The following is a 576,716-nucleotide window of genomic DNA, read 5'->3' as shown; positions in this document are numbered from 1 at the left end:
TTGAAAGGAATACTTCCTGCAAATCACAGTTCTCATTGTGGAGATAAGCAGCGTTTGCTCGAAATAGGCCTAAAAAGCTGAATTGAAGAAACACATGTACCTCTCCAAAGAAAATCATCTATGCTAGATGCTGCAACATGTAGCACTTTGTTTCACTGTGAGAACTGAGTTAAGTTTTGAAAGGAATAATTCATTCAACTTAGGCGTTTCTAGGGGTAGATACGCTCTCTTTGTTTCAAATAGGCCTATTGAGCTATGTTGAAGAAACACACGTAACTCTATAAGGTCTACGATCTGTGTTAGAAGCAGGAGAATCTAGCACATTGTTTCCCTGTGAGAATGGAATTAGTTTGTGAAAGGAATATCTCCTGCAAATCACACTTTCCTGTTGGAGAATGGAAACGTTTGCTCCAATAGGCCTAATTCAGCTAAGTTGAACAAAAACAAGAATCACTCCCAAGGAAATAATCTATGCTGGAAGCTGCCAAATCTAGTACATTGTTTCCCTGTGAGAAATGAGTTAGTTTTTGAAAGGAATATTTCCTGCAAGGTGTGTTTTTGAAACTGGTGGTGGACTCTGTTCGTTCCAAATAGGCCTGTTCAGCTGAGTTGAAAGAAACACAAGTATCTGTCCAAAGACAAGCATCAGTGGTAGAAGCAGGATCATCTAGAACAGTTTTCCCCTGTGAGAATTCAGCTAGTTTTGGAACGGAGTGCTTATTGAAAATCATAGTTCTCAAGGTGGAGATAGGCTCTGTTTGCTCCAAAGAGGAATGTTCAGCTGAGTGCAAGAAACACATGTACCCCGCAAAAGAAAACCATCAATGTTAGAAGCTGCAGCAGGTAGCACATTGTTTCTCTGTGAGAGCTGAGTTACTTTTTGAAAGGAATAGCTCCTACAAATCATAGATTTCATGGTGTAAAAAGGCTTATTTTGTTCCAAATAGGCCTCTTCAGCTGAGATGAAGAAACACATGTATCTCTCCAAAGAAATCCATGCGTGTTATAAACCGCAGCCTCCAGCACAGTGTTTCCCTGTGAGGGATGAGTTAGATTTGAAAGTAATACTTCCTGCAAATCAGACTTTTAAAGGTGGGGAAAAGATCATTTTGTTCCAGATAGGCCTATTCAGCTGAGTTTAAGAAGCACATTCAACTGTCCAAAAACAACCATCAGTGTTAGAAGCAGGAGCACCTAGCACATACTTTCCCTGTGAGAGTTGAGTTACTTTTGGAAAGGAATACTTCCTGCAACGTGGAGTTTTCAAAGTGGTGATAAGCTCTCTTCATTCCAAATAGGCTTATTCAGCTGAGTTGAAGAAATGCATCTCTCCAAAGAAAGCCATCTATGTTCGAAGCTGCAGCATCTACTACATTGTTTCTCTGTGGGAGTTGAGTTCGTTTTGGAAAGGAATACTTCCTGCAAATCACAGTTTTCAAGGTGGAGGAAGGCTTATGTTGCTCCAAGTAGGCCTATTCAGCTGAGTTGAAGAAGCCCATGTATATCCTGAGAGAAAAGTAACTGTGTTAGAAGCAGGAGCATCTAGCTCGTTGTTCACTGTGAGAATTGAGTTAGTTTTTGAAAGAAATACTTCCTATAAATCATAGTTTTCAAGGTGGAGTAAGCCTCCTGTTGCTCTAAAGGAGCTTATTCTGCTGAAGTAAAGAAAGACATGTATCTCTCTGAAGAAAACTATTTATGTTAGAAGCTGCAGCTTGTGGCAGATTGATTCCCTATGAGAAGTGAGTAAGTGTTGGAAAGGAATACACCCTGCAAATGTAGTTTTCATGTTGGAGAATGGTTCATTTTCTTCCAATAAGGAGTAGTCAGCTGAGTTGTGGAATCTCATGAATCTGTCCAGAGAAGCTATTGATGTTCGAAGATGCAGCATGTTGCAGATTGATTCCCTGGGCGAATTGAGTTAGTTTTCGAAAGGAATGTTTCCTGGAAAACATTGTGTTCATGGTGGAGAAAGGCTCATGTGAACCAAATAGGCCTATTCAGCTAAGTTGAAGAAACACATGTATCTCTCGAAAGAAATCCATCAGGGCTAGAAGCCGGAGCATCTAGCACATTGTTTCACTGTGAGAGTTGAGTTACTTTTTGAAAGGAATACTTCCTTCAATGTGGGTTTTGAAAGTGGACAACCAAATAAGCCTATTCATCTGAGTTGAGGACACACAGGCATCTCTCCAACGAAAACCATCTGTGTTAGAAGCAGGAGCATCTAGAACATTTCCTCCATGTGAGAATTTAGTTAGATTTTGAAAAATTGCTTTTGGGAACTTAGGTGTTTCAAGGTGGAGATAGGCTCTGTTTTCTAAAAACACGCCTCTTCAGCAGAGATAAAGTGACACACGTATCTCTCCAAAGAATACCATCTGCATTAGTAGGTGCAGCGTGTAGTACTATGTTTCCCTGTGAGAACTGAGTTAGTTTTTGAAAGGAACACTTCATGCAAGTCATAGTTTCCAAGATGGACATAGGCTCCATTTGCTCCAAATAGTCCTATTCAGCTCTGTTCAAAGAAACACATGTATATCTCTAAAGAAAAGCATCTATTTTAGAAGGTGGAGCATTTAGTGCATTATGTCCCTGTGAAAACCAAGTTAGTTTTGGAAAGGAATACTTCTTGCAACTTAGATGTTTCGTCATGGAGATAGGCTCAGGTTGCTCAAAACAGGCCTATGCAAGTGAGTTGAAGAAATACATGTATCTTTCCAAAGGAAACCATCTACGTTACTAGCTGGAGCATGTAACACTTTCTTTCCCTGTGAGTATTGAGTTAGGTTTTGAGAGAAGTACATCATGCAAATCACCGTTTTCAAGGTGGAGATAGTCTCTGTTTGCTCTGAATAGGCCTATGACATGAGTGAAGGAATACATGTATCTCTCAGAAGAAATGCATCCATGTTAGAAGCTTCCTGAATCAAATACTTGTTTCGGTATGAGAATTGAGTTAGTTTTTCAAAGTCATACTTAAGCCAATCATAGTTTTCAAGGTGGAGATAACTTTGATCCAAAAAGGCCTATTCAGCTAAGTGATGAAATATGTGTATCTGTGGAAGAAAACCTTCAGAGTGAAAAGAATGAGCATCTAGTGCATTGTTTCCCTGTGAGAACTGAGTTACTTTTCAAAAACTATCCATCCTGCAAATGATGGTTTTCAAAGTGGAGTAAAGCTCATGTAGTTCCAAATAAGCCTATTCAACTGAGATGAAGAAACGCATGTATCTCTTGAAAGAAACTCATGTGTTGTAGAAGCAGGAACATCTAGCACATTGTTTCCCTAGGAGAACTGAGTTAGTTTTGGAAAGAAATGTTTCCCGCAAACTACAGTTTTCAAGGTGGAAAAAGCCTCATCTTCTTCCAAAGAGGCCTATACAGAGAAGTTGACAAAACACATGTATCCCTTGAAAGAGAACCCTTTGGGTTAGAAGCAGGAGCATCTAGCACATGGTTTCCCTGTGAGAATTGAGTTAGTTTTTCAAAGGAATACTTCCTACAACTAGATATTTCAAGGGGGAAGTAGGTTCTGTTTGCTCCAAGTAGGACAATTCAACTAACTTGAAGAAAGACATGTATCTCTCCAAAGAAAACCATCTATGTTACTTGAAGGATCCCTTAGCACATTGTTTCCCTGGGAGAATTGAGTTACTTTTTGAAAGGAATACTTCCTGCAAATCACAGTTCTCATTGTGGAGATAAGCAGCGTTTGCTCGAAATAGGCCTAAAAAGCTGAATTGAAGAAACACATGTACCTCTCCAAAGAAAATCATCTATGCTAGATGCTGCAACATGTAGCACTTTGTTTCACTGTGAGAACTGAGTTAAGTTTTGAAAGGAATAATTCATTCAACTTAGGCGTTTCTAGGGGTAGATACGCTCTCTTTGTTTCAAATAGGCCTATTGAGCTATGTTGAAGAAACACACGTAACTCTATAAGGTCTACGATCTGTGTTAGAAGCAGGAGAATCTAGCACATTGTTTCCCTGTGAGAATGGAATTAGTTTGTGAAAGGAATATCTCCTGCAAATCACACTTTCCTGTTGGAGAATGGAAACGTTTGCTCCAATAGGCCTAATTCAGCTAAGTTGAACAAAAACAAGAATCACTCCCAAGGAAATAATCTATGCTGGAAGCTGCCGAATCTAGTACATTGTTTCCCTGTGAGAAATGAGTTAGTTTTTGAAAGGAATATTTCCTGCAAGGTGTGTTTTTGAAACTGGTGGTGGACTCTGTTCGTTCCAAATAGGCCTGTTCAGCTGAGTTGAAAGAAACACAAGTATCTGTCCAAAGACAAGCATCAGTGGTAGAAGCAGGATCATCTAGAACAGTTTTCCCCTGTGAGAATTCAGCTAGTTTTGGAACGGAGTGCTTATTGAAAATCATAGTTCTCAAGGTGGAGATAGGCTCTGTTTGCTCCAAAGAGGAATGTTCAGCTGAGTGCAGGAAACACATGTACCCCGCAAAAGAAAACCATCAATGTTAGAAGCTGCAGCAGGTAGCACATTGTTTCTCTGTGAGAGCTGAGTTACTTTTTGAAAGGAATAGCTCCTACAAATCATAGATTTCATGGTGTAAAAAGGCTTATTTTGTTTCAAATAGGCCTCTTCAGCTGAGATGAAGAAACACATGTATCTCTCCAAAGAAATCCATGCGTGTTATAAACCGCAGCCTCCAGCACAGTGTTTCCCTGTGAGGGATGAGTTAGATTTGAAAGTAATACTTCCTGCAAATCAGACTTTTAAAGGTGGGGAAAAGATCATTTTGTTCCAGATAGGCCTATTCAGCTGAGTTTAAGAAGCACATTCAACTGTCCAAAAACAACCATCAGTGTTAGAAGCAGGAGCACCTAGCACATACTTTCCCTGTGAGAGTTGAGTTACTTTTGGAAAGGAATACTTCCTGCAACGTGGAGTTTTCAAAGTGGTGATAAGCTCTCTTCATTCCAAATAGGCTTATTCAGCTGAGTTGAAGAAATGTATCTCTCCAAAGAAAGCCATCTATGTTCGAAGCTGCAGCATCTACTACATTGTTTCTCTGTGGGAGTTGAGTTCGTTTTGGAAAGGAATACTTCCTGCAAATCACAGTTTTCAAGGTGGAGGAAGGCTTATGTTGCTCCAAGTAGGCCTATTCAGCTGAGTTGAAGAAGCCCATGTATATCCTGAGAGAAAAGTAACTGTGTTAGAAGCAGGAGCATCTAGCTCGTTGTTCACTGTGAGAATTGAGTTAGTTTTTGAAAGAAATACTTCCTATAAATCATAGTTTTCAAGGTGGAGTAAGCCTCCTGTTGCTCTAAAGGAGCTTATTCTGCTGAAGTAAAGAAAGACATGTATCTCTCTGAAGAAAACTATTTATGTTAGAAGCTGCAGCTTGTGGCAGATTGATTCCCTATGAGAAGTGAGTAAGTGTTGGAAAGGAATACACCCTGCAAATGTAGTTTTCATGTTGGAGAATGGTTCATTTTCTTCCAATAAGGAGTAGTCAGCTGAGTTGTGGAATCTCATGAATCTGTCCAGAGAAGCTATTGATGTTCGAAGATGCAGCATGTTGCAGATTGATTCCCTGGGCGAATTGAGTTAGTTTTCGAAAGGAATGTTTCCTGGAAAACATTGTGTTCATGGTGGAGAAAGGCTCATGTGAACCAAATAGGCCTATTCAGCTAAGTTGAAGAAACACATGTATCTCTCGAAAGAAATCCATCAGGGCTAGAAGCCGGAGCATCTAGCACATTGTTTCACTGTGAGAGTTGAGTTACTTTTTGAAAGGAATACTTCCTTCAATGTGGGTTTTGAAAGTGGACAACCAAATAAGCCTATTCATCTGAGTTGAGGACACACAGGCATCTCTCCAACGAAAACCATCTGTGTTAGAAGCAGGAGCATCTAGAACATTTCCTCCATGTGAGAATTTAGTTAGATTTTGAAAAATTGCTTTTGGGAACTTAGGTGTTTCAAGGTGGAGATAGGCTCTGTTTTCTAAAAACACGCCTCTTCAGCAGAGATAAAGTGACACACGTATCTCTCCAAAGAATACCATCTGCATTAGTAGGTGCAGCGTGTAGTACTATGTTTCCCTGTGAGAACTGAGTTAGTTTTTGAAAGGAACACTTCATGCAAGTCATAGTTTCCAAGATGGACATAGGCTCCATTTGCTCCAAATAGTCCTATTCAGCTCTGTTCAAAGAAACACATGTATATCTCTAAAGAAAAGCATCTATTTTAGAAGGTGGAGCATTTAGTGCATTATGTCCCTGTGAAAACCAAGTTAGTTTTGGAAAGGAATACTTCTTGCAACTTAGATGTTTCGTCATGGAGATAGGCTCAGGTTGCTCAAAACAGGCCTATGCAAGTGAGTTGAAGAAATACATGTATCTTTCCAAAGGAAACCATCTACGTTACTAGCTGGAGCATGTAACACTTTCTTTCCCTGTGAGTATTGAGTTAGGTTTTGAGAGAAGTACATCATGCAAATCACCGTTTTCAAGGTGGAGATAGTCTCTGTTTGCTCTGAATAGGCCTATGACATGAGTGAAGGAATACATGTATCTCTCAGAAGAAATGCATCCATGTTAGAAGCTTCCTGAATCAAATACTTGTTTCGGTATGAGAATTGAGTTAGTTTTTCAAAGTCATACTTAAGCCAATCATAGTTTTCAAGGTGGAGATAACTTTGATCCAAAAAGGCCTATTCAGCTAAGTGATGAAATATGTGTATCTGTGGAAGAAAACCTTCAGAGTGAAAAGAATGAGCATCCAGTGCATTGTTTCCCTGTGAGAACTGAGTTACTTTTCAAAAACTATCCATCCTGCAAATGATGGTTTTCAAAGTGGAGTAAAGCTCATGTAGTTCCAAATAAGCCTATTCAACTGAGATGAAGAAACGCATGTATCTCTTGAAAGAAACTCATGTGTTGTAGAAGCAGGAACATCTAGCACATTGTTTCCCTAGGAGAACTGAGTTAGTTTTGGAAAGAAATGTTTCCCGCAAATTACAGTTTTCAAGGTGGAAAAAGCCTCATCTTCTTCCAAAGAGGCCTATACAGAGAAGTTGACAAAACACATGTATCCCTTGAAAGAGAACCCTTTGGGTTAGAAGCAGGAGCATCTAGCACATGGTTTCCCTGTGAGAATTGAGTTAGTTTTTCAAAGGAATACTTCCTACAACTAGATATTTCAAGGGGGAAGTAGGTTCTGTTTGCTCCAAGTAGGACAATTCAACTAACTTGAAGAAAGACATGTATCTCTCCAAAGAAAACCATCTATGTTACTTGAAGGATCCCTTAGCACATTGTTTCCCTGGGAGAATTGAGTTACTTTTTGAAAGGAATACTTCCTGCAAATCACAGTTCTCATTGTGGAGATAAGCAGCGTTTGCTCGAAATAGGCCTAAAAAGCTGAATTGAAGAAACACATGTACCTCTCCAAAGAAAATCATCTATGCTAGATGCTGCAACATGTAGCACTTTGTTTCACTGTGAGAACTGAGTTAAGTTTTGAAAGGAATAATTCATTCAACTTAGGCGTTTCTAGGGGTAGATACGCTCTCTTTGTTTCAAATAGGCCTATTGAGCTATGTTGAAGAAACACACGTAACTCTATAAGGTCTACGATCTGTGTTAGAAGCAGGAGAATCTAGCACATTGTTTCCCTGTGAGAATGGAATTAGTTTGTGAAAGGAATATCTCCTGCAAATCACACTTTCCTGTTGGAGAATGGAAACGTTTGCTCCAATAGGCCTAATTCAGCTAAGTTGAACAAAAACAAGAATCACTCCCAAGGAAATAATCTATGCTGGAAGCTGCCGAATCTAGTACATTGTTTCCCTGTGAGAAATGAGTTAGTTTTTGAAAGGAATATTTCCTGCAAGGTGTGTTTTTGAAACTGGTGGTGGACTCTGTTCGTTCCAAATAGGCCTGTTCAGCTGAGTTGAAAGAAACACAAGTATCTGTCCAAAGACAAGCATCAGTGGTAGAAGCAGGATCATCTAGAACAGTTTTCCCCTGTGAGAATTCAGCTAGTTTTGGAACGGAGTGCTTATTGAAAATCATAGTTCTCAAGGTGGAGATAGGCTCTGTTTGCTCCAAAGAGGAATGTTCAGCTGAGTGCAAGAAACACATGTACCCCGCAAAAGAAAACCATCAATGTTAGAAGCTGCAGCAGGTAGCACATTGTTTCTCTGTGAGAGCTGAGTTACTTTTTGAAAGGAATAGCTCCTACAAATCATAGATTTCATGGTGTAAAAAGGCTTATTTTGTTCCAAATAGGCCTCTTCAGCTGAGATGAAGAAACACATGTATCTCTCCAAAGAAATCCATGCGTGTTATAAACCGCAGCCTCCAGCACAGTGTTTCCCTGTGAGGGATGAGTTAGATTTGAAAGTAATACTTCCTGCAAATCAGACTTTTAAAGGTGGGGAAAAGATCATTTTGTTCCAGATAGGCCTATTCAGCTGAGTTTAAGAAGCACATTCAACTGTCCAAAAACAACCATCAGTGTTAGAAGCAGGAGCACCTAGCACATACTTTCCCTGTGAGAGTTGAGTTACTTTTGGAAAGGAATACTTCCTGCAACGTGGAGTTTTCAAAGTGGTGATAAGCTCTCTTCATTCCAAATAGGCTTATTCAGCTGAGTTGAAGAAATGTATCTCTCCAAAGAAAGCCATCTATGTTCGAAGCTGCAGCATCTACTACATTGTTTCTCTGTGGGAGTTGAGTTCGTTTTGGAAAGGAATACTTCCTGCAAATCACAGTTTTCAAGGTGGAGGAAGGCTTATGTTGCTCCAAGTAGGCCTATTCAGCTGAGTTGAAGAAGCCCATGTATATCCTGAGAGAAAAGTAACTGTGTTAGAAGCAGGAGCATCTAGCTCGTTGTTCACTGTGAGAATTGAGTTAGTTTTTGAAAGAAATACTTCCTATAAATCATAGTTTTCAAGGTGGAGTAAGCCTCCTGTTGCTCTAAAGGAGCTTATTCTGCTGAAGTAAAGAAAGACATGTATCTCTCTGAAGAAAACTATTTATGTTAGAAGCTGCAGCTTGTGGCAGATTGATTCCCTATGAGAAGTGAGTAAGTGTTGGAAAGGAATACACCCTGCAAATGTAGTTTTCATGTTGGAGAATGGTTCATTTTCTTCCAATAAGGAGTAGTCAGCTGAGTTGTGGAATCTCATGAATCTGTCCAGAGAAGCTATTGATGTTCGAAGATGCAGCATGTTGCAGATTGATTCCCTGGGCGAATTGAGTTAGTTTTCGAAAGGAATGTTTCCTGGAAAACATTGTGTTCATGGTGGAGAAAGGCTCATGTGAACCAAACAGGCCTATTCAGCTAAGTTGAAGAAACACATGTATCTCTCGAAAGAAATCCATCAGGGCTAGAAGCCGGAGCATCTAGCACATTGTTTCACTGTGAGAGTTGAGTTACTTTTTGAAAGGAATACTTCCTTCAATGTGGGTTTTGAAAGTGGACAACCAAATAAGCCTATTCATCTGAGTTGAGGACACACAGGCATCTCTCCAACGAAAACCATCTGTGTTAGAAGCAGGAGCATCTAGAACATTTCCTCCATGTGAGAATTTAGTTAGATTTTGAAAAATTGCTTTTGGGAACTTAGGTGTTTCAAGGTGGAGATAGGCTCTGTTTTCTAAAAACACGCCTCTTCAGCAGAGATAAAGTGACACACGTATCTCTCCAAAGAATACCATCTGCATTAGTAGGTGCAGCGTGTAGTACTATGTTTCCCTGTGAGAACTGAGTTAGTTTTTGAAAGGAACACTTCATGCAAGTCATAGTTTCCAAGATGGACATAGGCTCCATTTGCTCCAAATAGTCCTATTCAGCTCTGTTCAAAGAAACACATGTATATCTCTAAAGAAAAGCATCTATTTTAGAAGGTGGAGCATTTAGTGCATTATGTCCCTGTGAAAACCAAGTTAGTTTTGGAAAGGAATACTTCTTGCAACTTAGATGTTTCGTCATGGAGATAGGCTCAGGTTGCTCAAAACAGGCCTATGCAAGTGAGTTGAAGAAATACATGTATCTTTCCAAAGGAAACCATCTACGTTACTAGCTGGAGCATGTAACACTTTCTTTCCCTGTGAGTATTGAGTTAGGTTTTGAGAGAAGTACATCATGCAAATCACCGTTTTCAAGGTGGAGATAGTCTCTGTTTGCTCTGAATAGGCCTATGACATGAGTGAAGGAATACATGTATCTCTCAGAAGAAATGCATCCATGTTAGAAGCTTCCTGAATCAAATACTTGTTTCGGTATGAGAATTGAGTTAGTTTTTCAAAGTCATACTTAAGCCAATCATAGTTTTCAAGGTGGAGATAACTTTGATCCAAAAAGGCCTATTCAGCTAAGTGATGAAATATGTGTATCTGTGGAAGAAAACCTTCAGAGTGAAAAGAATGAGCATCCAGTGCATTGTTTCCCTGTGAGAACTGAGTTACTTTTCAAAAACTATCCATCCTGCAAATGATGGTTTTCAAAGTGGAGTAAAGCTCATGTAGTTCCAAATAAGCCTATTCAACTGAGATGAAGAAACGCATGTATCTCTTGAAAGAAACTCATGTGTTGTAGAAGCAGGAACATCTAGCACACTGTTTCCCTAGGAGAACTGAGTTAGTTTTGGAAAGAAATGTTTCCCGCAAATGACAGTTTTCAAGGTGGAAAAAGCCTCATCTTCTTCCAAAGAGGCCTATACAGAGAAGTTGACAAAACACATGTATCCCTTGAAAGAGAACCCTTTGGGTTAGAAGCAGGAGCATCTAGCACATGGTTTCCCTGTGAGAATTGAGTTAGTTTTTCAAAGGAATACTTCCTACAACTAGATATTTCAAGGGGGAAGTAGGTTCTGTTTGCTCCAAGTAGGACAATTCAACTAACTTGAAGAAAGACATGTATCTCTCCAAAGAAAACCATCTATGTTACTTGAAGGATCCCTTAGCACATTGTTTCCCTGGGAGAATTGAGTTACTTTTTGAAAGGAATACTTCCTGCAAATCACAGTTCTCATTGTGGAGATAAGCAGCGTTTGCTCGAAATAGGCCTAAAAAGCTGAATTGAAGAAACACATGTACCTCTCCAAAGAAAATCATCTATGCTAGATGCTGCAACATGTAGCACTTTGTTTCACTGTGAGAACTGAGTTAAGTTTTGAAAGGAATAATTCATTCAACTTAGGCGTTTCTAGGGGTAGATACGCTCTCTTTGTTTCAAATAGGCCTATTGAGCTATGTTGAAGAAACACACGTAACTCTATAAGGTCTACGATCTGTGTTAGAAGCAGGAGAATCTAGCACATTGTTTCCCTGTGAGAATGGAATTAGTTTGTGAAAGGAATATCTCCTGCAAATCACACTTTCCTGTTGGAGAATGGAAACGTTTGCTCCAATAGGCCTAATTCAGCTAAGTTGAACAAAAACAAGAATCACTCCCAAGGAAATAATCTATGCTGGAAGCTGCCGAATCTAGTACATTGTTTCCCTGTGAGAAATGAGTTAGTTTTTGAAAGGAATATTTCCTGCAAGGTGTGTTTTTGAAACTGGTGGTGGACTCTGTTCGTTCCAAATAGGCCTGTTCAGCTGAGTTGAAAGAAACACAAGTATCTGTCCAAAGACAAGCATCAGTGGTAGAAGCAGGATCATCTAGAACAGTTTTCCCCTGTGAGAATTCAGCTAGTTTTGGAACGGAGTGCTTATTGAAAATCATAGTTCTCAAGGTGGAGATAGGCTCTGTTTGCTCCAAAGAGGAATGTTCAGCTGAGTGCAAGAAACACATGTACCCCGCAAAAGAAAACCATCAATGTTAGAAGCTGCAGCAGGTAGCACATTGTTTCTCTGTGAGAGCTGAGTTACTTTTTGAAAGGAATAGCTCCTACAAATCATAGATTTCATGGTGTAAAAAGGCTTATTTTGTTCCAAATAGGCCTCTTCAGCTGAGATGAAGAAACACATGTATCTCTCCAAAGAAATCCATGCGTGTTATAAACCGCAGCCTCCAGCACAGTGTTTCCCTGTGAGGGATGAGTTAGATTTGAAAGTAATACTTCCTGCAAATCAGACTTTTAAAGGTGGGGAAAAGATCATTTTGTTCCAGATAGGCCTATTCAGCTGAGTTTAAGAAGCACATTCAACTGTCCAAAAACAACCATCAGTGTTAGAAGCAGGAGCACCTAGCACATACTTTGCCTGTGAGAGTTGAGTTACTTTTGGAAAGGAATACTTCCTGCAACGTGGAGTTTTCAAAGTGGTGATAAGCTCTCTTCATTCCAAATAGGCTTATTCAGCTGAGTTGAAGAAATGTATCTCTCCAAAGAAAGCCATCTATGTTCGAAGCTGCAGCATCTACTACATTGTTTCTCTGTGGGAGTTGAGTTCGTTTTGGAAAGGAATACTTCCTGCAAATCACAGTTTTCAAGGTGGAGGAAGGCTTATGTTGCTCCAAGTAGGCCTATTCAGCTGAGTTGAAGAAGCCCATGTATATCCTGAGAGAAAAGTAACTGTGTTAGAAGCAGGAGCATCTAGCTCGTTGTTCACTGTGAGAATTGAGTTAGTTTTTGAAAGAAATACTTCCTATAAATCATAGTTTTCAAGGTGGAGTAAGCCTCCTGTTGCTCTAAAGGAGCTTATTCTGCTGAAGTAAAGAAAGACATGTATCTCTCTGAAGAAAACTATTTATGTTAGAAGCTGCAGCTTGTGGCAGATTGATTCCCTATGAGAAGTGAGTAAGTGTTGGAAAGGAATACACCCTGCAAATGTAGTTTTCATGTTGGAGAATGGTTCATTTTCTTCCAATAAGGAGTAGTCAGCTGAGTTGTGGAATCTCATGAATCTGTCCAGAGAAGCTATTGATGTTCGAAGATGCAGCATGTTGCAGATTGATTCCCTGGGCGAATTGAGTTAGTTTTCGAAAGGAATGTTTCCTGGAAAACATTGTGTTCATGGTGGAGAAAGGCTCATGTGAACCAAATAGGCCTATTCAGCTAAGTTGAAGAAACACATGTATCTCTCGAAAGAAATCCATCAGGGCTAGAAGCCGGAGCATCTAGCACATTGTTTCACTGTGAGAGTTGAGTTACTTTTTGAAAGGAATACTTCCTTCAATGTGGGTTTTGAAAGTGGACAACCAAATAAGCCTATTCATCTGAGTTGAGGACACACAGGCATCTCTCCAACGAAAACCATCTGTGTTAGAAGCAGGAGCATCTAGAACATTTCCTCCATGTGAGAATTTAGTTAGATTTTGAAAAATTGCTTTTGGGAACTTAGGTGTTTCAAGGTGGAGATAGGCTCTGTTTTCTAAAAACACGCCTCTTCAGCAGAGATAAAGTGACACACGTATCTCTCCAAAGAATACCATCTGCATTAGTAGGTGCAGCGTGTAGTACTATGTTTCCCTGTGAGAACTGAGTTAGTTTTTGAAAGGAACACTTCATGCAAGTCATAGTTTCCAAGATGGACATAGGCTCCATTTGCTCCAAATAGTCCTATTCAGCTCTGTTCAAAGAAACACATGTATATCTCTAAAGAAAAGCATCTATTTTAGAAGGTGGAGCATTTAGTGCATTATGTCCCTGTGAAAACCAAGTTAGTTTTGGAAAGGAATACTTCTTGCAACTTAGATGTTTCGTCATGGAGATAGGCTCAGGTTGCTCAAAACAGGCCTATGCAAGTGAGTTGAAGAAATACATGTATCTTTCCAAAGGAAACCATCTACGTTACTAGCTGGAGCATGTAACACTTTCTTTCCCTGTGAGTATTGAGTTAGGTTTTGAGAGAAGTACATCATGCAAATCACCGTTTTCAAGGTGGAGATAGTCTCTGTTTGCTCTGAATAGGCCTATGACATGAGTGAAGGAATACATGTATCTCTCAGAAGAAATGCCTCCATGTTAGAAGCTTCCTGAATCAAATACTTGTTTCGGTATGAGAATTGAGTTAGTTTTTCAAAGTCATACTTAAGCCAATCATAGTTTTCAAGGTGGAGATAACTTTGATCCAAAAAGGCCTATTCAGCTAAGTGATGAAATATGTGTATCTGTGGAAGAAAACCTTCAGAGTGAAAAGAATGAGCATCCAGTGCATTGTTTCCCTGTGAGAACTGAGTTACTTTTCAAAAACTATCCATCCTGCAAATGATGGTTTTCAAAGTGGAGTAAAGCTCATGTAGTTCCAAATAAGCCTATTCAACTGAGATGAAGAAACGCATGTATCTCTTGAAAGAAACTCATGTGTTGTAGAAGCAGGAACATCTAGCACATTGTTTCCCTAGGAGAACTGAGTTAGTTTTGGAAAGAAATGTTTCCCGCAAATTACAGTTTTCAAGGTGGAAAAAGCCTCATCTTCTTCCAAAGAGGCCTATACAGAGAAGTTGACAAAACACATGTATCCCTTGAAAGAGAACCCTTTGGGTTAGAAGCAGGAGCATCTAGCACATGGTTTCCCTGTGAGAATTGAGTTAGTTTTTCAAAGGAATACTTCCTACAACTAGATATTTCAAGGGGGAAGTAGGTTCTGTTTGCTCCAAGTAGGACAATTCAACTAACTTGAAGAAAGACATGTATCTCTCCAAAGAAAACCATCTATGTTACTTGAAGGATCCCTTAGCACATTGTTTCCCTGGGAGAATTGAGTTACTTTTTGAAAGGAATACTTCCTGCAAATCACAGTTCTCATTGTGGAGATAAGCAGCGTTTGCTCGAAATAGGCCTAAAAAGCTGAATTGAAGAAACACATGTACCTCTCCAAAGAAAATCATCTATGCTAGATGCTGCAACATGTAGCACTTTGTTTCACTGTGAGAACTGAGTTAAGTTTTGAAAGGAATAATTCATTCAACTTAGGCGTTTCTAGGGGTAGATACGCTCTCTTTGTTTCAAATAGGCCTATTGAGCTATGTTGAAGAAACACACGTAACTCTATAAGGTCTACGATCTGTGTTAGAAGCAGGAGAATCTAGCACATTGTTTCCCTGTGAGAATGGAATTAGTTTGTGAAAGGAATATCTCCTGCAAATCACACTTTCCTGTTGGAGAATGGAAACGTTTGCTCCAATAGGCCTAATTCAGCTAAGTTGAACAAAAACAAGAATCACTCCCAAGGAAATAATCTATGCTGGAAGCTGCCGAATCTAGTACATTGTTTCCCTGTGAGAAATGAGTTAGTTTTTGAAAGGAATATTTCCTGCAAGGTGTGTTTTTGAAACTGGTGGTGGACTCTGTTCGTTCCAAATAGGCCTGTTCAGCTGAGTTGAAAGAAACACAAGTATCTGTCCAAAGACAAGCATCAGTGGTAGAAGCAGGATCATCTAGAACAGTTTTCCCCTGTGAGAATTCAGCTAGTTTTGGAACGGAGTGCTTATTGAAAATCATAGTTCTCAAGGTGGAGATAGGCTCTGTTTGCTCCAAAGAGGAATGTTCAGCTGAGTGCAAGAAACACATGTACCCCGCAAAAGAAAACCATCAATGTTAGAAGCTGCAGCAGGTAGCACATTGTTTCTCTGTGAGAGCTGAGTTACTTTTTGAAAGGAATAGCTCCTACAAATCATAGATTTCATGGTGTAAAAAGGCTTATTTTGTTCCAAATAGGCCTCTTCAGCTGAGATGAAGAAACACATGTATCTCTCCAAAGAAATCCATGCGTGTTATAAACCGCAGCCTCCAGCACAGTGTTTCCCTGTGAGGGATGAGTTAGATTTGAAAGTAATACTTCCTGCAAATCAGACTTTTAAAGGTGGGGAAAAGATCATTTTGTTCCAGATAGGCCTATTCAGCTGAGTTTAAGAAGCACATTCAACTGTCCAAAAACAACCATCAGTGTTAGAAGCAGGAGCACCTAGCACATACTTTGCCTGTGAGAGTTGAGTTACTTTTGGAAAGGAATACTTCCTGCAACGTGGAGTTTTCAAAGTGGTGATAAGCTCTCTTCATTCCAAATAGGCTTATTCAGCTGAGTTGAAGAAATGTATCTCTCCAAAGAAAGCCATCTATGTTCGAAGCTGCAGCATCTACTACATTGTTTCTCTGTGGGAGTTGAGTTCGTTTTGGAAAGGAATACTTCCTGCAAATCACAGTTTTCAAGGTGGAGGAAGGCTTATGTTGCTCCAAGTAGGCCTATTCAGCTGAGTTGAAGAAGCCCATGTATATCCTGAGAGAAAAGTAACTGTGTTAGAAGCAGGAGCATCTAGCTCGTTGTTCACTGTGAGAATTGAGTTAGTTTTTGAAAGAAATACTTCCTATAAATCATAGTTTTCAAGGTGGAGTAAGCCTCCTGTTGCTCTAAAGGAGCTTATTCTGCTGAAGTAAAGAAAGACATGTATCTCTCTGAAGAAAACTATTTATGTTAGAAGCTGCAGCTTGTGGCAGATTGATTCCCTATGAGAAGTGAGTAAGTGTTGGAAAGGAATACACCCTGCAAATGTAGTTTTCATGTTGGAGAATGGTTCATTTTCTTCCAATAAGGAGTAGTCAGCTGAGTTGTGGAATCTCATGAATCTGTCCAGAGAAGCTATTGATGTTCGAAGATGCAGCATGTTGCAGATTGATTCCCTGGGCGAATTGAGTTAGTTTTCGAAAGGAATGTTTCCTGGAAAACATTGTGTTCATGGTGGAGAAAGGCTCATGTGAACCAAACAGGCCTATTCAGCTAAGTTGAAGAAACACATGTATCTCTCGAAAGAAATCCATCAGGGCTAGAAGCCGGAGCATCTAGCACATTGTTTCACTGTGAGAGTTGAGTTACTTTTTGAAAGGAATACTTCCTTCAATGTGGGTTTTGAAAGTGGACAACCAAATAAGCCTATTCATCTGAGTTGAGGACACACAGGCATCTCTCCAACGAAAACCATCTGTGTTAGAAGCAGGAGCATCTAGAACATTTCCTCCATGTGAGAATTTAGTTAGATTTTGAAAAATTGCTTTTGGGAACTTAGGTGTTTCAAGGTGGAGATAGGCTCTGTTTTCTAAAAACACGCCTCTTCAGCAGAGATAAAGTGACACACGTATCTCTCCAAAGAATACCATCTGCATTAGTAGGTGCAGCGTGTAGTACTATGTTTCCCTGTGAGAACTGAGTTAGTTTTTGAAAGGAACACTTCATGCAAGTCATAGTTTCCAAGATGGACATAGGCTCCATTTGCTCCAAATAGTCCTATTCAGCTCTGTTCAAAGAAACACATGTATATCTCTAAAGAAAAGCATCTATTTTAGAAGGTGGAGCATTTAGTGCATTATGTCCCTGTGAAAACCAAGTTAGTTTTGGAAAGGAATACTTCTTGCAACTTAGATGTTTCGTCATGGAGATAGGCTCAGGTTGCTCAAAACAGGCCTATGCAAGTGAGTTGAAGAAATACATGTATCTTTCCAAAGGAAACCATCTACGTTACTAGCTGGAGCATGTAACACTTTCTTTCCCTGTGAGTATTGAGTTAGGTTTTGAGAGAAGTACATCATGCAAATCACCGTTTTCAAGGTGGAGATAGTCTCTGTTTGCTCTGAATAGGCCTATGACATGAGTGAAGGAATACATGTATCTCTCAGAAGAAATGCATCCATGTTAGAAGCTTCCTGAATCAAATACTTGTTTCGGTATGAGAATTGAGTTAGTTTTTCAAAGTCATACTTAAGCCAATCATAGTTTTCAAGGTGGAGATAACTTTGATCCAAAAAGGCCTATTCAGCTAAGTGATGAAATATGTGTATCTGTGGAAGAAAACCTTCAGAGTGAAAAGAATGAGCATCCAGTGCATTGTTTCCCTGTGAGAACTGAGTTACTTTTCAAAAACTATCCATCCTGCAAATGATGGTTTTCAAAGTGGAGTAAAGCTCATGTAGTTCCAAATAAGCCTATTCAACTGAGATGAAGAAACGCATGTATCTCTTGAAAGAAACTCATGTGTTGTAGAAGCAGGAACATCTAGCACACTGTTTCCCTAGGAGAACTGAGTTAGTTTTGGAAAGAAATGTTTCCCGCAAATGACAGTTTTCAAGGTGGAAAAAGCCTCATCTTCTTCCAAAGAGGCCTATACAGAGAAGTTGACAAAACACATGTATCCCTTGAAAGAGAACCCTTTGGGTTAGAAGCAGGAGCATCTAGCACATGGTTTCCCTGTGAGAATTGAGTTAGTTTTTCAAAGGAATACTTCCTACAACTAGATATTTCAAGGGGGAAGTAGGTTCTGTTTGCTCCAAGTAGGACAATTCAACTAACTTGAAGAAAGACATGTATCTCTCCAAAGAAAACCATCTATGTTACTTGAAGGATCCCTTAGCACATTGTTTCCCTGGGAGAATTGAGTTACTTTTTGAAAGGAATACTTCCTGCAAATCACAGTTCTCATTGTGGAGATAAGCAGCGTTTGCTCGAAATAGGCCTAAAAAGCTGAATTGAAGAAACACATGTACCTCTCCAAAGAAAATCATCTATGCTAGATGCTGCAACATGTAGCACTTTGTTTCACTGTGAGAACTGAGTTAAGTTTTGAAAGGAATAATTCATTCAACTTAGGCGTTTCTAGGGGTAGATACGCTCTCTTTGTTTCAAATAGGCCTATTGAGCTATGTTGAAGAAACACACGTAACTCTATAAGGTCTACGATCTGTGTTAGAAGCAGGAGAATCTAGCACATTGTTTCCCTGTGAGAATGGAATTAGTTTGTGAAAGGAATATCTCCTGCAAATCACACTTTCCTGTTGGAGAATGGAAACGTTTGCTCCAATAGGCCTAATTCAGCTAAGTTGAACAAAAACAAGAATCACTCCCAAGGAAATAATCTATGCTGGAAGCTGCCGAATCTAGTACATTGTTTCCCTGTGAGAAATGAGTTAGTTTTTGAAAGGAATATTTCCTGCAAGGTGTGTTTTTGAAACTGGTGGTGGACTCTGTTCGTTCCAAATAGGCCTGTTCAGCTGAGTTGAAAGAAACACAAGTATCTGTCCAAAGACAAGCATCAGTGGTAGAAGCAGGATCATCTAGAACAGTTTTCCCCTGTGAGAATTCAGCTAGTTTTGGAACGGAGTGCTTATTGAAAATCATAGTTCTCAAGGTGGAGATAGGCTCTGTTTGCTCCAAAGAGGAATGTTCAGCTGAGTGCAGGAAACACATGTACCCCGCAAAAGAAAACCATCAATGTTAGAAGCTGCAGCAGGTAGCACATTGTTTCTCTGTGAGAGCTGAGTTACTTTTTGAAAGGAATAGCTCCTACAAATCATAGATTTCATGGTGTAAAAAGGCTTATTTTGTTCCAAATAGGCCTCTTCAGCTGAGATGAAGAAACACATGTATCTCTCCAAAGAAATCCATGCGTGTTATAAACCGCAGCCTCCAGCACAGTGTTTCCCTGTGAGGGATGAGTTAGATTTGAAAGTAATACTTCCTGCAAATCAGACTTTTAAAGGTGGGGAAAAGATCATTTTGTTCCAGATAGGCCTATTCAGCTGAGTTTAAGAAGCACATTCAACTGTCCAAAAACAACCATCAGTGTTAGAAGCAGGAGCACCTAGCACATACTTTGCCTGTGAGAGTTGAGTTACTTTTGGAAAGGAATACTTCCTGCAACGTGGAGTTTTCAAAGTGGTGATAAGCTCTCTTCATTCCAAATAGGCTTATTCAGCTGAGTTGAAGAAATGTATCTCTCCAAAGAAAGCCATCTATGTTCGAAGCTGCAGCATCTACTACATTGTTTCTCTGTGGGAGTTGAGTTCGTTTTGGAAAGGAATACTTCCTGCAAATCACAGTTTTCAAGGTGGAGGAAGGCTTATGTTGCTCCAAGTAGGCCTATTCAGCTGAGTTGAAGAAGCCCATGTATATCCTGAGAGAAAAGTAACTGTGTTAGAAGCAGGAGCATCTAGCTCGTTGTTCACTGTGAGAATTGAGTTAGTTTTTGAAAGAAATACTTCCTATAAATCATAGTTTTCAAGGTGGAGTAAGCCTCCTGTTGCTCTAAAGGAGCTTATTCTGCTGAAGTAAAGAAAGACATGTATCTCTCTGAAGAAAACTATTTATGTTAGAAGCTGCAGCTTGTGGCAGATTGATTCCCTATGAGAAGTGAGTAAGTGTTGGAAAGGAATACACCCTGCAAATGTAGTTTTCATGTTGGAGAATGGTTCATTTTCTTCCAATAAGGAGTAGTCAGCTGAGTTGTGGAATCTCATGAATCTGTCCAGAGAAGCTATTGATGTTCGAAGATGCAGCATGTTGCAGATTGATTCCCTGGGCGAATTGAGTTAGTTTTCGAAAGGAATGTTTCCTGGAAAACATTGTGTTCATGGTGGAGAAAGGCTCATGTGAACCAAACAGGCCTATTCAGCTAAGTTGAAGAAACACATGTATCTCTCGAAAGAAATCCATCAGGGCTAGAAGCCGGAGCATCTAGCACATTGTTTCACTGTGAGAGTTGAGTTACTTTTTGAAAGGAATACTTCCTTCAATGTGGGTTTTGAAAGTGGACAACCAAATAAGCCTATTCATCTGAGTTGAGGACACACAGGCATCTCTCCAACGAAAACCATCTGTGTTAGAAGCAGGAGCATCTAGAACATTTCCTCCATGTGAGAATTTAGTTAGATTTTGAAAAATTGCTTTTGGGAACTTAGGTGTTTCAAGGTGGAGATAGGCTCTGTTTTCTAAAAACACGCCTCTTCAGCAGAGATAAAGTGACACACGTATCTCTCCAAAGAATACCATCTGCATTAGTAGGTGCAGCGTGTAGTACTATGTTTCCCTGTGAGAACTGAGTTAGTTTTTGAAAGGAACACTTCATGCAAGTCATAGTTTCCAAGATGGACATAGGCTCCATTTGCTCCAAATAGTCCTATTCAGCTCTGTTCAAAGAAACACATGTATATCTCTAAAGAAAAGCATCTATTTTAGAAGGTGGAGCATTTAGTGCATTATGTCCCTGTGAAAACCAAGTTAGTTTTGGAAAGGAATACTTCTTGCAACTTAGATGTTTCGTCATGGAGATAGGCTCAGGTTGCTCAAAACAGGCCTATGCAAGTGAGTTGAAGAAATACATGTATCTTTCCAAAGGAAACCATCTACGTTACTAGCTGGAGCATGTCACACTTTCTTTCCCTGTGAGTATTGAGTTAGGTTTTGAGAGAAGTACATCATGCAAATCACCGTTTTCAAGGTGGAGATAGTCTCTGTTTGCTCTGAATAGGCCTATGACATGAGTGAAGGAATACATGTATCTCTCAGAAGAAATGCCTCCATGTTAGAAGCTTCCTGAATCAAATACTTGTTTCGGTATGAGAATTGAGTTAGTTTTTCAAAGTCATACTTAAGCCAATCATAGTTTTCAAGGTGGAGATAACTTTGATCCAAAAAGGCCTATTCAGCTAAGTGATGAAATATGTGTATCTGTGGAAGAAAACCTTCAGAGTGAAAAGAATGAGCATCTAGTGCATTGTTTCCCTGTGAGAACTGAGTTACTTTTCAAAAACTATCCATCCTGCAAATGATGGTTTTCAAAGTGGAGTAAAGCTCATGTAGTTCCAAATAAGCCTATTCAACTGAGATGAAGAAACGCATGTATCTCTTGAAAGAAACTCATGTGTTGTAGAAGCAGGAACATCTAGCACACTGTTTCCCTAGGAGAACTGAGTTAGTTTTGGAAAGAAATGTTTCCCGCAAATTACAGTTTTCAAGGTGGAAAAAGCCTCACCTTCTTCCAAAGAGGCCTATACAGAGAAGTTGACAAAACACATGTATCCCTTGAAAGAGAACCCTTTGGGTTAGAAGCAGGAGCATCTAGCACATGGTTTCCCTGTGAGAATTGAGTTAGTTTTTCAAAGGAATACTTCCTACAACTAGATATTTCAAGGGGGAAGTAGGTTCTGTTTGCTCCAAGTAGGACAATTCAACTAACTTGAAGAAAGACATGTATCTCTCCAAAGAAAACCATCTATGTTACTTGAAGGATCCCTTAGCACATTGTTTCCCTGGGAGAATTGAGTTACTTTTTGAAAGGAATACTTCCTGCAAATCACAGTTCTCATTGTGGAGATAAGCAGCGTTTGCTCGAAATAGGCCTAAAAAGCTGAATTGAAGAAACACATGTACCTCTCCAAAGAAAATCATCTATGCTAGATGCTGCAACATGTAGCACTTTGTTTCACTGTGAGAACTGAGTTAAGTTTTGAAAGGAATAATTCATTCAACTTAGGCGTTTCTAGGGGTAGATACGCTCTCTTTGTTTCAAATAGGCCTATTGAGCTATGTTGAAGAAACACACGTAACTCTATAAGGTCTACGATCTGTGTTAGAAGCAGGAGAATCTAGCACATTGTTTCCCTGTGAGAATGGAATTAGTTTGTGAAAGGAATATCTCCTGCAAATCACACTTTCCTGTTGGAGAATGGAAACGTTTGCTCCAATAGGCCTAATTCAGCTAAGTTGAACAAAAACAAGAATCACTCCCAAGGAAATAATCTATGCTGGAAGCTGCCGAATCTAGTACATTGTTTCCCTGTGAGAAATGAGTTAGTTTTTGAAAGGAATATTTCCTGCAAGGTGTGTTTTTGAAACTGGTGGTGGACTCTGTTCGTTCCAAATAGGCCTGTTCAGCTGAGTTGAAAGAAACACAAGTATCTGTCCAAAGACAAGCATCAGTGGTAGAAGCAGGATCATCTAGAACAGTTTTCCCCTGTGAGAATTCAGCTAGTTTTGGAACGGAGTGCTTATTGAAAATCATAGTTCTCAAGGTGGAGATAGGCTCTGTTTGCTCCAAAGAGGAATGTTCAGCTGAGTGCAAGAAACACATGTACCCCGCAAAAGAAAACCATCAATGTTAGAAGCTGCAGCAGGTAGCACATTGTTTCTCTGTGAGAGCTGAGTTACTTTTTGAAAGGAATAGCTCCTACAAATCATAGATTTCATGGTGTAAAAAGGCTTATTTTGTTCCAAATAGGCCTCTTCAGCTGAGATGAAGAAACACATGTATCTCTCCAAAGAAATCCATGCGTGTTATAAACCGCAGCCTCCAGCACAGTGTTTCCCTGTGAGGGATGAGTTAGATTTGAAAGTAATACTTCCTGCAAATCAGACTTTTAAAGGTGGGGAAAAGATCATTTTGTTCCAGATAGGCCTATTCAGCTGAGTTTAAGAAGCACATTCAACTGTCCAAAAACAACCATCAGTGTTAGAAGCAGGAGCACCTAGCACATACTTTCCCTGTGAGAGTTGAGTTACTTTTGGAAAGGAATACTTCCTGCAACGTGGAGTTTTCAAAGTGGTGATAAGCTCTCTTCATTCCAAATAGGCTTATTCAGCTGAGTTGAAGAAATGTATCTCTCCAAAGAAAGCCATCTATGTTCGAAGCTGCAGCATCTAGTACATTGTTTCTCTGTGGGAGTTGAGTTCATTTTGGAAAGGAATACTTCCTGCAAATCACAGTTTTCAAGGTGGAGGAAGGCTTATGTTGCTCCAAGTAGGCCTATTCAGCTGAGTTGAAGAAGCCCATGTATATCCTGAGAGAAAAGTAACTGTGTTAGAAGCAGGAGCATCTAGCTCGTTGTTCACTGTGAGAATTGAGTTAGTTTTTGAAAGAAATACTTCCTATAAATCATAGTTTTCAAGGTGGAGTAAGCCTCCTGTTGCTCTAAAGGAGCTTATTCTGCTGAAGTAAAGAAAGACATGTATCTCTCTGAAGAAAACTATTTATGTTAGAAGCTGCAGCTTGTGGCAGATTGATTCCCTATGAGAAGTGAGTAAGTGTTGGAAAGGAATACACCCTGCAAATGTAGTTTTCATGTTGGAGAATGGTTCATTTTCTTCCAATAAGGAGTAGTCAGCTGAGTTGTGGAATCTCATGAATCTGTCCAGAGAAGCTATTGATGTTCGAAGATGCAGCATGTTGCAGATTGATTCCCTGGGCGAATTGAGTTAGTTTTCGAAAGGAATGTTTCCTGGAAAACATTGTGTTCATGGTGGAGAAAGGCTCATGTGAACCAAATAGGCCTATTCAGCTAAGTTGAAGAAACACATGTATCTCTCGAAAGAAATCCATCAGTGCTAGAAGCCGGAGCATCTAGCACATTGTTTCACTGTGAGAGTTGAGTTACTTTTTGAAAGGAATACTTCCTTCAATGTGGGTTTTGAAAGTGGACAACCAAATAAGCCTATTCATCTGAGTTGAGGACACACAGGCATCTCTCCAACGAAAACCATCTGTGTTAGAAGCAGGAGCATCTAGAACATTTCCTCCATGTGAGAATTTAGTTAGATTTTGAAAAATTGCTTTTGGGAACTTAGGTGTTTCAAGGTGGAGATAGGCTCTGTTTTCTAAAAACACGCCTCTTCAGCAGAGATAAAGTGACACACGTATCTCTCCAAAGAATACCATCTGCATTAGTAGGTGCAGCGTGTAGTACTATGTTTCCCTGTGAGAACTGAGTTAGTTTTTGAAAGGAACACTTCATGCAAGTCATAGTTTCCAAGATGGACATAGGCTCCATTTGCTCCAAATAGTCCTATTCAGCTCTGTTCAAAGAAACACATGTATATCTCTAAAGAAAAGCATCTATTTTAGAAGGTGGAGCATTTAGTGCATTATGTCCCTGTGAAAACCAAGTTAGTTTTGGAAAGGAATACTTCTTGCAACTTAGATGTTTCGTCATGGAGATAGGCTCAGGTTGCTCAAAACAGGCCTATGCAAGTGAGTTGAAGAAATACATGTATCTTTCCAAAGGAAACCATCTACGTTACTAGCTGGAGCATGTAACACTTTCTTTCCCTGTGAGTACTGAGTTAGGTTTTGAGAGAAGTACATCATGCAAATCACCGTTTTCAAGGTGGAGATAGTCTCTGTATGCTCTGAATAGGCCTATGACATGAGTGAAGGAATACATGTATCTCTCAGAAGAAATGCATCCATGTTAGAAGCTTCCTGAATCAAATACTTGTTTCGGTATGAGAATTGAGTTAGTTTTTCAAAGTCATACTTAAGCCAATCATAGTTTTCAAGGTGGAGATAACTTTGATCCAAAAAGGCCTATTCAGCTAAGTGATGAAATATGTGTATCTGTGGAAGAAAACCTTCAGAGTGAAAAGAATGAGCATCCAGTGCATTGTTTCCCTGTGAGAACTGAGTTACTTTTCAAAAACTATCCATCCTGCAAATGATGGTTTTCAAAGTGGAGTAAAGCTCATGTAGTTCCAAATAAGCCTATTCAACTGAGATGAAGAAACGCATGTATCTCTTGAAAGAAACTCATGTGTTGTAGAAGCAGGAACATCTAGCACACTGTTTCCCTAGGAGAACTGAGTTAGTTTTGGAAAGAAATGTTTCCCGCAAATTACAGTTTTCAAGGTGGAAAAAGCCTCATCTTCTTCCAAAGAGGCCTATACAGAGAAGTTGACAAAACACATGTATCCCTTGAAAGAGAACCCTTTGGGTTAGAAGCAGGAGCATCTAGCACATGGTTTCCCTGTGAGAATTGAGTTAGTTTTTCAAAGGAATACTTCCTACAACTAGATATTTCAAGGGGGAAGTAGGTTCTGTTTGCTCCAAGTAGGACAATTCAACTAACTTGAAGAAAGTCATGTATCTCTCCAAAGAAAACCATCTATGTTACTTGAAGGATCCCTTAGCACATTGTTTCCCTGGGAGAATTGAGTTACTTTTTGAAAGGAATACTTCCTGCAAATCACAGTTCTCATTGTGGAGATAAGCAGCGTTTGCTCGAAATAGGCCTAAAAAGCTGAATTGAAGAAACACATGTACCTCTCCAAAGAAAATCATCTATGCTAGATGCTGCAACATGTAGCACTTTGTTTCACTGTGAGAACTGAGTTAAGTTTTGAAAGGAATAATTCATTCAACTTAGGCGTTTCTAGGGGTAGATACGCTCTCTTTGTTTCAAATAGGCCTATTGAACTATGTTGAAGAAACACACGTAACTCTATAAGGTCTACGATCTGTGTTAGAAGCAGGAGAATCTAGCACATTGTTTCCCCGTGAGAATGGAATTAGTTTGTGAAAGGAATATCTCCTGCAAATCACACTTTCCTGTTGGAGAATGGAAACGTTTGCTCCAATAGGCCTAATTCAGCTAAGTTGAACAAAAACAAGAATCACTCCCAAGGAAATAATGTATGCTGGAAGCTGCCGAATCTAGTACATTGTTTCCCTGTGAGAAATGAGTTAGTTTTTGAAAGGAATATTTCCTGCAAGGTGTGTTTTTGAAACTGGTGGTGGACTCTGTTCGTTCCAAATAGGCCTGTTCAGCTGAGTTGAAAGAAACACAAGTATCTGTCCAAAGACAAGCATCAGTGGTAGAAGCAGGATCATCTAGAACAGTTTTCCCCTGTGAGAATTCAGCTAGTTTTGGAACGGAGTGCTTATTGAAAATCATAGTTCTCAAGGTGGAGATAGGCTCTGTTTGCTCCAAAGAGGAATGTTCAGCTGAGTGCAAGAAACACATGTACCCCGCAAAAGAAAACCATCAATGTTAGAAGCTGCAGCAGGTAGCACATTGTTTCTCTGTGAGAGCTGAGTTACTTTTTGAAAGGAATAGCTCCTACAAATCATAGATTTCATGGTGTAAAAAGGCTTATTTTGTTCCAAATAGGCCTCTTCAGCTGAGATGAAGAAACACATGTATCTCTCCAAAGAAATCCATGCGTGTTATAAACCGCAGCCTCCAGCACAGTGTTTCCCTGTGAGGGATGAGTTAGATTTGAAAGTAATACTTCCTGCAAATCAGACTTTTAAAGGTGGGGAAAAGATCATTTTGTTCCAGATAGGCCTATTCAGCTGAGTTTAAGAAGCACATTCAACTGTCCAAAAACAACCATCAGTGTTAGAAGCAGGAGCACCTAGCACATACTTTCCCTGTGAGAGTTGAGTTACTTTTGGAAAGGAATACTTCCTGCAACGTGGAGTTTTCAAAGTGGTGATAAGCTCTCTTCATTCCAAATAGGCTTATTCAGCTGAGTTGAAGAAATGTATCTCTCCAAAGAAAGCCATCTATGTTCGAAGCTGCAGCACCTAGTACATTGTTTCTCTGTGGGAGTTGAGTTCATTTTGGAAAGGAATACTTCCTGCAAATCACAGTTTTCAAGGTGGAGGAAGGCTTATGTTGCTCCAAGTAGGCCTATTCAGCTGAGTTGAAGAAGCCCATGTATATCCTGAGAGAAAAGTAACTGTGTTAGAAGCAGGAGCATCTAGCTCGTTGTTCACTGTGAGAATTGAGTTAGTTTTTGAAAGAAATACTTCCTATAAATCATAGTTTTCAAGGTGGAGTAAGCCTCCTGTTGCTCTAAAGGAGCTTATTCTGCTGAAGTAAAGAAAGACATGTATCTCTCTGAAGAAAACTATTTATGTTAGAAGCTGCAGCTTGTGGCAGATTGATTCCCTATGAGAAGTGAGTAAGTGTTGGAAAGAAATACACCCTGCAAATGTAGTTTTCATGTTGGAGAATGGTTCATTTTCTTCCAATAAGGAGTAGTCAGCTGAGTTGTGGAATCTCATGAATCTGTCCAGAGAAGCTATTGATGTTCGAAGATGCAGCATGTTGCAGATTGATTCCCTGGGCGAATTGAGTTAGTTTTCGAAAGGAATGTTTCCTGGAAAACATTGTGTTCATGGTGGAGAAAGGCTCATGTGAACCAAACAGGCCTATTCAGCTAAGTTGAAGAAACACATGTATCTCTCGAAAGAAATCCATCAGGGCTAGAAGCCGGAGCATCTAGCACATTGTTTCACTGTGAGAGTTGAGTTACTTTTTGAAAGGAATACTTCCTTCAATGTGGGTTTTGAAAGTGGACAACCAAATAAGCCTATTCATCTGAGTTGAGGACACACAGGCATCTCTCCAACGAAAACCATCTGTGTTAGAAGCAGGAGCATCTAGAACATTTCCTCCATGTGAGAATTTAGTTAGATTTTGAAAAATTGCTTTTGGGAACTTAGGTGTTTCAAGGTGGAGATAGGCTCTGTTTTCTAAAAACACGCCTCTTCAGCAGAGATAAAGTGACACACGTATCTCTCCAAAGAATACCATCTGCATTAGTAGGTGCAGCGTGTAGTACTATGTTTCCCTGTGAGAACTGAGTTAGTTTTTGAAAGGAACACTTCATGCAAGTCATAGTTTCCAAGATGGACATAGGCTCCATTTGCTCCAAATAGTCCTATTCAGCTCTGTTCAAAGAAACACATGTATATCTCTAAAGAAAAGCATCTATTTTAGAAGGTGGAGCATTTAGTGCATTATGTCCCTGTGAAAACCAAGTTAGTTTTGGAAAGGAATACTTCTTGCAACTTAGATGTTTCGTCATGGAGATAGGCTCAGGTTGCTCAAAACAGGCCTATGCAAGTGAGTTGAAGAAATACATGTATCTTTCCAAAGGAAACCATCTACGTTACTAGCTGGAGCATGTCACACTTTCTTTCCCTGTGAGTATTGAGTTAGGTTTTGAGAGAAGTACATCATGCAAATCACCGTTTTCAAGGTGGAGATAGTCTCTGTTTGCTCTGAATAGGCCTATGACATGAGTGAAGGAATACATGTATCTCTCAGAAGAAATGCCTCCATGTTAGAAGCTTCCTGAATCAAATACTTGTTTCGGTATGAGAATTGAGTTAGTTTTTCAAAGTCATACTTAAGCCAATCATAGTTTTCAAGGTGGAGATAACTTTGATCCAAAAAGGCCTATTCAGCTAAGTGATGAAATATGTGTATCTGTGGAAGAAAACCTTCAGAGTGAAAAGAATGAGCATCTAGTGCATTGTTTCCCTGTGAGAACTGAGTTACTTTTCAAAAACTATCCATCCTGCAAATGATGGTTTTCAAAGTGGAGTAAAGCTCATGTAGTTCCAAATAAGCCTATTCAACTGAGATGAAGAAACGCATGTATCTCTTGAAAGAAACTCATGTGTTGTAGAAGCAGGAACATCTAGCACACTGTTTCCCTAGGAGAACTGAGTTAGTTTTGGAAAGAAATGTTTCCCGCAAATTACAGTTTTCAAGGTGGAAAAAGCCTCACCTTCTTCCAAAGAGGCCTATACAGAGAAGTTGACAAAACACATGTATCCCTTGAAAGAGAACCCTTTGGGTTAGAAGCAGGAGCATCTAGCACATGGTTTCCCTGTGAGAATTGAGTTAGTTTTTCAAAGGAATACTTCCTACAACTAGATATTTCAAGGGGGAAGTAGGTTCTGTTTGCTCCAAGTAGGACAATTCAACTAACTTGAAGAAAGACATGTATCTCTCCAAAGAAAACCATCTATGTTACTTGAAGGATCCCTTAGCACATTGTTTCCCTGGGAGAATTGAGTTACTTTTTGAAAGGAATACTTCCTGCAAATCACAGTTCTCATTGTGGAGATAAGCAGCGTTTGCTCGAAATAGGCCTAAAAAGCTGAATTGAAGAAACACATGTACCTCTCCAAAGAAAATCATCTATGCTAGATGCTGCAACATGTAGCACTTTGTTTCACTGTGAGAACTGAGTTAAGTTTTGAAAGGAATAATTCATTCAACTTAGGCGTTTCTAGGGGTAGATACGCTCTCTTTGTTTCAAATAGGCCTATTGAGCTATGTTGAAGAAACACACGTAACTCTATAAGGTCTACGATCTGTGTTAGAAGCAGGAGAATCTAGCACATTGTTTCCCTGTGAGAATGGAATTAGTTTGTGAAAGGAATATCTCCTGCAAATCACACTTTCCTGTTGGAGAATGGAAACGTTTGCTCCAATAGGCCTAATTCAGCTAAGTTGAACAAAAACAAGAATCACTCCCAAGGAAATAATCTATGCTGGAAGCTGCCGAATCTAGTACATTGTTTCCCTGTGAGAAATGAGTTAGTTTTTGAAAGGAATATTTCCTGCAAGGTGTGTTTTTGAAACTGGTGGTGGACTCTGTTCGTTCCAAATAGGCCTGTTCAGCTGAGTTGAAAGAAACACAAGTATCTGTCCAAAGACAAGCATCAGTGGTAGAAGCAGGATCATCTAGAACAGTTTTCCCCTGTGAGAATTCAGCTAGTTTTGGAACGGAGTGCTTATTGAAAATCATAGTTCTCAAGGTGGAGATAGGCTCTGTTTGCTCCAAAGAGGAATGTTCAGCTGAGTGCAAGAAACACATGTACCCCGCAAAAGAAAACCATCAATGTTAGAAGCTGCAGCAGGTAGCACATTGTTTCTCTGTGAGAGCTGAGTTACTTTTTGAAAGGAATAGCTCCTACAAATCATAGATTTCATGGTGTAAAAAGGCTTATTTTGTTCCAAATAGGCCTCTTCAGCTGAGATGAAGAAACACATGTATCTCTCCAAAGAAATCCATGCGTGTTATAAACCGCAGCCTCCAGCACAGTGTTTCCCTGTGAGGGATGAGTTAGATTTGAAAGTAATACTTCCTGCAAATCAGACTTTTAAAGGTGGGGAAAAGATCATTTTGTTCCAGATAGGCCTATTCAGCTGAGTTTAAGAAGCACATTCAACTGTCCAAAAACAACCATCAGTGTTAGAAGCAGGAGCACCTAGCACATACTTTCCCTGTGAGAGTTGAGTTACTTTTGGAAAGGAATACTTCCTGCAACGTGGAGTTTTCAAAGTGGTGATAAGCTCTCTTCATTCCAAATAGGCTTATTCAGCTGAGTTGAAGAAATGTATCTCTCCAAAGAAAGCCATCTATGTTCGAAGCTGCAGCACCTAGTACATTGTTTCTCTGTGGGAGTTGAGTTCATTTTGGAAAGGAATACTTCCTGCAAATCACAGTTTTCAAGGTGGAGGAAGGCTTATGTTGCTCCAAGTAGGCCTATTCAGCTGAGTTGAAGAAGCCCATGTATATCCTGAGAGAAAAGTAACTGTGTTAGAAGCAGGAGCATCTAGCTCGTTGTTCACTGTGAGAATTGAGTTAGTTTTTGAAAGAAATACTTCCTATAAATCATAGTTTTCAAGGTGGAGTAAGCCTCCTGTTGCTCTAAAGGAGCTTATTCTGCTGAAGTAAAGAAAGACATGTATCTCTCTGAAGAAAACTATTTATGTTAGAAGCTGCAGCTTGTGGCAGATTGATTCCCTATGAGAAGTGAGTAAGTGTTGGAAAGAAATACACCCTGCAAATGTAGTTTTCATGTTGGAGAATGGTTCATTTTCTTCCAATAAGGAGTAGTCAGCTGAGTTGTGGAATCTCATGAATCTGTCCAGAGAAGCTATTGATGTTCGAAGATGCAGCATGTTGCAGATTGATTCCCTGGGCGAATTGAGTTAGTTTTCGAAAGGAATGTTTCCTGGAAAACATTGTGTTCATGGTGGAGAAAGGCTCATGTGAACCAAACAGGCCTATTCAGCTAAGTTGAAGAAACACATGTATCTCTCGAAAGAAATCCATCAGGGCTAGAAGCCGGAGCATCTAGCACATTGTTTCACTGTGAGAGTTGAGTTACTTTTTGAAAGGAATACTTCCTTCAATGTGGGTTTTGAAAGTGGACAACCAAATAAGCCTATTCATCTGAGTTGAGGACACACAGGCATCTCTCCAACGAAAACCATCTGTGTTAGAAGCAGGAGCATCTAGAACATTTCCTCCATGTGAGAATTTAGTTAGATTTTGAAAAATTGCTTTTGGGAACTTAGGTGTTTCAAGGTGGAGATAGGCTCTGTTTTCTAAAAACACGCCTCTTCAGCAGAGATAAAGTGACACACGTATCTCTCCAAAGAATACCATCTGCATTAGTAGGTGCAGCGTGTAGTACTATGTTTCCCTGTGAGAACTGAGTTAGTTTTTGAAAGGAACACTTCATGCAAGTCATAGTTTCCAAGATGGACATAGGCTCCATTTGCTCCAAATAGTCCTATTCAGCTCTGTTCAAAGAAACACATGTATATCTCTAAAGAAAAGCATCTATTTTAGAAGGTGGAGCATTTAGTGCATTATGTCCCTGTGAAAACCAAGTTAGTTTTGGAAAGGAATACTTCTTGCAACTTAGATGTTTCGTCATGGAGATAGGCTCAGGTTGCTCAAAACAGGCCTATGCAAGTGAGTTGAAGAAATACATGTATCTTTCCAAAGGAAACCATCTACGTTACTAGCTGGAGCATGTCACACTTTCTTTCCCTGTGAGTATTGAGTTAGGTTTTGAGAGAAGTACATCATGCAAATCACCGTTTTCAAGGTGGAGATAGTCTCTGTTTGCTCTGAATAGGCCTATGACATGAGTGAAGGAATACATGTATCTCTCAGAAGAAATGCCTCCATGTTAGAAGCTTCCTGAATCAAATACTTGTTTCGGTATGAGAATTGAGTTAGTTTTTCAAAGTCATACTTAAGCCAATCATAGTTTTCAAGGTGGAGATAACTTTGATCCAAAAAGGCCTATTCAGCTAAGTGATGAAATATGTGTATCTGTGGAAGAAAACCTTCAGAGTGAAAAGAATGAGCATCTAGTGCATTGTTTCCCTGTGAGAACTGAGTTACTTTTCAAAAACTATCCATCCTGCAAATGATGGTTTTCAAAGTGGAGTAAAGCTCATGTAGTTCCAAATAAGCCTATTCAACTGAGATGAAGAAACGCATGTATCTCTTGAAAGAAACTCATGTGTTGTAGAAGCAGGAACATCTAGCACACTGTTTCCCTAGGAGAACTGAGTTAGTTTTGGAAAGAAATGTTTCCCGCAAATTACAGTTTTCAAGGTGGAAAAAGCCTCACCTTCTTCCAAAGAGGCCTATACAGAGAAGTTGACAAAACACATGTATCCCTTGAAAGAGAACCCTTTGGGTTAGAAGCAGGAGCATCTAGCACATGGTTTCCCTGTGAGAATTGAGTTAGTTTTTCAAAGGAATACTTCCTACAACTAGATATTTCAAGGGGGAAGTAGGTTCTGTTTGCTCCAAGTAGGACAATTCAACTAACTTGAAGAAAGACATGTATCTCTCCAAAGAAAACCATCTATGTTACTTGAAGGATCCCTTAGCACATTGTTTCCCTGGGAGAATTGAGTTACTTTTTGAAAGGAATACTTCCTGCAAATCACAGTTCTCATTGTGGAGATAAGCAGCGTTTGCTCGAAATAGGCCTAAAAAGCTGAATTGAAGAAACACATGTACCTCTCCAAAGAAAATCATCTATGCTAGATGCTGCAACATGTAGCACTTTGTTTCACTGTGAGAACTGAGTTAAGTTTTGAAAGGAATAATTCATTCAACTTAGGCGTTTCTAGGGGTAGATACGCTCTCTTTGTTTCAAATAGGCCTATTGAGCTATGTTGAAGAAACACACGTAACTCTATAAGGTCTACGATCTGTGTTAGAAGCAGGAGAATCTAGCACATTGTTTCCCTGTGAGAATGGAATTAGTTTGTGAAAGGAATATCTCCTGCAAATCACACTTTCCTGTTGGAGAATGGAAACGTTTGCTCCAATAGGCCTAATTCAGCTAAGTTGAACAAAAACAAGAATCACTCCCAAGGAAATAATCTATGCTGGAAGCTGCCGAATCTAGTACATTGTTTCCCTGTGAGAAATGAGTTAGTTTTTGAAAGGAATATTTCCTGCAAGGTGTGTTTTTGAAACTGGTGGTGGACTCTGTTCGTTCCAAATAGGCCTGTTCAGCTGAGTTGAAAGAAACACAAGTATCTGTCCAAAGACAAGCATCAGTGGTAGAAGCAGGATCATCTAGAACAGTTTTCCCCTGTGAGAATTCAGCTAGTTTTGGAACGGAGTGCTTATTGAAAATCATAGTTCTCAAGGTGGAGATAGGCTCTGTTTGCTCCAAAGAGGAATGTTCAGCTGAGTGCAAGAAACACATGTACCCCGCAAAAGAAAACCATCAATGTTAGAAGCTGCAGCAGGTAGCACATTGTTTCTCTGTGAGAGCTGAGTTACTTTTTGAAAGGAATAGCTCCTACAAATCATAGATTTCATGGTGTAAAAAGGCTTATTTTGTTCCAAATAGGCCTCTTCAGCTGAGATGAAGAAACACATGTATCTCTCCAAAGAAATCCATGCGTGTTATAAACCGCAGCCTCCAGCACAGTGTTTCCCTGTGAGGGATGAGTTAGATTTGAAAGTAATACTTCCTGCAAATCAGACTTTTAAAGGTGGGGAAAAGATCATTTTGTTCCAGATAGGCCTATTCAGCTGAGTTTAAGAAGCACATTCAACTGTCCAAAAACAACCATCAGTGTTAGAAGCAGGAGCACCTAGCACATACTTTCCCTGTGAGAGTTGAGTTACTTTTGGAAAGGAATACTTCCTGCAACGTGGAGTTTTCAAAGTGGTGATAAGCTCTCTTCATTCCAAATAGGCTTATTCAGCTGAGTTGAAGAAATGTATCTCTCCAAAGAAAGCCATCTATGTTCGAAGCTGCAGCATCTACTACATTGTTTCTCTGTGGGAGTTGAGTTCATTTTGGAAAGGAATACTTCCTGCAAATCACAGTTTTCAAGGTGGAGGAAGGCTTATGTTGCTCCAAGTAGGCCTATTCAGCTGAGTTGAAGAAGCCCATGTATATCCTGAGAGAAAAGTAACTGTGTTAGAAGCAGGAGCATCTAGCTCGTTGTTCACTGTGAGAATTGAGTTAGTTTTTGAAAGAAATACTTCCTATAAATCATAGTTTTCAAGGTGGAGTAAGCCTCCTGTTGCTCTAAAGGAGCTTATTCTGCTGAAGTAAAGAAAGACATGTATCTCTCTGAAGAAAACTATTTATGTTAGAAGCTGCAGCTTGTGGCAGATTGATTCCCTATGAGAAGTGAGTAAGTGTTGGAAAGGAATACACCCTGCAAATGTAGTTTTCATGTTGGAGAATGGTTCATTTTCTTCCAATAAGGAGTAGTCAGCTGAGTTGTGGAATCTCATGAATCTGTCCAGAGAAGCTATTGATGTTCGAAGATGCAGCATGTTGCAGATTGATTCCCTGGGCGAATTGAGTTAGTTTTCGAAAGGAATGTTTCCTGGAAAACATTGTGTTCATGGTGGAGAAAGGCTCATGTGAACCAAATAGGCCTATTCAGCTAAGTTGAAGAAACACATGTATCTCTCGAAAGAAATCCATCAGTGCTAGAAGCCGGAGCATCTAGCACATTGTTTCACTGTGAGAGTTGAGTTACTTTTTGAAAGGAATACTTCCTTCAATGTGGGTTTTGAAAGTGGACAACCAAATAAGCCTATTCATCTGAGTTGAGGACACACAGGCATCTCTCCAACGAAAACCATCTGTGTTAGAAGCAGGAGCATCTAGAACATTTCCTCCATGTGAGAATTTAGTTAGATTTTGAAAAATTGCTTTTGGGAACTTAGGTGTTTCAAGGTGGAGATAGGCTCTGTTTTCTAAAAACACGCCTCTTCAGCAGAGATAAAGTGACACACGTATCTCTCCAAAGAATACCATCTGCATTAGTAGGTGCAGCGTGTAGTACTATGTTTCCCTGTGAGAACTGAGTTAGTTTTTGAAAGGAACACTTCATGCAAGTCATAGTTTCCAAGATGGACATAGGCTCCATTTGCTCCAAATAGTCCTATTCAGCTCTGTTCAAAGAAACACATGTATATCTCTAAAGAAAAGCATCTATTTTAGAAGGTGGAGCATTTAGTGCATTATGTCCCTGTGAAAACCAAGTTAGTTTTGGAAAGGAATACTTCTTGCAACTTAGATGTTTCGTCATGGAGATAGGCTCAGGTTGCTCAAAACAGGCCTATGCAAGTGAGTTGAAGAAATACATGTATCTTTCCAAAGGAAACCATCTACGTTACTAGCTGGAGCATGTCACACTTTCTTTCCCTGTGAGTATTGAGTTAGGTTTTGAGAGAAGTACATCATGCAAATCACCGTTTTCAAGGTGGAGATAGTCTCTGTTTGCTCTGAATAGGCCTATGACATGAGTGAAGGAATACATGTATCTCTCAGAAGAAATGCCTCCATGTTAGAAGCTTCCTGAATCAAATACTTGTTTCGGTATGAGAATTGAGTTAGTTTTTCAAAGTCATACTTAAGCCAATCATAGTTTTCAAGGTGGAGATAACTTTGATCCAAAAAGGCCTATTCAGCTAAGTGATGAAATATGTGTATCTGTGGAAGAAAACCTTCAGAGTGAAAAGAATGAGCATCTAGTGCATTGTTTCCCTGTGAGAACTGAGTTACTTTTCAAAAACTATCCATCCTGCAAATGATGGTTTTCAAAGTGGAGTAAAGCTCATGTAGTTCCAAATAAGCCTATTCAACTGAGATGAAGAAACGCATGTATCTCTTGAAAGAAACTCATGTGTTGTAGAAGCAGGAACATCTAGCACACTGTTTCCCTAGGAGAACTGAGTTAGTTTTGGAAAGAAATGTTTCCCGCAAATTACAGTTTTCAAGGTGGAAAAAGCCTCACCTTCTTCCAAAGAGGCCTATACAGAGAAGTTGACAAAACACATGTATCCCTTGAAAGAGAACCCTTTGGGTTAGAAGCAGGAGCATCTAGCACATGGTTTCCCTGTGAGAATTGAGTTAGTTTTTCAAAGGAATACTTCCTACAACTAGATATTTCAAGGGGGAAGTAGGTTCTGTTTGCTCCAAGTAGGACAATTCAACTAACTTGAAGAAAGACATGTATCTCTCCAAAGAAAACCATCTATGTTACTTGAAGGATCCCTTAGCACATTGTTTCCCTGGGAGAATTGAGTTACTTTTTGAAAGGAATACTTCCTGCAAATCACAGTTCTCATTGTGGAGATAAGCAGCGTTTGCTCGAAATAGGCCTAAAAAGCTGAATTGAAGAAACACATGTACCTCTCCAAAGAAAATCATCTATGCTAGATGCTGCAACATGTAGCACTTTGTTTCACTGTGAGAACTGAGTTAAGTTTTGAAAGGAATAATTCATTCAACTTAGGCGTTTCTAGGGGTAGATACGCTCTCTTTGTTTCAAATAGGCCTATTGAGCTATGTTGAAGAAACACACGTAACTCTATAAGGTCTACGATCTGTGTTAGAAGCAGGAGAATCTAGCACATTGTTTCCCTGTGAGAATGGAATTAGTTTGTGAAAGGAATATCTCCTGCAAATCACACTTTCCTGTTGGAGAATGGAAACGTTTGCTCCAATAGGCCTAATTCAGCTAAGTTGAACAAAAACAAGAATCACTCCCAAGGAAATAATCTATGCTGGAAGCTGCCGAATCTAGTACATTGTTTCCCTGTGAGAAATGAGTTAGTTTTTGAAAGGAATATTTCCTGCAAGGTGTGTTTTTGAAACTGGTGGTGGACTCTGTTCGTTCCAAATAGGCCTGTTCAGCTGAGTTGAAAGAAACACAAGTATCTGTCCAAAGACAAGCATCAGTGGTAGAAGCAGGATCATCTAGAACAGTTTTCCCCTGTGAGAATTCAGCTAGTTTTGGAACGGAGTGCTTATTGAAAATCATAGTTCTCAAGGTGGAGATAGGCTCTGTTTGCTCCAAAGAGGAATGTTCAGCTGAGTGCAAGAAACACATGTACCCCGCAAAAGAAAACCATCAATGTTAGAAGCTGCAGCAGGTAGCACATTGTTTCTCTGTGAGAGCTGAGTTACTTTTTGAAAGGAATAGCTCCTACAAATCATAGATTTCATGGTGTAAAAAGGCTTATTTTGTTCCAAATAGGCCTCTTCAGCTGAGATGAAGAAACACATGTATCTCTCCAAAGAAATCCATGCGTGTTATAAACCGCAGCCTCCAGCACAGTGTTTCCCTGTGAGGGATGAGTTAGATTTGAAAGTAATACTTCCTGCAAATCAGACTTTTAAAGGTGGGGAAAAGATCATTTTGTTCCAGATAGGCCTATTCAGCTGAGTTTAAGAAGCACATTCAACTGTCCAAAAACAACCATCAGTGTTAGAAGCAGGAGCACCTAGCACATACTTTCCCTGTGAGAGTTGAGTTACTTTTGGAAAGGAATACTTCCTGCAACGTGGAGTTTTCAAAGTGGTGATAAGCTCTCTTCATTCCAAATAGGCTTATTCAGCTGAGTTGAAGAAATGTATCTCTCCAAAGAAAGCCATCTATGTTCGAAGCTGCAGCATCTACTACATTGTTTCTCTGTGGGAGTTGAGTTCATTTTGGAAAGGAATACTTCCTGCAAATCACAGTTTTCAAGGTGGAGGAAGGCTTATGTTGCTCCAAGTAGGCCTATTCAGCTGAGTTGAAGAAGCCCATGTATATCCTGAGAGAAAAGTAACTGTGTTAGAAGCAGGAGCATCTAGCTCGTTGTTCACTGTGAGAATTGAGTTAGTTTTTGAAAGAAATACTTCCTATAAATCATAGTTTTCAAGGTGGAGTAAGCCTCCTGTTGCTCTAAAGGAGCTTATTCTGCTGAAGTAAAGAAAGACATGTATCTCTCTGAAGAAAACTATTTATGTTAGAAGCTGCAGCTTGTGGCAGATTGATTCCCTATGAGAAGTGAGTAAGTGTTGGAAAGGAATACACCCTGCAAATGTAGTTTTCATGTTGGAGAATGGTTCATTTTCTTCCAATAAGGAGTAGTCAGCTGAGTTGTGGAATCTCATGAATCTGTCCAGAGAAGCTATTGATGTTCGAAGATGCAGCATGTTGCAGATTGATTCCCTGGGCGAATTGAGTTAGTTTTCGAAAGGAATGTTTCCTGGAAAACATTGTGTTCATGGTGGAGAAAGGCTCATGTGAACCAAATAGGCCTATTCAGCTAAGTTGAAGAAACACATGTATCTCTCGAAAGAAATCCATCAGTGCTAGAAGCCGGAGCATCTAGCACATTGTTTCACTGTGAGAGTTGAGTTACTTTTTGAAAGGAATACTTCCTTCAATGTGGGTTTTGAAAGTGGACAACCAAATAAGCCTATTCATCTGAGTTGAGGACACACAGGCATCTCTCCAACGAAAACCATCTGTGTTAGAAGCAGGAGCATCTAGAACATTTCCTCCATGTGAGAATTTAGTTAGATTTTGAAAAATTGCTTTTGGGAACTTAGGTGTTTCAAGGTGGAGATAGGCTCTGTTTTCTAAAAACACGCCTCTTCAGCAGAGATAAAGTGACACACGTATCTCTCCAAAGAATACCATCTGCATTAGTAGGTGCAGCGTGTAGTACTATGTTTCCCTGTGAGAACTGAGTTAGTTTTTGAAAGGAACACTTCATGCAAGTCATAGTTTCCAAGATGGACATAGGCTCCATTTGCTCCAAATAGTCCTATTCAGCTCTGTTCAAAGAAACACATGTATATCTCTAAAGAAAAGCATCTATTTTAGAAGGTGGAGCATTTAGTGCATTATGTCCCTGTGAAAACCAAGTTAGTTTTGGAAAGGAATACTTCTTGCAACTTAGATGTTTCGTCATGGAGATAGGCTCAGGTTGCTCAAAACAGGCCTATGCAAGTGAGTTGAAGAAATACATGTATCTTTCCAAAGGAAACCATCTACGTTACTAGCTGGAGCATGTAACACTTTCTTTCCCTGTGAGTATTGAGTTAGGTTTTGAGAGAAGTACATCATGCAAATCACCGTTTTCAAGGTGGAGATAGTCTCTGTATGCTCTGAATAGGCCTATGACATGAGTGAAGGAATACATGTATCTCTCAGAAGAAATGCATCCATGTTAGAAGCTTCCTGAATCAAATACTTGTTTCGGTATGAGAATTGAGTTAGTTTTTCAAAGTCATACTTAAGCCAATCATAGTTTTCAAGGTGGAGATAACTTTGATCCAAAAAGGCCTATTCAGCTAAGTGATGAAATATGTGTATCTGTGGAAGAAAACCTTCAGAGTGAAAAGAATGAGCATCCAGTGCATTGTTTCCCTGTGAGAACTGAGTTACTTTTCAAAAACTATCCATCCTGCAAATGATGGTTTTCAAAGTGGAGTAAAGCTCATGTAGTTCCAAATAAGCCTATTCAACTGAGATGAAGAAACGCATGTATCTCTTGAAAGAAACTCATGTGTTGTAGAAGCAGGAACATCTAGCACACTGTTTCCCTAGGAGAACTGAGTTAGTTTTGGAAAGAAATGTTTCCCGCAAATTACAGTTTTCAAGGTGGAAAAAGCCTCATCTTCTTCCAAAGAGGCCTATACAGAGAAGTTGACAAAACACATGTATCCCTTGAAAGAGAACCCTTTGGGTTAGAAGCAGGAGCATCTAGCACATGGTTTCCCTGTGAGAATTGAGTTAGTTTTTCAAAGGAATACTTCCTACAACTAGATATTTCAAGGGGGAAGTAGGTTCTGTTTGCTCCAAGTAGGACAATTCAACTAACTTGAAGAAAGTCATGTATCTCTCCAAAGAAAACCATCTATGTTACTTGAAGGATCCCTTAGCACATTGTTTCCCTGGGAGAATTGAGTTACTTTTTGAAAGGAATACTTCCTGCAAATCACAGTTCTCATTGTGGAGATAAGCAGCGTTTGCTCGAAATAGGCCTAAAAAGCTGAATTGAAGAAACACATGTACCTCTCCAAAGAAAATCATCTATGCTAGATGCTGCAACATGTAGCACTTTGTTTCACTGTGAGAACTGAGTTAAGTTTTGAAAGGAATAATTCATTCAACTTAGGCGTTTCTAGGGGTAGATACGCTCTCTTTGTTTCAAATAGGCCTATTGAACTATGTTGAAGAAACACACGTAACTCTATAAGGTCTACGATCTGTGTTAGAAGCAGGAGAATCTAGCACATTGTTTCCCCGTGAGAATGGAATTAGTTTGTGAAAGGAATATCTCCTGCAAATCACACTTTCCTGTTGGAGAATGGAAACGTTTGCTCCAATAGGCCTAATTCAGCTAAGTTGAACAAAAACAAGAATCACTCCCAAGGAAATAATCTATGCTGGAAGCTGCCGAATCTAGTACATTGTTTCCCTGTGAGAAATGAGTTAGTTTTTGAAAGGAATATTTCCTGCAAGGTGTGTTTTTGAAACTGGTGGTGGACTCTGTTCGTTCCAAATAGGCCTGTTCAGCTGAGTTGAAAGAAACACAAGTATCTGTCCAAAGACAAGCATCAGTGGTAGAAGCAGGATCATCTAGAACAGTTTTCCCCTGTGAGAATTCAGCTAGTTTTGGAACGGAGTGCTTATTGAAAATCATAGTTCTCAAGGTGGAGATAGGCTCTGTTTGCTCCAAAGAGGAATGTTCAGCTGAGTGCAAGAAACACATGTACCCCGCAAAAGAAAACCATCAATGTTAGAAGCTGCAGCAGGTAGCACATTGTTTCTCTGTGAGAGCTGAGTTACTTTTTGAAAGGAATAGCTCCTACAAATCATAGATTTCATGGTGTAAAAAGGCTTATTTTGTTCCAAATAGGCCTCTTCAGCTGAGATGAAGAAACACATGTATCTCTCCAAAGAAATCCATGCGTGTTATAAACCGCAGCCTCCAGCACAGTGTTTCCCTGTGAGGGATGAGTTAGATTTGAAAGTAATACTTCCTGCAAATCAGACTTTTAAAGGTGGGGAAAAGATCATTTTGTTCCAGATAGGCCTATTCAGCTGAGTTTAAGAAGCACATTCAACTGTCCAAAAACAACCATCAGTGTTAGAAGCAGGAGCACCTAGCACATACTTTCCCTGTGAGAGTTGAGTTACTTTTGGAAAGGAATACTTCCTGCAACGTGGAGTTTTCAAAGTGGTGATAAGCTCTCTTCATTCCAAATAGGCTTATTCAGCTGAGTTGAAGAAATGTATCTCTCCAAAGAAAGCCATCTATGTTCGAAGCTGCAGCACCTAGTACATTGTTTCTCTGTGGGAGTTGAGTTCATTTTGGAAAGGAATACTTCCTGCAAATCACAGTTTTCAAGGTGGAGGAAGGCTTATGTTGCTCCAAGTAGGCCTATTCAGCTGAGTTGAAGAAGCCCATGTATATCCTGAGAGAAAAGTAACTGTGTTAGAAGCAGGAGCATCTAGCTCGTTGTTCACTGTGAGAATTGAGTTAGTTTTTGAAAGAAATACTTCCTATAAATCATAGTTTTCAAGGTGGAGTAAGCCTCCTGTTGCTCTAAAGGAGCTTATTCTGCTGAAGTAAAGAAAGACATGTATCTCTCTGAAGAAAACTATTTATGTTAGAAGCTGCAGCTTGTGGCAGATTGATTCCCTATGAGAAGTGAGTAAGTGTTGGAAAGGAATACACCCTGCAAATGTAGTTTTCATGTTGGAGAATGGTTCATTTTCTTCCAATAAGGAGTAGTCAGCTGAGTTGTGGAATCTCATGAATCTGTCCAGAGAAGCTATTGATGTTCGAAGATGCAGCATGTTGCAGATTGATTCCCTGGGCGAATTGAGTTAGTTTTCGAAAGGAATGTTTCCTGGAAAACATTGTGTTCATGGTGGAGAAAGGCTCATGTGAACCAAACAGGCCTATTCAGCTAAGTTGAAGAAACACATGTATCTCTCGAAAGAAATCCATCAGGGCTAGAAGCCGGAGCATCTAGCACATTGTTTCACTGTGAGAGTTGAGTTACTTTTTGAAAGGAATACTTCCTTCAATGTGGGTTTTGAAAGTGGACAACCAAATAAGCCTATTCATCTGAGTTGAGGACACACAGGCATCTCTCCAACGAAAACCATCTGTGTTAGAAGCAGGAGCATCTAGAACATTTCCTCCATGTGAGAATTTAGTTAGATTTTGAAAAATTGCTTTTGGGAACTTAGGTGTTTCAAGGTGGAGATAGGCTCTGTTTTCTAAAAACACGCCTCTTCAGCAGAGATAAAGTGACACACGTATCTCTCCAAAGAATACCATCTGCATTAGTAGGTGCAGCGTGTAGTACTATGTTTCCCTGTGAGAACTGAGTTAGTTTTTGAAAGGAACACTTCATGCAAGTCATAGTTTCCAAGATGGACATAGGCTCCATTTGCTCCAAATAGTCCTATTCAGCTCTGTTCAAAGAAACACATGTATATCTCTAAAGAAAAGCATCTATTTTAGAAGGTGGAGCATTTAGTGCATTATGTCCCTGTGAAAACCAAGTTAGTTTTGGAAAGGAATACTTCTTGCAACTTAGATGTTTCGTCATGGAGATAGGCTCAGGTTGCTCAAAACAGGCCTATGCAAGTGAGTTGAAGAAATACATGTATCTTTCCAAAGGAAACCATCTACGTTACTAGCTGGAGCATGTCACACTTTCTTTCCCTGTGAGTATTGAGTTAGGTTTTGAGAGAAGTACATCATGCAAATCACCGTTTTCAAGGTGGAGATAGTCTCTGTTTGCTCTGAATAGGCCTATGACATGAGTGAAGGAATACATGTATCTCTCAGAAGAAATGCCTCCATGTTAGAAGCTTCCTGAATCAAATACTTGTTTCGGTATGAGAATTGAGTTAGTTTTTCAAAGTCATACTTAAGCCAATCATAGTTTTCAAGGTGGAGATAACTTTGATCCAAAAAGGCCTATTCAGCTAAGTGATGAAATATGTGTATCTGTGGAAGAAAACCTTCAGAGTGAAAAGAATGAGCATCTAGTGCATTGTTTCCCTGTGAGAACTGAGTTACTTTTCAAAAACTATCCATCCTGCAAATGATGGTTTTCAAAGTGGAGTAAAGCTCATGTAGTTCCAAATAAGCCTATTCAACTGAGATGAAGAAACGCATGTATCTCTTGAAAGAAACTCATGTGTTGTAGAAGCAGGAACATCTAGCACACTGTTTCCCTAGGAGAACTGAGTTAGTTTTGGAAAGAAATGTTTCCCGCAAATTACAGTTTTCAAGGTGGAAAAAGCCTCATCTTCTTCCAAAGAGGCCTATACAGAGAAGTTGACAAAACACATGTATCCCTTGAAAGAGAACCCTTTGGGTTAGAAGCAGGAGCATCTAGCACATGGTTTCCCTGTGAGAATTGAGTTAGTTTTTCAAAGGAATACTTCCTACAACTAGATATTTCAAGGGGGAAGTAGGTTCTGTTTGCTCCAAGTAGGACAATTCAACTAACTTGAAGAAAGACATGTATCTCTCCAAAGAAAACCATCTATGTTACTTGAAGGATCCCTTAGCACATTGTTTCCCTGGGAGAATTGAGTTACTTTTTGAAAGGAATACTTCCTGCAAATCACAGTTCTCATTGTGGAGATAAGCAGCGTTTGCTCGAAATAGGCCTAAAAAGCTGAATTGAAGAAACACATGTACCTCTCCAAAGAAAATCATCTATGCTAGATGCTGCAACATGTAGCACTTTGTTTCACTGTGAGAACTGAGTTAAGTTTTGAAAGGAATAATTCATTCAACTTAGGCGTTTCTAGGGGTAGATACGCTCTCTTTGTTTCAAATAGGCCTATTGAGCTATGTTGAAGAAACACACGTAACTCTATAAGGTCTACGATCTGTGTTAGAAGCAGGAGAATCTAGCACATTGTTTCCCTGTGAGAATGGAATTAGTTTGTGAAAGGAATATCTCCTGCAAATCACACTTTCCTGTTGGAGAATGGAAACGTTTGCTCCAATAGGCCTAATTCAGCTAAGTTGAACAAAAACAAGAATCACTCCCAAGGAAATAATCTATGCTGGAAGCTGCCGAATCTAGTACATTGTTTCCCTGTGAGAAATGAGTTAGTTTTTGAAAGGAATATTTCCTGCAAGGTGTGTTTTTGAAACTGGTGGTGGACTCTGTTCGTTCCAAATAGGCCTGTTCAGCTGAGTTGAAAGAAACACAGTATCTGTCCAAAGACAAGCATCAGTGGTAGAAGCAGGATCATCTAGAACAGTTTTCCCCTGTGAGAATTCAGCTAGTTTTGGAACGGAGTGCTTATTGAAAATCATAGTTCTCAAGGTGGAGATAGGCTCTGTTTGCTCCAAAGAGGAATGTTCAGCTGAGTGCAAGAAACACATGTACCCCGCAAAAGAAAACCATCAATGTTAGAAGCTGCAGCAGGTAGCACATTGTTTCTCTGTGAGAGCTGAGTTACTTTTTGAAAGGAATAGCTCCTACAAATCATAGATTTCATGGTGTAAAAAGGCTTATTTTGTTCCAAATAGGCCTCTTCAGCTGAGATGAAGAAACACATGTATCTCTCCAAAGAAATCCATGCGTGTTATAAACCGCAGCCTCCAGCACAGTGTTTCCCTGTGAGGGATGAGTTAGATTTGAAAGTAATACTTCCTGCAAATCAGACTTTTAAAGGTGGGGAAAAGATCATTTTGTTCCAGATAGGCCTATTCAGCTGAGTTTAAGAAGCACATTCAACTGTCCAAAAACAACCATCAGTGTTAGAAGCAGGAGCACCTAGCACATACTTTCCCTGTGAGAGTTGAGTTACTTTTGGAAAGGAATACTTCCTGCAACGTGGAGTTTTCAAAGTGGTGATAAGCTCTCTTCATTCCAAATAGGCTTATTCAGCTGAGTTGAAGAAATGTATCTCTCCAAAGAAAGCCATCTATGTTCGAAGCTGCAGCATCTACTACATTGTTTCTCTGTGGGAGTTGAGTTCATTTTGGAAAGGAATACTTCCTGCAAATCACAGTTTTCAAGGTGGAGGAAGGCTTATGTTGCTCCAAGTAGGCCTATTCAGCTGAGTTGAAGAAGCCCATGTATATCCTGAGAGAAAAGTAACTGTGTTAGAAGCAGGAGCATCTAGCTCGTTGTTCACTGTGAGAATTGAGTTAGTTTTTGAAAGAAATACTTCCTATAAATCATAGTTTTCAAGGTGGAGTAAGCCTCCTGTTGCTCTAAAGGAGCTTATTCTGCTGAAGTAAAGAAAGACATGTATCTCTCTGAAGAAAACTATTTATGTTAGAAGCTGCAGCTTGTGGCAGATTGATTCCCTATGAGAAGTGAGTAAGTGTTGGAAAGGAATACACCCTGCAAATGTAGTTTTCATGTTGGAGAATGGTTCATTTTCTTCCAATAAGGAGTAGTCAGCTGAGTTGTGGAATCTCATGAATCTGTCCAGAGAAGCTATTGATGTTCGAAGATGCAGCATGTTGCAGATTGATTCCCTGGGCGAATTGAGTTAGTTTTCGAAAGGAATGTTTCCTGGAAAACATTGTGTTCATGGTGGAGAAAGGCTCATGTGAACCAAATAGGCCTATTCAGCTAAGTTGAAGAAACACATGTATCTCTCGAAAGAAATCCATCAGTGCTAGAAGCCGGAGCATCTAGCACATTGTTTCACTGTGAGAGTTGAGTTACTTTTTGAAAGGAATACTTCCTTCAATGTGGGTTTTGAAAGTGGACAACCAAATAAGCCTATTCATCTGAGTTGAGGACACACAGGCATCTCTCCAACGAAAACCATCTGTGTTAGAAGCAGGAGCATCTAGAACATTTCCTCCATGTGAGAATTTAGTTAGATTTTGAAAAATTGCTTTTGGGAACTTAGGTGTTTCAAGGTGGAGATAGGCTCTGTTTTCTAAAAACACGCCTCTTCAGCAGAGATAAAGTGACACACGTATCTCTCCAAAGAATACCATCTGCATTAGTAGGTGCAGCGTGTAGTACTATGTTTCCCTGTGAGAACTGAGTTAGTTTTTGAAAGGAACACTTCATGCAAGTCATAGTTTCCAAGATGGACATAGGCTCCATTTGCTCCAAATAGTCCTATTCAGCTCTGTTCAAAGAAACACATGTATATCTCTAAAGAAAAGCATCTATTTTAGAAGGTGGAGCATTTAGTGCATTATGTCCCTGTGAAAACCAAGTTAGTTTTGGAAAGGAATACTTCTTGCAACTTAGATGTTTCGTCATGGAGATAGGCTCAGGTTGCTCAAAACAGGCCTATGCAAGTGAGTTGAAGAAATACATGTATCTTTCCAAAGGAAACCATCTACGTTACTAGCTGGAGCATGTCACACTTTCTTTCCCTGTGAGTATTGAGTTAGGTTTTGAGAGAAGTACATCATGCAAATCACCGTTTTCAAGGTGGAGATAGTCTCTGTTTGCTCTGAATAGGCCTATGACATGAGTGAAGGAATACATGTATCTCTCAGAAGAAATGCCTCCATGTTAGAAGCTTCCTGAATCAAATACTTGTTTCGGTATGAGAATTGAGTTAGTTTTTCAAAGTCATACTTAAGCCAATCATAGTTTTCAAGGTGGAGATAACTTTGATCCAAAAAGGCCTATTCAGCTAAGTGATGAAATATGTGTATCTGTGGAAGAAAACCTTCAGAGTGAAAAGAATGAGCATCTAGTGCATTGTTTCCCTGTGAGAACTGAGTTACTTTTCAAAAACTATCCATCCTGCAAATGATGGTTTTCAAAGTGGAGTAAAGCTCATGTAGTTCCAAATAAGCCTATTCAACTGAGATGAAGAAACGCATGTATCTCTTGAAAGAAACTCATGTGTTGTAGAAGCAGGAACATCTAGCACACTGTTTCCCTAGGAGAACTGAGTTAGTTTTGGAAAGAAATGTTTCCCGCAAATTACAGTTTTCAAGGTGGAAAAAGCCTCACCTTCTTCCAAAGAGGCCTATACAGAGAAGTTGACAAAACACATGTATCCCTTGAAAGAGAACCCTTTGGGTTAGAAGCAGGAGCATCTAGCACATGGTTTCCCTGTGAGAATTGAGTTAGTTTTTCAAAGGAATACTTCCTACAACTAGATATTTCAAGGGGGAAGTAGGTTCTGTTTGCTCCAAGTAGGACAATTCAACTAACTTGAAGAAAGACATGTATCTCTCCAAAGAAAACCATCTATGTTACTTGAAGGATCCCTTAGCACATTGTTTCCCTGGGAGAATTGAGTTACTTTTTGAAAGGAATACTTCCTGCAAATCACAGTTCTCATTGTGGAGATAAGCAGCGTTTGCTCGAAATAGGCCTAAAAAGCTGAATTGAAGAAACACATGTACCTCTCCAAAGAAAATCATCTATGCTAGATGCTGCAACATGTAGCACTTTGTTTCACTGTGAGAACTGAGTTAAGTTTTGAAAGGAATAATTCATTCAACTTAGGCGTTTCTAGGGGTAGATACGCTCTCTTTGTTTCAAATAGGCCTATTGAGCTATGTTGAAGAAACACACGTAACTCTATAAGGTCTACGATCTGTGTTAGAAGCAGGAGAATCTAGCACATTGTTTCCCTGTGAGAATGGAATTAGTTTGTGAAAGGAATATCTCCTGCAAATCACACTTTCCTGTTGGAGAATGGAAACGTTTGCTCCAATAGGCCTAATTCAGCTAAGTTGAACAAAAACAAGAATCACTCCCAAGGAAATAATCTATGCTGGAAGCTGCCGAATCTAGTACATTGTTTCCCTGTGAGAAATGAGTTAGTTTTTGAAAGGAATATTTCCTGCAAGGTGTGTTTTTGAAACTGGTGGTGGACTCTGTTCGTTCCAAATAGGCCTGTTCAGCTGAGTTGAAAGAAACACAAGTATCTGTCCAAAGACAAGCATCAGTGGTAGAAGCAGGATCATCTAGAACAGTTTTCCCCTGTGAGAATTCAGCTAGTTTTGGAACGGAGTGCTTATTGAAAATCATAGTTCTCAAGGTGGAGATAGGCTCTGTTTGCTCCAAAGAGGAATGTTCAGCTGAGTGCAAGAAACACATGTACCCCGCAAAAGAAAACCATCAATGTTAGAAGCTGCAGCAGGTAGCACATTGTTTCTCTGTGAGAGCTGAGTTACTTTTTGAAAGGAATAGCTCCTACAAATCATAGATTTCATGGTGTAAAAAGGCTTATTTTGTTCCAAATAGGCCTCTTCAGCTGAGATGAAGAAACACATGTATCTCTCCAAAGAAATCCATGCGTGTTATAAACCGCAGCCTCCAGCACAGTGTTTCCCTGTGAGGGATGAGTTAGATTTGAAAGTAATACTTCCTGCAAATCAGACTTTTAAAGGTGGGGAAAAGATCATTTTGTTCCAGATAGGCCTATTCAGCTGAGTTTAAGAAGCACATTCAACTGTCCAAAAACAACCATCAGTGTTAGAAGCAGGAGCACCTAGCACATACTTTCCCTGTGAGAGTTGAGTTACTTTTGGAAAGGAATACTTCCTGCAACGTGGAGTTTTCAAAGTGGTGATAAGCTCTCTTCATTCCAAATAGGCTTATTCAGCTGAGTTGAAGAAATGTATCTCTCCAAAGAAAGCCATCTATGTTCGAAGCTGCAGCATCTACTACATTGTTTCTCTGTGGGAGTTGAGTTCATTTTGGAAAGGAATACTTCCTGCAAATCACAGTTTTCAAGGTGGAGGAAGGCTTATGTTGCTCCAAGTAGGCCTATTCAGCTGAGTTGAAGAAGCCCATGTATATCCTGAGAGAAAAGTAACTGTGTTAGAAGCAGGAGCATCTAGCTCGTTGTTCACTGTGAGAATTGAGTTAGTTTTTGAAAGAAATACTTCCTATAAATCATAGTTTTCAAGGTGGAGTAAGCCTCCTGTTGCTCTAAAGGAGCTTATTCTGCTGAAGTAAAGAAAGACATGTATCTCTCTGAAGAAAACTATTTATGTTAGAAGCTGCAGCTTGTGGCAGATTGATTCCCTATGAGAAGTGAGTAAGTGTTGGAAAGGAATACACCCTGCAAATGTAGTTTTCATGTTGGAGAATGGTTCATTTTCTTCCAATAAGGAGTAGTCAGCTGAGTTGTGGAATCTCATGAATCTGTCCAGAGAAGCTATTGATGTTCGAAGATGCAGCATGTTGCAGATTGATTCCCTGGGCGAATTGAGTTAGTTTTCGAAAGGAATGTTTCCTGGAAAACATTGTGTTCATGGTGGAGAAAGGCTCATGTGAACCAAATAGGCCTATTCAGCTAAGTTGAAGAAACACATGTATCTCTCGAAAGAAATCCATCAGTGCTAGAAGCCGGAGCATCTAGCACATTGTTTCACTGTGAGAGTTGAGTTACTTTTTGAAAGGAATACTTCCTTCAATGTGGGTTTTGAAAGTGGACAACCAAATAAGCCTATTCATCTGAGTTGAGGACACACAGGCATCTCTCCAACGAAAACCATCTGTGTTAGAAGCAGGAGCATCTAGAACATTTCCTCCATGTGAGAATTTAGTTAGATTTTGAAAAATTGCTTTTGGGAACTTAGGTGTTTCAAGGTGGAGATAGGCTCTGTTTTCTAAAAACACGCCTCTTCAGCAGAGATAAAGTGACACACGTATCTCTCCAAAGAATACCATCTGCATTAGTAGGTGCAGCGTGTAGTACTATGTTTCCCTGTGAGAACTGAGTTAGTTTTTGAAAGGAACACTTCATGCAAGTCATAGTTTCCAAGATGGACATAGGCTCCATTTGCTCCAAATAGTCCTATTCAGCTCTGTTCAAAGAAACACATGTATATCTCTAAAGAAAAGCATCTATTTTAGAAGGTGGAGCATTTAGTGCATTATGTCCCTGTGAAAACCAAGTTAGTTTTGGAAAGGAATACTTCTTGCAACTTAGATGTTTCGTCATGGAGATAGGCTCAGGTTGCTCAAAACAGGCCTATGCAAGTGAGTTGAAGAAATACATGTATCTTTCCAAAGGAAACCATCTACGTTACTAGCTGGAGCATGTCACACTTTCTTTCCCTGTGAGTATTGAGTTAGGTTTTGAGAGAAGTACATCATGCAAATCACCGTTTTCAAGGTGGAGATAGTCTCTGTTTGCTCTGAATAGGCCTATGACATGAGTGAAGGAATACATGTATCTCTCAGAAGAAATGCCTCCATGTTAGAAGCTTCCTGAATCAAATACTTGTTTCGGTATGAGAATTGAGTTAGTTTTTCAAAGTCATACTTAAGCCAATCATAGTTTTCAAGGTGGAGATAACTTTGATCCAAAAAGGCCTATTCAGCTAAGTGATGAAATATGTGTATCTGTGGAAGAAAACCTTCAGAGTGAAAAGAATGAGCATCTAGTGCATTGTTTCCCTGTGAGAACTGAGTTACTTTTCAAAAACTATCCATCCTGCAAATGATGGTTTTCAAAGTGGAGTAAAGCTCATGTAGTTCCAAATAAGCCTATTCAACTGAGATGAAGAAACGCATGTATCTCTTGAAAGAAACTCATGTGTTGTAGAAGCAGGAACATCTAGCACACTGTTTCCCTAGGAGAACTGAGTTAGTTTTGGAAAGAAATGTTTCCCGCAAATTACAGTTTTCAAGGTGGAAAAAGCCTCACCTTCTTCCAAAGAGGCCTATACAGAGAAGTTGACAAAACACATGTATCCCTTGAAAGAGAACCCTTTGGGTTAGAAGCAGGAGCATCTAGCACATGGTTTCCCTGTGAGAATTGAGTTAGTTTTTCAAAGGAATACTTCCTACAACTAGATATTTCAAGGGGGAAGTAGGTTCTGTTTGCTCCAAGTAGGACAATTCAACTAACTTGAAGAAAGACATGTATCTCTCCAAAGAAAACCATCTATGTTACTTGAAGGATCCCTTAGCACATTGTTTCCCTGGGAGAATTGAGTTACTTTTTGAAAGGAATACTTCCTGCAAATCACAGTTCTCATTGTGGAGATAAGCAGCGTTTGCTCGAAATAGGCCTAAAAAGCTGAATTGAAGAAACACATGTACCTCTCCAAAGAAAATCATCTATGCTAGATGCTGCAACATGTAGCACTTTGTTTCACTGTGAGAACTGAGTTAAGTTTTGAAAGGAATAATTCATTCAACTTAGGCGTTTCTAGGGGTAGATACGCTCTCTTTGTTTCAAATAGGCCTATTGAGCTATGTTGAAGAAACACACGTAACTCTATAAGGTCTACGATCTGTGTTAGAAGCAGGAGAATCTAGCACATTGTTTCCCTGTGAGAATGGAATTAGTTTGTGAAAGGAATATCTCCTGCAAATCACACTTTCCTGTTGGAGAATGGAAACGTTTGCTCCAATAGGCCTAATTCAGCTAAGTTGAACAAAAACAAGAATCACTCCCAAGGAAATAATCTATGCTGGAAGCTGCCGAATCTAGTACATTGTTTCCCTGTGAGAAATGAGTTAGTTTTTGAAAGGAATATTTCCTGCAAGGTGTGTTTTTGAAACTGGTGGTGGACTCTGTTCGTTCCAAATAGGCCTGTTCAGCTGAGTTGAAAGAAACACAAGTATCTGTCCAAAGACAAGCATCAGTGGTAGAAGCAGGATCATCTAGAACAGTTTTCCCCTGTGAGAATTCAGCTAGTTTTGGAACGGAGTGCTTATTGAAAATCATAGTTCTCAAGGTGGAGATAGGCTCTGTTTGCTCCAAAGAGGAATGTTCAGCTGAGTGCAAGAAACACATGTACCCCGCAAAAGAAAACCATCAATGTTAGAAGCTGCAGCAGGTAGCACATTGTTTCTCTGTGAGAGCTGAGTTACTTTTTGAAAGGAATAGCTCCTACAAATCATAGATTTCATGGTGTAAAAAGGCTTATTTTGTTCCAAATAGGCCTCTTCAGCTGAGATGAAGAAACACATGTATCTCTCCAAAGAAATCCATGCGTGTTATAAACCGCAGCCTCCAGCACAGTGTTTCCCTGTGAGGGATGAGTTAGATTTGAAAGTAATACTTCCTGCAAATCAGACTTTTAAAGGTGGGGAAAAGATCATTTTGTTCCAGATAGGCCTATTCAGCTGAGTTTAAGAAGCACATTCAACTGTCCAAAAACAACCATCAGTGTTAGAAGCAGGAGCACCTAGCACATACTTTCCCTGTGAGAGTTGAGTTACTTTTGGAAAGGAATACTTCCTGCAACGTGGAGTTTTCAAAGTGGTGATAAGCTCTCTTCATTCCAAATAGGCTTATTCAGCTGAGTTGAAGAAATGTATCTCTCCAAAGAAAGCCATCTATGTTCGAAGCTGCAGCATCTACTACATTGTTTCTCTGTGGGAGTTGAGTTCATTTTGGAAAGGAATACTTCCTGCAAATCACAGTTTTCAAGGTGGAGGAAGGCTTATGTTGCTCCAAGTAGGCCTATTCAGCTGAGTTGAAGAAGCCCATGTATATCCTGAGAGAAAAGTAACTGTGTTAGAAGCAGGAGCATCTAGCTCGTTGTTCACTGTGAGAATTGAGTTAGTTTTTGAAAGAAATACTTCCTATAAATCATAGTTTTCAAGGTGGAGTAAGCCTCCTGTTGCTCTAAAGGAGCTTATTCTGCTGAAGTAAAGAAAGACATGTATCTCTCTGAAGAAAACTATTTATGTTAGAAGCTGCAGCTTGTGGCAGATTGATTCCCTATGAGAAGTGAGTAAGTGTTGGAAAGGAATACACCCTGCAAATGTAGTTTTCATGTTGGAGAATGGTTCATTTTCTTCCAATAAGGAGTAGTCAGCTGAGTTGTGGAATCTCATGAATCTGTCCAGAGAAGCTATTGATGTTCGAAGATGCAGCATGTTGCAGATTGATTCCCTGGGCGAATTGAGTTAGTTTTCGAAAGGAATGTTTCCTGGAAAACATTGTGTTCATGGTGGAGAAAGGCTCATGTGAACCAAATAGGCCTATTCAGCTAAGTTGAAGAAACACATGTATCTCTCGAAAGAAATCCATCAGTGCTAGAAGCCGGAGCATCTAGCACATTGTTTCACTGTGAGAGTTGAGTTACTTTTTGAAAGGAATACTTCCTTCAATGTGGGTTTTGAAAGTGGACAACCAAATAAGCCTATTCATCTGAGTTGAGGACACACAGGCATCTCTCCAACGAAAACCATCTGTGTTAGAAGCAGGAGCATCTAGAACATTTCCTCCATGTGAGAATTTAGTTAGATTTTGAAAAATTGCTTTTGGGAACTTAGGTGTTTCAAGGTGGAGATAGGCTCTGTTTTCTAAAAACACGCCTCTTCAGCAGAGATAAAGTGACACACGTATCTCTCCAAAGAATACCATCTGCATTAGTAGGTGCAGCGTGTAGTACTATGTTTCCCTGTGAGAACTGAGTTAGTTTTTGAAAGGAACACTTCATGCAAGTCATAGTTTCCAAGATGGACATAGGCTCCATTTGCTCCAAATAGTCCTATTCAGCTCTGTTCAAAGAAACACATGTATATCTCTAAAGAAAAGCATCTATTTTAGAAGGTGGAGCATTTAGTGCATTATGTCCCTGTGAAAACCAAGTTAGTTTTGGAAAGGAATACTTCTTGCAACTTAGATGTTTCGTCATGGAGATAGGCTCAGGTTGCTCAAAACAGGCCTATGCAAGTGAGTTGAAGAAATACATGTATCTTTCCAAAGGAAACCATCTACGTTACTAGCTGGAGCATGTAACACTTTCTTTCCCTGTGAGTATTGAGTTAGGTTTTGAGAGAAGTACATCATGCAAATCACCGTTTTCAAGGTGGAGATAGTCTCTGTATGCTCTGAATAGGCCTATGACATGAGTGAAGGAATACATGTATCTCTCAGAAGAAATGCATCCATGTTAGAAGCTTCCTGAATCAAATACTTGTTTCGGTATGAGAATTGAGTTAGTTTTTCAAAGTCATACTTAAGCCAATCATAGTTTTCAAGGTGGAGATAACTTTGATCCAAAAAGGCCTATTCAGCTAAGTGATGAAATATGTGTATCTGTGGAAGAAAACCTTCAGAGTGAAAAGAATGAGCATCCAGTGCATTGTTTCCCTGTGAGAACTGAGTTACTTTTCAAAAACTATCCATCCTGCAAATGATGGTTTTCAAAGTGGAGTAAAGCTCATGTAGTTCCAAATAAGCCTATTCAACTGAGATGAAGAAACGCATGTATCTCTTGAAAGAAACTCATGTGTTGTAGAAGCAGGAACATCTAGCACACTGTTTCCCTAGGAGAACTGAGTTAGTTTTGGAAAGAAATGTTTCCCGCAAATTACAGTTTTCAAGGTGGAAAAAGCCTCATCTTCTTCCAAAGAGGCCTATACAGAGAAGTTGACAAAACACATGTATCCCTTGAAAGAGAACCCTTTGGGTTAGAAGCAGGAGCATCTAGCACATGGTTTCCCTGTGAGAATTGAGTTAGTTTTTCAAAGGAATACTTCCTACAACTAGATATTTCAAGGGGGAAGTAGGTTCTGTTTGCTCCAAGTAGGACAATTCAACTAACTTGAAGAAAGTCATGTATCTCTCCAAAGAAAACCATCTATGTTACTTGAAGGATCCCTTAGCACATTGTTTCCCTGGGAGAATTGAGTTACTTTTTGAAAGGAATACTTCCTGCAAATCACAGTTCTCATTGTGGAGATAAGCAGCGTTTGCTCGAAATAGGCCTAAAAAGCTGAATTGAAGAAACACATGTACCTCTCCAAAGAAAATCATCTATGCTAGATGCTGCAACATGTAGCACTTTGTTTCACTGTGAGAACTGAGTTAAGTTTTGAAAGGAATAATTCATTCAACTTAGGCGTTTCTAGGGGTAGATACGCTCTCTTTGTTTCAAATAGGCCTATTGAACTATGTTGAAGAAACACACGTAACTCTATAAGGTCTACGATCTGTGTTAGAAGCAGGAGAATCTAGCACATTGTTTCCCCGTGAGAATGGAATTAGTTTGTGAAAGGAATATCTCCTGCAAATCACACTTTCCTGTTGGAGAATGGAAACGTTTGCTCCAATAGGCCTAATTCAGCTAAGTTGAACAAAAACAAGAATCACTCCCAAGGAAATAATCTATGCTGGAAGCTGCCGAATCTAGTACATTGTTTCCCTGTGAGAAATGAGTTAGTTTTTGAAAGGAATATTTCCTGCAAGGTGTGTTTTTGAAACTGGTGGTGGACTCTGTTCGTTCCAAATAGGCCTGTTCAGCTGAGTTGAAAGAAACACAAGTATCTGTCCAAAGACAAGCATCAGTGGTAGAAGCAGGATCATCTAGAACAGTTTTCCCCTGTGAGAATTCAGCTAGTTTTGGAACGGAGTGCTTATTGAAAATCATAGTTCTCAAGGTGGAGATAGGCTCTGTTTGCTCCAAAGAGGAATGTTCAGCTGAGTGCAAGAAACACATGTACCCCGCAAAAGAAAACCATCAATGTTAGAAGCTGCAGCAGGTAGCACATTGTTTCTCTGTGAGAGCTGAGTTACTTTTTGAAAGGAATAGCTCCTACAAATCATAGATTTCATGGTGTAAAAAGGCTTATTTTGTTCCAAATAGGCCTCTTCAGCTGAGATGAAGAAACACATGTATCTCTCCAAAGAAATCCATGCGTGTTATAAACCGCAGCCTCCAGCACAGTGTTTCCCTGTGAGGGATGAGTTAGATTTGAAAGTAATACTTCCTGCAAATCAGACTTTTAAAGGTGGGGAAAAGATCATTTTGTTCCAGATAGGCCTATTCAGCTGAGTTTAAGAAGCACATTCAACTGTCCAAAAACAACCATCAGTGTTAGAAGCAGGAGCACCTAGCACATACTTTCCCTGTGAGAGTTGAGTTACTTTTGGAAAGGAATACTTCCTGCAACGTGGAGTTTTCAAAGTGGTGATAAGCTCTCTTCATTCCAAATAGGCTTATTCAGCTGAGTTGAAGAAATGTATCTCTCCAAAGAAAGCCATCTATGTTCGAAGCTGCAGCACCTAGTACATTGTTTCTCTGTGGGAGTTGAGTTCATTTTGGAAAGGAATACTTCCTGCAAATCACAGTTTTCAAGGTGGAGGAAGGCTTATGTTGCTCCAAGTAGGCCTATTCAGCTGAGTTGAAGAAGCCCATGTATATCCTGAGAGAAAAGTAACTGTGTTAGAAGCAGGAGCATCTAGCTCGTTGTTCACTGTGAGAATTGAGTTAGTTTTTGAAAGAAATACTTCCTATAAATCATAGTTTTCAAGGTGGAGTAAGCCTCCTGTTGCTCTAAAGGAGCTTATTCTGCTGAAGTAAAGAAAGACATGTATCTCTCTGAAGAAAACTATTTATGTTAGAAGCTGCAGCTTGTGGCAGATTGATTCCCTATGAGAAGTGAGTAAGTGTTGGAAAGGAATACACCCTGCAAATGTAGTTTTCATGTTGGAGAATGGTTCATTTTCTTCCAATAAGGAGTAGTCAGCTGAGTTGTGGAATCTCATGAATCTGTCCAGAGAAGCTATTGATGTTCGAAGATGCAGCATGTTGCAGATTGATTCCCTGGGCGAATTGAGTTAGTTTTCGAAAGGAATGTTTCCTGGAAAACATTGTGTTCATGGTGGAGAAAGGCTCATGTGAACCAAACAGGCCTATTCAGCTAAGTTGAAGAAACACATGTATCTCTCGAAAGAAATCCATCAGGGCTAGAAGCCGGAGCATCTAGCACATTGTTTCACTGTGAGAGTTGAGTTACTTTTTGAAAGGAATACTTCCTTCAATGTGGGTTTTGAAAGTGGACAACCAAATAAGCCTATTCATCTGAGTTGAGGACACACAGGCATCTCTCCAACGAAAACCATCTGTGTTAGAAGCAGGAGCATCTAGAACATTTCCTCCATGTGAGAATTTAGTTAGATTTTGAAAAATTGCTTTTGGGAACTTAGGTGTTTCAAGGTGGAGATAGGCTCTGTTTTCTAAAAACACGCCTCTTCAGCAGAGATAAAGTGACACACGTATCTCTCCAAAGAATACCATCTGCATTAGTAGGTGCAGCGTGTAGTACTATGTTTCCCTGTGAGAACTGAGTTAGTTTTTGAAAGGAACACTTCATGCAAGTCATAGTTTCCAAGATGGACATAGGCTCCATTTGCTCCAAATAGTCCTATTCAGCTCTGTTCAAAGAAACACATGTATATCTCTAAAGAAAAGCATCTATTTTAGAAGGTGGAGCATTTAGTGCATTATGTCCCTGTGAAAACCAAGTTAGTTTTGGAAAGGAATACTTCTTGCAACTTAGATGTTTCGTCATGGAGATAGGCTCAGGTTGCTCAAAACAGGCCTATGCAAGTGAGTTGAAGAAATACATGTATCTTTCCAAAGGAAACCATCTACGTTACTAGCTGGAGCATGTCACACTTTCTTTCCCTGTGAGTATTGAGTTAGGTTTTGAGAGAAGTACATCATGCAAATCACCGTTTTCAAGGTGGAGATAGTCTCTGTTTGCTCTGAATAGGCCTATGACATGAGTGAAGGAATACATGTATCTCTCAGAAGAAATGCCTCCATGTTAGAAGCTTCCTGAATCAAATACTTGTTTCGGTATGAGAATTGAGTTAGTTTTTCAAAGTCATACTTAAGCCAATCATAGTTTTCAAGGTGGAGATAACTTTGATCCAAAAAGGCCTATTCAGCTAAGTGATGAAATATGTGTATCTGTGGAAGAAAACCTTCAGAGTGAAAAGAATGAGCATCTAGTGCATTGTTTCCCTGTGAGAACTGAGTTACTTTTCAAAAACTATCCATCCTGCAAATGATGGTTTTCAAAGTGGAGTAAAGCTCATGTAGTTCCAAATAAGCCTATTCAACTGAGATGAAGAAACGCATGTATCTCTTGAAAGAAACTCATGTGTTGTAGAAGCAGGAACATCTAGCACACTGTTTCCCTAGGAGAACTGAGTTAGTTTTGGAAAGAAATGTTTCCCGCAAATTACAGTTTTCAAGGTGGAAAAAGCCTCATCTTCTTCCAAAGAGGCCTATACAGAGAAGTTGACAAAACACATGTATCCCTTGAAAGAGAACCCTTTGGGTTAGAAGCAGGAGCATCTAGCACATGGTTTCCCTGTGAGAATTGAGTTAGTTTTTCAAAGGAATACTTCCTACAACTAGATATTTCAAGGGGGAAGTAGGTTCTGTTTGCTCCAAGTAGGACAATTCAACTAACTTGAAGAAAGACATGTATCTCTCCAAAGAAAACCATCTATGTTACTTGAAGGATCCCTTAGCACATTGTTTCCCTGGGAGAATTGAGTTACTTTTTGAAAGGAATACTTCCTGCAAATCACAGTTCTCATTGTGGAGATAAGCAGCGTTTGCTCGAAATAGGCCTAAAAAGCTGAATTGAAGAAACACATGTACCTCTCCAAAGAAAATCATCTATGCTAGATGCTGCAACATGTAGCACTTTGTTTCACTGTGAGAACTGAGTTAAGTTTTGAAAGGAATAATTCATTCAACTTAGGCGTTTCTAGGGGTAGATACGCTCTCTTTGTTTCAAATAGGCCTATTGAGCTATGTTGAAGAAACACACGTAACTCTATAAGGTCTACGATCTGTGTTAGAAGCAGGAGAATCTAGCACATTGTTTCCCTGTGAGAATGGAATTAGTTTGTGAAAGGAATATCTCCTGCAAATCACACTTTCCTGTTGGAGAATGGAAACGTTTGCTCCAATAGGCCTAATTCAGCTAAGTTGAACAAAAACAAGAATCACTCCCAAGGAAATAATCTATGCTGGAAGCTGCCGAATCTAGTACATTGTTTCCCTGTGAGAAATGAGTTAGTTTTTGAAAGGAATATTTCCTGCAAGGTGTGTTTTTGAAACTGGTGGTGGACTCTGTTCGTTCCAAATAGGCCTGTTCAGCTGAGTTGAAAGAAACACAGTATCTGTCCAAAGACAAGCATCAGTGGTAGAAGCAGGATCATCTAGAACAGTTTTCCCCTGTGAGAATTCAGCTAGTTTTGGAACGGAGTGCTTATTGAAAATCATAGTTCTCAAGGTGGAGATAGGCTCTGTTTGCTCCAAAGAGGAATGTTCAGCTGAGTGCAAGAAACACATGTACCCCGCAAAAGAAAACCATCAATGTTAGAAGCTGCAGCAGGTAGCACATTGTTTCTCTGTGAGAGCTGAGTTACTTTTTGAAAGGAATAGCTCCTACAAATCATAGATTTCATGGTGTAAAAAGGCTTATTTTGTTCCAAATAGGCCTCTTCAGCTGAGATGAAGAAACACATGTATCTCTCCAAAGAAATCCATGCGTGTTATAAACCGCAGCCTCCAGCACAGTGTTTCCCTGTGAGGGATGAGTTAGATTTGAAAGTAATACTTCCTGCAAATCAGACTTTTAAAGGTGGGGAAAAGATCATTTTGTTCCAGATAGGCCTATTCAGCTGAGTTTAAGAAGCACATTCAACTGTCCAAAAACAACCATCAGTGTTAGAAGCAGGAGCACCTAGCACATACTTTCCCTGTGAGAGTTGAGTTACTTTTGGAAAGGAATACTTCCTGCAACGTGGAGTTTTCAAAGTGGTGATAAGCTCTCTTCATTCCAAATAGGCTTATTCAGCTGAGTTGAAGAAATGTATCTCTCCAAAGAAAGCCATCTATGTTCGAAGCTGCAGCATCTACTACATTGTTTCTCTGTGGGAGTTGAGTTCATTTTGGAAAGGAATACTTCCTGCAAATCACAGTTTTCAAGGTGGAGGAAGGCTTATGTTGCTCCAAGTAGGCCTATTCAGCTGAGTTGAAGAAGCCCATGTATATCCTGAGAGAAAAGTAACTGTGTTAGAAGCAGGAGCATCTAGCTCGTTGTTCACTGTGAGAATTGAGTTAGTTTTTGAAAGAAATACTTCCTATAAATCATAGTTTTCAAGGTGGAGTAAGCCTCCTGTTGCTCTAAAGGAGCTTATTCTGCTGAAGTAAAGAAAGACATGTATCTCTCTGAAGAAAACTATTTATGTTAGAAGCTGCAGCTTGTGGCAGATTGATTCCCTATGAGAAGTGAGTAAGTGTTGGAAAGGAATACACCCTGCAAATGTAGTTTTCATGTTGGAGAATGGTTCATTTTCTTCCAATAAGGAGTAGTCAGCTGAGTTGTGGAATCTCATGAATCTGTCCAGAGAAGCTATTGATGTTCGAAGATGCAGCATGTTGCAGATTGATTCCCTGGGCGAATTGAGTTAGTTTTCGAAAGGAATGTTTCCTGGAAAACATTGTGTTCATGGTGGAGAAAGGCTCATGTGAACCAAATAGGCCTATTCAGCTAAGTTGAAGAAACACATGTATCTCTCGAAAGAAATCCATCAGTGCTAGAAGCCGGAGCATCTAGCACATTGTTTCACTGTGAGAGTTGAGTTACTTTTTGAAAGGAATACTTCCTTCAATGTGGGTTTTGAAAGTGGACAACCAAATAAGCCTATTCATCTGAGTTGAGGACACACAGGCATCTCTCCAACGAAAACCATCTGTGTTAGAAGCAGGAGCATCTAGAACATTTCCTCCATGTGAGAATTTAGTTAGATTTTGAAAAATTGCTTTTGGGAACTTAGGTGTTTCAAGGTGGAGATAGGCTCTGTTTTCTAAAAACACGCCTCTTCAGCAGAGATAAAGTGACACACGTATCTCTCCAAAGAATACCATCTGCATTAGTAGGTGCAGCGTGTAGTACTATGTTTCCCTGTGAGAACTGAGTTAGTTTTTGAAAGGAACACTTCATGCAAGTCATAGTTTCCAAGATGGACATAGGCTCCATTTGCTCCAAATAGTCCTATTCAGCTCTGTTCAAAGAAACACATGTATATCTCTAAAGAAAAGCATCTATTTTAGAAGGTGGAGCATTTAGTGCATTATGTCCCTGTGAAAACCAAGTTAGTTTTGGAAAGGAATACTTCTTGCAACTTAGATGTTTCGTCATGGAGATAGGCTCAGGTTGCTCAAAACAGGCCTATGCAAGTGAGTTGAAGAAATACATGTATCTTTCCAAAGGAAACCATCTACGTTACTAGCTGGAGCATGTAACACTTTCTTTCCCTGTGAGTATTGAGTTAGGTTTTGAGAGAAGTACATCATGCAAATCACCGTTTTCAAGGTGGAGATAGTCTCTGTATGCTCTGAATAGGCCTATGACATGAGTGAAGGAATACATGTATCTCTCAGAAGAAATGCATCCATGTTAGAAGCTTCCTGAATCAAATACTTGTTTCGGTATGAGAATTGAGTTAGTTTTTCAAAGTCATACTTAAGCCAATCATAGTTTTCAAGGTGGAGATAACTTTGATCCAAAAAGGCCTATTCAGCTAAGTGATGAAATATGTGTATCTGTGGAAGAAAACCTTCAGAGTGAAAAGAATGAGCATCCAGTGCATTGTTTCCCTGTGAGAACTGAGTTACTTTTCAAAAACTATCCATCCTGCAAATGATGGTTTTCAAAGTGGAGTAAAGCTCATGTAGTTCCAAATAAGCCTATTCAACTGAGATGAAGAAACGCATGTATCTCTTGAAAGAAACTCATGTGTTGTAGAAGCAGGAACATCTAGCACACTGTTTCCCTAGGAGAACTGAGTTAGTTTTGGAAAGAAATGTTTCCCGCAAATTACAGTTTTCAAGGTGGAAAAAGCCTCATCTTCTTCCAAAGAGGCCTATACAGAGAAGTTGACAAAACACATGTATCCCTTGAAAGAGAACCCTTTGGGTTAGAAGCAGGAGCATCTAGCACATGGTTTCCCTGTGAGAATTGAGTTAGTTTTTCAAAGGAATACTTCCTACAACTAGATATTTCAAGGGGGAAGTAGGTTCTGTTTGCTCCAAGTAGGACAATTCAACTAACTTGAAGAAAGTCATGTATCTCTCCAAAGAAAACCATCTATGTTACTTGAAGGATCCCTTAGCACATTGTTTCCCTGGGAGAATTGAGTTACTTTTTGAAAGGAATACTTCCTGCAAATCACAGTTCTCATTGTGGAGATAAGCAGCGTTTGCTCGAAATAGGCCTAAAAAGCTGAATTGAAGAAACACATGTACCTCTCCAAAGAAAATCATCTATGCTAGATGCTGCAACATGTAGCACTTTGTTTCACTGTGAGAACTGAGTTAAGTTTTGAAAGGAATAATTCATTCAACTTAGGCGTTTCTAGGGGTAGATACGCTCTCTTTGTTTCAAATAGGCCTATTGAACTATGTTGAAGAAACACACGTAACTCTATAAGGTCTACGATCTGTGTTAGAAGCAGGAGAATCTAGCACATTGTTTCCCCGTGAGAATGGAATTAGTTTGTGAAAGGAATATCTCCTGCAAATCACACTTTCCTGTTGGAGAATGGAAACGTTTGCTCCAATAGGCCTAATTCAGCTAAGTTGAACAAAAACAAGAATCACTCCCAAGGAAATAATGTATGCTGGAAGCTGCCGAATCTAGTACATTGTTTCCCTGTGAGAAATGAGTTAGTTTTTGAAAGGAATATTTCCTGCAAGGTGTGTTTTTGAAACTGGTGGTGGACTCTGTTCGTTCCAAATAGGCCTGTTCAGCTGAGTTGAAAGAAACACAAGTATCTGTCCAAAGACAAGCATCAGTGGTAGAAGCAGGATCATCTAGAACAGTTTTCCCCTGTGAGAATTCAGCTAGTTTTGGAACGGAGTGCTTATTGAAAATCATAGTTCTCAAGGTGGAGATAGGCTCTGTTTGCTCCAAAGAGGAATGTTCAGCTGAGTGCAAGAAACACATGTACCCCGCAAAAGAAAACCATCAATGTTAGAAGCTGCAGCAGGTAGCACATTGTTTCTCTGTGAGAGCTGAGTTACTTTTTGAAAGGAATAGCTCCTACAAATCATAGATTTCATGGTGTAAAAAGGCTTATTTTGTTCCAAATAGGCCTCTTCAGCTGAGATGAAGAAACACATGTATCTCTCCAAAGAAATCCATGCGTGTTATAAACCGCAGCCTCCAGCACAGTGTTTCCCTGTGAGGGATGAGTTAGATTTGAAAGTAATACTTCCTGCAAATCAGACTTTTAAAGGTGGGGAAAAGATCATTTTGTTCCAGATAGGCCTATTCAGCTGAGTTTAAGAAGCACATTCAACTGTCCAAAAACAACCATCAGTGTTAGAAGCAGAAGCACCTAGCACATACTTTCCCTGTGAGAGTTGAGTTACTTTTGGAAAGGAATACTTCCTGCAACGTGGAGTTTTCAAAGTGGTGATAAGCTCTCTTCATTCCAAATAGGCTTATTCAGCTGAGTTGAAGAAATGTATCTCTCCAAAGAAAGCCATCTATGTTCGAAGCTGCAGCACCTAGTACATTGTTTCTCTGTGGGAGTTGAGTTCATTTTGGAAAGGAATACTTCCTGCAAATCACAGTTTTCAAGGTGGAGGAAGGCTTATGTTGCTCCAAGTAGGCCTATTCAGCTGAGTTGAAGAAGCCCATGTATATCCTGAGAGAAAAGTAACTGTGTTAGAAGCAGGAGCATCTAGCTCGTTGTTCACTGTGAGAATTGAGTTAGTTTTTGAAAGAAATACTTCCTATAAATCATAGTTTTCAAGGTGGAGTAAGCCTCCTGTTGCTCTAAAGGAGCTTATTCTGCTGAAGTAAAGAAAGACATGTATCTCTCTGAAGAAAACTATTTATGTTAGAAGCTGCAGCTTGTGGCAGATTGATTCCCTATGAGAAGTGAGTAAGTGTTGGAAAGGAATACACCCTGCAAATGTAGTTTTCATGTTGGAGAATGGTTCATTTTCTTCCAATAAGGAGTAGTCAGCTGAGTTGTGGAATCTCATGAATCTGTCCAGAGAAGCTATTGATGTTCGAAGATGCAGCATGTTGCAGATTGATTCCCTGGGCGAATTGAGTTAGTTTTCGAAAGGAATGTTTCCTGGAAAACATTGTGTTCATGGTGGAGAAAGGCTCATGTGAACCAAACAGGCCTATTCAGCTAAGTTGAAGAAACACATGTATCTCTCGAAAGAAATCCATCAGGGCTAGAAGCCGGAGCATCTAGCACATTGTTTCACTGTGAGAGTTGAGTTACTTTTTGAAAGGAATACTTCCTTCAATGTGGGTTTTGAAAGTGGACAACCAAATAAGCCTATTCATCTGAGTTGAGGACACACAGGCATCTCTCCAACGAAAACCATCTGTGTTAGAAGCAGGAGCATCTAGAACATTTCCTCCATGTGAGAATTTAGTTAGATTTTGAAAAATTGCTTTTGGGAACTTAGGTGTTTCAAGGTGGAGATAGGCTCTGTTTTCTAAAAACACGCCTCTTCAGCAGAGATAAAGTGACACACGTATCTCTCCAAAGAATACCATCTGCATTAGTAGGTGCAGCGTGTAGTACTATGTTTCCCTGTGAGAACTGAGTTAGTTTTTGAAAGGAACACTTCATGCAAGTCATAGTTTCCAAGATGGACATAGGCTCCATTTGCTCCAAATAGTCCTATTCAGCTCTGTTCAAAGAAACACATGTATATCTCTAAAGAAAAGCATCTATTTTAGAAGGTGGAGCATTTAGTGCATTATGTCCCTGTGAAAACCAAGTTAGTTTTGGAAAGGAATACTTCTTGCAACTTAGATGTTTCGTCATGGAGATAGGCTCAGGTTGCTCAAAACAGGCCTATGCAAGTGAGTTGAAGAAATACATGTATCTTTCCAAAGGAAACCATCTACGTTACTAGCTGGAGCATGTCACACTTTCTTTCCCTGTGAGTATTGAGTTAGGTTTTGAGAGAAGTACATCATGCAAATCACCGTTTTCAAGGTGGAGATAGTCTCTGTTTGCTCTGAATAGGCCTATGACATGAGTGAAGGAATACATGTATCTCTCAGAAGAAATGCCTCCATGTTAGAAGCTTCCTGAATCAAATACTTGTTTCGGTATGAGAATTGAGTTAGTTTTTCAAAGTCATACTTAAGCCAATCATAGTTTTCAAGGTGGAGATAACTTTGATCCAAAAAGGCCTATTCAGCTAAGTGATGAAATATGTGTATCTGTGGAAGAAAACCTTCAGAGTGAAAAGAATGAGCATCTAGTGCATTGTTTCCCTGTGAGAACTGAGTTACTTTTCAAAAACTATCCATCCTGCAAATGATGGTTTTCAAAGTGGAGTAAAGCTCATGTAGTTCCAAATAAGCCTATTCAACTGAGATGAAGAAACGCATGTATCTCTTGAAAGAAACTCATGTGTTGTAGAAGCAGGAACATCTAGCACACTGTTTCCCTAGGAGAACTGAGTTAGTTTTGGAAAGAAATGTTTCCCGCAAATGACAGTTTTCAAGGTGGAAAAAGCCTCATCTTCTTCCAAAGAGGCCTATACAGAGAAGTTGACAAAACACATGTATCCCTTGAAAGAGAACCCTTTGGGTTAGAAGCAGGAGCATCTAGCACATGGTTTCCCTGTGAGAATTGAGTTAGTTTTTCAAAGGAATACTTCCTACAACTAGATATTTCAAGGGGGAAGTAGGTTCTGTTTGCTCCAAGTAGGACAATTCAACTAACTTGAAGAAAGACATGTATCTCTCCAAAGAAAACCATCTATGTTACTTGAAGGATCCCTTAGCACATTGTTTCCCTGGGAGAATTGAGTTACTTTTTGAAAGGAATACTTCCTGCAAATCACAGTTCTCATTGTGGAGATAAGCAGCGTTTGCTCGAAATAGGCCTAAAAAGCTGAATTGAAGAAACACATGTACCTCTCCAAAGAAAATCATCTATGCTAGATGCTGCAACATGTAGCACTTTGTTTCACTGTGAGAACTGAGTTAAGTTTTGAAAGGAATAATTCATTCAACTTAGGCGTTTCTAGGGGTAGATACGCTCTCTTTGTTTCAAATAGGCCTATTGAGCTATGTTGAAGAAACACACGTAACTCTATAAGGTCTACGATCTGTGTTAGAAGCAGGAGAATCTAGCACATTGTTTCCCTGTGAGAATGGAATTAGTTTGTGAAAGGAATATCTCCTGCAAATCACACTTTCCTGTTGGAGAATGGAAACGTTTGCTCCAATAGGCCTAATTCAGCTAAGTTGAACAAAAACAAGAATCACTCCCAAGGAAATAATCTATGCTGGAAGCTGCCGAATCTAGTACATTGTTTCCCTGTGAGAAATGAGTTAGTTTTTGAAAGGAATATTTCCTGCAAGGTGTGTTTTTGAAACTGGTGGTGGACTCTGTTCGTTCCAAATAGGCCTGTTCAGCTGAGTTGAAAGAAACACAAGTATCTGTCCAAAGACAAGCATCAGTGGTAGAAGCAGGATCATCTAGAACAGTTTTCCCCTGTGAGAATTCAGCTAGTTTTGGAACGGAGTGCTTATTGAAAATCATAGTTCTCAAGGTGGAGATAGGCTCTGTTTGCTCCAAAGAGGAATGTTCAGCTGAGTGCAAGAAACACATGTACCCCGCAAAAGAAAACCATCAATGTTAGAAGCTGCAGCAGGTAGCACATTGTTTCTCTGTGAGAGCTGAGTTACTTTTTGAAAGGAATAGCTCCTACAAATCATAGATTTCATGGTGTAAAAAGGCTTATTTTGTTCCAAATAGGCCTCTTCAGCTGAGATGAAGAAACACATGTATCTCTCCAAAGAAATCCATGCGTGTTATAAACCGCAGCCTCCAGCACAGTGTTTCCCTGTGAGGGATGAGTTAGATTTGAAAGTAATACTTCCTGCAAATCAGACTTTTAAAGGTGGGGAAAAGATCATTTTGTTCCAGATAGGCCTATTCAGCTGAGTTTAAGAAGCACATTCAACTGTCCAAAAACAACCATCAGTGTTAGAAGCAGGAGCACCTAGCACATACTTTCCCTGTGAGAGTTGAGTTACTTTTGGAAAGGAATACTTCCTGCAACGTGGAGTTTTCAAAGTGGTGATAAGCTCTCTTCATTCCAAATAGGCTTATTCAGCTGAGTTGAAGAAATGTATCTCTCCAAAGAAAGCCATCTATGTTCGAAGCTGCAGCATCTACTACATTGTTTCTCTGTGGGAGTTGAGTTCATTTTGGAAAGGAATACTTCCTGCAAATCACAGTTTTCAAGGTGGAGGAAGGCTTATGTTGCTCCAAGTAGGCCTATTCAGCTGAGTTGAAGAAGCCCATGTATATCCTGAGAGAAAAGTAACTGTGTTAGAAGCAGGAGCATCTAGCTCGTTGTTCACTGTGAGAATTGAGTTAGTTTTTGAAAGAAATACTTCCTATAAATCATAGTTTTCAAGGTGGAGTAAGCCTCCTGTTGCTCTAAAGGAGCTTATTCTGCTGAAGTAAAGAAAGACATGTATCTCTCTGAAGAAAACTATTTATGTTAGAAGCTGCAGCTTGTGGCAGATTGATTCCCTATGAGAAGTGAGTAAGTGTTGGAAAGGAATACACCCTGCAAATGTAGTTTTCATGTTGGAGAATGGTTCATTTTCTTCCAATAAGGAGTAGTCAGCTGAGTTGTGGAATCTCATGAATCTGTCCAGAGAAGCTATTGATGTTCGAAGATGCAGCATGTTGCAGATTGATTCCCTGGGCGAATTGAGTTAGTTTTCGAAAGGAATGTTTCCTGGAAAACATTGTGTTCATGGTGGAGAAAGGCTCATGTGAACCAAATAGGCCTATTCAGCTAAGTTGAAGAAACACATGTATCTCTCGAAAGAAATCCATCAGTGCTAGAAGCCGGAGCATCTAGCACATTGTTTCACTGTGAGAGTTGAGTTACTTTTTGAAAGGAATACTTCCTTCAATGTGGGTTTTGAAAGTGGACAACCAAATAAGCCTATTCATCTGAGTTGAGGACACACAGGCATCTCTCCAACGAAAACCATCTGTGTTAGAAGCAGGAGCATCTAGAACATTTCCTCCATGTGAGAATTTAGTTAGATTTTGAAAAATTGCTTTTGGGAACTTAGGTGTTTCAAGGTGGAGATAGGCTCTGTTTTCTAAAAACACGCCTCTTCAGCAGAGATAAAGTGACACACGTATCTCTCCAAAGAATACCATCTGCATTAGTAGGTGCAGCGTGTAGTACTATGTTTCCCTGTGAGAACTGAGTTAGTTTTTGAAAGGAACACTTCATGCAAGTCATAGTTTCCAAGATGGACATAGGCTCCATTTGCTCCAAATAGTCCTATTCAGCTCTGTTCAAAGAAACACATGTATATCTCTAAAGAAAAGCATCTATTTTAGAAGGTGGAGCATTTAGTGCATTATGTCCCTGTGAAAACCAAGTTAGTTTTGGAAAGGAATACTTCTTGCAACTTAGATGTTTCGTCATGGAGATAGGCTCAGGTTGCTCAAAACAGGCCTATGCAAGTGAGTTGAAGAAATACATGTATCTTTCCAAAGGAAACCATCTACGTTACTAGCTGGAGCATGTAACACTTTCTTTCCCTGTGAGTATTGAGTTAGGTTTTGAGAGAAGTACATCATGCAAATCACCGTTTTCAAGGTGGAGATAGTCTCTGTATGCTCTGAATAGGCCTATGACATGAGTGAAGGAATACATGTATCTCTCAGAAGAAATGCATCCATGTTAGAAGCTTCCTGAATCAAATACTTGTTTCGGTATGAGAATTGAGTTAGTTTTTCAAAGTCATACTTAAGCCAATCATAGTTTTCAAGGTGGAGATAACTTTGATCCAAAAAGGCCTATTCAGCTAAGTGATGAAATATGTGTATCTGTGGAAGAAAACCTTCAGAGTGAAAAGAATGAGCATCCAGTGCATTGTTTCCCTGTGAGAACTGAGTTACTTTTCAAAAACTATCCATCCTGCAAATGATGGTTTTCAAAGTGGAGTAAAGCTCATGTAGTTCCAAATAAGCCTATTCAACTGAGATGAAGAAACGCATGTATCTCTTGAAAGAAACTCATGTGTTGTAGAAGCAGGAACATCTAGCACACTGTTTCCCTAGGAGAACTGAGTTAGTTTTGGAAAGAAATGTTTCCCGCAAATTACAGTTTTCAAGGTGGAAAAAGCCTCATCTTCTTCCAAAGAGGCCTATACAGAGAAGTTGACAAAACACATGTATCCCTTGAAAGAGAACCCTTTGGGTTAGAAGCAGGAGCATCTAGCACATGGTTTCCCTGTGAGAATTGAGTTAGTTTTTCAAAGGAATACTTCCTACAACTAGATATTTCAAGGGGGAAGTAGGTTCTGTTTGCTCCAAGTAGGACAATTCAACTAACTTGAAGAAAGTCATGTATCTCTCCAAAGAAAACCATCTATGTTACTTGAAGGATCCCTTAGCACATTGTTTCCCTGGGAGAATTGAGTTACTTTTTGAAAGGAATACTTCCTGCAAATCACAGTTCTCATTGTGGAGATAAGCAGCGTTTGCTCGAAATAGGCCTAAAAAGCTGAATTGAAGAAACACATGTACCTCTCCAAAGAAAATCATCTATGCTAGATGCTGCAACATGTAGCACTTTGTTTCACTGTGAGAACTGAGTTAAGTTTTGAAAGGAATAATTCATTCAACTTAGGCGTTTCTAGGGGTAGATACGCTCTCTTTGTTTCAAATAGGCCTATTGAACTATGTTGAAGAAACACACGTAACTCTATAAGGTCTACGATCTGTGTTAGAAGCAGGAGAATCTAGCACATTGTTTCCCCGTGAGAATGGAATTAGTTTGTGAAAGGAATATCTCCTGCAAATCACACTTTCCTGTTGGAGAATGGAAACGTTTGCTCCAATAGGCCTAATTCAGCTAAGTTGAACAAAAACAAGAATCACTCCCAAGGAAATAATGTATGCTGGAAGCTGCCGAATCTAGTACATTGTTTCCCTGTGAGAAATGAGTTAGTTTTTGAAAGGAATATTTCCTGCAAGGTGTGCTTTTGAAACTGGTGGTGGACTCTGTTCGTTCCAAATAGGCCTGTTCAGCTGAGTTGAAAGAAACACAAGTATCTGTCCAAAGACAAGCATCAGTGGTAGAAGCAGGATCATCTAGAACAGTTTTCCCCTGTGAGAATTCAGCTAGTTTTGGAACGGAGTGCTTATTGAAAATCATAGTTCTCAAGGTGGAGATAGGCTCTGTTTGCTCCAAAGAGGAATGTTCAGCTGAGTGCAAGAAACACATGTACCCCGCAAAAGAAAACCATCAATGTTAGAAGCTGCAGCAGGTAGCACATTGTTTCTCTGTGAGAGCTGAGTTACTTTTTGAAAGGAATAGCTCCTACAAATCATAGATTTCATGGTGTAAAAAGGCTTATTTTGTTCCAAATAGGCCTCTTCAGCTGAGATGAAGAAACACATGTATCTCTCCAAAGAAATCCATGCGTGTTATAAACCGCAGCCTCCAGCACAGTGTTTCCCTGTGAGGGATGAGTTAGATTTGAAAGTAATACTTCCTGCAAATCAGACTTTTAAAGGTGGGGAAAAGATCATTTTGTTCCAGATAGGCCTATTCAGCTGAGTTTAAGAAGCACATTCAACTGTCCAAAAACAACCATCAGTGTTAGAAGCAGGAGCACCTAGCACATACTTTCCCTGTGAGAGTTGAGTTACTTTTGGAAAGGAATACTTCCTGCAACGTGGAGTTTTCAAAGTGGTGATAAGCTCTCTTCATTCCAAATAGGCTTATTCAGCTGAGTTGAAGAAATGTATCTCTCCAAAGAAAGCCATCTATGTTCGAAGCTGCAGCACCTAGTACATTGTTTCTCTGTGGGAGTTGAGTTCATTTTGGAAAGGAATACTTCCTGCAAATCACAGTTTTCAAGGTGGAGGAAGGCTTATGTTGCTCCAAGTAGGCCTATTCAGCTGAGTTGAAGAAGCCCATGTATATCCTGAGAGAAAAGTAACTGTGTTAGAAGCAGGAGCATCTAGCTCGTTGTTCACTGTGAGAATTGAGTTAGTTTTTGAAAGAAATACTTCCTATAAATCATAGTTTTCAAGGTGGAGTAAGCCTCCTGTTGCTCTAAAGGAGCTTATTCTGCTGAAGTAAAGAAAGACATGTATCTCTCTGAAGAAAACTATTTATGTTAGAAGCTGCAGCTTGTGGCAGATTGATTCCCTATGAGAAGTGAGTAAGTGTTGGAAAGGAATACACCCTGCAAATGTAGTTTTCATGTTGGAGAATGGTTCATTTTCTTCCAATAAGGAGTAGTCAGCTGAGTTGTGGAATCTCATGAATCTGTCCAGAGAAGCTATTGATGTTCGAAGATGCAGCATGTTGCAGATTGATTCCCTGGGCGAATTGAGTTAGTTTTCGAAAGGAATGTTTCCTGGAAAACATTGTGTTCATGGTGGAGAAAGGCTCATGTGAACCAAACAGGCCTATTCAGCTAAGTTGAAGAAACACATGTATCTCTCGAAAGAAATCCATCAGGGCTAGAAGCCGGAGCATCTAGCACATTGTTTCACTGTGAGAGTTGAGTTACTTTTTGAAAGGAATACTTCCTTCAATGTGGGTTTTGAAAGTGGACAACCAAATAAGCCTATTCATCTGAGTTGAGGACACACAGGCATCTCTCCAACGAAAACCATCTGTGTTAGAAGCAGGAGCATCTAGAACATTTCCTCCATGTGAGAATTTAGTTAGATTTTGAAAAATTGCTTTTGGGAACTTAGGTGTTTCAAGGTGGAGATAGGCTCTGTTTTCTAAAAACACGCCTCTTCAGCAGAGATAAAGTGACACACGTATCTCTCCAAAGAATACCATCTGCATTAGTAGGTGCAGCGTGTAGTACTATGTTTCCCTGTGAGAACTGAGTTAGTTTTTGAAAGGAACACTTCATGCAAGTCATAGTTTCCAAGATGGACATAGGCTCCATTTGCTCCAAATAGTCCTATTCAGCTCTGTTCAAAGAAACACATGTATATCTCTAAAGAAAAGCATCTATTTTAGAAGGTGGAGCATTTAGTGCATTATGTCCCTGTGAAAACCAAGTTAGTTTTGGAAAGGAATACTTCTTGCAACTTAGATGTTTCGTCATGGAGATAGGCTCAGGTTGCTCAAAACAGGCCTATGCAAGTGAGTTGAAGAAATACATGTATCTTTCCAAAGGAAACCATCTACGTTACTAGCTGGAGCATGTCACACTTTCTTTCCCTGTGAGTATTGAGTTAGGTTTTGAGAGAAGTACATCATGCAAATCACCGTTTTCAAGGTGGAGATAGTCTCTGTTTGCTCTGAATAGGCCTATGACATGAGTGAAGGAATACATGTATCTCTCAGAAGAAATGCCTCCATGTTAGAAGCTTCCTGAATCAAATACTTGTTTCGGTATGAGAATTGAGTTAGTTTTTCAAAGTCATACTTAAGCCAATCATAGTTTTCAAGATGGAGATAACTTTGATCCAAAAAGGCCTATTCAGCTAAGTGATGAAATATGTGTATCTGTGGAAGAAAACCTTCAGAGTGAAAAGAATGAGCATCTAGTGCATTGTTTCCCTGTGAGAACTGAGTTACTTTTCAAAAACTATCCATCCTGCAAATGATGGTTTTCAAAGTGGAGTAAAGCTCATGTAGTTCCAAATAAGCCTATTCAACTGAGATGAAGAAACGCATGTATCTCTTGAAAGAAACTCATGTGTTGTAGAAGCAGGAACATCTAGCACACTGTTTCCCTAGGAGAACTGAGTTAGTTTTGGAAAGAAATGTTTCCCGCAAATTACAGTTTTCAAGGTGGAAAAAGCCTCATCTTCTTCCAAAGAGGCCTATACAGAGAAGTTGACAAAACACATGTATCCCTTGAAAGAGAACCCTTTGGGTTAGAAGCAGGAGCATCTAGCACATGGTTTCCCTGTGAGAATTGAGTTAGTTTTTCAAAGGAATACTTCCTACAACTAGATATTTCAAGGGGGAAGTAGGTTCTGTTTGCTCCAAGTAGGACAATTCAACTAACTTGAAGAAAGACATGTATCTCTCCAAAGAAAACCATCTATGTTACTTGAAGGATCCCTTAGCACATTGTTTCCCTGGGAGAATTGAGTTACTTTTTGAAAGGAATACTTCCTGCAAATCATAGTTCTCATTGTGGAGATAAGCAGCGTTTGCTCGAAATAGGCCTAAAAAGCTGAATTGAAGAAACACATGTACCTCTCCAAAGAAAATCATCTATGCTAGATGCTGCAACATGTAGCACTTTGTTTCACTGTGAGAACTGAGTTAAGTTTTGAAAGGAATAATTCATTCAACTTAGGCGTTTCTAGGGGTAGATACGCTCTCTTTGTTTCAAATAGGCCTATTGAGCTATGTTGAAGAAACACACGTAACTCTATAAGGTCTACGATCTGTGTTAGAAGCAGGAGAATCTAGCACATTGTTTCCCTGTGAGAATGGAATTAGTTTGTGAAAGGAATATCTCCTGCAAATCACACTTTCCTGTTGGAGAATGGAAACGTTTGCTCCAATAGGCCTAATTCAGCTAAGTTGAACAAAAACAAGAATCACTCCCAAGGAAATAATCTATGCTGGAAGCTGCCGAATCTAGTACATTGTTTCCCTGTGAGAAATGAGTTAGTTTTTGAAAGGAATATTTCCTGCAAGGTGTGTTTTTGAAACTGGTGGTGGACTCTGTTCGTTCCAAATAGGCCTGTTCAGCTGAGTTGAAAGAAACACAAGTATCTGTCCAAAGACAAGCATCAGTGGTAGAAGCAGGATCATCTAGAACAGTTTTCCCCTGTGAGAATTCAGCTAGTTTTGGAACGGAGTGCTTATTGAAAATCATAGTTCTCAAGGTGGAGATAGGCTCTGTTTGCTCCAAAGAGGAATGTTCAGCTGAGTGCAAGAAACACATGTACCCCGCAAAAGAAAACCATCAATGTTAGAAGCTGCAGCAGGTAGCACATTGTTTCTCTGTGAGAGCTGAGTTACTTTTTGAAAGGAATAGCTCCTACAAGTCATAGATTTCATGGTGTAAAAAGGCTTATTTTGTTCCAAATAGGCCTCTTCAGCTGAGATGAAGAAACACATGTATCTCTCCAAAGAAATCCATGCGTGTTATAAACCGCAGCCTCCAGCACAGCGTTTCCCTGTGAGGGATGAGTTAGATTTGAAAGTAATACTTCCTGCAAATCAGACTTTTAAAGGTGGGGAAAAGATCATTTTGTTCCAGATAGGCCTATTCAGCTGAGTTTAAGAAGCACATTCAACTGTCCAAAAACAACCATCAGTGTTAGAAGCAGGAGCACCTAGCACATACTTTCCCTGTGAGAGTTGAGTTACTTTTGGAAAGGAATACTTCCTGCAACGTGGAGTTTTCAAAGTGGTGATAAGCTCTCTTCATTCCAAATAGGCTTATTCAGCTGAGTTGAAGAAATGTATCTCTCCAAAGAAAGCCATCTATGTTCGAAGCTGCAGCATCTACTACATTGTTTCTCTGTGGGAGTTGAGTTCGTTTTGGAAAGGAATACTTCCTGCAAATCACAGTTTTCAAGGTGGAGGAAGGCTTATGTTGCTCCAAGTAGGCCTATTCAGCTGAGTTGAAGAAGCCCATGTATATCCTGAGAGAAAAGTAACTGTGTTAGAAGCAGGAGCATCTAGCTCGTTGTTCACTGTGAGAATTGAGTTAGTTTTTGAAAGAAATACTTCCTATAAATCATAGTTTTCAAGGTGGAGTAAGCCTCCTGTTGCTCTAAAGGAGCTTATTCTGCTGAAGTAAAGAAAGACATGTATCTCTCTGAAGAAAACTATTTATGTTAGAAGCTGCAGCTTGTGGCAGATTGATTCCCTATGAGAAGTGAGTAAGTGTTGGAAAGGAATACACCCTGCAAATGTAGTTTTCATGTTGGAGAATGGTTCATTTTCTTCCAATAAGGAGTAGTCAGCTGAGTTGTGGAATCTCATGAATCTGTCCAGAGAAGCTATTGATGTTCGAAGATGCAGCATGTTGCAGATTGATTCCCTGGGCGAATTGAGTTAGTTTTCGAAAGGAATGTTTCCTGGAAAACATTGTGTTCATGGTGGAGAAAGGCTCATGTGAACCAAATAGGCCTATTCAGCTAAGTTGAAGAAACACATGTATCTCTCGAAAGAAATCCATCAGGGCTAGAAGCCGGAGCATCTAGCACATTGTTTCACTGTGAGAGTTGAGTTACTTTTTGAAAGGAATACTTCCTTCAATGTGGGTTTTGAAAGTGGACAACCAAATAAGCCTATTCATCTGAGTTGAGGACACACAGGCATCTCTCCAAAGAAAACCACCTGTGTTAGAAGCAGGAGCATCTAGAACATTTCCTCCATGTGAGAATTTAGTTAGATTTTGAAAAATTGCTTTTGGGAACTTAGGTGTTTCAAGGTGGAGATAGGCTCTGTTTTCTAAAAACACGCCTCTTCAGCAGAGATAAAGTGACACACGTATCTCTCCAAAGAATACCATCTGCATTAGTAGGTGCAGCGTGTAGTACTATGTTTCCCTGTGAGAACTGAGTTAGTTTTTGAAAGGAACACTTCATGCAAGTCATAGTTTCCAAGATGGACATAGGCTCCATTTGCTCCAAATAGTCCTATTCAGCTCTGTTCAAAGAAACACATGTATATCTCTAAAGAAAAGCATCTATTTTAGAAGGTGGAGCATTTAGTGCATTATGTCCCTGTGAAAACCAAGTTAGTTTTGGAAAGGAATACTTCTTGCAACTTAGATGTTTCGTCATGGAGATAGGCTCAGGTTGCTCAAAACAGGCCTATGCAAGTGAGTTGAAGAAATACATGTATCTTTCCAAAGGAAACCATCTACGTTACTAGCTGGAGCATGTAACACTTTCTTTCCCTGTGAGTATTGAGTTAGGTTTTGAGAGAAGTACATCATGCAAATCACCGTTTTCAAGGTGGAGATAGTCTCTGTTTGCTCTGAATAGGCCTATGACATGAGTGAAGGAATACATGTATCTCTCAGAAGAAATGCCTCCATGTTAGAAGCTTCCTGAATCAAATACTTGTTTCGGTATGAGAATTGAGTTAGTTTTTCAAAGTCATACTTAAGCCAATCATAGTTTTCAAGGTGGAGATAACTTTGATCCAAAAAGGCCTATTCAGCTAAGTGATGAAATATGTGTATCTGTGGAAGAAAACCTTCAGAGTGAAAAGAATGAGCATCTAGTGCATTGTTTCCCTGTGAGAACTGAGTTACTTTTCAAAAACTATCCATCCTGCAAATGATGGTTTTCAAAGTGGAGTAAAGCTCATGTAGTTCCAAATAAGCCTATTCAACTGAGATGAAGAAACGCATGTATCTCTTGAAAGAAACTCATGTGTTGTAGAAGCAGGAACATCTAGCACACTGTTTCCCTAGGAGAACTGAGTTAGTTTTGGAAAGAAATGTTTCCCGCAAATTACAGTTTTCAAGGTGGAAAAAGCCTCATCTTCTTCCAAAGAGGCCTATACAGAGAAGTTGACAAAACACATGTATCCCTTGAAAGAGAACCCTTTGGGTTAGAAGCAGGAGCATCTAGCACATGGTTTCCCTGTGAGAATTGAGTTAGTTTTTCAAAGGAATACTTCCTACAACTAGATATTTCAAGGGGGAAGTAGGTTCTGTTTGCTCCAAGTAGGACAATTCAACTAACTTGAAGAAAGACATGTATCTCTCCAAAGAAAACCATCTATGTTACTTGAAGGATCCCTTAGCACATTGTTTCCCTGGGAGAATTGAGTTACTTTTTGAAAGGAATACTTCCTGCAAATCACAGTTCTCATTGTGGAGATAAGCAGCGTTTGCTCGAAATAGGCCTAAAAAGCTGAATTGAAGAAACACATGTACCTCTCCAAAGAAAATCATCTATGCTAGATGCTGCAACATGTAGCACTTTGTTTCACTGTGAGAACTGAGTTAAGTTTTGAAAGGAATAATTCATTCAACTTAGGCGTTTCTAGGGGTAGATACGCTCTCTTTGTTTCAAATAGGCCTATTGAGCTATGTTGAAGAAACACACGTAACTCTATAAGGTCTACGATCTGTGTTAGAAGCAGGAGAATCTAGCACATTGTTTCCCTGTGAGAATGGAATTAGTTTGTGAAAGGAATATCTCCTGCAAATCACACTTTCCTGTTGGAGAATGGAAACGTTTGCTCCAATAGGCCTAATTCAGCTAAGTTGAACAAAAACAAGAATCACTCCCAAGGAAATAATCTATGCTGGAAGCTGCCGAATCTAGTACATTGTTTCCCTGTGAGAAATGAGTTAGTTTTTGAAAGGAATATTTCCTGCAAGGTGTGTTTTTGAAACTGGTGGTGGACTCTGTTCGTTCCAAATAGGCCTGTTCAGCTGAGTTGAAAGAAACACAAGTATCTGTCCAAAGACAAGCATCAGTGGTAGAAGCAGGATCATCTAGAACAGTTTTCCCCTGTGAGAATTCAGCTAGTTTTGGAACGGAGTGCTTATTGAAAATCATAGTTCTCAAGGTGGAGATAGGCTCTGTTTGCTCCAAAGAGGAATGTTCAGCTGAGTGCAAGAAACACATGTACCCCGCAAAAGAAAACCATCAATGTTAGAAGCTGCAGCAGGTAGCACATTGTTTCTCTGTGAGAGCTGAGTTACTTTTTGAAAGGAATAGCTCCTACAAATCATAGATTTCATGGTGTAAAAAGGCTTATTTTGTTCCAAATAGGCCTCTTCAGCTGAGATGAAGAAACACATGTATCTCTCCAAAGAAATCCATGCGTGTTATAAACCGCAGCCTCCAGCACAGCGTTTCCCTGTGAGGGATGAGTTAGATTTGAAAGTAATACTTCCTGCAAATCAGACTTTTAAAGGTGGGGAAAAGATCATTTTGTTCCAGATAGGCCTATTCAGCTGAGTTTAAGAAGCACATTCAACTGTCCAAAAACAACCATCAGTGTTAGAAGCAGGAGCACCTAGCACATACTTTCCCTGTGAGAGTTGAGTTACTTTTGGAAAGGAATACTTCCTGCAACGTGGAGTTTTCAAAGTGGTGATAAGCTCTCTTCATTCCAAATAGGCTTATTCAGCTGAGTTGAAGAAATGTATCTCTCCAAAGAAAGCCATCTATGTTCGAAGCTGCAGCATCTACTACATTGTTTCTCTGTGGGAGTTGAGTTCGTTTTGGAAAGGAATACTTCCTGCAAATCACAGTTTTCAAGGTGGAGGAAGGCTTATGTTGCTCCAAGTAGGCCTATTCAGCTGAGTTGAAGAAGCCCATGTATATCCTGAGAGAAAAGTAACTGTGTTAGAAGCAGGAGCATCTAGCTCGTTGTTCACTGTGAGAATTGAGTTAGTTTTTGAAAGAAATACTTCCTATAAATCATAGTTTTCAAGGTGGAGTAAGCCTCCTGTTGCTCTAAAGGAGCTTATTCTGCTGAAGTAAAGAAAGACATGTATCTCTCTGAAGAAAACTATTTATGTTAGAAGCTGCAGCTTGTGGCAGATTGATTCCCTATGAGAAGTGAGTAAGTGTTGGAAAGGAATACACCCTGCAAATGTAGTTTTCATGTTGGAGAATGGTTCATTTTCTTCCAATAAGGAGTAGTCAGCTGAGTTGTGGAATCTCATGAATCTGTCCAGAGAAGCTATTGATGTTCGAAGATGCAGCATGTTGCAGATTGATTCCCTGGGCGAATTGAGTTAGTTTTCGAAAGGAATGTTTCCTGGAAAACATTGTGTTCATGGTGGAGAAAGGCTCATGTGAACCAAATAGGCCTATTCAGCTAAGTTGAAGAAACACATGTATCTCTCGAAAGAAATCCATCAGGGCTAGAAGCCGGAGCATCTAGCACATTGTTTCACTGTGAGAGTTGAGTTACTTTTTGAAAGGAATACTTCCTTCAATGTGGGTTTTGAAAGTGGACAACCAAATAAGCCTATTCATCTGAGTTGAGGACACACAGGCATCTCTCCAAAGAAAACCATCTGTGTTAGAAGCAGGAGCATCTAGAACATTTCCTCCATGTGAGAATTTAGTTAGATTTTGAAAAATTGCTTTTGGGAACTTAGGTGTTTCAAGGTGGAGATAGGCTCTGTTTTCTAAAAACACGCCTCTTCAGCAGAGATAAAGTGACACACGTATCTCTCCAAAGAATACCATCTGCATTAGTAGGTGCAGCGTGTAGTACTATGTTTCCCTGTGAGAACTGAGTTAGTTTTTGAAAGGAACACTTCATGCAAGTCATAGTTTCCAAGATGGACATAGGCTCCATTTGCTCCAAATAGTCCTATTCAGCTCTGTTCAAAGAAACACATGTATATCTCTAAAGAAAAGCATCTATTTTAGAAGGTGGAGCATTTAGTGCATTATGTCCCTGTGAAAACCAAGTTAGTTTTGGAAAGGAATACTTCTTGCAACTTAGATGTTTCGTCATGGAGATAGGCTCAGGTTGCTCAAAACAGGCCTATGCAAGTGAGTTGAAGAAATACATGTATCTTTCCAAAGGAAACCATCTACGTTACTAGCTGGAGCATGTAACACTTTCTTTCCCTGTGAGTATTGAGTTAGGTTTTGAGAGAAGTACATCATGCAAATCACCGTTTTCAAGGTGGAGATAGTCTCTGTTTGCTCTGAATAGGCCTATGACATGAGTGAAGGAATACATGTATCTCTCAGAAGAAATGCCTCCATGTTAGAAGCTTCCTGAATCAAATACTTGTTTCGGTATGAGAATTGAGTTAGTTTTTCAAAGTCATACTTAAGCCAATCATAGTTTTCAAGGTGGAGATAACTTTGATCCAAAAAGGCCTATTCAGCTAAGTGATGAAATATGTGTATCTGTGGAAGAAAACCTTCAGAGTGAAAAGAATGAGCATCTAGTGCATTGTTTCCCTGTGAGAACTGAGTTACTTTTCAAAAACTATCCATCCTGCAAATGATGGTTTTCAAAGTGGAGTAAAGCTCATGTAGTTCCAAATAAGCCTATTCAACTGAGATGAAGAAACGCATGTATCTCTTGAAAGAAACTCATGTGTTGTAGAAGCAGGAACATCTAGCACATTGTTTCCCTAGGAGAACTGAGTTAGTTTTGGAAAGAAATGTTTCCCGCAAATTACAGTTTTCAAGGTGGAAAAAGCCTCATCTTCTTCCAAAGAGGCCTATACAGAGAAGTTGACAAAACACATGTATCCCTTGAAAGAGAACCCTTTGGGTTAGAAGCAGGAGCATCTAGCACATGGTTTCCCTGTGAGAATTGAGTTAGTTTTTCAAAGGAATACTTCCTACAACTAGATATTTCAAGGGGGAAGTAGGTTCTGTTTGCTCCAAGTAGGACAATTCAACTAACTTGAAGAAAGACATGTATCTCTCCAAAGAAAACCATCTATGTTACTTGAAGGATCCCTTAGCACATTGTTTCCCTGGGAGAATTGAGTTACTTTTTGAAAGGAATACTTCCTGCAAATCACAGTTCTCATTGTGGAGATAAGCAGCGTTTGCTCGAAATAGGCCTAAAAAGCTGAATTGAAGAAACACATGTACCTCTCCAAAGAAAATCATCTATGCTAGATGCTGCAACATGTAGCACTTTGTTTCACTGTGAGAACTGAGTTAAGTTTTGAAAGGAATAATTCATTCAACTTAGGCGTTTCTAGGGGTAGATACGCTCTCTTTGTTTCAAATAGGCCTATTGAGCTATGTTGAAGAAACACACGTAACTCTATAAGGTCTACGATCTGTGTTAGAAGCAGGAGAATCTAGCACATTGTTTCCCTGTGAGAATGGAATTAGTTTGTGAAAGGAATATCTCCTGCAAATCACACTTTCCTGTTGGAGAATGGAAACGTTTGCTCCAATAGGCCTAATTCAGCTAAGTTGAACAAAAACAAGAATCACTCCCAAGGAAATAATCTATGCTGGAAGCTGCCGAATCTAGTACATTGTTTCCCTGTGAGAAATGAGTTAGTTTTTGAAAGGAATATTTCCTGCAAGGTGTGTTTTTGAAACTGGTGGTGGACTCTGTTCGTTCCAAATAGGCCTGTTCAGCTGAGTTGAAAGAAACACAAGTATCTGTCCAAAGACAAGCATCAGTGGTAGAAGCAGGATCATCTAGAACAGTTTTCCCCTGTGAGAATTCAGCTAGTTTTGGAACGGAGTGCTTATTGAAAATCATAGTTCTCAAGGTGGAGATAGGCTCTGTTTGCTCCAAAGAGGAATGTTCAGCTGAGTGCAGGAAACACATGTACCCCGCAAAAGAAAACCATCAATGTTAGAAGCTGCAGCAGGTAGCACATTGTTTCTCTGTGAGAGCTGAGTTACTTTTTGAAAGGAATAGCTCCTACAAATCATAGATTTCATGGTGTAAAAAGGCTTATTTTGTTCCAAATAGGCCTCTTCAGCTGAGATGAAGAAACACATGTATCTCTCCAAAGAAATCCATGCGTGTTATAAACCGCAGCCTCCAGCACAGTGTTTCCCTGTGAGGGATGAGTTAGATTTGAAAGTAATACTTCCTGCAAATCAGACTTTTAAAGGTGGGGAAAAGATCATTTTGTTCCAGATAGGCCTATTCAGCTGAGTTTAAGAAGCACATTCAACTGTCCAAAAACAACCATCAGTGTTAGAAGCAGGAGCACCTAGCACATACTTTCCCTGTGAGAGTTGAGTTACTTTTGGAAAGGAATACTTCCTGCAACGTGGAGTTTTCAAAGTGGTGATAAGCTCTCTTCATTCCAAATAGGCTTATTCAGCTGAGTTGAAGAAATGTATCTCTCCAAAGAAAGCCATCTATGTTCGAAGCTGCAGCATCTACTACATTGTTTCTCTGTGGGAGTTGAGTTCGTTTTGGAAAGGAATACTTCCTGCAAATCACAGTTTTCAAGGTGGAGGAAGGCTTATGTTGCTCCAAGTAGGCCTATTCAGCTGAGTTGAAGAAGCCCATGTATATCCTGAGAGAAAAGTAACTGTGTTAGAAGCAGGAGCATCTAGCTCGTTGTTCACTGTGAGAATTGAGTTAGTTTTTGAAAGAAATACTTCCTATAAATCATAGTTTTCAAGGTGGAGTAAGCCTCCTGTTGCTCTAAAGGAGCTTATTCTGCTGAAGTAAAGAAAGACATGTATCTCTCTGAAGAAAACTATTTATGTTAGAAGCTGCAGCTTGTGGCAGATTGATTCCCTATGAGAAGTGAGTAAGTGTTGGAAAGGAATACACCCTGCAAATGTAGTTTTCATGTTGGAGAATGGTTCATTTTCTTCCAATAAGGAGTAGTCAGCTGAGTTGTGGAATCTCATGAATCTGTCCAGAGAAGCTATTGATGTTCGAAGATGCAGCATGTTGCAGATTGATTCCCTGGGCGAATTGAGTTAGTTTTCGAAAGGAATGTTTCCTGGAAAACATTGTGTTCATGGTGGAGAAAGGCTCATGTGAACCAAATAGGCCTATTCAGCTAAGTTGAAGAAACACATGTATCTCTCGAAAGAAATCCATCAGGGCTAGAAGCCGGAGCATCTAGCACATTGTTTCACTGTGAGAGTTGAGTTACTTTTTGAAAGGAATACTTCCTTCAATGTGGGTTTTGAAAGTGGACAACCAAATAAGCCTATTCATCTGAGTTGAGGACACACAGGCATCTCTCCAAAGAAAACCATCTGTGTTAGAAGCAGGAGCATCTAGAACATTTCCTCCATGTGAGAATTTAGTTAGATTTTGAAAAATTGCTTTTGGGAACTTAGGTGTTTCAAGGTGGAGATAGGCTCTGTTTTCTAAAAACACGCCTCTTCAGCAGAGATAAAGTGACACACGTATCTCTCCAAAGAATACCATCTGCATTAGTAGGTGCAGCGTGTAGTACTATGTTTCCCTGTGAGAACTGAGTTAGTTTTTGAAAGGAACACTTCATGCAAGTCATAGTTTCCAAGATGGACATAGGCTCCATTTGCTCCAAATAGTCCTATTCAGCTCTGTTCAAAGAAACACATGTATATCTCTAAAGAAAAGCATCTATTTTAGAAGGTGGAGCATTTAGTGCATTATGTCCCTGTGAAAACCAAGTTAGTTTTGGAAAGGAATACTTCTTGCAACTTAGATGTTTCGTCATGGAGATAGGCTCAGGTTGCTCAAAACAGGCCTATGCAAGTGAGTTGAAGAAATACATGTATCTTTCCAAAGGAAACCATCTACGTTACTAGCTGGAGCATGTAACACTTTCTTTCCCTGTGAGTATTGAGTTAGGTTTTGAGAGAAGTACATCATGCAAATCACCGTTTTCAAGGTGGAGATAGTCTCTGTTTGCTCTGAATAGGCCTATGACATGAGTGAAGGAATACATGTATCTCTCAGAAGAAATGCCTCCATGTTAGAAGCTTCCTGAATCAAATACTTGTTTCGGTATGAGAATTGAGTTAGTTTTTCAAAGTCATACTTAAGCCAATCATAGTTTTCAAGGTGGAGATAACTTTGATCCAAAAAGGCCTATTCAGCTAAGTGATGAAATATGTGTATCTGTGGAAGAAAACCTTCAGAGTGAAAAGAATGAGCATCTAGTGCATTGTTTCCCTGTGAGAACTGAGTTACTTTTCAAAAACTATCCATCCTGCAAATGATGGTTTTCAAAGTGGAGTAAAGCTCATGTAGTTCCAAATAAGCCTATTCAACTGAGATGAAGAAACGCATGTATCTCTTGAAAGAAACTCATGTGTTGTAGAAGCAGGAACATCTAGCACATTGTTTCCCTAGGAGAACTGAGTTAGTTTTGGAAAGAAATGTTTCCCGCAAATTACAGTTTTCAAGGTGGAAAAAGCCTCATCTTCTTCCAAAGAGGCCTATACAGAGAAGTTGACAAAACACATGTATCCCTTGAAAGAGAACCCTTTGGGTTAGAAGCAGGAGCATCTAGCACATGGTTTCCCTGTGAGAATTGAGTTAGTTTTTCAAAGGAATACTTCCTACAACTAGATATTTCAAGGGGGAAGTAGGTTCTGTTTGCTCCAAGTAGGACAATTCAACTAACTTGAAGAAAGACATGTATCTCTCCAAAGAAAACCATCTATGTTACTTGAAGGATCCCTTAGCACATTGTTTCCCTGGGAGAATTGAGTTACTTTTTGAAAGGAATACTTCCTGCAAATCACAGTTCTCATTGTGGAGATAAGCAGCGTTTGCTCGAAATAGGCCTAAAAAGCTGAATTGAAGAAACACATGTACCTCTCCAAAGAAAATCATCTATGCTAGATGCTGCAACATGTAGCACTTTGTTTCACTGTGAGAACTGAGTTAAGTTTTGAAAGGAATAATTCATTCAACTTAGGCGTTTCTAGGGGTAGATACGCTCTCTTTGTTTCAAATAGGCCTATTGAGCTATGTTGAAGAAACACACGTAACTCTATAAGGTCTACGATCTGTGTTAGAAGCAGGAGAATCTAGCACATTGTTTCCCTGTGAGAATGGAATTAGTTTGTGAAAGGAATATCTCCTGCAAATCACACTTTCCTGTTGGAGAATGGAAACGTTTGCTCCAATAGGCCTAATTCAGCTAAGTTGAACAAAAACAAGAATCACTCCCAAGGAAATAATCTATGCTGGAAGCTGCCGAATCTAGTACATTGTTTCCCTGTGAGAAATGAGTTAGTTTTTGAAAGGAATATTTCCTGCAAGGTGTGTTTTTGAAACTGGTGGTGGACTCTGTTCGTTCCAAATAGGCCTGTTCAGCTGAGTTGAAAGAAACACAAGTATCTGTCCAAAGACAAGCATCAGTGGTAGAAGCAGGATCATCTAGAACAGTTTTCCCCTGTGAGAATTCAGCTAGTTTTGGAACGGAGTGCTTATTGAAAATCATAGTTCTCAAGGTGGAGATAGGCTCTGTTTGCTCCAAAGAGGAATGTTCAGCTGAGTGCAGGAAACACATGTACCCCGCAAAAGAAAACCATCAATGTTAGAAGCTGCAGCAGGTAGCACATTGTTTCTCTGTGAGAGCTGAGTTACTTTTTGAAAGGAATAGCTCCTACAAATCATAGATTTCATGGTGTAAAAAGGCTTATTTTGTTCCAAATAGGCCTCTTCAGCTGAGATGAAGAAACACATGTATCTCTCCAAAGAAATCCATGCGTGTTATAAACCGCAGCCTCCAGCACAGTGTTTCCCTGTGAGGGATGAGTTAGATTTGAAAGTAATACTTCCTGCAAATCAGACTTTTAAAGGTGGGGAAAAGATCATTTTGTTCCAGATAGGCCTATTCAGCTGAGTTTAAGAAGCACATTCAACTGTCCAAAAACAACCATCAGTGTTAGAAGCAGGAGCACCTAGCACATACTTTCCCTGTGAGAGTTGAGTTACTTTTGGAAAGGAATACTTCCTGCAACGTGGAGTTTTCAAAGTGGTGATAAGCTCTCTTCATTCCAAATAGGCTTATTCAGCTGAGTTGAAGAAATGTATCTCTCCAAAGAAAGCCATCTATGTTCGAAGCTGCAGCATCTACTACATTGTTTCTCTGTGGGAGTTGAGTTCGTTTTGGAAAGGAATACTTCCTGCAAATCACAGTTTTCAAGGTGGAGGAAGGCTTATGTTGCTCCAAGTAGGCCTATTCAGCTGAGTTGAAGAAGCCCATGTATATCCTGAGAGAAAAGTAACTGTGTTAGAAGCAGGAGCATCTAGCTCGTTGTTCACTGTGAGAATTGAGTTAGTTTTTGAAAGAAATACTTCCTATAAATCATAGTTTTCAAGGTGGAGTAAGCCTCCTGTTGCTCTAAAGGAGCTTATTCTGCTGAAGTAAAGAAAGACATGTATCTCTCTGAAGAAAACTATTTATGTTAGAAGCTGCAGCTTGTGGCAGATTGATTCCCTATGAGAAGTGAGTAAGTGTTGGAAAGGAATACACCCTGCAAATGTAGTTTTCATGTTGGAGAATGGTTCATTTTCTTCCAATAAGGAGTAGTCAGCTGAGTTGTGGAATCTCATGAATCTGTCCAGAGAAGCTATTGATGTTCGAAGATGCAGCATGTTGCAGATTGATTCCCTGGGCGAATTGAGTTAGTTTTCGAAAGGAATGTTTCCTGGAAAACATTGTGTTCATGGTGGAGAAAGGCTCATGTGAACCAAATAGGCCTATTCAGCTAAGTTGAAGAAACACATGTATCTCTCGAAAGAAATCCATCAGGGCTAGAAGCCGGAGCATCTAGCACATTGTTTCACTGTGAGAGTTGAGTTACTTTTTGAAAGGAATACTTCCTTCAATGTGGGTTTTGAAAGTGGACAACCAAATAAGCCTATTCATCTGAGTTGAGGACACACAGGCATCTCTCCAAAGAAAACCATCTGTGTTAGAAGCAGGAGCATCTAGAACATTTCCTCCATGTGAGAATTTAGTTAGATTTTGAAAAATTGCTTTTGGGAACTTAGGTGTTTCAAGGTGGAGATAGGCTCTGTTTTCTAAAAACACGCCTCTTCAGCAGAGATAAAGTGACACACGTATCTCTCCAAAGAATACCATCTGCATTAGTAGGTGCAGCGTGTAGTACTATGTTTCCCTGTGAGAACTGAGTTAGTTTTTGAAAGGAACACTTCATGCAAGTCATAGTTTCCAAGATGGACATAGGCTCCATTTGCTCCAAATAGTCCTATTCAGCTCTGTTCAAAGAAACACATGTATATCTCTAAAGAAAAGCATCTATTTTAGAAGGTGGAGCATTTAGTGCATTATGTCCCTGTGAAAACCAAGTTAGTTTTGGAAAGGAATACTTCTTGCAACTTAGATGTTTCGTCATGGAGATAGGCTCAGGTTGCTCAAAACAGGCCTATGCAAGTGAGTTGAAGAAATACATGTATCTTTCCAAAGGAAACCATCTACGTTACTAGCTGGAGCATGTAACACTTTCTTTCCCTGTGAGTATTGAGTTAGGTTTTGAGAGAAGTACATCATGCAAATCACCGTTTTCAAGGTGGAGATAGTCTCTGTTTGCTCTGAATAGGCCTATGACATGAGTGAAGGAATACATGTATCTCTCAGAAGAAATGCCTCCATGTTAGAAGCTTCCTGAATCAAATACTTGTTTCGGTATGAGAATTGAGTTAGTTTTTCAAAGTCATACTTAAGCCAATCATAGTTTTCAAGGTGGAGATAACTTTGATCCAAAAAGGCCTATTCAGCTAAGTGATGAAATATGTGTATCTGTGGAAGAAAACCTTCAGAGTGAAAAGAATGAGCATCTAGTGCATTGTTTCCCTGTGAGAACTGAGTTACTTTTCAAAAACTATCCATCCTGCAAATGATGGTTTTCAAAGTGGAGTAAAGCTCATGTAGTTCCAAATAAGCCTATTCAACTGAGATGAAGAAACGCATGTATCTCTTGAAAGAAACTCATGTGTTGTAGAAGCAGGAACATCTAGCACATTGTTTCCCTAGGAGAACTGAGTTAGTTTTGGAAAGAAATGTTTCCCGCAAATTACAGTTTTCAAGGTGGAAAAAGCCTCATCTTCTTCCAAAGAGGCCTATACAGAGAAGTTGACAAAACACATGTATCCCTTGAAAGAGAACCCTTTGGGTTAGAAGCAGGAGCATCTAGCACATGGTTTCCCTGTGAGAATTGAGTTAGTTTTTCAAAGGAATACTTCCTACAACTAGATATTTCAAGGGGGAAGTAGGTTCTGTTTGCTCCAAGTAGGACAATTCAACTAACTTGAAGAAAGACATGTATCTCTCCAAAGAAAACCATCTATGTTACTTGAAGGATCCCTTAGCACATTGTTTCCCTGGGAGAATTGAGTTACTTTTTGAAAGGAATACTTCCTGCAAATCACAGTTCTCATTGTGGAGATAAGCAGCGTTTGCTCGAAATAGGCCTAAAAAGCTGAATTGAAGAAACACATGTACCTCTCCAAAGAAAATCATCTATGCTAGATGCTGCAACATGTAGCACTTTGTTTCACTGTGAGAACTGAGTTAAGTTTTGAAAGGAATAATTCATTCAACTTAGGCGTTTCTAGGGGTAGATACGCTCTCTTTGTTTCAAATAGGCCTATTGAGCTATGTTGAAGAAACACACGTAACTCTATAAGGTCTACGATCTGTGTTAGAAGCAGGAGAATCTAGCACATTGTTTCCCTGTGAGAATGGAATTAGTTTGTGAAAGGAATATCTCCTGCAAATCACACTTTCCTGTTGGAGAATGGAAACGTTTGCTCCAATAGGCCTAATTCAGCTAAGTTGAACAAAAACAAGAATCACTCCCAAGGAAATAATCTATGCTGGAAGCTGCCGAATCTAGTACATTGTTTCCCTGTGAGAAATGAGTTAGTTTTTGAAAGGAATATTTCCTGCAAGGTGTGTTTTTGAAACTGGTGGTGGACTCTGTTCGTTCCAAATAGGCCTGTTCAGCTGAGTTGAAAGAAACACAAGTATCTGTCCAAAGACAAGCATCAGTGGTAGAAGCAGGATCATCTAGAACAGTTTTCCCCTGTGAGAATTCAGCTAGTTTTGGAACGGAGTGCTTATTGAAAATCATAGTTCTCAAGGTGGAGATAGGCTCTGTTTGCTCCAAAGAGGAATGTTCAGCTGAGTGCAGGAAACACATGTACCCCGCAAAAGAAAACCATCAATGTTAGAAGCTGCAGCAGGTAGCACATTGTTTCTCTGTGAGAGCTGAGTTACTTTTTGAAAGGAATAGCTCCTACAAATCATAGATTTCATGGTGTAAAAAGGCTTATTTTGTTCCAAATAGGCCTCTTCAGCTGAGATGAAGAAACACATGTATCTCTCCAAAGAAATCCATGCGTGTTATAAACCGCAGCCTCCAGCACAGTGTTTCCCTGTGAGGGATGAGTTAGATTTGAAAGTAATACTTCCTGCAAATCAGACTTTTAAAGGTGGGGAAAAGATCATTTTGTTCCAGATAGGCCTATTCAGCTGAGTTTAAGAAGCACATTCAACTGTCCAAAAACAACCATCAGTGTTAGAAGCAGGAGCACCTAGCACATACTTTCCCTGTGAGAGTTGAGTTACTTTTGGAAAGGAATACTTCCTGCAACGTGGAGTTTTCAAAGTGGTGATAAGCTCTCTTCATTCCAAATAGGCTTATTCAGCTGAGTTGAAGAAATGTATCTCTCCAAAGAAAGCCATCTATGTTCGAAGCTGCAGCATCTACTACATTGTTTCTCTGTGGGAGTTGAGTTCGTTTTGGAAAGGAATACTTCCTGCAAATCACAGTTTTCAAGGTGGAGGAAGGCTTATGTTGCTCCAAGTAGGCCTATTCAGCTGAGTTGAAGAAGCCCATGTATATCCTGAGAGAAAAGTAACTGTGTTAGAAGCAGGAGCATCTAGCTCGTTGTTCACTGTGAGAATTGAGTTAGTTTTTGAAAGAAATACTTCCTATAAATCATAGTTTTCAAGGTGGAGTAAGCCTCCTGTTGCTCTAAAGGAGCTTATTCTGCTGAAGTAAAGAAAGACATGTATCTCTCTGAAGAAAACTATTTATGTTAGAAGCTGCAGCTTGTGGCAGATTGATTCCCTATGAGAAGTGAGTAAGTGTTGGAAAGGAATACACCCTGCAAATGTAGTTTTCATGTTGGAGAATGGTTCATTTTCTTCCAATAAGGAGTAGTCAGCTGAGTTGTGGAATCTCATGAATCTGTCCAGAGAAGCTATTGATGTTCGAAGATGCAGCATGTTGCAGATTGATTCCCTGGGCGAATTGAGTTAGTTTTCGAAAGGAATGTTTCCTGGAAAACATTGTGTTCATGGTGGAGAAAGGCTCATGTGAACCAAATAGGCCTATTCAGCTAAGTTGAAGAAACACATGTATCTCTCGAAAGAAATCCATCAGGGCTAGAAGCCGGAGCATCTAGCACATTGTTTCACTGTGAGAGTTGAGTTACTTTTTGAAAGGAATACTTCCTTCAATGTGGGTTTTGAAAGTGGACAACCAAATAAGCCTATTCATCTGAGTTGAGGACACACAGGCATCTCTCCAACGAAAACCATCTGTGTTAGAAGCAGGAGCATCTAGAACATTTCCTCCATGTGAGAATTTAGTTAGATTTTGAAAAATTGCTTTTGGGAACTTAGGTGTTTCAAGGTGGAGATAGGCTCTGTTTTCTAAAAACACGCCTCTTCAGCAGAGATAAAGTGACACACGTATCTCTCCAAAGAATACCATCTGCATTAGTAGGTGCAGCGTGTAGTACTATGTTTCCCTGTGAGAACTGAGTTAGTTTTTGAAAGGAACACTTCATGCAAGTCATAGTTTCCAAGATGGAGATAGGCTCCATTTGCTCCAAATAGTCCTATTCAGCTCTGTTCAAAGAAACACATGTATATCTCTAAAGAAAAGCATCTATTTTAGAAGGTGGAGCATTTAGTGCATTATGTCCCTGTGAAAACCAAGTTAGTTTTGGAAAGGAATACTTCTTGCAACTTAGATGTTTCGTCATGGAGATAGGCTCAGGTTGCTCAAAACAGGCCTATGCAAGTGAGTTGAAGAAATACATGTATCTTTCCAAAGGAAACCATCTACGTTACTAGCTGGAGCATGTAACACTTTCTTTCCCTGTGAGTATTGAGTTAGGTTTTGAGAGAAGTACATCATGCAAATCACCGTTTTCAAGGTGGAGATAGTCTCTGTTTGCTCTGAATAGGCCTATGACATGAGTGAAGGAATACATGTATCTCTCAGAAGAAATGCCTCCATGTTAGAAGCTTCCTGAATCAAATACTTGTTTCGGTATGAGAATTGAGTTAGTTTTTCAAAGTCATACTTAAGCCAATCATAGTTTTCAAGGTGGAGATAACTTTGATCCAAAAAGGCCTATTCAGCTAAGTGATGAAATATGTGTATCTGTGGAAGAAAACCTTCAGAGTGAAAAGAATGAGCATCTAGTGCATTGTTTCCCTGTGAGAACTGAGTTACTTTTCAAAAACTATCCATCCTGCAAATGATGGTTTTCAAAGTGGAGTAAAGCTCATGTAGTTCCAAATAAGCCTATTCAACTGAGATGAAGAAACGCATGTATCTCTTGAAAGAAACTCATGTGTTGTAGAAGCAGGAACATCTAGCACATTGTTTCCCTAGGAGAACTGAGTTAGTTTTGGAAAGAAATGTTTCCCGCAAATTACAGTTTTCAAGGTGGAAAAAGCCTCATCTTCTTCCAAAGAGGCCTATACAGAGAAGTTGACAAAACACATGTATCCCTTGAAAGAGAACCCTTTGGGTTAGAAGCAGGAGCATCTAGCACATGGTTTCCCTGTGAGAATTGAGTTAGTTTTTCAAAGGAATACTTCCTACAACTAGATATTTCAAGGGGGAAGTAGGTTCTGTTTGCTCCAAGTAGGACAATTCAACTAACTTGAAGAAAGACATGTATCTCTCCAAAGAAAACCATCTATGTTACTTGAAGGATCCCTTAGCACATTGTTTCCCTGGGAGAATTGAGTTACTTTTTGAAAGGAATACTTCCTGCAAATCACAGTTCTCATTGTGGAGATAAGCAGCGTTTGCTCGAAATAGGCCTAAAAAGCTGAATTGAAGAAACACATGTACCTCTCCAAAGAAAATCATCTATGCTAGATGCTGCAACATGTAGCACTTTGTTTCACTGTGAGAACTGAGTTAAGTTTTGAAAGGAATAATTCATTCAACTTAGGCGTTTCTAGGGGTAGATACGCTCTCTTTGTTTCAAATAGGCCTATTGAGCTATGTTGAAGAAACACACGTAACTCTATAAGGTCTACGATCTGTGTTAGAAGCAGGAGAATCTAGCACATTGTTTCCCTGTGAGAATGGAATTAGTTTGTGAAAGGAATATCTCCTGCAAATCACACTTTCCTGTTGGAGAATGGAAACGTTTGCTCCAATAGGCCTAATTCAGCTAAGTTGAACAAAAACAAGAATCACTCCCAAGGAAATAATGTATGCTGGAAGCTGCCGAATCTAGTACATTGTTTCCCTGTGAGAAATGAGTTAGTTTTTGAAAGGAATATTTCCTGCAAGGTGTGTTTTTGAAACTGGTGGTGGACTCTGTTCGTTCCAAATAGGCCTGTTCAGCTGAGTTGAAAGAAACACAAGTATCTGTCCAAAGACAAGCATCAGTGGTAGAAGCAGGATCATCTAGAACAGTTTTCCCCTGTGAGAATTCAGCTAGTTTTGGAACGGAGTGCTTATTGAAAATCATAGTTCTCAAGGTGGAGATAGGCTCTGTTTGCTCCAAAGAGGAATGTTCAGCTGAGTGCAGGAAACACATGTACCCCGCAAAAGAAAACCATCAATGTTAGAAGCTGCAGCAGGTAGCACATTGTTTCTCTGTGAGAGCTGAGTTACTTTTTGAAAGGAATAGCTCCTACAAATCATAGATTTCATGGTGTAAAAAGGCTTATTTTGTTCCAAATAGGCCTCTTCAGCTGAGATGAAGAAACACATGTATCTCTCCAAAGAAATCCATGCGTGTTATAAACCGCAGCCTCCAGCACAGTGTTTCCCTGTGAGGGATGAGTTAGATTTGAAAGTAATACTTCCTGCAAATCAGACTTTTAAAGGTGGGGAAAAGATCATTTTGTTCCAGATAGGCCTATTCAGCTGAGTTTAAGAAGCACATTCAACTGTCCAAAAACAACCATCAGTGTTAGAAGCAGGAGCACCTAGCACATACTTTCCCTGTGAGAGTTGAGTTACTTTTGGAAAGGAATACTTCCTGCAACGTGGAGTTTTCAAAGTGGTGATAAGCTCTCTTCATTCCAAATAGGCTTATTCAGCTGAGTTGAAGAAATGTATCTCTCCAAAGAAAGCCATCTATGTTCGAAGCTGCAGCATCTACTACATTGTTTCTCTGTGGGAGTTGAGTTCGTTTTGGAAAGGAATACTTCCTGCAAATCACAGTTTTCAAGGTGGAGGAAGGCTTATGTTGCTCCAAGTAGGCCTATTCAGCTGAGTTGAAGAAGCCCATGTATATCCTGAGAGAAAAGTAACTGTGTTAGAAGCAGGAGCATCTAGCTCGTTGTTCACTGTGAGAATTGAGTTAGTTTTTGAAAGAAATACTTCCTATAAATCATAGTTTTCAAGGTGGAGTAAGCCTCCTGTTGCTCTAAAGGAGCTTATTCTGCTGAAGTAAAGAAAGACATATATCTCTCTGAAGAAAACTATTTATGTTAGAAGCTGCAGCTTGTGGCAGATTGATTCCCTATGAGAAGTGAGTAAGTGTTGGAAAGGAATACACCCTGCAAATGTAGTTTTCATGTTGGAGAATGGTTCATTTTCTTCCAATAAGGAGTAGTCAGCTGAGTTGTGGAATCTCATGAATCTGTCCAGAGAAGCTATTGATGTTCGAAGATGCAGCATGTTGCAGATTGATTCCCTGGGCGAATTGAGTTAGTTTTCAAAAGGAATGTTTCCTGGAAAACATTGTGTTCATGGTGGAGAAAGGCTCATGTGAACCAAATAGGCCTATTCAGCTAAGTTGAAGAAACACATGTATCTCTCGAAAGAAATCCATCAGGGCTAGAAGCCGGAGCATCTAGCACATTGTTTCACTGTGAGAGTTGAGTTACTTTTTGAAAGGAATACTTCCTTCAATGTGGGTTTTGAAAGTGGACAACCAAATAAGCCTATTCATCTGAGTTGAGGACACACAGGCATCTCTCCAACGAAAACCATCTGTGTTAGAAGCAGGAGCATCTACAACATTTCCTCCATGTGAGAATTTAGTTAGATTTTGAAAAATTGCTTTTGGGAACTTAGGTGTTTCAAGGTGGAGATAGGCTCTGTTTTCTAAAAACACGCCTCTTCAGCAGAGATAAAGTGACACACGTATCTCTCCAAAGAATACCATCTGCATTAGTAGGTGCAGCGTGTAGTACTATGTTTCCCTGTGAGAACTGAGTTAGTTTTTGAAAGGAACACTTCATGCAAGTCATAGTTTCCAAGATGGACATAGGCTCCATTTGCTCCAAATAGTCCTATTCAGCTCTGTTCAAAGAAACACATGTATATCTCTAAAGAAAAGCATCTATTTTAGAAGGTGGAGCATTTAGTGCATTATGTCCCTGTGAAAACCAAGTTAGTTTTGGAAAGGAATACTTCTTGCAACTTAGATGTTTCGTCATGGAGATAGGCTCAGGTTGCTCAAAACAGGCCTATGCAAGTGAGTTGAAGAAATACATGTATCTTTCCAAAGGAAACCATCTACGTTACTAGCTGGAGCATGTAACACTTTCTTTCCCTGTGAGTATTGAGTTAGGTTTTGAGAGAAGTACATCATGCAAATCACCGTTTTCAAGGTGGAGATAGTCTCTGTTTGCTCTGAATAGGCCTATGACATGAGTGAAGGAATACATGTATCTCTCAGAAGAAATGCCTCCATGTTAGAAGCTTCCTGAATCAAATACTTGTTTCGGTATGAGAATTGAGTTAGTTTTTCAAAGTCATACTTAAGCCAATCATAGTTTTCAAGGTGGAGATAACTTTGATCCAAAAAGGCCTATTCAGCTAAGTGATGAAATATGTGTATCTGTGGAAGAAAACCTTCAGAGTGAAAAGAATGAGCATCTAGTGCATTGTTTCCCTGTGAGAACTGAGTTACTTTTCAAAAACTATCCATCCTGCAAATGATGGTTTTCAAAGTGGAGTAAAGCTCATGTAGTTCCAAATAAGCCTATTCAACTGAGATGAAGAAACGCATGTATCTCTTGAAAGAAACTCATGTGTTGTAGAAGCAGGAACATCTAGCACATTGTTTCCCTAGGAGAACTGAGTTAGTTTTGGAAAGAAATGTTTCCCGCAAATTACAGTTTTCAAGGTGGAAAAAGCCTCATCTTCTTCCAAAGAGGCCTATACAGAGAAGTTGACAAAACACATGTATCCCTTGAAAGAGAACCCTTTGGGTTAGAAGCAGGAGCATCTAGCACATGGTTTCCCTGTGAGAATTGAGTTAGTTTTTCAAAGGAATACTTCCTACAACTAGATATTTCAAGGGGGAAGTAGGTTCTGTTTGCTCCAAGTAGGACAATTCAACTAACTTGAAGAAAGACATGTATCTCTCCAAAGAAAACCATCTATGTTACTTGAAGGATCCCTTAGCACATTGTTTCCCTGGGAGAATTGAGTTACTTTTTGAAAGGAATACTTCCTGCAAATCACAGTTCTCATTGTGGAGATAAGCAGCGTTTGCTCGAAATAGGCCTAAAAAGCTGAATTGAAGAAACACATGTACCTCTCCAAAGAAAATCATCTATGCTAGATGCTGCAACATGTAGCACTTTGTTTCACTGTGAGAACTGAGTTAAGTTTTGAAAGGAATAATTCATTCAACTTAGGCGTTTCTAGGGGTAGATACGCTCTCTTTGTTTCAAATAGGCCTATTGAGCTATGTTGAAGAAACACACGTAACTCTATAAGGTCTACGATCTGTGTTAGAAGCAGGAGAATCTAGCACATTGTTTCCCTGTGAGAATGGAATTAGTTTGTGAAAGGAATATCTCCTGCAAATCACACTTTCCTGTTGGAGAATGGAAACGTTTGCTCCAATAGGCCTAATTCAGCTAAGTTGAACAAAAACAAGAATCACTCCCAAGGAAATAATGTATGCTGGAAGCTGCCGAATCTAGTACATTGTTTCCCTGTGAGAAATGAGTTAGTTTTTGAAAGGAATATTTCCTGCAAGGTGTGTTTTTGAAACTGGTGGTGGACTCTGTTCGTTCCAAATAGGCCTGTTCAGCTGAGTTGAAAGAAACACAAGTATCTGTCCAAAGACAAGCATCAGTGGTAGAAGCAGGATCATCTAGAACAGTTTTCCCCTGTGAGAATTCAGCTAGTTTTGGAACGGAGTGCTTATTGAAAATCATAGTTCTCAAGGTGGAGATAGGCTCTGTTTGCTCCAAAGAGGAATGTTCAGCTGAGTGCAGGAAACACATGTACCCCGCAAAAGAAAACCATCAATGTTAGAAGCTGCAGCAGGTAGCACATTGTTTCTCTGTGAGAGCTGAGTTACTTTTTGAAAGGAATAGCTCCTACAAATCATAGATTTCATGGTGTAAAAAGGCTTATTTTGTTCCAAATAGGCCTCTTCAGCTGAGATGAAGAAACACATGTATCTCTCCAAAGAAATCCATGCGTGTTATAAACCGCAGCCTCCAGCACAGTGTTTCCCTGTGAGGGATGAGTTAGATTTGAAAGTAATACTTCCTGCAAATCAGACTTTTAAAGGTGGGGAAAAGATCATTTTGTTCCAGATAGGCCTATTCAGCTGAGTTTAAGAAGCACATTCAACTGTCCAAAAACAACCATCAGTGTTAGAAGCAGGAGCACCTAGCACATACTTTCCCTGTGAGAGTTGAGTTACTTTTGGAAAGGAATACTTCCTGCAACGTGGAGTTTTCAAAGTGGTGATAAGCTCTCTTCATTCCAAATAGGCTTATTCAGCTGAGTTGAAGAAATGTATCTCTCCAAAGAAAGCCATCTATGTTCGAAGCTGCAGCATCTACTACATTGTTTCTCTGTGGGAGTTGAGTTCGTTTTGGAAAGGAATACTTCCTGCAAATCACAGTTTTCAAGGTGGAGGAAGGCTTATGTTGCTCCAAGTAGGCCTATTCAGCTGAGTTGAAGAAGCCCATGTATATCCTGAGAGAAAAGTAACTGTGTTAGAAGCAGGAGCATCTAGCTCCTTGTTCACTGTGAGAATTGAGTTAGTTTTTGAAAGAAATACTTCCTATAAATCATAGTTTTCAAGGTGGAGTAAGCCTCCTGTTGCTCTAAAGGAGCTTATTCTGCTGAAGTAAAGAAAGACATGTATCTCTCTGAAGAAAACTATTTATGTTAGAAGCTGCAGCTTGTGGCAGATTGATTCCCTATGAGAAGTGAGTAAGTGTTGGAAAGGAATACACCCTGCAAATGTAGTTTTCATGTTGGAGAATGGTTCATTTTCTTCCAATAAGGAGTAGTCAGCTGAGTTGTGGAATCTCATGAATCTGTCCAGAGAAGCTATTGATGTTCGAAGATGCAGCATGTTGCAGATTGATTCCCTGGGCGAATTGAGTTAGTTTTCGAAAGGAATGTTTCCTGGAAAACATTGTGTTCATGGTGGAGAAAGGCTCATGTGAACCAAATAGGCCTATTCAGCTAAGTTGAAGAAACACATGTATCTCTCGAAAGAAATCCATCAGGGCTAGAAGCCGGAGCATCTAGCACATTGTTTCACTGTGAGAGTTGAGTTACTTTTTGAAAGGAATACTTCCTTCAATGTGGGTTTTGAAAGTGGACAACCAAATAAGCCTATTCATCTGAGTTGAGGACACACAGGCATCTCTCCAACGAAAACCATCTGTGTTAGAAGCAGGAGCATCTACAACATTTCCTCCATGTGAGAATTTAGTTAGATTTTGAAAAATTGCTTTTGGGAACTTAGGTGTTTCAAGGTGGAGATAGGCTCTGTTTTCTAAAAACACGCCTCTTCAGCAGAGATAAAGTGACACACGTATCTCTCCAAAGAATACCATCTGCATTAGTAGGTGCAGCGTGTAGTACTATGTTTCCCTGTGAGAACTGAGTTAGTTTTTGAAAGGAACACTTCATGCAAGTCATAGTTTCCAAGATGGACATAGGCTCCATTTGCTCCAAATAGTCCTATTCAGCTCTGTTCAAAGAAACACATGTATATCTCTAAAGAAAAGCATCTATTTTAGAAGGTGGAGCATTTAGTGCATTATGTCCCTGTGAAAACCAAGTTAGTTTTGGAAAGGAATACTTCTTGCAACTTAGATGTTTCGTCATGGAGATAGGCTCAGGTTGCTCAAAACAGGCCTATGCAAGTGAGTTGAAGAAATACATGTATCTTTCCAAAGGAAACCATCTACGTTACTAGCTGGAGCATGTAACACTTTCTTTCCCTGTGAGTATTGAGTTAGGTTTTGAGAGAAGTACATCATGCAAATCACCGTTTTCAAGGTGGAGATAGTCTCTGTTTGCTCTGAATAGGCCTATGACATGAGTGAAGGAATACATGTATCTCTCAGAAGAAATGCCTCCATGTTAGAAGCTTCCTGAATCAAATACTTGTTTCGGTATGAGAATTGAGTTAGTTTTTCAAAGTCATACTTAAGCCAATCATAGTTTTCAAGGTGGAGATAACTTTGATCCAAAAAGGCCTATTCAGCTAAGTGATGAAATATGTGTATCTGTGGAAGAAAACCTTCAGAGTGAAAAGAATGAGCATCTAGTGCATTGTTTCCCTGTGAGAACTGAGTTACTTTTCAAAAACTATCCATCCTGCAAATGATGGTTTTCAAAGTGGAGTAAAGCTCATGTAGTTCCAAATAAGCCTATTCAACTGAGATGAAGAAACGCATGTATCTCTTGAAAGAAACTCATGTGTTGTAGAAGCAGGAACATCTAGCACATTGTTTCCCTAGGAGAACTGAGTTAGTTTTGGAAAGAAATGTTTCCCGCAAATTACAGTTTTCAAGGTGGAAAAAGCCTCATCTTCTTCCAAAGAGGCCTATACAGAGAAGTTGACAAAACACATGTATCCCTTGAAAGAGAACCCTTTGGGTTAGAAGCAGGAGCATCTAGCACATGGTTTCCCTGTGAGAATTGAGTTAGTTTTTCAAAGGAATACTTCCTACAACTAGATATTTCAAGGGGGAAGTAGGTTCTGTTTGCTCCAAGTAGGACAATTCAACTAACTTGAAGAAAGACATGTATCTCTCCAAAGAAAACCATCTATGTTACTTGAAGGATCCCTTAGCACATTGTTTCCCTGGGAGAATTGAGTTACTTTTTGAAAGGAATACTTCCTGCAAATCACAGTTCTCATTGTGGAGATAAGCAGCGTTTGCTCGAAATAGGCCTAAAAAGCTGAATTGAAGAAACACATGTACCTCTCCAAAGAAAATCATCTATGCTAGATGCTGCAACATGTAGCACTTTGTTTCACTGTGAGAACTGAGTTAAGTTTTGAAAGGAATAATTCATTCAACTTAGGCGTTTCTAGGGGTAGATACGCTCTCTTTGTTTCAAATAGGCCTATTGAGCTATGTTGAAGAAACACACGTAACTCTATAAGGTCTACGATCTGTGTTAGAAGCAGGAGAATCTAGCACATTGTTTCCCTGTGAGAATGGAATTAGTTTGTGAAAGGAATATCTCCTGCAAATCACACTTTCCTGTTGGAGAATGGAAACGTTTGCTCCAATAGGCCTAATTCAGCTAAGTTGAACAAAAACAAGAATCACTCCCAAGGAAATAATCTATGCTGGAAGCTGCCGAATCTAGTACATTGTTTCCCTGTGAGAAATGAGTTAGTTTTTGAAAGGAATATTTCCTGCAAGGTGTGTTTTTGAAACTGGTGGTGGACTCTGTTCGTTCCAAATAGGCCTGTTCAGCTGAGTTGAAAGAAACACAAGTATCTGTCCAAAGACAAGCATCAGTGGTAGAAGCAGGATCATCTAGAACAGTTTTCCCCTGTGAGAATTCAGCTAGTTTTGGAACGGAGTGCTTATTGAAAATCATAGTTCTCAAGGTGGAGATAGGCTCTGTTTGCTCCAAAGAGGAATGTTCAGCTGAGTGCAGGAAACACATGTACCCCGCAAAAGAAAACCATCAATGTTAGAAGCTGCAGCAGGTAGCACATTGTTTCTCTGTGAGAGCTGAGTTACTTTTTGAAAGGAATAGCTCCTACAAATCATAGATTTCATGGTGTAAAAAGGCTTATTTTGTTCCAAATAGGCCTCTTCAGCTGAGATGAAGAAACACATGTATCTCTCCAAAGAAATCCATGCGTGTTATAAACCGCAGCCTCCAGCACAGTGTTTCCCTGTGAGGGATGAGTTAGATTTGAAAGTAATACTTCCTGCAAATCAGACTTTTAAAGGTGGGGAAAAGATCATTTTGTTCCAGATAGGCCTATTCAGCTGAGTTTAAGAAGCACATTCAACTGTCCAAAAACAACCATCAGTGTTAGAAGCAGGAGCACCTAGCACATACTTTCCCTGTGAGAGTTGAGTTACTTTTGGAAAGGAATACTTCCTGCAACGTGGAGTTTTCAAAGTGGTGATAAGCTCTCTTCATTCCAAATAGGCTTATTCAGCTGAGTTGAAGAAATGTATCTCTCCAAAGAAAGCCATCTATGTTCGAAGCTGCAGCATCTACTACATTGTTTCTCTGTGGGAGTTGAGTTCGTTTTGGAAAGGAATACTTCCTGCAAATCACAGTTTTCAAGGTGGAGGAAGGCTTATGTTGCTCCAAGTAGGCCTATTCAGCTGAGTTGAAGAAGCCCATGTATATCCTGAGAGAAAAGTAACTGTGTTAGAAGCAGGAGCATCTAGCTCGTTGTTCACTGTGAGAATTGAGTTAGTTTTTGAAAGAAATACTTCCTATAAATCATAGTTTTCAAGGTGGAGTAAGCCTCCTGTTGCTCTAAAGGAGCTTATTCTGCTGAAGTAAAGAAAGACATGTATCTCTCTGAAGAAAACTATTTATGTTAGAAGCTGCAGCTTGTGGCAGATTGATTCCCTATGAGAAGTGAGTAAGTGTTGGAAAGGAATACACCCTGCAAATGTAGTTTTCATGTTGGAGAATGGTTCATTTTCTTCCAATAAGGAGTAGTCAGCTGAGTTGTGGAATCTCATGAATCTGTCCAGAGAAGCTATTGATGTTCGAAGATGCAGCATGTTGCAGATTGATTCCCTGGGCGAATTGAGTTAGTTTTCGAAAGGAATGTTTCCTGGAAAACATTGTGTTCATGGTGGAGAAAGGCTCATGTGAACCAAATAGGCCTATTCAGCTAAGTTGAAGAAACACATGTATCTCTCGAAAGAAATCCATCAGGGCTAGAAGCCGGAGCATCTAGCACATTGTTTCACTGTGAGAGTTGAGTTACTTTTTGAAAGGAATACTTCCTTCAATGTGGGTTTTGAAAGTGGACAACCAAATAAGCCTATTCATCTGAGTTGAGGACACACAGGCATCTCTCCAACGAAAACCATCTGTGTTAGAAGCAGGAGCATCTAGAACATTTCCTCCATGTGAGAATTTAGTTAGATTTTGAAAAATTGCTTTTGGGAACTTAGGTGTTTCAAGGTGGAGATAGGCTCTGTTTTCTAAAAACACGCCTCTTCAGCAGAGATAAAGTGACACACGTATCTCTCCAAAGAATACCATCTGCATTAGTAGGTGCAGCGTGTAGTACTATGTTTCCCTGTGAGAACTGAGTTAGTTTTTGAAAGGAACACTTCATGCAAGTCATAGTTTCCAAGATGGAGATAGGCTCCATTTGCTCCAAATAGTCCTATTCAGCTCTGTTCAAAGAAACACATGTATATCTCTAAAGAAAAGCATCTATTTTAGAAGGTGGAGCATTTAGTGCATTATGTCCCTGTGAAAACCAAGTTAGTTTTGGAAAGGAATACTTCTTGCAACTTAGATGTTTCGTCATGGAGATAGGCTCAGGTTGCTCAAAACAGGCCTATGCAAGTGAGTTGAAGAAATACATGTATCTTTCCAAAGGAAACCATCTACGTTACTAGCTGGAGCATGTAACACTTTCTTTCCCTGTGAGTATTGAGTTAGGTTTTGAGAGAAGTACATCATGCAAATCACCGTTTTCAAGGTGGAGATAGTCTCTGTTTGCTCTGAATAGGCCTATGACATGAGTGAAGGAATACATGTATCTCTCAGAAGAAATGCCTCCATGTTAGAAGCTTCCTGAATCAAATACTTGTTTCGGTATGAGAATTGAGTTAGTTTTTCAAAGTCATACTTAAGCCAATCATAGTTTTCAAGGTGGAGATAACTTTGATCCAAAAAGGCCTATTCAGCTAAGTGATGAAATATGTGTATCTGTGGAAGAAAACCTTCAGAGTGAAAAGAATGAGCATCTAGTGCATTGTTTCCCTGTGAGAACTGAGTTACTTTTCAAAAACTATCCATCCTGCAAATGATGGTTTTCAAAGTGGAGTAAAGCTCATGTAGTTCCAAATAAGCCTATTCAACTGAGATGAAGAAACGCATGTATCTCTTGAAAGAAACTCATGTGTTGTAGAAGCAGGAACATCTAGCACATTGTTTCCCTAGGAGAACTGAGTTAGTTTTGGAAAGAAATGTTTCCCGCAAATTACAGTTTTCAAGGTGGAAAAAGCCTCATCTTCTTCCAAAGAGGCCTATACAGAGAAGTTGACAAAACACATGTATCCCTTGAAAGAGAACCCTTTGGGTTAGAAGCAGGAGCATCTAGCACATGGTTTCCCTGTGAGAATTGAGTTAGTTTTTCAAAGGAATACTTCCTACAACTAGATATTTCAAGGGGGAAGTAGGTTCTGTTTGCTCCAAGTAGGACAATTCAACTAACTTGAAGAAAGACATGTATCTCTCCAAAGAAAACCATCTATGTTACTTGAAGGATCCCTTAGCACATTGTTTCCCTGGGAGAATTGAGTTACTTTTTGAAAGGAATACTTCCTGCAAATCACAGTTCTCATTGTGGAGATAAGCAGCGTTTGCTCGAAATAGGCCTAAAAAGCTGAATTGAAGAAACACATGTACCTCTCCAAAGAAAATCATCTATGCTAGATGCTGCAACATGTAGCACTTTGTTTCACTGTGAGAACTGAGTTAAGTTTTGAAAGGAATAATTCATTCAACTTAGGCGTTTCTAGGGGTAGATACACTCTCTTTGTTTCAAATAGGCCTATTGAGCTATGTTGAAGAAACACACGTAACTCTATAAGGTCTACGATCTGTGTTAGAAGCAGGAGAATCTAGCACATTGTTTCCCTGTGAGAATGGAATTAGTTTGTGAAAGGAATATCTCCTGCAAATCACACTTTCCTGTTGGAGAATGGAAACGTTTGCTCCAATAGGCCTAATTCAGCTAAGTTGAACAAAAACAAGAATCACTCCCAAGGAAATAATGTATGCTGGAAGCTGCCGAATCTAGTACATTGTTTCCCTGTGAGAAATGAGTTAGTTTTTGAAAGGAATATTTCCTGCAAGGTGTGTTTTTGAAACTGGTGGTGGACTCTGTTCGTTCCAAATAGGCCTGTTCAGCTGAGTTGAAAGAAACACAAGTATCTGTCCAAAGACAAGCATCAGTGGTAGAAGCAGGATCATCTAGAACAGTTTTCCCCTGTGAGAATTCAGCTAGTTTTGGAACGGAGTGCTTATTGAAAATCATAGTTCTCAAGGTGGAGATAGGCTCTGTTTGCTCCAAAGAGGAATGTTCAGCTGAGTGCAGGAAACACATGTACCCCGCAAAAGAAAACCATCAATGTTAGAAGCTGCAGCAGGTAGCACATTGTTTCTCTGTGAGAGCTGAGTTACTTTTTGAAAGGAATAGCTCCTACAAATCATAGATTTCATGGTGTAAAAAGGCTTATTTTGTTCCAAATAGGCCTCTTCAGCTGAGATGAAGAAACACATGTATCTCTCCAAAGAAATCCATGCGTGTTATAAACCGCAGCCTCCAGCACAGTGTTTCCCTGTGAGGGATGAGTTAGATTTGAAAGTAATACTTCCTGCAAATCAGACTTTTAAAGGTGGGGAAAAGATCATTTTGTTCCAGATAGGCCTATTCAGCTGAGTTTAAGAAGCACATTCAACTGTCCAAAAACAACCATCAGTGTTAGAAGCAGGAGCACCTAGCACATACTTTCCCTGTGAGAGTTGAGTTACTTTTGGAAAGGAATACTTCCTGCAACGTGGAGTTTTCAAAGTGGTGATAAGCTCTCTTCATTCCAAATAGGCTTATTCAGCTGAGTTGAAGAAATGTATCTCTCCAAAGAAAGCCATCTATGTTCGAAGCTGCAGCATCTACTACATTGTTTCTCTGTGGGAGTTGAGTTCGTTTTGGAAAGGAATACTTCCTGCAAATCACAGTTTTCAAGGTGGAGGAAGGCTTATGTTGCTCCAAGTAGGCCTATTCAGCTGAGTTGAAGAAGCCCATGTATATCCTGAGAGAAAAGTAACTGTGTTAGAAGCAGGAGCATCTAGCTCCTTGTTCACTGTGAGAATTGAGTTAGTTTTTGAAAGAAATACTTCCTATAAATCATAGTTTTCAAGGTGGAGTAAGCCTCCTGTTGCTCTAAAGGAGCTTATTCTGCTGAAGTAAAGAAAGACATATATCTCTCTGAAGAAAACTATTTATGTTAGAAGCTGCAGCTTGTGGCAGATTGATTCCCTATGAGAAGTGAGTAAGTGTTGGAAAGGAATACACCCTGCAAATGTAGTTTTCATGTTGGAGAATGGTTCATTTTCTTCCAATAAGGAGTAGTCAGCTGAGTTGTGGAATCTCATGAATCTGTCCAGAGAAGCTATTGATGTTCGAAGATGCAGCATGTTGCAGATTGATTCCCTGGGCGAATTGAGTTAGTTTTCAAAAGGAATGTTTCCTGGAAAACATTGTGTTCATGGTGGAGAAAGGCTCATGTGAACCAAATAGGCCTATTCAGCTAAGTTGAAGAAACACATGTATCTCTCGAAAGAAATCCATCAGGGCTAGAAGCCGGAGCATCTAGCACATTGTTTCACTGTGAGAGTTGAGTTACTTTTTGAAAGGAATACTTCCTTCAATGTGGGTTTTGAAAGTGGACAACCAAATAAGCCTATTCATCTGAGTTGAGGACACACAGGCATCTCTCCAACGAAAACCATCTGTGTTAGAAGCAGGAGCATCTACAACATTTCCTCCATGTGAGAATTTAGTTAGATTTTGAAAAATTGCTTTTGGGAACTTAGGTGTTTCAAGGTGGAGATAGGCTCTGTTTTCTAAAAACACGCCTCTTCAGCAGAGATAAAGTGACACACGTATCTCTCCAAAGAATACCATCTGCATTAGTAGGTGCAGCGTGTAGTACTATGTTTCCCTGTGAGAACTGAGTTAGTTTTTGAAAGGAACACTTCATGCAAGTCATAGTTTCCAAGATGGACATAGGCTCCATTTGCTCCAAATAGTCCTATTCAGCTCTGTTCAAAGAAACACATGTATATCTCTAAAGAAAAGCATCTATTTTAGAAGGTGGAGCATTTAGTGCATTATGTCCCTGTGAAAACCAAGTTAGTTTTGGAAAGGAATACTTCTTGCAACTTAGATGTTTCGTCATGGAGATAGGCTCAGGTTGCTCAAAACAGGCCTATGCAAGTGAGTTGAAGAAATACATGTATCTTTCCAAAGGAAACCATCTACGTTACTAGCTGGAGCATGTAACACTTTCTTTCCCTGTGAGTATTGAGTTAGGTTTTGAGAGAAGTACATCATGCAAATCACCGTTTTCAAGGTGGAGATAGTCTCTGTTTGCTCTGAATAGGCCTATGACATGAGTGAAGGAATACATGTATCTCTCAGAAGAAATGCCTCCATGTTAGAAGCTTCCTGAATCAAATACTTGTTTCGGTATGAGAATTGAGTTAGTTTTTCAAAGTCATACTTAAGCCAATCATAGTTTTCAAGGTGGAGATAACTTTGATCCAAAAAGGCCTATTCAGCTAAGTGATGAAATATGTGTATCTGTGGAAGAAAACCTTCAGAGTGAAAAGAATGAGCATCTAGTGCATTGTTTCCCTGTGAGAACTGAGTTACTTTTCAAAAACTATCCATCCTGCAAATGATGGTTTTCAAAGTGGAGTAAAGCTCATGTAGTTCCAAATAAGCCTATTCAACTGAGATGAAGAAACGCATGTATCTCTTGAAAGAAACTCATGTGTTGTAGAAGCAGGAACATCTAGCACATTGTTTCCCTAGGAGAACTGAGTTAGTTTTGGAAAGAAATGTTTCCCGCAAATTACAGTTTTCAAGGTGGAAAAAGCCTCATCTTCTTCCAAAGAGGCCTATACAGAGAAGTTGACAAAACACATGTATCCCTTGAAAGAGAACCCTTTGGGTTAGAAGCAGGAGCATCTAGCACATGGTTTCCCTGTGAGAATTGAGTTAGTTTTTCAAAGGAATACTTCCTACAACTAGATATTTCAAGGGGGAAGTAGGTTCTGTTTGCTCCAAGTAGGACAATTCAACTAACTTGAAGAAAGACATGTATCTCTCCAAAGAAAACCATCTATGTTACTTGAAGGATCCCTTAGCACATTGTTTCCCTGGGAGAATTGAGTTACTTTTTGAAAGGAATACTTCCTGCAAATCACAGTTCTCATTGTGGAGATAAGCAGCGTTTGCTCGAAATAGGCCTAAAAAGCTGAATTGAAGAAACACATGTACCTCTCCAAAGAAAATCATCTATGCTAGATGCTGCAACATGTAGCACTTTGTTTCACTGTGAGAACTGAGTTAAGTTTTGAAAGGAATAATTCATTCAACTTAGGCGTTTCTAGGGGTAGATACGCTCTCTTTGTTTCAAATAGGCCTATTGAGCTATGTTGAAGAAACACACGTAACTCTATAAGGTCTACGATCTGTGTTAGAAGCAGGAGAATCTAGCACATTGTTTCCCTGTGAGAATGGAATTAGTTTGTGAAAGGAATATCTCCTGCAAATCACACTTTCCTGTTGGAGAATGGAAACGTTTGCTCCAATAGGCCTAATTCAGCTAAGTTGAACAAAAACAAGAATCACTCCCAAGGAAATAATGTATGCTGGAAGCTGCCGAATCTAGTACATTGTTTCCCTGTGAGAAATGAGTTAGTTTTTGAAAGGAATATTTCCTGCAAGGTGTGTTTTTGAAACTGGTGGTGGACTCTGTTCGTTCCAAATAGGCCTGTTCAGCTGAGTTGAAAGAAACACAAGTATCTGTCCAAAGACAAGCATCAGTGGTAGAAGCAGGATCATCTAGAACAGTTTTCCCCTGTGAGAATTCAGCTAGTTTTGGAACGGAGTGCTTATTGAAAATCATAGTTCTCAAGGTGGAGATAGGCTCTGTTTGCTCCAAAGAGGAATGTTCAGCTGAGTGCAGGAAACACATGTACCCCGCAAAAGAAAACCATCAATGTTAGAAGCTGCAGCAGGTAGCACATTGTTTCTCTGTGAGAGCTGAGTTACTTTTTGAAAGGAATAGCTCCTACAAATCATAGATTTCATGGTGTAAAAAGGCTTATTTTGTTCCAAATAGGCCTCTTCAGCTGAGATGAAGAAACACATGTATCTCTCCAAAGAAATCCATGCGTGTTATAAACCGCAGCCTCCAGCACAGTGTTTCCCTGTGAGGGATGAGTTAGATTTGAAAGTAATACTTCCTGCAAATCAGACTTTTAAAGGTGGGGAAAAGATCATTTTGTTCCAGATAGGCCTATTCAGCTGAGTTTAAGAAGCACATTCAACTGTCCAAAAACAACCATCAGTGTTAGAAGCAGGAGCACCTAGCACATACTTTCCCTGTGAGAGTTGAGTTACTTTTGGAAAGGAATACTTCCTGCAACGTGGAGTTTTCAAAGTGGTGATAAGCTCTCTTCATTCCAAATAGGCTTATTCAGCTGAGTTGAAGAAATGTATCTCTCCAAAGAAAGCCATCTATGTTCGAAGCTGCAGCATCTACTACATTGTTTCTCTGTGGGAGTTGAGTTCGTTTTGGAAAGGAATACTTCCTGCAAATCACAGTTTTCAAGGTGGAGGAAGGCTTATGTTGCTCCAAGTAGGCCTATTCAGCTGAGTTGAAGAAGCCCATGTATATCCTGAGAGAAAAGTAACTGTGTTAGAAGCAGGAGCATCTAGCTCCTTGTTCACTGTGAGAATTGAGTTAGTTTTTGAAAGAAATACTTCCTATAAATCATAGTTTTCAAGGTGGAGTAAGCCTCCTGTTGCTCTAAAGGAGCTTATTCTGCTGAAGTAAAGAAAGACATGTATCTCTCTGAAGAAAACTATTTATGTTAGAAGCTGCAGCTTGTGGCAGATTGATTCCCTATGAGAAGTGAGTAAGTGTTGGAAAGGAATACACCCTGCAAATGTAGTTTTCATGTTGGAGAATGGTTCATTTTCTTCCAATAAGGAGTAGTCAGCTGAGTTGTGGAATCTCATGAATCTGTCCAGAGAAGCTATTGATGTTCGAAGATGCAGCATGTTGCAGATTGATTCCCTGGGCGAATTGAGTTAGTTTTCGAAAGGAATGTTTCCTGGAAAACATTGTGTTCATGGTGGAGAAAGGCTCATGTGAACCAAATAGGCCTATTCAGCTAAGTTGAAGAAACACATGTATCTCTCGAAAGAAATCCATCAGGGCTAGAAGCCGGAGCATCTAGCACATTGTTTCACTGTGAGAGTTGAGTTACTTTTTGAAAGGAATACTTCCTTCAATGTGGGTTTTGAAAGTGGACAACCAAATAAGCCTATTCATCTGAGTTGAGGACACACAGGCATCTCTCCAACGAAAACCATCTGTGTTAGAAGCAGGAGCATCTACAACATTTCCTCCATGTGAGAATTTAGTTAGATTTTGAAAAATTGCTTTTGGGAACTTAGGTGTTTCAAGGTGGAGATAGGCTCTGTTTTCTAAAAACACGCCTCTTCAGCAGAGATAAAGTGACACACGTATCTCTCCAAAGAATACCATCTGCATTAGTAGGTGCAGCGTGTAGTACTATGTTTCCCTGTGAGAACTGAGTTAGTTTTTGAAAGGAACACTTCATGCAAGTCATAGTTTCCAAGATGGACATAGGCTCCATTTGCTCCAAATAGTCCTATTCAGCTCTGTTCAAAGAAACACATGTATATCTCTAAAGAAAAGCATCTATTTTAGAAGGTGGAGCATTTAGTGCATTATGTCCCTGTGAAAACCAAGTTAGTTTTGGAAAGGAATACTTCTTGCAACTTAGATGTTTCGTCATGGAGATAGGCTCAGGTTGCTCAAAACAGGCCTATGCAAGTGAGTTGAAGAAATACATGTATCTTTCCAAAGGAAACCATCTACGTTACTAGCTGGAGCATGTAACACTTTCTTTCCCTGTGAGTATTGAGTTAGGTTTTGAGAGAAGTACATCATGCAAATCACCGTTTTCAAGGTGGAGATAGTCTCTGTTTGCTCTGAATAGGCCTATGACATGAGTGAAGGAATACATGTATCTCTCAGAAGAAATGCCTCCATGTTAGAAGCTTCCTGAATCAAATACTTGTTTCGGTATGAGAATTGAGTTAGTTTTTCAAAGTCATACTTAAGCCAATCATAGTTTTCAAGGTGGAGATAACTTTGATCCAAAAAGGCCTATTCAGCTAAGTGATGAAATATGTGTATCTGTGGAAGAAAACCTTCAGAGTGAAAAGAATGAGCATCTAGTGCATTGTTTCCCTGTGAGAACTGAGTTACTTTTCAAAAACTATCCATCCTGCAAATGATGGTTTTCAAAGTGGAGTAAAGCTCATGTAGTTCCAAATAAGCCTATTCAACTGAGATGAAGAAACGCATGTATCTCTTGAAAGAAACTCATGTGTTGTAGAAGCAGGAACATCTAGCACATTGTTTCCCTAGGAGAACTGAGTTAGTTTTGGAAAGAAATGTTTCCCGCAAATTACAGTTTTCAAGGTGGAAAAAGCCTCATCTTCTTCCAAAGAGGCCTATACAGAGAAGTTGACAAAACACATGTATCCCTTGAAAGAGAACCCTTTGGGTTAGAAGCAGGAGCATCTAGCACATGGTTTCCCTGTGAGAATTGAGTTAGTTTTTCAAAGGAATACTTCCTACAACTAGATATTTCAAGGGGGAAGTAGGTTCTGTTTGCTCCAAGTAGGACAATTCAACTAACTTGAAGAAAGACATGTATCTCTCCAAAGAAAACCATCTATGTTACTTGAAGGATCCCTTAGCACATTGTTTCCCTGGGAGAATTGAGTTACTTTTTGAAAGGAATACTTCCTGCAAATCACAGTTCTCATTGTGGAGATAAGCAGCGTTTGCTCGAAATAGGCCTAAAAAGCTGAATTGAAGAAACACATGTACCTCTCCAAAGAAAATCATCTATGCTAGATGCTGCAACATGTAGCACTTTGTTTCACTGTGAGAACTGAGTTAAGTTTTGAAAGGAATAATTCATTCAACTTAGGCGTTTCTAGGGGTAGATACGCTCTCTTTGTTTCAAATAGGCCTATTGAGCTATGTTGAAGAAACACACGTAACTCTATAAGGTCTACGATCTGTGTTAGAAGCAGGAGAATCTAGCACATTGTTTCCCTGTGAGAATGGAATTAGTTTGTGAAAGGAATATCTCCTGCAAATCACACTTTCCTGTTGGAGAATGGAAACGTTTGCTCCAATAGGCCTAATTCAGCTAAGTTGAACAAAAACAAGAATCACTCCCAAGGAAATAATCTATGCTGGAAGCTGCCGAATCTAGTACATTGTTTCCCTGTGAGAAATGAGTTAGTTTTTGAAAGGAATATTTCCTGCAAGGTGTGTTTTTGAAACTGGTGGTGGACTCTGTTCGTTCCAAATAGGCCTGTTCAGCTGAGTTGAAAGAAACACAAGTATCTGTCCAAAGACAAGCATCAGTGGTAGAAGCAGGATCATCTAGAACAGTTTTCCCCTGTGAGAATTCAGCTAGTTTTGGAACGGAGTGCTTATTGAAAATCATAGTTCTCAAGGTGGAGATAGGCTCTGTTTGCTCCAAAGAGGAATGTTCAGCTGAGTGCAGGAAACACATGTACCCCACAAAAGAAAACCATCAATGTTAGAAGCTGCAGCAGGTAGCACATTGTTTCTCTGTGAGAGCTGAGTTACTTTTTGAAAGGAATAGCTCCTACAAATCATAGATTTCATGGTGTAAAAAGGCTTATTTTGTTCCAAATAGGCCTCTTCAGCTGAGATGAAGAAACACATGTATCTCTCCAAAGAAATCCATGCGTGTTATAAACCGCAGCCTCCAGCACAGTGTTTCCCTGTGAGGGATGAGTTAGATTTGAAAGTAATACTTCCTGCAAATCAGACTTTTAAAGGTGGGGAAAAGATCATTTTGTTCCAGATAGGCCTATTCAGCTGAGTTTAAGAAGCACATTCAACTGTCCAAAAACAACCATCAGTGTTAGAAGCAGGAGCACCTAGCACATACTTTCCCTGTGAGAGTTGAGTTACTTTTGGAAAGGAATACTTCCTGCAACGTGGAGTTTTCAAAGTGGTGATAAGCTCTCTTCATTCCAAATAGGCTTATTCAGCTGAGTTGAAGAAATGTATCTCTCCAAAGAAAGCCATCTATGTTCGAAGCTGCAGCATCTACTACATTGTTTCTCTGTGGGAGTTGAGTTCATTTTGGAAAGGAATACTTCCTGCAAATCACAGTTTTCAAGGTGGAGGAAGGCTTATGTTGCTCCAAGTAGGCCTATTCAGCTGAGTTGAAGAAGCCCATGTATATCCTGAGAGAAAAGTAACTGTGTTAGAAGCAGGAGCATCTAGCTCGTTGTTCACTGTGAGAATTGAGTTAGTTTTTGAAAGAAATACTTCCTATAAATCATAGTTTTCAAGGTGGAGTAAGCCTCCTGTTGCTCTAAAGGAGCTTATTCTGCTGAAGTAAAGAAAGACATGTATCTCTCTGAAGAAAACTATTTATGTTAGAAGCTGCAGCTTGTGGCAGATTGATTCCCTATGAGAAGTGAGTAAGTGTTGGAAAGGAATACACCCTGCAAATGTAGTTTTCATGTTGGAGAATGGTTCATTTTCTTCCAATAAGGAGTAGTCAGCTGAGTTGTGGAATCTCATGAATCTGTCCAGAGAAGCTATTGATGTTCGAAGATGCAGCATGTTGCAGATTGATTCCCTGGGCGAATTGAGTTAGTTTTCGAAAGGAATGTTTCCTGGAAAACATTGTGTTCATGGTGGAGAAAGGCTCATGTGAACCAAATAGGCCTATTCAGCTAAGTTGAAGAAACACATGTATCTCTCGAAAGAAATCCATCAGGGCTAGAAGCCGGAGCATCTAGCACATTGTTTCACTGTGAGAGTTGAGTTACTTTTTGAAAGGAATACTTCCTTCAATGTGGGTTTTGAAAGTGGACAACCAAATAAGCCTATTCATCTGAGTTGAGGACACACAGGCATCTCTCCAAAGAAAACCATCTGTGTTAGAAGCAGGAGCATCTAGAACATTTCCTCCATGTGAGAATTTAGTTAGATTTTGAAAAATTGCTTTTGGGAACTTAGGTGTTTCAAGGTGGAGATAGGCTCTGTTTTCTAAAAACACGCCTCTTCAGCAGAGATAAAGTGACACACGTATCTCTCCAAAGAATACCATCTGCATTAGTAGGTGCAGCGTGTAGTACTATGTTTCCCTGTGAGAACTGAGTTAGTTTTTGAAAGGAACACTTCATGCAAGTCATAGTTTCCAAGATGGACATAGGCTCCATTTGCTCCAAATAGTCCTATTCAGCTCTGTTCAAAGAAACACATGTATATCTCTAAAGAAAAGCATCTATTTTAGAAGGTGGAGCATTTAGTGCATTATGTCCCTGTGAAAACCAAGTTAGTTTTGGAAAGGAATACTTCTTGCAACTTAGATGTTTCGTCATGGAGATAGGCTCAGGTTGCTCAAAACAGGCCTATGCAAGTGAGTTGAAGAAATACATGTATCTTTCCAAAGGAAACCATCTACGTTACTAGCTGGAGCATGTAACACTTTCTTTCCCTGTGAGTATTGAGTTAGGTTTTGAGAGAAGTACATCATGCAAATCACCGTTTTCAAGGTGGAGATAGTCTCTGTTTGCTCTGAATAGGCCTATGACATGAGTGAAGGAATACATGTATCTCTCAGAAGAAATGCCTCCATGTTAGAAGCTTCCTGAATCAAATACTTGTTTCGGTATGAGAATTGAGTTAGTTTTTCAAAGTCATACTTAAGCCAATCATAGTTTTCAAGGTGGAGATAACTTTGATCCAAAAAGGCCTATTCAGCTAAGTGATGAAATATGTGTATCTGTGGAAGAAAACCTTCAGAGTGAAAAGAATGAGCATCTAGTGCATTGTTTCCCTGTGAGAACTGAGTTACTTTTCAAAAACTATCCATCCTGCAAATGATGGTTTTCAAAGTGGAGTAAAGCTCATGTAGTTCCAAATAAGCCTATTCAACTGAGATGAAGAAACGCATGTATCTCTTGAAAGAAACTCATGTGTTGTAGAAGCAGGAACATCTAGCACATTGTTTCCCTAGGAGAACTGAGTTAGTTTTGGAAAGAAATGTTTCCCGCAAATTACAGTTTTCAAGGTGGAAAAAGCCTCATCTTCTTCCAAAGAGGCCTATACAGAGAAGTTGACAAAACACATGTATCCCTTGAAAGAGAACCCTTTGGGTTAGAAGCAGGAGCATCTAGCACATGGTTTCCCTGTGAGAATTGAGTTAGTTTTTCAAAGGAATACTTCCTACAACTAGATATTTCAAGGGGGAAGTAGGTTCTGTTTGCTCCAAGTAGGACAATTCAACTAACTTGAAGAAAGACATGTATCTCTCCAAAGAAAACCATCTATGTTACTTGAAGGATCCCTTAGCACATTGTTTCCCTGGGAGAATTGAGTTACTTTTTGAAAGGAATACTTCCTGCAAATCACAGTTCTCATTGTGGAGATAAGCAGCGTTTGCTCGAAATAGGCCTAAAAAGCTGAATTGAAGAAACACATGTACCTCTCCAAAGAAAATCATCTATGCTAGATGCTGCAACATGTAGCACTTTGTTTCACTGTGAGAACTGAGTTAAGTTTTGAAAGGAATAATTCATTCAACTTAGGCGTTTCTAGGGGTAGATACGCTCTCTTTGTTTCAAATAGGCCTATTGAGCTATGTTGAAGAAACACACGTAACTCTATAAGGTCTACGATCTGTGTTAGAAGCAGGAGAATCTAGCACATTGTTTCCCTGTGAGAATGGAATTAGTTTGTGAAAGGAATATCTCCTGCAAATCACACTTTCCTGTTGGAGAATGGAAACGTTTGCTCCAATAGGCCTAATTCAGCTAAGTTGAACAAAAACAAGAATCACTCCCAAGGAAATAATCTATGCTGGAAGCTGCCGAATCTAGTACATTGTTTCCCTGTGAGAAATGAGTTAGTTTTTGAAAGGAATATTTCCTGCAAGGTGTGTTTTTGAAACTGGTGGTGGACTCTGTTCGTTCCAAATAGGCCTGTTCAGCTGAGTTGAAAGAAACACAAGTATCTGTCCAAAGACAAGCATCAGTGGTAGAAGCAGGATCATCTAGAACAGTTTTCCCCTGTGAGAATTCAGCTAGTTTTGGAACGGAGTGCTTATTGAAAATCATAGTTCTCAAGGTGGAGATAGGCTCTGTTTGCTCCAAAGAGGAATGTTCAGCTGAGTGCAGGAAACACATGTACCCCGCAAAAGAAAACCATCAATGTTAGAAGCTGCAGCAGGTAGCACATTGTTTCTCTGTGAGAGCTGAGTTACTTTTTGAAAGGAATAGCTCCTACAAATCATAGATTTCATGGTGTAAAAAGGCTTATTTTGTTCCAAATAGGCCTCTTCAGCTGAGATGAAGAAACACATGTATCTCTCCAAAGAAATCCATGCGTGTTATAAACCGCAGCCTCCAGCACAGTGTTTCCCTGTGAGGGATGAGTTAGATTTGAAAGTAATACTTCCTGCAAATCAGACTTTTAAAGGTGGGGAAAAGATCATTTTGTTCCAGATAGGCCTATTCAGCTGAGTTTAAGAAGCACATTCAACTGTCCAAAAACAACCATCAGTGTTAGAAGCAGGAGCACCTAGCACATACTTTCCCTGTGAGAGTTGAGTTACTTTTGGAAAGGAATACTTCCTGCAACGTGGAGTTTTCAAAGTGGTGATAAGCTCTCTTCATTCCAAATAGGCTTATTCAGCTGAGTTGAAGAAATGTATCTCTCCAAAGAAAGCCATCTATGTTCGAAGCTGCAGCATCTACTACATTGTTTCTCTGTGGGAGTTGAGTTCGTTTTGGAAAGGAATACTTCCTGCAAATCACAGTTTTCAAGGTGGAGGAAGGCTTATGTTGCTCCAAGTAGGCCTATTCAGCTGAGTTGAAGAAGCCCATGTATATCCTGAGAGAAAAGTAACTGTGTTAGAAGCAGGAGCATCTAGCTCGTTGTTCACTGTGAGAATTGAGTTAGTTTTTGAAAGAAATACTTCCTATAAATCATAGTTTTCAAGGTGGAGTAAGCCTCCTGTTGCTCTAAAGGAGCTTATTCTGCTGAAGTAAAGAAAGACATGTATCTCTCTGAAGAAAACTATTTATGTTAGAAGCTGCAGCTTGTGGCAGATTGATTCCCTATGAGAAGTGAGTAAGTGTTGGAAAGGAATACACCCTGCAAATGTAGTTTTCATGTTGGAGAATGGTTCATTTTCTTCCAATAAGGAGTAGTCAGCTGAGTTGTGGAATCTCATGAATCTGTCCAGAGAAGCTATTGATGTTCGAAGATGCAGCATGTTGCAGATTGATTCCCTGGGCGAATTGAGTTAGTTTTCGAAAGGAATGTTTCCTGGAAAACATTGTGTTCATGGTGGAGAAAGGCTCATGTGAACCAAATAGGCCTATTCAGCTAAGTTGAAGAAACACATGTATCTCTCGAAAGAAATCCATCAGGGCTAGAAGCCGGAGCATCTAGCACATTGTTTCACTGTGAGAGTTGAGTTACTTTTTGAAAGGAATACTTCCTTCAATGTGGGTTTTGAAAGTGGACAACCAAATAAGCCTATTCATCTGAGTTGAGGACACACAGGCATCTCTCCAAAGAAAACCATCTGTGTTAGAAGCAGGAGCATCTAGAACATTTCCTCCATGTGAGAATTTAGTTAGATTTTGAAAAATTGCTTTTGGGAACTTAGGTGTTTCAAGGTGGAGATAGGCTCTGTTTTCTAAAAACACGCCTCTTCAGCAGAGATAAAGTGACACACGTATCTCTCCAAAGAATACCATCTGCATTAGTAGGTGCAGCGTGTAGTACTATGTTTCCCTGTGAGAACTGAGTTAGTTTTTGAAAGGAACACTTCATGCAAGTCATAGTTTCCAAGATGGACATAGGCTCCATTTGCTCCAAATAGTCCTATTCAGCTCTGTTCAAAGAAACACATGTATATCTCTAAAGAAAAGCATCTATTTTAGAAGGTGGAGCATTTAGTGCATTATGTCCCTGTGAAAACCAAGTTAGTTTTGGAAAGGAATACTTCTTGCAACTTAGATGTTTCGTCATGGAGATAGGCTCAGGTTGCTCAAAACAGGCCTATGCAAGTGAGTTGAAGAAATACATGTATCTTTCCAAAGGAAACCATCTACGTTACTAGCTGGAGCATGTAACACTTTCTTTCCCTGTGAGTATTGAGTTAGGTTTTGAGAGAAGTACATCATGCAAATCACCGTTTTCAAGGTGGAGATAGTCTCTGTTTGCTCTGAATAGGCCTATGACATGAGTGAAGGAATACATGTATCTCTCAGAAGAAATGCCTCCATGTTAGAAGCTTCCTGAATCAAATACTTGTTTCGGTATGAGAATTGAGTTAGTTTTTCAAAGTCATACTTAAGCCAATCATAGTTTTCAAGGTGGAGATAACTTTGATCCAAAAAGGCCTATTCAGCTAAGTGATGAAATATGTGTATCTGTGGAAGAAAACCTTCAGAGTGAAAAGAATGAGCATCTAGTGCATTGTTTCCCTGTGAGAACTGAGTTACTTTTCAAAAACTATCCATCCTGCAAATGATGGTTTTCAAAGTGGAGTAAAGCTCATGTAGTTCCAAATAAGCCTATTCAACTGAGATGAAGAAACGCATGTATCTCTTGAAAGAAACTCATGTGTTGTAGAAGCAGGAACATCTAGCACATTGTTTCCCTAGGAGAACTGAGTTAGTTTTGGAAAGAAATGTTTCCCGCAAATTACAGTTTTCAAGGTGGAAAAAGCCTCATCTTCTTCCAAAGAGGCCTATACAGAGAAGTTGACAAAACACATGTATCCCTTGAAAGAGAACCCTTTGGGTTAGAAGCAGGAGCATCTAGCACATGGTTTCCCTGTGAGAATTGAGTTAGTTTTTCAAAGGAATACTTCCTACAACTAGATATTTCAAGGGGGAAGTAGGTTCTGTTTGCTCCAAGTAGGACAATTCAACTAACTTGAAGAAAGACATGTATCTCTCCAAAGAAAACCATCTATGTTACTTGAAGGATCCCTTAGCACATTGTTTCCCTGGGAGAATTGAGTTACTTTTTGAAAGGAATACTTCCTGCAAATCACAGTTCTCATTGTGGAGATAAGCAGCGTTTGCTCGAAATAGGCCTAAAAAGCTGAATTGAAGAAACACATGTACCTCTCCAAAGAAAATCATCTATGCTAGATGCTGCAACATGTAGCACTTTGTTTCACTGTGAGAACTGAGTTAAGTTTTGAAAGGAATAATTCATTCAACTTAGGCGTTTCTAGGGGTAGATACGCTCTCTTTGTTTCAAATAGGCCTATTGAGCTATGTTGAAGAAACACACGTAACTCTATAAGGTCTACGATCTGTGTTAGAAGCAGGAGAATCTAGCACATTGTTTCCCTGTGAGAATGGAATTAGTTTGTGAAAGGAATATCTCCTGCAAATCACACTTTCCTGTTGGAGAATGGAAACGTTTGCTCCAATAGGCCTAATTCAGCTAAGTTGAACAAAAACAAGAATCACTCCCAAGGAAATAATCTATGCTGGAAGCTGCCGAATCTAGTACATTGTTTCCCTGTGAGAAATGAGTTAGTTTTTGAAAGGAATATTTCCTGCAAGGTGTGTTTTTGAAACTGGTGGTGGACTCTGTTCGTTCCAAATAGGCCTGTTCAGCTGAGTTGAAAGAAACACAAGTATCTGTCCAAAGACAAGCATCAGTGGTAGAAGCAGGATCATCTAGAACAGTTTTCCCCTGTGAGAATTCAGCTAGTTTTGGAACGGAGTGCTTATTGAAAATCATAGTTCTCAAGGTGGAGATAGGCTCTGTTTGCTCCAAAGAGGAATGTTCAGCTGAGTGCAGGAAACACATGTACCCCGCAAAAGAAAACCATCAATGTTAGAAGCTGCAGCAGGTAGCACATTGTTTCTCTGTGAGAGCTGAGTTACTTTTTGAAAGGAATAGCTCCTACAAATCATAGATTTCATGGTGTAAAAAGGCTTATTTTGTTCCAAATAGGCCTCTTCAGCTGAGATGAAGAAACACATGTATCTCTCCAAAGAAATCCATGCGTGTTATAAACCGCAGCCTCCAGCACAGTGTTTCCCTGTGAGGGATGAGTTAGATTTGAAAGTAATACTTCCTGCAAATCAGACTTTTAAAGGTGGGGAAAAGATCATTTTGTTCCAGATAGGCCTATTCAGCTGAGTTTAAGAAGCACATTCAACTGTCCAAAAACAACCATCAGTGTTAGAAGCAGGAGCACCTAGCACATACTTTCCCTGTGAGAGTTGAGTTACTTTTGGAAAGGAATACTTCCTGCAACGTGGAGTTTTCAAAGTGGTGATAAGCTCTCTTCATTCCAAATAGGCTTATTCAGCTGAGTTGAAGAAATGTATCTCTCCAAAGAAAGCCATCTATGTTCGAAGCTGCAGCATCTACTACATTGTTTCTCTGTGGGAGTTGAGTTCGTTTTGGAAAGGAATACTTCCTGCAAATCACAGTTTTCAAGGTGGAGGAAGGCTTATGTTGCTCCAAGTAGGCCTATTCAGCTGAGTTGAAGAAGCCCATGTATATCCTGAGAGAAAAGTAACTGTGTTAGAAGCAGGAGCATCTAGCTCGTTGTTCACTGTGAGAATTGAGTTAGTTTTTGAAAGAAATACTTCCTATAAATCATAGTTTTCAAGGTGGAGTAAGCCTCCTGTTGCTCTAAAGGAGCTTATTCTGCTGAAGTAAAGAAAGACATGTATCTCTCTGAAGAAAACTATTTATGTTAGAAGCTGCAGCTTGTGGCAGATTGATTCCCTATGAGAAGTGAGTAAGTGTTGGAAAGGAATACACCCTGCAAATGTAGTTTTCATGTTGGAGAATGGTTCATTTTCTTCCAATAAGGAGTAGTCAGCTGAGTTGTGGAATCTCATGAATCTGTCCAGAGAAGCTATTGATGTTCGAAGATGCAGCATGTTGCAGATTGATTCCCTGGGCGAATTGAGTTAGTTTTCGAAAGGAATGTTTCCTGGAAAACATTGTGTTCATGGTGGAGAAAGGCTCATGTGAACCAAATAGGCCTATTCAGCTAAGTTGAAGAAACACATGTATCTCTCGAAAGAAATCCATCAGGGCTAGAAGCCGGAGCATCTAGCACATTGTTTCACTGTGAGAGTTGAGTTACTTTTTGAAAGGAATACTTCCTTCAATGTGGGTTTTGAAAGTGGACAACCAAATAAGCCTATTCATCTGAGTTGAGGACACACAGGCATCTCTCCAAAGAAAACCATCTGTGTTAGAAGCAGGAGCATCTAGAACATTTCCTCCATGTGAGAATTTAGTTAGATTTTGAAAAATTGCTTTTGGGAACTTAGGTGTTTCAAGGTGGAGATAGGCTCTGTTTTCTAAAAACACGCCTCTTCAGCAGAGATAAAGTGACACACGTATCTCTCCAAAGAATACCATCTGCATTAGTAGGTGCAGCGTGTAGTACTATGTTTCCCTGTGAGAACTGAGTTAGTTTTTGAAAGGAACACTTCATGCAAGTCATAGTTTCCAAGATGGACATAGGCTCCATTTGCTCCAAATAGTCCTATTCAGCTCTGTTCAAAGAAACACATGTATATCTCTAAAGAAAAGCATCTATTTTAGAAGGTGGAGCATTTAGTGCATTATGTCCCTGTGAAAACCAAGTTAGTTTTGGAAAGGAATACTTCTTGCAACTTAGATGTTTCGTCATGGAGATAGGCTCAGGTTGCTCAAAACAGGCCTATGCAAGTGAGTTGAAGAAATACATGTATCTTTCCAAAGGAAACCATCTACGTTACTAGCTGGAGCATGTAACACTTTCTTTCCCTGTGAGTATTGAGTTAGGTTTTGAGAGAAGTACATCATGCAAATCACCGTTTTCAAGGTGGAGATAGTCTCTGTTTGCTCTGAATAGGCCTATGACATGAGTGAAGGAATACATGTATCTCTCAGAAGAAATGCCTCCATGTTAGAAGCTTCCTGAATCAAATACTTGTTTCGGTATGAGAATTGAGTTAGTTTTTCAAAGTCATACTTAAGCCAATCATAGTTTTCAAGGTGGAGATAACTTTGATCCAAAAAGGCCTATTCAGCTAAGTGATGAAATATGTGTATCTGTGGAAGAAAACCTTCAGAGTGAAAAGAATGAGCATCTAGTGCATTGTTTCCCTGTGAGAACTGAGTTACTTTTCAAAAACTATCCATCCTGCAAATGATGGTTTTCAAAGTGGAGTAAAGCTCATGTAGTTCCAAATAAGCCTATTCAACTGAGATGAAGAAACGCATGTATCTCTTGAAAGAAACTCATGTGTTGTAGAAGCAGGAACATCTAGCACATTGTTTCCCTAGGAGAACTGAGTTAGTTTTGGAAAGAAATGTTTCCCGCAAATTACAGTTTTCAAGGTGGAAAAAGCCTCATCTTCTTCCAAAGAGGCCTATACAGAGAAGTTGACAAAACACATGTATCCCTTGAAAGAGAACCCTTTGGGTTAGAAGCAGGAGCATCTAGCACATGGTTTCCCTGTGAGAATTGAGTTAGTTTTTCAAAGGAATACTTCCTACAACTAGATATTTCAAGGGGGAAGTAGGTTCTGTTTGCTCCAAGTAGGACAATTCAACTAACTTGAAGAAAGACATGTATCTCTCCAAAGAAAACCATCTATGTTACTTGAAGGATCCCTTAGCACATTGTTTCCCTGGGAGAATTGAGTTACTTTTTGAAAGGAATACTTCCTGCAAATCACAGTTCTCATTGTGGAGATAAGCAGCGTTTGCTCGAAATAGGCCTAAAAAGCTGAATTGAAGAAACACATGTACCTCTCCAAAGAAAATCATCTATGCTAGATGCTGCAACATGTAGCACTTTGTTTCACTGTGAGAACTGAGTTAAGTTTTGAAAGGAATAATTCATTCAACTTAGGCGTTTCTAGGGGTAGATACGCTCTCTTTGTTTCAAATAGGCCTATTGAGCTATGTTGAAGAAACACACGTAACTCTATAAGGTCTACGATCTGTGTTAGAAGCAGGAGAATCTAGCACATTGTTTCCCTGTGAGAATGGAATTAGTTTGTGAAAGGAATATCTCCTGCAAATCACACTTTCCTGTTGGAGAATGGAAACGTTTGCTCCAATAGGCCTAATTCAGCTAAGTTGAACAAAAACAAGAATCACTCCCAAGGAAATAATCTATGCTGGAAGCTGCCGAATCTAGTACATTGTTTCCCTGTGAGAAATGAGTTAGTTTTTGAAAGGAATATTTCCTGCAAGGTGTGTTTTTGAAACTGGTGGTGGACTCTGTTCGTTCCAAATAGGCCTGTTCAGCTGAGTTGAAAGAAACACAAGTATCTGTCCAAAGACAAGCATCAGTGGTAGAAGCAGGATCATCTAGAACAGTTTTCCCCTGTGAGAATTCAGCTAGTTTTGGAACGGAGTGCTTATTGAAAATCATAGTTCTCAAGGTGGAGATAGGCTCTGTTTGCTCCAAAGAGGAATGTTCAGCTGAGTGCAGGAAACACATGTACCCCGCAAAAGAAAACCATCAATGTTAGAAGCTGCAGCAGGTAGCACATTGTTTCTCTGTGAGAGCTGAGTTACTTTTTGAAAGGAATAGCTCCTACAAATCATAGATTTCATGGTGTAAAAAGGCTTATTTTGTTCCAAATAGGCCTCTTCAGCTGAGATGAAGAAACACATGTATCTCTCCAAAGAAATCCATGCGTGTTATAAACCGCAGCCTCCAGCACAGTGTTTCCCTGTGAGGGATGAGTTAGATTTGAAAGTAATACTTCCTGCAAATCAGACTTTTAAAGGTGGGGAAAAGATCATTTTGTTCCAGATAGGCCTATTCAGCTGAGTTTAAGAAGCACATTCAACTGTCCAAAAACAACCATCAGTGTTAGAAGCAGGAGCACCTAGCACATACTTTCCCTGTGAGAGTTGAGTTACTTTTGGAAAGGAATACTTCCTGCAACGTGGAGTTTTCAAAGTGGTGATAAGCTCTCTTCATTCCAAATAGGCTTATTCAGCTGAGTTGAAGAAATGTATCTCTCCAAAGAAAGCCATCTATGTTCGAAGCTGCAGCATCTACTACATTGTTTCTCTGTGGGAGTTGAGTTCGTTTTGGAAAGGAATACTTCCTGCAAATCACAGTTTTCAAGGTGGAGGAAGGCTTATGTTGCTCCAAGTAGGCCTATTCAGCTGAGTTGAAGAAGCCCATGTATATCCTGAGAGAAAAGTAACTGTGTTAGAAGCAGGAGCATCTAGCTCGTTGTTCACTGTGAGAATTGAGTTAGTTTTTGAAAGAAATACTTCCTATAAATCATAGTTTTCAAGGTGGAGTAAGCCTCCTGTTGCTCTAAAGGAGCTTATTCTGCTGAAGTAAAGAAAGACATGTATCTCTCTGAAGAAAACTATTTATGTTAGAAGCTGCAGCTTGTGGCAGATTGATTCCCTATGAGAAGTGAGTAAGTGTTGGAAAGGAATACACCCTGCAAATGTAGTTTTCATGTTGGAGAATGGTTCATTTTCTTCCAATAAGGAGTAGTCAGCTGAGTTGTGGAATCTCATGAATCTGTCCAGAGAAGCTATTGATGTTCGAAGATGCAGCATGTTGCAGATTGATTCCCTGGGCGAATTGAGTTAGTTTTCGAAAGGAATGTTTCCTGGAAAACATTGTGTTCATGGTGGAGAAAGGCTCATGTGAACCAAATAGGCCTATTCAGCTAAGTTGAAGAAACACATGTATCTCTCGAAAGAAATCCATCAGGGCTAGAAGCCGGAGCATCTAGCACATTGTTTCACTGTGAGAGTTGAGTTACTTTTTGAAAGGAATACTTCCTTCAATGTGGGTTTTGAAAGTGGACAACCAAATAAGCCTATTCATCTGAGTTGAGGACACACAGGCATCTCTCCAAAGAAAACCATCTGTGTTAGAAGCAGGAGCATCTAGAACATTTCCTCCATGTGAGAATTTAGTTAGATTTTGAAAAATTGCTTTTGGGAACTTAGGTGTTTCAAGGTGGAGATAGGCTCTGTTTTCTAAAAACACGCCTCTTCAGCAGAGATAAAGTGACACACGTATCTCTCCAAAGAATACCATCTGCATTAGTAGGTGCAGCGTGTAGTACTATGTTTCCCTGTGAGAACTGAGTTAGTTTTTGAAAGGAACACTTCATGCAAGTCATAGTTTCCAAGATGGACATAGGCTCCATTTGCTCCAAATAGTCCTATTCAGCTCTGTTCAAAGAAACACATGTATATCTCTAAAGAAAAGCATCTATTTTAGAAGGTGGAGCATTTAGTGCATTATGTCCCTGTGAAAACCAAGTTAGTTTTGGAAAGGAATACTTCTTGCAACTTAGATGTTTCGTCATGGAGATAGGCTCAGGTTGCTCAAAACAGGCCTATGCAAGTGAGTTGAAGAAATACATGTATCTTTCCAAAGGAAACCATCTACGTTACTAGCTGGAGCATGTAACACTTTCTTTCCCTGTGAGTATTGAGTTAGGTTTTGAGAGAAGTACATCATGCAAATCACCGTTTTCAAGGTGGAGATAGTCTCTGTTTGCTCTGAATAGGCCTATGACATGAGTGAAGGAATACATGTATCTCTCAGAAGAAATGCCTCCATGTTAGAAGCTTCCTGAATCAAATACTTGTTTCGGTATGAGAATTGAGTTAGTTTTTCAAAGTCATACTTAAGCCAATCATAGTTTTCAAGGTGGAGATAACTTTGATCCAAAAAGGCCTATTCAGCTAAGTGATGAAATATGTGTATCTGTGGAAGAAAACCTTCAGAGTGAAAAGAATGAGCATCTAGTGCATTGTTTCCCTGTGAGAACTGAGTTACTTTTCAAAAACTATCCATCCTGCAAATGATGGTTTTCAAAGTGGAGTAAAGCTCATGTAGTTCCAAATAAGCCTATTCAACTGAGATGAAGAAACGCATGTATCTCTTGAAAGAAACTCATGTGTTGTAGAAGCAGGAACATCTAGCACATTGTTTCCCTAGGAGAACTGAGTTAGTTTTGGAAAGAAATGTTTCCCGCAAATTACAGTTTTCAAGGTGGAAAAAGCCTCATCTTCTTCCAAAGAGGCCTATACAGAGAAGTTGACAAAACACATGTATCCCTTGAAAGAGAACCCTTTGGGTTAGAAGCAGGAGCATCTAGCACATGGTTTCCCTGTGAGAATTGAGTTAGTTTTTCAAAGGAATACTTCCTACAACTAGATATTTCAAGGGGGAAGTAGGTTCTGTTTGCTCCAAGTAGGACAATTCAACTAACTTGAAGAAAGACATGTATCTCTCCAAAGAAAACCATCTATGTTACTTGAAGGATCCCTTAGCACATTGTTTCCCTGGGAGAATTGAGTTACTTTTTGAAAGGAATACTTCCTGCAAATCACAGTTCTCATTGTGGAGATAAGCAGCGTTTGCTCGAAATAGGCCTAAAAAGCTGAATTGAAGAAACACATGTACCTCTCCAAAGAAAATCATCTATGCTAGATGCTGCAACATGTAGCACTTTGTTTCACTGTGAGAACTGAGTTAAGTTTTGAAAGGAATAATTCATTCAACTTAGGCGTTTCTAGGGGTAGATACGCTCTCTTTGTTTCAAATAGGCCTATTGAGCTATGTTGAAGAAACACACGTAACTCTATAAGGTCTACGATCTGTGTTAGAAGCAGGAGAATCTAGCACATTGTTTCCCTGTGAGAATGGAATTAGTTTGTGAAAGGAATATCTCCTGCAAATCACACTTTCCTGTTGGAGAATGGAAACGTTTGCTCCAATAGGCCTAATTCAGCTAAGTTGAACAAAAACAAGAATCACTCCCAAGGAAATAATCTATGCTGGAAGCTGCCGAATCTAGTACATTGTTTCCCTGTGAGAAATGAGTTAGTTTTTGAAAGGAATATTTCCTGCAAGGTGTGTTTTTGAAACTGGTGGTGGACTCTGTTCGTTCCAAATAGGCCTGTTCAGCTGAGTTGAAAGAAACACAAGTATCTGTCCAAAGACAAGCATCAGTGGTAGAAGCAGGATCATCTAGAACAGTTTTCCCCTGTGAGAATTCAGCTAGTTTTGGAACGGAGTGCTTATTGAAAATCATAGTTCTCAAGGTGGAGATAGGCTCTGTTTGCTCCAAAGAGGAATGTTCAGCTGAGTGCAGGAAACACATGTACCCCGCAAAAGAAAACCATCAATGTTAGAAGCTGCAGCAGGTAGCACATTGTTTCTCTGTGAGAGCTGAGTTACTTTTTGAAAGGAATAGCTCCTACAAATCATAGATTTCATGGTGTAAAAAGGCTTATTTTGTTCCAAATAGGCCTCTTCAGCTGAGATGAAGAAACACATGTATCTCTCCAAAGAAATCCATGCGTGTTATAAACCGCAGCCTCCAGCACAGTGTTTCCCTGTGAGGGATGAGTTAGATTTGAAAGTAATACTTCCTGCAAATCAGACTTTTAAAGGTGGGGAAAAGATCATTTTGTTCCAGATAGGCCTATTCAGCTGAGTTTAAGAAGCACATTCAACTGTCCAAAAACAACCATCAGTGTTAGAAGCAGGAGCACCTAGCACATACTTTCCCTGTGAGAGTTGAGTTACTTTTGGAAAGGAATACTTCCTGCAACGTGGAGTTTTCAAAGTGGTGATAAGCTCTCTTCATTCCAAATAGGCTTATTCAGCTGAGTTGAAGAAATGTATCTCTCCAAAGAAAGCCATCTATGTTCGAAGCTGCAGCATCTACTACATTGTTTCTCTGTGGGAGTTGAGTTCGTTTTGGAAAGGAATACTTCCTGCAAATCACAGTTTTCAAGGTGGAGGAAGGCTTATGTTGCTCCAAGTAGGCCTATTCAGCTGAGTTGAAGAAGCCCATGTATATCCTGAGAGAAAAGTAACTGTGTTAGAAGCAGGAGCATCTAGCTCGTTGTTCACTGTGAGAATTGAGTTAGTTTTTGAAAGAAATACTTCCTATAAATCATAGTTTTCAAGGTGGAGTAAGCCTCCTGTTGCTCTAAAGGAGCTTATTCTGCTGAAGTAAAGAAAGACATGTATCTCTCTGAAGAAAACTATTTATGTTAGAAGCTGCAGCTTGTGGCAGATTGATTCCCTATGAGAAGTGAGTAAGTGTTGGAAAGGAATACACCCTGCAAATGTAGTTTTCATGTTGGAGAATGGTTCATTTTCTTCCAATAAGGAGTAGTCAGCTGAGTTGTGGAATCTCATGAATCTGTCCAGAGAAGCTATTGATGTTCGAAGATGCAGCATGTTGCAGATTGATTCCCTGGGCGAATTGAGTTAGTTTTCGAAAGGAATGTTTCCTGGAAAACATTGTGTTCATGGTGGAGAAAGGCTCATGTGAACCAAATAGGCCTATTCAGCTAAGTTGAAGAAACACATGTATCTCTCGAAAGAAATCCATCAGGGCTAGAAGCCGGAGCATCTAGCACATTGTTTCACTGTGAGAGTTGAGTTACTTTTTGAAAGGAATACTTCCTTCAATGTGGGTTTTGAAAGTGGACAACCAAATAAGCCTATTCATCTGAGTTGAGGACACACAGGCATCTCTCCAAAGAAAACCATCTGTGTTAGAAGCAGGAGCATCTAGAACATTTCCTCCATGTGAGAATTTAGTTAGATTTTGAAAAATTGCTTTTGGGAACTTAGGTGTTTCAAGGTGGAGATAGGCTCTGTTTTCTAAAAACACGCCTCTTCAGCAGAGATAAAGTGACACACGTATCTCTCCAAAGAATACCATCTGCATTAGTAGGTGCAGCGTGTAGTACTATGTTTCCCTGTGAGAACTGAGTTAGTTTTTGAAAGGAACACTTCATGCAAGTCATAGTTTCCAAGATGGACATAGGCTCCATTTGCTCCAAATAGTCCTATTCAGCTCTGTTCAAAGAAACACATGTATATATCTAAAGAAAAGCATCTATTTTAGAAGGTGGAGCATTTAGTGCATTATGTCCCTGTGAAAACCAAGTTAGTTTTGGAAAGGAATACTTCTTGCAACTTAGATGTTTCGTCATGGAGATAGGCTCAGGTTGCTCAAAACAGGCCTATGCAAGTGAGTTGAAGAAATACATGTATCTTTCCAAAGGAAACCATCTACGTTACTAGCTGGAGCATGTAACACTTTCTTTCCCTGTGAGTATTGAGTTAGGTTTTGAGAGAAGTACATCATGCAAATCACCGTTTTCAAGGTGGAGATAGTCTCTGTTTGCTCTGAATAGGCCTATGACATGAGTGAAGGAATACATGTATCTCTCAGAAGAAATGCCTCCATGTTAGAAGCTTCCTGAATCAAATACTTGTTTCGGTATGAGAATTGAGTTAGTTTTTCAAAGTCATACTTAAGCCAATCATAGTTTTCAAGGTGGAGATAACTTTGATCCAAAAAGGCCTATTCAGCTAAGTGATGAAATATGTGTATCTGTGGAAGAAAACCTTCAGAGTGAAAAGAATGAGCATCTAGTGCATTGTTTCCCTGTGAGAACTGAGTTACTTTTCAAAAACTATCCATCCTGCAAATGATGGTTTTCAAAGTGGAGTAAAGCTCATGTAGTTCCAAATAAGCCTATTCAACTGAGATGAAGAAACGCATGTATCTCTTGAAAGAAACTCATGTGTTGTAGAAGCAGGAACATCTAGCACATTGTTTCCCTAGGAGAACTGAGTTAGTTTTGGAAAGAAATGTTTCCCGCAAATTACAGTTTTCAAGGTGGAAAAAGCCTCATCTTCTTCCAAAGAGGCCTATACAGAGAAGTTGACAAAACACATGTATCCCTTGAAAGAGAACCCTTTGGGTTAGAAGCAGGAGCATCTAGCACATGGTTTCCCTGTGAGAATTGAGTTAGTTTTTCAAAGGAATACTTCCTACAACTAGATATTTCAAGGGGGAAGTAGGTTCTGTTTGCTCCAAGTAGGACAATTCAACTAACTTGAAGAAAGACATGTATCTCTCCAAAGAAAACCATCTATGTTACTTGAAGGATCCCTTAGCACATTGTTTCCCTGGGAGAATTGAGTTACTTTTTGAAAGGAATACTTCCTGCAAATCACAGTTCTCATTGTGGAGATAAGCAGCGTTTGCTCGAAATAGGCCTAAAAAGCTGAATTGAAGAAACACATGTACCTCTCCAAAGAAAATCATCTATGCTAGATGCTGCAACATGTAGCACTTTGTTTCACTGTGAGAACTGAGTTAAGTTTTGAAAGGAATAATTCATTCAACTTAGGCGTTTCTAGGGGTAGATACACTCTCTTTGTTTCAAATAGGCCTATTGAGCTATGTTGAAGAAACACACGTAACTCTATAAGGTCTACGATCTGTGTTAGAAGCAGGAGAATCTAGCACATTGTTTCCCTGTGAGAATGGAATTAGTTTGTGAAAGGAATATCTCCTGCAAATCACACTTTCCTGTTGGAGAATGGAAACGTTTGCTCCAATAGGCCTAATTCAGCTAAGTTGAACAAAAACAAGAATCACTCCCAAGGAAATAATGTATGCTGGAAGCTGCCGAATCTAGTACATTGTTTCCCTGTGAGAAATGAGTTAGTTTTTGAAAGGAATATTTCCTGCAAGGTGTGTTTTTGAAACTGGTGGTGGACTCTGTTCGTTCCAAATAGGCCTGTTCAGCTGAGTTGAAAGAAACACAAGTATCTGTCCAAAGACAAGCATCAGTGGTAGAAGCAGGATCATCTAGAACAGTTTTCCCCTGTGAGAATTCAGCTAGTTTTGGAACGGAGTGCTTATTGAAAATCATAGTTCTCAAGGTGGAGATAGGCTCTGTTTGCTCCAAAGAGGAATGTTCAGCTGAGTGCAGGAAACACATGTACCCCGCAAAAGAAAACCATCAATGTTAGAAGCTGCAGCAGGTAGCACATTGTTTCTCTGTGAGAGCTGAGTTACTTTTTGAAAGGAATAGCTCCTACAAATCATAGATTTCATGGTGTAAAAAGGCTTATTTTGTTCCAAATAGGCCTCTTCAGCTGAGATGAAGAAACACATGTATCTCTCCAAAGAAATCCATGCGTGTTATAAACCGCAGCCTCCAGCACAGTGTTTCCCTGTGAGGGATGAGTTAGATTTGAAAGTAATACTTCCTGCAAATCAGACTTTTAAAGGTGGGGAAAAGATCATTTTGTTCCAGATAGGCCTATTCAGCTGAGTTTAAGAAGCACATTCAACTGTCCAAAAACAACCATCAGTGTTAGAAGCAGGAGCACCTAGCACATACTTTCCCTGTGAGAGTTGAGTTACTTTTGGAAAGGAATACTTCCTGCAACGTGGAGTTTTCAAAGTGGTGATAAGCTCTCTTCATTCCAAATAGGCTTATTCAGCTGAGTTGAAGAAATGTATCTCTCCAAAGAAAGCCATCTATGTTCGAAGCTGCAGCATCTACTACATTGTTTCTCTGTGGGAGTTGAGTTCGTTTTGGAAAGGAATACTTCCTGCAAATCACAGTTTTCAAGGTGGAGGAAGGCTTATGTTGCTCCAAGTAGGCCTATTCAGCTGAGTTGAAGAAGCCCATGTATATCCTGAGAGAAAAGTAACTGTGTTAGAAGCAGGAGCATCTAGCTCGTTGTTCACTGTGAGAATTGAGTTAGTTTTTGAAAGAAATACTTCCTATAAATCATAGTTTTCAAGGTGGAGTAAGCCTCCTGTTGCTCTAAAGGAGCTTATTCTGCTGAAGTAAAGAAAGACATGTATCTCTCTGAAGAAAACTATTTATGTTAGAAGCTGCAGCTTGTGGCAGATTGATTCCCTATGAGAAGTGAGTAAGTGTTGGAAAGGAATACACCCTGCAAATGTAGTTTTCATGTTGGAGAATGGTTCATTTTCTTCCAATAAGGAGTAGTCAGCTGAGTTGTGGAATCTCATGAATCTGTCCAGAGAAGCTATTGATGTTCGAAGATGCAGCATGTTGCAGATTGATTCCCTGGGCGAATTGAGTTAGTTTTCGAAAGGAATGTTTCCTGGAAAACATTGTGTTCATGGTGGAGAAAGGCTCATGTGAACCAAATAGGCCTATTCAGCTAAGTTGAAGAAACACATGTATCTCTCGAAAGAAATCCATCAGGGCTAGAAGCCGGAGCATCTAGCACATTGTTTCACTGTGAGAGTTGAGTTACTTTTTGAAAGGAATACTTCCTTCAATGTGGGTTTTGAAAGTGGACAACCAAATAAGCCTATTCATCTGAGTTGAGGACACACAGGCATCTCTCCAACGAAAACCATCTGTGTTAGAAGCAGGAGCATCTACAACATTTCCTCCATGTGAGAATTTAGTTAGATTTTGAAAAATTGCTTTTGGGAACTTAGGTGTTTCAAGGTGGAGATAGGCTCTGTTTTCTAAAAACACGCCTCTTCAGCAGAGATAAAGTGACACACGTATCTCTCCAAAGAATACCATCTGCATTAGTAGGTGCAGCGTGTAGTACTATGTTTCCCTGTGAGAACTGAGTTAGTTTTTGAAAGGAACACTTCATGCAAGTCATAGTTTCCAAGATGGACATAGGCTCCATTTGCTCCAAATAGTCCTATTCAGCTCTGTTCAAAGAAACACATGTATATCTCTAAAGAAAAGCATCTATTTTAGAAGGTGGAGCATTTAGTGCATTATGTCCCTGTGAAAACCAAGTTAGTTTTGGAAAGGAATACTTCTTGCAACTTAGATGTTTCGTCATGGAGATAGGCTCAGGTTGCTCAAAACAGGCCTATGCAAGTGAGTTGAAGAAATACATGTATCTTTCCAAAGGAAACCATCTACGTTACTAGCTGGAGCATGTAACACTTTCTTTCCCTGTGAGTATTGAGTTAGGTTTTGAGAGAAGTACATCATGCAAATCACCGTTTTCAAGGTGGAGATAGTCTCTGTTTGCTCTGAATAGGCCTATGACATGAGTGAAGGAATACATGTATCTCTCAGAAGAAATGCCTCCATGTTAGAAGCTTCCTGAATCAAATACTTGTTTCGGTATGAGAATTGAGTTAGTTTTTCAAAGTCATACTTAAGCCAATCATAGTTTTCAAGGTGGAGATAACTTTGATCCAAAAAGGCCTATTCAGCTAAGTGATGAAATATGTGTATCTGTGGAAGAAAACCTTCAGAGTGAAAAGAATGAGCATCTAGTGCATTGTTTCCCTGTGAGAACTGAGTTACTTTTCAAAAACTATCCATCCTGCAAATGATGGTTTTCAAAGTGGAGTAAAGCTCATGTAGTTCCAAATAAGCCTATTCAACTGAGATGAAGAAACGCATGTATCTCTTGAAAGAAACTCATGTGTTGTAGAAGCAGGAACATCTAGCACATTGTTTCCCTAGGAGAACTGAGTTAGTTTTGGAAAGAAATGTTTCCCGCAAATTACAGTTTTCAAGGTGGAAAAAGCCTCATCTTCTTCCAAAGAGGCCTATACAGAGAAGTTGACAAAACACATGTATCCCTTGAAAGAGAACCCTTTGGGTTAGAAGCAGGAGCATCTAGCACATGGTTTCCCTGTGAGAATTGAGTTAGTTTTTCAAAGGAATACTTCCTACAACTAGATATTTCAAGGGGGAAGTAGGTTCTGTTTGCTCCAAGTAGGACAATTCAACTAACTTGAAGAAAGACATGTATCTCTCCAAAGAAAACCATCTATGTTACTTGAAGGATCCCTTAGCACATTGTTTCCCTGGGAGAATTGAGTTACTTTTTGAAAGGAATACTTCCTGCAAATCACAGTTCTCATTGTGGAGATAAGCAGCGTTTGCTCGAAATAGGCCTAAAAAGCTGAATTGAAGAAACACATGTACCTCTCCAAAGAAAATCATCTATGCTAGATGCTGCAACATGTAGCACTTTGTTTCACTGTGAGAACTGAGTTAAGTTTTGAAAGGAATAATTCATTCAACTTAGGCGTTTCTAGGGGTAGATACGCTCTCTTTGTTTCAAATAGGCCTATTGAGCTATGTTGAAGAAACACACGTAACTCTATAAGGTCTACGATCTGTGTTAGAAGCAGGAGAATCTAGCACATTGTTTCCCTGTGAGAATGGAATTAGTTTGTGAAAGGAATATCTCCTGCAAATCACACTTTCCTGTTGGAGAATGGAAACGTTTGCTCCAATAGGCCTAATTCAGCTAAGTTGAACAAAAACAAGAATCACTCCCAAGGAAATAATCTATGCTGGAAGCTGCCGAATCTAGTACATTGTTTCCCTGTGAGAAATGAGTTAGTTTTTGAAAGGAATATTTCCTGCAAGGTGTGTTTTTGAAACTGGTGGTGGACTCTGTTCGTTCCAAATAGGCCTGTTCAGCTGAGTTGAAAGAAACACAAGTATCTGTCCAAAGACAAGCATCAGTGGTAGAAGCAGGATCATCTAGAACAGTTTTCCCCTGTGAGAATTCAGCTAGTTTTGGAACGGAGTGCTTATTGAAAATCATAGTTCTCAAGGTGGAGATAGGCTCTGTTTGCTCCAAAGAGGAATGTTCAGCTGAGTGCAGGAAACACATGTACCCCGCAAAAGAAAACCATCAGTGTTAGAAGCTGCAGCAGGTAGCACATTGTTTCTCTGTGAGAGCTGAGTTACTTTTTGAAAGGAATAGCTCCTACAAATCATAGATTTCATGGTGTAAAAAGGCTTATTTTGTTCCAAATAGGCCTCTTCAGCTGAGATGAAGAAACACATGTATCTCTCCAAAGAAATCCATGCGTGTTATAAACCGCAGCCTCCAGCACAGTGTTTCCCTGTGAGGGATGAGTTAGATTTGAAAGTAATACTTCCTGCAAATCAGACTTTTAAAGGTGGGGAAAAGATCATTTTGTTCCAGATAGGCCTATTCAGCTGAGTTTAAGAAGCACATTCAACTGTCCAAAAACAACCATCAGTGTTAGAAGCAGGAGCACCTAGCACATACTTTCCCTGTGAGAGTTGAGTTACTTTTGGAAAGGAATACTTCCTGCAACGTGGAGTTTTCAAAGTGGTGATAAGCTCTCTTCATTCCAAATAGGCTTATTCAGCTGAGTTGAAGAAATGTATCTCTCCAAAGAAAGCCATCTATGTTCGAAGCTGCAGCATCTACTACGTTGTTTCTCTGTGGGAGTTGAGTTCATTTTGGAAAGGAATACTTCCTGCAAATCACAGTTTTCAAGGTGGAGGAAGGCTTATGTTGCTCCAAGTAGGCCTATTCAGCTGAGTTGAAGAAGCCCATGTATATCCTGAGAGAAAAGTAACTGTGTTAGAAGCAGGAGCATCTAGCTCGTTGTTCACTGTGAGAATTGAGTTAGTTTTTGAAAGAAATACTTCCTATAAATCATAGTTTTCAAGGTGGAGTAAGCCTCCTGTTGCTCTAAAGGAGCTTATTCTGCTGAAGTAAAGAAAGACATGTATCTCTCTGAAGAAAACTATTTATGTTAGAAGCTGCAGCTTGTGGCAGATTGATTCCCTATGAGAAGTGAGTAAGTGTTGGAAAGGAATACACCCTGCAAATGTAGTTTTCATGTTGGAGAATGGTTCATTTTCTTCCAATAAGGAGTAGTCAGCTGAGTTGTGGAATCTCATGAATCTGTCCAGAGAAGCTATTGATGTTCGAAGATGCAGCATGTTGCAGATTGATTCCCTGGGCGAATTGAGTTAGTTTTCGAAAGGAATGTTTCCTGGAAAACATTGTGTTCATGGTGGAGAAAGGCTCATGTGAACCAAATAGGCCTATTCAGCTAAGTTGAAGAAACACATGTATCTCTCGAAAGAAATCCATCAGGGCTAGAAGCCGGAGCATCTAGCACATTGTTTCACTGTGAGAGTTGAGTTACTTTTTGAAAGGAATACTTCCTTCAATGTGGGTTTTGAAAGTGGACAACCAAATAAGCCTATTCATCTGAGTTGAGGACACACAGGCATCTCTCCAACGAAAACCATCTGTGTTAGAAGCAGGAGCATCTAGAACATTTCTTCCATGTGAGAATTTAGTTAGATTTTGAAAAATTGCTTTTGGGAACTTAGGTGTTTCAAGGTGGAGATAGGCTCTGTTTTCTAAAAACACGCCTCTTCAGCAGAGATAAAGTGACACACGTATCTCTCCAAAGAATACCATCTGCATTAGTAGGTGCAGCGTGTAGTACTATGTTTCCCTGTGAGAACTGAGTTAGTTTTTGAAAGGAACACTTCATGCAAGTCATAGTTTCCAAGATGGACATAGGCTCCATTTGCTCCAAATAGTCCTATTCAGCTCTGTTCAAAGAAACACATGTATATCTCTAAAGAAAAGCATCTATTTTAGAAGGTGGAGCATTTAGTGCATTATGTCCCTGTGAAAACCAAGTTAGTTTTGGAAAGGAATACTTCTTGCAACTTAGATGTTTCGTCATGGAGACAGGCTCAGGTTGCTCAAAACAGGCCTATGCAAGTGAGTTGAAGAAATACATGTATCTTTCCAAAGGAAACCATCTACGTTACTAGCTGGAGCATGTAACACTTTCTTTCCCTGTGAGTATTGAGTTAGGTTTTGAGAGAAGTACATCATGCAAATCACCGTTTTCAAGGTGGAGATAGTCTCTGTTTGCTCTGAATAGGCCTATGACATGAGTGAAGGAATACATGTATCTCTCAGAAGAAATGCCTCCATGTTAGAAGCTTCCTGAATCAAATACTTGTTTCGGTATGAGAATTGAGTTAGTTTTTCAAAGTCATACTTAAGCCAATCATAGTTTTCAAGGTGGAGATAACTTTGATCCAAAAAGGCCTATTCAGCTAAGTGATGAAATATGTGTATCTGTGGAAGAAAACCTTCAGAGTGAAAAGAATGAGCATCTAGTGCATTGTTTCCCTGTGAGAACTGAGTTACTTTTCAAAAACTATCCATCCTGCAAATGATGGTTTTCAAAGTGGAGTAAAGCTCATGTAGTTCCAAATAAGCCTATTCAACTGAGATGAAGAAACGCATGTATCTCTTGAAAGAAACTCATGTGTTGTAGAAGCAGGAACATCTAGCACATTGTTTCCCTAGGAGAACTGAGTTAGTTTTGGAAAGAAATGTTTCCCGCAAATTACAGTTTTCAAGGTGGAAAAAGCCTCATCTTCTTCCAAAGAGGCCTATACAGAGAAGTTGACAAAACACATGTATCCCTTGAAAGAGAACCCTTTGGGTTAGAAGCAGGAGCATCTAGCACATGGTTTCCCTGTGAGAATTGAGTTAGTTTTTCAAAGGAATACTTCCTACAACTAGATATTTCAAGGGGGAAGTAGGTTCTGTTTGCTCCAAGTAGGACAATTCAACTAACTTGAAGAAAGACATGTATCTCTCCAAAGAAAACCATCTATGTTACTTGAAGGATCCCTTAGCACATTGTTTCCCTGGGAGAATTGAGTTACTTTTTGAAAGGAATACTTCCTGCAAATCACAGTTCTCATTGTGGAGATAAGCAGCGTTTGCTCGAAATAGGCCTAAAAAGCTGAATTGAAGAAACACATGTACCTCTCCAAAGAAAATCATCTATGCTAGATGCTGCAACATGTAGCACTTTGTTTCACTGTGAGAACTGAGTTAAGTTTTGAAAGGAATAATTCATTCAACTTAGGCGTTTCTAGGGGTAGATACGCTCTCTTTGTTTCAAATAGGCCTATTGAGCTATGTTGAAGAAACACACGTAACTCTATAAGGTCTACGATCTGTGTTAGAAGCAGGAGAATCTAGCACATTGTTTCCCTGTGAGAATGGAATTAGTTTGTGAAAGGAATATCTCCTGCAAATCACACTTTCCTGTTGGAGAATGGAAACGTTTGCTCCAATAGGCCTAATTCAGCTAAGTTGAACAAAAACAAGAATCACTCCCAAGGAAATAATCTATGCTGGAAGCTGCCGAATCTAGTACATTGTTTCCCTGTGAGAAATGAGTTAGTTTTTGAAAGGAATATTTCCTGCAAGGTGTGTTTTTGAAACTGGTGGTGGACTCTGTTCGTTCCAAATAGGCCTGTTCAGCTGAGTTGAAAGAAACACAAGTATCTGTCCAAAGACAAGCATCAGTGGTAGAAGCAGGATCATCTAGAACAGTTTTCCCCTGTGAGAATTCAGCTAGTTTTGGAACGGAGTGCTTATTGAAAATCATAGTTCTCAAGGTGGAGATAGGCTCTGTTTGCTCCAAAGAGGAATGTTCAGCTGAGTGCAAGAAACACATGTACCCCGCAAAAGAAAACCATCAATGTTAGAAGCTGCAGCAGGTAGCACATTGTTTCTCTGTGAGAGCTGAGTTACTTTTTGAAAGGAATAGCTCCTACAAATCATAGATTTCATGGTGTAAAAAGGCTTATTTTGTTCCAAATAGGCCTCTTCAGCTGAGATGAAGAAACACATGTATCTCTCCAAAGAAATCCATGCGTGTTATAAACCGCAGCCTCCAGCACAGTGTTTCCCTGTGAGGGATGAGTTAGATTTGAAAGTAATACTTCCTGCAAATCAGACTTTTAAAGGTGGGGAAAAGATCATTTTGTTCCAGATAGGCCTATTCAGCTGAGTTTAAGAAGCACATTCAACTGTCCAAAAACAACCATCAGTGTTAGAAGCAGGAGCACCTAGCACATACTTTCCCTGTGAGAGTTGAGTTACTTTTGGAAAGGAATACTTCCTGCAACGTGGAGTTTTCAAAGTGGTGATAAGCTCTCTTCATTCCAAATAGGCTTATTCAGCTGAGTTGAAGAAATGTATCTCTCCAAAGAAAGCCATCTATGTTCGAAGCTGCAGCATCTACTACATTGTTTCTCTGTGGGAGTTGAGTTCATTTTGGAAAGGAATACTTCCTGCAAATCACAGTTTTCAAGGTGGAGGAAGGCTTATGTTGCTCCAAGTAGGCCTATTCAGCTGAGTTGAAGAAGCCCATGTATATCCTGAGAGAAAAGTAACTGTGTTAGAAGCAGGAGCATCTAGCTCGTTGTTCACTGTGAGAATTGAGTTAGTTTTTGAAAGAAATACTTCCTATAAATCATAGTTTTCAAGGTGGAGTAAGCCTCCTGTTGCTCTAAAGGAGCTTATTCTGCTGAAGTAAAGAAAGACATGTATCTCTCTGAAGAAAACTATTTATGTTAGAAGCTGCAGCTTGTGGCAGATTGATTCCCTATGAGAAGTGAGTAAGTGTTGGAAAGGAATACACCCTGCAAATGTAGTTTTCATGTTGGAGAATGGTTCATTTTCTTCCAATAAGGAGTAGTCAGCTGAGTTGTGGAATCTCATGAATCTGTCCAGAGAAGCTATTGATGTTCGAAGATGCAGCATGTTGCAGATTGATTCCCTGGGCGAATTGAGTTAGTTTTCGAAAGGAATGTTTCCTGGAAAACATTGTGTTCATGGTGGAGAAAGGCTCATGTGAACCAAATAGGCCTATTCAGCTAAGTTGAAGAAACACATGTATCTCTCGAAAGAAATCCATCAGGGCTAGAAGCCGGAGCATCTAGCACATTGTTTCACTGTGAGAGTTGAGTTACTTTTTGAAAGGAATACTTCCTTCAATGTGGGTTTTGAAAGTGGACAACCAAATAAGCCTATTCATCTGAGTTGAGGACACACAGGCATCTCTCCAACGAAAACCATCTGTGTTAGAAGCAGGAGCATCTAGAACATTTCCTCCATGTGAGAATTTAGTTAGATTTTGAAAAATTGCTTTTGGGAACTTAGGTGTTTCAAGGTGGAGATAGGCTCTGTTTTCTAAAAACACGCCTCTTCAGCAGAGATAAAGTGACACACGTATCTCTCCAAAGAATACCATCTGCATTAGTAGGTGCAGCGTGTAGTACTATGTTTCCCTGTGAGAACTGAGTTAGTTTTTGAAAGGAACACTTCATGCAAGTCATAGTTTCCAAGATGGACATAGGCTCCATTTGCTCCAAATAGTCCTATTCAGCTCTGTTCAAAGAAACACATGTATATCTCTAAAGAAAAGCATCTATTTTAGAAGGTGGAGCATTTAGTGCATTATGTCCCTGTGAAAACCAAGTTAGTTTTGGAAAGGAATACTTCTTGCAACTTAGATGTTTCGTCATGGAGATAGGCTCAGGTTGCTCAAAACAGGCCTATGCAAGTGAGTTGAAGAAATACATGTATCTTTCCAAAGGAAACCATCTACGTTACTAGCTGGAGCATGTAACACTTTCTTTCCCTGTGAGTATTGAGTTAGGTTTTGAGAGAAGTACATCATGCAAATCACCGTTTTCAAGGTGGAGATAGTCTCTGTTTGCTCTGAATAGGCCTATGACATGAGTGAAGGAATACATGTATCTCTCAGAAGAAATGCCTCCATGTTAGAAGCTTCCTGAATCAAATACTTGTTTCGGTATGAGAATTGAGTTAGTTTTTCAAAGTCATACTTAAGCCAATCATAGTTTTCAAGGTGGAGATAACTTTGATCCAAAAAGGCCTATTCAGCTAAGTGATGAAATATGTGTATCTGTGGAAGAAAACCTTCAGAGTGAAAAGAATGAGCATCTAGTGCATTGTTTCCCTGTGAGAACTGAGTTACTTTTCAAAAACTATCCATCCTGCAAATGATGGTTTTCAAAGTGGAGTAAAGCTCATGTAGTTCCAAATAAGCCTATTCAACTGAGATGAAGAAACGCATGTATCTCTTGAAAGAAACTCATGTGTTGTAGAAGCAGGAACATCTAGCACATTGTTTCCCTAGGAGAACTGAGTTAGTTTTGGAAAGAAATGTTTCCCGCAAATTACAGTTTTCAAGGTGGAAAAAGCCTCATCTTCTTCCAAAGAGGCCTATACAGAGAAGTTGACAAAACACATGTATCCCTTGAAAGAGAACCCTTTGGGTTAGAAGCAGGAGCATCTAGCACATGGTTTCCCTGTGAGAATTGAGTTAGTTTTTCAAAGGAATACTTCCTACAACTAGATATTTCAAGGGGGAAGTAGGTTCTGTTTGCTCCAAGTAGGACAATTCAACTAACTTGAAGAAAGACATGTATCTCTCCAAAGAAAACCATCTATGTTACTTGAAGGATCCCTTAGCACATTGTTTCCCTGGGAGAATTGAGTTACTTTTTGAAAGGAATACTTCCTGCAAATCACAGTTCTCATTGTGGAGATAAGCAGCGTTTGCTCGAAATAGGCCTAAAAAGCTGAATTGAAGAAACACATGTACCTCTCCAAAGAAAATCATCTATGCTAGATGCTGCAACATGTAGCACTTTGTTTCACTGTGAGAACTGAGTTAAGTTTTGAAAGGAATAATTCATTCAACTTAGGCGTTTCTAGGGGTAGATACGCTCTCTTTGTTTCAAATAGGCCTATTGAGCTATGTTGAAGAAACACACGTAACTCTATAAGGTCTACGATCTGTGTTAGAAGCAGGAGAATCTAGCACATTGTTTCCCTGTGAGAATGGAATTAGTTTGTGAAAGGAATATCTCCTGCAAATCACACTTTCCTGTTGGAGAATGGAAACGTTTGCTCCAATAGGCCTAATTCAGCTAAGTTGAACAAAAACAAGAATCACTCCCAAGGAAATAATCTATGCTGGAAGCTGCCGAATCTAGTACATTGTTTCCCTGTGAGAAATGAGTTAGTTTTTGAAAGGAATATTTCCTGCAAGGTGTGTTTTTGAAACTGGTGGTGGACTCTGTTCGTTCCAAATAGGCCTGTTCAGCTGAGTTGAAAGAAACACAAGTATCTGTCCAAAGACAAGCATCAGTGGTAGAAGCAGGATCATCTAGAACAGTTTTCCCCTGTGAGAATTCAGCTAGTTTTGGAATGGAGTGCTTATTGAAAATCATAGTTCTCAAGGTGGAGATAGGCTCTGTTTGCTCCAAAGAGGAATGTTCAGCTGAGTGCAAGAAACACATGTACCCCGCAAAAGAAAACCATCAATGTTAGAAGCTGCAGCAGGTAGCACATTGTTTCTCTGTGAGAGCTGAGTTACTTTTTGAAAGGAATAGCTCCTACAAATCATAGATTTCATGGTGTAAAAAGGCTTATTTTGTTCCAAATAGGCCTCTTCAGCTGAGATGAAGAAACACATGTATCTCTCCAAAGAAATCCATGCGTGTTATAAACCGCAGCCTCCAGCACAGTGTTTCCCTGTGAGGGATGAGTTAGATTTGAAAGTAATACTTCCTGCAAATCAGACTTTTAAAGGTGGGGAAAAGATCATTTTGTTCCAGATAGGCCTATTCAGCTGAGTTTAAGAAGCACATTCAACTGTCCAAAAACAACCATCAGTGTTAGAAGCAGGAGCACCTAGCACATACTTTCCCTGTGAGAGTTGAGTTACTTTTGGAAAGGAATACTTCCTGCAACGTGGAGTTTTCAAAGTGGTGATAAGCTCTCTTCATTCCAAATAGGCTTATTCAGCTGAGTTGAAGAAATGTATCTCTCCAAAGAAAGCCATCTATGTTCGAAGCTGCAGCATCTACTACATTGTTTCTCTGTGGGAGTTGAGTTCGTTTTGGAAAGGAATACTTCCTGCAAATCACAGTTTTCAAGGTGGAGGAAGGCTTATGTTGCTCCAAGTAGGCCTATTCAGCTGAGTTGAAGAAGCCCATGTATATCCTGAGAGAAAAGTAACTGTGTTAGAAGCAGGAGCATCTAGCTCGTTGTTCACTGTGAGAATTGAGTTAGTTTTTGAAAGAAATACTTCCTATAAATCATAGTTTTCAAGGTGGAGTAAGCCTCCTGTTGCTCTAAAGGAGCTTATTCTGCTGAAGTAAAGAAAGACATGTATCTCTCTGAAGAAAACTATTTATGTTAGAAGCTGCAGCTTGTGGCAGATTGATTCCCTATGAGAAGTGAGTAAGTGTTGGAAAGGAATACACCCTGCAAATGTAGTTTTCATGTTGGAGAATGGTTCATTTTCTTCCAATAAGGAGTAGTCAGCTGAGTTGTGGAATCTCATGAATCTGTCCAGAGAAGCTATTGATGTTCGAAGATGCAGCATGTTGCAGATTGATTCCCTGGGCGAATTGAGTTAGTTTTCGAAAGGAATGTTTCCTGGAAAACATTGTGTTCATGGTGGAGAAAGGCTCATGTGAACCAAATAGGCCTATTCAGCTAAGTTGAAGAAACACATGTATCTCTCGAAAGAAATCCATCAGGGCTAGAAGCCGGAGCATCTAGCACATTGTTTCACTGTGAGAGTTGAGTTACTTTTTGAAAGGAATACTTCCTTCAATGTGGGTTTTGAAAGTGGACAACCAAATAAGCCTATTCATCTGAGTTGAGGACACACAGGCATCTCTCCAACGAAAACCATCTGTGTTAGAAGCAGGAGCATCTAGAACATTTCCTCCATGTGAGAATTTAGTTAGATTTTGAAAAATTGCTTTTGGGAACTTAGGTGTTTCAAGGTGGAGATAGGCTCTGTTTTCTAAAAACACGCCTCTTCAGCAGAGATAAAGTGACACACGTATCTCTCCAAAGAATACCATCTGCATTAGTAGGTGCAGCGTGTAGTACTATGTTTCCCTGTGAGAACTGAGTTAGTTTTTGAAAGGAACACTTCATGCAAGTCATAGTTTCCAAGATGGACATAGGCTCCATTTGCTCCAAATAGTCCTATTCAGCTCTGTTCAAAGAAACACATGTATATCTCTAAAGAAAAGCATCTATTTTAGAAGGTGGAGCATTTAGTGCATTATGTCCCTGTGAAAACCAAGTTAGTTTTGGAAAGGAATACTTCTTGCAACTTAGATGTTTCGTCATGGAGATAGGCTCAGGTTGCTCAAAACAGGCCTATGCAAGTGAGTTGAAGAAATACATGTATCTTTCCAAAGGAAACCATCTACGTTACTAGCTGGAGCATGTAACACTTTCTTTCCCTGTGAGTATTGAGTTAGGTTTTGAGAGAAGTACATCATGCAAATCACCGTTTTCAAGGTGGAGATAGTCTCTGTTTGCTCTGAATAGGCCTATGACATGAGTGAAGGAATACATGTATCTCTCAGAAGAAATGCATCCATGTTAGAAGCTTCCTGAATCAAATACTTGTTTCGGTATGAGAATTGAGTTAGTTTTTCAAAGTCATACTTAAGCCAATCATAGTTTTCAAGGTGGAGATAACTTTGATCCAAAAAGGCCTATTCAGCTAAGTGATGAAATATGTGTATCTGTGGAAGAAAACCTTCAGAGTGAAAAGAATGAGCATCTAGTGCATTGTTTCCCTGTGAGAACTGAGTTACTTTTCAAAAACTATCCATCCTGCAAATGATGGTTTTCAAAGTGGAGTAAAGCTCATGTAGTTCCAAATAAGCCTATTCAACTGAGATGAAGAAACGCATGTATCTCTTGAAAGAAACTCATGTGTTGTAGAAGCAGGAACATCTAGCACATTGTTTCCCTAGGAGAACTGAGTTAGTTTTGGAAAGAAATGTTTCCCGCAAATTACAGTTTTCAAGGTGGAAAAAGCCTCATCTTCTTCCAAAGAGGCCTATACAGAGAAGTTGACAAAACACATGTATCCCTTGAAAGAGAACCCTTTGGGTTAGAAGCAGGAGCATCTAGCACATGGTTTCCCTGTGAGAATTGAGTTAGTTTTTCAAAGGAATACTTCCTACAACTAGATATTTCAAGGGGGAAGTAGGTTCTGTTTGCTCCAAGTAGGACAATTCAACTAACTTGAAGAAAGACATGTATCTCTCCAAAGAAAACCATCTATGTTACTTGAAGGATCCCTTAGCACATTGTTTCCCTGGGAGAATTGAGTTACTTTTTGAAAGGAATACTTCCTGCAAATCACAGTTCTCATTGTGGAGATAAGCAGCGTTTGCTCGAAATAGGCCTAAAAAGCTGAATTGAAGAAACACATGTACCTCTCCAAAGAAAATCATCTATGCTAGATGCTGCAACATGTAGCACTTTGTTTCACTGTGAGAACTGAGTTAAGTTTTGAAAGGAATAATTCATTCAACTTAGGCGTTTCTAGGGGTAGATACGCTCTCTTTGTTTCAAATAGGCCTATTGAGCTATGTTGAAGAAACACACGTAACTCTATAAGGTCTACGATCTGTGTTAGAAGCAGGAGAATCTAGCACATTGTTTCCCTGTGAGAATGGAATTAGTTTGTGAAAGGAATATCTCCTGCAAATCACACTTTCCTGTTGGAGAATGGAAACGTTTGCTCCAATAGGCCTAATTCAGCTAAGTTGAACAAAAACAAGAATCACTCCCAAGGAAATAATCTATGCTGGAAGCTGCCGAATCTAGTACATTGTTTCCCTGTGAGAAATGAGTTAGTTTTTGAAAGGAATATTTCCTGCAAGGTGTGTTTTTGAAACTGGTGGTGGACTCTGTTCGTTCCAAATAGGCCTGTTCAGCTGAGTTGAAAGAAACACAAGTATCTGTCCAAAGACAAGCATCAGTGGTAGAAGCAGGATCATCTAGAACAGTTTTCCCCTGTGAGAATTCAGCTAGTTTTGGAACGGAGTGCTTATTGAAAATCATAGTTCTCAAGGTGGAGATAGGCTCTGTTTGCTCCAAAGAGGAATGTTCAGCTGAGTGCAAGAAACACATGTACCCCGCAAAAGAAAACCATCAATGTTAGAAGCTGCAGCAGGTAGCACATTGTTTCTCTGTGAGAGCTGAGTTACTTTTTGAAAGGAATAGCTCCTACAAATCATAGATTTCATGGTGTAAAAAGGCTTATTTTGTTCCAAATAGGCCTCTTCAGCTGAGATGAAGAAACACATGTATCTCTCCAAAGAAATCCATGCGTGTTATAAACCGCAGCCTCCAGCACAGCGTTTCCCTGTGAGGGATGAGTTAGATTTGAAAGTAATACTTCCTGCAAATCAGACTTTTAAAGGTGGGGAAAAGATCATTTTGTTCCAGATAGGCCTATTCAGCTGAGTTTAAGAAGCACATTCAACTGTCCAAAAACAACCATCAGTGTTAGAAGCAGGAGCACCTAGCACATACTTTCCCTGTGAGAGTTGAGTTACTTTTGGAAAGGAATACTTCCTGCAACGTGGAGTTTTCAAAGTGGTGATAAGCTCTCTTCATTCCAAATAGGCTTATTCAGCTGAGTTGAAGAAATGTATCTCTCCAAAGAAAGCCATCTATGTTCGAAGCTGCAGCATCTACTACATTGTTTCTCTGTGGGAGTTGAGTTCGTTTTGGAAAGGAATACTTCCTGCAAATCACAGTTTTCAAGGTGGAGGAAGGCTTATGTTGCTCCAAGTAGGCCTATTCAGCTGAGTTGAAGAAGCCCATGTATATCCTGAGAGAAAAGTAACTGTGTTAGAAGCAGGAGCATCTAGCTCGTTGTTCACTGTGAGAATTGAGTTAGTTTTTGAAAGAAATACTTCCCATAAATCATAGTTTTCAAGGTGGAGTAAGCCTCCTGTTGCTCTAAAGGAGCTTATTCTGCTGAAGTAAAGAAAGACATGTATCTCTCTGAAGAAAACTATGTTAGAAGCTGCAGCTTGTGGCAGATTGATTCCCTATGAGAAGTGAGTAAGTGTTGGAAAGGAATACACCCTGCAAATGTAGTTTTCATGTTGGAGAATGGTTCATTTTCTTCCAATAAGGAGTAGTCAGCTGAGTTGTGGAATCTCATGAATCTGTCCAGAGAAGCTATTGATGTTCGAAGATGCAGCATGTTGCAGATTGATTCCCTGGGCGAATTGAGTTAGTTTTCGAAAGGAATGTTTCCTGGAAAACATTGTGTTCATGGTGGAGAAAGGCTCATGTGAACCAAATAGGCCTATTCAGCTAAGTTGAAGAAACACATGTATCTCTCGAAAGAAATCCATCAGGGCTAGAAGCCGGAGCATCTAGCACATTGTTTCACTGTGAGAGTTGAGTTACTTTTTGAAAGGAATACTTCCTTCAATGTGGGTTTTGAAAGTGGACAACCAAATAAGCCTATTCATCTGAGTTGAGGACACACAGGCATCTCTCCAACGAAAACCATCTGTGTTAGAAGCAGGAGCATCTAGAACATTTCCTCCATGTGAGAATTTAGTTAGATTTTGAAAAATTGCTTTTGGGAACTTAGGTGTTTCAAGGTGGAGATAGGCTCTGTTTTCTAAAAACACGCCTCTTCAGCAGAGATAAAGTGACACACGTATCTCTCCAAAGAATACCATCTGCATTAGTAGGTGCAGCGTGTAGTACTATGTTTCCCTGTGAGAACTGAGTTAGTTTTTGAAAGGAACACTTCATGCAAGTCATAGTTTCCAAGATGGACATAGGCTCCATTTGCTCCAAATAGTCCTATTCAGCTCTGTTCAAAGAAACACATGTATATCTCTAAAGAAAAGCATCTATTTTAGAAGGTGGAGCATTTAGTGCATTATGTCCCTGTGAAAACCAAGTTAGTTTTGGAAAGGAATACTTCTTGCAACTTAGATGTTTCGTCATGGAGATAGGCTCAGGTTGCTCAAAACAGGCCTATGCAAGTGAGTTGAAGAAATACATGTATCTTTCCAAAGGAAACCATCTACGTTACTAGCTGGAGCATGTAACACTTTCTTTCCCTGTGAGTATTGAGTTAGGTTTTGAGAGAAGTACATCATGCAAATCACCGTTTTCAAGGTGGAGATAGTCTCTGTTTGCTCTGAATAGGCCTATGACATGAGTGAAGGAATACATGTATCTCTCAGAAGAAATGCATCCATGTTAGAAGCTTCCTGAATCAAATACTTGTTTCGGTATGAGAATTGAGTTAGTTTTTCAAAGTCATACTTAAGCCAATCATAGTTTTCAAGGTGGAGATAACTTTGATCCAAAAAGGCCTATTCAGCTAAGTGATGAAATATGTGTATCTGTGGAAGAAAACCTTCAGAGTGAAAAGAATGAGCATCTAGTGCATTGTTTCCCTGTGAGAACTGAGTTACTTTTCAAAAACTATCCATCCTGCAAATGATGGTTTTCAAAGTGGAGTAAAGCTCATGTAGTTCCAAATAAGCCTATTCAACTGAGATGAAGAAACGCATGTATCTCTTGAAAGAAACTCATGTGTTGTAGAAGCAGGAACATCTAGCACATTGTTTCCCTAGGAGAACTGAGTTAGTTTTGGAAAGAAATGTTTCCCGCAAATTACAGTTTTCAAGGTGGAAAAAGCCTCATCTTCTTCCAAAGAGGCCTATACAGAGAAGTTGACAAAACACATGTATCCCTTGAAAGAGAACCCTTTGGGTTAGAAGCAGGAGCATCTAGCACATGGTTTCCCTGTGAGAATTGAGTTAGTTTTTCAAAGGAATACTTCCTACAACTAGATATTTCAAGGGGGAAGTAGGTTCTGTTTGCTCCAAGTAGGACAATTCAACTAACTTGAAGAAAGACATGTATCTCTCCAAAGAAAACCATCTATGTTACTTGAAGGATCCCTTAGCACATTGTTTCCCTGGGAGAATTGAGTTACTTTTTGAAAGGAATACTTCCTGCAAATCACAGTTCTCATTGTGGAGATAAGCAGCGTTTGCTCGAAATAGGCCTAAAAAGCTGAATTGAAGAAACACATGTACCTCTCCAAAGAAAATCATCTATGCTAGATGCTGCAACATGTAGCACTTTGTTTCACTGTGAGAACTGAGTTAAGTTTTGAAAGGAATAATTCATTCAACTTAGGCGTTTCTAGGGGTAGATACGCTCTCTTTGTTTCAAATAGGCCTATTGAGCTATGTTGAAGAAACACACGTAACTCTATAAGGTCTACGATCTGTGTTAGAAGCAGGAGAATCTAGCACATTGTTTCCCTGTGAGAATGGAATTAGTTTGTGAAAGGAATATCTCCTGCAAATCACACTTTCCTGTTGGAGAATGGAAACGTTTGCTGCAATAGGCCTAATTCAGCTAAGTTGAACAAAAACAAGAATCACTCCCAAGGAAATAATCTATGCTGGAAGCTGCCGAATCTAGTACATTGTTTCCCTGTGAGAAATGAGTTAGTTTTTGAAAGGAATATTTCCTGCAAGGTGTGTTTTTGAAACTGGTGGTGGACTCTGTTCGTTCCAAATAGGCCTGTTCAGCTGAGTTGAAAGAAACACAAGTATCTGTCCAAAGACAAGCATCAGTGGTAGAAGCAGGATCATCTAGAACAGTTTTCCCCTGTGAGAATTCAGCTAGTTTTGGAACGGAGTGCTTATTGAAAATCATAGTTCTCAAGGTGGAGATAGGCTCTGTTTGCTCCAAAGAGGAATGTTCAGCTGAGTGCAAGAAACACATGTACCCCGCAAAAGAAAACCATCAATGTTAGAAGCTGCAGCAGGTAGCACATTGTTTCTCTGTGAGAACTGAGTTACTTTTTGAAAGGAATAGCTCCTACAAATCATAGATTTCATGGTGTAAAAAGGCTTATTTTGTTCCAAATAGGCCTCTTCAGCTGAGATGAAGAAACACATGTATCTCTCCAAAGAAATCCATGCGTGTTATAAACCGCAGCCTCCAGCACAGCGTTTCCCTGTGAGGGATGAGTTAGATTTGAAAGTAATACTTCCTGCAAATCAGACTTTTAAAGGTGGGGAAAAGATCATTTTGTTCCAGATAGGCCTATTCAGCTGAGTTTAAGAAGCACATTCAACTGTCCAAAAACAACCATCAGTGTTAGAAGCAGGAGCACCTAGCACATACTTTCCCTGTGAGAGTTGAGTTACTTTTGGAAAGGAATACTTCCTGCAACGTGGAGTTTTCAAAGTGGTGATAAGCTCTCTTCATTCCAAATAGGCTTATTCAGCTGAGTTGAAGAAATGTATCTCTCCAAAGAAAGCCATCTATGTTCGAAGCTGCAGCATCTACTACATTGTTTCTCTGTGGGAGTTGAGTTCGTTTTGGAAAGGAATACTTCCTGCAAATCACAGTTTTCAAGGTGGAGGAAGGCTTATGTTGCTCCAAGTAGGCCTATTCAGCTGAGTTGAAGAAGCCCATGTATATCCTGAGAGAAAAGTAACTGTGTTAGAAGCAGGAGCATCTAGCTCGTTGTTCACTGTGAGAATTGAGTTAGTTTTTGAAAGAAATACTTCCCATAAATCATAGTTTTCAAGGTGGAGTAAGCCTCCTGTTGCTTTAAAGGAGCTTATTCTGCTGAAGTAAAGAAAGACATGTATCTCTCTGAAGAAAACTATGTTAGAAGCTGCAGCTTGTGGCAGATTGATTCCCTATGAGAAGTGAGTAAGTGTTGGAAAGGAATACACCCTGCAAATGTAGTTTTCATGTTGGAGAATGGTTCATTTTCTTCCAATAAGGAGTAGTCAGCTGAGTTGTGGAATCTCATGAATCTGTCCAGAGAAGCTATTGATGTTCGAAGATGCAGCATGTTGCAGATTGATTCCCTGGGCGAATTGAGTTAGTTTTCGAAAGGAATGTTTCCTGGAAAACATTGTGTTCATGGTGGAGAAAGGCTCATGTGAACCAAATAGGCCTATTCAGCTAAGTTGAAGAAACACATGTATCTCTCGAAAGAAATCCATCAGGGCTAGAAGCTGGAGCATCTAGCACATTGTTTCACTGTGAGAGTTGAGTTACTTTTTGAAAGGAATACTTCCTTCAATGTGGGTTTTGAAAGTGGACAACGAAATAAGCCTATTCATCTGAGTTGAGGACACACAGGCATCTCTCCAACGAAAACCATCTGTGTTAGAAGCAGGAGCATCTAGAACATTTCCTCCATGTGAGAATTTAGTTAGATTTTGAAAAATTGCTTTTGGGAACTTAGGTGTTTCAAGGTGGAGATAGGCTCTGTTTTCTAAAAACACGCCTCTTCAGCAGAGATAAAGTGACACACGTATCTCTCCAAAGAATACCATCTGCATTAGTAGGTGCAGCGTGTAGTACTATGTTTCCCTGTGAGAACTGAGTTAGTTTTTGAAAGGAACACTTCATGCAAGTCATAGTTTCCAAGATGGACATAGGCTCCATTTGCTCCAAATAGTCCTATTCAGCTCTGTTCAAAGAAACACATGTATATATCTAAAGAAAAGCATCTATTTTAGAAGGTGGAGCATTTAGTGCATTATGTCCCTGTGAAAACCAAGTTAGTTTTGGAAAGGAATACTTCTTGCAACTTAGATGTTTCGTCATGGAGATAGGCTCAGGTTGCTCAAAACAGGCCTATGCAAGTGAGTTGAAGAAATACATGTATCTTTCCAAAGGAAACCATCTACGTTACTAGCTGGAGCATGTAACACTTTCTTTCCCTGTGAGTATTGAGTTAGGTTTTGAGAGAAGTACATCATGCAAATCACCGTTTTCAAGGTGGAGATAGTCTCTGTTTGCTCTGAATAGGCCTATGACATGAGTGAAGGAATACATGTATCTCTCAGAAGAAATGCCTCCATGTTAGAAGCTTCCTGAATCAAATACTTGTTTCGGTATGAGAATTGAGTTAGTTTTTCAAAGTCATACTTAAGCCAATCATAGTTTTCAAGGTGGAGATAACTTTGATCCAAAAAGGCCTATTCAGCTAAGTGATGAAATATGTGTATCTGTGGAAGAAAACCTTCAGAGTGAAAAGAATGAGCATCTAGTGCATTGTTTCCCTGTGAGAACTGAGTTACTTTTCAAAAACTATCCATCCTGCAAATGATGGTTTTCAAAGTGGAGTAAAGCTCATGTAGTTCCAAATAAGCCTATTCAACTGAGATGAAGAAACGCATGTATCTCTTGAAAGAAACTCATGTGTTGTAGAAGCAGGAACATCTAGCACATTGTTTCCCTAGGAGAACTGAGTTAGTTTTGGAAAGAAATGTTTCCCGCAAATTACAGTTTTCAAGGTGGAAAAAGCCTCATCTTCTTCCAAAGAGGCCTATACAGAGAAGTTGACAAAACACATGTATCCCTTGAAAGAGAACCCTTTGGGTTAGAAGCAGGAGCATCTAGCACATGGTTTCCCTGTGAGAATTGAGTTAGTTTTTCAAAGGAATACTTCCTACAACTAGATATTTCAAGGGGGAAGTAGGTTCTGTTTGCTCCAAGTAGGACAATTCAACTAACTTGAAGAAAGACATGTATCTCTCCAAAGAAAACCATCTATGTTACTTGAAGGATCCCTTAGCACATTGTTTCCCTGGGAGAATTGAGTTACTTTTTGAAAGGAATACTTCCTGCAAATCACAGTTCTCATTGTGGAGATAAGCAGCGTTTGCTCGAAATAGGCCTAAAAAGCTGAATTGAAGAAACACATGTACCTCTCCAAAGAAAATCATCTATGCTAGATGCTGCAACATGTAGCACTTTGTTTCACTGTGAGAACTGAGTTAAGTTTTGAAAGGAATAATTCATTCAACTTAGGCGTTTCTAGGGGTAGATACGCTCTCTTTGTTTCAAATAGGCCTATTGAGCTATGTTGAAGAAACACACGTAACTCTATAAGGTCTACGATCTGTGTTAGAAGCAGGAGAATCTAGCACATTGTTTCCCTGTGAGAATGGAATTAGTTTGTGAAAGGAATATCTCCTGCAAATCACACTTTCCTGTTGGAGAATGGAAACGTTTGCTCCAATAGGCCTAATTCAGCTAAGTTGAACAAAAACAAGAATCACTCCCAAGGAAATAATCTATGCTGGAAGCTGCCGAATCTAGTACATTGTTTCCCTGTGAGAAATGAGTTAGTTTTTGAAAGGAATATTTCCTGCAAGGTGTGTTTTTGAAACTGGTGGTGGACTCTGTTCGTTCCAAATAGGCCTGTTCAGCTGAGTTGAAAGAAACACAAGTATCTGTCCAAAGACAAGCATCAGTGGTAGAAGCAGGATCATCTAGAACAGTTTTCCCCTGTGAGAATTCAGCTAGTTTTGGAACGGAGTGCTTATTGAAAATCATAGTTCTCAAGGTGGAGATAGGCTCTGTTTGCTCCAAAGAGGAATGTTCAGCTGAGTGCAAGAAACACATGTACCCCGCAAAAGAAAACCATCAATGTTAGAAGCTGCAGCAGGTAGCACATTGTTTCTCTGTGAGAGCTGAGTTACTTTTTGAAAGGAATAGCTCCTACAAATCATAGATTTCATGGTGTAAAAAGGCTTATTTTGTTCCAAATAGGCCTCTTCAGCTGAGATGAAGAAACACATGTATCTCTCCAAAGAAATCCATGCGTGTTATAAACCGCAGCCTCCAGCTCAGTGTTTCCCTGTGAGGGATGAGTTAGATTTGAAAGTAATACTTCCTGCAAATCAGACTTTTAAAGGTGGGGAAAAGATCATTTTGTTCCAGATAGGCCTATTCAGCTGAGTTTAAGAAGCACATTCAACTGTCCAAAAACAACCATCAGTGTTAGAAGCAGGAGCACCTAGCACATACTTTCCCTGTGAGAGTTGAGTTACTTTTGGAAAGGAATACTTCCTGCAACGTGGAGTTTTCAAAGTGGTGATAAGCTCTCTTCATTCCAAATAGGCTTATTCAGCTGAGTTGAAGAAATGTATCTCTCCAAAGAAAGCCATCTATGTTCGAAGCTGCAGCATCTACTACATTGTTTCTCTGTGGGAGTTGAGTTCGTTTTGGAAAGGAATACTTCCTGCAAATCACAGTTTTCAAGGTGGAGGAAGGCTTATGTTGCTCCAAGTAGGCCTATTCAGCTGAGTTGAAGAAGCCCATGTATATCCTGAGAGAAAAGTAACTGTGTTAGAAGCAGGAGCATCTAGCTCGTTGTTCACTGTGAGAATTGAGTTAGTTTTTGAAAGAAATACTTCCTATAAATCATAGTTTTCAAGGTGGAGTAAGCCTCCTGTTGCTCTAAAGGAGCTTATTCTGCTGAAGTAAAGAAAGACATGTATCTCTCTGAAGAAAACTATTTATGTTAGAAGCTGCAGCTTGTGGCAGATTGATTCCCTATGAGAAGTGAGTAAGTGTTGGAAAGGAATACACCCTGCAAATGTAGTTTTCATGTTGGAGAATGGTTCATTTTCTTCCAATAAGGAGTAGTCAGCTGAGTTGTGGAATCTCATGAATCTGTCCAGAGAAGCTATTGATGTTCGAAGATGCAGCATGTTGCAGATTGATTCCCTGGGCGAATTGAGTTAGTTTTCGAAAGGAATGTTTCCTGGAAAACATTGTGTTCATGGTGGAGAAAGGCTCATGTGAACCAAATAGGCCTATTCAGCTAAGTTGAAGAAACACATGTATCTCTCGAAAGAAATCCATCAGGGCTAGAAGCCGGAGCATCTAGCACATTGTTTCACTGTGAGAGTTGAGTTACTTTTTGAAAGGAATACTTCCTTCAATGTGGGTTTTGAAAGTGGACAACCAAATAAGCCTATTCATCTGAGTTGAGGACACACAGGCATCTCTCCAAAGAAAACCATCTGTGTTAGAAGCAGGAGCATCTAGAACATTTCCTCCATGTGAGAATTTAGTTAGATTTTGAAAAATTGCTTTTGGGAACTTAGGTGTTTCAAGGTGGAGATAGGCTCTGTTTTCTAAAAACACGCCTCTTCAGCAGAGATAAAGTGACACACGTATCTCTCCAAAGAATACCATCTGCATTAGTAGGTGCAGCGTGTAGTACTATGTTTCCCTGTGAGAACTGAGTTAGTTTTTGAAAGGAACACTTCAGTCAAGTCATAGTTTCCAAGATGGACATAGGCTCCCTTTGCTCCAAATAGTCCTATTCAGCTCTGTTCAAAGAAACACATGTATATCTCTAAAGAAAAGCATCTATTTTAGAAGGTGGAGCATTTAGTGCATTATGTCCCTGTGAAAACCAAGTTAGTTTTGGAAAGGAATACTTCTTGCAACTTAGATGTTTCGTCATGGAGATAGGCTCAGGTTGCTCAAAACAGGCCTATGCAAGTGAGTTGAAGAAATACATGTATCTTTCCAAAGGAAACCATCTACGTTACTAGCTGGAGCATGTAACACTTTCTTTCCCTGTGAGTATTGAGTTAGGTTTTGAGAGAAGTACATCATGCAAATCACCGTTTTCAAGGTGGAGATAGTCTCTGTTTGCTCTGAATAGGCCTATGACATGAGTGAAGGAATACATGTATCTCTCAGAAGAAATGCCTCCATGTTAGAAGCTTCCTGAATCAAATACTTGTTTCGGTATGAGAATTGAGTTAGTTTTTCAAAGTCATACTTAAGCCAATCATAGTTTTCAAGGTGGAGATAACTTTGATCCAAAAAGGCCTATTCAGCTAAGTGATGAAATATGTGTATCTGTGGAAGAAAACCTTCAGAGTGAAAAGAATGAGCATCTAGTGCATTGTTTCCCTGTGAGAACTGAGTTACTTTTCAAAAACTATCCATCCTGCAAATGATGGTTTTCAAAGTGGAGTAAAGCTCATGTAGTTCCAAATAAGCCTATTCAACTGAGATGAAGAAACGCATGTATCTCTTGAAAGAAACTCATGTGTTGTAGAAGCAGGAACATCTAGCACATTGTTTCCCTAGGAGAACTGAGTTAGTTTTGGAAAGAAATGTTTCCCGCAAATTACAGTTTTCAAGGTGGAAAAAGCCTCATCTTCTTCCAAAGAGGCCTATACAGAGAAGTTGACAAAACACATGTATCCCTTGAAAGAGAACCCTTTGGGTTAGAAGCAGGAGCATCTAGCACATGGTTTCCCTGTGAGAATTGAGTTAGTTTTTCAAAGGAATACTTCCTACAACTAGATATTTCAAGGGGGAAGTAGGTTCTGTTTGCTCCAAGTAGGACAATTCAACTAACTTGAAGAAAGACATGTATCTCTCCAAAGAAAACCATCTATGTTACTTGAAGGATCCCTTAGCACATTGTTTCCCTGGGAGAATTGAGTTACTTTTTGAAAGGAATACTTCCTGCAAATCACAGTTCTCATTGTGGAGATAAGCAGCGTTTGCTCGAAATAGGCCTAAAAAGCTGAATTGAAGAAACACATGTACCTCTCCAAAGAAAATCATCTATGCTAGATGCTGCAACATGTAGCACTTTGTTTCACTGTGAGAACTGAGTTAAGTTTTGAAAGGAATAATTCATTCAACTTAGGCGTTTCTAGGGGTAGATACGCTCTCTTTGTTTCAAATAGGCCTATTGAGCTATGTTGAAGAAACACACGTAACTCTATAAGGTCTACGATCTGTGTTAGAAGCAGGAGAATCTAGCACATTGTTTCCCTGTGAGAATGGAATTAGTTTGTGAAAGGAATATCTCCTGCAAATCACACTTTCCTGTTGGAGAATGGAAACGTTTGCTCCAATAGGCCTAATTCAGCTAAGTTGAACAAAAACAAGAATCACTCCCAAGGAAATAATCTATGCTGGAAGCTGCCGAATCTAGTACATTGTTTCCCTGTGAGAAATGAGTTAGTTTTTGAAAGGAATATTTCCTGCAAGGTGTGTTTTTGAAACTGGTGGTGGACTCTGTTCGTTCCAAATAGGCCTGTTCAGCTGAGTTGAAAGAAACACAAGTATCTGTCCAAAGACAAGCATCAGTGGTAGAAGCAGGATCATCTAGAACAGTTTTCCCCTGTGAGAATTCAGCTAGTTTTGGAACGGAGTGCTTATTGAAAATCATAGTTCTCAAGGTGGAGATAGGCTCTGTTTGCTCCAAAGAGGAATGTTCAGCTGAGTGCAAGAAACACATGTACCCCGCAAAAGAAAACCATCAATGTTAGAAGCTGCAGCAGGTAGCACATTGTTTCTCTGTGAGAGCTGAGTTACTTTTTGAAAGGAATAGCTCCTACAAATCATAGATTTCATGGTGTAAAAAGGCTTATTTTGTTCCAAATAGGCCTCTTCAGCTGAGATGAAGAAACACATGTATCTCTCCAAAGAAATCCATGCGTGTTATAAACCGCAGCCTCCAGCACAGTGTTTCCCTGTGAGGGATGAGTTAGATTTGAAAGTAATACTTCCTGCAAATCAGACTTTTAAAGGTGGGGAAAAGATCATTTTGTTCCAGATAGGCCTATTCAGCTGAGTTTAGGAAGCACATTCAACTGTCCAAAAACAACCATCAGTGTTAGAAGCAGGAGCACCTAGCACATACTTTCCCTGTGAGAGTTGAGTTACTTTTGGAAAGGAATACTTCCTGCAACGTGGGGTTTTCAAAGTGGTGATAAGCTCTCTTCATTCCAAATAGGCTTATTCAGCTGAGTTGAAGAAATGTATCTCTCCAAAGAAAGCCATCTATGTTCGAAGCTGCAGCATCTAGTACATTGTTTCTCTGTGGGAGTTGAGTTCGTTTTGGAAAGGAATACTTCCTGCACATCACAGTTTTCAAGGTGGAGGAAGGCTTATGTTGCTCCAAGTAGGCCTATTCAGCTGAGTTGAAGAAGCCCATGTATATCCTGAGAGAAAAGTAACTGTGTTAGAAGCAGGAGCATCTAGTTCGTTGTTCACTGTGAGAATTGAGTTAGTTTTTGAAAGAAATACTTCCTATAAATCATAGTTTTCAAGGTGGAGTAAGCCTCCTTTTGCTCTAAAGGAGCTTATTCTGCTGAAGTAAAGAAAGACATGTATCTCTCTGAAGAAAACTATTTACGTTAGAAGCTGCAGCTTGTGGCAGATTGATTCCCTATGAGAAGTGAGTAAGTGTTGGAAAGGAATACACCCTGCAAATGTAGTTTTCATGTTGGAGAATGGTTCATTTTCTTCCAATAAGGAGTAGTCAGCTGAGTTGTGGAATCTCATGAATCTGTCCAGAGAAGCTATTGATGTTCGAAGATGCAGCATGTTGCAGATTGATTCCCTGGGCGAATTGAGTTAGTTTTCGAAAGGAATGTTTCCTGGAAAACATTGTTTTCATGGTGGAGAAAGGCTCATGTGAACCAAATAGGCCTATTCAGCTAAGTTGAAGAAACACATGTATCTCTCGAAAGAAATCCATCAGGGCTAGAAGCCGGAGCATCTAGCACATTGTTTCACTGTGAGAGTTGAGTTACTTTTTGAAAGGAATACTTCCTTCAATGTGGGTTTTGAAAGTGGACAACGAAATAAGCCTATTCATCTGAGTTGAGGACACACAGGCATCTCTCCAACGAAAACCATCTGTGTTAGAAGCAGGAGCATCTAGAACATTTCCTCCATGTGAGAATTTAGTTAGATTTTGAAAAATTGCTTTTGGGAACTTAGGTGTTTCAAGGTGGAGATAGGCTCTGTTTTCTAAAAACACGCCTCTTCAGCAGAGATAAAGTGACACACGTATCTCTCCAAAGAATACCATCTGCATTAGTAGGTGCAGCGTGTAGTACTATGTTTCCCTGTGAGAACTGAGTTAGTTTTTGAAAGGAACACTTCATGCAAGTCATAGTTTCCAAGATGGACATAGGCTCCATTTGCTCCAAATAGTCCTATTCAGCTCTGTTCAAAGAAACACATGTATATCTCTAAAGAAAAGCATCTATTTTAGAAGGTGGAGCATTTAGTGCATTATGTCCCTGTGAAAACCAAGTTAGTTTTGGAAAGGAATACTTCTTGCAACTTAGATGTTTCGTCATGGAGACAGGCTCAGGTTGCTCAAAACAGGCCTATGCAAGTGAGTTGAAGAAATACATGTATCTTTGCAAAGGAAACCATCTACGTTACTAGCTGGAGCATGTAACACTTTCTTTCCCTGTGAGTATTGAGTTAGGTTTTGAGAGAAGTACATCATGCAAATCACCGTTTTCAAGGTGGAGATAGTCTCTGTTTGCTCTGAATAGGCCTATGACATGAGTGAAGGAATACATGTATCTCTCAGAAGAAATGCATCCATGTTAGAAGCTTCCTGAATCAAATACTTGTTTCGGTATGAGAATTGAGTTAGTTTTTCAAAGTCATACTTAAGCCAATCATAGTTTTCAAGGTGGAGATAACTTTGATCCAAAAAGGCCTATTCAGCTAAGTGATGAAATATGTGTATCTGTGGAAGAAAACCTTCAGAGTGAAAAGAATGAGCATCTAGTGCATTGTTTCCCTGTGAGAACTGAGTTACTTTTCAAAAACTATCCATCCTGCAAATGATGGTTTTCAAAGTGGAGTAAAGCTCATGTAGTTCCAAATAAGCCTATTCAACTGAGATGAAGAAACGCATGTATCTCTTGAAAGAAACTCATGTGTTGTAGAAGCAGGAACATCTAGCACATTGTTTCCCTAGGAGAACTGAGTTAGTTTTGGAAAGAAATGTTTCCCGCAAATTACAGTTTTCAAGGTGGAAAAAGCCTCATCTTCTTCCAAAGAGGCCTATACAGAGAAGTTGACAAAACACATGTATCCCTTGAAAGAGAACCCTTTGGGTTAGAAGCAGGAGCATCTAGCACATGGTTTCCCTGTGAGAATTGAGTTAGTTTTTCAAAGGAATACTTCCTACAACTAGATATTTCAAGGGGGAAGTAGGTTCTGTTTGCTCCAAGTAGGACAATTCAACTAACTTGAAGAAAGACATGTATCTCTCCAAAGAAAACCATCTATGTTACTTGAAGGATCCCTTAGCACATTGTTTCCCTGGGAGAATTGAGTTACTTTTTGAAAGGAATACTTCCTGCAAATCACAGTTCTCATTGTGGAGATAAGCAGCGTTTGCTCGAAATAGGCCTAAAAAGCTGAATTGAAGAAACACATGTACCTCTCCAAAGAAAATCATCTATGCTAGATGCTGCAACATGTAGCACTTTGTTTCACTGTGAGAACTGAGTTAAGTTTTGAAAGGAATAATTCATTCAACTTAGGCGTTTCTAGGGGTAGATACGCTCTCTTTGTTTCAAATAGGCCTATTGAGCTATGTTGAAGAAACACACGTAACTCTATAAGGTCTACGATCTGTGTTAGAAGCAGGAGAATCTCGCACATTGTTTCCCTGTGAGAATGGAATTAGTTTGTGAAAGGAATATCTCCTGCAAATCACACTTTCCTGTTGGAGAATGGAAACGTTTGCTCCAATAGGCCTAATTCAGCTAAGTTGAACAAAAACAAGAATCACTCCCAAGGAAATAATGTATGCTGGAAGCTGCCGAATCTAGTACATTGTTTCCCTGTGAGAAATGAGTTAGTTTTTGAAAGGAATATTTCCTGCAAGGTGTGTTTTTGAAACTGGTGGTGGACTCTGTTCGTTCCAAATAGGCCTGTTCAGCTGAGTTGAAAGAAACACAAGTATCTGTCCAAAGACAAGCATCAGTGGTAGAAGCAGGATCATCTAGAACAGTTTTCCCCTGTGAGAATTCAGCTAGTTTTGGAACGGAGTGCTTATTGAAAATCATAGTTCTCAAGGTGGAGATAGGCTCTGTTTGCTCCAAAGAGGAATGTTCAGCTGAGTGCAAGAAACACATGTACCCCGCAAAAGAAAACCATCAATGTTAGAAGCTGCAGCAGGTAGCACATTGTTTCTCTGTGAGAGCTGAGTTACTTTTTGAAAGGAATAGCTCCTACAAATCATAGATTTCATGGTGTAAAAAGGCTTATTTTGTTCCAAATAGGCCTCTTCAGCTGAGATGAAGAAACACATGTATCTCTCCAAAGAAATCCATGCGTGTTATAAACCGCAGCCTCCAGCACAGTGTTTCCCTGTGAGGGATGAGTTAGATTTGAAAGTAATACTTCCTGCAAATCAGACTTTTAAAGGTGGGGAAAAGATCATTTTGTTCCAGATAGGCCTATTCAGCTGAGTTTAGGAAGCACATTCAACTGTCCAAAAACAACCATCAGTGTTAGAAGCAGGAGCACCTAGCACATACTTTCCCTGTGAGAGTTGAGTTACTTTTGGAAAGGAATACTTCCTGCAACGTGGGGTTTTCAAAGTGGTGATAAGCTCTCTTCATTCCAAATAGGCTTATTCAGCTGAGTTGAAGAAATGTATCTCTCCAAAGAAAGCCATCTATGTTCGAAGCTGCAGCATCTAGTACATTGTTTCTCTGTGGGAGTTGAGTTCGTTTTGGAAAGGAATACTTCCTGCACATCACAGTTTTCAAGGTGGAGGAAGGCTTATGTTGCTCCAAGTAGGCCTATTCAGCTGAGTTGAAGAAGCCCATGTATATCCTGAGAGAAAAGTAACTGTGTTAGAAGCAGGAGCATCTAGTTCGTTGTTCACTGTGAGAATTGAGTTAGTTTTTGAAAGAAATACTTCCTATAAATCATAGTTTTCAAGGTGGAGTAAGCCTCCTGTTGCTCTAAAGGAGCTTATTCTGCTGAAGTAAAGAAAGACATGTATCTCTCTGAAGAAAACTATTTACGTTAGAAGCTGCAGCTTGTGGCAGATTGATTCCCTATGAGAAGTGAGTAAGTGTTGGAAAGGAATACACCCTGCAAATGTAGTTTTCATGTTGGAGAATGGTTCATTTTCTTCCAATAAGGAGTAGTCAGCTGAGTTGTGGAATCTCATGAATCTGTCCAGAGAAGCTATTGATGTTCGAAGATGCAGCATGTTGCAGATTGATTCCCTGGGCGAATTGAGTTAGTTTTCGAAAGGAATGTTTCCTGGAAAACATTGTTTTCATGGTGGAGAAAGGCTCATGTGAACCAAATAGGCCTATTCAGCTAAGTTGAAGAAACACATGTATCTCTCGAAAGAAATCCATCAGGGCTAGAAGCCGGAGCATCTAGCACATTGTTTCACTGTGAGAGTTGAGTTACTTTTTGAAAGGAATACTTCCTTCAATGTGGGTTTTGAAAGTGGACAACGAAATAAGCCTATTCATCTGAGTTGAGGACACACAGGCATCTCTCCAACGAAAACCATCTGTGTTAGAAGCAGGAGCATCTAGAACATTTCCTCCATGTGAGAATTTAGTTAGATTTTGAAAAATTGCTTTTGGGAACTTAGGTGTTTCAAGGTGGAGATAGGCTCTGTTTTCTAAAAACACGCCTCTTCAGTAGAGATAAAGTAACACACGTATCTCTCCAAAGAATACCATCTGCATTAGTAGGTGCAGCGTGTAGTACTATGTTTCCCTGTGAGAACTGAGTTAGTTTTTGAAAGGAACACTTCATGCAAGTCATAGTTTCCAAGATGGACATAGGCTCCCTTTGCTCCAAATAGTCCTATTCAGCTCTGTTCAAAGAAACACATGTATATCTCTAAAGAAAAGCATCTATTTTAGAAGGTGGAGCATTTAGTGCATTATGTCCCTGTGAAAACCAAGTTAGTTTTGGAAAGGAATACTTCTTGCAACTTAGATGTTTCGTCATGGAGACAGGCTCAGGTTGCTCAAAACAGGCCTATGCAAGTGAGTTGAAGAAATACATGTATCTTTGCAAAGGAAACCATCTACGTTACTAGCTGGAGCATGTAACACTTTCTTTCCCTGTGAGTATTGAGTTAGGTTTTGAGAGAAGTACATCATGCAAATCACCGTTTTCAAGGTGGAGATAGTCTCTGTTTGCTCTGAATAGGCCTATGACATGAGTGAAGGAATACATGTATCTCTCAGAAGAAATGCATCCATGTTAGAAGCTTCCTGAATCAAATACTTGTTTCGGTATGAGAATTGAGTTAGTTTTTCAAAGTCATACTTAAGCCAATCATAGTTTTCAAGGTGGAGATAACTTTGATCCAAAAAGGCCTATTCAGCTAAGTGATGAAATATGTGTATCTGTGGAAGAAAACCTTCAGAGTGAAAAGAATGAGCATCTAGTGCATTGTTTCCCTGTGAGAACTGAGTTACTTTTCAAAAACTATCCATCCTGCAAATGATGGTTTTCAAAGTGGAGTAAAGCTCATGTAGTTCCAAATAAGCCTATTCAACTGAGATGAAGAAACGCATGTATCTCTTGAAAGAAACTCATGTGTTGTAGAAGCAGGAACATCTAGCACATTGTTTCCCTAGGAGAACTGAGTTAGTTTTGGAAAGAAATGTTTCCCGCAAATTACAGTTTTCAAGGTGGAAAAAGCCTCATCTTCTTCCAAAGAGGCCTATACAGAGAAGTTGACAAAACACATGTATCCCTTGAAAGAGAACCCTTTGGGTTAGAAGCAGGAGCATCTAGCACATGGTTTCCCTGTGAGAATTGAGTTAGTTTTTCAAAGGAATACTTCCTACAACTAGATATTTCAAGGGGGAAGTAGGTTCTGTTTGCTCCAAGTAGGACAATTCAACTAACTTGAAGAAAGACATGTATCTCTCCAAAGAAAACCATCTATGTTACTTGAAGGATCCCTTAGCACATTGTTTCCCTGGGAGAATTGAGTTACTTTTTGAAAGGAATACTTCCTGCAAATCACAGTTCTCATTGTGGAGATAAGCAGCGTTTGCTCGAAATAGGCCTAAAAAGCTGAATTGAAGAAACACATGTACCTCTCCAAAGAAAATCATCTATGCTAGATGCTGCAACATGTAGCACTTTGTTTCACTGTGAGAACTGAGTTAAGTTTTGAAAGGAATAATTCATTCAACTTAGGCGTTTCTAGGGGTAGATACGCTCTCTTTGTTTCAAATAGGCCTATTGAGCTATGTTGAAGAAACACACGTAACTCTATAAGGTCTACGATCTGTGTTAGAAGCAGGAGAATCTAGCACATTGTTTCCCTGTGAGAATGGAATTAGTTTGTGAAAGGAATATCTCCTACAAATCACACTTTCCTGTTGGAGAATGGAAACGTTTGCTGCAATAGGCCTAATTCAGCTAAGTTGAACAAAAACAAGAATCACTCCCAAGGAAATAATGTATGCTGGAAGCTGCCGAATCTAGTACATTGTTTCCCTGTGAGAAATGAGTTAGTTTTTGAAAGGAATATTTCCTGCAAGGTGTGTTTTTGAAACTGGTGGTGGACTCTGTTCGTTCCAAATAGGCCTGTTCAGCTGAGTTGAAAGAAACACAAGTATCTGTCCAAAGACAAGCATCAGTGGTAGAAGCAGGATCATCTAGAACAGTTTTCCCCTGTGAGAATTCAGCTAGTTTTGGAACGGAGTGCTTATTGAAAATCATAGTTCTCAAGGTGGAGATAGGCTCTGTTTGCTCCAAAGAGGAATGTTCAGCTGAGTGCAAGAAACACATGTACCCCGCAAAAGAAAACCATCAATGTTAGAAGCTGCAGCAGGTAGCACATTGTTTCTCTGTGAGAGCTGAGTTACTTTTTGAAAGGAATAGCTCCTACAAATCATAGATTTCATGGTGTAAAAAGGCTTATTTTGTTCCAAATAGGCCTCTTCAGCTGAGATGAAGAAACACATGTATCTCTCCAAAGAAATCCATGCGTGTTATAAACCGCAGCCTCCAGCACAGTGTTTCCCTGTGAGGGATGAGTTAGATTTGAAAGTAATACTTCCTGCAAATCAGACTTTTAAAGGTGGGGAAAAGATCATTTTGTTCCAGATAGGCCTATTCAGCTGAGTTTAAGAAGCACATTCAACTGTCCAAAAACAACCATCAGTGTTAGAAGCAGGAGCACCTAGCACATACTTTCCCTGTGAGAGTTGAGTTACTTTTGGAAAGGAATACTTCCTGCAACGTGGGGTTTTCAAAGTGGTGATAAGCTCTCTTCATTCCAAATAGGCTTATTCAGCTCAGTTGAAGAAATGTATCTCTCCAAAGAAAGCCATCTATGTTCGAAGCTGCAGCATCTAGTACATTGTTTCTCTGTGGGAGTTGAGTTCGTTTTGGAAAGGAATACTTCCTGCAAATCACAGTTTTCAAGGTGGAGGAAGGCTTATGTTGCTCCAAGTAGGCCTATTCAGCTGAGTTGAAGAAGCCCATGTATATCCTGAGAGAAAAGTAACTGTGTTAGAAGCAGGAGCATCTAGCTCGTTGTTCACTGTGAGAATTGAGTTAGTTTTTGAAAGAAATACTTCCCATAAATCATAGTTTTCAAGGTGGAGTAAGCCTCCTGTTGCTCTAAAGGAGCTTATTCTGCTGAAGTAAAGAAAGACATGTATCTCTCTGAAGAAAACTATGTTAGAAGCTGCAGCTTGTGGCAGATTGATTCCCTATGAGAAGTGAGTAAGTGTTGGAAAGGAATACACCCTGCAAATGTAGTTTTCATGTTGGAGAATGGTTCATTTTCTTCCAATAAGGAGTAGTCAGCTGAGTTGTGGAATCTCATGAATCTGTCCAGAGAAGCTATTGATGTTCGAAGATGCAGCATGTTGCAGATTGATTCCCTGGGCGAATTGAGTTAGTTTTCGAAAGGAATGTTTCCTGGAAAACATTGTGTTCATGGTGGAGAAAGGCTCATGTGAACCAAATAGGCCTATTCAGCTAAGTTGAAGAAACACATGTATCTCTCGAAAGAAATCCATCAGGGCTAGAAGCCGGAGCATCTAGCACATTGTTTCACTGTGAGAGTTGAGTTACTTTTTGAAAGGAATACTTCCTTCAATGTGGGTTTTGAAAGTGGACAACCAAATAAGCCTATTCATCTGAGTTGAGGACACACAGGCATCTCTCCAACGAAAACCATCTGTGTTAGAAGCAGGAGCATCTAGAACATTTCCTCCATGTGAGAATTTAGTTAGATTTTGAAAAATTGCTTTTGGGAACTTAGGTGTTTCAAGGTGGAGATAGGCTCTGTTTTCTAAAAACACGCCTCTTCAGCAGAGATAAAGTGACACACGTATCTCTCCAAAGAATACCATCTGCATTAGTAGGTGCAGCGTGTAGTACTATGTTTCCCTGTGAGAACTGAGTTAGTTTTTGAAAGGAACACTTCATGCAAGTCATAGTTTCCAAGATGGACATAGGCTCCATTTGCTCCAAATAGTCCTATTCAGCTCTGTTCAAAGAAACACATGTATATCTCTAAAGAAAAGCATCTATTTTAGAAGGTGGAGCATTTAGTGCATTATGTCCCTGTGAAAACCAAGTTAGTTTTGGAAAGGAATACTTCTTGCAACTTAGATGTTTCGTCATGGAGATAGGCTCAGGTTGCTCAAAACAGGCCTATGCAAGTGAGTTGAAGAAATACATGTATCTTTCCAAAGGAAACCATCTACGTTACTAGCTGGAGCATGTAACACTTTCTTTCCCTGTGAGTATTGAGTTAGGTTTTGAGAGAAGTACATCATGCAAATCACCGTTTTCAAGGTGGAGATAGTCTCTGTTTGCTCTGAATAGGCCTATGACATGAGTGAAGGAATACATGTATCTCTCAGAAGAAATGCATCCATGTTAGAAGCTTCCTGAATCAAATACTTGTTTCGGTATGAGAATTGAGTTAGTTTTTCAAAGTCATACTTAAGCCAATCATAGTTTTCAAGGTGGAGATAACTTTGATCCAAAAAGGCCTATTCAGCTAAGTGATGAAATATGTGTATCTGTGGAAGAAAACCTTCAGAGTGAAAAGAATGAGCATCTAGTGCATTGTTTCCCTGTGAGAACTGAGTTACTTTTCAAAAACTATCCATCCTGCAAATGATGGTTTTCAAAGTGGAGTAAAGCTCATGTAGTTCCAAATAAGCCTATTCAACTGAGATGAAGAAACGCATGTATCTCTTGAAAGAAACTCATGTGTTGTAGAAGCAGGAACATCTAGCACATTGTTTCCCTAGGAGAACTGAGTTAGTTTTGGAAAGAAATGTTTCCCGCAAATTACAGTTTTCAAGGTGGAAAAAGCCTCATCTTCTTCCAAAGAGGCCTATACAGAGAAGTTGACAAAACACATGTATCCCTTGAAAGAGAACCCTTTGGGTTAGAAGCAGGAGCATCTAGCACATGGTTTCCCTGTGAGAATTGAGTTAGTTTTTCAAAGGAATACTTCCTACAACTAGATATTTCAAGGGGGAAGTAGGTTCTGTTTGCTCCAAGTAGGACAATTCAACTAACTTGAAGAAAGACATGTATCTCTCCAAAGAAAACCATCTATGTTACTTGAAGGATCCCTTAGCACATTGTTTCCCTGGGAGAATTGAGTTACTTTTTGAAAGGAATACTTCCTGCAAATCACAGTTCTCATTGTGGAGATAAGCAGCGTTTGCTCGAAATAGGCCTAAAAAGCTGAATTGAAGAAACACATGTACCTCTCCAAAGAAAATCATCTATGCTAGATGCTGCAACATGTAGCACTTTGTTTCACTGTGAGAACTGAGTTAAGTTTTGAAAGGAATAATTCATTCAACTTAGGCGTTTCTAGGGGTAGATACGCTCTCTTTGTTTCAAATAGGCCTATTGAGCTATGTTGAAGAAACACACGTAACTCTATAAGGTCTACGATCTGTGTTAGAAGCAGGAGAATCTAGCACATTGTTTCCCTGTGAGAATGGAATTAGTTTGTGAAAGGAATATCTCCTGCAAATCACACTTTCCTGTTGGAGAATGGAAACGTTTGCTGCAATAGGCCTAATTCAGCTAAGTTGAACAAAAACAAGAATCACTCCCAAGGAAATAATCTATGCTGGAAGCTGCCGAATCTAGTACATTGTTTCCCTGTGAGAAATGAGTTAGTTTTTGAAAGGAATATTTCCTGCAAGGTGTGTTTTTGAAACTGGTGGTGGACTCTGTTCGTTCCAAATAGGCCTGTTCAGCTGAGTTGAAAGAAACACAAGTATCTGTCCAAAGACAAGCATCAGTGGTAGAAGCAGGATCATCTAGAACAGTTTTCCCCTGTGAGAATTCAGCTAGTTTTGGAACGGAGTGCTTATTGAAAATCATAGTTCTCAAGGTGGAGATAGGCTCTGTTTGCTCCAAAGAGGAATGTTCAGCTGAGTGCAAGAAACACATGTACCCCGCAAAAGAAAACCATCAATGTTAGAAGCTGCAGCAGGTAGCACATTGTTTCTCTGTGAGAACTGAGTTACTTTTTGAAAGGAATAGCTCCTACAAATCATAGATTTCATGGTGTAAAAAGGCTTATTTTGTTCCAAATAGGCCTCTTCAGCTGAGATGAAGAAACACATGTATCTCTCCAAAGAAATCCATGCGTGTTATAAACCGCAGCCTCCAGCACAGCGTTTCCCTGTGAGGGATGAGTTAGATTTGAAAGTAATACTTCCTGCAAATCAGACTTTTAAAGGTGGGGAAAAGATCATTTTGTTCCAGATAGGCCTATTCAGCTGAGTTTAAGAAGCACATTCAACTGTCCAAAAACAACCATCAGTGTTAGAAGCAGGAGCACCTAGCACATACTTTCCCTGTGAGAGTTGAGTTACTTTTGGAAAGGAATACTTCCTGCAACGTGGAGTTTTCAAAGTGGTGATAAGCTCTCTTCATTCCAAATAGGCTTATTCAGCTGAGTTGAAGAAATGTATCTCTCCAAAGAAAGCCATCTATGTTCGAAGCTGCAGCATCTACTACATTGTTTCTCTGTGGGAGTTGAGTTCGTTTTGGAAAGGAATACTTCCTGCAAATCACAGTTTTCAAGGTGGAGGAAGGCTTATGTTGCTCCAAGTAGGCCTATTCAGCTGAGTTGAAGAAGCCCATGTATATCCTGAGAGAAAAGTAACTGTGTTAGAAGCAGGAGCATCTAGCTCGTTGTTCACTGTGAGAATTGAGTTAGTTTTTGAAAGAAATACTTCCCATAAATCATAGTTTTCAAGGTGGAGTAAGCCTCCTGTTGCTCTAAAGGAGCTTATTCTGCTGAAGTAAAGAAAGACATGTATCTCTCTGAAGAAAACTATGTTAGAAGCTGCAGCTTGTGGCAGATTGATTCCCTATGAGAAGTGAGTAAGTGTTGGAAAGGAATACACCCTGCAAATGTAGTTTTCATGTTGGAGAATGGTTCATTTTCTTCCAATAAGGAGTAGTCAGCTGAGTTGTGGAATCTCATGAATCTGTCCAGAGAAGCTATTGATGTTCGAAGATGCAGCATGTTGCAGATTGATTCCCTGGGCGAATTGAGTTAGTTTTCGAAAGGAATGTTTCCTGGAAAACATTGTGTTCATGGTGGAGAAAGGCTCATGTGAACCAAATAGGCCTATTCAGCTAAGTTGAAGAAACACATGTATCTCTCGAAAGAAATCCATCAGGGCTAGAAGCTGGAGCATCTAGCACATTGTTTCACTGTGAGAGTTGAGTTACTTTTTGAAAGGAATACTTCCTTCAATGTGGGTTTTGAAAGTGGACAACGAAATAAGCCTATTCATCTGAGTTGAGGACACACAGGCATCTCTCCAACGAAAACCATCTGTGTTAGAAGCAGGAGCATCTAGAACATTTCCTCCATGTGAGAATTTAGTTAGATTTTGAAAAATTGCTTTTGGGAACTTAGGTGTTTCAAGGTGGAGATAGGCTCTGTTTTCTAAAAACACGCCTCTTCAGCAGAGATAAAGTGACACACGTATCTCTCCAAAGAATACCATCTGCATTAGTAGGTGCAGCGTGTAGTACTATGTTTCCCTGTGAGAACTGAGTTAGTTTTTGAAAGGAACACTTCATGCAAGTCATAGTTTCCAAGATGGACATAGGCTCCATTTGCTCCAAATAGTCCTATTCAGCTCTGTTCAAAGAAACACATGTATATCTCTAAAGAAAAGCATCTATTTTAGAAGGTGGAGCATTTAGTGCATTATGTCCCTGTGAAAACCAAGTTAGTTTTGGAAAGGAATACTTCTTGCAACTTAGATGTTTCGTCATGGAGATAGGCTCAGGTTGCTCAAAACAGGCCTATGCAAGTGAGTTGAAGAAATACATGTATCTTTCCAAAGGAAACCATCTACGTTACTAGCTGGAGCATGTAACACTTTCTTTCCCTGTGAGTATTGAGTTAGGTTTTGAGAGAAGTACATCATGCAAATCACCGTTTTCAAGGTGGAGATAGTCTCTGTTTGCTCTGAATAGGCCTATGACATGAGTGAAGGAATACATGTATCTCTCAGAAGAAATGCCTCCATGTTAGAAGCTTCCTGAATCAAATACTTGTTTCGGTATGAGAATTGAGTTAGTTTTTCAAAGTCATACTTAAGCCAATCATAGTTTTCAAGGTGGAGATAACTTTGATCCAAAAAGGCCTATTCAGCTAAGTGATGAAATATGTGTATCTGTGGAAGAAAACCTTCAGAGTGAAAAGAATGAGCATCTAGTGCATTGTTTCCCTGTGAGAACTGAGTTACTTTTCAAAAACTATCCATCCTGCAAATGATGGTTTTCAAAGTGGAGTAAAGCTCATGTAGTTCCAAATAAGCCTATTCAACTGAGATGAAGAAACGCATGTATCTCTTGAAAGAAACTCATGTGTTGTAGAAGCAGGAACATCTAGCACATTGTTTCCCTAGGAGAACTGAGTTAGTTTTGGAAAGAAATGTTTCCCGCAAATTACAGTTTTCAAGGTGGAAAAAGCCTCATCTTCTTCCAAAGAGGCCTATACAGAGAAGTTGACAAAACACATGTATCCCTTGAAAGAGAACCCTTTGGGTTAGAAGCAGGAGCATCTAGCACATGGTTTCCCTGTGAGAATTGAGTTAGTTTTTCAAAGGAATACTTCCTACAACTAGATATTTCAAGGGGGAAGTAGGTTCTGTTTGCTCCAAGTAGGACAATTCAACTAACTTGAAGAAAGACATGTATCTCTCCAAAGAAAACCATCTATGTTACTTGAAGGATCCCTTAGCACATTGTTTCCCTGGGAGAATTGAGTTACTTTTTGAAAGGAATACTTCCTGCAAATCACAGTTCTCATTGTGGAGATAAGCAGCGTTTGCTCGAAATAGGCCTAAAAAGCTGAATTGAAGAAACACATGTACCTCTCCAAAGAAAATCATCTATGCTAGATGCTGCAACATGTAGCACTTTGTTTCACTGTGAGAACTGAGTTAAGTTTTGAAAGGAATAATTCATTCAACTTAGGCGTTTCTAGGGGTAGATACGCTCTCTTTGTTTCAAATAGGCCTATTGAGCTATGTTGAAGAAACACACGTAACTCTATAAGGTCTACGATCTGTGTTAGAAGCAGGAGAATCTAGCACATTGTTTCCCTGTGAGAATGGAATTAGTTTGTGAAAGGAATATCTCCTGCAAATCACACTTTCCTGTTGGAGAATGGAAACGTTTGCTCCAATAGGCCTAATTCAGCTAAGTTGAACAAAAACAAGAATCACTCCCAAGGAAATAATCTATGCTGGAAGCTGCCGAATCTAGTACATTGTTTCCCTGTGAGAAATGAGTTAGTTTTTGAAAGGAATATTTCCTGCAAGGTGTGTTTTTGAAACTGGTGGTGGACTCTGTTCGTTCCAAATAGGCCTGTTCAGCTGAGTTGAAAGAAACACAAGTATCTGTCCAAAGACAAGCATCAGTGGTAGAAGCAGGATCATCTAGAACAGTTTTCCCCTGTGAGAATTCAGCTAGTTTTGGAACGGAGTGCTTATTGAAAATCATAGTTCTCAAGGTGGAGATAGGCTCTGTTTGCTCCAAAGAGGAATGTTCAGCTGAGTGCAAGAAACACATGTACCCCGCAAAAGAAAACCATCAATGTTAGAAGCTGCAGCAGGTAGCACATTGTTTCTCTGTGAGAGCTGAGTTACTTTTTGAAAGGAATAGCTCCTACAAATCATAGATTTCATGGTGTAAAAAGGCTTATTTTGTTCCAAATAGGCCTCTTCAGCTGAGATGAAGAAACACATGTATCTCTCCAAAGAAATCCATGCGTGTTATAAACCGCAGCCTCCAGCACAGTGTTTCCCTGTGAGGGATGAGTTAGATTTGAAAGTAATACTTCCTGCAAATCAGACTTTTAAAGGTGGGGAAAAGATCATTTTGTTCCAGATAGGCCTATTCAGCTGAGTTTAAGAAGCACATTCAACTGTCCAAAAACAACCATCAGTGTTAGAAGCAGGAGCACCTAGCACATACTTTCCCTGTGAGAGTTGAGTTACTTTTGGAAAGGAATACTTCCTGCAACGTGGAGTTTTCAAAGTGGTGATAAGCTCTCTTCATTCCAAATAGGCTTATTCAGCTGAGTTGAAGAAATGTATCTCTCCAAAGAAAGCCATCTATGTTCGAAGCTGCAGCATCTACTACATTGTTTCTCTGTGGGAGTTGAGTTCGTTTTGGAAAGGAATACTTCCTGCAAATCACAGTTTTCAAGGTGGAGGAAGGCTTATGTTGCTCCAAGTAGGCCTATTCAGCTGAGTTGAAGAAGCCCATGTATATCCTGAGAGAAAAGTAACTGTGTTAGAAGCAGGAGCATCTAGCTCGTTGTTCACTGTGAGAATTGAGTTAGTTTTTGAAAGAAATACTTCCTATAAATCATAGTTTTCAAGGTGGAGTAAGCCTCCTGTTGCTCTAAAGGAGCTTATTCTGCTGAAGTAAAGAAAGACATGTATCTCTCTGAAGAAAACTATTTATGTTAGAAGCTGCAGCTTGTGGCAGATTGATTCCCTATGAGAAGTGAGTAAGTGTTGGAAAGGAATACACCCTGCAAATGTAGTTTTCATGTTGGAGAATGGTTCATTTTCTTCCAATAAGGAGTAGTCAGCTGAGTTGTGGAATCTCATGAATCTGTCCAGAGAAGCTATTGATGTTCGAAGATGCAGCATGTTGCAGATTGATTCCCTGGGCGAATTGAGTTAGTTTTCGAAAGGAATGTTTCCTGGAAAACATTGTGTTCATGGTGGAGAAAGGCTCATGTGAACCAAATAGGCCTATTCAGCTAAGTTGAAGAAACACATGTATCTCTCGAAAGAAATCCATCAGGGCTAGAAGCTGGAGCATCTAGCACATTGTTTCACTGTGAGAGTTGAGTTACTTTTTGAAAGGAATACTTCCTTCAATGTGGGTTTTGAAAGTGGACAACGAAATAAGCCTATTCATCTGAGTTGAGGACACACAGGCATCTCTCCAACGAAAACCATCTGTGTTAGAAGCAGGAGCATCTAGAACATTTCCTCCATGTGAGAATTTAGTTAGATTTTGAAAAATTGCTTTTGGGAACTTAGGTGTTTCAAGGTGGAGATAGGCTCTGTTTTCTAAAAACACGCCTCTTCAGCAGAGATAAAGTGACACACGTATCTCTCCAAAGAATACCATCTGCATTAGTAGGTGCAGCGTGTAGTACTATGTTTCCCTGTGAGAACTGAGTTAGTTTTTGAAAGGAACACTTCATGCAAGTCATAGTTTCCAAGATGGACATAGGCTCCATTTGCTCCAAATAGTCCTATTCAGCTCTGTTCAAAGAAACACATGTATATCTCTAAAGAAAAGCATCTATTTTAGAAGGTGGAGCATTTAGTGCATTATGTCCCTGTGAAAACCAAGTTAGTTTTGGAAAGGAATACTTCTTGCAACTTAGATGTTTCGTCATGGAGATAGGCTCAGGTTGCTCAAAACAGGCCTATGCAAGTGAGTTGAAGAAATACATGTATCTTTCCAAAGGAAACCATCTACGTTACTAGCTGGAGCATGTAACACTTTCTTTCCCTGTGAGTATTGAGTTAGGTTTTGAGAGAAGTACATCATGCAAATCACCGTTTTCAAGGTGGAGATAGTCTCTGTTTGCTCTGAATAGGCCTATGACATGAGTGAAGGAATACATGTATCTCTCAGAAGAAATGCCTCCATGTTAGAAGCTTCCTGAATCAAATACTTGTTTCGGTATGAGAATTGAGTTAGTTTTTCAAAGTCATACTTAAGCCAATCATAGTTTTCAAGGTGGAGATAACTTTGATCCAAAAAGGCCTATTCAGCTAAGTGATGAAATATGTGTATCTGTGGAAGAAAACCTTCAGAGTGAAAAGAATGAGCATCTAGTGCATTGTTTCCCTGTGAGAACTGAGTTACTTTTCAAAAACTATCCATCCTGCAAATGATGGTTTTCAAAGTGGAGTAAAGCTCATGTAGTTCCAAATAAGCCTATTCAACTGAGATGAAGAAACGCATGTATCTCTTGAAAGAAACTCATGTGTTGTAGAAGCAGGAACATCTAGCACATTGTTTCCCTAGGAGAACTGAGTTAGTTTTGGAAAGAAATGTTTCCCGCAAATTACAGTTTTCAAGGTGGAAAAAGCCTCATCTTCTTCCAAAGAGGCCTATACAGAGAAGTTGACAAAACACATGTATCCCTTGAAAGAGAACCCTTTGGGTTAGAAGCAGGAGCATCTAGCACATGGTTTCCCTGTGAGAATTGAGTTAGTTTTTCAAAGGAATACTTCCTACAACTAGATATTTCAAGGGGGAAGTAGGTTCTGTTTGCTCCAAGTAGGACAATTCAACTAACTTGAAGAAAGACATGTATCTCTCCAAAGAAAACCATCTATGTTACTTGAAGGATCCCTTAGCACATTGTTTCCCTGGGAGAATTGAGTTACTTTTTGAAAGGAATACTTCCTGCAAATCACAGTTCTCATTGTGGAGATAAGCAGCGTTTGCTCGAAATAGGCCTAAAAAGCTGAATTGAAGAAACACATGTACCTCTCCAAAGAAAATCATCTATGCTAGATGCTGCAACATGTAGCACTTTGTTTCACTGTGAGAACTGAGTTAAGTTTTGAAAGGAATAATTCATTCAACTTAGGCGTTTCTAGGGGTAGATACGCTCTCTTTGTTTCAAATAGGCCTATTGAGCTATGTTGAAGAAACACACGTAACTCTATAAGGTCTACGATCTGTGTTAGAAGCAGGAGAATCTAGCACATTGTTTCCCTGTGAGAATGGAATTAGTTTGTGAAAGGAATATCTCCTGCAAATCACACTTTCCTGTTGGAGAATGGAAACGTTTGCTCCAATAGGCCTAATTCAGCTAAGTTGAACAAAAACAAGAATCACTCCCAAGGAAATAATCTATGCTGGAAGCTGCCGAATCTAGTACATTGTTTCCCTGTGAGAAATGAGTTAGTTTTTGAAAGGAATATTTCCTGCAAGGTGTGTTTTTGAAACTGGTGGTGGACTCTGTTCGTTCCAAATAGGCCTGTTCAGCTGAGTTGAAAGAAACACAAGTATCTGTCCAAAGACAAGCATCAGTGGTAGAAGCAGGATCATCTAGAACAGTTTTCCCCTGTGAGAATTCAGCTAGTTTTGGAACGGAGTGCTTATTGAAAATCATAGTTCTCAAGGTGGAGATAGGCTCTGTTTGCTCCAAAGAGGAATGTTCAGCTGAGTGCAAGAAACACATGTACCCCGCAAAAGAAAACCATCAATGTTAGAAGCTGCAGCAGGTAGCACATTGTTTCTCTGTGAGAGCTGAGTTACTTTTTGAAAGGAATAGCTCCTACAAATCATAGATTTCATGGTGTAAAAAGGCTTATTTTGTTCCAAATAGGCCTCTTCAGCTGAGATGAAGAAACACATGTATCTCTCCAAAGAAATCCATGCGTGTTATAAACCGCAGCCTCCAGCACAGTGTTTCCCTGTGAGGGATGAGTTAGATTTGAAAGTAATACTTCCTGCAAATCAGACTTTTAAAGGTGGGGAAAAGATCATTTTGTTCCAGATAGGCCTATTCAGCTGAGTTTAAGAAGCACATTCAACTGTCCAAAAACAACCATCAGTGTTAGAAGCAGGAGCACCTAGCACATACTTTCCCTGTGAGAGTTGAGTTACTTTTGGAAAGGAATACTTCCTGCAACGTGGAGTTTTCAAAGTGGTGATAAGCTCTCTTCATTCCAAATAGGCTTATTCAGCTGAGTTGAAGAAATGTATCTCTCCAAAGAAAGCCATCTATGTTCGAAGCTGCAGCATCTACTACATTGTTTCTCTGTGGGAGTTGAGTTCGTTTTGGAAAGGAATACTTCCTGCAAATCACAGTTTTCAAGGTGGAGGAAGGCTTATGTTGCTCCAAGTAGGCCTATTCAGCTGAGTTGAAGAAGCCCATGTATATCCTGAGAGAAAAGTAACTGTGTTAGAAGCAGGAGCATCTAGCTCGTTGTTCACTGTGAGAATTGAGTTAGTTTTTGAAAGAAATACTTCCTATAAATCATAGTTTTCAAGGTGGAGTAAGCCTCCTGTTGCTCTAAAGGAGCTTATTCTGCTGAAGTAAAGAAAGACATGTATCTCTCTGAAGAAAACTATTTATGTTAGAAGCTGCAGCTTGTGGCAGATTGATTCCCTATGAGAAGTGAGTAAGTGTTGGAAAGGAATACACCCTGCAAATGTAGTTTTCATGTTGGAGAATGGTTCATTTTCTTCCAATAAGGAGTAGTCAGCTGAGTTGTGGAATCTCATGAATCTGTCCAGAGAAGCTATTGATGTTCGAAGATGCAGCATGTTGCAGATTGATTCCCTGGGCGAATTGAGTTAGTTTTCGAAAGGAATGTTTCCTGGAAAACATTGTGTTCATGGTGGAGAAAGGCTCATGTGAACCAAATAGGCCTATTCAGCTAAGTTGAAGAAACACATGTATCTCTCGAAAGAAATCCATCAGGGCTAGAAGCCGGAGCATCTAGCACATTGTTTCACTGTGAGAGTTGAGTTACTTTTTGAAAGGAATACTTCCTTCAATGTGGGTTTTGAAAGTGGACAACCAAATAAGCCTATTCATCTGAGTTGAGGACACACAGGCATCTCTCCAAAGAAAACCATCTGTGTTAGAAGCAGGAGCATCTAGAACATTTCCTCCATGTGAGAATTTAGTTAGATTTTGAAAAATTGCTTTTGGGAACTTAGGTGTTTCAAGGTGGAGATAGGCTCTGTTTTCTAAAAACACGCCTCTTCAGCAGAGATAAAGTGACACACGTATCTCTCCAAAGAATACCATCTGCATTAGTAGGTGCAGCGTGTAGTACTATGTTTCCCTGTGAGAACTGAGTTAGTTTTTGAAAGGAACACTTCAGTCAAGTCATAGTTTCCAAGATGGACATAGGCTCCCTTTGCTCCAAATAGTCCTATTCAGCTCTGTTCAAAGAAACACATGTATATCTCTAAAGAAAAGCATCTATTTTAGAAGGTGGAGCATTTAGTGCATTATGTCCCTGTGAAAACCAAGTTAGTTTTGGAAAGGAATACTTCTTGCAACTTAGATGTTTCGTCATGGAGATAGGCTCAGGTTGCTCAAAACAGGCCTATGCAAGTGAGTTGAAGAAATACATGTATCTTTCCAAAGGAAACCATCTACGTTACTAGCTGGAGCATGTAACACTTTCTTTCCCTGTGAGTATTGAGTTAGGTTTTGAGAGAAGTACATCATGCAAATCACCGTTTTCAAGGTGGAGATAGTCTCTGTTTGCTCTGAATAGGCCTATGACATGAGTGAAGGAATACATGTATCTCTCAGAAGAAATGCCTCCATGTTAGAAGCTTCCTGAATCAAATACTTGTTTCGGTATGAGAATTGAGTTAGTTTTTCAAAGTCATACTTAAGCCAATCATAGTTTTCAAGGTGGAGATAACTTTGATCCAAAAAGGCCTATTCAGCTAAGTGATGAAATATGTGTATCTGTGGAAGAAAACCTTCAGAGTGAAAAGAATGAGCATCTAGTGCATTGTTTCCCTGTGAGAACTGAGTTACTTTTCAAAAACTATCCATCCTGCAAATGATGGTTTTCAAAGTGGAGTAAAGCTCATGTAGTTCCAAATAAGCCTATTCAACTGAGATGAAGAAACGCATGTATCTCTTGAAAGAAACTCATGTGTTGTAGAAGCAGGAACATCTAGCACATTGTTTCCCTAGGAGAACTGAGTTAGTTTTGGAAAGAAATGTTTCCCGCAAATTACAGTTTTCAAGGTGGAAAAAGCCTCATCTTCTTCCAAAGAGGCCTATACAGAGAAGTTGACAAAACACATGTATCCCTTGAAAGAGAACCCTTTGGGTTAGAAGCAGGAGCATCTAGCACATGGTTTCCCTGTGAGAATTGAGTTAGTTTTTCAAAGGAATACTTCCTACAACTAGATATTTCAAGGGGGAAGTAGGTTCTGTTTGCTCCAAGTAGGACAATTCAACTAACTTGAAGAAAGACATGTATCTCTCCAAAGAAAACCATCTATGTTACTTGAAGGATCCCTTAGCACATTGTTTCCCTGGGAGAATTGAGTTACTTTTTGAAAGGAATACTTCCTGCAAATCACAGTTCTCATTGTGGAGATAAGCAGCGTTTGCTCGAAATAGGCCTAAAAAGCTGAATTGAAGAAACACATGTACCTCTCCAAAGAAAATCATCTATGCTAGATGCTGCAACATGTAGCACTTTGTTTCACTGTGAGAACTGAGTTAAGTTTTGAAAGGAATAATTCATTCAACTTAGGCGTTTCTAGGGGTAGATACGCTCTCTTTGTTTCAAATAGGCCTATTGAGCTATGTTGAAGAAACACACGTAACTCTATAAGGTCTACGATCTGTGTTAGAAGCAGGAGAATCTAGCACATTGTTTCCCTGTGAGAATGGAATTAGTTTGTGAAAGGAATATCTCCTGCAAATCACACTTTCCTGTTGGAGAATGGAAACGTTTGCTCCAATAGGCCTAATTCAGCTAAGTTGAACAAAAACAAGAATCACTCCCAAGGAAATAATCTATGCTGGAAGCTGCCGAATCTAGTACATTGTTTCCCTGTGAGAAATGAGTTAGTTTTTGAAAGGAATATTTCCTGCAAGGTGTGTTTTTGAAACTGGTGGTGGACTCTGTTCGTTCCAAATAGGCCTGTTCAGCTGAGTTGAAAGAAACACAAGTATCTGTCCAAAGACAAGCATCAGTGGTAGAAGCAGGATCATCTAGAACAGTTTTCCCCTGTGAGAATTCAGCTAGTTTTGGAACGGAGTGCTTATTGAAAATCATAGTTCTCAAGGTGGAGATAGGCTCTGTTTGCTCCAAAGAGGAATGTTCAGCTGAGTGCAAGAAACACATGTACCCCGCAAAAGAAAACCATCAATGTTAGAAGCTGCAGCAGGTAGCACATTGTTTCTCTGTGAGAGCTGAGTTACTTTTTGAAAGGAATAGCTCCTACAAATCATAGATTTCATGGTGTAAAAAGGCTTATTTTGTTCCAAATAGGCCTCTTCAGCTGAGATGAAGAAACACATGTATCTCTCCAAAGAAATCCATGCGTGTTATAAACCGCAGCCTCCAGCACAGTGTTTCCCTGTGAGGGATGAGTTAGATTTGAAAGTAATACTTCCTGCAAATCAGACTTTTAAAGGTGGGGAAAAGATCATTTTGTTCCAGATAGGCCTATTCAGCTGAGTTTAGGAAGCACATTCAACTGTCCAAAAACAACCATCAGTGTTAGAAGCAGGAGCACCTAGCACATACTTTCCCTGTGAGAGTTGAGTTACTTTTGGAAAGGAATACTTCCTGCAACGTGGGGTTTTCAAAGTGGTGATAAGCTCTCTTCATTCCAAATAGGCTTATTCAGCTGAGTTGAAGAAATGTATCTCTCCAAAGAAAGCCATCTATGTTCGAAGCTGCAGCATCTAGTACATTGTTTCTCTGTGGGAGTTGAGTTCGTTTTGGAAAGGAATACTTCCTGCACATCACAGTTTTCAAGGTGGAGGAAGGCTTATGTTGCTCCAAGTAGGCCTATTCAGCTGAGTTGAAGAAGCCCATGTATATCCTGAGAGAAAAGTAACTGTGTTAGAAGCAGGAGCATCTAGTTCGTTGTTCACTGTGAGAATTGAGTTAGTTTTTGAAAGAAATACTTCCTATAAATCATAGTTTTCAAGGTGGAGTAAGCCTCCTTTTGCTCTAAAGGAGCTTATTCTGCTGAAGTAAAGAAAGACATGTATCTCTCTGAAGAAAACTATTTACGTTAGAAGCTGCAGCTTGTGGCAGATTGATTCCCTATGAGAAGTGAGTAAGTGTTGGAAAGGAATACACCCTGCAAATGTAGTTTTCATGTTGGAGAATGGTTCATTTTCTTCCAATAAGGAGTAGTCAGCTGAGTTGTGGAATCTCATGAATCTGTCCAGAGAAGCTATTGATGTTCGAAGATGCAGCATGTTGCAGATTGATTCCCTGGGCGAATTGAGTTAGTTTTCGAAAGGAATGTTTCCTGGAAAACATTGTTTTCATGGTGGAGAAAGGCTCATGTGAACCAAATAGGCCTATTCAGCTAAGTTGAAGAAACACATGTATCTCTCGAAAGAAATCCATCAGGGCTAGAAGCCGGAGCATCTAGCACATTGTTTCACTGTGAGAGTTGAGTTACTTTTTGAAAGGAATACTTCCTTCAATGTGGGTTTTGAAAGTGGACAACGAAATAAGCCTATTCATCTGAGTTGAGGACACACAGGCATCTCTCCAACGAAAACCATCTGTGTTAGAAGCAGGAGCATCTAGAACATTTCCTCCATGTGAGAATTTAGTTAGATTTTGAAAAATTGCTTTTGGGAACTTAGGTGTTTCAAGGTGGAGATAGGCTCTGTTTTCTAAAAACACGCCTCTTCAGTAGAGATAAAGTAACACACGTATCTCTCCAAAGAATACCATCTGCATTAGTAGGTGCAGCGTGTAGTACTATGTTTCCCTGTGAGAACTGAGTTAGTTTTTGAAAGGAACACTTCATGCAAGTCATAGTTTCCAAGATGGACATAGGCTCCATTTGCTCCAAATAGTCCTATTCAGCTCTGTTCAAAGAAACACATGTATATCTCTAAAGAAAAGCATCTATTTTAGAAGGTGGAGCATTTAGTGCATTATGTCCCTGTGAAAACCAAGTTAGTTTTGGAAAGGAATACTTCTTGCAACTTAGATGTTTCGTCATGGAGACAGGCTCAGGTTGCTCAAAACAGGCCTATGCAAGTGAGTTGAAGAAATACATGTATCTTTGCAAAGGAAACCATCTACGTTACTAGCTGGAGCATGTAACACTTTCTTTCCCTGTGAGTATTGAGTTAGGTTTTGAGAGAAGTACATCATGCAAATCACCGTTTTCAAGGTGGAGATAGTCTCTGTTTGCTCTGAATAGGCCTATGACATGAGTGAAGGAATACATGTATCTCTCAGAAGAAATGCATCCATGTTAGAAGCTTCCTGAATCAAATACTTGTTTCGGTATGAGAATTGAGTTAGTTTTTCAAAGTCATACTTAAGCCAATCATAGTTTTCAAGGTGGAGATAACTTTGATCCAAAAAGGCCTATTCAGCTAAGTGATGAAATATGTGTATCTGTGGAAGAAAACCTTCAGAGTGAAAAGAATGAGCATCTAGTGCATTGTTTCCCTGTGAGAACTGAGTTACTTTTCAAAAACTATCCATCCTGCAAATGATGGTTTTCAAAGTGGAGTAAAGCTCATGTAGTTCCAAATAAGCCTATTCAACTGAGATGAAGAAACGCATGTATCTCTTGAAAGAAACTCATGTGTTGTAGAAGCAGGAACATCTAGCACATTGTTTCCCTAGGAGAACTGAGTTAGTTTTGGAAAGAAATGTTTCCCGCAAATTACAGTTTTCAAGGTGGAAAAAGCCTCATCTTCTTCCAAAGAGGCCTATACAGAGAAGTTGACAAAACACATGTATCCCTTGAAAGAGAACCCTTTGGGTTAGAAGCAGGAGCATCTAGCACATGGTTTCCCTGTGAGAATTGAGTTAGTTTTTCAAAGGAATACTTCCTACAACTAGATATTTCAAGGGGGAAGTAGGTTCTGTTTGCTCCAAGTAGGACAATTCAACTAACTTGAAGAAAGACATGTATCTCTCCAAAGAAAACCATCTATGTTACTTGAAGGATCCCTTAGCACATTGTTTCCCTGGGAGAATTGAGTTACTTTTTGAAAGGAATACTTCCTGCAAATCACAGTTCTCATTGTGGAGATAAGCAGCGTTTGCTCGAAATAGGCCTAAAAAGCTGAATTGAAGAAACACATGTACCTCTCCAAAGAAAATCATCTATGCTAGATGCTGCAACATGTAGCACTTTGTTTCACTGTGAGAACTGAGTTAAGTTTTGAAAGGAATAATTCATTCAACTTAGGCGTTTCTAGGGGTAGATACGCTCTCTTTGTTTCAAATAGGCCTATTGAGCTATGTTGAAGAAACACACGTAACTCTATAAGGTCTACGATCTGTGTTAGAAGCAGGAGAATCTAGCACATTGTTTCCCTGTGAGAATGGAATTAGTTTGTGAAAGGAATATCTCCTGCAAATCACACTTTCCTGTTGGAGAATGGAAACGTTTGCTCCAATAGGCCTAATTCAGCTAAGTTGAACAAAAACAAGAATCACTCCCAAGGAAATAATGTATGCTGGAAGCTGCCGAATCTAGTACATTGTTTCCCTGTGAGAAATGAGTTAGTTTTTGAAAGGAATATTTCCTGCAAGGTGTGTTTTTGAAACTGGTGGTGGACTCTGTTCGTTCCAAATAGGCCTGTTCAGCTGAGTTGAAAGAAACACAAGTATCTGTCCAAAGACAAGCATCAGTGGTAGAAGCAGGATCATCTAGAACAGTTTTCCCCTGTGAGAATTCAGCTAGTTTTGGAACGGAGTGCTTATTGAAAATCATAGTTCTCAAGGTGGAGATAGGCTCTGTTTGCTCCAAAGAGGAATGTTCAGCTGAGTGCAAGAAACACATGTACCCCGCAAAAGAAAACCATCAATGTTAGAAGCTGCAGCAGGTAGCACATTGTTTCTCTGTGAGAGCTGAGTTACTTTTTGAAAGGAATAGCTCCTACAAATCATAGATTTCATGGTGTAAAAAGGCTTATTTTGTTCCAAATAGGCCTCTTCAGCTGAGATGAAGAAACACATGTATCTCTCCAAAGAAATCCATGCGTGTTATAAACCGCAGCCTCCAGCACAGTGTTTCCCTGTGAGGGATGAGTTAGATTTGAAAGTAATACTTCCTGCAAATCAGACTTTTAAAGGTGGGGAAAAGATCATTTTGTTCCAGATAGGCCTATTCAGCTGAGTTTAGGAAGCACATTCAACTGTCCAAAAACAACCATCAGTGTTAGAAGCAGGAGCACCTAGCACATACTTTCCCTGTGAGAGTTGAGTTACTTTTGGAAAGGAATACTTCCTGCAACGTGGGGTTTTCAAAGTGGTGATAAGCTCTCTTCATTCCAAATAGGCTTATTCAGCTGAGTTGAAGAAATGTATCTCTCCAAAGAAAGCCATCTATGTTCGAAGCTGCAGCATCTAGTACATTGTTTCTCTGTGGGAGTTGAGTTCGTTTTGGAAAGGAATACTTCCTGCACATCACAGTTTTCAAGGTGGAGGAAGGCTTATGTTGCTCCAAGTAGGCCTATTCAGCTGAGTTGAAGAAGCCCATGTATATCCTGAGAGAAAAGTAACTGTGTTAGAAGCAGGAGCATCTAGTTCGTTGTTCACTGTGAGAATTGAGTTAGTTTTTGAAAGAAATACTTCCTATAAATCATAGTTTTCAAGGTGGAGTAAGCCTCCTGTTGCTCTAAAGGAGCTTATTCTGCTGAAGTAAAGAAAGACATGTATCTCTCTGAAGAAAACTATTTACGTTAGAAGCTGCAGCTTGTGGCAGATTGATTCCCTATGAGAAGTGAGTAAGTGTTGGAAAGGAATACACCCTGCAAATGTAGTTTTCATGTTGGAGAATGGTTCATTTTCTTCCAATAAGGAGTAGTCAGCTGAGTTGTGGAATCTCATGAATCTGTCCAGAGAAGCTATTGATGTTCGAAGATGCAGCATGTTGCAGATTGATTCCCTGGGCGAATTGAGTTAGTTTTCGAAAGGAATGTTTCCTGGAAAACATTGTTTTCATGGTGGAGAAAGGCTCATGTGAACCAAATAGGCCTATTCAGCTAAGTTGAAGAAACACATGTATCTCTCGAAAGAAATCCATCAGGGCTAGAAGCCGGAGCATCTAGCACATTGTTTCACTGTGAGAGTTGAGTTACTTTTTGAAAGGAATACTTCCTTCAATGTGGGTTTTGAAAGTGGACAACGAAATAAGCCTATTCATCTGAGTTGAGGACACACAGGCATCTCTCCAACGAAAACCATCTGTGTTAGAAGCAGGAGCATCTAGAACATTTCCTCCATGTGAGAATTTAGTTAGATTTTGAAAAATTGCTTTTGGGAACTTAGGTGTTTCAAGGTGGAGATAGGCTCTGTTTTCTAAAAACACGCCTCTTCAGTAGAGATAAAGTAACACACGTATCTCTCCAAAGAATACCATCTGCATTAGTAGGTGCAGTGTGTAGTACTATGTTTCCCTGTGAGAACTGAGTTAGTTTTTGAAAGGAACACTTCATGCAAGTCATAGTTTCCAAGATGGACATAGGCTCCCTTTGCTCCAAATAGTCCTATTCAGCTCTGTTCAAAGAAACACATGTATATCTCTAAAGAAAAGCATCTATTTTAGAAGGTGGAGCATTTAGTGCATTATGTCCCTGTGAAAACCAAGTTAGTTTTGGAAAGGAATACTTCTTGCAACTTAGATGTTTCGTCATGGAGACAGGCTCAGGTTGCTCAAAACAGGCCTATGCAAGTGAGTTGAAGAAATACATGTATCTTTGCAAAGGAAACCATCTACGTTACTAGCTGGAGCATGTAACACTTTCTTTCCCTGTGAGTATTGAGTTAGGTTTTGAGAGAAGTACATCATGCAAATCACCGTTTTCAAGGTGGAGATAGTCTCTGTTTGCTCTGAATAGGCCTATGACATGAGTGAAGGAATACATGTATCTCTCAGAAGAAATGCATCCATGTTAGAAGCTTCCTGAATCAAATACTTGTTTCGGTATGAGAATTGAGTTAGTTTTTCAAAGTCATACTTAAGCCAATCATAGTTTTCAAGGTGGAGATAACTTTGATCCAAAAAGGCCTATTCAGCTAAGTGATGAAATATGTGTATCTGTGGAAGAAAACCTTCAGAGTGAAAAGAATGAGCATCTAGTGCATTGTTTCCCTGTGAGAACTGAGTTACTTTTCAAAAACTATCCATCCTGCAAATGATGGTTTTCAAAGTGGAGTAAAGCTCATGTAGTTCCAAATAAGCCTATTCAACTGAGATGAAGAAACGCATGTATCTCTTGAAAGAAACTCATGTGTTGTAGAAGCAGGAACATCTAGCACATTGTTTCCCTAGGAGAACTGAGTTAGTTTTGGAAAGAAATGTTTCCCGCAAATTACAGTTTTCAAGGTGGAAAAAGCCTCATCTTCTTCCAAAGAGGCCTATACAGAGAAGTTGACAAAACACATGTATCCCTTGAAAGAGAACCCTTTGGGTTAGAAGCAGGAGCATCTAGCACATGGTTTCCCTGTGAGAATTGAGTTAGTTTTTCAAAGGAATACTTCCTACAACTAGATATTTCAAGGGGGAAGTAGGTTCTGTTTGCTCCAAGTAGGACAATTCAACTAACTTGAAGAAAGACATGTATCTCTCCAAAGAAAACCATCTATGTTACTTGAAGGATCCCTTAGCACATTGTTTCCCTGGGAGAATTGAGTTACTTTTTGAAAGGAATACTTCCTGCAAATCACAGTTCTCATTGTGGAGATAAGCAGCGTTTGCTCGAAATAGGCCTAAAAAGCTGAATTGAAGAAACACATGTACCTCTCCAAAGAAAATCATCTATGCTAGATGCTGCAACATGTAGCACTTTGTTTCACTGTGAGAACTGAGTTAAGTTTTGAAAGGAATAATTCATTCAACTTAGGCGTTTCTAGGGGTAGATACGCTCTCTTTGTTTCAAATAGGCCTATTGAGCTATGTTGAAGAAACACACGTAACTCTATAAGGTCTACGATCTGTGTTAGAAGCAGGAGAATCTAGCACATTGTTTCCCTGTGAGAATGGAATTAGTTTGTGAAAGGAATATCTCCTACAAATCACACTTTCCTGTTGGAGAATGGAAACGTTTGCTGCAATAGGCCTAATTCAGCTAAGTTGAACAAAAACAAGAATCACTCCCAAGGAAATAATGTATGCTGGAAGCTGCCGAATCTAGTACATTGTTTCCCTGTGAGAAATGAGTTAGTTTTTGAAAGGAATATTTCCTGCAAGGTGTGTTTTTGAAACTGGTGGTGGACTCTGTTCGTTCCAAATAGGCCTGTTCAGCTGAGTTGAAAGAAACACAAGTATCTGTCCAAAGACAAGCATCAGTGGTAGAAGCAGGATCATCTAGAACAGTTTTCCCCTGTGAGAATTCAGCTAGTTTTGGAACGGAGTGCTTATTGAAAATCATAGTTCTCAAGGTGGAGATAGGCTCTGTTTGCTCCAAAGAGGAATGTTCAGCTGAGTGCAAGAAACACATGTACCCCGCAAAAGAAAACCATCAATGTTAGAAGCTGCAGCAGGTAGCACATTGTTTCTCTGTGAGAGCTGAGTTACTTTTTGAAAGGAATAGCTCCTACAAATCATAGATTTCATGGTGTAAAAAGGCTTATTTTGTTCCAAATAGGCCTCTTCAGCTGAGATGAAGAAACACATGTATCTCTCCAAAGAAATCCATGCGTGTTATAAACCGCAGCCTCCAGCACAGTGTTTCCCTGTGAGGGATGAGTTAGATTTGAAAGTAATACTTCCTGCAAATCAGACTTTTAAAGGTGGGGAAAAGATCATTTTGTTCCAGATAGGCCTATTCAGCTGAGTTTAAGAAGCACATTCAACTGTCCAAAAACAACCATCAGTGTTAGAAGCAGGAGCACCTAGCACATACTTTCCCTGTGAGAGTTGAGTTACTTTTGGAAAGGAATACTTCCTGCAACGTGGGGTTTTCAAAGTGGTGATAAGCTCTCTTCATTCCAAATAGGCTTATTCAGCTCAGTTGAAGAAATGTATCTCTCCAAAGAAAGCCATCTATGTTCGAAGCTGCAGCATCTAGTACATTGTTTCTCTGTGGGAGTTGAGTTCGTTTTGGAAAGGAATACTTCCTGCAAATCACAGTTTTCAAGGTGGAGGAAGGCTTATGTTGCTCCAAGTAGGCCTATTCAGCTGAGTTGAAGAAGCCCATGTATATCCTGAGAGAAAAGTAACTGTGTTAGAAGCAGGAGCATCTAGCTCGTTGTTCACTGTGAGAATTGAGTTAGTTTTTGAAAGAAATACTTCCTATAAATCATAGTTTTCAAGGTGGAGTAAGCCTCCTGTTGCTCTAAAGGAGCTTATTCTGCTGAAGTAAAGAAAGACATGTATCTCTCTGAAGAAAACTATTTATGTTAGAAGCTGCAGCTTGTGGCAGATTGATTCCCTATGAGAAGTGAGTAAGTGTTGGAAAGGAATACACCCTGCAAATGTAGTTTTCATGTTGGAGAATGGTTCATTTTCTTCCAATAAGGAGTAGTCAGCTGAGTTGTGGAATCTCATGAATCTGTCCAGAGAAGCTATTGATGTTCGAAGATGCAGCATGTTGCAGATTGATTCCCTGGGCGAATTGAGTTAGTTTTCGAAAGGAATGTTTCCTGGAAAACATTGTTTTCATGGTGGAGAAAGGCTCATGTGAACCAAATAGGCCTATTCAGCTAAGTTGAAGAAACACATGTATCTCTCGAAAGAAATCCATCAGGGCTAGAAGCCGGAGCATCTAGCACATTGTTTCACTGTGAGAGTTGAGTTACTTTTTGAAAGGAATACTTCCTTCAATGTGGGTTTTGAAAGTGGACAACCAAATAAGCCTATTCATCTGAGTTGAGGACACACAGGCATCTCTCCAACGAAAACCACCTGTGTTAGAAGCAGGAGCATCTAGAACATTTCCTCCATGTGAGAATTTAGTTAGATTTTGAAAAATTGCTTTTGGGAACTTAGGTGTTTCAAGGTGGAGATAGGCTCTGTTTTCTAAAAACACGCCTCTTCAGTAGAGATAAAGTAACACACGTATCTCTCCAAAGAATACCATCTGCATTAGTAGGTGCAGTGTGTAGTACTATGTTTCCCTGTGAGAACTGAGTTAGTTTTTGAAAGGAACACTTCATGCAAGTCATAGTTTCCAAGATGGACATAGGCTCCATTTGCTCCAAATAGTCCTATTCAGCTCTGTTCAAAGAAACACATGTATATCTCTAAAGAAAAGCATCTATTTTAGAAGGTGGAGCATTTAGTGCATTATGTCCCTGTGAAAACCAAGTTAGTTTTGGAAAGGAATACTTCTTGCAACTTAGATGTTTCGTCATGGAGACAGGCTCAGGTTGCTCAAAACAGGCCTATGCAAGTGAGTTGAAGAAATACATGTATCTTTGCAAAGGAAACCATCTACGTTACTAGCTGGAGCATGTAACACTTTCTTTCCCTGTGAGTATTGAGTTAGGTTTTGAGAGAAGTACATCATGCAAATCACCGTTTTCAAGGTGGAGATAGTCTCTGTTTGCTCTGAATAGGCCTATGACATGAGTGAAGGAATACATGTATCTCTCAGAAGAAATGCATCCATGTTAGAAGCTTCCTGAATCAAATACTTGTTTCGGTATGAGAATTGAGTTAGTTTTTCAAAGTCATACTTAAGCCAATCATAGTTTTCAAGGTGGAGATAACTTTGATCCAAAAAGGCCTATTCAGCTAAGTGATGAAATATGTGTATCTGTGGAAGAAAACCTTCAGAGTGAAAAGAATGAGCATCTAGTGCATTGTTTCCCTGTGAGAACTGAGTTACTTTTCAAAAACTATCCATCCTGCAAATGATGGTTTTCAAAGTGGAGTAAAGCTCATGTAGTTCCAAATAAGCCTATTCAACTGAGATGAAGAAACGCATGTATCTCTTGAAAGAAACTCATGTGTTGTAGAAGCAGGAACATCTAGCACATTGTTTCCCTAGAAGAACTGAGTTAGTTTTGGAAAGAAATGTTTCCCGCAAATTACAGTTTTCAAGGTGGAAAAAGCCTCATCTTCTTCCAAAGAGGCCTATACAGAGAAGTTGACAAAACACATGTATCCCTTGAAAGAGAACCCTTTGGGTTAGAAGCAGGAGCATCTAGCACATGGTTTCCCTGTGAGAATTGAGTTAGTTTTTCAAAGGAATACTTCCTACAACTAGATATTTCAAGGGGGAAGTAGGTTCTGTTTGCTCCAAGTAGGACAATTCAACTAACTTGAAGAAAGACATGTATCTCTCCAAAGAAAACCATCTATGTTACTTGAAGGATCCCTTAGCACATTGTTTCCCTGGGAGAATTGAGTTACTTTTTGAAAGGAATACTTCCTGCAAATCACAGTTCTCATTGTGGAGATAAGCAGCGTTTGCTCGAAATAGGCCTAAAAAGCTGAATTGAAGAAACACATGTACCTCTCCAAAGAAAATCATCTATGCTAGATGCTGCAACATGTAGCACTTTGTTTCACTGTGAGAACTGAGGTAAGTTTTGAAAGGAATAATTCATTCAACTTAGGCGTTTCTAGGGGTAGATACGCTCTCTTTGTTTCAAATAGGCCTATTGAGCTATGTTGAAGAAACACACGTAACTCTATAAGGTCTACGATCTGTGTTAGAAGCAGGAGAATCTAGCACATTGTTTCCCTGTGAGAATGGAATTAGTTTGTGAAAGGAATATCTCCTGCAAATCACACTTTCCTGTTGGAGAATGGAAACGTTTGCTGCAATAGGCCTAATTCAGCTAAGTTGAACAAAAACAAGAATCACTCCCAAGGAAATAATCTATGCTGGAAGCTGCCGAATCTAGTACATTGTTTCCCTGTGAGAAATGAGTTAGTTTTTGAAAGGAATATTTCCTGCAAGGTGTGTTTTTGAAACTGGTGGTGGACTCTGTTCGTTCCAAATAGGCCTGTTCAGCTGAGTTGAAAGAAACACAAGTATCTGTCCAAAGACAAGCATCAGTGGTAGAAGCAGGATCATCTAGAACAGTTTTCCCCTGTGAGAATTCAGCTAGTTTTGGAACGGAGTGCTTATTGAAAATCATAGTTCTCAAGGTGGAGATAGGCTCTGTTTGCTCCAAAGAGGAATGTTCAGCTGAGTGCAAGAAACACATGTACCCCGCAAAAGAAAACCATCAATGTTAGAAGCTGCAGCAGGTAGCACATTGTTTCTCTGTGAGAGCTGAGTTACTTTTTGAAAGGAATAGCTCCTACAAATCATAGATTTCATGGTGTAAAAAGGCTTATTTTGTTCCAAATAGGCCTCTTCAGCTGAGATGAAGAAACACATGTATCTCTCCAAAGAAATCCATGCGTGTTATAAACCGCAGCCTCCAGCACAGTGTTTCCCTGTGAGGGATGAGTTAGATTTGAAAGTAATACTTCCTGCAAATCAGACTTTTAAAGGTGGGGAAAAGATCATTTTGTTCCAGATAGGCCTATTCAGCTGAGTTTAAGAAGCACATTCAACTGTCCAAAAACAACCATCAGTGTTAGAAGCAGGAGCACCTAGCACATACTTTCCCTGTGAGAGTTGAGTTACTTTTGGAAAGGAATACTTCCTGCAACGTGGGGTTTTCAAAGTGGTGATAAGCTCTCTTCATTCCAAATAGGCTTATTCAGCTCAGTTGAAGAAATGTATCTCTCCAAAGAAAGCCATCTATGTTCGAAGCTGCAGCATCTAGTACATTGTTTCTCTGTGGGAGTTGAGTTCGTTTTGGAAAGGAATACTTAATGCAAATCACAGTTTTCAAGGTGGAGGAAGGCTTATGTTGCTCCAAGTAGGCCTATTCAGCTGAGTTGAAGAAGCCCATGTATATCCTGAGAGAAAAGTAACTGTGTTAGAAGCAGGAGCATCTAGCTCGTTGTTCACTGTGAGAATTGAGTTAGTTTTTGAAAGAAATACTTCCTATAAATCATAGTTTTCAAGGTGGAGTAAGCCTCCTGTTGCTCTAAAGGAGCTTATTCTGCTGAAGTAAAGAAAGACATGTATCTCTCTGAAGAAAACTATTTATGTTAGAAGCTGCAGCTTGTGGCAGATTGATTCCCTATGAGAAGTGAGTAAGTGTTGGAAAGGAATACACCCTGCAAATGTAGTTTTCATGTTGGAGAATGGTTCATTTTCTTCCAATAAGGAGTAGTCAGCTGAGTTGTGGAATCTCATGAATCTGTCCAGAGAAGCTATTGATGTTCGAAGATGCAGCATGTTGCAGATTGATTCCCTGGGCGAATTGAGTTAGTTTTCGAAAGGAATGTTTCCTGGAAAACATTGTTTTCATGGTGGAGAAAGGCTCATGTGAACCAAATAGGCCTATTCAGCTAAGTTGAAGAAACACATGTATCTCTCGAAAGAAATCCATCAGGGCTAGAAGCCGGAGCATCTAGCACATTGTTTCACTGTGAGAGTTGAGTTACTTTTTGAAAGGAATACTTCCTTCAATGTGGGTTTTGAAAGTGGACAACCAAATAAGCCTATTCATCTGAGTTGAGGACACACAGGCATCTCTCCAACGAAAACCACCTGTGTTAGAAGCAGGAGCATCTAGAACATTTCCTCCATGTGAGAATTTAGTTAGATTTTGAAAAATTGCTTTTGGGAACTTAGGTGTTTCAAGGTGGAGATAGGCTCTGTTTTCTAAAAACACGCCTCTTCAGTAGAGATAAAGTAACACACGTATCTCTCCAAAGAATACCATCTGCATTAGTAGGTGCAGTGTGTAGTACTATGTTTCCCTGTGAGAACTGAGTTAGTTTTTGAAAGGAACACTTCATGCAAGTCATAGTTTCCAAGATGGACATAGGCTCCATTTGCTCCAAATAGTCCTATTCAGCTCTGTTCAAAGAAACACATGTATATCTCTAAAGAAAAGCATCTATTTTAGAAGGTGGAGCATTTAGTGCATTATGTCCCTGTGAAAACCAAGTTAGTTTTGGAAAGGAATACTTCTTGCAACTTAGATGTTTCGTCATGGAGATAGGCTCAGGTTGCTCAAAACAGGCCTATGCAAGTGAGTTGAAGAAATACATGTATCTTTCCAAAGGAAACCATCTACGTTACTAGCTGGAGCATGTAACACTTTCTTTCCCTGTGAGTATTGAGTTAGGTTTTGAGAGAAGTACATCATGCAAATCACCGTTTTCAAGGTGGAGATAGTCTCTGTTTGCTCTGAATAGGCCTATGACATGAGTGAAGGAATACATGTATCTCTCAGAAGAAATGCATCCATGTTAGAAGCTTCCTGAATCAAATACTTGTTTTGGTATGAGAATTGAGTTAGTTTTTCAAAGTCATACTTAAGCCAATCATAGTTTTCAAGGTGGAGATAACTTTGATCCAAAAAGGCCTATTCAGCTAAGTGATGAAATATGTGTATCTGTGGAAGAAAACCTTCAGAGTGAAAAGAATGAGCATCTAGTGCATTGTTTCCCTGTGAGAACTGAGTTACTTTTCAAAAACTATCCATCCTGCAAATGATGGTTTTCAAAGTGGAGTAAAGCTCATGTAGTTCCAAATAAGCCTATTCAACTGAGATGAAGAAACGCATGTATCTCTTGAAAGAAACTCATGTGTTGTAGAAGCAGGAACATCTAGCACATTGTTTCCCTAGGAGAACTGAGTTAGTTTTGGAAAGAAATGTTTCCCGCAAATTACAGTTTTCAAGGTGGAAAAAGCCTCATCTTCTTCCAAAGAGGCCTATACAGAGAAGTTGACAAAACACATGTATCCCTTGAAAGAGAACCCTTTGGGTTAGAAGCAGGAGCATCTAGCACATGGTTTCCCTGTGAGAATTGAGTTAGTTTTTCAAAGGAATACTTCCTACAACTAGATATTTCAAGGGGGAAGTAGGTTCTGTTTGCTCCAAGTAGGACAATTCAACTAACTTGAAGAAAGACATGTATCTCTCCAAAGAAAACCATCTATGTTACTTGAAGGATCCCTTAGCACATTGTTTCCCTGGGAGAATTGAGTTACTTTTTGAAAGGAATACTTCCTGCAAATCACAGTTCTCATTGTGGAGATAAGCAGCGTTTGCTCGAAATAGGCCTAAAAAGCTGAATTGAAGAAACACATGTACCTCTCCAAAGAAAATCATCTATGCTAGATGCTGCAACATGTAGCACTTTGTTTCACTGTGAGAACTGAGTTAAGTTTTGAAAGGAATAATTCATTCAACTTAGGCGTTTCTAGGGGTAGATACGCTCTCTTTGTTTCAAATAGGCCTATTGAGCTATGTTGAAGAAACACACGTAACTCTATAAGGTGTACGATCTGTGTTAGAAGCAGGAGAATCTAGCACATTGTTTCCCTGTGAGAATGGAATTAGTTTGTGAAAGGAATATCTCCTGCAAATCACACTTTCCTGTTGGAGAATGGAAACGTTTGCTGCAATAGGCCTAATTCAGCTAAGTTGAACAAAAACAAGAATCACTCCCAAGGAAATAATCTATGCTGGAAGCTGCCGAATCTAGTACATTGTTTCCCTGTGAGAAATGAGTTAGTTTTTGAAAGGAATATTTCCTGCAAGGTGTGTTTTTGAAACTGGTGGTGGACTCTGTTCGTTCCAAATAGGCCTGTTCAGCTGAGTTGAAAGAAACACAAGTATCTGTCCAAAGACAAGCATCAGTGGTAGAAGCAGGATCATCTAGAACAGTTTTCCCCTGTGAGAATTCAGCTAGTTTTGGAACGGAGTGCTTATTGAAAATCATAGTTCTCAAGGTGGAGATAGGCTCTGTTTGCTCCAAAGAGGAATGTTCAGCTGAGTGCAAGAAACACATGTACCCCGCAAAAGAAAACCATCAATGTTAGAAGCTGCAGCAGGTAGCACATTGTTTCTCTGTGAGAGCTGAGTTACTTTTTGAAAGGAATAGCTCCTACAAATCATAGATTTCATGGTGTAAAAAGGCTTATTTTGTTCCAAATAGGCCTCTTCAGCTGAGATGAAGAAACACATGTATCTCTCCAAAGAAATCCATGCGTGTTATAAACCGCAGCCTCCAGCACAGTGTTTCCCTGTGAGGGATGAGTTAGATTTGAAAGTAATACTTCCTGCAAATCAGACTTTTAAAGGTGGGGAAAAGATCATTTTGTTCCAGATAGGCCTATTCAGCTGAGTTTAAGAAGCACATTCAACTGTCCAAAAACAACCATCAGTGTTAGAAGCAGGAGCACCTAGCACATACTTTCCCTGTGAGAGTTGAGTTACTTTTGGAAAGGAATACTTCCTGCAACGTGGGGTTTTCAAAGTGGTGATAAGCTCTCTTCATTCCAAATAGGCTTATTCAGCTCAGTTGAAGAAATGTATCTCTCCAAAGAAAGCCATCTATGTTCGAAGCTGCAGCATCTAGTACATTGTTTCTCTGTGGGAGTTGAGTTCGTTTTGGAAAGGAATACTTAATGCAAATCACAGTTTTCAAGGTGGAGGAAGGCTTATGTTGCTCCAAGTAGGCCTATTCAGCTGAGTTGAAGAAGCCCATGTATATCCTGAGAGAAAAGTAACTGTGTTAGAAGCAGGAGCATCTAGTTCGTTGTTCACTGTGAGAATTGAGTTAGTTTTTGAAAGAAATACTTCCTATAAATCATAGTTTTCAAGGTGGAGTAAGCCTCCTGTTGCTCTAAAGGAGCTTATTCTGCTGAAGTAAAGAAAGACATGTATCTCTCTGAAGAAAACTATTTATGTTAGAAGCTGCAGCTTGTGGCAGATTGATTCCCTATGAGAAGTGAGTAAGTGTTGGAAAGGAATACACCCTGCAAATGTAGTTTTCATGTTGGAGAATGGTTCATTTTCTTCCAATAAGGAGTAGTCAGCTGAGTTGTGGAATCTCATGAATCTGTCCAGAGAAGCTATTGATGTTCGAAGATGCAGCATGTTGCAGATTGATTCCCTGGGCGAATTGAGTTAGTTTTCGAAAGGAATGTTTCCTGGAAAACATTGTTTTCATGGTGGAGAAAGGCTCATGTGAACCAAATAGGCCTATTCAGCTAAGTTGAAGAAACACATGTATCTCTCGAAAGAAATCCATCAGGGCTAGAAGCCGGAGCATCTAGCACATTGTTTCACTGTGAGAGTTGAGTTACTTTTTGAAAGGAATACTTCCTTCAATGTGGGTTTTGAAAGTGGACAACCAAATAAGCCTATTCATCTGAGTTGAGGACACACAGGCATCTCTCCAACGAAAACCACCTGTGTTAGAAGCAGGAGCATCTAGAACATTTCCTCCATGTGAGAATTTAGTTAGATTTTGAAAAATTGCTTTTGGGAACTTAGGTGTTTCAAGGTGGAGATAGGCTCTGATTTCTAAAAACACGCCTCTTCAGCAGAGATAAAGTAACACACGTATCTCTCCAAAGAATACCATCTGCATTAGTAGGTGCAGCGTGTAGTACTATGTTTCCCTGTGAGAACTGAGTTAGTTTTTGAAAGGAGCACTTCATGCAAGTCATACTTTCCAAGATGGAGATAGGCTCCATTTGCTCCAAATAGTCCTATTCAGCTCTGTTCAAAGAAACACATGTATATCTCTAAAGAAAAGCATCTATTTTAGAAGGTGGAGCATTTAGTGCATTATGTCCCTGTGAAAACCAAGTTAGTTTTGGAAAGGAATACTTCTTGCAACTTAGATGTTTCGTCATGGAGATAGGCTCAGGTTGCTCAAAACAGGCCTATGCAAGTGAGTTGAAGAAATACATGTATCTTTCCAAAGGAAACCATCTACGTTACTAGCTGGAGCATGTAACACTTTCTTTCCCTGTGAGTATTGAGTTAGGTTTTGAGAGAAGTACATCATGCAAATCACCGTTTTCAAGGTGGAGATAGTCTCTGTTTGCTCTGAATAGGCCTATGACATGAGTGAAGGAATACATGTATCTCTCAGAAGAAATGCATCCATGTTAGAAGCTTCCTGAATCAAATACTTGTTTCGGTATGAGAATTGAGTTAGTTTTTCAAAGTCATACTTAAGCCAATCATAGTTTTCAAGGTGGAGATAACTTTGATCCAAAAAGGCCTATTCAGCTAAGTGATGAAATATGTGTATCTGTGGAAGAAAACCTTCAGAGTGAAAAGAATGAGCATCTAGTGCATTGTTTCCCTGTGAGAACTGAGTTACTTTTCAAAAACTATCCATCCTGCAAATGATGGTTTTCAAAGTGGAGTAAAGCTCATGTAGTTCCAAATAAGCCTATTCAACTGAGATGAAGAAACGCATGTATCTCTTGAAAGAAACTCATGTGTTGTAGAAGCAGGAACATCTAGCACATTGTTTCCCTAGGAGAACTGAGTTAGTTTTGGAAAGAAATGTTTCCCGCAAATTACAGTTTTCAAGGTGGAAAAAGCCTCATCTTCTTCCAAAGAGGCCTATACAGAGAAGTTGACAAAACACATGTATCCCTTGAAAGAGAACCCTTTGGGTTAGAAGCAGGAGCATCTAGCACATGGTTTCCCTGTGAGAATTGAGTTAGTTTTTCAAAGGAATACTTCCTACAACTAGATATTTCAAGGGGGAAGTAGGTTCTGTTTGCTCCAAGTAGGACAATTCAACTAACTTGAAGAAAGACATGTATCTCTCCAAAGAAAACCATCTATGTTACTTGAAGGATCCCTTAGCACATTGTTTCCCTGGGAGAATTGAGTTACTTTTTGAAAGGAATACTTCCTGCAAATCACAGTTCTCATTGTGGAGATAAGCAGCGTTTGCTCGAAATAGGCCTAAAAAGCTGAATTGAAGAAACACATGTACCTCTCCAAAGAAAATCATCTATGCTAGATGCTGCAACATGTAGCACTTTGTTTCACTGTGAGAACTGAGTTAAGTTTTGAAAGGAATAATTCATTCAACTTAGGCGTTTCTAGGGGTAGATACGCTCTCTTTGTTTCAAATAGGCCTATTGAGCTATGTTGAAGAAACACACGTAACTCTATAAGGTCTACGATCTGTGTTAGAAGCAGGAGAATCTAGCACATTGTTTCCCTGTGAGAATGGAATTAGTTTGTGAAAGGAATATCTCCTGCAAATCACACTTTCCTGTTGGAGAATGGAAACGTTTGCTCCAATAGGCCTAATTCAGCTAAGTTGAACAAAAACAAGAATCACTCCCAAGGAAATAATCTATGCTGGAAGCTGCCGAATCTAGTACATTGTTTCCCTGTGAGAAATGAGTTAGTTTTTGAAAGGAATATTTCCTGCAAGGTGTGTTTTTGAAACTGGTGGTGGACTCTGTTCGTTCCAAATAGGCCTGTTCAGCTGAGTTGAAAGAAACACAAGTATCTGTCCAAAGACAAGCATCAGTGGTAGAAGCAGGATCATCTAGAACAGTTTTCCCCTGTGAGAATTCAGCTAGTTTTGGAACGGAGTGCTTATTGAAAATCATAGTTCTCAAGGTGGAGATAGGCTCTGTTTGCTCCAAAGAGGAATGTTCAGCTGAGTGCAGGAAACACATGTACCCCGCAAAAGAAAACCATCAATGTTAGAAGCTGCAGCAGGTAGCACATTGTTTCGCTGTGAGAGCTGAGTTACTTTTTGAAAGGAATAGCTCCTACAAATCATAGATTTCATGGTGTAAAAAGGCTTATTTTGTTCCAAATAGGCCTCTTCAGCTGAGATGAAGAAACACATGTATCTCTCCAAAGAAATCCATGCGTGTTATAAACCGCAGCCTCCAGCACAGTGTTTCCCTGTGAGGGATGAGTTAGATTTGAAAGTAATACTTCCTGCAAATCAGACTTTTAAAGGTGGGGAAAAGATCATTTTGTTCCAGATAGGCCTATTCAGCTGAGTTTAAGAAGCACATTCAACTGTCCAAAAACAACCATCAGTGTTAGAAGCAGGAGCACCTAGCACATACTTTCCCTGTGAGAGTTGAGTTACTTTTGGAAAGGAATACTTCCTGCAACGTGGGGTTTTCAAAGTGGTGATAAGCTCTCTTCATTCCAAATAGGCTTATTCAGCTCAGTTGAAGAAATGTATCTCTCCAAAGAAAGCCATCTATGTTCGAAGCTGCAGCATCTAGTACATTGTTTCTCTGTGGGAGTTGAGTTCGTTTTGGAAAGGAATACTTAATGCAAATCACAGTTTTCAAGGTGGAGGAAGGCTTATGTTGCTCCAAGTAGGCCTATTCAGCTGAGTTGAAGAAGCCCATGTATATCCTGAGAGAAAAGTAACTGTGTTAGAAGCAGGAGCATCTAGTTCGTTGTTCACTGTGAGAATTGAGTTAGTTTTTGAAAGAAATACTTCCTATAAATCATAGTTTTCAAGGTGGAGTAAGCCTCCTGTTGCTCTAAAGGAGCTTATTCTGCTGAAGTAAAGAAAGACATGTATCTCTCTGAAGAAAACTATTTATGTTAGAAGCTGCAGCTTGTGGCAGATTGATTCCCTATGAGAAGTGAGTAAGTGTTGGAAAGGAATACACCCTGCAAATGTAGTTTTCATGTTGGAGAATGGTTCATTTTCTTCCAATAAGGAGTAGTCAGCTGAGTTGTGGAATCTCATGAATCTGTCCAGAGAAGCTATTGATGTTCGAAGATGCAGCATGTTGCAGATTGATTCCCTGGGCGAATTGAGTTAGTTTTCGAAAGGAATGTTTCCTGGAAAACATTGTTTTCATGGTGGAGAAAGGCTCATGTGAACCAAATAGGCCTATTCAGCTAAGTTGAAGAAACACATGTATCTCTCGAAAGAAATCCATCAGGGCTAGAAGCCGGAGCATCTAGCACATTGTTTCACTGTGAGAGTTGAGTTACTTTTTGAAAGGAATACTTCCTTCAATGTGGGTTTTGAAAGTGGACAACCAAATAAGCCTATTCATCTGAGTTGAGGACACACAGGCATCTCTCCAACGAAAACCACCTGTGTTAGAAGCAGGAGCATCTAGAACATTTCCTCCATGTGAGAATTTAGTTAGATTTTGAAAAATTGCTTTTGGGAACTTAGGTGTTTCAAGGTGGAGATAGGCTCTGATTTCTAAAAACACGCCTCTTCAGCAGAGATAAAGTAACACACGTATCTCTCCAAAGAATACCATCTGCATTAGTAGGTGCAGCGTGTAGTACTATGTTTCCCTGTGAGAACTGAGTTAGTTTTTGAAAGGAGCACTTCATGCAAGTCATACTTTCCAAGATGGAGATAGGCTCCATTTGCTCCAAATAGTCCTATTCAGCTCTGTTCAAAGAAACACATGTATATCTCTAAAGAAAAGCATCTATTTTAGAAGGTGGAGCATTTAGTGCATTATGTCCCTGTGAAAACCAAGTTAGTTTTGGAAAGGAATACTTCTTGCAACTTAGATGTTTCGTCATGGAGATAGGCTCAGGTTGCTCAAAACAGGCCTATGCAAGTGAGTTGAAGAAATACATGTATCTTTCCAAAGGAAACCATCTACGTTACTAGCTGGAGCATGTAACACTTTCCCTGTGAGTATTGAGTTAGGTTTTGAGAGAAGTACATCATGCAAATCACCGTTTTCAAGGTGGAGATAGTCTCTGTTTGCTCTGAATAGGCCTATGACATGAGTGAAGGAATACATGTATCTCTCAGAAGAAATGCATCCATGTTAGAAGCTTCCTGAATCAAATACTTGTTTCGGTATGAGAATTGAGTTAGTTTTTCAAAGTCATACTTAAGCCAATCATAGTTTTCAAGGTGGAGATAACTTTGATCCAAAAAGGCCTATTCAGCTAAGTGATGAAATATGTGTATCTGTGGAAGAAAACCTTCAGAGTGAAAAGAATGAGCATCTAGTGCATTGTTTCCCTGTGAGAACTGAGTTACTTTTCAAAAACTATCCATCCTGCAAATGATGGTTTTCAAAGTGGAGTAAAGCTCATGTAGTTCCAAATAAGCCTATTCAACTGAGATGAAGAAACGCATGTATCTCTTGAAAGAAACTCATGTGTTGTAGAAGCAGGAACATCTAGCACATTGTTTCCCTAGGAGAACTGAGTTAGTTTTGGAAAGAAATGTTTCCCGCAAATTACAGTTTTCAAGGTGGAAAAAGCCTCATCTTCTTCCAAAGAGGCCTATACAGAGAAGTTGACAAAACACATGTATCCCTTGAAAGAGAACCCTTTGGGTTAGAAGCAGGAGCATCTAGCACATGGTTTCCCTGTGAGAATTGAGTTAGTTTTTCAAAGGAATACTTCCTACAACTAGATATTTCAAGGGGGAAGTAGGTTCTGTTTGCTCCAAGTAGGACAATTCAACTAACTTGAAGAAAGACATGTATCTCTCCAAAGAAAACCATCTATGTTACTTGAAGGATCCCTTAGCACATTGTTTCCCTGGGAGAATTGAGTTACTTTTTGAAAGGAATACTTCCTGCAAATCACAGTTCTCATTGTGGAGATAAGCAGCGTTTGCTCGAAATAGGCCTAAAAAGCTGAATTGAAGAAACACATGTACCTCTCCAAAGAAAATCATCTATGCTAGATGCTGCAACATGTAGCACTTTGTTTCACTGTGAGAACTGAGTTAAGTTTTGAAAGGAATAATTCATTCAACTTAGGCGTTTCTAGGGGTAGATACGCTCTCTTTGTTTCAAATAGGCCTATTGAGCTATGTTGAAGAAACACACGTAACTCTATAAGGTCTACGATCTGTGTTAGAAGCAGGAGAATCTAGCACATTGTTTCCCCGTGAGAATGGAATTAGTTTGTGAAAGGAATATCTCCTGCAAATCACACTTTCCTGTTGGAGAATGGAAACGTTTGCTGCAATAGGCCTAATTCAGCTAAGTTGAACAAAAACAAGAATCACTCCCAAGGAAATAATGTATGCTGGAAGCTGCCGAATCTAGTACATTGTTTCTCTGTGAGAAATGAGTTAGTTTTTGAAAGGAATATTTCCTGCAAGGTGTGTTTTTGAAACTGGTGGTGGACTCTGTTCGTTCCAAATAGGCCTGTTCAGCTGAGTTGAAAGAAACACAAGTATCTGTCCAAAGACAAGCATCAGTGGTAGAAGCAGGATCATCTAGAACAGTTTTCCCCTGTGAGAATTCAGCTAGTTTTGGAATGGAGTGCTTATTGAAAATCATAGTTCTCAAGGTGGAGATAGGCTCTGTTTGCTCCAAAGAGGAATGTTCAGCTGAGTGCAAGAAACACATGTACCCCGCAAAAGAAAACCATCAATGTTAGAAGCTGCAGCAGGTAGCACATTGTTTCGCTGTGAGAGCTGAGTTACTTTTTGAAAGGAATAGCTCCTACAAATCATAGATTTCATGGTGTAAAAAGGCTTATTTTGTTCCAAATAGGCCTCTTCAGCTGAGATGAAGAAACACATGTATCTCTCCAAAGAAATCCATGTGTGTTATAAACCGCAGCCTCCAGCACAGTGTTTCCCTGTGAGGGATGAGTTAGATTTGAAAGTAATACTTCCTGCAAATCAGACTTTTAAAGGTGGGGAAAAGATCATTTTGTTCCAGATAGGCCTATTCAGCTGAGTTTAAGAAGCACATTCAACTGTCCAAAAACAACCATCAGTGTTAGAAGCAGGAGCACCTAGCACATACTTTCCCTGTGAGAGTTGAGTTACTTTTGGAAAGGAATACTTCCTGCAACGTGGGGTTTTCAAAGTGGTGATAAGCTCTCTTCATTCCAAATAGGCTTATTCAGCTGAGTTGAAGAAATGTATCTCTCCAAAGAAAGCCATCTATGTTCGAAGCTGCAGCATCTAGTACATTGTTTCTCTGTGGGAGTTGAGTTCGTTTTGGAAAGGAATACTTCCTGCAAATCACAGTTTTCAAGGTGGAGGAAGGCTTATGTTGCTCCAAGTAGGCCTATTCAGCTGAGTTGAAGAAGCCCATGTATATCCTGAGAGAAAAGTAACTGTGTTAGAAGCAGGAGCATCTAGCTCGTTGTTCACTGTGAGAATTGAGTTAGTTTTTGAAAGAAATACTTCCTATAAATCATAGTTTTCAAGGTGGAGTAAGCCTCCTGTTGCTCTAAAGGAGCTTATTCTGCTGAAGTAAAGAAAGACATGTATCTCTCTGAAGAAAACTATTTATGTTAGAAGCTGCAGCTTGTGGCAGATTGATTCCCTATGAGAAGTGAGTAAGTGTTGGAAAGGAATACACCCTGCAAATGTAGTTTTCATGTTGGAGAATGGTTCATTTTCTTCCAATAAGGAGTAGTCAGCTGAGTTGTGGAATCTCATGAATCTGTCCAGAGAAGCTATTGATGTTCGAAGATGCAGCATGTTGCAGATTGATTCCCTGGGCGAATTGAGTTAGTTTTCGAAAGGAATGTTTCCTGGAAAACATTGTTTTCATGGTGGAGAAAGGCTCATGTGAACCAAATAGGCCTATTCAGCTAAGTTGAAGAAACACATGTATCTCTCGAAAGAAATCCATCAGGGCTAGAAGCCGGAGCATCTAGCACATTGTTTCACTGTGAGAGTTGAGTTACTTTTTGAAAGGAATACTTCCTTCAATGTGGGTTTTGAAAGTGGATAACCAAATAAGCCTATTCATCTGAGTTGAGGACACACAGGCATCTTTCAACGAAAACCATCTGTGTTAGAAGCAGGAGCATCTAGAACATTTCCTCCATGTGAGAATTTAGTTAGATTTTGAAAAATTGCTTTTGGGAACTTAGGTGTTTCAAGGTGGAGATAGGCTCTGTTTTCTAAAAACACGCCTCTTCAGCAGAGATAAAGTAACACACGTATCTCTCCAAAGAATACCATCTGCATTAGTAGGTGCAGCGTGTAGTACTATGTTTCCCTGTGAGAACTGAGTTAGTTTTTGAAAGGAACACTTCATGCAAGTCATAGTTTCCAAGATGGACATAGGCTCCCTTTGCTCCAAATAGTCCTATTCAGCTCTGTTCAAAGAAACTCATGTATATCTCTAAAGAAAAGCATCTATTTTAGAAGGTGGAGCATTTAGTGCATTATGTCCCTGTGAAAACCAAGTTAGTTTTGGAAAGGAATACTTCTTGCAACTTAGATGTTTCGTCATGGAGATAGGCTCAGGTTGCTCAAAACAGGCCTATGCAAGTGAGTTGAAGAAATACATGTATCTTTCCAAAGGAAACCATCTACGTTACTAGCTGGAGCATGTAACACTTTCTTTCCCTGTGAGTATTGAGTTAGGTTTTGAGAGAAGTACATCATGCAAATCACCGTTTTCAAGGTGGAGATAGTCTCTGTTTGCTCTGAATAGGCCTATGACATGAGTGAAGGAATACATGTATCTCTCAGAAGAAATGCATCCATGTTAGAAGCTTCCTGAATCAAATACTTGTTTCGGTATGAGAATTGAGTTAGTTTTTCAAAGTCATACTTAAGCCAATCATAGTTTTCAAGGTGGAGATAACTTTGATCCAAAAAGGCCTATTCAGCTAAGTGATGAAATATGTGTATCTGTGGAAGAAAACCTTCAGAGTGAAAAGAATGAGCATCTAGTGCATTGTTTCCCTGTGAGAACTGAGTTACTTTTCAAAAACTATCCATCCTGCAAATGATGGTTTTCAAAGTGGAGTAAAGCTCATGTAGTTCCAAATAAGCCTATTCAACTGAGATGAAGAAACGCATGTATCTCTTGAAAGAAACTCATGTGTTGTAGAAGCAGGAACATCTAGCACATTGTTTCCCTAGGAGAACTGAGTTAGTTTTGGAAAGAAATGTTTCCCGCAAATTACAGTTTTCAAGGTGGAAAAAGCCTCATCTTCTTCCAAAGAAGCCTATACAGAGAAGTTGACAAAACACATGTATCCCTTGAAAGAGAACCCTTTGGGTTAGAAGCAGGAGCATCTAGCACATGGTTTCCCTGTGAGAATTGAGTTAGTTTATCAAAGGAATACTTCCTACAACTAGATATTTCAAGGCTGAAGTAGGTTCTGTTTGCTCCAAGTAGGACAATTCAACTAACTTGAAGAAAGACATGTATCTCTCCAAAGAAAACCATCTATGTTACTTGAAGGATCCCTTAGCACATTGTTTCCCTGGGAGAATTGAGTTACTTTTTGAAAGGAATACTTCCTGCAAATCACAGTTCTCATTGTGGAGATAAGCAGCGTTTGCTCGAAATAGGCCTAAAAAGCTGAATTGAAGAAACACATGTACCTCTCCAAAGAAAATCATCTATGCTAGATGCTGCAACATGTAGCACTTTGTTTCACTGTGAGAACTGAGTTAAGTTTTGAAAGGAATAATTCATTCAACTTAGGCGTTTCTAGGGGTAGATACGCTCTCTTTGTTTCAAATAGGCCTATTGAGCTATGTTGAAGAAACACACGTAACTCTATAAGGTCTACGATCTGTGTTAGAAGCAGGAGAATCTAGCACATTGTTTCCCTGTGAGAATGGAATTAGTTTGTGAAAGGAATATCTCCTGCAAATCACACTTTCCTGTTGGAGAATGGAAACGTTTGCTCCAATAGGCCTAATTCAGCTAAGTTGAACAAAAACAAGAATCACTCCCAAGGAAATAATCTATGCTGGAAGCTGCCGAATCTAGTACATTGTTTCCCTGTGAGAAATGAGTTAGTTTTTGAAAGGAATATTTCCTGCAAGGTGTGTTTTTGAAACTGGTGGTGGACTCTGTTCGTTCCAAATAGGCCTGTTCAGCTGAGTTGAAAGAAACACAAGTATCTGTCCAAAGACAAGCATCAGTGGTAGAAGCAGGATCATCTAGAACAGTTTTCCCCTGTGAGAATTCAGCTAGTTTTGGAACGGAGTGCTTATTGAAAATCATAGTTCTCAAGGTGGAGATAGGCTCTGTTTGCTCCAAAGAGGAATGTTCAGCTGAGTGCAAGAAACACATGTACCCCGCAAAAGAAAACCATCAATGTTAGAAGCTGCAGCAGGTAGCACATTGTTTCTCTGTGAGAGCTGAGTTACTTTTTGAAAGGAATAGCTCCTACAAATCATAGATTTCATGGTGTAAAAAGGCTTATTTTGTTCCAAATAGGCCTCTTCAGCTGAGATGAAGAAACACATGTATCTCTCCAAAGAAATCCATGCGTGTTATAAACCGCAGCCTCCAGCACAGTGTTTCCCTGTGAGGGATGAGTTAGATTTGAAAGTAATACTTCCTGCAAATCAGACTTTTAAAGGTGGGGAAAAGATCATTTTGTTCCAGATAGGCCTATTCAGCTGAGTTTAGGAAGCACATTCAACTGTCCAAAAACAACCATCAGTGTTAGAAGCAGGAGCACCTAGCACATACTTTCCCTGTGAGAGTTGAGTTACTTTTGTAAAGGAATACTTCCTGCAACGTGGAGTTTTCAAAGTGGTGATAAGCTCTCTTCATTCCAAATAGGCTTATTCAGCTGAGTTGAAGAAATGTATCTCTCCAAAGAAAGCCATCTATGTTCGAAGCTGCAGCATCTAGTACATTGTTTCTCTGTGGGAGTTGAGTTCGTTTTGGAAAGGAATACTTCCTGCAAATCACAGTTTTCAAGGTGGAGGAAGGCTTATGTTGCTCCAAGTAGGCCTATTCAGCTGAGTTGAAGAAGCCCATGTATATCCTGAGAGAAAAGTAACTGTGTTAGAAGCAGGAGCATCTAGTTCGTTGTTCACTGTGAGAATTGAGTTAGTTTTTGAAAGAAATACTTCCTATAAATCATAGTTTTCAAGGTGGAGTAAGCCTCCTGTTGCTCTAAAGGAGCTTATTCTGCTGAAGTAAAGAAAGACATGTATCTCTCTGAAGAAAACTATTTACGTTAGAAGCTGCAGCTTGTGGCAGATTGATTCCCTATGAGAAGTGAGTAAGTGTTGGAAAGGAATACACCCTGCAAATGTAGTTTTCATGTTGGAGAATGGTTCATTTTCTTCCAATAAGGAGTAGTCAGCTGAGTTGTGGAATCTCATGAATCTGTCCAGAGAAGCTATTGATGTTCGAAGATGCAGCATGTTGCAGATTGATTCCCTGGGCGAATTGAGTTAGTTTTCGAAAGGAATGTTTCCTGGAAAACATTGTTTTCATGGTGGAGAAAGGCTCATGTGAACCAAATAGGCCTATTCAGCTAAGTTGAAGAAACACATGTATCTCTCGAAAGAAATCCATCAGGGCTAGAAGCCGGAGCATCTAGCACATTGTTTCACTGTGAGAGTTGAGTTACTTTTTGAAAGGAATACTTCCTTCAATGTGGGTTTTGAAAGTGGACAACCAAATAAGCCTATTCATCTGAGTTGAGGACACACAGGCATCTTTTCAACGAAAACCATCTGTGTTAGAAGCAGGAGCATCTAGAACATTTCCTCCATGTGAGAATTTAGTTAGATTTTGAAAAATTGCTTTTGGGAACTTAGGTGTTTCAAGGTGGAGATAGGCTCTGTTTTCTAAAAACACGCCTCTTCAGCAGAGATAAAGTAACACACGTATCTCTCCAAAGAATACCATCTGCATTAGTAGGTGCAGCGTGTAGTACTATGTTTCCCTGTGAGAACTGAGTTAGTTTTTGAAAGGAAAACTTCATGCAAGTCATAGTTTCCAAGATGGACATAGGCTCCATTTGCTCCAAATAGTCCTATTCAGCTCTGTTCAAAGAAACACATGTATATCTCTAAAGAAAAGCATCTATTTTAGAAGGTGGAGCATTTAGTGCATTATGTCCCTGTGAAAACCAAGTTAGTTTTGGAAAGGAATACTTCTTGCAACTTAGATGTTTCGTCATGGAGATAGGCTCAGGTTGCTCAAAACAGGCCTATGCAAGTGAGTTGAAGAAATACATGTATCTTTCCAAAGGAAACCATCTACGTTACTAGCTGGAGCATGTAACACTTTCTTTCCCTGTGAGTATTGAGTTAGGTTTTGAGAGAAGTACATCATGCAAATCACCGTTTTCAAGGTGGAGATAGTCTTTGTTTGCTCTGAATAGGCCTATGACATGAGTGAAGGAATACATGTATCTCTCAGAAGAAATGCATCCATGTTAGAAGCTTCCTGAATCAAATACTTGTTTCGGTATGAGAATTGAGTTAGTTTTTCAAAGTCATACTTAAGCCAATCATAGTTTTCAAGGTGGAGATAACTTTGATCCAAAAAGGCCTATTCAGCTAAGTGATGAAATATGTGTATCTGTGGAAGAAAACCTTCAGAGTGAAAAGAATGAGCATCTAGTGCATTGTTTCCCTGTGAGAACTGAGTTACTTTTCAAAAACTATCCATCCTGCAAATGATGGTTTTCAAAGTGGAGTAAAGCTCATGTAGTTCCAAATAAGCCTATTCAACTGAGATGAAGAAACGCATGTATCTCTTGAAAGAAACTCATGTGTTGTAGAAGCAGGAACATCTAGCACATTGTTTCCCTAGGAGAACTGAGTTAGTTTTGGAAAGAAATGTTTCCCGCAAATTACAGTTTTCAAGGTGGAAAAAGCCTCATCTTCTTCCAAAGAGGCCTATACAGAGAAGTTGACAAAACACATGTATCCCTTGAAAGAGAACCCTTTGGGTTAGAAGCAGGAGCATCTAGCACATGGTTTCCCTGTGAGAATTGAGTTAGTTTTTCAAAGGAATACTTCCTACAACTAGATATTTCAAGGGGGAAGTAGGTTCTGTTTGCTCCAAGTAGGACAATTCAACTAACTTGAAGAAAGACATGTATCTCTCCAAAGAAATCCATCTATGTTACTTGAAGGATCCCTTAGCACATTGTTTCCCTGGGAGAATTGAGTTACTTTTTGAAAGGAATACTTCCTGCAAATCACAGTTCTCATTGTGGAGATAAGCAGCGTTTGCTCGAAATAGGCCTAAAAAGCTGAATTGAAGAAACACATGTACCTCTCCAAAGAAAATCATCTATGCTAGATGCTGCAACATGTAGCACTTTGTTTCACTGTGAGAACTGAGTTAAGTTTTGAAAGGAATAATTCATTCAACTTAGGCGTTTCTAGGGGTAGATACGCTCTCTTTGTTTCAAATAGGCCTATTGAGCTATGTTGAAGAAACACACGTAACTCTATAAGGTCTACGATCTGTGTTAGAAGCAGGAGAATCTAGCACATTGTTTCCCTGTGAGAATGGAATTAGTTTGTGAAAGGAATATCTCCTGCAAATCACACTTTCCTGTTGGAGAATGGAAACATTTGCTCCAATAGGCCTAATTCAGCTAAGTTGAACAAAAACAAGAATCACTCCCAAGGAAATAATCTATGCTGGAAGCTGCCGAATCTAGTACATTGTTTCCCTGTGAGAAATGAGTTAGTTTTTGAAAGGAATATTTCCTGCAAGGTGTGTTTTTGAAACTGGTGGTGGACTCTGTTCGTTCCAAATAGGCCTGTTCAGCTGAGTTGAAAGAAACACAAGTATCTGTCCAAAGACAAGCATCAGTGGTAGAAGCAGGATCATCTAGAACAGTTTTCCCCTGTGAGAATTCAGCTAGTTTTGGAACGGAGTGCTTATTGAAAATCATAGTTCTCAAGGTGGAGATAGGCTCTGTTTGCTCCAAAGAGGAATGTTCAGCTGAGTGCAAGAAACACATGTACCCCGCAAAAGAAAACCATCAATGTTAGAAGCTGCAGCAGGTAGCACATTGTTTCTCTGTGAGAGCTGAGTTACTTTTTGAAAGGAATAGCTCCTACAAATCATAGATTTCATGGTGTAAAAAGGCTTATTTTGTTCCAAATAGGCCTCTTCAGCTGAGATGAAGAAACACATGTATCTCTCCAAAGAAATCCATGTGTGTTATAAACCGCAGCCTCCAGCACAGTGTTTCCCTGTGAGGGATGAGTTAGATTTGAAAGTAATACTTCCTGCAAATCAGACTTTTAAAGGTGGGGAAAAGATCATTTTGTTCCAGATAGGCCTATTCAGCTGAGTTTAAGAAGCACATTCAACTGTCCAAAAACAACCATCAGTGTTAGAAGCAGGAGCACCTAGCACATACTTTCCCTGTGAGAGTTGAGTTACTTTTGGAAAGGAATACTTCCTGCAACGTGGGGTTTTCAAAGTGGTGATAAGCTCTCTTCATTCCAAATAGGCTTATTCAGCTGAGTTGAAGAAATGTATCTCTCCAAAGAAAGCCATCTATGTTCGAAGCTGCAGCATCTAGTACATTGTTTCTCTGTGGGAGTTGAGTTCGTTTTGGAAAGGAATACTTCCTGCAAATCACAGTTTTCAAGGTGGAGGAAGGCTTATGTTGCTCCAAGTAGGCCTATTCAGCTGAGTTGAAGAAGCCCATGTATATCCTGAGAGAAAAGTAACTGTGTTAGAAGCAGGAGCATCTAGCTCGTTGTTCACTGTGAGAATTGAGTTAGTTTTTGAAAGAAATACTTCCTATAAATCATAGTTTTCAAGGTGGAGTAAGCCTCCTGTTGCTCTAAAGGAGCTTATTCTGCTGAAGTAAAGAAAGACATGTATCTCTCTGAAGAAAACTATTTATGTTAGAAGCTGCAGCTTGTGGCAGATTGATTCCCTATGAGAAGTGAGTAAGTGTTGGAAAGGAATACACCCTGCAAATGTAGTTTTCATGTTGGAGAATGGTTCATTTTCTTCCAATAAGGAGTAGTCAGCTGAGTTGTGGAATCTCATGAATCTGTCCAGAGAAGCTATTGATGTTCGAAGATGCAGCATGTTGCAGATTGATTCCCTGGGCGAATTGAGTTAGTTTTCGAAAGGAATGTTTCCTGGAAAACATTGTTTTCATGGTGGAGAAAGGCTCATGTGAACCAAATAGGCCTATTCAGCTAAGTTGAAGAAACACATGTATCTCTCGAAAGAAATCCATCAGGGCTAGAAGCCGGAGCATCTAGCACATTGTTTCACTGTGAGAGTTGAGTTACTTTTTGAAAGGAATACTTCCTTCAATGTGGGTTTTGAAAGTGGACAACCAAATAAGCCTATTCATCTGAGTTGAGGACACACAGGCATCTTTTCAACGAAAACCATCTGTGTTAGAAGCAGGAGCATCTAGAACATTTCCTCCATGTGAGAATTTAGTTAGATTTTGAAAAATTGCTTTTGGGAACTTAGGTGTTTCAAGGTGGAGATAGGCTCTGTTTTCTAAAAACACGCCTCTTCAGCAGAGATAAAGTAACACACGTATCTCTCCAAAGAATACCATCTGCATTAGTAGGTGCAGCGTGTAGTACTATGTTTCCCTGTGAGAACTGAGTTAGTTTTTGAAAGGAACACTTCATGCAAGTCATAGTTTCCAAGATGGACATAGGCTCCCTTTGCTCCAAATAGTCCTATTCAGCTCTGTTCAAAGAAACACATGTATATCTCTAAAGAAAAGCATCTATTTTAGAAGGTGGAGCATTTAGTGCATTATGTCCCTGTGAAAACCAAGTTAGTTTTGGAAAGGAATACTTCTTGCAACTTAGATGTTTCGTCATGGAGATAGGCTCAGGTTGCTCAAAACAGGCCTATGCAAGTGAGTTGAAGAAATACATGTATCTTTCCAAAGGAAACCATCTACGTTACTAGCTGGAGCATGTAACACTTTCTTTCCCTGTGAGTATTGAGTTAGGTTTTGAGAGAAGTACATCATGCAAATCACCGTTTTCAAGGTGGAGATAGTCTCTGTTTGCTCTGAATAGGCCTATGACATGAGTGAAGGAATACATGTATCTCTCAGAAGAAATGCATCCATGTTAGAAGCTTCCTGAATCAAATACTTGTTTCGGTATGAGAATTGAGTTAGTTTTTCAAAGTCATACTTAAGCCAATCATAGTTTTCAAGGTGGAGATAACTTTGATCCAAAAAGGCCTATTCAGCTAAGTGATGAAATATGTGTATCTGTGGAAGAAAACCTTCAGAGTGAAAAGAATGAGCATCTAGTGCATTGTTTCCCTGTGAGAACTGAGTTACTTTTCAAAAACTATCCATCCTGCAAATGATGGTTTTCAAAGTGGAGTAAAGCTCATGTAGTTCCAAATAAGCCTATTCAACTGAGATGAAGAAACGCATGTATCTCTTGAAAGAAACTCATGTGTTGTAGAAGCAGGAACATCTAGCACATTGTTTCCCTAGGAGAACTGAGTTAGTTTTGGAAAGAAATGTTTCCCGCAAATTACAGTTTTCAAGGTGGAAAAAGCCTCATCTTCTTCCAAAGAAGCCTATACAGAGAAGTTGACAAAACACATGTATCCCTTGAAAGAGAACCCTTTGGGTTAGAAGCAGGAGCATCTAGCACATGGTTTCCCTGTGAGAATTGAGTTAGTTTATCAAAGGAATACTTCCTACAACTAGATATTTCAAGGCTGAAGTAGGTTCTGTTTGCTCCAAGTAGGACAATTCAACTAACTTGAAGAAAGACATGTATCTCTCCAAAGAAAACCATCTATGTTACTTGAAGGATCCCTTAGCACATTGTTTCCCTGGGAGAATTGAGTTACTTTTTGAAAGGAATACTTCCTGCAAATCACAGTTCTCATTGTGGAGATAAGCAGCGTTTGCTCGAAATAGGCCTAAAAAGCTGAATTGAAGAAACACATGTACCTCTCCAAAGAAAATCATCTATGCTAGATGCTGCAACATGTAGCACTTTGTTTCACTGTGAGAACTGAGTTAAGTTTTGAAAGGAATAATTCATTCAACTTAGGCGTTTCTAGGGGTAGATACGCTCTCTTTGTTTCAAATAGGCCTATTGAGCTATGTTGAAGAAACACACGTAACTCTATAAGGTCTACGATCTGTGTTAGAAGCAGGAGAATCTAGCACATTGTTTCCCTGTGAGAATGGAATTAGTTTGTGAAAGGAATATCTCCTGCAAATCACACTTTCCTGTTGGAGAATGGAAACGTTTGCTGCAATAGGCCTAATTCAGCTAAGTTGAACAAAAACAAGAATCACTCCCAAGGAAATAATCTATGCTGGAAGCTGCCGAATCTAGTACATTGTTTCCCTGTGAGAAATGAGTTAGTTTTTGAAAGGAATATTTCCTGCAAGGTGTGTTTTTGAAACTGGTGGTGGACTCTGTTCGTTCCAAATAGGCCTGTTCAGCTGAGTTGAAAGAAACACAAGTATCTGTCCAAAGACAAGCATCAGTGGTAGAAGCAGGATCATCTAGAACAGTTTTCCCCTGTGAGAATTCAGCTAGTTTTGGAACGGAGTGCTTATTGAAAATCATAGTTCTCAAGGTGGAGATAGGCTCTGTTTGCTCCAAAGAGGAATGTTCAGCTGAGTGCAAGAAACACATGTACCCCGCAAAAGAAAACCATCAATGTTAGAAGCTGCAGCAGGTAGCACATTGTTTCTCTGTGAGAGCTGAGTTACTTTTTGAAAGGAATAGCTCCTACAAATCATAGATTTCATGGTGTAAAAAGGCTTATTTTGTTCCAAATAGGCCTCTTCAGCTGAGATGAAGAAACACATGTATCTCTCCAAAGAAATCCATGCGTGTTATAAACCGCAGCCTCCAGCACAGTGTTTCCCTGTGAGGGATGAGTTAGATTTGAAAGTAATACTTCCTGCAAATCAGACTTTTAAAGGTGGGGAAAAGATCATTTTGTTCCAGATAGGCCTATTCAGCTGAGTTTAAGAAGCACATTCAACTGTCCAAAAACAACCATCAGTGTTAGAAGCAGGAGCACCTAGCACATACTTTCCCTGTGAGAGTTGAGTTACTTTTGGAAAGGAATACTTCCTGCAACGTGGGGTTTTCAAAGTGGTGATAAGCTCTCTTCATTCCAAATAGGCTTATTCAGCTGAGTTGAAGAAATGTATCTCTCCAAAGAAAGCCATCTATGTTCGAAGCTGCAGCATCTAGTACATTGTTTCTCTGTGGGAGTTGAGTTCGTTTTGGAAAGGAATACTTCCTGCAAATCACAGTTTTCAAGGTGGAGGAAGGCTTATGTTGCTCCAAGTAGGCCTATTCAGCTGAGTTGAAGAAGCCCATGTATATCCTGAGAGAAAAGTAACTGTGTTAGAAGCAGGAGCATCTAGTTCGTTGTTCACTGGGAGAATTGAGTTAGTTTTTGAAAGAAATACTTCCTATAAATCATAGTTTTCAAGGTGGAGTAAGCCTCCTGTTGCTCTAAAGGAGCTTATTCTGCTGAAGTAAAGAAAGACATGTATCTCTCTGAAGAAAACTATTTATGTTAGAAGCTGCAGCTTGTGGCAGATTGATTCCCTATGAGAAGTGAGTAAGTGTTGGAAAGGAATACACCCTGCAAATGTAGTTTTCATGTTGGAGAATGGTTCATTTTCTTCCAATAAGGAGTAGTCAGCTGAGTTGTGGAATCTCATGAATCTGTCCAGAGAAGCTATTGATGTTCGAAGATGCAGCATGTTGCAGATTGATTCCCTGGGCGAATTGAGTTAGTTTTCGAAAGGAATGTTTCCTGGAAAACATTGTTTTCATGGTGGAGAAAGGCTCATGTGAACCAAATAGGCCTATTCAGCTAAGTTGAAGAAACACATGTATCTCTCGAAAGAAATCCATCAGGGCTAGAAGCCGGAGCATCTAGCACATTGTTTCACTGTGAGAGTTGAGTTACTTTTTGAAAGGAATACTTCCTTCAATGTGGGTTTTGAAAGTGGACAACCAAATAAGCCTATTCATCTGAGTTGAGGACACACAGGCATCTCTCCAACGAAAACCACCTGTGTTAGAAGCAGGAGCATCTAGAACATTTCCTCCATGTGAGAATTTAGTTAGATTTTGAAAAATTGCTTTTGGGAACTTAGGTGTTTCAAGGTGGAGATAGGCTCTGATTTCTAAAAACACGCCTCTTCAGCAGAGATAAAGTAACACACGTATCTCTCCAAAGAATACCATCTGCATTAGTAGGTGCAGCGTGTAGTACTATGTTTCCCTGTGAGAACTGAGTTAGTTTTTGAAAGGAGCACTTCATGCAAGTCATACTTTCCAAGATGGAGATAGGCTCCATTTGCTCCAAATAGTCCTATTCAGCTCTGTTCAAAGAAACACATGTATATCTCTAAAGAAAAGCATCTATTTTAGAAGGTGGAGCATTTAGTGCATTATGTCCCTGTGAAAACCAAGTTAGTTTTGGAAAGGAATACTTCTTGCAACTTAGATGTTTCGTCATGGAGACAGGCTCAGGTTGCTCAAAACAGGCCTATGCAAGTGAGTTGAAGAAATACATGTATCTTTCCAAAGGAAACCATCTACGTTACTAGCTGGAGCATGTAACACTTTCTTTCCCTGTGAGTATTGAGTTAGGTTTTGAGAGAAGTACATCATGCAAATCACCGTTTTCAAGGTGGAGATAGTCTCTGTTTGCTCTGAATAGGCCTATGACATGAGTGAAGGAATACATGTATCTCTCAGAAGAAATGCATCCATGTTAGAAGCTTCCTGAATCAAATACTTGTTTCGGTATGAGAATTGAGTTAGTTTTTCAAAGTCATACTTAAGCCAATCATAGTTTTCAAGGTGGAGATAACTTTGATCCAAAATGGCCTATTCAGCTAAGTGATGAAATATGTGTATCTGTGGAAGAAAACCTTCAGAGTGAAAAGAATGAGCATCTAGTGCATTGTTTCCCTGTGAGAACTGAGTTACTTTTCAAAAACTATCCATCCTGCAAATGATGGTTTTCAAAGTGGAGTAAAGCTCATGTAGTTCCAAATAAGCCTATTCAACTGAGATGAAGAAACGCATGTATCTCTTGAAAGAAACTCATGTGTTGTAGAAGCAGGAACATCTAGCACATTGTTTCCCTAGGAGAACTGAGTTAGTTTTGGAAAGAAATGTTTCCCGCAAATTACAGTTTTCAAGGTGGAAAAAGCCTCATCTTCTTCCAAAGAGGCCTATACAGAGAAGTTGACAAAACACATGTATCCCTTGAAAGAGAACCCTTTGGGTTAGAAGCAGGAGCATCTAGCACATGGTTTCCCTGTGAGAATTGAGTTAGTTTTTCAAAGGAATACTTCCTACAACTAGATATTTCAAGGGGGAAGTAGGTTCTGTTTGCTCCAAGTAGGACAATTCAACTAACTTGAAGAAAGACATGTATCTCTCCAAAGAAAACCATCTATGTTACTTGAAGGATCCCTTAGCACATTGTTTCCCTGGGAGAATTGAGTTACTTTTTGAAAGGAATACTTCCTGCAAATCACAGTTCTCATTGTGGAGATAAGCAGCGTTTGCTCGAAATAGGCCTAAAAAGCTGAATTGAAGAAACACATGTACCTCTCCAAAGAAAATCATCTATGCTAGATGCTGCAACATGTAGCACTTTGTTTCACTGTGAGAACTGAGTTAAGTTTTGAAAGGAATAATTCATTCAACTTAGGCGTTTCTAGGGGTAGATACGCTCTCTTTGTTTCAAATAGGCCTATTGAGCTATGTTGAAGAAACACACGTAACTCTATAAGGTCTACGATCTGTGTTAGAAGCAGGAGAATCTAGCACATTGTTTCCCTGTGAGAATGGAATTAGTTTGTGAAAGGAATATCTCCTGCAAATCACACTTTCTTGTTGGAGAATGGAAACGTTTGCTCCAATAGGCCTAATTCAGCTAAGTTGAACAAAAACAAGAATCACTCCCAAGGAAATAATCTATGCTGGAAGCTGCCGAATCTAGTACATTGTTTCCCTGTGAGAAATGAGTTAGTTTTTGAAAGGAATATTTCCTGCAAGGTGTGTTTTTGAAACTGGTGGTGGACTCTGTTCGTTCCAAATAGGCCTGTTCAGCTGAGTTGAAAGAAACACAAGTATCTGTCCAAAGACAAGCATCAGTGGTAGAAGCAGGATCATCTAGAACAGTTTTCCCCTGTGAGAATTCAGCTAGTTTTGGAACGGAGTGCTTATTGAAAATCATAGTTCTCAAGGTGGAGATAGGCTCTGTTTGCTCCAAAGAGGAATGTTCAGCTGAGTGCAAGAAACACATGTACCCCGCAAAAGAAAACCATCAATGTTAGAAGCTGCAGCAGGTAGCACATTGTTTCTCTGTGAGAGCTGAGTTACTTTTTGAAAGGAATAGCTCCTACAAATCATAGATTTCATGGTGTAAAAAGGCTTATTTTGTTCCAAATAGGCCTCTTCAGCTGAGATGAAGAAACACATGTATCTCTCCAAAGAAATCCATGCGTGTTATAAACCGCAGCCTCCAGCACAGTGTTTCCCTGTGACGGATGAGTTAGATTTGAAAGTAATACTTCCTGCAAATCAGACTTTTAAAGGTGGGGAAAAGATCATTTTGTTCCAGATAGGCCTATTCAGCTGAGTTTAAGAAGCACATTCAACTGTCCAAAAACAACCATCAGTGTTAGAAGCAGGAGCACCTAGCACATACTTTCCCTGTGAGAGTTGAGTTACTTTTGGAAAGGAATACTTCCTGCAACGTGGGGTTTTCAAAGTGGTGATAAGCTCTCTTCATTCCAAATAGGCTTATTCAGCTGAGTTGAAGAAATGTATCTCTCCAAAGAAAGCCATCTATGTTCGAAGCTGCAGCATCTAGTACATTGTTTCTCTGTGGGAGTTGAGTTCGTTTTGGAAAGGAATACTTCCTGCAAATCACAGTTTTCAAGGTGGAGGAAGGCTTATGTTGCTCCAAGTAGGCCTATTCAGCTGAGTTGAAGAAGCCCATGTATATCCTGAGAGAAAAGTAACTGTGTTAGAAGCAGGAGCATCTAGTTCGTTGTTCACTGGGAGAATTGAGTTAGTTTTTGAAAGAAATACTTCCTATAAATCATAGTTTTCAAGGTGGAGTAAGCCTCCTGTTGCTCTAAAGGAGCTTATTCTGCTGAAGTAAAGAAAGACATGTATCTCTCTGAAGAAAACTATTTATGTTAGAAGCTGCAGCTTGTGGCAGATTGATTCCCTATGAGAAGTGAGTAAGTGTTGGAAAGGAATACACCCTGCAAATGTAGTTTTCATGTTGGAGAATGGTTCATTTTCTTCCAATAAGGAGTAGTCAGCTGAGTTGTGGAATCTCATGAATCTGTCCAGAGAAGCTATTGATGTTCGAAGATGCAGCATGTTGCAGATTGATTCCCTGGGCGAATTGAGTTAGTTTTCGAAAGGAATGTTTCCTGGAAAACATTGTTTTCATGGTGGAGAAAGGCTCATGTGAACCAAATAGGCCTATTCAGCTAAGTTGAAGAAACACATGTATCTCTCGAAAGAAATCCATCAGGGCTAGAAGCCGGAGCATCTAGCACATTGTTTCACTGTGAGAGTTGAGTTACTTTTTGAAAGGAATACTTCCTTCAATGTGGGTTTTGAAAGTGGACAACCAAATAAGCCTATTCATCTGAGTTGAGGACACACAGGCATCTCTCCAACGAAAACCACCTGTGTTAGAAGCAGGAGCATCTAGAACATTTCCTCCATGTGAGAATTTAGTTAGATTTTGAAAAATTGCTTTTGGGAACTTAGGTGTTTCAAGGTGGAGATAGGCTCTGATTTCTAAAAACACGCCTCTTCAGCAGAGATAAAGTAACACACGTATCTCTCCAAAGAATACCATCTGCATTAGTAGGTGCAGCGTGTAGTACTATGTTTCCCTGTGAGAACTGAGTTAGTTTTTGAAAGGAGCACTTCATGCAAGTCATACTTTCCAAGATGGAGATAGGCTCCATTTGCTCCAAATAGTCCTATTCAGCTCTGTTCAAAGAAACACATGTATATCTCTAAAGAAAAGCATCTATTTTAGAAGGTGGAGCATTTAGTGCATTATGTCCCTGTGAAAACCAAGTTAGTTTTGGAAAGGAATACTTCTTGCAACTTAGATGTTTCGTCATGGAGATAGGCTCAGGTTGCTCAAAACAGGCCTATGCAAGTGAGTTGAAGAAATACATGTATCTTTCCAAAGGAAACCATCTACGATACTAGCTGGAGCATGTAACACTTTCTTTCCCTGTGAGTATTGAGTTAGGTTTTGAGAGAAGTACATCATGCAAATCACCGTTTTCAAGGTGGAGATAGTCTCTGTTTGCTCTGAATAGGCCTATGACATGAGTGAAGGAATACATGTATCTCTCAGAAGAAATGCATCCATGTTAGAAGCTTCCTGAATCAAATACTTGTTTCGGTATGAGAATTGAGTTAGTTTTTCAAAGTCATACTTAAGCCAATCATAGTTTTCAAGGTGGAGATAACTTTGATCCAAAAAGGCCTATTCAGCTAAGTGATGAAATATGTGTATCTGTGGAAGAAAACCTTCAGAGTGAAGAGAATGAGCATCTAGTGCATTGTTTCCCTGTGAGAACTGAGTTACTTTTCAAAAACTATCCATCCTGCAAATGATGGTTTTCAAAGTGGAGTAAAGCTCATGTAGTTCCAAATAAGCCTATTCAACTGAGATGAAGAAACGCATGTATCTCTTGAAAGAAACTCATGTGTTGTAGAAGCAGGAACATCTAGCACATTGTTTCCCTAGGAGAACTGAGTTAGTTTTGGAAAGAAATGTTTCCCGCAAATTACAGTTTTCAAGGTGGAAAAAGCCTCATCTTCTTCCAAAGAGGCCTATACAGAGAAGTTGACAAAACACATGTATCCCTTGAAAGAGAACCCTTTGGGTTAGAAGCAGGAGCATCTAGCACATGGTTTCCCTGTGAGAATTGAGTTAGTTTTTCAAAGGAATACTTCCTACAACTAGATATTTCAAGGGGGAAGTAGGTTCTGTTTGCTCCAAGTAGTACAATTCAACTAACTTGAAGAAAGACATGTATCTCTCCAAAGAAAACCATCTATGTTACTTGAAGGATCCCTTAGCACATTGTTTCCCTGGGAGAATTGAGTTACATTTTGAAAGGAATACTTCCTGCAAATCACAGTTCTCATTGTGGAGATAAGCAGCGTTTGCTCGAAATAGGCCTAAAAAGCTGAATTGGAGAAACACATGTACCTCTCCAAAGAAAATCATCTATGCTAGATGCTGCAACATGTAGCACTTTGTTTCACTGTGAGAACTGAGTTAAGTTTTGAAAGGAATAATTCATTCAACTTAGGCGTTTCTAGGGGTAGATACGCTCTCTTTGTTTCAAATAGGCCTATTGAGCTATGTTGAAGAAACACACGTAACTCTATAAGGTCTACGATCTGTGTTAGAAGCAGGAGAATCTAGCACATTGTTTCCCTGTGAGAATGGAATTAGTTTGTGAAAGGAATATCTCCTGCAAATCACACTTTCCTGTTGGAGAATGGAAACGTTTGCTCCAATAGGCCTAATTCAGCTAAGTTGAACAAAAACAAGAATCACTCCCAAGGAAATAATCTATGCTGGAAGCTGCCGAATCTAGTACATTGTTTCCCTGTGAGAAATGAGTTAGTTTTTGAAAGGAATATTTCCTGCAAGGTGTGTTTTTGAAACTGGTGGTGGACTCTGTTCGTTCCAAATAGGCCTGTTCAGCTGAGTTGAAAGAAACACAAGTATCTGTACAAAGACAAGCATCAGTGGTAGAAGCAGGATCATCTAGAACAGTTTTCCCCTGTGAGAATTCAGCTAGTTTTGGAACGGAGTGCTTATTGAAAATCATAGTTCTCAAGGTGGAGATAGGCTCTGTTTGCTCCAAAGAGGAATGTTCAGCTGAGTGCAAGAAACACATGTACCCCGCAAAAGAAAACCATCAATGTTAGAAGCTGCAGCAGGTAGCACATTGTTTCTCTGTGAGAGCTGAGTTACTTTTTGAAAGGAATAGCTCCTACAAATCATAGATTTCATGGTGTAAAAAGGCTTATTTTGTTCCAAATAGGCCTCTTCAGCTGAGATGAAGAAACACATGTATCTCTCCAAAGAAATCCATGCGTGTTATAAACCGCAGCCTCCAGCACAGTGTTTCCCTGTGAGGGATGAGTTAGATTTGAAAGTAATACTTCCTGCAAATCAGACTTTTAAAGGTGGCGAAAAGATCATTTTGTTCCAGATAGGCCTATTCAGCTGAGTTTAAGAAGCACATTCAACTGTCCAAAAACAACCATCAGTGTTAGAAGCAGGAGCACCTAGCACATACTTTCCCTGTGAGAGTTGAGTTACTTTTGGAAAGGAATACTTCCTGCAACGTGGGGTTTTCAAAGTGGTGATAAGCTCTCTTCATTCCAAATAGGCTTATTCAGCTCAGTTGAAGAAATGTATCTCTCCAAAGAAAGCCATCTATGTTCGAAGCTGCAGCACCTAGTACATTGTTTCTCTGTGGGAGTTGAGTTCGTTTTGGAAAGGAATACTTAATGCAAATCACAGTTTTCAAGGTGGAGGAAGGCTTATGTTGCTCCAAGTAGGCCTATTCAGCTGAGTTGAAGAAGCCCATGTATATCCTGAGAGAAAAGTAACTGTGTTAGAAGCAGGAGCATCTAGTTCGTTGTTCACTGTGAGAATTGAGTTAGTTTTTGAAAGAAATACTTCCTATAAATCATAGTTTTCAAGGTGGAGTAAGCCTCCTGTTGCTCTAAAGGAGCTTATTCTGCTGAAGTAAAGAAAGACATGTATCTCTCTGAAGAAAACTATTTATGTTAGAAGCTGCAGCTTGTGGCAGATTGATTCCCTATGAGAAGTGAGTAAGTGTTGGAAAGGAATACACCCTGCAAATGTAGTTTTCATGTTGGAGAATGGTTCATTTTCTTCCAATAAGGAGTAGTCAGCTGAGTTGTGGAATCTCATGAATCTGTCCAGAGAAGCTATTGATGTTCGAAGATGCAGCATGTTGCAGATTGATTCCCTGGGCGAATTGAGTTAGTTTTCGAAAGGAATGTTTCCTGGAAAACATTGTTTTCATGGTGGAGAAAGGCTCATGTGAACCAAATAGGCCTATTCAGCTAAGTTGAAGAAACACATGTATCTCTCGAAAGAAATCCATCAGGGCTAGAAGCCGGAGCATCTAGCACATTGTTTCACTGTGAGAGTTGAGTTACTTTTTGAAAGGAATACTTCCTTCAATGTGGGTTTTGAAAGTGGACAACCAAATAAGCCTATTCATCTGAGTTGAGGACACACAGGCATCTCTCCAACGAAAACCACCTGTGTTAGAAGCAGGAGCATCTAGAACATTTCCTCCATGTGAGAATTTAGTTAGATTTTGAAAAATTGCTTTTGGGAACTTAGGTGTTTCAAGGTGGAGATAGACTCTGATTTCTAAAAACACGCCTCTTCAGCAGAGATAAAGTAACACACGTATCTCTCCAAAGAATACCATCTGCATTAGTAGGTGCAGCGTGTAGTACTATGTTTCCCTGTGAGAACTGAGTTAGTTTTTGAAAGGAGCACTTCATGCAAGTCATACTTTCCAAGATGGAGATAGGCTCCATTTGCTCCAAATAGTCCTATTCAGCTCTGTTCAAAGAAACACATGTATATCTCTAAAGAAAAGCATCTATTTTAGAAGGTGGAGCATTTAGTGCATTATGTCCCTGTGAAAACCAAGTTAGTTTTGGAAAGGAATACTTCTTGCAACTTAGATGTTTCGTCATGGAGATAGGCTCAGGTTGCTCAAAACAGGCCTATGCAAGTGAGTTGAAGAAATACATGTATCTTTCCAAAGGAAACCATCTACGTTACTAGCTGGAGCATGTAACACTTTCTTTCCCTGTGAGTATTGAGTTAGGTTTTGAGAGAAGTACATCATGCAAATCACCGTTTTCAAGGTGGAGATAGTCTCTGTTTGCTCTGAATAGGCCTATGACATGAGTGAAGGAATACATGTATCTCTCAGAAGAAATGCATCCATGTTAGAAGCTTCCTGAATCAAATACTTGTTTCGGTATGAGAATTGAGTTAGTTTTTCAAAGTCATACTTAAGCCAATCATAGTTTTCAAGGTGGAGATAACTTTGATCCAAAAAGGCCTATTCAGCTAAGTGATGAAATATGTGTATCTGTGGAAGAAAACCTTCAGAGTGAAAAGAATGAGCATCTAGTGCATTGTTTCCCTGTGAGAACTGAGTTACTTTTCAAAAACTATCCATCCTGCAAATGATGGTTTTCAAAGTGGAGTAAAGCTCATGTAGTTCCAAATAAGCCTATTCAACTGAGATGAAGAAACGCATGTATCTCTTGAAAGAAACTCATGTGTTGTAGAAGCAGGAACATCTAGCACATTGTTTCCCTAGGAGAACTGAGTTAGTTTTGGAAAGAAATGTTTCCCGCAAATTACAGTTTTCAAGGTGGAAAAAGCCTCATCTTCTTCCAAAGAGGCCTATACAGAGAAGTTGACAAAACACATGTATCCCTTGAAAGAGAACCCTTTGGGTTAGAAGCAGGAGCATCTAGCACATGGTTTCCCTGTGAGAATTGAGTTAGTTTTTCAAGGGAATACTTCCTACAACTAGATATTTCAAGGGGGAAGTAGGTTCTGTTTGCTCCAAGTAGGACAATTCAACTAACTTGAAGAAAGACATGTATCTCTCCAAAGAAAACCATCTATGTTACTTGAAGGATCCCTTAGCACATTGTTTCCCTGGGAGAATTGAGTTACTTTTTGAAAGGAATACTTCCTGCAAATCACAGTTCTCATTGTGGAGATAAGCAGCGTTTGCTCGAAATAGGCCTAAAAAGCTGAATTGAAGAAACACATGTACCTCTCCAAAGAAAATCATCTATGCTAGATGCTGCAACATGTAGCACTTTGTTTCACTGTGAGAACTGAGTTAAGTTTTGAAAGGAATAATTCATTCAACTTAGGCGTTTCTAGGGGTAGATACGCTCTCTTTGTTTCAAATAGGCCTATTGAGCTATGTTGAAGAAACACACGTAACTCTATAAGGTCTACGATCTGTGTTAGAAGCAGGAGAATCTAGCACATTGTTTCCCTGTGAGAATGGAATTAGTTTCTGAAAGGAATATCTCCTGCAAATCACACTTTCTTGTTGGAGAATGGAAACGTTTGCTCCAATAGGCCTAATTCAGCTAAGTTGAACAAAAACAAGAATCACTCCCAAGGAAATAATCTATGCTGGAAGCTGCCGAATCTAGTACATTGTTTCCCTGTGAGAAATGAGTTAGTTTTTGAAAGGAATATTTCCTGCAAGGTGTGTTTTTGAAAATGGTGGTGGACTCTGTTCGTTCCAAATAGGCCTGTTCAGCTGAGTTGAAAGAAACACAAGTATCTGTCCAAAGACAAGCATCAGTGGTAGAAGCAGGATCATCTAGAACAGTTTTCCCCTGTGAGAATTCAGCTAGTTTTGGAACGGAGTGCTTATTGAAAATCATAGTTCTCAAGGTGGAGATAGGCTCTGTTTGCTCCAAAGAGGAATGTTCAGCTGAGTGCAAGAAACACATGTACCCCGCAAAAGAAAACCATCAATGTTAGAAGCTGCAGCAGGTAGCACATTGTTTCTCTGTGAGAGCTGAGTTACTTTTTGAAAGGAATAGCTCCTACAAATCATAGATTTCATGGTGTAAAAAGGCTTATTTTGTTCCAAATAGGCCTCTTCAGCTGAGATGAAGAAACACATGTATTTCTCCAAAGAAATCCATGCGTGTTATAAACCGCAGCCTCCAGCACAGTGTTTCCCTGTGAGGGATGAGTTAGATTTGAAAGTAATACTTCCTGCAAATCAGACTTTTAAAGGAGGGGAAAAGATCATTTTGTTCCAGATAGGCCTATTCAGCTGAGTTTAAGAAGCACATTCAACTGTCCAAAAACAACCATCAGTGTTAGAAGCAGGAGCACCTAGCACATACTTTCCCTGTGAGAGTTGAGTTACTTTTGGAAAGGAATACTTCCTGCAACGTGGGGTTTTCAAAGTGGTGATAAGCTCTCTTCATTCCAAATAGGCTTATTCAGCTGAGTTGAAGAAATGTATCTCTCCAAAGAAAGCCATCTATGTTCGAAGCTGCAGCATCTAGTACATTGTTTCTCTGTGGGAGTTGAGTTCGTTTTGGAAAGGAATACTTCCTGCAAATCACAGTTTTCAAGGTGGAGGAAGGCTTATGTTGCTCCAAGTAGGCCTATTCAGCTGAGTTGAAGAAGCCCATGTATATCCTGAGAGAAAAGTAACTGTGTTAGAAGCAGGAGCATCTAGTTCGTTGTTCACTGGGAGAATTGAGTTAGTTTTTGAAAGAAATACTTCCTATAAATCATAGTTTTCAAGGTGGAGTAAGCCTCCTGTTGCTCTAAAGGAGCTTATTCTGCTGAAGTAAAGAAAGACATGTATCTCTCTGAAGAAAACTATTTATGTTAGAAGCTGCAGCTTGTGGCAGATTGATTCCCTATGAGAAGTGAGTAAGTGTTGGAAAGGAATACACCCTGCAAATGTAGTTTTCATGTTGGAGAATGGTTCATTTTCTTCCAATAAGGAGTAGTCAGCTGAGTTGTGGAATCTCATGAATCTGTCCAGAGAAGCTATTGATGTTTGAAGATGCAGCATGTTGCAGATTGATTCCCTGGGCGAATTGAGTTAGTTTTCGAAAGGAATGTTTCCTGGAAAACATTGTTTTCATGGTGGAGAAAGGCTCATGTGAACCAAATAGGCCTATTCAGCTAAGTTGAAGAAACACATGTATCTCTCGAAAGAAATCCATCAGGGCTAGAAGCCGGAGCATCTAGCACATTGTTTCACTGTGAGAGTTGAGTTACTTTTTGAAAGGAATACTTCCTTCAATGTGGGTTTTGAAAGTGGACAACCAAATAAGCCTATTCATCTGAGTTGAGGACACACAGGCATTTCTCCAACGAAAACCACCTGTGTTAGAAGCAGGAGCATCTAGAACATTTCCTCCATGTGAGAATTTAGTTAGATTTTGAAAAATTGCTTTTGGGAACTTAGGTGTTTCAAGGTGGAGATAGGCTATGATTTCTAAAAACACGCCTCTTCAGCAGAGATAAAGTAACACACGTATCTCTCCAAAGAATACCATCTGCATTAGTAGGTGCAGCGTGTAGTACTATGTTTCCCTGTGAGAACTGAGTTAGTTTTTGAAAGGAGCACTTCATGCAAGTCATACTTTCCAAGATGGAGATAGGCTCCATTTGCTCCAAATAGTCCTATTCAGCTCTGTTCAAAGAAACACATGTATATCTCTAAAGAAAAGCATCTATTTTAGAAGGTGGAGCATTTAGTGCATTATGTCCCTGTGAAAACCAAGTTAGTTTTGGAAAGGAATACTTCTTGCAACTTAGATGTTTCGTCATGGAGATAGGCTCAGGTTGCTCAAAACAGGCCTATGCAAGTGAGTTGAAGAAATACATGTATCTTTCCAAAGGAAACCATCTACGTTACTAGCTGGAGCATGTAACACTTTCTTTCCCTGTGAGTATTGAGTTAGGTTTTGAGAGAAGTACATCATGCAAATCACCGTTTTCAAGGTGGAGATAGTCTCTGTTTGCTCTGAATAGGCCTATGACATGAGTGAAGGAATACATGTATCTCTCAGAAGAAATGCATCCATGTTAGAAGCTTCCTGAATCAAATACTTGTTTCGGTATGAGAATTGAGTTAGTTTTTCAAAGTCATACTTAAGCCAATCATAGTTTTCAAGGTGGAGATAACTTTGATCCAAAATGGCCTATTCAGCTAAGTGATGAAATATGTGTATCTGTGGAAGAAAACCTTCAGAGTGAAAAGAATGAGCATCTAGTGCATTGTTTCCCTGTGAGAACTGAGTTACTTTTCAAAAACTATCCATCCTGCAAATGATGGTTTTCAAAGTGGAGTAAAGCTCATGTAGTTCCAAATAAGCCTATTCAACTGAGATGAAGAAACGCATGTATCTCTTGAAAGAAACTCATGTGTTGTAGAAGCAGGAACATCTAGCACATTGTTTCCCTAGGAGAACTGAGTTAGTTTTGGAAAGAAATGTTTCCCGCAAATTACAGTTTTCAAGGTGGAAAAAGCCTCATCTTCTTCCAAAGAGGCCTATACAGAGAAGTTGACAAAACACATGTATCCCTTGAAAGAGAACCCTTTGGGTTAGAAGCAGGAGCATCTAGCACATGGTTTCCCTGTGAGAATTGAGTTAGTTTTTCAAAGGAATACTTCCTACAACTAGATATTTCAAGGGGGAAGTAGGTTCTGTTTGCTCCAAGTAGGACAATTCAACTAACTTGAAGAAAGACATGTATCTCTCCAAAGAAAACCATCTATGTTACTTGAAGGATCCCTTAGCACATTGTTTCCCTGGGAGAATTGAGTTACTTTTTGAAAGGAATACTTCCTGCAAATCACAGTTCTCATTGTGGAGATAAGCAGCGTTTGCTCGAAATAGGCCTAAAAAGCTGAATTGGAGAAACACATGTACCTCTCCAAAGAAAATCATCTATGCTAGATGCTGCAACATGTAGCACTTTGTTTCACTGTGAGAACTGAGTTAAGTTTTGAAAGGAATAATTCATTCAACTTAGGCGTTTCTAGGGGTAGATACGCTCTCTTTGTTTCAAATAGGCCTATTGAGCTATGTTGAAGAAACACACGTAACTCTATAAGGTCTACGATCTGTGTTAGAAGCAGGAGAATCTAGCGCATTGTTTCCCTGTGAGAATGGAATTAGTTTGTGAAAGGAATATCTCCTGCAAATCACACTTTCCTGTTGGAGAATGGAAACGTTTGCTCCAATAGGCCTAATTCAGCTAAGTTGAACAAAAACAAGAATCACTCCCAAGGAAATAATCTATGCTGGAAGCTGCCGAATCTAGTACATTGTTTCCCTGTGAGAAATGAGTTAGTTTTTGAAAGGAATATTTCCTGCAAGGTGTGTTTTTGAAACTGGTGGTGGACTCTGTTCGTTCCAAATAGGCCTGTTCAGCTGAGTTGAAAGAAACACAAGTATCTGTCCAAAGACAAGCATCAGTGGTAGAAGCAGGATCATCTAGAACAGTTTTCCCCTGTGAGAATTCAGCTAGTTTTGGAACGGAGTGCTTATTGAAAATCATAGTTCTCAAGGTGGAGATAGGCTCTGTTTGCTCCAAAGAGGAATGTTCAGCTGAGTGCAAGAAACACATGTACCCCGCAAAAGAAAACCATCAATGTTAGAAGCTGCAGCAGGTAGCACATTGTTTCTCTGTGAGAGCTGAGTTACTTTTTGAAAGGAATAGCTCCTACAAATCATAGATTTCATGGTGTAAAAAGGCTTATTTTGTTCCAAATAGGCCTCTTCAGCTGAGATGAAGAAACACATGTATCTCTCCAAAGAAATCCATGCGTGTTATAAACCGCAGCCTCCAGCACAGTGTTTCCCTGTGAGGGATGAGTTAGATTTGAAAGTAATACTTCCTGCAAATCAGACTTTTAAAGGTGGGGAAAAGATCATTTTGTTCCAGATAGGCCTATTCAGCTGAGTTTAAGAAGCACATTCAACTGTCCAAAAACAACCATCAGTGTTAGAAGCAGGAGCACCTAGCACATACTTTCCCTGTGAGAGTTGAGTTACTTTTGGAAAGGAATACTTCCTGCAACGTGGGGTTTTCAAAGTGGTGATAAGCTCTCTTCATTCCAAATAGGCTTATTCAGCTCAGTTGAAGAAATGTATCTCTCCAAAGAAAGCCATCTATGTTCGAAGCTGCAGCACCTAGTACATTGTTTCTCTGTGGGAGTTGAGTTCGTTTTGGAAAGGAATACTTAATGCAAATCACAGTTTTCAAGGTGGAGGAAGGCTTATGTTGCTCCAAGTAGGCCTATTCAGCTGAGTTGAAGAAGCCCATGTATATCCTGAGAGAAAAGTAACTGTGTTAGAAGCAGGAGCATCTAGTTCGTTGTTCACTGTGAGAATTGAGTTAGTTTTTGAAAGAAATACTTCCTATAAATCATAGTTTTCAAGGTGGAGTAAGCCTCCTGTTGCTCTAAAGGAGCTTATTCTGCTGAAGTAAAGAAAGACATGTATCTCTCTGAAGAAAACTATTTATGTTAGAAGCTGCAGCTTGTGGCAGATTGATTCCCTATGAGAAGTGAGTAAGTGTTGGAAAGGAATACACCCTGCAAATGTAGTTTTCATGTTGGAGAATGGTTCATTTTCTTCCAATAAGGAGTAGTCAGCTGAGTTGTGGAATCTCCTGAATCTGTCCAGAGAAGCTATTGATGTTCGAAGATGCAGCATGTTGCAGATTGATTCCCTGGGCGAATTGAGTTAGTTTTCGAAAGGAATGTTTCCTGGAAAACATTGTTTTCATGGTGGAGAAAGGCTCATGTGAACCAAATAGGCCTATTCAGCTAAGTTGAAGAAACACATGTATCTCTCGAAAGAAATCCATCAGGGCTAGAAGCCGGAGCATCTAGCACATTGTTTCACTGTGAGAGTTGAGTTACTTTTTGAAAGGAATACTTCCTTCAATGTGGGTTTTGAAAGTGGACAACCAAATAAGCCTATTCATCTGAGTTGAGGACACACAGGCATCTCTCCAACGAAAACCACCTGTGTTAGAAGCAGGAGCATCTAGAACATTTCCTCCATGTGAGAATTTAGTTAGATTTTGAAAAATTGCTTTTGGGAACTTAGGTGTTTCAAGGTGGAGATAGGCTCTGTTTTCTAAAAACACGCCTCTTCAGCAGAGATAAAGTAACACACGTATCTCTCCAAAGAATACCATCTGCATTAGTAGGTGCAGCGTGTAGTACTATGTTTCCCTGTGAGAACTGAGTTAGTTTTTGAAAGGAACATTTCATGCAAGTCATAGTTTCCAAGATGGACATAGGCTCCATTTGCTCCAAATAGTCGTATTCAGCTCTGTTCAAAGAAACACATGTATATCTCTAAAGAAAAGCATCTATTTTAGAAGGTGGAGCATTTAGTGCATTATGTCCCTGTGAAAACCAAGTTAGTTTTGGAAAGGAATACTTCTTGCAACTTAGATGTTTCGTCATGGAGATAGGCTCAGGTTGCTCAAAACAGGCCTATGCAAGTGAGTTGAAGAAATACATGTATCTTTCCAAAGGAAACCATCTACGTTACTAGCTGGAGCATGTAACACTTTCTTTCCCTGTGAGTATTGAGTTAGGTTTTGAGAGAAGTACATCATGCAAATCACCGTTTTCAAGGTGGAGATAGTCTCTGTTTGCTCTGAATAGGCCTATGACATGAGTGAAGGAATACATGTATCTCTCAGAAGAAATGCATCCATGTTAGAAGCTTCCTGAATCAAATACTTGTTTTGGTATGAGAATTGAGTTAGTTTTTCAAAGTCATACTTAAGCCAATCATAGTTTTCAAGGTGGAGATAACTTTGATCCAAAAAGGCCTATTCAGCTAAGTGATGAAATATGTGTATCTGTGGAAGAAAACCTTCAGAGTGAAAAGAATGAGCATCTAGTGCATTGTTTCCCTGTGAGAACTGAGTTACTTTTCAAAAACTATCCATCCTGCAAATGATGGTTTTCAAAGTGGAGTAAAGCTCATGTAGTTCCAAATAAGCCTATTCAACTGAGATGAAGAAACGCATGTATCTCTTGAAAGAAACTCATGTGTTGTAGAAGCAGGAACATCTAGCACATTGTTTCCCTAGGAGAACTGAGTTAGTTTTGGAAAGAAATGTTTCCCGCAAATTACAGTTTTCAAGGTGGAAAAAGCCTCATCTTCTTCCAAAGAGGCCTATACAGAGAAGTTGACAAAACACATGTATCCCTTGAAAGAGAACCCTTTGGGTTAGAAGCAGGAGCATCTAGCACATGGTTTCCCTGTGAGAATTGAGTTAGTTTTTCAAAGGAATACTTCCTACAACTAGATATTTCAAGGGGGAAGTAGGTTCTGTTTGCTCCAAGTAGGACAATTCAACTAACTTGAAGAAAGACATGTATCTCTCCAAAGAAAACCATCTATGTTACTTGAAGGATCCCTTAGCACATTGTTTCCCTGGGAGAATTGAGTTACTTTTTGAAAGGAATACTTCCTGCAAATCACAGTTCTCATTGTGGAGATAAGCAGCGTTTGCTCGAAATAGGCCTAAAAAGCTGAATTGGAGAAACACATGTACCTCTCCAAAGAAAATCATCTATGCTAGATGCTGCAACATGTAGCACTTTGTTTCACTGTGAGAACTGAGTTAAGTTTTGAAAGGAATAATTCATTCAACTTAGGCGTTTCTAGGGGTAGATACGCTCTCTTTGTTTCAAATAGGCCTATTGAGCTATGTTGAAGAAACACACGTAACTCTATAAGGTCTACGATCTGTGTTAGAAGCAGGAGAATCTAGCGCATTGTTTCCCTGTGAGAATGGAATTAGTTTGTGAAAGGAATATCTCCTGCAAATCACACTTTCCTGTTGGAGAATGGAAACGTTTGCTCCAATAGGCCTAATTCAGCTAAGTTGAACAAAAACAAGAATCACTCCCAAGGAAATAATCTATGCTGGAAGCTGCCGAATCTAGTACATTGTTTCCCTGTGAGAAATGAGTTAGTTTTTGAAAGGAATATTTCCTGCAAGGTGTGTTTTTGAAACTGGTGGTGGACTCTGTTCGTTCCAAATAGGCCTGTTCAGCTGAGTTGAAAGAAACACAAGTATCTGTCCAAAGACAAGCATCAGTGGTAGAAGCAGGATCATCTAGAACAGTTTTCCCCTGTGAGAATTCAGCTAGTTTTGGAACGGAGTGCTTATTGAAAATCATAGTTCTCAAGGTGGAGATAGGCTCTGTTTGCTCCAAAGAGGAATGTTCAGCTGAGTGCAAGAAACACATGTACCCCGCAAAAGAAAACCATCAATGTTAGAAGCTGCAGCAGGTAGCACATTGTTTCTCTGTGAGAGCTGAGTTACTTTTTGAAAGGAATAGCTCCTACAAATCATAGATTTCATGGTGTAAAAAGGCTTATTTTGTTCCAAATAGGCCTCTTCAGCTGAGATGAAGAAACACATGTATCTCTCCAAAGAAATCCATGCGTGTTATAAACCGCAGCCTCCAGCACAGTGTTTCCCTGTGAGGGATGAGTTAGATTTGAAAGTAATACTTCCTGCAAATCAGACTTTTAAAGGTGGGGAAAAGATCATTTTGTTCCAGATAGGCCTATTCAGCTGAGTTTAAGAAGCACATTCAACTGTCCAAAAACAACCATCAGTGTTAGAAGCAGGAGCACCTAGCACATACTTTCCCTGTGAGAGTTGAGTTACTTTTGGAAAGGAATACTTCCTGCAACGTGGGGTTTTCAAAGTGGTGATAAGCTCTCTTCATTCCAAATAGGCTTATTCAGCTCAGTTGAAGAAATGTATCTCTCCAAAGAAAGCCATCTATGTTCGAAGCTGCAGCACCTAGTACATTGTTTCTCTGTGGGAGTTGAGTTCGTTTTGGAAAGGAATACTTAATGCAAATCACAGTTTTCAAGGTGGAGGAAGGCTTATGTTGCTCCAAGTAGGCCTATTCAGCTGAGTTGAAGAAGCCCATGTATATCCTGAGAGAAAAGTAACTGTGTTAGAAGCAGGAGCATCTAGTTCGTTGTTCACTGTGAGAATTGAGTTAGTTTTTGAAAGAAATACTTCCTATAAATCATAGTTTTCAAGGTGGAGTAAGCCTCCTGTTGCTCTAAAGGAGCTTATTCTGCTGAAGTAAAGAAAGACATGTATCTCTCTGAAGAAAACTATTTATGTTAGAAGCTGCAGCTTGTGGCAGATTGATTCCCTATGAGAAGTGAGTAAGTGTTGGAAAGGAATACACCCTGCAAATGTAGTTTTCATGTTGGAGAATGGTTCATTTTCTTCCAATAAGGAGTAGTCAGCTGAGTTGTGGAATCTCCTGAATCTGTCCAGAGAAGCTATTGATGTTCGAAGATGCAGCATGTTGCAGATTGATTCCCTGGGCGAATTGAGTTAGTTTTCGAAAGGAATGTTTCCTGGAAAACATTGTTTTCATGGTGGAGAAAGGCTCATGTGAACCAAATAGGCCTATTCAGCTAAGTTGAAGAAACACATGTATCTCTCGAAAGAAATCCATCAGGGCTAGAAGCCGGAGCATCTAGCACATTGTTTCACTGTGAGAGTTGAGTTACTTTTTGAAAGGAATACTTCCTTCAATGTGGGTTTTGAAAGTGGACAACCAAATAAGCCTATTCATCTGAGTTGAGGACACACAGGCATCTCTCCAACGAAAACCACCTGTGTTAGAAGCAGGAGCATCTAGAACATTTCCTCCATGTGAGAATTTAGTTAGATTTTGAAAAATTGCTTTTGGGAACTTAGGTGTTTCAAGGTGGAGATAGGCTCTGATTTCTAAAAACACGCCTCTTCAGCAGAGATAAAGTAACACACGTATCTCTCCAAAGAATACCATCTGCATTCGTAGGTGCAGCGTGTAGTACTATGTTTCCCTGTGAGAACTGAGTTAGTTTTTGAAAGGAGCACTTCATGCAAGTCATACTTTCCAAGATGGAGATAGGCTCCATTTGCTCCAAATAGTCCTATTCAGCTCTGTTCAAAGAAACACATGTATATCTCTAAAGAAAAGCATCTATTTTAGAAGGTGGAGCATTTAGTGCATTATGTCCCTGTGAAAACCAAGTTAGTTTTGGAAAGGAATACTTCTTGCAACTTAGATGTTTCGTCATGGAGATAGGCTCAGGTTGCTCAAAACAGGCCTATGCAAGTGAGTTGAAGAAATACATGTATCTTTCCAAAGGAAACCATCTACGTTACTAGCTGGAGCATGTAACACTTTCTTTCCCTGTGAGTATTGAGTTAGGTTTTGAGAGAAGTACATCATGCAAATCACCGTTTTCAAGGTGGAGATAGTCTCTGTTTGCTCTGAATAGGCCTATGACATGAGTGAAGGAATACATGTATCTCTCAGAAGAAATGCATCCATGTTAGAAGCTTCCTGAATCAAATACTTGTTTCGGTATGAGAATTGAGTTAGTTTTTCAAAGTCATACTTAAGCCAATCATAGTTTTCAAGGTGGAGATAACTTTGATCCAAAATGGCCTATTCAGCTAAGTGATGAAATATGTGTATCTGTGGAAGAAAACCTTCAGAGTGAAAAGAATGAGCATCTAGTGCATTGTTTCCCTGTGAGAACTGAGTTACTTTTCAAAAACTATCCATCCTGCAAATGATGGTTTTCAAAGTGGAGTAAAGCTCATGTAGTTCCAAATAAGCCTATTCAACTGAGATGAAGAAACGCATGTATCTCTTGAAAGAAACTCATGTGTTGTAGAAGCAGGAACATCTAGCACATTGTTTCCCTAGGAGAACTGAGTTAGTTTTGGAAAGAAATGTTTCCCGCAAATTACAGTTTTCAAGGTGGAAAAAGCCTCATCTTCTTCCAAAGAGGCCTATACAGAGAAGTTGACAAAACACATGTATCCCTTGAAAGAGAACCCTTTGGGTTAGAAGCAGGAGCATCTAGCACATGGTTTCCCTGTGAGAATTGAGTTAGTTTTTCAAAGGAATACTTCCTACAACTAGATATTTCAAGGGGGAAGTAGGTTCTGTTTGCTCCAAGTAGGACAATTCAACTAACTTGAAGAAAGACATGTATCTCTCCAAAGAAAACCATCTATGTTACTTGAAGGATCCCTTAGCACATTGTTTCCCTGGGAGAATTGAGTTACTTTTTGAAAGGAATACTTCCTGCAAATCACAGTTCTCATTGTGGAGATAAGCAGCGTTTGCTCGAAATAGGCCTAAAAAGCTGAATTGGAGAAACACATGTACCTCTCCAAAGAAAATCATCTATGCTAGATGCTGCAACATGTAGCACTTTGTTTCACTGTGAGAACTGAGTTAAGTTTTGAAAGGAATAATTCATTCAACTTAGGCGTTTCTAGGGGTAGATACGCTCTCTTTGTTTCAAATAGGCCTATTGAGCTATGTTGAAGAAACACACGTAACTCTATAAGGTCTACGATCTGTGTTAGAAGCAGGAGAATCTAGCACATTGTTTCCCTGTGAGAATGGAATTAGTTTGTGAAAGGAATATCTCCTGCAAATCACACTTTCCTGTTGGAGAATGGAAACGTTTGCTCCAATAGGCCTAATTCAGCTAAGTTGAACAAAAACAAGAATCACTCCCAAGGAAATAATCTATGCTGGAAGCTGCCGAATCTAGTACATTGTTTCCCTGTGAGAAATGAGTTAGTTTTTGAAAGGAATATTTCCTGCAAGGTGTGTTTTTGAAACTGGTGGTGGACTCTGTTCGTTCCAAATAGGCCTGTTCAGCTGAGTTGAAAGAAACACAAGTATCTGTCCAAAGACAAGCATCAGTGGTAGAAGCAGGATCATCTAGAACAGTTTTCCCCTGTGAGAATTCAGCTAGTTTTGGAACGGAGTGCTTATTGAAAATCATAGTTCTCAAGGTGGAGATAGGCTCTGTTTGCTCCAAAGAGGAATGTTCAGCTGAGTGCAAGAAACACATGTACCCCGCAAAAGAAAACCATCAATGTTAGAAGCTGCAGCAGGTAGCACATTGTTTCTCTGTGAGAGCTGAGTTACTTTTTGAAAGGAATAGCTCCTACAAATCATAGATTTCATGGTGTAAAAAGGCTTATTTTGTTCCAAATAGGCCTCTTCAGCTGAGATGAAGAAACACATGTATCTCTCCAAAGAAATCCATGCGTGTTATAAACCGCAGCCTCCAGCACAGTGTTTCCCTGTGAGGGATGAGTTAGATTTGAAAGTAATACTTCCTGCAAATCAGACTTTTAAAGGTGGGGAAAAGATCATTTTGTTCCAGATAGGCCTATTCAGCTGAGTTTAAGAAGCACATTCAACTGTCCAAAAACAACCATCAGTGTTAGAAGGAGGAGCACCTAGCACATACTTTCCCTGTGAGAGTTGAGTTACTTTTGGAAAGGAATACTTCCTGCAACGTGGGGTTTTCAAAGTGGTGATAAGCTCTCTTCATTCCAAATAGGCTTATTCAGCTCAGTTGAAGAAATGTATCTCTCCAAAGAAAGCCATCTATGTTCGAAGCTGCAGCACCTAGTACATTGTTTCTCTGTGGGAGTTGAGTTCGTTTTGGAAAGGAATACTTAATGCAAATCACAGTTTTCAAGGTGGAGGAAGGCTTATGTTGCTCCAAGTAGGCCTATTCAGCTGAGTTGAAGAAGCCCATGTATATCCTGAGAGAAAAGTAACTGTGTTAGAAGCAGGAGCATCTAGTTCGTTGTTCACTGTGAGAATTGAGTTAGTTTTTGAAAGAAATACTTCCTATAAATCATAGTTTTCAAGGTGGAGTAAGCCTCCTGTTGCTCTAAAGGAGCTTATTCTGCTGAAGTAAAGAAAGACATGTATCTCTCTGAAGAAAACTATTTATGTTAGAAGCTGCAGCTTGTGGCAGATTGATTCCCTATGAGAAGTGAGTAAGTGTTGGAAAGGAATACACCCTGCAAATGTAGTTTTCATGTTGGAGAATGGTTCATTTTCTTCCAATAAGGAGTAGTCAGCTGAGTTGTGGAATCTCCTGAATCTGTCCAGAGAAGCTATTGATGTTCGAAGATGCAGCATGTTGCAGATTGATTCCCTGGGCGAATTGAGTTAGTTTTCGAAAGGAATGTTTCCTGGAAAACATTGTTTTCATGGTGGAGAAAGGCTCATGTGAACCAAATAGGCCTATTCAGCTAAGTTGAAGAAACACATGTATCTCTCGAAAGAAATCCATCAGGGCTAGAAGCCGGAGCATCTAGCACATTGTTTCACTGTGAGAGTTGAGTTACTTTTTGAAAGGAATACTTCCTTCAATGTGGGTTTTGAAAGTGGACAACCAAATAAGCCTATTCATCTGAGTTGAGGACACACAGGCATCTCTCCAACGAAAACCACCTGTGTTAGAAGCAGGAGCATCTAGAACATTTCCTCCATGTGAGAATTTAGTTAGATTTTGAAAAATTGCTTTTGGGAACTTAGGTGTTTCAAGGTGGAGATAGGCTCTGATTTCTAAAAACACGCCTCTTCAGCAGAGATAAAGTAACACACGTATCTCTCCAAAGAATACCATCTGCATTCGTAGGTGCAGCGTGTAGTACTATGTTTCCCTGTGAGAACTGAGTTAGTTTTTGAAAGGAGCACTTCATGCAAGTCATACTTTCCAAGATGGAGATAGGCTCCATTTGCTCCAAATAGTCCTATTCAGCTCTGTTCAAAGAAACACATGTATATCTCTAAAGAAAAGCATCTATTTTAGAAGGTGGAGCATTTAGTGCATTATGTCCCTGTGAAAACCAAGTTAGTTTTGGAAAGGAATACTTCTTGCAACTTAGATGTTTCGTCATGGAGATAGGCTCAGGTTGCTCAAAACAGGCCTATGCAAGTGAGTTGAAGAAATACATGTATCTTTCCAAAGGAAACCATCTACGTTACTAGCTGGAGCATGTAACACTTTCTTTCCCTGTGAGTATTGAGTTAGGTTTTGAGAGAAGTACATCATGCAAATCACCGTTTTCAAGGTGGAGATAGTCTCTGTTTGCTCTGAATAGGCCTATGACATGAGTGAAGGAATACATGTATCTCTCAGAAGAAATGCATCCATGTTAGAAGCTTCCTGAATCAAATACTTGTTTCGGTATGAGAATTGAGTTAGTTTTTCAAAGTCATACTTAAGCCAATCATAGTTTTCAAGGTGGAGATAACTTTGATCCAAAATGGCCTATTCAGCTAAGTGATGAAATATGTGTATCTGTGGAAGAAAACCTTCAGAGTGAAAAGAATGAGCATCTAGTGCATTGTTTCCCTGTGAGAACTGAGTTACTTTTCAAAAACTATCCATCCTGCAAATGATGGTTTTCAAAGTGGAGTAAAGCTCATGTAGTTCCAAATAAGCCTATTCAACTGAGATGAAGAAACGCATGTATCTCTTGAAAGAAACTCATGTGTTGTAGAAGCAGGAACATCTAGCACATTGTTTCCCTAGGAGAACTGAGTTAGTTTTGGAAAGAAATGTTTCCCGCAAATTACAGTTTTCAAGGTGGAAAAAGCCTCATCTTCTTCCAAAGAGGCCTATACAGAGAAGTTGACAAAACACATGTATCCCTTGAAAGAGAACCCTTTGGGTTAGAAGCAGGAGCATCTAGCACATGGTTTCCCTGTGAGAATTGAGTTAGTTTTTCAAAGGAATACTTCCTACAACTAGATATTTCAAGGGGGAAGTAGGTTCTGTTTGCTCCAAGTAGGACAATTCAACTAACTTGAAGAAAGACATGTATCTCTCCAAAGAAAACCATCTATGTTACTTGAAGGATCCCTTAGCACATTGTTTCCCTGGGAGAATTGAGTTACTTTTTGAAAGGAATACTTCCTGCAAATCACAGTTCTCATTGTGGAGATAAGCAGCGTTTGCTCGAAATAGGCCTAAAAAGCTGAATTGGAGAAACACATGTACCTCTCCAAAGAAAATCATCTATGCTAGATGCTGCAACATGTAGCACTTTGTTTCACTGTGAGAACTGAGTTAAGTTTTGAAAGGAATAATTCATTCAACTTAGGCGTTTCTAGGGGTAGATACGCTCTCTTTGTTTCAAATAGGCCTATTGAGCTATGTTGAAGAAACACACGTAACTCTATAAGGTCTACGATCTGTGTTAGAAGCAGGAGAATCTAGCACATTGTTTCCCTGTGAGAATGGAATTAGTTTGTGAAAGGAATATCTCCTGCAAATCACACTTTCCTGTTGGAGAATGGAAACGTTTGCTCCAATAGGCCTAATTCAGCTAAGTTGAACAAAAACAAGAATCACTCCCAAGGAAATAATCTATGCTGGAAGCTGCCGAATCTAGTACATTGTTTCCCTGTGAGAAATGAGTTAGTTTTTGAAAGGAATATTTCCTGCAAGGTGTGTTTTTGAAACTGGTGGTGGACTCTGTTCGTTCCAAATAGGCCTGTTCAGCTGAGTTGAAAGAAACACAAGTATCTGTACAAAGACAAGCATCAGTGGTAGAAGCAGTATCATCTAGAACAGTTTTCCCCTGTGAGAATTCAGCTAGTTTTGGAACGGAGTGCTTATTGAAAATCATAGTTCTCAAGGTGGAGATAGGCTCTGTTTGCTCCAAAGAGGAATGTTCAGCTGAGTGCAAGAAACACATGTACCCCGCAAAAGAAAACCATCAATGTTAGAAGCTGCAGCAGGTAGCACATTGTTTCTCTGTGAGAGCTGAGTTACTTTTTGAAAGGAATAGCTCCTACAAATCATAGATTTCATGGTGTAAAAAGGCTTATTTTGTTCCAAATAGGCCTCTTCAGCTGAGATGAAGAAACACATGTATCTCTCCAAAGAAATCCATGCGTGTTATAAACCGCAGCCTCCAGCACAGTGTTTCCCTGTGAGGGATGAGTTAGATTTGAAAGTAATACTTCCTGCAAATCAGACTTTTAAAGGTGGGGAAAAGATCATTTTGTTCCAGATAGGCCTATTCAGCTGAGTTTAAGAAGCACATTCAACTGTCCAAAAACAACCATCAGTGTTAGAAGCAGGAGCACCTAGCACATACTTTCCCTGTGAGAGTTGAGTTACTTTTGGAAAGGAATACTTCCTGCAACGTGGGGTTTTCAAAGTGGTGATAAGCTCTCTTCATTCCAAATAGGCTTATTCAGCTCAGTTGAAGAAATGTATCTCTCCAAAGAAAGCCATCTATGTTCGAAGCTGCAGCACCTAGTACATTGTTTCTCTGTGGGAGTTGAGTTCGTTTTGGAAAGGAATACTTAATGCAAATCACAGTTTTCAAGGTGGAGGAAGGCTTATGTTGCTCCAAGTAGGCCTATTCAGCTGAGTTGAAGAAGCCCATGTATATCCTGAGAGAAAAGTAACTGTGTTAGAAGCAGGAGCATCTAGTTCGTTGTTCACTGTGAGAATTGAGTTAGTTTTTGAAAGAAATACTTCCTATAAATCATAGTTTTCAAGGTGGAGTAAGCCTCCTGTTGCTCTAAAGGAGCTTATTCTGCTGAAGTAAAGAAAGACATGTATCTCTCTGAAGAAAACTATTTATGTTAGAAGCTGCAGCTTGTGGCAGATTGATTCCCTATGAGAAGTGAGTAAGTGTTGGAAAGGAATACACCCTGCAAATGTAGTTTTCATGTTGGAGAATGGTTCATTTTCTTCCAATAAGGAGTAGTCAGCTGAGTTGTGGAATCTCCTGAATCTGTCCAGAGAAGCTTTTGATGTTCGAAGATGCAGCATGTTGCAGATTGATTCCCTGGGCGAATTGAGTTAGTTTTCGAAAGGAATGTTTCCTGGAAAACATTGTTTTCATGGTGGAGAAAGGCTCATGTGAACCAAATAGGCCTATTCAGCTAAGTTGAAGAAACACATGTATCTCTCGAAAGAAATCCATCAGGGCTAGAAGCCGGAGCATCTAGCACATTGTTTCACTGTGAGAGTTGAGTTACTTTTTGAAAGGAATACTTCCTTCAATGTGGGTTTTGAAAGTGGACAACCAAATAAGCCTATTCATCTGAGTTGAGGACACACAGGCATCTCTCCAACGAAAACCACCTGTGTTAGAAGCAGGAGCATCTAGAACATTTCCTCCATGTGAGAATTTAGTTAGATTTTGAAAAATTGCTTTTGGGAACTTAGGTGTTTCAAGGTGGAGATAGGCTCTGATTTCTAAAAACACGCCTCTTCAGCAGAGATAAAGTAACACACGTATCTCTCCAAAGAATACCATCTGCATTAGTAGGTGCAGCGTGTAGTACTATGTTTCCCTGTGAGAACTGAGTTAGTTTTTGAAAGGAGCACTTCATGCAAGTCATACTTTCCAAGATGGAGATAGGCTCCATTTGCTCCAAATAGTCCTATTCAGCTCTGTTCAAAGAAACACATGTATATCTCTAAAGAAAAGCATCTATTTTAGAAGGTGGAGCATTTAGTGCATTATGTCCCTGTGAAAACCAAGTTAGTTTTGGAAAGGAATACTTCTTGCAACTTAGATGTTTCGTCATGGAGATAGGCTCAGGTTGCTCAAAACAGGCCTATGCAAGTGAGTTGAAGAAATACATGTATCTTTCCAAAGGAAACCATCTACGTTACTAGCTGGAGCATGTAACACTTTCTTTCCCTGTGAGTATTGAGTTAGGTTTTGAGAGAAGTACATCATGCAAATCACCGTTTTCAAGGTGGAGATAGTCTCTGTTTGCTCTGAATAGGCCTATGACATGAGTGAAGGAATACATGTATCTCTCAGAAGAAATGCATCCATGTTAGAAGCTTCCTGAATCAAATACTTGTTTCGGTATGAGAATTGAGTTAGTTTTTCAAAGTCATACTTAAGCCAATCATAGTTTTCAAGGTGGAGATAACTTTGATCCAAAATGGCCTATTCAGCTAAGTGATGAAATATGTGTATCTGTGGAAGAAAACCTTCAGAGTGAAAAGAATGAGCATCTAGTGCATTGTTTCCCTGTGAGAACTGAGTTACTTTTCAAAAACTATCCATCCTGCAAATGATGGTTTTCAAAGTGGAGTAAAGCTCATGTAGTTCCAAATAAGCCTATTCAACTGAGATGAAGAAACGCATGTATCTCTTGAAAGAAACTCATGTGTTGTAGAAGCAGGAACATCTAGCACATTGTTTCCCTAGGAGAACTGAGTTAGTTTTGGAAAGAAATGTTTCCCGCAAATTACAGTTTTCAAGGTGGAAAAAGCCTCATCTTCTTCCAAAGAGGCCTATACAGAGAAGTTGACAAAACACATGTATCCCTTGAAAGAGAACCCTTTGGGTTAGAAGCAGGAGCATCTAGCACATGGTTTCCCTGTGAGAATTGAGTTAGTTTTTCAAAGGAATACTTCCTACAACTAGATATTTCAAGGGGGAAGTAGGTTCTGTTTGCTCCAAGTAGGACAATTCAACTAACTTGAAGAAAGACATGTATCTCTCCAAAGAAAACCATCTATGTTACTTGAAGGATCCCTTAGCACATTGTTTCCCTGGGAGAATTGAGTTACTTTTTGAAAGGAATACTTCCTGCAAATCACAGTTCTCATTGTGGAGATAAGCAGCGTTTGCTCGAAATAGGCCTAAAAAGCTGAATTGAAGAAACACATGTACCTCTCCAAAGAAAATCATCTATGCTAGATGCTGCAACATGTAGCACTTTGTTTCACTGTGAGAACTGAGTTAAGTTTTGAAAGGAATAATTCATTCAACTTAGGCGTTTCTAGGGGTAGATACGCTCTCTTTGTTTCAAATAGGCCTATTGAGCTATGTTGAAGAAACACACGTAACTCTATAAGGTCTACGATCTGTGTTAGAAGTAGGAGAATCTAGCACATTGTTTCCTTGTGAGAATGGAATTAGTTTGTGAAAGGAATATCTCCTGCAAATCACACTTTCCTGTTGGAGAATGGAAACGTTTGCTCCAATAGGCCTAATTCAGCTAAGTTGAACAAAAACAAGAATCACTCCCAAGGAAATAATCTATGCTGGAAGCTGCCGAATCTAGTACATTGTTTCCCTGTGAGAAATGAGTTAGTTTTTGAAAGGAATATTTCCTGCAAGGTGTGTTTTTGAAACTGGTGGTGGACTCTGTTCGTTCCAAATAGGCCTGTTCAGCTGAGTTGAAAGAAACACAAGTATCTGTCCAAAGACAAGCATCAGTGGTAGAAGCAGGATCATCTAGAACAGTTTTCCCCTGTGAGAATTCAGCTAGTTTTGGAACGGAGTGCTTATTGAAAATCATAGTTCTCAAGGTGGAGATAGGCTCTGTTTGCTCCAAAGAGGAATGTTCAGCTGAGTGCAAGAAACACATGTACCCCGCAAAAGAAAACCATCAATGTTAGAAGCTGCAGCAGGTAGCACATTGTTTCTCTGTGAGAGCTGAGTTACTTTTTGAAAGGAATAGCTCCTACAAATCATAGATTTCATGGTGTAAAAAGGCTTATTTTGTTCCAAATAGGCCTCTTCAGCTGAGATGAAGAAACACATGTATCTCTCCAAAGAAATCCATGCGTGTTATAAACCGCAGCCTCCAGCACAGTGTTTCCCTGTGAGGGATGAGTTAGATTTGAAAGTAATACTTCCTGCAAATCAGACTTTTAAAGGTGGGGAAAAGATCATTTTGTTCCAGATAGGCCTATTCAGCTGAGTTTAAGAAGCACATTCAACTGTCCAAAAACAACCATCAGTGTTAGAAGCAGGAGCACCTAGCACATACTTTCCCTGTGAGAGTTGAGTTACTTTTGGAAAGGAATACTTCCTGCAACGTGGGGTTTTCAAAGTGGTGATAAGCTCTCTTCATTCCAAATAGGCTTATTCAGCTCAGTTGAAGAAATGTATCTCTCCAAAGAAAGCCATCTATGTTCGAAGCTGCAGCACCTAGTACATTGTTTCTCTGTGGGAGTTGAGTTCGTTTTGGAAAGGAATACTTAATGCAAATCACAGTTTTCAAGGTGGAGGAAGGCTTATGTTGCTCCAAGTAGGCCTATTCAGCTGAGTTGAAGAAGCCCATGTATATCCTGAGAGAAAAGTAACTGTGTTAGAAGCAGGAGCATCTAGTTCGTTGTTCACTGTGAGAATTGAGTTAGTTTTTGAAAGAAATACTTCCTATAAATCATAGTTTTCAAGGTGGAGTAAGCCTCCTGTTGCTCTAAAGGAGCTTATTCTGCTGAAGTAAAGAAAGACATGTATCTCTCTGAAGAAAACTATTTATGTTAGAAGCTGCAGCTTGTGGCAGATTGATTCCCTATGAGAAGTGAGTAAGTGTTGGAAAGGAATACACCCTGCAAATGTAGTTTTCATGTTGGAGAATGGTTCATTTTCTTCCAATAAGGAGTAGTCAGCTGAGTTGTGGAATCTCCTGAATCTGTCCAGAGAAGCTATTGATGTTCGAAGATGCAGCATGTTGCAGATTGATTCCCTGGGCGAATTGAGTTAGTTTTCGAAAGGAATGTTTCCTGGAAAACATTGTTTTCATGGTGGAGAAAGGCTCATGTGAACCAAATAGGCCTATTCAGCTAAGTTGAAGAAACACATGTATCTCTCGAAAGAAATCCATCAGGGCTAGAAGCCGGAGCATCTAGCACATTGTTTCACTGTGAGAGTTGAGTTACTTTTTGAAAGGAATACTTCCTTCAATGTGGGTTTTGAAAGTGGACAACCAAATAAGCCTATTCATCTGAGTTGAGGACACACAGGCATCTCTCCAACGAAAACCACCTGTGTTAGAAGCAGGAGCATCTAGAACATTTCCTCCATGTGAGAATTTAGTTAGATTTTGAAAAATTGCTTTTGGGAACTTAGGTGTTTCAAGGTGGAGATAGGCTCTGATTTCTAAAAACACGCCTCTTCAGCAGAGATAAAGTAACACACGTATCTCTCCAAAGAATACCATCTGCATTCGTAGGTGCAGCGTGTAGTACTATGTTTCCCTGTGAGAACTGAGTTAGTTTTTGAAAGGAGCACTTCATGCAAGTCATACTTTCCAAGATGGAGATAGGCTCCATTTGCTCCAAATAGTCCTATTCAGCTCTGTTCAAAGAAACACATGTATATCTCTAAAGAAAAGCATCTATTTTAGAAGGTGGAGCATTTAGTGCATTATGTCCCTGTGAAAACCAAGTTAGTTTTGGAAAGGAATACTTCTTGCAACTTAGATGTTTCGTCATGGAGATAGGCTCAGGTTGCTCAAAACAGGCCTATGCAAGTGAGTTGAAGAAATACATGTATCTTTCCAAAGGAAACCATCTACGTTACTAGCTGGAGCATGTAACACTTTCTTTCCCTGTGAGTATTGAGTTAGGTTTTGAGAGAAGTACATCATGCAAATCACCGTTTTCAAGGTGGAGATAGTCTCTGTTTGCTCTGAATAGGCCTATGACATGAGTGAAGGAATACATGTATCTCTCAGAAGAAATGCATCCATGTTAGAAGCTTCCTGAATCAAATACTTGTTTCGGTATGAGAATTGAGTTAGTTTTTCAAAGTCATACTTAAGCCAATCATAGTTTTCAAGGTGGAGATAACTTTGATCCAAAATGGCCTATTCAGCTAAGTGATGAAATATGTGTATCTGTGGAAGAAAACCTTCAGAGTGAAAAGAATGAGCATCTAGTGCATTGTTTCCCTGTGAGAACTGAGTTACTTTTCAAAAACTATCCATCCTGCAAATGATGGTTTTCAAAGTGGAGTAAAGCTCATGTAGTTCCAAATAAGCCTATTCAACTGAGATGAAGAAACGCATGTATCTCTTGAAAGAAACTCATGTGTTGTAGAAGCAGGAACATCTAGCACATTGTTTCCCTAGGAGAACTGAGTTAGTTTTGGAAAGAAATGTTTCCCGCAAATTACAGTTTTCAAGGTGGAAAAAGCCTCATCTTCTTCCAAAGAGGCCTATACAGAGAAGTTGACAAAACACATGTATCCCTTGAAAGAGAACCCTTTGGGTTAGAAGCAGGAGCATCTAGCACATGGTTTCCCTGTGAGAATTGAGTTAGTTTTTCAAAGGAATACTTCCTACAACTAGATATTTCAAGGGGGAAGTAGGTTCTGTTTGCTCCAAGTAGGACAATTCAACTAACTTGAAGAAAGACATGTATCTCTCCAAAGAAAACCATCTATGTTACTTGAAGGATCCCTTAGCACATTGTTTCCCTGGGAGAATTGAGTTACTTTTTGAAAGGAATACTTCCTGCAAATCACAGTTCTCATTGTGGAGATAAGCAGCGTTTGCTCGAAATAGGCCTAAAAAGCTGAATTGAAGAAACACATGTACCTCTCCAAAGAAAATCATCTATGCTAGATGCTGCAACATGTAGCACTTTGTTTCACTGTGAGAACTGAGTTAAGTTTTGAAAGGAATAATTCATTCAACTTAGGCGTTTCTAGGGGTAGATACGCTCTCTTTGTTTCAAATAGGCCTATTGAGCTATGTTGAAGAAACACACGTAACTCTATAAGGTCTACGATCTGTGTTAGAAGCAGGAGAATCTAGCACATTGTTTCCCTGTGAGAATGGAATTAGTTTGTGAAAGGAATATCTCCTGCAAATCACACTTTCCTGTTGGAGAATGGAAACGTTTGCTGCAATAGGCCTAATTCAGCTAAGTTGAACAAAAACAAGAATCACTCCCAAGGAAATAATCTATGCTGGAAGCTGCCGAATCTAGTACATTGTTTCCCTGTGAGAAATGAGTTAGTTTTTGAAAGGAATATTTCCTGCAAGGTGTGTTTTTGAAACTGGTGGTGGACTCTGTTCGTTCCAAATAGGCCTGTTCAGCTGAGTTGAAAGAAACACAAGTATCTGTCCAAAGACAAGCATCAGTGGTAGAAGCAGGATCATCTAGAACAGTTTTCCCCTGTGAGAATTCAGCTAGTTTTGGAACGGAGTGCTTATTGAAAATCATAGTTCTCAAGGTGGAGATAGGCTCTGTTTGCTCCAAAGAGGAATGTTCAGCTGAGTGCAAGAAACACATGTACCCCGCAAAAGAAAACCATCAATGTTAGAAGCTGCAGCAGGTAGCACATTGTTTCTCTGTGAGAGCTGAGTTACTTTTTGAAAGGAATAGCTCCTACAAATCATAGATTTCATGGTGTAAAAAGGCTTATTTTGTTCCAAATAGGCCTCTTCAGCTGAGATGAAGAAACACATGTATCTCTCCAAAGAAATCCATGCGTGTTATAAACCGCAGCCTCCAGCACAGTGTTTCCCTGTGAGGGATGAGTTAGATTTGAAAGTAATACTTCCTGCAAATCAGACTTTTAAAGGTGGGGAAAAGATCATTTTGTTCCAGATAGGCCTATTCAGCTGAGTTTAAGAAGCACATTCAACTGTCCAAAAACAACCATCAGTGTTAGAAGCAGGAGCACCTAGCACATACTTTCCCTGTGAGAGTTGAGTTACTTTTGGAAAGGAATACTTCCTGCAACGTGGGGTTTTCAAAGTGGTGATAAGCTCTCTTCATTCCAAATAGGCTTATTCAGCTCAGTTGAAGAAATGTATCTCTCCAAAGAAAGCCATCTATGTTCGAAGCTGCAGCACCTAGTACATTGTTTCTCTGTGGGAGTTGAGTTCGTTTTGGAAAGGAATACTTAATGCAAATCACAGTTTTCAAGGTGGAGGAAGGCTTATGTTGCTCCAAGTAGGCCTATTCAGCTGAGTTGAAGAAGCCCATGTATATCCTGAGAGAAAAGTAACTGTGTTAGAAGCAGGAGCATCTAGTTCGTTGTTCACTGTGAGAATTGAGTTAGTTTTTGAAAGAAATACTTCCTATAAATCATAGTTTTCAAGGTGGAGTAAGCCTCCTGTTGCTCTAAAGGAGCTTATTCTGCTGAAGTAAAGAAAGACATGTATCTCTCTGAAGAAAACTATTTATGTTAGAAGCTGCAGCTTGTGGCAGATTGATTCCCTATGAGAAGTGAGTAAGTGTTGGAAAGGAATACACCCTGCAAATGTAGTTTTCATGTTGGAGAATGGTTCATTTTCTTCCAATAAGGAGTAGTCAGCTGAGTTGTGGAATCTCCTGAATCTGTCCAGAGAAGCTATTGATGTTCGAAGATGCAGCATGTTGCAGATTGATTCCCTGGGCGAATTGAGTTAGTTTTCGAAAGGAATGTTTCCTGGAAAACATTGTTTTCATGGTGGAGAAAGGCTCATGTGAACCAAATAGGCCTATTCAGCTAAGTTGAAGAAACACATGTATCTCTCGAAAGAAATCCATCAGGGCTAGAAGCCGGAGCATCTAGCACATTGTTTCACTGTGAGAGTTGAGTTACTTTTTGAAAGGAATACTTCCTTCAATGTGGGTTTTGAAAGTGGACAACCAAATAAGCCTATTCATCTGAGTTGAGGACACACAGGCATCTCTCCAACGAAAACCACCTGTGTTAGAAGCAGGAGCATCTAGAACATTTCCTCCATGTGAGAATTTAGTTAGATTTTGAAAAATTGCTTTTGGGAACTTAGGTGTTTCAAGGTGGAGATAGGCTCTGATTTCTAAAAACACGCCTCTTCAGCAGAGATAAAGTAACACACGTATCTCTCCAAAGAATACCATCTGCATTCGTAGGTGCAGCGTGTAGTACTATGTTTCCCTGTGAGAACTGAGTTAGTTTTTGAAAGGAGCACTTCATGCAAGTCATACTTTCCAAGATGGAGATAGGCTCCATTTGCTCCAAATAGTCCTATTCAGCTCTGTTCAAAGAAACACATGTATATCTCTAAAGAAAAGCATCTATTTTAGAAGGTGGAGCATTTAGTGCATTATGTCCCTGTGAAAACCAAGTTAGTTTTGGAAAGGAATACTTCTTGCAACTTAGATGTTTCGTCATGGAGATAGGCTCAGGTTGCTCAAAACAGGCCTATGCAAGTGAGTTGAAGAAATACATGTATCTTTCCAAAGGAAACCATCTACGTTACTAGCTGGAGCATGTAACACTTTCTTTCCCTGTGAGTATTGAGTTAGGTTTTGAGAGAAGTACATCATGCAAATCACCGTTTTCAAGGTGGAGATAGTCTCTGTTTGCTCTGAATAGGCCTATGACATGAGTGAAGGAATACATGTATCTCTCAGAAGAAATGCATCCATGTTAGAAGCTTCCTGAATCAAATACTTGTTTCGGTATGAGAATTGAGTTAGTTTTTCAAAGTCATACTTAAGCCAATCATAGTTTTCAAGGTGGAGATAACTTTGATCCAAAATGGCCTATTCAGCTAAGTGATGAAATATGTGTATCTGTGGAAGAAAACCTTCAGAGTGAAAAGAATGAGCATCTAGTGCATTGTTTCCCTGTGAGAACTGAGTTACTTTTCAAAAACTATCCATCCTGCAAATGATGGTTTTCAAAGTGGAGTAAAGCTCATGTAGTTCCAAATAAGCCTATTCAACTGAGATGAAGAAACGCATGTATCTCTTGAAAGAAACTCATGTGTTGTAGAAGCAGGAACATCTAGCACATTGTTTCCCTAGGAGAACTGAGTTAGTTTTGGAAAGAAATGTTTCCCGCAAATTACAGTTTTCAAGGTGGAAAAAGCCTCATCTTCTTCCAAAGAGGCCTATACAGAGAAGTTGACAAAACACATGTATCCCTTGAAAGAGAACCCTTTGGGTTAGAAGCAGGAGCATCTAGCACATGGTTTCCCTGTGAGAATTGAGTTAGTTTTTCAAAGGAATACTTCCTACAACTAGATATTTCAAGGGGGAAGTAGGTTCTGTTTGCTCCAAGTAGGACAATTCAACTAACTTGAAGAAAGACATGTATCTCTCCAAAGAAAACCATCTATGTTACTTGAAGGATCCCTTAGCACATTGTTTCCCTGGGAGAATTGAGTTACTTTTTGAAAGGAATACTTCCTGCAAATCACAGTTCTCATTGTGGAGATAAGCAGCGTTTGCTCGAAATAGGCCTAAAAAGCTGAATTGAAGAAACACATGTACCTCTCCAAAGAAAATCATCTATGCTAGATGCTGCAACATGTAGCACTTTATTTCACTGTGAGAACTGAGTTAAGTTTTGAAAGGAATAATTCATTCAACTTAGGCGTTTCTAGGGGTAGATACGCTCTCTTTGTTTCAAATAGGCCTATTGAGCTATGTTGAAGAAACACACGTAACTCTATAAGGTCTACGATCTGTGTTAGAAGCAGGAGAATCTAGCACATTGTTTCCCTGTGAGAATGGAATTAGTTTGTGAAAGGAATATCTCCTGCAAATCACACTTTCCTGTTGGAGAATGGAAACGTTTGCTCCAATAGGCCTAATTCAGCTAAGTTGAACAAAAACAAGAATCACTCCCAAGGAAATAATCTATGCTGGAAGCTGCCGAATCTAGTACATTGTTTCCCTGTGAGAAATGAGTTAGTTTTTGAAAGGAATATTTCCTGCAAGGTGTGTTTTTGAAACTGGTGGTGGACTCTGTTCGTTCCAAATAGGCCTGTTCAGCTGAGTTGAAAGAAACACAAGTATCTGTACAAAGACAAGCATCAGTGGTAGAAGCAGTATCATCTAGAACAGTTTTCCCCTGTGAGAATTCAGCTAGTTTTGGAACGGAGTGCTTATTGAAAATCATAGTTCTCAAGGTGGAGATAGGCTCTGTTTGCTCCAAAGAGGAATGTTCAGCTGAGTGCAAGAAACACATGTACCCCGCAAAAGAAAACCATCAATGTTAGAAGCTGCAGCAGGTAGCACATTGTTTCTCTGTGAGAGCTGAGTTACTTTTTGAAAGGAATAGCTCCTACAAATCATAGATTTCATGGTGTAAAAAGGCTTATTTTGTTCCAAATAGGCCTCTTCAGCTGAGATGAAGAAACACATGTATCTCTCCAAAGAAATCCATGCGTGTTATAAACCGCAGCCTCCAGCACAGTGTTTCCCTGTGAGGGATGAGTTAGATTTGAAAGTAATACTTCCTGCAAATCAGACTTTTAAAGGTGGGGAAAAGATCATTTTGTTCCAGATAGGCCTATTCAGCTGAGTTTAAGAAGCACATTCAACTGTCCAAAAACAACCATCAGTGTTAGAAGCAGGAGCACCTAGCACATACTTTCCCTGTGAGAGTTGAGTTACTTTTGGAAAGGAATACTTCCTGCAACGTGGGGTTTTCAAAGTGGTGATAAGCTCTCTTCATTCCAAATAGGCTTATTCAGCTCAGTTGAAGAAATGTATCTCTCCAAAGAAAGCCATCTATGTTCGAAGCTGCAGCACCTAGTACATTGTTTCTCTGTGGGAGTTGAGTTCGTTTTGGAAAGGAATACTTAATGCAAATCACAGTTTTCAAGGTGGAGGAAGGCTTATGTTGCTCCAAGTAGGCCTATTCAGCTGAGTTGAAGAAGCCCATGTATATCCTGAGAGAAAAGTAACTGTGTTAGAAGCAGGAGCATCTAGTTCGTTGTTCACTGTGAGAATTGAGTTAGTTTTTGAAAGAAATACTTCCTATAAATCATAGTTTTCAAGGTGGAGTAAGCCTCCTGTTGCTCTAAAGGAGCTTATTCTGCTGAAGTAAAGAAAGACATGTATCTCTCTGAAGAAAACTATTTATGTTAGAAGCTGCAGCTTGTGGCAGATTGATTCCCTATGAGAAGTGAGTAAGTGTTGGAAAGGAATACACCCTGCAAATGTAGTTTTCATGTTGGAGAATGGTTCATTTTCTTCCAATAAGGAGTAGTCAGCTGAGTTGTGGAATCTCCTGAATCTGTCCAGAGAAGCTTTTGATGTTCGAAGATGCAGCATGTTGCAGATTGATTCCCTGGGCGAATTGAGTTAGTTTTCGAAAGGAATGTTTCCTGGAAAACATTGTTTTCATGGTGGAGAAAGGCTCATGTGAACCAAATAGGCCTATTCAGCTAAGTTGAAGAAACACATGTATCTCTCGAAAGAAATCCATCAGGGCTAGAAGCCGGAGCATCTAGCACATTGTTTCACTGTGAGAGTTGAGTTACTTTTTGAAAGGAATACTTCCTTCAATGTGGGTTTTGAAAGTGGACAACCAAATAAGCCTATTCATCTGAGTTGAGGACACACAGGCATCTCTCCAACGAAAACCACCTGTGTTAGAAGCAGGAGCATCTAGAACATTTCCTCCATGTGAGAATTTAGTTAGATTTTGAAAAATTGCTTTTGGGAACTTAGGTGTTTCAAGGTGGAGATAGGCTCTGATTTCTAAAAACACGCCTCTTCAGCAGAGATAAAGTAACACACGTATCTCTCCAAAGAATACCATCTGCATTAGTAGGTGCAGCGTGTAGTACTATGTTTCCCTGTGAGAACTGAGTTAGTTTTTGAAAGGAGCACTTCATGCAAGTCATACTTTCCAAGATGGAGATAGGCTCCATTTGCTCCAAATAGTCCTATTCAGCTCTGTTCAAAGAAACACATGTATATCTCTAAAGAAAAGCATCTATTTTAGAAGGTGGAGCATTTAGTGCATTATGTCCCTGTGAAAACCAAGTTAGTTTTGGAAAGGAATACTTCTTGCAACTTAGATGTTTCGTCATGGAGATAGGCTCAGGTTGCTCAAAACAGGCCTATGCAAGTGAGTTGAAGAAATACATGTATCTTTCCAAAGGAAACCATCTACGTTACTAGCTGGAGCATGTAACACTTTCTTTCCCTGTGAGTATTGAGTTAGGTTTTGAGAGAAGTACATCATGGAAATCACCGTTTTCAAGGTGGAGATAGTCTCTGTTTGCTCTGAATAGGCCTATGACATGAGTGAAGGAATACATGTATCTCTCAGAAGAAATGCATCCATGTTAGAAGCTTCCTGAATCAAATACTTGTTTCGGTATGAGAATTGAGTTAGTTTTTCAAAGTCATACTTAAGCCAATCATAGTTTTCAAGGTGGAGATAACTTTGATCCAAAATGGCCTATTCAGCTAAGTGATGAAATATGTGTATCTGTGGAAGAAAACCTTCAGAGTGAAAAGAATGAGCATCTAGTGCATTGTTTCCCTGTGAGAACTGAGTTACTTTTCAAAAACTATCCATCCTGCAAATGATGGTTTTCAAAGTGGAGTAAAGCTCATGTAGTTCCAAATAAGCCTATTCAACTGAGATGAAGAAACGCATGTATCTCTTGAAAGAAACTCATGTGTTGTAGAAGCAGGAACATCTAGCACATTGTTTCCCTAGGAGAACTGAGTTAGTTTTGGAAAGAAATGTTTCCCGCAAATTACAGTTTTCAAGGTGGAAAAAGCCTCATCTTCTTCCAAAGAGGCCTATACAGAGAAGTTGACAAAACACATGTATCCCTTGAAAGAGAACCCTTTGGGTTAGAAGCAGGAGCATCTAGCACATGGTTTCCCTGTGAGAATTGAGTTAGTTTTTCAAAGGAATACTTCCTACAACTAGATATTTCAAGGGGGAAGTAGGTTCTGTTTGCTCCAAGTAGGACAATTCAACTAACTTGAAGAAAGACATGTATCTCTCCAAAGAAAACCATCTATGTTACTTGAAGGATCCCTTAGCACATTGTTTCCCTGGGAGAATTGAGTTACTTTTTGAAAGGAATACTTCCTGCAAATCACAGTTCTCATTGTGGAGATAAGCAGCGTTTGCTCGAAATAGGCCTAAAAAGCTGAATTGAAGAAACACATGTACCTCTCCAAAGAAAATCATCTATGCTAGATGCTGCAACATGTAGCACTTTGTTTCACTGTGAGAACTGAGTTAAGTTTTGAAAGGAATAATTCATTCAACTTAGGCGTTTCTAGGGGTAGATACGCTCTCTTTGTTTCAAATAGGCCTATTGAGCTATGTTGAAGAAACACACGTAACTCTATAAGGTCTACGATCTGTGTTAGAAGTAGGAGAATCTAGCACATTGTTTCCTTGTGAGAATGGAATTAGTTTGTGAAAGGAATATCTCCTGCAAATCACACTTTCCTGTTGGAGAATGGAAACGTTTGCTCCAATAGGCCTAATTCAGCTAAGTTGAACAAAAACAAGAATCACTCCCAAGGAAATAATCTATGCTGGAAGCTGCCGAATCTAGTACATTGTTTCCCTGTGAGAAATGAGTTAGTTTTTGAAAGGAATATTTCCTGCAAGGTGTGTTTTTGAAACTGGTGGTGGACTCTGTTCGTTCCAAATAGGCCTGTTCAGCTGAGTTGAAAGAAACACAAGTATCTGTCCAAAGACAAGCATCAGTGGTAGAAGCAGGATCATCTAGAACAGTTTTCCCCTGTGAGAATTCAGCTAGTTTTGGAACGGAGTGCTTATTGAAAATCATAGTTCTCAAGGTGGAGATAGGCTCTGTTTGCTCCAAAGAGGAATGTTCAGCTGAGTGCAAGAAACACATGTACCCCGCAAAAGAAAACCATCAATGTTAGAAGCTGCAGCAGGTAGCACATTGTTTCTCTGTGAGAGCTGAGTTACTTTTTGAAAGGAATAGCTCCTACAAATCATAGATTTCATGGTGTAAAAAGGCTTATTTTGTTCCAAATAGGCCTCTTCAGCTGAGATGAAGAAACACATGTATCTCTCCAAAGAAATCCATGCGTGTTATAAACCGCAGCCTCCAGCACAGTGTTTCCCTGTGAGGGATGAGTTAGATTTGAAAGTAATACTTCCTGCAAATCAGACTTTTAAAGGTGGGGAAAAGATCATTTTGTTCCAGATAGGCCTATTCAGCTGAGTTTAAGAAGCACATTCAACTGTCCAAAAACAACCATCAGTGTTAGAAGCAGGAGCACCTAGCACATACTTTCCCTGTGAGAGTTGAGTTACTTTTGGAAAGGAATACTTCCTGCAAGTGGGGTTTTCAAAGTGGTGATAAGCTCTCTTCATTCCAAATAGGCTTATTCAGCTCAGTTGAAGAAATGTATCTCTCCAAAGAAAGCCATCTATGTTCGAAGCTGCAGCACCTAGTACATTGTTTCTCTGTGGGAGTTGAGTTCGTTTTGGAAAGGAATACTTAATGCAAATCACAGTTTTCAAGGTGGAGGAAGGCTTATGTTGCTCCAAGTAGGCCTATTCAGCTGAGTTGAAGAAGCCCATGTATATCCTGAGAGAAAAGTAACTGTGTTAGAAGCAGGAGCATCTAGTTCGTTGTTCACTGTGAGAATTGAGTTAGTTTTTGAAAGAAATACTTCCTATAAATCATAGTTTTCAAGGTGGAGTAAGCCTCCTGTTGCTCTAAAGGAGCTTATTCTGCTGAAGTAAAGAAAGACATGTATCTCTCTGAAGAAAACTATTTATGTTAGAAGCTGCAGCTTGTGGCAGATTGATTCCCTATGAGAAGTGAGTAAGTGTTGGAAAGGAATACACCCTGCAAATGTAGTTTTCATGTTGGAGAATGGTTCATTTTCTTCCAATAAGGAGTAGTCAGCTGAGTTGTGGAATCTCCTGAATCTGTCCAGAGAAGCTATTGATGTTCGAAGATGCAGCATGTTGCAGATTGATTCCCTGGGCGAATTGAGTTAGTTTTCGAAAGGAATGTTTCCTGGAAAACATTGTTTTCATGGTGGAGAAAGGCTCATGTGAAAAAAATAGGCCTATTCAGCTAAGTTGAAGAAACACATGTATCTCTCGAAAGAAATCCATCAGGGCTAGAAGCCGGAGCATCTAGCACATTGTTTCACTGTGAGAGTTGAGTTACTTTTTGAAAGGAATACTTCCTTCAATGTGGGTTTTGAAAGTGGACAACCAAATAAGCCTATTCATCTGAGTTGAGGACACACAGGCATCTCTCCAACGAAAACCACCAGTGTTAGAAGCAGGAGCATCTAGAACATTTCCTCCATGTGAGAATTTAGTTAGATTTTGAAAAATTGCTTTTGGGAACTTAGGTGTTTCAAGGTGGAGATAGGCTCTGATTTCTAAAAACACGCCTCTTCAGCAGAGATAAAGTAACACACGTATCTCTCCAAAGAATACCATCTGCATTCGTAGGTGCAGCGTGTAGTACTATGTTTCCCTGTGAGAACTGAGTTAGTTTTTGAAAGGAGCACTTCATGCAAGTCATACTTTCCAAGATGGAGATAGGCTCCATTTGCTCCAAATAGTCCTATTCAGCTCTGTTCAAAGAAACACATGTATATCTCTAAAGAAAAGCATCTATTTTAGAAGGTGGAGCATTTAGTGCATTATGTCCCTGTGAAAACCAAGTTAGTTTTGGAAAGGAATACTTCTTGCAACTTAGATGTTTCGTCATGGAGATAGGCTCAGGTTGCTCAAAACAGGCCTATGCAAGTGAGTTGAAGAAATACATGTATCTTTCCAAAGGAAACCATCTACGTTACTAGCTGGAGCATGTAACACTTTCTTTCCCTGTGAGTATTGAGTTAGGTTTTGAGAGAAGTACATCATGCAAATCACCGTTTTCAAGGTGGAGATAGTCTCTGTTTGCTCTGAATAGGCCTATGACATGAGTGAAGGAATACATGTATCTCTCAGAAGAAATGCATCCATGTTAGAAGCTTCCTGAATCAAATACTTGTTTCGGTATGAGAATTGAGTTAGTTTTTCAAAGTCATACTTAAGCCAATCATAGTTTTCAAGGTGGAGATAACTTTGATCCAAAATGGCCTATTCAGCTAAGTGATGAAATATGTGTATCTGTGGAAGAAAACCTTCAGAGTGAAAAGAATGAGCATCTAGTGCATTGTTTCCCTGTGAGAACTGAGTTACTTTTCAAAAACTATCCATCCTGCAAATGATGGTTTTCAAAGTGGAGTAAAGCTCATGTAGTTCCAAATAAGCCTATTCAACTGAGATGAAGAAACGCATGTATCTCTTGAAAGAAACTCATGTGTTGTAGAAGCAGGAACATCTAGCACATTGTTTCCCTAGGAGAACTGAGTTAGTTTTGGAAAGAAATGTTTCCCGCAAATTACAGTTTTCAAGGTGGAAAAAGCCTCATCTTCTTCCAAAGAGGCCTATACAGAGAAGTTGACAAAACACATGTATCCCTTGAAAGAGAACCCTTTGGGTTAGAAGCAGGAGCATCTAGCACATGGTTTCCCTGTGAGAATTGAGTTAGTTTTTCAAAGGAATACTTCCTACAACTAGATATTTCAAGGGGGAAGTAGGTTGTGTTTGCTCCAAGTAGGACAATTCAACTAACTTGAAGAAAGACATGTATCTCTCCAAAGAAAACCATCTATGTTACTTGAAGGATCCCTTATCACATTGTTTCCCTGGGAGAATTGAGTTACTTTTTGAAAGGAATACTTCCTGCAAATCACAGTTCTCATTGTGGAGATAAGCAGCGTTTGCTCGAAATAGGCCTAAAAAGCTGAATTGAAGAAACACATGTACCTCTCCAAAGAAAATCATCTATGCTAGATGCTGCAACATGTAGCACTTTGTTTCACTGTGAGAACTGAGTTAAGTTTTGAAAGGAATAATTCATTCAACTTAGGCGTTTCTAGGGGTAGATACGCTCTCTTTGTTTCAAATAGGCCTATTGAGCTATGTTGAAGAAACACACGTAACTCTATAAGGTCTACGATCTGTGTTAGAAGTAGGAGAATCTAGCACATTGTTTCCCTGTGAGAATGGAATTAGTTTGTGAAAGGAATATCTCCTGCAAATCACACTTTCCTGTTGGAGAATGGAAACGTTTGCTCCAATAGGCCTAATTCAGCTAAGTTGAACAAAAACAAGAATCACTCCCAAGGAAATAATCTATGCTGGAAGCTGCCGAATCTAGTACATTGTTTCCCTGTGAGAAATGAGTTAGTTTTTGAAAGGAATATTTCCTGCAAGGTGTGTTTTTGAAACTGGTGGTGGACTCTGTTCGTTCCAAATAGGCCTGTTCAGCTGAGTTGAAAGAAACACAAGTATCTGTCCAAAGACAAGCATCAGTGGTAGAAGCAGGATCATCTAGAACAGTTTTCCCCTGTGAGAATTCAGCTAGTTTTGGAACGGAGTGCTTATTGAAAATCATAGTTCTCAAGGTGGAGATAGGCTCTGTTTGCTCCAAAGAGGAATGTTCAGCTGAGTGCAAGAAACACATGTACCCCGCAAAAGAAAACCATCAATGTTAGAAGCTGCAGCAGGTAGCACATTGTTTCTCTGTGAGAGCTGAGTTACTTTTTGAAAGGAATAGCTCCTACAAATCATAGATTTCATGGTGTAAAAAGGCTTATTTTGTTCCAAATAGGCCTCTTCAGCTGAGATGAAGAAACACATGTATCTCTCCAAAGAAATCCATGCGTGTTATAAACCACAGCCTCCAGCACATTGTTTCCCTGTGAGGGATGAGTTAGATTTGAAAGTAATACTTCCTGCAAATCAGACTTTTAAAGGTGGGGAAAAGATCATTTTGTTCCAGATAGGCCTATTCAGCTGAGTTTAGGAAGCACATTCAACTGTCCAAAAACAACCATCAGTGTTAGAAGCAGGAGCACCTAGCACATACTTTCCCTGTGAGAGTTGAGTTACTTTTGGAAAGGAATACTTCCTGCAACGTGGGGTTTTCAAAGTGGTGATAAGCTCTCTTCATTCCAAATAGGCTTATTCAGCTGAGTTGAAGAAATGTATCTCTCCAAAGAAAGCCATCTATGTTCGAAGCTGCAGCATCTAGTACATTGTTTCTCTGTGGGAGTTGAGTTCGTTTTGGAAAGGAATACTTCCTGCAAATCACAGTTTTCAAGGTGGAGGAAGGCTTATGTTGCTCCAAGTAGGCCTATTCAGCTGAGTTGAAGAAGCCCATGTATATCCTGAGAGAAAAGTAACTGTGTTAGAAGCAGGAGCATCTAGTTCGTTGTTCACTGGGAGAATTGAGTTAGTTTTTGAAAGAAATACTTCCTATAAATCATAGTTTTCAAGGTGGAGTAAGCCTCCTGTTGCTCTAAAGGAGCTTATTCTGCTGAAGTAAAGAAAGACATGTATCTCTCTGAAGAAAACTATTTATGTTAGAAGCTGCAGCTTGTGGCAGATTGATTCCCTATGAGAAGTGAGTAAGTGTTGGAAAGGAATACACCCTGCAAATGTAGTTTTCATGTTGGAGAATGGTTCATTTTCTTCCAATAAGGAGTAGTCAGCTGAGTTGTGGAATCTCATGAATCTGTCCAGAGAAGCTATTGATGTTCGAAGATGCAGCATGTTGCAGATTGATTCCCTGGGCGAATTGAGTTAGTTTTCGAAAGGAATGTTTCCTGGAAAACATTGTTTTCATGGTGGAGAAAGGCTCATGTGAACCAAATAGGCCTATTCAGCTAAGTTGAAGAAACACATGTATCTCTCGAAAGAAATCCATCAGGGCTAGAAGCCGGAGCATCTAGCACATTGTTTCACTGTGAGAGTTGAGTTACTTTTTGAAAGGAATACTTCCTTCAATGTGGGTTTTGAAAGTGGACAACCAAATAAGCCTATTCATCTGAGTTGAGGACACACAGGCATCTCTCCAACGAAAACCACCTGTGTTAGAAGCAGGAGCATCTAGAACATTTCCTCCATGTGAGAATTTAGTTAGATTTTGAAAAATTGCTTTTGGGAACTTAGGTGTTTCAAGGTGGAGATAGGCTCTGTTTTCTAAAAACACGCCTCTTCAGCAGAGATAAAGTAACACACGTATCTCTCCAAAGAATACCATCTGCATTAGTAGGTGCAGCGTGTAGTACTATGTTTCCCTGTGAGAACTGAGTTAGTTTTTGAAAGGAACATTTCATGCAAGTCATAGTTTCCAAGATGGACATAGGCTCCATTTGCTCCAAATAGTCGTATTCAGCTCTGTTCAAAGAAACACATGTATATCTCTAAAGAAAAGCATCTATTTTAGAAGGTGGAGCATTTAGTGCATTATGTCCCTGTGAAAACCAAGTTAGTTTTGGAAAGGAATACTTCTTGCAACTTAGATGTTTCGTCATGGAGATAGGCTCAGGTTGCTCAAAACAGGCCTATGCAAGTGAGTTGAAGAAATACATGTATCTTTCCAAAGGAAACCATCTACGTTACTAGCTGGAGCATGTAACACTTTCTTTCCCTGTGAGTATTGAGTTAGGTTTTGAGAGAAGTACATCATGCAAATCACCGTTTTCAAGGTGGAGATAGTCTCTGTTTGCTCTGAATAGGCCTATGACATGAGTGAAGGAATACATGTATCTCTCAGAAGAAATGCATCCATGTTAGAAGCTTCCTGAATCAAATACTTGTTTTGGTATGAGAATTGAGTTAGTTTTTCAAAGTCATACTTAAGCCAATCATAGTTTTCAAGGTGGAGATAACTTTGATCCAAAAAGGCCTATTCAGCTAAGTGATGAAATATGTGTATCTGTGGAAGAAAACCTTCAGAGTGAAAAGAATGAGCATCTAGTGCATTGTTTCCCTGTGAGAACTGAGTTACTTTTCAAAAACTATCCATCCTGCAAATGATGGTTTTCAAAGTGGAGTAAAGCTCATGTAGTTCCAAATAAGCCTATTCAACTGAGATGAAGAAACGCATGTATCTCTTGAAAGAAACTCATGTGTTGTAGAAGCAGGAACATCTAGCACATTGTTTCCCTAGGAGAACTGAGTTAGTTTTGGAAAGAAATGTTTCCCGCAAATTACAGTTTTCAAGGTGGAAAAAGCCTCATCTTCTTCCAAAGAGGCCTATACAGAGAAGTTGACAAAACACATGTATCCCTTGAAAGAGAACCCTTTGGGTTAGAAGCAGGAGCATCTAGCACATGGTTTCCCTGTGAGAATTGAGTTAGTTTTTCAAAGGAATACTTCCTACAACTAGATATTTCAAGGGGGAAGTAGGTTCTGTTTGCTCCAAGTAGGACAATTCAACTAACTTGAAGAAAGACATGTATCTCTCCAAAGAAAACCATCTATGTTACTTGAAGGATCCCTTAGCACATTGTTTCCCTGGGAGAATTGAGTTACTTTTTGAAAGGAATACTTCCTGCAAATCACAGTTCTCATTGTGGAGATAAGCAGCGTTTGCTCGAAATAGGCCTAAAAAGCTGAATTGAAGAAACACATGTACCTCTCCAAAGAAAATCATCTATGCTAGATGCTGCAACATGTAGCACTTTGTTTCACTGTGAGAACTGAGTTAAGTTTTGAAAGGAATAATTCATTCAACTTAGGCGTTTCTAGGGGTAGATACGCTCTCTTTGTTTCAAATAGGCCTATTGAGCTATGTTGAAGAAACACACGTAACTCTATAAGGTCTACGATCTGTGTTAGAAGCAGGAGAATCTAGCACATTGTTTCCCTGTGAGAATGGAATTAGTTTGTGAAAGGAATATCTCCTGCAAATCACACTTTCCTGTTGGAGAATGGAAACGTTTGCTCCAATAGGCCTAATTCAGCTAAGTTGAACAAAAACAAGAATCACTCCCAAGGAAATAATCTATGCTGGAAGCTGCCGAATCTAGTACATTGTTTCCCTGTGAGAAATGAGTTAGTTTTTGAAAGGAATGTTTCCTGCAAGGTGTGTTTTTGAAACTGGTGGTGGACTCTGTTCGTTCCAAATAGGCCTGTTCAGCTGAGTTGAAAGAAACACAAGTATCTGTACAAAGACAAGCATCAGTGGTAGAAGCAGGATCATCTAGAACAGTTTTCACCTGTGAGAATTCAGCTAGTTTTGGAACGGAGTGCTTATTGAAAATCATAGTTCTCAAGGTGGAGATAGGCTCTGTTTGCTCCAAAGAGGAATGTTCAGCTGAGTGCAAGAAACACATGTACCCCGCAAAAGAAAACCATCAATGTTAGAAGCTGCAGCAGGTAGCACATTGTTTCTCTGTGAGAGCTGAGTTACTTTTTGAAAGGAATAGCTCCTACAAATCATAGATTTCATGGTGTAAAAAGGCTTATTTTGTTCCAAATAGGCCTCTTCAGCTGAGATGAAGAAACACATGTATCTCTCCAAAGAAATCCATGCGTGTTATAAACCGCAGCCTCCAGCACAGTGTTTCCCTGTGAGGGATGAGTTAGATTTGAAAGTAATACTTCCTGCAAATCAGACTTTTAAAGGTGGGGAAAAGATCATTTTGTTCCAGATAGGCCTATTCAGCTGAGTTTAAGAAGCACATTCAACTGTCCAAAAACAACCATCAGTGTTAGAAGCAGGAGCACCTAGCACATACTTTCCCTGTGAGAGTTGAGTTACTTTTGGAAAGGAATACTTCCTGCAACGTGGGGTTTTCAAAGTGGTGATAAGCTCTCTTCATTCCAAATAGGCTTATTCAGCTCAGTTGAAGAAATGTATCTCTCCAAAGAAAGCCATCTATGTTCGAAGCTGCAGCACCTAGTACATTGTTTCTCTGTGGGAGTTGAGTTCGTTTTGGAAAGGAATACTTAATGCAAATCACAGTTTTCAAGGTGGAGGAAGGCTTATGTTGCTCCAAGTAGGCCTATTCAGCTGAGTTGAAGAAGCCCATGTATATCCTGAGAGAAAAGTAACTGTGTTAGAAGCAGGAGCATCTAGTTCGTTGTTCACTGTGAGAATTGAGTTAGTTTTTGAAAGAAATACTTCCTATAAATCATAGTTTTCAAGGTGGAGTAAGCCTCCTGTTGCTCTAAAGGAGCTTATTCTGCTGAAGTAAAGAAAGACATGTATCTCTCTGAAGAAAACTATTTATGTTAGAAGCTGCAGCTTGTGGCAGATTGATTCCCTATGAGAAGTGAGTAAGTGTTGGAAAGGAATACACCCTGCAAATGTAGTTTTCATGTTGGAGAATGGTTCATTTTCTTCCAATAAGGAGTAGTCAGCTGAGTTGTGGAATCTCATGAATCTGTCCAGAGAAGCTATTGATGTTCGAAGATGCAGCATGTTGCAGATTGATTCCCTGGGCGAATTGAGTTAGTTTTCGAAAGGAATGTTTCCTGGAAAACATTGTTTTCATGGTGGAGAAAGGCTCATGTGAACCAAATAGGCCTATTCAGCTAAGTTGAAGAAACACATGTATCTCTCGAAAGAAATCCATCAGGGCTAGAAGCCGGAGCATCTAGCACATTGTTTCACTGTGAGAGTTGAGTTACTTTTTGAAAGGAATACTTCCTTCAATGTGGGTTTTGAAAGTGGACAACCAAATAAGCCTATTCATCTGAGTTGAGGACACACAGGCATCTCTCCAACGAAAACCACCTGTGTTAGAAGCAGGAGCATCTAGAACATTTCCTCCATGTGAGAATTTAGTTAGATTTTGAAAAATTGCTTTTGGGAACTTAGGTGTTTCAAGGTGGAGATAGGCTCTGATTTCTAAAAACACGCCTCTTCAGCAGAGATAAAGTAACACACGTATCTCTCCAAAGAATACCATCTGCATTAGTAGGTGCAGCGTGTAGTACTATGTTTCCCTGTGAGAACTGAGTTAGTTTTTGAAAGGAGCACTTCATGCAAGTCATACTTTCCAAGATGGAGATAGGCTCCATTTGCTCCAAATAGTCCTATTCAGCTCTGTTCAAAGAAACACATGTATATCTCTAAAGAAAAGCATCTATTTTAGAAGGTGGAGCATTTAGTGCATTATGTCCCTGTGAAAACCAAGTTAGTTTTGGAAAGGAATACTTCTTGCAACTTAGATGTTTCGTCATGGAGATAGGCTCAGGTTGCTCAAAACAGGCCTATGCAAGTGAGTTGAAGAAATACATGTATCTTTCCAAAGGAAACCATCTACGTTACTAGCTGGAGCATGTAACACTTTCTTTCCCTGTGAGTATTGAGTTAGGTTTTGAGAGAAGTACATCATGCAAATCACCGTTTTCAAGGTGGAGATAGTCTCTGTTTGCTCTGAATAGGCCTATGACATGAGTGAAGGAATACATGTATCTCTCAGAAGAAATGCATCCATGTTAGAAGCTTCCTGAATCAAATACTTGTTTCGGTATGAGAATTGAGTTAGTTTTTCAAAGTCATACTTAAGCCAATCATAGTTTTCAAGGTGGAGATAACTTTGATCCAAAAAGGCCTATTCAGCTAAGTGATGAAATATGTGTATCTGTGGAAGAAAACCTTCAGAGTGAAAAGAATGAGCATCTAGTGCATTGTTTCCCTGTGAGAACTGAGTTACTTTTCAAAAACTATCCATCCTGCAAATGATGGTTTTCAAAGTGGAGTAAAGCTCATGTAGTTCCAAATAAGCCTATTCAACTGAGATGAAGAAACGCATGTATCTCTTGAAAGAAACTCATGTGTTGTAGAAGCAGGAACATCTAGCACATTGTTTCCCTAGGAGAACTGAGTTAGTTTTGGAAAGAAATGTTTCCCGCAAATTACAGTTTTCAAGGTGGAAAAAGCCTCATCTTCTTCCAAAGAGGCCTATACAGAGAAGTTGACAAAACACATGTATCCCTTGAAAGAGAACCCTTTGGGTTAGAAGCAGGAGCATCTAGCACATGGTTTCCCTGTGAGAATTGAGTTAGTTTTTCAAAGGAATACTTCCTACAACTAGATATTTCAAGGGGGAAGTAGGTTCTGTTTGCTCCAAGTAGGACAATTCAACTAACTTGAAGAAAGACATGTATCTCTCCAAAGAAAACCATCTATGTTACTTGAAAGATCCCTTAGCACATTGTTTCCCTGGGAGAATTGAGTTACTTTTTGAAAGGAATACTTCCTGCAAATCACAGTTCTCATTGTGGAGATAAGCAGCGTTTGCTCGAAATAGTCCTAAAAAGCTGAATTGAAGAAACACATGTACCTCTCCAAAGAAAATCATCTATGCTAGATGCTGCAACATGTAGCACTTTGTTTCACTGTGAGAACTGAGTTAAGTTTTGAAAGGAATAATTCATTCAACTTAGGCGTTTCTAGGGGTAGATACGCTCTCTTTGTTTCAAATAGGCCTATTGAGCTATGTTGAAGAAACACACGTAACTCTATAAGGTCTACGATCTGTGTTAGAAGTAGGAGAATCTAGCGCATTGTTTCCCTGTGAGAATGGAATTACTTTGTGAAAGGAATATCTCCTGCAAATCACACTTTCCTGTTGGAGAATGGAAACGTTTGCTCCAATAGGCCTAATTCAGCTAAGTTGAACAAAAACAAGAATCACTCCCAAGGAAATAATCTATGCTGGAAGCTGCCGAATCTAGTACATTGTTTCCCTGTGAGAAATGAGTTAGTTTTTGAAAGGAATATTTCCTGCAAGGTGTGTTTTTGAAACTGGTGGTGGACTCTGTTCGTTCCAAATAGGCCTGTTCAGCTGAGTTGAAAGAAACACAAGTATCTGTCCAAAGACAAGCATCAGTGGTAGAAGCAGGATCATCTAGAACAGTTTTCCCCTGTGAGAATTCAGCTAGTTTTGGAACGGAGTGCTTATTGAAAATCATAGTTCTCAAGGTGGGGATAGGCTCTGTTTGCTCCAAAGAGGAATGTTCAGCTGAGTGCAAGAAACACATGTACCCCGCAAAAGAAAACCATCAATGTTAGAAGCTGCAGCAGGTAGCACATTGTTTCTCTGTGAGAGCTGAGTTACTTTTTGAAAGGAATAGCTCCTACAAATCATAGATTTCATGGTGTAAAAAGGCTTATTTTGTTCCAAATAGGCCTCTTCAGCTGAGATGAAGAAACACATGTATCTCTCCAAAGAAATCCATGCGTGTTATAAACCGCAGCCTCCAGCACAGTGTTTCCCTGTGAGGGATGAGTTAGATTTGAAAGTAATACTTCCTGCAAATCAGACTTTTAAAGGTGGGGAAAAGATCATTTTGTTCCAGATAGGCCTATTCAGCTGAGTTTAAGAAGCACATTCAACTGTCCAAAAACAACCATCAGTGTTAGAAGCAGGAGCACCTAGCACATACTTTCCCTGTGAGAGTTGAGTTACTTTTGGAAAGGAATACTTCCTGCAACGTGGGGTTTTCAAAGTGGTGATAAGCTCTCTTCATTCCAAATAGGCTTATTCAGCTGAGTTGAAGAAATGTATCTCTCCAAAGAAAGCCATCTATGTTCGAAGCTGCAGCATCTAGTACATTGTTTCTCTGTGGGAGTTGAGTTCGTTTTGGAAAGGAATACTTCCTGCAAATCACAGTTTTCAAGGTGGAGGAAGGCTTATGTTGCTCCAAGTAGGCCTATTCAGCTGAGTTGAAGAAGCCCATGTATATCCTGAGAGAAAAGTAACTGTGTTAGAAGCAGGAGCATCTAGTTCGTTGTTCACTGGGAGAATTGAGTTAGTTTTTGAAAGAAATACTTCCTATAAATCATAGTTTTCAAGGTGGAGTAAGCCTCCTGTTGCTCTAAAGGAGCTTATTCTGCTGAAGTAAAGAAAGACATGTATCTCTCTGAAGAAAACTATTTATGTTAGAAGCTGCAGCTTGTGGCAGATTGATTCCCTATGAGAAGTGAGTAAGTGTTGGAAAGGAATACACCCTGCAAATGTAGTTTTCATGTTGGAGAATGGTTCATTTTCTTCCAATAAGGAGTAGTCAGCTGAGTTGTGGAATCTCATGAATCTGTCCAGAGAAGCTATTGATGTTCGAAGATGCAGCATGTTGCAGATTGATTCCCTGGGCGAATTGAGTTAGTTTTCGAAAGGAATGTTTCCTGGAAAACATTGTTTTCATGGTGGAGAAAGGCTCATGTGAACCAAATAGGCCTATTCAGCTAAGTTGAAGAAACACATGTATCTCTCGAAAGAAATCCATCAGGGCTAGAAGCCGGAGCATCTAGCACATTGTTTCACTGTGAGAGTTGAGTTACTTTTTGAAAGGAATACTTCCTTCAATGTGGGTTTTGAAAGTGGACAACCAAATAAGCCTATTCATCTGAGTTGAGGACACACAGGCATCTCTCCAACGAAAACCACCTGTGTTAGAAGCAGGAGCATCTAGAACATTTCCTCCATGTGAGAATTTAGTTAGATTTTGAAAAATTGCTTTTGGGAACTTAGGTGTTTCAAGGTGGAGATAGGCTCTGTTTTCTAAAAACACGCCTCTTCAGCAGAGATAAAGTAACACACGTATCTCTCCAAAGAATACCATCTGCATTAGTAGGTGCAGCGTGTAGTACTATGTTTCCCTGTGAGAACTGAGTTAGTTTTTGAAAGGAACACTTCATGCAAGTCATAGTTTCCAAGATGGACATAGGCTCCATTTGCTCCAAATAGTCCTATTCAGCTCTGTTCAAAGAAACACATGTATATCTCTAAACAAAAGCATCTATTTTAGAAGGTGGAGCATTTAGTGCATTATGTCCCTGTGAAAACCAAGTTAGTTTTGGAAAGGAATACTTCTTGCAACTTAGATGTTTCGTCATGGAGATAGGCTCAGGTTGCTCAAAACAGGCCTATGCAAGTGAGTTGAAGAAATACATGTATCTTTCCAAAGGAAACCATCTACGTTACTAGCTGGAGCATGTAACACTTTCTTTCCCTGTGAGTATTGAGTTAGGTTTTGAGAGAAGTACATCATGCAAATCACCGTTTTCAAGGTGGAGATAGTCTCTGTTTGCTCTGAATAGGCCTATGACATGAGTGAAGGAATACATGTATCTCTCAGAAGAAATGCATCCATGTTAGAAGCTTCCTGAATCAAATACTTGTTTCGGTATGAGAATTGAGTTAGTTTTTCAAAGTCATACTTAAGCCAATCATAGTTTTCAAGGTGGAGATAACTTTGATCCAAAAAGGCCTATTCAGCTAAGTGATGAAATATGTGTATCTGTGGAAGAAAACCTTCAGAGTGAAAAGAATGAGCATCTAGTGCATTGTTTCCCTGTGAGAACTGAGTTACTTTTCAAAAACTATCCATCCTGCAAATGATGGTTTTCAAAGTGGAGTAAAGCTCATGTAGTTCCAAATAAGCCTATTCAACTGAGATGAAGAAACGCATGTATCTCTTGAAAGAAACTCATGTGTTGTAGAAGCAGGAACATCTAGCACATTGTTTCCCTAGGAGAACTGAGTTAGTTTTGGAAAGAAATGTTTCCCGCAAATTACAGTTTTCAAGGTGGAAAAAGCCTCATCTTCTTCCAAAGAGGCCTATACAGAGAAGTTGACAAAACACATGTATCCCTTGAAAGAGAACCCTTTGGGTTAGAAGCAGGAGCATCTAGCACATGGTTTCCCTGTGAGAATTGAGTTAGTTTTTCAAAGGAATACTTCCTACAACTAGATATTTCAAGGGGGAAGTAGGTTCTGTTTGCTCCAAGTAGGACAATTCAACTAACTTGAAGAAAGACATGTATCTCTCCAAAGAAAACCATCTATGTTACTTGAAGGATCCCTTATCACATTGTTTCCCTGGGAGAATTGAGTTACTTTTTGAAAGGAATACTTCCTGCAAATCACAGTTCTCATTGTGGAGATAAGCAGCGTTTGCTCGAAATAGGCCTAAAAAGCTGAATTGAAGAAACACATGTACCTCTCCAAAGAAAATCATCTATGCTAGATGCTGCAACATGTAGCACTTTGTTTCACTGTGAGAACTGAGTTAAGTTTTGAAAGGAATAATTCATTCAACTTAGGCGTTTCTAGGGGTAGATACGCTCTCTTTGTTTCAAATAGGCCTATTGAGCTATGTTGAAGAAACACACGTAACTCTATAAGGTCTATGATCTGTGTTAGAAGCAGGAGAATCTAGCACATTGTTTCCCTGTGAGAATGGAATTAGTTTGTGAAAGGAATATCTCCTGCAAATCACACTTTCCTGTTGGAGAATGGAAACGTTTGCTCCAATAGGCCTAATTCAGCTAAGTTGAACAAAAACAAGAATCACTCCCAAGGAAATAATCTATGCTGGAAGCTGCCGAATCTAGTACATTGTTTCCCTGTGAGAAATGAGTTAGTTTTTGAAAGGAATATTTCCTGCAAGGTGTGTTTTTGAAACTGGTGGTGGACTCTGTTCGTTCCAAATAGGCCTGTTCAGCTGAGTTGAAAGAAACACAAGTATCTGTCCAAAGACAAGCATCAGTGGTAGAAGCAGGATCATCTAGAACAGTTTTCCCCTGTGAGAATTCAGCTAGTTTTGGAACGGAGTGCTTATTGAAAATCATAGTTCTCAAGGTGGGGATAGGCTCTGTTTGCTCCAAAGAGGAATGTTCAGCTGAGTGCAAGAAACACATGTACCCCGCAAAAGAAAACCATCAATGTTAGAAGCTGCAGCAGGTAGCACATTGTTTCTCTGTGAGAGCTGAGTTACTTTTTGAAAGGAATAGCTCCTACAAATCATAGATTTCATGGTGTAAAAAGGCTTATTTTGTTCCAAATAGGCCTCTTCAGCTGAGATGAAGAAACACATGTATCTCTCCAAAGAAATCCATGCGTGTTATAAACCGCAGCCTCCAGCACAGTGTTTCCCTGTGAGGGATGAGTTAGATTTGAAAGTAATACTTCCTGCAAATCAGACTTTTAAAGGTGGGGAAAAGATCATTTTGTTCCAGATAGGCCTATCCAGCTGAGTTTAAGAAGCACATTCAACTGTCCAAAAACAACCATCAGTGTTAGAAGCAGGAGCACCTAGCACATACTTTCCCTGTGAGAGTTGAGTTACTTTTGGAAAGGAATACTTCCTGCAACGTGGAGTTTTCAAAGTGGTGATAAGCTCTCTTCATTCCAAATAGGCTTATTCAGCTGAGTTGAAGAAATGTATCTCTCCAAAGAAAGCCATCTATGTTCGAAGCTGCAGCACCTAGTACATTGTTTCCCTGTGGGAGTTGAGTTCGTTTTGGAAAGGAATACTTCCTGCAAATCACAGTTTTCAAGGTGGAGGAAGGCTTATGTTGCTCCAAGTAGGCCTATTCAGCTGAGTTGAAGAAGCCCATGTATATCCTGAGAGAAAAGTAACTGTGTTAGAAGCAGGAGCATCTAGCTCGTTGTTCACTGTGAGAATTGAGTTAGTTTTTGAAAGAAATACTTCCTATAAATCATAGTTTTCAAGGTGGAGTAAGCCTCCTGTTGCTCTAAAGGAGCTTATTCTGCTGAAGTAAAGAAAGACATGTATCTCTCTGAAGAAAACTATTTATGTTAGAAGCTGCAGCTTGTGGCAGATTGATTCCCTATGAGAAGTGAGTAAGTGTTGGAAAGGAATACACCCTGCAAATGTAGTTTTCATGTTGGAGAATGGTTCATTTTCTTCCAATGAGGAGTAGTCAGCTGAGTTGTGGAATCTCATGAATCTGTCCAGAGAAGCTATTGATGTTCGAAGATGCAGCATGTTGCAGATTGATTCCCTGGGCGAATTGAGTTAGTTTTCGAAAGGAATGTTTCCTGGAAAACATTGTTTTCATGGTGGAGAAAGACTCATGTGAACCAAATAGGCCTATTCAGCTAAGTTGAAGAAACACATGTATCTCTCGAAAGAAATCCATCAGGGCTAGAAGCCGGAGCATCTAGCACATTGTTTCACTGTGAGAGTTGAGTTACTTTTTGAAAGGAATACTTCCTTCAATGTGGGTTTTGAAAGTGGACAACCAAATAAGCCTATTCATCTGAGTTGAGGACACACAGGCATCTCTCCAACGAAAACCATCTGTGTTAGAAGCAGGAGCATCTAGAACATTTCCTCCATGTGAGAATTTAGTTAGATTTTGAAAAATTGCTTTTGGGAACTTAGGTGTTTCAAGGTGGAGATAGGCTCTGTTTTCTAAAAACACGCCTCTTCAGCAGAGATAAAGTAACACACGTATCTCTCCAAAGAATACCATCTGCATTAGTAGGTGCAGCGTGTAGTACTATGTTTCCCTGTGAGAACTGAGTTAGTTTTTGAAAGGAACACTTCATGCAAGTCCTAGTTTCCAAGATGGACATAGGCTCCATTTGCTCCAAATAGTCCTATTCAGCTCTGTTCAAAGAAACACATGTATATCTCTAAAGAAAAGCATCTATTTTAGAAGGTGGAGCATTTAGTGCATTATGTCCCTGTGAAAACCAAGTTAGTTTTGGAAAGGAATACTTCTTGCAACTTAGATGTTTCGTCATGGAGATAGGCTCAGGTTGCTCAAAACAGGCCTATGCAAGTGAGTTGAAGAAATACATGTAACTTTCCAAAGGAAACCATCTACGTTACTAGCTGGAGCATGTAACACTTTCTTTCCCTGTGAGTATTGAGTTAGGTTTTGAGAGAAGTACATCATGCAAATCACCGTTTTCAAGGTGGAGATAGTCTCTGTTTGCTCTGAATAGGCCTATGACATGAGTGAAGGAATACACGTATCTCTCAGAAGAAATGCCTCCATGTTAGAAGCTTCCTGAATCAAATACTTGTTTCGGTATGAGAATTGAGTTAGTTTTTCAAAGTCATACTTAAGCCAATCATAGTTTTCAAGGTGGAGATAACTTTGATCCAAAAAGGCCTGTTCAGCTAAGTGATGAAACATGTGTATCTGTGGAAGAAAACCTTCAGAGTGAAAAGAATGAGCATCTAGTGCATTGTTTCCCTGTGAGAACTGAGTTACTTTTCAAAAACTATCCATCCTGCAAATGATGGTTTTCAAAGTGGAGTAAAGCTCATGTAGTTCCAAATAAGCCTATTCAACTGAGATGAAGAAACGCATGTATCTCTTGAAAGAAACTCATGTGTTGTAGAAGCAGGAACATCTAGCACATTGTTTCCCTAGGAGAACTGAGTTAGTTTTGGAAAGAAATGTTTCCCGCAAATTACAGTTTTCAAGGTGGAAAAAGCCTCATCTTCTTCCAAAGAGGCCTATACAGAGAAGTTGACAAAACACATGTATCCCTTGAAAGAGAACCCTTTGGGTTAGAAGCAGGAGCATCTAGCACATGGTTTCCCTGTGAGAATTGAGTTAGTTTTTCAAAGGAATACTTCCTACAACTAGATATTTCAAGGGGGAAGTAGGTTCTGTTTGCTCCAAGTAGGACAATTCAACTAACTTGAAGAAAGACATGTATCTCTCCAAAGAAAACCATCTATGTTACTTGAAGGATCCCTTAGCACATTGTTTCCCTGGGAGAATTGAGTTACTTTTTGAAAGGAATACTTCCTGCAAATCACAGTTCTCATTGTGGAGATAAGCAGCGTTTGCTCGAAATAGGCCTAAAAGGCTGAATTGAAGAAACACATGTACCTCTCCAAAGAAAATCATCTATGCTAGATGCTGCAACATGTAGCACTTTGTTTCACTGTGAGAACTGAGTTAAGTTTTGAAAGGAATAATTCATTCAACTTAGGCGTTTCTAGGGGTAGATACGCTCTCTTTGTTTCAAATAGGCCTATTGAGCTATGTTGAAGAAACACACGGAACTCTATAAGGTCTACGATCTGTGTTAGAAGCAGGAGAATCTAGCACATTGTTTCCCTGTGAGAATGGAATTAGTTTGTGAAAGGAATATCTCCTGCAAATCACACTTTCCTGTTGGAGAATGGAAACGTTTGCTCCAATAGGCCTAATTCAGCTAAGTTGAACAAAAACAAGAATCACTCCCAAGGAAATAATCTATGCTGGAAGCTGCCGAATCTAGTACATTGTTTCCCTGTGAGAAATGAGTTAGTTTTTGAAAGGAATATTTCCTGCAAGGTGTGTTTTTGAAACTGGTGGTGGACTCTGTTCGTTCCAAATAGGCCTGTTCAGCTGAGTTGAAAGAAACACAAGTATCTGTCCAAAGACAAGCATCAGTGGTAGAAGCAGGATCATCTAGAACAGTTTTCCCCTGTGAGAATTCAGCTAGTTTTGGAACGGAGTGCTTATTGAAAATCATAGTTCTCAAGGTGGAGATAGGCTCTGTTTGCTCCAAAGAGGAATGTTCAGCTGAGTGCAAGAAACACATGTACCCCGCAAAAGAAAACCATCAATGTTAGAAGCTGCAGCAGGTAGCACATTGTTTCTCTGTGAGAGCTGAGTTACTTTTTGAAAGGAATAGCTCCTACAAATCATAGATTTCATGGTGTAAAAAGGCTTATTTTGTTCCAAATAGGCCTCTTCAGCTGAGATGAAGAAACACATGTATCTCTCCAAAGAAATCCATGCGTGTTATAAACCGCAGCCTCCAGCACAGTGTTTCCCTGTGAGGGATGAGTTAGATTTGAAAGTAATACTTCCTGCAAATCAGACTTTTAAAGGTGGGGAAAAGATCATTTTGTTCCAGATAGGCCTATTCAGCTGAGTTTAAGAAGCACATTCAACTGTCCAAAAACAACCATCAGTGTTAGAAGCAGGAGCACCTAGCACATACTTTCCCTGTGAGAGTTGAGTTACTTTTGGAAAGGAATACTTCCTGCAACGTGGGGTTTTCAAAGTGGTGATAAGCTCTCTTCATTCCAAATAGGCTTATTCAGCTGAGTTGAAGAAATGTATCTCTCCAAAGAAAGCCATCTATGTTCGAAGCTGCAGCATCTAGTACATTGTTTCTCTGTGGGAGTTGAGTTCGTTTTGGAAAGGAATACTTCCTGCAAATCACAGTTTTCAAGGTGGAGGAAGGCTTATGTTGCTCCAAGTAGGCCTATTCAGCTGAGTTGAAGAAGCCCATGTATATCCTGAGAGAAAAGTAACTGTGTTAGAAGCAGGAGCATCTAGCTCGTTGTTCACTGTGAGAATTGAGTTAGTTTTTGAAAGAAATACTTCCTATAAATCATAGTTTTCAAGGTGGAGTAAGCCTCCTGTTGCTCTAAAGGAGCTTATTCTGCTGAAGTAAAGAAAGACATGTATCTCTCTGAAGAAAACTATTTATGTTAGAAGCTGCAGCTTGTGGCAGATTGATTCCCTATGAGAAGTGAGTAAGTGTTGGAAAGGAATACACCCTGCAAATGTAGTTTTCATGTTGGAGAATGGTTCATTTTCTTCCAATAAGGAGTAGTCAGCTGAGTTGTGGAATCTCATGAATCTGTCCAGAGAAGCTATTGATGTTCGAAGATGCAGCATGTTGCAGATTGATTCCCTGGGCGAATTGAGTTAGTTTTCGAAAGGAATGTTTCCTGGAAAACATTGTTTTCATGGTGGAGAAAGGCTCATGTGAACCAAATAGGCCTATTCAGCTAAGTTGAAGAAACACATGTATCTCTCGAAAGAAATCCATCAGGGCTAGAAGCCGGAGCATCTAGCACATTGTTTCACTGTGAGAGTTGAGTTACTTTTTGAAAGGAATACTTCCTTCAATGTGGGTTTTGAAAGTGGACAACCAAATAAGCCTATTCATCTGAGTTGAGGACACACAGGCATCTCTCCAACGAAAACCACCTGTGTTAGAAGCAGGAGCATCTAGAACATTTCCTCCATGTGAGAATTTAGTTAGATTTTGAAAAATTGCTTTTGGGAACTTAGGTGTTTCAAGGTGGAGATAGGCTCTGATTTCTAAAAACACGCCTCTTCAGCAGAGATAAAGTAACACACGTATCTCTCCAAAGAATACCATCTGCATTAGTAGGTGCAGCGTGTAGTACTATGTTTCCCTGTGAGAACTGAGTTAGTTTTTGAAAGGAACACTTCATGCAAGTCATAGTTTCCAAGATGGACATAGGCTCCATTTGCTCCAAATAGTCCTATTCAGCTCTGTTCAAAGAAACACATGTATATCTCTAAAGAAAAGCATCTATTTTAGAAGGTGGAGCATTTAGTGCATTATGTCCCTGTGAAAACCAAGTTAGTTTTGGAAAGGAATACTTCTTGCAACTTAGATGTTTCGTCATGGAGATAGGCTCAGGTTGCTCAAAACAGGCCTATGCAAGTGAGTTGAAGAAATACATGTAACTTTCCAAAGGAAACCATCTACGTTACTAGCTGGAGCATGTAACACTTTCTTTCCCTGTGAGTATTGAGTTAGGTTTTGAGAGAAGTACATCATGCAAATCACCGTTTTCAAGGTGGAGATAGTCTCTGTTTGCTCTGAATAGGCCTATGACATGAGTGAAGGAATACATGTATCTCTCAGAAGAAATGCCTCCATGTTAGAAGCTTCCTGAATCAAATACTTGTTTCGGTATGAGAATTGAGTTAGTTTTTCAAAGTCATACTTAAGCCAATCATAGTTTTCAAGGTGGAGATAACTTTGATCCAAAAAGGCCTGTTCAGCTAAGTGATGAAACATGTGTATCTGTGGAAGAAAACCTTCAGAGTGAAAAGAATGAGCATCTAGTGCATTGTTTCCCTGTGAGAACTGAGTTACTTTTCAAAAACTATCCATCCTGCAAATGATGGTTTTCAAAGTGGAGTAAAGCTCATGTAGTTCCAAATAAGCCTATTCAACTGAGATGAAGAAACGCATGTATCTCTTGAAAGAAACTCATGTGTTGTAGAAGCAGGAACATCTAGCACATTGTTTCCCTAGGAGAACTGAGTTAGTTTTGGAAAGAAATGTTTCCCGCAAATTACAGTTTTCAAGGTGGAAAAAGCCTCATCTTCTTCCAAAGAGGCCTATACAGAGAAGTTGACAAAACACATGTATCCCTTGAAAGAGAACCCTTTGGGTTAGAAGAAGGAGCATCTAGCACATGGTTTCCCTGTGAGAATTGAGTTAGTTTTTCAAAGGAATACTTCCTACAACTAGATATTTCAAGGGGGAAGTAGGTTCTGTTTGCTCCAAGTAGGACAATTCAACTAACTTGAAGAAAGACATGTATCTCTCCAAAGAAAACCATCTATGTTACTTGAAGGATCCCTTAGCACATTGTTTCCCTGGGAGAATTGAGTTACTTTTTGAAAGGAATACTTCCTGCAAATCACAGTTCTCATTGTGGAGATAAGCAGCGTTTGCTCGAAATAGGCCTAAAAGGCTGAATTGAAGAAACACATGTACCTCTCCAAAGAAAATCATCTATGCTAGATGCTGCAACATGTAGCACTTTGTTTCACTGTGAGAACTGAGTTAAGTTTTGAAAGGAATAATTCATTCAACTTAGGCGTTTCTAGGGGTAGATACGCTCTCTTTGTTTCAAATAGGCCTATTGAGCTATGTTGAAGAAACACACGTAACTCTATAAGGTCTACGATCTGTGTTAGAAGCAGGAGAATCTAGCACATTGTTTCCCTGTGAGAATGGAATTAGTTTGTGAAAGGAATATCTCCTGCAAATCACACTTTCCTGTTGGAGAATGGAAACGTTTGCTCCAATAGGCCTAATTCAGCTAAGTTGAACAAAAACAAGAATCACTCCCAAGGAAATAATCTATGCTGGAAGCTGCCGAATCTAGTACATTGTTTCCCTGTGAGAAATGAGTTAGTTTTTGAAAGGAATATTTCCTGCAAGGTGTGTTTTTGAAACTGGTGGTGGACTCTGTTCGTTCCAAATAGGCCTGTTCAGCTGAGTTGAAAGAAACACAAGTATCTGTCCAAAGACAAGCATCAGTGGTAGAAGCAGGATCATCTAGAACAGTTTTCCCCTGTGAGAATTCAGCTAGTTTTGGAACGGAGTGCTTATTGAAAATCATAGTTCTCAAGGTGGAGATAGGCTCTGTTTGCTCCAAAGAGGAATGTTCAGCTGAGTGCAAGAAACACATGTACCCCGCAAAAGAAAACCATCAATGTTAGAAGCTGCAGCAGGTAGCACATTGTTTCTCTGTGAGAGCTGAGTTACTTTTTGAAAGGAATAGCTCCTACAAATCATAGATTTCATGGTGTAAAAAGGCTTATTTTGTTCCAAATAGGCCTCTTCAGCTGAGATGAAGAAACACATGTATCTCTCCAAAGAAATCCATGCGTGTTATAAACCGCAGCCTCCAGCACAGTGTTTCCCTGTGAGGGATGAGTTAGATTTGAAAGTAATACTTCCTGCAAATCAGACTTTTAAAGGTGGGGAAAAGATCATTTTGTTCCAGATAGGCCTATTCAGCTGAGTTTAAGAAGCACATTCAACTGTCCAAAAACAACCATCAGTGTTAGAAGCAGGAGCACCTAGCACATACTTTCCCTGTGAGAGTTGAGTTACTTTTGGAAAGGAATACTTCCTGCAACGTGGGGTTTTCAAAGTGGTGATAAGCTCTCTTCATTCCAAATAGGCTTATTCAGCTGAGTTGAAGAAATGTATCTCTCCAAAGAAAGCCATCTATGTTCGAAGCTGCAGCATCTAGTACATTGTTTCTCTGTGGGAGTTGAGTTCGTTTTGGAAAGGAATACTTCCTGCAAATCACAGTTTTCAAGGTGGAGGAAGGCTTATGTTGCTCCAAGTAGGCCTATTCAGCTGAGTTGAAGAAGCCCATGTATATCCTGAGAGAAAAGTAACTGTGTTAGAAGCAGGAGCATCTAGCTCGTTGTTCACTGTGAGAATTGAGTTAGTTTTTGAAAGAAATACTTCCTATAAATCATTGTTTTCAAGGTGGAGTAAGCCTCCTGTTGCTCTAAAGGAGCTTATTCTGCTGAAGTAAAGAAAGACATGTATCTCTCTGAAGAAAACTATTTATGTTAGAAGCTGCAGCTTGTGGCAGATTGATTCCCTATGAGAAGTGAGTAAGTGTTGGAAAGGAATACACCCTGCAAATGTAGTTTTCATGTTGGAGAATGGTTCATTTTCTTCCAATAAGGAGTAGTCAGCTGAGTTGTGGAATCTCATGAATCTGTCCAGAGAAGCTATTGATGTTCGAAGATGCAGCATGTTGCAGATTGATTCCCTGGGCGAATTGAGTTAGTTTTCGAAAGGAATGTTTCCTGGAAAACATTGTTTTCATGGTGGAGAAAGACTCATGTGAACCAAATAGGCCTATTCAGCTAAGTTGAAGAAACACATGTATCTCTCGAAAGAAATCCATCAGGGCTAGAAGCCGGAGCATCTAGCACATTGTTTCACTGTGAGAGTTGAGTTACTTTTTGAAAGGAATACTTCCTTCAATGTGGGTTTTGAAAGTGGACAACCAAATAAGCCTATTCATCTGAGTTGAGGACACACAGGCATCTCTCCAACGAAAACCATCTGTGTTAGAAGCAGGAGCATCTAGAACATTTCCTCCATGTGAGAATTTAGTTAGATTTTGAAAAATTGCTTTTGGGAACTTAGGTGTTTCAAGGTGGAGATAGGCTCTGTTTTCTAAAAACACGCCTCTTCAGCAGAGATAAAGTAACACACGTATCTCTCCAAAGAATACCATCTGCATTAGTAGGTGCAGCGTGTAGTACTATGTTTCCCTGTGAGAACTGAGTTAGTTTTTGAAAGGAACACTTCAGTCAAGTCATAGTTTCCAAGATGGACATAGGCTCCATTTGCTCCAAATAGTCCTATTCAGCTCTGTTCAAAGAAACACATGTATATCTCTAAAGAAAAGCATCTATTTTAGAAGGTGGAGCATTTAGTGCATTATGTCCCTGTGAAAACCAAGTTAGTTTTGGAAAGGAATACTTCTTGCAACTTAGATGTTTCGTCATGGAGATAGGCTCAGGTTGCTCAAAACAGGCCTATGCAAGTGAGTTGAAGAAATACATGTAACTTTCCAAAGGAAACCATCTACGTTACTAGCTGGAGCATGTAACACTTTCTTTCCCTGTGAGTATTGAGTTAGGTTTTGAGAGAAGTACATCATGCAAATCACCGTTTTCAAGGTGGAGATAGTCTCTGTTTGCTCTGAATAGGCCTATGACATGAGTGAAGGAATACATGTATCTCTCAGAAGAAATGCCTCCATGTTAGAAGCTTCCTGAATCAAATACTTGTTTCGGTATGAGAATTGAGTTAGTTTTTCAAAGTCATACTTAAGCCAATCATAGTTTTCAAGGTGGAGATAACTTTGATCCAAAAAGGCCTGTTCAGCTAAGTGATGAAACATGTGTATCTGTGGAAGAAAACCTTCAGAGTGAAAAGAATGAGCATCTAGTGCATTGTTTCCCTGTGAGAACTGAGTTACTTTTCAAAAACTATCCATCCTGCAAATGATGGTTTTCAAAGTGGAGTAAAGCTCATGTAGTTCCAAATAAGCCTATTCAACTGAGATGAAGAAACGCATGTATCTCTTGAAAGAAACTCATGTGTTGTAGAAGCAGGAACATCTAGCACATTGTTTCCCTAGGAGAACTGAGTTAGTTTTGGAAAGAAATGTTTCCCGCAAATTACAGTTTTCAAGGTGGAAAAAGCCTCATCTTCTTCCAAAGAGGCCTATACAGAGAAGTTGACAAAACACATGTATCCCTTGAAAGAGAACCCTTTGGGTTAGAAGAAGGAGCATCTAGCACATGGTTTCCCTGTGAGAATTGAGTTAGTTTTTCAAAGGAATACATCCTACAACTAGATATTTCAAGGGGGAAGTAGGTTCTGTTTGCTCCAAGTAGGACAATTCAACTAACTTGAAGAAAGACATGTATCTCTCCAAAGAAAACCATCTATGTTACTTGAAGGATCCCTTAGCACATTGTTTCCCTGGGAGAATTGAGTTACTTTTTGAAAGGAATACTTCCTGCAAATCACAGTTCTCATTGTGGAGATAAGCAGCGTTTGCTCGAAATAGGCCTAAAAGGCTGAATTGAAGAAACACATGTACCTCTCCAAAGAAAATCATCTATGCTAGATGCTGCAACATGTAGCACTTTGTTTCACTGTGAGAACTGAGTTAAGTTTTGAAAGGAATAATTCATTCAACTTAGGCGTTTCTAGGGGTAGATACGCTCTCTTTGTTTCAAATAGGCCTATTGAGCTATGTTGAAGAAACACACGTAACTCTATAAGGTCTACGATCTGTGTTAGAAGCAGGAGAATCTAGCACATTGTTTCCCTGTGAGAATGGAATTAGTTTGTGAAAGGAATATCTCCTGCAAATCACACTTTCCTGTTGGAGAATGGAAACGTTTGCTCCAATAGGCCTAATTCAGCTAAGTTGAACAAAAACAAGAATCACTCCCAAGGAAATAATCTATGCTGGAAGCTGCCGAATCTAGTACATTGTTTCCCTGTGAGAAATGAGTTAGTTTTTGAAAGGAATATTTCCTGCAAGGTGTGTTTTTGAAACTGGTGGTGGACTCTGTTCGTTCCAAATAGGCCTGTTCAGCTGAGTTGAAAGAAACACAAGTATCTGTCCAAAGACAAGCATCAGTGGTAGAAGCAGGATCATCTAGAACAGTTTTCCCCTGTGAGAATTCAGCTAGTTTTGGAACGGAGTGCTTATTGAAAATCATAGTTCTCAAGGTGGAGATAGGCTCTGTTTGCTCCAAAGAGGAATGTTCAGCTGAGTGCAAGAAACACATGTACCCCGCAAAAGAAAACCATCAATGTTAGAAGCTGCAGCAGGTAGCACATTGTTTCTCTGTGAGAGCTGAGTTACTTTTTGAAAGGAATAGCTCCTACAAATCATAGATTTCATGGTGTAAAAAGGCTTATTTTGTTCCAAATAGGCCTCTTCAGCTGAGATGAAGAAACACATGTATCTCTCCAAAGAAATCCATGCGTGTTATAAACCGCAGCCTCCAGCACAGTGTTTCCCTGTGAGGGATGAGTTAGATTTGAAAGTAATACTTCCTGCAAATCAGACTTTTAAAGGTGGGGAAAAGATCATTTTGTTCCAGATAGGCCTATTCAGCTGAGTTTAAGAAGCACATTCAACTGTCCAAAAACAACCATCAGTGTTAGAAGCAGGAGCACCTAGCACATACTTTCCCTGTGAGAGTTGAGTTACTTTTGGAAAGGAATACTTCCTGCAACGTGGGGTTTTCAAAGTGGTGATAAGCTCTCTTCATTCCAAATAGGCTTATTCAGCTCAGTTGAAGAAATGTATCTCTCCAAAGAAAGCCATCTATGTTCGAAGCTGCAGCATCTAGTACATTGTTTCTCTGTGGGAGTTGAGTTCGTTTTGGAAAGGAATACTTCCTGCAAATCACAGTTTTCAAGGTGGAGGAAGGCTTATGTTGCTCCAAGTAGGAATATTCAGCTGAGGTGAAGAAGCCCATGTATATCCTGAGAGAAAAGTAACTGTGTTAGAAGCAGGAGCATCTAGCTCGTTGTTCACTGTGAGAATTGAGTTAGTTTTTGAAAGAAATACTTCCTATAAATCATAGTTTTCAAGGTGGAGTAAGCCTCCTGTTGCTCTAAAGGAGCTTATTCTGCTGAAGTAAAGAAAGACATGTATTTCTCTGAAGAAAACTATTTATGTTAGAAGCTGCAGCTTGTGGCAGATTGATTCCCTATGAGAAGTGAGTAAGTGTTGGAAAGGAATACACCCTGCAAATGTAGTTTTCATGTTGGAGAATGGTTCATTTTCTTCCAATAAGGAGTAGTCAGCTGAGTTGTGGAATCTCATGAATCTGTCCAGAGAAGCTATTGATGTTCGAAGATGCAGCATGTTGCAGATTGATTCCCTGGGCGAATTGAGTTAGTTTTCGAAAGGAATGTTTCCTGGAAAACATTGTTTTCATGGTGGAGAAAGGCTCATGTGAACCAAATAGGCCTATTCAGCTAAGTTGAAGAAACACATGTATCTCTCGAAAGAAATCCATCAGGGCTAGAAGCCGGAGCATCTAGCACATTGTTTCACTGTGAGAGTTGAGTTACTTTTTGAAAGGAATACTTCCTTCAATGTGGGTTTTGAAAGTGGACAACCAAATAAGCCTATTCATCTGAGTTGAGGACACACAGGCATCTCTCCAACGAAAACCACCTGTGTTAGAAGCAGGAGCATCTAGAACATTTCCTCCATGTGAGAATTTAGTTAGATTTTGAAAAATTGCTTTTGGGAACTTAGGTGTTTCAAGGTGGAGATAGGCTCTGTTTTCTAAAAACACGCCTCTTCAGCAGAGATAAAGTAACACACGTATCTCTCCAAAGAATACCATCTGCATTAGTAGGTGCAGCGTGTAGTACTATGTTTCCCTGTGAGAACTGAGTTAGTTTTTGAAAGGAACACTTCATGCAAGTCCTAGTTTCCAAGATGGACATAGGCTCCATTTGCTCCAAATAGTCCTATTCAGCTCTGTTCAAAGAAACACATGTATATCTCTAAAGAAAAGCATCTATTTTAGAAGGTGGAGCATTTAGTGCATTATGTCCCTGTGAAAACCAAGTTAGTTTTGGAAAGGAATACTTCTTGCAACTTAGATGTTTCGTCATGGAGATAGGCTCAGGTTGCTCAAAACAGGCCTATGCAAGTGAGTTGAAGAAATACATGTAACTTTCCAAAGGAAACCATCTACGTTACTAGCTGGAGCATGTAACACTTTCTTTCCCTGTGAGTATTGAGTTAGGTTTTGAGAGAAGTACATCATGCAAATCACCGTTTTCAAGGTGGAGATAGTCTCTGTTTGCTCTGAATAGGCCTATGACATGAGTGAAGGAATACATGTATCTCTCAGAAGAAATGCCTCCATGTTAGAAGCTTCCTGAATCAAATACTTGTTTCGGTATGAGAATTGAGTTAGTTTTTCAAAGTCATACTTAAGCCAATCATAGTTTTCAAGGTGGAGATAACTTTGATCCAAAAAGGCCTGTTCAGCTAAGTGATGAAACATGTGTATCTGTGGAAGAAAACCTTCAGAGTGAAAAGAATGAGCATCTAGTGCATTGTTTCCCTGTGAGAACTGAGTTACTTTTCAAAAACTATCCATCCTGCAAATGATGGTTTTCAAAGTGGAGTAAAGCTCATGTAGTTCCAAATAAGCCTATTCAACTGAGATGAAGAAACGCATGTATCTCTTGAAAGAAACTCATGTGTTGTAGAAGCAGGAACATCTAGCACATTGTTTCCCTAGGAGAACTGAGTTAGTTTTGGAAAGAAATGTTTCCCGCAAATTACAGTTTTCAAGGTGGAAAAAGCCTCATCTTCTTCCAAAGAGGCCTATACAGAGAAGTTGACAAAACACATGTATCCCTTGAAAGAGAACCCTTTGGGTTAGAAGAAGGAGCATCTAGCACATGGTTTCCCTGTGAGAATTGAGTTAGTTTTTCAAAGGAATACTTCCTACAACTAGATATTTCAAGGGGGAAGTAGGTTCTGTTTGCTCCAAGTAGGACAATTCAACTAACTTGAAGAAAGACATGTATCTCTCCAAAGAAAACCATCTATGTTACTTGAAGGATCCCTTAGCACATTGTTTCCCTGGGAGAATTGAGTTACTTTTTGAAAGGAATACTTCCTGCAAATCACAGTTCTCATTGTGGAGATAAGCAGCGTTTGCTCGAAATAGGCCTAAAAGGCTGAATTGAAGAAACACATGTACCTCTCCAAAGAAAATCATCTATGCTAGATGCTGCAACATGTAGCACTTTGTTTCACTGTGAGAACTGAGTTAAGTTTTGAAAGGAATAATTCATTCAACTTAGGCGTTTCTAGGGGTAGATACGCTCTCTTTGTTTCAAATAGGCCTATTGAGCTATGTTGAAGAAACACACGTAACTCTATAAGGTCTACGATCTGTGTTAGAAGCAGGAGAATCTAGCACATTGTTTCCCTGTGAGAATGGAATTAGTTTGTGAAAGGAATATCTCCTGCAAATCACACTTTCCTGTTGGAGAATGGAAACGTTTGCTCCAATAGGCCTAATTCAGCTAAGTTGAACAAAAACAAGAATCACTCCCAAGGAAATAATCTATGCTGGAAGCTGCCGAATCTAGTACATTGTTTCCCTGTGAGAAATGAGTTAGTTTTTGAAAGGAATATTTCCTGCAAGGTGTGTTTTTGAAACTGGTGGTGGACTCTGTTCGTTCCAAATAGGCCTGTTCAGCTGAGTTGAAAGAAACACAAGTATCTGTCCAAAGACAAGCATCAGTGGTAGAAGCAGGATCATCTAGAACAGTTTTCCCCTGTGAGAATTCAGCTAGTTTTGGAACGGAGTGCTTATTGAAAATCATAGTTCTCAAGGTGGAGATAGGCTCTGTTTGCTCCAAAGAGGAATGTTCAGCTGAGTGCAAGAAACACATGTACCCCGCAAAAGAAAACCATCAATGTTAGAAGCTGCAGCAGGTAGCACATTGTTTCTCTGTGAGAGCTGAGTTACTTTTTGAAAGGAATAGCTCCTACAAATCATAGATTTCATGGTGTAAAAAGGCTTATTTTGTTCCAAATAGGCCTCTTCAGCTGAGATGAAGAAACACATGTATCTCTCCAAAGAAATCCATGCGTGTTATAAACCGCAGCCTCCAGCACAGTGTTTCCCTGTGAGGGATGAGTTAGATTTGAAAGTAATACTTCCTGCAAATCAGACTTTTAAAGGTGGGGAAAAGATCATTTTGTTCCAGATAGGCCTATTCAGCTGAGTTTAAGAAGCACATTCAACTGTCCAAAAACAACCATCAGTGTTAGAAGCAGGAGCACCTAGCACATACTTTCCCTGTGAGAGTTGAGTTACTTTTGGAAAGGAATACTTCCTGCAACGTGGGGTTTTCAAAGTGGTGATAAGCTCTCTTCATTCCAAATAGGCTTATTCAGCTGAGTTGAAGAAATGTATCTCTCCAAAGAAAGCCATCTATGTTCGAAGCTGCAGCATCTAGTACATTGTTTCTCTGTGGGAGTTGAGTTCGTTTTGGAAAGGAATACTTCCTGCAAATCACAGTTTTCAAGGTGGAGGAAGGCTTATGTTGCTCCAAGTAGGCCTATTCAGCTGAGTTGAAGAAGCCCATGTATATCCTGAGAGAAAAGTAACTGTGTTAGAAGCAGGAGCATCTAGCTCGTTGTTCACTGTGAGAATTGAGTTAGTTTTTGAAAGAAATACTTCCTATAAATCATAGTTTTCAAGGTGGAGTAAGCCTCCTGTTGCTCTAAAGGAGCTTATTCTGCTGAAGTAAAGAAAGACATGTATCTCTCTGAAGAAAACTATTTATGTTAGAAGCTGCAGCTTGTGGCAGATTGATTCCCTATGAGAAGTGAGTAAGTGTTGGAAAGGAATACACCCTGCAAATGTAGTTTTCATGTTGGAGAATGGTTCATTTTCTTCCAATAAGGAGTAGTCAGCTGAGTTGTGGAATCTCCTGAATCTGTCCAGAGAAGCTATTGATGTTCGAAGATGCAGCATGTTGCAGATTGATTCCCTGGGCGAATTGAGTTAGTTTTCGAAAGGAATGTTTCCTGGAAAACATTGTTTTCATGGTGGAGAAAGGCTCATGTGAACCAAATAGGCCTATTCAGCTAAGTTGAAGAAACACATGTATCTCTCGAAAGAAATCCATCAGGGCTAGAAGCCGGAGCATCTAGCACATTGTTTCACTGTGAGAGTTGAGTTACTTTTTGAAAGGAATACTTCCTTCAATGTGGGTTTTGAAAGTGGACAACCAAATAAGCCTATTCATCTGAGTTGAGGACACACAGGCATCTCTCCAACGAAAACCACCTGTGTTAGAAGCAGGAGCATCTAGAACATTTCCTCCATGTGAGAATTTAGTTAGATTTTGAAAAATTGCTTTTGGGAACTTAGGTGTTTCAAGGTGGAGATAGGCTCTGTTTTCTAAAAACACGCCTCTTCAGCAGAGATAAAGTAACACACGTATCTCTCCAAAGAATACCATCTGCATTAGTAGGTGCAGCGTGTAGTACTATGTTTCTCTGTGAGAACTGAGTTAGTTTTTGAAAGGAACACTTCATGCAAGTCCTAGTTTCCAAGATGGACATAGGCTCCATTTGCTCCAAATAGTCCTATTCAGCTCTGTTCAAAGAAACACATGTATATCTCTAAAGAAAAGCATCTATTTTAGAAGGTGGAGCATTTAGTGCATTATGTCCCTGTGAAAACCAAGTTAGTTTTGGAAAGGAATACTTCTTGCAACTTAGATGTTTCGTCATGGAGATAGGCTCAGGTTGCTCAAAACAGGCCTATGCAAGTGAGTTGAAGAAATACATGTATCTTTCCAAAGGAAACCATCTACGTTACTAGCTGGAGCATGTAACACTTTCTTTCCCTGTGAGTATTGAGTTAGGTTTTGAGAGAAGTACATCATGCAAATCACCGTTTTCAAGGTGGAGATAGTCTCTGTTTGCTCTGAATAGGCCTATGACATGAGTGAAGGAATACATGTATCTCTCAGAAGAAATGCCTCCATGTTAGAAGCTTCCTGAATCAAATACTTGTTTCGGTATGAGAATTGAGTTAGTTTTTCAAAGTCATACTTAAGCCAATCATAGTTTTCAAGGTGGAGATAACTTTGATCCAAAAAGGCCTATTCAGCTAAGTGATGAAATATGTGTATCTGTGGAAGAAAACCTTCAGAGTGAAAAGAATGAGCATCTAGTGCATTGTTTCCCTGTGAGAACTGAGTTACTTTTCAAAAACTATCCATCCTGCAAATGATGGTTTTCAAAGTGGAGTAAAGCTCATGTAGTTCCAAATAAGCCTATTCAACTGAGATGAAGAAACGCATGTATCTCTTGAAAGAAACTCATGTGTTGTAGAAGCAGGAACATCTAGCACATTGTTTCCCTAGGAGAACTGAGTTAGTTTTGGAAAGAAATGTTTCCCGCAAATTACAGTTTTCAAGGTGGAAAAAGCCTCATCTTCTTCCAAAGAGGCCTATACAGAGAAGTTGACAAAACACATGTATCCCTTGAAAGAGAACCCTTTGGGTTAGAAGCAGGAGCATCTAGCACATGGTTTCCCTGTGAGAATTGAGTTAGTTTTTCAAAGGAATACTTCCTACAACTAGATATTTCAAGGGGGAAGTAGGTTCTGTTTGCTCCAAGTAGGACAATTCAACTAACTTGAAGAAAGACATGTATCTCTCCAAAGAAAACCATCTATGTTACTTGAAGGATTCCTTATCACGTTGTTTCCCTGGGAGAATTGAGTTACTTTTTGAAAGGAATACTTCCTGCAAATCACAGTTCTCATTGTGGAGATAAGCAGCGTTTGCTCGAAATAGGCCTAAAAAGCTGAATTGAAGAAACACATGTACCTCTCCAAAGAAAATCATCTATGCTAGATGCTGCAACATGTAGCACTTTGTTTCACTGTGAGAACTGAGTTAAGTTTTGAAAGGAATAATTCATTCAACTTAGGCGTTTCTAGGGGTAGATACGCTCTCTTTGTTTCAAATAGGCCTATTGAGCTATGTTGAAGAAACACACGTAACTCTATAAGGTCTATGATCTGTGTTAGAAGCAGGAGAATCTAGCACATTGTTTCCCTGTGAGAATGGAATTAGTTTGTGAAAGGAATATCTCCTGCAAATCACACTTTCCTGTTGGAGAATGGAAACGTTTGCTCCAATAGGCCTAATTCAGCTAAGTTGAACAAAAACAAGAATCACTCCCAAGGAAATAATCTATGCTGGAAGCTGCCGAATCTAGTACATTGTTTCCCTGTGAGAAATGAGTTAGTTTTTGAAAGGAATATTTCCTGCAAGGTGTGTTTTTGAAACTGGTGGTGGACTCTGTTCGTTCCAAATAGGCCTGTTCAGCTGAGTTGAAAGAAACACAAGTATCTGTCCAAAGACAAGCATCAGTGGTAGAAGCAGGATCATCTAGAACAGTTTTCCCCTGTGAGAATTCAGCTAGTTTTGGAACGGAGTGCTTATTGAAAATCATAGTTCTCAAGGTGGAGATAGGCTCTGTTTGCTCCAAAGAGGAATGTTCAGCTGAGTGCAAGAAACACATGTACCCCGCAAAAGAAAACCATCAATGTTAGAAGCTGCAGCAGGTAGCACATTGTTTCTCTGTGAGAGCTGAGTTACTTTTTGAAAGGAATAGCTCCTACAAATCATAGATTTCATGGTGTAAAAAGGCTTATTTTGTTCCAAATAGGCCTCTTCAGCTGAGATGAAGAAACACATGTATCTCTCCAAAGAAATCCATGCGTGTTATAAACCGCAGCCTCCAGCACAGTGTTTCCCTGTGAGGGATGAGTTAGATTTGAAAGTAATACTTCCTGCAAATCAGACTTTTAAAGGTGGGGAAAAGATCATTTTGTTCCAGATAGGCCTATTCAGCTGAGTTTAAGAAGCACATTCAACTGTCCAAAAACAACCATCAGTGTTAGAAGCAGGAGCACCTAGCACATACTTTCCCTGTGAGAGTTGAGTTACTTTTGGAAAGGAATACTTCCTGCAACGTGGAATTTTCAAAGTGGTGATAAGCTCTCTTCATTCCAAATAGGCTTATTCAGCTGAGTTGAAGAAATGTATCTCTCCAAAGAAAGCCATCTATGTTCGAAGCTGCAGCACCTAGTACATTGTTTCTCTGTGGGAGTTGAGTTCGTTTTGGAAAGGAATACTTCCTGCAAATCACAGTTTTCAAGGTGGAGGAAGGCTTATGTTGCTCCAAGTAGGCCTATTCAGCTGAGTTGAAGAAGCCCATGTATATCCTGAGAGAAAAGTAACTGTGTTAGAAGCAGGAGCATCTAGCTCGTTGTTCACTGTGAGAATTGAGTTAGTTTTTGAAAGAAATACTTCCTATAAATCATAGTTTTCAAGGTGGAGTAAGCCTCCTGTTGCTCTAAAGGAGCTTATTCTGCTGAAGTAAAGAAAGACATGTATCTCTCTGAAGAAAACTATTTATGTTAGAAGCTGCAGCTTGTGGCAGATTGATTCCCTATGAGAAGTGAGTAAGTGTTGGAAAGGAATACACCCTGCAAATGTAGTTTTCATGTTGGAGAATGGTTCATTTTCTTCCAATAAGGAGTAGTCAGCTGCGTTGTGGAATCTCATGAATCTGTCCAGAGAAGCTATTGATGTTCGAAGATGCAGCATGTTGCAGATTGATTCCCTGGGCGAATTGAGTTAGTTTTCGAAAGGAATGTTTCCTGGAAAACATTGTTTTCATGGTGGAGAAAGACTCATGTGAACCAAATAGGCCTATTCAGCTAAGTTGAAGAAACACATGTATCTCTCGAAAGAAATCCATCAGGGCTAGAAGCCGGAGCATCTAGCACATTGTTTCACTGTGAGAGTTGAGTTACTTTTTGAAAGGAATACTTCCTTCAATGTGGGTTTTGAAAGTGGACAACCAGATAAGCCTATTCATCTGAGTTGAGGACACACAGGCATCTCTCCAACGAAAACCATCTGTGTTAGAAGCAGGAGCATCTAGAACATTTCCTCCATGTGAGAATTTAGTTAGATTTTGAAAAATTGCTTTTGGGAACTTAGGTGTTTCAAGGTGGAGATAGGCTCTGTTTTCTAAAAACACGCCTCTTCAGCAGAGATAAAGTAACACACGTATCTCTCCAAAGAATACCATCTGCATTAGTAGGTGCAGCGTGTAGTACTATGTTTCCCTGTGAGAACTGAGTTAGTTTTTGAAAGGAACACTTCATGCAAGTCATAGTTTCCAAGATGGACATAGGCTCCATTTGCTCCAAATAGTCCTATTCAGCTCTGTTCAAAGAAACACATGTATATCTCTAAAGAAAAGCATCTATTTTAGAAGGTGGAGCATTTAGTGCATTATGTCCCTGTGAAAACCAAGTTAGTTTTGGAAAGGAATACTTCTTGCAACTTAGATGTTTCGTCATGGAGATAGGCTCAGGTTGCTCAAAACAGGCCTATGCAAGTGAGTTGAAGAAACACATGTAACTTTCCAAAGGAAACCATCTACGTTACTAGCTGGAGCATGTAACACTTTCTTTCCCTGTGAGTATTGAGTTAGGTTTTGAGAGAAGTACATCATGCAAATCACCGTTTTCAAGGTGGAGATAGTCTCTGTTTGCTCTGAATAGGCCTATGACATGAGTGAAGGAATACATGTATCTCTCAGAAGAAATGCATCCATGTTAGAAGCTTCCTGAATCAAATACTTGTTTCGGTATGAGAATTGAGTTAGTTTTTCAAAGTCATACTTAAGCCAATCATAGTTATCAAGGTGGAGATAACTTTGATCCAAAAAGGCCTGTTCAGCTAAGTGATGAAATATGTGTATCTGTGGAAGAAAACCTTTAGAGTGAAAAGAATGAGCATCTAGTGCATTGTTTCCCTGTGAGAACTGACTTACTTTTCAAAAACTATCCATCCTGCAAATGATGGTTTTCAAAGTGGAGTAAAGCTCATGTAGTTCCAAATAAGCCTATTCAACTGAGATGAAGAAACGCATGTATCTCTTGAAAGAAACTCATGTGTTGTAGAAGCAGGAACATCTAGCACATTGTTTCCCTAGGAGAACTGAGTTAGTTTTGGAAAGAAATGTTTCCCGCAAATTACAGTTTTCAAGGTGGAAAAAGCCTCATCTTCTTCCAAAGAGGCCTATACAGAGAAGTTGACAAAACACATGTATCCCTTGAAAGAGAACCCTTTGGGTTAGAAGCAGGAGCATCTAGCACATGGTTTCCCTGTGAGAATTGAGTTAGTTTTTCAAAGGAATACTTCCTACAACTAGATATTTCAAGGGGGAAGTAGGTTCTGTTTGCTCCAAGTAGGACAATTCAACTAACTTGAAGAAAGACATGTATCTCTCCAAAGAAAACCATCTATGTTACTTGAAGGATCCCTTAGCACATTGTTTCCCTGGGAGAATTGAGTTACTTTTTGAAAGGAATACTTCCTGCAAATCACAGTTCTCATTGTGGAGATAAGCAGCGTTTGCTCGAAATAGGCCTAAAAAGCTGAATTGAAGAAACACATGTACCTCTCCAAAGAAAATCATCTATGCTAGATGCTGCAACATGTAGCACTTTGTTTCACTGTGAGAACTGAGTTAAGTTTTGAAAGGAATAGTTCATTCAACTTAGGCGTTTCTAGGGGTAGATACGCTCTCTTTGTTTCAAGTAGGCCTATTGAGCTATGTTGAAGAAACACACGTAACTCTATAAGGTCTACGATCTGTGTTAGAAGCAGGAGAATCTAGCACATTGTTTCCCTGTGAGAATGGAATTAGTTTGTGAAAGGAATATCTCCTGCAAATCACACTTTCCTGTTGGAGAATGGAAACGTTTGCTCCAATAGGCCTAATTCAGCTAAGTTGAACAAAAACAAGAATCACTCCCAAGGAAATAATCTATGCTGGAAGCTGCCGAATCTAGTACATTGTTTCCCTGTGAGAAATGAGTTAGTTTTTGAAAGGAATATTTCCTGCAAGGTGTGTTTTTGAAACTGGTGGTGGACTCTGTTCGTTCCAAATAGGCCTGTTCAGCTGAGTTGAAAGAAACACAAGTATCTGTCCAAAGACAAGCATCAGTGGTAGAAGCAGGATCATCTAGAACAGTTTTCCCCTGTGAGAATTCAGCTAGTTTTGGAACGGAGTGCTTATTGAAAATCATAGTTCTCAAGGTGGAGATAGGCTCTGTTTGCTCCAAAGAGGAATGTTCAGCTGAGTGCAAGAAACACATGTACCCCGCAAAAGAAAACCATCAATGTTAGAAGCTGCAGCAGGTAGCACATTGTTTCTCTGTGAGAGCTGAGTTACTTTTTGAAAGGAATAGCTCCTACAAATCATAGATTTCATGGTGTAAAAAGGCTTATTTTGTTCCAAATAGGCCTCTTCAGCTGAGATGAAGAAACACATGTATCTCTCCAAAGAAATCCATGCGTGTTATAAACCGCAGCCTCCAGCACAGTGTTTCCCTGTGAGGGATGAGTTAGATTTGAAAGTAATACTTCCTGCAAATCAGACTTTTAAAGGTGGGGAAAAGATCATTTTGTTCCAGATAGGCCTATTCAGCTGAGTTTAAGAAGCACATTCAACTGTCCAAAAACAACCATCAGTGTTAGAAGCAGGAGCACCTAGCACATACTTTCCCTGTGAGAGTTGAGTTACTTTTGGAAAGGAATACTTCCTGCAACGTGGAGTTTTCAAAGTGGTGATAAGCTCTCTTCATTCCAAATAGGCTTATTCAGCTGAGTTGAAGAAATGTATCTCTCCAAAGAAAGCCATCTATGTTCGAAGCTGCAGCATCTAGTACATTGTTTCTCTGTGGGAGTTGAGTTCGTTTTGGAAAGGAATACTTCCTGCAAATCACAGTTTTCAAGGTGGAGGAAGGCTTATGTTGCTCCAAGTAGGCCTATTCAGCTGAGTTGAAGAAGCCCATGTATATCCTGAGAGAAAAGTAACTGTGTTAGAAGCAGGAGCATCTAGCTCGTTGTTCACTGTGAGAATTGAGTTAGTTTTTGAAAGAAATACTTCCTATAAATCATAGTTTTCAAGGTGGAGTAAGCCTCCTGTTGCTCTAAAGGAGCTTATTCTGCTGAAGTAAAGAAAGACATGTATCTCTCTGAAGAAAACTATTTATGTTAGAAGCTGCAGCTTGTGGCAGATTGATTCCCTATGAGAAGTGAGTAAGTGTTGGAAAGGAATACACCCTGCAAATGTAGTTTTCATGTTGGAGAATGGTTCATTTTCTTCCAATAAGGAGTAGTCAGCTGAGTTGTGGAATCTCATGAATCTGTCCAGAGAAGCTATTGATGTTCGAAGATGCAGCATGTTGCAGATTGATTCCCTGGGCGAATTGAGTTAGTTTTTGAAAGGAATGTTTCCTGGAAAACATTGTTTTCATGGTGGAGAAAGGCTCATGTGAACCAAATAGGCCTATTCGGCTAAGTTGAAGAAACACATGTATCTCTCGAAAGAAATCCATCATGGCTAGAAGCCGGAGCATCTAGCACATTGTTTCACTGTGAGAGTTGAGTTACTTTTTGAAAGGAATACTTCCTTCAATGTGGGTTTTGAAAGTGGACAACCAAATAAGCCTATTCATCTGAGTTGAGGACACACAGGCATCTCTCCAACGAAAACCATCTGTGTTAGAAGCAGGAGCATCTAGAACATTTCCTCCATGTGAGAATTTAGTTAGATTTTGAAAAATTGCTTTTGGGAACTTAGGTGTTTCAAGGTGGAGATAGGCTCTGTTTTCTAAAAACACGCCTCTTCAGCAGAGATAAAGTAACACACGTATCTCTCCAAAGAATACCATCTGCATTAGTAGGTGCAGCGTGTAGTACTATGTTTCCCTGTGAGAACTGAGTTAGTTTTTGAAAGGAACACTTCAGTCAAGTCATAGTTTCCAAGATGGACATAGGCTCCCTTTGCTCCAAATAGTCCTATTCAGCTCTGTTCAAAGAAACACATGTATATCTCTAAAGAAAAGCATCTATTTTAGAAGGTGGAGCATTTAGTGCATTATGTCCCTGTGAAAACCAAGTTAGTTTTGGAAAGGAATACTTCTTGCAACTTAGATGTTTCGTCATGGAGATAGGCTCAGGTTGCTCAAAACAGGCCTATGCAAGTGAGTTGAAGAAATACATGTATCTTTCCAAAGGAAACCATCTACGTTACTAGCTGGAGCATGTAACACTTTCTTTCCCTGTGAGTATTGAGTTAGGTTTTGAGAGAAGTACATCATGCAAATCACCGTTTTCAAGGTGGAGATAGTCTCTGTTTGCTCTGAATAGGCCTATGACATGAGTGAAGGAATACATGTATCTCTCAGAAGAAATGCATCCATGTTAGAAGCTTCCTGAATCAAATACTTGTTTCGGTATGAGAATTGAGTTAGTTTTTCAAAGTCATACTTAAGCCAATCATAGTTTTCAAGGTGGAGATAACTTTGATCCAAAAAGGCCTATTCAGCTAAGTGATGAAATATGTGTATCTGTGGAAGAAAACCTTCAGAGTGAAAAGAATGAGCATCTAGTGCATTGTTTCCCTGTGAGAACTGAGTTACTTTTCAAAAACTATCCATCCTGCAAATGATGGTTTTCAAAGTGGAGTAAAGCTCATGTAGTTCCAAATAAGCCTATTCAACTGAGATGAAGAAACGCATGTATCTCTTGAAAGAAACTCATGTGTTGTAGAAGCAGGAACATCTAGCATATTGTTTCCCTAGGAGAACTGAGTTAGTTTTGGAAAGAAATGTTTCCCGCAAATTACAGTTTTCAAGGTGGAAAAAGCCTCATCTTCTTCCAAAGAGGCCTATACAGAGAAGTTGACAAAACACATGTATCCCTTGAAAGAGAACCCTTTGGGTTAGAAGCAGGAGCATCTAGCACATGGTTTCCCTGTGAGAATTGAGTTAGTTTTTCAAAGGAATACTTCCTACAACTAGATATTTCAAGGGGGAAGTAGGTTCTGTTTGCTCCAAGTAGGACAATTCAACTAACTTGAAGAAAGACATGTATCTCTCCAAAGAAAACCATCTATGTTACTTGAAGGATCCCTTATCACATTGTTTCCCTGGGAGAATTGAGTTACTTTTTGAAAGGAATACTTCCTGCAAATCACAGTTCTCATTGTGGAGATAAGCAGCGTTTGCTCGAAATAGGCCTAAAAAGCTGAATTGAAGAAACACATGTACCTCTCCAAAGAAAATCATCTATGCTAGATGCTGCAACATGTAGCACTTTGTTTCACTGTGAGAACTGAGTTAAGTTTTGAAAGGAATAATTCATTCAACTTAGGCGTTTCTAGGGGTAGATACGCTCTCTTTGTTTCAAATAGGCCTATTGAGCTATGTTGAAGAAACACACGTAACTCTATAAGGTCTATGATCTGTGTTAGAAGCAGGAGAATCTAGCACATTGTTTCCCTGTGAGAATGGAATTAGTTTGTGAAAGGAATATCTCCTGCAAATCACACTTTCCTGTTGGAGAATGGAAACGTTTGCTCCAATAGGCCTAATTCAGCTAAGTTGAACAAAAACAAGAATCACTCCCAAGGAAATAATCTATGCTGGAAGCTGCCGAATCTAGTACATTGTTTCCCTGTGAGAAATGAGTTAGTTTTTGAAAGGAATATTTCCTGCAAGGTGTGTTTTTGAAACTGGTGGTGGACTCTGTTCGTTCCAAATAGGCCTGTTCAGCTGAGTTGAAAGAAACACAAGTATCTGTCCAAAGACAAGCATCAGTGGTAGAAGCAGGATCATCTAGAACAGTTTTCCCCTGTGAGAATTCAGCTAGTTTTGGAACGGAGTGCTTATTGAAAATCATAGTTCTCAAGGTGGAGATAGGCTCTGTTTGCTCCAAAGAGGAATGTTCAGCTGAGTGCAAGAAACACATGTACCCCGCAAAAGAAAACCATCAATGTTAGAAGCTGCAGCAGGTAGCACATTGTTTCTCTGTGAGAGCTGAGTTACTTTTTGAAAGGAATAGCTCCTACAAATCATAGATTTCATGGTGTAAAAAGGCTTATTTTGTTCCAAATAGGCCTCTTCAGCTGAGATGAAGAAACACATGTATCTCTCCAAAGAAATCCATGCGTGTTATAAACTGCAGCCTCCAGCACAGTGTTTCCCTGTGAGGGATGAGTTAGATTTGAAAGTAATACTTCCTGCAAATCAGACTTTTAAAGGTGGGGAAAAGATCATTTTGTTCCAGATAGGCCTATTCAGCTGAGTTTAAGAAGCACATTCAACTGTCCAAAAACAACCATCAGTGTTAGAAGCAGGAGCACCTAGCACATACTTTCCCTGTGAGAGTTGAGTTACTTTTGGAAAGGAATACTTCCTGCAACGTGGAGTTTTCAAAGTGGTGATAAGCTCTCTTCATTCCAAATAGGCTTATTCAGCTGAGTTGAAGAAATGTATCTCTCCAAAGAAAGCCATCTATGTTCGAAGCTGCAGCACCTAGTACATTGTTTCTCTGTGGGAGTTGAGTTCGTTTTGGAAAGGAATACTTCCTGCAAATCACAGTTTTCAAGGTGGAGGAAGGCTTATGTTGCTCCAAGTAGGCCTATTCAGCTGAGTTGAAGAAGCCCATGTATATCCTGAGAGAAAAGTAACTGTGTTAGAAGCAGGAGCATCTAGCTCGTTGTTCACTGTGAGAATTGAGTTAGTTTTTGAAAGAAATACTTCCTATAAATCATAGTTTTCAAGGTGGAGTAAGCCTCCTGTTGCTCTAAAGGAGCTTATTCTGCTGAAGTAAAGAAAGACATGTATCTCTCTGAAGAAAACTATTTATGTTAGAAGCTGCAGCTTGTGGCAGATTGATTCCCTATGAGAAGTGAGTAAGTGTTGGAAAGGAATACACCCTGCAAATGTAGTTTTCATGTTGGAGAATGGTTCATTTTCTTCCAATAAGGAGTAGTCAGCTGAGTTGTGGAATCTCATGAATCTGTCCAGAGAAGCTATTGATGTTCGAAGATGCAGCATGTTGCAGATTGATTCCCTGGGCGAATTGAGTTAGTTTTTGAAAGGAATGTTTCCTGGAAAACATTGTTTTCATGGTGGAGAAAGGCTCATGTGAACCAAATAGGCCTATTCGGCTAAGTTGAAGAAACACATGTATCTCTCGAAAGAAATCCATCATGGCTAGAAGCCGGAGCATCTAGCACATTGTTTCACTGTGAGAGTTGAGTTACTTTTTGAAAGGAATACTTCCTTCAATGTGGGTTTTGAAAGTGGACAACCAAATAAGCCTATTCATCTGAGTTGAGGACACACAGGCATCTCTCCAACGAAAACCATCTGTGTTAGAAGCAGGAGCATCTAGAACATTTCCTCCATGTGAGAATTTAGTTAGATTTTGAAAAATTGCTTTTGGGAACTTAGGTGTTTCAAGGTGGAGATAGGCTCTGTTTTCTAAAAACACGCCTCTTCAGCAGAGATAAAGTAACACACGTATCTCTCCAAAGAATACCATCTGCATTAGTAGGTGCAGCGTGTAGTACTATGTTTCCCTGTGAGAACTGAGTTAGTTTTTGAAAGGAACACTTCAGTCAAGTCATAGTTTCCAAGATGGACATAGGCTCCCTTTGCTCCAAATAGTCCTATTCAGCTCTGTTCAAAGAAACACATGTATATCTCTAAAGAAAAGCATCTATTTTAGAAGGTGGAGCATTTAGTGCATTATGTCCCTGTGAAAACCAAGTTAGTTTTGGAAAGGAATACTTCTTGCAACTTAGATGTTTCGTCATGGAGATAGGCTCAGGTTGCTCAAAACAGGCCTATGCAAGTGAGTTGAAGAAATACATGTATCTTTCCAAAGGAAACCATCTACGTTACTAGCTGGAGCATGTAACACTTTCTTTCCCTGTGAGTATTGAGTTAGGTTTTGAGAGAAGTACATCATGCAAATCACCGTTTTCAAGGTGGAGATAGTCTCTGTTTGCTCTGAATAGGCCTATGACATGAGTGAAGGAATACATGTATCTCTCAGAAGAAATGCATCCATGTTAGAAGCTTCCTGAATCAAATACTTGTTTCGGTATGAGAATTGAGTTAGTTTTTCAAAGTCATACTTAAGCCAATCATAGTTTTCAAGGTGGAGATAACTTTGATCCAAAAAGGCCTATTCAGCTAAGTGATGAAATATGTGTATCTGTGGAAGAAAACCTTCAGAGTGAAAAGAATGAGCATCTAGTGCATTGTTTCCCTGTGAGAACTGAGTTACTTTTCAAAAACTATCCATCCTGCAAATGATGGTTTTCAAAGTGGAGTAAAGCTCATGTAGTTCCAAATAAGCCTATTCAACTGAGATGAAGAAACGCATGTATCTCTTGAAAGAAACTCATGTGTTGTAGAAGCAGGAACATCTAGCACATTGTTTCCCTAGGAGAACTGAGTTAGTTTTGGAAAGAAATGTTTCCCGCAAATTACAGTTTTCAAGGTGGAAAAAGCCTCATCTTCTTCCAAAGAGGCCTATACAGAGAAGTTGACAAAACACATGTATCCCTTGAAAGAGAACCCTTTGGGTTAGAAGAAGGAGCATCTAGCACATGGTTTCCCTGTGAGAATTGAGTTAGTTTTTCAAAGGAATACTTCCTACAACTAGATATTTCAAGGGGGGAGTAGGTTATGTTTGCTCCAAGTAGGACAATTCAACTAACTTGAAGAAAGACATGTATCTCTCCAAAGAAAACCATCTATGTTACTTGAAGGATCCCTTAGCACATTGTTTCCCTGGGAGAATTGAGTTACTTTTTGAAAGGAATACTTCCTGCAAATCACAGTTCTCATTGTGGAGATAAGCAGCGTTTGCTCGAAATAGGCCTAAAAAGCTGAATTGAAGAAACACATGTACCTCTCCAAAGAAAATCATCTATGCTAGATGCTGCAACATGTAGCACTTTGTTTCACTGTGAGAACTGAGTTAAGTTTTGAAAGGAATAATTCATTCAACTTAGGCGTTTCTAGGGGTAGATACGCTCTCTTTGTTTCAAATAGGCCTATTGAGCTATGTTGAAGAAACACACGTAACTCTATAAGGTCTACGATCTGTGTTAGAAGCAGGAGAATCTAGCACATTGTTTCCCTGTGAGAATGGAATTAGTTTGTGAAAGGAATATCTCCTGCAAATCACACTTTCCTGTTGGAGAATGGAAACGTTTGCTCCAATAGGCCTAATTCAGCTAAGTTGAACAAAAACAAGAATCACTCCCAAGGAAATAATCTATGCTGGAAGCTGCCGAATCTAGTACATTGTTTCCCTGTGAGAAATGAGTTAGTTTTTGAAAGGAATATTTCCTGCAAGGTGTGTTTTTGAAACTGGTGGTGGACTCTGTTCGTTCCAAATAGGCCTGTTCAGCTGAGTTGAAAGAAACACAAGTATCTGTCCAAAGACAAGCATCAGTGGTAGAAGCAGGATCATCTAGAACAGTTTTCCCCTGTGAGAATTCAGCTAGTTTTGGAACGGAGTGCTTATTGAAAATCATAGTTCTCAAGGTGGAGATAGGCTCTGTTTGCTCCAAAGAGGAATGTTCAGCTGAGTGCAAGAAACACATGTACCCCGCAAAAGAAAACCATCAATGTTAGAAGCTGCAGCAGGTAGCACATTGTTTCTCTGTGAGAGCTGAGTTACTTTTTGAAAGGAATAGCTCCTACAAATCATAGATTTCATGGTGTAAAAAGGCTTATTTTGTTCCAAATAGGCCTCTTCAGCTGAGATGAAGAAACACATGTATCTCTCCAAAGAAATCCATGCGTGTTATAAACCGCAGCCTCCAGCACAGTGTTTCCCTGTGAGGGATGAGTTAGATTTGAAAGTAATACTTCCTGCAAATCAGACTTTTAAAGGTGGGGAAAAGATCATTTTGTTCCAGATAGGCCTATTCAGCTGAGTTTAAGAAGCACATTCAACTGTCCAAAAACAACCATCAGTGTTAGAAGCAGGAGCACCTAGCACATACTTTCCCTGTGAGAGTTGAGTTACTTTTGGAAAGGAATACTTCCTGCAACGTGGGGTTTTCAAAGTGGTGATAAGCTCTCTTCATTCCAAATAGGCTTATTCAGCTGAGTTGAAGAAATGTATCTCTCCAAAGAAAGCCATCTATGTTCGAAGCTGCAGCATCTAGTACATTGTTTCTCTGTGGGAGTTGAGTTCGTTTTGGAAAGGAATACTTCCTGCAAATCACAGTTTTCAAGGTGGAGGAAGGCTTATGTTGCTCCAAGTAGGCCTATTCAGCTGAGTTGAAGAAGCCCATGTATATCCTGAGAGAAAAGTAACTGTGTTAGAAGCAGGAGCATCTAGCTCGTTGTTCACTGTGAGAATTGAGTTAGTTTTTGAAAGAAATACTTCCTATAAATCATAGTTTTCAAGGTGGAGTAAGCCTCCTGTTGCTCTAAAGGAGCTTATTCTGCTGAAGTAAAGAAAGACATGTATCTCTCTGAAGAAAACTATTTATGTTAGAAGCTGCAGCTTGTGGCAGATTGATTCCCTATGAGAAGTGAGTAAGTGTTGGAAAGGAATACACCCTGCAAATGTAGTTTTCATGTTGGAGAATGGTTCATTTTCTTCCAATAAGGAGTAGTCAGCTGAGTTGTGGAATCTCATGAATCTGTCCAGAGAAGCTATTGATGTTCGAAGATGCAGCATGTTGCAGATTGATTCCCTGGGCGAATTGAGTTAGTTTTCGAAAGGAATGTTTCCTGGAAAACATTGTTTTCATGGTGGAGAAAGGCTCATGTGAACCAAATAGGCCTATTCAGCTAAGTTGAAGAAACACATGTATCTCTCGAAAGAAATCCATCAGGGCTAGAAGCCGGAGCATCTAGCACATTGTTTCACTGTGAGAGTTGAGTTACTTTTTGAAAGGAATACTTCCTTCAATGTGGGTTTTGAAAGTGGACAACCAAATAAGCCTATTCATCTGAGTTGAGGACACACAGACATCTCTCCAACGAAAACCACCTGTGTTAGAAGCAGGAGCATCTAGAATATTTCCTCCATGTGAGAATTTAGTTAGATTTTGAAAAATTGCTTTTGGGAACTTAGGTGTTTCAAGGTGGAGATAGGCTCTGTTTTCTAAAAACACGCCTCTTCAGCAGAGATAAAGTAACACACGTATCTCTCCAAAGAATACCATCTGCATTAGTAGGTGAAGCGTGTAGTACTATGTTTCCCTGTGAGAACTGAGTTAGTTTTTGAAAGGAACACTTCATGCAAGTCCTAGTTTCCAAGATGGACATAGGCTCCATTTGCTCCAAATAGTCCTATTCAGCTCTGTTCAAAGAAACACATGTATATCTCTAAAGAAAAGCATCTATTTTAGAAGGTGGAGCATTTAGTGCATTATGTCCCTGTGAAAACCAAGTTAGTTTTGGAAAGGAATACTTCTTGCAACTTAGATGTTTCGTCATGGAGATAGGCTCAGGTTGCTCAAAACAGGCCTATGCAAGTGAGTTGAAGAAATACATGTATCTTTCCAAAGGAAACCATCTACGTTACTAGCTGGAGCATGTAACACTTTCTTTCCCTGTGAGTATTGAGTTAGGTTTTGAGAGAAGTACATCATGCAAATCACCGTTTTCAAGGTGGAGATAGTCTCTGTTTGCTCTGAATAGGCCTATGACATGAGTGAAGGAATACATGTATCTCTCAGAAGAAATGCCTCCATGTTAGAAGCTTCCTGAATCAAATACTTGTTTCGGTATGAGAATTGAGTTAGTTTTTCAAAGTCATACTTAAGCCAATCATAGTTTTCAAGGTGGAGATAACTTTGATCCAAAAAGGCCTATTCAGCTAAGTGATGAAATATGTGTATCTGTGGAAGAAAACCTTCAGAGTGAAAAGAATGAGCATCTAGTGCATTGTTTCCCTGTGAGAACTGAGTTACTTTTCAAAAACTATCCATCCTGCAAATGATGGTTTTCAAAGTGGAGTAAAGCTCATGTAGTTCCAAATAAGCCTATTCAACTGAGATGAAGAAACGCATGTATCTCTTGAAAGAAACTCATGTGTTGTAGAAGCAGGAACATCTAGCACATTGTTTCCCTAGGAGAACTGAGTTAGTTTTGGAAAGAAATGTTTCCTGCAAATTACAGTTTTCAAGGTGGAAAAAGCCTCATCTTCTTCCAAAGAGGCCTATACAGAGAAGTTGACAAAACACATGTATCCCTTGAAAGAGAACCCTTTGGGTTAGAAGCAGGAGCATCTAGCACATGGTTTCCCTGTGAGAATTGAGTTAGTTTTTCAAAGGAATACTTCCTACAACTAGATATTTCAAGGGGGAAGTAGGTTCTGTTTGCTCCAAGTAGGACAATTCAACTAACTTGAAGAAAGACATGTATCTCTCCAAAGAAAACCATCTATGTTACTTGAAGGATCCCTTAGCACATTGTTTCCCTGGGAGAATTGAGTTACTTTTTGAAAGGAATACTTCCTGCAAATCACAGTTCTCATTGTGGAGATAAGCAGCGTTTGCTCGAAATAGGCCTAAAAAGCTGAATTGAAGAAACACATGTACCTCTCCAAAGAAAATCATCTATGCTAGATGCTGCAACATGTAGCACTTTGTTTCACTGTGAGAACTGAGTTAAGTTTTGAAAGGAATAATTCATTCAACTTAGGCGTTTCTAGGGGTAGATACGCTCTCTTTGTTTCAAATAGGCCTATTGAGCTATGTTGAAGAAACACACGTAACTCTATAAGGTCTATGATCTGTGTTAGAAGCAGGAGAATCTAGCACATTGTTTCCCTGTGAGAATGGAATTAGTTTGTGAAAGGAATATCTCCTGCAAATCACACTTTCCTGTTGGAGAATGGAAACGTTTGCTCCAATAGGCCTAATTCAGCTAAGTTGAACAAAAACAAGAATCACTCCCAAGGAAATAATCTATGCTGGAAGCTGCCGAATCTAGTACATTGTTTCCCTGTGAGAAATGAGTTAGTTTTTGAAAGGAATATTTCCTGCAAGGTGTGTTTTTGAAACTGGTGGTGGACTCTGTTCGTTCCAAATAGGCCTGTTCAGCTGAGTTGAAAGAAACACAAGTATCTGTCCAAAGACAAGCATCAGTGGTAGAAGCAGGATCATCTAGAACAGTTTTCCCCTGTGAGAATTCAGCTAGTTTTGGAACGGAGTGCTTATTGAAAATCATAGTTCTCAAGGTGGAGATAGGCTCTGTTTGCTCCAAAGAGGAATGTTCAGCTGAGTGCAAGAAACACATGTACCCCGCAAAAGAAAACCATCAATGTTAGAAGCTGCAGCAGGTAGCACATTGTTTCTCTGTGAGAGCTGAGTTACTTTTTGAAAGGAATAGCTCCTACAAATCATAGATTTCATGGTGTAAAAAGGCTTATTTTGTTCCAAATAGGCCTCTTCAGCTGAGATGAAGAAACACATGTATCTCTCCAAAGAAATCCATGCGTGTTATAAACCGCAGCCTCCAGCACAGTGTTTCCCTGTGAGGGATGAGTTAGATTTGAAAGTAATACTTCCTGCAAATCAGACTTTTAAAGGTGGGGAAAAGATCATTTTGTTCCAGATAGGCCTATTCAGCTGAGTTTAAGAAGCACATTCAACTGTCCAAAAACAACCATCAGTGTTAGAAGCAGGAGCACCTAGCACATACTTTCCCTGTGAGAGTTGAGTTACTTTTGGAAAGGAATACTTCCTGCAACGTGGGGTTTTCAAAGTGGTGATAAGCTCTCTTCATTCCAAATAGGCTTATTCAGCTGAGTTGAAGAAATGTATCTCTCCAAAGAAAGCCATCTATGTTCGAAGCTGCAGCACCTAGTACATTGTTTCTCTGTGGGAGTTGAGTTCGTTTTGGAAAGGAATACTTCCTGCAAATCACAGTTTTCAAGGTGGAGGAAGGCTTATGTTGCTCCAAGTAGGCCTATTCAGCTGAGTTGAAGAAGCCCATGTATATCCTGAGAGAAAAGTAACTGTGTTAGAAGCAGGAGCATCTAGCTCGTTGTTCACTGTGAGAATTGAGTTAGTTTTTGAAAGAAATACTTCCTATAAATCATAGTTTTCAAGGTGGAGTAAGCCTCCTGTTGCTCTAAAGGAGCTTATTCTGCTGAAGTAAAGAAAGACATGTATCTCTCTGAAGAAAACTATTTATGTTAGAAGCTGCAGCTTGTGGCAGATTGATTCCCTATGAGAAGTGAGTAAGTGTTGGAAAGGAATACACCCTGCAAATGTAGTTTTCATGTTGGAGAATGGTTCATTTTCTTCCAATAAGGAGTAGTCAGCTGAGTTGTGGAATCTCATGAATCTGTCCAGAGAAGCTATTGATGTTCGAAGATGCAGCATGTTGCAGATTGATTCCCTGGGCGAATTGAGTTAGTTTTTGAAAGGAATGTTTCCTGGAAAACATTGTTTTCATGGTGGAGAAAGGCTCATGTGAACCAAATAGGCCTATTCGGCTAAGTTGAAGAAACACATGTATCTCTCGAAAGAAATCCATCAGGGCTAGAAGCCGGAGCATCTAGCACATTGTTTCACTGTGAGAGTTGAGTTACTTTTTGAAAGGAATACTTCCTTCAATGTGGGTTTTGAAAGTGGACAACCAAATAAGCCTATTCATCTGAGTTGAGGACACACAGGCATCTCTCCAACGAAAACCATCTGTGTTAGAAGCAGGAGCATCTAGAACATTTCCTCCATGTGAGAATTTAGTTAGATTTTGAAAAATTGCTTTTGGGAACTTAGGTGTTTCAAGGTGGAGATAGGCTCTGTTTTCTAAAAACACGCCTCTTCAGCAGAGATAAAGTAACACACGTATCTCTCCAAAGAATACCATCTGCATTAGTAGGTGCAGCGTGTAGTACTATGTTTCCCTGTGAGAACTGAGTTAGTTTTTGAAAGGAACACTTCAGTCAAGTCATAGTTTCCAAGATGGACATAGGCTCCCTTTGCTCCAAATAGTCCTATTCAGCTCTGTTCAAAGAAACACATGTATATCTCTAAAGAAAAGCATCTATTTTAGAAGGTGGAGCATTTAGTGCATTATGTCCCTGTGAAAACCAAGTTAGTTTTGGAAAGGAATACTTCTTGCAACTTAGATGTTTCGTCATGGAGATAGGCTCAGGTTGCTCAAAACAGGCCTATGCAAGTGAGTTGAAGAAATACATGTATCTTTCCAAAGGAAACCATCTACGTTACTAGCTGGAGCATGTAACACTTTCTTTCCCTGTGAGTATTGAGTTAGGTTTTGAGAGAAGTACATCATGCAAATCACCGTTTTCAAGGTGGAGATAGTCTCTGTTTGCTCTGAATAGGCCTATGACATGAGTGAAGGAATACATGTATCTCTCAGAAGAAATGCCTCCATGTTAGAAGCTTCCTGAATCAAATACTTGTTTCGGTATGAGAATTGAGTTAGTTTTTCAAAGTCATACTTAAGCCAATCATAGTTTTCAAGGTGGAGATAACTTTGATCCAAAAAGGCCTATTCAGCTAAGTGATGAAATATGTGTATCTGTGGAAGAAAACCTTCAGAGTGAAAAGAATGAGCATCTAGTGCATTGTTTCCCTGTGAGAACTGAGTTACTTTTCAAAAACTATCCATCCTGCAAATGATGGTTTTCAAAGTGGAGTAAAGCTCATGTAGTTCCAAATAAGCCTATTCAACTGAGATGAAGAAACGCATGTATCTCTTGAAAGAAACTCATGTGTTGTAGAAGCAGGAACATCTAGCACATTGTTTCCCTAGGAGAACTGAGTTAGTTTTGGAAAGAAATGTTTCCTGCAAATTACAGTTTTCAAGGTGGAAAAAGCCTCATCTTCTTCCAAAGAGGCCTATACAGAGAAGTTGACAAAACACATGTATCCCTTGAAAGAGAACCCTTTGGGTTAGAAGCAGGAGCATCTAGCACATGGTTTCCCTGTGAGAATTGAGTTAGTTTTTCAAAGGAATACTTCCTACAACTAGATATTTCAAGGGGGAAGTAGGTTCTGTTTGCTCCAAGTAGGACAATTCAACTAACTTGAAGAAAGACATGTATCTCTCCAAAGAAAACCATCTATGTTACTTGAAGGATCCCTTATCACATTGTTTCCCTGGGAGAATTGAGTTACTTTTTGAAAGGAATACTTCCTGCAAATCACAGTTCTCATTGTGGAGATAAGCAGCGTTTGCTCGAAATAGGCCTAAAAAGCTGAATTGAAGAAACACATGTACCTCTCCAAAGAAAATCATCTATGCTAGATGCTGCAACATGTAGCACTTTGTTTCACTGTGAGAACTGAGTTAAGTTTTGAAAGGAATAATTCATTCAACTTAGGCGTTTCTAGGGGTAGATACGCTCTCTTTGTTTCAAATAGGCCTATTGAGCTATGTTGAAGAAACACACGTAACTCTATAAGGTCTATGATCTGTGTTAGAAGCAGGAGAATCTAGCACATTGTTTCCCTGTGAGAATGGAATTAGTTTGTGAAAGGAATATCTCCTGCAAATCACACTTTCCTGTTGGAGAATGGAAACGTTTGCTCCAATAGGCCTAATTCAGCTAAGTTGAACAAAAACAAGAATCACTCCCAAGGAAATAATCTATGCTGGAAGCTGCCGAATCTAGTACATTGTTTCCCTGTGAGAAATGAGTTAGTTTTTGAAAGGAATATTTCCTGCAAGGTGTGTTTTTGAAACTGGTGGTGGACTCTGTTCGTTCCAAATAGGCCTGTTCAGCTGAGTTGAAAGAAACACAAGTATCTGTCCAAAGACAAGCATCAGTGGTAGAAGCAGGATCATCTAGAACAGTTTTCCCCTGTGAGAATTCAGCTAGTTTTGGAACGGAGTGCTTATTGAAAATCATAGTTCTCAAGGTGGAGATAGGCTCTGTTTGCTCCAAAGAGGAATGTTCAGCTGAGTGCAAGAAACACATGTACCCCGCAAAAGAAAACCATCAATGTTAGAAGCTGCAGCAGGTAGCACATTGTTTCTCTGTGAGAGCTGAGTTACTTTTTGAAAGGAATAGCTCCTACAAATCATAGATTTCATGGTGTAAAAAGGCTTATTTTGTTCCAAATAGGCCTCTTCAGCTGAGATGAAGAAACACATGTATCTCTCCAAAGAAATCCATGCGTGTTATAAACCGCAGCCTCCAGCACAGTGTTTCCCTGTGAGGGATGAGTTAGATTTGAAAGTAATACTTCCTGCAAATCAGACTTTTAAAGGTGGGGAAAAGATCATTTTGTTCCAGATAGGCCTATTCAGCTGAGTTTAAGAAGCACATTCAACTGTCCAAAAACAACCATCAGTGTTAGAAGCAGGAGCACCTAGCACATACTTTCCCTGTGAGAGTTGAGTTACTTTTGGAAAGGAATACTTCCTGCAACGTGGGGTTTTCAAAGTGGTGATAAGCTCTCTTCATTCCAAATAGGCTTATTCAGCTGAGTTGAAGAAATGTATCTCTCCAAAGAAAGCCATCTATGTTCGAAGCTGCAGCACCTAGTACATTGTTTCTCTGTGGGAGTTGAGTTCGTTTTGGAAAGGAATACTTCCTGCAAATCACAGTTTTCAAGGTGGAGGAAGGCTTATGTTGCTCCAAGTAGGCCTATTCAGCTGAGTTGAAGAAGCCCATGTATATCCTGAGAGAAAAGTAACTGTGTTAGAAGCAGGAGCATCTAGCTCGTTGTTCACTGTGAGAATTGAGTTAGTTTTTGAAAGAAATACTTCCTATAAATCATAGTTTTCAAGGTGGAGTAAGCCTCCTGTTGCTCTAAAGGAGCTTATTCTGCTGAAGTAAAGAAAGACATGTATCTCTCTGAAGAAAACTATTTATGTTAGAAGCTGCAGCTTGTGGCAGATTGATTCCCTATGAGAAGTGAGTAAGTGTTGGAAAGGAATACACCCTGCAAATGTAGTTTTCATGTTGGAGAATGGTTCATTTTCTTCCAATAAGGAGTAGTCAGCTGAGTTGTGGAATCTCATGAATCTGTCCAGAGAAGCTATTGATGTTCGAAGATGCAGCATGTTGCAGATTGATTCCCTGGGCGAATTGAGTTAGTTTTTGAAAGGAATGTTTCCTGGAAAACATTGTTTTCATGGTGGAGAAAGGCTCATGTGAACCAAATAGGCCTATTCGGCTAAGTTGAAGAAACACATGTATCTCTCGAAAGAAATCCATCAGGGCTAGAAGCCGGAGCATCTAGCACATTGTTTCACTGTGAGAGTTGAGTTACTTTTTGAAAGGAATACTTCCTTCAATGTGGGTTTTGAAAGTGGACAACCAAATAAGCCTATTCATCTGAGTTGAGGACACACAGGCATCTCTCCAACGAAAACCATCTGTGTTAGAAGCAGGAGCATCTAGAACATTTCCTCCATGTGAGAATTTAGTTAGATTTTGAAAAATTGCTTTTGGGAACTTAGGTGTTTCAAGGTGGAGATAGGCTCTGTTTTCTAAAAACACGCCTCTTCAGCAGAGATAAAGTAACACACGTATCTCTCCAAAGAATACCATCTGCATTAGTAGGTGCAGCGTGTAGTACTATGTTTCCCTGTGAGAACTGAGTTAGTTTTTGAAAGGAACACTTCAGTCAAGTCATAGTTTCCAAGATGGACATAGGCTCCCTTTGCTCCAAATAGTCCTATTCAGCTCTGTTCAAAGAAACACATGTATATCTCTAAAGAAAAGCATCTATTTTAGAAGGTGGAGCATTTAGTGCATTATGTCCCTGTGAAAACCAAGTTAGTTTTGGAAAGGAATACTTCTTGCAACTTAGATGTTTCGTCATGGAGATAGGCTCAGGTTGCTCAAAACAGGCCTATGCAAGTGAGTTGAAGAAATACATGTATCTTTCCAAAGGAAACCATCTACGTTACTAGCTGGAGCATGTAACACTTTCTTTCCCTGTGAGTATTGAGTTAGGTTTTGAGAGAAGTACATCATGCAAATCACCGTTTTCAAGGTGGAGATAGTCTCTGTTTGCTCTGAATAGGCCTATGACATGAGTGAAGGAATACATGTATCTCTCAGAAGAAATGCATCCATGTTAGAAGCTTCCTGAATCAAATACTTGTTTCGGTATGAGAATTGAGTTAGTTTTTCAAAGTCATACTTAAGCCAATCATAGTTTTCAAGGTGGAGATAACTTTGATCCAAAAAGGCCTATTCAGCTAAGTGATGAAATATGTGTATCTGTGGAAGAAAACCTTCAGAGTGAAAAGAATGAGCATCTAGTGCATTGTTTCCCTGTGAGAACTGAGTTACTTTTCAAAAACTATCCATCCTGCAAATGATGGTTTTCAAAGTGGAGTAAAGCTCATGTAGTTCCAAATAAGCCTATTCAACTGAGATGAAGAAACGCATGTATCTCTTGAAAGAAACTCATGTGTTGTAGAAGCAGGAACATCTAGCACATTGTTTCCCTAGGAGAACTGAGTTAGTTTTGGAAAGAAATGTTTCCCGCAAATTACAGTTTTCAAGGTGGAAAAAGCCTCATCTTCTTCCAAAGAGGCCTATACAGAGAAGTTGACAAAACACATGTATCCCTTGAAAGAGAACCCTTTGGGTTAGAAGAAGGAGCATCTAGCACATGGTTTCCCTGTGAGAATTGAGTTAGTTTTTCAAAGGAATACTTCCTACAACTAGATATTTCAAGGGGGGAGTAGGTTATGTTTGCTCCAAGTAGGACAATTCAACTAACTTGAAGAAAGACATGTATCTCTCCAAAGAAAACCATCTATGTTACTTGAAGGATCCCTTAGCACATTGTTTCCCTGGGAGAATTGAGTTACTTTTTGAAAGGAATACTTCCTGCAAATCACAGTTCTCATTGTGGAGATAAGCAGCGTTTGCTCGAAATAGGCCTAAAAAGCTGAATTGAAGAAACACATGTACCTCTCCAAAGAAAATCATCTATGCTAGATGCTGCAACATGTAGCACTTTGTTTCACTGTGAGAACTGAGTTAAGTTTTGAAAGGAATAATTCATTCAACTTAGGCGTTTCTAGGGGTAGATACGCTCTCTTTGTTTCAAATAGGCCTATTGAGCTATGTTGAAGAAACACACGTAACTCTATAAGGTCTACGATCTGTGTTAGAAGCAGGAGAATCTAGCACATTGTTTCCCTGTGAGAATGGAATTAGTTTGTGAAAGGAATATCTCCTGCAAATCACACTTTCCTGTTGGAGAATGGAAACGTTTGCTCCAATAGGCCTAATTCAGCTAAGTTGAACAAAAACAAGAATCACTCCCAAGGAAATAATCTATGCTGGAAGCTGCCGAATCTAGTACATTGTTTCCCTGTGAGAAATGAGTTAGTTTTTGAAAGGAATATTTCCTGCAAGGTGTGTTTTTGAAACTGGTGGTGGACTCTGTTCGTTCCAAATAGGCCTGTTCAGCTGAGTTGAAAGAAACACAAGTATCTGTCCAAAGACAAGCATCAGTGGTAGAAGCAGGATCATCTAGAACAGTTTTCCCCTGTGAGAATTCAGCTAGTTTTGGAACGGAGTGCTTATTGAAAATCATAGTTCTCAAGGTGGAGATAGGCTCTGTTTGCTCCAAAGAGGAATGTTCAGCTGAGTGCAAGAAACACATGTACCCCGCAAAAGAAAACCATCAATGTTAGAAGCTGCAGCAGGTAGCACATTGTTTCTCTGTGAGAGCTGAGTTACTTTTTGAAAGGAATAGCTCCTACAAATCATAGATTTCATGGTGTAAAAAGGCTTATTTTGTTCCAAATAGGCCTCTTCAGCTGAGATGAAGAAACACATGTATCTCTCCAAAGAAATCCATGCGTGTTATAAACCGCAGCCTCCAGCACAGTGTTTCCCTGTGAGGGATGAGTTAGATTTGAAAGTAATACTTCCTGCAAATCAGACTTTTAAAGGTGGGGAAAAGATCATTTTGTTCCAGATAGGCCTATTCAGCTGAGTTTAAGAAGCACATTCAACTGTCCAAAAACAACCATCAGTGTTAGAAGCAGGAGCACCTAGCACATACTTTCCCTGTGAGAGTTGAGTTACTTTTGGAAAGGAATACTTCCTGCAACGTGGGGTTTTCAAAGTGGTGATAAGCTCTCTTCATTCCAAATAGGCTTATTCAGCTGAGTTGAAGAAATGTATCTCTCCAAAGAAAGCCATCTATGTTCGAAGCTGCAGCATCTAGTACATTGTTTCTCTGTGGGAGTTGAGTTCGTTTTGGAAAGGAATACTTCCTGCAAATCACAGTTTTCAAGGTGGAGGAAGGCTTATGTTGCTCCAAGTAGGCCTATTCAGCTGAGTTGAAGAAGCCCATGTATATCCTGAGAGAAAAGTAACTGTGTTAGAAGCAGGAGCATCTAGCTCGTTGTTCACTGTGAGAATTGAGTTAGTTTTTGAAAGAAATACTTCCTATAAATCATAGTTTTCAAGGTGGAGTAAGCCTCCTGTTGCTCTAAAGGAGCTTATTCTGCTGAAGTAAAGAAAGACATGTATCTCTCTGAAGAAAACTATTTATGTTAGAAGCTGCAGCTTGTGGCAGATTGATTCCCTATGAGAAGTGAGTAAGTGTTGGAAAGGAATACACCCTGCAAATGTAGTTTTCATGTTGGAGAATGGTTCATTTTCTTCCAATAAGGAGTAGTCAGCTGAGTTGTGGAATCTCATGAATCTGTCCAGAGAAGCTATTGATGTTCGAAGATGCAGCATGTTGCAGATTGATTCCCTGGGCGAATTGAGTTAGTTTTCGAAAGGAATGTTTCCTGGAAAACATTGTTTTCATGGTGGAGAAAGGCTCATGTGAACCAAATAGGCCTATTCAGCTAAGTTGAAGAAACACATGTATCTCTCGAAAGAAATCCATCAGGGCTAGAAGCCGGAGCATCTAGCACATTGTTTCACTGTGAGAGTTGAGTTACTTTTTGAAAGGAATACTTCCTTCAATGTGGGTTTTGAAAGTGGACAACCAAATAAGCCTATTCATCTGAGTTGAGGACACACAGACATCTCTCCAACGAAAACCACCTGTGTTAGAAGCAGGAGCATCTAGAATATTTCCTCCATGTGAGAATTTAGTTAGATTTTGAAAAATTGCTTTTGGGAACTTAGGTGTTTCAAGGTGGAGATAGGCTCTGTTTTCTAAAAACACGCCTCTTCAGCAGAGATAAAGTAACACACGTATCTCTCCAAAGAATACCATCTGCATTAGTAGGTGAAGCGTGTAGTACTATGTTTCCCTGTGAGAACTGAGTTAGTTTTTGAAAGGAACACTTCATGCAAGTCCTAGTTTCCAAGATGGACATAGGCTCCATTTGCTCCAAATAGTCCTATTCAGCTCTGTTCAAAGAAACACATGTATATCTCTAAAGAAAAGCATCTATTTTAGAAGGTGGAGCATTTAGTGCATTATGTCCCTGTGAAAACCAAGTTAGTTTTGGAAAGGAATACTTCTTGCAACTTAGATGTTTCGTCATGGAGATAGGCTCAGGTTGCTCAAAACAGGCCTATGCAAGTGAGTTGAAGAAATACATGTATCTTTCCAAAGGAAACCATCTACGTTACTAGCTGGAGCATGTAACACTTTCTTTCCCTGTGAGTATTGAGTTAGGTTTTGAGAGAAGTACATCATGCAAATCACCGTTTTCAAGGTGGAGATAGTCTCTGTTTGCTCTGAATAGGCCTATGACATGAGTGAAGGAATACATGTATCTCTCAGAAGAAATGCCTCCATGTTAGAAGCTTCCTGAATCAAATACTTGTTTCGGTATGAGAATTGAGTTAGTTTTTCAAAGTCATACTTAAGCCAATCATAGTTTTCAAGGTGGAGATAACTTTGATCCAAAAAGGCCTATTCAGCTAAGTGATGAAATATGTGTATCTGTGGAAGAAAACCTTCAGAGTGAAAAGAATGAGCATCTAGTGCATTGTTTCCCTGTGAGAACTGAGTTACTTTTCAAAAACTATCCATCCTGCAAATGATGGTTTTCAAAGTGGAGTAAAGCTCATGTAGTTCCAAATAAGCCTATTCAACTGAGATGAAGAAACGCATGTATCTCTTGAAAGAAACTCATGTGTTGTAGAAGCAGGAACATCTAGCACATTGTTTCCCTAGGAGAACTGAGTTAGTTTTGGAAAGAAATGTTTCCTGCAAATTACAGTTTTCAAGGTGGAAAAAGCCTCATCTTCTTCCAAAGAGGCCTATACAGAGAAGTTGACAAAACACATGTATCCCTTGAAAGAGAACCCTTTGGGTTAGAAGCAGGAGCATCTAGCACATGGTTTCCCTGTGAGAATTGAGTTAGTTTTTCAAAGGAATACTTCCTACAACTAGATATTTCAAGGGGGAAGTAGGTTCTGTTTGCTCCAAGTAGGACAATTCAACTAACTTGAAGAAAGACATGTATCTCTCCAAAGAAAACCATCTATGTTACTTGAAGGATCCCTTAGCACATTGTTTCCCTGGGAGAATTGAGTTACTTTTTGAAAGGAATACTTCCTGCAAATCACAGTTCTCATTGTGGAGATAAGCAGCGTTTGCTCGAAATAGGCCTAAAAAGCTGAATTGAAGAAACACATGTACCTCTCCAAAGAAAATCATCTATGCTAGATGCTGCAACATGTAGCACTTTGTTTCACTGTGAGAACTGAGTTAAGTTTTGAAAGGAATAATTCATTCAACTTAGGCGTTTCTAGGGGTAGATACGCTCTCTTTGTTTCAAATAGGCCTATTGAGCTATGTTGAAGAAACACACGTAACTCTATAAGGTCTATGATCTGTGTTAGAAGCAGGAGAATCTAGCACATTGTTTCCCTGTGAGAATGGAATTAGTTTGTGAAAGGAATATCTCCTGCAAATCACACTTTCCTGTTGGAGAATGGAAACGTTTGCTCCAATAGGCCTAATTCAGCTAAGTTGAACAAAAACAAGAATCACTCCCAAGGAAATAATCTATGCTGGAAGCTGCCGAATCTAGTACATTGTTTCCCTGTGAGAAATGAGTTAGTTTTTGAAAGGAATATTTCCTGCAAGGTGTGTTTTTGAAACTGGTGGTGGACTCTGTTCGTTCCAAATAGGCCTGTTCAGCTGAGTTGAAAGAAACACAAGTATCTGTCCAAAGACAAGCATCAGTGGTAGAAGCAGGATCATCTAGAACAGTTTTCCCCTGTGAGAATTCAGCTAGTTTTGGAACGGAGTGCTTATTGAAAATCATAGTTCTCAAGGTGGAGATAGGCTCTGTTTGCTCCAAAGAGGAATGTTCAGCTGAGTGCAAGAAACACATGTACCCCGCAAAAGAAAACCATCAATGTTAGAAGCTGCAGCAGGTAGCACATTGTTTCTCTGTGAGAGCTGAGTTACTTTTTGAAAGGAATAGCTCCTACAAATCATAGATTTCATGGTGTAAAAAGGCTTATTTTGTTCCAAATAGGCCTCTTCAGCTGAGATGAAGAAACACATGTATCTCTCCAAAGAAATCCATGCGTGTTATAAACCGCAGCCTCCAGCACAGTGTTTCCCTGTGAGGGATGAGTTAGATTTGAAAGTAATACTTCCTGCAAATCAGACTTTTAAAGGTGGGGAAAAGATCATTTTGTTCCAGATAGGCCTATTCAGCTGAGTTTAAGAAGCACATTCAACTGTCCAAAAACAACCATCAGTGTTAGAAGCAGGAGCACCTAGCACATACTTTCCCTGTGAGAGTTGAGTTACTTTTGGAAAGGAATACTTCCTGCAACGTGGGGTTTTCAAAGTGGTGATAAGCTCTCTTCATTCCAAATAGGCTTATTCAGCTGAGTTGAAGAAATGTATCTCTCCAAAGAAAGCCATCTATGTTCGAAGCTGCAGCACCTAGTACATTGTTTCTCTGTGGGAGTTGAGTTCGTTTTGGAAAGGAATACTTCCTGCAAATCACAGTTTTCAAGGTGGAGGAAGGCTTATGTTGCTCCAAGTAGGCCTATTCAGCTGAGTTGAAGAAGCCCATGTATATCCTGAGAGAAAAGTAACTGTGTTAGAAGCAGGAGCATCTAGCTCGTTGTTCACTGTGAGAATTGAGTTAGTTTTTGAAAGAAATACTTCCTATAAATCATAGTTTTCAAGGTGGAGTAAGCCTCCTGTTGCTCTAAAGGAGCTTATTCTGCTGAAGTAAAGAAAGACATGTATCTCTCTGAAGAAAACTATTTATGTTAGAAGCTGCAGCTTGTGGCAGATTGATTCCCTATGAGAAGTGAGTAAGTGTTGGAAAGGAATACACCCTGCAAATGTAGTTTTCATGTTGGAGAATGGTTCATTTTCTTCCAATAAGGAGTAGTCAGCTGAGTTGTGGAATCTCATGAATCTGTCCAGAGAAGCTATTGATGTTCGAAGATGCAGCATGTTGCAGATTGATTCCCTGGGCGAATTGAGTTAGTTTTTGAAAGGAATGTTTCCTGGAAAACATTGTTTTCATGGTGGAGAAAGGCTCATGTGAACCAAATAGGCCTATTCGGCTAAGTTGAAGAAACACATGTATCTCTCGAAAGAAATCCATCAGGGCTAGAAGCCGGAGCATCTAGCACATTGTTTCACTGTGAGAGTTGAGTTACTTTTTGAAAGGAATACTTCCTTCAATGTGGGTTTTGAAAGTGGACAACCAAATAAGCCTATTCATCTGAGTTGAGGACACACAGGCATCTCTCCAACGAAAACCATCTGTGTTAGAAGCAGGAGCATCTAGAACATTTCCTCCATGTGAGAATTTAGTTAGATTTTGAAAAATTGCTTTTGGGAACTTAGGTGTTTCAAGGTGGAGATAGGCTCTGTTTTCTAAAAACACGCCTCTTCAGCAGAGATAAAGTAACACACGTATCTCTCCAAAGAATACCATCTGCATTAGTAGGTGAAGCGTGTAGTACTATGTTTCCCTGTGAGAACTGAGTTAGTTTTTGAAAGGAACACTTCATGCAAGTCCTAGTTTCCAAGATGGACATAGGCTCCATTTGCTCCAAATAGTCCTATTCAGCTCTGTTCAAAGAAACACATGTATATCTCTAAAGAAAAGCATCTATTTTAGAAGGTGGAGCATTTAGTGCATTATGTCCCTGTGAAAACCAAGTTAGTTTTGGAAAGGAATACTTCTTGCAACTTAGATGTTTCGTCATGGAGATAGGCTCAGGTTGCTCAAAACAGGCCTATGCAAGTGAGTTGAAGAAATACATGTATCTTTCCAAAGGAAACCATCTACGTTACTAGCTGGAGCATGTAACACTTTCTTTCCCTGTGAGTATTGAGTTAGGTTTTGAGAGAAGTACATCATGCAAATCACCGTTTTCAAGGTGGAGATAGTCTCTGTTTGCTCTGAATAGGCCTATGACATGAGTGAAGGAATACATGTATCTCTCAGAAGAAATGCCTCCATGTTAGAAGCTTCCTGAATCAAATACTTGTTTCGGTATGAGAATTGAGTTAGTTTTTCAAAGTCATACTTAAGCCAATCATAGTTTTCAAGGTGGAGATAACTTTGATCCAAAAAGGCCTATTCAGCTAAGTGATGAAATATGTGTATCTGTGGAAGAAAACCTTCAGAGTGAAAAGAATGAGCATCTAGTGCATTGTTTCCCTGTGAGAACTGAGTTACTTTTCAAAAACTATCCATCCTGCAAATGATGGTTTTCAAAGTGGAGTAAAGCTCATGTAGTTCCAAATAAGCCTATTCAACTGAGATGAAGAAACGCATGTATCTCTTGAAAGAAACTCATGTGTTGTAGAAGCAGGAACATCTAGCACATTGTTTCCCTAGGAGAACTGAGTTAGTTTTGGAAAGAAATGTTTCCTGCAAATTACAGTTTTCAAGGTGGAAAAAGCCTCATCTTCTTCCAAAGAGGCCTATACAGAGAAGTTGACAAAACACATGTATCCCTTGAAAGAGAACCCTTTGGGTTAGAAGCAGGAGCATCTAGCACATGGTTTCCCTGTGAGAATTGAGTTAGTTTTTCAAAGGAATACTTCCTACAACTAGATATTTCAAGGGGGAAGTAGGTTCTGTTTGCTCCAAGTAGGACAATTCAACTAACTTGAAGAAAGACATGTATCTCTCCAAAGAAAACCATCTATGTTACTTGAAGGATCCCTTATCACATTGTTTCCCTGGGAGAATTGAGTTACTTTTTGAAAGGAATACTTCCTGCAAATCACAGTTCTCATTGTGGAGATAAGCAGCGTTTGCTCGAAATAGGCCTAAAAAGCTGAATTGAAGAAACACATGTACCTCTCCAAAGAAAATCATCTATGCTAGATGCTGCAACATGTAGCACTTTGTTTCACTGTGAGAACTGAGTTAAGTTTTGAAAGGAATAATTCATTCAACTTAGGCGTTTCTAGGGGTAGATACGCTCTCTTTGTTTCAAATAGGCCTATTGAGCTATGTTGAAGAAACACACGTAACTCTATAAGGTCTATGATCTGTGTTAGAAGCAGGAGAATCTAGCACATTGTTTCCCTGTGAGAATGGAATTAGTTTGTGAAAGGAATATCTCCTGCAAATCACACTTTCCTGTTGGAGAATGGAAACGTTTGCTCCAATAGGCCTAATTCAGCTAAGTTGAACAAAAACAAGAATCACTCCCAAGGAAATAATCTATGCTGGAAGCTGCCGAATCTAGTACATTGTTTCCCTGTGAGAAATGAGTTAGTTTTTGAAAGGAATATTTCCTGCAAGGTGTGTTTTTGAAACTGGTGGTGGACTCTGTTCGTTCCAAATAGGCCTGTTCAGCTGAGTTGAAAGAAACACAAGTATCTGTCCAAAGACAAGCATCAGTGGTAGAAGCAGGATCATCTAGAACAGTTTTCCCCTGTGAGAATTCAGCTAGTTTTGGAACGGAGTGCTTATTGAAAATCATAGTTCTCAAGGTGGAGATAGGCTCTGTTTGCTCCAAAGAGGAATGTTCAGCTGAGTGCAAGAAACACATGTACCCCGCAAAAGAAAACCATCAATGTTAGAAGCTGCAGCAGGTAGCACATTGTTTCTCTGTGAGAGCTGAGTTACTTTTTGAAAGGAATAGCTCCTACAAATCATAGATTTCATGGTGTAAAAAGGCTTATTTTGTTCCAAATAGGCCTCTTCAGCTGAGATGAAGAAACACATGTATCTCTCCAAAGAAATCCATGCGTGTTATAAACCGCAGCCTCCAGCACAGTGTTTCCCTGTGAGGGATGAGTTAGATTTGAAAGTAATACTTCCTGCAAATCAGACTTTTAAAGGTGGGGAAAAGATCATTTTGTTCCAGATAGGCCTATTCAGCTGAGTTTAAGAAGCACATTCAACTGTCCAAAAACAACCATCAGTGTTAGAAGCAGGAGCACCTAGCACATACTTTCCCTGTGAGAGTTGAGTTACTTTTGGAAAGGAATACTTCCTGCAACGTGGGGTTTTCAAAGTGGTGATAAGCTCTCTTCATTCCAAATAGGCTTATTCAGCTGAGTTGAAGAAATGTATCTCTCCAAAGAAAGCCATCTATGTTCGAAGCTGCAGCACCTAGTACATTGTTTCTCTGTGGGAGTTGAGTTCGTTTTGGAAAGGAATACTTCCTGCAAATCACAGTTTTCAAGGTGGAGGAAGGCTTATGTTGCTCCAAGTAGGCCTATTCAGCTGAGTTGAAGAAGCCCATGTATATCCTGAGAGAAAAGTAACTGTGTTAGAAGCAGGAGCATCTAGCTCGTTGTTCACTGTGAGAATTGAGTTAGTTTTTGAAAGAAATACTTCCTATAAATCATAGTTTTCAAGGTGGAGTAAGCCTCCTGTTGCTCTAAAGGAGCTTATTCTGCTGAAGTAAAGAAAGACATGTATCTCTCTGAAGAAAACTATTTATGTTAGAAGCTGCAGCTTGTGGCAGATTGATTCCCTATGAGAAGTGAGTAAGTGTTGGAAAGGAATACACCCTGCAAATGTAGTTTTCATGTTGGAGAATGGTTCATTTTCTTCCAATAAGGAGTAGTCAGCTGAGTTGTGGAATCTCATGAATCTGTCCAGAGAAGCTATTGATGTTCGAAGATGCAGCATGTTGCAGATTGATTCCCTGGGCGAATTGAGTTAGTTTTTGAAAGGAATGTTTCCTGGAAAACATTGTTTTCATGGTGGAGAAAGGCTCATGTGAACCAAATAGGCCTATTCGGCTAAGTTGAAGAAACACATGTATCTCTCGAAAGAAATCCATCAGGGCTAGAAGCCGGAGCATCTAGCACATTGTTTCACTGTGAGAGTTGAGTTACTTTTTGAAAGGAATACTTCCTTCAATGTGGGTTTTGAAAGTGGACAACCAAATAAGCCTATTCATCTGAGTTGAGGACACACAGGCATCTCTCCAACGAAAACCATCTGTGTTAGAAGCAGGAGCATCTAGAACATTTCCTCCATGTGAGAATTTAGTTAGATTTTGAAAAATTGCTTTTGGGAACTTAGGTGTTTCAAGGTGGAGATAGGCTCTGTTTTCTAAAAACACGCCTCTTCAGCAGAGATAAAGTAACACACGTATCTCTCCAAAGAATACCATCTGCATTAGTAGGTGCAGCGTGTAGTACTATGTTTCCCTGTGAGAACTGAGTTAGTTTTTGAAAGGAACACTTCATGCAAGTCATAGTTTCCAAGATGGACATAGGCTCCCTTTGCTCCAAATAGTCCTATTCAGCTCTGTTCAAAGAAACACATGTATATCTCTAAAGAAAAGCATCTATTTTAGAAGGTGGAGCATTTAGTGCATTATGTCCCTGTGAAAACCAAGTTAGTTTTGGAAAGGAATACTTCTTGCAACTTAGATGTTTCGTCATGGAGATAGGCTCAGGTTGCTCAAAACAGGCCTATGCAAGTGAGTTGAAGAAATACATGTATCTTTCCAAAGGAAACCATCTACGTTACTAGCTGGAGCATGTAACACTTTCTTTCCCTGTGAGTATTGAGTTAGGTTTTGAGAGAAGTACATCATGCAAATCACCGTTTTCAAGGTGGAGATAGTCTCTGTTTGCTCTGAATAGGCCTATGACATGAGTGAAGGAATACATGTATCTCTCAGAAGAAATGCATCCATGTTAGAAGCTTCCTGAATCAAATACTTGTTTCGGTATGAGAATTGAGTTAGTTTTTCAAAGTCATACTTAAGCCAATCATAGTTTTCAAGGTGGAGATAACTTTGATCCAAAAAGGCCTATTCAGCTAAGTGATGAAATATGTGTATCTGTGGAAGAAAACCTTCAGAGTGAAAAGAATGAGCATCTAGTGCATTGTTTCCCTGTGAGAACTGAGTTACTTTTCAAAAACTATCCATCCTGCAAATGATGGTTTTCAAAGTGGAGTAAAGCTCATGTAGTTCCAAATAAGCCTATTCAACTGAGATGAAGAAACGCATGTATCTCTTGAAAGAAACTCATGTGTTGTAGAAGCAGGAACATCTAGCATATTGTTTCCCTAGGAGAACTGAGTTAGTTTTGGAAAGAAATGTTTCCCGCAAATTACAGTTTTCAAGGTGGAAAAAGCCTCATCTTCTTCCAAAGAGGCCTATACAGAGAAGTTGACAAAACACATGTATCCCTTGAAAGAGAACCCTTTGGGTTAGAAGCAGGAGCATCTAGCACATGGTTTCCCTGTGAGAATTGAGTTAGTTTTTCAAAGGAATACTTCCTACAACTAGATATTTCAAGGGGGAAGTAGGTTCTGTTTGCTCCAAGTAGGACAATTCAACTAACTTGAAGAAAGACATGTATCTCTCCAAAGAAAACCATCTATGTTACTTGAAGGATCCCTTATCACATTGTTTCCCTGGGAGAATTGAGTTACTTTTTGAAAGGAATACTTCCTGCAAATCACAGTTCTCATTGTGGAGATAAGCAGCGTTTGCTCGAAATAGGCCTAAAAAGCTGAATTGAAGAAACACATGTACCTCTCCAAAGAAAATCATCTATGCTAGATGCTGCAACATGTAGCACTTTGTTTCACTGTGAGAACTGAGTTAAGTTTTGAAAGGAATAATTCATTCAACTTAGGCGTTTCTAGGGGTAGATACGCTCTCTTTGTTTCAAATAGGCCTATTGAGCTATGTTGAAGAAACACACGTAACTCTATAAGGTCTATGATCTGTGTTAGAAGCAGGAGAATCTAGCACATTGTTTCCCTGTGAGAATGGAATTAGTTTGTGAAAGGAATATCTCCTGCAAATCACACTTTCCTGTTGGAGAATGGAAACGTTTGCTCCAATAGGCCTAATTCAGCTAAGTTGAACAAAAACAAGAATCACTCCCAAGGAAATAATCTATGCTGGAAGCTGCCGAATCTAGTACATTGTTTCCCTGTGAGAAATGAGTTAGTTTTTGAAAGGAATATTTCCTGCAAGGTGTGTTTTTGAAACTGGTGGTGGACTCTGTTCGTTCCAAATAGGCCTGTTCAGCTGAGTTGAAAGAAACACAAGTATCTGTCCAAAGACAAGCATCAGTGGTAGAAGCAGGATCATCTAGAACAGTTTTCCCCTGTGAGAATTCAGCTAGTTTTGGAACGGAGTGCTTATTGAAAATCATAGTTCTCAAGGTGGAGATAGGCTCTGTTTGCTCCAAAGAGGAATGTTCAGCTGAGTGCAAGAAACACATGTACCCCGCAAAAGAAAACCATCAATGTTAGAAGCTGCAGCAGGTAGCACATTGTTTCTCTGTGAGAGCTGAGTTACTTTTTGAAAGGAATAGCTCCTACAAATCATAGATTTCATGGTGTAAAAAGGCTTATTTTGTTCCAAATAGGCCTCTTCAGCTGAGATGAAGAAACACATGTATCTCTCCAAAGAAATCCATGCGTGTTATAAACCGCAGCCTCCAGCACAGTGTTTCCCTGTGAGGGATGAGTTAGATTTGAAAGTAATACTTCCTGCAAATCAGACTTTTAAAGGTGGGGAAAAGATCATTTTGTTCCAGATAGGCCTATTCAGCTGAGTTTAAGAAGCACATTCAACTGTCCAAAAACAACCATCAGTGTTAGAAGCAGGAGCACCTAGCACATACTTTCCCTGTGAGAGTTGAGTTACTTTTGGAAAGGAATACTTCCTGCAACGTGGGGTTTTCAAAGTGGTGATAAGCTCTCTTCATTCCAAATAGGCTTATTCAGCTGAGTTGAAGAAATGTATCTCTCCAAAGAAAGCCATCTATGTTCGAAGCTGCAGCACCTAGTACATTGTTTCTCTGTGGGAGTTGAGTTCGTTTTGGAAAGGAATACTTCCTGCAAATCACAGTTTTCAAGGTGGAGGAAGGCTTATGTTGCTCCAAGTAGGCCTATTCAGCTGAGTTGAAGAAGCCCATGTATATCCTGAGAGAAAAGTAACTGTGTTAGAAGCAGGAGCATCTAGCTCGTTGTTCACTGTGAGAATTGAGTTAGTTTTTGAAAGAAATACTTCCTATAAATCATAGTTTTCAAGGTGGAGTAAGCCTCCTGTTGCTCTAAAGGAGCTTATTCTGCTGAAGTAAAGAAAGACATGTATCTCTCTGAAGAAAACTATTTATGTTAGAAGCTGCAGCTTGTGGCAGATTGATTCCCTATGAGAAGTGAGTAAGTGTTGGAAAGGAATACACCCTGCAAATGTAGTTTTCATGTTGGAGAATGGTTCATTTTCTTCCAATAAGGAGTAGTCAGCTGAGTTGTGGAATCTCATGAATCTGTCCAGAGAAGCTATTGATGTTCGAAGATGCAGCATGTTGCAGATTGATTCCCTGGGCGAATTGAGTTAGTTTTTGAAAGGAATGTTTCCTGGAAAACATTGTTTTCATGGTGGAGAAAGGCTCATGTGAACCAAATAGGCCTATTCGGCTAAGTTGAAGAAACACATGTATCTCTCGAAAGAAATCCATCAGGGCTAGAAGCCGGAGCATCTAGCACATTGTTTCACTGTGAGAGTTGAGTTACTTTTTGAAAGGAATACTTCCTTCAATGTGGGTTTTGAAAGTGGACAACCAAATAAGCCTATTCATCTGAGTTGAGGACACACAGGCATCTCTCCAACGAAAACCATCTGTGTTAGAAGCAGGAGCATCTAGAACATTTCCTCCATGTGAGAATTTAGTTAGATTTTGAAAAATTGCTTTTGGGAACTTAGGTGTTTCAAGGTGGAGATAGGCTCTGTTTTCTAAAAACACGCCTCTTCAGCAGAGATAAAGTAACACACGTATCTCTCCAAAGAATACCATCTGCATTAGTAGGTGCAGCGTGTAGTACTATGTTTCCCTGTGAGAACTGAGTTAGTTTTTGAAAGGAACACTTCATGCAAGTCATAGTTTCCAAGATGGACATAGGCTCCCTTTGCTCCAAATAGTCCTATTCAGCTCTGTTCAAAGAAACACATGTATATCTCTAAAGAAAAGCATCTATTTTAGAAGGTGGAGCATTTAGTGCATTATGTCCCTGTGAAAACCAAGTTAGTTTTGGAAAGGAATACTTCTTGCAACTTAGATGTTTCGTCATGGAGATAGGCTCAGGTTGCTCAAAACAGGCCTATGCAAGTGAGTTGAAGAAATACATGTATCTTTCCAAAGGAAACCATCTACGTTACTAGCTGGAGCATGTAACACTTTCTTTCCCTGTGAGTATTGAGTTAGGTTTTGAGAGAAGTACATCATGCAAATCACCGTTTTCAAGGTGGAGATAGTCTCTGTTTGCTCTGAATAGGCCTATGACATGAGTGAAGGAATACATGTATCTCTCAGAAGAAATGCATCCATGTTAGAAGCTTCCTGAATCAAATACTTGTTTCGGTATGAGAATTGAGTTAGTTTTTCAAAGTCATACTTAAGCCAATCATAGTTTTCAAGGTGGAGATAACTTTGATCCAAAAAGGCCTATTCAGCTAAGTGATGAAATATGTGTATCTGTGGAAGAAAACCTTCAGAGTGAAAAGAATGAGCATCTAGTGCATTGTTTCCCTGTGAGAACTGAGTTACTTTTCAAAAACTATCCATCCTGCAAATGATGGTTTTCAAAGTGGAGTAAAGCTCATGTAGTTCCAAATAAGCCTATTCAACTGAGATGAAGAAACGCATGTATCTCTTGAAAGAAACTCATGTGTTGTAGAAGCAGGAACATCTAGCATATTGTTTCCCTAGGAGAACTGAGTTAGTTTTGGAAAGAAATGTTTCCCGCAAATTACAGTTTTCAAGGTGGAAAAAGCCTCATCTTCTTCCAAAGAGGCCTATACAGAGAAGTTGACAAAACACATGTATCCCTTGAAAGAGAACCCTTTGGGTTAGAAGAAGGAGCATCTAGCACATGGTTTCCCTGTGAGAATTGAGTTAGTTTTTCAAAGGAATACTTCCTACAACTAGATATTTCAAGGGGGGAGTAGGTTATGTTTGCTCCAAGTAGGACAATTCAACTAACTTGAAGAAAGACATGTATCTCTCCAAAGAAAACCATCTATGTTACTTGAAGGATCCCTTAGCACATTGTTTCCCTGGGAGAATTGAGTTACTTTTTGAAAGGAATACTTCCTGCAAATCACAGTTCTCATTGTGGAGATAAGCAGCGTTTGCTCGAAATAGGCCTAAAAAGCTGAATTGAAGAAACACATGTACCTCTCCAAAGAAAATCATCTATGCTAGATGCTGCAACATGTAGCACTTTGTTTCACTGTGAGAACTGAGTTAAGTTTTGAAAGGAATAATTCATTCAACTTAGGCGTTTCTAGGGGTAGATACGCTCTCTTTGTTTCAAATAGGCCTATTGAGCTATGTTGAAGAAACACACGTAACTCTATAAGGTCTACGATCTGTGTTAGAAGCAGGAGAATCTAGCACATTGTTTCCCTGTGAGAATGGAATTAGTTTGTGAAAGGAATATCTCCTGCAAATCACACTTTCCTGTTGGAGAATGGAAACGTTTGCTCCAATAGGCCTAATTCAGCTAAGTTGAACAAAAACAAGAATCACTCCCAAGGAAATAATCTATGCTGGAAGCTGCCGAATCTAGTACATTGTTTCCCTGTGAGAAATGAGTTAGTTTTTGAAAGGAATATTTCCTGCAAGGTGTGTTTTTGAAACTGGTGGTGGACTCTGTTCGTTCCAAATAGGCCTGTTCAGCTGAGTTGAAAGAAACACAAGTATCTGTCCAAAGACAAGCATCAGTGGTAGAAGCAGGATCATCTAGAACAGTTTTCCCCTGTGAGAATTCAGCTAGTTTTGGAACGGAGTGCTTATTGAAAATCATAGTTCTCAAGGTGGAGATAGGCTCTGTTTGCTCCAAAGAGGAATGTTCAGCTGAGTGCAAGAAACACATGTACCCCGCAAAAGAAAACCATCAATGTTAGAAGCTGCAGCAGGTAGCACATTGTTTCTCTGTGAGAGCTGAGTTACTTTTTGAAAGGAATAGCTCCTACAAATCATAGATTTCATGGTGTAAAAAGGCTTATTTTGTTCCAAATAGGCCTCTTCAGCTGAGATGAAGAAACACATGTATCTCTCCAAAGAAATCCATGCGTGTTATAAACCGCAGCCTCCAGCACAGTGTTTCCCTGTGAGGGATGAGTTAGATTTGAAAGTAATACTTCCTGCAAATCAGACTTTTAAAGGTGGGGAAAAGATCATTTTGTTCCAGATAGGCCTATTCAGCTGAGTTTAAGAAGCACATTCAACTGTCCAAAAACAACCATCAGTGTTAGAAGCAGGAGCACCTAGCACATACTTTCCCTGTGAGAGTTGAGTTACTTTTGGAAAGGAATACTTCCTGCAACGTGGGGTTTTCAAAGTGGTGATAAGCTCTCTTCATTCCAAATAGGCTTATTCAGCTGAGTTGAAGAAATGTATCTCTCCAAAGAAAGCCATCTATGTTCGAAGCTGCAGCATCTACTACATTGTTTCTCTGTGGGAGTTGAGTTCGTTTTGGAAAGGAATACTTCCTGCAAATCACAGTTTTCAAGGTGGAGGAAGGCTTATGTTGCTCCAAGTAGGCCTATTCAGCTGAGTTGAAGAAGCCCATGTATATCCTGAGAGAAAAGTAACTGTGTTAGAAGCAGGAGCATCTAGCTCGTTGTTCACTGTGAGAATTGAGTTAGTTTTTGAAAGAAATACTTCCTATAAATCATAGTTTTCAAGGTGGAGTAAGCCTCCTGTTGCTCTAAAGGAGCTTATTCTGCTGAAGTAAAGAAAGACATGTATCTCTCTGAAGAAAACTATTTATGTTAGAAGCTGCAGCTTGTGGCAGATTGATTCCCTATGAGAAGTGAGTAAGTGTTGGAAAGGAATACACCCTGCAAATGTAGTTTTCATGTTGGAGAATGGTTCATTTTCTTCCAATAAGGAGTAGTCAGCTGAGTTGTGGAATCTCATGAATCTGTCCAGAGAAGCTATTGATGTTCGAAGATGCAGCATGTTGCAGATTGATTCCCTGGGCGAATTGAGTTAGTTTTCGAAAGGAATGTTTCCTGGAAAACATTGTTTTCATGGTGGAGAAAGGCTCATGTGAACCAAATAGGCCTATTCAGCTAAGTTGAAGAAACACATGTATCTCTCGAAAGAAATCCATCAGGGCTAGAAGCCGGAGCATCTAGCACATTGATTCACTGTGAGAGTTGAGTTACTTTTTGAAAGGAATACTTCCTTCAATGTGGGTTTTGAAAGTGGACAACCAAATAAGCCTATTCATCTGAGTTGAGGACACACAGGCATCTCTCCAACGAAAACCACCTGTGTTAGAAGCAGGAGCATCTAGAATATTTCCTCCATGTGAGAATTTAGTTAGATTTTGAAAAATTGCTTTTGGGAACTTAGGTGTTTCAAGGTGGAGATAGGCTCTGTTTTCTAAAAACACGCCTCTTCAGCAGAGATAAAGTAACACACGTATCTCTCCAAAGAATACCATCTGCATTAGTAGGTGCAGCGTGTAGTACTATGTTTCCCTGTGAGAACTGAGTTAGTTTTTGAAAGGAACACTTCATGCAAGTCCTAGTTTCCAAGATGGACATAGGCTCCATTTGCTCCAAATAGTCCTATTCAGCTCTGTTCAAAGAAACACATGTATATCTCTAAAGAAAAGCATCTATTTTAGAAGGTGGAGCATTTAGTGCATTATGTCCCTGTGAAAACCAAGTTAGTTTTGGAAAGGAATACTTCTTGCAACTTAGATGTTTCGTCATGGAGATAGGCTCAGGTTGCTCAAAACAGGCCTATGCAAGTGAGTTGAAGAAATACATGTATCTTTCCAAAGGAAACCATCTACGTTACTAGCTGGAGCATGTAACACTTTCTTTCCCTGTGAGTATTGAGTTAGGTTTTGAGAGAAGTACATCATGCAAATCACCGTTTTCAAGGTGGAGATAGTCTCTGTTTGCTCTGAATAGGCCTATGACATGAGTGAAGGAATACATGTATCTCTCAGAAGAAATGCCTCCATGTTAGAAGCTTCCTGAATCAAATACTTGTTTCGGTATGAGAATTGAGTTAGTTTTTCAAAGTCATACTTAAGCCAATCATAGTTTTCAAGGTGGAGATAACTTTGATCCAAAAAGGCCTATTCAGCTAAGTGATGAAATATGTGTATCTGTGGAAGAAAACCTTCAGAGTGAAAAGAATGAGCATCTAGTGCATTGTTTCCCTGTGAGAACTGAGTTACTTTTCAAAAACTATCCATCCTGCAAATGATGGTTTTCAAAGTGGAGTAAAGCTCATGTAGTTCCAAATAAGCCTATTCAACTGAGATGAAGAAACGCATGTATCTCTTGAAAGAAACTCATGTGTTGTAGAAGCAGGAACATCTAGCACATTGTTTCCCTAGGAGAACTGAGTTAGTTTTGGAAAGAAATGTTTCCTGCAAATTACAGTTTTCAAGGTGGAAAAAGCCTCATCTTCTTCCAAAGAGGCCTATACAGAGAAGTTGACAAAACACATGTATCCCTTGAAAGAGAACCCTTTGGGTTAGAAGCAGGAGCATCTAGCACATGGTTTCCCTGTGAGAATTGAGTTAGTTTTTCAAAGGAATACTTCCTACAACTAGATATTTCAAGGGGGAAGTAGGTTCTGTTTGCTCCAAGTAGGACAATTCAACTAACTTGAAGAAAGACATGTATCTCTCCAAAGAAAACCATCTATGTTACTTGAAGGATCCCTTATCACATTGTTTCCCTGGGAGAATTGAGTTACTTTTTGAAAGGAATACTTCCTGCAAATCACAGTTCTCATTGTGGAGATAAGCAGCGTTTGCTCGAAATAGGCCTAAAAAGCTGAATTGAAGAAACACATGTACCTCTCCAAAGAAAATCATCTATGCTAGATGCTGCAACATGTAGCACTTTGTTTCACTGTGAGAACTGAGTTAAGTTTTGAAAGGAATAATTCATTCAACTTAGGCGTTTCTAGGGGTAGATACGCTCTCTTTGTTTCAAATAGGCCTATTGAGCTATGTTGAAGAAACACACGTAACTCTATAAGGTCTATGATCTGTGTTAGAAGCAGGAGAATCTAGCACATTGTTTCCCTGTGAGAATGGAATTAGTTTGTGAAAGGAATATCTCCTGCAAATCACACTTTCCTGTTGGAGAATGGAAACGTTTGCTCCAATAGGCCTAATTCAGCTAAGTTGAACAAAAACAAGAATCACTCCCAAGGAAATAATCTATGCTGGAAGCTGCCGAATCTAGTACATTGTTTCCCTGTGAGAAATGAGTTAGTTTTTGAAAGGAATATTTCCTGCAAGGTGTGTTTTTGAAACTGGTGGTGGACTCTGTTCGTTCCAAATAGGCCTGTTCAGCTGAGTTGAAAGAAACACAAGTATCTATCCAAAGACAAGCATCAGTGGTAGAAGCAGGATCATCTAGAACAGTTTTCCCCTGTGAGAATTCAGCTAGTTTTGGAACGGAGTGCTTATTGAAAATCATAGTTCTCAAGGTGGAGATAGGCTCTGTTTGCTCCAAAGAGGAATGTTCAGCTGAGTGCAAGAAACACATGTACCCCGCAAAAGAAAACCATCAATGTTAGAAGCTGCAGCAGGTAGCACATTGTTTCTCTGTGAGAGCTGAGTTACTTTTTGAAAGGAATAGCTCCTACAAATCATAGATTTCATGGTGTAAAAAGGCTTATTTTGTTCCAAATAGGCCTCTTCAGCTGAGATGAAGAAACACATGTATCTCTCCAAAGAAATCCATGCGTGTTATAAACCGCAGCCTCCAGCACAGTGTTTCCCTGTGAGGGATGAGTTAGATTTGAAAGTAATACTTCCTGCAAATCAGACTTTTAAAGGTGGGGAAAAGATCATTTTGTTCCAGATAGGCCTATTCAGCTGAGTTTAAGAAGCACATTCAACTGTCCAAAAACAACCATCAGTGTTAGAAGCAGGAGCACCTAGCACATACTTTCCCTGTGAGAGTTGAGTTACTTTTGGAAAGGAATACTTCCTGCAACGTGGAGTTTTCAAAGTGGTGATAAGCTCTCTTCATTCCAAATAGGCTTATTCAGCTGAGTTGAAGAAATGTATCTCTCCAAAGAAAGCCATCTATGTTCGAAGCTGCAGCACCTAGTACATTGTTTCTCTGTGGGAGTTGAGTTCGTTTTGGAAAGGAATACTTCCTGCAAATCACAGTTTTCAAGGTGGAGGAAGGCTTATGTTGCTCTAAGTAGGCCTATTCAGCTGAGTTGAAGAAGCCCATGTATATCCTGAGAGAAAAGTAACTGTGTTAGAAGCAGGAGCATCTAGCTCGTTGTTCACTGTGAGAATTGAGTTAGTTTTTGAAAGAAATACTTCCTATAAATCATAGTTTTCAAGGTGGAGTAAGCCTCCTGTTGCTCTAAAGGAGCTTATTCTGCTGAAGTAAAGAAAGACATGTATCTCTCTGAAGAAAACTATTTATGTTAGAAGCTGCAGCTTGTGGCAGATTGATTCCCTATGAGAAGTGAGTAAGTGTTGGAAAGGAATACACCCTGCAAATGTAGTTTTCATGTTGGAGAATGGTTCATTTTCTTCCAATAAGGAGTAGTCAGCTGAGTTGTGGAATCTCATGAATCTGTCCAGAGAAGCTATTGATGTTCGAAGATGCAGCATGTTGCAGATTGATTCCCTGGGCGAATTGAGTTAGTTTTTGAAAGGAATGTTTCCTGGAAAACATTGTTTTCATGGTGGAGAAAGGCTCATGTGAACCAAATAGGCCTATTCGGCTAAGTTGAAGAAACACATGTATCTCTTGAAAGAAATCCATCAGGGCTAGAAGCCAGAGCATCTAGCACATTGTTTCACTGTGAGAGTTGAGTTACTTTTTGAAAGGAATACTTACTTTAATGTGGGTTTTGAAAGTGGACAACCAAATAAGCCTATTCATCTGAGTTGAGGACACACAGGCATCTCTCCAACGAAAACCATCTGTGTTAGAAGCAGGAGCATCTAGAACATTTCCTCCATGTGAGAATTTAGTTAGATTTTGAAAAATTGCTTTTGGGAACTTAGGTGTTTCAAGGTGGAGATAGGCTCTGTTTTCTAAAAACACGCCTCTTCAGCAGAGATAAAGTAACACACGTATCTCTCCAAAGAATACCATCTGCATTAGTAGGTGCAGCGTGTAGTACTATGTTTCCCTGTGAGAACTGAGTTAGTTTTTGAAAGGAACACTTCAGTCAAGTCATAGTTTCCAAGATGGACATAGGCTCCCTTTGCTCCAAATAGTCCTATTCAGCTCTGTTCAAAGAAACACATGTATATCTCTAAAGAAAAGCATCTATTTTAGAAGGTGGAGCATTTAGTGCATTATGTCCCTGTGAAAACCAAGTTAGTTTTGGAAAGGAATACTTCTTGCAACTTAGATGTTTCGTCATGGAGATAGGCTCAGGTTGCTCAAAACAGGCCTATGCAAGTGAGTTGAAGAAATACATGTATCTTTCCAAAGGAAACCATCTACGTTACTAGCTGGAGCATGTAACACTTTCTTTCCCTGTGAGTATTGAGTTAGGTTTTGAGAGAAGTACATCATGCAAATCACCGTTTTCAAGGTGGAGATAGTCTCTGTTTGCTCTGAATAGGCCTATGACATGAGTGAAGGAATACATGTATCTCTCAGAAGAAATGCATCCATGTTAGAAGCTTCCTGAATCAAATACTTGTTTCGGTATGAGAATTGAGTTAGTTTTTCAAAGTCATACTTAAGCCAATCATAGTTTTCAAGGTGGAGATAACTTTGATCCAAAAAGGCCTATTCAGCTAAGTGATGAAATATGTGTATCTGTGGAAGAAAACCTTCAGAGTGAAAAGAATGAGCATCTAGTGCATTGTTTCCCTGTGAGAACTGAGTTACTTTTCAAAAACTATCCATCCTGCAAATGATGGTTTTCAAAGTGGAGTAAAGCTCATGTAGTTCCAAATAAGCCTATTCAACTGAGATGAAGAAACGCATGTATCTCTTGAAAGAAACTCATGTGTTGTAGAAGCAGGAACATCTAGCACATTGTTTCCCTAGGAGAACTGAGTTAGTTTTGGAAAGAAATGTTTCCCGCAAATTACAGTTTTCAAGGTGGAAAAAGCCTCATCTTCTTCCAAAGAGGCCTATACAGAGAAGTTGACAAAACACATGTATCCCTTGAAAGAGAACCCTTTGGGTTAGAAGCAGGAGCATCTAGCACAGGGTTTCCCTGTGAGAATTGAGTTAGTTTTTCAAAGGAATACTTCCTACAACTAGATATTTCAAGGGGGAAGTAGGTTCTGTTTGCTCCAAGTAGGACAATTCAACTAACTTGAAGAAAGACATGTATCTCTCCAAAGAAAACCATCTATGTTACTTGAAGGATCCCTTAGCACATTGTTTCCCTGGGAGAATTGAGTTACTTTTTGAAAGGAATACTTCCTGCAAATCACAGTTCTCATTGTGGAGATAAGCAGCGTTTGCTCGAAATAGGCCTAAAAAGCTGAATTGAAGAAACACATGTACCTCTCCAAAGAAAATCATCTATGCTGGATGCTGCAACATGTAGCACTTTGTTTCACTGTGAGAACTGAGTTAAGTTTTGAAAGGAATAATTCATTCAACTTAGGCGTTTCTAGGGGTAGATACGCTCTCTTTGTTTCAAATAGGCCTATTGAGCTATGTTGAAGAAACACACTCTATAAGGTCTACGATCTGTGTTAGAAGCAGGAGAATCTAGCACATTGTTTCCCTGTGAGAATGGAATTAGTTTGTGAAAGGAATATCTCCTGCAAATCACACTTTCCTGTTGGAGAATGGAAACGTTTGCTCCAATAGGCCTAATTCAGCTAAGTTGAACAAAAACAAGAATCACTCCCAAGGAAATAATCTATGCTGGAAGCTGCCGAATCTAGTACATTGTTTCCCTGTGAGAAATGAGTTAGTTTTTGAAAGGAATATTTCCTGCAAGGTGTGTTTTTGAAACTGGTGGTGGACTCTGTTCGTTCCAAATAGGCCTGTTCAGCTGAGTTGAAAGAAACACAAGTATCTGTCCAAAGACAAGCATCAGTGGTAGAAGCAGGATCATCTAGAACAGTTTTCCCCTGTGAGAATTCAGCTAGTTTTGGAACGGAGTGCTTATTGAAAATCATAGTTCTCAAGGTGGAGATAGGCTCTGTTTGCTCCAAAGAGGAATGTTCAGCTGAGTGCAAGAAACACATGTACCCCGCAAAAGAAAACCATCAATGTTAGAAGCTGCAGCAGGTAGCACATTGTTTCTCTGTGAGAGCTGAGTTACTTTTTGAAAGGAATAGCTCCTACAAATCATAGATTTCATGGTGTAAAAAGGCTTATTTTGTTCCAAATAGGCCTCTTCAGCTGAGATGAAGAAACACATGTATCTCTCCAAAGAAATCCATGCGTGTTATAAACCGCAGCCTCCAGCACAGTGTTTCCCTGTGAGGGATGAGTTAGATTTGAAAGTAATACTTCCTGCAAATCAGACTTTTAAAGGTGGGGAAAAGATCATTTTGTTCCAGATAGGCCTATTCAGCTGAGTTTAAGAAGCACATTCAACTGTCCAAAAACAACCATCAGTGTTAGAAGCAGGAGCACCTAGCACATACTTTCCCTGTGAGAGTTGAGTTACTTTTGGAAAGGAATACTTCCTGCAACGTGGGGTTTTCAAAGTGGTGATAAGCTCTCTTCATTCCAAATAGGCTTATTCAGCTGAGTTGAAGAAATGTATCTCTCCAAAGAAAGCCATCTATGTTCGAAGCTGCAGCATCTACTACATTGTTTCTCTGTGGGAGTTGAGTTCGTTTTGGAAAGGAATACTTCCTGCAAATCACAGTTTTCAAGGTGGAGGAAGGCTTATGTTGCTCCAAGTAGGCCTATTCAGCTGAGTTGAAGAAGCCCATGTATATCCTGAGAGAAAAGTAACTGTGTTAGAAGCAGGAGCATCTAGCTCGTTGTTCACTGTGAGAATTGAGTTAGTTTTTGAAAGAAATACTTCCTATAAATCATAGTTTTCAAGGTGGAGTAAGCCTCCTGTTGCTCTAAAGGAGCTTATTCTGCTGAAGTAAAGAAAGACATGTATCTCTCTGAAGAAAACTATTTATGTTAGAAGCTGCAGCTTGTGGCAGATTGATTCCCTATGAGAAGTGAGTAAGTGTTGGAAAGGAATACACCCTGCAAATGTAGTTTTCATGTTGGAGAATGGTTCATTTTCTTCCAATAAGGAGTAGTCAGCTGAGTTGTGGAATCTCATGAATCTGTCCAGAGAAGCTATTGATGTTCGAAGATGCAGCATGTTGCAGATTGATTCCCTGGGCGAATTGAGTTAGTTTTCGAAAGGAATGTTTCCTGGAAAACATTGTTTTCATGGTGGAGAAAGGCTCATGTGAACCAAATAGGCCTATTCAGCTAAGTTGAAGAAACACATGTATCTCTCGAAAGAAATCCATCAGGGCTAGAAGCCGGAGCATCTAGCACATTGTTTCACTGTGAGAGTTGAGTTACTTTTTGAAAGGAATACTTCCTTCAATGTGGGTTTTGAAAGTGGACAACCAAATAAGCCTATTCATCTGAGTTGAGGACACACAGGCATCTCTCCAACGAAAACCACCTGTGTTAGAAGCAGGAGCATCTAGAATATTTCCTCCATGTGAGAATTTAGTTAGATTTTGAAAAATTGCTTTTGGGAACTTAGGTGTTTCAAGGTGGAGATAGGCTCTGTTTTCTAAAAACACGCCTCTTCAGCAGAGATAAAGTAACACACGTATCTCTCCAAAGAATACCATCTGCATTAGTAGGTGCAGCGTGTAGTACTATGTTTCCCTGTGAGAACTGAGTTAGTTTTTGAAAGGAACACTTCATGCAAGTCCTAGTTTCCAAGATGGACATAGGCTCCATTTGCTCCAAATAGTCCTATTCAGCTCTGTTCAAAGAAACACATGTATATCTCTAAAGAAAAGCATCTATTTTAGAAGGTGGAGCATTTAGTGCATTATGTCCCTGTGAAAACCAAGTTAGTTTTGGAAAGGAATACTTCTTGCAACTTAGATGTTTCGTCATGGAGATAGGCTCAGGTTGCTCAAAACAGGCCTATGCAAGTGAGTTGAAGAAATACATGTATCTTTCCAAAGGAAACCATCTACGTTACTAGCTGGAGCATGTAACACTTTCTTTCCCTGTGAGTATTGAGTTAGGTTTTGAGAGAAGTACATCATGCAAATCACCGTTTTCAAGGTGGAGATAGTCTCTGTTTGCTCTGAATAGGCCTATGACATGAGTGAAGGAATACATGTATCTCTCAGAAGAAATGCCTCCATGTTAGAAGCTTCCTGAATCAAATACTTGTTTCGGTATGAGAATTGAGTTAGTTTTTCAAAGTCATACTTAAGCCAATCATAGTTTTCAAGGTGGAGATAACTTTGATCCAAAAAGGCCTATTCAGCTAAGTGATGAAATATGTGTATCTGTGGAAGAAAACCTTCAGAGTGAAAAGAATGAGCATCTAGTGCATTGTTTCCCTGTGAGAACTGAGTTACTTTTCAAAAACTATCCATCCTGCAAATGATGGTTTTCAAAGTGGAGTAAAGCTCATGTAGTTCCAAATAAGCCTATTCAACTGAGATGAAGAAACGCATGTATCTCTTGAAAGAAACTCATGTGTTGTAGAAGCAGGAACATCTAGCACATTGTTTCCCTAGGAGAACTGAGTTAGTTTTGGAAAGAAATGTTTCCTGCAAATTACAGTTTTCAAGGTGGAAAAAGCCTCATCTTCTTCCAAAGAGGCCTATACAGAGAAGTTGACAAAACACATGTATCCCTTGAAAGAGAACCCTTTGGGTTAGAAGCAGGAGCATCTAGCACATGGTTTCCCTGTGAGAATTGAGTTAGTTTTTCAAAGGAATACTTCCTACAACTAGATATTTCAAGGGGGAAGTAGGTTCTGTTTGCTCCAAGTAGGACAATTCAACTAACTTGAAGAAAGACATGTATCTCTCCAAAGAAAACCATCTATGTTACTTGAAGGATCCCTTATCACATTGTTTCCCTGGGAGAATTGAGTTACTTTTTGAAAGGAATACTTCCTGCAAATCACAGTTCTCATTGTGGAGATAAGCAGCGTTTGCTCGAAATAGGCCTAAAAAGCTGAATTGAAGAAACACATGTACCTCTCCAAAGAAAATCATCTATGCTAGATGCTGCAACATGTAGCACTTTGTTTCACTGTGAGAACTGAGTTAAGTTTTGAAAGGAATAATTCATTCAACTTAGGCGTTTCTAGGGGTAGATACGCTCTCTTTGTTTCAAATAGGCCTATTGAGCTATGTTGAAGAAACACACGTAACTCTATAAGGTCTATGATCTGTGTTAGAAGCAGGAGAATCTAGCACATTGTTTCCCTGTGAGAATGGAATTAGTTTGTGAAAGGAATATCTCCTGCAAATCACACTTTCCTGTTGGAGAATGGAAACGTTTGCTCCAATAGGCCTAATTCAGCTAAGTTGAACAAAAACAAGAATCACTCCCAAGGAAATAATCTATGCTGGAAGCTGCCGAATCTAGTACATTGTTTCCCTGTGAGAAATGAGTTAGTTTTTGAAAGGAATATTTCCTGCAAGGTGTGTTTTTGAAACTGGTGGTGGACTCTGTTCGTTCCAAATAGGCCTGTTCAGCTGAGTTGAAAGAAACACAAGTATCTGTCCAAAGACAAGCATCAGTGGTAGAAGCAGGATCATCTAGAACAGTTTTCCCCTGTGAGAATTCAGCTAGTTTTGGAACGGAGTGCTTATTGAAAATCATAGTTCTCAAGGTGGAGATAGGCTCTGTTTGCTCCAAAGAGGAATGTTCAGCTGAGTGCAAGAAACACATGTACCCCGCAAAAGAAAACCATCAATGTTAGAAGCTGCAGCAGGTAGCACATTGTTTCTCTGTGAGAGCTGAGTTACTTTTTGAAAGGAATAGCTCCTACAAATCATAGATTTCATGGTGTAAAAAGGCTTATTTTGTTCCAAATAGGCCTCTTCAGCTGAGATGAAGAAACACATGTATCTCTCCAAAGAAATCCATGCGTGTTATAAACCGCAGCCTCCAGCACAGTGTTTCCCTGTGAGGGATGAGTTAGATTTGAAAGTAATACTTCCTGCAAATCAGACTTTTAAAGGTGGGGAAAAGATCATTTTGTTCCAGATAGGCCTATTCAGCTGAGTTTAAGAAGCACATTCAACTGTCCAAAAACAACCATCAGTGTTAGAAGCAGGAGCACCTAGCACATACTTTCCCTGTGAGAGTTGAGTTACTTTTGGAAAGGAATACTTCCTGCAACGTGGAGTTTTCAAAGTGGTGATAAGCTCTCTTCATTCCAAATAGGCTTATTCAGCTGAGTTGAAGAAATGTATCTCTCCAAAGAAAGCCATCTATGTTCGAAGCTGCAGCACCTAGTACATTGTTTCTCTGTGGGAGTTGAGTTCGTTTTGGAAAGGAATACTTCCTGCAAATCACAGTTTTCAAGGTGGAGGAAGGCTTATGTTGCTCCAAGTAGGCCTATTCAGCTGAGTTGAAGAAGCCCATGTATATCCTGAGAGAAAAGTAACTGTGTTAGAAGCAGGAGCATCTAGCTCGTTGTTCACTGTGAGAATTGAGTTAGTTTTTGAAAGAAATACTTCCTATAAATCATAGTTTTCAAGGTGGAGTAAGCCTCCTGTTGCTCTAAAGGAGCTTATTCTGCTGAAGTAAAGAAAGACATGTATCTCTCTGAAGAAAACTATTTATGTTAGAAGCTGCAGCTTGTGGCAGATTGATTCCCTATGAGAAGTGAGTAAGTGTTGGAAAGGAATACACCCTGCAAATGTAGTTTTCATGTTGGAGAATGGTTCATTTTCTTCCAATAAGGAGTAGTCAGCTGAGTTGTGGAATCTCATGAATCTGTCCAGAGAAGCTATTGATGTTCGAAGATGCAGCATGTTGCAGATTGATTCCCTGGGCGAATTGAGTTAGTTTTTGAAAGGAATGTTTCCTGGAAAACATTGTTTTCATGGTGGAGAAAGGCTCATGTGAACCAAATAGGCCTATTCGGCTAAGTTGAAGAAACACATGTATCTCTTGAAAGAAATCCATCAGGGCTAGAAGCCAGAGCATCTAGCACATTGTTTCACTGTGAGAGTTGAGTTACTTTTTGAAAGGAATACTTCCTTTAATGTGGGTTTTGAAAGTGGACAACGAAATAAGCCTATTCATCTGAGTTGAGGACACACAGGCATCTCTCCAACGAAAACCATCTGTGTTAGAAGCAGGAGCATCTAGAACATTTCCTCCATGTGAGAATTTAGTTAGATTTTGAAAAATTGCTTTTGGGAACTTAGGTGTTTCAAGGTGGAGATAGGCTCTGTTTTCTAAAAACACGCCTCTTCAGCAGAGATAAAGTAACACACGTATCTCTCCAAAGAATACCATCTGCATTAGTAGGTGCAGCGTGTAGTACTATGTTTCCCTGTGAGAACTGAGTTAGTTTTTGAAAGGAACACTTCAGTCAAGTCATAGTTTCCAAGATGGACATAGGCTCCCTTTGCTCCAAATAGTCCTATTCAGCTCTGTTCAAAGAAACACATGTATATCTCTAAAGAAAAGCATCTATTTTAGAAGGTGGAGCATTTAGTGCATTATGTCCCTGTGAAAACCAAGTTAGTTTTGGAAAGGAATACTTCTTGCAACTTAGATGTTTCGTCATGGAGATAGGCTCAGGTTGCTCAAAACAGGCCTATGCAAGTGAGTTGAAGAAATACATGTATCTTTCCAAAGGAAACCATCTACGTTACTAGCTGGAGCATGTAACACTTTCTTTCCCTGTGAGTATTGAGTTAGGTTTTGAGAGAAGTACATCATGCAAATCACCGTTTTCAAGGTGGAGATAGTCTCTGTTTGCTCTGAATAGGCCTATGACATGAGTGAAGGAATACATGTATCTCTCAGAAGAAATGCATCCATGTTAGAAGCTTCCTGAATCAAATACTTGTTTCGGTATGAGAATTGAGTTAGTTTTTCAAAGTCATACTTAAGCCAATCATAGTTTTCAAGGTGGAGATAACTTTGATCCAAAAAGGCCTATTCAGCTAAGTGATGAAATATGTGTATCTGTGGAAGAAAACCTTCAGAGTGAAAAGAATGAGCATCTAGTGCATTGTTTCCCTGTGAGAACTGAGTTACTTTTCAAAAACTATCCATCCTGCAAATGATGGTTTTCAAAGTGGAGTAAAGCTCATGTAGTTCCAAATAAGCCTATTCAACTGAGATGAAGAAACGCATGTATCTCTTGAAAGAAACTCATGTGTTGTAGAAGCAGGAACATCTAGCACATTGTTTCCCTAGGAGAACTGAGTTAGTTTTGGAAAGAAATGTTTCCCGCAAATTACAGTTTTCAAGGTGGAAAAAGCCTCATCTTCTTCCAAAGAGGCCTATACAGAGAAGTTGACAAAACACATGTATCCCTTGAAAGAGAACCCTTTGGGTTAGAAGCAGGAGCATCTAGCACAGGGTTTCCCTGTGAGAATTGAGTTAGTTTTTCAAAGGAATACTTCCTACAACTAGATATTTCAAGGGGGAAGTAGGTTCTGTTTGCTCCAAGTAGGACAATTCAACTAACTTGAAGAAAGACATGTATCTCTCCAAAGAAAACCATCTATGTTACTTGAAGGATCCCTTAGCACATTGTTTCCCTGGGAGAATTGAGTTACTTTTTGAAAGGAATACTTCCTGCAAATCACAGTTCTCATTGTGGAGATAAGCAGCGTTTGCTCGAAATAGGCCTAAAAAGCTGAATTGAAGAAACACATGTACCTCTCCAAAGAAAATCATCTATGCTGGATGCTGCAACATGTAGCACTTTGTTTCACTGTGAGAACTGAGTTAAGTTTTGAAAGGAATAATTCATTCAACTTAGGCGTTTCTAGGGGTAGATACGCTCTCTTTGTTTCAAATAGGCCTATTGAGCTATGTTGAAGAAACACACGTAACTCTATAAGGTCTACGATCTGTGTTAGAAGCAGGAGAATCTAGCACATTGTTTCCCTGTGAGAATGGAATTAGTTTGTGAAAGGAATATCTCCTGCAAATCACACTTTCCTGTTGGAGAATGGAAACGTTTGCTCCAATAGGCCTAATTCAGCTAAGTTGAACAAAAACAAGAATCACTCCCAAGGAAATAATCTATGCTGGAAGCTGCCGAATCTAGTACATTGTTTCCCTGTGAGAAATGAGTTAGTTTTTGAAAGGAATATTTCCTGCAAGGTGTGTTTTTGAAACTGGTGGTGGACTCTGTTCGTTCCAAATAGGCCTGTTCAGCTGAGTTGAAAGAAACACAAGTATCTGTCCAAAGACAAGCATCAGTGGTAGAAGCAGGATCATCTAGAACAGTTTTCCCCTGTGAGAATTCAGCTAGTTTTGGAACGGAGTGCTTATTGAAAATCATAGTTCTCAAGGTGGAGATAGGCTCTGTTTGCTCCAAAGAGGAATGTTCAGCTGAGTGCAAGAAACACATGTACCCCGCAAAAGAAAACCATCAATGTTAGAAGCTGCAGCAGGTAGCACATTGTTTCTCTGTGAGAGCTGAGTTACTTTTTGAAAGGAATAGCTCCTACAAATCATAGATTTCATGGTGTAAAAAGGCTTATTTTGTTCCAAATAGGCCTCTTCAGCTGAGATGAAGAAACACATGTATCTCTCCAAAGAAATCCATGCGTGTTATAAACCGCAGCCTCCAGCACAGTGTTTCCCTGTGACGGATGAGTTAGATTTGAAAGTAATACTTCCTGCAAATCAGACTTTTAAAGGTGGGGAAAAGATCATTTTGTTCCAGATAGGCCTATTCAGCTGAGTTTAAGAAGCACATTCAACTGTCCAAAAACAACCATCAGTGTTAGAAGCAGGAGCACCTAGCACATACTTTCCCTGTGAGAGTTGAGTTACTTTTGGAAAGGAATACTTCCTGCAACGTGGGGTTTTCAAAGTGGTGATAAGCTCTCTTCATTCCAAATAGGCTTATTCAGCTGAGTTGAAGAAATGTATCTCTCCAAAGAAAGCCATCTATGTTCGAAGCTGCAGCATCTAGTACATTGTTTCTCTGTGGGAGTTGAGTTCGTTTTGGAAAGGAATACTTCCTGCAAATCACAGTTTTCAAGGTGGAGGAAGGCTTATGTTGCTCCAAGTAGGCCTATTCAGCTGAGTTGAAGAAGCCCATGTATATCCTGAGAGAAAAGTAACTGTGTTAGAAGCAGGAGCATCTAGCTCGTTGTTCACTGTGAGAATTGAGTTAGTTTTTGAAAGAAATACTTCCTATAAATCATAGTTTTCAAGGTGGAGTAAGCCTCCTGTTGCTCTAAAGGAGCTTATTCTGCTGAAGTAAAGAAAGACATGTATCTCTCTGAAGAAAACTATTTATGTTAGAAGCTGCAGCTTGTGGCAGATTGATTCCCTATGAGAAGTGAGTAAGTGTTGGAAAGGAATACACCCTGCAAATGTAGTTTTCATGTTGGAGAATGGTTCATTTTCTTCCAATAAGGAGTAGTCAGCTGAGTTGTGGAATCTCATGAATCTGTCCAGAGAAGCTATTGATGTTCGAAGATGCAGCATGTTGCAGATTGATTCCCTGGGCGAATTGAGTTAGTTTTCGAAAGGAATGTTTCCTGGAAAACATTGTTTTCATGGTGGAGAAAGGCTCATGTGAACCAAATAGGCCTATTCAGCTAAGTTGAAGAAACACATGTATCTCTCGAAAGAAATCCATCAGGGCTAGAAGCCGGAGCATCTAGCACATTGTTTCACTGTGAGAGTTGAGTTACTTTTTGAAAGGAATACTTCCTTCAATGTGGGTTTTGAAAGTGGACAACCAAATAAGCCTATTCATCTGAGTTGAGGACACACAGGCATCTCTCCAACGAAAACCACCTGTGTTAGAAGCAGGAGCATCTAGAACATTTCCTCCATGTGAGAATTTAGTTAGATTTTGAAAAATTGCTTTTGGGAACTTAGGTGTTTCAAGGTGGAGATAGGCTCTGTTTTCTAAAAACACGCCTCTTCAGCAGAGATAAAGTAACACACGTATCTCTCCAAAGAATACCATCTGCATTAGTAGGTGCAGCGTGTAGTACTATGTTTCCCTGTGAGAACTGAGTTAGTTTTTGAAAGGAACACTTCATGCAAGTCCTAGTTTCCAAGATGGACATAGGCTCCATTTGCTCCAAATAGTCCTATTCAGCTCTGTTCAAAGAAACACATGTATATCTCTAAAGAAAAGCATCTATTTTAGAAGGTGGAGCATTTAGTGCATTATGTCCCTGTGAAAACCAAGTTAGTTTTGGAAAGGAATACTTCTTGCAACTTAGATGTTTCGTCATGGAGATAGGCTCAGGTTGCTCAAAACAGGCCTATGCAAGTGAGTTGAAGAAATACATGTATCTTTCCAAAGGAAACCATCTACGTTACTAGCTGGAGCATGTAACACTTTCTTTCCCTGTGAGTATTGAGTTAGGTTTTGAGAGAAGTACATCATGCAAATCACCGTTTTCAAGGTGGAGATAGTCTCTGTTTGCTCTGAATAGGCCTATGACATGAGTGAAGGAATACATGTATCTCTCAGAAGAAATGCCTCCATGTTAGAAGCTTCCTGAATCAAATACTTGTTTCGGTATGAGAATTGAGTTAGTTTTTCAAAGCCATACTTAAGCCAATCATAGTTTTCAAGGTGGAGATAACTTTGATCCAAAAAGGCCTATTCAGCTAAGTGATGAAATATGTGTATCTGTGGAAGAAAACCTTCAGAGTGAAAAGAATGAGCATCTAGTGCATTGTTTCCCTGTGAGAACTGAGTTACTTTTCAAAAACTATCCATCCTGCAAATGATGGTTTTCAAAGTGGAGTAAAGCTCATGTAGTTCCAAATAAGCCTATTCAACTGAGATGAAGAAACGCATGTATCTCTTGAAAGAAACTCATGTGTTGTAGAAGCAGGAACATCTAGCACATTGTTTCCCTAGGAGAACTGAGTTAGTTTTGGAAAGAAATGTTTCCCGCAAATTACAGTTTTCAAGGTGGAAAAAGCCTCATCTTCTTCCAAAGAGGCCTATACAGAGAAGTTGACAAAACACATGTATCCCTTGAAAGAGAACCCTTTGGGTTAGAAGCAGGAGCATCTAGCACAGGGTTTCCCTGTGAGAATTGAGTTAGTTTTTCAAAGGAATACTTCCTACAACTAGATCTTTCAAGGGGGAAGTAGGTTCTGTTTGCTCCAAGTAGGACAATTCAACTAACTTGAAGAAAGACATGTATCTCTCCAAAGAAAACCATCTATGTTACTTGAAGGATCCCTTAGCACATTGTTTCCCTGGGAGAATTGAGTTACTTTTTGAAAGGAATACTTCCTGCAAATCACAGTTCTCATTGTGGAGATAAGCAGCGTTTGCTCGAAATAGGCCTAAAAAGCTGAATTGAAGAAACACATGTACCTCTCCAAAGAAAATCATCTATGCTAGATGCTGCAACATGTAGCACTTTGTTTCACTGTGAGAACTGAGTTAAGTTTTGAAAGGAATAATTCATTCAACTTAGGCGTTTCTAGGGGTAGATACGCTCTCTTTGTTTCAAATAGGCCTATTGAGCTATGTTGAAGAAACACACGTAACTCTATAAGGTCTACGATCTGTGTTAGAAGCAGGAGAATCTAGCACATTGTTTCCCTGTGAGAATGGAATTAGTTTGTGAAAGGAATATCTCCTGCAAATCACACTTTCCTGTTGGAGAATGGAAACGTTTGCTCCAATAGGCCTAATTCAGCTAAGTTGAACAAAAACAAGAATCACTCCCAAGGAAATAATCTATGCTGGAAGCTGCCGAATCTAGTACATTGTTTTCCTGTGAGAAATGAGTTAGTTTTTGAAAGGAATATTTCCTGCAAGGTGTGTTTTTGAAACTGGTGGTGGACTCTGTTCGTTCCAAATAGGCCTGTTCAGCTGAGTTGAAAGAAACACAAGTATCTGTCCAAAGACAAGCATCAGTGGTAGAAGCAGGATCATCTAGAACAGTTTTCCCCTGTGAGAATTCAGCTAGTTTTGGAACGGAGTGCTTATTGAAAATCATAGTTCTCAAGGTGGAGATAGGCTCTGTTTGCTCCAAAGAGGAATGTTCAGCTGAGTGCAAGAAACACATGTACCCCGCAAAAGAAAACCATCAATGTTAGAAGCTGCAGCAGGTAGCACATTGTTTCTCTGTGAGAGCTGAGTTACTTTTTGAAAGGAATAGCTCCTACAAATCATAGATTTCATGGTGTAAAAAGGCTTATTTTGTTCCAAATAGGCCTCTTCAGCTGAGATGAAGAAACACATGTATCTCTCCAAAGAAATCCATGCGTGTTATAAACCGCAGCCTCCAACACAGTTTTTCCCTGTGACGGATGAGTTAGATTTGAAAGTAATACTTCCTGCAAATCAGACTTTTAAAGGTGGGGAAAAGATCATTTTGTTCCAGATAGGCCTATTCAGCTGAGTTTAAGAAGCACATTCAACTGTCCAAAAACAACCATCAGTGTTAGAAGCAGGAGCACCTAGCACATACTTTCCCTGTGAGAGTTGAGTTACTTTTGGAAAGGAATACATCCTGCAACGTGGAGTTTTCAAAGTGGTGATAAGCTCTCTTCATTCCAAATAGGCTTATTCAGCTGAGTTGAAGAAATGTATCTCTCCAAAGAAAGCCATCTATGTTCGAAGCTGCAGCATCTAGTACATTGTTTCTCTGTGGGAGTTGAGTTCGTTTTGGAAAGGAATACTTCCTGCAAATCACAGTTTTCAAGGTGGAGGAAGGCTTATGTTGCTCCAAGTAGGCCTATTCAGCTGAGTTGAAGAAGCCCATGTATATCCTGAGAGAAAAGTAACTGTGTTAGAAGCAGGAGCATCTAGCTCGTTGTTCACTGTGAGAATTGAGTTAGTTTTTGAAAGAAATACTTCCTATAAATCATAGTTTTCAAGGTGGAGTAAGCCTCCTGTTGCTCTAAAGGAGCTTATTCTGCTGAAGTAAAGAAAGACATGTATCTCTCTGAAGAAAACTATTTATGTTAGAAGCTGCAGCTTGTGGCAGATTGATTCCCTATGAGAAGTGAGTAAGTGTTGGAAAGGAATACACCCTGCAAATGTAGTTTTCATGTTGGAGAATGGTTCATTTTCTTCCAATAAGGAGTAGTCAGCTGAGTTGTGGAATCTCATGAATCTGTCCAGAGAAGCTATTGATGTTCGAAGATGCAGCATGTTGCAGATTGATTCCCTGGGCGAATTGAGTTAGTTTTCGAAAGGAATGTTTCCTGGAAAACATTGTTTTCATGGTGGAGAAAGGCTCATGTGAACCAAATAGGCCTATTCGGCTAAGTTGAAGAAACACATGTATCTCTCGAAAGAAATCCATCAGGGCTAGAAGCCGGAGCATCTAGCACATTGTTTCACTGTGAGAGTTGAGTTACTTTTTGAAAGGAATACTTCCTTCAATGTGGGTTTTGAAAGTGGACAACCAGATAAGCCTATTCATCTGAGTTGAGGACACACAGGCATCTCTCCAACGAAAACCATCTGTGTTAGAAGCAGGAGCATCTAGAACATTTCCTCCATGTGAGAATTTAGTTAGATTTTGAAAAATTGCTTTTGGGAACTTAGGTGTTTCAAGGTGGAGATAGGCTCTGTTTTCTAAAAACACGCCTCTTCAGCAGAGATAAAGTAACACACGTATCTCTCCAAAGAATACCATCTGCATTAGTAGGTGCAGCGTGTAGTACTATGTTTCCCTGTGAGAACTGAGTTAGTTTTTGAAAGGAACACTTCATGCAAGTCATAGTTTCCAAGATGGACATAGGCTCCATTTGCTCCAAATAGTCCTATTCAGCTCTGTTCAAAGAAACACATGTATATCTCTAAAGAAAAGCATCTATTTTAGAAGGTGGAGCATTTAGTGCATTATGTCCCTGTGAAAACCAAGTTAGTTTTGGAAAGGAATACTTCTTGCAACTTAGATGTTTCGTCATGGAGATAGGCTCAGGTTGCTCAAAACAGGCCTATGCAAGTGAGTTGAAGAAATACATGTAACTTTCCAAAGGAAACCATCTACGTTACTAGCTGGAGCATGTAACACTTTCTTTCCCTGTGAGTATTGAGTTAGGTTTTGAGAGAAGTACATCATGCAAATCACCGTTTTCAAGGTGGAGATAGTCTCTGTTTGCTCTGAATAGGCCTATGACATGAGTGAAGGAATACATGTATCTCTCAGAAGAAATGCATCCATGTTAGAAGCTTCCTGAATCAAATACTTGTTTCGGTATGAGAATTGAGTTAGTTTTTCAAAGTCATACTTAAGCCAATCATAGTTTTCAAGGTGGAGATAACTTTGATCCAAAAAGGCCTGTTCAGCTAAGTGATGAAATATGTGTATCTGTGGAAGAAAACCTTCAGAGTGAAAAGAATGAGCATCTAGTGCATTGTTTCCCTGTGAGAACTGAGTTACTTTTCAAAAACTATCCATCCTGCAAATGATGGTTTTCAAAGTGGAGTAAAGCTCATGTAGTTCCAAATAAGCCTATTCAACTGAGATGAAGAAACGCATGTATCTCTTGAAAGAAACTCATGTGTTGTAGAAGCAGGAACATCTAGCACATTGTTTCCCAAGGAGAACTGAGTTAGTTTTGGAAAGAAATGTTTCCCGCAAATTACAGTTTTCAAGGTGGAAAAAGCCTCATCTTCTTCCAAAGAGGCCTATACAGAGAAGTTGACAAAACACATGTATCCCTTGAAAGAGAACCCTTTGGGTTAGAAGCAGGAGCATCTAGCACATGGTTTCCCTGTGAGAATTGAGTTAGTTTTTCAAAGGAATACTTCCTACAACTAGATATTTCAAGGGGGAAGTAGGTTCTGTTTGCTCCAAGTAGGACAATTCAACTAACTTGAAGAAAGACATGTATCTCTCCAAAGAAAACCATCTATGTTACTTGAAGGATCCCTTATCACATTGTTTCCCTGGGAGAATTGAGTTACTTTTTGAAAGGAATACTTCCTGCAAATCACAGTTCTCATTGTGGAGATAAGCAGCGTTTGCTCGAAATAGGCCTAAAAAGCTGAATTGAAGAAACACATGTACCTCTCCAAAGAAAATCATCTATGCTAGATGCTGCAACATGTAGCACTTTGTTTCACTGTGAGAACTGAGTTAAGTTTTGAAAGGAATAATTCATTCAACTTAGGCGTTTCTAGGGGTAGATACGCTCTCTTTGTTTCAAATAGGCCTATTGAGCTATGTTGAAGAAACACACGTAACTCTATAAGGTCTACGATCTGTGTTAGAAGCAGGAGAATCTAGCACATTGTTTCCCTGTGAGAATGGAATTAGTTTGTGAAAGGAATATCTCCTGCAAATCACACTTTCCTGTTGGAGAATGGAAACGTTTGCTCCAATAGGCCTAATTCAGCTAAGTTGAACAAAAACAAGAATCACTCCCAAGGAAATAATCTATGCTGGAAGCTGCCGAATCTAGTACATTGTTTCCCTGTGAGAAATGAGTTAGTTTTTGAAAGGAATATTTCCTGCAAGGTGTGTTTTTGAAACTGGTGGTGGACTCTGTTCGTTCCAAATAGGCCTGTTCAGCTGAGTTGAAAGAAACACAAGTATCTGTCCAAAGACAAGCATCAGTGGTAGAAGCAGGATCATCTAGAACAGTTTTCCCCTGTGAGAATTCAGCTAGTTTTGGAACGGAGTGCTTATTGAAAATCATAGTTCTCAAGGTGGAGATAGGCTCTGTTTGCTCCAAAGAGGAATGTTCAGCTGAGTGCAAGAAACACATGTACCCCGCAAAAGAAAACCATCAATGTTAGAAGCTGCAGCAGGTAGCACATTGTTTCTCTGTGAGAGCTGAGTTACTTTTTGAAAGGAATAGCTCCTACAAATCATAGATTTCATGGTGTAAAAAGGCTTATTTTGTTCCAAATAGGCCTCTTCAGCTGAGATGAAGAAACACATGTATCTCTCCAAAGAAATCCATGCGTGTTATAAACCGCAGCCTCCAGCACAGTGTTTCCCTGTGAGGGATGAGTTAGATTTGAAAGTAATACTTCCTGCAAATCAGACTTTTAAAGGTGGGGAAAAGATCATTTTGTTCCAGATAGGCCTATTCAGCTGAGTTTAAGAAGCACATTCAACTGTCCAAAAACAACCAGCAGTGTTAGAAGCAGGAGCACCTAGCACATACTTTCCCTGTGAGAGTTGAGTTACTTTTGGAAAGGAATACTTCCTGCAACGTGGAGTTTTCAAAGTGGTGATGAGCTCTCTTCATTCCAAATAGGCTTATTCAGCTGAGTTGAAGAAATGTATCTCTCCAAAGAAAGCCATCTATGTTCGAAGCTGCAGCACCTAGTACATTGTTTCTCTGTGGGAGTTGAGTTCGTTTTGGAAAGGAATACTTCCTGCAAATCACAGTTTTCAAGGTGGAGGAAGGCTTATGTTGCTCCAAGTAGGCCTATTCAGCTGAGTTGAAGAAGCCCATGTATATCCTGAGAGAAAAGTAACTGTGTTAGAAGCAGGAGCATCTAGCTCGTTGTTCACTGTGAGAATTGAGTTAGTTTTTGAAAGAAATACTTCCTATAAATCATAGTTTTCAAGGTGGAGTAAGCCTCCTGTTGCTCTAAAGGAGCTTATTCTGCTGAAGTAAAGAAAGACATGTATCTCTCTGAAGAAAACTATTTATGTTAGAAGCTGCAGCTTGTGGCAGATTGATTCCCTATGAGAAGTGAGTAAGTGTTGGAAAGGAATACACCCTGCAAATGTAGTTTTCATGTTGGAGAATGGTTCATTTTCTTCCAATAAGGAGTAGTCAGCTGAGTTGTGGAATCTCATGAATCTGTCCAGAGAAGCTATTGATGTTCGAAGATGCAGCATGTTGCAGATTGATTCCCTGGGCGAATTGAGTTAGTTTTTGAAAGGAATGTTTCCTGGAAAACATTGTTTTCATGGTGGAGAAAGGCTCATGTGAACCAAATAGGCCTATTCGGCTAAGTTGAAGAAACACATGTATCTCTCGAAAGAAATCCATCAGGGCTAGAAGCCGGAGCATCTAGCACATTGTTTCACTGTGAGAGTTGAGTTACTTTTTGAAAGGAATACTTCCTTCAATGTGGGTTTTGAAAGTGGACAACCAAATAAGCCTATTCATCTGAGTTGAGGACACACAGGCATCTCTCCAACGAAAACCATCTGTGTTAGAAGCAGGAGCATCTAGAACATTTCCTCCATGTGAGAATTTAGTTAGATTTTGAAAAATTGCTTTTGGGAACTTAGGTGTTTCAAGGTGGAGATAGGCTCTGTTTTCTAAAAACACGCCTCTTCAGCAGAGATAAAGTAACACACGTATCTCTCCAAAGAATACCATCTGCATTAGTAGGTGCAGCGTGTAGTACTATGTTTCCCTGTGAGAACTGAGTTAGTTTTTGAAAGGAACACTTCAGTCAAGTCCTAGTTTCCAAGATGGACATAGGCTCCATTTGCTCCAAATAGTCCTATTCAGCTCTGTTCAAAGAAACACATGTATATCTCTAAAGAAAAGCATCTATTTTAGAAGGTGGAGCATTTAGTGCATTATGTCCCTGTGAAAACCAAGTTAGTTTTGGAAAGGAATACTTCTTGCAACTTAGATGTTTCGTCATGGAGATAGGCTCAGGTTGCTCAAAACAGGCCTATGCAAGTGTGTTGAAGAAATACATGTATCTTTCCAAAGGAAACCATCTACGTTACTAGCTGGAGCATGTAACACTTTCTTTCCCTGTGAGTATTGAGTTAGGTTTTGAGAGAAGTACATCATGCAAATCACCGTTTTCAAGGTGGAGATAGTCTCTGTTTGCTCTGAATAGGCCTATGACATGAGTGAAGGAATACATGTATCTCTCAGAAGAAATGCCTCCATGTTAGAAGCTTCCTGAATCAAATACTTGTTTCGGTATGAGAATTGAGTTAGTTTTTCAAAGTCATACTTAAGCCAATCATAGTTTTCAAGGTGGAGATAACTTTGATCCAAAAAGGCCTATTCAGCTAAGTGATGAAATATGTGTATCTGTGGAAGAAAACCTTCAGAGTGAAAAGAATGAGCATCTAGTGCATTGTTTCCCTGTGAGAACTGAGTTACTTTTCAAAAACTATCCATCCTGCAAATGATGGTTTTCAAAGTGGAGTAAAGCTCATGTAGTTCCAAATAAGCCTATTCAACTGAGATGAAGAAACGCATGTATCTCTTGAAAGAAACTCATGTGTTGTAGAAGCAGGAACATCTAGCACATTGTTTCCCTAGGAGAACTGAGTTAGTTTTGGAAAGAAATGTTTCCTGCAAATTACAGTTTTCAAGGTGGAAAAAGCCTCATCTTCTTCCAAAGAGGCCTATACAGAGAAGTTGACAAAACACATGTATCCCTTGAAAGAGAACCCTTTGGGTTAGAAGCAGGAGCATCTAGCACATGGTTTCCCTGTGAGAATTGAGTTAGTTTTTCAAAGGAATACTTCCTACAACTAGATATTTCAAGGGGGAAGTAGGTTCTGTTTGCTCCAAGTAGGACAATTCAACTAACTTGAAGAAAGACATGTATCTCTCCAAAGAAAACCATCTATGTTACTTGAAGGATCCCTTATCACATTGTTTCCCTGGGAGAATTGAGTTACTTTTTGAAAGGAATACTTCCTGCAAATCACAGTTCTCATTGTGGAGATAAGCAGCGTTTGCTCGAAATAGGCCTAAAAAGCTGAATTGAAGAAACACATGTACCTCTACAAAGAAAATCATCTATGCTAGATGCTGCAACATTTAGCACTTTGTTTCACTGTGAGAACTGAGTTAAGTTTTGAAAGGAATAATTCATTCAACTTAGGCGTTTCTAGGGGTAGATACGCTCTCTTTGTTTCAAATAGGCCTATTGAGCTATGTTGAAGAAACACACGTAACTCTATAAGGTCTATGATCTGTGTTAGAAGCAGGAGAATCTAGCACATTGTTTCCCTGTGAGAATGGAATTAGTTTGTGAAAGGAATATCTCCTGCAAATCACACTTTCCTGTTGGAGAATGGAAACGTTTGCTCCAATAGGCCTAATTCAGCTAAGTTGAACAAAAACAAGAATCACTCCCAAGGAAATAATCTATGCTGGAAGCTGCCGAATCTAGTACATTGTTTCCCTGTGAGAAATGAGTTAGTTTTTGAAAGGAATATTTCCTGCAAGGTGTGTTTTTGAAACTGGTGGTGGACTCTGTTCGTTCCAAATAGGCCTGTTCAGCTGAGTTGAAAGAAACACAAGTATCTGTCCAAAGACAAGCATCAGTGGTAGAAGCAGGATCATCTAGAACAGTTTTCCCCTGTGAGAATTCAGCTAGTTTTGGAACGGAGTGCTTATTGAAAATCATAGTTCTCAAGGTGGAGATAGGCTCTGTTTGCTCCAAAGAGGAATGTTCAGCTGAGTGCAAGAAACACATGTACCCCGCAAAAGAAAACCATCAATGTTAGAAGCTGCAGCAGGTAGCACATTGTTTCTCTGTGAGAGCTGAGTTACTTTTTGAAAGGAATAGCTCCTACAAATCATAGATTTCATGGTGTAAAAAGGCTTATTTTGTTCCAAATAGGCCTCTTCAGCTGAGATGAAGAAACACATGTATCTCTCCAAAGAAATCCATGCGTGTTATAAACCGCAGCCTCCAGCACAGTGTTTCCCTGTGACGGATGAGTTAGATTTGAAAGTAATACTTCCTGCAAATCAGACTTTTAAAGGTGGGGAAAAGATCATTTTGTTCCAGATAGGCCTATTCAGCTGAGTTTAAGAAGCACATTCAACTGTCCAAAAACAACCATCAGTGTTAGAAGCAGGAGCACCTAGCACATACTTTCCCTGTGAGAGTTGAGTTACTTTTGGAAAGGAATACTTCCTGCAACGTGGAGTTTTCAAAGTGGTGAAAAGCTCTCTTCATTCCAAATAGGCTTATTCAGCTGAGTTGAAGAAATGTATCTCTCCAAAGAAAGCCATCTATGTTCGAAGCTGCAGCACCTAGTACATTGTTTCTCTGTGGGAGTTGAGTTCGTTTTGGAAAGGAATACTTCCTGCAAATCACAGTTTTCAAGGTGGAGGAAGGCTTATGTTGCTCCAAGTAGGCCTATTCAGCTGAGTTGAAGAAGCCCATGTATATCCTGAGAGAAAAGTAACTGTGTTAGAAGCAGGAGCATCTAGCTCGTTGTTCACTGTGAGAATTGAGTTAGTTTTTGAAAGAAATACTTCCTATAAATCATAGTTTTCAAGGTGGAGTAAGCCTCCTGTTGCTCTAAAGGAGCTTATTCTGCTGAAGTAAAGAAAGACATGTATCTCTCTGAAGAAAACTATTTATGTTAGAAGCTGCAGCTTGTGGCAGATTGATTCCCTATGAGAAGTGAGTAAGTGTTGGAAAGGAATACACCCTGCAAATGTAGTTTTCATGTTGGAGAATGGTTCATTTTCTTCCAATAAGGAGTAGTCAGCTGAGTTGTGGAATCTCATGAATCTGTCCAGAGAAGCTATTGATGTTCGAAGATGCAGCATGTTGCAGATTGATTCCCTGGGCGAATTGAGTTAGTTTTTGAAAGGAATGTTTCCTGGAAAACATTGTTTTCATGGTGGAGAAAGGCTCATGTGAACCAAATAGGCCTATTCGGCTAAGTTGAAGAAACACATGTATCTCTCGAAAGAAATCCATCAGGGCTAGAAGCCAGAGCATCTAGCACATTGTTTCACTGTGAGAGTTGAGTTACTTTTTGAAAGGAATACTTCCTTTAATGTGGGTTTTGAAAGTGGACAACCAAATAAGCCTATTCATCTGAGTTGAGGACACACAGGCATCTCTCCAACGAAAACCATCTGTGTTAGAAGCAGGAGCATCTAGAACATTTCCTCCATGTGAGAATTTAGTTAGATTTTGAAAAATTGCTTTTGGGAACTTAGGTGTTTCAAGGTGGAGATAGGCTCTGTTTTCTAAAAACACGCCTCTTCAGCAGAGATAAAGTAACACACGTATCTCTCCAAAGAATACCATCTGCATTAGTAGGTGCAGCGTGTAGTACTATGTTTCCCTGTGAGAACTGAGTTAGTTTTTGAAAGGAACACTTCAGTCAAGTCATAGTTTCCAAGATGGACATAGGCTCCCTTTGCTCCAAATAGTCCTATTCAGCTCTGTTCAAAGAAACACATGTATATCTCTAAAGAAAAGCATCTATTTTAGAAGGTGGAGCATTTAGTGCATTATGTCCCTGTGAAAACCAAGTTAGTTTTCAAAGGAATACTTCTTGCAACTTAGATGTTTCGTCATGGAGATAGGCTCAGGTTGCTCAAAACAGGCCTATGCAAGTGAGTTGAAGAAATACATGTATCTTTCCAAAGGAAACCATCTACGTTACTAGCTGGAGCATGTAACACTTTCTTTCCCTGTGAGTATTGAGTTAGGTTTTGAGAGAAGTACATCATGCAAATCACCGTTTTCAAGGTGGAGATAGTCTCTGTTTGCTCTGAATAGGCCTGTGACATGAGTGAAGGAATACATGTATCTCTCAGAAGAAATGCATCCATGTTAGAAGCTTCCTGAATCAAATACTTGTTTCGGTATGAGAATTGAGTTAGTTTTTCAAAGTCATACTTAAGCCAATCATAGTTTTCAAGGTGGAGATAACTTTGATCCAAAAAGGCCTATTCAGCTAAGTGATGAAATATGTGTATCTGTGGAAGAAAACCTTCAGAGTGAAAAGAATGAGCATCTAGTGCATTGTTTCCCTGTGAGAACTGAGTTACTTTTCAAAAACTATCCATCCTGCAAATGATGGTTTTCAAAGTGGAGTAAAGCTCATGTAGTTCCAAATAAGCCTATTCAACTGAGATGAAGAAACGCATGTATCTCTTGAAAGAAACTCATGTGTTGTAGAAGCAGGAACATCTAGCACATTGTTTCCCTAGGTGAACTGAGTTAGTTTTGGAAAGAAATGTTTCCCGCAAATTACAGTTTTCAAGGTGGAAAAAGCCTCATCTTCTTCCAAAGAGGCCTATACAGAGAAGTTGACAAAACACATGTATCCCTTGAAAGAGAACCCTTTGGGTTAGAAGCAGGAGCATCTAGCACAGGGTTTCCCTGTGAGAATTGAGTTAGTTTTTCAAAGGAATACTTCCTACAACTAGATATTTCAAGGGGGAAGTAGGTTCTGTTTGCTCCAAGTAGGACAATTCAACTAACTTGAAGAAAGACATGTATCTCTCCAAAGAAAACCATCTATGTTACTTGAAGGATCCCTTAGCACATTGTTTCCCTGGGAGAATTGAGTTACTTTTTGAAAGGAATACTTCCTGCAAATCACAGTTCTCATTGTGGAGATAAGCAGCGTTTGCTCGAAATAGGCCTAAAAAGCTGAATTGAAGAAACATGTACCTCTCCAAAGAAAATCATCTATGCTAGATGCTGCAACATGTAGCACTTTGTTTCACTGTGAGAACTGAGTTAAGTTTTGAAAGGAATAATTCATTCAACTTAGGCGTTTCTAGGGGTAGATACGCTCTCTTTGTTTCAAATAGGCCTATTGAGCTATGTTGAAGAAACACACGTAACTCTATAAGGTCTACGATCTGTGTTAGAAGCAGGAGAATCTAGCACATTGTTTCCCTGTGAGAATGGAATTAGTTTGTGAAAGGAATATCTCCTGCAAATCACACTTTCCTGTTGGAGAATGGAAACGTTTGCTCCAATAGGCCTAATTCAGCTAAGTTGAACAAAAACAAGAATCACTCCCAAGGAAATAATCTATGCTGGAAGCTGCCGAATCTAGTACATTGTTTCCCTGTGAGAAATGAGTTAGTTTTTGAAAGGAATATTTCCTGCAAGGTGTGTTTTTGAAACTGGTGGTGGACTCTGTTCGTTCCAAATAGGCCTGTTCAGCTGAGTTGAAAGAAACACAAGTATCTGTCCAAAGACAAGCATCAGTGGTAGAAGCAGGATCATCTAGAACAGTTTTCCCCTGTGAGAATTCAGCTAGTTTTGGAACGGAGTGCTTATTGAAAATCATAGTTCTCAAGGTGGAGATAGGCTCTGTTTGCTCCAAAGAGGAATGTTCAGCTGAGTGCAAGAAACACATGTACCCCGCAAAAGAAAACCATCAATGTTAGAAGCTGCAGCAGGTAGCACATTGTTTCTCTGTGAGAGCTGAGTTACTTTTTGAAAGGAATAGCTCCTACAAATCATAGATTTCATGGTGTAAAAAGGCTTATTTTGTTCCAAATAGGCCTCTTCAGCTGAGATGAAGAAACACATGTATCTCTCCAAAGAAATCCATGCGTGTTATAAACCGCAGCCTCCAGCACAGTGTTTCCCTGTGACGGATGAGTTAGATTTGAAAGTAATACTTCCTGCAAATCAGACTTTTAAAGGTGGGGAAAAGATCATTTTGTTCCAGATAGGCCTATTCAGCTGAGTTTAAGAAGCACATTCAACTGTCCAAAAACAACCATCAGTGTTAGAAGCAGGAGCACCTAGCACATACTTTCCCTGTGAGAGTTGAGTTACTTTTGGAAAGGAATACTTCCTGCAACGTGGGGTTTTCAAAGTGGTGATAAGCTCTCTTCATTCCAAATAGGCTTATTCAGCTGAGTTGAAGAAATGTATCTCTCCAAAGAAAGCCATCTATGTTCGAAGCTGCAGCATCTAGTACATTGTTTCTCTGTGGGAGTTGAGTTCGTTTTGGAAAGGAATACTTCCTGCAAATCACAGTTTTCAAGGTGGAGGAAGGCTTATGTTGCTCCAAGTAGGCCTATTCAGCTGAGTTGAAGAAGCCCATGTATATCCTGAGAGAAAAGTAACTGTGTTAGAAGCAGGAGCATCTAGCTCGTAGTTCACTGTGAGAATTGAGTTAGTTTTTGAAAGAAATACTTCCTATAAATCATAGTTTTCAAGGTGGAGTAAGCCTCCTGTTGCTCTAAAGGAGCTTATTCTGCTGAAGTAAAGAAAGACATGTATCTCTCTGAAGAAAACTATTTATGTTAGAAGCTGCAGCTTGTGGCAGATTGATTCCCTATGAGAAGTGAGTAAGTGTTGGAAAGGAATACACCCTGCAAATGTAGTTTTCATGTTGGAGAATGGTTCATTTTCTTCCAATAAGGAGTAGTCAGCTGAGTTGTGGAATCTCATGAATCTGTCCAGAGAAGCTATTGATGTTCGAAGATGCAGCATGTTGCAGATTGATTCCCTGGGCGAATTGAGTTAGTTTTCGAAAGGAATGTTTCCTGGAAAACATTGTTTTCATGGTGGAGAAAGGCTCATGTGAACCAAATAGGCCTATTCAGCTAAGTTGAAGAAACACATGTATCTCTCGAAAGAAATCCATCAGGGCTAGAAGCCGGAGCATCTAGCACATTGTTTCACTGTGAGAGTTGAGTTACTTTTTGAAAGGAATACTTCCTTCAATGTGGGTTTTGAAAGTGGACAACCAAATAAGCCTATTCATCTGAGTTGAGGACACACAGGCATCTCTCCAACGAAAACCACCTGTGTTAGAAGCAGGAGCATCTAGAACATTTCCTCCATGTGAGAATTTAGTTAGATTTTGAAAAATTGCTTTTGGGAACTTAGGTGTTTCAAGGTGGAGATAGGCTCTGTTTTCTAAAAACACGCCTCTTCAGCAGAGATAAAGTAACACACGTATCTCTCCAAAGAATACCATCTGCATTAGTAGGTGCAGCGTGTAGTACTATGTTTCCCTGTGAGAACTGAGTTAGTTTTTGAAAGGAACACTTCATGCAAGTCCTAGTTTCCAAGATGGACATAGGCTCCATTTGCTCCAAATAGTCCTATTCAGCTCTGTTCAAAGAAACACATGTATATCTCTAAAGAAAAGCATCTATTTTAGAAGGTGGAGCATTTAGTGCATTATGTCCCTGTGAAAACCAAGTTAGTTTTGGAAAGGAATACTTCTTGCAACTTAGATGTTTCGTCATGGAGATAGGCTCAGGTTGCTCAAAACAGGCCTATGCAAGTGAGTTGAAGAAATACATGTATCTTTCCAAAGGAAACCATCTACGTTACTAGCTGGAGCATGTAACACTTTCTTTCCCTGTGAGTATTGAGTTAGGTTTTGAGAGAAGTACATCATGCAAATCACCGTTTTCAAGGTGGAGATAGTCTCTGTTTGCTCTGAATAGGCCTATGACATGAGTGAAGGAATACATGTATCTCTCAGAAGAAATGCCTCCATGTTAGAAGCTTCCTGAATCAAATACTTGTTTCGGTATGAGAATTGAGTTAGTTTTTCAAAGTCATACTTAAGCCAATCATAGTTTTCAAGGTGGAGATAACTTTGATCCAAAAAGGCCTATTCAGCTAAGTGATGAAATATGTGTATCTGTGGAAGAAAACCTTCAGAGTGAAAAGAATGAGCATCTAGTGCATTGTTTCCCTGTGAGAACTGAGTTACTTTTCAAAAACTATCCATCCTGCAAATGATGGTTTTCAAAGTGGAGTAAAGCTCATGTAGTTCCAAATAAGCCTATTCAACTGAGATGAAGAAACGCATGTATCTCTTGAAAGAAACTCATGTGTTGTAGAAGCAGGAACATCTAGCACATTGTTTCCCTAGGAGAACTGAGTTAGTTTTGGAAAGAAATGTTTCCCGCAAATTACACTTTTCAAGGTGGAAAAAGCCTCATCTTCTTCCAAAGAGGCCTATACAGAGAAGTTGACAAAACACATGTATCCCTTGAAAGAGAACCCTTTGGGTTAGAAGCAGGAGCATCTAGCACATGGTTTCCCTGTGAGAATTGAGTTAGTTTTTCAAAGGAATACTTCCTACAACTAGATCTTTCAAGGCGGAAGTAGGTTCTGTTTGCTCCAAGTAGGACAATTCAACTAACTTGAAGAAAGACATGTATCTCTACAAAGAAAACCATCTATGTTACTTGAAGGATCCCTTATCACATTGTTTCCCTGGGAGAATTGAGTTACTTTTTGAAAGGAATACTTCCTGCAAATCACAGTTCTCATTGTGGAGATAAGCAGCGTTTGCTCGAAATAGGCCTAAAAAGCTGAATTGAAGAAACACATGTACCTCTCCAAAGAAAATCATCTATGCTAGATGCTGCAACATGTAGCACTTTGTTTCACTGTGAGAACTGAGTTAAGTTTTGAAAGGAATAATTCATTCAACTTAGGCGTTTCTAGGGGTAGATACGCTCTCTTTGTTTCAAATAGGCCTATTGAGCTATGTTGAAGAAACACACGTAACTCTATAAGGTCTACGATCTGTGTTAGAAGCAGGAGAATCTAGCACATTGTTTCCCTGTGAGAATGGAATTAGTTTGTGAAAGGAATATCTCCTGCAAATCACACTTTCCTGTTGGAGAATGGAAACGTTTGCTCCAATAGGCCTAATTCAGCTAAGTTGAACAAAAACAAGAATCACTCCCAAGGAAATAATCTATGCTGGAAGCTGCCGAATCTAGTACATTGTTTCCCTGTGAGAAATGAGTTAGTTTTTGAAAGGAATATTTCCTGCAAGGTGTGTTTTTGAAACTGGTGGTGGACTCTGTTCGTTCCAAATAGGCCTGTTCAGCTGAGTTGAAAGAAACACAAGTATCTGTCCAAAGACAAGCATCAGTGGTAGAAGCAGGATCATCTAGAACAGTTTTCCCCTGTGAGAATTCAGCTAGTTTTGGAACGGAGTGCTTATTGAAAATCATAGTTCTCAAGGTGGAGATAGGCTCTGTTTGCTCCAAAGAGGAATGTTCAGCTGAGTGCAAGAAACACATGTACCCCGCAAAAGAAAACCATCAATGTTAGAAGCTGCAGCAGGTAGCACATTGTTTCTCTGTGAGAGCTGAGTTACTTTTTGAAAGGAATAGCTCCTACAAATCATAGATTTCATGGTGTAAAAAGGCTTATTTTGTTCCAAATAGGCCTCTTCAGCTGAGATGAAGAAACACATGTATCTCTCCAAAGAAATCCATGCGTGTTATAAACCGCAGCCTCCAGCACAGTGTTTCCCTGTGAGGGATGAGTTAGATTTGAAAGTAATACTTCCTGCAAATCAGACTTTTAAAGGTGGGGAAAAGATCATTTTGTTCCAGATAGGCCTATTCAGCTGAGTTTAGGAAGCACATTCAACTGTCCAAAAACAACCATCAGTGTTAGAAGCAGGAGCACCTAGCACATACTTTCCCTGTGAGAGTTGAGTTACTTTTGGAAAGGAATACTTCCTGCAACGTGGGGTTTTCAAAGTGGTGATAAGCTCTCTTCATTCCAAATAGGCTTATTCAGCTGAGTTGAAGAAATGTATCTCTCCAAAGAAAGCCATCTATGTTCGAAGCTGCAGCATCTAGTACATTGTTTCTCTGTGGGAGTTGAGTTCGTTTTGGAAAGGAATACTTCCTGCAAATCACAGTTTTCAAGGTGGAGGAAGGCTTATGTTGCTCCAAGTAGGCCTATTCAGCTGAGTTGAAGAAGCCCATGTATATCCTGAGAGAAAAGTAACTGTGTTAGAAGCAGGAGCATCTAGTTCGTTGTTCACTGGGATAATTGAGTTAGTTTTTGAAAGAAATACTTCCTATAAATCATAGTTTTCAAGGTGGAGTAAGCCTCCTGTTGCTCTAAAGGAGCTTATTCTGCTGAAGTAAAGAAAGACATGTATCTCTCTGAAGAAAACTATTTACGTTAGAAGCTGCAGCTTGTGGCAGATTGATTCCCTATGAGAAGTGAGTAAGTGTTGGAAAGGAATACACCCTGCAAATGTAGTTTTCATGTTGGAGAATGGTTCATTTTCTTCCAATAAGGAGTAGTCAGCTGAGTTGTGGAATCTCATGAATCTGTCCAGAGAAGCTATTGATGTTCGAAGATGCAGCATGTTGCAGATTGATTCCCTGGGCGAATTGAGTTAGTTTTCGAAAGGAATGTTTCCTGGAAAACATTGTTTTCATGGTGGAGAAAGGCTCATGTGAACCAAATAGGCCTATTCAGCTAAGTTGAAGAAACACATGTATCTCTCGAAAGAAATCCATCAGGGCTAGAAGCCGGAGCATCTAGCACATTGTTTCACTGTGAGAGTTGAGTTACTTTTTGAAAGGAATACTTCCTTCAATGTGGGTTTTGAAAGTGGACAACCAAATAAGCCTATTCATCTGAGTTGAGGACACACAGGCATCTCTCCAACGAAAACCATCTGTGTTAGAAGCAGGAGCATCTAGAACATTTCCTCCATGTGAGAATTTAGTTAGATTTTGAAAAATTGCTTTTGGGAACTTAGGTGTTTCAAGGTGGAGATAGGCTCTGTTTTCTAAAAACACGCCTCTTCAGCAGAGATAAAGTAACACACGTATCTCTCCAAAGAATACCATCTGCATTAGTAGGTGCAGCGTGTAGTACTATGTTTCCCTGTGAGAACTGAGTTAGTTTTTGAAAGGAACACTTCATGCAAGTCATAGTTTCCAAGATGGACATAGGCTCCATTTGCTCCAAATAGTCCTATTCAGCTCTGTTCAAAGAAACACATGTATATCTCTAAAGAAAAGCATCTATTTTAGAAGGTGGAGCATTTAGTGCATTATGTCCCTGTGAAAACCAAGTTAGTTTTGGAAAGGAATACTTCTTGCAACTTAGATGTTTCGTCATGGAGATAGGCTCAGGTTGCTCAAAACAGGCCTATGCAAGTGAGTTGAAGAAATACATGTATCTTTCCAAAGGAAACCATCTACGTTACTAGCTGGAGCATGTAACACTTTCTTTCCCTGTGAGTATTGAGTTAGGTTTTGAGAGAAGTACATCATGCAAATCACCGTTTTCAAGGTGGAGATAGTCTCTGTTTGCTCTGAATAGGCCTATGACATGAGTGAAGGAATACATGTATCTCTCAGAAGAAATGCCTCCATGTTAGAAGTTTCCTGAATCAAATACTTGTTTCGGTATGAGAATTGAGTTAGTTTTTCAAAGTCATACTTAAGCCAATCATAGTTTTCAAGGTGGAGATAACTTTGATCCAAAAAGGCCTATTCAGCTAAGTGATGAAATATGTGTATCTGTGGAAGAAAACCTTCAGAGTGAAAAGAATGAGCATCTAGTGCATTGTTTCCCTGTGAGAACTGAGTTACTTTTCAAAAACTATCCATCCTGCAAATGATGGTTTTCAAAGTGGAGTAAAGCTCATGTAGTTCCAAATAAGCCTATTCAACTGAGATGAAGAAACGCATGTATCTCTTGAAAGAAACTCATGTGTTGTAGAAGCAGGAACATCTAGCACATTGTTTCCCTAGGAGAACTGAGTTAGTTTTGGAAAGAAATGTTTCCCGCAAATTACAGTTTTCAAGGTGGAAAAAGCCTCATCTTCTTCCAAAGAGGCCTATACAGAGAAGTTGACAAAACACATGTATCCCTTGAAAGAGAACCCTTTGGGTTAGAAGCAGGAGCATCTAGCACATGGTTTCCCTGTGAGAATTGAGTTAGTTTTTCAAAGGAATACTTCCTACAACTAGATATTTCAAGGGGGAAGTAGGTTCTGTTTGCTCCAAGTAGGACAATTCAACTAACTTGAAGAAACACATGTATCTCTCCAAAGAAAACCATCTATGTTACTTGAAGGATCCCTTAGCACATTGTTTCCCTGGGAGAATTGAGTTACTTTTTGAAAGGAATACTTCCTGCAAATCACAGTTCTCATTGTGGAGATAAGCAGCGTTTGCTCGAAATAGGCCTAAAAAGCTGAATTGAAGAAACACATGTACCTCTCCAAAGAAAATCATCTATGCTAGATGCTGCAACATGTAGCACTTTGTTTCACTGTGAGAACTGAGTTAAGTTTTGAAAGGAATAATTCATTCAACTTAGGCGTTTCTAGGGGTAGATACGCTCTCTTTGTTTCAAATAGGCCTATTGAGCTATGTTGAAGAAACACACGTAACTCTATAAGGTCTACGATCTGTGTTAGAAGCAGGAGAATCTAGCACATTGTTTCCCTGTGAGAATGGAATTAGTTTGTGAAAGGAATATCTCCTGCAAATCACACTTTCCTGTTGGAGAATGGAAACGTTTGCTCCAATAGGCCTAATTCAGCTAAGTTGAACAAAAACAAGAATCACTCCCAAGGAAATAATCTATGCTGGAAGCTGCCGAATCTAGTACATTGTTTCCCTGTGAGAAATGAGTTAGTTTTTGAAAGGAATATTTCCTGCAAGGTGTGTTTTTGAAACTGGTGGTGGACTCTGTTCGTTCCAAATAGGCCTGTTCAGCTGAGTTGAAAGAAACACAAGTATCTGTCCAAAGACAAGCATCAGTGGTAGAAGCAGGATCATCTAGAACAGTTTTCCCCTGTGAGAATTCAGCTAGTTTTGGAACGGAGTGCTTATTGAAAATCATAGTTCTCAAGGTGGAGATAGGCTCTGTTTGCTCCAAAGAGGAATGTTCAGCTGAGTGCAAGAAACACATGTACCCCGCAAAAGAAAACCATCAATGTTAGAAGCTGCAGCAGGTAGCACATTGTTTCTCTGTGAGAGCTGAGTTACTTTTTGAAAGGAATAGCTCCTACAAATCATAGATTTCATGGTGTAAAAAGGCTTATTTTGTTCCAAATAGGCCTCTTCAGCTGAGATGAAGAAACACATGTATCTCTCCAAAGAAATCCATGCGTGTTATAAACCGCAGCCTCCAGCACAGTGTTTCCCTGTGAGGGATGAGTTAGATTTGAAAGTAATACTTCCTGCAAATCAGACTTTTAAAGGTGGGGAAAAGATCATTTTGTTCCAGATAGGCCTATTCAGCTGAGTTTAAGAAGCACATTCAACTGTCCAAAAACAACCATCAGTGTTAGAAGCAGGAGCACCTAGCACATACTTTCCCTGTGAGAGTTGAGTTACTTTTGGAAAGGAATACTTCCTGCAACGTGGAGTTTTCAAAGTGGTGATAAGCTCTCTTCATTCCAAATAGGCTTATTCAGCTGAGTTGAAGAAATGTATCTCTCCAAAGAAAGCCATCTATGTTCGAAGCTGCAGCACCTAGTACATTGTTTCTCTGTGGGAGTTGAGTTCGTTTTGGAAAGGAATACTTCCTGCAAATCACAGTTTTCAAGGTGGAGGAAGGCTTATGTTGCTCCAAGTAGGCCTATTCAGCTGAGTTGAAGAAGCCCATGTATATCCTGAGAGAAAAGTAACTGTGTTAGAAGCAGGAGCATCTAGCTCGTTGTTCACTGTGAGAATTGAGTTAGTTTTTGAAAGAAATACTTCCTATAAATCATAGTTTTCAAGGTGGAGTAAGCCTCCTGTTGCTCTAAAGGAGCTTATTCTGCTGAAGTAAAGAAAGACATGTATCTCTCTGAAGAAAACTATTTACGTTAGAAGCTGCAGCTTGTGGCAGATTGATTCCCTATGAGAAGTGAGTAAGTGTTGGAAAGGAATACACCCTGCAAATGTAGTTTTCATGTTGGAGAATGGTTCATTTTCTTCCAATAAGGAGTAGTCAGCTGAGTTGTGGAATCTCATGAATCTGTCCAGAGAAGCTATTGATGTTCGAAGATGCAGCATGTTGCAGATTGATTCCCTGGGCGAATTGAGTTAGTTTTCGAAAGGAATGTTTCCTGGAAAACATTGTTTTCATGGTGGAGAAAGACTCATGTGAACCAAATAGGCCTATTCAGCTAAGTTGAAGAAACACATGTATCTCTCGAAGAAATCCATCAGGGCTAGAAGCCGGAGCATCTAGCACATTGTTTCACTGTGAGAGTTGAGTTACTTTTTGAAAGGAATACTTCCTTCAATGTGGGTTTTGAAAGTGGACAACCAGATAAGCCTATTCATCTGAGTTGAGGACACACAGGCATCTCTCCAACGAAAACCATCTGTGTTAGAAGCAGGAGCATCTAGAACATTTCCTCCATGTGAGAATTTAGTTAGATTTTGAAAAATTGCTTTTGGGAACTTAGGTGTTTCAAGGTGGAGATAGGCTCTGTTTTCTAAAAACACGCCTCTTCAGCAGAGATAAAGTAACACACGTATCTCTCCAAAGAATACCATCTGCATTAGTAGGTGCAGCGTGTAGTACTATGTTTCCCTGTGAGAACTGAGTTAGTTTTTGAAAGGAACACTTCCTGCAAGTCATAGTTTCCAAGATGGACATAGGCTCCATTTGCTCCAAATAGTCCTATTCAGCTCTGTTCAAAGAAACACATGTATATCTCTAAAGAAAAGCATCTATTTTAGAAGGTGGAGCATTTAGTGCATTATGTCCCTGTGAAAACCAAGTTAGTTTTGGAAAGGAATACTTCTTGCAACTTAGATGTTTCGTCATGGAGATAGGCTCAGGTTGCTCAAAACAGGCCTATGCAAGTGAGTTGAAGAAATACATGTAACTTTCCAAAGGAAACCATCTACGTTACTAGCTGGAGCATGTAACACTTTCTTTCCCTGTGAGTATTGAGTTAGGTTTTGAGAGAAGTACATCATGCAAATCACCGTTTTCAAGGTGGAGATAGTCTCTGTTTGCTCTGAATAGGCCTATGACATGAGTGAAGGAATACATGTATCTCTCAGAAGAAATGCATCCATGTTAGAAGCTTCCTGAATCAAATACTTGTTTCGGTATGAGAATTGAGTTAGTTTTTCAAAGTCATACTTAAGCCAATCATAGTTTTCAAGGTGGAGATAACTTTGATCCAAAAAGGCCTGTTCAGCTAAGTGATGAAATATGTGTATCTGTGGAAGAAAACCTTCAGAGTGAAAAGAATGAGCATCTAGTGCATTGTTTCCCTGTGAGAACTGAGTTACTTTTCAAAAACTATCCATCCTGCAAATGATGGTTTTCAAAGTGGAGTAAAGCTCATGTAGTTCCAAATAAGCCTATTCAACTGAGATGAAGAAACGCATGTATCTCTTGAAAGAAACTCATGTGTTGTAGAAGCAGGAACATCTAGCACATTGTTTCCCTAGGAGAACTGAGTTAGTTTTGGAAAGAAATGTTTCCCGCAAATTACAGTTTTCAAGGTGGAAAAAGCCTCATCTTCTTCCAAAGAGGCCTATACAGAGAAGTTGACAAAACACATGTATCCCTTGAAAGAGAACCCTTTGGGTTAGAAGCAGGAGCATCTAGCACATGGTTTCCCTGTGAGAATTGAGTTAGTTTTTCAAAGGAATACTTCCTACAACTAGATATTTCAAGGGGGAAGTAGGTTCTGTTTGCTCCAAGTAGGACAATTCAACTAACTTGAAGAAAGACATGTATCTCTCCAAAGAAAACCATCTATGTTACTTGAAGGATCCCTTATCACATTGTTTCCCTGGGAGAATTGAGTTACTTTTTGAAAGGAATACTTCCTGCAAATCACAGTTCTCATTGTGGAGATAAGCAGCGTTTGCTCGAAATAGGCCTAAAAAGCTGAATTGAAGAAACACATGTACCTCTCCAAAGAAAATCATCTATGCTAGATGCTGCAACATGTAGCACTTTGTTTCACTGTGAGAACTGAGTTAAGTTTTGAAAGGAATAATTCATTCAACTTAGGCGTTTCTAGGGGTAGATACGCTCTCTTTGTTTCAAATAGGCCTATTGAGCTATGTTGAAGAAACACACGTAACTCTATACGGTCTATGATCTGTGTTAGAAGCAGGAGAATCTAGCACATTGTTTCCCTGTGAGAATGGAATTAGTTTGTGAAAGGAATATCTCCTGCAAATCACACTTTCCTGTTGGAGAATGGAAACGTTTGCTCCAATAGGCCTAATTCAGCTAAGTTGAACAAAAACAAGAATCACTCCCAAGGAAATAATCTATGCTGGAAGCTGCCGAATCTAGTACATTGTTTCCCTGTGAGAAATGAGTTAGTTTTTGAAAGGAATATTTCCTGCAAGGTGTGTTTTTGAAACTGGTGGTGGACTCTGTTCGTTCCAAATAGGCCTGTTCAGCTGAGTTGAAAGAAACACAAGTATCTGTCCAAAGACAAGCATCAGTGGTAGAAGCAGGATCATCTAGAACAGTTTTCCCCTGTGAGAATTCAGCTAGTTTTGGAACGGAGTGCTTATTGAAAATCATAGTTCTCAAGGTGGAGATAGGCTCTGTTTGCTCCAAAGAGGAATGTTCAGCTGAGTGCAAGAAACACATGTACCCCGCAAAAGAAAACCATCAATGTTAGAAGCTGCAGCAGGTAGCACATTGTTTCTCTGTGAGAGCTGAGTTACTTTTTGAAAGGAATAGCTCCTACAAATCATAGATTTCATGGTGTAAAAAGGCTTATTTTGTTCCAAATAGGCCTCTTCAGCTGAGATGAAGAAACACATGTATCTCTCCAAAGAAATCCATGCGTGTTATAAACCGCAGCCTCCAGCACAGTGTTTCCCTGTGAGGGATGAGTTAGATTTGAAAGTAATACTTCCTGCAAATCAGACTTTTAAAGGTGGGGAAAAGATCATTTTGTTCCAGATAGGCCTATTCAGCTGAGTTTAAGAAGCACATTCAACTGTCCAAAAACAACCATCAGTGTTAGAAGCAGGAGCACCTAGCACATACTTTCCCTGTGAGAGTTGAGTTACTTTTGGAAAGGAATACTTCCTGCAACGTGGAGTTTTCAAAGTGGTGATAAGCTCTCTTCATTCCAAATAGGCTTATTCAGCTGAGTTGAAGAAATGTATCTCTCCAAAGAAAGCCATCTATGTTCGAAGCTGCAGCACCTGGTACATTGTTTCTCTGTGGGAGTTGAGTTCGTTTTGGAAAGGAATACTTCCTGCAAATCACAGTTTTCAAGGTGGAGGAAGGCTTATGTTGCTCCAAGTAGGCCTATTCAGCTGAGTTGAAGAAGCCCATGTATATCCTGAGAGAAAAGTAACTGTGTTAGAAGCAGGAGCATCTAGCTCGTTGTTCACTGTGAGAATTGAGTTAGTTTTTGAAAGAAATACTTCCTATAAATCATAGTTTTCAAGGTGGAGTAAGCCTCCTGTTGCTCTAAAGGAGCTTATTCTGCTGAAGTAAAGAAAGACATGTATCTCTCTGAAGAAAACTATTTATGTTAGAAGCTGCAGCTTGTGGCAGATTGATTCCCTAAGAGAAGTGAGTAAGTGTTGGAAAGGTATACACCCTGCAAATGTAGTTTTCATGTTGGAGAATGGTTCATTTTCTTCCAATAAGGAGTAGTCAGCTGAGTTGTGGAATCTCATGAATCTGTCCAGAGAAGCTATTGATGTTCGAAGATGCAGCATGTTGCAGATTGATTCCCTGGGCGAATTGAGTTAGTTTTCGAAAGGAATGTTTCCTGGAAAACATTGTTTTCATGGTGGAGAAAGACTCATGTGAACCAAATAGGCCTATTCAGCTAAGTTGAAGAAACACATGTATCTCTCGAAAGAAATCCATCAGGGCTAGAAGCCGGAGCATCTAGCACATTGTTTCACTGTGAGAGTTGAGTTACTTTTTGAAAGGAATACTTCCTTCAATGTGGGTTTTGAAAGTGGACAACCAGATAAGCCTATTCATCTGAGTTGAGGACACACAGGCATCTCTCCAACGAAAACCATCTGTGTTAGAAGCAGGAGCATCTAGAACATTTCCTCCATGTGAGAATTTAGTTAGATTTTGAAAAATTGCTTTTGGGAACTTAGGTGTTTCAAGGTGGAGATAGGCTCTGTTTTCTAAAAACACGCCTCTTCAGCAGAGATAAAGTAACACACGTATCTCTCCAAAGAATACCATCTGCATTAGTAGGTGCAGCGTGTAGTACTATGTTTCCCTGTGAGAACTGAGTTAGTTTTTGAAAGGAACACTTCATGCAAGTCATAGTTTCCAAGATGGACATAGGCTCCATTTGCTCCAAATAGTCCTATTCAGCTCTGTTCAAAGAAACACATGTATATCTCTAAAGAAAAGCATCTATTTTAGAAGGTGGAGCATTTAGTGCATTATGTCCCTGTGAAAACCAAGTTAGTTTTGGAAAGGAATACTTCTTGCAACTTAGATGTTTCGTCATGGAGATAGGCTCAGGTTGCTCAAAACAGGCCTATGCAAGTGAGTTGAAGAAATACATGTAACTTTCCAAAGGAAACCATCTACGTTACTAGCTGGAGCATGTAACACTTTCTTTCCCTGTGAGTATTGAGTTAGGTTTTGAGAGAAGTACATCATGCAAATCACCGTTTTCAAGGTGGAGATAGTCTCTGTTTGCTCTGAATAGGCCTATGACATGAGTGAAGGAATACATGTATCTCTCAGAAGAAATGCATCCATGTTAGAAGCTTCCTGAATCAAATACTTGTTTCGGTATGAGAATTGAGTTAGTTTTTCAAAGTCATACTTAAGCCAATCATAGTTTTCAAGGTGGAGATAACTTTGATCCACAAAGGCCTGTTCAGCTAAGTGATGAAATATGTGTATCTGTGGAAGAAAACCTTCAGAGTGAAAAGAATGAGCATCTAGTGCATTGTTTCCCTGTGAGAACTGAGTTACTTTTCAAAAACTATCCATCCTGCAAATGATGGTTTTCAAAGTGGAGTAAAGCTCATGTAGTTCCAAATAAGCCTATTCAACTGAGATGAAGAAACGCATGTATCTCTTGAAAGAAACTCATGTGTTGTAGAAGCAGGAACATCTAGCACATTGTTTCCCTAGGAGAACTGAGTTAGTTTTGGAAAGAAATGTTTCCCGCAAATTACAGTTTTCAAGGTGGAAAAAGCCTCATCTTCTTCCAAAGAGGCCTATACAGAGAAGTTGACAAAACACATGTATCCCTTGAAAGAGAACCCTTTGGGTTAGAAGAAGGAGCATCTAGCACATGGTTTCCCTGTGAGAATTGAGTTAGTTTTTCAAAGGAATACTTCCTACAACTAGATATTTCAAGGGGGAAGTAGGTTCTGTTTGCTCCAAGTAGGACAATTCAACTAACTTGAAGAAACACATGTATCTCTCCAAAGAAAACCATCTATGTTACTTGAAGGATCCCTTAGCACATTGTTTCCCTGGGAGAATTGAGTTACTTTTTGAAAGGAATACTTCCTGCAAATCACAGTTCTCATTGTGGAGATAAGCAGCGTTTGCTCGAAATAGGCCTAAAAAGCTGAATTGAAGAAACACATGTACCTCTCCAAAGAAAATCATCTATGCTAGATGCTGCAACATGTAGCACTTTGTTTCACTGTGAGAACTGAGTTAAGTTTTGAAAGGAATAATTCATTCAACTTAGGCGTTTCTAGGGGTAGATACGCTCTCTTTGTTTCAAATAGGCCTATTGAGCTATGTTGAAGAAACACACGTAACTCTATAAGGTCTACGATCTGTGTTAGAAGCAGGAGAATCTAGCACATTGTTTCCCTGTGAGAATGGAATTAGTTTGTGAAAGGAATATCTCCTGCAAATCACACTTTCCTGTTGGAGAATGGAAACGTTTGCTCCAATAGGCCTAATTCAGCTAAGTTGAACAAAAACAAGAATCACTCCCAAGGAAATAATCTATGCTGGAAGCTGCCGAATCTAGTACATTGTTTCCCTGTGAGAAATGAGTTAGTTTTTGAAAGGAATATTTCCTGCAAGGTGTGTTTTTGAAACTGGTGGTGGACTCTGTTCGTTCCAAATAGGCCTGTTCAGCTGAGTTGAAAGAAACACAAGTATCTGTCCAAAGACAAGCATCAGTGGTAGAAGCAGGATCATCTAGAACAGTTTTCCCCTGTGAGAATTCAGCTAGTTTTGGAACGGAGTGCTTATTGAAAATCATAGTTCTCAAGGTGGAGATAGGCTCTGTTTGCTCCAAAGAGGAATGTTCAGCTGAGTGCAAGAAACACATGTACCCCGCAAAAGAAAGCCATCAATGTTAGAAGCTGCAGCAGGTAGCACATTGTTTCTCTGTGAGAGCTGAGTTACTTTTTGAAAGGAATAGCTCCTACAAATCATAGATTTCATGGTGTAAAAAGGCTTATTTTGTTCCAAATAGGCCTCTTCAGCTGAGATGAAGAAACACATGTATCTCTCCAAAGAAATCCATGCGTGTTATAAACCGCAGCCTCCAGCACAGTGTTTCCCTGTGAGGGATGAGTTAGATTTGAAAGTAATACTTCCTGCAAATCAGACTTTTAAAGGTGGGGAAAAGATCATTTTGTTCCAGATAGGCCTATTCAGCTGAGTTTAAGAAGCACATTCAACTGTCCAAAAACAACCATCAGTGTTAGAAGCAGGAGCACCTAGCACATACTTTCCCTGTGAGAGTTGAGTTACTTTTGGAAAGGAATACTTCCTGCAACGTGGGGTTTTCAAAGTGGTGATAAGCTCTCTTCATTCCAAATAGGCTTATTCAGCTGAGTTGAAGAAATGTATCTCTCCAAAGAAAGCCATCTATGTTCGAAGCTGCAGCATCTAGTACATTGTTTCTCTGTGGGAGTTGAGTTCGTTTTGGAAAGGAATACTTCCTGCAAATCACAGTTTTCAAGGTGGAGGAAGGCTTATGTTGCTCCAAGTAGGCCTATTCAGCTGAGTTGAAGAAGCCCATGTATATCCTGAGAGAAAAGTAACTGTGTTAGAAGCAGGAGCATCTAGCTCGTTGTTCACTGTGAGAATTGAGTTAGTTTTTGAAAGAAATACTTCCTATAAATCATAGTTTTCAAGGTGGAGTAAGCCTCCTGTTGCTCTAAAGGAGCTTATTCTGCTGAAGTAAAGAAAGACATGTATCTCTCTGAAGAAAACTATTTATGTTAGAAGCTGCAGCTTGTGGCAGATTGATTCCCTATGAGAAGTGAGTAAGTGTTGGAAAGGAATACACCCTGCAAATGTAGTTTTCATGTTGGAGAATGGTTCATTTTCTTCCAATAAGGAGTAGTCAGCTGAGTTGTGGAATCTCATGAATCTGTCCAGAGAAGCTATTGATGTTCGAAGATGCAGCATGTTGCAGATTGATTCCCTGGGCGAATTGAGTTAGTTTTCGAAAGGAATGTTTCCTGGAAAACATTGTTTTCATGGTGGAGAAAGGCTCATGTGAACCAAATAGGCCTATTCAGCTAAGTTGAAGAAACACATGTATCTCTCGAAAGAAATCCATCAGGGCTAGAAGCCGGAGCATCTAGCACATTGTTTCACTGTGAGAGTTGAGTTACTTTTTGAAAGGAATACTTCCTTCAATGTGGGTTTTGAAAGTGGACAACCAAATAAGCCTATTCATCTGAGTTGAGGACACACAGGCATCTCTCCAACGAAAACCACCTGTGTTAGAAGCAGGAGCATCTAGAACATTTCCTCCATGTGAGAATTTAGTTAGATTTTGAAAAATTGCTTTTGGGAACTTAGGTGTTTCAAGGTGGAGATAGGCTCTGATTTCTAAAAACACGCCTCTTCAGCAGAGATAAAGTAACACACGTATCTCTCCAAAGAATACCATCTGCATTAGTAGGTGCAGCGTGTAGTACTATGTTTCCCTGTGAGAACTGAGTTAGTTTTTGAAAGGAGCACTTCATGCAAGTCATACTTTCCAAGATGGAGATAGGCTCCATTTGCTCCAAATAGTCCTATTCAGCTCTGTTCAAAGAAACACATGTATATCTCTAAAGAAAAGCATCTATTTTAGAAGGTGGAGCATTTAGTGCATTATGTCCCTGTGAAAACCAAGTTAGTTTTGGAAAGGAATACTTCTTGCAACTTAGATGTTTCGTCATGGAGATAGGCTCAGGTTGCTCAAAACAGGCCTATGCAAGTGAGTTGAAGAAATACATGTATCTTTCCAAAGGAAACCATCTACGTTACTAGCTGGAGCATGTAACACTTTCTTTCCCTGTGAGTATTGAGTTAGGTTTTGAGAGAAGTACATCATGCAAATCACCGTTTTCAAGGTGGAGATAGTCTCTGTTTGCTCTGAATAGGCCTATGACATGAGTGAAGGAATACATGTATCTCTCAGAATAAATGCCTCCATGTTAGAAGCTTCCTGAATCAAATACTTGTTTCGGTATGAGAATTGAGTTAGTTTTTCAAAGTCATACTTAAGCCAATCATAGTTTTCAAGGTGGAGATAACTTTGATCCAAAAAGGCCTATTCAGCTAAGTGATGAAATATGTGTATCTGTGGAAGAAAACCTTCAGAGTGAAAAGAATGAGCATCTAGTGCATTGTTTCCCTGTGAGAACTGAGTTACTTTTCAAAAACTATCCATCCTGCAAATGATGGTTTTCAAAGTGGAGTAAAGCTCATGTAGTTCCAAATAAGCCTATTCAACTGAGATGAAGAAACGCATGTATCTCTTGAAAGAAACTCATGTGTTGTAGAAGCAGGAACATCTAGCACATTGTTTCCCTAGGAGAACTGAGTTAGTTTTGGAAAGAAATGTTTCCCGCAAATTACAGTTTTCAAGGTGGAAAAAGCCTCATCTTCTTCCAAAGAGGCCTATACAGAGAAGTTGACAAAACACATGTATCCCTTGAAAGAGAACCCTTTGGGTTAGAAGCAGGAGCATCTAGCACAGGGTTTCCCTGTGAGAATTGAGTTAGTTTTTCAAAGGAATACTTCCTACAACTAGATATTTCAAGGGGGAAGTAGGTTCTGTTTGCTCCAAGTAGGACAATTCAACTAACTTGAAGAAAGACATGTATCTCTCCAAAGAAAACCATCTATGTTACTTGAAGGATCCCTTAGCACATTGTTTTCCTGGGAGAATTGAGTTACTTTTTGAAAGGAATACTTCCTGCAAATCACAGTTCTCATTGTGGAGATAAGCAGCGTTTGCTCGAAATAGGCCTAAAAAGCTGAATTGAAGAAACACATGTACCTCTCCAAAGAAAATCATCTATGCTAGATGCTGCAACATGTAGCACTTTGTTTCACTGTGAGAACTGAGTTAAGTTTTGAAAGGAATAATTCATTCAACTTAGGCGTTTCTAGGGGTAGATACGCTCTCTTTGTTTCAAATAGGCCTATTGAGCTATGTTGAAGAAACACACGTAACTCTATAAGGTCTACGATCTGTGTTAGAAGTAGGAGAATCTAGCACATTGTTTCCCTGTGAGAATGGAATTAGTTTGTGAAAGGAATATCTCCTGCAAATCACACTTTCCTGTTGGAGAATGGAAACGTTTGCTCCAATAGGCCTAATTCAGCTAAGTTGAACAAAAACAAGAATCACTCCCAAGGAAATAATCTATGCTGGAAGCTGCCGAATCTAGTACATTGTTTCCCTGTGAGAAATGAGTTAGTTTTTGAAAGGAATATTTCCTGCAAGGTGTGTTTTTGAAACTGGTGGTGGACTCTGTTCGTTCCAAATAGGCCTGTTCAGCTGAGTTGAAAGAAACACAAGTATCTGTCCAAAGACAAGCATCAGTGGTAGAAGCAGGATCATCTAGAACAGTTTTCCCGTGTGAGAATTCAGCTAGTTTTGGAACGGAGTGCTTATTGAAAATCATAGTTCTCAAGGTGGAGATAGGCTCTGTTTGCTCCAAAGAGGAATGTTCAGCTGAGTGCAAGAAACACATGTACCCCGCAAAAGAAAACCATCAATGTTAGAAGCTGCAGCAGGTAGCACATTGTTTCTCTGTGAGAGCTGAGTTACTTTTTGAAAGGAATAGCTCCTACAAATCATAGATTTCATGGTGTAAAAAGGCTTATTTTGTTCCAAATAGGCCTCTTCAGCTGAGATGAAGAAACACATGTATCTCTCCAAAGAAATCCATGCGTGTTATAAACCGCAGCCTCCAGCACAGTGTTTCCCTGTGAGGGATGAGTTAGATTTGAAAGTAATACTTCCTGCAAATCAGACTTTTAAAGGTGGGGAAAAGATCATTTTGTTCCAGATAGGCCTATTCAGCTGAGTTTAGGAAGCACATTCAACTGTCCAAAAACAACCATCAGTGTTAGAAGCAGGAGCACCTAGCACATACTTTCCCTGTGAGAGTTGAGTTACTTTTGGAAAGGAATACTTCCTGCAACGTGGGGTTTTCAAAGTGGTGATAAGCTCTCTTCATTCCAAATAGGCTTATTCAGCTGAGTTGAAGAAATGTATCTCTCCAAAGAAAGCCATCTATGTTCGAAGCTGCAGCATCTAGTACATTGTTTCTCTGTGGGAGTTGAGTTCGTTTTGGAAAGGAATACTTCCTGCAAATCACAGTTTTCAAGGTGGAGGAAGGCTTATGTTGCTCCAAGTAGGCCTATTCAGCTGAGTTGAAGAAGCCCATGTATATCCTGAGAGAAAAGTAACTGTGTTAGAAGCAGGAGCATCTAGTTCGTTGTTCACTGGGAGAATTGAGTTAGTTTTTGAAAGAAATACTTCCTATAAATCATAGTTTTCAAGGTGGAGTAAGCCTCCTGTTGCTCTAAAGGAGCTTATTCTGCTGAAGTAAAGAAAGACATGTATCTCTCTGAAGAAAACTATTTACGTTAGAAGCTGCAGCTTGTGGCAGATTGATTCCCTATGAGAAGTGAGTAAGTGTTGGAAAGGAATACACCCTGCAAATGTAGTTTTCATGTTGGAGAATGGTTCATTTTCTTCCAATAAGGAGTAGTCAGCTGAGTTGTGGAATCTCATGAATCTGTCCAGAGAAGCTATTGATGTTCGAAGATGCAGCATGTTGCAGATTGATTCCCTGGGCGAATTGAGTTAGTTTTCGAAAGGAATGTTTCCTGGAAAACATTGTTTTCATGGTGGAGAAAGGCTCATGTGAACCAAATAGGCCTATTCAGCTAAGTTGAAGAAACACATGTATCTCTCGAAAGAAATCCATCAGGGCTAGAAGCCGGAGCATCTAGCACATTGTTTCACTGTGAGAGTTGAGTTACTTTTTGAAAGGAATACTTCCTTCAATGTGGGTTTTGAAAGTGGACAACCAAATAAGCCTATTCATCTGAGTTGAGGACACACAGGCATCTCTCCAACGAAAACCATCTGTGTTAGAAGCAGGAGCATCTAGAACATTTCCTCCATGTGAGAATTTAGTTAGATTTTGAAAAATTGCTTTTGGGAACTTAGGTGTTTCAAGGTGGAGATAGGCTCTGTTTTCTAAAAACACGCCTCTTCAGCAGAGATAAAGTAACACACGTATCTCTCCAAAGAATACCATCTGCATTAGTAGGTGCAGCGTGTAGTACTATGTTTCCCTGTGAGAACTGAGTTAGTTTTTGAAAGGAACACTTCATGCAAGTCATAGTTTCCAAGATGGACATAGGCTCCATTTGCTCCAAATAGTCCTATTCAGCTCTGTTCAAAGAAACACATGTATATCTCTAAAGAAAAGCATCTATTTTAGAAGGTGGAGCATTTAGTGCATTATGTCCCTGTGAAAACCAAGTTAGTTTTGGAAAGGAATACTTCTTGCAACTTAGATGTTTCGTCATGGAGATAGGCTCAGGTTGCTCAAAACAGGCCTATGCAAGTGAGTTGAAGAAATACATGTATCTTTCCAAAGGAAACCATCTACGTTACTAGCTGGAGCATGTAACACTTTCTTTCCCTGTGAGTATTGAGTTAGGTTTTGAGAGAAGTACATCATGCAAATCACCGTTTTCAAGGTGGAGATAGTCTCTGTTTGCTCTGAATAGGCCTATGACATGAGTGAAGGAATACATGTATCTCTCAGAAGAAATGCCTCCATGTTAGAAGTTTCCTGAATCAAATACTTGTTTCGGTATGAGAATTGAGTTAGTTTTTCAAAGTCATACTTAAGCCAATCATAGTTTTCAAGGTGGAGATAACTTTGATCCAAAAAGGCCTATTCAGCTAAGTGATGAAATATGTGTATCTGTGGAAGAAAACCTTCAGAGTGAAAAGAATGAGCATCTAGTGCATTGTTTCCCTGTGAGAACTGAGTTACTTTTCAAAAACTATCCATCCTGCAAATGATGGTTTTCAAAGTGGAGTAAAGCTCATGTAGTTCCAAATAAGCCTATTCAACTGAGATGAAGAAACGCATGTATCTCTTGAAAGAAACTCATGTGTTGTAGAAGCAGGAACATCTAGCACATTGTTTCCCTAGGAGAACTGAGTTAGTTTTGGAAAGAAATGTTTCCCGCAAATTACAGTTTTCAAGGTGGAAAAAGCCTCATCTTCTTCCAAAGAGGCCTATACAGAGAAGTTGACAAAACACATGTATCCCTTGAAAGAGAACCCTTTGGGTTAGAAGCAGGAGCATCTAGCACATGGTTTCCCTGTGAGAATTGAGTTAGTTTTTCAAAGGAATACTTCCTACAACTAGATATTTCAAGGGGGAAGTAGGTTCTGTTTGCTCCAAGTAGGACAATTCAACTAACTTGAAGAAACACATGTATCTCTCCAAAGAAAACCATCTATGTTACTTGAAGGATCCCTTAGCACATTGTTTCCCTGGGAGAATTGAGTTACTTTTTGAAAGGAATACTTCCTGCAAATCACAGTTCTCATTGTGGAGATAAGCAGCGTTTGCTCGAAATAGGCCTAAAAAGCTGAATTGAAGAAACACATGTACCTCTCCAAAGAAAATCATCTATGCTAGATGCTGCAACATGTAGCACTTTGTTTCACTGTGAGAACTGAGTTAAGTTTTGAAAGGAATAATTCATTCAACTTAGGCGTTTCTAGGGGTAGATACGCTCTCTTTGTTTCAAATAGGCCTATTGAGCTATGTTGAAGAAACACACGTAACTCTATAAGGTCTACGATCTGTGTTAGAAGCAGGAGAATCTAGCACATTGTTTCCCTGTGAGAATGGAATTAGTTTGTGAAAGGAATATCTCCTGCAAATCACACTTTCCTGTTGGAGAATGGAAACGTTTGCTCCAATAGGCCTAATTCAGCTAAGTTGAACAAAAACAAGAATCACTCCCAAGGAAATAATCTATGCTGGAAGCTGCCGAATCTAGTACATTGTTTCCCTGTGAGAAATGAGTTAGTTTTTGAAAGGAATATTTCCTGCAAGGTGTGTTTTTGAAACTGGTGGTGGACTCTGTTCGTTCCAAATAGGCCTGTTCAGCTGAGTTGAAAGAAACACAAGTATCTGTCCAAAGACAAGCATCAGTGGTAGAAGCAGGATCATCTAGAACAGATTTCCCCTGTGAGAATTCAGCTAGTTTTGGAACGGAGTGCTTATTGAAAATTATAGTTCTCAAGGTGGAGATAGGCTCTGTTTGCTCCAAAGAGGAATGTTCAGCTGAGTGCAAGAAACACATGTACCCCGCAAAAGAAAACCATCAATGTTAGAAGCTGCAGCAGGTAGCACATTGTTTCTCTGTGAGAGCTGAGTTACTTTTTGAAAGGAATAGCTCCTACAAATCATAGATTTCATGGAGTGAAAAGGCTTATTTTGTTCCAAATAGGCCTCTTCAGCTGAGATGAAGAAACACATGTATCTCTCAAAGAAATCCATGCGTGTTATAAACCGCAGCCTCCATCACAGTGTTTCCCTGTGACGGATGAGTTAGATTTGAAAGTAATACTTCCTGCAAATCAGACTTTTAAAGGTGGGGAAAAGATCATTTTGTTCCAGATAGGCCTATTCAGCTGAGTTTAAGAAGCACATTCAACTGTCCAAAAACAACCATCAGTGTTAGAAGCAGGAGCACCTAGCACATACTTTCCCTGTGAGAGTTGAGTCACTTTTGGAAAGGAATACTTCCTGCAACGTGGGGTTTTCAAAGTGGTGATAAGCTCTCTTCATTCCAAATAGGCTTATTCAGCTGAGTTGAAGAAATGTATCTCTCCAAAGAAAGCCATCTATGTTCGAAGCTGCAGCATCTAGTACATTGTTTCTCTGTGGGAGTTGAGTTCGTTTTGGAAAGGAATACTTCCTGCAAATCACAGTTTTCAAGGTGGAGGAAGGCTTATGTTGCTCCAAGTAGGCCTATTCAGCTGAGTTGAAGAAGCCCATGTATATCCTGAGAGAAAAGTAACTGTGTTAGAAGCAGGAGCATCTAGCTCGTTGTTCACTGTGAGAATTGAGTTAGTTTTTGAAAGAAATACTTCCTATAAATCATAGTTTTCAAGGTGGAGTAAGCCTCCTGTTGCTCTAAAGGAGCTTATTCTGCTGAAGTAAAGAAAGACATGTATCTCTCTGAAGAAAACTATTTACGTTAGAAGCTGCAGCTTGTGGCAGATTGATTCCCTATGAGAAGTGAGTAAGTGTTGGAAAGGAATACACCCTGCAAATGTAGTTTTCATGTTGGAGAATGGTTCATTTTCTTCCAATAAGGAGTAGTCAGCTGAGTTGTGGAATCTCATGAATCTGTCCAGAGAAGCTATTGATGTTCGAAGATGCAGCATGTTGCAGATTGATTCCCTGGGCGAATTGAGTTAGTTTTCGAAAGGAATGTTTCCTGGAAAACATTGTTTTCATGGTGGAGAAAGGCTCATGTGAACCAAATAGGCCTATTCAGCTAAGTTGAAGAAACACATGTATCTCTCGAAAGAAATCCATCAGGGCTAGAAGCCGGAGCATCTAGCACATTGTTTCACTGTGAGAGTTGAGTTACTTTTTGAAAGGAATACTTCCTTCAATGTGGGTTTTGAAAGTGGACAACCAAATAAGCCTATTCATCTGAGTTGAGGACACACAGGCATCTCTCCAACGAAAACCATCTGTGTTAGAAGCAGGAGCATCTAGAACATTTCCTCCATGTGAGAATTTAGTTAGATTTTGAAAAATTGCTTTTGGGAACTTAGGTGTTTCAAGGTGGAGATAGGCTCTGTTTTCTAAAAACACGCCTCTTCAGCAGAGATAAAGTGACACACGTATCTCTCCAAAGAATACCTACTGCATTAGTAGGTGCAGCGTGTAGTACTATGTTTCCCTGTGAGAACTGAGTTAGTTTTTGAAAGGAACACTTCATGCAAGTCATAGTTTCCAAGATGGACATAGGCTCCCTTTGCTCCAAATAGTCCTATTCAGCTCTGTTCAAAGAAACACATGTATATCTCTAAAGAAAAGCATCTATTTTAGAAGGTGGAGCATTTAGTGCATTATGTCCCTGTGAAAACCAAGTTAGTTTTGGAAAGGAATACTTCTTGCAACTTAGATGTTTCGTCATGGAGATAGGCTCAGGTTGCTCAAAACAGGCCTATGCAAGTGAGTTGAAGAAATACATGTATCTTTCCAAAGGAAACCATCTACGTTACTAGCTGGAGCATGTAACACTTTCTTTCCCTGTGAGTATTGAGTTAGGTTTTGAGAGAAGTACATCATGCAAATCACCGTTTTCAAGGTGGAGATAGTCTCTGTTTGCTCTGAATAGGCCTATGACATGAGTGAAGGAATACATGTATCTCTCAGAAGAAATGCATCCATGTTAGAAGCTTCCTGAATCAAATACTTGTTTCGGTATGAGAATTGAGTTAGTTTTTCAAAGTCATACTTAAGCCAATCATAGTTTTCAAGGTGGAGATAACTTTGATCCAAAAAGGCCTATTCAGCTAAGTGATGAAATATGTGTATCTGTGGAAGAAAACCTTCAGAGTGAAAAGAATGAGCATCTAGTGCATTGTTTCCCTGTGAGAACTGAGTTACTTTTCAAAAACTATCCATCCTGCAAATGATGGTTTTCAAAGTGGAGTAAAGCTCATGTAGTTCCAAATAAGCCTATTCAACTGAGATGAAGAAACGCATGTATCTCTTGAAAGAAACTCATGTGTTGTAGAAGCAGGAACATCTAGCACATTGTTTCCCTAGGAGAACTGAGTTAGTTTTGGAAAGAAATGTTTCCCGCAAATTACAGTTTTCAAGGTGGAAAAAGCCTCATCTTCTTCCAAAGAGGCCTATACAGAGAAGTTGACAAAACACATGTATCCCTTGAAAGAGAACCCTTTGGGTTAGAAGAAGGAGCATCTAGCACATGGTTTCCCTGTGAGAATTGAGTTAGTTTTTCAAAGGAATACTTCCTACAACTAGATATTTCAAGGGGGAAGTAGGTTCTGTTTGCTCCAAGTAGGACAATTCAACTAACTTGAAGAAAGACATGTATCTCTCCAAAGAAAACCATCTATGTTACTTGAAGGATCCCTTAGCACATTGTTTCCCTGGGAGAATTGAGTTACTTTTTGAAAGGAATACTTCCTGCAAATCACAGTTCTCATTGTGGAGATAAGCAGCGTTTGCTCGAAATAGGCCTAAAAAGCTGAATTGAAGAAACACATGTACCTCTCCAAAGAAAATCATCTATGCTAGATGCTGCAACATGTAGCACTTTGTTTCACTGTGAGAACTGAGTTAAGTTTTGAAAGGAATAATTCATTCAACTTAGGCGTTTCTAGGGGTAGATACGCTCTCTTTGTTTCAAATAGGCCTATTGAGCTATGTTGAAGAAACACACGTAACTCTATAAGGTCTACGATCTGTGTTAGAAGCAGGAGAATCTAGCACATTGTTTCCCTGTGAGAATGGAATTAGTTTGTGAAAGGAATATCTCCTGCAAATCACACTTTCCTGTTGGAGAATGGAAACGTTTGCTCCAATAGGCCTAATTCAGCTAAGTTGAACAAAAACAAGAATCACTCCCAAGGAAATAATCTATGCTGGAAGCTGCCGAATCTAGTACATTGTTTCCCTGTGAGAAATGAGTTAGTTTTTGAAAGGAATATTTCCTGCAAGGTGTGTTTTTGAAACTGGTGGTGGACTCTGTTCGTTCCAAATAGGCCTGTTCAGCTGAGTTGAAAGAAACACAAGTATCTGTCCAAAGACAAGCATCAGTGGTAGAAGCAGGATCATCTAGAACAGTTTTCCCCTGTGAGAATTCAGCTAGTTTTGGAACGGAGTGCTTATTGAAAATCATAGTTCTCAAGGTGGAGATAGGCTCTGTTTGCTCCAAAGAGGAATGTTCAGCTGAGTGCAAGAAACACATGTACCCCGCAAAAGAAAGCCATCAATGTTAGAAGCTGCAGCAGGTAGCACATTGTTTCTCTGTGAGAGCTGAGTTACTTTTTGAAAGGAATAGCTCCTACAAATCATAGATTTCATGGTGTAAAAAGGCTTATTTTGTTCCAAATAGGCCTCTTCAGCTGAGATGAAGAAACACATGTATCTCTCCAAAGAAATCCATGCGTGTTATAAACCGCAGCCTCCAGCACAGTGTTTCCCTGTGAGGGATGAGTTAGATTTGAAAGTAATACTTCCTGCAAATCAGACTTTTAAAGGTGGGGAAAAGATCATTTTGTTCCAGATAGGCCTATTCAGCTGAGTTTAAGAAGCACATTCAACTGTCCAAAAACAACCATCAGTGTTAGAAGCAGGAGCACCTAGCACATACTTTCCCTGTGAGAGTTGAGTTACTTTTGGAAAGGAATACTTCCTACAACGTGGGGTTTTCAAAGTGGTGATAAGCTCTCTTCATTCCAAATAGGCTTATTCAGCTGAGTTGAAGAAATGTATCTCTCCAAAGAAAGCCATCTATGTTCGAAGCTGCAGCATCTAGTACATTGTTTCTCTGTGGGAGTTGAGTTCGTTTTGGAAAGGAATACTTCCTGCAAATCACAGTTTTCAAGGTGGAGGAAGGCTTATGTTGCTCCAAGTAGGCCTATTCAGCTGAGTTGAAGAAGCCCATGTATATCCTGAGAGAAAAGTAACTGTGTTAGAAGCAGGAGCATCTAGTTCGTTGTTCACTGTGAGAATTGAGTTAGTTTTTGAAAGAAATACTTCCTATAAATCATAGTTTTCAAGGTGGAGTAAGCCTCCTGTTGCTCTAAAGGAGCTTATTCTGCTGAAGTAAAGAAAGACATGTATCTCTCTGAAGAAAACTATTTACGTTAGAAGCTGCAGCTTGTGGCAGATTGATTCCCTATGAGAAGTGAGTAAGTGTTGGAAAGGAATACACCCTGCAAATGTAGTTTTCATGTTGGAGAATGGTTCATTTTCTTCCAATAAGGAGTAGTCAGCTGAGTTGTGGAATCTCATGAATCTGTCCAGAGAAGCTATTGATGTTCGAAGATGCAGCATGTTGCAGATTGATTCCCTGGGCGAATTGAGTTAGTTTTCGAAAGGAATGTTTCCTGGAAAACATTGTTTTCATGGTGGAGAAAGGCTCATGTGAACCAAATAGGCCTATTCAGCTAAGTTGAAGAAACACATGTATCTCTCAAAAGAAATCCATCAGGGCTAGAAGCCGGAGCATCTAGCACATTGTTTCACTGTGAGAGTTGAGTTACTTTTTGAAAGGAATACTTCCTTCAATGTGCGTTTTGAAAGAGGACAACGAAATAAGCCTATTCATCTGAGTTGAGGACACACAGGCATCTCTCCAACGAAAACCATCTGTGTTAGAAGCAGGAGCATCTAGAACATTTCCTCCATGTGAGAATTTAGTTAGATTTTGAAAAATTGCTTTTGGGAACTTAGGTGTTTCAAGGTGGAGATAGGCTCTGTTTTCTAAAAACACGCCTCTTCAGCAGAGATAAAGTAACACACGTATCTCTCCAAAGAATACCATCTGCATTAGTAGGTGCAGCGTGTAGTACTATGTTTCCCTGTGAGAACTGAGTTAGTTTTTGAAAGGAACACTTCATGCAAGTCATAGTTTCCAAGATGGACATAGGCTCCCTTTGCTCCAAATAGTCCTATTCAGCTCTGTTCAAAGAAACACATGTATATCTCTAAACAAAAGCATCTATTTTAGAAGGTGGAGCATTTAGTGCATTATGTCCCTGTGAAAACCAAGTTAGTTTTGGAAAGGAATACTTCTTGCAACTTAGATGTTTCGTCATGGAGATAGGCTCAGGTTGCTCAAAACAGGCCTATGCAAGTGAGTTGAAGAAATACATGTATCTTTAAAAAGGAAACCATCTACGTTACTAGCTGGAGCATGTAACACTTTCTTTCCCTGTGAGTATTGAGTTAGGTTTTGAGAGAAGTACATCATGCAAATCACCGTTTTCAAAGTGGAGATAGTCTCTGTTTGCTCTGAATAGGCCTATGACATGAGTGAAGGAATACATGTATCTCTCAGAAGAAATGCATCCATGTTAGAAGCTTCCTGAATCAAATACTTGTTTCAGTATGAGAATTGAGTTAGTTTTTCAAAGTCATACTTAAGCCAATCATAGTTTTCAAGGTGGAGATAACTTTGATCCAAAAAGGCCTATTCAGCTAAGTGATGAAATATGTGTATCTGTGGAAGAAAACCTTCAGAGTGAAAAGAATGAGCATCTAGTGCATTGTTTCCCTGTGAGAACTGAGTTACTTTTCAAAAACTATCCATCCTGCAAATGATGGTTTTCAAAGTGGAGTAAAGCTCATGTAGTTCCAAATAAGCCTATTCAAGTGAGATGAAGAAACGCATGTATCTCTTGAAAGAAACTCATGTGTTGTAGAAGCAGGAACATCTAGCACATTGTTTCCCTAGGAGAACTGAGTTAGTTTTGGAAAGAAATGTTTCCCGCAAATTACAGTTTTCAAGGTGGAAAAAGCCTCATCTTCTTCCAAAGAGGCCTATACAGAGAAGTTGACAAAACACATGTATCCCTTGAAAGAGAACCCTTTGGGTTAGAAGCAGGAGCATCTAGCACATGGTTTCCCTGTGAGAATTGAGTTAGTTTTTCAAAGGAATACTTCCTACAACTAGATATTTCAAGGGGGAAGTAGGTTCTGTTTGCTCCAAGTAGGACAATTCAACTAACTTGAAGAAACACATGTATCTCTCCAAAGAAAACCATCTATGTTACTTGAAGGATCCCTTAGCACATTGTTTCCCTGGGAGAATTGAGTTACTTTTTGAAAGGAATACTTCCTGCAAATCACAGTTCTCATTGTGGAGATAAGCAGCGTTTGCTCGAAATAGGCCTAAAAAGCTGAATTGAAGAAACACATGTACCTCTCCAAAGAAAATCATCTATGCTAGATGCTGCAACATGTAGCACTTTGTTTCACTGTGAGAACTGAGTTAAGTTTTGAAAGGAATAATTCATTCAACTTAGGCGTTTCTAGGGGTAGATACGCTCTCTTTGTTTCAAATAGGCCTATTGAGCTATGTTGAAGAAACACACGTAACTCTATAAGGTCTACGATCTGTGTTAGAAGCAGGAGAATCTAGCACATTGTTTCCCTGTGAGAATGGAATTAGTTTGTGAAAGGAATATCTCCTGCAAATCACACTTTCCTGTTGGAGAATGGAAACGTTTGCTCCAATAGGCCTAATTCAGCTAAGTTGAACAAAAACAAGAATCACTCCCAAGGAAATAATCTATGCTGGAAGCTGCCGAATCTAGTACATTGTTTCCCTGTGAGAAATGAGTTAGTTTTTGAAAGGAATATTTCCTGCAAGGTGTGTTTTTGAAACTGGTGGTGGACTCTGTTCGTTCCAAATAGGCCTGTTCAGCTGAGTTGAAAGAAACACAAGTATCTGTCCAAAGACAAGCATCAGTGGTAGAAGCAGGATCATCTAGAACAGTTTTCCCCTGTGAGAATTCAGCTAGTTTTGGAACGGAGTGCTTATTGAAAATCATAGTTCTCAAGGTGGAGATAGGCTCTGTTTGCTCCAAAGAGGAATGTTCAGCTGAGTGCAAGAAACACATGTACCCCGCAAAAGAAAGCCATCAATGTTAGAAGCTGCAGCAGGTAGCACATTGTTTCTCTGTGAGAGCTGAGTTACTTTTTGAAAGGAATAGCTCCTACAAATCATAGATTTCATGGTGTAAAAAGGCTTATTTTGTTCCAAATAGGCCTCTTCAGCTGAGATGAAGAAACACATGTATCTCTCCAAAGAAATCCATGCGTGTTATAAACCGCAGCCTCCAGCACAGTGTTTCCCTGTGAGGGATGAGTTAGATTTGAAAGTAATACTTCCTGCAAATCAGACTTTTAAAGGTGGGGAAAAGATCATTTTGTTCCAGATAGGCCTATTCAGCTGAGTTTAAGAAGCACATTCAACTGTCCAAAAACAACCATCAGTGTTAGAAGCAGGAGCACCTAGCACATACTTTCCCTGTGAGAGTTGAGTTACTTTTGGAAAGGAATACTTCCTGCAACGTGGGGTTTTCAAAGTGGTGATAAGCTCTCTTCATTCCAAATAGGCTTATTCAGCTGAGTTGAAGAAATGTATCTCTCCAAAGAAAGCCATCTATGTTCGAAGCTGCAGCATCTAGTACATTGTTTCTCTGTGGGAGTTGAGTTCGTTTTGGAAAGGAATACTTCCTGCAAATCACAGTTTTCAAGGTGGAGGAAGGCTTATGTTGCTCCAAGTAGGCCTATTCAGCTGAGTTGAAGAAGCCCATGTATATCCTGAGAGAAAAGTAACTGTGTTAGAAGCAGGAGCATCTAGCTCGTTGTTCACTGTGAGAATTGAGTTAGTTTTTGAAAGAAATACTTCCTATAAATCATAGTTTTCAAGGTGGAGTAAGCCTTCTGTTGCTCTAAAGGAGCTTATTCTGCTGAAGTAAAGAAAGACATGTATCTCTCTGAAGAAAACTATTTACGTTAGAAGCTGCAGCTTGTGGCAGATTGATTCCCTATGAGAAGTGAGTAAGTGTTGGAAAGGAATACACCCTGCAAATGTAGTTTTCATGTTGGAGAATGGTTCATTTTCTTCCAATAAGGAGTAGTCAGCTGAGTTGTGGAATCTCATGAATCTGTCCAGAGAAGCTATTGATGTTCGAAGATGCAGCATGTTGCAGATTGATTCCCTGGGCGAATTGAGTTAGTTTTCGAAAGGAATGTTTCCTGGAAAACATTGTTTTCATGGTGGAGAAAGGCTCATGTGAACCAAATAGGCCTATTCAGCTAAGTTGAAGAAACACATGTATCTCTCGAAAGAAATCCATCAGGGCTAGAAGCCGGAGCATCTAGCACATTGTTTCACTGTGAGAGTTGAGTTACTTTTTGAAAGGAATACTTCCTTCAATGTGGGTTTTGAAAGTGGACAACCAAATAAGCCTATTCATCTGAGTTGAGGACACACAGGCATCTCTCCAACGAAAACCATCTGTGTTAGAAGCAGGAACATCTAGAACATTTCCTCCATGTGAGAATTAAGTTAGATTTTGAAAAATTGCTTTTGGGAACTTAGGTGTTTCAAGGTGGAGATAGGCTCTGTTTTCTAAAAACACGCCTCTTCAGCAGAGATAAAGTGACACACGTATCTCTCCAAAGAATACCTACTGCATTAGTAGGTGCAGCGTGTAGTACTATGTTTCCCTGTGAGAACTGAGTTAGTTTTTGAAAGGAACACTTCATGCAAGTCATAGTTTCCAAGATGGACATAGGCTCCCTTTGCTCCAAATAGTCCTATTCAGCTCTGTTCAAAGAAACACATGTATATCTCTAAAGAAAAGCATCTATTTTAGAAGGTGGAGCATTTAGTGCATTATGTCCCTGTGAAAACCAAGTTAGTTTTGGAAAGGAATACTTCTTGCAACTTAGATGTTTCGTCATGGAGATAGGCTCAGGTTGCTCAAAACAGGCCTATGCAAGTGAGTTGAAGAAATACATGTATCTTTCCAAAGGAAACCATCTATGTTACTAGCTGGAGCATGTAACACTTTCTTTCCCTGTGAGTATTGAGTTAGGTTTTGAGAGAAGTACATCATGCAAATCACCGTTTTCAAGGTGGAGATAGTCTCTGTTTGCTCTGAATAGGCCTATGACATGAGTGAAGGAATACATGTATCTCTCAGAAGAAATGCATCCATGTTAGAAGCTTCCTGAATCAAATACTTGTTTCAGTATGAGAATTGAGTTAGTTTTTCAAAGTCATACTTAAGCCAACCATAGTTTTCAAGGTGGAGATAACTTTGATCCAAAAAGGCCTATTCAGCTAAGTGATGAAATATGTGTATCTGTGGAAGAAAACCTTCAGAGTGAAAAGAATGAGCATCTAGTGCATTGTTTCCCTGTGAGAACTGAGTTACTTTTCAAAAACTATCCATCCTGCAAATGATGGTTTTCAAAGTGGAGTAAAGCTCATGTAGTTCCAAATAAGCCTATTCAAGTGAGATGAAGAAACGCATGTATCTCTTGAAAGAAACTCGTGTTGTAGAAGCAGGAACATCTAGCACATTGTTTCCCTAGGAGAACTGAGTTAGTTTTGGAAAGAAATGTTTCCCGCAAATTACAGTTTTCAAGGTGGAAAAAGCCTCATCTTCTTCCAAAGAGGCCTATACAGAGAAGTTGACAAAACACATGTATCCCTTGAAAGAGAACCCTTTGGGTTAGAAGCAGGAGCATCTAGCACATGGTTTCCCTGTGAGAATTGAGTTAGTTTTTCAAAGGAATACTTCCTACAACTAGATATTTCAAGGGGGAAGTAGGTTCTGTTTGCTCCAAGTAGGACAATTCAACTAACTTGAAGAAACACATGTATCTCTCCAAAGAAAACCATCTATGTTACTTGAAGGATCCCTTAGCACATTGTTTCCCTGGGAGAATTGAGTTACTTTTTGAAAGGAATACTTCCTGCAAATCACAGTTCTCATTGTGGAGATAAGCAGCGTTTGCTCGAAATAGGCCTAAAAAGCTGAATTGAAGAAACACATGTACCTCTCCAAAGAAAATCATCTATGCTAGATGCTGCAACATGTAGCACTTTATTTCACTGTGAGAACTGAGTTAAGTTTTGAAAGGAATAATTCATTCAACTTAGGCGTTTCTAGGGGTAGATACGCTCTCTTTGTTTCAAATAGGCCTATTGAGCTATGTTGAAGAAACACACGTAACTCTATAAGGTCTACGATCTGTGTTAGAAGCAGGAGAATCTAGCACATTGTTTCCCTGTGAGAATGGAATTAGTTTGTGAAAGGAATATCTCCTGCAAATCACACTTTCCTGTTGGAGAATGGAAACGTTTGCTCCAATAGGCCTAATTCAGCTAAGTTGAACAAAAACAAGAATCACTCCCAAGGAAATAATCTATGCTGGAAGCTGCCGAATCTAGTACATTGTTTCCCTGTGAGAAATGAGTTAGTTTTTGAAAGGAATATTTCCTGCAAGGTGTGTTTTTGAAACTGGTGGTGGACTCTGTTCGTTCCAAATAGGCCTGTTCAGCTGAGTTGAAAGAAACACAAGTATCTGTCCAAAGACAAGCATCAGTGGTAGAAGCAGGATCATCTAGAACAGTTTTCCCCTGTGAGAATTCAGCTAGTTTTGGAACGGAGTGCTTATTGAAAATCATAGTTCTCAAGGTGGAGATAGGCTCTGTTTGCTCCAAAGAGGAATGTTCAGCTGAGTGCAAGAAACACATGTACCCCGCAAAAGAAAGCCATCAATGTTAGAAGCTGCAGCAGGTAGCACATTGTTTCTCTGTGAGAGCTGAGTTACTTTTTGAAAGGAATAGCTCCTACAAATCATAGATTTCATGGTGTAAAAAGGCTTATTTTGTTCCAAATAGGCCTCTTCAGCTGAGATGAAGAAACACATGTATCTCTCCAAAGAAATCCATGCGTGTTATAAACCGCAGCCTCCAGCACAGTGTTTCCCTGTGAGGGATGAGTTAGATTTGAAAGTAATACTTCCTGCAAATCAGACTTTTAAAGGTGGGGAAAAGATCATTTTGTTCCAGATAGGCCTATTCAGCTGAGTTTAAGAAGCACATTCAACTGTCCAAAAACAACCATCAGTGTTAGAAGCAGGAGCACCTAGCACATACTTTCCCTGTGAGAGTTGAGTTACTTTTGGAAAGGAATACTTCCTGCAACGTGGGGTTTTCAAAGTGGTGATAAGCTCTCTTCATTCCAAATAGGCTTATTCAGCTGAGTTGAAGAAATGTATCTCTCCAAAGAAAGCCATCTATGTTCGAAGCTGCAGCATCTAGTACATTGTTTCTCTGTGGGAGTTGAGTTCGTTTTGGAAAGGAATACTTCCTGCAAATCACAGTTTTCAAGGTGGAGGAAGGCTTATGTTGCTCCAAGTAGGCCTATTCAGCTGAGTTGAAGAAGCCCATGTATATCCTGAGAGAAAAGTAACTGTGTTAGAAGCAGGAGCATCTAGCTCGTTGTTCACTGTGAGAATTGAGTTAGTTTTTGAAAGAAATACTTCCTATAAATCATAGTTTTCAAGGTGGAGTAAGCCTTCTGTTGCTCTAAAGGAGCTTATTCTGCTGAAGTAAAGAAAGACATGTATCTCTCTGAAGAAAACTATTTACGTTAGAAGCTGCAGCTTGTGGCAGATTGATTCCCTATGAGAAGTGAGTAAGTGTTGGAAAGGAATACACCCTGCAAATGTAGTTTTCATGTTGGAGAATGGTTCATTTTCTTCCAATAAGGAGTAGTCAGCTGAGTTGTGGAATCTCATGAATCTGTCCAGAGAAGCTATTGATGTTCGAAGATGCAGCATGTTGCAGATTGATTCCCTGGGCGAATTGAGTTAGTTTTCGAAAGGAATGTTTCCTGGAAAACATTGTTTTCATGGTGGAGAAAGGCTCATGTGAACCAAATAGGCCTATTCAGCTAAGTTGAAGAAACACATGTATCTCTCGAAAGAAATCCATCAGGGCTAGAAGCCGGAGCATCTAGCACATTGTTTCACTGTGAGAGTTGAGTTACTTTTTGAAAGGAATACTTCCTTCAATGTGGGTTTTGAAAGTGGACAACCAAATAAGCCTATTCATCTGAGTTGAGGACACACAGGCATCTCTCCAACGAAAACCATCTGTGTTAGAAGCAGGAACATCTAGAACATTTCCTCCATGTGAGAATTAAGTTAGATTTTGAAAAATTGCTTTTGGGAACTTAGGTGTTTCAAGGTGGAGATAGGCTCTGTTTTCTAAAAACACGCCTCTTCAGCAGAGATAAAGTGACACACGTATCTCTCCAAAGAATACCTACTGCATTAGTAGGTGCAGCGTGTAGTACTATGTTTCCCTGTGAGAACTGAGTTAGTTTTTGAAAGGAACACTTCATGCAAGTCATAGTTTCCAAGATGGACATAGGCTCCCTTTGCTCCAAATAGTCCTATTCAGCTCTGTTCAAAGAAACACATGTATATCTCTAAAGAAAAGCATCTATTTTAGAAGGTGGAGCATTTAGTGCATTATGTCCCTGTGAAAACCAAGTTAGTTTTGGAAAGGAATACTTCTTGCAACTTAGATGTTTCGTCATGGAGATAGGCTCAGGTTGCTCAAAACAGGCCTATGCAAGTGAGTTGAAGAAATACATGTATCTTTCCAAAGGAAACCATCTATGTTACTAGCTGGAGCATGTAACACTTTCTTTCCCTGTGAGTATTGAGTTAGGTTTTGAGAGAAGTACATCATGCAAATCACCGTTTTCAAGGTGGAGATAGTCTCTGTTTGCTCTGAATAGGCCTATGACATGAGTGAAGGAATACATGTATCTCTCAGAAGAAATGCATCCATGTTAGAAGCTTCCTGAATCAAATACTTGTTTCAGTATGAGAATTGAGTTAGTTTTTCAAAGTCATACTTAAGCCAACCATAGTTTTCAAGGTGGAGATAACTTTGATCCAAAAAGGCCTATTCAGCTAAGTGATGAAATATGTGTATCTGTGGAAGAAAACCTTCAGAGTGAAAAGAATGAGCATCTAGTGCATTGTTTCCCTGTGAGAACTGAGTTACTTTTCAAAAACTATCCATCCTGCAAATGATGGTTTTCAAAGTGGAGTAAAGCTCATGTAGTTCCAAATAAGCCTATTCAAGTGAGATGAAGAAACGCATGTATCTCTTGAAAGAAACTCGTGTTGTAGAAGCAGGAACATCTAGCACATTGTTTCCCTAGGAGAACTGAGTTAGTTTTGGAAAGAAATGTTTCCCGCAAATTACAGTTTTCAAGGTGGAAAAAGCCTCATCTTCTTCCAAAGAGGCCTATACAGAGAAGTTGACAAAACACATGTATCCCTTGAAAGAGAACCCTTTGGGTTAGAAGCAGGAGCATCTAGCACATGGTTTCCCTGTGAGAATTGAGTTAGTTTTTCAAAGGAATACTTCCTACAACTAGATATTTCAAGGGGGAAGTAGGTTCTGTTTGCTCCAAGTAGGACAATTCAACTAACTTGAAGAAACACATGTATCTCTCCAAAGAAAACCATCTATGTTACTTGAAGGATCCCTTAGCACATTGTTTCCCTGGGAGAATTGAGTTACTTTTTGAAAGGAATACTTCCTGCAAATCACAGTTCTCATTGTGGAGATAAGCAGCGTTTGCTCGAAATAGGCCTAAAAAGCTGAATTGAAGAAACACATGTACCTCTCCAAAGAAAATCATCTATGCTAGATGCTGCAACATGTAGCACTTTATTTCACTGTGAGAACTGAGTTAAGTTTTGAAAGGAATAATTCATTCAACTTAGGCGTTTCTAGGGGTAGATACGCTCTCTTTGTTTCAAATAGGCCTATTGAGCTATGTTGAAGAAACACACGTAACTCTATAAGGTCTACGATCTGTGTTAGAAGCAGGAGAATCTAGCACATTGTTTCCCTGTGAGAATGGAATTAGTTTGTGAAAGGAATATCTCCTGCAAATCACACTTTCCTGTTGGAGAATGGAAACGTTTGCTCCAATAGGCCTAATTCAGCTAAGTTGAACAAAAACAAGAATCACTCCCAAGGAAATAATCTATGCTGGAAGCTGCCGAATCTAGTACATTGTTTCCCTGTGAGAAATGAGTTAGTTTTTGAAAGGAATATTTCCTGCAAGGTGTGTTTTTGAAACTGGTGGTGGACTCTGTTCGTTCCAAATAGGCCTGTTCAGCTGAGTTGAAAGAAACACAAGTATCTGTCCAAAGACAAGCATCAGTGGTAGAAGCAGGATCATCTAGAACAGTTTTCCCCTGTGAGAATTCAGCTAGTTTTGGAACGGAGTGCTTGTTGAAAATCATAGTTCTCAAGGTGGAGATAGGCTCTGTTTGCTCCAAAGAGGAATGTTCAGCTGAGTGCAAGAAACACATGTACCCCGCAAAAGAAAGCCATCAATGTTAGAAGCTGCAGCAGGTAGCACATTGTTTCTCTGTGAGAGCTGAGTTACTTTTTGAAAGGAATAGCTCCTACAAATCATAGATTTCATGGTGTAAAAAGGCTTATTTTGTTCCAAATAGGCCTCTTCAGCTGAGATGAAGAAACACATGTATCTCTCCAAAGAAATCCATGCGTGTTATAAACCGCAGCCTCCAGCACAGTGTTTCCCTGTGAGGGATGAGTTAGATTTGAAAGTAATACTTCCTGCAAATCAGACTTTTAAAGGTGGGGAAAAGATCATTTTGTTCCAGATAGGCCTATTCAGCTGAGTTTAAGAAGCACATTCAACTGTCCAAAAACAACCATCAGTGTTAGAAGCAGGAGCACCTAGCACATACTTTCCCTGTGAGAGTTGAGTTACTTTTGGAAAGGAATACTTCCTGCAACGTGGGGTTTTCAAAGTGGTGATAAGCTCTCTTCATTCCAAATAGGCTTATTCAGCTGAGTTGAAGAAATGTATCTCTCCAAAGAAAGCCATCTATGTTCGAAGCTGCAGCATCTAGTACATTGTTTCTCTGTGGGAGTTGAGTTCGTTTTGGAAAGGAATACTTCCTGCAAATCACAGTTTTCAAGGTGGAGGAAGGCTTATGTTGCTCCAAGTAGGCCTATTCAGCTGAGTTGAAGAAGCCCATGTATATCCTGAGAGAAAAGTAACTGTGTTAGAAGCAGGAGCATCTAGCTCGTTGTTCACTGTGAGAATTGAGTTAGTTTTTGAAAGAAATACTTCCTATAAATCATAGTTTTCAAGGTGGAGTAAGCCTTCTGTTGCTCTAAAGGAGCTTATTCTGCTGAAGTAAAGAAAGACATGTATCTCTCTGAAGAAAACTATTTACGTTAGAAGCTGCAGCTTGTGGCAGATTGATTCCCTATGAGAAGTGAGTAAGTGTTGGAAAGGAATACACCCTGCAAATGTAGTTTTCATGTTGGAGAATGGTTCATTTTCTTCCAATAAGGAGTAGTCAGCTGAGTTGTGGAATCTCATGAATCTGTCCAGAGAAGCTATTGATGTTCGAAGATGCAGCATGTTGCAGATTGATTCCCTGGGCGAATTGAGTTAGTTTTCGAAAGGAATGTTTCCTGGAAAACATTGTTTTCATGGTGGAGAAAGGCTCATGTGAACCAAATAGGCCTATTCAGCTAAGTTGAAGAAACACATGTATCTCTCGAAAGAAATCCATCAGGGCTAGAAGCCGGAGCATCTAGCACATTGTTTCACTGTGAGAGTTGAGTTACTTTTTGAAAGGAATACTTCCTTCAATGTGGGTTTTGAAAGTGGACAACCAAATAAGCCTATTCATCTGAGTTGAGGACACACAGGCATCTCTCCAACGAAAACCATCTGTGTTAGAAGCAGGAACACCTAGAACATTTCCTCCATGTGAGAATTAAGTTAGATTTTGAAAAATTGCTTTTGGGAACTTAGGTGTTTCAAGGTGGAGATAGGCTCTGTTTTCTAAAAACACGCCTCTTCAGCAGAGATAAAGTGACACACGTATCTCTCCAAAGAATACCTACTGCATTAGTAGGTGCAGCGTGTAGTACTATGTTTCCCTGTGAGAACTGAGTTAGTTTTTGAAAGGAACACTTCATGCAAGTCATAGTTTCCAAGATGGACATAGGCTCCCTTTGCTCCAAATAGTCCTATTCAGCTCTGTTCAAAGAAACACATGTATATCTCTAAAGAAAAGCATCTATTTTAGAAGGTGGAGCATTTAGTGCATTATGTCCCTGTGAAAACCAAGTTAGTTTTGGAAAGGAATACTTCTTGCAACTTAGATGTTTCGTCATGGAGATAGGCTCAGGTTGCTCAAAACAGGCCTATGCAAGTGAGTTGAAGAAATACATGTATCTTTCCAAAGGAAACCATCTATGTTACTAGCTGGAGCATGTAACACTTTCTTTCCCTGTGAGTATTGAGTTAGGTTTTGAGAGAAGTACATCATGCAAATCACCGTTTTCAAGGTGGAGATAGTCTCTGTTTGCTCTGAATAGGCCTATGACATGAGTGAAGGAATACATGTATCTCTCAGAAGAAATGCATCCATGTTAGAAGCTTCCTGAATCAAATACTTGTTTCAGTATGAGAATTGAGTTAGTTTTTCAAAGTCATACTTAAGCCAATCATAGTTTTCAAGGTGGAGATAACTTTGATCCAAAAAGGCCTATTCAGCTAAGTGATGAAATATGTGTATCTGTGGAAGAAAACCTTCAGAGTGAAAAGAATGAGCATCTAGTGCATTGTTTCCCTGTGAGAACTGAGTTACTTTTCAAAAACTATCCATCCTGCAAATGATGGTTTTCAAAGTGGAGTAAAGCTCATGTAGTTCCAAATAAGCCTATTCAAGTGAGATGAAGAAACGCATGTATCTCTTGAAAGAAACTCGTGTTGTAGAAGCAGGAACATCTAGCACATTGTTTCCCTAGGAGAACTGAGTTAGTTTTGGAAAGAAATGTTTCCCGCAAATTACAGTTTTCAAGGTGGAAAAAGCCTCATCTTCTTCCAAAGAGGCCTATACAGAGAAGTTGACAAAACACATGTATCCCTTGAAAGAGAACCCTTTGGGTTAGAAGCAGGAGCATCTAGCACATGGTTTCCCTGTGAGAATTGAGTTAGTTTTTCAAAGGAATACTTCCTACAACTAGATATTTCAAGGGGGAAGTAGGTTCTGTTTGCTCCAAGTAGGACAATTCAACTAACTTGAAGAAACACATGTATCTCTCCAAAGAAAACCATCTATGTTACTTGAAGGATCCCTTAGCACATTGTTTCCCTGGGAGAATTGAGTTACTTTTTGAAAGGAATACTTCCTGCAAATCACAGTTCTCATTGTGGAGATAAGCAGCGTTTGCTCGAAATAGGCCTAAAAAGCTGAATTGAAGAAACACATGTACCTCTCCAAAGAAAATCATCTATGCTAGATGCTGCAACATGTAGCACTTTGTTTCACTGTGAGAACTGAGTTAAGTTTTGAAAGGAATAATTCATTCAACTTAGGCGTTTCTAGGGGTAGATACGCTCTCTTTGTTTCAAATAGGCCTATTGAGCTATGTTGAAGAAACACACGTAACTCTATAAGGTCTACGATCTGTGTTAGAAGCAGGAGAATCTAGCACATTGTTTCCCTGTGAGAATGGAATTAGTTTGTGAAAGGAATATCTCCTGCAAATCACACTTTCCTGTTGGAGAATGGAAACGTTTGCTCCAATAGGCCTAATTCAGCTAAGTTGAACAAAAACAAGAATCACTCCCAAGGAAATAATCTATGCTGGAAGCTGCCGAATCTAGTACATTGTTTCCCTGTGAGAAATGAGTTAGTTTTTGAAAGGAATATTTCCTGCAAGGTGTGTTTTTGAAACTGGTGGTGGACTCTGTTCGTTCCAAATAGGCCTGTTCAGCTGAGTTGAAAGAAACACAAGTATCTGTCCAAAGACAAGCATCAGTGGTAGAAGCAGGATCATCTAGAACAGTTTTCCCCTGTGAGAATTCAGCTAGTTTTGGAACGGAGTGCTTATTGAAAATCATAGTTCTCAAGGTGGAGATAGGCTCTGTTTGCTCCAAAGAGGAATGTTCAGCTGAGTGCAAGAAACACATGTACCCCGCAAAAGAAAGCCATCAATGTTAGAAGCTGCAGCAGGTAGCACATTGTTTCTCTGTGAGAGCTGAGTTACTTTTTGAAAGGAATAGCTCCTACAAATCATAGATTTCATGGTGTAAAAAGGCTTATTTTGTTCCAAATAGGCCTCTTCAGCTGAGATGAAGAAACACATGTATCTCTCCAAAGAAATCCATGCGTGTTATAAACCGCAGCCTCCAGCACAGTGTTTCCCTGTGAGGGATGAGTTAGATTTGAAAGTAATACTTCCTGCAAATCAGACTTTTAAAGGTGGGGAAAAGATCATTTTGTTCCAGATAGGCCTATTCAGCTGAGTTTAAGAAGCACATTCAACTGTCCAAAAACAACCATCAGTGTTAGAAGCAGGAGCACCTAGCACATACGTTCCCTGTGAGAGTTGAGTTACTTTTGGAAAGGAATACTTCCTGCAACGTGGGGTTTTCAAAGTGGTGATAAGCTCTCTTCATTCCAAATAGGCTTATTCAGCTCAGTTGAAGAAATGTATCTCTCCAAAGAAAGCCATCTATGTTCGAAGCTGCAGCATCTAGTACATTGTTTCTCTGTGGGAGTTGAGTTCGTTTTGGAAAGGAATACTTCCTGCAAATCACAGTTTTCAAGGTGGAGGAAGGCTTATGTTGCTCCAAGTAGGCCTATTCAGCTGAGTTGAAGAAGCCCATGTATATCCTGAGAGAAAAGTAACTGTGTTAGAAGCAGGAGCATCTAGCTCGTTGTTCACTGTGAGAATTGAGTTAGTTTTTGAAAGAAATACTTCCTATAAATCATAGTTTTCAAGGTGGAGTAAGCCTCCTGTTGCTCTAAAGGAGCTTATTCTGCTGAAGTAAAGAAAGACATGTATCTCTCTGAAGAAAACTATTTACGTTAGAAGCTTCAGCTTGTGGCAGATTGATTCCCTATGAGAAGTGAGTAAGTGTTGGAAAGGAATACACCCTGCAAATGTAGTTTTCATGTTGGAGAATGGTTCATTTTCTTCCAATAAGGAGTAGTCAGCTGAGTTGTGGAATCTCATGAATCTGTCCAGAGAAGCTATTGATGTTCGAAGATGCAGCATGTTGCAGATTGATTCCCTGGGCGAATTGAGTTAGTTTTCGAAAGGAATGTTTCCTGGAAAACATTGTGTTCATGGTGGAGAAAGGCTCATGTGAACCAAATAGGCCTATTCAGCTAAGTTGAAGAAACACATGTATCTCTCGAAAGAAATCCATCAGGGCTAGAAGCCGGAGCATCTAGCACATTGTTTCACTGTGAGAGTTGAGTTACTTTTTGAAAGGAATACTTCCTTCAATGTGGGTTTTGAAAGTGGACAACCAAATAAGCCTATTCATCTGAGTTGAGGACACACAGGCATCTCTCCAACGAAAACCATCTGTGTTAGAAGCAGGAGCATCTAGAACATTTCCTCCATGTGAGAATTTAGTTAGATTTTGAAAAATTGCTTTTGGGAACTTAGGTGTTTCAAGGTGGAGATAGGCTCTGTTTTCTAAAAACACGCCTCTTCAGCAGAGATAAAGTAACACACGTATCTCTCCAAAGAATACCATCTGCATTAGTAGGTGCAGCGTGTAGTACTATGTTTCCCTGTGAGAACTGAGTTAGTTTTTGAAAGGAACACTTCATGCAAGTCATAGTTTCCAAGATGGACATAGGCTCCCTTTGCTCCAAATAGTCCTATTCAGCTCTGTTCAAAGAAACACATGTATATCTCTAAAGAAAAGCATCTATTTTAGAAGGTGGAGCATTTAGTGCATTATGTCCCTGTGAAAACCAAGTTAGTTTTGGAAAGGAATACTTCTTGCAACTTAGATGTTTCGTCATGGAGATAGGCTCAGGTTGCTCAAAACAGGCCTATGCAAGTGAGTTGAAGAAATACATGTATCTTTCCAAAGGAAACCATCTACGTTACTAGCTGGAGCATGTAACACTTTCTTTCCCTGTGAGTATTGAGTTAGGTTTTGAGAGAAGTACATCATGCAAATCACCGTTTTCAAGGTGGAGATAGTCTCTGTTTGCTCTGAATAGGCCTATGACATGAGTGAAGGAATACATGTATCTCTCAGAAGAAATGCATCCATGTTAGAAGCTTCCTGAATCAAATACTTGTTTCAGTATGAGAATTGAGTTAGTTTTTCAAAGTCATACTTAAGCCAATCATAGTTTTCAAGGTGGAGATAACTTTGATCCAAAAAGGCCTATTCAGCTAAGTGATGAAATATGTGTATCTGTGGAAGAAAACCTTCAGAGTGAAAAGAATGAGCATCTAGTGCATTGTTTCCCTGTGAGAACTGAGTTACTTTTCAAAAACTATCCATCCTGCAAATGATGGTTTTCAAAGTGGAGTAAAGCTCATGTAGTTCCAAATAAGCCTATTCAACTGAGATGAAGAAACGCATGTATCTCTTGAAAGAAACTCATGTGTTGTAGAAGCAGGAACATCTAGCACATTGTTTCCCTAGGAGAACTGAGTTAGTTTTGGAAAGAAATGTTTCCCGCAAATTACAGTTTTCAAGGTGGAAAAAGCCTCATCTTCTTCCAAAGAGGCCTATACAGAGAAGTTGACAAAACACATGTATCCCTTGAAAGAGAACCCTTTGGGTTAGAAGCAGGAGCATCTACCACATGGTTTCCCTGTGAGAATTGAGTTAGTTTTTCAAAGGAATACTTCCTACAACTAGATATTTCAAGGGGGAAGTAGGTTCTGTTTGCTCCAAGTAGGACAATTCAACTAACTTGAAGAAAGACATGTATCTCTCCAAAGAAAACCATCTATGTTACTTGAAGGATCCCTTAGCACATTGTTTCCCTGGGAGAATTGAGTTACTTTTTGAAAGGAATACTTCCTGCAAATCACAGTTCTCATTGTGGAGATAAGCAGCGTTTGCTCGAAATAGGCCTAAAAAGCTGAATTGAAGAAACACATGTACCTCTCCAAAGAAAATCATCTATGCTAGATGCTGCAACATGTAGCACTTTGTTTCACTGTGAGAACTGAGTTAAGTTTTGAAAGGAATAATTCATTCAACTTAGGCGTTTCTAGGGGTAGATACGCTCTCTTTGTTTCAAATAGGCCTATTGAGCTATGTTGAAGAAACACACGTAACTCTATAAGGTCTACGATCTGTGTTAGAAGCAGGAGAATCTAGCACATTGTTTCCCTGTGAGAATGGAATTAGTTTGTGAAAGGAATATCTCCTGCAAATCACACTTTCCTGTTGGAGAATGGAAACGTTTGCTCCAATAGGCCTAATTCAGCTAAGTTGAACAAAAACAAGAATCACTCCCAAGGAAATAATCTATGCTGGAAGCTGCCGAATCTAGTACATTGTTTCCCTGTGAGAAATGAGTTAGTTTTTGAAAGGAATATTTCCTGCAAGGTGTGTTTTTGAAACTGGTGGTGGACTCTGTTCGTTCCAAATAGGCCTGTTCAGCTGAGTTGAAAGAAACACAAGTATCTGTCCAAAGACAAGCATCAGTGGTAGAAGCAGGATCATCTAGAACAGTTTTCCCCTGTGAGAATTCAGCTAGTTTTGGAACGGAGTGCTTATTGAAAATCATAGTTCTCAAGGTGGAGATAGGCTCTGTTTGCTCCAAAGAGGAATGTTCAGCTGAGTGCAAGAAACACATGTACCCCGCAAAAGAAAGCCATCAATGTTAGAAGCTGCAGCAGGTAGCACATTGTTTCTCTGTGAGAGCTGAGTTACTTTTTGAAAGGAATAGCTCCTACAAATCATAGATTTCATGGTGTAAAAAGGCTTATTTTGTTCCAAATAGGCCTCTTCAGCTGAGATGAAGAAACACATGTATCTCTCCAAAGAAATCCATGCGTGTTATAAACCGCAGCCTCCAGCACAGTGTTTCCCTGTGAGGGATGAGTTAGATTTGAAAGTAATACTTCCTGCAAATCAGACTTTTAAAGGTGGGGAAAAGATCATTTTGTTCCAGATAGGCCTATTCAGCTGAGTTTAAGAAGCACATTCAACTGTCCAAAAACAACCATCAGTGTTAGAAGCAGGAGCACCTAGCACATACGTTCCCTGTGAGAGTTGAGTTACTTTTGGAAAGGAATACTTCCTGCAACGTGGGGTTTTCAAAGTGGTGATGAGCTCTCTTCATTCCAAATAGGCTTATTCAGCTCAGTTGAAGAAATGTATCTCTCCAAAGAAAGCCATCTATGTTCGAAGCTGCAGCATCTAGTACATTGTTTCTCTGTGGGAGTTGAGTTCGTTTTGGAAAGGAATACTTCCTGCAAATCACAGTTTTCAAGGTGGAGGAAGGCTTATGTTGCTCCAAGTAGGCCTATTCAGCTGAGTTGAAGAAGCCCATGTATATCCTGAGAGAAAAGTAACTGTGTTAGAAGCAGGAGCATCTAGCTCGTTGTTCACTGTGAGAATTGAGTTAGTTTTTGAAAGAAATACTTCCTATAAATCATAGTTTTCAAGGTGGAGTAAGCCTCCTGTTGCTCTAAAGGAGCTTATTCTGCTGAAGTAAAGAAAGACATGTATCTCTCTGAAGAAAACTATTTACGTTAGAAGCTGCAGCTTGTGGCAGATTGATTCCCTATGAGAAGTGAGTAAGTGTTGGAAAGGAATACACCCTGTAAATGTAGTTTTCATGTTGGAGAATGGTTCATTTTCTTCCAATAAGGAGTAGTCAGCTGAGTTGTGGAATCTCATGAATCTGTCCAGAGAAGCTATTGATGTTCGAAGATGCAGCATGTTGCAGATTGATTCCCTGGGCGAATTGAGTTAGTTTTCGAAAGTAATGTTTCCTGGAAAACATTGTGTTCATGGTGGAGAATGGCTCATGTGAACCAAATAGGCCTATTCAGCTAAGTTGAAGAAGCACATGTATCTCTCGAAAGAAATCCATCAGGGCTAGAAGCCGGAGCATCTAGCACATTGTTTCACTGTGAGAGTTGAGTTACTTTTTGAAAGGAATACTTCCTTCAATGTGGGTTTTGAAAGTGGACAACGAAATAAGCCTATTCATCTGAGTTGAGGACACACAGGCATCTCTCCAACGAAAACCATCTGTGTTAGAAGCAGGAGCATCTAGAACATTTCCTCCATGTGAGAATTTAGTTAGATTTTGAAAAATTGCTTTTGGGAACTTAGGTGTTTCAAGGTGGAGATAGGCTCTGTTTTCTAAAAACACGCCTCTTCAGCAGAGATAAAGTAACACACGTATCTCTCCAAAGAATACCATCTGCATTAGTAGGTGCAGCGTGTAGTACTATGTTTCCCTGTGAGAACTGAGTTAGTTTTTGAAAGGAACACTTCATGCAAGTCATAGTTTCCAAGATGGACATAGGCTCCCTTTGCTCCAAATAGTCCTATTCAGCTCTGTTCAAAGAAACACATGTATATCTCTAAAGAAAAGCATCTATTTTAGAAGGTGGAGCATTTAGTGCATTATGTCCCTGTGAAAACCAAGTTAGTTTTGGAAAGGAATACTTCTTGCAACTTAGATGTTTCGTCATGGAGATAGGCTCAGGTTGCGCAAAACAGGCCTATGCAAGTGAGTTGAAGAAATACATGTATCTTTCCAAAGGAAACCATCTACGTTACTAGCTGGAGCATGTAACACTTTCTTTCCCTGTGAGTATTGAGTTAGGTTTTGAGAGAAGTACATCATGCAAATCACCGTTTTCAAGGTGGAGATAGTCTCTGTTTGATCTGAATAGGCCTATGACATGAGTGAAGGAATACATGTATCTCTCAGAAGAAATGCATCCATGTTAGAAGCTTCCTGAATCAAATACTTGTTTCAGTATGAGAATTGAGTTAGTTTTTCAAAGTCATACTTAAGCCAATCATAGTTTTCAAGGTGGAGATAACTTTGATCCAAAAAGGCCTATTCAGCTAAGTGATGAAATATGTGTATCTGTGGAAGAAAACCTTCAGAGTGAAAAGAATGAGCATCTAGTGCATTGTTTCCCTGTGAGAACTGAGTTACTTTTCAAAAACTATCCATCCTGCAAATGATGGTTTTCAAAGTGGAGTAAAGCTCATGTAGTTCCAAATAAGCCTATTCAACTGAGATGAAGAAACGCATGTATCTCTTGAAAGAAACTCATGTGTTGTAGAAGCAGGAACATCTAGCACATTGTTTCCCTAGGAGAACTGAGTTAGTTTTGGAAAGAAATGTTTCCCGCAAATTACAGTTTTCAAGGTGGAAAAAGCCTCATCTTCTTCCAAAGAGGCCTATACAGAGAAGTTGACAAAACACATGTATCCCTTGAAAGAGAACCCTTTGGGTTAGAAGCAGGAGCATCTAGCACATGGTTTCCCTGTGAGAATTGAGTTAGTTTTTCAAAGGAATACTTCCTACAACTAGATATTTCAAGGGGGAAGTAGGTTCTGTTTGCTCCAAGTAGGACAATTCAACTAACTTGAAGAAAGACATGTATCTCTCCAAAGAAAACCATCTATGTTACTTGAAGGATCCCTTAGCACATTGTTTCCCTGGGAGAATTGAGTTACTTTTTGAAAGGAATACTTCCTGCAAATCACAGTTCTCATTGTGGAGATAAGCAGCGTTTGCTCGAAATAGGCCTAAAAAGCTGAATTGAAGAAACACATGTACCTCTCCAAAGAAAATCATCTATGCTAGATGCTGCAACATGTAGCACTTTGTTTCACTGTGAGAACTGAGTTAAGTTTTGAAAGGAATAATTCATTCAACTTAGGCGTTTCTAGGGGTAGATACGCTCTCTTTGTTTCAAATAGGCCTATTGAGCTATGTTGAAGAAACACACGTAACTCTATAAGGTCTACGATCTGTGTTAGAAGCAGGAGAATCTAGCACATTGTTTCCCTGTGAGAATGGAATTAGTTTGTGAAAGGAATATCTCCTGCAAATCACACTTTCCTGTTGGAGAATGGAAACGTTTGCTCCAATAGGCCTAATTCAGCTAAGTTGAACAAAAACAAGAATCACTCCCAAGGAAATAATCTATGCTGGAAGCTGCCGAATCTAGTATATTGTTTCCCTGTGAGAAATGAGTTAGTTTTTGAAAGGAATATTTCCTGCAAGGTGTGTTTTTGAAACTGGTGGTGGACTCTGTTTGTTCCAAACAGGCCTGTTCAGCTGAGTTGAAAGAAACACAAGTATCTGTCCAAAGACAAGCATCAGTGGTAGAAGCAGGATCATCTAGAACAGTTTTCCCCTGTGAGAATTCAGCTAGTTTTGGAACGGAGTGCTTATTGAAAATCATAGTTCTCAAGGTGGAGATAGGCTCTGTTTGCTCCAAAGAGGAATGTTCAGCTGAGTGCAAGAAACACATGTACCCCGCAAAAGAAAGCCATCAATGTTAGAAGCTGCAGCAGGTAGCACATTGTTTCTCTGTGAGAGCTGAGTTACTTTTTGAAAGGAATAGCTCCTACAAATCATAGATTTCATGGTGTAAAAAGGCTTATTTTGTTCCAAATAGGCCTCTTCAGCTGAGATGAAGAAACACATGTATCTCTCCAAAGAAATCCATGCGTGTTATAAACCGCAGCCTCCAGCACAGTGTTTCCCTGTGAGGGATGAGTTAGATTTGAAAGTAATACTTCCTGCAAATCAGACTTTTAAAGGTGGGGAAAAGATCATTTTGTTCCAGATAGGCCTATTCAGCTGAGTTTAAGAAGCACATTCAACTGTCCAAAAACAACCATCAGTGTTAGAAGCAGGAGCACCTAGCACATACTTTCCCTGTGAGAGTTGAGTTACTTTTGGAAAGGAATACTTCCTGCAACGTGGGGTTTTCAAAGTGGTGATAAGCTCTCTTCATTCCAAATAGGCTTATTCAGCTGAGTTGAAGAAATGTATCTCTCCAAAGAAAGCCATCTATGTTCGAAGCTGCAGCATCTAGTACATTGTTTCTCTGTGGGAGTTGAGTTCGTTTTGGAAAGGAATACTTCCTGCAAATCACAGTTTTCAAGGTGGAGGAAGGCTTATGTTGCTCCAAGTAGGCCTATTCAGCTGAGTTGAAGAAGCCCATGTATATCCTGAGAGAAAAGTAACTGTGTTAGAAGCAGGAGCATCTAGCTCGTTGTTCACTGTGAGAATTGAGTTAGTTTTTGAAAGAAATACTTCCTATAAATCATAGTTTTCAAGGTGGAGTAAGCCTCCTGTTGCTCTAAAGGAGCTTATTCTGCTGAAGTAAAGAAAGACATGTATCTCTCTGAAGAAAACTATTTACGTTAGAAGCTGCAGCTTGTGGCAGATTGATTCCCTATGAGAAGTGAGTAAGTGTTGGAAAGGAATACACCCTGCAAATGTAGTTTTCATGTTGGAGAATGGTTCATTTTCTTCCAATAAGGAGTAGTCAGCTGAGTTGTGGAATCTCATGAATCTGTCCAGAGAAGCTATTGATGTTCGAAGATGCAGCATGTTGCAGATTGATTCCCTGGGCGAATTGAGTTAGTTTTCGAAAGGAATGTTTCCTGGAAAACATTGTGTTCATGGTGGAGAAAGGCTCATGTGAACCAAATAGGCCTATTCAGCTAAGTTGAAGAAACACATGTATCTCTCGAAAGAAATCCATCAGGGCTAGAAGCCGGAGCATCTAGCACATTGTTTCACTGTGAGAGTTGAGTTACTTTTTGAAAGGAATACTTCCTTCAATGTGGGTTTTGAAAGTGGACAACCAAATAAGCCTATTCATCTGAGTTGAGGACACACAGGCATCTCTCCAACGAAAACCATCTGTGTTAGAAGCAGGAGCATCTAGAACATTTCCTCCATGTGAGAATTTAGTTAGATTTTGAAAAATTGCTTTTGGGAACTTAGGTGTTTCAAGGTGGAGATAGGCTCTGTTTTCTAAAAACACGCCTCTTCAGCAGAGATAAAGTAACACACGTATCTCTCCAAAGAATACCATCTGCATTAGTAGGTGCAGCGTGTAGTACTATGTTTCCCTGTGAGAACTGAGTTAGTTTTTGAAAGGAACACTTCATGCAAGTCATAGTTTCCAAGATGGACATAGGCTCCATTTGCTCCAAATAGTCCTATTCAGCTCTGTTCAAAGAAACACATGTATATCTCTAAAGAAAAGCATCTATTTTAGAAGGTGGAGCATTTAGTGCATTATGTCCCTGTGAAAACCAAGTTAGTTTTGGAAAGGAATACTTCTTGCAACTTAGATGTTTCGTCATGGAGATAGGCTCAGGTTGCTCAAAACAGGCCTATGCAAGTGAGTTGAAGAAATACATGTATCTTTCCAAAGGAAACCATCTACGTTACTAGCTGGAGCATGTAACACTTTCTTTCCCTGTGAGTATTGAGTTAGGTTTTGAGAGAAGTACATCATGCAAATCACCATTTTCAAGGTGGAGATAGTCTCTGTTTGCTCTGAATAGGCCTATGACATGAGTGAAGGAATACATGTATCTCTCAGAAGAAATGCATCCATGTTAGATGCTTCCTGAATCAAATACTTGTTTCGGTATGAGAATTGAGTTAGTTTTTCAAAGTCATACTTAAGCCAATCATAGTTTTCAAGGTGGAGATAACTTTGATCCAAAAAGGCCTATTCAGCTAAGTGATGAATTATGTGTATCTGTGGAAGAAAACCTTCAGAGTGAAAAGAATGAGCATCTAGTGCATTGTTTCCCTGTGAGAACTGAGTTACTTTTCAAAAACTATCCATCCTGCAAATGATGGTTTTCAAAGTGGAGTAAAGCTCATGTAGTTCCAAATAAGCCTATTCAACTGAGATGAAGAAACGCATGTATCTCTTGAAAGAAACTCATGTGTTGTAGAAGCAGGAACATCTAGCACATTGTTTCCCTAGGAGAACTGAGTTAGTTTTGGAAAGAAATGTTTCCCGCAAATTACAGTTTTCAAGGTGGAAAAAGCCTCATCTTCTTCCAAAGAGGCCTATACAGAGAAGTTGACAAAACACATGTATCCCTTGAAAGAGAACCCTTTGGGTTAGAAGCAGGAGCATCTAGCACATGGTTTCCCTGTGAGAATTGAGTTAGTTTTTCAAAGGAATACTTCCTACAACTAGATATTTCAAGGGGGAAGTAGGTTCTGTTTGCTCCAAGTAGGACAATTCAACTAACTTGAAGAAAGACATGTATCTCTCCAAAGAAAACCATCTATGTTACTTGAAGGATCCCTTAGCACATTGTTTCCCTGGGAGAATTGAGTTACTTTTTGAAAGGAATACTTCCTGCAAATCACAGTTCTCATTGTGGAGATAAGCAGCGTTTGCTCGAAATAGGCCTAAAAAGCTGAATTGAAGAAACACATGTACCTCTCCAAAGAAAATCATCTATGCTAGATGCTGCAACATGTAGCACTTTGTTTCACTGTGAGAACTGAGTTAAGTTTTGAAAGGAATAATTCATTCAACTTAGGCGTTTCTAGGGGTAGATACGCTCTCTTTGTTTCAAATAGGCCTATTGAGCTATGTTGAAGAAACACACGTAACTCTATAAGGTCTACGATCTGTGTTAGAAGCAGGAGAATCTAGCACATTGTTTCCCTGTGAGAATGGAATTAGTTTGTGAAAGGAATATCTCCTGCAAATCACACTTTCCTGTTGGAGAATGGAAACGTTTGCTCCAATAGGCCTAATTCAGCTAAGTTGAACAAAAACAAGAATCACTCCCAAGGAAATAATCTATGCTGGAAGCTGCCGAATCTAGTACATTGTTTCCCTGTGAGAAATGAGTTAGTTTTTGAAAGGAAAATTTGCTGCAAGGTGTGTTTTTGAAACTGGTGGTGGACTCTGTTCGTTCCAAACAGGCCTGTTCAGCTGAGTTGAAAGAAACACAAGTATCTGTCCAAAGACAAGCATCAGTGGTAGAAGCAGGATCATCTAGAACAGTTTTCCCCTGTGAGAATTCAGCTAGTTTTGGAACGGAGTGCTTATTGAAAATCATAGTTCTCAAGGTGGAGATAGGCTCTGTTTGCTCCAAAGAGGAATGTTCAGCTGAGTGCAAGAAACACATGTACCCCGCAAAAGAAAACCATCAATGTTAGACGCTGCAGCAGGTAGCACATTGTTTCTCTGTGAGAGCTGAGTTACTTTTTGAAAGGAATAGCTCCTACAAATCATAGATTTCATGGTGTAAAAAGGCTTATTTTGTTCCAAATAGGCCTCTTCAGCTGAGATGAAGAAACACATGTATCTCTCCAAAGAAATCCATGCGTGTTATAAACCGCAGCCTCCAGCACAGTGTTTCCCTGTGAGGGATGAGTTAGATTTGAAAGTAATACTTCCTGCAAATCAGACTTTTAAAGGTGGGGAAAAGATCATTTTGTTCCAGATAGGCCTATTCAGCTGAGTTTAAGAAGCACATTCAACTGTCCAAAAACAACCATCAGTGTTAGAAGCAGGAGCACCTAGCACATACTTTCCCTGTGAGAGTTGAGTTACTTTTGGAAAGGAATACTTCCTGCAACGTGGGGTTTTCAAAGTGGTGATAAGCTCTCTTCATTCCAAATAGGCTTATTCAGCTGAGTTGAAGAAATGTATCTCTCCAAAGAAAGCCATCTATGTTCGAAGCTGCAGCATCTAGTACATTGTTTCTCTGTGGGAGTTGAGTTCGTTTTGGAAAGGAATACTTCCTGCAAATCACAGTTTTCAAGGTGGAGGAAGGCTTATGTTGCTCCAAGTAGGCCTATTCAGCTGAGTTGAAGAAGCCCATGTATATCCTGAGAGAAAAGTAACTGTGTTAGAAGCAGGAGCATCTAGCTCGTTGTTCACTGTGAGAATTGAGTTAGTTTTTGAAAGAAATACTTCCTATAAATCATAGTTTTCAAGGTGGAGTAAGCCTCCTATTGCTCTAAAGGAGCTTATTCTGCTGAAGTAAAGAAAGACATGTATCTCTCTGAAGAAAACTATTTACGTTAGAAGCTGCAGCTTGTGGCAGATTGATTCCCTATGAGAAGTGAGTAAGTGTTGGAAAGGAATACACCCTGCAAATGTAGTTTTCATGTTGGAGAATGGTTCATTTTCTTCCAATAAGGAGTAGTCAGCTGAGTTGTGGAATCTCATGAATCTGTCCAGAGAAGCTATTGATGTTCGAAGATGCAGCATGTTGCAGATTGATTCCCTGGGCGAATTGAGTTAGTTTTCGAAAGGAATGTTTCCTGGAAAACATTGTTTTCATGGTGGAGAAAGGCTCATGTGAACCAAATAGGCCTATTCAGCTAAGTTGAAGAAACACATGTATCTCTCGAAAGAAATCCATCAGGGCTAGAAGCCGGAGCATCTAGCACATTGTTTCACTGTGAGAGTTGAGTTACTTTTTGAAAGGAATACTTCCTTCAATGTGGGTTTTGAAAGTGGACAACCAAATAAGCCTATTCATCTGAGTTGAGGACACACAGGCATCTCTCCAACGAAAACCATCTGTGTTAGAAGCAGGAACATCTAGAACATTTCCTCCATGTGAGAATTAAGTTAGATTTTGAAAAATTGCTTTTGGGAACTTAGGTGTTTCAAGGTGGAGATAGGCTCTGTTTTCTAAAAACACACCTCTTCAGCAGAGATAAAGTGACACACGTATCTCTCCAAAGAATACCTACTGCATTAGTAGGTGCAGCGTGTAGTACTATGTTTCCCTGTGAGAACTGAGTTAGTTTTTGAAAGGAACACTTCATGCAAGTCATAGTTTCCAAGATGGACATAGGCTCCCTTTGCTCCAAATAGTCCTATTCAGCTCTGTTCAAAGAAACACATGTATATCTCTAAAGAAAAGCATCTATTTTAGAAGGTGGAGCATTTAGTGCATTATGTCCCTGTGAAAACCAAGTTAGTTTTGGAAAGGAATACTTCTTGCAACTTAGATGTTTCGTCATGGAGATAGGCTCAGGTTGCTCAAAACAGGCCTATGCAAGTGAGTTGAAGAAATACATGTATCTTTCCAAAGGAAACCATCTACGTTACTAGCTGGAGCATGTAACACTTTCTTTCCCTGTGAGTATTGAGTTAGGTTTTGAGAGAAGTACATCATGCAAATCACCGTTTTCAAGGTGGAGATAGTCTCTGTTTGCTCTGAATAGGCCTATGACATGAGTGAAGGAATACATGTATCTCTCAGAAGAAATGCATCCATGTTAGAAGCTTCCTGAATCAAATACTTGTTTCAGTATGAGAATTGAGTTAGTTTTTCAAAGTCATACTTAAGCCAATCATAGTTTTCAAGGTGGAGATAACTTTGATCCAAAAAGGCCTATTCAGCTAAGTGATGAAATATGTGTATCTGTGGAAGAAAACCTTCAGAGTGAAAAGAATGAGCATCTAGTGCATTGTTTCCCTGTGAGAACTGAGTTACTTTTCAAAAACTATCCATCCTGCAAATGATGGTTTTCAAAGTGGAGTAAAGCTCATGTAGTTCCAAATAAGCCTATTCAACTGAGATGAAGAAACGCATGTATCTCTTGAAAGAAACTCATGTGTTGTAGAAGCAGGAACATCTAGCATATTGTTTCCCTAGGAGAACTGAGTTAGTTTTGGAAAGAAATGTTTCCCGCAAATTACAGTTTTCAAGGTGGAAAAAGCCTCATCTTCTTCCAAAGAGGCCTATACAGAGAAGTTGACAAAACACATGTATCCCTTGAAAGAGAACCCTTTGGGTTAGAAGCAGGAGCATCTAGCACATGGTTTCCCTGTGAGAATTGAGTTAGTTTTTCAAAGGAATACTTCCTACAACTAGATATTTCAAGGGGGAAGTAGGTTCTGTTGCTCCAAGTAGGACAATTCAACTAACTTGAAGAAAGACATGTATCTCTCCAAAGAAAACCATCTATGTTACTTGAAGGATCCCTTAGCACATTGTTTCCCTGGGAGAATTGAGTTACTTTTTGAAAGGAATACTTCCTGCAAATCACAGTTCTCATTGTGGAGATAAGCAGCGTTTGCTCGAAATAGGCCTAAAAAGCTGAATTGAAGAAACACATGTACCTCTCCAAAGAAAATCATCTATGCTAGATGCTGCAACATGTAGCACTTTGTTTCACTGTGAGAACTGAGTTAAGTTTTGAGAGGAATAATTCATTCAACTTAGGCGTTTCTAGGGGTAGATACGCTCTCTTTGTTTCAAATAGGCCTATTGAGCTATGTTGAAGAAACACACGTAACTCTATAAGGTCTACGATCTGTGTTAGAAGCAGGAGAATCTAGCACATTGTTTCCCTGTGAGAATGGAATTAGTTTGTGAAAGGAATATCTCCTGCAAATCACACTTTCCTGTTGGAGAATGGAAACGTTTGCTCCAATAGGCCTAATTCAGCTAAGTTGAACAAAAACAAGAATCACTCCCAAGGAAATAATCTATGCTGGAAGCTGCCGAATCTAGTACATTGTTTCCCTGTGAGAAATGAGTTAGTTTTTGAAAGGAATATTTCCTGCAAGGTGTGTTTTTGAAACTGGTGGTGGACTCTGTTCGTTCCAAACAGGCCTGTTCAGCTGAGTTGAAAGAAACACAAGTATCTGTCCAAAGACAAGCATCAGTGGTAGAAGCAGGATCATCTAGAACAGTTTTCCCCTGTGAGAATTCAGCTAGTTTTGGAACAGAGTGCTTATTGAAAATCATAGTTCTCAAGGTGGAGATAGGCTCTGTTTGCTCCAAAGAGGAATGTTCAGCTGAGTGCAAGAAACACATGTACCCCGCAAAAGAAAGCCATCAATGTTAGAAGCTGCAGCAGGTAGCACATTGTTTCTCTGTGAGAGCTGAGTTACTTTTTGAAAGGAATAGCTCCTACAAATCATAGATTTCATGGTGTAAAAAGGCTTATTTTGTTCCAAATAGGCCTCTTCAGCTGAGATGAAGAAACACATGTATCTCTCCAAAGAAATCCATGCGTGTTATAAACCGCAGCCTCCAGCACAGTGTTTCCCTGTGAGGGATGAGTTAGATTTGAAAGTAATACTTCCTGCAAATCAGACTTTTAAAGGTGGGGAAAAGATCATTTTGTTCCAGATAGGCCTATTCAGCTGAGTTTAAGAAGCATATTCAACTGTCCAAAAACAACCATCAGTGTTAGAAGCAGGAGCACCTAGCACATACTTTCCCTGTGAGAGTTGAGTTACTTTTGGAAAGGAATACTTCCTGCAACGTGGAGTTTTCAAAGTGGTGATAAGCTCTCTTCATTCCAAATAGGCTTATTCAGCTGAGTTGAAGAAATGTATCTCTCCAAAGAAAGCCATCTATGTTCGAAGCTGCAGCATCTAGTACATTGTTTCTCTGTGGGAGTTGAGTTCGTTTTGGAAAGGAATACTTCCTGCAAATCACAGTTTTCAAGGTGGAGGAAGGCTTATGTTGCTCCAAGTAGGCCTATTCAGCTGAGTTGAAGAAGCCCATGTATATCCTGAGAGAAAAGTAACTGTGTTAGAAGCAGGAGCATCTAGCTCGTTGTTCACTGTGAGAATTGAGTTAGTTTTTGAAAGAAATACTTCCTATAAATCATAGTTTTCAAGGTGGAGTAAGCCTCCTGTTGCTCTAAAGGAGCTTATTCTGCTGAAGTAAAGAAAGACATGTATCTCTCTGAAGAAAACTATTTATGTTAGAAGCTGCAGCTTGTGGCAGATTGATTCCCTATGAGAAGTGAGTAAGTGTTGGAAAGGAATACACCCTGCAAATGTAGTTTTCATGTTGGAGAATGGTTCATTTTCTTCCAATAAGGAGTAGTCAGCTGAGTTGTGGAATCTCATGAATCTGTCCAGAGAAGCTATTGATGTTCGAAGATGCAGCATGTTGCAGATTGATTCCCTGGGCAAATTGAGTTAGTTTTCGAAAGGAATGTTTCCTGGAAAACATTGTGTTCATGGTGGAGAAAGGCTCATGTGAACCAAATAGGCCTATTCAGCTTAGTTGAAGAAACACATGTATCTCTCGAAAGAAATCCATCAGGGCTAGAAGCCGGAGCATCTAGCACATTGTTTCACTGTGAGAGTTGAGTTACTTTTTGAAAGGAATACTTCCTTCAATGTGGGTTTTGAAAGTGGACAACCAAATAAGCCTATTCATCTGAGTTGAGGACACACAGGCATCTCTCCAACGAAAACCATCTGTGTTAGAAGCAGGAGCATCTAGAACATTTCCTCCATGTGAGAATTTAGTTAGATTTTGAAAAATTGCTTTTGGGAACTTAGGTGTTTCAAGGTGGAGATAGGCTCTGTTTTCTAAAAACACGCCTCTTCAGCAGAGATAAAGTAACACACGTATCTCTCCAAAGAATACCATCTGCATTAGTAGGTGCAGCGTGTAGTACTATGTTTCCCTGTGAGAACTGAGTTAGTTTTTGAAAGGAACACTTCATGCAAGTCATAGTTTCCAAGATGGACATAGGCTCCATTTGCTCCAAATAGTCCTATTCAGCTCTGTTCAAAGAAACACATGTATATCTCTAAAGAAAAGCATCTATTTTAGAAGGTGGAGCATTTAGTGCATTATGTCCCTGTGAAAACCAAGTTAGTTTTGGAAAGGAATACTTCTTGCAACTTAGATGTTTCGTCATGGAGATAGGCTCAGGTTGCTCAAAACAGGCCTATGCAAGTGAGTTGAAGAAATACATGTATCTTTCCAAAGGAAACCATCTACGTTACTAGCTGGAGCATGTAACACTTTCTTTCCCTGTGAGTATTGAGTTAGGTTTTGAGAGAAGTACATCATGCAAATCACCGTTTTCAAGGTGGAGATAGTCTCTGTTTGCTCTGAATAGGCCTATGACATGAGTGAAGGAATACATGTATCTCTCAGAAGAAATGCATCCATGTTAGAAGCTTCCTGAATCAAATACTTGTTTCGGTATGAGAATTGAGTTAGTTTTTCAAAGTCATACTTAAGCCAATCATAGTTTTCAAGGTGGAGATAACTTTGATCCAAAAAGGCCTATTCAGCTAAGTGATGAAATATGTGTATCTGTGGAAGAAAACCTTCAGAGTGAAAAGAATGAGCATCTAGTGCATTGTTTCCCTGTGAGAACTGAGTTACTTTTCAAAAACTATCCATCCTGCAAATGATGGTTTTCAAAGTGGAGTAAAGCTCATGTAGTTCCAAATAAGCCTATTCAACTGAGATGAAGAAACGCATGTATCTCTTGAAAGAAACTCATGTGTTGTAGAAGCAGGAACATCTAGCATATTGTTTCCCTAGGAGAACTGAGTTAGTTTTGGAAAGAAATGTTTCCCGCAAATTACAGTTTTCAAGGTGGAAAAAGCCTCATCTTCTTCCAAAGAGGCCTATACAGAGAAGTTGACAAAACACATGTATCCCTTGAAAGAGAACCCTTTGGGTTAGAAGCAGGAGCATCTAGCACATGGTTTCCCTGTGAGAATTGAGTTAGTTTTTCAAAGGAATACTTCCTACAACTAGATATTTCAAGGGGGAAGTAGGTTCTGTTGCTCCAAGTAGGACAATTCAACTAACTTGAAGAAAGACATGTATCTCTCCAAAGAAAACCATCTATGTTACTTGAAGGATCCCTTAGCACATTGTTTCCCTGGGAGAATTGAGTTACTTTTTGAAAGGAATACTTCCTGCAAATCACAGTTCTCATTGTGGAGATAAGCAGCGTTTGCTCGAAATAGGCCTAAAAAGCTGAATTGAAGAAACACATGTACCTCTCCAAAGAAAATCATCTATGCTAGATGCTGCAACATGTAGCACTTTGTTTCACTGTGAGAACTGAGTTAAGTTTTGAGAGGAATAATTCATTCAACTTAGGCGTTTCTAGGGGTAGATACGCTCTCTTTGTTTCAAATAGGCCTATTGAGCTATGTTGAAGAAACACACGTAACTCTATAAGGTCTACGATCTGTGTTAGAAGCAGGAGAATCTAGCACATTGTTTCCCTGTGAGAATGGAATTAGTTTGTGAAAGGAATATCTCCTGCAAATCACACTTTCCTGTTGGAGAATGGAAACGTTTGCTCCAATAGGCCTAATTCAGCTAAGTTGAACAAAAACAAGAATCACTCCCAAGGAAATAATCTATGCTGGAAGCTGCCGAATCTAGTACATTGTTTCCCTGTGAGAAATGAGTTAGTTTTTGAAAGGAATATTTCCTGCAAGGTGTGTTTTTGAAACTGGTGGTGGACTCTGTTCGTTCCAAACAGGCCTGTTCAGCTGAGTTGAAAGAAACACAAGTATCTGTCCAAAGACAAGCATCAGTGGTAGAAGCAGGATCATCTAGAACAGTTTTCCCCTGTGAGAATTCAGCTAGTTTTGGAACAGAGTGCTTATTGAAAATCATAGTTCTCAAGGTGGAGATAGGCTCTGTTTGCTCCAAAGAGGAATGTTCAGCTGAGTGCAAGAAACACATGTACCCCGCAAAAGAAAGCCATCAATGTTAGAAGCTGCAGCAGGTAGCACATTGTTTCTCTGTGAGAGCTGAGTTACTTTTTGAAAGGAATAGCTCCTACAAATCATAGATTTCATGGTGTAAAAAGGCTTATTTTGTTCCAAATAGGCCTCTTCAGCTGAGATGAAGAAACACATGTATCTCTCCAAAGAAATCCATGCGTGTTATAAACCGCAGCCTCCAGCACAGTGTTTCCCTGTGAGGGATGAGTTAGATTTGAAAGTAATACTTCCTGCAAATCAGACTTTTAAAGGTGGGGAAAAGATCATTTTGTTCCAGATAGGCCTATTCAGCTGAGTTTAAGAAGCATATTCAACTGTCCAAAAACAACCATCAGTGTTAGAAGCAGGAGCACCTAGCACATACTTTCCCTGTGAGAGTTGAGTTACTTTTGGAAAGGAATACTTCCTGCAACGTGGAGTTTTCAAAGTGGTGATAAGCTCTCTTCATTCCAAATAGGCTTATTCAGCTGAGTTGAAGAAATGTATCTCTCCAAAGAAAGCCATCTATGTTCGAAGCTGCAGCATCTAGTACATTGTTTCTCTGTGGGAGTTGAGTTCGTTTTGGAAAGGAATACTTCCTGCAAATCACAGTTTTCAAGGTGGAGGAAGGCTTATGTTGCTCCAAGTAGGCCTATTCAGCTGAGTTGAAGAAGCCCATGTATATCCTGAGAGAAAAGTAACTGTGTTAGAAGCAGGAGCATCTAGCTCGTTGTTCACTGTGAGAATTGAGTTAGTTTTTGAAAGAAATACTTCCTATAAATCATAGTTTTCAAGGTGGAGTAAGCCTCCTGTTGCTCTAAAGGAGCTTATTCTGCTGAAGTAAAGAAAGACATGTATCTCTCTGAAGAAAACTATTTATGTTAGAAGCTGCAGCTTGTGGCAGATTGATTCCCTATGAGAAGTGAGTAAGTGTTGGAAAGGAATACACCCTGCAAATGTAGTTTTCATGTTGGAGAATGGTTCATTTTCTTCCAATAAGGAGTAGTCAGCTGAGTTGTGGAATCTCATGAATCTGTCCAGAGAAGCTATTGATGTTCGAAGATGCAGCATGTTGCAGATTGATTCCCTGGGCAAATTGAGTTAGTTTTCGAAAGGAATGTTTCCTGGAAAACATTGTGTTCATGGTGGAGAAAGGCTCATGTGAACCAAATAGGCCTATTCAGCTTAGTTGAAGAAACACATGTATCTCTCGAAAGAAATCCATCAGGGCTAGAAGCCGGAGCATCTAGCACATTGTTTCACTGTGAGAGTTGAGTTACTTTTTGAAAGGAATACTTCCTTCAATGTGGGTTTTGAAAGTGGACAACCAAATAAGCCTATTCATCTGAGTTGAGGACACACAGGCATCTCTCCAACGAAAACCATCTGTGTTAGAAGCAGGAGCATCTAGAACATTTCCTCCATGTGAGAATTTAGTTAGATTTTGAAAAATTGCTTTTGGGAACTTAGGTGTTTCAAGGTGGAGATAGGCTCTGTTTTCTAAAAACACGCCTCTTCAGCAGAGATAAAGTAACACACGTATCTCTCCAAAGAATACCATCTGCATTAGTAGGTGCAGCGTGTAGTACTATGTTTCCCTGTGAGAACTGAGTTAGTTTTTGAAAGGAACACTTCATGCAAGTCATAGTTTCCAAGATGGACATAGGCTCCATTTGCTCCAAATAGTCCTATTCAGCTCTGTTCAAAGAAACACATGTATATCTCTAAAGAAAAGCATCTATTTTAGAAGGTGGAGCATTTAGTGCATTATGTCCCTGTGAAAACCAAGTTAGTTTTGGAAAGGAATACTTCTTGCAACTTAGATGTTTCGTCATGGAGATAGGCTCAGGTTGCTCAAAACAGGCCTATGCAAGTGAGTTGAAGAAATACATGTATCTTTCCAAAGGAAACCATCTACGTTACTAGCTGGAGCATGTAACACTTTCTTTCCCTGTGAGTATTGAGTTAGGTTTTGAGAGAAGTACATCATGCAAATCACCGTTTTCAAGGTGGAGATAGTCTCTGTTTGCTCTGAATAGGCCTATGACATGAGTGAAGGAATACATGTATCTCTCAGAAGAAATGCATCCATGTTAGAAGCTTCCTGAATCAAATACTTGTTTCGGTATGAGAATTGAGTTAGTTTTTCAAAGTCATACTTAAGCCAATCATAGTTTTCAAGGTGGAGATAACTTTGATCCAAAAAGGCCTATTCAGCTAAGTGATGAAATATGTGTATCTGTGGAAGAAAACCTTCAGAGTGAAAAGAATGAGCATCTAGTGCATTGTTTCCCTGTGAGAACTGAGTTACTTTTCAAAAACTATCCATCCTGCAAATGATGGTTTTCAAAGTGGAGTAAAGCTCATGTAGTTCCAAATAAGCCTATTCAACTGAGATGAAGAAACGCATGTATCTCTTGAAAGAAACTCATGTGTTGTAGAAGCAGGAACATCTAGCACATTGTTTCCCTAGGAGAACTGAGTTAGTTTTGGAAAGAAATGTTTCCCGCAAATTACAGTTTTCAAGGTGGAAAAAGCCTCATCTTCTTCCAAAGAGGCCTGTACAGAGAAGTTGACAAAACACATGTATCCCTTGAAAGAGAACCCTTTGGGTTAGAAGAAGGAGCATCTAGCACATGGTTTCCCTGTGAGAATTGAGTTAGTTTTTCAAAGGAATACTTCCTACAACTAGATATTTCAAGGGGGAAGTAGGTTCTGTTTGCTCCAAGTAGGACAATTCAACTAACTTGAAGAAAGACATGTATCTCTCCAAAGAAAACCATCTATGTTACTTGAAGGATCCCTTAGCACATTGTTTCCCTGGGAGAATTGAGTTACTTTTTGAAAGGAATACTTCCTGCAAATCACAGTTCTCATTGTGGAGATAAGCAGCGTTTGCTCGAAATAGGCCTAAAAAGCTGAATTGAAGAAACACATGTACCTCTCCAAAGAAAATCATCTATGCTAGATGCTGCAACATGTAGCACTTTGTTTCACTGTGAGAACTGAGTTAAGTTTTGAAAGGAATAATTCATTCAACTTAGGCGTTTCTAGGGGTAGATACGCTCTCTTTGTTTCAAATAGGCCTATTGAGCTATGTTGAAGAAACACACGTAACTCTATAAGGTCTACGATCTGTGTTAGAAGCAGGAGAATCTAGCACATTGTTTCCCTGTGAGAATGGAATTAGTTTGTGAAAGGAATATCTCCTGCAAATCACACTTTCCTGTTGGAGAATGGAAACGTTTGCTCCAATAGGCCTAATTCAGCTAAGTTGAACAAAAACAAGAATCACTCCCAAGGAAATAATCTATGCTGGAAGCTGCCGAATCTAGTACATTGTTTCCCTGTGAGAAATGAGTTAGTTTTTGAAAGGAATATTTCCTGCAAGGTGTGTTTTTGAAACTGGTGGTGGACTCTGTTCGTTCCAAACAGGCCTGTTCAGCTGAGTTGAAAGAAACACAAGTATCTGTCCAAAGACAAGCATCAGTGGTAGAAGCAGGATCATATAGAACAGTTTTCCCCTGTGAGAATTCAGCTAGTTATGGAACGGAGTGCTTATTGAAAATCATAGTTCTCAAGGTGGAGATAGGCTCTGTTTGCTCCAAAGAGGAATGTTCAGCTGAGTGCAAGAAACACATGTACCCCGCAAAAGAAAACCATCAATGTTAGACGCTGCAGCACGTAGCACATTGTTTCTCTGTGAGAGCTGAGTTACTTTTTGAAAGGAATAGCTCCTACAAATCATAGATTTCATGGTGTAAAAAGGCTTATTTTGTTCCAAATAGGCCTCTTCAGCTGAGATGAAGAAACACATGTATCTCTCCAAAGAAATCCATGCGTGTTATAAACCGCAGCCTCCAGCACAGTGTTTCCCTGTGACGGATGAGTTAGATTTGAAAGTAATACTTCCTGCAAATCAGACTTTTAAAGGTGGGGAAAAGATCATTTTGTTCCAGATAGGCCTATTCAGCTGAGTTTAGGAAGCACATTCAACTGTCCAAAAACAACCATCAGTGTTAGAAGCAGGAGCACCTAGCACATACTTTCCCTGTGAGAGTTGAGTTACTTTTGGAAAGGAATACTTCCTGCAACGTGGGGTTTTCAAAGTGGTGATAAGCTCTCTTCATTCCAAATAGGCTTATTCAGCTGAGTTGAAGAAATGTATCTCTCCAAAGAAAGCCATCTATGTTCGAAGCTGTAGCATCTAGTACATTGTTTCTCTGTGGGAGTTGAGTTCGTTTTGGAAAGGAATACTTCCTGCAAATCACAGTTTTCAAGGTGGAGGAAGGCTTATGTTGCTCCAAGTAGGCCTATTCAGCTGAGTTGAAGAAGCCCATGTATATCCTGAGAGAAAAGTAACTGTGTTAGAAGCAGGAGCATCTAGTTCGTTGTTCACTGTGAGAATTGAGTTAGTTTTTGAAAGAAATACTTCCTATAAATCATAGTTTTCAAGGTGGAGTAAGCCTCCTGTTGCTCTAAAGGAGCTTATTCTGCTGAAGTAAAGAAAGACATGTATCTCTCTGAAGAAAACTATTTACGTTAGAAGCTGCAGCTTGTGGCAGATTGATTCCCTATGAGAAGTGAGTAAGTGTTGGAAAGGAATACACCCTGTAAATGTAGTTTTCATGTTGGAGAATGGTTCATTTTCTTCCAATAAGGAGTAGTCAGCTGAGTTGTGGAATCTCATGAATCTGTCCAGAGAAGCTATTGATGTTCGAAGATGCAGCATGTTGCAGATTGATTCCCTGGGCGAATTGAGTTAGTTTTCGAAAGGAATGTTTCCTGGAAAACATTGTTTTCATGGTGGAGAAAGGCTCATGTGAACCAAATAGGCCTATTCAGCTAAGTTGAAGAAACACATGTATCTCTCGAAAGAAATCCATCAGGGCTAGAAGCCGGAGCATCTAGCACATTGTTTCACTGTGAGAGTTGAGTTACTTTTTGAAAGGAATACTTCCTTCAATGTGGGTTTTGAAAGTGGACAATCAAATAAGCCTATTCATCTGAGTTGAGGACATACAGGCATCTCTCCAACGAAAACCATCTGTGTTAGAAGCAGGAGCATCTAGAACATTTCCTCCATGTGAGAATTTAGTTAGATTTTGAAAAATTGCTTTTGGGAACTTAGGTGTTTCAAGGTGGAGATAGGCTCTGTTTTCTAAAAACACGCCTCTTCAGCAGAGATAAAGTAACACACGTATCTCTCCAAAGAATACCATCTGCATTAGTAGGTACAGCGTGTAGTACTATGTTTCCCTGTGAGAACTGAGTTAGTTTTTGAAAGGAACACTTCATGCAAGTCATAGTTTCCAAGATGGACATAGGCTCCATTTGCTCCAAATAGTCCTATTCAGCTCTGTTCAAAGAAACACATGTATATCTCTAAAGAAAAGCATCTATTTTAGAAGGTGGAGCATTTAGTGCATTATGTCCCTGTGAAAACCAAGTTAGTTTTGGAAAGGAATACTTCTTGCAACTTAGATGTTTCGTCATGGAGATAGGCTCAGGTTGCTCAAAACAGGCCTATGCAAGTGAGTTGAAGAAATACATGTATCTTTCCAAAGGAAACCATCTACGTTACTAGCTGGAGCATGTAACACTTTCTTTCCCTGTGAGTATTGAGTTAGGTTTTGAGAGAAGTACATCATGCAAATCACCGTTTTCAAGGTGGAGATAGTCTCTGTTTGCTCTGAATAGGCCTATGACATGAGTGAAGGAATACATGTATCTCTCAGAAGAAATGCCTCCATGTTAGAAGCTTCCTGAATCAAATACTTGTTTCGGTATGAGAATTGAGTTAGTTTTTCAAAGTCATACTTAAGCCAATCATAGTTTTCAAGGTGGAGATAACTTTGATCCAAAAAGGCCTATTCAGCTAAGTGATGAAATATGTGTATCTGTGGAAGAAAACCTTCAGAGTGAAAAGAATGAGCATCTAGTGCATTGTTTCCCTGTGAGAACTGAGTTACTTTTCAAAAACTATCCATCCTGCAAATGATGGTTTTCAAAGTGGAGTAAAGCTCATGTAGTTCCAAATAAGCCTATTCAACTGAGATGAAGAAACGCATGTATCTCTTGAAAGAAACTCATGTGTTGTAGAAGCAGGAACATCTAGCACATTGTTTCCCTAGGAGAACTGAGTTAGTTTTGGAAAGAAATGTTTCCCGCAAATTACAGTTTTCAAGGTGGAAAAAGCCTCATCTTCTTCCAAAGAGGCCTATACAGAGAAGTTGACAAAACACATGTATCCCTTGAAAGAGAACCCTTTGGGTTAGAAGCAGGAGCATCTAGCACATGGTTTCCCTGTGAGAATTGAGTTAGTTTTTCAAAGGAATACTTCCTACAAGGGGGAAGTAGGTTCTGTTTGCTCCAAGTAGGACAATTCAACTAACTTGAAGAAAGACATGTATCTCTCCAAAGAAAACCATCTATGTTACTTGAAGGATCCCTTAGCACATTGTTTCCCTGGGAGAATTGAGTTACTTTTTGAAAGGAATACTTCCTGCAAATCACAGTTCTCATTGTGGAGATAAGCAGCGTTTGCTCGAAATAGGCCTAAAAAGCTGAATTGAAGAAACACATGTACCTCTCCAAAGAAAATCATCTATGCTAGATGCTGCAACATGTAGCACTTTGTTTCACTGTGAGAACTGAGTTAAGTTTTGAAAGGAATAATTCATTCAACTTAGGCGTTTCTAGGGGTAGATACGCTCTCTTTGTTTCAAATAGGCCTATTGAGCTATGTTGAAGAAACACACGTAACTCTATAAGGTCTACGATCTGTGTTAGAAGCAGGAGAATCTAGCACATTGTTTCCCTGTGAGAATGGAATTAGTTTGTGAAAGGAATATCTCCTGCAAATCACACTTTCCTGTTGGAGAATGGAAACGTTTGCTCCAATAGGCCTAATTCAGCTAAGTTGAACAAAAACAAGAATCACTCCCAAGGAAATAATCTATGCTGGAAGCTGCCGAATCTAGTACATTGTTTCCCTGTGAGAAATGAGTTAGTTTTTGAAAGGAATATTTCCTGCAAGGTGTGTTTTTGAAACTGGTGGTGGACTCTGTTCGTTCCAAACAGGCCTGTTCAGCTGAGTTGAAAGAAACACAAGTATCTGTCCAAAGACAAGCATCAGTGGTAGAAGCAGGATCATCTAGAACAGTTTTCCCCTGTGAGAATTCAGCTAGTTATGGAACGGAGTGCTTATTGAAAATCATAGTTCTCAAGGTGGAGATAGGCTCTGTTTGCTCCAAAGAGGAATGTTCAGCTGAGTGCAAGAAACACATGTACCCCGCAAAAGAAAACCATCAATGTTAGACGCTGCAGCAGGTAGCACATTGTTTCTCTGTGAGAGCTGAGTTACTTTTTGAAAGGAATAGCTCCTACAAATCATAGATTTCATGGTGTAAAAAGGCTTATTTTGTTCCAAATAGGCCTCTTCAGCTGAGATGAAGAAACACATGTATCTCTCCAAAGAAATCCATGCGTGTTATAAACCGCAGCCTCCAGCACAGTGTTTCCCTGTGACGGATGAGTTAGATTTGAAAGTAATACTTCCTGCAAATCAGACTTTTAAAGGTGGGGAAAAGATCATTTTGTTCCAGATAGGCCTATTCAGCTGAGTTTAGGAAGCACATTCAACTGTCCAAAAACAACCATCAGTGTTAGAAGCAGGAGCACCTAGCACATACTTTCCCTGTGAGAGTTGAGTTACTTTTGGAAAGGAATACTTCCTGCAACGTGGGGTTTTCAAAGTGGTGATAAGCTCTCTTCATTCCAAATAGGCTTATTCAGCTGAGTTGAAGAAATGTATCTCTCCAAAGAAAGCCATCTATGTTCGAAGCTGTAGCATCTAGTACATTGTTTCTCTGTGGGAGTTGAGTTCGTTTTGGAAAGGAATACTTCCTGCAAATCACAGTTTTCAAGGTGGAGGAAGGCTTATGTTGCTCCAAGTAGGCCTATTCAGCTGAGTTGAAGAAGCCCATGTATATCCTGAGAGAAAAGTAACTGTGTTAGAAGCAGGAGCATCTAGTTCGTTGTTCACTGTGAGAATTGAGTTAGTTTTTGAAAGAAATACTTCCTATAAATCATAGTTTTCAAGGTGGAGTAAGCCTCCTGTTGCTCTAAAGGAGCTTATTCTGCTGAAGTAAAGAAAGACATGTATCTCTCTGAAGAAAACTATTTACGTTAGAAGCTGCAGCTTGTGGCAGATTGATTCCCTATGAGAAGTGAGTAAGTGTTGGAAAGGAATACACCCTGCAAATGTAGTTTTCATGTTGGAGAATGGTTCATTTTCTTCCAATAAGGAGTAGTCAGCTGAGTTGTGGAATCTCATGAATCTGTCCAGAGAAGCTATTGATGTTCGAAGATGCAGCATGTTGCAGATTGATTCCCTGGGCGAATTGAGTTAGTTTTCGAAAGGAATGTTTCCTGGAAAACATTGTTTTCATGGTGGAGAAAGGCTCATGTGAACCAAATAGGCCTATTCAGCTAAGTTGAAGAAACACATGTATCTCTCGAAAGAAATCCATCAGGGCTAGAAGCCGGAGCATCTAGCACATTGTTTCACTGTGAGAGTTGAGTTACTTTTTGAAAGGAATACTTCCTTCAATGTGGGTTTTGAAAGTGGACAACCAAATAAGCCTATTCATCTGAGTTGAGGACATACAGGCATCTCTCCAACGAAAACCATCTGTGTTAGAAGCAGGAGCATCTAGAACATTTCCTCCATGTGAGAATTTAGTTAGATTTTGAAAAATTGCTTTTGGGAACTTAGGTGTTTCAAGGTGGAGATAGGCTCTGTTTTCTAAAAACACGCCTCTTCAGCAGAGATAAAGTAACACACGTATCTCTCCAAAGAATACCATCTGCATTAGTAGGTACAGCGTGTAGTACTATGTTTCCCTGTGAGAACTGAGTTAGTTTTTGAAAGGAACACTTCATGCAAGTCATAGTTTCCAAGATGGACATAGGCTCCATTTGCTCCAAATAGTCCTATTCAGCTCTGTTCAAAGAAACACATGTATATCTCTAAAGAAAAGCATCTATTTTAGAAGGTGGAGCATTTAGTGCATTATGTCCCTGTGAAAACCAAGTTAGTTTTGGAAAGGAATACTTCTTGCAACTTAGATGTTTCGTCATGGAGATAGGCTCAGGTTGCTCAAAACAGGCCTATGCAAGTGAGTTGAAGAAATACATGTATCTTTCCAAAGGAAACCATCTACGTTACTAGCTGGAGCATGTAACACTTTCTTTCCCTGTGAGTATTGAGTTAGGTTTTGAGAGAAGTACATCATGCAAATCACCGTTTTCAAGGTGGAGATAGTCTCTGTTTGCTCTGAATAGGCCTATGACATGAGTGAAGGAATACATGTATCTCTCAGAAGAAATGCCTCCATGTTAGAAGCTTCCTGAATCAAATACTTGTTTCGGTATGAGAATTGAGTTAGTTTTTCAAAGTCATACTTAAGCCAATCATAGTTTTCAAGGTGGAGATAACTTTGATCCAAAAAGGCCTATTCAGCTAAGTGATGAAATATGTGTATCTGTGGAAGAAAACCTTCAGAGTGAAAAGAATGAGCATCTAGTGCATTGTTTCCCTGTGAGAACTGAGTTACTTTTCAAAAACTATCCATCCTGCAAATGATGGTTTTCAAAGTGGAGTAAAGCTCATGTAGTTCCAAATAAGCCTATTCAACTGAGATGAAGAAACGCATGTATCTCTTGAAAGAAACTCATGTGTTGTAGAAGCAGGAACATCTAGCACATTGTTTCCCTAGGAGAACTGAGTTAGTTTTGGAAAGAAATGTTTCCCGCAAATTACAGTTTTCAAGGTGGAAAAAGCCTCATCTTCTTCCAAAGAGGCCTATACAGAGAAGTTGACAAAACACATGTATCCCTTGAAAGAGAACCCTTTGGGTTAGAAGCAGGAGCATCTAGCACATGGTTTCCCTGTGAGAATTGAGTTAGTTTTTCAAAGGAATACTTCCTACAAGGGGGAAGTAGGTTCTGTTTGCTCCAAGTAGGACAATTCAACTAACTTGAAGAAAGACATGTATCTCTCCAAAGAAAACCATCTATGTTACTTGAAGGATCCCTTAGCACATTGTTTCCCTGGGAGAATTGAGTTACTTTTTGAAAGGAATACTTCCTGCAAATCACAGTTCTCATTGTGGAGATAAGCAGCGTTTGCTCGAAATAGGCCTAAAAAGCTGAATTGAAGAAACACATGTACCTCTCCAAAGAAAATCATCTATGCTAGATGCTGCAACATGTAGCACTTTGTTTCACTGTGAGAACTGAGTTAAGTTTTGAAAGGAATAATTCATTCAACTTAGGCGTTTCTAGGGGTAGATACGCTCTCTTTGTTTCAAATAGGCCTATTGAGCTATGTTGAAGAAACACACGTAACTCTATAAGGTCTACGATCTGTGTTAGAAGCAGGAGAATCTAGCACATTGTTTCCCTCTGAGAATGGAATTAGTTTGTGAAAGGAATATCTCCTGCAAATCACACTTTCCTGTTGGAGAATGGAAACGTTTGCTCCAATAGGCCTAATTCAGCTAAGTTGAACAAAAACAAGAATCACTCCCAAGGAAATAATCTATGCTGGAAGCTGCCGAATCTAGTACATTGTTTCCCTGTGAGAAATGAGTTAGTTTTTGAAAGGAATATTTCCTGCAAGGTGTGTTTTTGAAACTGGTGGTGGACTCTGTTCGTTCCAAACAGGCCTGTTCAGCTGAGTTGAAAGAAACACAAGTATCTGTCCAAAGACAAGCATCAGTGGTAGAAGCAGGATCATCTAGAACAGTTTTCCCCTGTGAGAATTCAGCTAGTTATGGAACGGAGTGCTTATTGAAAATCATAGTTCTCAAGGTGGAGATAGGCTCTGTTTGCTCCAAAGAGGAATGTTCAGCTGAGTGCAAGAAACACATGTACCCCGCAAAAGAAAACCATCAATGTTAGACGCTGCAGCAGGTAGCACATTGTTTCTCTGTGAGAGCTGAGTTACTTTTTGAAAGGAATAGCTCCTACAAATCATAGATTTCATGGTGTAAAAAGGCTTATTTTGTTCCAAATAGGCCTCTTCAGCTGAGATGAAGAAACACATGTATCTCTCCAAAGAAATCCATGCGTGTTATAAACCGCAGCCTCCAGCACAGTGTTTCCCTGTGACGGATGAGTTAGATTTGAAAGTAATACTTCCTGCAAATCAGACTTTTAAAGGTGGGGAAAAGATCATTTTGTTCCAGATAGGCCTATTCAGCTGAGTTTAGGAAGCACATTCAACTGTCCAAAAACAACCATCAGTGTTAGAAGCAGGAGCACCTAGCACATACTTTCCCTGTAAGAGTTGAGTTACTTTTGGAAAGGAATACTTCCTGCAACGTGGGGTTTTCAAAGTGGTGATAAGCTCTCTTCATTCCAAATAGGCTTATTCAGCTGAGTTGAAGAAATGTATCTCTCCAAAGAAAGCCATCTATGTTCGAAGCTGTAGCATCTAGTACATTGTTTCTCTGTGGGAGTTGAGTTCGTTTTGGAAAGGAATACTTCCTGCAAATCACAGTTTTCAAGGTGGAGGAAGGCTTATGTTGCTCCAAGTAGGCCTATTCAGCTGAGTTGAAGAAGCCCATGTATATCCTGAGAGAAAAGTAACTGTGTTAGAAGCAGGAGCATCTAGTTCGTTGTTCACTGTGAGAATTGAGTTAGTTTTTGAAAGAAATACTTCCTATAAATCATAGTTTTCAAGGTGGAGTAAGCCTCCTGTTGCTCTAAAGGAGCTTATTCTGCTGAAGTAAAGAAAGACATGTATCTCTCTGAAGAAAACTATTTACGTTAGAAGCTGCAGCTTGTGGCAGATTGATTCCCTATGAGAAGTGAGTAAGTGTTGGAAAGGAATACACCCTGCAAATGTAGTTTTCATGTTGGAGAATGGTTCATTTTCTTCCAATAAGGAGTAGTCAGCTGAGTTGTGGAATCTCATGAATCTGTCCAGAGAAGCTATTGATGTTCGAAGATGCAGCATGTTGCAGATTGATTCCCTGGGCGAATTGAGTTAGTTTTCGAAAGGAATGTTTCCTGGAAAACATTGTTTTCATGGTGGAGAAAGGCTCATGTGAACCAAATAGGCCTATTCAGCTAAGTTGAAGAAACACATGTATCTCTCGAAAGAAATCCATCAGGGCTAGAAGCCGGAGCATCTAGCACATTGTTTCACTGTGAGAGTTGAGTTACTTTTTGAAAGGAATACTTCCTTCAATGTGGGTTTTGAAAGTGGACAACCAAATAAGCCTATTCATCTGAGTTGACGACATACACGCATCTCTCCAACGAAAACCATCTGTGTTAGAAGCAGGAGCATCTAGAACATTTCCTCCATGTGAGAATTTAGTTAGATTTTGAAAAATTGCTTTTGGGAACTTAGGTGTTTCAAGGTGGAGATAGGCTCTGTTTTCTAAAAACACGCCTCTTCAGCAGAGATAAAGTAACACACGTATCTCTCCAAAGAATACCATCTGCATTAGTAGGTACAGCGTGTAGTACTATGTTTCCCTGTGAGAACTGAGTTAGTTTTTGAAAGGAACACTTCATGCAAGTCATAGTTTCCAAGATGGACATAGGCTCCCTTTGCTCCAAATAGTCCTATTCAGCTCTGTTCAAAGAAACACATGTATATCTCTAAAGAAAAGCATCTATTTTAGAAGGTGGAGCATTTAGTGCATTATGTCCCTGTGAAAACCAAGTTAGTTTTGGAAAGGAATACTTCTTGCAACTTAGATGTTTCGTCATGGAGATAGGCTCAGGTTGCTCAAAACAGGCCTATGCAAGTGAGTTGAAGAAATACATGTATCTTTCCAAAGGAAACCATCTACGTTACTAGCTGGAGCATGTAACACTTTCTTTCCCTGTGAGTATTGAGTTAGGTTTTGAGAGAAGTACATCATGCAAATCACCGTTTTCAAGGTGGAGATAGTCTCTGTTTGCTCTGAATAGGCCTATGACATGAGTGAAGGAATACATGTATCTCTCAGAAGAAATGCCTCCATGTTAGAAGCTTCCTGAATCAAATACTTGTTTCGGTATGAGAATTGAGTTAGTTTTTCAAAGTCATACTTAAGCCAATCATAGTTTTCAAGGTGGAGATAACTTTGATCCAAAAAGGCCTATTCAGCTAAGTGATGAAATATGTGTATCTGTGGAAGAAAACCTTCAGAGTGAAAAGAATGAGCATCTAGTGCATTGTTTCCCTGTGAGAACTGAGTTACTTTTCAAAAACTATCCATCCTGCAAATGATGGTTTTCAAAGTGGAGTAAAGCTCATGTAGTTCCAAATAAGCCTATTCAACTGAGATGAAGAAACGCATGTATCTCTTGAAAGAAACTCATGTGTTGTAGAAGCAGGAACATCTAGCACATTGTTTCCCTAGGAGAACTGAGTTAGTTTTGGAAAGAAATGTTTCCCGCAAATTACAGTTTTCAAGGTGGAAAAAGCCTCATCTTCTTCCAAAGAGGCCTATACAGAGAAGTTGACAAAACACATGTATCCCTTGAAAGAGAACCCTTTGGGTTAGAAGCAGGAGCATCTAGCACATGGTTTCCCTGTGAGAATTGAGTTAGTTTTTCAAAGGAATACTTCCTACAACTAGATATTTCAAGGGGGAAGTAGGTTCTGTTTGCTCCAAGTAGGACAATTCAACTAACTTGAAGAAAGACATGTATCTCTCCAAAGAAAACCATCTATGTTACTTGAAGGATCCCTTAGCACATTGTTTCCCTGGGAGAATTGAGTTACTTTTTGAAAGGAATACTTCCTGCAAATCACAGTTCTCATTGTGGAGATAAGCAGCGTTTGCTCGAAATAGGCCTAAAAAGCTGAATTGAAGAAACACATGTACCTCTCCAAAGAAAATCATCTATGCTAGATGCTGCAACATGTAGCACTTTGTTTCACTGTGAGAACTGAGTTAAGTTTTGAAAGGAATAATTCATTCAACTTAGGCGTTTCTAGGGGTAGATACGCTCTCTTTGTTTCAAATAGGCCTATTGAGCTATGTTGAAGAAACACACGTAACTCTATAAGGTCTACGATCTGTGTTAGAAGCAGGAGAATCTAGCACATTGTTTCCCTGTGAGAATGGAATTAGTTTGTGAAAGGAATATCTCCTGCAAATCACACTTTCCTGTTGGAGAATGGAAACGTTTGCTCCAATAGGCCTAATTCAGCTAAGTTGAACAAAAACAAGAATCACTCCCAAGGAAATAATCTATGCTGGAAGCTGCCGAATCTAGTACATTGTTTCCCTGTGAGAAATGAGTTAGTTTTTGAAAGGAATATTTCCTGCAAGGTGTGTTTTTGAAACTGGTGGTGGACTCTGTTCGTTCCAAACAGGCCTGTTCAGCTGAGTTGAAAGAAACACAAGTATCTGTCCAAAGACAAGCATCAGTGGTAGAAGCAGGATCATCTAGAACAGTTTTCCCCTGTGAGAATTCAGCTAGTTATGGAACGGAGTGCTTATTGAAAATCATAGTTCTCAAGGTGGAGATAGGCTCTGTTTGCTCCAAAGAGGAATGTTCAGCTGAGTGCAAGAAACACATGTACCCCGCAAAAGAAAACCATCAATGTTAGACGCTGCAGCAGGTAGCACATTGTTTCTCTGTGAGAGCTGAGTTACTTTTTGAAAGGAATAGCTCCTACAAATCATAGATTTCATGGTGTAAAAAGGCTTATTTTGTTCCAAATAGGCCTCTTCAGCTGAGATGAAGAAACACATGTATCTCTCCAAAGAAATCCATGCGTGTTATAAACCGCAGCCTCCAGCACAGTGTTTCCCTGTGACGGATGAGTTAGATTTGAAAGTAATACTTCCTGCAAATCAGACTTTTAAAGGTGGGGAAAAGATCATTTTGTTCCAGATAGGCCTATTCAGCTGAGTTTAGGAAGCACATTCAACTGTCCAAAAACAACCATCAGTGTTAGAAGCAGGAGCACCTAGCACATACTTTCCCTGTGAGAGTTGAGTTACTTTTGGAAAGGAATACTTCCTGCAACGTGGGGTTTTCAAAGTGGTGATAAGCTCTCTTCATTCCAAATAGGCTTATTCAGCTGAGTTGAAGAAATGTATCTCTCCAAAGAAAGCCATCTATGTTCGAAGCTGTAGCATCTAGTACATTGTTTCTCTGTGGGAGTTGAGTTCGTTTTGGAAAGGAATACTTCCTGCAAATCACAGTTTTCAAGGTGGAGGAAGGCTTATGTTGCTCCAAGTAGGCCTATTCAGCTGAGTTGAAGAAGCCCATGTATATCCTGAGAGAAAAGTAACTGTGTTAGAAGCAGGAGCATCTAGTTCGTTGTTCACTGTGAGAATTGAGTTAGTTTTTGAAAGAAATACTTCCTATAAATCATAGTTTTCAAGGTGGAGTAAGCCTCCTGTTGCTCTAAAGGAGCTTATTCTGCTGAAGTAAAGAAAGACATGTATCTCTCTGAAGAAAACTATTTACGTTAGAAGCTGCAGCTTGTGGCAGATTGATTCCCTATGAGAAGTGAGTAAGTGTTGGAAAGGAATACACCCTGCAAATGTAGTTTTCATGTTGGAGAATGGTTCATTTTCTTCCAATAAGGAGTAGTCAGCTGAGTTGTGGAATCTCATGAATCTGTCCAGAGAAGCTATTGATGTTCGAAGATGCAGCATGTTGCAGATTGATTCCCTGGGCGAATTGAGTTAGTTTTCGAAAGGAATGTTTCCTGGAAAACATTGTTTTCATGGTGGAGAAAGGCTCATGTGAACCAAATAGGCCTATTCAGCTAAGTTGAAGAAACACATGTATCTCTCGAAAGAAATCCATCAGGGCTAGAAGCCGGAGCATCTAGCACATTGTTTCACTGTGAGAGTTGAGTTACTTTTTGAAAGGAATACTTCCTTCAATGTGGGTTTTGAAAGTGGACAACCAAATAAGCCTATTCATCTGAGTTGAGGACATACAGGCATCTCTCCAACGAAAACCATCTGTGTTAGAAGCAGGAGCATCTAGAACATTTCCTCCATGTGAGAATTTAGTTAGATTTTGAAAAATTGCTTTTGGGAACTTAGGTGTTTCAAGGTGGAGATAGGCTCTGTTTTCTAAAAACACGCCTCTTCAGCAGAGATAAAGTAACACACGTATCTCTCCAAAGAATACCATCTGCATTAGTAGGTACAGCGTGTAGTACTATGTTTCCCTGTGAGAACTGAGTTAGTTTTTGAAAGGAACACTTCATGCAAGTCATAGTTTCCAAGATGGACATAGGCTCCATTTGCTCCAAATAGTCCTATTCAGCTCTGTTCAAAGAAACACATGTATATCTCTAAAGAAAAGCATCTATTTTAGAAGGTGGAGCATTTAGTGCATTATGTCCCTGTGAAAACCAAGTTAGTTTTGGAAAGGAATACTTCTTGCAACTTAGATGTTTCGTCATGGAGATAGGCTCAGGTTGCTCAAAACAGGCCTATGCAAGTGAGTTGAAGAAATACATGTATCTTTCCAAAGGAAACCATCTACGTTACTAGCTGGAGCATGTAACACTTTCTTTCCCTGTGAGTATTGAGTTAGGTTTTGAGAGAAGTACATCATGCAAATCACCGTTTTCAAGGTGGAGATAGTCTCTGTTTGCTCTGAATAGGCCTATGACATGAGTGAAGGAATACATGTATCTCTCAGAAGAAATGCCTCCATGTTAGAAGCTTCCTGAATCAAATACTTGTTTCGGTATGAGAATTGAGTTAGTTTTTCAAAGTCATACTTAAGCCAATCATAGTTTTCAAGGTGGAGATAACTTTGATCCAAAAAGGCCTATTCAGCTAAGTGATGAAATATGTGTATCTGTGGAAGAAAACCTTCAGAGTGAAAAGAATGAGCATCTAGTGCATTGTTTCCCTGTGAGAACTGAGTTACTTTTCAAAAACTATCCATCCTGCAAATGATGGTTTTCAAAGTGGAGTAAAGCTCATGTAGTTCCAAATAAGCCTATTCAACTGAGATGAAGAAACGCATGTATCTCTTGAAAGAAACTCATGTGTTGTAGAAGCAGGAACATCTAGCACATTGTTTCCCTAGGAGAACTGAGTTAGTTTTGGAAAGAAATGTTTCCCGCAAATTACAGTTTTCAAGGTGGAAAAAGCCTCATCTTCTTCCAAAGAGGCCTATACAGAGAAGTTGACAAAACACATGTATCCCTTGAAAGAGAACCCTTTGGGTTAGAAGCAGGAGCATCTAGCACATGGTTTCCCTGTGAGAATTGAGTTAGTTTTTCAAAGGAATACTTCCTACAACTAGATATTTCAAGGGGGAAGTAGGTTCTGTTTGCTCCAAGTAGGACAATTCAACTAACTTGAAGAAAGACATGTATCTCTCCAAAGAAAACCATCTATGTTACTTGAAGGATCCCTTAGCACATTGTTTCCCTGGGAGAATTGAGTTACTTTTTGAAAGGAATACTTCCTGCAAATCACAGTTCTCATTGTGGAGATAAGCAGCGTTTGCTCGAAATAGGCCTAAAAAGCTGAATTGAAGAAACACATGTACCTCTCCAAAGAAAATCATCTATGCTAGATGCTGCAACATGTAGCACTTTGTTTCACTGTGAGAACTGAGTTAAGTTTTGAAAGGAATAATTCATTCAACTTAGGCGTTTCTAGGGGTAGATACGCTCTCTTTGTTTCAAATAGGCCTATTGAGCTATGTTGAAGAAACACACGTAACTCTATAAGGTCTACGATCTGTGTTAGAAGCAGGAGAATCTAGCACATTGTTTCCCTGTGAGAATGGAATTAGTTTGTGAAAGGAATATCTCCTGCAAATCACACTTTCCTGTTGGAGAATGGAAACGTTTGCTCCAATAGGCCTAATTCAGCTAAGTTGAACAAAAACAAGAATCACTCCCAAGGAAATAATCTATGCTGGAAGCTGCCGAATCTAGTACATTGTTTCCCTGTGAGAAATGAGTTAGTTTTTGAAAGGAATATTTCCTGCAAGGTGTGTTTTTGAAACTGGTGGTGGACTCTGTTCGTTCCAAACAGGCCTGTTCAGCTGAGTTGAAAGAAACACAAGTATCTGTCCAAAGACAAGCATCAGTGGTAGAAGCAGGATCATCTAGAACAGTTTTCCCCTGTGAGAATTCAGCTAGTTATGGAACGGAGTGCTTATTGAAAATCATAGTTCTCAAGGTGGAGATAGGCTCTGTTTGCTCCAAAGAGGAATGTTCAGCTGAGTGCAAGAAACACATGTACCCCGCAAAAGAAAACCATCAATGTTAGACGCTGCAGCAGGTAGCACATTGTTTCTCTGTGAGAGCTGAGTTACTTTTTGAAAGGAATAGCTCCTACAAATCATAGATTTCATGGTGTAAAAAGGCTTATTTTGTTCCAAATAGGCCTCTTCAGCTGAGATGAAGAAACACATGTATCTCTCCAAAGAAATCCATGCGTGTTATAAACCGCAGCCTCCAGCACAGTGTTTCCCTGTGACGGATGAGTTAGATTTGAAAGTAATACTTCCTGCAAATCAGACTTTTAAAGGTGGGGAAAAGATCATTTTGTTCCAGATAGGCCTATTCAGCTGAGTTTAGGAAGCACATTCAACTGTCCAAAAACAACCATCAGTGTTAGAAGCAGGAGCACCTAGCACATACTTTCCCTGTGAGAGTTGAGTTACTTTTGGAAAGGAATACTTCCTGCAACGTGGGGTTTTCAAAGTGGTGATAAGCTCTCTTCATTCCAAATAGGCTTATTCAGCTGAGTTGAAGAAATGTATCTCTCCAAAGAAAGCCATCTATGTTCGAAGCTGTAGCATCTAGTACATTGTTTCTCTGTGGGAGTTGAGTTCGTTTTGGAAAGGAATACTTCCTGCAAATCACAGTTTTCAAGGTGGAGGAAGGCTTATGTTGCTCCAAGTAGGCCTATTCAGCTGAGTTGAAGAAGCCCATGTATATCCTGAGAGAAAAGTAACTGTGTTAGAAGCAGGAGCATCTAGTTCGTTGTTCACTGTGAGAATTGAGTTAGTTTTTGAAAGAAATACTTCCTATAAATCATAGTTTTCAAGGTGGAGTAAGCCTCCTGTTGCTCTAAAGGAGCTTATTCTGCTGAAGTAAAGAAAGACATGTATCTCTCTGAAGAAAACTATTTACGTTAGAAGCTGCAGCTTGTGGCAGATTGATTCCCTATGAGAAGTGAGTAAGTGTTGGAAAGGAATACACCCTGCAAATGTAGTTTTCATGTTGGAGAATGGTTCATTTTCTTCCAATAAGGAGTAGTCAGCTGAGTTGTGGAATCTCATGAATCTGTCCAGAGAAGCTATTGATGTTCGAAGATGCAGCATGTTGCAGATTGATTCCCTGGGCGAATTGAGTTAGTTTTCGAAAGGAATGTTTCCTGGAAAACATTGTTTTCATGGTGGAGAAAGGCTCATGTGAACCAAATAGGCCTATTCAGCTAAGTTGAAGAAACACATGTATCTCTCGAAAGAAATCCATCAGGGCTAGAAGCCGGAGCATCTAGCACATTGTTTCACTGTGAGAGTTGAGTTACTTTTTGAAAGGAATACTTCCTTCAATGTGGGTTTTGAAAGTGGACAACCAAATAAGCCTATTCATCTGAGTTGAGGACATACAGGCATCTCTCCAACGAAAACCATCTGTGTTAGAAGCAGGAGCATCTAGAACATTTCCTCCATGTGAGAATTTAGTTAGATTTTGAAAAATTGCTTTTGGGAACTTAGGTGTTTCAAGGTGGAGATAGGCTCTGTTTTCTAAAAACACGCCTCTTCAGCAGAGATAAAGTAACACACGTATCTCTCCAAAGAATACCATCTGCATTAGTAGGTACAGCGTGTAGTACTATGTTTCTCTGTGAGAACTGAGTTAGTTTTTGAAAGGAACACTTCATGCAAGTCATAGTTTCCAAGATGGACATAGGCTCCATTTGCTCCAAATAGTCCTATTCAGCTCTGTTCAAAGAAACACATGTATATCTCTAAAGAAAAGCATCTATTTTAGAAGGTGGAGCATTTAGTGCATTATGTCCCTGTGAAAACCAAGTTAGTTTTGGAAAGGAATACTTCTTGCAACTTAGATGTTTCGTCATGGAGATAGGCTCAGGTTGCTCAAAACAGGCCTATGCAAGTGAGTTGAAGAAATACATGTATCTTTCCAAAGGAAACCATCTACGTTACTAGCTGGAGCATGTAACACTTTCTTTCCCTGTGAGTATTGAGTTAGGTTTTGAGAGAAGTACATCATGCAAATCACCGTTTTCAAGGTGGAGATAGTCTCTGTTTGCTCTGAATAGGCCTATGACATGAGTGAAGGAATACATGTATCTCTCAGAAGAAATGCCTCCATGTTAGAAGCTTCCTGAATCAAATACTTGTTTCGGTATGAGAATTGAGTTAGTTTTTCAAAGTCATACTTAAGCCAATCATAGTTTTCAAGGTGGAGATAACTTTGATCCAAAAAGGCCTATTCAGCTAAGTGATGAAATATGTGTATCTGTGGAAGAAAACCTTCAGAGTGAAAAGAATGAGCATCTAGTGCATTGTTTCCCTGTGAGAACTGAGTTACTTTTCAAAAACTATCCATCCTGCAAATGATGGTTTTCAAAGTGGAGTAAAGCTCATGTAGTTCCAAATAAGCCTATTCAACTGAGATGAAGAAACGCATGTATCTCTTGAAAGAAACTCATGTGTTGTAGAAGCAGGAACATCTAGCACATTGTTTCCCTAGGAGAACTGAGTTAGTTTTGGAAAGAAATGTTTCCCGCAAATTACAGTTTTCAAGGTGGAAAAAGCCTCATCTTCTTCCAAAGAGGCCTATACAGAGAAGTTGACAAAACACATGTATCCCTTGAAAGAGAACCCTTTGGGTTAGAAGCAGGAGCATCTAGCACATGGTTTCCCTGTGAGAATTGAGTTAGTTTTTCAAAGGAATACTTCCTACAACTAGATATTTCAAGGGGGAAGTAGGTTCTGTTTGCTCCAAGTAGGACAATTCAACTAACTTGAAGAAAGACATGTATCTCTCCAAAGAAAACCATCTATGTTACTTGAAGGATCCCTTAGCACATTGTTTCCCTGGGAGAATTGAGTTACTTTTTGAAAGGAATACTTCCTGCAAATCACAGTTCTCATTGTGGAGATAAGCAGCGTTTGCTCGAAATAGGCCTAAAAAGCTGAATTGAAGAAACACATGTACCTCTCCAAAGAAAATCATCTATGCTAGATGCTGCAACATGTAGCACTTTGTTTCACTGTGAGAACTGAGTTAAGTTTTGAAAGGAATAATTCATTCAACTTAGGCGTTTCTAGGGGTAGATACGCTCTCTTTGTTTCAAATAGGCCTATTGAGCTATGTTGAAGAAACACACGTAACTCTATAAGGTCTACGATCTGTGTTAGAAGCAGGAGAATCTAGCACATTGTTTCCCTGTGAGAATGGAATTAGTTTGTGAAAGGAATATCTCCTGCAAATCACACTTTCCTGTTGGAGAATGGAAACGTTTGCTCCAATAGGCCTAATTCAGCTAAGTTGAACAAAAACAAGAATCACTCCCAAGGAAATAATCTATGCTGGAAGCTGCCGAATCTAGTACATTGTTTCCCTGTGAGAAATGAGTTAGTTTTTGAAAGGAATATTTCCTGCAAGGTGTGTTTTTGAAACTGGTGGTGGACTCTGTTCGTTCCAAACAGGCCTGTTCAGCTGAGTTGAAAGAAACACAAGTATCTGTCCAAAGACAAGCATCAGTGGTAGAAGCAGGATCATCTAGAACAGTTTTCCCCTGTGAGAATTCAGCTAGTTATGGAACGGAGTGCTTATTGAAAATCATAGTTCTCAAGGTGGAGATAGGCTCTGTTTGCTCCAAAGAGGAATGTTCAGCTGAGTGCAAGAAACACATGTACCCCGCAAAAGAAAACCATCAATGTTAGACGCTGCAGCAGGTAGCACATTGTTTCTCTGTGAGAGCTGAGTTACTTTTTGAAAGGAATAGCTCCTACAAATCATAGATTTCATGGTGTAAAAAGGCTTATTTTGTTCCAAATAGGCCTCTTCAGCTGAGATGAAGAAACACATGTATCTCTCCAAAGAAATCCATGCGTGTTATAAACCGCAGCCTCCAGCACAGTGTTTCCCTGTGACGGATGAGTTAGATTTGAAAGTAATACTTCCTGCAAATCAGACTTTTAAAGGTGGGGAAAAGATCATTTTGTTCCAGATAGGCCTATTCAGCTGAGTTTAGGAAGCACATTCAACTGTCCAAAAACAACCATCAGTGTTAGAAGCAGGAGCACCTAGCACATACTTTCCCTGTGAGAGTTGAGTTACTTTTGGAAAGGAATACTTCCTGCAACGTGGGGTTTTCAAAGTGGTGATAAGCTCTCTTCATTCCAAATAGGCTTATTCAGCTGAGTTGAAGAAATGTATCTCTCCAAAGAAAGCCATCTATGTTCGAAGCTGTAGCATCTAGTACATTGTTTCTCTGTGGGAGTTGAGTTCGTTTTGGAAAGGAATACTTCCTGCAAATCACAGTTTTCAAGGTGGAGGAAGGCTTATGTTGCTCCAAGTAGGCCTATTCAGCTGAGTTGAAGAAGCCCATGTATATCCTGAGAGAAAAGTAACTGTGTTAGAAGCAGGAGCATCTAGTTCGTTGTTCACTGTGAGAATTGAGTTAGTTTTTGAAAGAAATACTTCCTATAAATCATAGTTTTCAAGGTGGAGTAAGCCTCCTGTTGCTCTAAAGGAGCTTATTCTGCTGAAGTAAAGAAAGACATGTATCTCTCTGAAGAAAACTATTTACGTTAGAAGCTGCAGCTTGTGGCAGATTGATTCCCTATGAGAAGTGAGTAAGTGTTGGAAAGGAATACACCCTGCAAATGTAGTTTTCATGTTGGAGAATGGTTCATTTTCTTCCAATAAGGAGTAGTCAGCTGAGTTGTGGAATCTCATGAATCTGTCCAGAGAAGCTATTGATGTTCGAAGATGCAGCATGTTGCAGATTGATTCCCTGGGCGAATTGAGTTAGTTTTCGAAAGGAATGTTTCCTGGAAAACATTGTTTTCATGGTGGAGAAAGGCTCATGTGAACCAAATAGGCCTATTCAGCTAAGTTGAAGAAACACATGTATCTCTCGAAAGAAATCCATCAGGGCTAGAAGCCGGAGCATCTAGCACATTGTTTCACTGTGAGAGTTGAGTTACTTTTTGAAAGGAATACTTCCTTCAATGTGGGTTTTGAAAGTGGACAACCAAATAAGCCTATTCATCTGAGTTGAGGACATACAGGCATCTCTCCAACGAAAACCATCTGTGTTAGAAGCAGGAGCATCTAGAACATTTCCTCCATGTGAGAATTTAGTTAGATTTTGAAAAATTGCTTTTGGGAACTTAGGTGTTTCAAGGTGGAGATAGGCTCTGTTTTCTAAAAACACGCCTCTTCAGCAGAGATAAAGTAACACACGTATCTCTCCAAAGAATACCATCTGCATTAGTAGGTACAGCGTGTAGTACTATGTTTCCCTGTGAGAACTGAGTTAGTTTTTGAAAGGAACACTTCATGCAAGTCATAGTTTCCAAGATGGACATAGGCTCCATTTGCTCCAAATAGTCCTATTCAGCTCTGTTCAAAGAAACACATGTATATCTCTAAAGAAAAGCATCTATTTTAGAAGGTGGAGCATTTAGTGCATTATGTCCCTGTGAAAACCAAGTTAGTTTTGGAAAGGAATACTTCTTGCAACTTAGATGTTTCGTCATGGAGATAGGCTCAGGTTGCTCAAAACAGGCCTATGCAAGTGAGTTGAAGAAATACATGTATCTTTCCAAAGGAAACCATCTACGTTACTAGCTGGAGCATGTAACACTTTCTTTCCCTGTGAGTATTGAGTTAGGTTTTGAGAGAAGTACATCATGCAAATCACCGTTTTCAAGGTGGAGATAGTCTCTGTTTGCTCTGAATAGGCCTATGACATGAGTGAAGGAATACATGTATCTCTCAGAAGAAATGCCTCCATGTTAGAAGCTTCCTGAATCAAATACTTGTTTCGGTATGAGAATTGAGTTAGTTTTTCAAAGTCATACTTAAGCCAATCATAGTTTTCAAGGTGGAGATAACTTTGATCCAAAAAGGCCTATTCAGCTAAGTGATGAAATATGTGTATCTGTGGAAGAAAACCTTCAGAGTGAAAAGAATGAGCATCTAGTGCATTGTTTCCCTGTGAGAACTGAGTTACTTTTCAAAAACTATCCATCCTGCAAATGATGGTTTTCAAAGTGGAGTAAAGCTCATGTAGTTCCAAATAAGCCTATTCAACTGAGATGAAGAAACGCATGTATCTCTTGAAAGAAACTCATGTGTTGTAGAAGCAGGAACATCTAGCACATTGTTTCCCTAGGAGAACTGAGTTAGTTTTGGAAAGAAATGTTTCCCGCAAATTACAGTTTTCAAGGTGGAAAAAGCCTCATCTTCTTCCAAAGAGGCCTATACAGAGAAGTTGACAAAACACATGTATCCCTTGAAAGAGAACCCTTTGGGTTAGAAGCAGGAGCATCTAGCACATGGTTTCCCTGTGAGAATTGAGTTAGTTTTTCAAAGGAATACTTCCTACAACTAGATATTTCAAGGGGGAAGTAGGTTCTGTTTGCTCCAAGTAGGACAATTCAACTAACTTGAAGAAAGACATGTATCTCTCCAAAGAAAACCATCTATGTTACTTGAAGGATCCCTTAGCACATTGTTTCCCTGGGAGAATTGAGTTACTTTTTGAAAGGAATACTTCCTGCAAATCACAGTTCTCATTGTGGAGATAAGCAGCGTTTGCTCGAAATAGGCCTAAAAAGCTGAATTGAAGAAACACATGTACCTCTCCAAAGAAAATCATCTATGCTAGATGCTGCAACATGTAGCACTTTGTTTCACTGTGAGAACTGAGTTAAGTTTTGAAAGGAATAATTCATTCAACTTAGGCGTTTCTAGGGGTAGATACGCTCTCTTTGTTTCAAATAGGCCTATTGAGCTATGTTGAAGAAACACACGGAACTCTATAAGGTCTACGATCTGTGTTAGAAGCAGGAGAATCTAGCACATTGTTTCCCTGTGAGAATGGAATTAGTTTGTGAAAGGAATATCTCCTGCAAATCACACTTTCCTGTTGGAGAATGGAAACGTTTGCTCCAATAGGCCTAATTCAGCTAAGTTGAACAAAAACAAGAATCACTCCCAAGGAAATAATCTATGCTGGAAGCTGCCGAATCTAGTACATTGTTTCCCTGTGAGAAATGAGTTAGTTTTTGAAAGGAATATTTCCTGCAAGGTGTGTTTTTGAAACTGGTGGTGGACTCTGTTCGTTCCAAACAGGCCTGTTCAGCTGAGTTGAAAGAAACACAAGTATCTGTCCAAAGACAAGCATCAGTGGTAGAAGCAGGATCATCTAGAACAGTTTTCCCCTGTGAGAATTCAGCTAGTTATGGAACGGAGTGCTTATTGAAAATCATAGTTCTCAAGGTGGAGATAGGCTCTGTTTGCTCCAAAGAGGAATGTTCAGCTGAGTGCAAGAAACACATGTACCCCGCAAAAGAAAACCATCAATGTTAGACGCTGCAGCAGGTAGCACATTGTTTCTCTGTGAGAGCTGAGTTACTTTTTGAAAGGAATAGCTCCTACAAATCATAGATTTCATGGTGTAAAAAGGCTTATTTTGTTCCAAATAGGCCTCTTCAGCTGAGATGAAGAAACACATGTATCTCTCCAAAGAAATCCATGCGTGTTATAAACCGCAGCCTCCAGCACAGTGTTTCCCTGTGACGGATGAGTTAGATTTGAAAGTAATACTTCCTGCAAATCAGACTTTTAAAGGTGGGGAAAAGATCATTTTGTTCCAGATAGGCCTATTCAGCTGAGTTTAGGAAGCACATTCAACTGTCCAAAAACAACCATCAGTGTTAGAAGCAGGAGCACCTAGCACATACTTTCCCTGTGAGAGTTGAGTTACTTTTGGAAAGGAATACTTCCTGCAACGTGGGGTTTTCAAAGTGGTGATAAGCTCTCTTCATTCCAAATAGGCTTATTCAGCTGAGTTGAAGAAATGTATCTCTCCAAAGAAAGCCATCTATGTTCGAAGCTGTAGCATCTAGTACATTGTTTCTCTGTGGGAGTTGAGTTCGTTTTGGAAAGGAATACTTCCTGCAAATCACAGTTTTCAAGGTGGAGGAAGGCTTATGTTGCTCCAAGTAGGCCTATTCAGCTGAGTTGAAGAAGCCCATGTATATCCTGAGAGAAAAGTAACTGTGTTAGAAGCAGGAGCATCTAGTTCGTTGTTCACTGTGAGAATTGAGTTAGTTTTTGAAAGAAATACTTCCTATAAATCATAGTTTTCAAGGTGGAGTAAGCCTCCTGTTGCTCTAAAGGAGCTTATTCTGCTGAAGTAAAGAAAGACATGTATCTCTCTGAAGAAAACTATTTACGTTAGAAGCTGCAGCTTGTGGCAGATTGATTCCCTATGAGAAGTGAGTAAGTGTTGGAAAGGAATACACCCTGCAAATGTAGTTTTCATGTTGGAGAATGGTTCATTTTCTTCCAATAAGGAGTAGTCAGCTGAGTTGTGGAATCTCATGAATCTGTCCAGAGAAGCTATTGATGTTCGAAGATGCAGCATGTTGCAGATTGATTCCCTGGGCGAATTGAGTTAGTTTTCGAAAGGAATGTTTCCTGGAAAACATTGTTTTCATGGTGGAGAAAGGCTCATGTGAACCAAATAGGCCTATTCAGCTAAGTTGAAGAAACACATGTATCTCTCGAAAGAAATCCATCAGGGCTAGAAGCCGGAGCATCTAGCACATTGTTTCACTGTGAGAGTTGAGTTACTTTTTGAAAGGAATACTTCCTTCAATGTGGGTTTTGAAAGTGGACAACCAAATAAGCCTATTCATCTGAGTTGAGGACATACAGGCATCTCTCCAACGAAAACCATCTGTGTTAGAAGCAGGAGCATCTAGAACATTTCCTCCATGTGAGAATTTAGTTAGATTTTGAAAAATTGCTTTTGGGAACTTAGGTGTTTCAAGGTGGAGATAGGCTCTGTTTTCTAAAAACACGCCTCTTCAGCAGAGATAAAGTAACACACGTATCTCTCCAAAGAATACCATCTGCATTAGTAGGTACAGCGTGTAGTACTATGTTTCCCTGTGAGAACTGAGTTAGTTTTTGAAAGGAACACTTCATGCAAGTCATAGTTTCCAAGATGGACATAGGCTCCATTTGCTCCAAATAGTCCTATTCAGCTCTGTTCAAAGAAACACATGTATATCTCTAAAGAAAAGCATCTATTTTAGAAGGTGGAGCATTTAGTGCATTATGTCCCTGTGAAAACCAAGTTAGTTTTGGAAAGGAATACTTCTTGCAACTTAGATGTTTCGTCATGGAGATAGGCTCAGGTTGCTCAAAACAGGCCTATGCAAGTGAGTTGAAGAAATACATGTATCTTTCCAAAGGAAACCATCTACGTTACTAGCTGGAGCATGTAACACTTTCTTTCCCTGTGAGTATTGAGTTAGGTTTTGAGAGAAGTACATCATGCAAATCACCGTTTTCAAGGTGGAGATAGTCTCTGTTTGCTCTGAATAGGCCTATGACATGAGTGAAGGAATACATGTATCTCTCAGAAGAAATGCCTCCATGTTAGAAGCTTCCTGAATCAAATACTTGTTTCGGTATGAGAATTGAGTTAGTTTTTCAAAGTCATACTTAAGCCAATCATAGTTTTCAAGGTGGAGATAACTTTGATCCAAAAAGGCCTATTCAGCTAAGTGATGAAATATGTGTATCTGTGGAAGAAAACCTTCAGAGTGAAAAGAATGAGCATCTAGTGCATTGTTTCCCTGTGAGAACTGAGTTACTTTTCAAAAACTATCCATCCTGCAAATGATGGTTTTCAAAGTGGAGTAAAGCTCATGTAGTTCCAAATAAGCCTATTCAACTGAGATGAAGAAACGCATGTATCTCTTGAAAGAAACTCATGTGTTGTAGAAGCAGGAACATCTAGCACATTGTTTCCCTAGGAGAACTGAGTTAGTTTTGGAAAGAAATGTTTCCCGCAAATTACAGTTTTCAAGGTGGAAAAAGCCTCATCTTCTTCCAAAGAGGCCTATACAGAGAAGTTGACAAAACACATGTATCCCTTGAAAGAGAACCCTTTGGGTTAGAAGCAGGAGCATCTAGCACATGGTTTCCCTGTGAGAATTGAGTTAGTTTTTCAAAGGAATACTTCCTACAACTAGATATTTCAAGGGGGAAGTAGGTTCTGTTTGCTCCAAGTAGGACAATTCAACTAACTTGAAGAAAGACATGTATCTCTCCAAAGAAAACCATCTATGTTACTTGAAGGATCCCTTAGCACATTGTTTCCCTGGGAGAATTGAGTTACTTTTTGAAAGGAATACTTCCTGCAAATCACAGTTCTCATTGTGGAGATAAGCAGCGTTTGCTCGAAATAGGCCTAAAAAGCTGAATTGAAGAAACACATGTACCTCTCCAAAGAAAATCATCTATGCTAGATGCTGCAACATGTAGCACTTTGTTTCACTGTGAGAACTGAGTTAAGTTTTGAAAGGAATAATTCATTCAACTTAGGCGTTTCTAGGGGTAGATACGCTCTCTTTGTTTCAAATAGGCCTATTGAGCTATGTTGAAGAAACACACGGAACTCTATAAGGTCTACGATCTGTGTTAGAAGCAGGAGAATCTAGCACATTGTTTCCCTGTGAGAATGGAATTAGTTTGTGAAAGGAATATCTCCTGCAAATCACACTTTCCTGTTGGAGAATGGAAACGTTTGCTCCAATAGGCCTAATTCAGCTAAGTTGAACAAAAACAAGAATCACTCCCAAGGAAATAATCTATGCTGGAAGCTGCCGAATCTAGTACATTGTTTCCCTGTGAGAAATGAGTTAGTTTTTGAAAGGAATATTTCCTGCAAGGTGTGTTTTTGAAACTGGTGGTGGACTCTGTTCGTTCCAAACAGGCCTGTTCAGCTGAGTTGAAAGAAACACAAGTATCTGTCCAAAGACAAGCATCAGTGGTAGAAGCAGGATCATCTAGAACAGTTTTCCCCTGTGAGAATTCAGCTAGTTATGGAACGGAGTGCTTATTGAAAATCATAGTTCTCAAGGTGGAGATAGGCTCTGTTTGCTCCAAAGAGGAATGTTCAGCTGAGTGCAAGAAACACATGTACCCCGCAAAAGAAAACCATCAATGTTAGACGCTGCAGCAGGTAGCACATTGTTTCTCTGTGAGAGCTGAGTTACTTTTTGAAAGGAATAGCTCCTACAAATCATAGATTTCATGGTGTAAAAAGGCTTATTTTGTTCCAAATAGGCCTCTTCAGCTGAGATGAAGAAACACATGTATCTCTCCAAAGAAATCCATGCGTGTTATAAACCGCAGCCTCCAGCACAGTGTTTCCCTGTGACGGATGAGTTAGATTTGAAAGTAATACTTCCTGCAAATCAGACTTTTAAAGGTGGGGAAAAGATCATTTTGTTCCAGATAGGCCTATTCAGCTGAGTTTAGGAAGCACATTCAACTGTCCAAAAACAACCATCAGTGTTAGAAGCAGGAGCACCTAGCACATACTTTCCCTGTGAGAGTTGAGTTACTTTTGGAAAGGAATACTTCCTGCAACGTGGGGTTTTCAAAGTGGTGATAAGCTCTCTTCATTCCAAATAGGCTTATTCAGCTGAGTTGAAGAAATGTATCTCTCCAAAGAAAGCCATCTATGTTCGAAGCTGTAGCATCTAGTACATTGTTTCTCTGTGGGAGTTGAGTTCGTTTTGGAAAGGAATACTTCCTGCAAATCACAGTTTTCAAGGTGGAGGAAGGCTTATGTTGCTCCAAGTAGGCCTATTCAGCTGAGTTGAAGAAGCCCATGTATATCCTGAGAGAAAAGTAACTGTGTTAGAAGCAGGAGCATCTAGTTCGTTGTTCACTGTGAGAATTGAGTTAGTTTTTGAAAGAAATACTTCCTATAAATCATAGTTTTCAAGGTGGAGTAAGCCTCCTGTTGCTCTAAAGGAGCTTATTCTGCTGAAGTAAAGAAAGACATGTATCTCTCTGAAGAAAACTATTTACGTTAGAAGCTGCAGCTTGTGGCAGATTGATTCCCTATGAGAAGTGAGTAAGTGTTGGAAAGGAATACACCCTGCAAATGTAGTTTTCATGTTGGAGAATGGTTCATTTTCTTCCAATAAGGAGTAGTCAGCTGAGTTGTGGAATCTCATGAATCTGTCCAGAGAAGCTATTGATGTTCGAAGATGCAGCATGTTGCAGATTGATTCCCTGGGCGAATTGAGTTAGTTTTCGAAAGGAATGTTTCCTGGAAAACATTGTTTTCATGGTGGAGAAAGGCTCATGTGAACCAAATAGGCCTATTCAGCTAAGTTGAAGAAACACATGTATCTCTCGAAAGAAATCCATCAGGGCTAGAAGCCGGAGCATCTAGCACATTGTTTCACTGTGAGAGTTGAGTTACTTTTTGAAAGGAATACTTCCTTCAATGTGGGTTTTGAAAGTGGACAACCAAATAAGCCTATTCATCTGAGTTGAGGACATACAGGCATCTCTCCAACGAAAACCATCTGTGTTAGAAGCAGGAGCATCTAGAACATTTCCTCCATGTGAGAATTTAGTTAGATTTTGAAAAATTGCTTTTGGGAACTTAGGTGTTTCAAGGTGGAGATAGGCTCTGTTTTCTAAAAACACGCCTCTTCAGCAGAGATAAAGTAACACACGTATCTCTCCAAAGAATACCATCTGCATTAGTAGGTACAGCGTGTAGTACTATGTTTCCCTGTGAGAACTGAGTTAGTTTTTGAAAGGAACACTTCATGCAAGTCATAGTTTCCAAGATGGACATAGGCTCCATTTGCTCCAAATAGTCCTATTCAGCTCTGTTCAAAGAAACACATGTATATCTCTAAAGAAAAGCATCTATTTTAGAAGGTGGAGCATTTAGTGCATTATGTCCCTGTGAAAACCAAGTTAGTTTTGGAAAGGAATACTTCTTGCAACTTAGATGTTTCGTCATGGAGATAGGCTCAGGTTGCTCAAAACAGGCCTATGCAAGTGAGTTGAAGAAATACATGTATCTTTCCAAAGGAAACCATCTACGTTACTAGCTGGAGCATGTAACACTTTCTTTCCCTGTGAGTATTGAGTTAGGTTTTGAGAGAAGTACATCATGCAAATCACCGTTTTCAAGGTGGAGATAGTCTCTGTTTGCTCTGAATAGGCCTATGACATGAGTGAAGGAATACATGTATCTCTCAGAAGAAATGCCTCCATGTTAGAAGCTTCCTGAATCAAATACTTGTTTCGGTATGAGAATTGAGTTAGTTTTTCAAAGTCATACTTAAGCCAATCATAGTTTTCAAGGTGGAGATAACTTTGATCCAAAAAGGCCTATTCAGCTAAGTGATGAAATATGTGTATCTGTGGAAGAAAACCTTCAGAGTGAAAAGAATGAGCATCTAGTGCATTGTTTCCCTGTGAGAACTGAGTTACTTTTCAAAAACTATCCATCCTGCAAATGATGGTTTTCAAAGTGGAGTAAAGCTCATGTAGTTCCAAATAAGCCTATTCAACTGAGATGAAGAAACGCATGTATCTCTTGAAAGAAACTCATGTGTTGTAGAAGCAGGAACATCTAGCACATTGTTTCCCTAGGAGAACTGAGTTAGTTTTGGAAAGAAATGTTTCCCGCAAATTACAGTTTTCAAGGTGGAAAAAGCCTCATCTTCTTCCAAAGAGGCCTATACAGAGAAGTTGACAAAACACATGTATCCCTTGAAAGAGAACCCTTTGGGTTAGAAGCAGGAGCATCTAGCACATGGTTTCCCTGTGAGAATTGAGTTAGTTTTTCAAAGGAATACTTCCTACAACTAGATATTTCAAGGGGGAAGTAGGTTCTGTTTGCTCCAAGTAGGACAATTCAACTAACTTGAAGAAAGACATGTATCTCTCCAAAGAAAACCATCTATGTTACTTGAAGGATCCCTTAGCACATTGTTTCCCTGGGAGAATTGAGTTACTTTTTGAAAGGAATACTTCCTGCAAATCACAGTTCTCATTGTGGAGATAAGCAGCGTTTGCTCGAAATAGGCCTAAAAAGCTGAATTGAAGAAACACATGTACCTCTCCAAAGAAAATCATCTATGCTAGATGCTGCAACATGTAGCACTTTGTTTCACTGTGAGAACTGAGTTAAGTTTTGAAAGGAATAATTCATTCAACTTAGGCGTTTCTAGGGGTAGATACGCTCTCTTTGTTTCAAATAGGCCTATTGAGCTATGTTGAAGAAACACACGTAACTCTATAAGGTCTACGATCTGTGTTAGAAGCAGGAGAATCTAGCACATTGTTTCCCTGTGAGAATGGAATTAGTTTGTGAAAGGAATATCTCCTGCAAATCACACTTTCCTGTTGGAGAATGGAAACGTTTGCTCCAATAGGCCTAATTCAGCTAAGTTGAACAAAAACAAGAATCACTCCCAAGGAAATAATCTATGCTGGAAGCTGCCGAATCTAGTACATTGTTTCCCTGTGAGAAATGAGTTAGTTTTTGAAAGGAATATTTCCTGCAAGGTGTGTTTTTGAAACTGGTGGTGGACTCTGTTCGTTCCAAATAGGCCTGTTCAGCTGAGCTGAAAGAAACACAAGTATCTGTCCAAAGACAAGCATCAGTGGTAGAAGCAGGATCATCTAGAACAGTTTTCCCCTGTGAGAATTCAGCTAGTTTTGGAACGGAGTGCTTATTGAAAATCATAGTTCTCAAGGTGGAGATAGGCTCTGTTTGCTCCAAAGAGGAATGTTCAGCTGAGTGCAAGAAACACATGTACCCCGCAAAAGAAAACCATCAATGTTAGACGCTGCAGCAGGTAGCACATTGTTTCTCTGTGAGAGCTGAGTTACTTTTTGAAAGGAATAGCTCCTACAAATCATAGATTTCATGGTGTAAAAAGGCTTATTTTGTTCCAAATAGGCCTCTTCAGCTGAGATGAAGAAACACATGTATCTCTCCAAAGAAATCCATGCGTGTTATAAACCGCAGCCTCCAGCACATTGTTTCCCTGTGAGGGATGAGTTAGATTTGAAAGTAATACTTCCTGCAAATCAGACTTTTAAAGGTGGGGAAAAGATCATTTTGTTCCAGATAGGCCTATTCAGCTGAGTTTAGGAAGCACATTCAACTGTCCAAAAACAACCATCAGTGTTAGAAGCAGGAGCACCTAGCACATACTTTCCCTGTGAGAGTTGAGTTACTTTTGGAAAGGAATACTTCCTGCAACGTGGGGTTTTCAAAGTGGTGATAAGCTCTCTTCATTCCAAATAGGCTTATTCAGCTGAGTTGAAGAAATGTATCTCTCCAAAGAAAGCCATCTATGTTCGAAGCTGTAGCATCTAGTACATTGTTTCTCTGTGGGAGTTGAGTTCGTTTTGGAAAGGAATACTTCCTGCAAATCACAGTTTTCAAGGTGGAGGAAGGCTTATGTTGCTCCAAGTAGGCCTATTCAGCTGAGTTGAAGAAGCCCATGTATATCCTGAGAGAAAAGTAACTGTGTTAGAAGCAGGAGCATCTAGTTCGTTGTTCACTGTGAGAATTGAGTTAGTTTTTGAAAGAAATACTTCCTATAAATCATAGTTTTCAAGGTGGAGTAAGCCTCCTGTTGCTCTAAAGGAGCTTATTCTGCTGAAGTAAAGAAAGACATGTATCTCTCTGAAGAAAACTATTTACGTTAGAAGCTGCAGCTTGTGGCAGATTGATTCCCTATGAGAAGTGAGTAAGTGTTGGAAAGGAATACACCCTGCAAATGTAGTTTTCATGTTGGAGAATGGTTCATTTTCTTCCAATAAGGAGTAGTCAGCTGAGTTGTGGAATCTCATGAATCTGTCCAGAGAAGCTATTGATGTTCGAAGATGCAGCATGTTGCAGATTGATTCCCTGGGCGAATTGAGTTAGTTTTCGAAAGGAATGTTTCCTGGAAAACATTGTTTTCATGGTGGAGAAAGGCTCATGTGAACCAAATAGGCCTATTCAGCTAAGTTGAAGAAACACATGTATCTCTCGAAAGAAATCCATCAGGGCTAGAAGCCGGAGCATCTAGCACATTGTTTCACTGTGAGAGTTGAGTTACTTTTTGAAAGGAATACTTCCTTCAATGTGGGTTTTGAAAGTGGACAACCAAATAAGCCTATTCATCTGAGTTGAGGACACACAGGCATCTCTCCAACGAAAACCATCTGTGTTAGAAGCAGGAGCATCTAGAACATTTCCTCCATGTGAGAATTTAGTTAGATTTTGAAAAATTGCTTTTGGGAACTTAGGTGTTTCAAGGTGGAGATAGGCTCTGATTTCTAAAAACACGCCTCTTCAGCAGAGATAAAGTAACACACGTATCTCTCCAAAGAATACCATCTGCATTAGTAGGTGCAGCGTGTAGTACTATGTTTCCCTGTGAGAACTGAGTTAGTTTTTGAAAGGAACACTTCATGCAAGTCATAGTTTCCAAGATGGACATAGGCTCCATTTGCTGCAAATAGTCCTATTCAGCTCTGTTCAAAGAAACACATGTATATCTCTAAAGAAAAGCATCTATTTTAGAAGGTGGAGCATTTAGTGCATTATGTCCCTGTGAAAACCAAGTTAGTTTTGGAAAGGAATACTTCTTGCAACTTAGATGTTTCGTCATGGAGATAGGCTCAGGTTGCTCAAAACAGGCCTATGCAAGTGAGTTGAAGAAATACATGTATCTTTCCAAAGGAAACCATCTACGTTACTAGCTGGAGCATGTAACACTTTCTTTCCCTGTGAGTATTGAGTTAGGTTTTGAGAGAAGTACATCATGCAAATCACTGTTTTCAAGGTGGAGATAGTCTCTGTTTGCTCTGAATAGGCCTATGACATGAGTGAAGGAATACATGTATCTCTCAGAAGAAATGCATCCATGTTAGAAGCTTCGTGAATCAAATACTTGTTTCGGTATGAGAATTGAGTTAGTTTTTCAAAGTCATACTTAAGCCAATCATAGTTTTCAAGGTGGAGATAACTTTGATCCAAAAAGGCCTATTCAGCTAAGTGATGAAATATGTGTATCTGTGGAAGAAAACCTTCAGAGTGAAAAGAGTGAGCATCTAGTGCATTGTTTCCCTGTGAGAACTGAGTTACTTTTCAAAAACTATCCATCCTGCAAATGATGGTTTTCAAAGTGGAGTAAAGCTCATGTAGTTCCAAATAAGCCTATTCAACTGAGATGAAGAAACGCATGTATCTCTTGAAAGAAACTCATGTGTTGTAGAAGCAGGAACATCTAGCACATTGTTTCCCTAGGAGAACTGAGTTAGTTTTGGAAAGAAATGTTTCCCGCAAATTACAGTTTTCAAGGTGGAAAAAGCCTCATCTTCTTCCAAAGAGGCCTATACAGAGAAGTTGACAAAACACATGTATCCCTTGAAAGAGAACCCTTTGGGTTAGAAGCAGGAGCATCTAGCACATGGTTTCCCTGTGAGAATTGAGTTAGTTTTTCAAAGGAATACTTCCTACAACTAGATATTTCAAGGGGGAAGTAGGTTCTGTTTGCTCCAAGTAGGACAATTCAACTAACTTGAAGAAAGACATGTATCTCTCCAAAGAAAACCATCTATGTTACTTGAAGGATCCCTTAGCACATTGTTTCCCTGGGAGAATTGAGTTACTTTTTGAAAGGAATACTTCCTGCAAATCACAGTTCTCATTGTGGAGATAAGCAGCGTTTGCTCGAAATAGGCCTAAAAAGCTGAATTGAAGAAACACATGTACCTCTCCAAAGAAAATCATCTATGCTAGATGCTGCAACATGTAGCACTTTGTTTCACTATGAGAACTGAGTTAAGTTTTGAAAGGAATAATTCATTCAACTTAGGCGTTTCTAGGGGTAGATACGCTCTCTTTGTTTCAAATAGGCCTATTGAGCTATGTTGAAGAAACACACGTAACTCTATAAGGTCTACGATCTGTGTTAGAAGCAGGAGAATCTAGCACATTGTTTCCCTGTGAGAATGGAATTTGTTTGTGAAAGGAATATCTCCTGCAAATCACACTTTCCTGTTGGAGAATGGAAACGTTTGCTCCAATAGGCCTAATTCAGCTAAGTTGAACAAAAACAAGAATCACTCCCAAGGAAATAATCTATGCTGGAAGCTGCCGAATCTAGTACATTGTTTCCCTGTGAGAAATGAGTTAGTTTTTGAAAGGAATATTTCCTGCAAGGTGTGTTTTTGAAACTGGTGGTGGACTCTGTTCGTTCCAAATAGGCCTGTTCAGCTGAGTTGAAAGAAACACAAGTATCTGTCCAAAGACAAGCATCAGTGGTAGAAGCAGGATCATCTAGAACAGTTTTCCCCTGTGAGAATTCAGCTAGTTTTGGAACGGAGTGCTTATTGAAAATCATAGTTCTCAAGGTGGAGATAGGCTCTGTTTGCTCCAAAGAGGAATGTTCAGCTGAGTGCAAGAAACACATGTACCCCGCAAAAGAAAGCCATCAATGTTAGAAGCTGCAGCAGGTAGCACATTGTTTCTCTGTGAGAGCTGAGTTACTTTTTGAAAGGAATAGCTCCTACAAATCATAGATTTCATGGTGTAAAAAGGCTTATTTTGTTCCAAATAGGCCTCTTCAGCTGAGATGAAGAAACACATGTATCTCTCCAAAGAAATCCATGTGCGTTATAAACCGCAGCCTCCAGCACAGTGTTTCCCTGTGAGGGATGAGTTAGATTTGAAAGTAATACTTCCTGCAAATCAGACTTTTAAAGGTGGGGAAAAGATCATTTTGTTCCAGATAGGCCTATTCAGCTGAGTTTAAGAAGCACATTCAACTGTCCAAAAACAACCATCAGTGTTAGAAGCAGGAGCACCTAGCACATACTTTCCCTGTGAGAGTTGAGTTACTTTTGGAAAGGAATACTTCCTGCAACGTGGGGTTTTCAAAGTGGTGATAAGCTCTCTTCATTCCAAATAGGCTTATTCAGCTGAGTTGAAGAAATGTATCTCTCCAAAGAAAGCCATCTATGTTCGAAGCTGCAGCATCTAGTACATTGTTTCTCTGTGGGAGTTGAGTTCGTTTTGGAAAGGAATACTTCCTGCAAATCACAGTTTTCAAGGTGGAGGAAGGCTTATGTTGCTCCAAGTAGGCCTATTCAGCTGAGTTGAAGAAGCCCATGTATATCCTGAGAGAAAAGTAACTGTGTTAGAAGCAGGAGCATCTAGCTCGTTGTTCACTGTGAGAATTGAGTTAGTTTTTGAAAGAAATACTTCCTATAAATCATAGTTTTCAAGGTGGAGTAAGCCTCCTGTTGCTCTAAAGGAGCTTATTCTGCTGAAGTAAAGAAAGACATGTATCTCTCTGAAGAAAACTATTTACGTTAGAAGCTGCAGCTTGTGGCAGATTGATTCCCTATGAGAAGTGAGTAAGTGTTGGAAAGGAATACACCCTGCAAATGTAGTTTTCATGTTGGAGAATGGTTCATTTTCTTCCAATAAGGAGTAGTCAGCTGAGTTGTGGAATCTCATGAATCTGTCCAGAGAAGCTATTGATGTTCGAAGATGCAGCATGTTGCAGATTGATTCCCTGGGCGAATTGAGTTAGTTTTCGAAAGGAATGTTTCCTGGAAAACATTGTTTTCATTGTGGAGAAAGGCTCATGTGAACCAAATAGGCCTATTCAGCTAAGTTGAAGAAACACATGTATCTCTCGAAAGAAATCCATCAGGGCTAGAAGCCGGAGCATCTAGCACATTGTTTCACTGTGAGAGTTGAGTTACTTTTTGAAAGGAATACTTCCTTCAATGTGGGTTTTGAAAGTGGACAACCAAATAAGCCTATTCATCTGAGTTGAGGACACACAGGCATCTCTCCAACGAAAACCATCTGTGTTAGAAGCAGGAGCATCTAGAACATTTCCTCCATGTGAGAATTTAGTTAGATTTTGAAAAATTGCTTTTGGGAACTTAGGTGTTTCAAGGTGGAGATAGGCTCTGTTTTCTAAAAACACGCCTCTTCAGCAGAGATAAAGTACCACACGTATCTCTCCAAAGAATACCATCTGCATTAGTAGGTGCAGCGTGTAGTACTATGTTTCCCTGTGAGAACTGAGTTAGTTTTTGAAAGGAACACTTCATGCAAGTCATAGTTTCCAAGATGGACATAGGCTCCATTTGCTGCAAATAGTCCTATTCAGCTCTGTTCAAAGAAACACATGTATATCTCTAAAGAAAAGCATCTATTTTAGAAGGTGGAGCATTTAGTGCATTATGTCCCTGTGAAAACCAAGTTAGTTTTGGAAAGGAATACTTCTTGCAACTTAGATGTTTCATCATGGAGATAGGCTCAGGTTGCTCAAAACAGGCCTATGCAAGTGAGTTGAAGAAATACATGTATCTTTCCAAAGGAAACCATCTACGTTACTAGCTGGAGCATGTAACACTTTCTTTCCCTGTGAGTATTGAGTTAGGTTTTGAGAGAAGTACATCATGCAAATCACCGTTTTCAAGGTGGAGATAGTCTCTGTTTGCTCTGAATAGGCCTATGACATGAGTGAAGGAATACATGTATCTCTCAGAAGAAATGCATCCATGTTAGAAGCTTCCTGAATCAAATACTTGTTTCGGTATGAGAATTGAGCTAGTTTTTCAAAGTCATACTTAAGCCAATCATAGTTTTCAAGGTGGAGATAACTTTGATCCAAAAAGGCCTATTCAGCTAAGTGATGAAATATGTGTATCTGTGGAAGAAAACCTTCAGAGTGAAAAGAATGAGCATCCAGTGCATTGTTTCCCTGTGAGAACTGAGTTACTTTTCAAAAACTATCCATCCTGCAAATGATGGTTTTCAAAGTGGAGTAAAGCTCATGTAGTTCCAAATAAGCCTATTCAACTGAGATGAAGAAACGCATGTATCTCTTGAAAGAAACTCATGTGTTGTAGAAGCAGGAACATCTAGCACATTGTTTCCCTAGGAGAACTGAGTTAGTTTTGGAAAGAAATGTTTCCCGCAAATTACAGTTTTCAAGGTGGAAAAAGCCTCATCTTCTTCCAAAGAGGCCTATACAGAGAAGTTGACAAAACACATGTATCCCTTGAAAGAGAACCCTTTGGGTTAGAAGCAGGAGCATCTAGCACATGGTTTCCCTGTGAGAATTGAGTTAGTTTTTCAAAGGAATACTGCCTACAACTAGATATTTCAAGGGGGAAGTAGGTTCTGTTTGCTCCAAGTAGGACAATTCAACTAACTTGAAGAAAGACATGTATCTCTCCAAAGAAAACCATCTATGTTACTTGAAGGATCCCTTAGCACATTGTTTCCCTGGGAGAATTGAGTTACTTTTTGAAAGGAATACTTCCTGCAAATCACAGTTCTCATTGTGGAGATAAGCAGCGTTTGCTCGAAATAGGCCTAAAAAGCTGAATTGAAGAAACACATGTACCTCTCCAAAGAAAATCATCTATGCTAGATGCTGCAACATGTAGCACTTTGTTTCACTGTGAGAACTGAGTTAAGTTTTGAAAGGAATAATTCATTCAACTTTGGCGTTTCTAGGGGTAGATACGCTCTCTTTGTTTCAAATAGGCCTATTGAGCTATGTTGAAGAAACACACGTAACTCTATAAGGTCTACGATCTGTGTTAGAAGCAGGAGAATCTAGCACATTGTTTCCCTGTGAGAATGGAATTAGTTTGTGAAAGGAATATGTCCTGCAAATCACACTTTCCTGTTGGAGAATGGAAACGTTTGCTCCAACAGGCCTAATTCAGCTAAGTTGAACAAAAACAAGAATCACTCCCAAGGAAATAATCTATGCTGGAAGCTGCCGAATCTAGTACATTGTTTCCCTGTGAGAAATGAGTTAGTTTTTGAAAGGAATATTTCCTGCAAGGTGTGTTTTTGAAACTGGTGGTGGACTCTGTTCGTTCCAAATAGGCCTGTTCAGCTGAGTTGAAAGAAACACAAGTATCTGTCCAAAGACAAGCATCAGTGGTAGAAGCAGGATCATCTAGAACAGTTTTCCCCTGTGAGAATTCAGCTAGTTTTGGAACGGAGTGCTTATTGAAAATCATAGTTCTCAAGGTGGAGATAGACTCTGTTTGCTCCAAAGAGGAATGTTCAGCTGAGTGCAAGAAACACATGTACCCCGCAAAAGAAAGCCATCAATGTTAGAAGCTGCAGCAGGTAGCACATTGTTTCTCTGTGGGAGCTGAGTTACTTTTTGAAAGGAATAGCTCCTACAAATCATAGATTTCATGGTGTAAAAAGGCTTATTTTGTTCCAAATAGGCCTCTTCAGCTGAGATGAAGAAACACATGTATCTCTCCAAAGAAATCCATGCGTGTTATAAACCGCAGCCTCCAGCACATTGTTTCCCTGTGAGGGATGAGTTAGATTTGAAAGTAATACGTCCTGCAAATCAGACTTTTAAAGGTGGGGAAAAGATCATTTTGTTCCAGATAGGCCTATTCAGCTGAGTTTAAGAAGCACATTCAACTGTCCAAAAACAACCATCAGTGTTAGAAGCAGGAGCACCTAGCACATACTTTCCCTGTGAGAGTTGAGTTACTTTTGGAAAGGAATACTTCCTGCAACGTGGAGTTTTCAAAGTGGTGATAAGCTCTCTTCATTCCAAATAGGCTTATTCAGCTGAGTTGAAGAAATGTATCTCTCCAAAGAAAGCCATCTATGTTCGAAGCTGCAGCATCTAGTACATTGTTTCTCTGTGGGAGTTGAGTTCGTTTTGGAAAGGAATACTTCCTGCAAATCACAGTTTTCAAGGTGGAGGAAGGCTTATGTTGCTCCAAGTAGGCCTATTCAGCTGAGTTGAAGAAGCCCATGTATATCCTGAGAGAAAAGTAACTGTGTTAGAAGCAGGAGCATCTAGCTCGTTGTTCACTGTGAGAATTGAGTTAGTTTTTGAAAGAAATACTTCCTATAAATCATAGTTTTCAAGGTGGAGTAAGCCTCCTGTTGCTCTAAAGGAGCTTATTCTGCTAAAGTAAAGAAAGACATGTATCTCTCTGAAGAAAACTATTTACGTTAGAAGCTGCAGCTTGTGGCAGATTGATTCCCTATGAGAAGTGAGTAAGTGTTGGAAAGGAATACACCCTGCAAATGTAGTTTTCATGTTGGAGAATGGTTCATTTTCTTCCAATAAGGAGTAGTCAGCTGAGTTGAAGAATCTCATGAATCTGTCCAGAGAAGCTATTGATGTTCGAAGATGCAGCATGTTGCAGATTGATTCCCTGGGCGAATTGAGTTAGTTTTCGAAAGGAATGTTTCCTGGAAAACATTGTTTTCATGGTGGAGAAAGGCTCATGTGAACCAAATAGGCCTATTCAGCTAAGTTGAAGAAACACATGTATCTCTCGAAAGAAATCCATCAGGGCTAGAAGCCGGAGCATCTAGCACATTGTTTCACTGTGAGAGTTGAGTTACTTTTTGAAAGGAATACTTCCTTCAATGTGGGTTTTGAAAGTGGACAACCAAATAAGCCTATTCATCTGAGTTGAGGACACACAGGCATCTCTCCAACGAAAACCATCTGTGTTAGAAGCAGGAGCATCTAGAACATTTCCTCCATGTGAGAATTTAGTTAGATTTTGAAAAATTGCTTTTGGGAACTTAGGTGTTTCAAGGTGGAGATAGGCTCTGTTTTCTAAAAACACGCCTCTTCAGCAGAGATAAAGTGACACACGTATCTCTCCAAAGAATACCATCTGCATTAGTAGGTGCAGCGTGTAGTACTATGTTTCCCTGTGAGAACTGAGTTAGTTTTTGAAAGGAACACTTCATGCAAGTCATAGTTTCCAAGATGGACATAGGCTCCATTTGCTGCAAATAGTCCTATTCAGCTCTGTTCAAAGAAACACATGTATATCTCTAAAGAAAAGCATCTATTTTAGAAGGTGGAGCATTTAGTGCATTATGTCCCTGTGAAAACCAAGTTAGTTTTGGAAAGGAATACTTCTTGCAACTTAGATGTTTCGTCATGGAGATAGGCTCAGGTTGCTCAAAACAGGCCTATGCAAGTGAGTTGAAGAAATACATGTATCTTTCCAAAGGAAACCATCTACGTTACTAGCTGGAGCATGTAACACTTTCTTTCCCTGTGAGTATTGAGTTAGGTTTTGAGAGAAGTACATCATGCAAATCACCGTTTTCAAGGTGGAGATAGTCTCTGTTTGCTCTGAATAGGCCTATGACATGAGTGAAGGAATACATGTATCTCTCAGAAGAAATGCATCCATGTTAGAAGCTTCCTGAATCAAATACTTGTTTCGGTATGAGAATTGAGTTAGTTTTTCAAAGTCATACTTAAGCCAATCATAGTTTTCAAGGTGGAGATAACTTTGATCCAAAAAGGCCTATTCAGCTAAGTGATGAAATATGTGTATCTGTGGAAGAAAACCTTCAGAGTGAAAAGAATGAGCATCCAGTGCATTGTTTCCCTGTGAGAACTGAGTTACTTTTCAAAAACTATCCATCCTGCAAATGATGGTTTTCAAAGTGGAGTAAAGCTCATGTAGTTCCAAATAAGCCTATTCAACTGAGATGAAGAAACGCATGTATCTCTTGAAAGAAACTCATGTGTTGTAGAAGCAGGAACATCTAGCACATTGTTTCCCTAGGAGAACTGAGTTAGTTTTGGAAAGAAATGTTTCCCGCAAATTACAGTTTTCAAGGTGGAAAAAGCCTCATCTTCTTCCAAAGAGGCCTATACAGAGAAGTTGACAAAACACATGTATCCCTTGAAAGAGAACCCTTTGGGTTAGAAGCAGGAGCATCTAGCACATGGTTTCGCTGTGAGAATTGAGTTAGTTTTTCAAAGGAATACTTCCTACAACTAGATATTTCAAGGGGGAAGTAGGTTCTGTTTGCTCCAAGTAGGACAATTCAACTAACTTGAAGAAAGACATGTATCTCTCCAAAGAAAACCATCTATGTTACTTGAAGGATCCCTTAGCACATTGTTTCCCTGGGAGAATTGAGTTACTTTTTGAAAGGAATACTTCCTGCAAATCACAGTTCTCATTGTGGAGATAAGCAGCGTTTGCTCGAAATAGGCCTAAAAAGCTGAATTGAAGAAACACATGTACCTCTCCAAAGAAAATCATCTATGCTAGATGCTGCAACATGTAGCACTTTGTTTCACTGTGAGAACTGAGTTAAGTTTTGAAAGGAATAATTCATTCAACTTAGGCGTTTCTAGGGGTAGATACGCTCTCTTTGTTTCAAATAGGCCTATTGAGCTATGTTGAAGAAACACACGTAACTCTATAAGGTCTACGATCTGTGTTAGAAGCAGGAGAATCTAGCACATTGTTTCCCTGTGAGAATGGAATTAGTTTGTGAAAGGAATATCTCCTGCAAATCACACTTTCCTGTTGGAGAATGGAAACGTTTGCTCCAATAGGCCTAATTCAGCTAAGTTGGACAAAAACAAGAATCACTCCCAAGGAAATAATCTATGCTGGAAGCTGCCGAATCTAGTACATTGTTTCCCTGTGAGAAATGAGTTAGTTTTTGAAAGGAATATTTCCTGCAAGGTGTGTTTTTGAAACTGGTGGTGGACTCTGTTCGTTCCAAATAGGCCTGTTCAGCTGAGTTGAAAGAAACACAAGTATCTGTCCAAAGACAAGCATCAGTGGTAGAAGCAGGATCATCTAGAACAGTTTTCCCCTGTGAGAATTCAGCAAGTTTTGGAAAGGAGTGCTTATTGAAAATCATAGTTCTCAAGGTGGAGATAGACTCTGTTTGCTCCAAAGAGGAATGTTCAGCTGAGTGCAAGAAACACATGTACCCCGCAAAAGAAAACCATCAATGTTAGAAGCTGCAGCAGGTAGCACATTGTTTCTCTGTGAGAGCTGAGTTACTTTTTGAAAGGAATAGCTCCTACAAATCATAGATTTCATGGTGTGAAAAGGCTTATTTTGTTCCAAATAGGCCTCTTCAGCTGAGATGAAGAAACACATGTATCTCTCCAAAGAAATCCATGCGTGTTATAAACCGCAGCCTCCAGCACAGTGTTTCCCTGTGACGGATGAGTTAGATTTGAAAGTAATACTTCCTGCAAATCAGACTTTTAAAGGTGGGGAAAAGATCATTTTGTTCCAGACAGGCCTATTCAGCTGAGTTTAAGAAGCACATTCAACTGTCCAAAAACAACCATCAGTGTTAGAAGCAGGAGCACCTAGCACATACTTTCCCTGTGAGAGTTGAGTTACTTTTGGAAAGGAATACTTCCTGCAACGTGGGGTTTTCAAAGTGGTGCTAAGCTCTCTTCATTCCAAATAGGCTTATTCAGCTGAGTTGAAGAAATGTATCTCTCCAAAGAAAGCCATCTATGTTCGAAGCTGCAGCATCTAGTACATTGTTTCTCTGTGGGAGTTGAGTTCGTTTTGGAAAGGAATACTTCCTGCAAATCACAGTTTTCAAGGTGGAGGAAGGCTTATGTTGCTCCAAGTAGGCCTATTCAGCTGAGTTGAAGAAGCCCATGTATATCCTGAGAGAAAAGTAACTGTGTTAGAAGCAGGAGCATCTAGCTCGTTGTTCACTGTGAGAATTGAGTTAGTTTTTGAAAGAAATACTTCCTATAAATCATAGTTTTCAAGGTGGAGTAAGCCTCCTGTTGCTCTAAAGGAGCTTATTCTGCTGAAGTAAAGAAAGACATGTATCTCTCTGAAGAAAACTATTTACGTTAGAAGCTGCAGCTTGTGGCAGATTGATTCCCTATGAGAAGTGAGTAAGTGTTGGAAAGGAATACACCCTGCAAATGTAGTTTTCATGTTGGAGAATGGTTCATTTTCTTCCAATAAGGAGTAGTCAGCTGAGTTGAAGAATCTCATGAATCTGTCCAGAGAAGCTATTGATGTTCGAAGATGCAGCATGTTGCAGATTGATTCCCTGGGCGAATTGAGTTAGTTTTCGAAAGGAATGTTTCCTGGAAAACATTGTTTTCATGGTGGAGAAAGGCTCATGTGAACCAAATAAGCCTATTCAGCTAAGTTGAAGAAACACATGTATCTCTCGAAAGAAATCCATCAGGGCTAGAAGCCGGAGCATCTAGCACATTGTTTCACTGTGAGAGCTGAGTTACTTTTTGAAAGGAATACTTCCTTCAATGTGGGTTTTGAAAGTGGACAACCAAGTAAGCCTATTCATCTGAGTTGAGGACACACAGGCATCTCTCCAACGAAAACCATCTGTGTTAGAAGCAGGAGCATCTAGAACATTTCCTCCATGTGAGAATTTAGTTAGATTTTGAAAAATTGCTTTTGGGAACTTAGGTGTTTCAAGGTGGAGATAGGCTCTGTTTTCTAAAAACACGCCTCTTCAGCAGAGATAAAGTAACACACGTATCTCTCCAAAGAATACCATCTGCATTAGTAGGTGCAGCGTGTAGTACTATGTTTCCCTGTGAGAACTGAGTTAGTTTTTGAAAGGAACACTTCATGCAAGTCATAGTTTCCAAGATGGACATAGGCTCCATTTGCTGCAAATAGTCCTATTCAGCTCTGTTCAAAGAAACACATGTATATCTCTAAAGAAAAGCATCTATTTTAGAAGGTGGAGCATTTAGTGCATTATGTCCCTGTGAAAACCAAGTTAGTTTTGGAAAGGAATACTTCTTGCAACTTAGATGTTTCGTCATGGAGATAGGCTCAGGTTGCTCAAAACAGGCCTATGCAAGTGAGTTGAAGAAATACATGTATCTTTCCAAAGGAAACCATCTACGTTACTAGCTGGAGCATGTAACACTTTCTTTCCCTGTGAGTATTGAGTTAGGTTTTGAGAGAAGTACATCATGCAAATCACCGTTTTCAAGGTGGAGATAGTCTCTGTTTGCTCTGAATAGGCCTATGACATGAGTGAAGGAATACATGTATCTCTCAGAAGAAATGCATCCATGTTAGAAGCTTCCTGAATCAAATACTTGTTTCGGTATGAGAATTGAGTTAGTTTTTCAAAGTCATACTTAAGCCAATCATAGTTTTCAAGGTTGAGATAACTTTGATCCAAAAAGGCCTATTCAGCTAAGTGATGAAATATGTGTATCTGTGGAAGAAAACCTTCAGAGTGAAAAGAATGAGCATCCAGTGCATTGTTTCCCTGTGAGAACTGAGTTACTTTTCAAAAACTATCCATCCTGCAAATGATGGTTTTCAAAGTGGAGTAAAGCTCATGTAGTTCCAAATAAGCCTATTCAACTGAGATGAAGAAACGCATGTATCTCTTGAAAGAAACTCATGTGTTGTAGAAGCAGGAACATCTAGCACATTGTTTCCCTAGGAGAACTGAGTTAGTTTTGGAAAGAAATGTTTCCCGCAAATTACAGTTTTCAAGGTGGAAAAAGCCTCATCTTCTTCCAAAGAGGCCTATACAGAGAAGTTGACAAAACACATGTATCCCTTGAAAGAGAACCCTTTGGGTTAGAAGCAGGAGCATCTAGCACATGGTTTCCCTGTGAGAATTGAGTTAGTTTTTCAAAGGAATACTTCCTACAACTAGATATTTCAAGGGGGAAGTAGGTTCTGTTTGCTCCAAGTAGGACAATTCAACTAACTTGAAGAAAGACATGTATCTCTCCAAAGAAAACCATCTATGTTACTTGAAGGATCCCTTAGCACATTGTTTCCCTGGGAGAATTGAGTTACTTTTTGAAAGGAATACTTCCTGCAAATCACAGTTCTCATTGTGGAGATAAGCAGCGTTTGCTCGAAATAGGCCTAAAAAGCTGAATTGAAGAAACACATGTACCTCTCCAAAGAAAATCATCTATGCTAGATGCTGCAACATGTAGCACTTTGTTTCACTGTGAGAACTGAGTTAAGTTTTGAAAGGAATAATTCATTGAACTTAGGCGTTTCTAGGGGTAGATACGCTCTCTTTGTTTCAAATAGGCCTATTGAGCTATGTTGAAGAAACACACGTAACTCTATAAGGTCTACGATCTGTGTTAGAAGCAGGAGAATCTAGCACATTGTTTCCCTGTGAGAATGGAATTAGTTTGTGAAAGGAATATCTCCTGCAAATCACACTTTCCTGTTGGAGAATGGAAACGTTTGCTCCAACAGGAATAATTCAGCTAAGTTGAACAAAAACAAGAATCACTCCCAAGGAAATAATCTATGCTGGAAGCTGCCGAATCTAGTACATTGTTTCCCTGTGAGAAATGAGTTAGTTTTTGAAAGGAATATTTCCTGCAAGGTGTGTTTTTGAAACTGGTGGTGGACTCTGTTCGTTCCAAATAGGCCTGTTCAGCTGAGTTGAAAGAAACACAAGTATCTGTCCAAAGACAAGCATCAGTGGTAGAAGCAGGATCATCTAGAACAGTTTTCCCCTGTGAGAATTCAGCAAGTTTTGGAAAGGAGTACTTATTGAAAATCATAGTTCTCAAGGTGGAGATAGACTCTGTTTGCTCCAAAGAGGAATGTTCAGCTGAGTGCAAGAAACACATGTACCCCGCAAAAGAAAACCATCAATGTTAGAAGCTGCAGCAGGTAGCACATTGTTTCTCTGTGAGAGCTGAGTTACTTTTTGAAAGGAATAGCTCCTACAAATCATAGATTTCATGGTGTGAAAAGGCTTATTTTGTTCCAAATAGGCCTCTTCAGCTGAGATGAAGAAACACATGTATCTCTCCAAAGAAATCCATGCGTGTTATGAACCGCAGCCTCCAGCACAGTGTTTCCCTGTGACGGATGAGTTAGATTTGAAAGTAATACTTCCTGCAAATCAGACTTTTAAAGGTGGGGAAAAGATCATTTTGTTCCAGACAGGCCTATTCAGCTGAGTTTAAGAAGCACATTCAACTGTCCAAAAACAACCATCAGTGTTAGAAGCAGGAGCACCTAGCACATACTTTCCCTGTGAGAGTTGAGTTACTTTTGGAAAGGAATACTTCCTGCAACGTGGGGTTTTCAAAGTGGTGCTAAGCTCTCTTCATTCCAAATAGGCTTATTCAGCTGAGTTGAAGAAATGTATCTCTCCAAAGAAAGCCATCTATGTTCGAAGCTGCAGCATCTAGTACATTGTTTCTCTGTGGGAGTTGAGTTCGTTTTGGAAAGGAATACTTCCTGCAAATCACAGTTTTCAAGGTGGAGGAAGGCTTATGTTGCTCCAAGTAGGCCTATTCAGCTGAGTTGAAGAAGCCCATGTATATCCTGAGAGAAAAGTAACTGTGTTAGAAGCAGGAGCATCTAGCTCGTTGTTCACTGTGAGAATTGAGTTAGTTTTTGAAAGAAATACTTCCTATAAATCATAGTTTTCAAGGTGGAGTAAGCCTCCTGTTGCTCTAAAGGAGCTTATTCTGCTGAAGTAAAGAAAGACATGTATCTCTCTGAAGAAAACTATTTACGTTAGAAGCTGCAGCTTGTGGCAGATTGATTCCCTATGAGAAGTGAGTAAGTGTTGGAAAGGAATACACCCTGCAAATGTAGTTTTCATGTTGGAGAATGGTTCATTTTCTTCCAATAAGGAGTAGTCAGCTGAGTTGAAGAATCTCATGAATCTGTCCAGAGAAGCTATTGATGTTCGAAGATGCAGCATGTTGCAGATTGATTCCCTGGGCGAATTGAGTTAGTTTTCGAAAGGAATGTTTCCTGGAAAACATTGTTTTCATGGTGGAGAAAGGCTCATGTGAACCAAATAGGCCTATTCAGCTAAGTTGAAGAAACACATGTATCTCTCGAAAGAAATCCATCAGGGCTAGAAGCCGGAGCATCTAGCACATTGTTTCACTGTGAGAGTTGAGTTACTTTTTGAAAGGAATACTTCCTTCAATGTGGGTTTTGAAAGTGGACAACCAAATAAGCCTATTCATCTGAGTTGAGGACACACAGGCATCTCTCCAACGAAAACCATCTGTGTTAGAAGCAGGAGCATCTAGAACATTTCCTCCATGTGAGAATTTAGTTAGATTTTGAAAAATTGCTTTTGGGAACTTAGGTGTTTCAAGGTGGAGATAGGCTCTGTTTTCTAAAAACACACCTCTTCAGCAGAGATAAAGTAACACACGTATCTCTCCAAAGAATACCATCTGCATTAGTAGGTGCAGCGTGTAGTACTATGTTTCCCTGTGAGAACTGAGTTAGTTTTTGAAAGGAACACTTCATGCAAGTCATAGTTTCCAAGATGGACATAGGCTCCATTTGCTCCAAATAGTCCTATTCAGCTCTGTTCAAAGAAACACATGTATATCTCTAAAGAAAAGCATCTATTTTAGAAGGTGGAGCATTTAGTGCATTATGTCCCTGTGAAAACCAAGTTAGTTTTGGAAAGGAATACTTCTTGCAACTTAGATGTTTCGTCATGGAGATAGGCTCAGGTTGCTCAAAACAGGCCTATGCAAGTGAGTTGAAGAAATACATGTATCTTTCCAAAGGAAACCATCTACGTTACTAGCTGGAGCATGTAACACTTTCTTTCCCTGTGAGTATTGAGTTAGGTTTTGAGAGAAGTACATCATGCAAATCACCGTTTTCAAGGTGGAGATAGTCTCTGTTTGCTCTGAATAGGCCTATGACATGAGTGAAGGAATACATGTATCTCTCAGAAGAAATGCATCCATGTTAGAAGCTTCCTGAATCAAATACTTGTTTCGGTATGAGAATTGAGTTAGTTTTTCAAAGTCATACTTAAGCCAATCATAGTTTTCAAGGTTGAGATAACTTTGATCCAAAAAGGCCTATTCAGCTAAGTGATGAAATATGTGTATCTGTGGAAGAAAACCTTCAGAGTGAAAAGAATGAGCATCCAGTGCATTGTTTCCCTGTGAGAACTGAGTTACTTTTCAAAAACTATCCATCCTGCAAATGATGGTTTTCAAAGTGGAGTAAAGCTCATGTAGTTCCAAATAAGCCTATTCAACTGAGATGAAGAAACGCATGTATCTCTTGAAAGAAACTCATGTGTTGTAGAAGCAGGAACATCTAGCACATTGTTTCCCTAGGAGAACTGAGTTAGTTTTGGAAAGAAATGTTTCCCGCAAATTACAGTTTTCAAGGTGGAAAAAGCCTCATCTTCTTCCAAAGAGGCCTATACAGAGAAGTTGACAAAACACATGTATCCCTTGAAAGAGAACCCTTTGGGTTAGAAGCAGGAGCATCTAGCACATGGTTTCCCTGTGAGAATTGAGTTAGTTTTTCAAAGGAATACTTCCTACAACTAGATATTTCAAGGGGGAAGTAGGTTCTGTTTGCTCCAAGTAGGACAATTCAACTAACTTGAAGAAAGACATGTATCTCTCCAAAGAAAACCATCTATGTTACTTGAAGGATCCCTTAGCACATTGTTTCCCTGGGAGAATTGAGTTACTTTTTGAAAGGAATACTTCCTGCAAATCACAGTTCTCATTGTGGAGATAAGCAGCGTTTGCTCGAAATAGGCCTAAAAAGCTGAATTGAAGAAACACATGTACCTCTCCAAAGAAAATCATCTATGCTAGATGCTGCAACATGTAGCACTTTGTTTCACTGTGAGAACTGAGTTAAGTTTTGAAAGGAATAATTCATTGAACTTAGGCGTTTCTAGGGGTAGATACGCTCTCTTTGTTTCAAATAGGCCTATTGAGCTATGTTGAAGAAACACACGTAACTCTATAAGGTCTACGATCTGTGTTAGAAGCAGGAGAATCTAGCACATTGTTTCCCTGTGAGAATGGAATTAGTTTGTGAAAGGAATATCTCCTGCAAATCACACTTTCCTGTTGGAGAATGGAAACGTTTGCTCCAACAGGAATAATTCAGCTAAGTTGAACAAAAACAAGAATCACTCCCAAGGAAATAATCTATGCTGGAAGCTGCCGAATCTAGTACATTGTTTCCCTGTGAGAAATGAGTTAGTTTTTGAAAGGAATATTTCCTGCAAGGTGTGTTTTTGAAACTGGTGGTGGACTCTGTTCGTTCCAAATAGGCCTGTTCAGCTGAGTTGAAAGAAACACAAGTATCTGTCCAAAGACAAGCATCAGTGGTAGAAGCAGGATCATCTAGAACAGTTTTCCCCTGTGAGAATTCAGCAAGTTTTGGAAAGGAGTACTTATTGAAAATCATAGTTCTCAAGGTGGAGATAGACTCTGTTTGCTCCAAAGAGGAATGTTCAGCTGAGTGCAAGAAACACATGTACCCCGCAAAAGAAAACCATCAATGTTAGAAGCTGCAGCAGGTAGCACATTGTTTCTCTGTGAGAGCTGAGTTACTTTTTGAAAGGAATAGCTCCTACAAATCATAGATTTCATGGTGTGAAAAGGCTTATTTTGTTCCAAATAGGCCTCTTCAGCTGAGATGAAGAAACACATGTATCTCTCCAAAGAAATCCATGCGTGTTATGAACCGCAGCCTCCAGCACAGTGTTTCCCTGTGACGGATGAGTTAGATTTGAAAGTAATACTTCCTGCAAATCAGACTTTTAAAGGTGGGGAAAAGATCATTTTGTTCCAGACAGGCCTATTCAGCTGAGTTTAAGAAGCACATTCAACTGTCCAAAAACAACCATCAGTGTTAGAAGCAGGAGCACCTAGCACATACTTTCCCTGTGAGAGTTGAGTTACTTTTGGAAAGGAATACTTCCTGCAACGTGGGGTTTTCAAAGTGGTGCTAAGCTCTCTTCATTCCAAATAGGCTTATTCAGCTGAGTTGAAGAAATGTATCTCTCCAAAGAAAGCCATCTATGTTCGAAGCTGCAGCATCTAGTACATTGTTTCTCTGTGGGAGTTGAGATCGTTTTGGAAAGGAATACTTCCTGCAAATCACAGTTTTCAAGGTGGAGGAAGGCTTATGTTGCTCCAAGTAGGCCTATTCAGCTGAGTTGAAGAAGCCCATGTATATCCTGAGAGAAAAGTAACTGTGTTAGAAGCAGGAGCATCTAGCTCGTTGTTCACTGTGAGAATTGAGTTAGTTTTTGAAAGAAATACTTCCTATAAATCATAGTTTTCAAGGTGGAGTAAGCCTCCTGTTGCTCTAAAGGAGCTTATTCTGCTGAAGTAAAGAAAGACATGTATCTCTCTGAAGAAAACTATTTACGTTAGAAGCTGCAGCTTGTGGCAGATTGATTCCCTATGAGAAGTGAGTAAGTGTTGGAAAGGAATACACCCTGCAAATGTAGTTTTCATGTTGGAGAATGGTTCATTTTCTTCCAATAAGGAGTAGTCAGCTGAGTTGAAGAATCTCATGAATCTGTCCAGAGAAGCTATTGATGTTCGAAGATGCAGCATGTTGCAGATTGATTCCCTGGGCGAATTGAGTTAGTTTTCGAAAGGAATGTTTCCTGGAAAACATTGTTTTCATGGTGGAGAAAGGCTCATGTGAACCAAATAGGCCTATTCAGCTAAGTTGAAGAAACACATGTATCTCTCGAAAGAAATCCATCAGGGCTAGAAGCCGGAGCATCTAGCACATTGTTTCACTGTGAGAGTTGAGTTACTTTTTGAAAGGAATACTTCCTTCAATGTGGGTTTTGAAAGTGGACAACCAAATAAGCCTATTCATCTGAGTTGAGGACACACAGGCATCTCTCCAACGAAAACCATCTGTGTTAGAAGCAGGAGCATCTAGAACATTTCCTCCATGTGAGAATTTAGTTAGATTTTGAAAAATTGCTTTTGGGAACTTAGGTGTTTCAAGGTGGAGATAGGCTCTGTTTTCTAAAAACACACCTCTTCAGCAGAGATAAAGTAACACACGTATCTCTCCAAAGAATACCATCTGCATTAGTAGGTGCAGCGTGTAGTACTATGTTTCCCTGTGAGAACTGAGTTAGTTTTTGAAAGGAACACTTCATGCAAGTCATAGTTTCCAAGATGGACATAGGCTCCATTTGCTCCAAATAGTCCTATTCAGCTCTGTTCAAAGAAACACATTTATATCTCTAAAGAAAAGCATCTATTTTAGAAGGTGGAGCATTTAGTGCATTATGTCCCTGTGAAAACCAAGTTAGTTTTGGAAAGGAATACTTCTTGCAACTTAGATGTTTCGTCATGGAGATAGGCTCAGGTTGCTCAAAACAGGCCTATGCAAGTGAGTTGAAGAAATACATGTATCTTTCCAAAGGAAACCATCTACGTTACTAGCTGGAGCATGTAACACTTTCTTTCCCTGTGAGTATTGAGTTAGGTTTTGAGAGAAGTACATCATGCAAATCACCGTTTTCAAGGTGGAGATAGTCTCTGTTTGCTCTGAATAGGCCTATGACATGAGTGAAGGAATACATGTATCTCTCAGAAGAAATGCATCCATGTTAGAAGCTTCGTGAATCAAATACTTGTTTCGGTATGAGAATTGAGTTAGTTTTTCAAAGTCATACTTAAGCCAATCATAGTTTTCAAGGTGGAGATAACTTTGATCAAAAAAGGCCTATTCAGCTAAGTGATGAAATATGTGTATCTGTGGAAGAAAACCTTCAGAGTGAAAAGAGTGAGCATCTAGTGCATTGTTTCCCTGTGAGAACTGAGTTACTTTTCAAAAACTATCCATCCTGCAAATGATGGTTTTCAAAGTGGAGTAAAGCTCATGTAGTTCCAAATAAGCCTATTCAACTGAGATGAAGAAACGCATGTATCTCTTGAAAGAAACTCATGTGTTGTAGAAGCAGGAACATCTAGCACATTGTTTCCCTAGGAGAACTGAGTTAGTTTTGGAAAGAAATGTTTCCCGCAAATTACAGTTTTCAAGGTGGAAAAAGCCTCATCTTCTTCCAAAGAGGCCTATACAGAGAAGTTGACAAAACACATGTATCCCTTGAAAGAGAACCCTTTGGGTTAGAAGCAGGAGCATCTAGCACATGGTTTCCCTGTGAGAATTGAGTTAGTTTTTCAAAGGAATACTTCCTACAACTAGATATTTCAAGGGGGAAGTAGGTTCTGTTTGCTCCAAGTAGGACAATTCAACTAACTTGAAGAAAGACATGTATCTCTCCAAAGAAAACCATCTATGTTACTTGAAGGATCCCTTAGCACATTGTTTCCCTGGGAGAATTGAGTTACTTTTTGAAAGGAATACTTCCTGCAAATCACAGTTCTCATTGTGGAGATAAGCAGCGTTTGCTCGAAATAGGCCTAAAAAGCTGAATTGAAGAAACACATGTACCTCTCCAAAGAAAATCATCTATGCTAGATGCTGCAACATGTAGCACTTTGTTTCACTGTGAGAACTGAGTTAAGTTTTGAAAGGAATAATTCATTGAACTTAGGCGTTTCTAGGGGTAGATACGCTCTCTTTGTTTCAAATAGGCCTATTGAGCTATGTTGAAGAAACACACGTAACTCTATAAGGTCTACGATCTGTGTTAGAAGCAGGAGAATCTAGCACATTGTTTCCCTGTGAGAATGGAATTAGTTTGTGAAAGGAATATCTCCTGCAAATCACACTTTCCTGTTGGAGAATGGAAACGTTTGCTCCAACAGGAATAATTCAGCTAAGTTGAACAAAAACAAGAATCACTCCCAAGGAAATAATCTATGCTGGAAGCTGCCGAATCTAGTACATTGTTTCCCTGTGAGAAATGAGTTAGTTTTTGAAAGGAATATTTCCTGCAAGGTGTGTTTTTGAAACTGGTGGTGGACTCTGTTCGTTCCAAATAGGCCTGTTCAGCTGAGTTGAAAGAAACACAAGTATCTGTCCAAAGACAAGCATCAGTGGTAGAAGCAGGATCATCTAGAACAGTTTTCCCCTGTGAGAATTCAGCAAGTTTTGGAAAGGAGTACTTATTGAAAATCATAGTTCTCAAGGTGGAGATAGACTCTGTTTGCTCCAAAGAGGAATGTTCAGCTGAGTGCAAGAAACACATGTACCCCGCAAAAGAAAACCATCAATGTTAGAAGCTGCAGCAGGTAGCACATTGTTTCTCTGTGAGAGCTGAGTTACTTTTTGAAAGGAATAGCTCCTACAAATCATAGATTTCATGGTGTGAAAAGGCTTATTTTGTTCCAAATAGGCCTCTTCAGCTGAGATGAAGAAACACATGTATCTCTCCAAAGAAATCCATGCGTGTTATAAACCGCAGCCTCCAGCACAGTGTTTCCCTGTGACGGATGAGTTAGATTTGAAAGTAATACTTCCTGCAAATCAGACTTTTAAAGGTGGGGAAAAGATCATTTTGTTCCAGACAGGCCTATTCAGCTGAGTTTAAGAAGCACATTCAACTGTCCAAAAACAACCATCAGTGTTAGAAGCAGGAGCACCTAGCACATACTTTCCCTGTGAGAGTTGAGTTACTTTTGGAAAGGAATACTTCCTGCAACGTGGGGTTTTCAAAGTGGTGCTAAGCTCTCTTCATTCCAAATAGGCTTATTCAGCTGAGTTGAAGAAATGTATCTCTCCAAAGAAAGCCATCTATGTTCGAAGCTGCAGCATCTAGTACATTGTTTCTCTGTGGGAGTTGAGTTCGTTTTGGAAAGGAATACTTCCTGCAAATCACAGTTTTCAAGGTGGAGGAAGGCTTATGTTGCTCCAAGTAGGCCTATTCAGCTGAGTTGAAGAAGCCCATGTATATCCTGAGAGAAAAGTAACTGTGTTAGAAGCAGGAGCATCTAGCTCGTTGTTCACTGTGAGAATTGAGTTAGTTTTTGAAAGAAATACTTCCTATAAATCATAGTTTTCAAGGTGGAGTAAGCCTCCTGTTGCTCTAAAGGAGCTTATTCTGCTGAAGTAAAGAAAGACATGTATCTCTCTGAAGAAAACTATTTACGTTAGAAGCTGCAGCTTGTGGCAGATTGATTCCCTATGAGAAGTGAGTAAGTGTTGGAAAGGAATACACCCTGCAAATGTAGTTTTCATGTTGGAGAATGGTTCATTTTCTTCCAATAAGGAGTAGTCAGCTGAGTTGAAGAATCTCATGAATCTGTCCAGAGAAGCTATTGATGTTCGAAGATGCAGCATGTTGCAGATTGATTCCCTGGGCGAATTGAGTTAGTTTTCGAAAGGAATGTTTCCTGGAAAACATTGTTTTCATGGTGGAGAAAGGCTCATGTGAACCAAATAGGCCTATTCAGCTAAGTTGAAGAAACACATGTATCTCTCGAAAGAAATCCATCAGGGCTAGAAGCCGGAGCATCTAGCACATTGTTTCACTGTGAGAGTTGAGTTACTTTTTGAAAGGAATACTTCCTTCAATGTGGGTTTTGAAAGTGGACAACCAAATAAGCCTATTCATCTGAGTTGAGGACACACAGGCATCTCTCCAACGAAAACCATCTGTGTTAGAAGCAGGAGCATCTAGAACATTTCCTCCATGTGAGAATTTAGTTAGATTTTGAAAAATTGCTTTTGGGAACTTAGGTGTTTCAAGGTGGAGATAGGCTCTGTTTTCTAAAAACACACCTCTTCAGCAGAGATAAAGTAACACACGTATCTCTCCAAAGAATACCATCTGCATTAGTAGGTGCAGCGTGTAGTACTATGTTTCCCTGTGAGAACTGAGTTAGTTTTTGAAAGGAACACTTCATGCAAGTCATAGTTTCCAAGATGGACATAGGCTCCATTTGCTCCAAATAGTCCTATTCAGCTCTGTTCAAAGAAACACATTTATATCTCTAAAGAAAAGCATCTATTTTAGAAGGTGGAGCATTTAGTGCATTATGTCCCTGTGAAAACCAAGTTAGTTTTGGAAAGGAATACTTCTTGCAACTTAGATGTTTCGTCATGGAGATAGGCTCAGGTTGCTCAAAACAGGCCTATGCAAGTGAGTTGAAGAAATACATGTATCTTTCCAAAGGAAACCATCTACGTTACTAGCTGGAGCATGTAACACTTTCTTTCCCTGTGAGTATTGAGTTAGGTTTTGAGAGAAGTACATCATGCAAATCACCGTTTTCAAGGTGGAGATAGTCTCTGTTTGCTCTGAATAGGCCTATGACATGAGTGAAGGAATACATGTATCTCTCAGAAGAAATGCATCCATGTTAGAAGCTTCGTGAATCAAATACTTGTTTCGGTATGAGAATTGAGTTAGTTTTTCAAAGTCATACTTAAGCCAATCATAGTTTTCAAGGTGGAGATAACTTTGATCAAAAAAGGCCTATTCAGCTAAGTGATGAAATATGTGTATCTGTGGAAGAAAACCTTCAGAGTGAAAAGAGTGAGCATCTAGTGCATTGTTTCCCTGTGAGAACTGAGTTACTTTTCAAAAACTATCCATCCTGCAAATGATGGTTTTCAAAGTGGAGTAAAGCTCATGTAGTTCCAAATAAGCCTATTCAACTGAGATGAAGAAACGCATGTATCTCTTGAAAGAAACTCATGTGTTGTAGAAGCAGGAACATCTAGCACATTGTTTCCCTAGGAGAACTGAGTTAGTTTTGGAAAGAAATGTTTCCCGCAAATTACAGTTTTCAAGGTGGAAAAAGCCTCATCTTCTTCCAAAGAGGCCTATACAGAGAAGTTGACAAAACACATGTATCCCTTGAAAGAGAACCCTTTGGGTTAGAAGCAGGAGCATCTAGCACATGGTTTCCCTGTGAGAATTGAGTTAGTTTTTCAAAGGAATACTTCCTACAACTAGATATTTCAAGGGGGAAGTAGGTTCTGTTTGCTCCAAGTAGGACAATTCAACTAACTTGAAGAAAGACATGTATCTCTCCAAAGAAAACCATCTATGTTACTTGAAGGATCCCTTAGCACATTGTTTCCCTGGGAGAATTGAGTTACTTTTTGAAAGGAATACTTCCTGCAAATCACAGTTCTCATTGTGGAGATAAGCAGCGTTTGCTCGAAATAGGCCTAAAAAGCTGAATTGAAGAAACACATGTACCTCTCCAAAGAAAATCATCTATGCTAGATGCTGCAACATGTAGCACTTTGTTTCACTGTGAGAACTGAGTTAAGTTTTGAAAGGAATAATTCATTGAACTTAGGCGTTTCTAGGGGTAGATACGCTCTCTTTGTTTCAAATAGGCCTATTGAGCTATGTTGAAGAAACACACGTAACTCTATAAGGTCTACGATCTGTGTTAGAAGCAGGAGAATCTAGCACATTGTTTCCCTGTGAGAATGGAATTAGTTTGTGAAAGGAATATCTCCTGCAAATCACACGTTCCTGTTGGAGAATGGAAACGTTTGCTCCAACAGGAATAATTCAGCTAAGTTGAACAAAAACAAGAATCACTCCCAAGGAAATAATCTATGCTGGAAGCTGCCGAATCTAGTACATTGTTTCCCTGTGAGAAATGAGTTAGTTTTTGAAAGGAATATTTCCTGCAAGGTGTGTTTTTGAAACTGGTGGTGGACTCTGTTCGTTCCAAATAGGCCTGTTCAGCTGAGTTGAAAGAAACACAAGTATCTGTCCAAAGACAAGCATCAGTGGTAGAAGCAGGATCATCTAGAACAGTTTTCCCCTGTGAGAATTCAGCAAGTTTTGGAAAGGAGTACTTATTGAAAATCATAGTTCTCAAGGTGGAGATAGACTCTGTTTGCTCCAAAGAGGAATGTTCAGCTGAGTGCAAGAAACACATGTACCCCGCAAAAGAAAACCATCAATGTTAGAAGCTGCAGCAGGTAGCACATTGTTTCTCTGTGAGAGCTGAGTTACTTTTTGAAAGGAATAGCTCCTACAAATCATAGATTTCATGGTGTGAAAAGGCTTATTTTGTTCCAAATAGGCCTCTTCAGCTGAGATGAAGAAACACATGTATCTCTCCAAAGAAATCCATGCGTATTATAAACCGCAGCCTCCAGCACAGTGTTTCCCTGTGACGGATGAGTTAGATTTGAAAGTAATACTTCCTGCAAATCAGACTTTTAAAGGTGGGGAAAAGATCATTTTGTTCCAGACAGGCCTATTCAGCTGAGTTTAAGAAGCACATTCAACTGTCCAAAAACAACCATCAGTGTTAGAAGCAGGAGCACCTAGCACATACTTTCCCTGTGAGAGTTGAGTTACTTTTGGAAAGGAATACTTCCTGCAACGTGGGGTTTTCAAAGTGGTGCTAAGCTCTCTTCATTCCAAATAGGCTTATTCAGCTGAGTTGAAGAAATGTATCTCTCCAAAGAAAGCCATCTATGTTCGAAGCTGCAGCATCTAGTACATTGTTTCTCTGTGGGAGTTGAGTTCGTTTTGGAAAGGAATACTTCCTGCAAATCACAGTTTTCAAGGTGGAGGAAGGCTTATGTTGCTCCAAGTAGGCCTATTCAGCTGAGTTGAAGAAGCCCATGTATATCCTGAGAGAAAAGTAACTGTGTTAGAAGCAGGAGCATCTAGCTCGTTGTTCACTGTGAGAATTGAGTTAGTTTTTGAAAGAAATACTTCCTATAAATCATAGTTTTCAAGGTGGAGTAAGCCTCCTGTTGCTCTAAAGGAGCTTATTCTGCTGAAGTAAAGAAAGACATGTATCTCTCTGAAGAAAACTATTTACGTTAGAAGCTGCAGCTTGTGGCAGATTGATTCCCTATGAGAAGTGAGTAAGTGTTGGAAAGGAATACACCCTGCAAATGTAGTTTTCATGTTGGAGAATGGTTCATTTTCTTCCAATAAGGAGTAGTCAGCTGAGTTGAAGAATCTCATGAATCTGTCCAGAGAAGCTATTGATGTTCGAAGATGCAGCATGTTGCAGATTGATTCCCTGGGCGAATTGAGTTAGTTTTCGAAAGGAATGTTTCCTGGAAAACATTGTTTTCATGGTGGAGAAAGGCTCATGTGAACCAAATAGGCCTATTCAGCTAAGTTGAAGAAACACATGTATCTCTCGAAAGAAATCCATCAGGGCTAGAAGCCGGAGCATCTAGCACATTGTTTCACTGTGAGAGTTGAGTTACTTTTTGAAAGGAATACTTCCTTCAATGTGGGTTTTGAAAGTGGACAACCAAATAAGCCTATTCATCTGAGTTGAGGACACACAGGCATCTCTCCAACGAAAACCATCTGTGTTAGAAGCAGGAGCATCTAGAACATTTCCTCCATGTGAGAATTTAGTTAGATTTTGAAAAATTGCTTTTGGGAACTTAGGTGTTTCAAGGTGGAGATAGGCTCTGTTTTCTAAAAACACACCTCTTCAGCAGAGATAAAGTAACACACGTATCTCTCCAAAGAATACCATCTGCATTAGTAGGTGCAGCGTGTAGTACTATGTTTCCCTGTGAGAACTGAGTTAGTTTTTGAAAGGAACACTTCATGCAAGTCATAGTTTCCAAGATGGACATAGGCTCCATTTGCTCCAAATAGTCCTATTCAGCTCTGTTCAAAGAAACACATTTATATCTCTAAAGAAAAGCATCTATTTTAGAAGGTGGAGCATTTAGTGCATTATGTCCCTGTGAAAACCAAGTTAGTTTTGGAAAGGAATACTTCTTGCAACTTAGATGTTTCGTCATGGAGATAGGCTCAGGTTGCTCAAAACAGGCCTATGCAAGTGAGTTGAAGAAATACATGTATCTTTCCAAAGGAAACCATCTACGTTACTAGCTGGAGCATGTAACACTTTCTTTCCCTGTGAGTATTGAGTTAGGTTTTGAGAGAAGTACATCATGCAAATCACTGTTTTCAAGGTGGAGATAGTCTCTGTTTGCTCTGAATAGGCCTATGACATGAGTGAAGGAATACATGTATCTCTCAGAAGAAATGCATCCATGTTAGAAGCTTCGTGAATCAAATACTTGTTTCGGTATGAGAATTGAGTTAGTTTTTCAAAGTCATACTTAAGCCAATCATAGTTTTCAAGGTGGAGATAACTTTGATCCAAAAAGGCCTATTCAGCTAAGTGATGAAATATGTGTATCTGTGGAAGAAAACCTTCAGAGTGAAAAGAGTGAGCATCTAGTGCATTGTTTCCCTGTGAGAACTGAGTTACTTTTCAAAAACTATCCATCCTGCAAATGATGGTTTTCAAAGTGGAGTAAAGCTCATGTAGTTCCAAATAAGCCTATTCAACTGAGATGAAGAAACGCATGTATCTCTTGAAAGAAACTCATGTGTTGTAGAAGCAGGAACATCTAGCACATTGTTTCCCTAGGAGAACTGAGTTAGTTTTGGAAAGAAATGTTTCCCGCAAATTACAGTTTTCAAGGTGGAAAAAGCCTCATCTTCTTCCAAAGAGGCCTATACAGAGAAGTTGACAAAACACATGTATCCCTTGAAAGAGAACCCTTTGGGTTAGAAGCAGGAGCATCTAGCACATGGTTTCCCTGTGAGAATTGAGTTAGTTTTTCAAAGGAATACTTCCTACAACTAGATATTTCAAGGGGGAAGTAGGTTCTGTTTGCTCCAAGTAGGACAATTCAACTAACTTGAAGAAAGACATGTATCTCTCCAAAGAAAACCATCTATGTTACTTGAAGGATCCCTTAGCACATTGTTTCCCTGGGAGAATTGAGTTACTTTTTGAAAGGAATACTTCCTGCAAATCACAGTTCTCATTGTGGAGATAAGCAGCGTTTGCTCGAAATAGGCCTAAAAAGCTGAATTGAAGAAACACATGTACCTCTCCAAAGAAAATCATCTATGCTAGATGCTGCAACATGTAGCACTTTGTTTCACTGTGAGAACTGAGTTAAGTTTTGAAAGGAATAATTCATTGAACTTAGGCGTTTCTAGGGGTAGATACGCTCTCTTTGTTTCAAATAGGCCTATTGAGCTATGTTGAAGAAACACACGTAACTCTATAAGGTCTACGATCTGTGTTAGAAGCAGGAGAATCTAGCACATTGTTTCCCTGTGAGAATGGAATTAGTTTGTGAAAGGAATATCTCCTGCAAATCACACTTTCCTGTTGGAGAATGGAAACGTTTGCTCCAACAGGAATAATTCAGCTAAGTTGAACAAAAACAAGAATCACTCCCAAGGAAATAATCTATGCTGGAAGCTGCCGAATCTAGTACATTGTTTCCCTGTGAGAAATGAGTTAGTTTTTGAAAGGAATATTTCCTGCAAGGTGTGTTTTTGAAACTGGTGGTGGACTCTGTTCGTTCCAAATAGGCCTGTTCAGCTGAGTTGAAAGAAACACAAGTATCTGTCCAAAGACAAGCATCAGTGGTAGAAGCAGGATCATCTAGAACAGTTTTCCCCTGTGAGAATTCAGCAAGTTTTGGAAAGGAGTACTTATTGAAAATCATAGTTCTCAAGGTGGAGATAGACTCTGTTTGCTCCAAAGAGGAATGTTCAGCTGAGTGCAAGAAACACATGTACCCCGCAAAAGAAAACCATCAATGTTAGAAGCTGCAGCAGGTAGCACATTGTTTCTCTGTGAGAGCTGAGTTACTTTTTGAAAGGAATAGCTCCTACAAATCATAGATTTCATGGTGTGAAAAGGCTTATTTTGTTCCAAATAGGCCTCTTCAGCTGAGATGAAGAAACACATGTATCTCTCCAAAGAAATCCATGCGTGTTATAAACCGCAGCCTCCAGCACAGTGTTTCCCTGTGACGGATGAGTTAGATTTGAAAGTAATACTTCCTGCAAATCAGACTTTTAAAGGTGGGGAAAAGATCATTTTGTTCCAGACAGGCCTATTCAGCTGAGTTTAAGAAGCACATTCAACTGTCCAAAAACAACCATCAGTGTTAGAAGCAGGAGCACCTAGCACATACTTTCCCTGTGAGAGTTGAGTTACTTTTGGAAAGGAATACTTCCTGCAACGTGGGGTTTTCAAAGTGGTGATAAGCTCTCTTCATTCCAAATAGGCTTATTCAGCTGAGTTGAAGAAATGTATCTCTCCAAAGAAAGCCATCTATGTTCGAAGCTGCAGCATCTAGTACATTGTTTCTCTGTGGGAGTTGAGTTCGTTTTGGAAAGGAATACTTCCTGCAAATCACAGTTTTCAAGGTGGAGGAAGGCTTATGTTGCTCCAAGTAGGCCTATTCAGCTGAGTTGAAGAAGCCCATGTATATCCTGAGAGAAAAGTAACTGTGTTAGAAGCAGAAGCATCTAGCTCGTTGTTCACTGTGAGAATTGAGTTAGTTTTTGAAAGAAATACTTCCTATAAATCATAGTTTTCAAGGTGGAGTAAGCCTCCTGTTGCTCTAAAGGAGCTTATTCTGCTGAAGTAAAGAAAGACATGTATCTCTCTGAAGAAAACTATTTACGTTAGAAGCTGCAGCTTGTGGCAGATTGATTCCCTATGAGAAGTGAGTAAGTGTTGGAAAGGAATACACCCTGCAAATGTAGTTTTCATGTTGGAGAATGGTTCATTTTCTTCCAATAAGGAGTAGTCAGCTGAGTTGAAGAATCTCATGAATCTGTCCAGAGAAGCTATTGATGTTCGAAGATGCAGCATGTTGCAGATTGATTCCCTGGGCGAATTGAGTTAGTTTTCGAAAGGAATGTTTCCTGGAAAACATTGTTTTCATGGTGGAGAAAGGCTCATGTGAACCAAATAGGCCTATTCAGCTAAGTTGAAGAAACACATGTATCTCTCGAAAGAAATCCATCAGGGCTAGAAGCCGGAGCATCTAGCACATTGTTTCACTGTGAGAGCTGAGTTACTTTTTGAAAGGAATACTTCCTTCAATGTGGGTTTTGAAAGTGGACAACCAAATAAGCCTATTCATCTGAGTTGAGGACACACAGGCATCTCTCCAACGAAAACCATCTGTGTTAGAAGCAGGAGCATCTAGAACATTTCCTCCATGTGAGAATTTAGTTAGATTTTGAAAAATTGCTTTTGGGAACTTAGGTGTTTCAAGGTGGAGATAGGCTCTGTTTTCTAAAAACACACCTCTTCAGCAGAGATAAAGTAACACACGTATCTCTCCAAAGAATACCATCTGCATTAGTAGGTGCAGCGTGTAGTACTATGTTTCCCTGTGAGAACTGAGTTAGTTTTTGAAAGGAACACTTCATGCAAGTCATAGTTTCCAAGATGGACATAGGCTCCATTTGCTCCAAATAGTCCTATTCAGCTCTGTTCAAAGAAACACATGTATATCTCTAAAGAAAAGCATCTATTTTAGAAGGTGGAGCATTTAGTGCATTATGTCCCTGTGAAAACCAAGTTAGTTTTGGAAAGGAATACTTCTTGCAACTTAGATGTTTCGTCATGGAGATAGGCTCAGGTTGCTCAAAACAGGCCTATGCAAGTGAGTTGAAGAAATACATGTATCTTTCCAAAGGAAACCATCTACGTTACTAGCTGGAGCATGTAACACTTTCTTTCCCTGTGAGTATTGAGTTAGGTTTTGAGAGAAGTACATCATGCAAATCACCGTTTTCAAGGTGGAGATAGTCTCTGTTTGCTCTGAATAGGCCTATGACATGAGTGAAGGAATACATGTATCTCTCAGAAGAAATGCATCCATGTTAGAAGCTTCCTGAATCAAATACTTGTTTCGGTATGAGAATTGAGTTAGTTTTTCAAAGTCATACTTAAGCCAATCATAGTTTTCAAGGTGGAGATAACTTTGATCCAAAAAGGCCTATTCAGCTAAGTGATGAATTATGTGTATCTGTGGAAGAAAACCTTCAGAGTGAAAAGAATGAGCATCTAGTGCATTGTTTCCCTGTGAGAACTGAGTTACTTTTCAAAAACTATCCATCCTGCAAATGATGGTTTTCAAAGTGGAGTAAAGCTCATGTAGTTCCAAATAAGCCTATTCAACTGAGATGAAGAAACGCATGTATCTCTTGAAAGAAACTCATGTGTTGTAGAAGCAGGAACATCTAGCACATTGTTTCCCTAGGAGAACTGAGTTAGTTTTGGAAAGAAATGTTTCCCGCAAATTACAGTTTTCAAGGTGGAAAAAGCCTCATCTTCTTCCAAAGAGGCCTATACAGAGAAGTTGACAAAACACATGTATCCCTTGAAAGAGAACCCTTTGGGTTAGAAGCAGGAGCATCTAGCACATGGTTTCCCTGTGAGAATTGAGTTAGTTTTTCAAAGGAATACTTCCTACAACTAGATATTTCAAGGGGGAAGTAGGTTCTGTTTGCTCCAAGTAGGACAATTCAACTAACTTGAAGAAAGACATGTATCTCTCCAAAGAAAACCATCTATGTTACTTGAAGGATCCCTTAGCACATTGTTTCCCTGGGAGAATTGAGTTACTTTTTGAAAGGAATACTTCCTGCAAATCACAGTTCTCATTGTGGAGATAAGCAGCGTTTGCTCGAAATAGGCCTAAAAAGCTGAATTGAAGAAACACATGTACCTCTCCAAAGAAAATCATCTATGCTAGATGCTGCAACATGTAGCACTTTGTTTCACTGTGAGAACTGAGTTAAGTTTTGAAAGGAATAATTCATTCAACTTAGGCGTTTCTAGGGGTAGATACGCTCTCTTTGTTTCAAATAGGCCTATTGAGCTATGTTGAAGAAACACACGTAACTCTATAAGGTCTACGATCTGTGTTAGAAGCAGGAGAATCTAGCACATTGTTTCCCTGTGAGAATGGAATTAGTTTGTGAAAGGAATATCTCTTGCAAATCACACTTTCCTGTTGGAGAATGGAAACGTTTGCTCCAATAGGCCTAATTCAGCTAAGTTGAACAAAAACAAGAATCACTCCCAAGGAAATAATCTATGCTGGAAGCTGCCGAATCTAGTACATTGTTTCCCTGTGAGAAATGAGTTAGTTTTTGAAAGGAATATTTCCTGCAAGGTGTGTTTTTGAAACTGGTGGTGGACTCTGTTCGTTCCAAATAGGCCTGTTCAGCTGAGTTGAAAGAAACACAAGTATCTGTCCAAAGACAAGCATCAGTGGTAGAAGCAGGATCATCTAGAACAGTTTTCCCCTGTGAGAATTCAGCTAGTTTTGGAACGGAGTGCTCATTGAAAATCATAGTTCTCAAGGTGGAGATAGGCTCTGTTTGCTCCAAAGAGGAATGTTCAGCTGAGTGCAAGAAACACATGTACCCCGCAAAAGAAAGCCATCAATGTTAGAAGCTGCAGCAGGTAGCACATTGTTTCTCTGTGAGAGCTGAGTTACTTTTTGAAAGGAATAGCTCCTACAAATCATAGATTTCATGCTGTAAAAAGGCTTATTTTGTTCCAAATAGGCCTCTTCAGCTGAGATGAAGAAACACATGTATCTCTCCAAAGAAATCCATGCGTGTTATAAACCGCAGCCTCCAGCACAGTGTTTCCCTGTGACGGATGAGTTAGATTTGAAAGTAATACTTCCTGCAAATCAGACTTTTAAAGGTTGGGAAAAGATCATTTTGTTCCAGACAGGCCTATTCAGCTGAGTTTAAGAAGCACATTCAACTGTCCAAAAACAACCATCAGTGTTAGAAGCAGGAGCACCTAGCACATACTTTCCCTGTGAGAGTTGAGTTACTTTTGGAAAGGAATACTTCCTGCAACGTGGAGTTTTCAAAGTGGTGATAAGCTCTCTTCATTCCAAATAGGCTTATTCAGCTGAGTTGAAGAAATGTATCTCTCCAAAGAAAGCCATCTATGTTCGAAGCTGCAGCATCTAGTACATTGTTTCTCTGTGGGAGTTGAGTTCGTTTTGGAAAGGAATACTTCCTGCAAATCACAGTTTTCAAGGTGGAGGAAGGCTTATGTTGCTCCAAGTAGGCCTATTCAGCTGAGTTGAAGAAGCCCATGTATATCCTGAGAGAAAAGTAACTGTGTTAGAAGCAGGAGCATCTAGCTCGTTGTTCACTGTGAGAATTGAGTTAGTTTTTGAAAGAAATACTTCCTATAAATCATAGTTTTCAAGGTGGAGTAAGCCTCCTGTTGCTCTAAAGGAGCTTATTCTGCTGAAGTAAAGAAAGACATGTATCTCTCTGAAGAAAACTATTTACGTTAGAAGCTGCAGCTTGTGGCAGATTGATTCCCTATGAGAAGTGAGTAAGTGTTGGAAAGGAATACACCCTGCAAATGTAGTTTTCATGTTGGAGAATGGTTCATTTTCTTCCAATAAGGAGTAGTCAGCTGAGTTGAAGAATCTCATGAATCTGTCCAGAGAAGCTATTGATGTTCGAAGATGCAGCATGTTGCAGATTGATTCCCTGGGCGAATTGAGTTAGTTTTCGAAAGGAATGTTTCCTGGAAAACATTGTTTTCATGGTGGAGAAAGGCTCATGTGAACCAAATAGGCCTATTCAGCTAAGTTGAAGAAACACATGTATCTCTCGAAAGAAATCCATCAGGGCTAGAAGCCGGAGCATCTAGCACATTGTTTCACTGTGAGAGCTGAGTTACTTTTTGAAAGGAATACTTCCTTCAATGTGGGTTTTGAAAGTGGACAACCAAATAAGCCTATTCATCTGAGTTGAGGACACACAGGCATCTCTCCAACGAAAACCATCTGTGTTAGAAGCAGGAGCATCTAGAACATTTCCTCCATGTGAGAATTTAGTTAGATTTTGAAAAATTGCTTTTGGGAACTTAGGTGTTTCAAGGTGGAGATAGGCTCTGTTTTCTAAAAACACGCCTCTTCAGCAGAGATAAAGTAACACACGTATCTCTCCAAAGAATACCATCTGCATTAGTAGGTGCAGCGTGTAGTACTATGTTTCCCTGTGAGAACTGAGTTAGTTTTTGAAAGGAACACTTCATGCAAGTCATAGTTTCCAAGATGGACATAGGCTCCATTTGCTGCAAATAGTCCTATTCAGCTCTGTTCAAAGAAACACATGTATATCTCTAAAGAAAAGCATCTATTTTAGAAGGTGGAGCATTTAGTGCATTATGTCCCTGTGAAAACCAAGTTAGTTTTGGAAAGGAATACTTCTTGCAACTTAGATGTTTCGTCATGGAGATAGGCTCAGGTTGCTCAAAACAGGCCTATGCAAGTGAGTTGAAGAAATACATGTATCTTTCCAAAGGAAACCATCTACGTTACTAGCTGGAGCATGTAACACTTTCTTTCCCTGTGAGTATTGAGTTAGGTTTTGAGAGAAGTACATCATGCAAATCACCGTTTTCAAGGTGGAGATAGTCTCTGTTTGCTCTGAATAGGCCTATGACATGAGTGAAGGAATACATGTATCTCTCAGAAGAAATGCATCCATGTTAGAAGCTTCCTGAATCAAATACTTGTTTCGGTATGAGAATTGAGTTAGTTTTTCAAAGTCATACTTAAGCCAATCATAGTTTTCAAGGTGGAGATAACTTTGATCCAAAAAGGCCTATTCAGCTAAGTGATGAAATATGTGTATCTGTGGAAGAAAACCTTCAGAGTGAAAAGAATGAGCATCCAGTGCATTGTTTCCCTGTGAGAACTGAGTTACTTTTCAAAAACTATCCATCCTGCAAATGATGGTTTTCAAAGTGGAGTAAAGCTCATGTAGTTCCAAATAAGCCTATTCAACTGAGATGAAGAAACGCATGTATCTCTTGAAAGAAACTCATGTGTTGTAGAAGCAGGAACATCTAGCACATTGTTTCCCTAGGAGAACTGAGTTAGTTTTGGAAAGAAATGTTTCCCGCAAATTACAGTTTTCAAGGTGGAAAAAGCCTCATCTTCTTCCAAAGAGGCCTATACAGAGAAGTTGACAAAACACATGTATCCCTTGAAAGAGAACCCTTTGGGTTAGAAGCAGGAGCATCTAGCACATGGTTTCCCTGTGAGAATTGAGTTAGTTTTTCAAAGGAATACTTCCTACAACTAGATATTTCAAGGGGGAAGTAGGTTCTGTTTGCTCCAAGTAGGACAATTCAACTAACTTGAAGAAAGACATGTATCTCTCCAAAGAAAACCATCTATGTTACTTGAAGGATCCCTTAGCACATTGTTTCCCTGGGAGAATTGAGTTACTTTTTGAAAGGAATACTTCCTGCAAATCACAGTTCTCATTGTGGAGATAAGCAGCGTTTGCTCGAAATAGGCCTAAAAAGCTGAATTGAAGAAACACATGTACCTCTCCAAAGAAAATCATCTATGCTAGATGCTGCAACATGTAGCACTTTGTTTCACTGTGAGAACTGAGTTAAGTTTTGAAAGGAATAATTCATTCAACTTAGGCGTTTCTAGGGGTAGATACGCTCTCTTTGTTTCAAATAGGCCTATTGAGCTATGTTGAAGAAACACACGTAACTCTATAAGGTCTACGATCTGTGTTAGAAGCAGGAGAATCTAGCACATTGTTTCCCTGTGAGAATGGAATTAGTTTGTGAAAGGAATATCTCCTGCAAATCACACTTTCCTGTTGGAGAATGGAAACGTTTGCTCCAACAGGAATAATTCAGCTAAGTTGAACAAAAACAAGAATCACTCCCAAGGAAATAATCTATGCTGGAAGCTGCCGAATCTAGTACATTGTTTCCCTGTGAGAAATGAGTTAGTTTTTGAAAGGAATATTTCCTGCAAGGTGTGTTTTTGAAACTGGTGGTGGACTCTGTTCGTTCCAAATAGGCCTGTTCAGCTGAGTTGAAAGAAACACAAGTATCTGTCCAAAGACAAGCATCAGTGGTAGAAGCAGGATCATCTAGAACAGTTTTCCCCTGTGAGAATTCAGCAAGTTTTGGAAAGGAGTACTTATTGAAAATCATAGTTCTCAAGGTGGAGATAGACTCTGTTTGCTCCAAAGAGGAATGTTCAGCTGAGTGCAAGAAACACATGTACCCCGCAAAAGAAAACCATCAATGTTAGAAGCTGCAGCAGGTAGCACATTGTTTCTCTGTGAGAGCTGAGTTACTTTTTGAAAGGAATAGCTCCTACAAATCATAGATTTCATGGTGTGAAAAGGCTTATTTTGTTCCAAATAGGCCTCTTCAGCTGAGATGAAGAAACACATGTATCTCTCCAAAGAAATCCATGCGTGTTATAAACCGCAGCCTCCAGCACAGTGTTTCCCTGTGACGGATGAGTTAGATTTGAAAGTAATACTTCCTGCAAATCAGACTTTTAAAGGTGGGGAAAAGATCATTTTGTTCCAGACAGGCCTATTCAGCTGAGTTTAAGAAGCACATTCAACTGTCCAAAAACAACCATCAGTGTTAGAAGCAGGAGCACCTAGCACATACTTTCCCTGTGAGAGTTGAGTTACTTTTGGAAAGGAATACTTCCTGCAACGTGGAGTTTTCAAAGTGGTGATAAGCTCTCTTCATTCCAAATAGGCTTATTCAGCTGAGTTGAAGAAATGTATCTCTCCAAAGAAAGCCATCTATGTTCGAAGCTGCAGCATCTAGTACATTGTTTCTCTGTGGGAGTTGAGTTCGTTTTGGAAAGGAATACTTCCTGCAAATCACAGTTTTCAAGGTGGAGGAAGGCTTATGTTGCTCCAAGTAGGCCTATTCAGCTGAGTTGAAGAAGCCCATGTATATCCTGAGAGAAAAGTAACTGTGTTAGAAGCAGGAGCATCTAGCTCGTTGTTCACTGTGAGAATTGAGTTAGTTTTTGAAAGAAATACTTCCTATAAATCATAGTTTTCAAGGTGGAGTAAGCCTCCTGTTGCTCTAAAGGAGCTTATTCTGCTGAAGTAAAGAAAGACATGTATCTCTCTGAAGAAAACTATTTACGTTAGAAGCTGCAGCTTGTGGCAGATTGATTCCCTATGAGAAGTGAGTAAGTGTTGGAAAGGAATACACCCTGCAAATGTAGTTTTCATGTTGGAGAATGGTTCATTTTCTTCCAATAAGGAGTAGTCAGCTGAGTTGAAGAATCTCATGAATCTGTCCAGAGAAGCTATTGATGTTCGAAGATGCAGCATGTTGCAGATTGATTCCCTGGGCGAATTGAGTTAGTTTTCGAAAGGAATGTTTCCTGGAAAACATTGTTTTCATGGTGGAGAAAGGCTCATGTGAACCAAATAGGCCTATTCAGCTAAGTTGAAGAAACACATGTATCTCTCGAAAGAAATCCATCAGGGCTAGAAGCCGGAGCATCTAGCACATTGTTTCACTGTGAGAGCTGAGTTACTTTTTGAAAGGAATACTTCCTTCAATGTGGGTTTTGAAAGTGGACAACCAAATAAGCCTATTCATCTGAGTTGAGGACACACAGGCATCTCTCCAACGAAAACCATCTGTGTTAGAAGCAGGAGCATCTAGAACATTTCCTCCATGTGAGAATTTAGTTAGATTTTGAAAAATTGCTTTTGGGAACTTAGGTGTTTCAAGGTGGAGATAGGCTCTGTTTTCTAAAAACACGCCTCTTCAGCAGAGATAAAGTAACACACGCATCTCTCCAAAGAATACCATCTGCATTAGTAGGTGCAGCGTGTAGTACTATGTTTCCCTGTGAGAACTGAGTTAGTTTTTGAAAGGAACACTTCATGCAAGTCATAGTTTCCAAGATGGACATAGGCTCCATTTGCTCCAAATAGTCCTATTCAGCTCTGTTCAAAGAAACACATGTATATCTCTAAAGAAAAGCATCTATTTTAGAAGGTGGAGCATTTAGTGCATTATGTCCCTGTGAAAACCAAGTTAGTTTTGGAAAGGAATACTTCTTGCAACTTAGATGTTTCGTCATGGAGATAGGCTCAGGTTGCTCAAAACAGGCCTATGCAAGTGAGTTGAAGAAATACATGTATCTTTCCAAAGGAAACCATCTACGTTACTAGCTGGAGCATGTAACACTTTCTTTCCCTGTGAGTATTGAGTTAGGTTTTGAGAGAAGTACATCATGCAAATCACCGTTTTCAAGGTGGAGATAGTCTCTGTTTGCTCTGAATAGGCCTATGACATGAGTGAAGGAATACATGTATCTCTCAGAAGAAATGCATCCATGTTAGAAGCTTCCTGAATCAAATACTTGTTTCGGTATGAGAATTGAGTTAGTTTTTCAAAGTCATACTTAAGCCAATCATAGTTTTCAAGGTGGAGATAACTTTGATCCAAAAAGGCCTATTCAGCTAAGTGATGAAATATGTGTATCTGTGGAAGAAAACCTTCAGAGTGAAAAGAATGAGCATCCAGTGCATTGTTTCCCTGTGAGAACTGAGTTACTTTTCAAAAACTATCCATCCTGCAAATGATGGTTTTCAAAGTGGAGTAAAGCTCATGTACTTCCAAATAAGCCTATTCAACTGAGATGAAGAAACGCATGTATCTCTTGAAAGAAACTCATGTGTTGTAGAAGCAGGAACATCTAGCACATTGTTTCCCTAGGAGAACTGAGTTAGTTTTGGAAAGAAATGTTTCCCGCAAATTACAGTTTTCAAGGTGGAAAAAGCCTCATCTTCTTCCAAAGACAAAACACATGTATCCCTTGAAAGAGAACCCTTTGGGTTAGAAGCAGGAGCATCTAGCACATGGTTTCCCTGTGAGAATTGAGTTAGTTTTTCAAAGGAATACTTCCTACAACTAGATATTTCAAGGGGGAAGTAGGTTCTGTTTGCTCCAAGTAGGACAATTCAACTAACTTGAAGAAAGACATGTATCTCTCCAAAGAAAACCATCTATGTTACTTGAAGGATCCCTTAGCACATTGTTTCCCTGGGAGAATTGAGTTACTTTTTGAAAGGAATACTTCCTGCAAATCACAGTTCTCATTGTGGAGATAAGCAGCGTTTGCTCGAAATAGGCCTAAAAAGCTGAATTGAAGAAACACATGTACCTCTCCAAAGAAAATCATCTATGCTAGATGCTGCAACATGTAGCACTTTGTTTCACTGTGAGAACTGAGTTAAGTTTTGAAAGGAATAATTCATTCAACTTAGGCGTTTCTAGGGGTAGATACGCTCTCTTTGTTTCAAATAGGCCTATTGAGCTATGTTGAAGAAACACACGTAACTCTATAAGGTCTACGATCTGTGTTAGAAGCAGGAGAATCTAGCACATTGTTTCCCTGTGAGAATGGAATTAGTTTGTGAAAGGAATATCTCCTGCAAATCACACTTTCCTGTTGGAGAATGGAAACGTTTGCTCCAATAGGCCTAATTCAGCTAAGTTGAACAAAAACAAGAATCACTCCCAAGGAAATAATCTATGCTGGAAGCTGCCGAATCTAGTACATTGTTTCCCTGTGAGAAATGAGTTAGTTTTTGAAAGGAATATTTCCTGCAAGGTGTGTTTTTGAAACTGGTGGTGGACTCTGTTCGTTCCAAATAGGCCTGTTCAGCTGAGTTGAAAGAAACACAAGTATCTGTCCAAAGACAAGCATCAGTGGTAGAAGCAGGATCATCTAGAACAGTTTTCCCCTGTGAGAATTCAGCTAGTTTTGGAACGGAGTGCTCATTGAAAATCATAGTTCTCAAGGTGGAGATAGGCTCTGTTTGCTCCAAAGAGGAATGTTCAGCTGAGTGCAAGAAACACATGTACCCCGCAAAAGAAAGCCATCAATGTTAGAAGCTGCAGCAGGTAGCACATTGTTTCTCTGTGAGAGCTGAGTTACTTTTTGAAAGGAATAGCTCCTACAAATCATAGATTTCATGGTGTAAAAAGGCTTATTTTGTTCCAAATAGGCCTCTTCAGCTGAGATGAAGAAACACATGTATCTCTCCAAAGAAATCCATGCGTGTTATAAACCGCAGCCTCCAGCACAGTGTTTCCCTGTGACGGATGAGTTAGATTTGAAAGTAATACTTCCTGCAAATCAGACTTTTAAAGGTGGGGAAAAGATCATTTTGTTCCAGACAGGCCTATTCAGCTGAGTTTAAGAAGCACATTCAACTGTCCAAAAACAACCATCAGTGTTAGAAGCAGGAGCACCTAGCACATACTTTCCCTGTGAGAGTTGAGTTACTTTTGGAAAGGAATACTTCCTGCAACGTGGAGTTTTCAAAGTGGTGATAAGCTCTCTTCATTCCAAATAGGCTTATTCAGCTGAGTTGAAGAAATGTATCTCTCCAAAGAAAGCCATCTATGTTCGAAGCTGCAGCATCTAGTACATTGTTTCTCTGTGGGAGTTGAGTTCGTTTTGGAAAGGAATACTTCCTGCAAATCACAGTTTTCAAGGTGGAGGAAGGCTTATGTTGCTCCAAGTAGGCCTATTCAGCTGAGTTGAAGAAGCCCATGTATATCCTGAGAGAAAAGTAACTGTGTTAGAAGCAGGAGCATCTAGCTCGTTGTTCACTGTGAGAATTGAGTTAGTTTTTGAAAGAAATACTTCCTATAAATCACAGTTTTCAAGGTGGAGTAAGCCTCCTGTTGCTCTAAAGGAGCTTATTCTGCTGAAGTAAAGAAAGACATGTATCTCTCTGAAGAAAACTATTTACGTTAGAAGCTGCAGCTTGTGGCAGATTGATTCCCTATGAGAAGTGAGTAAGTGTTGGAAAGGAATACACCCTGCAAATGTAGTTTTCATGTTGGAGAATGGTTCATTTTCTTCCAATAAGGAGTAGTCAGCTGAGTTGAAGAATCTCATGAATCTGTCCAGAGAAGCTATTGATGTTCGAAGATGCAGCATGTTGCAGATTGATTCCCTGGGCGAATTGAGTTAGTTTTCGAAAGGAATGTTTCCTGGAAAACATTGTTTTCATGGTGGAGAAAGGCTCATGTGAACCAAATAGGCCTATTCAGCTAAGTTGAAGAAACACATGTATCTCTCGAAAGAAATCCATCAGGGCTAGAAGCCGGAGCATCTAGCACATTGTTTCACTGTGAGAGCTGAGTTACTTTTTGAAAGGAATACTTCCTTCAATGTGGGTTTTGAAAGTGGACAACCAAATAAGCCTATTCATCTGAGTTGAGGACACACAGGCATCTCTCCAACGAAAACCATCTGTGTTAGAAGCAGGAGCATCTAGAACATTTCCTCCATGTGAGAATTTAGTTAGATTTTGAAAAATTGCTTTTGGGAACTTAGGTGTTTCAAGGTGGAGATAGGCTCTGTTTTCTAAAAACACGCCTCTTCAGCAGAGATAAAGTAACACACGTATCTCTCCAAAGAATACCATCTGCATTAGTAGGTGCAGCGTGTAGTACTATGTTTCCCTGTGAGAACTGAGTTAGTTTTTGAAAGGAACACTTCATGCAAGTCATAGTTTCCAAGATGGACATAGGCTCCATTTGCTCCAAATAGTCCTATTCAGCTCTGTTCAAAGAAACACATGTATATCTCTAAAGAAAAGCATCTATTTTAGAAGGTGGAGCATTTAGTGCATTATGTCCCTGTGAAAACCAAGTTAGTTTTGGAAAGGAATACTTCTTGCAACTTAGATGTTTCGTCATGGAGATAGGCTCAGGTTGCTCAAAACAGGCCTATGCAAGTGAGTTGAAGAAATACATGTATCTTTCCAAAGGAAACCATCTACGTTACTAGCTGGAGCATGTAACACTTTCTTTCCCTGTGAGTATTGAGTTAGGTTTTGAGAGAAGTACATCATGCAAATCACCGTTTTCAAGGTGGAGATAGTCTCTGTTTGCTCTGAATAGGCCTATGACATGAGTGAAGGAATACATGTATCTCTCAGAAGAAATGCATCCATGTTAGAAGCTTCCTGAATCAAATACTTGTTTCGGTATGAGAATTGAGTTAGTTTTTCAAAGTCATACTTAAGCCAATCATAGTTTTCAAGGTGGAGATAACTTTGATCCAAAAAGGCCTATTCAGCTAAGTGATGAAATATGTGTATCTGTGGAAGAAAACCTTCAGAGTGAAAAGAATGAGCATCCAGTGCATTGTTTCCCTGTGAGAACTGAGTTACTTTTCAAAAACTATCCATCCTGCAAATGATGGTTTTCAAAGTGGAGTAAAGCTCATGTAGTTCCAAATAAGCCTATTCAACTGAGATGAAGAAACGCATGTATCTCTTGAAAGAAACTCATGTGTTGTAGAAGCAGGAACATCTAGCACATTGTTTCCCTAGGAGAACTGAGTTAGTTTTGGAAAGAAATGTTTCCCGCAAATTACAGTTTTCAAGGTGGAAAAAGCCTCATCTTCTTCCAAAGACAAAACACATGTATCCCTTGAAAGAGAACCCTTTGGGTTAGAAGCAGGAGCATCTAGCACATGGTTTCCCTGTGAGAATTGAGTTAGTTTTTCAAAGGAATACTTCCTACAACTAGATATTTCAAGGGGGAAGTAGGTTCTGTTTGCTCCAAGTAGGACAATTCAACTAACTTGAAGAAAGACATGTATCTCTCCAAAGAAAACCATCTATGTTACTTGAAGGATCCCTTAGCACATTGTTTCCCTGGGAGAATTGAGTTACTTTTTGAAAGGAATACTTCCTGCAAATCACAGTTCTCATTGTGGAGATAAGCAGCGTTTGCTCGAAATAGGCCTAAAAAGCTGAATTGAAGAAACACATGTACCTCTCCAAAGAAAATCATCTATGCTAGATGCTGCAACATGTAGCACTTTGTTTCACTGTGAGAACTGAGTTAAGTTTTGAAAGGAATAATTCATTCAACTTAGGCGTTTCTAGGGGTAGATACGCTCTCTTTGTTTCAAATAGGCCTATTGAGCTATGTTGAAGAAACACACGTAACTCTATAAGGTCTACGATCTGTGTTAGAAGCAGGAGAATCTAGCACATTGTTTCCCTGTGAGAATGGAATTAGTTTGTGAAAGGAATATCTCCTGCAAATCACACTTTCCTGTTGGAGAATGGAAACGTTTGCTCCAATAGGCCTAATTCAGCTAAGTTGAACAAAAACAAGAATCACTCCCAAGGAAATAATCTATGCTGGAAGCTGCCGAATCTAGTACATTGTTTCCCTGTGAGAAATGAGTTAGTTTTTGAAAGGAATATTTCCTGCAAGGTGTGTTTTTGAAACTGGTGGTGGACTCTGTTCGTTCCAAATAGGCCTGTTCAGCTGAGTTGAAAGAAACACAAGTATCTGTCCAAAGACAAGCATCAGTGGTAGAAGCAGGATCATCTAGAACAGTTTTCCCCTGTGAGAATTCAGCTAGTTTTGGAACGGAGTGCTCATTGAAAATCATAGTTCTCAAGGTGGAGATAGGCTCTGTTTGCTCCAAAGAGGAATGTTCAGCTGAGTGCAAGAAACACATGTACCCCGCAAAAGAAAGCCATCAATGTTAGAAGCTGCAGCAGGTAGCACATTGTTTCTCTGTGAGAGCTGAGTTACTTTTTGAAAGGAATAGCTCCTACAAATCATAGATTTCATGGTGTAAAAAGGCTTATTTTGTTCCAAATAGGCCTCTTCAGCTGAGATGAAGAAACACATGTATCTCTCCAAAGAAATCCATGCGTGTTATAAACCGCAGCCTCCAGCACAGTGTTTCCCTGTGACGGATGAGTTAGATTTGAAAGTAATACTTCCTGCAAATCAGACTTTTAAAGGTGGGGAAAAGATCATTTTGTTCCAGACAGGCCTATTCAGCTGAGTTTAAGAAGCACATTCAACTGTCCAAAAACAACCATCAGTGTTAGAAGCAGGAGCACCTAGCACATACTTTCCCTGTGAGAGTTGAGTTACTTTTGGAAAGGAATACTTCCTGCAACGTGGAGTTTTCAAAGTGGTGATAAGCTCTCTTCATTCCAAATAGGCTTATTCAGCTGAGTTGAAGAAATGTATCTCTCCAAAGAAAGCCATCTATGTTCGAAGCTGCAGCATCTAGTACATTGTTTCTCTGTGGGAGTTGAGTTCGTTTTGGAAAGGAATACTTCCTGCAAATCACAGTTTTCAAGGTGGAGGAAGGCTTATGTTGCTCCAAGTAGGCCTATTCAGCTGAGTTGAAGAAGCCCATGTATATCCTGAGAGAAAAGTAACTGTGTTAGAAGCAGGAGCATCTAGCTCGTTGTTCACTGTGAGAATTGAGTTAGTTTTTGAAAGAAATACTTCCTATAAATCATAGTTTTCAAGGTGGAGTAAGCCTCCTGTTGCTCTAAAGGAGCTTATTCTGCTGAAGTAAAGAAAGACATGTATCTCTCTGAAGAAAACTATTTACGTTAGAAGCTGCAGCTTGTGGCAGATTGATTCCCTATGAGAAGTGAGTAAGTGTTGGAAAGGAATACACCCTGCAAATGTAGTTTTCATGTTGGAGAATGGTTCATTTTCTTCCAATAAGGAGTAGTCAGCTGAGTTGAAGAATCTCATGAATCTGTCCAGAGAAGCTATTGATGTTCGAAGATGCAGCATGTTGCAGATTGATTCCCTGGGCGAATTGAGTTAGTTTTCGAAAGGAATGTTTCCTGGAAAACATTGTTTTCATGGTGGAGAAAGGCTCATGTGAACCAAATAGGCCTATTCAGCTAAGTTGAAGAAACACATGTATCTCTCGAAAGAAATCCATCAGGGCTAGAAGCCGGAGCATCTAGCACATTGTTTCACTGTGAGAGCTGAGTTACTTTTTGAAAGGAATACTTCCTTCAATGTGGGTTTTGAAAGTGGACAACCAAATAAGCCTATTCATCTGAGTTGAGGACACACAGGCATCTCTCCAACGAAAACCATCTGTGTTAGAAGCAGGAGCATCTAGAACATTTCCTCCATGTGAGAATTTAGTTAGATTTTGAAAAATTGCTTTTGGGAACTTAGGTGTTTCAAGGTGGAGATAGGCTCTGTTTTCTAAAAACACGCCTCTTCAGCAGAGATAAAGTAACACACGTATCTCTCCAAAGAATACCATCTGCATTAGTAGGTGCAGCGTGTAGTACTATGTTTCCCTGTGAGAACTGAGTTAGTTTTTGAAAGGAACACTTCATGCAAGTCATAGTTTCCAAGATGGACATAGGCTCCATTTGCTCCAAATAGTCCTATTCAGCTCTGTTCAAAGAAACACATGTATATCTCTAAAGAAAAGCATCTATTTTAGAAGGTGGAGCATTTAGTGCATTATGTCCCTGTGAAAACCAAGTTAGTTTTGGAAAGGAATACTTCTTGCAACTTAGATGTTTCGTCATGGAGATAGGCTCAGGTTGCTCAAAACAGGCCTATGCAAGTGAGTTGAAGAAATACATGTATCTTTCCAAAGGAAACCATCTACGTTACTAGCTGGAGCATGTAACACTTTCTTTCCCTGTGAGTATTGAGTTAGGTTTTGAGAGAAGTACATCATGCAAATCACCGTTTTCAAGGTGGAGATAGTCTCTGTTTGCTCTGAATAGGCCTATGACATGAGTGAAGGAATACATGTATCTCTCAGAAGAAATGCATCCATGTTAGAAGCTTCCTGAATCAAATACTTGTTTCGGTATGAGAATTGAGTTAGTTTTTCAAAGTCATACTTAAGCCAATCATAGTTTTCAAGGTGGAGATAACTTTGATCCAAAAAGGCCTATTCAGCTAAGTGATGAAATATGTGTATCTGTGGAAGAAAACCTTCAGAGTGAAAAGAATGAGCATCCAGTGCATTGTTTCCCTGTGAGAACTGAGTTACTTTTCAAAAACTATCCATCCTGCAAATGATGGTTTTCAAAGTGGAGTAAAGCTCATGTAGTTCCAAATAAGCCTATTCAACTGAGATGAAGAAACGCATGTATCTCTTGAAAGAAACTCATGTGTTGTAGAAGCAGGAACATCTAGCACATTGTTTCCCTAGGAGAACTGAGTTAGTTTTGGAAAGAAATGTTTCCCGCAAATTACAGTTTTCAAGGTGGAAAAAGCCTCATCTTCTTCCAAAGACAAAACACATGTATCCCTTGAAAGAGAACCCTTTGGGTTAGAAGCAGGAGCATCTAGCACATGGTTTCCCTGTGAGAATTGAGTTAGTTTTTCAAAGGAATACTTCCTACAACTAGATATTTCAAGGGGGAAGTAGGTTCTGTTTGCTCCAAGTAGGACAATTCAACTAACTTGAAGAAAGACATGTATCTCTCCAAAGAAAACCATCTATGTTACTTGAAGGATCCCTTAGCACATTGTTTCCCTGGGAGAATTGAGTTACTTTTTGAAAGGAATACTTCCTGCAAATCACAGTTCTCATTGTGGAGATAAGCAGCGTTTGCTCGAAATAGGCCTAAAAAGCTGAATTGAAGAAACACATGTACCTCTCCAAAGAAAATCATCTATGCTAGATGCTGCAACATGTAGCACTTTGTTTCACTGTGAGAACTGAGTTAAGTTTTGAAAGGAATAATTCATTCAACTTAGGCGTTTCTAGGGGTAGATACGCTCTCTTTGTTTCAAATAGGCCTATTGAGCTATGTTGAAGAAACACACGTAACTCTATAAGGTCTACGATCTGTGTTAGAAGCAGGAGAATCTAGCACATTGTTTCCCTGTGAGAATGGAATTAGTTTGTGAAAGGAATATCTCCTGCAAATCACACTTTCCTGTTGGAGAATGGAAACGTTTGCTCCAATAGGCCTAATTCAGCTAAGTTGAACAAAAACAAGAATCACTCCCAAGGAAATAATCTATGCTGGAAGCTGCCGAATCTAGTACATTGTTTCCCTGTGAGAAATGAGTTAGTTTTTGAAAGGAATATTTCCTGCAAGGTGTGTTTTTGAAACTGGTGGTGGACTCTGTTCGTTCCAAATAGGCCTGTTCAGCTGAGTTGAAAGAAACACAAGTATCTGTCCAAAGACAAGCATCAGTGGTAGAAGCAGGATCATCTAGAACAGTTTTCCCCTGTGAGAATTCAGCTAGTTTTGGAACGGAGTGCTCATTGAAAATCATAGTTCTCAAGGTGGAGATAGGCTCTGTTTGCTCCAAAGAGGAATGTTCAGCTGAGTGCAAGAAACACATGTACCCCGCAAAAGAAAGCCATCAATGTTAGAAGCTGCAGCAGGTAGCACATTGTTTCTCTGTGAGAGCTGAGTTACTTTTTGAAAGGAATAGCTCCTACAAATCATAGATTTCATGGTGTAAAAAGGCTTATTTTGTTCCAAATAGGCCTCTTCAGCTGAGATGAAGAAACACATGTATCTCTCCAAAGAAATCCATGCGTGTTATAAACCGCAGCCTCCAGCACAGTGTTTCCCTGTGACGGATGAGTTAGATTTGAAAGTAATACTTCCTGCAAATCAGACTTTTAAAGGTGGGGAAAAGATCATTTTGTTCCAGACAGGCCTATTCAGCTGAGTTTAAGAAGCACATTCAACTGTCCAAAAACAACCATCAGTGTTAGAAGCAGGAGCACCTAGCACATACTTTCCCTGTGAGAGTTGAGTTACTTTTGGAAAGGAATACTTCCTGCAACGTGGAGTTTTCAAAGTGGTGATAAGCTCTCTTCATTCCAAATAGGCTTATTCAGCTGAGTTGAAGAAATGTATCTCTCCAAAGAAAGCCATCTATGTTCGAAGCTGCAGCATCTAGTACATTGTTTCTCTGTGGGAGTTGAGTTCGTTTTGGAAAGGAATACTTCCTGCAAATCACAGTTTTCAAGGTGGAGGAAGGCTTATGTTGCTCCAAGTAGGCCTATTCAGCTGAGTTGAAGAAGCCCATGTATATCCTGAGAGAAAAGTAACTGTGTTAGAAGCAGGAGCATCTAGCTCGTTGTTCACTGTGAGAATTGAGTTAGTTTTTGAAAGAAATACTTCCTATAAATCACAGTTTTCAAGGTGGAGTAAGCCTCCTGTTGCTCTAAAGGAGCTTATTCTGCTGAAGTAAAGAAAGACATGTATCTCTCTGAAGAAAACTATTTACGTTAGAAGCTGCAGCTTGTGGCAGATTGATTCCCTATGAGAAGTGAGTAAGTGTTGGAAAGGAATACACCCTGCAAATGTAGTTTTCATGTTGGAGAATGGTTCATTTTCTTCCAATAAGGAGTAGTCAGCTGAGTTGAAGAATCTCATGAATCTGTCCAGAGAAGCTATTGATGTTCGAAGATGCAGCATGTTGCAGATTGATTCCCTGGGCGAATTGAGTTAGTTTTCGAAAGGAATGTTTCCTGGAAAACATTGTTTTCATGGTGGAGAAAGGCTCATGTGAACCAAATAGGCCTATTCAGCTAAGTTGAAGAAACACATGTATCTCTCGAAAGAAATCCATCAGGGCTAGAAGCCGGAGCATCTAGCACATTGTTTCACTGTGAGAGCTGAGTTACTTTTTGAAAGGAATACTTCCTTCAATGTGGGTTTTGAAAGTGGACAACCAAATAAGCCTATTCATCTGAGTTGAGGACACACAGGCATCTCTCCAACGAAAACCATCTGTGTTAGAAGCAGGAGCATCTAGAACATTTCCTCCATGTGAGAATTTAGTTAGATTTTGAAAAATTGCTTTTGGGAACTTAGGTGTTTCAAGGTGGAGATAGGCTCTGTTTTCTAAAAACACGCCTCTTCAGCAGAGATAAAGTAACACACGTATCTCTCCAAAGAATACCATCTGCATTAGTAGGTGCAGCGTGTAGTACTATGTTTCCCTGTGAGAACTGAGTTAGTTTTTGAAAGGAACACTTCATGCAAGTCATAGTTTCCAAGATGGACATAGGCTCCATTTGCTCCAAATAGTCCTATTCAGCTCTGTTCAAAGAAACACATGTATATCTCTAAAGAAAAGCATCTATTTTAGAAGGTGGAGCATTTAGTGCATTATGTCCCTGTGAAAACCAAGTTAGTTTTGGAAAGGAATACTTCTTGCAACTTAGATGTTTCGTCATGGAGATAGGCTCAGGTTGCTCAAAACAGGCCTATGCAAGTGAGTTGAAGAAATACATGTATCTTTCCAAAGGAAACCATCTACGTTACTAGCTGGAGCATGTAACACTTTCTTTCCCTGTGAGTATTGAGTTAGGTTTTGAGAGAAGTACATCATGCAAATCACCGTTTTCAAGGTGGAGATAGTCTCTGTTTGCTCTGAATAGGCCTATGACATGAGTGAAGGAATACATGTATCTCTCAGAAGAAATGCATCCATGTTAGAAGCTTCCTGAATCAAATACTTGTTTCGGTATGAGAATTGAGTTAGTTTTTCAAAGTCATACTTAAGCCAATCATAGTTTTCAAGGTGGAGATAACTTTGATCCAAAAAGGCCTATTCAGCTAAGTGATGAAATATGTGTATCTGTGGAAGAAAACCTTCAGAGTGAAAAGAATGAGCATCCAGTGCATTGTTTCCCTGTGAGAACTGAGTTACTTTTCAAAAACTATCCATCCTGCAAATGATGGTTTTCAAAGTGGAGTAAAGCTCATGTACTTCCAAATAAGCCTATTCAACTGAGATGAAGAAACGCATGTATCTCTTGAAAGAAACTCATGTGTTGTAGAAGCAGGAACATCTAGCACATTGTTTCCCTAGGAGAACTGAGTTAGTTTTGGAAAGAAATGTTTCCCGCAAATTACAGTTTTCAAGGTGGAAAAAGCCTCATCTTCTTCCAAAGAGGCCTATACAGAGAAGTTGACAAAACACATGTATCCCTTGAAAGAGAACCCTTTGGGTTAGAAGCAGGAGCATCTAGCACATGGTTTCCCTGTGAGAATTGAGTTAGTTTTTCAAAGGAATACTTCCTACAACTAGATATTTCAAGGGGGAAGTAGGTTCTGTTTGCTCCAAGTAGGACAATTCAACTAACTTGAAGAAAGACATGTATCTCTCCAAAGAAAACCATCTATGTTACTTGAAGGATCCCTTAGCACATTGTTTCCCTGGGAGAATTGAGTTACTTTTTGAAAGGAATACTTCCTGCAAATCACAGTTCTCATTGTGGAGATAAGCAGCGTTTGCTCGAAATAGGCCTAAAAAGCTGAATTGAAGAAACACATGTACCTCTCCAAAGAAAATCATCTATGCTAGATGCTGCAACATGTAGCACTTTGTTTCACTGTGAGAACTGAGTTAAGTTTTGAAAGGAATAATTCATTCAACTTAGGCGTTTCTAGGGGTAGATACGCTCTCTTTGTTTCAAATAGGCCTATTGAGCTATGTTGAAGAAACACACGTAACTCTATAAGGTCTACGATCTGTGTTAGAAGCAGGAGAATCTAGCACATTGTTTCCCTGTGAGAATGGAATTAGTTTGTGAAAGGAATATCTCCTGCAAATCACACTTTCCTGTTGGAGAATGGAAACGTTTGCTCCAATAGGCCTAATTCAGCTAAGTTGAACAAAAACAAGAATCACTCCCAAGGAAATAATCTATGCTGGAAGCTGCCGAATCTAGTACATTGTTTCCCTGTGAGAAATGAGTTAGTTTTTGAAAGGAATATTTCCTGCAAGGTGTGTTTTTGAAACTGGTGGTGGACTCTGTTCGTTCCAAATAGGCCTGTTCAGCTGAGTTGAAAGAAACACAAGTATCTGTCCAAAGACAAGCATCAGTGGTAGAAGCAGGATCATCTAGAACAGTTTTCCCCTGTGAGAATTCAGCTAGTTTTGGAACGGAGTGCTCATTGAAAATCATAGTTCTCAAGGTGGAGATAGGCTCTGTTTGCTCCAAAGAGGAATGTTCAGCTGAGTGCAAGAAACACATGTACCCCGCAAAAGAAAGCCATCAATGTTAGAAGCTGCAGCAGGTAGCACATTGTTTCTCTGTGAGAGCTGAGTTACTTTTTGAAAGGAATAGCTCCTACAAATCATAGATTTCATGGTGTAAAAAGGCTTATTTTGTTCCAAATAGGCCTCTTCAGCTGAGATGAAGAAACACATGTATCTCTCCAAAGAAATCCATGCGTGTTATAAACCGCAGCCTCCAGCACAGTGTTTCCCTGTGACGGATGAGTTAGATTTGAAAGTAATACTTCCTGCAAATCAGACTTTTAAAGGTGGGGAAAAGATCATTTTGTTCCAGACAGGCCTATTCAGCTGAGTTTAAGAAGCACATTCAACTGTCCAAAAACAACCATCAGTGTTAGAAGCAGGAGCACCTAGCACATACTTTCCCTGTGAGAGTTGAGTTACTTTTGGAAAGGAATACTTCCTGCAACGTGGAGTTTTCAAAGTGGTGATAAGCTCTCTTCATTCCAAATAGGCTTATTCAGCTGAGTTGAAGAAATGTATCTCTCCAAAGAAAGCCATCTATGTTCGAAGCTGCAGCATCTAGTACATTGTTTCTCTGTGGGAGTTGAGTTCGTTTTGGAAAGGAATACTTCCTGCAAATCACAGTTTTCAAGGTGGAGGAAGGCTTATGTTGCCCCAAGTAGGCCTATTCAGCTGAGTTGAAGAAGCCCATGTATATCCTGAGAGAAAAGTAACTGTGTTAGAAGCAGGAGCATCTAGCTCGTTGTTCACTGTGAGAATTGAGTTAGTTTTTGAAAGAAATACTTCCTATAAATCACAGTTTTCAAGGTGGAGTAAGCCTCCTGTTGCTCTAAAGGAGCTTATTCTGCTGAAGTAAAGAAAGACATGTATCTCTCTGAAGAAAACTATTTACGTTAGAAGCTGCAGCTTGTGGCAGATTGATTCCCTATGAGAAGTGAGTAAGTGTTGGAAAGGAATACACCCTGCAAATGTAGTTTTCATGTTGGAGAATGGTTCATTTTCTTCCAATAAGGAGTAGTCAGCTGAGTTGAAGAATCTCATGAATCTGTCCAGAGAAGCTATTGATGTTCGAAGATGCAGCATGTTGCAGATTGATTCCCTGGGCGAATTGAGTTAGTTTTCGAAAGGAATGTTTCCTGGAAAACATTGTTTTCATGGTGGAGAAAGGCTCATGTGAACCAAATAGGCCTATTCAGCTAAGTTGAAGAAACACATGTATCTCTCGAAAGAAATCCATCAGGGCTAGAAGCCGGAGCATCTAGCACATTGTTTCACTGTGAGAGCTGAGTTACTTTTTGAAAGGAATACTTCCTTCAATGTGGGTTTTGAAAGTGGACAACCAAATAAGCCTATTCATCTGAGTTGAGGACACACAGGCATCTCTCCAACGAAAACCATCTGTGTTAGAAGCAGGAGCATCTAGAACATTTCCTCCATGTGAGAATTTAGTTAGATTTTGAAAAATTGCTTTTGGGAACTTAGGTGTTTCAAGGTGGAGATAGGCTCTGTTTTCTAAAAACACGCCTCTTCAGCAGAGATAAAGTAACACACGTATCTCTCCAAAGAATACCATCTGCATTAGTAGGTGCAGCGTGTAGTACTATGTTTCCCTGTGAGAACTGAGTTAGTTTTTGAAAGGAACACTTCATGCAAGTCATAGTTTCCAAGATGGACATAGGCTCCATTTGCTCCAAATAGTCCTATTCAGCTCTGTTCAAAGAAACACATGTATATCTCTAAAGAAAAGCATCTATTTTAGAAGGTGGAGCATTTAGTGCATTATGTCCCTGTGAAAACCAAGTTAGTTTTGGAAAGGAATACTTCTTGCAACTTAGATGTTTCGTCATGGAGATAGGCTCAGGTTGCTCAAAACAGGCCTATGCAAGTGAGTTGAAGAAATACATGTATCTTTCCAAAGGAAACCATCTACGTTACTAGCTGGAGCATGTAACACTTTCTTTCCCTGTGAGTATTGAGTTAGGTTTTGAGAGAAGTACATCATGCAAATCACCGTTTTCAAGGTGGAGATAGTCTCTGTTTGCTCTGAATAGGCCTATGACATGAGTGAAGGAATACATGTATCTCTCAGAAGAAATGCATCCATGTTAGAAGCTTCCTGAATCAAATACTTGTTTCGGTATGAGAATTGAGTTAGTTTTTCAAAGTCATACTTAAGCCAATCATAGTTTTCAAGGTGGAGATAACTTTGATCCAAAAAGGCCTATTCAGCTAAGTGATGAAATATGTGTATCTGTGGAAGAAAACCTTCAGAGTGAAAAGAATGAGCATCCAGTGCATTGTTTCCCTGTGAGAACTGAGTTACTTTTCAAAAACTATCCATCCTGCAAATGATGGTTTTCAAAGTGGAGTAAAGCTCATGTACTTCCAAATAAGCCTATTCAACTGAGATGAAGAAACGCATGTATCTCTTGAAAGAAACTCATGTGTTGTAGAAGCAGGAACATCTAGCACATTGTTTCCCTAGGAGAACTGAGTTAGTTTTGGAAAGAAATGTTTCCCGCAAATTACAGTTTTCAAGGTGGAAAAAGCCTCATCTTCTTCCAAAGAGGCCTATACAGAGAAGTTGACAAAACACATGTATCCCTTGAAAGAGAACCCTTTGGGTTAGAAGCAGGAGCATCTAGCACATGGTTTCCCTGTGAGAATTGAGTTAGTTTTTCAAAGGAATACTTCCTACAACTAGATATTTCAAGGGGGAAGTAGGTTCTGTTTGCTCCAAGTAGGACAATTCAACTAACTTGAAGAAAGACATGTATCTCTCCAAAGAAAACCATCTATGTTACTTGAAGGATCCCTTAGCACATTGTTTCCCTGGGAGAATTGAGTTACTTTTTGAAAGGAATACTTCCTGCAAATCACAGTTCTCATTGTGGAGATAAGCAGCGTTTGCTCGAAATAGGCCTAAAAAGCTGAATTGAAGAAACACATGTACCTCTCCAAAGAAAATCATCTATGCTAGATGCTGCAACATGTAGCACTTTGTTTCACTGTGAGAACTGAGTTAAGTTTTGAAAGGAATAATTCATTCAACTTAGGCGTTTCTAGGGGTAGATACGCTCTCTTTGTTTCAAATAGGCCTATTGAGCTATGTTGAAGAAACACACGTAACTCTATAAGGTCTACGATCTGTGTTAGAAGCAGGAGAATCTAGCACATTGTTTCCCTGTGAGAATGGAATTAGTTTGTGAAAGGAATATCTCCTGCAAATCACACTTTCCTGTTGGAGAATGGAAACGTTTGCTCCAATAGGCCTAATTCAGCTAAGTTGAACAAAAACAAGAATCACTCCCAAGGAAATAATCTATGCTGGAAGCTGCCGAATCTAGTACATTGTTTCCCTGTGAGAAATGAGTTAGTTTTTGAAAGGAATATTTCCTGCAAGGTGTGTTTTTGAAACTGGTGGTGGACTCTGTTCGTTCCAAATAGGCCTGTTCAGCTGAGTTGAAAGAAACACAAGTATCTGTCCAAAGACAAGCATCAGTGGTAGAAGCAGGATCATCTAGAACAGTTTTCCCCTGTGAGAATTCAGCTAGTTTTGGAACGGAGTGCTCATTGAAAATCATAGTTCTCAAGGTGGAGATAGGCTCTGTTTGCTCCAAAGAGGAATGTTCAGCTGAGTGCAAGAAACACATGTACCCCGCAAAAGAAAGCCATCAATGTTAGAAGCTGCAGCAGGTAGCACATTGTTTCTCTGTGAGAGCTGAGTTACTTTTTGAAAGGAATAGCTCCTACAAATCATAGATTTCATGGTGTAAAAAGGCTTATTTTGTTCCAAATAGGCCTCTTCAGCTGAGATGAAGAAACACATGTATCTCTCCAAAGAAATCCATGCGTGTTATAAACCGCAGCCTCCAGCACAGTGTTTCCCTGTGACGGATGAGTTAGATTTGAAAGTAATACTTCCTGCAAATCAGACTTTTAAAGGTGGGGAAAAGATCATTTTGTTCCAGACAGGCCTATTCAGCTGAGTTTAAGAAGCACATTCAACTGTCCAAAAACAACCATCAGTGTTAGAAGCAGGAGCACCTAGCACATACTTTCCCTGTGAGAGTTGAGTTACTTTTGGAAAGGAATACTTCCTGCAACGTGGAGTTTTCAAAGTGGTGATAAGCTCTCTTCATTCCAAATAGGCTTATTCAGCTGAGTTGAAGAAATGTATCTCTCCAAAGAAAGCCATCTATGTTCGAAGCTGCAGCATCTAGTACATTGTTTCTCTGTGGGAGTTGAGTTCGTTTTGGAAAGGAATACTTCCTGCAAATCACAGTTTTCAAGGTGGAGGAAGGCTTATGTTGCTCCAAGTAGGCCTATTCAGCTGAGTTGAAGAAGCCCATGTATATCCTGAGAGAAAAGTAACTGTGTTAGAAGCAGGAGCATCTAGCTCGTTGTTCACTGTGAGAATTGAGTTAGTTTTTGAAAGAAATACTTCCTATAAATCACAGTTTTCAAGGTGGAGTAAGCCTCCTGTTGCTCTAAAGGAGCTTATTCTGCTGAAGTAAAGAAAGACATGTATCTCTCTGAAGAAAACTATTTACGTTAGAAGCTGCAGCTTGTGGCAGATTGATTCCCTATGAGAAGTGAGTAAGTGTTGGAAAGGAATACACCCTGCAAATGTAGTTTTCATGTTGGAGAATGGTTCATTTTCTTCCAATAAGGAGTAGTCAGCTGAGTTGAAGAATCTCATGAATCTGTCCAGAGAAGCTATTGATGTTCGAAGATGCAGCATGTTGCAGATTGATTCCCTGGGCGAATTGAGTTAGTTTTCGAAAGGAATGTTTCCTGGAAAACATTGTTTTCATGGTGGAGAAAGGCTCATGTGAACCAAATAGGCCTATTCAGCTAAGTTGAAGAAACACATGTATCTCTCGAAAGAAATCCATCAGGGCTAGAAGCCGGAGCATCTAGCACATTGTTTCACTGTGAGAGCTGAGTTACTTTTTGAAAGGAATACTTCCTTCAATGTGGGTTTTGAAAGTGGACAACCAAATAAGCCTATTCATCTGAGTTGAGGACACACAGGCATCTCTCCAACGAAAACCATCTGTGTTAGAAGCAGGAGCATCTAGAACATTTCCTCCATGTGAGAATTTAGTTAGATTTTGAAAAATTGCTTTTGGGAACTTAGGTGTTTCAAGGTGGAGATAGGCTCTGTTTTCTAAAAACACGCCTCTTCAGCAGAGATAAAGTAACACACGTATCTCTCCAAAGAATACCATCTGCATTAGTAGGTGCAGCGTGTAGTACTATGTTTCCCTGTGAGAACTGAGTTAGTTTTTGAAAGGAACACTTCATGCAAGTCATAGTTTCCAAGATGGACATAGGCTCCATTTGCTCCAAATAGTCCTATTCAGCTCTGTTCAAAGAAACACATGTATATCTCTAAAGAAAAGCATCTATTTTAGAAGGTGGAGCATTTAGTGCATTATGTCCCTGTGAAAACCAAGTTAGTTTTGGAAAGGAATACTTCTTGCAACTTAGATGTTTCGTCATGGAGATAGGCTCAGGTTGCTCAAAACAGGCCTATGCAAGTGAGTTGAAGAAATACATGTATCTTTCCAAAGGAAACCATCTACGTTACTAGCTGGAGCATGTAACACTTTCTTTCCCTGTGAGTATTGAGTTAGGTTTTGAGAGAAGTACATCATGCAAATCACCGTTTTCAAGGTGGAGATAGTCTCTGTTTGCTCTGAATAGGCCTATGACATGAGTGAAGGAATACATGTATCTCTCAGAAGAAATGCATCCATGTTAGAAGCTTCCTGAATCAAATACTTGTTTCGGTATGAGAATTGAGTTAGTTTTTCAAAGTCATACTTAAGCCAATCATAGTTTTCAAGGTGGAGATAACTTTGATCCAAAAAGGCCTATTCAGCTAAGTGATGAAATATGTGTATCTGTGGAAGAAAACCTTCAGAGTGAAAAGAATGAGCATCCAGTGCATTGTTTCCCTGTGAGAACTGAGTTACTTTTCAAAAACTATCCATCCTGCAAATGATGGTTTTCAAAGTGGAGTAAAGCTCATGTAGTTCCAAATAAGCCTATTCAACTGAGATGAAGAAACGCATGTATCTCTCGAAAGAAACTCATGTGTTGTAGAAGCAGGAACATCTAGCACATTGTTTCCCTAGGAGAACTGAGTTAGTTTTGGAAAGAAATGTTTCCCGCAAATTACAGTTTTCAAGGTGGAAAAAGCCTCATCTTCTTCCAAAGAGGCCTATACAGAGAAGTTGACAAAACACATGTATCCCTTGAAAGAGAACCCTTTGGGTTAGAAGCAGGAGCATCTAGCACATGGTTTCCCTGTGAGAATTGAGTTAGTTTTTCAAAGGAATACTTCCTACAACTAGATATTTCAAGGGGGAAGTAGGTTCTGTTTCCTCCAAGTAGGACAATTCAACTAACTTGAAGAAAGACATGTATCTCTCCAAAGAAAACCATCTATGTTACTTGAAGGATCCCTTAGCACATTGTTTCCCTGGGAGAATTGAGTTACTTTTTGAAAGGAATACTTCCTGCAAATCACAGTTCTCATTGTGGAGATAAGCAGCGTTTGCTCGAAATAGGCCTAAAAAGCTGAATTGAAGAAACACATGCACCTCTCCAAAGAAAATCATCTATGCTAGATGCTGCAACATGTAGCACTTTGTTTCACTGTGAGAACTGAGTTAAGTTTTGAAAGGAATAATTCATTCAACTTAGGCGTTTCTAGGGGTAGATACGCTCTCTTTGTTTCAAATAGGCCTATTGAGCTATGTTGAAGAAACACACGTAACTCTATAAGGTCTACGATCTGTGTTAGAAGCAGGAGAATCTAGCACATTGTTTCCCTGTGAGAATGGAATTAGTTTGTGAAAGGAATATCTCCTGCAAATCACACTTTCCTGTTGGAGAATGGAAACGTTTGCTCCAATAGGCCTAATTCAGCTAAGTTGAACAAAAACAAGAATCACTCCCAAGGAAATAATCTATGCTGGAAGCTGCCGAATCTAGTACATTGTTTCCCTGTGAGAAATGAGTTAGTTTTTGAAAGGAATATTTCCTGCAAGGTGTGTTTTTGAAACTGGTGGTGGACTCTGTTCGTTCCAAATAGGCCTGTTCAGCTGAGTTGAAAGAAACACAAGTATCTGTCCAAAGACAAGCATCAGTGGTAGAAGCAGGATCATCTAGAACAGTTTTCCCCTGTGAGAATTCAGCTAGTTTTGGAACGGAGTGCTCATTGAAAATCATAGTTCTCAAGGTGGAGATAGGCTCTGTTTGCTCCAAAGAGGAATGTTCAGCTGAGTGCAAGAAACACATGTACCCCGCAAAAGAAAGCCATCAATGTTAGAAGCTGCAGCAGGTAGCACATTGTTTCTCTGTGAGAGCTGAGTTACTTTTTGAAAGGAATAGCTCCCAGAAATCATAGATTTCATGGTGTAAAAAGGCTTATTTTGTTCCAAATAGGCCTCTTCAGCTGAGATGAAGAAACACATGTATCTCTCCAAAGAAATCCATGCGTGTTATAAACCGCAGCCTCCAGCACAGTGTTTCCCTGTGACGGATGAGTTAGATTTGAAAGTAATACTTCCTGCAAATCAGACTTTTAAAGGTGGGGAAAAGATCATTTTGTTCCAGACAGGCCTATTCAGCTGAGTTTAAGAAGCACATTCAACTGTCCAAAAACAACCATCAGTGTTAGAAGCAGGAGCACCTAGCACATACTTTCCCTGTGAGAGTTGAGTTACTTTTGGAAAGGAATACTTCCTGCAACGTGGAGTTTTCAAAGTGGTGATAAGCTCTCTTCATTCCAAATAGGCTTATTCAGCTGAGTTGAAGAAATGTATCTCTCCAAAGAAAGCCATCTATGTTCGAAGCTGCAGCATCTAGTACATTGTTTCTCTGTGGGAGTTGAGTTCGTTTTGGAAAGGAATACTTCCTGCAAATCACAGTTTTCAAGGTGGAGGAAGGCTTATGTTGCTCCAAGTAGGCCTATTCAGCTGAGTTGAAGAAGCCCATGTATATCCTGAGAGAAAAGTAACTGTGTTAGAAGCAGGAGCATCTAGCTCGTTGTTCACTGTGAGAATTGAGTTAGTTTTTGAAAGAAATACTTCCTATAAATCATAGTTTTCAAGGTGGAGTAAGCCTCCTGTTGCTCTAAAGGAGCTTATTCTGCTGAAGTAAAGAAAGACATGTATCTCTCTGAAGAAAACTATTTACGTTAGAAGCTGCAGCTTGTGGCAGATTGATTCCCTATGAGAAGTGAGTAAGTGTTGGAAAGGAATACACCCTGCAAATGTAGTTTTCATGTTGGAGAATGGTTCATTTTCTTCCAATAAGGAGTAGTCAGCTGAGTTGAAGAATCTCATGAATCTGTCCAGAGAAGCTATTGATGTTCGAAGATGCAGCATGTTGCAGATTGATTCCCTGGGCGAATTGAGTTAGTTTTCGAAAGGAATGTTTCCTGGAAAACATTGTTTTCATGGTGGAGAAAGGCTCATGTGAACCAAATAGGCCTATTCAGCTAAGTTGAAGAAACACATGTATCTCTCGAAAGAAATCCATCAGGGCTAGAAGCCGGAGCATCTAGCACATTGTTTCACTGTGAGAGCTGAGTTACTTTTTGAAAGGAATACTTCCTTCAATGTGGGTTTTGAAAGTGGACAACCAAATAAGCCTATTCATCTGAGTTGAGGACACACAGGCATCTCTCCAACGAAAACCATCTGTGTTAGAAGCAGGAGCATCTAGAACATTTCCTCCATGTGAGAATTTAGTTAGATTTTGAAAAATTGCTTTTGGGAACTTAGGTGTTTCAAGGTGGAGATAGGCTCTGTTTTCTAAAAACACGCCTCTTCAGCAGAGATAAAGTAACACACGCATCTCTCCAAAGAATACCATCTGCATTAGTAGGTGCAGCGTGTAGTACTATGTTTCCCTGTGAGAACTGAGTTAGTTTTTGAAAGGAACACTTCATGCAAGTCATAGTTTCCAAGATGGACATAGGCTCCATTTGCTCCAAATAGTCCTATTCAGCTCTGTTCAAAGAAACACATGTATATCTCTAAAGAAAAGCATCTATTTTAGAAGGTGGAGCATTTAGTGCATTATGTCCCTGTGAAAACCAAGTTAGTTTTGGAGAGGAATACTTCTTGCAACTTAGATGTTTCGTCATGGAGATAGGCTCAGGTTGCTCAAAACAGGCCTATGCAAGTGAGTTGAAGAAATACATGTATCTTTCCAAAGGAAACCATCTACGTTACTAGCTGGAGCATGTAACACTTTCTTTCCCTGTGAGTATTGAGTTAGGTTTTGAGAGAAGTACATCATGCAAATCACCGTTTTCAAGGTGGAGATAGTCTCTGTTTGCTCTGAATAGGCCTATGACATGAGTGAAGGAATACATGTATCTCTCAGAAGAAATGCATCCATGTTAGAAGCTTCCTGAATCAAATACTTGTTTCGGTATGAGAATTGAGTTAGTTTTTCAAAGTCATACTTAAGCCAATCATAGTTTTCAAGGTGGAGATAACTTTGATCCAAAAAGGCCTATTCAGCTAAGTGATGAAATATGTGTATCTGTGGAAGAAAACCTTCAGAGTGAAAAGAATGAGCATCCAGTGCATTGTTTCCCTGTGAGAACTGAGTTACTTTTCAAAAACTATCCATCCTGCAAATGATGGTTTTCAAAGTGGAGTAAAGCTCATGTAGTTCCAAATAAGCCTATTCAACTGAGATGAAGAAACGCATGTATCTCTTGAAAGAAACTCATGTGTTGTAGAAGCAGGAACATCTAGCACATTGTTTCCCTAGGAGAACTGAGTTAGTTTTGGAAAGAAATGTTTCCCGCAAATTACAGTTTTCAAGGTGGAAAAAGCCTCATCTTCTTCCAAAGAGGCCTATACAGAGAAGTTGACAAAACACATGTATCCCTTGAAAGAGAACCCTTTGGGTTAGAAGCAGGAGCATCTAGCACATGGTTTCCCTGTGAGAATTGAGTTAGTTTTTCAAAGGAATACTTCCTACAACTAGATATTTCAAGGGGGAAGTAGGTTCTGTTTGCTCCAAGTAGGACAATTCAACTAACTTGAAGAAAGACATGTATCTCTCCAAAGAAAACCATCTATGTTACTTGAAGGATCCCTTAGCACATTGTTTCCCTGGGAGAATTGAGTTACTTTTTGAAAGGAATACTTCCTGCAAATCACAGTTCTCATTGTGGAGATAAGCAGCGTTTGCTCGAAATAGGCCTAAAAAGCTGAAATGAAGAAACACATGTACCTCTCCAAAGAAAATCATCTATGCTAGATGCTGCAACATGTAGCACTTTGTTTCACTGTGAGAACTGAGTTAAGTTTTGAAAGGAATAATTCATTCAACTTAGGCGTTTCTAGGGGTAGATACGCTCTCTTTGTTTCAAATAGGCCTATTGAGCTATGTTGAAGAAACACACGTAACTCTATAAGGTCTACGATCTGTGTTAGAAGCAGGAGAATCTAGCACATTGTTTCCCTGTGAGAATGGAATTAGTTTGTGAAAGGAATATCTCCTGCAAATCACACTTTCCTGTTGGAGAATGGAAACGTTTGCTCCAATAGGCCTAATTCAGCTAAGTTGAACAAAAACAAGAATCACTCCCAAGGAAATAATCTATGCTGGAAGCTGCCGAATCTAGTACATTGTTTCCCTGTGAGAAATGAGTTAGTTTTTGAAAGGAATATTTCCTGCAAGGTGTGTTTTTGAAACTGGTGGTGGACTCTGTTCGTTCCAAATAGGCCTGTTCAGCTGAGTTGAAAGAAACACAAGTATCTGTCCAAAGACAAGCATCAGTGGTAGAAGCAGGATCATCTAGAACAGTTTTCCCCTGTGAGAATTCAGCTAGTTTTGGAACGGAGTGCTCATTGAAAATCATAGTTCTCAAGGTGGAGATAGGCTCTGTTTGCTCCAAAGAGGAATGTTCAGCTGAGTGCAAGAAACACATGTACCCCGCAAAAGAAAGCCATCAATGTTAGAAGCTGCAGCAGGTAGCACATTGTTTCTCTGTGAGAGCTGAGTTACTTTTTGAAAGGAATAGCTCCTACAAATCATAGATTTCATGGTGTAAAAAGGCTTATTTTGTTCCAAATAGGCCTCTTCAGCTGAGATGAAGAAACACATGTATCTCTCCAAAGAAATCCATGCGTGTTATAAACCGCAGCCTCCAGCACATTGTTTCCCTGGAAGGGATGAGTTAGATTTGAAAGTAATACTTCCTGCAAATCAGACTTTTAAAGGTGGGGAAAAGATCATTTTGTTCCAGATAGGCCTATTCAGCTGAGTTTAAGAAGCACATTCAACTGTCCAAAAACAACCATCAGTGTTAGAAGCAGGAGCACCTAGCACATACTTTCCCTGTGAGAGTTGAGTTACTTTTGGAAAGGAATACTTCCTGCAACGTGGGGTTTTCAAAGTGGTGATAAGCTCTCTTCATTCCAAATAGGCTTATTCAGCTGAGTTGAAGAAATGTGTCTCTCCAAAGAAAGCCATCTATGTTCGAAGCTGCAGCATCTAGTACATTGTTTCTCTGTGGGAGTTGAGTTCGTTTTGGAAAGGAATACTTCCTGCAAATCACAGTTTTCAAGGTGGAGGAAGGCTTATGTTGCTCCAAGTAGGCCTATTCAGCTGAGTTGAAGAAGCCCATGTATATCCTGAGAGAAAAGTAACTGTGTTAGAAGCAGGAGCATCTAGCTCGTTGTTCACTGTGAGAATTGAGTTAGTTTTTGAAAGAAATACTTCCTATAAATCATAGTTTTCAAGGTGGAGTAAGCCTCCTGTTGCTCTAAAGGAGCTTATTCTGCTGAGGTAAAGAAAGACATGTATCTCTCTGAAGAAAACTATTTAAGTTAGAAGCTGCAGCTTGTGGCAGATTGATTCCCTATGAGAAGTGAGTAAGTGTTGGAAAGGAATACACCCTGCAAATGTAGTTTTCATGTTGGAGAATGGTTCATTTTCTTCCAATAAGGAGTAGTCAGCTGAGTTGAAGAATCTCATGAATCTGTCCAGAGAAGCTATTGATGTTCGAAGATGCAGCATGTTGCAGATTGATTCCCTGGGCGAATTGAGTTAGTTTTCGAAAGGAATGTTTCCTGGAAAACATTGTTTTCATGGTGGAGAAAGGCTCATGTGAACCAAATAGGCCTATTCAGCTAAGTTGAAGAAACACATGTATCTCTCGAAGGAAATCCATCAGGGCTAGAAGCCGGAGCATCTAGCACATTGTTTCACTGTGAGAGTTGAGTTACTTTTTGAAAGGAATACTTCCTTCAATGTGGGTTTTGAAAGTGGACAACCAAATAAGCCTATTCATCTGAGTTGAGGACACACAGGCATCTCTCCAACGAAAACCATCTGTGTTAGAAGCAGGAGCATCTAGAACATTTCCTCCATGTGAGAATTTAGTTAGATTTTGAAAAATTGCTTTTGGGAACTTAGGTGTTTCAAGGTGGAGATAGGCTCTGTTTTCTAAAAACACGCCTCTTCAGCAGAGATAAAGTAACACACGTATCTCTCCAAAGAATACCATCTGCATTAGTAGGTGCAGCGTGTAGTACTATGTTTCCCTGTGAGAACTGAGTTAGTTTTTGAAAGGAACACTTCATGCAAGTCATAGTTTCCAAGATGGACATAGGCTCCATTTGCTGCAAATAGTCCTATTCAGCTCTGTTCAAAGAAACACATGTATATCTCTAAAGAAAAGCATCTATTTTAGAAGGTGGAGCATTTAGTGCATTATGTCCCTGTGAAAACCAAGTTAGTTTTGGAAAGGAATACTTCTTGCAACTTAGATGTTTCGTCATGGAGATAGGCTCAGGTTGCTCAAAACAGGCCTATGCAAGTGAGTTGAAGAAATACATGTATCTTTCCAAAGGAAACCATCTACGTTACTAGCTGGAGCATGTAACACTTTCTTTCCCTGTGAGTATTGAGTTAGGTTTTGAGAGAAGTACATCATGCAAATCACCGTTTTCAAGGTGGAGATAGTCTCTGTTTGCTCTGAATAGGCCTATGACATGAGTGAAGGAATACATGTATCTCTCAGAAGAAATGCATCCATGTTAGAAGCTTCCTGAATCAAATACTTGTTTCGGTATGAGAATTGAGTTAGTTTTTCAAAGTCATACTTAAGCCAATCATAGTTTTCAAGGTGGAGATAACTTTGATCCAAAAAGGCCTATTCAGCTAAGTGATGAAATATGTGTATCTGTGGAAGAAAACCTTCAGAGTGAAAAGAATGAGCATCCAGTGCATTGTTTCCCTGTGAGAACTGAGTTACTTTTCAAAAACTATCCATCCTGCAAATGATGGTTTTCAAAGTGGAGTAAAGCTCATGTAGTTCCAAATAAGCCTATTCAACTGAGGTGAAGAAACGCATGTATCTCTTGAAAGAAACTCATGTGTTGTAGAAGCAGGAACATCTAGCACATTGTTTCCCTAGGAGAACTGAGTTAGTTTTGGAAAGAAATGTTTCCCGCAAATTACAGTTTTCAAGGTGGAAAAAGCCTCATCTTCTTCCAAAGAGGCCTATACAGAGAAGTTGACAAAACACATGTATCCCTTGAAAGAGAACCCTTTGGGTTAGAAGCAGGAGCATCTAGCACATGGTTTCCCTGTGAGAATTGAGTTAGTTTTTCAAAGGAATACTTCCTACAACTAGATATTTCAAGGGGGAAGTAGGTTCTGTTTGCTCCAAGTAGGACAATTCAACTAACTTGAAGAAAGACATGTATCCCTCCAAAGAAAACCATCTATGTTACTTGAAGGATCCCTTAGCACATTGTTTCCCTGGGAGAATTGAGTTACTTTTTGAAAGGAATACTTCCTGCAAATCACAGTTCTCATTGTGGAGATAAGCAGCGTTTGCTCGAAATAGGCCTAAAAAGCTGAAATGAAGAAACACATGTACCTCTCCAAAGAAAATCATCTATGCTAGATGCTGCAACATGTAGCACTTTGTTTCACTGTGAGAACTGAGTTAAGTTTTGAAAGGAATAATTCATTCAACTTAGGCGTTTCTAGGGGTAGATACGCTCTCTTTGTTTCAAATAGGCCTATTGAGCTATGTTGAAGAAACACACGTAACTCTATAAGGTCTACGATCTGTGTTAGAAGCAGGAGAATCTAGCACATTGTTTCCCTGTGAGAATGGAATTAGTTTGTGAAAGGAATATCTCCTGCAAATCACACTTTCCTGTTGGAGAATGGAAACGTTTGCTCCAATAGGCCTAATTCAGCTAAGTTGAACAAAAACAAGAATCACTCCCAAGGAAATAATCTATGCTGGAAGCTGCCGAATCTAGTACATTGTTTCCCTGTGAGAAATGAGTTAGTTTTTGAAAGGAATATTTCCTGCAAGGTGTGTTTTTGAAACTGGTGGTGGACTCTGTTCGTTCCAAATAGGCCTGTTCAGCTGAGTTGAAAGAAACACAAGTATCTGTCCAAAGACAAGCATCAGTGGTAGAAGCAGGATCATCTAGAACAGTTTTCCCCTGTGAGAATTCAGCTAGTTTTGGAACGGAGTGCTCATTGAAAATCATAGTTCTCAAGGTGGAGATAGGCTCTGTTTGCTCCAAAGAGGAATGTTCAGCTGAGTGCAAGAAACACATGTACCCCGCAAAAGAAAGCCATCAATGTTAGAAGCTGCAGCAGGTAGCACATTGTTTCTCTGTGAGAGCTGAGTTACTTTTTGAAAGGAATAGCTCCTACAAATCATAGATTTCATGGTGTAAAAAGGCTTATTTTGTTCCAAATAGGCCTCTTCAGCTGAGATGAAGAAACACATGTATCTCTCCAAAGAAATCCATGCGTGTTATAAACCGCAGCCTCCAGCACATTGTTTCCCTGGAAGGGATGAGTTAGATTTGAAAGTAATACTTCCTGCAAATCAGACTTTTAAAGGTGGGGAAAAGATCATTTTGTTCCAGATAGGCCTATTCAGCTGAGTTTAAGAAGCACATTCAACTGTCCAAAAACAACCATCAGTGTTAGAAGCAGGAGCACCTAGCACATACTTTCCCTGTGAGAGTTGAGTTACTTTTGGAAAGGAATACTTCCTGCAACGTGGGGTTTTCAAAGTGGTGATAAGCTCTCTTCATTCCAAATAGGCTTATTCAGCTGAGTTGAAGAAATGTGTCTCTCCAAAGAAAGCCATCTATGTTCGAAGCTGCAGCATCTAGTACATTGTTTCTCTGTGGGAGTTGAGTTCGTTTTGGAAAGGAATACTTCCTGCAAATCACAGTTTTCAAGGTGGAGGAAGGCTTATGTTGCTCCAAGTAGGCCTATTCAGCTGAGTTGAAGAAGCCCATGTATATCCTGAGAGAAAAGTAACTGTGTTAGAAGCAGGAGCATCTAGCTCGTTGTTCACTGTGAGAATTGAGTTAGTTTTTGAAAGAAATACTTCCTATAAATCATAGTTTTCAAGGTGGAGTAAGCCTCCTGTTGCTCTAAAGGAGCTTATTCTGCTGAGGTAAAGAAAGACATGTATCTCTCTGAAGAAAACTATTTAAGTTAGAAGCTGCAGCTTGTGGCAGATTGATTCCCTATGAGAAGTGAGTAAGTGTTGGAAAGGAATACACCCTGCAAATGTAGTTTTCATGTTGGAGAATGGTTCATTTTCTTCCAATAAGGAGTAGTCAGCTGAGTTGAAGAATCTCATGAATCTGTCCAGAGAAGCTATTGATGTTCGAAGATGCAGCATGTTGCAGATTGATTCCCTGGGCGAATTGAGTTAGTTTTCGAAAGGAATGTTTCCTGGAAAACATTGTTTTCATGGTGGAGAAAGGCTCATGTGAACCAAATAGGCCTATTCAGCTAAGTTGAAGAAACACATGTATCTCTCGAAGGAAATCCATCAGGGCTAGAAGCCGGAGCATCTAGCACATTGTTTCACTGTGAGAGTTGAGTTACTTTTTGAAAGGAATACTTCCTTCAATGTGGGTTTTGAAAGTGGACAACCAAATAAGCCTATTCATCTGAGTTGAGGACACACAGGCATCTCTCCAACGAAAACCATCTGTGTTAGAAGCAGGAGCATCTAGAACATTTCCTCCATGTGAGAATTTAGTTAGATTTTGAAAAATTGCTTTTGGGAACTTAGGTGTTTCAAGGTGGAGATAGGCTCTGTTTTCTAAAAACACGCCTCTTCAGCAGAGATAAAGTAACACACGTATCTCTCCAAAGAATACCATCTGCATTAGTAGGTGCAGCGTGTAGTACTATGTTTCCCTGTGAGAACTGAGTTAGTTTTTGAAAGGAACACGTCATGCAAGTCATAGTTTCCAAGATGGACATAGGCTCCATTTGCTGCAAATAGTCCTATTCAGCTCTGTTCAAAGAAACACATGTATATCTCTAAAGAAAAGCATCTATTTTAGAAGGTGGAGCATTTAGTGCATTATGTCCCTGTGAAAACCAAGTTAGTTTTGGAAAGGAATACTTCTTGCAACTTAGATGTTTCGTCATGGAGATAGGCTCAGGTTGCTCAAAACAGGCCTATGCAAGTGAGTTGAAGAAATACATGTATCTTTCCAAAGGAAACCATCTACGTTACTAGCTGGAGCATGTAACACTTTCTTTCCCTGTGAGTATTGAGTTAGGTTTTGAGAGAAGTACATCATGCAAATCACCGTTTTCAAGGTGGAGATAGTCTCTGTTTGCTCTGAATAGGCCTATGACATGAGTGAAGGAATACATGTATCTCTCAGAAGAAATGCATCCATGTTAGAAGCTTCCTGAATCAAATACTTGTTTCGGTATGAGAATTGAGTTAGTTTTTCAAAGTCATACTTAAGCCAATCATAGTTTTCAAGGTGGAGATAACTTTGATCCAAAAAGGCCTATTCAGCTAAGTGATGAAATATGTGTATCTGTGGAAGAAAACCTTCAGAGTGAAAAGAATGAGCATCCAGTGCATTGTTTCCCTGTGAGAACTGAGTTACTTTTCAAAAACTATCCATCCTGCAAATGATGGTTTTCAAAGTGGAGTAAAGCTCATGTAGTTCCAAATAAGCCTATTCAACTGAGGTGAAGAAACGCATGTATCTCTTGAAAGAAACTCATGTGTTGTAGAAGCAGGAACATCTAGCACATTGTTTCCCTAGGAGAACTGAGTTAGTTTTGGAAAGAAATGTTTCCCGCAAATTACAGTTTTCAAGGTGGAAAAAGCCTCATCTTCTTCCAAAGAGGCCTATACAGAGAAGTTGACAAAACACATGTATCCCTTGAAAGAGAACCCTTTGGGTTAGAAGCAGGAGCATCTAGCACATGGTTTCCCTGTGAGAATTGAGTTAGTTTTTCAAAGGAATACTTCCTACAACTAGATATTTCAAGGGGGAAGTAGGTTCTGTTTGCTCCAAGTAGGACAATTCAACTAACTTGAAGAAAGACATGTATCCCTCCAAAGAAAACCATCTATGTTACTTGAAGGATCCCTTAGCACATTGTTTCCCTGGGAGAATTGAGTTACTTTTTGAAAGGAATACTTCCTGCAAATCACAGTTCTCATTGTGGAGATAAGCAGCGTTTGCTCGAAATAGGCCTAAAAAGCTGAAATGAAGAAACACATGTACCTCTCCAAAGAAAATCATCTATGCTAGATGCTGCAACATGTAGCACTTTGTTTCACTGTGAGAACTGAGTTAAGTTTTGAAAGGAATAATTCATTCAACTTAGGCGTTTCTAGGGGTAGATACGCTCTCTTTGTTTCAAATAGGCCTATTGAGCTATGTTGAAGAAACACACGTAACTCTATAAGGTCTACGATCTGTGTTAGAAGCAGGAGAATCTAGCACATTGTTTCCCTGTGAGAATGGAATTAGTTTGTGAAAGGAATATCTCCTGCAAATCACACTTTCCTGTTGGAGAATGGAAACGTTTGCTCCAATAGGCCTAACTCAGCTAAGTTGAACAAAAACAAGAATCACTCCCAAGGAAATAATCTATGCTGGAAGCTGCCGAATCTAGTACATTGTTTCCCTGTGAGAAATGAGTTAGTTTTTGAAAGGAATATTTCCTGCAAGGTGTGTTTTTGAAACTGGTGGTGGACTCTGTTCGTTCCAAATAGGCCTGTTCAGCTGAGTTGAAAGAAACACAAGTATCTGTCCAAAGACAAGCATCAGTGGTAGAAGCAGGATCATCTAGAACAGTTTTCCCCTGTGAGAATTCAGCTAGTTTTGGAACGGAGTGCTCATTGAAAATCATAGTTCTCAAGGTGGAGATAGGCTCTGTTTGCTCCAAAGAGGAATGTTCAGCTGAGTGCAAGAAACACATGTACCCCGCAAAAGAAAGCCATCAATGTTAGAAGCTGCAGCAGGTAGCACATTGTTTCTCTGTGAGAGCTGAGTTACTTTTTGAAAGGAATAGCTCCTACAAATCATAGATTTCATGGTGTAAAAAGGCTTATTTTGTTCCAAATAGGCCTCTTCAGCTGAGATGAAGAAACACATGTATCTCTCCAAAGAAATCCATGCGTGTTATAAACCGCAGCCTCCAGCACATTGTTTCCCTGGAAGGGATGAGTTAGATTTGAAAGTAATACTTCCTGCAAATCAGACTTTTAAAGGTGGGGAAAAGATCATTTTGTTCCAGATAGGCCTATTCAGCTGAGTTTAAGAAGCACATTCAACTGTCCAAAAACAACCATCAGTGTTAGAAGCAGGAGCACCTAGCACATACTTTCCCTGTGAGAGTTGAGTTACTTTTGGAAAGGAATACTTCCTGCAACGTGGGGTTTTCAAAGTGGTGATAAGCTCTCTTCATTCCAAATAGGCTTATTCAGCTGAGTTGAAGAAATGTGTCTCTCCAAAGAAAGCCATCTATGTTCGAAGCTGCAGCATCTAGTACATTGTTTCTCTGTGGGAGTTGAGTTCGTTTTGGAAAGGAATACTTCCTGCAAATCACAGTTTTCAAGGTGGAGGAAGGCTTATGTTGCTCCAAGTAGGCCTATTCAGCTGAGTTGAAGAAGCCCATGTATATCCTGAGAGAAAAGTAACTGTGTTAGAAGCAGGAGCATCTAGCTCGTTGTTCACTGTGAGAATTGAGTTAGTTTTTGAAAGAAATACTTCCTAAAAATCATAGTTTTCAAGGTGGAGTAAGCCTCCTGTTGCTCTAAAGGAGCTTATTCTGCTGAGGTAAAGAAAGACATGTATCTCTCTGAAGAAAACTATTTAAGTTAGAAGCTGCAGCTTGTGGCAGATTGATTCCCTATGAGAAGTGAGTAAGTGTTGGAAAGGAATACACCCTGCAAATGTAGTTTTCATGTTGGAGAATGGTTCATTTTCTTCCAATAAGGAGTAGTCAGCTGAGTTGAAGAATCTCATGAATCTGTCCAGAGAAGCTATTGATGTTCGAAGATGCAGCATGTTGCAGATTGATTCCCTGGGCGAATTGAGTTAGTTTTCGAAAGGAATGTTTCCTGGAAAACATTGTTTTCATGGTGGAGAAAGGCTCATGTGAACCAAATAGGCCTATTCAGCTAAGTTGAAGAAACACATGTATCTCTCGAAGGAAATCCATCAGGGCTAGAAGCCGGAGCATCTAGCACATTGTTTCACTGTGAGAGTTGAGTTACTTTTTGAAAGGAATACTTCCTTCAATGTGGGTTTTGAAAGTGGACAACCAAATAAGCCTATTCATCTGAGTTGAGGACACACAGGCATCTCTCCAACGAAAACCATCTGTGTTAGAAGCAGGAGCATCTAGAACATTTCCTCCATGTGAGAATTTAGTTAGATTTTGAAAAATTGCTTTTGGGAACTTAGGTGTTTCAAGGTGGAGATAGGCTCTGTTTTCTAAAAACACGCCTCTTCAGCAGAGATAAAGTAACACACGTATCTCTCCAAAGAATACCATCTGCATTAGTAGGTGCAGCGTGTAGTACTATGTTTCCCTGTGAGAACTGAGTTAGTTTTTGAAAGGAACACTTCATGCAAGTCATAGTTTCCAAGATGGACATAGGCTCCATTTGCTGCAAATAGTCCTATTCAGCTCTGTTCAAAGAAACACATGTATATCTCTAAAGAAAAGCATCTATTTTAGAAGGTGGAGCATTTAGTGCATTATGTCCCTGTGAAAACCAAGTTAGTTTTGGAAAGGAATACTTCTTGCAACTTAGATGTTTCGTCATGGAGATAGGCTCAGGTTGCTCAAAACAGGCCTATGCAAGTGAGTTGAAGAAATACATGTATCTTTCCAAAGGAAACCATCTACGTTACTAGCTGGAGCATGTAACACTTTCTTTCCCTGTGAGTATTGAGTTAGGTTTTGAGAGAAGTACATCATGCAAATCACCGTTTTCAAGGTGGAGATAGTCTCTGTTTGCTCTGAATAGGCCTATGACATGAGTGAAGGAATACATGTATCTCTCAGAAGAAATGCATCCATGTTAGAAGCTTCCTGAATCAAATACTTGTTTCGGTATGAGAATTGAGTTAGTTTTTCAAAGTCATACTTAAGCCAATCATAGTTTTCAAGGTGGAGATAACTTTGATCCAAAAAGGCCTATTCAGCTAAGTGATGAAATATGTGTATCTGTGGAAGAAAACCTTCAGAGTGAAAAGAATGAGCATCCAGTGCATTGTTTCCCTGTGAGAACTGAGTTACTTTTCAAAAACTATCCATCCTGCAAATGATGGTTTTCAAAGTGGAGTAAAGCTCATGTAGTTCCAAATAAGCCTATTCAACTGAGGTGAAGAAACGCATGTATCTCTTGAAAGAAACTCATGTGTTGTAGAAGCAGGAACATCTAGCACATTGTTTCCCTAGGAGAACTGAGTTAGTTTTGGAAAGAAATGTTTCCCGCAAATTACAGTTTTCAAGGTGGAAAAAGCCTCATCTTCTTCCAAAGAGGCCTATACAGAGAAGTTGACAAAACACATGTATCCCTTGAAAGAGAACCCTTTGGGTTAGAAGCAGGAGCATCTAGCACATGGTTTCCCTGTGAGAATTGAGTTAGTTTTTCAAAGGAATACGTCCTACAACTAGATATTTCAAGGGGGAAGTAGGTTCTGTTTGCTCCAAGTAGGACAATTCAACTAACTTGAAGAAAGACATGTATCTCTCCAAAGAAAACCATCTATGTTACTTGAAGGATCCCTTAGCACATTGTTTCCCTGGGAGAATTGAGTTACTTTTTGAAAGGAATACTTCCTGCAAATCACAGTTCTCATTGTGGAGATAAGCAGCGTTTGCTCGAAATAGGCCTAAAAAGCTGAATTGAAGAAACACATGTACCTCTCCAAAGAAAATCATCTATGCTAGATGCTGCAACATGTAGCACTTTGTTTCACTGTGAGAACTGAGTTAAGTTTTGAAAGGAATAAATCATTCAACTTTGGCGTTTCTAGGGGTAGATACGCTCTCTTTGTTTCAAATAGGCCTATTGAGCTATGTTGAAGAAACACACGTAACTCTATAAGGTCTACGATCTGTGTTAGAAGCAGGAGAATCTAGCACATTGTTTCCTTGTGAGAATGGAATTAGTTTGTGAAAGGAATATCTCCTGCAAATCACACTTTCCTGTTGGAGAATGGAAACGTTTGCTCCAATAGGCCTAATTCAGCTAAGTTGAACAAAAACAAGAATCACTCCCAAGGAAATAATCTATGTTGGAAGCTGCCGAATCTAGTACATTGTTTCCCTGTGAGAAATGAGTTAGTTTTTGAAAGGAATATTTCCTGCAAGGTGTGTTTTTGAAACTGGTGGTGGACTCTGTTCGTTCCAAATAGGCCTGTTCAGCTGAGTTGAAAGAAACACAAGTATCTGTCCAAAGACAAGCATCAGTGGTAGAAGCAGGATCATCTAGAACAGTTTTCCCCTGTGAGAATTCAGCTAGTTTTGGAACGGAGTGCTTATTGAAAATCATAGTTCTCAAGGTGGAGATAGGCTCTGTTTGCTCCAAAGAGGAATGTTCAGCTGAGTGCAAGAAACACATGTACCCCGCAAAAGAAAACCATCAATGTTAGAAGCTGCAGCAGGTAGCACATTGTTTCTCTGTGAGAGCTGAGTTACTTTTTGAAAGGAATAGCTCCTACAAATCATAGATTTCATGGTGTAAAAAGGCTTATTTTGTTCCAAATAGGCCTCTTCAGCTGAGATGAAGAAACACATGTATCTCTCCAAAGAAATCCATGCGTGTTATAAACCGCAGCCTCCAGCACAGTGTTTCCCTGTGAGGGATGAGTTAGATTTGAAAGTAATACTTCCTGCAAATCAGACTTTTAAAGGTGGGGAAAAGATCACTTTGTTCCAGATAGGGCTATTCAGCTGAGTTTAGGAAGCACATTCAACTGTCCAAAAACAACCATCAGTGTTAGAAGCAGGAGCACCTAGCACATACTTTCCCTGTGAGAGTTGAGTTACTTTTGGAAAGGAATACTTCCTGCAACGTGGGGTTTTCAAAGTGGTGATAAGCTCTCTTCATTCCAAATAGGCTTATTCAGCTGAGTTGAAGAAATGTATCTCTCCAAAGAAAGCCATCTATGTTCGAAGCTGCAGCATCTAGTACATTGTTTCTCTGTGGGAGTTGAGTTCGTTTTGGAAGGAATACTTCCTGCAAATCACAGTTTTCAAGGTGGAGGAAGGCTTATGTTGCTCCAAGTAGGCCTATTCAGCTGAGTTGAAGAAGCCCATGTATATCCTGAGAGAAAAGTAACTGTGTTAGAAGCAGGAGCATCTAGCTCGTTGTTCACTGTGAGAATTGAGTTAGTTTTTGAAAGAAATACTTCCTATAAATCATAGTTTTCAAGGTGGAGTAAGCCTCCTGTTGCTCTAAAGAGCTTATTCTGCTGAAGTAAAGAAAGACATGTATCTCTCTGAAGAAAACTATTTACGTTAGAAGCTGCAGCTTGTGGCAGATTGATTCCCTATGAGAAGTGAGTAAGTGTTGGAAAGGAATACACCCTGCAAATGTAGTTTTCATGTTGGAGAATGGTTCATTTTCTTCCAATAAGGAGTAGTCAGCTGAGTTGAAGAATCTCATGAATCTGTCCAGAGAAGCTATTGATGTTCGAAGATGCAGCATGTTGCAGATTGATTCCCTGGGCAAATTGAGTTAGTTTTCGAAAGGAATGTTTCCTGGAAAACATTGTTTCCCTGTGTATATTGAGCTAATCTTTGAAAGAATACTTATCACAACTCAGGTGTTTCAAGGTGGATTTAGGCTCTGTTTCCTCCCACTAGTCCTATGCGCAGAGTTGAAGATAATTGAGTTAATTTTTCCAAGAAGGACTTGCAGCAAATCACAATTTTCACAGTGGAAAACAGCTCATTTTGTTCCAAAAAGGCCCATTCAGCTGAAATGAGGAAACACACGAATTTCTGTGAAGAAAACCATCTATGTTAGAAGCTGCAGCAACTAGCACATCGTTAGCCTGTGTGCATCTAGTTAATTTGGGAAAGGATTACTTCCTGCAAATCATACATTTCAAGATGGGAAAGGCTGATTTTGTTCCAAATATCCTTATTCAGGTGAGTGGACGAAATTCATGTATGTTTTGAAGAAAACCACGTGTGCTAGAACCCGGAGCATCTAGCACACGGTTTTCCTGTTGAAAATTGAGTCGTTTTGGAAAGGATTATTTCCTACCTATCCGAAATTTTAAGGTGCAGAAAGGATCATTTTGATCGCAATAAGTCTATTCTGCTCAGTAGAAGAAACAGCTCTATCTGTCCAAAGAAAACCATTGAAGTTAGGAGCAGCAGCACCTAACATATTGTGTCTCTGAGAGAATTGAGTTAGATTGAAAGGAAGTATTTCTTCCAACCTAGGTGGTTCAATCTGGGTATATGTGCTGTATCCTCTAAATAGGCCCTTTTGGCTAAGTGGAAAAATCACATGCATCTCTAGATAAAAAGCTCTTCATGTCAAATGAAGGACCATCTAGGAAATTGTTTTCCCGTGAGAATTTAGCAGTTTTCGGAAAGAGTCCTGCCGGCAACTTCGGTGTGTCAAAGTGAATATAGGGTCTCTTTGATCCACATAGGACTATTCAGCTGAGTTGAAAAACACATGTACGACTCCAAAGAAAAACAAGAAAGCGAGAAGCTGCAGCACCTAGCATATTGTGTTCCTGTGAGTAGTTTTTGAAAGAATTACTTCCTGCAAATCACAATTTTCAGGTTGCGAAAAATCTCAGTTTTCCCAAATAGGTCTATTCAGCTTAGTTGAAGAACACATATATTTCTGGAAAGAAAACCATTCGTATGAAAAGCAGGAGAACCTAGCACTTTTTGTTCTGTGAGGACTGTGTTAATTTAGAATGAAATACTCCCTCCTATTTAGGTGTTTCAAGTTGGAGATAGGCACTTCTTGATAAAATAGGCCTTTTCATCTGGGTCGAAGAAACACAGGTATCTCTTGAAAGCAAAGGGTCTATATTAGAAGCTGTAGCATGTAGCACATTGTTGTCTGTGAGAGTTGAGTTAGTTTTTGAAAGGAATACTTCCACACTTTGGTGTTTCAAGGTGGAGATAGGCTCTGTTTCCTCAAAAGAGACCCATGTAGCTGAGTCATCGAAATACCTGAATCACTCCAAAGAAAACTGACTATATGTTTTAAGCTGGAACATGTAATAAGTTATTTCGCTGTGAATATTGAGTACATGTTTGAAAGGAGTACTTTCTGCAAATCACTGTTTTCTAGGTGCAGAAAGGATGTTTTTGTTCCAAATTGGCCTATTGAGCAGAGTGGATGAAATAAGTGTACCTCTTGTGGAACCACATGTGTGGAAACAGCAGTATCTAGCACAGGGTTTTGCTGTGATTATTCAGATTGTTTTTATAGGAATACCTCGTGAAAATCAGAATTTTCAAGGTGGAGAAAGGTTCATTTTGTTCCAAATAGTCCAATTCAGGTACATTGAAGAAACAAATACACCTCTAGATAAAAACCATTCTGTTAGACGAAGGATCACCTAGCACCGGCTTTCCTGAGAGAATTGAGGTAGTTTTTGAATGAATTACTTCCCAGAAATCACAATTTGAACCTGGAATACAGGTCATTTTGTTTCAAATGGGCCTATTCAGCTGAGTTGAAGAAACACATGTATCTCTCAAATGAACACCATCTCTGTTAGAAGCCGGAGTATCAATCACCTTTTTGTTCCTGTGAAAATCCAGTAAATTTTTGAAAGAATATCTTCTGGCAAATCACAATTTTCATGGTGAAGAAATCCTCATCATGGTCCAGTTTGGCCTATTAATCTGTTTTTTTTTTTAGTTATTTTTCATATGTGCATACAATGCTTGGGTCATTTAGGTCTATTAATCCTATTAAAAGAATCACATGTATCCCTCAGTGGACAAACGCTCTGTTTCCTCCCAATAGGCCTACTGAGCTGAGTTGAAAAAACACGTGGATCAGTCCAAGCAAAACCATCAATGTTAGATCCTGCTGAATCTGGCACATTGTTTTCCTGAGAATTGAGGTAGTTTTTAAAGGAGTACTGGCTGCAAATCCTACATTTCAAGGTGGAAAAGGGTCATTTTGTCCATAGAGTCCTACTCAGCTGAATTGAAGAAACACATGTACCTCTGGAACAAAAATGATCTACGATAGAAACTGTAGCATCTAGGACATTGTTTCATACTGAGAATTGAGTTAGTTTCTGAAAGGAGTTCTTCCTGCATCTTAGGTGTTTCAAGGTCAAAAAAGCCTGTGTTTCCTCCAATAAGTCCAACTGAGGTGAGTTGAAAAAACATGTGGCTCACACCAAAGAAAACTATTTATGTCGGAAGCTGCAGCATCTAACAAATTATGTTTCTGTGAGTTTTGAGTTAGTTTTGGAAAGAAAAACTTCCTGCAACACGTACATTTTAAGGTCAGAAAGGGTGATTTTGTTCGAAATAGGCCTATTCAGTTCAGCAGGTGAAACTCAAGTATCTCTCGAAGAAAACCATGTGTTCCCCAAGGAGGAGCATCTAGCACATTGTTTCCCTGGGCAAATTGAATTAGTTTTTGGAAGGAATACTTCCTCCAAATCCGAATTTTCAAGGTGGGGAAAGGCTCTTTTGTCCATATTCGTCTGCTCTGTCAAGGAGAAGTAATTCGTGTACCTCTCTAAATAAACCCATCGTAGAAAGAAGCAGCAGCATGTATCACATTGTTTTTCTGTGAGAATTGAGTTAGTCTTTGAAAGAAATACTTACTCCAATTTAGGTGTTTCAAGCTTTACCTAGGCGGTGCTAATTCCAAATAGACCAATTGAGCTGAATTGAAAAAACACATGGATTGCTTGAAAGAAAACCATCTAGGTTACAACCTGCAGCAGTTAGCACCTTATTTTCCTGTGAGAATTGAGGTAGTTTTTGAACGGAATACTCCCTCATATCATAGATTTCAACGTGGAGAAAGTGTCCTTTTTTTCCATATAGGCCTGTTCTCCTGAGTAGAAGAAACACATGTACCTCACCAAAAAAAACGATCCAAGTTGGAGGAAGCAGCATCTAGCATATAGTTTCTCTTGAGAATTGAGTTACATCGGAAGGGACTACTTCCTCCAACTTACATGGTTGAACCTGGACACTGGCACTGTTTGCTCCAAATGAGCCAATTTTGCAGAGGTGAAAAAAAACCATGTATCTCTCAAAAGAAAACCATCGATACTAGAAGCTGTAGCATCTAGCACGTTTTTCTCCTGTGAGACTAGAGTTAATTTTTGAAAGAAGTACTTCATGCAAATCACAATTATCATGGTGGAGAAATGCTCATTTTGTTCTGTAGCGCCCTATTAACCTAATGAAAAGAAACCCATGTATCTGTCCAAAGAAAAGCCTCTAAGTGAGAAGCAGCAGAAACTAGCACATAGTTTCTCTCTGAGAATTAAGTTAGATTTCAAGGGAATACTTCCCTAAACATAGCTGGTTGATGCTGGACATATGCATTGTTGGCTTCAAGAAGGCCAATTCAGCTGAATTGAGGAAACACACATAATTGTCCAAAGAAAGCATCTACATTCTAACCAGCAACAACCAGCACATTGTTTGCCTTTGAGAAGACTTTCTTTTTGAAAGGAATACTTCCTGCAAAGCAGAATTTTCAAGGTGGAGGAAAGATCACCTTTTTTAACATGGGGCTATTCATCTAGGATGAAGAACTACTAGATCTTTCAAAAGAAAACCATGTGTGGAAGCAGCAGGAATTTGTAGGACATTGTTTTCCTGTACAATTGAGTTAGTTCTTGAAAGAATTTCTCAATGAAATTCAAGATTTTCCAGTGGCAAAAAAGCTCGGTTTCTCCAAATAGGCTTATTGAATTGATGTGAAGAAACCCAGATATCTCTCAAAAGAACACCATCTGGGGTAGAAGCAGGAAAACCCAGGACTTTTTTTTCTCTGAGCAATCCTTTAGATTTGAAAGAAATATTACTGCAATATAGGTACTTCATGCTGGGGATAGGCGCTTCTTGCCTCAAATCGCCCAATTTAGCTGTGCTGAAGAAATGCACATATCTCTTGAGGAGAACCATCGAAGTCATAAGCTGTAGCATGCAGCACATTGGTTCCCTGTGTATATTGAGTTAATCTTTGAAAGAATACTTATCACAACTCAGGTGTTTCAAGGTGGAGATAGGCTCTGTTTCCTCCCACTAGTCCTATGCGCAGAGTTGAAGATAATTGAGTTAATTTTTCCAAGAAGGACTTGCAGCAAATCACAATTTTCACAGTGGAAAACAGCTCATTTTGTTCCAAAAAGGCCCATTCAGCTGAAATGAGGAAACACACGAATTTCTGTGAAGAAAACCATCTATGTTAGAAGCTGCAGCAACTAGCACATCGTTAGCCTGTGTGCATCTAGTTAATTTGCGAAAGGATTACTTCCTGCAAATCATACATTTCAAGATGGGAAAGGCTGATTTTGTTCCAAATATCCTTATTCAGGTGAGTGGACGAAATTCATGTATGTTTTGAAGAAAACCACGTGTGCTAGAACCCGGAGCATCTAGCACACGGTTTTCCTGTTGAAAATTGAGTCGTTTTGGAAAGGATTATTTCCTACAGATCCGAAATTTTAAGGTGCAGAAAGGATCATTTTGATCGCAATAAGCCTATTCTGCTCAGTAGAAGAAACAGCTCTATCTGTCCAAAGAAAACCATTGAAGTTAGGAGCAGCAGCACCTAACATATTGTGTCTCTGAGAGAATTGAGTTAGATTGAAAGGAAGTATTTCTTCCAACCTAGGTGGTTCAATCTGGGTATATGTGCTGTATCCTCTAAATAGGCCCTTTTGGCTAAGTGGAAGAATCACATGCATCTCTAGATAAAAAGCTCTTCATGTCAAATGAAGGACCATCTAGGAAATGGTTTTCCCGTGAGAATTTAGTAGTTTTCGGAAAGAGTCCTGCCGGCAACTTCGGTGTGTCAAAGTGAATATAGGGTCTCCTTGATCCACATAGGACTATTCAGCTGAGTTGAAAAACACATGTACGACTCCAAAGAAAAACAAGAAAGCGAGAAGCTGCAGCACCTAGCATATTGTGTTCCTGTGAGTAGTTTTTGAAAGAATTACTTCCTGCAAATCACAATTTTCAGGTTGCGAAAAATCTCAGTTTTCCCAAATAGGTCTATTCAGCTTAGTTGAAGAACACATATATTTCTGGAAAGAAAACCATTCGTATGAAAAGCAGGAGAACCTAGCACTTTTTGTTCTGTGAGGACTGTGTTAATTTAGAATGAAATACTCCCTCCTATTTAGGTGTTTCAAGTTGGAGATAGGCACTTCTTGATAAAATAGGCCTTTTCATCTGGGTCGAAGAAACACAGGTATCTCTTGAAAGCAAAGGGTCTATATTAGAAGCTGTAGCATGTAGCACATTGTTGTCTGTGAGAGTTGAGTTAGTTTTTGAAAGGAATACTTCCACACTTTGGTGTTTCAAGGTGGAGATAGGCTCTGTTTCCTCAAAAGAGACCCATGTAGCTGAGTCATCGAAATACCTGAATCACTCCAAAGAAAACTGACTATATGTTTTAAGCTGGAACATGTAATAAGTTATTTCGCTGTGAATATTGAGTACATGTTTGAAAGGAGTACTTTCTGCAAATCACTGTTTTCTAGGTGCAGAAAGGATGTTTTTGTTCCAAATTGGCCTATTGAGCAGAGTGGATGAAATACATGTACCTCTTGTGGAACCACATGTGTGGAAACAGCAGTATCTAGCACAGGGTTTTGCTGTGATAATTCAGATTGTTTTTATAGGAATACCTCGTGAAGATCAGAATTTTCAAGGTGGAGAAAGGTTCATTTTGTTCCAAATAGTCCAATTCAGGTACATTGAAGAAACAAATACACCTCTAGATAAAAACCATTCTGTTAGACGAAGGATCACCTAGCACCGGCTTTCCTGAGAGAATTGAGGTAGTTTTTGAATGAATTACTTCCCAGAAATCACAATTTGAACCTGGAATACAGGTCATTTTGTTTCAAATGGGCCTATTCAGCTGAGTTGAAGAAACACATGTATCTCTCAAATGAACACCATCTCTGTTAGAAGCCGGAGTATCAATCACCTTTTTGTTCCTGTGAAAATCCAGTAAATTTTTGAAAGAATATCTTCTGGCAAATCACAATTTTCATGGTGAAGAAATCCTCATCATGGTCCAGTTTGGCCTATTAATCTGTTTTTTTTTTAAGTTATTTTTCATATGTGCATACAATGCTTGGGTCATTTAGGTCTATTAATCCTATTAAAAGAATCACTTGTATCCCTCAGTGGACAAACGCTCTGTTTCCTCCCAATAGGCCTACTGAGCTGACTTGAAAAAACACGTGGATCAGTCCAAGCAAAACCATCAATGTTAGATCCTGCTGAATCTGGCACATTGTTTTCCTGAGAATTGAGGTAGTTTTTAAAGGAATACTGGCTGCAAATCCTACATTTCAAGGTGGAAAAGGGTCATTTTGTCCATAGAGTCCTACTCAGCTGAATTGAAGAAACACATGTACCTCTGGAACAAAAATGATCTACGATAGAAACTGTAGCATCTAGGACATTGTTTCATACTGAGAATTGAGTTAGTTTCTGAAAGGAGTTCTTCCTGCATCTTAGGTGTTTCAAGGTCAAAAAAGCCTGTGTTTCCTCCAATAAGTCCAACTGAGGTGAGTTGAAAAAACATGTGGCTCACACCAAAGAAAACTATTTATGTCGGAAGCTGCAGCATCTAACAAATTATGTTTCTGTGAGTTTTGAGTTAGTTTTGGAAAGAAAAACTTCCTGCAACACGTACATTTTAAGGTCAGAAAGGGTGATTTTGTTCGAAATAGGCCTATTCAGTTCAGCAGGTGAAACTCAAGTATCTCTCGACGAAAACCATGTGTTCCCCAAGGAGGAGCATCTAGCACATTGTTTCCCTGGGCAAATTGAATTAGTTTTTGGAAGGAATACTTCCTCCAAATCCGAATTTTCAAGGTGGAGAAAGGCTCTTTTGTCCATATTCGTCTGCTCTGTCAAGTAGAAGTCATTCGTGTACCTCTCTAAATAAACCCATCTTAGAAAGAAGCAGCAGCATGTATCACATTGTTTTTCTGTGAGAATTGAGTTAGTCTTTGAAAGAAATACTTACTCCAATTTAGGTGTTTCAAGCTTTACCTAGGCGGTGCTAATTCCAAATAGACCAATTGAGCTGAATTGAAAAAACACATGGATTGCTTGAAAGAAAACCATCTAGGTTACAACCTGCAGCAGTTAGCACCTTATTTTCCTGTGAGAATTGAGGTAGTTTTTGAACGGAATACTCCCTCATATCATAGATTTCAACGTGGAGAAAGTGTCCTTTTTTTCCATATAGGCCTGTTCTCCTGAGTAGAAGAAACACATGTACCTCACCAAAAAAAACGATCCAAGTTGGAGGAAGCAGCATCTAGCATATAGTTTCTCTTGAGAATTGAGTTACATCGGAAGGGACTACTTCCTCCAACTTACATGGTTGAACCTGGACACTGGCACTGTTTGCTCCAAATGAGCCAATTTTGCAGAGGTGAAAAAAAACCATGTATCTCTCAAAAGAAAACCATCGATACTAGAAGCTGTAGCATCTAGCACGTTTTTCTCCTGTGAGACTAGAGTTAATTTTTGAAAGAAGTACTTCATGCAAATCACAATTATCATGGTGGAGAAATGCTCATTTTGTTCTGTAGCGCCCTATTAACCTAATGAAAAGAAACCCATGTATCTGTCCAAAGAAAAGCCTCTAAGTGAGAAGCAGCAGAAACTAGCACATAGTTTCTCTCTGAGAATTAAGTTAGATTTCAAGGGAATACTTCCCTAAACATAGCTGGTTGATGCTGGACATATGCATTGTTGGCTTCAAGAAGGCCAATTCAGCTGAATTGAGGAAACACACATAATTGTCCAAAGAAAGCATCTACATTCTAACCAGCAACAACCAGCACATTGTTTGCCTTTGAGAAGACTTTCTTTTTGAAAGGAATACTTCCTGCAAAGCAGAATTTTCAAGGTGGAGGAAAGATCACCTTTTTTAACATGGGGCTATTCATCTAGGATGAAGAACTACTAGATCTTTCAAAAGAAAACCATGTGTGGAAGCAGCAGGAATTTGTAGGACATTGTTTTCCTGTACAATTGAGTTAGTTCTTGAAAGAATTTCTCAATGAAATTCAAGATTTTCCAGTGGCAAAAAAGCTCGGTTTCTCCAAATAGGCTTATTGAATTAATGTGAAGAAACCCAGATATCTCTCAAAAGAACACCATCTGGGGTAGAAGCAGGAAAACCCAGGACTTTTTTTTCTCTGAGCAATCCTTTAGATTTGAAAGAAATATTACTGCAATATAGGTACTTCATGCTGGGGATAGGCGCTTCTTGCCTCAAATCGCCCAATTTAGCTGTGCTGAAGAAATGCACATATCTCTTGAGGAGAACCATCGAAGTCATAAGCTGTAGCATGCAGCACATTCTTTCCCTGTGTATATTGAGTTAATCTTTGAAAGAATACTTATCACAACTCAGGTGTTTCAAGGTGGAGATAGGCTCTGTTTCCTCCCACTAGTACTATGTGCAGAGTTGAAGATAATTGAGTTAATTTTTCCAAGAAGGACTTGCAGCAAATCACAATTTTCACAGTGGAAAACAGCTCATTTTGTTCCAAAAAGGCCCATTCAGCTGAAATGAGGAAACACACGAATTTCTGTGAAGAAAACCATCTATGTTAGAAGCTGCAGCAACTAGCACATCGTTAGCCTGTGTGCATCTAGTTAATTTGCGAAAGGATTACTTCCTGCAAATCATACATTTCAAGATGGGAAAGGCTGAATTTGTTCCAAATATCCTTATTCAGGTGAGTGGACGAAATTCATGTATGTTTTGAAGAAAACCACGTGTGCTAGAACCCGGAGCATCTAGCACACGGTTTTCCTGTTGAAAATTGAGTCGTTTTGGAAAGGATTATTTCCTACAGATCCGAAATTTTAAGGTGCAGAAAGGATCATTTTGATCGCAATAAGCCTATTCTGCTCAGTAGAAGAAACAGCTCTATCTGTCCAAAGAAAACCATTGAAGTTAGGAGCAGCAGCACCTAACATATTGTGTCTCTGAGAGAATTGAGTTAGATTGAAAGGAAGTATTTCTTCCAACCTAGGTGGTTCAATCTGGGTATATGTGCTGTATCCTCTAAATAGGCCCTTTTGGCTAAGTGGAAGAATCACATGCATCTCTAGATAAAAAGCTCTTCATGTCAAATGAAGGACCATCTAGGAAATGGTTTTCCCGTGAGAATTTAGTAGTTTTCGGAAAGAGTCCTGCCGGCAACTTCGGTGTGTCAAAGTGAATATAGGGTCTCCTTGATCCACATAGGACTATTCAGCTGAGTTGAAAAACACATGTACGACTCCAAAGAAAAACAAGAAAGCGAGAAGCTGCAGCACCTAGCATATTGTGTTCCTGTGAGTAGTTTTTGAAAGAATTACTTCCTGCAAATCACAATTTTCAGGTTGCGAAAAATCTCAGTTTTCCCAAATAGGTCTATTCAGCTTAGTTGAAGAACACATATATTTCTGGAAAGAAAACCATTCGTATGAAAAGCAGGAGAACCTAGCACTTTTTGTTCTGTGAGGACTGTGTTAATTTAGAATGAAATACTCCCTCCTATTTAGGTGTTTCAAGTTGGAGATAGGCACTTCTTGATAAAATAGGCCTTTTCATCTGGGTCGAAGAAACACAGGTATCTCTTGAAAGCAAAGGGTCTATATTAGAAGCTGTAGCATGTAGCACATTGTTGTCTGTGAGAGTTGAGTTAGTTTTTGAAAGGAATACTTCCACACTTTGGTGTTTCAAGGTGGAGATAGGCTCTGTTTCCTCAAAAGAGACCCATGTAGCTGAGTCATCGAAATACCTGAATCACTCCAAAGAAAACTGACTATATGTTTTAAGCTGGAACATGTAATAAGTTATTTCGCTGTGAATATTGAGTACATGTTTGAAAGGAGTACTTTCTGCAAATCACTGTTTTCTAGGTGCAGAAAGGATGTTTTTGTTCCAAATTGGCCTATTGAGCAGAGTGGATGAAATACATGTACCTCTTGTGGAACCACATGTGTGGAAACAGCAGTATCTAGCACAGGGTTTTGCTGTGATAATTCAGATTGTTTTTATAGGAATACCTCGTGAAGATCAGAATTTTCAAGGTGGAGAAAGGTTCATTTTGTTCCAAATAGTCCAATTCAGGTACATTGAAGAAACAAATACACCTCTAGATAAAAACCATTCTGTTAGACGAAGGATCACCTAGCACCGGCTTTCCTGAGAGAATTGAGGTAGTTTTTGAATGAATTACTTCCCAGAAATCACAATTTGAACCTGGAATACAGGTCATTTTGTTTCAAATGGGCCTATTCAGCTGAGTTGAAGAAACACATGTATCTCTCAAATGAACACCATCTCTGTTAGAAGCCGGAGTATCAATCACCTTTTTGTTCCTGTGAAAATCCAGTAAATTTTTGAAAGAATATCTTCTGGCAAATCACAATTTTCATGGTGAAGAAATCCTCATCATGGTCCAGTTTGGCCTATTAATCTGTTTTTTTTTTTAAGTTATTTTTCATATGTGCATACAATGCTTGGGTCATTTAGGTCTATTAATCCTATTAAAAGAATCACTTGTATCCCTCAGTGGACAAACGCTCTGTTTCCTCCCAATAGGCCTACTGAGCTGACTTGAAAAAACACGTGGATCAGTCCAAGCAAAACCATCAATGTTAGATCCTGCTGAATCTGGCACATTGTTTTCCTGAGAATTGAGGTAGTTTTTAAAGGAATACTGGCTGCAAATCCTACATTTCAAGGTGGAAAAGGGTCATTTTGTCCATAGAGTCCTACTCAGCTGAATTGAAGAAACACATGTACCTCTGGAACAAAAATGATCTACGATAGAAACTGTAGCATCTAGGACATTGTTTCATACTGAGAATTGAGTTAGTTTCTGAAAGGAGTTCTTCCTGCATCTTAGGTGTTTCAAGGTCAAAAAAGCCTGTGTTTCCTCCAATAAGTCCAACTGAGGTGAGTTGAAAAAACATGTGGCTCACACCAAAGAAAACTATTTATGTCGGAAGCTGCAGCATCTAACAAATTATGTTTCTGTGAGTTTTGAGTTAGTTTTGGAAAGAAAAACTTCCTGCAACACGTACATTTTAAGGTCAGAAAGGGTGATTTTGTTCGAAATAGGCCTATTCAGTTCAGCAGGTGAAACTCAAGTATCTCTCGACGAAAACCATGTGTTCCCCAAGGAGGAGCATCTAGCACATTGTTTCCCTGGGCAAATTGAATTAGTTTTTGGAAGGAATACTTCCTCCAAATCCGAATTTTCAAGGTGGAGAAAGGCTCTTTTGTCCATATTCGTCTGCTCTGTCAAGGAGAAGTCATTCGTGTACCTCTCTAAATAAACCCATCTTAGAAAGAAGCAGCAGCATGTATCACATTGTTTTTCTGTGAGAATTGAGTTAGTCTTTGAAAGAAATACTTACTCCAATTTAGGTGTTTCAAGCTTTACCTAGGCGGTGCTAATTCCAAATAGACCAATTGAGCTGAATTGAAAAAACACATGGATTGCTTGAAAGAAAACCATCTAGGTTACAACCTGCAGCAGTTAGCACCTTATTTTCCTGTGAGAATTGAGGTAGTTTTTGAACGGAATACTCCCTCATATCATAGATTTCAACGTGGAGAAAGTGTCCTTTTTTTCCATATAGGCCTGTTCTCCTGAGTAGAAGAAACACATGTACCTCACCAAAAAAAACGATCCAAGTTGGAGGAAGCAGCATCTAGCATATAGTTTCTCTTGAGAATTGAGTTACATCGGAAGGGACTACTTCCTCCAACTTACATGGTTGAACCTGGACACTGGCACTGTTTGCTCCAAATGAGCCAATTTTGCAGAGGTGAAAAAAAACCATGTATCTCTCAAAAGAAAACCATCGATACTAGAAGCTGTAGCATCTAGCACGTTTTTCTCCTGTGAGACTAGAGTTAATTTTTGAAAGAAGTACTTCATGCAAATCACAATTATCATGGTGGAGAAATGCTCATTTTGTTCTGTAGCGCCCTATTAACCTAATGAAAAGAAACCCATGTATCTGTCCAAAGAAAAGCCTCTAAGTGAGAAGCAGCAGAAACTAGCACATAGTTTCTCTCTGAGAATTAAGTTAGATTTCAAGGGAATACTTCCCTAAACATAGCTGGTTGATGCTGGACATATGCATTGTTGGCTTCAAGAAGGCCAATTCAGCTGAATTGAGGAAACACACATAATTGTCCAAAGAAAGCATCTACATTCTAACCAGCAACAACCAGCACATTGTTTGCCTTTGAGAAGACTTTCTTTTTGAAAGGAATACTTCCTGCAAAGCAGAATTTTCAAGGTGGAGGAAAGATCACCTTTTTTAACATGGGGCTATTCATCTAGGATGAAGAACTACTAGATCTTTCAAAAGAAAACCATGTGTGGAAGCAGCAGGAATTTGTAGGACATTGTTTTCCTGTACAATTGAGTTAGTTCTTGAAAGAATTTCTCAATGAAATTCAAGATTTTCCAGTGGCAAAAAAGCTCGGTTTCTCCAAATAGGCTTATTGAATTGATGTGAAGAAACCCAGATATCTCTCAAAAGAACACCATCTGGGGTAGAAGCAGGAAAACCCAGGACTTTTTTTTCTCTGAGCAATCCGTTAGATTTGAAAGAAATATTACTGCAATATAGGTACTTCATGCTGGGGATAGGCGCTTCTTGCCTCAAATCGCCCAATTTAGCTGTGCTGAAGAAATGCACATATCTCTTGAGGAGAACCATCGAAGTCATAAGCTGTAGCATGCAGCACATTCTTTCCCTGTGTATATTGAGTTAATCTTTGAAAGAATACTTATCACAACTCAGGTGTTTCAAGGTGGAGATAGGCTCTGTTTCCTCCCACTAGTACTATGTGCAGAGTTGAAGATAATTGAGTTAATTTTTCCAAGAAGGACTTGCAGCAAATCACAATTTTCACAGTGGAAAACAGCTCATTTTGTTCCAAAAAGGCCCATTCAGCTGAAATGAGGAAACACACGAATTTCTGTGAAGAAAACCATCTATGTTAGAAGCTGCAGCAACTAGCACATCGTTAGCCTGTGTGCATCTAGTTAATTTGCGAAAGGATTACTTCCTGCAAATCATACATTTCAAGATGGGAAAGGCTGAATTTGTTCCAAATATCCTTATTCAGGTGAGTGGACGAAATTCATGTATGTTTTGAAGAAAACCACGTGTGCTAGAACCCGGAGCATCTAGCACACGGTTTTCCTGTTGAAAATTGAGTCGTTTTGGAAAGGATTATTTCCTACAGATCCGAAATTTTAAGGTGCAGAAAGGATCATTTTGATCGCAATAAGCCTATTCTGCTCAGTAGAAGAAACAGCTCTATCTGTCCAAAGAAAACCATTGAAGTTAGGAGCAGCAGCACCTAACATATTGTGTCTCTGAGAGAATTGAGTTAGATTGAAAGGAAGTATTTCTTCCAACCTAGGTGGTTCAATCTGGGTATATGTGCTGTATCCTCTAAATAGGCCCTTTTGGCTAAGTGGAAGAATCACATGCATCTCTAGATAAAAAGCTCTTCATGTCAAATGAAGGACCATCTAGGAAATGGTTTTCCCGTGAGAATTTAGTAGTTTTCGGAAAGAGTCCTGCCGGCAACTTCGGTGTGTCAAAGTGAATATAGGGTCTCCTTGATCCACATAGGACTATTCAGCTGAGTTGAAAAACACATGTACGACTCCAAAGAAAAACAAGAAAGCGAGAAGCTGCAGCACCTAGCATATTGTGTTCCTGTGAGTAGTTTTTGAAAGAATTACTTCCTGCAAATCACAATTTTCAGGTTGCGAAAAATCTCAGTTTTCCCAAATAGGTCTATTCAGCTTAGTTGAAGAACACATATATTTCTGGAAAGAAAACCATTCGTATGAAAAGCAGGAGAACCTAGCACTTTTTGTTCTGTGAGGACTGTGTTAATTTAGAATGAAATACTCCCTCCTATTTAGGTGTTTCAAGTTGGAGATAGGCACTTCTTGATAAAATAGGCCTTTTCATCTGGGTCGAAGAAACACAGGTATCTCTTGAAAGCAAAGGGTCTATATTAGAAGCTGTAGCATGTAGCACATTGTTGTCTGTGAGAGTTGAGTTAGTTTTTGAAAGGAATACTTCCACACTTTGGTGTTTCAAGGTGGAGATAGGCTCTGTTTCCTCAAAAGAGACCCATGTAGCTGAGTCATCGAAATACCTGAATCACTCCAAAGAAAACTGACTATATGTTTTAAGCTGGAACATGTAATAAGTTATTTCGCTGTGAATATTGAGTACATGTTTGAAAGGAGTACTTTCTGCAAATCACTGTTTTCTAGGTGCAGAAAGGATGTTTTTGTTCCAAATTGGCCTATTGAGCAGAGTGGATGAAATACATGTACCTCTTGTGGAACCACATGTGTGGAAACAGCAGTATCTAGCACAGGGTTTTGCTGTGATAATTCAGATTGTTTTTATAGGAATACCTCGTGAAGATCAGAATTTTCAAGGTGGAGAAAGGTTCATTTTGTTCCAAATAGTCCAATTCAGGTACATTGAAGAAACAAATACACCTCTAGATAAAAACCATTCTGTTAGACGAAGGATCACCTAGCACCGGCTTTCCTGAGAGAATTGAGGTAGTTTTTGAATGAATTACTTCCCAGAAATCACAATTTGAACCTGGAATACAGGTCATTTTGTTTCAAATGGGCCTATTCAGCTGAGTTGAAGAAACACATGTATCTCTCAAATGAACACCATCTCTGTTAGAAGCCGGAGTATCAATCACCTTTTTGTTCCTGTGAAAATCCAGTAAATTTTTGAAAGAATATCTTCTGGCAAATCACAATTTTCATGGTGAAGAAATCCTCATCATGGTCCAGTTTGGCCTATTAATCTGTTTTTTTTTTTAAGTTATTTTTCATATGTGCATACAATGCTTGGGTCATTTAGGTCTATTAATCCTATTAAAAGAATCACTTGTATCCCTCAGTGGACAAACGCTCTGTTTCCTCCCAATAGGCCTACTGAGCTGACTTGAAAAAACACGTGGATCAGTCCAAGCAAAACCATCAATGTTAGATCCTGCTGAATCTGGCACATTGTTTTCCTGAGAATTGAGGTAGTTTTTAAAGGAATACTGGCTGCAAATCCTACATTTCAAGGTGGAAAAGGGTCATTTTGTCCATAGAGTCCTACTCAGCTGAATTGAAGAAACACATGTACCTCTGGAACAAAAATGATCTACGATAGAAACTGTAGCATCTAGGACATTGTTTCATACTGAGAATTGAGTTAGTTTCTGAAAGGAGTTCTTCCTGCATCTTAGGTGTTTCAAGGTCAAAAAAGCCTGTGTTTCCTCCAATAAGTCCAACTGAGGTGAGTTGAAAAAACATGTGGCTCACACCAAAGAAAACTATTTATGTCGGAAGCTGCAGCATCTAACAAATTATGTTTCTGTGAGTTTTGAGTTAGTTTTGGAAAGAAAAACTTCCTGCAACACGTACATTTTAAGGTCAGAAAGGGTGATTTTGTTCGAAATAGGCCTATTCAGTTCAGCAGGTGAAACTCAAGTATCTCTCGACGAAAACCATGTGTTCCCCAAGGAGGAGCATCTAGCACATTGTTTCCCTGGGCAAATTGAATTAGTTTTTGGAAGGAATACTTCCTCCAAATCCGAATTTTCAAGGTGGAGAAAGGCTCTTTTGTCCATATTCGTCTGCTCTGTCAAGGAGAAGTCATTCGTGTACCTCTCTAAATAAACCCATCTTAGAAAGAAGCAGCAGCATGTATCACATTGTTTTTCTGTGAGAATTGAGTTAGTCTTTGAAAGAAATACTTACTCCAATTTAGGTGTTTCAAGCTTTACCTAGGCGGTGCTAATTCCAAATAGACCAATTGAGCTGAATTGAAAAAACACATGGATTGCTTGAAAGAAAACCATCTAGGTTACAACCTGCAGCAGTTAGCACCTTATTTTCCTGTGAGAATTGAGGTAGTTTTTGAACGGAATACTCCCTCATATCATAGATTTCAACGTGGAGAAAGTGTCCTTTTTTTCCATATAGGCCTGTTCTCCTGAGTAGAAGAAACACATGTACCTCACCAAAAAAAACGATCCAAGTTGGAGGAAGCAGCATCTAGCATATAGTTTCTCTTGAGAATTGAGTTACATCGGAAGGGACTACTTCCTCCAACTTACATGGTTGAACCTGGACACTGGCACTGTTTGCTCCAAATGAGCCAATTTTGCAGAGGTGAAAAAAAACCATGTATCTCTCAAAAGAAAACCATCGATACTAGAAGCTGTAGCATCTAGCACGTTTTTCTCCTGTGAGACTAGAGTTAATTTTTGAAAGAAGTACTTCATGCAAATCACAATTATCATGGTGGAGAAATGCTCATTTTGTTCTGTAGCGCCCTATTAACCTAATGAAAAGAAACCCATGTATCTGTCCAAAGAAAAGCCTCTAAGTGAGAAGCAGCAGAAACTAGCACATAGTTTCTCTCTGAGAATTAAGTTAGATTTCAAGGGAATACTTCCCTAAACATAGCTGGTTGATGCTGGACATATGCATTGTTGGCTTCAAGAAGGCCAATTCAGCTGAATTGAGGAAACACACATAATTGTCCAAAGAAAGCATCTACATTCTAACCAGCAACAACCAGCACATTGTTTGCCTTTGAGAAGACTTTCTTTTTGAAAGGAATACTTCCTGCAAAGCAGAATTTTCAAGGTGGAGGAAAGATCACCTTTTTTAACATGGGGCTATTCATCTAGGATGAAGAACTACTAGATCTTTCAAAAGAAAACCATGTGTGGAAGCAGCAGGAATTTGTAGGACATTGTTTTCCTGTACAATTGAGTTAGTTCTTGAAAGAATTTCTCAATGAAATTCAAGATTTTCCAGTGGCAAAAAAGCTCGGTTTCTCCAAATAGGCTTATTGAATTAATGTGAAGAAACCCAGATATCTCTCAAAAGAACACCATCTGGGGTAGAAGCAGGAAAACCCAGGACTTTTTTTTCTCTGAGCAATCCTTTAGATTTGAAAGAAATATTACTGCAATATAGGTACTTCATGCTGGGGATAGGCGCTTCTTGCCTCAAATCGCCCAATTTAGCTGTGCTGAAGAAATGCACATATCTCTTGAGGAGAACCATCGAAGTCATAAGCTGTAGCATGCAGCACATTCTTTCCCTGTGTATATTGAGTTAATCTTTGAAAGAATACTTATCACAACTCAGGTGTTTCAAGGTGGAGATAGGCTCTGTTTCCTCCCACTAGTACTATGTGCAGAGTTGAAGATAATTGAGTTAATTTTTCCAAGAAGGACTTGCAGCAAATCACAATTTTCACAGTGGAAAACAGCTCATTTTGTTCCAAAAAGGCCCATTCAGCTGAAATGAGGAAACACACGAATTTCTGTGAAGAAAACCATCTATGTTAGAAGCTGCAGCAACTAGCACATCGTTAGCCTGTGTGCATCTAGTTAATTTGCGAAAGGATTACTTCCTGCAAATCATACATTTCAAGATGGGAAAGGCTGAATTTGTTCCAAATATCCTTATTCAGGTGAGTGGACGAAATTCATGTATGTTTTGAAGAAAACCACGTGTGCTAGAACCCGGAGCATCTAGCACACGGTTTTCCTGTTGAAAATTGAGTCGTTTTGGAAAGGATTATTTCCTACAGATCCGAAATTTTAAGGTGCAGAAAGGATCATTTTGATCGCAATAAGCCTATTCTGCTCAGTAGAAGAAACAGCTCTATCTGTCCAAAGAAAACCATTGAAGTTAGGAGCAGCAGCACCTAACATATTGTGTCTCTGAGAGAATTGAGTTAGATTGAAAGGAAGTATTTCTTCCAACCTAGGTGGTTCAATCTGGGTATATGTGCTGTATCCTCTAAATAGGCCCTTTTGGCTAAGTGGAAGAATCACATGCATCTCTAGATAAAAAGCTCTTCATGTCAAATGAAGGACCATCTAGGAAATGGTTTTCCCGTGAGAATTTAGTAGTTTTCGGAAAGAGTCCTGCCGGCAACTTCGGTGTGTCAAAGTGAATATAGGGTCTCCTTGATCCACATAGGACTATTCAGCTGAGTTGAAAAACACATGTACGACTCCAAAGAAAAACAAGAAAGCGAGAAGCTGCAGCACCTAGCATATTGTGTTCCTGTGAGTAGTTTTTGAAAGAATTACTTCCTGCAAATCACAATTTTCAGGTTGCGAAAAATCTCAGTTTTCCCAAATAGGTCTATTCAGCTTAGTTGAAGAACACATATATTTCTGGAAAGAAAACCATTCGTATGAAAAGCAGGAGAACCTAGCACTTTTTGTTCTGTGAGGACTGTGTTAATTTAGAATGAAATACTCCCTCCTATTTAGGTGTTTCAAGTTGGAGATAGGCACTTCTTGATAAAATAGGCCTTTTCATCTGGGTCGAAGAAACACAGGTATCTCTTGAAAGCAAAGGGTCTATATTAGAAGCTGTAGCATGTAGCACATTGTTGTCTGTGAGAGTTGAGTTAGTTTTTGAAAGGAATACTTCCACACTTTGGTGTTTCAAGGTGGAGATAGGCTCTGTTTCCTCAAAAGAGACCCATGTAGCTGAGTCATCGAAATACCTGAATCACTCCAAAGAAAACTGACTATATGTTTTAAGCTGGAACATGTAATAAGTTATTTCGCTGTGAATATTGAGTACATGTTTGAAAGGAGTACTTTCTGCAAATCACTGTTTTCTAGGTGCAGAAAGGATGTTTTTGTTCCAAATTGGCCTATTGAGCAGAGTGGATGAAATACATGTACCTCTTGTGGAACCACATGTGTGGAAACAGCAGTATCTAGCACAGGGTTTTGCTGTGATAATTCAGATTGTTTTTATAGGAATACCTCGTGAAGATCAGAATTTTCAAGGTGGAGAAAGGTTCATTTTGTTCCAAATAGTCCAATTCAGGTACATTGAAGAAACAAATACACCTCTAGATAAAAACCATTCTGTTAGACGAAGGATCACCTAGCACCGGCTTTCCTGAGAGAATTGAGGTAGTTTTTGAATGAATTACTTCCCAGAAATCACAATTTGAACCTGGAATACAGGTCATTTTGTTTCAAATGGGCCTATTCAGCTGAGTTGAAGAAACACATGTATCTCTCAAATGAACACCATCTCTGTTAGAAGCCGGAGTATCAATCACCTTTTTGTTCCTGTGAAAATCCAGTAAATTTTTGAAAGAATATCTTCTGGCAAATCACAATTTTCATGGTGAAGAAATCCTCATCATGGTCCAGTTTGGCCTATTAATCTGTTTTTTTTTTTAAGTTATTTTTCATATGTGCATACAATGCTTGGGTCATTTAGGTCTATTAATCCTATTAAAAGAATCACTTGTATCCCTCAGTGGACAAACGCTCTGTTTCCTCCCAATAGGCCTACTGAGCTGACTTGAAAAAACACGTGGATCAGTCCAAGCAAAACCATCAATGTTAGATCCTGCTGAATCTGGCACATTGTTTTCCTGAGAATTGAGGTAGTTTTTAAAGGAATACTGGCTGCAAATCCTACATTTCAAGGTGGAAAAGGGTCATTTTGTCCATAGAGTCCTACTCAGCTGAATTGAAGAAACACATGTACCTCTGGAACAAAAATGATCTACGATAGAAACTGTAGCATCTAGGACAATGTTTCATACTGAGAATTGAGTTAGTTTCTGAAAGGAGTTCTTCCTGCATCTTAGGTGTTTCAAGGTCAAAAAAGCCTGTGTTTCCTCCAATAAGTCCAACTGAGGTGAGTTGAAAAAACATGTGGCTCACACCAAAGAAAACTATTTATGTCGGAAGCTGCAGCATCTAACAAATTATGTTTCTGTGAGTTTTGAGTTAGTTTTGGAAAGAAAAACTTCCTGCAACACGTACATTTTAAGGTCAGAAAGGGTGATTTTGTTCGAAATAGGCCTATTCAGTTCAGCAGGTGAAACTCAAGTATCTCTCGACGAAAACCATGTGTTCCCCAAGGAGGAGCATCTAGCACATTGTTTCCCTGGGCAAATTGAATTAGTTTTTGGAAGGAATACTTCCTCCAAATCCGAATTTTCAAGGTGGAGAAAGGCTCTTTTGTCCATATTCGTCTGCTCTGTCAAGGAGAAGTCATTCGTGTACCTCTCTAAATAAACCCATCTTAGAAAGAAGCAGCAGCATGTATCACATTGTTTTTCTGTGAGAATTGAGTTAGTCTTTGAAAGAAATACTTACTCCAATTTAGGTGTTTCAAGCTTTACCTAGGCGGTGCTAATTCCAAATAGACCAATTGAGCTGAATTGAAAAAACACATGGATTGCTTGAAAGAAAACCATCTAGGTTACAACCTGCAGCAGTTAGCACCTTATTTTCCTGTGAGAATTGAGTTAGTTTTTGAACGGAATACTCCCTCATATCATAGATTTCAACGTGGAGAAAGTGTCCTTTTTTTCCATATAGGCCTGTTCTCCTGAGTAGAAGAAACACATGTACCTCACCAAAAAAAACGATCCAAGTTGGAGGAAGCAGCATCTAGCATATAGTTTCTCTTGAGAATTGAGTTACATCGGAAGGGACTACTTCCTCCAACTTACATGGTTGAACCTGGACACTGGCACTGTTTGCTCCAAATGAGCCAATTTTGCAGAGGTGAAAAAAAACCATGTATCTCTCAAAAGAAAACCATCGATACTAGAAGCTGTAGCATCTAGCACGTTTTTCTCCTGTGAGACTAGAGTTAATTTTTGAAAGAAGTACTTCATGCAAATCACAATTATCATGGTGGAGAAATGCTCATTTTGTTCTGTAGCGCCCTATTAACCTAATGAAAAGAAACCCATGTATCTGTCCAAAGAAAAGCCTCTAAGTGAGAAGCAGCAGAAACTAGCACATAGTTTCTCTCTGAGAATTAAGTTAGATTTCAAGGGAATACTTCCCTAAACATAGCTGGTTGATGCTGGACATATGCATTGTTGGCTTCAAGAAGGCCAATTCAGCTGAATTGAGGAAACACACATAATTGTCCAAAGAAAGCATCTACATTCTAACCAGCAACAACCAGCACATTGTTTGCCTTTGAGAAGACTTTCTTTTTGAAAGGAATACTTCCTGCAAAGCAGAATTTTCAAGGTGGAGGAAAGATCACCTTTTTTAACATGGGGCTATTCATCTAGGATGAAGAACTACTAGATCTTTCAAAAGAAAACCATGTGTGGAAGCAGCAGGAATTTGTAGGACATTGTTTTCCTGTACAATTGAGTTAGTTCTTGAAAGAATTTCTCAATGAAATTCAAGATTTTCCAGTGGCAAAAAAGCTCGGTTTCTCCAAATAGGCTTATTGAATTAATGTGAAGAAACCCAGATATCTCTCAAAAGAACACCATCTGGGGTAGAAGCAGGAAAACCCAGGACTTTTTTTTCTCTGAGCAATCCTTTAGATTTGAAAGAAATATTACTGCAATATAGGTACTTCATGCTGGGGATAGGCGCTTCTTGCCTCAAATCGCCCAATTTAGCTGTGCTGAAGAAATGCACATATCTCTTGAGGAGAACCATCGAAGTCATAAGCTGTAGCATGCAGCACATTCTTTCCCTGTGTATATTGAGTTAATCTTTGAAAGAATACTTATCACAACTCAGGTGTTTCAAGGTGGAGATAGGCTCTGTTTCCTCCCACTAGTCCTATGCGCAGAGTTGAAGATAATTGAGTTAATTTTTCCAAGAAGGACTTGCAGCAAATCACAATTTTCACAGTGGAAAACAGCTCATTTTGTTCCAAAAAGGCCCATTCAGCTGAAATGAGGAAACACACGAATTTCTGTGAAGAAAACCATCTATGTTAGAAGCTGCAGCAACTAGCACATCGTTAGCCTGTGTGCATCTAGTTAATTTGGGAAAGGATTACTTCCTGCAAATCATACATTTCAAGATGGGAAAGGCTGATTTTGTTCCAAATATCCTTATTCAGGTGAGTGGACGAAATTCATGTATGTTTTGAAGAAAACCACGTGTGCTAGAACCCGGAGCATCTAGCACACGGTTTTCCTGTTGAAAATTGAGTCGTTTTGGAAAGGATTATTTCCTACAGATCCGAAATTTTAAGGTGCAGAAAGGATCATTTTGATCGCAATAAGCCTATTCTGCTCAGTAGAAGAAACAGCTCTATCTGTCCAAAGAAAACCATTGAAGTTAGGAGCAGCAGCACCTAACATATTGTGTCTCTGAGAGAATTGAGTTAGATTGAAAGGAAGTATTTCTTCCAACCTAGGTGGTTCAATCTGGGTATATGTGCTGTATCCTCTAAATAGGCCCTTTTGGCTAAGTGGAAGAATCACATGCATCTCTAGATAAAAAGCTCTTCATGTCAAATGAAGGACCATCTAGGAAATGGTTTTCCCGTGAGAATTTAGTAGTTTTCGGAAAGAGTCCTGCCGGCAACTTCGGTGTGTCAAAGTGAATATAGGGTCTCCTTGATCCACATAGGACTATTCAGCTGAGTTGAAAAACACATGTACGACTCCAAAGAAAAACAAGAAAGCGAGAAGCTGCAGCACCTAGCATATTGTGTTCCTGTGAGTAGTTTTTGAAAGAATTACTTCCTGCAAATCACAATTTTCAGGTTGCGAAAAATCTCAGTTTTCCCAAATAGGTCTATTCAGCTTAGTTGAAGAACACATATATTTCTGGAAAGAAAACCATTCGTATGAAAAGCAGGAGAACCTAGCACTTTTTGTTCTGTGAGGACTGTGTTAATTTAGAATGAAATACTCCCTCCTATTTAGGTGTTTCAAGTTGGAGATAGGCACTTCTTGATAAAATAGGCCTTTTCATCTGGGTCGAAGAAACACAGGTATCTCTTGAAAGCAAAGGGTCTATATTAGAAGCTGTAGCATGTAGCACATTGTTGTCTGTGAGAGTTGAGTTAGTTTTTGAAAGGAATACTTCCACACTTTGGTGTTTCAAGGTGGAGATAGGCTCTGTTTCCTCAAAAGAGACCGATGTAGCTGAGTCATCGAAATACCTGAATCACTCCAAAGAAAACTGACTATATGTTTTAAGCTGGAACATGTAATAAGTTATTTCGCTGTGAATATTGAGTACATGTTTGAAAGGAGTACTTTCTGCAAATCACTGTTTTCTAGGTGCAGAAAGGATGTTTTTGTTCCAAATTGGCCTATTGAGCAGAGTGGATGAAATACATGTACCTCTTGTGGAACCACATGTGTGGAAACAGCAGTATCTAGCACAGGGTTTTGCTGTGATAATTCAGATTGTTTTTATAGGAATACCTCGTGAAGATCAGAATTTTCAAGGTGGAGAAAGGTTCATTTTGTTCCAAATAGTCCAATTCAGGTACATTGAAGAAACAAATACACCTCTAGATAAAAACCATTCTGTTAGACGAAGGATCACCTAGCACCGGCTTTCCTGAGAGAATTGAGGTAGTTTTTGAATGAATTACTTCCCAGAAATCACAATTTGAACCTGGAATACAGGTCATTTTGTTTCAAATGGGCCTATTCAGCTGAGTTGAAGAAACACATGTATCTCTCAAATGAACACCATCTCTGTTAGAAGCCGGAGTATCAATCACCTTTTTGTTCCTGTGAAAATCCAGTAAATTTTTGAAAGAATATCTTCTGGCAAATCACAATTTTCATGGTGAAGAAATCCTCATCATGGTCCAGTTTGGCCTATTAATCTGTTTTTTTTTTTAAGTTATTTTTCATATGTGCATACAATGCTTGGGTCATTTAGGTCTATTAATCCTATTAAAAGAATCACTTGTATCCCTCAGTGGACAAACGCTCTGTTTCCTCCCAATAGGCCTACTGAGCTGACTTGAAAAAACACGTGGATCAGTCCAAGCAAAACCATCAATGTTAGATCCTGCTGAATCTGGCACATTGTTTTCCTGAGAATTGAGGTAGTTTTTAAAGGAATACTGGCTGCAAATCCTACATTTCAAGGTGGAAAAGGGTCATTTTGTCCATAGAGTCCTACTCAGCTGAATTGAAGAAACACATGTACCTCTGGAACAAAAATGATCTACGATAGAAACTGTAGCATCTAGGACATTGTTTCATACTGAGAATTGAGTTAGTTTCTGAAAGGAGTTCTTCCTGCATCTTAGGTGTTTCAAGGTCAAAAAAGCCTGTGTTTCCTCCAATAAGTCCAACTGAGGTGAGTTGAAAAAACATGTGGCTCACACCAAAGAAAACTATTTATGTCGGAAGCTGCAGCATCTAACAAATTATGTTTCTGTGAGTTTTGAGTTAGTTTTGGAAAGAAAAACTTCCTGCAACACGTACATTTTAAGGTCAGAAAGGGTGATTTTGTTCGAAATAGGCCTATTCAGTTCAGCAGGTGAAACTCAAGTATCTCTCGACGAAAACCATGTGTTCCCCAAGGAGGAGCATCTAGCACATTGTTTCCCTGGGCAAATTGAATTAGTTTTTGGAAGGAATACTTCCTCCAAATCCGAATTTTCAAGGTGGAGAAAGGCTCTTTTGTCCATATTCGTCTGCTCTGTCAAGGAGAAGTCATTCGTGTACCTCTCTAAATAAACCCATCTTAGAAAGAAGCAGCAGCATGTATCACATTGTTTTTCTGTGAGAATTGAGTTAGTCTTTGAAAGAAATACTTACTCCAATTTAGGTGTTTCAAGCTTTACCTAGGCGGTGCTAATTCCAAATAGACCAATTGAGCTGAATTGAAAAAACACATGGATTGCTTGAAAGAAAACCATCTAGGTTACAACCTGCAGCAGTTAGCACCTTATTTTCCTGTGAGAATTGAGGTAGTTTTTGAACGGAATACTCCCTCATATCATAGATTTCAACGTGGAGAAAGTGTCCTTTTTTTCCATATAGGCCTGTTCTCCTGAGTAGAAGAAACACATGTACCTCACCAAAAAAAACGATCCAAGTTGGAGGAAGCAGCATCTAGCATATAGTTTCTCTTGAGAATTGAGTTACATCGGAAGGGACTACTTCCTCCAACTTACATGGTTGAACCTGGACACTGGCACTGTTTGCTCCAAATGAGCCAATTTTGCAGAGGTGAAAAAAAACCATGTATCTCTCAAAAGAAAACCATCGATACTAGAAGCTGTAGCATCTAGCACGTTTTTCTCCTGTGAGACTAGAGTTAATTTTTGAAAGAAGTACTTCATGCAAATCACAATTATCATGGTGGAGAAATGCTCATTTTGTTCTGTAGCGCCCTATTAACCTAATGAAAAGAAACCCATGTATCTGTCCAAAGAAAAGCCTCTAAGTGAGAAGCAGCAGAAACTAGCACATAGTTTCTCTCTGAGAATTAAGTTAGATTTCAAGGGAATACTTCCCTAAACATAGCTGGTTGATGCTGGACATATGCATTGTTGGCTTCAAGAAGGCCAATTCAGCTGAATTGAGGAAACACACATAATTGTCCAAAGAAAGCATCTACATTCTAACCAGCAACAACCAGCACATTGTTTGCCTTTGAGAAGACTTTCTTTTTGAAAGGAATACTTCCTGCAAAGCAGAATTTTCAAGGTGGAGGAAAGATCACCTTTTTTAACATGGGGCTATTCATCTAGGATGAAGAACTACTAGATCTTTCAAAAGAAAACCATGTGTGGAAGCAGCAGGAATTTGTAGGACATTGTTTTCCTGTACAATTGAGTTAGTTCTTGAAAGAATTTCTCAATGAAATTCAAGATTTTCCAGTGGCAAAAAAGCTCGGTTTCTCCAAATAGGCTTATTGAATTGATGTGAAGAAACCCAGATATCTCTCAAAAGAACACCATCTGGGGTAGAAGCAGGAAAACCCAGGACTTTTTTTTCTCTGAGCAATCCTTTAGATTTGAAAGAAATATTACTGCAATATAGGTACTTCATGCTGGGGATAGGCGCTTCTTGCCTCAAATCGCCCAATTTAGCTGTGCTGAAGAAATGCACATATCTCTTGAGGAGAACCATCGAAGTCATAAGCTGTAGCATGCAGCACATTCTTTCCCTGTGTATATTGAGTTAATCTTTGAAAGAATACTTATCACAACTCAGGTGTTTCAAGGTGGAGATAGGCTCTGTTTCCTCCCACTAGTACTATGTGCAGAGTTGAAGATAATTGAGTTAATTTTTCCAAGAAGGACTTGCAGCAAATCACAATTTTCACAGTGGAAAACAGCTCATTTTGTTCCAAAAAGGCCCATTCAGCTGAAATGAGGAAACACACGAATTTCTGTGAAGAAAACCATCTATGTTAGAAGCTGCAGCAACTAGCACATCGTTAGCCTGTGTGCATCTAGTTAATTTGCGAAAGGATTACTTCCTGCAAATCATACATTTCAAGATGGGAAAGGCTGAATTTGTTCCAAATATCCTTATTCAGGTGAGTGGACGAAATTCATGTATGTTTTGAAGAAAACCACGTGTGCTAGAACCCGGAGCATCTAGCACACGGTTTTCCTGTTGAAAATTGAGTCGTTTTGGAAAGGATTATTTCCTACAGATCCGAAATTTTAAGGTGCAGAAAGGATCATTTTGATCGCAATAAGCCTATTCTGCTCAGTAGAAGAAACAGCTCTATCTGTCCAAAGAAAACCATTGAAGTTAGGAGCAGCAGCACCTAACATATTGTGTCTCTGAGAGAATTGAGTTAGATTGAAAGGAAGTATTTCTTCCAACCTAGGTGGTTCAATCTGGGTATATGTGCTGTATCCTCTAAATAGGCCCTTTTGGCTAAGTGGAAGAATCACATGCATCTCTAGATAAAAAGCTCTTCATGTCAAATGAAGGACCATCTAGGAAATGGTTTTCCCGTGAGAATTTAGTAGTTTTCGGAAAGAGTCCTGCCGGCAACTTCGGTGTGTCAAAGTGAATATAGGGTCTCCTTGATCCACATAGGACTATTCAGCTGAGTTGAAAAACACATGTACGACTCCAAAGAAAAACAAGAAAGCGAGAAGCTGCAGCACCTAGCATATTGTGTTCCTGTGAGTAGTTTTTGAAAGAATTACTTCCTGCAAATCACAATTTTCAGGTTGCGAAAAATCTCAGTTTTCCCAAATAGGTCTATTCAGCTTAGTTGAAGAACACATATATTTCTGGAAAGAAAACCATTCGTATGAAAAGCAGGAGAACCTAGCACTTTTTGTTCTGTGAGGACTGTGTTAATTTAGAATGAAATACTCCCTCCTATTTAGGTGTTTCAAGTTGGAGATAGGCACTTCTTGATAAAATAGGCCTTTTCATCTGGGTCGAAGAAACACAGGTATCTCTTGAAAGCAAAGGGTCTATATTAGAAGCTGTAGCATGTAGCACATTGTTGTCTGTGAGAGTTGAGTTAGTTTTTGAAAGGAATACTTCCACACTTTGGTGTTTCAAGGTGGAGATAGGCTCTGTTTCCTCAAAAGAGACCCATGTAGCTGAGTCATCGAAATACCTGAATCACTCCAAAGAAAACTGACTATATGTTTTAAGCTGGAACATGTAATAAGTTATTTCGCTGTGAATATTGAGTACATGTTTGAAAGGAGTACTTTCTGCAAATCACTGTTTTCTAGGTGCAGAAAGGATGTTTTTGTTCCAAATTGGCCTATTGAGCAGAGTGGATGAAATACGTGTACCTCTTGTGGAACCACATGTGTGGAAACAGCAGTATCTAGCACAGGGTTTTGCTGTGATAATTCAGATTGTTTTTATAGGAATACCTCGTGAAGATCAGAATTTTCAAGGTGGAGAAAGGTTCATTTTGTTCCAAATAGTCCAATTCAGGTACATTGAAGAAACAAATACACCTCTAGATAAAAACCATTCTGTTAGACGAAGGATCACCTAGCACCGGCTTTCCTGAGAGAATTGAGGTAGTTTTTGAATGAATTACTTCCCAGAAATCACAATTTGAACCTGGAATACAGGTCATTTTGTTTCAAATGGGCCTATTCAGCTGAGTTGAAGAAACACATGTATCTCTCAAATGAACACCATCTCTGTTAGAAGCCGGAGTATCAATCACCTTTTTGTTCCTGTGAAAATCCAGTAAATTTTTGAAAGAATATCTTCTGGCAAATCACAATTTTCATGGTGAAGAAATCCTCATCATGGTCCAGTTTGGCCTATTAATCTGTTTTTTTTTTTAAGTTATTTTTCATATGTGCATACAATGCTTGGGTCATTTAGGTCTATTAATCCTATTAAAAGAATCACTTGTATCCCTCAGTGGACAAACGCTCTGTTTCCTCCCAATAGGCCTACTGAGCTGACTTGAAAAAACACGTGGATCAGTCCAAGCAAAACCATCAATGTTAGATCCTGCTGAATCTGGCACATTGTTTTCCTGAGAATTGAGGTAGTTTTTAAAGGAATACTGGCTGCAAATCCTACATTTCAAGGTGGAAAAGGGTCATTTTGTCCATAGAGTCCTACTCAGCTGAATTGAAGAAACACATGTACCTCTGGAACAAAAATGATCTACGATAGAAACTGTAGCATCTAGGACATTGTTTCATACTGAGAATTGAGTTAGTTTCTGAAAGGAGTTCTTCCTGCATCTTAGGTGTTTCAAGGTCAAAAAAGCCTGTGTTTCCTCCAATAAGTCCAACTGAGGTGAGTTGAAAAAACATGTGGCTCACACCAAAGAAAACTATTTATGTCGGAAGCTGCAGCATCTAACAAATTATGTTTCTGTGAGTTTTGAGTTAGTTTTGGAAAGAAAAACTTCCTGCAACACGTACATTTTAAGGTCAGAAAGGGTGATTTTGTTCGAAATAGGCCTATTCAGTTCAGCAGGTGAAACTCAAGTATCTCTCGACGAAAACCATGTGTTCCCCAAGGAGGAGCATCTAGCACATTGTTTCCCTGGGCAAATTGAATTAGTTTTTGGAAGGAATACTTCCTCCAAATCCGAATTTTCAAGGTGGAGAAAGGCTCTTTTGTCCATATTCGTCTGCTCTGTCAAGGAGAAGTCATTCGTGTACCTCTCTAAATAAACCCATCTTAGAAAGAAGCAGCAGCATGTATCACATTGTTTTTCTGTGAGAATTGAGTTAGTCTTTGAAAGAAATACTTACTCCAATTTAGGTGTTTCAAGCTTTACCTAGGCGGTGCTAATTCCAAATAGACCAATTGAGCTGAATTGAAAAAACACATGGATTGCTTGAAAGAAAACCATCTAGGTTACAACCTGCAGCAGTTAGCACCTTATTTTCCTGTGAGAATTGAGGTAGTTTTTGAACGGAATACTCCCTCATATCATAGATTTCAACGTGGAGAAAGTGTCCTTTTTTTCCATATAGGCCTGTTCTCCTGAGTAGAAGAAACACATGTACCTCACCAAAAAAAACGATCCAAGTTGGAGGAAGCAGCATCTAGCATATAGTTTCTCTTGAGAATTGAGTTACATCGGAAGGGACTACTTCCTCCAACTTACATGGTTGAACCTGGACACTGGCACTGTTTGCTCCAAATGAGCCAATTTTGCAGAGGTGAAAAAAAACCATGTATCTCTCAAAAGAAAACCATCGATACTAGAAGCTGTAGCATCTAGCACGTTTTTCTCCTGTGAGACTAGAGTTAATTTTTGAAAGAAGTACTTCATGCAAATCACAATTATCATGGTGGAGAAATGCTCATTTTGTTCTGTAGCGCCCTATTAACCTAATGAAAAGAAACCCATGTATCTGTCCAAAGAAAAGCCTCTAAGTGAGAAGCAGCAGAAACTAGCACATAGTTTCTCTCTGAGAATTAAGTTAGATTTCAAGGGAATACTTCCCTAAACATAGCTGGTTGATGCTGGACATATGCATTGTTGGCTTCAAGAAGGCCAATTCAGCTGAATTGAGGAAACACACATAATTGTCCAAAGAAAGCATCTACATTCTAACCAGCAACAACCAGCACATTGTTTGCCTTTGAGAAGACTTTCTTTTTGAAAGGAATACTTCCTGCAAAGCAGAATTTTCAAGGTGGAGGAAAGATCACCTTTTTTAACATGGGGCTATTCATCTAGGATGAAGAACTACTAGATCTTTCAAAAGAAAACCATGTGTGGAAGCAGCAGGAATTTGTAGGACATTGTTTTCCTGTACAATTGAGTTAGTTCTTGAAAGAATTTCTCAATGAAATTCAAGATTTTCCAGTGGCAAAAAAGCTCGGTTTCTCCAAATAGGCTTATTGAATTGATGTGAAGAAACCCAGATATCTCTCAAAAGAACACCATCTGGGGTAGAAGCAGGAAAACCCAGGACTTTTTTTTCTCTGAGCAATCCTTTAGATTTGAAAGAAATATTACTGCAATATAGGTACTTCATGCTGGGGATAGGCGCTTCTTGCCTCAAATCGCCCAATTTAGCTGTGCTGAAGAAATGCACATATCTCTTGAGGAGAACCATCGAAGTCATAAGCTGTAGCATGCAGCACATTCTTTCCCTGTGTATATTGAGTTAATCTTTGAAAGAATACTTATCACAACTCAGGTGTTTCAAGGTGGAGATAGGCTCTGTTTCCTCCCACTAGTACTATGTGCAGAGTTGAAGATAATTGAGTTAATTTTTCCAAGAAGGACTTGCAGCAAATCACAATTTTCACAGTGGAAAACAGCTCATTTTGTTCCAAAAAGGCCCATTCAGCTGAAATGAGGAAACACACGAATTTCTGTGAAGAAAACCATCTATGTTAGAAGCTGCAGCAACTAGCACATCGTTAGCCTGTGTGCATCTAGTTAATTTGCGAAAGGATTACTTCCTGCAAATCATACATTTCAAGATGGGAAAGGCTGAATTTGTTCCAAATATCCTTATTCAGGTGAGTGGACGAAATTCATGTATGTTTTGAAGAAAACCACGTGTGCTAGAACCCGGAGCATCTAGCACACGGTTTTCCTGTTGAAAATTGAGTCGTTTTGGAAAGGATTATTTCCTACAGATCCGAAATTTTAAGGTGCAGAAAGGATCATTTTGATCGCAATAAGCCTATTCTGCTCAGTAGAAGAAACAGCTCTATCTGTCCAAAGAAAACCATTGAAGTTAGGAGCAGCAGCACCTAACATATTGTGTCTCTGAGAGAATTGAGTTAGATTGAAAGGAAGTATTTCTTCCAACCTAGGTGGTTCAATCTGGGTATATGTGCTGTATCCTCTAAATAGGCCCTTTTGGCTAAGTGGAAGAATCACATGCATCTCTAGATAAAAAGCTCTTCATGTCAAATGAAGGACCATCTAGGAAATGGTTTTCCCGTGAGAATTTAGTAGTTTTCGGAAAGAGTCCTGCCGGCAACTTCGGTGTGTCAAAGTGAATATAGGGTCTCCTTGATCCACATAGGACTATTCAGCTGAGTTGAAAAACACATGTACGACTCCAAAGAAAAACAAGAAAGCGAGAAGCTGCAGCACCTAGCATATTGTGTTCCTGTGAGTAGTTTTTGAAAGAATTACTTCCTGCAAATCACAATTTTCAGGTTGCGAAAAATCTCAGTTTTCCCAAATAGGTCTATTCAGCTTAGTTGAAGAACACATATATTTCTGGAAAGAAAACCATTCGTATGAAAAGCAGGAGAACCTAGCACTTTTTGTTCTGTGAGGACTGTGTTAATTTAGAATGAAATACTCCCTCCTATTTAGGTGTTTCAAGTTGGAGATAGGCACTTCTTGATAAAATAGGCCTTTTCATCTGGGTCGAAGAAACACAGGTATCTCTTGAAAGCAAAGGGTCTATATTAGAAGCTGTAGCATGTAGCACATTGTTGTCTGTGAGAGTTGAGTTAGTTTTTGAAAGGAATACTTCCACACTTTGGTGTTTCAAGGTGGAGATAGGCTCTGTTTCCTCAAAAGAGACCCATGTAGCTGAGTCATCGAAATACCTGAATCACTCCAAAGAAAACTGACTATATGTTTTAAGCTGGAACATGTAATAAGTTATTTCGCTGTGAATATTGAGTACATGTTTGAAAGGAGTACTTTCTGCAAATCACTGTTTTCTAGGTGCAGAAAGGATGTTTTTGTTCCAAATTGGCCTATTGAGCAGAGTGGATGAAATACGTGTACCTCTTGTGGAACCACATGTGTGGAAACAGCAGTATCTAGCACAGGGTTTTGCTGTGATAATTCAGATTGTTTTTATAGGAATACCTCGTGAAGATCAGAATTTTCAAGGTGGAGAAAGGTTCATTTTGTTCCAAATAGTCCAATTCAGGTACATTGAAGAAACAAATACACCTCTAGATAAAAACCATTCTGTTAGACGAAGGATCACCTAGCACCGGCTTTCCTGAGAGAATTGAGGTAGTTTTTGAATGAATTACTTCCCAGAAATCACAATTTGAACCTGGAATACAGGTCATTTTGTTTCAAATGGGCCTATTCAGCTGAGTTGAAGAAACACATGTATCTCTCAAATGAACACCATCTCTGTTAGAAGCCGGAGTATCAATCACCTTTTTGTTCCTGTGAAAATCCAGTAAATTTTTGAAAGAATATCTTCTGGCAAATCACAATTTTCATGGTGAAGAAATCCTCATCATGGTCCAGTTTGGCCTATTAATCTGTTTTTTTTTTTAAGTTATTTTTCATATGTGCATACAATGCTTGGGTCATTTAGGTCTATTAATCCTATTAAAAGAATCACTTGTATCCCTCAGTGGACAAACGCTCTGTTTCCTCCCAATAGGCCTACTGAGCTGACTTGAAAAAACACGTGGATCAGTCCAAGCAAAACCATCAATGTTAGATCCTGCTGAATCTGGCACATTGTTTTCCTGAGAATTGAGGTAGTTTTTAAAGGAATACTGGCTGCAAATCCTACATTTCAAGGTGGAAAAGGGTCATTTTGTCCATAGAGTCCTACTCAGCTGAATTGAAGAAACACATGTACCTCTGGAACAAAAATGATCTACGATAGAAACTGTAGCATCTAGGACATTGTTTCATACTGAGAATTGAGTTAGTTTCTGAAAGGAGTTCTTCCTGCATCTTAGGTGTTTCAAGGTCAAAAAAGCCTGTGTTTCCTCCAATAAGTCCAACTGAGGTGAGTTGAAAAAACATGTGGCTCACACCAAAGAAAACTATTTATGTCGGAAGCTGCAGCATCTAACAAATTATGTTTCTGTGAGTTTTGAGTTAGTTTTGGAAAGAAAAACTTCCTGCAACACGTACATTTTAAGGTCAGAAAGGGTGATTTTGTTCGAAATAGGCCTATTCAGTTCAGCAGGTGAAACTCAAGTATCTCTCGACGAAAACCATGTGTTCCCCAAGGAGGAGCATCTAGCACATTGTTTCCCTGGGCAAATTGAATTAGTTTTTGGAAGGAATACTTCCTCCAAATCCGAATTTTCAAGGTGGAGAAAGGCTCTTTTGTCCATATTCGTCTGCTCCGTCAAGGAGAAGTCATTCGTGTACCTCTCTAAATAAACCCATCTTAGAAAGAAGCAGCAGCATGTATCACATTGTTTTTCTGTGAGAATTGAGTTAGTCTTTGAAAGAAATACTTACTCCAATTTAGGTGTTTCAAGCTTTACCTAGGCGGTGCTAATTCCAAATAGACCAATTGAGCTGAATTGAAAAAACACATGGATTGCTTGAAAGAAAACCATCTAGGTTACAACCTGCAGCAGTTAGCACCTTATTTTCCTGTGAGAATTGAGGTAGTTTTTGAACGGAATACTCCCTCATATCATAGATTTCAACGTGGAGAAAGTGTCCTTTTTTTCCATATAGGCCTGTTCTCCTGAGTAGAAGAAACACATGTACCTCACCAAAAAAAACGATCCAAGTTGGAGGAAGCAGCATCTAGCATATAGTTTCTCTTGAGAATTGAGTTACATCAGAAGGGACTACTTCCTCCAACTTACATGGTTGAACCTGGACACTGGCACTGTTTGCTCCAAATGAGCCAATTTTGCAGAGGTGAAAAAAAACCATGTATCTCTCAAAAGAAAACCATCGATACTAGAAGCTGTAGCATCTAGCACGTTTTTCTCCTGTGAGACTAGAGTTAATTTTTGAAAGAAGTACTTCATGCAAATCACAATTATCATGGTGGAGAAATGCTCATTTTGTTCTGTAGCGCCCTATTAACCTAATGAAAAGAAACCCATGTATCTGTCCAAAGAAAAGCCTCTAAGTGAGAAGCAGCAGAAACTAGCACATAGTTTCTCTCTGAGAATTAAGTTAGATTTCAAGGGAATACTTCCCTAAACATAGCTGGTTGATGCTGGACATATGCATTGTTGGCTTCAAGAAGGCCAATTCAGCTGAATTGAGGAAACACACATAATTGTCCAAAGAAAGCATCTACATTCTAACCAGCAACAACCAGCACATTGTTTGCCTTTGAGAAGACTTTCTTTTTGAAAGGAATACTTCCTGCAAAGCAGAATTTTCAAGGTGGAGGAAAGATCACCTTTTTTAACATGGGGCTATTCATCTAGGATGAAGAACTACTAGATCTTTCAAAAGAAAACCATGTGTGGAAGCAGCAGGAATTTGTAGGACATTGTTTTCCTGTACAATTGAGTTAGTTCTTGAAAGAATTTCTCAATGAAATTCAAGATTTTCCAGTGGCAAAAAAGCTCGGTTTCTCCAAATAGGCTTATTGAATTGATGTGAAGAAACCCAGATATCTCTCAAAAGAACACCATCTGGGGTAGAAGCAGGAAAACCCAGGACTTTTTTTTCTCTGAGCAATCCTTTAGATTTGAAAGAAATATTACTGCAATATAGGTACTTCATGCTGGGGATAGGCGCTTCTTGCCTCAAATCGCCCAATTTAGCTGTGCTGAAGAAATGCACATATCTCTTGAGGAGAACCATCGAAGTCATAAGCTGTAGCATGCAGCACATTCTTTCCCTGTGTATATTGAGTTAATCTTTGAAAGAATACTTATCACAACTCAGGTGTTTCAAGGTGGAGATAGGCTCTGTTTCCTCCCACTAGTCCTATGCGCAGAGTTGAAGATAATTGAGTTAATTTTTCCAAGAAGGACTTGCAGCAAATCACAATTTTCACAGTGGAAAACAGCTCATTTTGTTCCAAAAAGGCCCATTCAGCTGAAATGAGGAAACACACGAATTTCTGTGAAGAAAACCATCTATGTTAGAAGCTGCAGCAACTAGCACATCGTTAGCCTGTGTGCATCTAGTTAATTTGCGAAAGGATTACTTCCTGCAAATCATACATTTCAAGATGGGAAAGGCTGATTTTGTTCCAAATATCCTTATTCAGGTGAGTGGACGAAATTCATGTATGTTTTGAAGAAAACCACGTGTGCTAGAACCCGGAGCATCTAGCACACGGTTTTCCTGTTGAAAATTGAGTCGTTTTGGAAAGGATTATTTCCTACAGATCCGAAATTTTAAGGTGCAGAAAGGATCATTTTGATCGCAATAAGCCTATTCTGCTCAGTAGAAGAAACAGCTCTATCTGTCCAAAGAAAACCATTGAAGTTAGGAGCAGCAGCACCTAACATATTGTGTCTCTGAGAGAATTGAGTTAGATTGAAAGGAAGTATTTCTTCCAACCTAGGTGGTTCAATCTGGGTATATGTGCTGTATCCTCTAAATAGGCCCTTTTGGCTAAGTGGAAGAATCACATGCATCTCTAGATAAAAAGCTCTTCATGTCAAATGAAGGACCATCTAGGAAATGGTTTTCCCGTGAGAATTTAGTAGTTTTCGGAAAGAGTCCTGCCGGCAACTTCGGTGTGTCAAAGTGAATATAGGGTCTCCTTGATCCACATAGGACTATTCAGCTGAGTTGAAAAACACATGTACGACTCCAAAGAAAAACAAGAAAGCGAGAAGCTGCAGCACCTAGCATATTGTGTTCCTGTGAGTAGTTTTTGAAAGAATTACTTCCTGCAAATCACAATTTTCAGGTTGCGAAAAATCTCAGTTTTCCCAAATAGGTCTATTCAGCTTAGTTGAAGAACACATATATTTCTGGAAAGAAAACCATTCGTATGAAAAGCAGGAGAACCTAGCACTTTTTGTTCTGTGAGGACTGTGTTAATTTAGAATGAAATACTCCCTCCTATTTAGGTGTTTCAAGTTGGAGATAGGCACTTCTTGATAAAATAGGCCTTTTCATCTGGGTCGAAGAAACACAGGTATCTCTTGAAAGCAAAGGGTCTATATTAGAAGCTGTAGCATGTAGCACATTGTTGTCTGTGAGAGTTGAGTTAGTTTTTGAAAGGAATACTTCCACACTTTGGTGTTTCAAGGTGGAGATAGGCTCTGTTTCCTCAAAAGAGACCGATGTAGCTGAGTCATCGAAATACCTGAATCACTCCAAAGAAAACTGACTATATGTTTTAAGCTGGAACATGTAATAAGTTATTTCGCTGTGAATATTGAGTACATGTTTGAAAGGAGTACTTTCTGCAAATCACTGTTTTCTAGGTGCAGAAAGGATGTTTTTGTTCCAAATTGGCCTATTGAGCAGAGTGGATGAAATACATGTACCTCTTGTGGAACCACATGTGTGGAAACAGCAGTATCTAGCACAGGGTTTTGCTGTGATAATTCAGATTGTTTTTATAGGAATACCTCGTGAAGATCAGAATTTTCAAGGTGGAGAAAGGTTCATTTTGTTCCAAATAGTCCAATTCAGGTACATTGAAGAAACAAATACACCTCTAGATAAAAACCATTCTGTTAGACGAAGGATCACCTAGCACCGGCTTTCCTGAGAGAATTGAGGTAGTTTTTGAATGAATTACTTCCCAGAAATCACAATTTGAACCTGGAATACAGGTCATTTTGTTTCAAATGGGCCTATTCAGCTGAGTTGAAGAAACACATGTATCTCTCAAATGAACACCATCTCTGTTAGAAGCCGGAGTATCAATCACCTTTTTGTTCCTGTGAAAATCCAGTAAATTTTTGAAAGAATATCTTCTGGCAAATCACAATTTTCATGGTGAAGAAATCCTCATCATGGTCCAGTTTGGCCTATTAATCTGTTTTTTTTTTTAAGTTATTTTTCATATGTGCATACAATGCTTGAGTCATTTAGGTCTATTAATCCTATTAAAAGAATCACTTGTATCCCTCAGTGGACAAACGCTCTGTTTCCTCCCAATAGGCCTACTGAGCTGACTTGAAAAAACACGTGGATCAGTCCAAGCAAAACCATCAATGTTAGATCCTGCTGAATCTGGCACATTGTTTTCCTGAGAATTGAGGTAGTTTTTAAAGGAATACTGGCTGCAAATCCTACATTTCAAGGTGGAAAAGGGTCATTTGTCCATAGAGTCCTACTCAGCTGAATTGAAGAAACACATGTACCTCTGGAACAAAAATGATCTACGATAGATACTGTAGCATCTAGGACATTGTTTCATACTGAGAATTGAGTTAGTTTCTGAAAGGAGTTCTTCCTGCATCTTAGGTGTTTCAAGGTCAAAAAAGCCTGTGTTTCCTCCAATAAGTCCAACTGAGGTGAGTTGAAAAAACATGTGGCTCACACCAAAGAAAACTATTTATGTCGGAAGCTGCAGCATCTAACAAATTATGTTTCTGTGAGTTTTGAGTTAGTTTTGGAAAGAAAAACTTCCTGCAACACGTACATTTTAAGGTCAGAAAGGGTGATTTTGTTCGAAATAGGCCTATTCAGTTCAGCAGGTGAAACTCAAGTATCTCTCGACGAAAACCATGTGTTCCCCAAGGAGGAGCATCTAGCACATTGTTTCCCTGGGCAAATTGAATTAGTTTTTGGAAGGAATACTTCCTCCAAATCCGAATTTTCAAGGTGGAGAAAGGCTCTTTTGTCCATATTCGTCTGCTCCGTCAAGGAGAAGTCATTCGTGTACCTCTCTAAATAAACCCATCTTAGAAAGAAGCAGCAGCATGTATCACATTGTTGTTCTGTGAGAATTGAGTTAGTCTTTGAAAGAAATACTTACTCCAATTTAGGTGTTTCAAGCTTTACCTAGGCGGTGCTAATTCCAAATAGACCAATTGAGCTGAATTGAAAAAACACATGGATTGCTTGAAAGAAAACCATCTAGGTTACAACCTGCAGCAGTTAGCACCTTATTTTCCTGTGAGAATTGAGGTAGTTTTTGAACGGAATACTCCCTCATATCATAGATTTCAACGTGGAGAAAGTGTCCTTTTTTTCCATATAGGCCTGTTCTCCTGAGTAGAAGAAACACATGTACCTCACCAAAAAAAACGATCCAAGTTGGAGGAAGCAGCATCTAGCATATAGTTTCTCTTGAGAATTGAGTTACATCGGAAGGGACTACTTCCTCCAACTTACATGGTTGAACCTGGACACTGGCACTGTTTGCTCCAAATGAGCCAATTTTGCAGAGGTGAAAAAAAACCATGTATCTCTCAAAAGAAAACCATCGATACTAGAAGCTGTAGCATCTAGCACGTTTTTCTCCTGTGAGACTAGAGTTAATTTTTGAAAGAAGTACTTCATGCAAATCACAATTATCATGGTGGAGAAATGCTCATTTTGTTCTGTAGCGCCCTATTAACCTAATGAAAAGAAACCCATGTATCTGTCCAAAGAAAAGCCTCTAAGTGAGAAGCAGCAGAAACTAGCACATAGTTTCTCTCTGAGAATTAAGTTAGATTTCAAGGGAATACTTCCCTAAACATAGCTGGTTGATGCTGGACATATGCATTGTTGGCTTCAAGAAGGCCAATTCAGCTGAATTGAGGAAACACACATAATTGTCCAAAGAAAGCATCTACATTCTAACCAGCAACAACCAGCACATTGTTTGCCTTTGAGAAGACTTTCTTTTTGAAAGGAATACTTCCTGCAAAGCAGAATTTTCAAGGTGGAGGAAAGATCACCTTTTTTAACATGGGGCTATTCATCTAGGATGAAGAACTACTAGATCTTTCAAAAGAAAACCATGTGTGGAAGCAGCAGGAATTTGTAGGACATTGTTTTCCTGTACAATTGAGTTAGTTCTTGAAAGAATTTCTCAATGAAATTCAAGATTTTCCAGTGGCAAAAAAGCTCGGTTTCTCCAAATAGGCTTATTGAATTGATGTGAAGAAACCCAGATATCTCTCAAAAGAACACCATCTGGGGTAGAAGCAGGAAAACCCAGGACTTTTTTTTCTCTGAGCAATCCTTTAGATTTGAAAGAAATATTACTGCAATATAGGTACTTCATGCTGGGGATAGGCGCTTCTTGCCTCAAATCGCCCAATTTAGCTGTGCTGAAGAAATGCACATATCTCTTGAGGAGAACCATCGAAGTCATAAGCTGTAGCATGCAGCACATTGGTTCCCTGTGTATATTGAGTTAATCTTTGAAAGAATACTTATCACAACTCAGGTGTTTCAAGGTGGAGATAGGCTCTGTTTCCTCCCACTAGTCCTATGCGCAGAGTTGAAGATAATTGAGTTAATTTTTCCAAGAAGGACTTGCAGCAAATCACAATTTTCACAGTGGAAAACAGCTCATTTTGTTCCAAAAAGGCCCATTCAGCTGAAATGAGGAAACACACGAATTTCTGTGAAGAAAACCATCTATGTTAGAAGCTGCAGCAACTAGCACATCGTTAGCCTGTGTGCATCTAGTTAATTTGCGAAAGGATTACTTCCTGCAAATCATACATTTCAAGATGGGAAAGGCTGATTTTGTTCCAAATATCCTTATTCAGGTGAGTGGACGAAATTCATGTATGTTTTGAAGAAAACCACGTGTGCTAGAACCCGGAGCATCTAGCACACGGTTTTCCTGTTGAAAATTGAGTCGTTTTGGAAAGGATTATTTCCTACAGATCCGAAATTTTAAGGTGCAGAAAGGATCATTTTGATCGCAATAAGCCTATTCTGCTCAGTAGAAGAAACAGCTCTATCTGTCCAAAGAAAACCATTGAAGTTAGGAGCAGCAGCACCTAACATATTGTGTCTCTGAGAGAATTGAGTTAGATTGAAAGGAAGTATTTCTTCCAACCTAGGTGGTTCAATCTGGGTATATGTGCTGTATCCTCTAAATAGGCCCTTTTGGCTAAGTGGAAGAATCACATGCATCTCTAGATAAAAAGCTCTTCATGTCAAATGAAGGACCATCTAGGAAATGGTTTTCCCGTGAGAATTTAGTAGTTTTCGGAAAGAGTCCTGCCGGCAACTTCGGTGTGTCAAAGTGAATATAGGGTCTCCTTGATCCACATAGGACTATTCAGCTGAGTTGAAAAACACATGTACGACTCCAAAGAAAAACAAGAAAGCGAGAAGCTGCAGCACCTAGCATATTGTGTTCCTGTGAGTAGTTTTTGAAAGAATTACTTCCTGCAAATCACAATTTTCAGGTTGCGAAAAATCTCAGTTTTCCCAAATAGGTCTATTCAGCTTAGTTGAAGAACACATATATTTCTGGAAAGAAAACCATTCGTATGAAAAGCAGGAGAACCTAGCACTTTTTGTTCTGTGAGGACTGTGTTAATTTAGAATGAAATACTCCCTCCTATTTAGGTGTTTCAAGTTGGAGATAGGCACTTCTTGATAAAATAGGCCTTTTCATCTGGGTCGAAGAAACACAGGTATCTCTTGAAAGCAAAGGGTCTATATTAGAAGCTGTAGCATGTAGCACATTGTTGTCTGTGAGAGTTGAGTTAGTTTTTGAAAGGAATACTTCCACACTTTGGTGTTTCAAGGTGGAGATAGGCTCTGTTTCCTCAAAAGAGACCGATGTAGCTGAGTCATCGAAATACCTGAATCACTCCAAAGAAAACTGACTATATGTTTTAAGCTGGAACATGTAATAAGTTATTTCGCTGTGAATATTGAGTACATGTTTGAAAGGAGTACTTTCTGCAAATCACTGTTTTCTAGGTGCAGAAAGGATGTTTTTGTTCCAAATTGGCCTATTGAGCAGAGTGGATGAAATACATGTACCTCTTGTGGAACCACATGTGTGGAAACAGCAGTATCTAGCACAGGGTTTTGCTGTGATAATTCAGATTGTTTTTATAGGAATACCTCGTGAAGATCAGAATTTTCAAGGTGGAGAAAGGTTCATTTTGTTCCAAATAGTCCAATTCAGGTACATTGAAGAAACAAATACACCTCTAGATAAAAACCATTCTGTTAGACGAAGGATCACCTAGCACCGGCTTTCCTGAGAGAATTGAGGTAGTTTTTGAATGAATTACTTCCCAGAAATCACAATTTGAACCTGGAATACAGGTCATTTTGTTTCAAATGGGCCTATTCAGCTGAGTTGAAGAAACACATGTATCTCTCAAATGAACACCATCTCTGTTAGAAGCCGGAGTATCAATCACCTTTTTGTTCCTGTGAAAATCCAGTAAATTTTTGAAAGAATATCTTCTGGCAAATCACAATTTTCATGGTGAAGAAATCCTCATCATGGTCCAGTTTGGCCTATTAATCTGTTTTTTTTTTTAAGTTATTTTTCATATGTGCATACAATGCTTGAGTCATTTAGGTCTATTAATCCTATTAAAAGAATCACTTGTATCCCTCAGTGGACAAACGCTCTGTTTCCTCCCAATAGGCCTACTGAGCTGACTTGAAAAAACACGTGGATCAGTCCAAGCAAAACCATCAATGTTAGATCCTGCTGAATCTGGCACATTGTTTTCCTGAGAATTGAGGTAGTTTTTAAAGGAATACTGGCTGCAAATCCTACATTTCAAGGTGGAAAAGGGTCATTTGTCCATAGAGTCCTACTCAGCTGAATTGAAGAAACACATGTACCTCTGGAACAAAAATGATCTACGATAGATACTGTAGCATCTAGGACATTGTTTCATACTGAGAATTGAGTTAGTTTCTGAAAGGAGTTCTTCCTGCATCTTAGGTGTTTCAAGGTCAAAAAAGCCTGTGTTTCCTCCAATAAGTCCAACTGAGGTGAGTTGAAAAAACATGTGGCTCACACCAAAGAAAACTATTTATGTCGGAAGCTGCAGCATCTAACAAATTATGTTTCTGTGAGTTTTGAGTTAGTTTTGGAAAGAAAAACTTCCTGCAACACGTACATTTTAAGGTCAGAAAGGGTGATTTTGTTCGAAATAGGCCTATTCAGTTCAGCAGGTGAAACTCAAGTATCTCTCGACGAAAACCATGTGTTCCCCAAGGAGGAGCATCTAGCACATTGTTTCCCTGGGCAAATTGAATTAGTTTTTGGAAGGAATACTTCCTCCAAATCCAAATTTTCAAGGTGGAGAAAGGCTCTTTTGTCCATATTCGTCTGCTCTGTCAAGGAGAAGTCATTCGTGTACCTCTCTAAATAAACCCATCTTAGAAAGAAGCAGCAGCATGTATCACATTGTTGTTCTGTGAGAATTGAGTTAGTCTTTGAAAGAAATACTTACTCCAATTTAGGTGTTTCAAGCTTTACCTAGGCGGTGCTAATTCCAAATAGACCAATTGAGCTGAATTGAAAAAACACATGGATTGCTTGAAAGAAAACCATCTAGGTTACAACCTGCAGCAGTTAGCACCTTATTTTCCTGTGAGAATTGAGGTAGTTTTTGAACGGAATACTCCCTCATATCATAGATTTCAACGTGGAGAAAGTGTCCTTTTTTTCCATATAGGCCTGTTCTCCTGAGTAGAAGAAACACATGTACCTCACCAAAAAAAACGATCCAAGTTGGAGGAAGCAGCATCTAGCATATAGTTTCTCTTGAGAATTGAGTTACATCGGAAGGGACTACTTCCTCCAACTTACATGGTTGAACCTGGACACTGGCACTGTTTGCTCCAAATGAGCCAATTTTGCAGAGGTGAAAAAAAACCATGTATCTCTCAAAAGAAAACCATCGATACTAGAAGCTGTAGCATCTAGCACGTTTTTCTCCTGTGAGACTAGAGTTAATTTTTGAAAGAAGTACTTCATGCAAATCACAATTATCATGGTGGAGAAATGCTCATTTTGTTCTGTAGCGCCCTATTAACCTAATGAAAAGAAACCCATGTATCTGTCCAAAGAAAAGCCTCTAAGTGAGAAGCAGCAGAAACTAGCACATAGTTTCTCTCTGAGAATTAAGTTAGATTTCAAGGGAATACTTCCCTAAACATAGCTGGTTGATGCTGGACATATGCATTGTTGGCTTCAAGAAGGCCAATTCAGCTGAATTGAGGAAACACACATAATTGTCCAAAGAAAGCATCTACATTCTAACCAGCAACAACCAGCACATTGTTTGCCTTTGAGAAGACTTTCTTTTTGAAAGGAATACTTCCTGCAAAGCAGAATTTTCAAGGTGGAGGAAAGATCACCTTTTTTAACATGGGGCTATTCATCTAGGATGAAGAACTACTAGATCTTTCAAAAGAAAACCATGTGTGGAAGCAGCAGGAATTTGTAGGACATTGTTTTCCTGTACAATTGAGTTAGTTCTTGAAAGAATTTCTCAATGAAATTCAAGATTTTCCAGTGGCAAAAAAGCTCGGTTTCTCCAAATAGGCTTATTGAATTGATGTGAAGAAACCCAGATATCTCTCAAAAGAACACCATCTGGGGTAGAAGCAGGAAAACCCAGGACTTTTTTTTCTCTGAGCAATCCTTTAGATTTGAAAGAAATATTACTGCAATATAGGTACTTCATGCTGGGGATAGGCGCTTCTTGCCTCAAATCGCCCAATTTAGCTGTGCTGAAGAAATGCACATATCTCTTGAGGAGAACCATCGAAGTCATAAGCTGTAGCATGCAGCACATTGGTTCCCTGTGTATATTGAGTTAATCTTTGAAAGAATACTTATCACAACTCAGGTGTTTCAAGGTGGAGATAGGCTCTGTTTCCTCCCACTAGTCCTATGCGCAGAGTTGAAGATAATTGAGTTAATTTTTCCAAGAAGGACTTGCAGCAAATCACAATTTTCACAGTGGAAAACAGCTCATTTTGTTCCAAAAAGGCCCATTCAGCTGAAATGAGGAAACACACGAATTTCTGTGAAGAAAACCATCTATGTTAGAAGCTGCAGCAACTAGCACATCGTTAGCCTGTGTGCATCTAGTTAATTTGCGAAAGGATTACTTCCTGCAAATCATACATTTCAAGATGGGAAAGGCTGATTTTGTTCCAAATATCCTTATTCAGGTGAGTGGACGAAATTCATGTATGTTTTGAAGAAAACCACGTGTGCTAGAACCCGGAGCATCTAGCACACGGTTTTCCTGTTGAAAATTGAGTTGTTTTATAAAGGATTATTTCCTACAGATCCGAAATTTTAAGGTGCAGAAAGGATCATTTTGATCGCAATAAGCCTATTCTGCTCAGTAGAAGAAACAGCTCTATCTGTCCAAAGAAAACCATTGAAGTTAGGAGCAGCAGCACCTAACATATTGTGTCTCTGAGAGAATTGAGTTAGATTGAAAGGAAGTATTTCTTCCAACCTAGGTGGTTCAATCTGGGTATATGTGCTGTATCCTCTAAATAGGCCCTTTTGGCTAAGTGGAAGAATCACATGCATCTCTAGATAAAAAGCTCTTCATGTCAAATGAAGGACCATCTAGGAAATGGTTTTCCCGTGAGAATTTAGTAGTTTTCGGAAAGAGTCCTGCCGGCAACTTCGGTGTGTCAAAGTGAATATAGGGTCTCCTTGATCCACATAGGACTATTCAGCTGAGTTGAAAAACACATGTACGACTCCAAAGAAAAACAAGAAAGCGAGAAGCTGCAGCACCTAGCATATTGTGTTCCTGTGAGTAGTTTTTGAAAGAATTACTTCCTGCAAATCACAATTTTCAGGTTGCGAAAAATCTCAGTTTTCCCAAATAGGTCTATTCAGCTTAGTTGAAGAACACATATATTTCTGGAAAGAAAACCATTCGTATGAAAAGCAGGAGAACCTAGCACTTTTTGTTCTGTGAGGACTGTGTTAATTTAGAATGAAATACTCCCTCCTATTTAGGTGTTTCAAGTTGGAGATAGGCACTTCTTGATAAAATAGGCCTTTTCATCTGGGTCGAAGAAACACAGGTATCTCTTGAAAGCAAAGGGTCTATATTAGAAGCTGTAGCATGTAGCACATTGTTGTCTGTGAGAGTTGAGTTAGTTTTTGAAAGGAATACTTCCACACTTTGGTGTTTCAAGGTGGAGATAGGCTCTGTTTCCTCAAAAGAGACCGATGTAGCTGAGTCATCGAAATACCTGAATCACTCCAAAGAAAACTGACTATATGTTTTAAGCTGGAACATGTAATAAGTTATTTCGCTGTGAATATTGAGTACATGTTTGAAAGGAGTACTTTCTGCAAATCACTGTTTTCTAGGTGCAGAAAGGATGTTTTTGTTCCAAATTGGCCTATTGAGCAGAGTGGATGAAATACATGTACCTCTTGTGGAACCACATGTGTGGAAACAGCAGTATCTAGCACAGGGTTTTGCTGTGATAATTCAGATTGTTTTTATAGGAATACCTCGTGAAGATCAGAATTTTCAAGGTGGAGAAAGGTTCATTTTGTTCCAAATAGTCCAATTCAGGTACATTGAAGAAACAAATACACCTCTAGATAAAAACCATTCTGTTAGACGAAGGATCACCTAGCACCGGCTTTCCTGAGAGAATTGAGGTAGTTTTTGAATGAATTACTTCCCAGAAATCACAATTTGAACCTGGAATACAGGTCATTTTGTTTCAAATGGGCCTATTCAGCTGAGTTGAAGAAACACATGTATCTCTCAAATGAACACCATCTCTGTTAGAAGCCGGAGTATCAATCACCTTTTTGTTCCTGTGAAAATCCAGTAAATTTTTGAAAGAATATCTTCTGGCAAATCACAATTTTCATGGTGAAGAAATCCTCATCATGGTCCAGTTTGGCCTATTAATCTGTTTTTTTTTTTAAGTTATTTTTCATATGTGCATACAATGCTTGAGTCATTTAGGTCTATTAATCCTATTAAAAGAATCACTTGTATCCCTCAGTGGACAAACGCTCTGTTTCCTCCCAATAGGCCTACTGAGCTGACTTGAAAAAACACGTGGATCAGTCCAAGCAAAACCATCAATGTTAGATCCTGCTGAATCTGGCACATTGTTTTCCTGAGAATTGAGGTAGTTTTTAAAGGAATACTGGCTGCAAATCCTACATTTCAAGGTGGAAAAGGGTCATTTTGTCCATAGAGTCCTACTCAGCTGAATTGAAGAAACACATGTACCTCTGGAACAAAAATGATCTACGATAGATACTGTAGCATCTAGGACATTGTTTCATACTGAGAATTGAGTTAGTTTCTGAAAGGAGTTCTTCCTGCATCTTAGGTGTTTCAAGGTCAAAAAAGCCTGTGTTTCCTCCAATAAGTCCAACTAAGGTGAGTTGAAAAAACATGTGGCTCACACCAAAGAAAACTATTTATGTCGGAAGCTGCAGCATCTAACAAATTATGTTTCTGTGAGTTTTGAGTTAGTTTTGGAAAGAAAAACTTCCTGCAACACGTACATTTTAAGGTCAGAAAGGGTGATTTTGTTCGAAATAGGACTATTCAGTTCAGCAGGTGAAACTCAAGTATCTCTCGACGAAAACCATGTGTTCCCCAAGGAGGAGCATCTAGCACATTGTTTCCCTGGGCAAATTGAATTAGTTTTTGGAAGGAATACTTCCTCCAAATCCGAATTTTCAAGGTGGAGAAAGGCTCTTTTGTCCATATTCGTCTGCTCTGTCAAGGAGAAGTCATTCGTGTACCTCTCTAAATAAACCCATCTTAGAAAGAAGCAGCAGCATGTATCACATTGTTGTTCTGTGAGAATTGAGTTAGTCTTTGAAAGAAATACTTACTCCAATTTAGGTGTTTCAAGCTTTACCTAGGCGGTGCTAATTCCAAATAGACCAATTGAGCTGAATTGAAAAAACACATGGATTGCTTGAAAGAAAACCATCTAGGTTACAACCTGCAGCAGTTAGCACCTTATTTTCCTGTGAGAATTGAGGTAGTTTTTGAACGGAATACTCCCTCATATCATAGATTTCAACGTGGAGAAAGTGTCCTTTTTTTCCATATAGGCCTGTTCTCCTGAGTAGAAGAAACACATGTACCTCACCAAAAAAAACGATCCAAGTTGGAGGAAGCAGCATCTAGCATATAGTTTCTCTTGAGAATTGAGTTACATCGGAAGGGACTACTTCCTCCAACTTACATGGTTGAACCTGGACACTGGCACTGTTTGCTCCAAATGAGCCAATTTTGCAGAGGTGAAAAAAAACCATGTATCTCTCAAAAGAAAACCATCGATACTAGAAGCTGTAGCATCTAGCACGTTTTTCTCCTGTGAGACTAGAGTTAATTTTTGAAAGAACTACTTCATGCAAATCACAATTATCATGGTGGAGAAATGCTCATTTTGTTCTGTAGCGCCCTATTAACCTAATGAAAAGAAACCCATGTATCTGTCCAAAGAAAAGCCTCTAAGTGAGAAGCAGCAGAAACTAGCACATAGTTTCTCTCTGAGAATTAAGTTAGATTTCAAGGGAATACTTCCCTAAACATAGCTGGTTGATGCTGGACATATGCATTGTTGGCTTCAAGAAGGCCAATTCAGCTGAATTGAGGAAACACACATAATTGTCCAAAGAAAGCATCTACATTCTAACCAGCAACAACCAGCACATTGTTTGCCTTTGAGAAGACTTTCTTTTTGAAAGGAATACTTCCTGCAAAGCAGAATTTTCAAGGTGGAGGAAAGATCACCTTTTTTAACATGGGGCTATTCATCTAGGATGAAGAACTACTAGATCTTTCAAAAGAAAACCATGTGTGGAAGCAGCAGGAATTTGTAGGACATTGTTTTCCTGTACAATTGAGTTAGTTCTTGAAAGAATTTCTCAATGAAATTCAAGATTTTCCAGTGGCAAAAAAGCTCAGTTTCTCCAAATAGGCTTATTGAATTGATGTGAAGAAACCCAGATATCTCTCAAAAGAACACCATCTGGGGTAGAAGCAGGAAAACCCAGGACTTTTTTTTCTCTGAGCAATCCTTTAGATTTGAAAGAAATATTACTGCAATATAGGTACTTCATGCTGGGGATAGGCGCTTCTTGCCTCAAATCGCCCAATTTAGCTGTGCTGAAGAAATGCACATATCTCTTGAGGAGAACCATCGAAGTCATAAGCTGTAGCATGCAGCACATTGGTTCCCTGTGTATATTGAGTTAATCTTTGAAAGAATACTTATCACAACTCAGGTGTTTCAAGGTGGAGATAGGCTCTGTTTCCTCCCACTAGTCCTATGCGCAGAGTTGAAGATAATTGAGTTAATTTTTCCAAGAAGGACTTGCAGCAAATCACAATTTTCACAGTGGAAAACAGCTCATTTTGTTCCAAAAAGGCCCATTCAGCTGAAATGAGGAAACACACGAATTTCTGTGAAGAAAACCATCTATGTTAGAAGCTGCAGCAACTAGCACATCGTTAGCCTGTGTGCATCTAGTTAATTTGGGAAAGGATTACTTCCTGCAAATCATACATTTCAAGATGGGAAAGGCTGATTTTGTTCCAAATATCCTTATTCAGGTGAGTGGACGAAATTCATGTATGTTTTGAAGAAAACCACGTGTGCTAGAACCCGGAGCATCTAGCACACGGTTTTCCTGTTGAAAATTGAGTTGTTTTATAAAGGATTATTTCCTACAGATCCGAAATTTTAAGGTGCAGAAAGGATCATTTTGATCGCAATAAGCCTATTCTGCTCAGTAGAAGAAACAGCTCTATCTGTCCAAAGAAAACCATTGAAGTTAGGAGCAGCAGCACCTAACATATTGTGTCTCTGAGAGAATTGAGTTAGATTGAAAGGAAGTATTTCTTCCAACCTAGGTGGTTCAATCTGGGTATATGTGCTGTATCCTCTAAATAGGCCCTTTTGGCTAAGTGGAAGAATCACATGCATCTCTAGATAAAAAGCTCTTCATGTCAAATGAAGGACCATCTAGGAAATGGTTTTCCCGTGAGAATTTAGTAGTTTTCGGAAAGAGTCCTGCCGGCAACTTCGGTGTGTCAAAGTGAATATAGGGTCTCCTTGATCCACATAGGACTATTCAGCTGAGTTGAAAAACACATGTACGACTCCAAAGAAAAACAAGAAAGCGAGAAGCTGCAGCACCTAGCATATTGTGTTCCTGTGAGTAGTTTTTGAAAGAATTACTTCCTGCAAATCACAATTTTCAGGTTGCGAAAAATCTCAGTTTTCCCAAATAGGTCTATTCAGCTTAGTTGAAGAACACATATATTTCTGGAAAGAAAACCATTCGTATGAAAAGCAGGAGAACCTAGCACTTTTTGTTCTGTGAGGACTGTGTTAATTTAGAATGAAATACTCCCTCCTATTTAGGTGTTTCAAGTTGGAGATAGGCACTTCTTGATAAAATAGGCCTTTTCATCTGGGTCGAAGAAACACAGGTATCTCTTGAAAGCAAAGGGTCTATATTAGAAGCTGTAGCATGTAGCACATTGTTGTCTGTGAGAGTTGAGTTAGTTTTTGAAAGGAATACTTCCACACTTTGGTGTTTCAAGGTGGAGATAGGCTCTGTTTCCTCAAAAGAGACCGATGTAGCTGAGTCATCGAAATACCTGAATCACTCCAAAGAAAACTGACTATATGTTTTAAGCTGGAACATGTAATAAGTTATTTCGCTGTGAATATTGAGTACATGTTTGAAAGGAGTACTTTCTGCAAATCACTGTTTTCTAGGTGCAGAAAGGATGTTTTTGTTCCAAATTGGCCTATTGAGCAGAGTGGATGAAATACATGTACCTCTTGTGGAACCACATGTGTGGAAACAGCAGTATCTAGCACAGGGTTTTGCTGTGATAATTCAGATTGTTTTTATAGGAATACCTCGTGAAGATCAGAATTTTCAAGGTGGAGAAAGGTTCATTTTGTTCCAAATAGTCCAATTCAGGTACATTGAAGAAACAAATACACCTCTAGATAAAAACCATTCTGTTAGACGAAGGATCACCTAGCACCGGCTTTCCTGAGAGAATTGAGGTAGTTTTTGAATGAATTACTTCCCAGAAATCACAATTTGAACCTGGAATACAGGTCATTTTGTTTCAAATGGGCCTATTCAGCTGAGTTGAAGAAACACATGTATCTCTCAAATGAACACCATCTCTGTTAGAAGCCGGAGTATCAATCACCTTTTTGTTCCTGTGAAAATCCAGTAAATTTTTGAAAGAATATCTTCTGGCAAATCACAATTTTCATGGTGAAGAAATCCTCATCATGGTCCAGTTTGGCCTATTAATCTGTTTTTTTTTTTAAGTTATTTTTCATATGTGCATACAATGCTTGAGTCATTTAGGTCTATTAATCCTATTAAAAGAATCACTTGTATCCCTCAGTGGACAAACGCTCTGTTTCCTCCCAATAGGCCTACTGAGCTGACTTGAAAAAACACGTGGATCAGTCCAAGCAAAACCATCAATGTTAGATCCTGCTGAATCTGGCACATTGTTTTCCTGAGAATTGAGGTAGTTTTTAAAGGAATACTGGCTGCAAATCCTACATTTCAAGGTGGAAAAGGGTCATTTTGTCCATAGAGTCCTACTCAGCTGAATTGAAGAAACACATGTACCTCTGGAACAAAAATGATCTACGATAGATACTGTAGCATCTAGGACATTGTTTCATACTGAGAATTGAGTTAGTTTCTGAAAGGAGTTCTTCCTGCATCTTAGGTGTTTCAAGGTCAAAAAAGCCTGTGTTTCCTCCAATAAGTCCAACTGAGGTGAGTTGAAAAAACATGTGGCTCACACCAAAGAAAACTATTTATGTCGGAAGCTGCAGCATCTAACAAATTATGTTTCTGTGAGTTTTGAGTTAGTTTTGGAAAGAAAAACTTCCTGCAACACGTACATTTTAAGGTCAGAAAGGGTGATTTTGTTCGAAATAGGCCTATTCAGTTCAGCAGGTGAAACTCAAGTATCTCTCGACGAAAACCATGTGTTCCCCAAGGAGGAGCATCTAGCACATTGTTTCCCTGGGCAAATTGAATTAGTTTTTGGAAGGAATACTTCCTCCAAATCCAAATTTTCAAGGTGGAGAAAGGCTCTTTTGTCCATATTCGTCTGCTCTGTCAAGGAGAAGTCATTCGTGTACCTCTCTAAATAAACCCATCTTAGAAAGAAGCAGCAGCATGTATCACATTGTTGTTCTGTGAGAATTGAGTTAGTCTTTGAAAGAAATACTTACTCCAATTTAGGTGTTTCAAGCTTTACCTAGGCGGTGCTAATTCCAAATAGACCAATTGAGCTGAATTGAAAAAACACATGGATTGCTTGAAAGAAAACCATCTAGGTTACAACCTGCAGCAGTTAGCACCTTATTTTCCTGTGAGAATTGAGGTAGTTTTTGAACGGAATACTCCCTCATATCATAGATTTCAACGTGGAGAAAGTGTCCTTTTTTTCCATATAGGCCTGTTCTCCTGAGTAGAAGAAACACATGTACCTCACCAAAAAAAACGATCCAAGTTGGAGGAAGCAGCATCTAGCATATAGTTTCTCTTGAGAATTGAGTTACATCGGAAGGGACTACTTCCTCCAACTTACATGGTTGAACCTGGACACTGGCACTGTTTGCTCCAAATGAGCCAATTTTGCAGAGGTGAAAAAAAACCATGTATCTCTCAAAAGAAAACCATCGATACTAGAAGCTGTAGCATCTAGCACGTTTTTCTCCTGTGAGACTAGAGTTAATTTTTGAAAGAACTACTTCATGCAAATCACAATTATCATGGTGGAGAAATGCTCATTTTGTTCTGTAGCGCCCTATTAACCTAATGAAAAGAAACCCATGTATCTGTCCAAAGAAAAGCCTCTAAGTGAGAAGCAGCAGAAACTAGCACATAGTTTCTCTCTGAGAATTAAGTTAGATTTCAAGGGAATACTTCCCTAAACATAGCTGGTTGATGCTGGACATATGCATTGTTGGCTTCAAGAAGGCCAATTCAGCTGAATTGAGGAAACACACATAATTGTCCAAAGAAAGCATCTACATTCTAACCAGCAACAACCAGCACATTGTTTGCCTTTGAGAAGACTTTCTTTTTGAAAGGAATACTTCCTGCAAAGCAGAATTTTCAAGGTGGAGGAAAGATCACCTTTTTTAACATGGGGCTATTCATCTAGGATGAAGAACTACTAGATCTTTCAAAAGAAAACCATGTGTGGAAGCAGCAGGAATTTGTAGGACATTGTTTTCCTGTACAATTGAGTTAGTTCTTGAAAGAATTTCTCAATGAAATTCAAGATTTTCCAGTGGCAAAAAAGCTCGGTTTCTCCAAATAGGCTTATTGAATTGATGTGAAGAAACCCAGATATCTCTCAAAAGAACACCATCTGGGGTAGAAGCAGGAAAACCCAGGACTTTTTTTTCTCTGAGCAATCCTTTAGATTTGAAAGAAATATTACTGCAATATAGGTACTTCATGCTGGGGATAGGCGCTTCTTGCCTCAAATCGCCCAATTTAGCTGTGCTGAAGAAATGCACATATCTCTTGAGGAGAACCATCGAAGTCATAAGCTGTAGCATGCAGCACATTGGTTCCCTGTGTATATTGAGTTAATCTTTGAAAGAATACTTATCACAACTCAGGTGTTTCAAGGTGGAGATAGGCTCTGTTTCCTCCCACTAGTCCTATGCGCAGAGTTGAAGATAATTGAGTTAATTTTTCCAAGAAGGACTTGCAGCAAATCACAATTTTCACAGTGGAAAACAGCTCATTTTGTTCCAAAAAGGCCCATTCAGCTGAAATGAGGAAACACACGAATTTCTGTGAAGAAAACCATCTATGTTAGAAGCTGCAGCAACTAGCACATCGTTAGCCTGTGTGCATCTAGTTAATTTGCGAAAGGATTACTTCCTGCAAATCATACATTTCAAGATGGGAAAGGCTGATTTTGTTCCAAATATCCTTATTCAGGTGAGTGGACGAAATTCATGTATGTTTTGAAGAAAACCACGTGTGCTAGAACCCGGAGCATCTAGCACACGGTTTTCCTGTTGAAAATTGAGTTGTTTTATAAAGGATTATTTCCTACAGATCCGAAATTTTAAGGTGCAGAAAGGATCATTTTGATCGCAATAAGCCTATTCTGCTCAGTAGAAGAAACAGCTCTATCTGTCCAAAGAAAACCATTGAAGTTAGGAGCAGCAGCACCTAACATATTGTGTCTCTGAGAGAATTGAGTTAGATTGAAAGGAAGTATTTCTTCCAACCTAGGTGGTTCAATCTGGGTATATGTGCTGTATCCTCTAAATAGGCCCTTTTGGCTAAGTGGAAGAATCACATGCATCTCTAGATAAAAAGCTCTTCATGTCAAATGAAGGACCATCTAGGAAATGGTTTTCCCGTGAGAATTTAGTAGTTTTCGGAAAGAGTCCTGCCGGCAACTTCGGTGTGTCAAAGTGAATATAGGGTCTCCTTGATCCACATAGGACTATTCAGCTGAGTTGAAAAACACATGTACGACTCCAAAGAAAAACAAGAAAGCGAGAAGCTGCAGCACCTAGCATATTGTGTTCCTGTGAGTAGTTTTTGAAAGAATTACTTCCTGCAAATCACAATTTTCAGGTTGCGAAAAATCTCAGTTTTCCCAAATAGGTCTATTCAGCTTAGTTGAAGAACACATATATTTCTGGAAAGAAAACCATTCGTATGAAAAGCAGGAGAACCTAGCACTTTTTGTTCTGTGAGGACTGTGTTAATTTAGAATGAAATACTCCCTCCTATTTAGGTGTTTCAAGTTGGAGATAGGCACTTCTTGATAAAATAGGCCTTTTCATCTGGGTCGAAGAAACACAGGTATCTCTTGAAAGCAAAGGGTCTATATTAGAAGCTGTAGCATGTAGCACATTGTTGTCTGTGAGAGTTGAGTTAGTTTTTGAAAGGAATACTTCCACACTTTGGTGTTTCAAGGTGGAGATAGGCTCTGTTTCCTCAAAAGAGACCGATGTAGCTGAGTCATCGAAATACCTGAATCACTCCAAAGAAAACTGACTATATGTTTTAAGCTGGAACATGTAATAAGTTATTTCGCTGTGAATATTGAGTACATGTTTGAAAGGAGTACTTTCTGCAAATCACTGTTTTCTAGGTGCAGAAAGGATGTTTTTGTTCCAAATTGGCCTATTGAGCAGAGTGGATGAAATACATGTACCTCTTGTGGAACCACATGTGTGGAAACAGCAGTATCTAGCACAGGGTTTTGCTGTGATAATTCAGATTGTTTTTATAGGAATACCTCGTGAAGATCAGAATTTTCAAGGTGGAGAAAGGTTCATTTTGTTCCAAATAGTCCAATTCAGGTACATTGAAGAAACAAATACACCTCTAGATAAAAACCATTCTGTTAGACGAAGGATCACCTAGCACCGGCTTTCCTGAGAGAATTGAGGTAGTTTTTGAATGAATTACTTCCCAGAAATCACAATTTGAACCTGGAATACAGGTCATTTTGTTTCAAATGGGCCTATTCAGCTGAGTTGAAGAAACACATGTATCTCTCAAATGAACACCATCTCTGTTAGAAGCCGGAGTATCAATCACCTTTTTGTTCCTGTGAAAATCCAGTAAATTTTTGAAAGAATATCTTCTGGCAAATCACAATTTTCATGGTGAAGAAATCCTCATCATGGTCCAGTTTGGCCTATTAATCTGTTTTTTTTTTTAAGTTATTTTTCATATGTGCATACAATGCTTGAGTCATTTAGGTCTATTAATCCTATTAAAAGAATCACTTGTATCCCTCAGTGGACAAACGCTCTGTTTCCTCCCAATAGGCCTACTGAGCTGACTTGAAAAAACACGTGGATCAGTCCAAGCAAAACCATCAATGTTAGATCCTGCTGAATCTGGCACATTGTTTTCCTGAGAATTGAGGTAGTTTTTAAAGGAATACTGGCTGCAAATCCTACATTTCAAGGTGGAAAAGGGTCATTTTGTCCATAGAGTCCTACTCAGCTGAATTGAAGAAACACATGTACCTCTGGAACAAAAATGATCTACGATAGATACTGTAGCATCTAGGACATTGTTTCATACTGAGAATTGAGTTAGTTTCTGAAAGGAGTTCTTCCTGCATCTTAGGTGTTTCAAGGTCAAAAAAGCCTGTGTTTCCTCCAATAAGTCCAACTGAGGTGAGTTGAAAAAACATGTGGCTCACACCAAAGAAAACTATTTATGTCGGAAGCTGCAGCATCTAACAAATTATGTTTCTGTGAGTTTTGAGTTAGTTTTGGAAAGAAAAACTTCCTGCAACACGTACATTTTAAGGTCAGAAAGGGTGATTTTGTTCGAAATAGGCCTATTCAGTTCAGCAGGTGAAACTCAAGTATCTCTCGACGAAAACCATGTGTTCCCCAAGGAGGAGCATCTAGCACATTGTTTCCCTGGGCAAATTGAATTAGTTTTTGGAAGGAATACTTCCTCCAAATCCGAATTTTCAAGGTGGAGAAAGGCTCTTTTGTCCATATTCGTCTGCTCTGTCAAGGAGAAGTCATTCGTGTACCTCTCTAAATAAACCCATCTTAGAAAGAAGCAGCAGCATGTATCACATTGTTGTTCTGTGAGAATTGAGTTAGTCTTTGAAAGAAATACTTACTCCAATTTAGGTGTTTCAAGCTTTACCTAGGCGGTGCTAATTCCAAATAGACCAATTGAGCTGAATTGAAAAAACACATGGATTGCTTGAAAGAAAACCATCTAGGTTACAACCTGCAGCAGTTAGCACCTTATTTTCCTGTGAGAATTGAGGTAGTTTTTGAACGGAATACTCCCTCATATCATAGATTTCAACGTGGAGAAAGTGTCCTTTTTTTCCATATAGGCCTGTTCTCCTGAGTAGAAGAAACACATGTACCTCACCAAAAAAAACGATCCAAGTTGGAGGAAGCAGCATCTAGCATATAGTTTCTCTTGAGAATTGAGTTACATCGGAAGGGACTACTTCCTCCAACTAGCATGGTTGAACCTGGACACTGGCACTGTTTGCTCCAAATGAGCCAATTTTGCAGAGGTGAAAAAAAACCATGTATCTCTCAAAAGAAAACCATTGATACTAGAAGCTGTAGCATCTAGCACGTTTTTCTCCTGTGAGACTAGAGTTAATTTTTGAAAGAACTACTTCATGCAAATCACAAGTATCATGGTGGAGAAATGCTCATTTTGCTCTGTAGCGCCCTATTAACCTAATGAAAAGAAACCCATGTATCTGTCCAAAGAAATGCCTCTAAGTGAGAAGCAGCAGAAACTAGCACATAGTTTCTCTCTGAGAATTAAGTGAGATTTCAAGGGAATACTTCCCTAAACATAGCTGGTTGATGCTGGACATATGCATTGTTGGCTTCAAGAAGGCCAATTCAGCTGAATTGAGGAAACACACATAATTGTCCAAAGAAAGCATCTACATTCTAACCAGCAACAACCAGCACATTGTTTGCCTTTGAGAAGACTTTCTTTTTGAAAGGAATACTTCCTGCAAAGCAGAATTTTCAAGGTGGAGGAAAGATCACCTTTTTTAACATGGGGCTATTCATCTAGGATGAAGAACTACTAGATCTTTCAAAAGAAAACCATGTGTGGAAGCAGCAGGAATTTGTAGGACATTGTTTTCCTGTACAATTGAGTTAGTTCTTGAAAGAATTTCTCAATGAAATTCAAGATTTTCCAGTGGCAAAAAAGCTCGGTTTCTCCAAATAGGCTTATTGAATTGATGTGAAGAAACCCAGATATCTCTCAAAAGAACACCATATGGGGTAGAAGCAGGAAAACCCAGGACTTTTTTTTCTCTGAGCAATCCGTTAGATTTGAAAGAAATATTACTGCAATATAGGTACTTCATGCTGGGGATAGGCGCTTCTTGCCTCAAATCGCCCAATTTAGCTGTGCTGAAGAAATGCACATATCTCTTGAAGAGAACCATCGAAGTCATAAGCTGTAGCATGCAGCACATTGTTTCCCTGTGTATATTGAGTTAATCTTTGAAAGAATACTTATCACAACTCAGGTGTTTCAAGGTGGAGATAGGCTCTGTTTCCTCCCACTAGTCCTATGCGCAGAGTTGAAGATAATTGAGTTAATTTTTCCAAGAAGGACTTGCAGCAAATCACAATTTTCACAGTGGAAAACAGCTCATTTTGTTCCAAAAAGGCCCATTCAGCTGAAATGAGGAAACACACGAATTTCTGTGAAGAAAACCATCTATGTTAGAAGCTGCAGCAACTAGCACATCGTTAGCCTGTGTGCATCTAGTTAATTTGGGAAAGGATTACTTCCTGCAAATCATACATTTCAAGATGGGAAAGGCTGATTTTGTTCCAAATATCCTTATTCAGGTGAGTGGACGAAATTCATGTATGTTTTGAAGAAAACCACGTGTGCTAGAACCCGGAGCATCTAGCACACGGTTTTCCTGTTGAAAATTGAATCGTTTTGGAAAGGATTATTTCCTACCTATCCGAAATTTTAAGGTGCAGAAAGGATCATTTTGATCGCAATAAGCCTATTCTGCTCAGTAGAAGAAACAGCTCTATCTGTCCAAAGAAAACCATTGAAGTTAGGAGCAGCAGCACCTAACATATTGTGTCTCTGAGAGAATTGAGTTAGATTGAAAGGAAGTATTTCTTCCAACCTAGGTGGTTCAATCTGGGTATATGTGCTGTATCCTCTAAATAGGCCCTTTTGGCTAAGTGGAAGAATCACATGCATCTCTAGATAAAAAGCTCTTCATGTCAAATGAAGGACCATCTAGGAAATGGTTTTCCCGTGAGAATTTAGTAGTTTTCGGAAAGAGTCCTGCCGGCAACTTCGGTGTGTCAAAGTGAATATAGGCTCCTTGATCCACATAGGACTATTCAGCTGAGTTGAAAAACACATGTACGACTCCAAAGAAAAACAAGAAAGCGAGAAGCTGCAGCACCTAGCATATTGTGTTCCTGTGAGTAGTTTTTGAAAGAATTACTTCCTGCAAATCACAATTTTCAGGTTGCGAAAAATCTCAGTTTTCCCAAATAGGTCTATTCAGCTTAGTTGAAGAACACATATATTTCTGGAAAGAAAACCATTCGTATGAAAAGCAGGAGAACCTAGCAATTTTTGTTCTGTGAGGACTGTGTTAATTTAGAATGAAATACTCCCTCCTATTTAGGTGTTTCAAGTTGGAGATAGGCACTTCTTGATAAAATAGGCCTTTTCATCTGGGTCGAAGAAACACAGGTATCTCTTGAAAGCAAAGGGTCTATATTAGAAGCTGTAGCATGTAGCACATTGTTGTCTGTGAGAGTTGAGTTAGTTTTTGAAAGGAATACTTCCACACTTTGGTGTTTCAAGGTGGAGATAGGCTCTGTTTCCTCAAAAGAGACCGATGTAGCTGAGTCATCGAAATACCTGAATCACTCCAAAGAAAACTGACTATATGTTTTAAGCTGGAACATGTAATAAGTTATTTCGCTGTGAATATTGAGTACATGTTTGAAAGGAGTACTTTCTGCAAATCACTGTTTTCTAGGTGCAGAAAGGATGTTTTTGTTCCAAATTGGCCTATTGAGCAGAGTGGATGAAATACATGTACCTCTTGTGGAACCACATGTGTGGAAACAGCAGTATCTAGCACAGGGTTTTGCTGTGATAATTCAGATTGTTTTTATAGGAATACCTCGTGAAGATCAGAATTTTCAAGGTGGAGAAAGGTTCATTTTGTTCCAAATAGTCCAATTCAGGTACATTGAAGAAACAAATACACCTCTAGATAAAAACCATTCTGTTAGACGAAGGATCACCTAGCACCGGCTTTCCTGAGAGAATTGAGGTAGTTTTTGAATGAATTACTTCCCAGAAATCACAATTTGAACCTGGAATACAGGTCATTTTGTTTCAAATGGGCCTATTCAGCTGAGTTGAAGAAACACATGTATCTCTCAAATGAACACCATCTCTGTTAGAAGCCGGAGTATCAATCACCTTTTTGTTCCTGTGAAAATCCAGTAAATTTTTGAAAGAATATCTTCTGGCAAATCACAATTTTCATGGTGAAGAAATCCTCATCATGGTCCAGTTTGGCCTATTAATCTGTTTTTTTTTTTAAGTTATTTTTCATATGTGCATACAATGCTTGAGTCATTTAGGTCTATTAATCCTATTAAAAGAATCACTTGTATCCCTCAGTGGACAAACGCTCTGTTTCCTCCCAATAGGCCTACTGAGCTGACTTGAAAAAACACGTGGATCAGTCCAAGCAAAACCATCAATGTTAGATCCTGCTGAATCTGGCACATTGTTTTCCTGAGAATTGAGGTAGTTTTTAAAGGAATACTGGCTGCAAATCCTACATTTCAAGGTGGAAAAGGGTCATTTTGTCCATAGAGTCCTACTCAGCTGAATTGAAGAAACACATGTACCTCTGGAACAAAAATGATCTACGATAGATACTGTAGCATCTAGGACATTGTTTCATACTGAGAATTGAGTTAGTTTCTGAAAGGAGTTCTTCCTGCATCTTAGGTGTTTCAAGGTCAAAAAAGCCTGTGTTTCCTCCAATAAGTCCAACTGAGGTGAGTTGAAAAAACATGTGGCTCACACCAAAGAAAACTATTTATGTCGGAAGCTGCAGCATCTAACAAATTATGTTTCTGTGAGTTTTGAGTTAGTTTTGGAAAGAAAAACTTCCTGCAACACGTACATTTTAAGGTCAGAAAGGGTGATTTTGTTCGAAATAGGCCTATTCAGTTCAGCAGGTGAAACTCAAGTATCTCTCGACGAAAACCATGTGTTCCCCAAGGAGGAGCATCTAGCACATTGTTTCCCTGGGCAAATTGAATTAGTTTTTGGAAGGAATACTTCCTCCAAATCCGAATTTTCAAGGTGGAGAAAGGCTCTTTTGTCCATATTCGTCTGCTCTGTCAAGGAGAAGTCATTCGTGTACCTCTCTAAATAAACCCATCTTAGAAAGAAGCAGCAGCATGTATCACATTGTTGTTCTGTGAGAATTGAGTTAGTCTTTGAAAGAAATACTTACTCCAATTTAGGTGTTTCAAGCTTTACCTAGGCGGTGCTAATTCCAAATAGACCAATTGAGCTGAATTGAAAAAACACATGGATTGCTTGAAAGAAAACCATCTAGGTTACAACCTGCAGCAGTTAGCACCTTATTTTCCTGTGAGAATTGAGGTAGTTTTTGAACGGAATACTCCCTCATATCATAGATTTCAACGTGGAGAAAGTGTCCTTTTTTTCCATATAGGCCTGTTCTCCTGAGTAGAAGAAACACATGTACCTCACCAAAAAAAACGATCCAAGTTGGAGGAAGCAGCATCTAGCATATAGTTTCTCTTGAGAATTGAGTTACATCGGAAGGGACTACTTCCTCCAACTAGCATGGTTGAACCTGGACACTGGCACTGTTTGCTCCAAATGAGCCAATTTTGCAGAGGTGAAAAAAAACCATGTATCTCTCAAAAGAAAACCATTGATACTAGAAGCTGTAGCATCTAGCACGTTTTTCTCCTGTGAGACTAGAGTTAATTTTTGAAAGAACTACTTCATGCAAATCACAAGTATCATGGTGGAGAAATGCTCATTTTGCTCTGTAGCGCCCTATTAACCTAATGAAAAGAAACCCATGTATCTGTCCAAAGAAATGCCTCTAAGTGAGAAGCAGCAGAAACTAGCACATAGTTTCTCTCTGAGAATTAAGTGAGATTTCAAGGGAATACTTCCCTAAACATAGCTGGTTGATGCTGGACATATGCATTGTTGGCTTCAAGAAGGCCAATTCAGCTGAATTGAGGAAACACACATAATTGTCCAAAGAAAGCATCTACATTCTAACCAGCAACAACCAGCACATTGTTTGCCTTTGAGAAGACTTTCTTTTTGAAAGGAATACTTCCTGCAAAGCAGAATTTTCAAGGTGGAGGAAAGATCACCTTTTTTAACATGGGGCTATTCATCTAGGATGAAGAACTACTAGATCTTTCAAAAGAAAACCATGTGTGGAAGCAGCAGGAATTTGTAGGACATTGTTTTCCTGTACAATTGAGTTAGTTCTTGAAAGAATTTCTCAATGAAATTCAAGATTTTCCAGTGGCAAAAAAGCTCGGTTTCTCCAAATAGGCTTATTGAATTGATGTGAAGAAACCCAGATATCTCTCAAAAGAACACCATATGGGGTAGAAGCAGGAAAACCCAGGACTTTTTTTTCTCTGAGCAATCCGTTAGATTTGAAAGAAATATTACTGCAATATAGGTACTTCATGCTGGGGATAGGCGCTTCTTGCCTCAAATCGCCCAATTTAGCTGTGCTGAAGAAATGCACATATCTCTTGAAGAGAACCATCGAAGTCATAAGCTGTAGCATGCAGCACATTGTTTCCCTGTGTATATTGAGTTAATCTTTGAAAGAATACTTATCACAACTCAGGTGTTTCAAGGTGGAGATAGGCTCTGTTTCCTCCCACTAGTCCTATGCGCAGAGTTGAAGATAATTGAGTTAATTTTTCCAAGAAGGACTTGCAGCAAATCACAATTTTCACAGTGGAAAACAGCTCATTTTGTTCCAAAAAGGCCCATTCAGCTGAAATGAGGAAACACACGAATTTCTGTGAAGAAAACCATCTATGTTAGAAGCTGCAGCAACTAGCACATCGTTAGCCTGTGTGCATCTAGTTAATTTGGGAAAGGATTACTTCCTGCAAATCATACATTTCAAGATGGGAAAGGCTGATTTTGTTCCAAATATCCTTATTCAGGTGAGTGGACGAAATTCATGTATGTTTTGAAGAAAACCACGTGTGCTAGAACCCGGAGCATCTAGCACACGGTTTTCCTGTTGAAAATTGAGTCGTTTTGGAAAGGATTATTTCCTACCTATCCGAAATTTTAAGGTGCAGAAAGGATCATTTTGATCGCAATAAGCCTATTCTGCTCAGTAGAAGAAACAGCTCTATCTGTCCAAA

The sequence above is a fragment of the Castor canadensis genome, chromosome 4 (assembly GCF_047511655.1).
Source record: "Castor canadensis chromosome 4, mCasCan1.hap1v2, whole genome shotgun sequence".
In the NCBI taxonomy this organism is placed as follows: domain Eukaryota; kingdom Metazoa; phylum Chordata; class Mammalia; order Rodentia; family Castoridae; genus Castor; species Castor canadensis.
This window is presented reverse-complemented; position numbering follows the sequence as displayed.